Below are 414,709 nucleotides of genomic sequence, written 5' to 3' on the forward strand. Positions count from 1 at the left end.
GGTATCAGCAGAGATTGATAGTGTACACACTCACCAGCCACATAGTCTTTCACTTCTGTCCTGCTTGTGCTCAGACACATAAATTGTCAGCTGCTCAGATGTCACGTTTGGTTTGGACAAATCCCAAAAACAGTGCCTATGTGAACAAATTTTTACTATTTTTTTTACTATGAATCAATATGTATTTGAATAAACGTAACTTGGCAGTTCTGGGCATCATATTTAAAATCAGACATGTCTATACAGCACAAACTGCCCCTCTCAGACTGACCTGGCCTACTAACAGAGCAGCCTCCTGGCACCGAGCCCAGACTGGAGGCTTAATTCTGACTGACAGCTACCACATGGACAAAGTCCCCCAAGTATCGACATCAGCCGCTTGTTCCCATGAAAGGCCCCGGCCACAGACAACTGGGTTGGCCTGTGACCCTGAATAAACAGCCCTCCCCCCTTTCTCTTCCCACCGCCACCCAAACACACACACACACAATGCCCATCCTCATCAATGAGCTAATCAATAGCTAGTGACTGATATTGATGACTCTTCCTCATCTGCTGTCCATTCTCAGCTAGTGGTGGTGGTGGGGTCACACACACACACACACACACACGCACACACACACACTTGTTGACAGTTATGCTTCTGCTGACAAATTTACAATATTGAAGGTGGACAGTCACGCAAATCCTGAACTGTGTTCTTTCTCACACACACCCACACACGCAGAGAAAGAGAGAGAGCGAGAGAGAGAACACACTATGAGTAAGAAAAGCAGCCTTTTATTTTGTTTTATCTATCTAGTACATTTATCAGCACCCCTCTATGCCATTCCAATGAAGCACTACACTTATAATGGGTAAAACATAATTTTTAATAATTAATTCACAGGTATTGGCAGGCAGCAGGTAAAATTAACAGGAGAATGAGGAATGAAATAAAACAGAAATGAAAATAAAGGTTTTTTTTAAATATCTAAACCAGCTGATTCTTACCCTTTCACCACTCAGTTCACATTCGGTCAAGTAATAGGACGTCACTGATGAAACAGCAACGTCCGCTAGCAGCTAGCAGATCAAAATTGATAAACTAAACACATAAATAGCCAGCGGTGAATACAAAATTGTGGACAATACATCGTCAAAGGCCAAGTCAGAAGTACAGGAGAAATTTGATGTGCTGAGCGACTGTGAGAACGAAATTGTCGGTGGCATTGCTGCTTGTAAAAATTACCAAGAAGTATTAGCTTTTGATAGCCACAAACTAGGCATGTTGCTGTTAAGGAAACACACCAACAACTGCAGGAGCACAGGTGCTGCATCATTCAACAGATACTTTTCCAAGAACACAACTCTAAAACCACCAAAACAGGAGGACAAAGAGGCCATGACTCAGTTAGCGGTGACATTTGCTGTTGTGTTTTTGTATATTTAAGCAATGTGATCAGACATCTGTTTAGCCTCAGGCTGTTGACAAATTGAAAAATTGGACCCGTGCAGAACTCTGCCTTGCCACATCTATACAATTAATAACAAAATTAAGTATATACACTGAAAAAAAGAAAAAGTTGAAAAAATCAAAATTTCAAGACAACAAACTTCATTAAAATTTTAAGTCAGGTGATTTAACTTAATTGCTTAAGTTTAGGCTTTGAGTTTATCCGACGTAGAATTTTTACTCCTGTTAACTTACCCCATGTTAGAGTAACATTATTTTATATCATCACAATTCAGAATTTCTACTTATTTTACTTTAAGGTCCACAAGAAATTCTCAACTTTCATAGTAAGTAAACAATTCATTGGACATTCAGTCAACTGAATTCATGTTTATAAGTTCTGGAAGTGATAATTAACCAATTTAAACTTGAAAGTGACAAACTTGCCTGATTACACTGAGCTGATAATGAAATAAGAGAAAATTGTTTTTCCTGCAATTCAGGAGAAGACAGGAAAAAGCCATATATAAAATATCCAGTAAACAGATTTTAGTGTTCTCAGAAGAGGGTTGGTGGCAGGTCACTAAAAAAAGGAAAAGAAGAAGAAAAGATAACATTTTATTCACAAACCATTCTGGTGCCCTGGTCTACTCCATACAGTGGTCTAATAAGATATGGGACTGTGGATGAAAACATTGTCTGAGCTCTCAGGTGCACCAGGTGGCTATGTCAGAGCTCATCTACAGCAGCTGCCAGAGTCAGAGCTCATCCAAATATCTACAAGGAGGTCCCAAAATGAAAATGCAATTGGGAGTTCAGCTGAGGGAGGCACTCATCCTGTTGCCCAGGTGCATCCTTGTTCCACATTCTCCTCTCAAGCTACTCCTCATCCCATGCTGCATATGTCCAAGCATGGTCTCCCTAAATTAAAGTTCTAAACAGGCTGAAGAGGCCGACATTGCAGAGTTATTAAACCATAAATCTAAAAACAGCTGGAACAGTTACAACCAATTAGCGGGAAATTAAACAGGGAATGAAGAGGCAGTACAAGATTGATATGAAGGAGCTGCCTCATTTGTGTCTTAGACTTCAGAGCTCTATGAAAGAGACTGGCAGTTGGCATTTGACTTGCATTGAAATTGAAAAATGAATCAACTTTAGACAATTTGAATTTGCTTGTTTGGTTTACTTCTGAATTAAGTTGAAATAAAATAACTGTTAACTATAGAGGGACACTGATTGGTGTGACTCCTGTCAAAGCAAAGTTTTGAATTTTGCAAGCTTTCTAGATCCTTTAAAGCAGTGGCTCCCAACCTTTTTGGCTTGTGACAACTTGAAATGAAGTAAGTCAGTGCTGTGGACATGGGTTTTAAGAACTTAAAACAAGAATAATTTTTCCCTCTTGGACTGTTTCATCTGACAGATTTTCAGAGGCCTGAAAAGGTGAAAATATCCAGTATTTCACAACAAAAAAGGTAAAAAAAATAAATAAATAGAAAAAAATTAGAGACAAGTCAGATATAATTTTATGTAACAGAAACAATTATTTTTTTCTTTCCTATCCTGATCTGGTGACCTCTCAGATTTATCTTGGGACACCTTTGGGGACTCCCAGGTTTGGAACCACTACTTTAAAGGATCAGACTAAACAGTGAGGTGAATTATAGAGGAATTACAAATAAAGTCAACGCATGAACATCTGTTTACTCTGGGCCACATGAACTTAGGTGAAGAAATGTTCATGCAAGATTCAAGATGAGCAAAAAAAAAGTACCATTGCCCAGAGACATTATACCTCCGATTCATTAACGTGCAGCTATAATTAGTAAAGGAGAGGGAGGGGTCTGGAGGAGTTCAGGGCTCCACTCTCCTCCATTTACATAAAGCCCTTTGAGTCTCCAAAGGGAGCTGTGTGAAATCTGATAAAATACCTCAAGTGATGTCATTCGACTCAGTGTCGGTTGGGGTTGAAGACTACAAGTTTGAAATTAATCTGGTTGTGGAGATAGAAAGAAGTAATGCCGGGATTCCACCGGGCGCATGTGCACCGCGTTCTGGCTCCGATGCGGTTTTGCTCCGTCCTCTGCACGGCGCCCTATCCCACCGGGAGCATGTCAGAAGCGGAGCGTCTTGACTGTAGGGAAGCCATCCGCCATTTAAATTCAGTTGCACTCCTACTACAGCAATTATAGCAGCCTAGTCAAAGCTGATAAAGTGCCTTAAGGCTACTGTAATTACTGCAGTGGCAGGGCAACTAAACTGCCCAATTTTGTTAACTTGCTCAGCTTTCATTGATTTGGTAATTTTCCTTGATTTTTGTGCTTCTACTATGGTTAAGTAGGCTACGTAGTTAAATGGTTTCTTTATTCATCTGTTTTAATTGCGTTTATTATTGATATACGATCAGGAGTCTGCACTGAGTGTTTTCTTTTGAAAATTGACCGGATGCTCAATGCTGTTTCTGTGTCTGACTTCCTGCCCAGCTCGATCTGCTCTGTGCTGCTTGACGCGGCCTCCATCAAAAATAGACGAGGGGCCTATCTTTAGTGCAGCGGACGGGATAGCCGCTTCTGGGACGCTTCTGAAACGCGCCACAGCGTGCTCGGTGGAATTTTTGAGTAAGGTTACCAGACCTCTATAGTCTGCTCTTCATCTCTGCTGGAGGCTAGCAGCTGCAGGCTACATTGGCTGCTACAAGCATAACACACCTGAAGCTCCATCAAAACTGTTGGAGGTCATGTTGCATTGTGGGTAATGTGGGCATCAGGTTTCACTATAAGGAAGAATTTGTGGAAAAAGATGGTATCCTTGACAAATTGATTGTAATCTTTTTTTCAAACTGTCCAACGTGAGTCTGACAATGTTATGAGTGTAATGCTAAATTGGTGGAGTACAAACTACATAACTGTATGGGTGAGTTCCGACTTTTTCGTTCCATCTACAGAATTTAATTAAGAATAAATTTTTTAGATTCTTCCTCCAAAGAAAAGAGGAAATTTTGTCAACTTATATAGACCTCATTTCAACTGCAGCACTGTCAGCGGACAAAATTACTATGGCCACTAGATGGCATCTGTCACTCAAACGTAACTATATGTCGTTTTTGGGCAACTGATATTATGACATATATTGTTTTTCTTGGAAGGGCAGTCTTAGAAAAAAAGAATCGTGATTCTTACGTTAATCTTTTTTTCCCCCACCCCCTACCAAAAAACTCCCCTACCAAAAAGACCTGATCTGACAGGTCAGTTTTTATCTGTTAGCACTGGCCTTGAGCTAATGCCTTTGCTGTTTATGCTGTAACTAAATGTGTTGGCAGAGGACTTATGTTACCCTAACTGGCACGACAAATGCAGTCTGAGTTATTGTACTAGCATTAGAGGTGCCAAAGTGCAAAGTGGCAAAAACTGCTACACAATGTCAAATTTTATGAAATGTCCTAGGTGTGTAGACATCTCAGACAGAACTCCATTTGTGCAACCCTGTCTCCTAGAAATTCCATTTATATATGACTAAATTGCAACAGCAAATACGTTTTGCAGGAATCATAATGCTAATTTGCTTAGCATTTTGCATTATGTTTGACAAAATATTTAATTAATATATTTGGCAAGTTGCAAAAATGTTAATACTGAACTAGGTGTCGCGATATACCTGTATCGATGGGATGTTTAAAAAATGCAATACTGATATCATGTTCATGATACACATATGATAATACCGTGTAAATAATACCTTAATGTTCTGACAGCCTGTCCATGGGCCGTCACACTGTTAAGTACACAACTATGCTATGTACACAACTACTGTCTTTAAGTAGGTACTCATGCAACACATCTTTGGAAAACTAAGATTAATGTCTTTCCATTGATGCAAACCATTTCAAGATACAATCACAACAGCAGGTATAATCAACGCCTCTGTCAGACCACCAACAAACAAACAAACAATTACAAAATGTACGCTACTCACCTATGAAGACTTGTATTATTCCACTGACTGATACAACTAGATTGGCAAAGGTCTAGTCAATCCAATCCAGTAAAACATTTAGTCCAAAACACATTATTACATCAATAAATGTCCATGAACGGCTGTTGTGTTATTTTAAATTAGCCGGCAGATGTCCTAATCTTTCCACGTATTCTCCATCATAACTCACATTAGCATGAAAACATTAGCCACATCTCTGTATCAAAATGGCGGCTGCACTCTGACCTTTCGATTGACACCTCACTTGACCCAATAGGAGCTTCCACGTCCTGTCCACAGCCTACAATATGCAACGAGAGTCCGTGCTGAAAGGAGGTGCCTGCCCCTCTTCTTTCATGTAAAGACCAAGCCAGCAGGAACAGATTCTGCCAATGACTAGCACTCCAAATAGCCAATGAAATTCCAAAAATGACCATATGCTGCTTTATTGCTTTTTGTAAAGCCACAACATGGAAATTATGCAAATATAAATAGAATTTCCGCCATAGCACTTGATTTGATTCTTTTATATGCACAAAGTTTAGTTTCAAGAAAGGAACAAAGCACTATGATGTGTTTCTGCTTCAGTTACTCTGAAGTCTCTAAATGGCCTTATTTTGGAAGACGGTCAGACATATCCTTAGAGAAATGTGTAAAATATTAATTTTCTGTAGTATGTACAATTATGATTACGGACTCTCTCTCCACCTCCCTACACTTGTATTTTGAGTGGTATTCATTTGCCAGAAAAGAGGCAAAACACACAATAAACAAAGTTAAAGATTATCTGAGTGACAGCAACTCAATGTAATTGGGAAAAGAGTTTATGAATGTAATTTCTGGGGGAAAAGGTTCATTTGTGCTGATTGCCACAGAGAACACAGCAGTTAAAAACTGCCCAACTAGAGCTGAAATTGTTAAAAACCAACTCATCACAAACCAAAATTCAAACGTAGCCAAATTCCACAGATTGAGTGAGAAGTAAGAGACAGTGTGAACCAGTGGAGGCTGGTCCATAGAGGCAGAGGAGGTTGCTCCTCTATTTTTTGAGAGGCAAGAGGAAGATCAAAATATAAAAAAGAATATTTGGTTGAGATAAACCATTACCAAATCTCTGTACTATATATAAAATATTTTTTCTCTCTTCTGTGGAAAAAAATCCATTATTGACATTCTGTGAAGTGGTGGTGGGGAGCAGTGGGGGAGAGTGGGGGACAGAGGAGGACGGGTGTCTGTTGTCCTCCTCAGGGCGGGATCTCTTACATCAATGTAATGTACTTACAGTGTAAAATGACGCTCCAAGGGAGGCTGTCCTCCCTAACCAATTAACAACCAGAATGCAATATTGACATCGCGTTGGTCCAATGATAGTTTCCAGATTTCATCTTCAATTCTCTCCACTGTAAGGCAGAGTAGCAGCAGTAGATAGCTCGTGGCGTTAGCCAATGCAACAGTTAGCTTGTTGTAGCAGCCTGAAGGACTCTTTATACATCCATGGAAGGACTGTTAAGGACTGTTGTTAAGCTAACGGGAGAAATGATTTGGACTGTGCAGAGCAGCAGTGGCAGGACACCACCAGGGAGGCTGGAGAGAAGTAACCGGAGAAACAACCAGGAGAGTTAGCTTGTTTGTCATTGTTGCTAATGATATCCACAGACTGTATAAAAATATGGACATAGTTACCATGACGTCACCCGTTGGTTTCTGAAGAGCGGTTTTGAAGCTCAAAGTTAGCCGCTCCGGCCGTCGCCATCTTGGCAGTACGTGACTTTGCCTAACTCCCAGCCAATCAAAAATGGGCAAAGAGGCGGGCCGAATAGCTGAAACAAGCCACCTAGCGGCTGGCGGACCTGTCACTCAAAGCAGCCATGTCCTTCATTATGCATAACTTTACGGCTTAATAAAATTTAAACAGGTGAGTTGTAAAAAAATTCACCCCCCGTACAGTTGTCATGAAAGGGGAAATTAGCTATAGAGACCAAAACCATTTTTTGTACCAGGCTGTAAACACGTTTATTTCTGCTGTAAAGTTGGGCATTTTAGCATGGGGGTATATGGGGAACGACTCGTTTTTGGAGCCAGCCTCAAGTGGCCATTCAAGGATCTGCAGTTTTTGGCCTTTCCGCATTGGCTTCATTTTTCAGCCCTGGAGGTTGCCGCTTGATGATATCAGACAAGTTAACCAGCTGCCATAAAGTTCTGTTAACTAACAAACAAGATGACCAACAGCCATAAATGGATGTTATGACATGAATACTTCATCTCCATGATAGAAAGAAGACATCAGATAACGTGAGTCAGATACAGCTCTCTCTCTCTTTGGTCGCTAATTTCATCTCTGATGGTTAAATGTCTGTGTGGCTGTTGTGTGAATTTATCTCCTTAAAAAAAATGCAGCAGAGATCATATAATGTGCTGTAGGTAGTTTGCTTTTTGAAGTTACAGTGAGCTGTCTGGACTCGCTCAGTCATTTGGAATTGATCCAGTTTTTAATTGAGTGGTTGTTCAGTCACCTGTTGATGTTGTGTGATTAGTGAATGAGTGTGCAGGAGGTCTGGCTGCTTGTTGTGACAATTAATTCAGTTTTTTTTTTAAGCTGAATCTATATTGAGTAATAAGCTTAAAGTAACTAGAATAACAAGTGTTAACATGTCAGCTTTGTACACTATATTTTATATGTGGTGCATATAGATAAGAGTAAGTCATGTATTTGATATATGCATTAATACTTTTTGCGAACCTACACTTTTAGATCTGTGAATGGTTTTAGTGTTCAGTCTTTCTAGTATTCAACACTGATCTGTACCTGTATCAGATTATTAGCTTTGTGGTACTTTATATATTTCTGTATACTAAGAAAATATATAGGAAACACGTGTAAATCATGTGATATGCAGTCTGTTTTTGATGAGAACATAAATCTGTTGTCACAATAGAAGAATACTATGAATCTAAATTTCACTTTGTTGGTAAAATGACACATTCTGAACCACTCCACAACAAAACTTTTTTGTTTAGAAACAATATGTATATGCTAAATGTATTTAAAGAAGCAGCCTTTTCACCACTCAGGGATTTTTTGTTTTTGAAAGCAAATTGTTTTATTGGCATATAAAATTGCCCTCCACCCCTCCGAATTCATCAGGTGGGGGACAGTGATATAGTATGATGCGATTTGTTGTAAGATTCCATGTTGGTTTTCCTCTTGTCCTCCCCAATTTTTTGAGTCACCAGCCGCCACTGGTGTGAACACACAGTAAGACCAAATGGATGTTTTGGTGATGTTAGGTTTAGTCATCTTATGAGGTGTGGCTTTAGCTGTCTAACCTTCAGTTCTCTAAATGACACATCTTTATAGGAGACTGTCCTGAATTTTGGACACACAACATGCACTGCACACAAAGAAAGTGTGCATGTTTATTTGTGCACATGCTGTATGTCTGTCTGTGTTTCTGAGTGTGTGCGCAGTTTGGTTAACTATGCTTCTTAACCAAATCAAAACAACCCAAACAACTAAAAGTGGAGTTTCAAGGCAATGTCTTCATTATACATGTTCGTCTGATCTATAATGCTGACCCAGTTTCAGATGTCTTAACTGATAGAAAGGCGGAATGTGAGCTGTGTAAACAAGCCCACTTCACAAAGGGGAACAGCATTCCTGCACTACACTCTGAAGAAAATAGGCCAATAGCTACAAAAGGACACTTTTTCTTTCAGGCCACTGTATATCCAGCGTGTTAATTGCACAGATAGCTGACTTCGATCTGTGACTGCCAGCTTGGGATGTTTGGCTTTTCACACCAGGCATAATCAGGTGCGAATTCACAAAGAATGGACTGCAGCTGCTGATAGCACCATGATTTGCACATCATTTTCAACCGCTATCTGTCCTGTCTCAAGGTCCAATTCACAAAACATATTGTGCTATTGATATGCCGGTGCAAACACACCCATAAAGTTTTGCAGCTGAGTGCAATTTGCCCTTGTTTTGCGTCTGTTTGACTGATTGGAGGTCCCTCCACCCTACTACCTCCACCCTAATTTCTACCTCCACCTAATTCAAACTGCAGAGAGCACAAAAGCAAACCAACTTCTTTAATTAGCAAACCCACTTTCATGTATTTTCCTTATTTACCTCTCTAGTTAGTTTATAACATAATCTACTCAAATGTCAAATATCAAACTACAGCTGTTAATATGACTCAGGCAGATCTGAAGCGTGTTAGATTAATGTCTGAATCTTACAGTAATGTTGTTCAGGTGTCACTGAATGTATCCGGGATTTCGCAGAAATATCAGTACTGATGTTCTGTTTGTTGCCCACAGCTGACTGTGTGTCACAGCTAGCTGCAGCATCATACAGTGCATCTCCAAACTGAGAAAGAGGCTGTGCGCATTTACGCACGCGGCACAGCAGCGGATCTGATGGTAATTGATTATCTGTTTTCTACATCTACACAGCTCAGCTGCTACACACAGATTTCAGGTTTTTTATGGTGGAAGCGTTTGTAATAAAGCAGCTCTTTTGGATGAATCCTGAGCTCCATCAGAGCTGTCAGGATATTTTTAAGTAGCTGAAAGTCCGAGATAAGCCTACCACCCTGTACCCACTTGAACGCCCCCCAACCCCACCAGCCAATGTCTGACTGGAGATTTCGCCCCTGATATCATTCGATATCAATTCAATATCATTTAATGCCTCACAAGCTTAAAGACTTGAAGAGAAAGAGAGAGAGTAAGAGAGAGACATTTCTTAATAAATAACCAAATTTTTAAACATACTACAATGTCAGTTGTATCAGTTGTCCTGATGCTAATATTCACTATCTTACTATCTTCATTTTGAAATATACTGTTCCCTCAGAATGTCTGTTCTTGTCAGGCACTGCCAGGAAGTTCCAGTCACATCTTTGATTGACAATTTAGATCAGTGAAATTTTCATTTATTAGGCCACATTTTCCATCCACAAGACTCTTATCAAAGCTTACATGTGATACATATCTGTGGACCACAGAAACTAGTAGATTGTTATCAATTCAAACTGACAGATCTTTAGTCTTGTGTTGCACCTCATCACCATTTTGAACAGCAAAGGATCCAACAGTTCTCAGGAAGTGAAGCTGTTGTGACTGAACGGAAGGACGTTGCACAAACAACTTGACAAAGACATTTTTCTGTGCAGCTAATTGGCAATTTGTTACCATAGCAGCGGACATAACAATATCATTTCTACCTAATTAATAGCTATTACAGCAGTAACCTCTCTGGTATGTTGCTGTTTTACAGTCTCTGCTCAGCAAGCAGCATTTTCTCATTAGATTATTACAAATTGCAAAAAGCATGAGAGCAGGCTCATTTACCTAAGTGCTGAAAACTAAATGTATGTTTAAGAGCCTTTTATAAAACTGGAGGTTGTATTACTCTCCACGTCTGTTTCACGTTGTTTCCAGACACAGTGGGTAACAGGCAGGATAATTAAAATACCAACAAGACAAATGAAAAGAGTTAACATGATTAAAATTTCTATTAACACCTGAACAATGAGCCAGATACTTTTATACAGTCATTTGTCAGATTATCCCAAACTGTTCGTTGATTCCAGGTCAGATTTATATGGAGCCCCTAAGGGGACATGGGGGAGAAAAAAAAGATGGGTGAAAAAAAAGATTAACACTTGCGTTCTCCTGAGAAATATTTTGAGTGGAAAAAAGTACTTCCAGTTAAAACCCAAGGGAGAAAAAGAAGAGCGCAAACCGGTGTTAACACTCAAAGTATAATCATTCGTAATGTTACAGAAGTAATTAATGGTAAGTTCTTCAGTAAATTAACGTTAATTCACTAACATCATGTTACGGCTTTGATAACTTTACTCTTTCTGCTAACGTTACCCATTTTAAAGTCTGTGTTTATTCTACTAGCAACTTTTGTGAGCTTACTGGGCAATGCTAACTAGCACAGGTAATCACAGGTGATCACAGGTGATCAGCCTTTCGACTGGACAGATATTCAGGGCACAACCTCAAAACACTGCAACATACAGACAAGATCATGGTCAATAGTTGTCCTGTGATCAGTCTGTGTATAACTTCTCTGCTAGAGCTAATAGTATCAGTGTTTCGAGGCTGTGTTGTTTGCATGTACGGTGGCTCTGAGTGGTCAAACAACTCTGTAAGGGCTTTTGACGGATGCAAAAAACACAAAAAATAGAACCTGCTTCGAAAACTTTAATGACAGATGAAACTGTCGGAGTCGGTGTGTAAACGTGATTGACACAACGTGATGTCATATTTATCTTTTAACGTGCGACAATTTCGGACGAAAAAAACGGACTTGGTGTGCAAAGACCTTAACAGTCTGTAGAGCCTGCTGGAAAAAAATAGGCAAGTCTGTGTGTAATACATTCTGGCCAACCAATGGTGTAACTTCATAACTCAGTCAGTCAGTGAGTGACTCAGTGACGGACAGACGTGGTTATAGAGCTGGCCCTGCTATTGTGGTCCAGCCAAAAATGTATGATGACTTGGATAACCAGAACAAGAGCTGTGTCCATGTTCTCTGCAAGAAATCTCTGTGGGCACTGGTCTCTGCCAAGGTTGTTCAGTTTGTGAGGGTCATGGACAGAATCTCAAAGTGTAGGTGTGGGATAGACATTGTCCATATTGGTGATCTCACAATTGGATTTCTGCTTTTTGTAGATGATGTGATTTTGCTTGTTTCATTAGACCACATCCTACAACCAAATTGAGGTGGTTTACAGCAAAGTTTCAAGTGAATCAGCATCTCCAAATCTGAGGCCATGGTACTCTGCCAGATAACAGTGAACTGCCATGTTAAATTTTGAAATGAGTTTCTGCTCCAAGAGAAGGAATTTAAGTATCTTGTGGTCTTGTTCAGGACTGAGGGTGATATGGATTGGTGCAGTAGGTGTTTCACCTTACTGCTGCAGTGAAGACAGAGCTGATCAGGAGCCTAAAGATGAACCTCCTGATCTATGTTCCAACCCTCACCTATCACCTGTCATGAGCTTTGAGTAATAATCACAGATGGCTGGATTTACCCTTAGAGACATAGTAAAGAGATCAGACATCTGGAAGGAACTTGAACTTGAAGTTGAACTGCTGTTTCCTTACAGTGAAAGGTTGAGGTGGTTTAGGCATATGATCAGAATCCCCACTAGACACCTCTCTCTGGGGGTATTTTAGTCACATCCAACACAGAGGAGACTCAGGGCACCCAGAACATGCTGGGTGGATTACTTATTGCATCTGACCAGGGAACACCTCAGGATCCCTCAGGAGGAATTGAGATACATAAATGGGGAGAGAGACAGACAAACCCAGATAAACTGCTGAAAATGGATGGATGGTGCTACAAAACAGGAAAATCAGGAATCACCAAATTCGAGTCTGTCCTCTCAAGAAAAACGACACTATAGGTAGTAAATTTGGTAGCCAAAAATGGTGCAAAAACTAGCCCAAATTATCATAGCCTGCCCAAAAGAACATTAACCCACCAGAGTAAATAAAAAGTAGCCAGATTGTGTGGAAAACCACACAGTCTAGCAACACTGCACACAGTAGACCTACGGGTGACAAAAGGTTCATATACACTGACCAAGATAGAGTTCCTTTTGAGGACACTGAATGTGCTCAGTAAATCCCACTAAAATTTGCCCACATTTTAATATTTCTTACAAGTGGAAGTTTTGAACTGATGGATGGTGATGGTGAGAACTAATAGAGTGAATGAAGTTGTGTTGACTTCTGAACTACACCTTCTTTTTCACATTTTCTGACAACTGCCAAGGTAACCACAAGTGATAAAACCAAATCAAAGCTCCAAAACATCCCTTCAAAAACATATGGGTGACATTACAGAGAGGCTGACTCAAGGGAGACAGGAGATGCATGTGAAATGTGGCCTTACCTTAACATAGTGACATATTACATACATACTTTTATAATGATGTTCACTTGTACCTTTAATCAAAGATCTGGAGATCTGACACAATATGATGGATTAATCATAATTAACTTTCCAAAGCAGCAGAGATTCCCAATTCAATTCAATTCAATATTGTCAGAACACAATGTGCAGTGCAACATACATGGTATAAAATAAACAGTATACAGTATGGACACATAGTAAGACACAATATAGTAAATATATAGTGATATAATATGGTAAAAAAAAAAAAAACATTGTAAACATATGGCAGTTGTGCAAAAGACAGTCATTAATGTGCGGGGGGGTGGGGGGGTACAGAGGGGAGAGATCAGGGTGTGAATGTTGGTAAGTGAGAGAACATGATGTGTGTGTGGGGGGTGATAGGCAGGCACTCCTCAGCCTCCTCAAGAAATACAGGTATTGTTGGGTCTTCTTCACAAGGAAGCGGGTATGTCCCGGAGAGGTCTGGTGGACTCCAAGAAATGGAAAGCTAAAGACACACTCCACTTTGGCTGCAGCTTTTGGACTTCCTGAAGTCCATGATCAGCTCTTTCGTATTCTGCACATTGAGGACATGAGTGTTGGAGGCACACCATGATGTCAGGTGCAGGATCTCTTCCCTGTCGGCCATCTCGTTAGGGTGACCAGATGAGAATAGGTGAAATTCGGGACAGGGGAGTTGGAGGTACATTACATTCAGGGGCGATTCACAAAATGATTGCCCTGCTGTTAAACCTGCATAAATGAGACAAAAAGAAACCACATAATTCACAGAGCACCTGCAAAGGGTTAAATGCAGCCCAAACTGCGTTGCCAAGCAAATAGCATCTCAGTGCTCCTTTGCTATTTGCACATATGTAAATTAGATAATACATATACATTTAGTGCAATATTGACCCCTTTCTATGCAAATGAGCCTCATTGCAAAAACAGACCAATTCACAAAGACCAGGTTCAGCGCCACACTCCAGATTCAGACACCAGATTCATCCATAAGAGCTGCTTTATTACAAACAATTCCACCGTATAAACCACCTGGAATCTGTGTGTAACAGCTGAGCTGTGTGGATGTAGAAATCAGAACATATATTACCATCAGATCCTGAAAGATCCGGTGTTAAAGAAGTTACCGCTGCTGTGCTGTGTGCGTAAATGTGTACAGCCTCTTTCTCAGTGACACACAGTCAGCTGTGGGCGACAAACAGGACATCAGTACTGATATTTCTGCGTAATCCCGGATACATTCAGTGACACCTGAACAACATTATTGTAAGATTCAGACATTAATCTAACACGCTTCAGACCTGCCTGAGTCACATTATTCTGACGGCTATTTCAGTAGATTATGTTATATGCAAAACACTAGAAAAAGAAAGTAAAAGTAAAGTAAAATAAGCAAAATACATGAAAGTTGGTTTGTGACTGTGGCCCTGTTTACACCTGGTATTAACATCCGCCTCAGGTGATCCGATCACAAGTGGACAGCTCTAAATACAGGTGTGAACTCATTCAAGACGCATTGAGGACGGATTGAAATCCGATCTCTCAGACCACATTCGGAGGTGGTCTGGGCCACATGTGGCCACATTCATTTAGCAGTGTAAACGCAATGCGTCCTGGGCCACATTGAAGGACCACCTACTCAACTGACGTCCTCTATTTTCTGGCAGACTAGGAACAGGACCCTCAGTCCAGTAAGCTGTTCAACTGCTTTGATAACAAGATGAACAAATTATTTCGTTTTTCATGTGAATTAAAAACGTAGCCCACGTCCCGTTTTTTGCTGTTTTTCTCATTTCCCTAACCGGTTTCCCTCTTCAAATCAACAATTACAATAGATATTAAACCATTAATTTTTCACTTGTCTGTCTAAAAAAATATTTAAGAAGCTAAACATTGCTGGATAGTTTCCTCTGTTCTGTCAAGCTGATAACTATAGTTTTTAGTTTTGCTGCGCTGCTCGACATAATGAGCTCAAGATTTATCAGGAGGACAGCTGCTTTGGATGCGTAGAAGAACACAGAACATTAATTAACATTCGATCCTGACCCATGCTGTCGGTGTGTCGGAGATTTAAATAATAAATAAAGTAATGCTGCTGTGTCCTGTGCGTAAATGCGCGCAGTGTCTCTGAATGGAGAGCTGCGGGGAGATCACTGCATAACTCTCTCTCTCGCTCTCTCTCTCTCTCTTACTCTGTAGAACAGAGCTTTGGATGGAGCGGACCCCTGCTCCAGTTAATAACAAACGAATTTGGTCTTTGAAAACGGAAAATGATGTCTGTGTTTATTTGCGGGTAGTGAGATTGGATCACAAGTGGTCACTCAGGACGCATGTGGAGACGCATGGTAATACCAGGTGATGCACAATTCATGGTGCTATTAGCAGCCACAATCCGTTTGTACACGTGAACAAATAGTAAAACACGTGAAAGTCAAAACTCAACGCTAAAATGTATTATTTTTGTTCATGAAGTCAACTGTCTGTCATTAGGAAAAAGAAACACAATGACTATGTTGTATGTAACAGTGTGTAAATCTTTATCCGTAACATAAAATTCATTTTATTTTACTCATTTCATCAGTGCCATGTCTATCATATCTGTCTATGTGACATGCATGTCAGATCACTCCTTCTCCATGGCTGCCTGCAGCTACACTAATCAAAACTCAGGTTTAGTCTAATTTTAGGGTCAAACAGGACAGGATACAGGATTTGGGTCACACTATGTCTCATCATTGTTAGTGATTTGACCTACAACTGCAGTTGCATCCGCAAATTTTATTCTTGAGTTTGAGTTGTGAATTGGTAGTCAATCGTGGGTAAAGCGAGAGTATAGGAGCAGCCTCAGAACATAGCCTTGAGGGGCTCATGTGCTGAGGATCTGGGTGCAGAACGTATGGTTACCTAACCTAACAGACTGAGGTCTGTTGGTTAGGAAGTCCAGTTACAGTGGGAGGGGGGGGGGGGGGGGGGGGGGGGGTAGTGTCATTGATGTGGGCCAGGACCTGACCTGAGCCAGATGGTTGGAGCATTCCTGTCTAGGTATGCCATCCGGGCCAGCAGCCTCCCCTGGTCCCCTGGATGGGTGAGGGTTTTGGTGGCCAGATCAGTATTGTCTTTGTCAAGGCGGGCATAGAAAAGATTCAGCTCGTCTGGGAGGGAGGCACTGTGGACAGTGAAACAGGTGTTGGAGCTTTTGAAATCAGTGATAGACTGAATGCAATCAGTGAACACTGTATTATTGCACCAAGAGTTATTGACATAAATACTCAAACCTCCTCCATTGATCTTGCCGGAGTCCGCTGTCCTGTCGGCATGGAAGGCTGTGTGGCCCGCTAGCTCAGTAGCCGAGTTGGCGATGTGGCTGCTGTGCCAGGTCTCCGTAAACACAAGCAGACAGCAGTTCTCCAGCCTTTTCTGAGGAGATAGCCTGAGTTTTATTTCATCCATTTTGTTAGCCAGCGATCGGACATTGGCCAAAGAAATGCTGGGTAGGTAAACTCTGAAGGGAGCACTGCTTAGCTTAGCCTGGCCCTCTACCCCCTCTTCTGTTTACGCTCCCGATGGGGCTGTGCTGCCACTGTGAGAGCGATGAGCGGACGATATCGATGAGGAAATTGGCCTTGACAGTAGTGAGGAGTGTGTAATCCGTTCTACGGTTTAGAAGTTCCTGATGGCTGTAGGAGAGGTTAACATTACTTAAGCTTGTAGATAAACCTAAAACTAACATAAAAATAATAAAGAAAACATAGCACCGTATCGGGAGCCGCAAGAGCTGCTGCGTCCTGCCTCTTGAATCCTAAGCATCCCAGCAGAACTGTTTAGTTATACTCACTGTTTACAGCCTGGGCTTCAATTGGGAGGGGTTGGTAAATGGAGAGGAAGGTGTGTACTGTGACTCAAGCAGTCGAACACGCTGCAGCATATCGGTAAACACCGTTAATCACAAGTTAGCAGATGGGAGCGTTAATTGCGGTGGAGGAAATAACAAGACCCAGAGGATGCTTCTATTTATCGACACCCCCACTGTTACTGATAAGGCCGGACGGGTGGTGTGTGTGTGTGTGTGTGTGTGTGTGTGTGTTCACATTGAAAAGTGAGGAGTGTCTAGAGGAAAGAGGTGACAGGGAGGGATTTAATGTTGAATATGACCTTACCAACACTTTGCTTTGTTACTTATACTGTATGGCACAAACACACACACGCCCATACGCACACACAACCAAAATTACTGGCAGGACATTAAGTCAAACTGTATGAATCAAAAACACAACTTTTTTGTTATTTTTACAATTTGGGTTCTATTTGGGAATTTTATACCAGTCTTAGGCCCATATATTACCTGTTTTTATAGACATATTCAATTACGCACCAGTCAAATGACGGCAGTAATGGAAAAGACATTTTATTTCTTACAGGCATGCTCACAGTTTGTGCATGATGTATTCAACACACATCATATTTGGTGTTTGCCCAAAATGATCAAGAGTTTAAATTACAGTTGTTTACAATTGGTTACCTGCATGGCTCAATACTGAATATATATCTTCAAAACTCTTCACACAGTCAACACAACAGCAACAATTATGGACCAAACTGTGATGACATTTGCATTGCTTTCACACAAAAAACATTCATTGACTACAGCCCTACTTTTCTTACTCAAACACAAACAACCAACAAAACACTGTGGATCTGCAGCAAGGACTGGTCCTTCAGACTTTGGTCCAAACTCAAGAGAACTTAAAAGTGTATTCTGGTTGTCTCTGGACTTGTTTCTAAAAATCATTCATTTTTACTGCATGTTTATAGTTGTGAAACCTGTGCAATATTCTTGTAGTTAGTATTACACAGCCTTTCAGACAGTGTGCCTCCATGTTGTTTCTCCTCTCTTCAGCTATCAGCATTCTGTAGAAACATACAAAATCTTCTGAATCTGACTCTGAACAGTTCTATATCATTTTAGCAATGTTTTCTGTTTTTTTTCCTTCATGTTAATGCCCTATGGCAGATGTAGACTGTTAATGTGTTAGCCTGCTAGCAGGAAGTGACTTTGGAGACTTTGGTGACTTATGTGTACAGTGTAATGATGCACATACTCTATACACCACCAAACAAACACACACACACACACACTGACTGCTAAACTAATATTTTAGCATTTGTGTTAGAGAAAATGTTACTTTGAGTTTGTTTCACACATGTGCAAACACAGTACTGAATGTTGTGTCATGGTGCTCAATAAGCTAATTTAGTAACACTGTGAGGGGTCAGTTGAACCAGTCAACAACTCCATATTAACCCTTTTCAAACATGAAATACATTACATTGCTGGCCTCATTATCTGTTAAAATGATGGCTTTTTGTCATTCAGACACAGGTGACTTTTACATTAATGTTTCTTACAGCTTTATTCAGACATGACAGGACATTGACCAAAAGACAGCGAGGGACTATACAGAAATAGAGAGAAAGAGTGGTGAGTAAAAAATGTTGTAATCTGTTCTTTCACAGGCTGCATCGCTGAAGGATATAAAAACTTATTTTGCTGTTCAAGTCTGACCATTATGACATACATTATTGTATCAATGTCATCACTTCAAATTATTAGAGAGCATATTCTGCTGCCTGTTTTATAAAGTCTGACATGCACAAGTATTGACAGACAGGGCGTTTGAGGATAGGTTCACAATTTTTCAAGTCTGTCTTAAAACAACAGTCAGGTATCCCAATGAAAACTGAATCAGTTTTTTGTTGTTGTAATCATTCTTCCTGTTCATACTGACCATTAAAAGATCCCTTTCTAGTGTGCTATCAATGTCAGTGATGGGGGACAAAATCCATAGTCCTAGTTTTGTGCAAAAATATACTCCGAAGTTTAGTTCTGAAGCTAATATGCAATCTGCGTTTGTCAAAATAAGTGGATATTTTCCAACATAACTTCTCTCTTTGTGTTTCCCTGTTGAGCTGCAGTGGAAGGATTGTAACAAAAACAGCAGAACCTTTGCTATAAATGGTATATTTGTTGATGTGTCCCACCAAACCACTGCTTACTGTTCATTTTAGGAAACATGAGTCTGTAGGCGACACTGAACCATAATAAATGAGTCACACTCATGTAGTGTGTTTCACCTCAGTTACACAGAGCTCTTTAGAACTTAGATAAGTTCAATTCTACTTACCATGAATACTATTATTCCATGATGAAAGGGTAGTTAGAGTAAAGTGAGTCATGTAGGCTTACCTTACACTCTACATTTAAATACTGACATTGATATGGTTTATCTGAAATTTCACTGACAGCAAACAGCACAAATGCTAAAAGTGATTCCTCCAGTATAAACGGTGACGCACTGACACAGAATGAGCACATTATTAGTACTGTTGATATTGTCCCCATGCAAACAACCTGTGCACGGCTCCCGCAGCATCTAAATCAATCCGCATGGCTCTATGCATCCAATAGCTGCCTAATTGATGCACTAATCCAGTCACTAAGTACTGCAGTGCTGTGGAGTCTGCCCAAAGCAAACACAACACACAAGTCATCAATGACCTGCTTCTCAACTCCAGAGAGTGGAGCAGGACTGACAGAACATCTATGAACTATAGATCAAGGAAGGGAAGTGCATACTCCTGAGCTGCAGACTGGAGACCTTTGGCCTGAAGCATCACACTTTTCTTATCTAATGAGCCTCCAGCAGATGAAGTCCCAACACAATCTTAGCTCCTCTTATGTTTTACAAGTGTGACTGCTAGGTGTACATTAAGTTGGATGGCATCACCTCACCCCACACTGAGGTCATGTTCTCTCTATTTCTTCAGGGAATTTGGGGGTTTGGCAACATTTAGGCTTATTCCAATATTTTTAGGTTCAGTATGTTTAAATTTGAGTATTTTTTGGCCCAAAAATTAAATCAGTAAATTAAAAAAAAAATAGTTTGACATTTTAGGAAACATGTTTTTCTACTTTCATGCTAAGAGCTAGATGAGAAGATTGAAGCTAGCGAGCTTAGCTTAGCATAAAGACTAGAGACAGGAAAACAGCCAGTGTGGCTCTATCTACCAGCACCTGTAAAGCTCACTAATTAACATGTTACATCTCTTTTATTTAATTTGCACAAAAACAAAAGAAAAATAACATGTTGGGATATGATAGGGTGTTGTGAAGTGCATTTCCCAAAATGTCAAAACTATTGTTTTGTGGATTCAGCATTTCTCCAACACTTTATTTTTCAGGGTGCGTAATTTCTTTATAATTTCCTAGGGAGGTTTTCTGGAAAGAACTATGTAATCTTGTAGTAATTAAAGGGAAAATAAGGTGAGGGAGGGGGCAATTGTTGTGACTCATGACCTCAGTATTCCCAAAATCCAACTATGACCCTGGAGCTGTCATGCCTAATGTAGCTATAATACTAGAAGACTGCAGACACTGACGCTCTTCAAGAGGTGTAGAGATATGCATCATCATTATTATAAATGCATCCCATTATTTGTACGATTATATAATACCAGAACAACTGTTAAGCTGTTAACTTTTTACCACCCAGTTTTGTGCCTGCATGACTCCCAGACTGCTGGTATTATGAAAAGTAATAGGAATAGTTAAGTAATATGATTTTTTGAGCATTGCAATCATAAATCTCATTTTAACATATCTACCTATGACCATGATTTGTGACATCACAACTAGTTTGGAACCAGTCGTGGTCCAGTGTGTATTTTACAGTGTGCAAGTGTGATGTAGAAACTTGAAGCCTCCGGTGCACAAACATTGACTTGGACTTTACAGTGAAGTAGGAGACATATTGTGTCCAGTAGGAAAACTTCTGAAATCAAAAATATTTACATATTCAGATTATGGATTTTTCAGTGAGGGAAAAGGAGAAGATGTGATTTTAAGGACTTTTTAACAAGGTAGACACAAATTGCTGATTCAAGCAAAGTATTTCTACACATCTTAAAACCTGTAGGAGATCTTTAATGTAACGTAGCTCTCTGAAACTGAACTTCATCCAGGTTGCTGTGAGTATCTGCTCCTGCAGTTAACTGAACAGTTGCTATCAATGTAGGTGCATTTAAATTTAAACAGCTTTTTTATTTTGTCCCCCCCCCCCCCCTTCATTAAATGTGACAATTGTGACATAAAAAGGTAGGACTTGAAATAATATGATTTAAAAACATGAGAAAGAAGGAAGAAAAGACATCAAGTGAAACCAATTATACCTGAGATGTGTGGTTAGTGACAGGAGCAGCAATTATATTATTATCATCACCATCACAGACACAATATGTGGTGCTCACCAGAAACTTTCCCATGCACACTAAAATGTTCTTCATGGGCACAAGAAACACTTTCTGGTGGAAACAACTTCTGATGCTGGCAAGAGACCATTCAGCTTGGTGCTAGCAGACATTCCTGAGAATGCAAAATATACCTGAAAATATGATCTACCAAGTAGAAGATGATAATGTGAATGATCCTGTCACTGATTCTTTGCAACTATGTTAATACAACTAATTGAAACGCTGTCATCATGCCATGTGACTTGCAGTTAGATGCCTCTAAAACCAGGTGCTACGATGATTAGATGATAGTAACAGCAGCAAACAGCTTGTGCCATTCAAGTTCAAGGACTGACGTTTTAATTGAATTGAACGTATTTTATGACTCTCTCTTCTGCTTGTATTTGTCCAGGCTCTCTTCCTGCCTCCACCCCAATACAATGGAGATGATAGAATTGTGTGTGTTGTTCACAGCATTGAAAAATCAGCAGCAACATCTTTTTTTCCAAAAGATGTCTTGTTTTCGGGGTTATGTGCAGATCTTAGTGTTGAGAGTTTTCTTAAGATTTCTTCCACTGAAAACTGTAGAGTTAGGGTCAGTAAGGTCTTTGGGATTATCCTGAAACTCTCCTAAACTATGATTTTTCTTTGCTGTGAGCACCACAAACTAAATTCCACTCACCTCATCTGTATTGGGGTGGAGGCAGAGATCTCAGACATACTGTATACGGAAACCCTGTACAAATCATACCAAAACTATCTGCATGGAGAGATACCAGGTCAGTGAGTCAACTATGGGTTAATGTTGAACCTTATGACCTCCAGCTTGTAACAGTTTGCTCAGTGCTCCCTGGAACAGGTGAGGTGCAGCACTGAACTGTAACTCGATAAAGAAAAGGTTTTCATTAATGCTGCTACTCAAGGAGGATTCAAGTTTACCACCGGTCCTTTCAGCATGCAGCAGAGACAGAAGAGAGGGAGGGAGGAGGGTGAAGAAAGGGGACAGAGGGATAGTTGAAGGCAGGAGGAGATAGGAATCGATCGTGGAAGTGTGTTCCTCCCCACCAACAGCGAGGTTAAAGGAGAAGCCTGCGCAGAGGAATGTCCTACTGAGTAATTACAAGAGCACCTCTCTTAACACACACAGCTGACCCGGCTTTCATGCCTACCCGTGTTAATAATCAGTGCTCATAATGAACAGAATCCATAGGTCTGCTGGGTTAAGGTCCTCAACAACCTTGCTCCAAGCAACAACAGCCAAGAAACAGCATGAAGAGAAGCTGTGGTTTGTGCTGTTAGAGCTGTGCTGTGCAACGCTACTGCCCCCCTGTGGAGGGAGAGGCTATTGTAGAATCCAAGGAGGGTAAACTTACAGTACTTGAGCCCGACGTGTTCACATTTTCACATGTGGTATAAAATAGAGCTCCTTTTCAAGTCAGATAAAAAACACCCTTGAGATAATTCAGTAAACCTTAAGGAATTTTACACTTTTACCTTATTTCAGTTATTTTACTTTCTGAAAGCCTCGAGGACAATAACAATACAATAGACCACAATAAGTATGTGAAGAGTCAGGATACAAAATGGAATTTTATTTTGACTTCAGCCATATCAAACTGAATGAAGCTGATCCACATTTATCTCCACTGTGGTAAACTGATGGAACACACTCTTCATAAACTTCAGCACAAACAATTAACAGTGTATAAACACCCAATTTAATTGTCGTGATCATTTCCCCTGTAATTCAAACTCCTGCAGGTGTTCTGATTACATAGTACAGTTAAATAGTAGTTTTGAGAGGCATATTTACTAGAATAGCTGGGATTTGTGACTGATAACAGTTGAAGAGCGTACCAAAATGAGCTGCACTGATATGGTTAAACCACACCTGCCCCCCCCCCCCCCATGACATCCCACAACAAACACAACAGCAGAGTATGAAGAGCACTTCCTACTACAGAAAACCAGAGAAACATGTCATTGTTTTATGATAAAGTACTTCACCATTCAAATAGATTATGATAACATTCAAAAACTATATCAGATGTAATTTATAATGCCCACCATAGTTATTAAAATTCAATAGCTCTTGAACTTGGATGCTGAAAGAATGACATGCCCCCTCACTACCATGTAAACCAGCTTCATGATCACTTGTTAGTAATATTACTGCCAAGCTCATTCAAATAACATTATCAACATGAACTAAGTGTTTCACCTTTCACCTCTACATGAGTTACTAATCATAATGATGTGCAAATGAAAAGTGAAAGAAAGAAATTTTATTTTGTAAAAGGCAACCTTGGGTTTATTTTTATTTCAAGTTATCATCTCACTGAGTCATAATTTAGAGAGTCACCACATGTTATCCTGAGCTGCACTGATGCAATAAGAGTATAAAAACATTTAACACTGTAATTCATTCTGCAAGTGAAGAAACTCATCAATATATCAACCATATCTGTTAATGATCAGTGATTTCCTTTCTTAGATTGACACTTTTCCATATTACTGGTTTCTAACCTGCCATGGTATATTATCACATAAATCATACTTGTGTTTATTTTTGTGTTTAAAATGACATCGTGGCCGCCTGGAATGTGTAACTGATAACAATCAGAGCTGGAGAACATCCATAGATGTATTGCAATGAGAAATGTGGTTTAACCACAAGTGCAATAATGACATCTACTTGTGGAAAATTGGCAAACATTATACACACACACACACACACACACACACACAAACAACGCTTCTATGATAGTTTATCATTATTCAAAAGCTCCTCCACCTCATGTAATAAATCAGCCCTTAAACACAGAGACCAGTAAGAATAATTGTCAAGGTCTATGATGAGGCACAGAGCGGTCATACAGTCCTTGGAGCGTCTGGATTGAGTCTGTTATGATAAACTGGTTAACCTCTCACTCACTTCCCACAGCTTCTTTGCCAGGGCATCGTCTCGTCCCTTGGCTCCCACCTGCTGCAGTGCACAGTTAGAGAAGTAGCGTCCGCTGAGAGGCTCAATGCCCTCCTGGAGGGCACAGTGCAGGGTGGTCTGAGACCCCCCGTCAGGGTCCAAGAAGAAGAGCTTGGCAAAGGGCATCATGAGGAGCTGCTGCCACAGGCTCATACTGCGACATAGCTCTGTGTAGATGACCCCTGAGAAGAACAAAAATGATCCAGATAAGTTTGGCTGGACTCAGGGCCGGATTAACTCATTAGGGGTCCCAGGGCGAACATGAACTGTGGGCCCCTGGTGCCCAAAAACTAATTAATTTAAAAATATGCACTATGTACACAGGTAAGATGTAAGAAGTGTGGTAAAGGGAATAACTCAGGATGAATGCCCTTACAAATTCAGTTTATATTGTGCTTTTGTACCCAGCTAAACCCTACTAAAACCTAACTACAATAGAGATGTGAAGTGTAGGGGTTCAGTTTTCTCTTTAAACAATCTCAATGTTACTGAACATAGAAACTCAGGACTCTCCTTGATAATGTAACAATCCTATAGGTTTATATTCTGACCACCAGTTTCAATTATTTCAACTTTCATTTAGGAGAAATCACATTTTGTCTGTGATTTTGGCAGACAACTAAGAAAACCATAATACCCATGAGCCTTGGCCGCTGTTGCTATGGAGAAGCAGCCAGTCAGAGGTCAGCATAATCTTAAACTTCTACCACTGTTTGAGGCGCATGTGACCAAATTTTGAGCATGGTGATTGGCTATTTTCCAGTTGTGGATGGTGAGTTGTGAAGGCAAAATGCAAAGAAATGGAAAATACTGCTTTTGTAACATTTCCTGTGTTACATTTCCATGTTACACACTAATTTTAAACATGTTTTTTGTTTGTAGTTTATTGGAATCCTTGTGTAAGGGTTAGTATTGTCTGGTCTGGCCTGATGTTAGTGATCCACATTAAATACAGCTTTCTGTAGTCCTCTGTTCATTCGCTGTAATGAGGTAATGTTTGTAAAGCTATTGCTGGTACTTCCTGATGGTCTTCACAATAAATATAAATGCATTTTAATGTGAGGGCAGTGGAGGCTTTGCTGTGAAACTGCAAGTGTTGGCCATTCATGGTTAAACTTTTACTCTGCACTTTTTCTAAAATCAGAATTATACATTTCTGCACTTTTAGTCAAGAGGTTGTTTTGAAACACTACACGGGTGAAATAGTTCAGTGAAGGAGAGTGGCTCAGAAAACAAGGACTGACTGTTACATCTTATGAACTGATTTCAAACACACTATGCAGGGAGCTATGTTAGCTTAGACCAGTGGCTCCCATTGTGTATTATATTATATTATATTAGGCTTAATATTAGATTAGATCAATATGAAGTTAAATAACGTTGGCTCATTCTCAATCACTAAAAGCCAACGAGTGCTATGCAAATGTATAGATATATAATTTTACTTAAACCATGAATAAGTTCATATGTTAAATGTATTGCTTTAATTTTCTTCAGTTAAAATGAGTTTATATTTATGGAGAAATGAACAAACAAAATGTAAAAGAAGGTTTGGGGCGTTTTAATGGGACATGTGAGCTGCTGTTGACTCCACTGACAGGACGTCTCTTGTCTTGTTTTCATGTTAACCAGCAATGAGAGAGCCGCATAACACTATTATGAATTTGGGAACATGCAATACCACAGTGAATGGGCATGGACAATGATGGATATCCATCTCCCACAAGCAGCTCAAACCAGTCTGTTAAGCTGTTAGCTGAGTAGTTTTGTTCATCCCTGTGTTGAAAGCTGGGATGTTTCAGAGTTCTTTGAGCTGTTTTTTGTGTCAAATCTTTCCATCACTGCTCTGACGCTCACTTTTTTTTTTGACTGCTGAGCTCCTGCAAAACTCCCAGGCCAGAAATTGTGCTGTGTTACTATGACAACCAGCAACAGTGAGTTGCCATGTCCGCTGCGACAGCCTGCATATTAAACAGTTTTTAATATGATGATTTTGATATTTATTGCTTATTTATTCTTTTTTGTTATGTTAGAAAATGTAACATAGAAAGTGGTTAATGTAACAGTACAGCACCCCCTGCCCATCCACACAGCACCCACTTTGGGAACCATTGGCTTAAACAAAAAGACTTTTCAGTGTGGACAAACACATGACAGTGAGCATTTAGCTTGGTGTAGAACGGTAGACCTCCAATACAGCAGCCACAACATAAAGTGCACTGTAGAGAGTGCAGGTTTAACTGACCTGGGTGGAGGCTGTAGCAGGTGACACTGGTGCCCTCCAGCCTGTTGGCCAGCTCCCTGGTAAAGAGCACGTTACACAGCTTGCTGTTGGAGTAGGCCTTAAAGTTATGCCAGGTAGACTGGCCCGACACTAAATCCTTGTTGGAAGCCAGCAGAGGGAAGTCAATGTTGCCAAGGTGGTGCAGAAGTGCAGCCACGGTGACCACACGACTGGAACCGCTCTGCTGCAGTCGCTCCAGGAGCAGGTTGGTGAGCAGGAAGTGACCCAGGTGGTTCACCCCAAACGCCACGCCGAAACCATCCTCAGTGCGTCCAGCGCCCAACACACCTGAAACACAGCTGCTACAATCACTTACTGTGCTCACTAGTTTCCTGTACTTTTCTTTATATTTGTGTAAAAAAACAACTGAATACATACTGTTTATAAAAAGTACTGTGAAAAGGGATATTCCACCCTGTTTTAACATCCTTACCTGCATTGTTGATGAGGATGTCCAGTCTGGGTTCAGTCTTCAGGAAGGTTTCAGCAAAGCTGCGAACAGACTTGAAACTTGCCAGATCCAACTGCATGAACACCACCTGAGTGTTCCCGCTCTCCTGGAACACAACAATACTAACTATGAATCACAAATCTACCAGAACTGAACAATACTGAGTAAAAAATAGTCTTGCTGATTGTTCTGCACTTGGAAATATATTTGAAAATACTGAAAAGAAAACATGATTTATAGTTGTGAAATGCTTCCTGTTGTCTTAACTGTGTCAATAATGTGTAATCTCCTCAAAGCTCAGGTCATTTCACAGTTACTGCGGTCAGAGTGTTTACCACATCCTGATGACCACAGCGACCTTCATGCACACTTCAGACAGGTCTGACTGTGAGTATAAAGTCCTACAGGTGACTTGATCTGTATTTGGTATTAACAGCGGCTGAGGAGGGGATGGTTTTGGGATCCAATCTTATTTTATCTGTGAACATTTTATCATGACCACAATTTACAATTTCATGCTATCCAACACAATGTGAAATGCACAGCTGGCACCTCAACACAACACTGTGGCTCAGTTTCTCTCTTGCAGTTATATCACTAGAAGACAGCTTCTGTAGTGAGAAGGCAAAGCTTTTCCTTATTGCTTCAATGTGTCTAAATTCTACAAATGGTCAAGTAGTCAATGGTGGACAAGTTTAGATGAACAGAAGAGAAATTGATGTGGGGAAATCAGATATCTCTAATCCACTGCACTGATTATGGAAACGTGGCTTCTTATTATATTTAGGAAGTCTGGTTCCTGCAGAAAGCTGTTACTTAAGTGCATAGAAGTGTCAGACTTGTAGGACCTGATTATTTGGTTTCTTACTCTGCGGATGTCAAAAGCAGCAGCTTCAGCTTTCTCCTTGTTGCGGCAGGCTAGAATGACCCTGGCTCCTCTCTTGGCCAGATCCAGAGCCGTGGCCTTACCGATACCCGTGTTGCTTCCTGCGCAGATAAACAATCACACACTGAAAAATAAAACTGACAACAAGGTACTGTCCACAATTCAATGACACCTAACTGTCACTCATTCAAAAAGCCTGTCAGTTTAACGTTGCTTAGTGTAGAATTACAATATGAAGAAATCATTACACCTCTGGTAAACTGGGCATAGAGACACAACAAGCAGCATTTCATTTCAATACCAAGTCAGAATTGACAATAGGTCCACACATTGTTCTTCAGTGATGGCCCCATTGTATGTTGTTAGAAGAGGATTATTATCAATATGATAATACCATTCCACTGGGGAAAATAAATGATCATTACCATTGTGAACATATTTCAATTGAAGAATATTTTTAATTTTGTTTTAACTAATTTGAAAGTAATTAAGTTGAATTAACATTAAATAATAATGTGGTCTGCTTGGGATCAGCTGTAGTTTTCAATGGTAGCTGCTGTTACCTTAACACTGGCCTTTTTACTCATTTAAACATTTTATCTTTCATTTTATAAAACTGTGTGGTGAGACATTAACATTTGATCTCATGTGATATTGGGTTATACAAATAAATTAAACTGATTTGACTTGAATTGACTATTTCAAAAGTAAAGGTATAAAAATGAATGAAAACAGGTATAGATGGGTTGAATGAGTAAACTGTGGTGGAATGTATCAAAGTACATTTACTCAAGTACTGTACTTAAGTACAATTTTGAGATGCATACTTTCCATTTAATGCTACTTTGTACCTCTACTTCAAATGGATACTTTTTACTCAACATTTCACAGCAATAGGGAGTACCTACTTTTCAGATCAATATTTTATATATATATATATATATATATATATATATATATATATATATATAGCTTTTTAAGTACATTTTATTGCCAATACTTACATACTTTTAATTTTGAATTCTGAATTGTGGTATTGCTAGTATTTGTAGTATTGCTCAAGTAAAGCATCTCAGGACTTCTTCAACCACTGGCCATGACAACAAAACAGAAAAATCTTTTCCCCATTGGTTTTGGAGTGGAATAGGTTCACGGTTGCCCCTTGTGGCCGTTGGGGGGAAACACATCAACTGCGACTGCGGGTCTCACTAACCATCGAGTGCCAGCGGGTGTTTTCTGCCCTGCGGCCTCAGGGGGCAGTAATGACTCCATGACAGTTTGATGCAGCAGAGATAAAGGACTCGAAAACTTACTTGGACAAGCGACACAAATATTTATGCTTTATCGGGAGTGTTTCCAAACTGCAGGTTTCGGTTTTACAAGAGAAAAGACTGGAGGGATAAAGACTAATTTGTTGGTTTGGAAAATGGACGTCTGGTTAACTTGTCAACGCTAGATAAAGAGCAGCTCAGTTTCTCCGCAGTGGCTGAGGCTGCTCGGTTAGCAGGAGCCGGTGGGTGAAGCTCGTTACCTGTAACAATGGCGGTTTTCCCCGCCAGCTTCATTGTACTTGAGCATCTCGCTCCCCTGAACACTCCGTAGTACACTATCACATAAAAGGCAACAGCCCCTGCTGCGAAGCAAAGCAGCACCGACATCACTGCTGTCAACTAGTGGCAACGTTAAGCTAGCGTGCCAGAATCAATGCTTTATTCCGGTTTGGACTTTCAAATTAAAATATTTTCAAGGCGAATCAAACGTTTCATTTGTTAAGCATAAGACGTTTATGCTTTTAAGATGAAAGTGCCGACATGTGTTAAAAAATAAATGCGTGGACACATAGTTTTTGATAAAGGAGTCAATATAACATAATATATATCAAATCAAATTTTACTGACATTAATATATTAAATGATTTGTTTTGAAGGATAAATCAAATTCCGACAACTTAATTCACTTCCGGTTGGGCTTCCATGTTCAGCGTTGCTGAACCAGCAGATGTCGCCAAATACCTCAAGTTAAAATTAGATGTGATATTTGTGAAAGAGAATCTACTGACCAATTTACAATCTGAGCTCGTTTCAAAGAGTGATTTTATAGAATGCGTCACAGACAGGGATTTGAACCTTGCAATGTTTTGTGAACGTTCATGCTTCAAAATAAAGTAATGATTGTGTTTTCTCTGTGATTAAATTACTCATTACTGTTTTGTCTAATAATTACCATAATGGGACACATTTTTTTCAGTAATGTTTAATTGAACTTTATTGGCATAACAGAGGTGGGAAAGAAGAAAATGAATAATAAATAGTCAAATTTAAAGAATATCCTTCAGAACTGAAGAGAAAGCCTCAAGTGGAGTAACACTGTACCTGTTAGAGTTTGCAGCCATTGATTCAAACAAGGTGCTTACAGTATCTGTAATGAATGTATATTACGTGGGCTGGATGATTACAGGACTGGATGGTAATTTCATAGACTTTGAATCTAGTAACATTGACTGATACAGAGTGGTCCAATAAGAGCTGCTTCTCGCCTGCATGTTTGTCCTGTGTCCACAGTGCACTGATACTGGACACAATTCAAGTTGTAAGAGCAGAAGATAAGAAAGACAAGCATTAATACATAGTGTCCAGTGCTATAATTAAAACAGAACACATACATGCAAAAAGGATAACAACAATAATCACAAACAGCACTAAATAATAATGTGTAAGTGACTCATTTAATATTTTAAAACCAACAAAAGAAATCAGATGATCCAGTGTCATGTCCCTGACAGAGAAAGCCAGTCACACTGTGGTAGAGGTGTATTCTGATCGTGGATAGATTATGAGACAATGGCCCTCGTTGCACAGACACACTCACACCCCTACGCTTGTAGTCATTTCTGCAACATCTTGCAGGTTATTGCTCACTTACTGTAGCCAAAGTATGTACTGTATAGCTATAATTACATACAAAAAATACAACTAAAACAAATAAACATCAGATTGGACTCAGTGTTGATTAATACTCAAAATTAAAGGGCTCAGATTGGAACCAGGATTACCCAACTTTTGACTGAGTTTCCCAAAAAGAAATATCTCTCCATACAGACACTTTGGCTTAGGACCCTTTTGACTTCTTGGGCACTTGTGCTTGTGCCAGGTAGAATTGTTTGGTAATATATCCATGATTTTAATCCCACCTTTAACTGCAAATAGCCTATCAGAGCACTGTGATATAGCTAAAACATGTAGGTATACCTAGGTGTAGATGATGTTTCATGCATGTAAATAGTGTCACAGCACTGACAAGACTGTTGAATTAATTGCACAACAAAAGCTTATCTTTTAAGTTTTTGTTTTGAAACCTGTCATTTGAAGTATAATTCATTCCATACCCAAGGCCAATGTATTTGGAGGATGGCAGCGGCTCATCTGCCAACCGCCTAAGGCATTTACAGTGTTGCAGAATCAGCGGAATCAGCAGACACATATTCCTTTTACAGCCCTTCTTGTGCAGAGCATGTCAGCGCTGACAGATACACAGTGTATTGTAGAACAGTGATTATTAGTCTTTGCTGCTTTTTGTTCTCTTAGAGCTCACTCGGTTATGCAGAAATAACATTAACTATTACCAACATGTAGGAGATTGTGCAGCTTTACTGCGATCATTTTTCATATTATGAAGCTTATTTTACATTATCTGCTGATTGCAAAACACACCTTATACTGTAAATTTTAAATATTTACTGTAAAGTTCCACTGTTTTTTTCCTTCATCTTATTAGGTGAGTGGCCATGCATGCTGGGTGAGTGTATTTGGGTGTTCCATTCTTGCAGTCCAGGTTGAATTCTTAGTTCATTAGAAAATGTTTTTACTGACCAGAAGCAGAAGGTTAAAGAACAAAATCTTAACTGTAACCCAAATTCCACTGCAATGAGCTAACCTTTTCACATAAGCAGCATGTGACAATGATGTGTCTGGTTCTTGGTATTGTTAAATAACTTTAGCATAGACAGTTCTCTCACAGGGCAGTTGAAGAAAAGTTCAGTAAAGCCTTTTTCAGATATGAAGTCAGCAAAGGAGAGGAGCAGGAAAGAAGGAGTCTCACGGTGCTGATGCTTCCTCCTCCTCTCTACCCGCTGGTGTTTTGTGTTCTGTGTCCAGCTCGAGCTGAAGCTGCCGCTGCTTCTTCTGGCGGGTCTCTGTGCCGAGCGCCTGCTACCCTGTTCTCCCCAATGTGTTTTTACTTAAAATTGTCTCTCTGTCTATCTGAGAGAGAGACAGCAGCCTGCTTCCCCACCAGCGGGATGGAGAGGAGGAGGAGGCACCTGCACCATGAGACTCATCCTCCCTCCTCCATCATCTCTCCCTCTCTCTTCGCCAGAGGGACAAAATTAGTACTTTACTTTAATACTTAAACTATTTTGATGCTAATACTTATGTACTTTACTTAAGGATCAGAGTACTTATTCCACCACTGGACATGACTGTCTGTTCATGAGCCTGTTTTTACATGAACTGTACCAATGATCATTCATCAATTCTTGTAAGAGATTTTTGTTTCACAGTACAAATATATAGACTATAAGTTGGTTACATTCTGAAAGTTTTGCAGAATCTACATAAATCTAAACAGAAAAATAGAAAATGTTTGATAAGAATGCCCAAACTAATTCTTGAACGCACTGATACTGACTTTGTTGGCAACATACCCCCAATTTCCAAAGTAAATGTGGTCAGTGCTGCCATTCAGGTGCATTTCACAACACAGAGTGACATTTACAGGCAGCAAGAATTTCAACAAATTCAGTGTAAAACACAAAATGAGACAAACAGAAGAAGACTCGACATCCATGTCCTTGCCCTTCTCAGTCCAGCAGACCAGGAATTATTGTGATTGAGTTGGAGTCAAATAACTTTTTTTGGCTGGAATTGAAATGTAGTATTTGATCAGTGACCTCTCGTAGGTCACAGACTCCTCTTGAGTCCTCTTCAATTAAGGCTATATTAAAGATGTTCACACCGAGACACTGAGACCAGAGAGATGTGCAGACAACCAACGGGAATTTATTTCAATACACACAAACATACAGAACTCAGAAAATCACAAATGCAACAGCCCCTTCAACTCACACCCATCCCCTATTTATACCAAAGCGGATGTGACTTTTGGCACTTCCACTTCACTTGATTCTTAACCAATGGGAGTATGACATTTCTTAATTTCATCTTTACACGCTGTGTGCAAAGACTTTTCCCAGATATCTCCTGTTTGTCTGGTGGCCTGACATCTTTTGAGTGTGTCAATGATCGGTATAGGTCAAAGCAACCTGGCAACAAGAGTATTTGCTTTTCCAGGGATTGTAACCGGACCTTTCAAAAACAACTCCTTATCTATCTCTTCTGGTTACCTAGTTGTTTATTTGGCATGACGTGCTCTGTGTATCAGTTGGTACAAACAACTCCTTATGTAACTTCTCTGGTTATGCAGTTGTTTATTTAACCTGAAGTGCTCTGCATATTGTTTGGTATACTTCCACACACTAACATGTTTTTTCGCTTCTACACTATTTTATAATGGTGCGTTTGTCAGACAGATGAGTCAATGACAGCAATGAAACTGTAAGTTAGGGTGTTGTTAAGCAGTGAGGCAATGAGGAAACAAGAGTTGTAGATGGAAAAATGGGTTTTTATTTACCCAAAATGCAAAAACCGTTACCATCCAAGAATATGATAACAAGGCCTGTACAAGAGGTCAACAACTTATATATATGACCTAACACATGACACATGAAGGAACATATATAGTGGCTTGACCAAACCAAATAAAACACAAGGGGGTAGACAATATGGACACCAATTAACTAAACTTAAATCCCCCCATGACATGGCAGCACCACCAGGAAGGACGTCCCCCAACAACCGCCAAAACACCAAAGACCAAGAAACAAATGATTAATATAACAGAAAATTGCATGTGTAACCCTACAGTGTTCAAATGTGTACACTCCATTTGAAATAATGTCAGGTTAAAGGTGTGAATAAATAGATTCTAAATCAAACAAACTATTGTGTCCACTGTTTGGTTGTAGTTGACTGCAAATGAAGTGAACCTGTGTAGGAAAGCAAACTAATGAGATGAGAGAGTGTGGACTGATGACTTTTTATCTCAAAGCCTTCAAAGTGCTAGGTCTCAGTGCCACAACTGCCATTAACAATCAGCATTTTAACACTGCCATCAGGTTGCTATTCCAGAAAGAAGGTTTAGTGAAAACTCTGAGTTTGTTCACCCTGAGATGAGGGAAACTCTGGGTTTTCAGTTCCAGAAAGAGAGGGAACTTAAACTCTGGGTCAGTTACCACAGTAACTAAGTCCATATTGAAGCACATTCATTCCAGTAGAGCCCCAGATCAGAAATAAAGATCTGGAAATATGCATAAGAGGTCCCCTTTAAACCTGCTCTCTGAAATACCACCCAGGTCCTTCTCAGCATCAAAACCCAGCTGCAGCTGATAACACTAATTAAGGGTGAATTTGATTTAGGTTTGTCATTTAGTGAGTGAGAGTGTTGTGAGTGCTCGATATTAGCAGACTGAAATCAAAGTCAGTTTTTTTATTTTATTAGTTGCAGCTGTGTTTTTTGTTGCATGACTTCTTTAAAAAGACTCCTTTCAGTAGCTGTTACAGCTACATAAAGTTAGCATAGTTTCTTCTTTGTTTTTCATGACTGTTAATACTACATCTTACTTTACTCCAGGAAATATGGTGTTACATTATTATCATTATATTAGTTGCATTTGAATTATGGCTCATCAGTGTCATTGCAATATTGTTGAAGCACTGCCTGAAATCCTTTTCAAGGTACTCTGGAGTTTCTGACCTCTAGTAGGACAACGGGGCAGTTTTTTATATGAGTGGGTCACTGTTTTGTTTGTTATGCACACATGCACATAAAGATCCAGAGTAAAAATGCAGAATACTTAAAAAATCTGAAAATGTTTGCACTTGTCTGAGTTGGAAAAGTTGGTGTATTGATAAAGCTGAGTGTGACAAAGTGTGATGGTAACAGACTTAATAAAATAAATCATGACATACTTGAAGCACATAAATGTTCACTGATGTGTCCACTGAAGAGACAAAAAATAGCTGCAGACACTTTTGCCTTTTGGGCTTTTGGTCAAAACTTTGTTGCACATCGATGGAAACTAATCCTGCCAATGGTTTCACAATATACCACTGATCTACAGGTGGCTGTTATGCACCAAGAACACAGCAAGAATGATTCACTCAATGTGTTCTACTGAGTAACTCTCAATGTAAACTTACAGGTGCCCCTTACTTAACCTGCTGCTGGATTTCCATGTGTCATATAGTTTGTAGTCATTTAATTTAACACAACTGTATTTAGGAACATGTTCCATGTTATTTAATGGAAATGATACAGTATACAGTGATTAACTATTGACTGAATCAGCTGATGTGAGACACTCGTTTACAGAAAACAACAACAACTCCAGAACAGGTTTAGTTTGCTGGCACTAGTATAATTTGTATATACAGTATAGTGTTAATTATGATCACCTATTCAGTGCGATTTCTTTTTCAGGTTGTCAGTGTTTGTTTTTTGCCAGCAGATTATATTTATAGTAGAGTGTTATTAGGTTTATGGGACATGGTTCAGTCTCTCCTGTAGTGGTGTGTAGATGTATCAGAACAGCATTCCCTGCCGTGGGAGAGGTAAGTATGTAATCAGCATTATTTACACTGGGGGATGTATAAGGAGGATTATACTGCCAAACCACCTTGAAGGGCGCCATTAGTCTGGATTTCAAATGAGTTTCAATGTGCCGTGTCATATTATGTCCTTTAAAAGCATCTTCCAGGGAGAATTCAAAATGGCATGAAAAACAGATACATGTCCCTATTCATACTGAATATTTCTCATTCATAACACACACACACACACACACACACACACAGGCCAACAGTCATTCAGTAAACCCATGTGAGAACAGAAGTCTGGAGCAAATGTGAGCAGTCCCTAATCTTACTCAGCAGGTTGCAGACAGTGAAATGCACATCATCGCCTCTAACAGTGGCTGCTGCTGCTGTGTGGAGCAAACAAGCAACAGGTAGCAAAGTCAGAATGTAGTATACAACTCTGTTCTTCTGTGATATGATAAACCATGGCTCTGAAAATAGATTTCTTGTTAGTGTGGTGTTTATTGATTAAATGCTTTTGTACTATGTGCGACAGCTCCACTGTAGCCAACACTTTATACATCAATAAGAATCTACACTGTAGGCTCTACAGTGTAGAGTGTAGACTACAGCACTGTTTAAATTTTAAACAGCACTGCTTAAATTTTAAACAATCCATTCACACTGGATGTTATCTCTGTTATCTCAGGAGAGGAGTGGTGTTGCAATGAGGGAGCTGCCAAACTTAGATCTCTACATGAACTTACTTGCCTATGATCAGGCTATGAGGACATCGTCTTGTACTCTAATATAAAACTATGACAATCCAGTGTCCAGAATCCAATGTGAATCTTTATGCAAGACCACACAGTCTCTCACTGAGCTCCCACAGCTTCTTAGCTGCAGTATCATCCTTGGCTTTAGCACAGACTTCTCTCACAGTGCAGTTGGAGAAGTAACGTCCGCTGAGAGGTTCAATGCCCTCCTGGATAGCACAGTGCAGAGTGGTCTGGGATCCCTGGATGGTGTTTTTGAGGAAAAAGGCAGTCAGGAATTTCAGGAGGGGGTCCTTTACGAAGTTAGCCTTCCTGGTCAGCTCAGTCTTGATGACCCCTGCAGAAAATAAAATAAATGTGGTAATGTTTTCCTAACCTTAACCAAGTGCTTTTATTTTCCTATACTACCATTCAACGATTAGACACACCCCAAATCCACAAACCTTTTCAGCTTGATATAGAATTTAAAAAATCACATCACATAAAAATTCCAAAATATATTGTCAAGACTGTATTCCCTGTCTCTTAACTCAAGTTGCATGGCGACATGCTCTGACTACTGACCTGGATGGAGGCAGTAGCAGGTGACCTTGGTTCCCTGCAGTCTTTGGGCCAGCTCATGTGTGAAGAGGACGTTGCACAGCTTGCTATCAGAGTAGACTTGTAGAACCTCCATGCCTGACGTCCCCAGTCCTAGAGCTTTGTGAGTGTTCAGGCAGTCAAAGTCAATTTTTCCCATGTTATGTGCCGCGGATGACACATTGATCACCCGGCTTGGTCCGCACTCCTTCAGCCGGTCCAACAACAGGTTGGTTAATAGGAAGTGGCCAATGTGGTTGACGCCAAACATCATTCCCAGTCCGTCCTCTGTCCAACCCTGCAGGTAAATACCTGTGATGGACATGGAGCACCTTTAATCCTACTGTCAGAAACAATCACATGTTGCCTGTCCTCCAGCACACATAAACTGAGATTCTGCCTCTATGATTCCCTTCACAGAAAACTGACTCAACACATCACATTCCTCAAGGTCCAAAATCATCAAAATGCTAAATATTATACCTCCAAGCACAGTCAAGGCATAGTTTCATAGTTATTACAACTTAGGTCTAGGTGCTTTAATATGCTTGGAGCTAGACATGTTTGACAACTTTTTAATAGCAGATATCGCTTTGCCCATTTTAGATATAATTTAGTTAGACTTAGATATTTTGTCATCAAGTGTAATAATAAGTTTGGTTTCTGTAACCAGCTCTACAGGGTTACTCTGAATTGTGAGATGCAATTTATGTTTTTATATATGCTTATTACATAAAATATCAGGCTGCAATGAACATCCTTACCTGCATTGTTGATGAGGATGTCCAGTCTGGGTTCAGTCTTCAGGAAGGTTTCAGCAAAGCTGCGAACAGACTTGAGACTCCCAAGATCCAACTGCATGAACACCACCTGATTGCTGCCACTCTCCTGTGAGGGATATCAAGCAGCATTTTGACTGATTAAACATATAAAGTAAAATAAAGAAGCACTGAGACATTTTGGTAAATACTCGCTACTTGTTTTTGCGTTCTTTGCAATTATTTTACTAAGGTTGACTTCTATAGATATCAGTGGTCATTCATTCCCAGTATGATGGAGCCTGATGTGGGTACATTTTGCAACAACCAGTACGTATGGAAAAGAGTATCATTCTGTGGTGGTAAATACCAGCTCCTTGGACAGGACCTACTCTTGGTTGAGGAATGACAGTAAATAAGTGTGTTTTAACAGAAGAAACAAAGCATGATAGATTTCTTCTCACCCTCTTGACTTCCATAAGAGCAGCTTCTCCTCTCTGCTTGTTGCGACAAGCCAGAATCACTCTGGCTCCTCTTTTAGCCAAGCCTATGGCTGTGGTCTTCCCAATGCCTTTGTTGCTGCCTGGAGGTGAACAGAGGACATAGGTGATATATTTTGTAATTTGCATGGGTAAAATTTGTGGAAACTAGAAATCACTCCATGCCCATACCTCCACCAAGGCTTCACAACCTTCTATATTTGCTATTTGAACAATAGCAACATTAAGTTTTTATCTATTTTCAAATTATTTTAACAGGAAGATCAACTCGAATACGTTATTATCTTTAAATGAGGACCTCCTCAAAAGTATATGTCAAAAATATTTTTTTAAAAAATCTAATGTCATGTTAGGTTTTCTAGGCTGTACTTTTGTCAACTGGCAGATCTTTATGATATATAATACAACGACCTTGAGCCTTAAAGTTTTAGTGACAGAGAAGCAGCACTGGTTCAGTTTCTGTCTGAATGCAACCAAAGTTGAGTGAAAAGATATGAAATGTACTTTATGAGTTGCTTCCTAATGCAAAGTCTCTCAAAAACACTAATTACACTCAGGCCCAACCAATCAGAAGGCTTCCTTTTTTGCCGGAACATCCACTGAATAGCAGTATCTGATTACGTGACCAATAAAAATGAAACCATTCTTTTTTCTTGCTTTTTGTTTACCATGTGATGTGTTGATCAGTTTTTTTTTTAGTGCCAGAGCATTTCACAAATGCCAGATTGTGAGTAGCTCTTCCTCTTTGACTCAGTGCACAGCCTACGCCTTACACAGAGGAACAGAAGCCTTCTGTCCACTAGCTAGCTGCTTTTAATGTAGGTTAAGATAAGAAACATGGTGAAACAAAGCAGTCACAAAAAAACGTCATGAGGAGCAGGAGGAACAGAATTCAGCTCAAGTTCAGCGATCATTCTCAACCCAGACACCTCCTCCTGCACCAGTTTCTCCTCAACAAGTGCTGAGTAGTAATGACACATACGTGGCTGCTAATTCAGCCCTTTAACCGTCAGCAGCAGCATGTGACTGAGAATTTGATTCTCCAACGACAACATCCAAGAACTGACTGAATCATTTGACTATAATGAAATAATTTCAGTGTTCAGCACCAAGCCCGTCATCTCCTGCTGTAATTATCAAAAGTAAGCTCATTTACAATTTAGGACTGCAGTAGCCTATTTCAATATTATTGTTTATTGGGTATAGGTTTTGCTGGGTGTACAATTGGATTTTATGCAGATGTTGCTGCGTCTGCCATCTGTGTGTGTGTGTGTGTGCATGTATGTGGTTTATGTGGCTGCTGTGTCAGGCTATGGTCAATTTTAATGTTATTGAGCATGTTACCAGTGTACCTCTATCCATACCCTTGATTGATGATGCTCTTGTGTCTGCCAGCTGTGTGTGTGTGTGTGAATATGTTGCCCCCATGCCAGGCTATGCCATCTTGGCGATGTTCATCTTGGTGCCTCTAACATTACCTCTGATGATATACAGTATAAGGCTTGTATGATCAAACTGTGGTGCGTTCAGGTAAGTATAGTTGTAATGGTCTTGGACGGGCTAGACCCACCTGATTTTCTCTGTGCCCACCCACACTGTGGCCTGATCTGCCTACAGTACTGGATTGTACAGCACACACAGAAAACAGTTAGTGGATATAACATAGCAGTAAACAAACCTTGACTTACCAGTTACAATCACAGTTTTGCCATGCAGCTTTACTTTGCTTGTGTACCGCTTCCCCTTTACCACAACATCGCGGTAAATGTAAGCAGCTCCTACGACGACACCCACAACCAGCAGGAGGGTAGACATTGTTCCAATCTCCAGTCTGACTTCACACCAGACTGACTTCACTGAGGAAATCAGACAAACTTATGCTTTGAGCCTCAAACATTCAAACATACAAACCCTTCCCTTTCCTGGCTGGGCGTGACAACGTTCCCTCTGTTACAGCAGAGTGAAAGGACTGGGATTCATAAAGCGACAGACCATGTGTCTAATGATTACAGGTCAGACATGTTTATTTAAGCAAATGAAGATCATCTGTTTCAACTTTGAGGTACTTGTACTTTACTTGAGTATTTCCATTTTATGCTACTTTATAACTCCTCTACATTTCAGGGGGAAATACTGTACTTTTTACTCCACTACTTTTACATGTAACTTTAGTTACTAGTTACATTTCAGACTTAAATTAATAATACAAAATATGACCAGCAAATAAATTGTGATGTATTATTATAGGTTAAGATAAGCACTAAACAGCTGAGTAGTTTGTTAGTTATTAGTCACTAACAGTATTCAAGAAACAGTAACCTTGTTAATATGGACCAGTGTGTTATTTGATTATTGATACTGACTTGTATGTGTGTACAGTTCATGGCTTGTGGTTATAGAAACAATGCAAATGTAACTCATTACCAAGTAATTCAGTCACTGGGAACCAGTTTACTTAGTGCTAAAATGCAGTATATTGTATGAGTGTGTACTGTTGTCTGCCATAGTGTCTTTTTTGATACTTCCACTGGATGGTGCCAGAGTCAGAAATGTACACATATTGGCTTCCTTGTGTAAACTCAATCCCAGCAGAAACTATGAGCACGCTCTGCCTACCAGTGGTAGAAAAGGTGAACAACACTAAGCCTCCAGGCACAGTATGGGTGATGTGATTTTGATATTATGGCCACAGTTAAAACTGCAGCTCATATTATGACCTGAGACCAAGACAGACTTTGCACATATACATGACAAATGAAATGTTTGTAAAATTAAATAGATTTTCCTGAGCATCACACACAAAGAAATTACCCTGAATTATCAAAATTTCAACTATTAGTCACAATATGTTATCAGACAGGGTTATATGATTTTCCTGCACAGACTCGTGCACAGTTGTGATAAGAGGCGGCAGTGAGGTGGAATGTCATTGTTACATTCTGTGTATGAACATCTATTCAAGTCACATACTGTACATTCAAACACTTTAAATATATAGACATAATTAAACATGTAGACATAAAAAGATACAACAGAATGTAAGAAATAAAAAGCACAATTGATCTTCCTCAACATTTTATGATTAAACTAAATATTAACAATCAATTTAGAGCATTCAGTCACAAATGTTTTGTTCAGTCCAATAAATCTCCATGAAATCAGAAAACTTCAGTCATAATGTGAAAATCAAATGTCCTTTAACCTCAATTCAAATTAAATAAGACAGATAATCTTTACGTGACGCAGGCAGTGTGTGAGTTGTGTGTGTGTGGAAATGTGTGAAGTTAACTGTGTCTTTGTCCTTTTAAATCAGAATGAATTCAGTGCAGAATTAGACTGAATTTGGTTGAAGATGAGTGAATCGGTCTGAGGCAGGAGAATATGGGAAGCCTGGAGAGTTGTAAGAACTTAACTTTCTGTAGGTCCAACAGAGACAAGGAGGTCCAAGCAGGTCAAGATTTATTCAGACTCATCCCAGCTGCACATAGTTGACAAGGGAAGTCCAGGAAATTGATCCGGTTCTTGAAACAACTGCCATCTTGTATTTATTTTCTGAACTACTTCTCTTTTTGATGGTGTAGATGTCTCTTTCTGTTGGTATTACTTTAGTAAAGGGCACATAGTGAAGTTTCAGACTTGGACTTACTCAGGACTTCATCGCCAAGACTTGACACTTGCATGACCTACAAATATGACAAAAACTGTTTGACCTCCACATGTTTATCCCATAAAATGGTGAATATATCCTTTTTTTACTCATTGAAGATATTGTAAGAATATTTCAAATAGCATGTCAGATTATTCCTTCTGCTGTAAGAACTGATATTTTGCACATGAACTTGTTTGAAGGCTATTTATTGGACTTAGACTTTTGATATATGCAGCCGAGATACAGAACACCGAGTTTAAATGTATCAATTAGCTATTCATAGTTTCCCAAACTATAAAAAATCAGCTGCCTGGTCACTCTGTGACTCTCATTTCAACTGATTATTTTCTCTATTACTCCATTGCTTTATTTTTGAAAAACAGCACTTCCACTGTCTATGTTTTCCATGCAGTTCCTTTATCATGACCTTTCAGAGTATTAGCAAGAATCCTTACTGGTGCTGTTGACAATCCAAATCCAAAGTCAAACTTAGATCCACACAGGACACAGATCCATTGATTTTGTTCTTAGAAAATCTTTCTGTATTTACACGTTTTGAACAGACAAGCAGGTACAGACAAAGAGTGCTTATATACAGAGCAGCACAAGATGTTAAAATGAGTGCTAAAACAATGTGGTATTTACAGATGGACTACAGCGGAAAGTACAGACTAAGAACAAGTTTTATCACAAAACTTCTGGTACTCTACACAGTATCACAAATTCCATGAGCTGTACAGTTAAAAACCAAAAAATGGTAAATCTACATGAAATCCAATGTTTCTCCAATTGAGAGGCACTGAATTATATATATTTACATAATATATACATATCATAGTGTATAAGCATGTATGTTGTCATACATATATAGCTACCTGTGGTGCAAAAGCAGCAAAAGAAATTAGAATGTATGGAATTCAATACTACAAAATAAAAGGTTTGTGCTAAATGGGCTGACTGACAAAGTAATGTTACACCATACATAACTAATATACTGGCAAAAAGAAAAAGTGAGCGCAGGTAAATAATGCTCGCTCAAAGTCCTAGCGGTCTGAAGTGAACAGAAGGTTGCTGTCAGTCATTCAAAAACAGAAGAGATTGTCAATAATACTTCAAGTTCATGCAAAGATATAAACCATTAAAAATGAAAAAATAAACTTTTCCCTGTTGACCAACCAGCTGTGCAGCTTTCCCTTCATTGTGACTCGGAAGGTGCAAAACAAAAGGAGGGAGGGCGGGACTTCCTGTGCGGGTTATGGAACAGAGTTGGAGTGCAGTGCGGGCACTTGGTGAGAGGGGACAGTCTCAGTGTCGGCCTCGTCCTGGCTGGAGGGGCTGCTGGCTGTGGCAGTGTTGGGAGGAGGTGTGGAGGTGGAGTTGGTGGGGGCGGTGCTGGTAGTGCTGCTGCTGCTGGTGCAACCAGCGGCAGGCGTGGTGGTCTGCTCCTCTTTGGGCTGCTTAGTGGCGAACTCGGTGATGCTGAAGACGAACTGGAGGCAGCCCAACTTGATGTAGCTGCCGTGGTGGAGCAGCGCTGTGCCCTCCCAGCCCGCCCCGCTGCCTCCGATCATGCTGGAGCTGCTAGCCTTGCAGCTGCACGTCAGCTCGGAGCCGCCCTGAGGCTGGCTGCTCATCACTCCGCCAGCTGGCAACAAACCCACCACAGAGCTAGGACCCTCGTCCTCCTCCCGCTTCTTACTGCGACCTGCAGAGAGCGTTTACATGTTTAGAAATCAGAATCAGAAAGTTTGCATGATTTATGTTTGTGTGCATGTTTAATAATAACCCAACTGTCCTCTGCCTGACTCTGTGTCAGAGACTGATTATCTACTATAATGCACACTGGAGGATTTTAACAGTGTTTTCAATGAGACAGACTCACGGATGATGCCTTGGACTTTAGCCACCAGGCCGCTGGGTGGAGACGGCGAGGCCTTCTCAGAGAAATCACAGGAGTAGAGGACGTTGTCCACCGTGGTGCCGTGCTCGCTGTAGTTGAGCAGCTCATAATGCTTGGTATTCTACACAACACAATCAAACCACGTCCATTAACAACAGTACTGCATGAACTGAACAGGTAAGAGGGGAGTAAATGTAAGCAATACAGCACTTTGAAAGCTCTTACCTCATCATAGAATATACAGGCATGTTTCCCCGATATGTAGTTACAATGACCGTAGTTTGTAAGGCACACGTCCATGTCAGCACCTTTACACAAGAAGTTAGAAAGATTCTCACTTGTAGCAGTAGTACAGCAAAACTAGCAAACACATGAAAATAAGAAAGTGCAAAGATTTTATTTCAAAGAAATTCTACACCACCAGACAACATCACTGTATCATTAATAGACCTACTTTATTTTAGTCTCATGCTGGTCTAAATGCCTTTACTAAGATTGGTCCACTCAGAACTTTGTGGAACTGTTGAAACATGAACATCAGTCCAATCATCAACTGCAGCAACATCAGGGCTATGTTTAGATTTTTTTTTTTTACACTGCTGACAATACAGGACCTTATCTATTTCAGTACCAGTACAAATCATTTTTTTTCGATACACATCTTTGACAAATACAACCATGTTTTTCTACAAAACCCTTTTTGTCTTAACAAAAGTTAACTCAAGTTTTCAGGCAAAAATATTTGCCTGAAAAAAAAAACAGTCAAAAAATTGGGAAAAGTTTGGTTTTAATTTCAGCATTCAAAAAGAAGTGAAGAGCATTTGGTACTTGACAGTTTTTAGCCGTTTTCAACCAGACATTTCCAGGAAACCTAAAGACCCTTTTCTGTATTTGTTTGTGTTCCTACTGCAACTGAAGAACCATGGAGAACAGGCCACTTGGACTGATGACAGAGTGAAAAATGACGCAAAGCAGACGTGCAGAAGTAAAAAGATACTGAAAACTCCAGAGTCTGTCTGTCTGTAGTAGTGACAATGTGCTATTGATTTAGTACTTGACCAATCATCCATGTTTAGAACTGCAAATTCTGCCCTAATTGTTCCATTAGTACTATTAGCAGAGCACTGTCTTTTTTTAGCAGCACAGGAACTAAAGCTCAACTCTGCTTCTTGTGGCTGAAACACAAGTAAAGTGCCTGAGTTCCTGAAATGGTTGAATAGCAGCTGAGTCACAGTGATACAGTCAGCGTGTCTCACCAGATCCTATGTATAACGTCCTGTAGCACATGCTGACGGCTCCTCCTTTTCCTGTCAGAGGGTAGAAGACGGCTCGAGCCTGCACCTTCTTCTGACCTGTCAGGAGGAGGGTTGAAGAGTGTGAATATTTTGAAGATAATTATTAGATAAAATAAGACTGAAACAGCACTGTCAGGAGTCTTACTGTCAGGGCGGGGTGATGGGGTTTTGGGGGCAGCACTGTTGGCTGGAGGAGGAGGAGGAGGTGGTGGAGGAGGAGGAGGAGGAGGAGGAGGAGGAGTACTGGGTGCTTTGCAGGGGAAGAGCTGCTGGATCCTCTGCCAGGCCAGCAGCTTGATCATCTCTGCATCCAGTTTGTCCAGCTCAATCCCTACACACACACACACACACACACACACAATCCCATGAGAAGATTATTATACACTTAAATACAGACTTGACATTTCTGCAGTTCAGTGTTGTCACATCTCACTACTGAGCGGGGACACTTACTCCCATCTTCGTCCATCCCCTCTTTCATGCAGCTGGACAAGTTAGTGAAGGAGGAGAGGGTGCTGGGCAGCAGCGAGTCCATCAGTCCAGGACCAGCCTTGATGTCTGCGGAGGAGAAAAATTAAGGGACAACATGTGGTCAATTAAATGAACTTTACTAACCTTATTTTTATAGTCCCTTTTGATTTGTTTAACTATTTGGGCGTGTTTTAAAACTGCAGTAGTCAGCTCCATTCTGTTTCTGTTCTTCTTGTCCTATCACACTGTTGTTTTAATGTGACACTTAGATCTACTGGGAAATTGTTGCCAGTGACCAGAAGAGGGAGCTGTTAGACTTTGGACTGCTAGAAAGTGTCACCAGTAAGGGGTTTTCCATACACATGTGCTGGCTTTGGCACGTCACCCCGGTGTGGCAGAGATTTGCATCTACAGCAGGACTACCCACTTGGAGGTGTGTCTTTAACTGATGACGTGTTTGTCTTGAGTCGATGGCGTTTAAAAGCAGCGCTCTCTTTTAGCTCTGTTCACTCAAGCCTCCAGGAAGTGTGCTGGACTGTGACTAGTGGTCAAAAGAGTGTCTGTAAATACTGGTGGATACATTTTTTGAGCATCACTATCCTCATGAAATGACTTGTGTCACTATCAGAATTTGATCCATTCAGTCCGATAACATTCAGTCCAGAAGAGCCGCACCATTGAATCATTTTATCCCACTTTAAGTAGTGGAGGGCTAAAACCGAAGTTAGCTGGCTCGTCCCTGAATGATGACGAAGCCCATCTGACGTCACTGCAACGCACTCGGAGGCGGGTCAGGCACGCTTTGATCCCCACTTGGGAGCTGGGACATCTTGGGCATGACTCAACGCAACTCGGCGTGTTTAAACCGGTAATGGAAACGCAAGTCAATGTGGCATGGTTTGACTCAGCATGAGCGAAAAGTGCCAAGTGGAAAAAGCTACAGGTATTTCAAGTGGAGGGCAGATGAAGTGAGGGAACAAACACTAATGAGCTGCAATAATGACCACTGAGTTGACACCAGTCATAGACTATATTCAATTAGAAAGGTTAAGTCACAACTAAGTTCCAGCATATACATTATCTAACTAAACAATGACCACAGTTCTGCTACAAACTTTGAGATCCTGAAAAGATGCATCTTTTCCACACAGTGTAAATGTAATGCTATTCCAACATGTGGAAATACCACCTTACTAGCAGTTCACTTTCACAAATACTTGATGTGTGGCTTAAAATTGCAGTTTAATAGAATTGTGAAAGTTTAAAACAGGAAGTGCTGCATGAAACTCTCAACACTCAAACTTGGAACTGACCTCTTTGTGACATCTGAGCCACTGGAAGATTGAACGTTTTGGTGAATGTGGGGAAAATCTAGTTGAGTACTCAGCTGTGTGTGCAGGATTTACATCTGCTTGCTGATTTGCTAAAACTTGAATGTATAATACTAATAACACTTTCAACACCAGTTTGAGTGTCACAACAGATGTAGGTAGACGTGCTGTCTGCATGCTGCGCCGTGTGACCCTGCGATACAGTTCCGTTTCATCTGAAGCGCAAGCATACAGATAGTTTTAGGTGGTGATATGGTGGAAGACATACCCATCTGGTAATTTGTCAATTAAGATTACTCAACATGGTCAGGATATGAAGTACATATACAATAACGTCTATCATGATAGGAGACTGTATCCATATAAGGCTGCAACTAACAATTATTTGAATTATTGATTCATCTGCTGATTATGTCCTGTCAGAAAATCAGTGTAAAATGCTTGTTATAATATCCCACTCTCCTTGCCCAGAGTGATTTCCATATAATCTGCATACTAAAGGACCCGCTGTCCTCTCCACAGCCTCTGGAATGACTGCAGACCAGCAGCGAGCCTCCAGCAGGTCTGCCTCTCTCTCTGCCCTTGTTTTTCACATTAAACTGGGCTGAGTTCACGTTTATATTTAACAAGCATTACGCAGGTTTGGCAGAGATCTGCTAGAACCATAATGAAAATGTTATTTACAATGCCAAAAATGAAAAGTCACTGTCCTGGCTCCATATGTATCTATAGATTTCTTCCATAAAAGAACTGCACATAGCTTTAACTACTGGCTATAATGATGGGATCTGTCAAAAAATGCTGTTAAATTAATCCAATTTTGGCTCTAGTAACTAGTGGCTACTGCAGTAGCACTTTCCATTAAATGATTGGTCGTTTTGCCAGAATAAATATTTTATGCACCATATTAAGCAGCTATTTCTGCGGTGCTTGAGAATATCAGATGAAGCCAACTAGCAGTCCACAGGGTGTGTTGAGTGTGTACCTGGAGTTGGTGATGATGATCCCAGCTTTGCTGAGTCATGCTCCTGGTTGCCTTTAGATGGTGTATCTGAGCGGGCACTGCTGGTGATGGAGAAGGAGGGTTTTTCGTCGCTGCTCCTGTGGTTCTGCTGGCCACTGTGGGGCCATATCGTGGGGGCGGCGGGGCAGTGTTTCTGAGCGCAGGCCTCTGTAGTGCTCTCAGGCTCCTTTTTAACTGTTTCTGTTCCTATATGGTTCACCAGCCCAGAGGCAGCAGCTGAGTCTGGGGTTGTGCTGGGCTTCAGTCTGTGCTGCAGCTCCGTCTGCCTGCAGGACTCTGACGCGCTGTTACAGTCTACAGGTCCGTTGGCTTTGGGAGGCTGACCCTCCTCTGCTAGAGGTCCGTTGGGTTTCCTACAGTTCTGGCAGGGTGTCATGCTGCATTTACAAGCACCCAGCTCTGCTTGGGTGTCCTGTGATAGAGAACCCCCCTGGGGGTCATCAGGTGTACTGCAGGGTTTAGAGCAGGGTTCAGGGGAAGTAGTCCTTCCTAAAGAGGCCTGAGTTTTAATGTCCTCTGATGTTACACAAGATTTAGCACTGGCTTTCTGCTCAGAGTCCCACTCTGCTGACAGTGTTACTGATGACAGCGTGGATGAAGCCTTTTGCTTGGTGGATAGGTGTCGCATGATGCTGCACTGGAGGGCGATGACATCCTGAAGCCACTGTTCAACACAGAAGAACCAAGTTTAACCACAAGCAAACATCAGTTCTTTATCAAACCCTGTCTTATCTGATGGAAAAAATGATGTGATATCAAATAGAGCTGATTCATCAGAATTTGATTCTTACAATATTGTGATATGCTGTAACTTACACGGTTAGGTAAGCGTTACGGAGATTTTCACCATCTATCTCTGATATGATATCTTAATTTGAGAAATGTAAACATGTGTTTCAATAAAACCCCTTTTTTCTGGAACAAAAGAGGACAAATTTTCCAATGTTACCACAAACACACATACAGCTGTATTTTTCCGAAATAGTCTTCATTTGGAAAAAAATGGCATTTAAATCAGGAGCAGTCTGATCAGAGAATAAGTCAACATGATTACAAATCTGACCACATTTTTTTCCAGTAGTTTTTGATCCTCCATGTTCAGTCAATGCCAAAAAAGTACTGTCTGATACAGTCCTATCAGTAACTTGCCAAAATACAAACATTTTGCACAGATGTCAGCTGCTTCAAACAAAATGGACACCAGCTGATGCTGCAGGTGACTTTGATTCAATCTGCCTACCATTTACTACTGTCATCAACTGTAAAAGCTTTTCCTTCCTACCTCCTGCTGCTCAGCCTGTGTGGTGAGGTGCTTTGAGGGCTGGTGTTCAGGAACAGGGCTACAGACCAGCTCCAACTGACGCACCCCTGCAGGAAGCAGCGTGGTGGGAGGATTCCTGTACTGAGACTTGATGGCATCTGGCACCTGAGTCCAAAACAGTGATTGTTAGAAATAAAGCCTTCCTTTATGACTTCAACTGAAAATAATCAATTTTTGCTGCCATCATTATGCTACATCCTCCCACTGGGGCAGCCAGTCTACCTTGATGGTCCTCTTGTTGTGCTGGTGAGTGGTGCGCCGGTTGGGTGCGTTCTGCCGATGGACTCTACGTAGGAAGTCCAGCTTGACGGCGTGTTGGGACATTCTGTCCTGGAACTGGTCGAAGAGCTGACAGCGGCTGGAGAGGCTCAGGCTCCTCTGATTCAGCTGTGCAATAGACAGCATTTGAAATTAATCATTCTGTTGCCCCGTGCAAACTTAAAAAAAAACAAAAAAACAACTTAATTTAGCTCTGAGCCTCTTACCACTAAGTGCTCCACATGGTTTGGGCACATCCATTTGCCAGCAGGTAAGGCTGTAAGTGGAGGGTCCAGACAGTCCATATGGAACAGAAGGGGACAATAGTCACACTGGATCAATGGAGCCAACCTGCAACTCCTATGAGAGGACAAGAAGCACAAGGGGATCAGTACAAGATATGACACATTTCAGGCTTGTGTACATCTGTGCATATCATCCCTGAGTACCAACCTGTTGCATGAAAAGCAGACTTTAACTGGTAGAGGGACCAGACCATTGGGATCCAGTTCATGCTGAGGCCTCCTGAATGGCTTCCCTAGTAACTCCTCTTTTCTCCTCCGTTTACTGCTGCCTGGAAATCCAAACAAAACAGAAGACAGACATTTGAGAATCTATCCAACCCAGACATCTGTATGCTGTTCTGTATCACAAACCTGATGTTCAATATATTTCAGGAGATATTTTTTTTATCAAAGTGCAGTACTTTGTTCTAAATGTACTTTTGCTTAATGGATTCCTAGTTTGGTTTCTGGCAACCTTTCATCAAGAAGGGCTCAGTATCCCACAAGAGGTTACCAATCACCATTTCTATAAAAACCTATTTGGAGCTTTTACGCTCTTGAAAATAAAATACAAAAGTAAGCCAAGCTGAGATTCATTGGACTCTTAACTGATGAAGTCACTAACTGATGAAAAAATTGGTAATTTGGGAAAATTGGGTCCCTGGCCAGAAAATTTTGAGAAACTCTCTTTTATCCCTTGGTTTGGGCTTTCAACAAACCCGAATATTTACCATCGCTGTTTGGAAATCTTGAATATTTGTAATATCAAACTCAATTGTAGCTATGCTGGAAATATCAAAGTGACATCACATCAACTGTGTTTGACTAGTAATCTGTAGGAAAATATAACAACATGTATCTGTGCTTTAATGTTACATCATGTCTTTTTTTTCTACATTTCTTCAGTCATTTAGATTTTTTTTTCTTCACCATTACATTTTAATGCTAAGTTATATAAATACATTATCATTTGACAACGTTGAGGTAGTCATTCTGACAGACAGACCTGGCAGTGCAGTGGTGCAGGTGAGCTCGCTGGGCAGCTGGAATTGAGTGGGGTTTCTCTCCATAGCGGCTGCTATTAGCAGCTGAAAGGGCCTCTTGAGGAGGCGTGGTGTTGGAGCAGATACTGTGGCGCTCTCAACCTCTGCGCCCTGAACTTCATCTTCAGGCTCCGCTGCCTCCTCCTCCCCATCGTTCTGCTCCTCTGAGGGGGTTGGTGTGGATGAAGTGTTGGAGGTGGGTGTGCCGGGCCGGCTGCTCGGTCTGCTGCTGGCCCTGCGGTCCAAGAGGCGTACCTGGGCCACTCGTAGACCGGGCCCTGCTGCTCCTGCTCCCGGAGGCAGGCCGTCGAGCCGCAGTGGGCCAGCATTAAGCTCCAGCTCCACAGCTGGGGACGCAGATCGCTTGGAGGAGGACCTTTCCAGTAGGCCGTTGGTCTGTTCTGACTTCTGTTCTCGCTTCTGACGGCAGGGAACAAAGACCGAAACACAGATTTAACAGTCCATAAAGCATTCAGATACTTCTCTCTACATGTCAACAGTGTCATGGTGAAGGATTGTGTGCGAAAGGCAACAACTGCCACAGACCTTTTTGCGAACATTGCAGCGATGACACATCCATTCCCCTGGGGGAAGCATTTCTTCACTTAGAGGTGGGTTGCTGTGGTAAGAAGATAAAACACATCATCAGTGACCAGGTTGACAATTAATGCAGAATGCAGACTAATGCATGATTTTGCAAGTAAGACCTATCTAGTAGTTTCAAAGAAAACAAACAAATAAAAAAAACATTTATTATCTTATTGGTTACAACCATATTCCCAACAATCCTGTGTTGTTGACAGTGTGCAGTATTTCGAATTATCTTTAAATACATATTCAAAATTATTATTGATTTCAGTTTTTAAGACTATGAGCATTAACAAACCAGTTACAATTCAGCAAGTAAACCCCTGTCTCCATCTAGTGGACTGATTATTGTATTACAATTAGGAAAACGCCTGACAATGATGTGCAAAGTATTCCTTATCTCAATTTCTAAGTTGTTTACATTTGTATTACAATTGCTGCAGTGTGAATTAATTATAACCATGAGAAAAGATTTTAAATGTTCTAATCTACTGTACATGACAACAATAATTAGACATTCTCCAGTCATATCCACAGAAAATTTCACCATCATTTCCAAGTAAAACATGGTCAGACAAAATAAAAATTTGAAAAATGTTGTTTTGGTAAAAACAAACATGAGCCAAGTGCCTGACAGAACAACAATAAATCCAGGGGGGCAATGTCATGACTGCTGTATAATGGGCAGGACACACCTGAAGCCAGGACTATCATCTACAGCCTAAAACCTCACAAGCAAGGATTATCATAAGTTGCCCTGTGCAATACTACATTCAAGATAATACACACTAATATAACACTGCAGAAAGTCCCCCCCCCCCACTCCAATATGCAGTGATATGAGAGAACCACAAATTGTGAGGATGAAGCCATTGAAAGGCCTGACCATATATGGAGAAAACGTTTCTGTTTGGTTGTTTCCAAGTGACAGTCTCAACTCAACTCTTCCAAATGCCAAAGTTAAAATAATCACGCGAGCAGATGTGTAACGGGGAGCCATACAAAGCGGCACCGGAGAAACGCTACAATGGGTCGACCTCTAACGTGTCCACAACAAACGCTACCATTCCACTGCTCCATCTCGAAAAATGACAAAACATTTCATCCGTGTTATTCATGAACTCCTTTTTTCCCCAAAGCTGAATTTTAAAGGTTGGTAAGATGGCGGTGGGATAGAAAAAAAGAGCAGGGAGGTCGCCATATTGTAAACAGAGGCAGTCTCGACTCCATTTTTAGCAGCAGCAGCTCCGCTGGCTGCAGCCACGGCAGGAGGGGAGGACCGACTGCAAGCTAACTCTAACCGCCTTCACAGACACGGCTACACTTCCACATTTCTTTTAACCCCTGTACGTCTTACTTATATGCTTGTCATTGATAATAATGAATTAAAGTGAGTTCTCCATAAGCTTTGCAACTACACAACAGCCACAATAAACGAGACACCACATTCCCCACATAATGAGGACACATAACGGTTAGCTTCTTCAAGTTACTCGACACCTATATAAATTAAATTAACTTAAATGTCCTGTTCTCTTTGTTCACCAGACTATATTCAACGTGTCAATATGTGCTGTTAAATTCAACATATAAGTCATTAACACAGAATTGAAATTCAACTTCACAAAGTGCTACACAAGGCTCACTGCCGCCCTCCTCGGTGCAGTTGTACGTTAGGATACAGTGTGAATATGAGGAGAACACCGATGGTTGAAGTTGAAATTTACGGTTAAATAATGTGTAGCGGATATGTGCATACAATAATGACAGGTCAAATATCTTAAGATTACCAGGTGCGTTCGTTCAACACTATCAATGGCAGAATATGATTCACTGGAGTTAGCATTCAGCATCTTTTCATGCATCTAACGCAAACTCACAGTTGCAGTCCCTTGTCTGCTAAACACACTCAGCATGCAATAATGCGTGCAGGACTTGTCCCCAAACTTACCAGCACTGGAGGTGGAAGGCTGCAGGACAGTGATCACAACACAGCAGATCTCCCCCCTCCCGGCAACTGTCACAGGTGTCGTGGTTGGTGGCCCTGCCGCTCCTCCGGACGTCCCTCACCAACTTCCGACTCCTCTTCTCTACCTCCTCGGACTTCGGGGGCGCCAGCAGTGTTTGGATTTGCTGTAAAAGTTGTTTACACTGTTTACCATAGAGCCACAGCGGTGCTGTCTGACTGTTTGTCTACAGTGTAGAGAAAAATGCAGCTTTGTGCCCGTTGTCCAATTTCATGCTAAGCTTGTGGAGAGCGGTACCGATAACTTGTGGCCTCCATTACCAATCCTAACTAGCAAGTTAGCTAGTCGAGAAATGATTGACAGCAGGCTACGGTGAACTGAAGATAACGGCAATTAATATGATGGGAAAGGCATAAAAACATTTACATTGACGGAATATTTCACTTAATTAAGGCCTTCGGGCTGTGCAACCTCACCTCCATTAAGCCCCCAGAGGTATCCAAATCGTACACAATCGTCGGGGTCTCCATTTTGTCCCACATTCATCCAGGAGCAGACGCTGCAAAAGGAATTTGCGATACAAATGCCCAAAGGGCACACAACGACGGGAGTAAATCCCGCAATAAATGTCTTTTTCCAAATGTTTTGACCAACGGATGGCTGGCCAAGCGATGCTAGTTATCGTTAGCTGGCTAAAGGAGCTAACGACGAAGGCAAGACGTCAACCAGTCAAGGTTGTGAAGCTAGCGGGCTCACTAGCTTGTGTTGTTGCCCAAAAAAAGACCACAAAACTCTACGATAATCGTATATTTAAAACGCTGGTGTATTAGCACCCCTTTTCATGTGCTAATGCCAAGCATACATGCAGTATTTTATATCAAAAGACTGTTGCTGCTAGCTACAAAATCCATCTGCGGCCTAGCTGGCCAGCCATGATTCTTGTTTCTGCTCCTGCAAAAAGGAGGCTTGTAAATGTGCAAACCGCTCCGCTCCCATTGTCAACAGAACATGGAGCCAAAAAATACAGAAGGGATTTCGGCGTGGCGCGGTCCAATGCACGGTTCCCGATAGCGTATGGAATGTATAATCCTCAAATCAGGTATGCTGAGATGCAAATTTGGTTGATGTTATTGTTGTGAAAAAGGCTGTGCATCTACACTGGCTGCTAGCAACATCCTCTACCAGTTGGCGCAACCGCGAACCGCCGGACGCGCATGCGCATTGGAACGGATGTGGATAATGACGGAGACGCACATTCTGTAACAAGGAGCGGATAGATGCTGTACATTGCATCTGGATACTATGCATGCTGTGCATTATTATAGTGGACTTCACAATTACACGAATATATTACTATTCCTGCCACAGTCGACTTTTACTAGAATCCACTATACTGTCTGTATACTGCTGTATACTGAGTAATACTGCTGCTTGAATCAATAGCAGGCTGCTACTATTGCTAATGCACGTCGCTGATAGGCTACGTTTACCTAACCTGAACCAGTGATACTGACCACTGTAAACTACTGCTGCTTCTCCATCAGATTTAGTACAACTGCTGCAGCTTACACTTTGGTGTCACTGATCCTGAAATCGAAAATTTTAGCACACTGCTGCATCTCTTGGAGGTGCTAACTGTAATAGGCTACTGACTTTACTACTGCTAGCACAACTGCGACTGTGACTGCAAAATAAATGTTATAACTACAATGACTTGGACTGGTATTATTATTATTACTGCAACTGTTAATAGGCCTATTATTATTACCACCACTATACTTACTACAAATAGTATAATAGTACAATACTGCCACCAGCCTACTACTACCACCATTAAAAGAAAGTGTGATATAGTGAAATGATTTAATGATCCAATGTGTAAGACAGAAAGCTGGTGAAGGTCTTTGTTTTATTAACAAATAACAATATAACAGAACATACACAACTTTTGAAACAAATACTTGTTCCTTTTTGTTGCTTCTCCTGTACTACCGAAAGGACAAGAACAATTCAGCCAGACAGTAACACAAACAGCAGTGAATATAGTCATATAAATGTGTAAAACAAGAAAAGAGACAAAACACAAAATAGCAACAACAATAAATATAAAAATATATGTTAAAAAAAAATTCTTAAAGGTGCACTACATGTCCAGTTTGTCATTATTTGATATCGTGAGCTAGTTCTCGACAAAATGATGATTGGGTTCATTATTACATCTCAATATCAATACGATTCTGACAAAAAATGTTAACTCAAGTTGACCGTATGTATATATAGAGAGACATGATAAACTTATATTTGTTTCTCAGCCCTAATTTTGAGTATTTTGGACTTTACTGCAGGGGCACCAAAACATGTTCAGATAATTCTGGAGAGCAAGGTAAAAGTCAAAAATGAATGCCAGGTAATTAAAGATAATGCACTGGCCTGTTGAGTGATGGGTAATTTGTAGTCCTTGCCAGCAGAGGGAGGCAGCACTCTTTTGTAGTTTGCAAAATGGATGCTCATCACTGAATTTACAGATTAAATTTGATGATCACCTGAGGAAAGTTTGCACAAGTCTCTGTATACATAGAAACATTAAAGTGGATGTTCAGACTTCCAAATGGCTTTAACTGAGTTTCCTGTCACTTAAAGTGCTCACACTAGTTGCATGAAGCTGCTGCAGATCAGGCAATGTGTTATTAAGTCATGTGCAATGGTGGAAGAAATACTGAGATATTTTACTGAAGTAAAAGTAACAGTTTCACAATAAAATATACTCCATTACAAGTAAAGTATTTATTCAAAATCTTACTTAAGTAAATTTTAGCAGAATGTGCTTAAAGTATCAGAAGTAATGCAAAATGCCCCCATTTAGAGTGTTATCTTTGATGCCTGATGAAGGTTGGACAGAACGAAACGTTGTGATTTAATAAATATTCCAGCAGTAAGCCAGACAGTGTGCAGGAGTTCTCATTGTTTTCAAGTTGCACCTTCCTTTGAGGCACCTGTCACACATTCAGGTGTGCAGAGATTTTTTTCCAAATTATTTGACAACATTAAAATGCTGCTTGCAAGTGCATGTCAATGAATCAGTATTATTCCAAGAATAAACGATAGAGTTAGACGATAGAGACACTTTGTGTCTTTTTAAGCTGAACACTAGTTTCACATGACACAGATCAGCCTTTCTTAACATTCTACAAAAACATCTGTTTGGAATCAAATACTGAAAGGATTATGGTGCCCAAAGCATGGGCACAATGTCATGTTTTGAACTGAACATATATTTAAAAAATGGAGCATCCAGGGGTTCTCTTTGCTATTGAGAACCACCGTTATGGACAATGTGGGGCATCAAAAAAGACATAATAATGTAAATAGTTGATTAAAGAAATATTACCACATACCTCATTTCATTTGACATGAAAGCTGTGGTAGTGTTAGCTAGGAGCAGTTAAACTTTGTCATGTTGATCAAAGAAATATTCTGGTTTAATTTTTGTTATCTGTTACTTGATCCATCTCAATCACTGACCAAATCAAAGCTGTGGGCAGCGACTCACAAATCTGGAACCAGGCTAATTTGGTAAGGCCATCTCCTCCTCCAGAGCTGTGAACCAAGCTCAGTGTGACAAAATCTTCTCTGTGGCCAATAGGGTCCTTTACCTGCACAACAATACTCAGATTTCTAGGATAAGTCACATTGAAGGATAGAGCTTGTGTGTTGTGCTGCAGGTTTAGCCTGTACCCTAAGGCTTCCACTGTTTTCAAAAATCCATTAAAGCCTGCTCTGAGACATACTGCTGCCGTGACAAACACCATACATCATGTTGAACAGCAGATGTATTGCAGTTTTTTCATGTCATGACTTCATTACACAGCTAATTATCACATTTAATGGGACTATTTTCACTTCTTCATTACCGCACACTGTTACTGATTTCTTTTCTGGAGGCAGAGAGGAGGCCCAATGAAACCTAATACAATGGAAGGCTGAGATGACTTCATATTCAGTTTTAGCAAAATGGAATTACTCTTTGTATGACTGAAGTCATTGTAGCGCTTTAAAGAAATGTACAAGTGCAAATGATGGATTACTTTAATCAATGCCACAGCATGTAGCTGCCATGTGATTTTTTTTTGGGAATGTGATGGCCCTTCCCACTCTCCCTGTTTGTTTGCCTTGCTCTGCTGCCTGTTTTGCAGATATTGGGAGTTAGCTGTCAGATGGAGCTGGGAGGGTCACCTGCTTGTACCTGCCCATTTGGGCTTGGCTTCCAAAAAGACATAAAAAGACTGCCTTCTGGGAGTCTCCGGCCCAGTCCCAATGTCCCCCCTAAACCCTCGGGACTTAACTGATGTCACCTGGTAAGTGATTCAGTGTGAGAGGCTGCAAGGGCTCGAAATGGTTTAAATAGGTATGAGACAGCACTTTGTGACATATCTTGTTACCTTGATGACACCGAGACATGTTATATATTGTGGGTTTGGGACTTTTTATTCAATAATTTATTGCCATATCAACATGACTGATGGGAATTTGTCTCAGTGAGATCACTTAAACAAAAACAGAAAAAGACAAAAATAGTAAAACCACTCACTCATAAAGCACATAATACATTAAACAAAGTATAAAACAGATAGATAATATCCAACACACAAAATAACCATGCACTCAACCATCAAGTAAGGGACCGACTGCCTGATTTGAACGTCTTCCAGGCTCCTGCCTTGCAGAGTGGATGACAGGTGATTGTCAGATAATCAATTTACTCATTTTTGTCAAAACAGCATCATTAAGCAAAAATTTAAATAAATGGTTGATGAATAAACTAGGTGTATAATATAATCTATGCTTGCATTCCTCTGATTTCATGTGTTCTTTATGCACCATCTTAAATCCTTGTTAATATAGTGTTTCTATGTAAATTTAGTCATACCAGTGCACCCACTATGCCAGGCTTAACACTCACATGCCAGTTTGTTTACCGTTTTTTTTTTTTTTTTTTGTTAACACTTCTGGGCTTTCCCTGGTAATCCTGTATTTAAGGCTGATTTAACATCACAGTACTATGAAGTGTGGGTAATTCTCTCAGGCAAAGTCTGCAGAGACTTACAGAAAGTGTGCATAAAGGACTCAAAATGTCTGCAGGAGAGCCCTCATGCACTTGACGATTTGACAGTGGGACAGCCCTAAGCCCTCGCGGACTTACCGGGAACGTGCCTCAAGGACCGTGAGTCCGTGAGTGTGGACATTGGGATCGGGCCTCCCTCTCTCTCAGCAGGGTCGACTGCAGGGCCCTCAGCCTTCTTCCTTTGTTTGGTTTGTTGCACAAGCCAACACTCTTTACACCATATTTTCACTCACCCACACACTGCTAACACGACCGATGTCTCTCCTACTTACACACCCCATTAGTTAGTTATTATGTTTATCTGTTTGAGTTAAATAAATTACGTTTTGATTGATATGTCTGTGTGTGGCCTCCCTTCTCATTGCCAGCCTTGAGCCAGGTGGTAACAGGAACAATGGCAGTCTGTGACATCTAGGAATTTGGCCAAACCTGCAAGAAAACATACAGTAGTACCTTCTGACTGGCAAATATATTGGTGCATTTACACCTTTCCATTGGCATTAAAAGAAAAATCACACCCATGAAAATTAATTTTGTTTTTGTGCTCTAAGGCTCAAATACTTCAGAGTTCAGAGAACATCAAAGTGTTTGCATGAGATAAAACCACATAAAGAAACATGACAAAAAAAATGACAGTATAGTGTGACATGATTGGCCTCAATATTAAGAATATCAATAAAAAATATATCAAATATTGTTGTATATGGCCAGGTATGGAAGTTAATTAATGACAAAATTAGTAATTAGTAAGCAAAAAACTAGAGTAGCTATCAGTCTGCAAGTCAACATTTATGAGAGTGTATGTTCAGTTTCATAAGCACAAAAAAAGTTTTGAGAGGAATCAAGGACAGAATAATGAGTATTCAAAGGTTTGACTGTGTAAGACCCTGCTCAGACAGAACACTTTTTAGCAGCCTGAGGCAGCTTTTTGCAATTGTTTTCAATGAGAGTGAAGCTTTTTGTTTGCTGCTTTTGAGTTACTGAGCTCCTCCCATTTTTGCAGGAGTGTCATGAACATCTCGAGTTGAAAAAATCAACTCACAAGCCCTGGACATTATTTTTTCCCATTGTCTAGTCTGACGAATTGAGAGACGGGCCTTCTGTGGTGGCAATGACAACAAGTGGAGATGACAATCATGGAGGACAAACCAGTGGTGGCTGTTGCTGGATACCTGGAGCTATATGACTTTACCAACCGTAGTTACCATGATTTGAACAGAAAACAGCAGGCCTGGAGGCAAATTAGTGTGGTACATGAGATTTCGAGTAAATCGTCATTAATTTAAACTGTATTAATAGTTAACTCTTGGGTAGTGTTGTCAGGTGGTTGCCTAGCAACAATAAAAAAAGATGCAGCACGCTGCTCTTTTTTAAATTGTAGGCTGCAACAAAAAAGGCAGTGTGGTGCGCCTCATGATTAGCATTCTGTCTGATCAGGGCCTAAGAGGGATTGCATCACGATTTCCTTTGCATGTAGCTTGCTGTCTGTAAAGATCCCCTTGAGACATTTAAGAATAAAAATGCTGCTTTGAATAATAATGTGTGTCTAATATGGTTTTTCCACAAAAAAAAAATCAATTACATTGTTAAAATCCTTAAAATAACATCTACTCTTTCTCCTTCATTGAAAAATCCATGCAGGATCTAGAATATGCAAATATTGTTCATTTCAAAAGTTTAACTGCTGGATCTAACATGTGGATCAGTGTTACTATGTGCACTGGAGGCTTCAAGTTTCCACAGCACACCAGTGTAAGTTGCGACTGGACCACAATTGGCTTCAAACTAGTTGTGATGTCACAAATTCTCCTAAATTCATCCCTTAATCTCAGATTATAACAAACATTCCCCCTTGATGAATGGGAAAACAAACTCAGCACATACAGTACATAATTCTTCATAAGTGAAGACAACAACATCCAACAGAAGGAACAAAAAGAAAAACACATTTTTAAGTAGAGGGGGACTTTAAAGTTGTAATCTCTTACTTTGGGAGTTTGTATCCCTCACAATGCAAACTCAATTGAGCGCAAATCAAACTCTGTTTGATTTGACCTGGAGGTCAAGTGTCATTCTGTTAGACCCTGCCTTCTAAAAACAGGCTATTTCCCAGTGTGCAACCTTGTGTCCTAAAAATTATGTTTATATCCTACCAAAGTGTTTTTCCAAATATGTTTCGGAGGGAACATAGCGGGGGCCTTTCTGTGTGGAGTTTGCATGTTTGCTTGCGTGAGTTCTCTCTGGGTGCTCCGGCTTCCTCCCACTGACCAAAAACATGCAGGTTGGTGACTCTAAATTGTGCCTAAGTGTGAATGTGAGTGTGAATGGTTTTCTGTCTCTGTGATTGACTGGCGACCTGTCCAGGGTGTACCCTGCCACTCCCTACCACCACCAATGTCAGCTGAGATCGACTCCAGCTACAACCCTCTAGAGGATAAGCGGTACAGAAAATGTATGGATGGATGGATGGATGGGAACATAATTGCTGTATGGATTAGGATCACTGGTAATGTTTTTCCAGTCTAGGAAGAGTTATGTTCTTGTGTTGCACAGAAGTCATGGGTGGTGGTCCAGGTGGATGGTGAGTGTACAAAGTTTGATGCTGGAGACCACAGAACACTTTTAATAGGGAAATATGGGGGTTTTGGTTAAATATTGAAAAAGTAAATCTGTCCTGTCATGCTTCATGTCAGTGATGACTTTTTCGATATTTAACCAAGACCACAGACGTTTTACTCAAGTACTATGAGTGACTGAACAGAACCATAATAAATGTGTATGTGTGCCGGCTTCAATTTGGGTGAATGGAAGACAAATATGGCAAATATTCGCACAACCAGATATGGGTGTGTTCTTTTAAAACCAGTAATCCAAAACTTGTTGATAATCAGACTGTCACATATGGTCAGAATCTTCCAAAATAGCTGGTAAAAATTCTGAGCATGTGTCAAATCAGAGTGTTGCTCTTAAAACCTGTTCTGCACTTACAAATCTGTCACTGTACACTCAAATCAGGAGTTGCAGAATGATTAAAGCTTAAATCTGTTTTGACTTACTTTTGTCATTTATAAACTTCCATATTCAGTCAACAACATTTTCAGGAAGCTGAATCTGAGCTGATAAACCAATAATAGAGAACACACTATGATTTGAAATTATAATTGAAAGTTGAATTCAGTTGCAGTCACCTTTAATTTAATTGAATTGAATTTAAATTGAGTCAGACAAGTTACATTTATTCAACAGATCTTTTTTTCATGTTGTGTTCAATATGAGCACAATAAATTAAAATTTCTGCAATTCAAACAAGCTCACACAGTCAAAAGGGCACAAACATTCACTCACCTTCAATGCACACAAGTGATTCAACAAATAAGACATATTTTTTTCTGAACAATAACTTTTATTGAAGATGTTTGTGAAGTAGCTTAATCGGAACGTTATGTACAATGAATCAAAAATAGGTTAATTATTATCATTGTCATCACACCAGCTTGCAAGGATACATATTATCATATGACAATATATACTGTATGTTTTTATGACAGAAATGGTCTAAATTTAGACGCAATCTCCAAACAGGCAATGGAAATATGAACAACAGCTTGTCTTGGTGTGCATTTTCCTTTTGCTTCATAGAAGGTCAAACACATGAGGTCTTACTAAAAAGTGTTTGCATTGTAACATAATACAACTGATGCTGACGAACCAAGAAGAAATCAAAACGCCTTGGTCTTTAAATTTGCGTGTTACATACAGTATGAATATATGAAACCAATATTGCCATTTCTTAAATAGAAGTTGAAACTTTGACTAATGATCCTCTTGAGACAGATTATTGATAATATGATATATAGTATTACTTTATATGTTAACGCTGCTTTTTAAATAAATACTTTAAGATTGTGGGATTGTGTGTGCACCTGTTTGTTCTCTCTCTGACAGTGAGATCTAAAGATCAATATCAATGTCATGTTTACCTAATCTCATACATGTTAAGTGCAGAGCTGGCATCACAACAGGGTTGGCATAGATTAGTATAAACTAAGGATGTCCCAATCAAGTTTGTCTGGACCCAATTCAAGTCCTTTATTATTGGGTATCTGCCGATACTGTTTCAGAGTCCAATCCAATAATGTTTACTTAAATAATGATTAAATATGTATCTACCACATTGAAATAACAGCATTAGACAACTTAATCTGCCAGACCTCATTTTTGATGAGTTTTTTATTCCAAATCCTGTAGGTCATGGATCAAAAATATTATAGACTTCAGACATGTGTTGAGACACATAAAATACTGCTTGGAACAATAATGTGTGTCTGATATGTTTTTTTCCCACAAAAGAAGGATCATTACTACATTAAAATCCTGAAAATGGCATCTCCTCCTTCTCCCTCATTAAAAATTCCAGAATCTATAAACATGCTAATATACAAATATTTTTCATTTCAGAGGTTTTCCTGCTGGACACAAGATGTCTCCTACTTCACTGACAACTGTTGGATAACTACCGACACCTCTAAAGGTACGTTAAGACAGAAACAAAGCAAATTTTTGTCTTGCATTATTCATGTGACTTTGACTGCTGGACTGTTTGTGTTTATTTTCCCCAAACAACAAATGTATAAAGCAGGGTTCTGCATCAAGCGGAGGTGTGTGAGTGATGGTGAAGCTCGCCTCTAGTGACCTTCAGAGGTGTTGGTAGGCACATTTAGACAGTCAGGCTAGCTATTACCGCCTTAGTCCTATGCTAAGCTAGGTTAACTACGCTCTGTACTTAACACATAGACATGAGATTGATATTTTTCTCATCTCACTCTTGGAAATAAAGCTAATAAGCATACTAATGTGAAACAATGTCTTTAAGCGCCTTTTATTTAAGGCACATTCTGATTTCTTATCTTAGAATGTTACACTGATGCAAAGAACATTTTTGGGCTTACTCAACTCAAATACTACGTCCTGTTGTTTTTTGTGACATTTAAATCGTAAGATCTTACTCTTCATACACATCCCATAAATCCATGAGCACTGTTCTTTAAGTGGTGGGAGAAGACATACTGTATAGTGTATAATGTACATAACACAACATAATATCTGTGATTATATGCACTTAATGGCACTAGCTTCGCATTGATTCCCTGTGCTTTCTGTGATGTTACTTTGTGCTGAAAGTCCTCAGGATGCGAGCACAGGATTAAAAACTGTACAAACTGCTGCTGGACCGTTACTGTTGAAGAGTTAGAAAAATAATCCGGTGGCCCAGCCTTTCCAGGGATGATGTGGTGTCCTCTGTTGGGTAAATAATGGGAGGCTCATATTCAGTGTACAGAGAACAGGGTGGAGGCGTCAGAAACCCAAGGGAGTCACCAGAGGCGTGAGTGCGACGGACGTTGAAAAGGCCTGCAGGCTTATTATCTGTCCATACTGAAACACACACACACTAGTGTCCTCAGATCGAAACCTCATATTCTCTCGTTTCCTGTGAAGACAGTAAAAACATCAGATCACAGGGAGACTACAGCAAAATTTTTATCTCTAACACCAAATGAGACAAGCTTACCAAACACATTTTGAATACTTGTAAATGAGATTGTAGCAGTTTACTGTATTAGAGGCCTTGTTAAAACATGTTGGAAACATTGTCCACAACTGTGTATTTTGACAGCTATCACTACCTCATGGTACATTGACATGCAACAGCAGTATGGCCAGGTATGATACACTAATGTCATAAGTCAAACAGGAGGAACAATCCTGATGTAAAGAGAATGGAGACAGGGAGTATTTCACAATCTGTGTTCTTGTCTGTACTTGTGTTCTTGTGAAACGTGATCAGTAGTAATGTACTGATCCAATTCAAAGTCCAGAATGCTCCACATCACCATCAAGTGTTCTTGCTCTCCTCAGTTTATTAGGAATGCTTTATTAGCAGACTTGTATATGTGAGCTTGAGGTAGCCAAGTATCCCAGCATGCAATTTACATCAAACAGAGGTGATGGTAAAGTGCTACAGTGTCACAAAAATTTGTTTGTGAGTTGTTTTTTTTACGGCTGATTTCCAATTTGTGGTCAATTTATCAAAATAATGCTAACTTAAGAGTTTGTTCTGACGTTTTCAGAGATGTGAGGAGCTGCTAGTCAGTCACTTATGTACACTTATGCACAGATCCCCTGCATTTAGGACAGATGGAAGGAAGCTTGGTTTCATTCCCGAAGCCATTAGACTTGTGAACAGCTGCAGCACAAGAAATGATCGGTTTACCTCGTGTATAGACTGTGGATGCACTTTTGGCACTTTTTACATAATATGTGCTTTTGTGGGGTTGAATATTGTTGTCCAGCTACAGACTGGACCGGATTAATTTGTGTATTTCAACTCTGTCTAACATTGTCATATTTGTATTTTTAGTCTTTTGTGTGTGTAAATTAATTGTCTTATGTGTATTTCTGTTTGCAAAGTCTCTTGCCTCAAATTGCCCCTTGAGGGACGAATAAAGTCTTTAATTGAATTCACTGGTACACTAGCACTGATATCTCCATAGTCTTTGTCTGAAGGTAAAGTTATGATTTATGATTCTTTTTGGAGTTAATGTATATCACTGCCTGTGTGCACTTTTGCCTTTATAAATATATATAAATGAAAACAAACAGAGGCAGTGTGGTGTATATTAGACTTTGATTCATTGTAAATATACATTTCAGTGAGGACAACAGATGTAATGCTTTCTGTTGATCACATCTCACAGTCCATGTGGTTGAAAACTCCAAAAGCTAGTTTGTCACACAGCAGATGTGTTTAAATGTAATCAACACAGCCTGACTGAGTAGTAATGTAAGCAAGAGTGCTGTTGTTTCCAATATCTGTTTGAGAGTATAGGGGTGGGAATCTTTGGGAATCTCACCATTCTATTCTGATTCTTGGTGTCACGATTCAGTTTGTCCAAGATTCAAGTTAAACGTCATTGACTTTCATTTGAATTTTTAAAATAATGCGCATTTTTGTATCAGATTGAGCTGTGAATACTTAATTTAGTGTATGTTCTATAATACCAGGACATGACAGTTAATGCTTTACAGTAATTTCAACCACAAATATCTACACATATCTCATATCTCAGCATTAAAAGTGGGACTTACTCACCTCATTGTTCTTCATGTGCCAGCATGGAAGAAGATGAAAAAGAAGGAAGGAAATAATATTTCAACACAAAGAAAAACAGAAATCAGTTGAAATGATCTTGTAACATATGATGATATATATATATATACCACTTAGGAGAAGACTGTGTGACAGGACTTGCAAAGTGATGTTCACATAAACTCCCTATATAACTGCATCACATGCCTACATGAGCTTTAAGAGTTTTGTTAATGAAAATAGTGCAAAATTGGAATGTCCAGGTGTGCACAGCTGTAATTGCTGCTGATAATGTCTAGTTGAATGAGACGAATATGCAGTCACTGTGTAATTTGCAAATTAATTTAGGTAAATTTGCAGAGATTTGTTTTCACCCGAGCTGATTAAATAGCTAAAATGCCAAATCCAATTTGAGTCCACGGCTGGATTTGTTTGAATTTCTCAAACTATTGTGTGAGGTGGTTGCATGCTGGTTACATGTAGATGTGTCTTCAAAAGCCACATGTTGCTGTTCTCCTTCCTACAGTACACATCATATAAGTCATGGCAGTGGACCGAAAGCCCTGGATCTGTAGCTAGATCTATAGCAGGCTATGCAATTTTGGTGCATAAGCTGGTTTATTAACACTAATGACGTTGTCCTGCCAATAACTTCTGATAGAGGCGCCACATTAGAAAATACTCCTATGTGTTGTTCTGGAATCACACCGTCAAACAACCTATTCTGGTGTTTAATTTGGAGGACTTGTTGACTTTGTGCTAATGTAGGTGAAAATTTGTTAGGGAATATGCACCGTGATAAAGCCACCATCTTTCACTAACCTTAACCAAAATGCTTTTGTAGCCTAAAGCTACACACATTTAACCCAAATTGCTAACTAAACATTCTCTAGTGTAAATGTCCTGCATTTTGTTCACCCACCATCCACCCCCACCACCTTCAGTTGTTTCAGTTTGGTGCTTACATGTTGCATAACCTCAAATCCATGTGTTCAGGCTACCACACAGCAAGTCAGAACAGCAGCACCAGTCAAAAATTCTCATTACACAAAAACACACATGCGAATGCATGTCGACCCAATCACGTCTTACCGTTGTCTCATACACAGAGCTGTCAAAAGTAGATTCTCCAGTGATGTTTTCATATGGTAAATTGGAGGACAGGGGGAGCCGTAGTGGCTTCCTCTGAACCCTAAGCAGAGGAAGAGACAGAACACCCTCATGAGAAAGAAAAAATGATTTATGTTTTACACTGCTATGAAGAGAGGCGTGATAAAGCAAGTCTGGAATAATGGCGCCTACATTCATGTACTGAACAAGCCTCTTCAATACATTTTGAGTTCTTTTTGATGTCCCACACTGCCTAATTTCTAGGCTTCAGTGTATAGTGTTTGTGTGCTGAAGTCCTTGATCCTCATACTGTGACAGCTACTTTTTAAATTCAGTTAGGCCTCTCAGCTAAATATAGTTGCATTTGCCTCTCTTTGAGTTTATCCCTGTCAGACACAAGCTATTCAAACTCATTTTGTCCATGAGATCAGAGAAAAACATAGTAACTCAAACTTAAAAAGATCACATGCACCATGCTGCAGTCACAAGAGAGAATCAATAGAACCTAGTGTACATTTATTGACCACTTTAAAAGCTTTCCTTTTTCTCTGAGGGAGCTGTAATGTTACATTGCTACCACTGTACCTCTCTCACCTTTTGACATAATTCTGCACCTGCTTTAATGAGGCTCACTGAATCTGACATGCTCAATTTTAACCTAATGTAGTTCTAAATCTCATATACCTGAGGTCTATTTGTGGTGGTCTGGACAATTCAAGGAACCTTTACATTACTTCATGATTCTGCAACCGCAGTATAGCTTTTATAACACTGGTGGTGCTAATAAGGAGAGGAGTAAGCCAGCTGTGATGGAGATGTAATGGAGGTGGACAGTTAGTGAGACCTTAGACCTTATTAGTATTTGAAGTGATGCATTAGTGCTAGCTAAACCTGACAAAAAATCATAACCTGAGTGTGTTCAAAAGAAACATGCACATAGTAGAACACATCACTGCTATGTTAAGAGCCTTAGAGTCCATTAATTAATATATTTGGCCACATATTTTGGGGGCAGAAGACCTCCACAACAAGCTAATATGACCTCATGAAGTTTCTTTGGCTAATGTGTTAGCAAATAGTTGCCTATTTACTGTAGCAGACACAGAGCAACATTAGCATTCATTAGGAGGTGTTTTTGCATCCACCTGGTGAATGTAAGTCTAATATTCACTCTGTTTTAGCTCTGTCCAAGTCTCCATCAAGTCCTGAGGGAAAGAGCAGCTAAATGCTGTCTGTCAGCTGTTCGCTGAGCAGGTAGAGTACAGCTGGTTTATCAGAGCTTTTAAAGATACCGTTATATTTCATTGTAAGAACATATAATTATTTGTTGGGTTTTTTTGTCTTAATCAATTGAATCACATATCAGTTTTCTTTCTTTTATTTCTTTTTCTCCAGCTTTGCTTAATGAGCTGACAGCTGATACATTTGTTATATTGTCATATATTCTACGAGTGAGGATAGCAGAGTTGACATTTATTTGTGTGAAAATTTCAAAGATTCTTCAACCAATGTTCATATGAACCTACTTTGAGAAGTAGAGGTGGATCCCAATGATGAGGATGAGGAGGAGGATGACAGGGATGAAGACAGCAAATGCTACTTGGGCCCCCTCCATTCTGAGGTTTGCTGTAGATGCTATTGGAGAAAGAAAGGGAACAGTCAGATATATTATTTACAGAAAAATAAAAATCTCTTCCATCAGTTTTTGTTTCTTCTACTAATTTCTAACCCATTAGATAATTTTAATGAGTTAATATTAATTAGCTCATTTAGCAAAATAAAATAAGATTTTCATAACTGAAGACAGCTTTACTTATTGTAGACACAGAAAGTATTATGGATCTGCTGTAAGGTGAGAAATTTTGCATTTTAGCCAGTGTTAAGATAACTAGGAGAGGCTAGTTAGTTAGTAAATTAGTTGTGACTGGCTCTTACTGTGGCTGTGATTGTGACTGTGTGGCCAGCTATGGCTGTGACTGCATAGCTATGGCTGTGGTTGTAGCTGTGATGTAGCATTGGGCTTTGCTGTTGCAATTATGGCTGATTATAGTTGTGGCTGTTATAATTAAGAAGGCTGTGACACATTATCTTTTGATGGGTGTAACAATAACCACATACAGGGGTTGTGTGTGTGCAGTGAATTGATATGGTTGAGTTGGCTGAGTGTATTCCTGAACTCCCGTGGTGTATGGTAACATATTTATTGTGTCCTATTTGAGGGAAGTACCAAGAGTGTCTGCTACCTTACAAAACTTACTATTGTTGCTGTTGTTGTTGTTACTGTTGCCTAGTAGCCACGAATACAGCTGTAGTCATAGCAATAACAACATCCATAGTCACAATCACAGCTCAATCCATAACCACCAACTTCAACCATAGCTGTAGTCATAGCCACAGGTGACATTTCAGTGGCCAACCTACAAACAGGCACAACTGTAACATCTGTTGGAGCTCCGACTTCCTCCCAAAATATCAGAGGGAATGCAGAAAGTATTGTGAGGTAACACATAATTACTCACAAAACTTCATGCAAGGTTATGAAGAAGTATTGTGAGAGAGCACAAAACTTACTGTATGGAAACCCTGAAAACACCCACTTTGACCTTTCAGGGGCTCCGTAGAATATCATGATGTAAAGCAAAGTCCATAGATTTTTTTTATTGATTGTGTAAATCTACTTTTAAAATGCTTATGCAGACTCAAAGTGTCTAATTAAAACAAACCTCTTGGCAAAACTTACCATCTAATCTGTGCTCATCATTCTCTGCAGTGTGAGCTGAGGAGAATACAGCAGAAAGGACATGTTAAACAGGCAAGAGGGCTCAATAAAGTTAAAACCATCAAATTTTTAGATCCGATAAACCCATTTATGGCTCCATTAGTTTAAGTTATTCTGCCATCATAGCTGACCTGCTTGCAATGATGAAAATTCAACAAACTTCATTCCTTTCACTTGCTTGCCAATAACCAAAATGTGAAAGTAACTTCAATTCAAAGGAGTTAAAAGCGTCCTCACTAAACTGTGTGAAGAGTCAGTTCATTACTTTAGGGCTTCACAGCAGTTGGGCTGTGAAACCTCAGAGAAGTTTCTACTAAAAGGACATTACACACACACTCATCTTCACAGGGTCCCTGACAGGTATACAGTCTCTCAAGTCTGGCTGTTTATCTAATGTGTCCTTACAGCACCCTGTCTCCCTTAGGTGCTTTGATCAGGGCACATGCTCAAACTAAAGTCCACTCTTTTGTTATTTCAGCCTCTAGACTGGATCAACCCTCTTCAAAGTGTCCAGAGCCATTTTTTTTAAAACACTTTTCCTCTCCGGCTGTCCACTGTGACTGATGTGTTTTTCCTGCTTTTTTGAAATGTGCTCACTCTTCTGTGTTTAGTGTGTTTCTTGCTGTGTTAAATTGTCGTTCAAACTGTCAAAGTCTTCTGTTGGAGGCACTAAATATTAGAGTATGTGTAGTTTTAAAGGATGTAAGCACATGTAAGCGATGGCACTTTAGACACAGCATAAATGTTGGGATTTTTGGTGACTTGAATTGAAAAAAGAAATAAAAATGAAAACATAAAGCCAAAAAGTGAAAGAGCTTTCATTTGAAATCTTAAAGAAATATGTCCTGCTTTGTAAAGGTTTAAACTGAATAGTAACTGTTTCTCAGGTTTCTATGGTCCTAAAAACACAATATTTCACTAGATGGATCTTGATATAAGAATGTTTTTGTTTGTTTTTGTCACCTTTCCAAGGTCAGGAATAAACTGAACCTCAACTTTTAAGCCAACATTGATAAGAAGTCCTTAGGCTAGAGGTGCTCAGAAAAATGTAAAACTGAACATTTACACTTCCATGATAACTAGACAAACACCATCTGCTGATGAAGATTATCTGATATGATCGAGAGCTCTACAGCAGCTACTTAATGGACCTTGAGGTAAAATACTGTAGTTTTGGCAATTGCTGTTTCATATTTCAAATATCAAATATGACCTGAAACTCAATATTTCATTTAATACATGTATATATATATAAATACATGTATATATGTGTGTATATATATATATATATATATATATATATATATATATATATATATATATATATATATATATTTATATATATATATATATATATATATATATATATATATATATATATATATATATATATATATATATATATATATATTCAAAATAAAATATCAGTACCATATGTCATAAGCATTTGACCAATTTATATTATATTTTTGTACAGAAAAAAAAAATCATTTTTGGCAAATTCCATATACAATAAATGGCAACATTTACACACTTTCTGATATTTAGCAATATTAAAACTGCAAAATTAGAAAGCACTGAAGACAAAAAGTAGTTGTAAGACTTCTAAGATTATTGATTGAAATTACTTGATTGAAAAATGCTGTTTTATATATATATGTGTTATGTATGTATTACTGAATTTGTCTTTATGATTGTGTTCATTGAAAAAAGTAATTGGTGAAGGTAGGGTAGGGTGAGGTGAGGTGCATAAATGCATAATCCAGGACATTTGAATTATTCCAAAACATGAGCTGAGCAAGCAGCCAAAAGCTTTTATTTTGAAGCTTGTCCAGGTTTGACTAATGCTATGTAAATTTAATCTTTTCAGTACATGTTGAGGATAAAATATAAGGCTGGTAATATTCTATATTTCTTTTATTGTTGATAAATCCCATCAAAAGATCCGATCTATCTCTCAGTACTTTTCTATCTAGTCTTTGGCTCCCAGCTCTAACCCTACTGGTTCCTGATGGAGACATAAATCTTTAAAAACACCTCACAAATATACAATTTAATTGAACTTAATTTAAGTATAAAGAACTTCCTGACACAGTTGGTCACTGAAGTTTTTTGCAAACATTACTCCAACAGGAGGAAATAGTGTTTTGTTGGGGACTATTTTCAGCAGTGGATTAATCCATATTTGTTGTTCTAGTGAGCATTTCTGGCAGTAGGACAGTGTGTGACATTGAGTCAAAATACACGACAATGTGTGTGTGTGTTCATGGTAATGAAGGAATTTGCCACCCAGTGCAGTGGTGTGGCTCCTTCATGTGTTTTTTTTTAACAGGTTTTGGACAACAATAGAGAACTCTACAGGACAGAGGAATAAAGACATATCAGGCTTTAGTTACACACACAATAGTTGTTAGTACATGAATTCATGTTGGTTTGGTCTCTTCAAAAGTATAGAATATTCAAGTAAATATAACGCAATATTTAGCACGTGTTGCGTTATCAGTTAAGAAAGTATGGAAAGTGCCAGGAGGTAAACTTGTGTTTATTCTAGGTCAGTGGTCACTGCAGCAGTTTATGCTTGCAGCTCTGAGAGCAGGGCCCTTTATGAAAAACTGAAATAAAATAAATGGTCTGTTGTAAAAAGTTGACACCAAGAAGTGCACTGCTGTGCATCGCCAGTCTTGAGTGCCACTGGCAGGGCAAAGGAACAGCTGAGGACAAAGACACAGCAGACCATGACAAAGATATAAAATGTTCATTCTGAGTGCATCCAGCCAAGGCTCAACTACCAATCAGGCAATGTGGGTAGCTGCCCCAGGGCCCCAGAACACCAAGGGCCCTGAAAAATCCAAACTTACCATGTGTCAACTGGCATGTGCTAATTTAACTGAAAATGAGTTTGGGAATATGCACCACCAAAGCACATCTTCACAACATGATGGCTTTAAGGTGGGTCCTTCTTTACCACCTCACCTTGTGTTCTTGTCTTGAGGGAGTCCTTGTATCAAAATATGGTTGCAAGACCTTCCAAATTGTGTTAACATGTTGCATATTCGTTTAATTCATATTGATGAATACAGAAAAACATATAAATGAACAAATAAAATGTTAAATAATACAATAAACCATTAAAACTCAATATTACAAATGTTAGGTTTTGGTTCATTTTAATTATAGCAATTTCTATTTAAAAATGCTGAAAATGTATAGAATTATGCATAATTTATTGGTACATTTTTATTTATGGATTTGTTCATATTACCATGTAGCATTATTTAATGATTATTCATTTATATTTTTCCTTGCCTTAAATTAGATCATGTATCTTAAGCAACATATTTTTTGGGAAACCATTTATACATGTGTGTGTATGTGTGACTGAAGTTGACCTGATCATGTAGGGAAGACATCAGCCTGCAGTTACTCACCTTTGCAGACAGGTGGCAGGCCACTCCACTGGGATGGGTGTCCAGGGACACAGTGGAGAACAGGCTCACCCAGCAGCTGGTGGCCGGTCAGGCAGGAGTAGTGGAGGGTCTCCCCAGCCTGAAAGTGGAGCTTGTTGGAGCTGGGTATCCCATAGGTGGGGGTTCCTGGGTGACTGCAGGGCTCAAAGGTCTCAGCTGTGGGTAGACGAGAGAAACAATTAAGACTGAAAACTTGCTGGTGTTGCTGGAGTCACATATAAATATATTCTCTTAATATTTCTTAACAAAAGTCTTTTTTTTCTGTCAGTGGGCCTTAGGATGGTCTTTCCATCCAACTTTAGTCTAGAGCAAGAGAACTCGACCGCTACTTTCCAGTTTGCCATGAAATTTGGTGTGGATATTCATGGTCTTCAGAGCTTCATTGCCCCTTAAGTATTATTCCTAATGTTCTTGGACAAATAACTACTTCAATGCATACACCACACATTAAAAAATAGTCAGTCTAATGCTGTTGAAACAGTGGTTCTGTATACTGTAATCTAGATACAAGAACCTGTAATCTAAAATCTTCAAGAACCTAAAGTAAGTCAGATGAATTAAAATTGCACCAGGAATGAAAATATGACCGTGATTTTCCACATGGTGACACGTCTTTGTGAGCAGTTGCTCAGTACATGTCACCAGTCCTGAAGCTGAAGATAGTTACAGAAAGTACAGTTTTCTTTTTTTGACATAGTAATTGTCTTTCGCTCATGATCTCCACCTCATGCATAACAATGACCTGTCTTGTCTCCTCCAAGTAATTTCCGTTGTCCGATTAAATTAATTATTAGTCAGTACCATCATACAGTATGTCTCCACCTAGAAAGTAAGTGAGGCAGAATGTGAGACGTTCATGCAAATAAGGTTAATGCCTTCAAGGCTGTTTGAAAAGGAAATTATATTTTAACCAGACATTAGCTTGCTAGCTTTGTCAGAAACAAAGGAGTAGTGGGAGGTTGAGGCATTGAGGTCAGCTGGTGTTGGTGGTTATGAAGGTACATTAAAATCACAAAAAGACTGATAACTCTTCCATCTCAATTATTATTATTATTAAAAACTAATTACAGAAGCCCTCCTTGACAAGTCAGAAACATGTCTAATAAAATTATAAAAAACATATTTTATGCACAAATTCATGTCATGTATCTGTGTACAAATATGTTGAGTATGTGAAGTTCTGAGCTGATACTCATCATCTTTAAATTGACCATATATTGTCAAAACACTGTTCATTCTTGTTGATTTGAAGCCTCTCTGTACCAGATTTAGGCCATCACAGGAACCTGAAAACCCTAAACTCAAAACCAGGCTAATTACCTTCTTTTAGTGTCAGCAGCTCTTTCAGGAAGATAAACGGTATGATATATTACTACCAAAACCAGAATAAAAGTCTGAAGCCCCTCCAGTGGCCCCCGGAGGCTACAGTGTTGAGGCCAACCCAATTCAAAAGAGTTTAAAAGAATGAGGAAAATATTGATAGTATTTTTCTATTTTTAGAGCCTTAAAAGTTGTGTAGTTTTATATATGTATATATATATATATATATATATATATATATGTGTGTGTGTGTGTGTGTGTGTGTGTGTGTGTATGTATGTATGTATACACACATATACATACATACACACACACACACGCACATATATATATATGTATGTATGTATATATGTATGTGTGTGTGTGTGTATGTATGTATATATATATATATATATATATATATATATATATATATATATATATACACACAGACAGGTGACAAATTAAAGGAGAAACCAACATAAAGTGTCTTAGTAAGGTGTTGGGCCACCACATGCTGCCAGAACAGCTTCAGTACACCTTGGCATTGATCATTGATTCTACAGTCTCTGAAACTCAACTGGAGGGATGAACACCATTCTTCAAAAAGATATTCCCTCATTTGGTGTTTTGATGATGGTGGTGGAGAGCGCTGTCTAACACATCAGTCCAAAATCTCCCATAGCTGTTCGTTTGGGTTGAGATCTGGTGACTGTGAAGGCTATAGCGTATGATTCACATCATCTTCATACTGATCAAACCATTCAGTGACCCCTAATACCCTGTGAATTGGGGCATTGTCATCCTGGAAGAGACCACTCCCATCAGGATAGAAATGTTTCATCATAGGATAAAGGTGATCACTCAGAACAACTTTGTATTGATTTGCAGTGACTCTTCCCTCTAAGGGGACAAGTGGACCCAAACCATGCCAGCAAAATGCCCCCCACAGCATAACAGAGCCACCAGATCTCCTCACTGTAGGGGTCAAGCATTCAGACCTGTACTGGTTTTTCCTTTAATTTGTCACCTGTATATATGAGTATGTGAGTAATCTTTTTTGAGGTACTGTATTAGTAAAACACGTGCTGAGTACTTTATAACCCTGCTTTAACTTTAACCCCTGTACATACGCAGACATCTGGGCAGCTTCTGGTTCCACTTAGGGCCTGAGGATCCTCGGTTGTAGCAGGTCAGAAGGCTGTTCCCAGACAGAGTAAAGCCCTTGTTGCAAATGTACTGGATGGTTGAACCCGCATTGAAATGAGGACCTGAGAGCACCCGCCTGCTGTGCTCCACCTTCCCAGGGTCAGCACAAGACACCACTGGATGGACAGAGGAAGTAAGAAGGTTGATGAATCTTGTATTAAGTATGAAAAAAAACTAGTTAAAGCATTATGAGGGTGGACACGACAGAACCAATCATTGAGACACTGTAATATAACAAAAAATTAAACTTTTGCAAAATGGCTATTAAAGCTCACAAGTCAAAAAGGTTGGGTTACTGCATAATGTGCAAAATGTGCATATTACAGAAGCAATCTGTGCAGACATGCTGTAAATTTCCATTATCAAATACATTGAAGATAACATTTCCAGAGAACATGAAGATTTGGATCTTATAACAGGAGCTGTGCCTAATTTTCTCCCATTTGAAGTCGGTACAGAGCATTAAAAGATTCATAATTCACTATCATCAGTTTCAGAGGTCTCTATTTGTAAAGAAAACATCAGAGGGTTCAGCTTTGTCTATCTAAGCCAGGTTACATGAGCCCGCAGAGAGGGGATTAAGGAATGAGTTGCATCTGTCCCGGCATCCAGTCAGTCCAGCTCTGAGCCCAGCAGGAGAGAGGCCAGCTAGGCCAGAAACACAGGGTGGAAGTCAGCCATGTTGGAGCCAAGGTCTCCGTCTGCTGCCAGTGGGGCTGGTCACTGGCACTGAGGCATCGCTGCTGCTTGTGTGTGTGTGTGTGTGGGTGTGTGCTCTTGTTGAATAGACTAATGAAAACCAGACTCACAGCTTTAGTGAACCTGCTTTACAAAGTCAGGTAGTTTGTCTTCACTCACTCTCTGAAGTGTCTGCTGTATGATTGAAATGTGGAGTTGTTACATGTTACTTTTATGAAACCATCAAATTCTCCTTCTTGCCCTAAATTATTGTAATTATGGTTTGGGTTTTGCACATGGACATTTGGTGGAACTAAGAGATGAAACCAGAATTAAAACTGAATTCCAAATGTTTCTCCTGAATAGAAAGTTGCATTCATCAACACTGGCTGAACCTCTGAACAGGCTCCCTCAGCTACGCACTTCTAACTGTATTGAATATTTTTTTTGATATCTTCTATACACTGTATACATATACTATATATCTCCAGGATTCCTGAGTTATGAAGTCCTGGATTTCAGAACCAGGTGAGATTTTAAAATATCCAATGGAAATTAATGTTGTCATTAATTCAGATAGTTAATTTGAATTCTGGCAGAAGTCCAGACAGCAAGATGGTATGGGTGTTACAATTAGTGCAGGTTGCTAAGGAAACAAAACAATCATGGCTGTAAAAAATAAAAGAGGAATTTAGCAACCATAAACTGTATGTTTGACTGAGATGAGCTGCAAAAGACCAGAACTGAAAACACTACAGAGCAGCTCCACCAAATTCAACCCAACAAAAATACACATTTACAGAGTATCAATAACCCAGATATTAATACACAGGTGCACTCAACAACCCCACAAAGTGACAAAACAAGCTCTGCATTTCACTCTGTGTGTACCAGTGGGGCAGAGAGAGAGAAGGACAAGTTATGAATGCAACAAGCTTTTGAAGCTACTATGCACTCCAACAGCTCTAACAGTGTAGTAGCCTACATATCACTGCCATTACACTATTAGAAAAAACCCACCTATTTCTGAACTCAAAAAAATTCCAACAATTTTGCTGTGCCACCTCTTGAACTAAACAGTTAGCCAACTGTGTTTTATATCCAGTTCTGCTGAAATTCATGCACAGAAATACCCTTTTTCTTTGTGACTTGGAATAATCTCTTAGAAGATTTATGCTGAAAAATATCTAAATGTACACATTTCATCTGTTATAGTCCTGCACTGTTCAAAGCAGAAATTGGAAAGTCATCTGCTGTCGATACTAATTAGAATAATACCTGTCAATCACACATCAGTGGAGACGTCCCCATTGTGCTGCACAATCTAAGTTTAAAGGACAGGTTCACAATGTTTCAAGTCTGTCCTAAAACAATAGTCAGGTGCCCAAATGAACACTGACACATGTTTTAATTGCTGTAATCATTCTTCCTGTTCAAACTGGCCATTAAGAGATCCTATCATAATGCACTTTCGAGTGATAGGGGCCAAAATCCATAGCCCTCCTGTGCAAAAATAAAAGTTATTATGATGTGTCAGCCATCCAAATTAGTCAAAATAAGGTCAATATCTTTCAAAATGACCAAATCCCCTCTTTTTATTACAGTCAATGTTCATATGGGGACCTGACTATTGTTTTAAGACAGACTTGAAATATTGTGAACCTGTCCTTTAAAGCATGTACTTACGAGTAAGTTTTGTGACATCACAAAGCTGGAGACTACGGCTGTATTCAGACCAAATCAGGTGGTGCGGCCCAACGCTACAGGATTGAGCAGAGGTGTGTGGGGGTGTTTGTGCTCTAGAACGTAACTGCTGTGAACCAATCAGAAAATTACATTTTATTGATCTGATTCACCGACTTTCTCGTTACCACTGCTCCCTCTCTTCATTCACTCTCTAGCTCGTTCGACCACAGCTGCTCTCTCTCTCGCTTGCTGGTGCTCTTAGCTCTCTCTCTCTCTTTATTTTTCTCTTGTCTTTTTTCAAATGGGTTGGGAAGCCGACAGCAAGGTCTAACTTTACTTTTAACGTTATCAAACGAAAAGAAATGTCCTCCCCTCTTAGTAATATCTTTGATCTCCCTCATGGCAGGGTTTTACAGCTCTGATCAGCTCTGGCTGTGATTGGCCACCACAGCCCTCAGCCACAGTGACGTCGGGATGCGTTTCTACAAAAGTTGACTCTGGATCAACTTTCTTGCCACAGGTCGGTGCTGCGCCGCTGCGGCCAAAACCCCTGCAGCCTAATCACACTAACCCCATTCAAATGTTGGTGTTTTCGCCGCACTGCCTGATTTGGTCTGAATATGGCCTAATTGGCATGTCCCAAAAGGCTTTAGAATATGCTTAGAATAAAATCAAAACTGTCCTGAAAACTGCAACTGTTTTTGGTTTAATGTGGATAAGTGGATAATAGAGTGGTGGCAGTGTGTCTCTACTCACCTCTCTCACAGCTTGGAAGGTCTCCACTCCAGGTGAGGTCCCATTGGCACATGAGCAGCTCGGCCCCGACCACTTGGTAACCTGGGTAACACTGGTAGGTCACCACCGTGCCCTGAACCAGCTCAGGGTGAGATGTGCTCTTCCAGCCATTAGAGATCTCTGGAAGCTCAGGGCAGGTGTCATTACGAGCTACTTCTGCAGGAGGGGGTAGAGAGGGAGGGGGGCATGATCAGAGAGAAACAGCAAGGGAAAGAAAAGGACAGAGAATGAGGATATGATTAAAGTAAGTAAGTAATTTTAATTATATATATATATATATATATATATATATATATATATATATATATATATATATATATATATATATATATATATATATGTGTGTGTGTGTGTGTGTATATATATATGTATATATATAAATTACAAAAAGGCAAGTCTGAACAAATGGGTCTTTTTAAAGTGTCCACAGACCTCAAGTCCAAAGGAAGAGAGTTCCAAAGTTTAGGAGCCACAACCTCAGAAGTCTCCTTTAGTTTTAAGCCTCGATCAAGGAACAACCAGCAAACCTTGAACCCTAAAGACCTGCTGATGACATAAAGTTGCAGTAGATCTCTAATGTAGGCAGGTGTCCGACTATGGTGATCTATAGGTGATCACCAGAACTTTGAATTTGATTCTGAATTTGATGGGGAGCCAGTGAAGAGTAATCAGAATCTGTGTCACATGAGACCTTTTGGAGGACCTGATCAAGAGTTTAGCAGCAGCATTTTGGACCACTTGTAAATGATCCAGGGATGTTTTGCTGAGGCAGGTGAAAATGGAGTTACAGTAGCCAAGACGGGACAATACAAAAGCATGAATTAACATTTCCATCTCTGCTTGAGACACAATGGGCCTGAGCTTTGCAATGTTTCTCAGCTGGAAAAAAACAAGAATGAGTCAGACAATTGACATGTTTGTCCAGAGCCACAGCCTAGTCCATAGTGACACCTAAATTTCTTATAGATGATTTAACCGACTAGGTAAGAGACCCAAGACCATCCCTAATCTTAGGGACAAGACTAGGAGGGGCAGAAATAAGGATTTCTGTGTTGTCTGCATTTAGCTATAAAAAATTATCTGCCATCCCGTTTTTTTGGGTTTAAGCAGTTATTTAAAACTGACAATTTAGCTAGGTTTTTAAGGTACACCACAATACAGAGTTTCAGATGAGAAGGCGAAAATTGCCAACAGAAACTACGAAACTCCTATCAGAGAGCTAGAGGGAGAACCACTGTAGAGCTGACCCAGAGATACCGACCCACTGCTCAGGTCTATCAACCAAGATACGGTGGTCCACAGTATCAAAAACTACACTAAGACGCAACAACACCAGCACCAAACATTCCCCTGAATCACCATGCATCAAGATATCATACAAGACTCTGAGAAGAGCTGTTTCTGTTGAGTGCAACCGGTGGAAGCCAGACTGAAACTTATCAAAGACATTATGCTCATCTATTGCAGTTCTGAGCTGCTTGGCAACAACTTTTTCTATATTTTTGGCTACAAAAGGCAACTTGAAGATGGGTCTGTAATTTTGGGGTAGGGAAGGATCAAGAGTTAGATTTTTTTAAGAAGCAGTTGAATAATAGCTTGTTTGAATTGAGATAGCAGATAGTTGTTGATTATGGAGAGCACAGGGGGACCAATGGAGCCGATGACATTTTTAAAAAGAGATGTTGGTAAAATGTCAAGGGGACAAGAGAAAGTTTTCATACAGTTGACCAAATTAGTAAGATCTTGGTGTGTTATTGGAGAAAAACTCTGCAGGATTGTAGGCCGAGAGGAGTACGAGATAGGGGGGAAGGTGAGGGGAAAATGTTCAATCTTTTGTCATTAATCTTGCTAGTACCCAGTATTTGTATTTGTATCTATATTTGTTGAGGCAGCAAAATTATTTATATTTGTATTTGTATTTGTATTTGTATTTGTATTTGTATTTGAATAAAAGTGGAAATAGGTGTAAAAATCCAGTTTTTGTATTTATTACGCTTTTAATTTTAGGATATTAAAGTTTTAAATGTTAAGTGTTTATGAATAAACTATCTTACGAAAGAGATCCCCACACCAGGTCTCCAACTCGAGTCTCCCAGATCATAGATGACTGCACTGACTACCGAGGTAAAACCAAATGCATCAGACAGACCTCTACTTATTTATACACCCATAATACAGAGACAGCACAGTGTGTAACGTGTAGTGTCAACGTGGTTGAGTGTTTAAATCTCATCTCTAAACCTCTTTATTGTCAAAGGCATTTCATAAAGGCTTTCTTGACTTGATATATTCTTACTCTTCAACAATTTTGCCTGTGTTTGTTTTCTTTTTTGTAACGTGAAGCACTTTGTAACCCTGCTTTTGAGTTAGTTTTAATTACTTTCTTATCAAATCAAATCAAATAAGAAGAAAAATTAGGGCTGCCCCCTGATAGTCATTTGACTATCAGAGCTGCCCACTGATAGTCAAATGTTAGTTGATGACAAGAGTCTCACTCGACCAAGTGTTCATTGGTCAGTTGTAGGGAAAATAAACTCCATTTGGGAGCTGCGCCTTGTCAAAATTGGGTCAAAACCTACTGGCCGGACCATGTATGAAATCCTTGTGGGCTTTTAATTTGAAACAATGGACACAGGAAGTGGCAACATTAAGTCACTCAGTCAGTCAGGGACAAACTTTTGCATTTACACGGCTGGTCCTTACAGTAATTAGATAGTTTGGGATCATCTCAAGAGGGTAAAGACATCCCCAAGAAGGTGACATGCAAACTCTGCAGGTAAACATTTGCCGATCATTCACTGACCTCAAACATGACTAATCATCTGATGCACGTAACGTTAGCCTAACATAAGCCACTTAGTATGGCTGCTCTAATGTTAGATAGCCTAGATAAATAATATACTGTATATTGTCATTAAATGTGCGACGATTAGTCAACTACTGGCTTGAACTAATGACTATTAGTTGACTAAGAAAATCTTCAGTCGGGTGCATCCCTAAAGTATATTCACACCAGTGTGATATCTACTGTATGTGTATGTGACTATGGATGTTTGGGTGAGAATTTTGGACACTGTCCGGATTTTAAAGCAGGCAGGCCCTGGTTAACAAATATCTAAATTGGTTGGTGGTCATTGGTTGACGTGTCCACAGTGAGATATTCTGTAGGATTAAGGACCAAATATCTCACCATGTGTCTCTCACAAGTGTCAAATTTGCACAATGTAAAGGGGACTTAATGAGTGTAACTGTCAAATGCTATAATAATGACATTAAATGTTCTTTGGGTACTTTTCCCAATTGACATCTGCCTGGACAAAGATCATGAAATGTTCCATTAAGGTTTTTGCTTGCATAAAACCAATGATGCCTTCAGAGCATTATTTTTCCAGCACTTTAAATCAGCTATCCTGTGGGGAAACTGTAACCTGCCAGGTCTTTTGGCTTTGGTCTACTCATTCTATACAGGCATAGAGCAGCAGGTTCAGGCCGTCTGCTTAGGAGACTAATTTTGGACAAAGACACTAAAGTAATTGCACTTGGGCCGTAGACAAGCAAACTTCTTCGACACCTGCGTTTACATTTCACCAATGAGATTCATGAAGAGACTGTAATAAAAGCTTTCCCTCCCTTTGTTCCTCTTTGTTGATCATCTGTATTCTCTAGCCTTTCCTTCTCTCTGAATTCATTAGGTCTTATCAGATATAGTGTGCTGGCTGTGGCGTGGTGCTGCACTGATGGAAAGGCCCTGTCAACATCAGGAACAGCCTTTTATTGTTTCCATTTTAGGTCTCATACCTGCAAAAACAAATTCCCTCTTCCTCTTTTTCATTTCCCTACCTTCTCCCATATCCCATGCTGCTTTCCTACTTTTTTTCTTTCCATCAGTCCATGCATCTCTCCTCCTTCTTCATAGCTGGAATTTACCTGAATTTTGCTAGACTCTTATTAACTTATTTGCACATTTTGGGCTGCTGACACGTCACAACAATATTAGACAATATTAGTTCATAGTTTAATGTTTTAGGAAATAGCAATATTTGCTTTTTTTGGAGAGCAAGATGAGAGAATCAATCAATATCAATCTATGCGTATAGTATGGCGTCAGGATGTGGTTAGCCAGCTTAGCATCTTCCAAAATGAAAAAAAATAATTGGTGAAAATTAGTGAACTTTAGAGGTGTTGGTAGACATATTTTTTCTATTTTGGGCAGAGCCAAGCTATCTGTTCCCCCCTGCTTCTTTAAGTTAAACTAAGCTAATCATGCACATCCTGACTCCAGCCCTGCACTTCACACACAGATTGAGATTGATATACATCTTCTTATCTCACTCTGGGAAAGAAAGTGAATATGCATACTTTCCAAAATTTCTATAATGATCACACATCAGCATTCAGTGGTGTCCGCTCTTCATTATCCTTTATGATGATTTGCATTATCTGATGTGTCATTAAATGTTTGTGTTAAGAATAGCCTACACTACTACTCTACACCCATTGGTCTCATTCCTAAAATATGATCAAAATGGTTTTTATGTGTAAAACATTATTAAAGGCACATTTATGCACATCTGTGCATTCATCAAACTTTGAGTATCTCTGATTTCTCTTTGTGACTTAGGTGTAAAAATGTGTGTAAACTCCACAGTTAATCTTTTACTTTGAGTCCATAATGACACCTGGCAATGGCTGATCAATACTCTTTAACTTTCATTTACTCTGTATTAGAAACCATTTAAAGCTGCAAAGTATCAAATGATCTACACTCAGATGGAAGTTAAAAGCTCAGGTAGACTTTTGGTGCTGTCAGTTGCATTGTTCATTTCTTATTTTTCACTTAATCTAATACTAAACTGCTCTACTCAAAATAAATGTTGATGTTCATTATGACTAGATAATGTGTTACTGAGGAAATGACATCATATTATTTTGGATGAAATAATGCTCTGTGAACCTTTATAAGTATTTTGGATTCATCAACATATACACATAACCAAAATGGAAATGTAAAAATGTTCAATATAAGCACGACTATTGATCTCCAGCAGCGGCTATTAAATATTTTTTATTGGTCCAAACTGTATTGGTGTCAGCCTTCAAATATCAAATAATAAGAGCTCCCTGATAAGCGAGTGTTGATCTTAATGGGGTTGAATAAACATTTTACCAAAAAAGTGGATGATGAAGCCATTGCCATAGCCATAGACATTGGTAGCAGGGTCAGACTGGAACTGGATGGTGACGTCTGCAGAGGAGGTGTAGAGCTTGAAGCGGGACTTTGATCCTCCATACTGACCCAGCACTTTGGCTGTAAGGTCATCGCCATCATAGAAGGTCAACAGATCATTCTTCCCAATGTTTAACCTGAAACAGGAAAAATACACAGAATTAAGTCAACAAATCATACCTACAAAGAAAATAGGTTATTTGTCTTCTAAAACAACCTTCAGGCAGCTTCAAAAATAACTTTTTTTCTGACCTTACTGCTGTACAGTGAAGGTTTGGTTAAGTTTAGGAAACTAAATCTACTTGGTTGGTGAAAGATCTTGGTCATGGTTAAGGTTGGAAAAAATTACCTTCATGGTTAAAAGAAACCAACACTAACTGTTGGTCAAAGTCAAAGAATAAATAGAATAAATATCAGAACATCACTATTATCACTAATACAAATCCCATTACATAATGTCATTTCAGTGATGTAGCAGTCATTTTGAGGATCTGCTAATTGGAATCATCCACTATGGCCTGGGTTGTGGCTTTCAAAGAGACAATAACTAAAAAAAATACAAAACACATGGTGAACTTTCTGTGTGTGACAGAGCCAGAAATAACATGCTTGATACAAGAAGTATCTGCCAAACTGGACATCCTGGCTCAGTCAAATGTTCTCTTAAAGCAGCAACACTTAACTCATGATGTGTAAATTCAACACTAATAGTGAGTGACAAGAGGAGGAGAAAGTGGGTCTTGTCTTTCTTTGAGCCACCTCTTCATCCCAAATGCTAGCAACATTTGGTAATTAGCAAAAACACAATGAGTTTTGCAGGTACTGATGGTGCTGGATGACAAAGTTCCTACAATAAAGCATGAGGGGTGGATGAATGTCTGAATCTTTTTTAGCTACTCTATCTAAATTATGCTAACAGGGCAGGTGTCATAATCAAATAACATTAAACTTAGTGAAATATTGCAACAGTCCAACCCAGTGCGAGTCCCAGAGCTGGGGAGAGCAGCAAGTAAGCAAACTGTTGATCATAGCTGTCAATTAATGCCCATGGAGCAATAATTTCCAAAATGACCGCCAGCACTCTTACTAGAGGGCCTGAATTTAGAGATTGAGACTATAATGACATGTTGAAAAACAGATTTTGTATTTCTAGAGATAAGTTGAGGCCTTTTGAATGGGAGTTGATTGGAGCCAGGGATTTTAAAGTACTTTTAGGTACTTCCACATTGACCCAAGCCATGGTAGTTGTTGCTTGATCCATCCTAATAAAACATTCTGGCATTTCCTTTCAGGCTTTTTTTAATGTGCATAAATCTGGTGGATATCTCTCTCCTCTCATTGTCCTCACCTTTAAACTATATCCTTGCAGTGAGTGATGTGGTCAGAACCCACAGGTCAAACATCACCTCTGTACTAACCCTGTACATGAATACATGAATCTTCTCATGAGAGCTGTCTGACTGAACATAACACTAATGGCACACCTCACAATGTGCCTCTTGCATTTTTAAAGTGACAGTAATTGGTCGAAGAGAGCCATGGCAACTCTAGGTCAAACCAAGGTTACATATTACCGAGAGAAACTATTACATCATTCATGAGGAGCAGTGTGGCTCATGTTGCCTTGCTCCTGTGGAGAACATTGTCAGGATAATAATGTGACTATCGACGAGGCCAGATCAAGTGCTTTGAGCTGCCCTAGACCAGATTATGTATATGTACAATATTTTAAGTTGAAGGAAAATTATTGTATTTGTCAACCAGGCTCTTATTCACATAATTTTGTCCTTTTTCACTAGTGATTGTGATAGAATTTTATCGTGGTGATGAAAAAAACTTCCACTTAACAGAAATCTCATTGAATCAGACTGAAAGTAGCCTTGTGGAAATCCTTCAAACTATTGTGGTGAACAGGATGACATAGCAGACCCATTTACTGGTAAACTTTCTGGCTGACCTAAGGTCAACAAAGGAGGTAGAAATTCCTGTAGCTGTTGTGGCAAACTGTATAGATGTAACAGAGGTAAGCTTCAACTTGGGTCTCCATTTATGGTGTGGTGGCTGTCGAAAGCAATTTTATTTTTGTAATTCCAAAACTGCAGATAAATGGTCAATATTTAGGAGAGCTCCAGAGGTGTCCTAACCTGTCAGGAGTTGCCAGGAGATGGCATTCAGGCAGAGATATTCTGCAAGAGAAGGGATGCTTTAGGAAAGCTTATTGACTTTAAGTGTACTGAAAAGATAACTTGGCCAAAAAATGGTGAATATTTGAGACCAATCTTGGCAACATGCAGCTTTGCAACAGTGATGATTCTGTCAGAGCCAACAATCTCAGCAGTCATAAATCAAATTTTGATCAAGCTTATGCACACTATAAAGATAATAACTTGACTGAACACAAGCGAGTCCTCCCGGCTGCATAATGAAGGATAACGCAACTTAATAAAAACGGATAAAATATATGTCATAAGACACGTGAGTGGCTTTCTTTATAATCTGCTATGTGTGTGTGTATTTGTAAATATCACTTCATTATCTAATTTTCTCCTACTGCAGTAGTAGTTCTTCTTCTTACTGAAAGCCTATGTAGGAGGAAGTCCTACTCTGAGTGCTTTTCCTAGGTTGACCTTCAGTACGATTCCGAATAACTCTGAGAACTTTGATGAACAAGGCTCCTAAATACTTCCTCCACCACAGATAGTCTCCAACCTACAGCTGAGATAACACTAATGGTATTACCATGTTTGTTTCTATTCTTCTGCTCCTCCCAGAGCCTCAGAAGACATTATATAACTGTTTTTAAAGGCTGAGTATACCTTCTGTTATGAGTATCTTGATGCTTGAGATGGGTGAAGTGCACCTTTACAAAGAATTCTGTTCAGTGAGAGGCTCGCACTTGTTGATATTCTAGTCGTTATAATGGAGAAAACTTAAAGTGTAAAGATTAACATCCAGGCTGACAAATACCATAAATTCTGTTTAATATTTAGAGGACATTCTGAAACATCTGCGATAGTATTTTCCAGCTTATTTAGACTGACAAGGAACACAATAATCATAATGTTGACAGTGATTAGCATTGACATTTCCCTGTATGAGATGAGTGAAGCAACGTCATGCTGAATAAGCACACTCAGTGTCACAGTTAAACTGTCAAAGGGCCTTGTATTTGTGCTGATTTGACCATAGCCTGTAGAGCTGAAACTCTTACAAACCTCAAAGCTGTTTAAAAATGTCACCTGGGGCTGAGCTATCTCTTTGTAGAGGGAAGATTTAGAGCATGGAAGAAATGGCTTAACCAGAATAAAGCAGTGACATGCTCTTTGCTGTCGCTAATTAATCACCAGCGGCTCCTGATAAAACTCATTAGCCAGCCTGAGATTGAGCTATTAATCACTATGGGAATGCTGGAAAATCAAAGGTTCAAGAGGCGTGGATTGAATTGACACATGGCAAAGCCTGAGAAAAGATGAAAGCTTTATTTTAGATTTTTTTTTCCTCATTGGAAAAACTGGAAGAAATAACAGAAATATGAGTGAGTTTGTGAACACATGGAAACTGGAGTGGGGCTTGTTTGTCTTTCCACAGGTTGAACCATTTGTCTTCTGTCAGCTACAGACGTATGAAGGCTTGCTTAGACACACACACACACACACACACACACACACACACACACACACACACACACAAAACAATACATTACAGTATTTGCTCTCAGAGCTTGTCAGAGAAGAAAACGTGTCCTTATTTCAGTTCAAATCTCTAACTGACACACATCTGGTCCCACTTCAGGAGTAAAAGCTTTTAATCAAGTTCTTTAACTGGGTAAATCAGTCATGTCCTGCTGGATTTCAGGGAGCTGCAGAGCTGTCCTCAGGTGGTCCCAGCAGGTGGGAAATAATTAAACATGCAACTACATTCTGGTGGGTGTGGAAATATACCCAACTGCATATTAGATGCTAATTGTATCACTGCTGGGATTATATTGTACATTCACACTGAAAAAAGACACAATTAAATGTTTTAAACAGCAGCATGAAGATTAAAATTATTCATATTTTTCAAAATTAACCATTTTTAAAATTTCATTCATTACTTCAGCCTGAAATCATGGGCATGTTAGCTGTTTTCTGTTTGGGTGCTAATGTGTGATGTCTTATATCTGTTAAACTGATGTCAAGAAAATGGGTTACAAATATGTTTTATTAAAGGCTCAGTAATTTCCAAAAACAGCTGGTTGCTGTAGTTTTTAACAAATGTTACTCAAACAGGAGGAAATAGTGCATTTGTTGGCATTTTTTTTTAATGGCAGATTAATCCACATTTGGTGAGTATTTCTGGCAGCAGGATGGTATGTTTGGGATTGAGTCAAAATAAACTACAGTGTGTGTGTTCATGGTAATGAAGGAACATGTCATCCGGTGCAACAGTGTGACTCACTGATGTGTTTTTAATAGTTTTTGGATAACAATAGAGAGCTCTATTGCACAGAGGAATAAGATAAACCAGGCTTTGATACACTCACAATACTTGTTATTAGATCAATTCATTTTTCCTTAAAGGTTTGAAGGACAATTGAAGAAATGGGTTAATTTAAGAACCATTATTTCTACAAAAATCTATATTCAGTGTAGATGTCACCTACACTTATCACCCACTCCTATGAACAGATTTGTTCTTAAGTGACACGTATGAGTGATTTATGAGAATTTGTGGCATTCTTGTACTTAGAATTTTCTCCAAGTAGAAAGAAAATTAATGGTCCAAACATGTCAAACAAGTCATGAACATCAGTCTGACTTTCTTCACAAAAAACACTAATATGACTTAAAATCATAATGTCTTACTGTGAATGAATTTCATTTTTAAATAAATTTCTTGGGCACTTTATGCCTTTATTATATAAGAACAGTAGAGACAGAGGGCATATGACATGCAAAAAAAAGGTCCACTGCCAGAATCAAACCGTGAACGTTGTGGTAATGTGGCATGTGTATTAACCTGTAGGCTAAAGGGTTTTCCAATGAGAATGAAATTATATTATTATACTAAAATTAATTCTGTTCACTAAATCATCATCATGGCTGCCAGTTTACTGGGGTTTTTAAGATGTGATGATTTTTATTGTCATATTTCAGCAGCTTCTACATCTCAGTAATAGTAATAAACTACAGCTCTCTGACAGTGTGACATCACCTACTGTAGGCTGTAATATTCTCTCCTCTAATATCTCTGTGATGGTCACATGACGCCTCATATTAGTCATGGAGAACTTTGCTTTAGAAAGATGTTTTTTAGTGTCTAACTTCATGTCAAACATTCCCTCTTTATTTCTGTCACAGTGCAGAGCTGCTCTGATAGATTCATATTTCCTAATTGTTTCAGCTCCTCTTACACGACTGCTGACACTGATAAATGTGTCTGCTGATTTCTGACTGCACCAACCTCACTTTCTTCTTTTGACTCTTTTGGGAACAATTTTGTGAAACTCGCTCACAAATGGAGTGGAACAGTTCGCCTAACATTGACATTTTAGGGATGTTGATAACGCTAATAATGAAGTCTCACAAACACACACCTCCTCATGAACAGGTGGCATTCATCATGAAACGAGAGATTTACTAAGTTTGTGCAGTTAAGAGAGTTGGATGAATCTGACTTGGAACACTCATACAAACAAACTGCAGAAGAAAGTAAGAGGGGTTTAGGATAAACATAGGAAAATGTTCTTGCACGACGCCCAATGTTTTTTTATGGATGTGACTAAGCAGCTTGCTAGCTATGAAGAAGGATGATTTCTCCATTCTTATTTCATCCAACAAAATCCCTGAAATGTGGGTAGTGATTCAGAGGCTGTTTTTCCACACACAATGCAGAGCTATAATAATGAAGCTATTCATACAGATCAAAAAAGAGAACAAAAATGTACAGTGAGACAACAGCATGAAAAACAAATTCAAATAATACATTCTTGGAAAAAACACTTTTGCTTGCTAATTGTGTGTTTTTTTTTTAATTTGACAGTGGTTGTATAATTCTACAGTTAAGTCATGTTTAATTGACCTGTATAGTTACAAAATGCACACGTACTGCTAGACTGCTAGACCATAGGTAAGTACCTTGTCTAACAACCTCAAGTGATGTCATTTCCCCTATTTTATTTAGTATTTTCTGCATCAAATAATCTAAATCAGTTCTCCCTAAAAGGACAATTTCCCCTCTTCTTCCTCTATTAACAACTCTAACTGAGACGAAATATCTTCACCTTAAACCTTCACTGCAATTTTGATGCTTTATGAATATATTCTCTGCAAATCATTACATTAGAAAATAACCTAAACAGCTTAAACTTAATATTTACCTTAAATCTACTCTTAAACTCATGTCATGTAGAATTAAAACCTGGAAAAATGGCCTCACCTTGATCAAGATTTTGTCCTACTGAGGGTCTACTGTCGGTCCTCACAAGTAGAGTTAAACAAGTTCCCCATCTTCTAAACTCTAGTGCTCCATGTTTATTTGATTGCTAACGGATAAAGCCTCTCACCTGTTCAGAGAGCGAGGCAGATTGAGAAATATTGTCAGCTGGCGTCAAATTTGTTGTGATTAAGCTAAACAAGGCTTTGTGCGGCTCTGCAGTGCATCTGTAGAGAAAAATCAATCACAGCCTCCATTCCCTGACACTAATTTGATTTAGTTCAATTTGAAAAAACAGGGCTGAGTTTGGCCTGGCCCCCGGGACCAGCTGCCATCAAATTTTACTACAGCTATTCACTTTATGATCTACTGTTTCCATTTCTCCAAAAGTTTGAAACAAAGCAAGAAAATGTTTGGATCCTGAGTGCCTGACTGACTTTCTTACTGGTTTTACTGGTAACACTTCAGTTCCACTCAAGACAAGTTAAGATGAAACATATCCTACTAAATGTTTAACAAATCCAACATATCTGCTGTTCACCAACTAGTAAGCTGCTACATACTCTACATGTTGCGCAGCACAGATGTAAATAAGAGCTCTGTCATGTAAATATTAATCTTAATCTCAATTTCACACACCACCTGGGGCTTTGTGATCAACCTTAACTTCCAAATTGCATCATTAAAACTCTGTGCTCAACACACAGACATGAGATTGATCATCCGTCCTCTCATCTCACTCTCAGAAAGAACGCATATAAGGGCTCCACAGTATTTCTGAGAGGTATTCCATCAAGACGGATAAAGGAAAAGCCTGACTTATTTTGATAAGCCTCGTTAATTTAAGTGAGAGTTCTGTTCCATTACTGTGGCCTATATGATTCCCGACTCAGTAACCATGGTAACTTATACAGCAGAACTAGCCTGCTCCATGGCGGGTTAATTGTCAAGCTTAATTTAGTGTGTGTGTGTGTCAAAGAATGTCCGATGGACAGAAACAGATTCCCAAAAGACGGTTTCAAGTGTCCTTTTGCGCTCGCATCACTTTTGTTCATGTTGGGAAATGTAAGATGAAGAACTGTGAGGGAGTTTTACAAAAATACCTATTTTAGTTAATCCTCATTGTATTCATGGTCACCTTTGTTTTGGAGTGAACCGTTTTATTTAAAAGCTTAGCATATATAATGTAAGAAATAAAAGTGTGCCAATGTCATTTTGTTCAAGCTGTGAAAACAAAAAGGAAATTAAATAAAGTCCAAACCATGACCTTCTGCTGTGTTTAAATGTACATAGTGGAAACTCCTTATAGTTACAGTGATCAGCTGCTTATAAGGATCAAAAAGCTCCAATAAAAAAATTTATACTGTTAAATTAATTTGCCAATAGTAATCAAGTAGTCTACTTGCAGTGTTCGTTTTGAGACTCTTCATACATGACAACATATGGAAAAACATTTGAAAACTATGGTAATTCTATTTTTTGTACTTTACTTTCATGATAAGCAGCTGCAGCACCATTATTGCCAACTTGAGGCTGGTGCTGCGTGCACACTGAAATCATGACGGGAAAAAGAAAGTCATTGTCTCTCAATGACAAATGTAGTCTCTTTGAATGATCAATCTTACAAATAAATCTTAGAAATCTAAGGAAAGGATCACCACTATCTTTGTCTGTTCTGCTGCTGGGGAAAAGAAGGAACTGGCAAAAGTTGGTTCTCCTAAGTTGCCTGCACCATAATTTTAAACATATATCTGATATTATCTAGCATACTGATAATATAGCCACAGTCAATGATCTGAATGTTCATTTATTAACAAATAAAGATAAAACCATAGTTAGGGACAAACAATGCTCTTCACTTTCCCCACCTAGATTTATCCTGCTGGTCCGAGGTATTGACCCGTCAACCATCTGGTCACAAGCCTGATCTTCTAACCTTTTTGATTTGAGCCAGGGACGTTGCAGTTATGAGGCATGCGCTATAACAATTCGGCCATCATGGTGCTCCAAGTTGTAAGAAAATTGAACTGAAAATTGGAGAAACTGACTTCAACACCTGCTGCTATTATCAGCTGATAAAGGTTCGATGTCATAACTGCTGCCTCATATGTCGCCTTCTTTTCATTTAATCAGGGGCCTGTACTACAAAGCTAGTTCAGCAAACCCAGGATATCTTTTCATTAGCTGGCTTCACTGAGCCTGACACTGGCCATCCAGGTAACAAGTACTATGAAGCTAGCTATCAACCAGCTCACTCACTGCTGGGTTTTCCAGCTATGAGCATGTTCATGTGAAAGAGGCAGGGTTGTTATAAAATAAACTTTGTACAATTAAAATGCAGCTAAAATCATCATTATGTGTTTAGTGTTATAAACAATTTCTCTGTTAGAAGCTCTTTTTTAAAACCAGAGTGGAAATAGAAAACCTGCAATAATAAAATATTTCTACTGACCTATAAAAATATACATTGCTTTTTTTTACTTGTCACTTTATTGTAAATTCAGGACTTTTGTCCATGTCAGGATCCTGTAGGAATGATGACTCTTTTTTCCAGTGATCTGATTGGTGAGTGGTTGGGGAGTTGACAGGTTTTGATCTGATCCTCTGAAGTTAACCTGCTCTGGAGCAGGTTAGCTGCTCAGCATAAGTTTCCATGGTGATGCGCCCCAGTAAGAAGTGACCCACCTTCGTAACCCTGAAAACCCAGAGTTTAACCTGAAGTTACCTTGCTAACCCCAAATCTTGCTTCGTAGTACAGGCCCCAGGTTTCTCTGCCCTTTCCCCTACATAACAAGAGCAGCCAGTCTTATTGGTGCATGATGACCTCACATAATTCCCAGCATACGTCCACCCAACTTCAGCCTAATCAGCCACAATAACTGAATATAACTGTGCAGGTGTGTATGGCCATTAAAAGTCTAGAATATCAATCATGAATGCATTGTTTGGTTCCGCTTTTTCTCCACTGTCAAAATCTAATATGCAGTTCTCATTTTTGAATTTGAACATTCTCAACTAACTTCTCTCTCCAAAAGCACAATGTTTGTCATTTTGAGTGAAGGTTCTTGCTTTTTTGAAGTGCAAAAGCTTGCTGCTTGAGGTTTACTATCACGCTTGCTTTGCTGTCCCACTTCCATAAAACATAATATTGGAATCCTTGGAAATGTAGGACATCATAATCTGAAGCAGATATTACAAAAAGATAAATCACAAAATGGAAGATGCACTCAGTATTACAATCTCATGTTATTTGACAGGTATTTGATAATGCAAAGACTAAACAGATAGTGACATTTATAAAGGCAATGTTTTTCCATCCAGTTGCAGTGTACAGTACTTTACATTTTGTGGGAGAGAAGGTGGTTTTATTAATTTCCCTTCCCTCACTCACTGTAATCACACTCTTCACTCCCCCCTTTTTCATTTGAAGGCCATCCATAAAAGTCATTGGATACACCCTGCTGATAATGTCCCTCTTGCCATTATGCAGATGGACCAGAAGATATGTACATGTGCATGTGTGCACAGGTGTGTGTGTGTGTGTGGAATGTGAGGAGCCAATACCAAGGGAGCTTGTTAAAGGCCTCATGTATCTCCATACACTATGTAACCCTGAGTGTTCAGAGAGAACAGCTGCTATTGATAAGCTTCATATAAATGCTCAGACACCTGGTAGGCATATGTTCAGACAGTGAGGAGGCTTTGTGCTAGATTAAAATGCTTCTCTCCATGGAAATCTCTGTTTTGGTATATTCCCAAGAGTGGGCTCTGGGAAACTGGACCGCAGTGTGCTGACACCTCAAGTTTTACTTGAGCTGGAGACTTTTCACAGCTTATTACTGCACACACACACACTCACAATATACACAATATACACAATGAACACAAGTACACAACAAAATATAGGCAAAATATAGTCCCTAAAAACGTGGCTTCACACCTTTAAGTTTAATCAACAATCAAAGTTAAAGAAAAAAATGGCTTTGGGTATTATTAATGGGAAAATCATCAGGACTGTGTGGATATGGTTTGATCAGATTTGAAGCAAATGACCCCACAGCTTTAATCACAATTTGATTCATATATTGCTAAATTCTGATTGGCGCATAGAAGTACATGACATTACCATTTTCCAACTGAGCACCGCCCACTTAAAAACCAGCGAGAAGAGAACAGAAAAAAATACAAATACAGTGGAAACTGCTTATGGTGATCCCATCTGTCCAGGTCAAATTGATCACAATAAGCGGGTGATGATTATAATAACCTTTTTTTTTTCTTTTTCTTTATTTCTCATGCAGATTACCATCTAATTGACTGATTGATTTGTATGTTTATTACATGAATATAAAGTAATGACATGGGCAGCTTCGCTATTTACTGAATTTTATTGACTGTTTCAAAATATGTTAAATGTTATTTTCTGATTGTTTCACGGCAGTTACAAATAAATACACCCACACCCTGCACCTCCACACAACACTGCAGAGGTGTGCCGCAACGCCTGATAATGGTGCCTAAACCGCTAAATACATATCATACATGTATCATGAGAGTAAGAAATTACCATAATTTTAAATTTTTTCCATGTTTTCATGTATGAAAAGACCCAAAATGAACACTGTAAGCGGACTACTGGATTCTTCTAAGCGCACAGCATTTGTATAGGAATGATTCTGTTGCGAGCTTTTTGATCCATATAAGCGGTTGATCACTGTAACTGTGATCACTATTTTTTATTATTTCCACTGTACCAAATACCAAAAACCGCGCTGACTTTGGCAGAAAGTGTTTGTTCATGAATCACTCATAGTAAGAACCTGATTGAGAAAATATATCTTAGAGACTTTAATGACATATACTATGTAGAATGCTTGTACTGTGAATGATGTGTTGCATGCAAGAGAGAAAAAGGTTTGATCAGGCACATAGACCTTATATACTTTACCTAATAAGACCTTTATACAGAGCCCTGGCCATGGTGAAAAAAATAATAATTTGTGCTAACAATTTAACAATTTGTGTGCTTGATTTAACAGAATTCACCCATATGCCATTCTCTCATCCGGCCTACACTCTCACAAGGGAACACTTGGATTTAGTAAGGTTTTATTTTGATAGATTATAATATGTGGATATACTTTGGGTTTTGGCTTGTAAGCACAACACTGTGTTGTCCCTGAGATCCCTTAAACATATTCTACAGGATAACAGACTTCTTAGCCGTAAAAATTTTCATGATCCTGTTGATGTCATCCACTTCATCTAGACATTCAAAAACATTGCTAGCAAACTTGAAGTAAATCAAACAGGTTTTACCCGCCCTTCATTCATTACACATCAGCACATCAAGAAGTAACTGATGTTACAGGGGAAATGTCTTCTTCGTTGCTTTCTTCAAACTTCTGGCTGACTGAACGCGTTTGGTGCCTGGAGGGGAACAGGCAAAATATCCATCCTTCCCTGGCTGCTGCTGTTGTCATTGTTGTTATGATTGTTGTTATTCTGTCCCCCCCCCACCTTTCCCTCTTTCTTTCTCTCTCTCTCAAACCAACCAGTCAAAGCAGATGGCCGCCCACCAAGAGCCGGGTTCTGCTTGAGGTTTCTACCCGTTAAAGGGGAGTTTTTCCTTACCGCTGTCGCCAAGTGCTTGCTCATGGGGGAATTGTTGGGTCTCTGTAAATTAAAGAGAACGGTCTTGACCTGAGATGCCTTTTGTTGTGATTTGGCGCTATATGAATAAAAAGTGATTGATTGATTGATTGAACATAGATCATTTGAGAGTGCAAATTATTAAATTGAAAGCATAAATTTGTTTCGTGTTTTTCTCTATGGCCCTCCTGGGCTCTGTACCTTTTCATGGCAGGTTTACAGAAAATTATACTGTACAGTTAGAATAAAAAAAGTAAAAAACTACTATATGTTCACAAAAAGATGCAGGCATTACAACTCTGATTTTGGTTATATACTGCCACATGTTTTTAGGCTGTTGTATTGTTTAAATCTTCTCATGAGGTACCTTCACTTCCACTAAAATCACCTGCTCTGCTAAATGAACATCAGCAATTACTTATGTTGATAGACTTCCTTTCAAAAACCGGAGGAAGCCATTAATCAATGCTTCTCAAAGTACAACACAAGCACAGGTGCTGCTCAGAGAGAAAGACAAAGAGAGAGAAAAACACAGAGCTGAAGATGCAGCCTATGCAAATGAGCCCTCCTTAATTTGCTTGCAAATGGCAGATGATTTTCTCCGGCTGACTGACTTATCGGGCTCTGACACGGCAGGGTGTGTTGTTCTGTGTCTTCACCTAGGCACTGCAATCACAGGGAACACACACTCCCATGCTGTACACTTGCACCCTCTGTGCTCCACACAGCAGTCATTACAGGAGTGTGTGTGGGGAGGGGGGAGGACTCCCAAACAAACCCTCCCTTATATAATTAGTTTTCTCTGCTGCACCTAATTAACCTTTGTCTTTGTGGCACTTACGCATCTCATTCACAAGCTGAGCGCTCTTTCATTAGCAGCACGTTGTTTTTTTAATGTGTTTTACCAGTCATGGTGAGGTGGCTCTTTGTAATCTTCAAACTGCTTGCGTTTGAAGATGGGGACTGCGTGCACGTATAAGCACAGGAGATGAAGTGGGTTTTATGATGATTAGATTCAAAGGGCCAAGGACAGTGTTTGCAGTAATGGGGTTTCTTGCATATCAAAGGGCAAAGGGTGAGGAGGCGGATCAAACTGGCAAATGTGGAAGGTGGATACGTACACTTGAATGTCCAGCATGATCCTCTTGTCCTCCTCCACGTGGATTCCCCAGATACAGTCCTGGCCTTTATCATATGCTTCAGGCCAGTTAGGAGAGAGTACCACTCCAGCTGAGTCTGTGATTTCGCCACTGCACACAGCTGGAACATACACACACATATGCAACCATGAATATTAAAGGACAGGTTCACAATACTCACATGGAATACATTCCTTGGAATGTATTTTTGCACAGAATGAAGGTTGTGGATTTGGTTCTCCCTTATATTGGAAATGCTTTGGGAAAGGAATGACTACAGCAAGCAAAAACTGTTTCAGTGTACTTAAAAAAGGTACCCTAGTTATAGCTGGCTACACATGACCTTTGGCAGGTGAACTTCACTGATGTAACACATCAAAGTGTACTACTGCATATACAAAAAAAGTAATATAAAGCCTTTTGTGTCTCCAGAAGCAGCTGTGTGAAATCTGATATATCGCCTCAAGTGATGTCAATTGAGTCAGCATCAGATGGGGCTGAAGACTACAAGTTTGAAAATGAAAAAAATCCATGGAGTTAGAAAGAAGTGAGATTACCAGACCTCTGTAGCCTACTCCTCATCTCTGCTTGAGGCTAGCAGCTCTAGGCTATGTTAGCTGCGTTAGCATAATACAGCTAAATCTGAACAGTCGAGTGAATAGAGTCATTGTGGGTAATGTAGGTGCCAGATTTTGACAGGGAAGAAGAATGCACGGAATAAAAAAGACGATAACTGTGGTTCTGCTGCATTTTGGATCACTTAACGGTCCCCCAAGAGAGAATGATTAAATTGATGAACTCTTTTAAAGCTGCCCCAATCAGTGCATTTCCTCTCAGCTCCATAATGCGTGTTAGCCTCTCTCAGCTAATCATTTTATATAAATAAGCAACTGTTTGCTATAACACATTATCCATATCAACTTTATAAAGTGATTATATGTCAGAGTTATGTTTACAGCTTGTTCAGCTGCCCAAAAGGCCAAAAATATCAGTTAAGGTGACTTTCAGTATGCTAACTGTACCCAGCTAGTAATATACATGAGCATTGTTCAAAAGCATGTGAAATGTCTGGATAAGGGCAAATTTAATTTTCAAATTTAAATTTATTTTCTGTCAATTATGACAGACACAGGAGAACTGTGTAGATATTGACAAGCTTGACAAGTTGTCGCTCATTACAGAGGTTGTTACAAGTGGGTTGAAATCTTTATGGGTTCAAAGTTTTGGACCTGATCTGAACCCAACTTTCATAAACACATTTTCACTGAAAACACACCCAATCTGAAAGGGACTCATAGAGAGTCAAGACTGGATCCACACAGACCTGCAGATAATTCACCCTGATCCAAAATACGGTCGACCTGAACAGACCTTATATTGAGAGAGAGGAGCAGCGCTGGCAGCAGCATGCTTTTTCAATTACTGAGCAGACACAGTCAAAAAGAACAGAAACATACTGCACATACTACATTACTGCACGTAACCTTTCACACTCTCTGTCTGCCCTAAAAACACATTTCATTCATATCCTGTGATGATGATGATGATGATGATGATGATGTTGACACTACTACTGAGACTAAAGGCAATAGCACAGGACCCTATTACACCCAGTTAGAATTAATACCTTTTATACCTGGATCCCAGGTTGGGTCTCGGCTTCTAGGAACCAAGTGGAACTTACTACAGTGATGATGACTGAACATTTCAACCATGAACTACTAGATCTACATGAAAGTGATTGTGTGTTACCAGCCTTAAAGGACCAGTGACATACGCCTGAACAAATTACAAGCACATTTGAGCTACTTCCAAAATTGTAACATTGTTTAGCACGTAGTACATCCACACTGCAATTGTCCCCCCATTTGAATTTGCTGTATTTGTTTTGTTCAAGATGTCATTTATTTTAATGAAAAGCTTTTGTCTTTATCAACTCAGAAAGTCCAAAAAATGGAGGGAACTTGAAAAGTTTATTCATTATAACATTGAATGATATCCAACCTGGTTCTGAGGAACACTAGAAAGTCTGGACTGGAGGTCACATTTAAGTTCTCAGGGGTTTGTTGTAGACATGTACAGAGAGTGATGATTTAATTACACACACTGATTATTGACCGATACACTGAAACAAACATGGGTCAGCTTTTCATACATACCTCTGCAGGCAGGTTCAGTCTCATTCCACTGTGGATTGTTGGGGTCCATGCATTCAATGGTGACTGATCCTTGTTCCAGAGTATAGCCAGGGTCACAGGCAAACTCTACCACAGCTCCCACTGCCCACGTGTTGTCGCTACTGGTCAGGTTACCGTACTTCACAAAGGGCTCGTAGCAGTGGCCTCCTGCAAAGGCTGTGGGGAAGAAGGTGCAAGGTTATGATACAAGGACATTTTCAGTGATGGAACGGACAGAAATATTTAAAAACAGTTGAAAGCTATGGGTGCAAGATGAGTTAGCATCCCCATGTGTTGTTGTTATTAGGAAGAGATAATATGACTTTTATAATGTCTTTATTAAACTGCCACGTCTGACGTTTTTCGCATTACCATTTTGGCGGGTAACTCACCTTGTTTTTACCATTTCATGTTTCTCTTAAATTAAAATTGTACATGAAAGCAATTGTCAAGGTTCCTTGTTTTTGATGTGTTGAATCGAATTACAGGAAAATGTGTATTAAAACAATGCAACAAAAACATCTTCCATTTTTCAATATTGCAACCTTAAATAATGGAATATTCTAATTGAATACTTATGATGCTGACAATTTCACCGTAGAGAAAAATGAAGAAATGAATTTGATTCCCTCAAATTTCCTGGTCTTTTGGGAATCTACTCTCTAATCTTAGTACAAGGGAATATGGCAGATAACATCAGAAAAGATCAGAAGCAAGAAATTAGTATTATGACTGTACATTCTGACGTAGTCCTCAGCATGCTAGTTAGCTGCTTTGAAGAATGGCTTATGTGTTACTGTACTTGGCTGTACTTTGCACAAACCGCATACTTGCAGTGGTGGAAGAAATATTCAGATCCTTTACTTAAGGAAAAGTACTAAAACAGCAATGTAAAAATACTCCATTACAAGTAAAAGTCCTGCATAAAAAATACTACTTAAGTAAAAGTGCATAAGTATTATGAGCTTGATGTAGTTAAAGTATTGCAGTAAAAGTAGCGTTTTGGTCCCTCTGACTGATATATTATTATATATGACATTGTCATCATATTATTAATATAATATATTATATTATTAATACTGAAGCATCAGTGTGTAAGCAGTATGTTACTGTTGTAGCCGCTGGAGATGGAGCTAGTTTCAACTACTTTATATACAGTTAGATAGTAGTGGTTCCCAACCTAAGGGTCGGGCCCCTCCAAAGGGTCAGCAGATAAATCTGAGGGGTCATGAGATGATTAATGGGAGAGGAAAGAAGAAAAAGTTCTGATACACACATATGTTTTCAGTTTTTGGACTTTTTCTCTTATCTTTGATTTCTGGTGAAATATTGCATCATTTGAAATGAAAGCATGTGAGAAGTTTAGAGGGAAAAATCACTATTTGGTGAAGCTGTTAACAACTCATAGACATCTGAAATGTGACCCCGACTACACACTTCTTTTTGTAAGATGTCAAAAGCCAAAAAGGTTGGAAACCACTGGCTTCATCTTTAACAATGTGTTGTATTTTAAAAGCTTGTTATATTATCCATTGTGTCAAATCTTTATCTGAAAAGTAACTAAAGCTGTCAAATAAATGTAGTGGAGTAGAAAGTGCAATATTTCTTACTGAAATGTAGTGGAGTAGAAGTATAAAGAAGCATCAAATGGAATACTCAAGTAAAGTACAAGTATCTCAAAACTATACTTAAGTACAGCACTTGAGTAAATGTACTTAGTTACTTTCCACCACACATACTTGCACGTCTGAGGTAAAAGACAACACTGGCACAAGCAGATAGAAAATAAATATGTGAATAGATGATGTTAATGTTGAAGTTATTATGGGGTAATATTGGGGTTTAAGTGATTAAAGTATCTACAGAAAACCATCCTCCTTCTAGTGTAAGACCACAGAAACTGATTTAAAAACTTTTATGAGCTGGTATGAAGATGGATCACTACTGTTTTAATAACTGCAAGAGAAAACTTTTTTTTTTTAAAATTGCAATTATATTAATTATTATTTTAATAATAATTAATTTAAATGTTGCAGTTGATTACTTCTTCTTCTTCTGCTAAAGACATACCAGAGGTATAAACTTGCTGTAATTTATGTTAACAGCAATGTAAATGACTTAATTACTTACTACTTAATTATGATTATGGCAGTTTATTCCTGATGTCCCAGATGTTCTTAAGAAACTCCTCTGGAGAAACATGAGGGTTGCGTCAGAAAAGCAATTTAACCCCAAAGCCTGGCAAAGACTGGGATGAGTGCTGATGCCAAAAGAAAATAATTTGTCCACCATCAAACAGTTTCTCCAAATAAACCTTCTCAACATAGAAGGCAAGATCTTTTTCAGTGTGTTGGTGCAAAGACTTGCAAAGTATCTGAAACAAAACTATTTCATTGATATGACAATCCAAAAGGCTAACATAGTAGGCTTCTCGGGATGCCTTGAACATATCAGCTTCATATGGCATAAAATCCAGACTGCTTATACCTCGACCTGGCCATTGCCTATGAATCAGTTCCTACTGTGGACTGCTTTTCAATTCTTTCAGGTGCCTGCAACAATAACAAATATGATATAAAAAAAAAAAAAAAAACTTCCAGGATCTGCAATTATGTCTCACAACATCAGACTTCACCACAGCTTGGCAACCACTGGAAGTAGGCATCATGGCAGGGTGCACCATCTCCGCAATGGCCTTCACTATGGCAATGGAGCTCATTATCAGAGCCTCAAAAGTTGCAGGAGGACATCAACTACAGTTTGGTCAGTGGTTACCACTGAGATGAGCCTATATGGGCGATATAACAACAATGATGACAACTGTCCCCTGCATCACAAGACTTGTGGAAAAGCTTCATCAAAACATCACATGGGCAAGGACGAAGATTAAGCCCAGCAAATGCAGAAGCATCTCCAATGTCAAAGGTCAAGTCATGGAGCAACGATTTCATATTGACGGAACACCTGTCCGAACTGTTTCAGCAATGCCAGTGAAGTAATGCACAAGCACAAGGACACCTAGCAGTTTGAACAACTCAAAAAAGATACCATCATGTGCATACATAGCTCGAATCAACAACAGCTTGCTGACCAGTTTGGTATAATCCCAAGACTCATGTGGCCTTTAACTGTGTATGAAATCCCCATCAATAAAGTGGAAAAGCTGGAGAGAGTGAACAGCACACATGTGAAACTGTGGCTTGGACTTCCATGATGCTAAGTCCTGTCGGATTGTACGGTAACGGCAAAGTGGAATTACCAATTGCAAGTTTTTTGGAAGAATTCAAATGCACCAAAGCAAGGGTGGTCATGACCCTCACTGAATCTGGAGATACTGTTATTCAAACAGTGGCCCTGCATGTGGCAACAGGGAGGAAGTAGACCCCATCTGAAGCCGCTCAGAGTGCTAAGTCTGTTTCTCACTTTAGGGATGTGATTGGCTAAGTCCAATATGGGAGAGCTCCTCAATGAAGAAAAGCTCCTCAATGGCACAAAGCAACATCAGTGCAGAGGATATGGCCCGTGGTGGAGGAGGTGAGAAGACAGGAGGAGGCAGAGTGACATGCCAAGGCTGTCTCAATGGTCAAGCAGGAGAGGAAAGAGGAAACTCTGTGTTACTGGCGTGACATCTGGGAGATGGAGGGATGAAGTGTTGTCATCAGAGTCACTTATGACCTCCTACCCACATCCCAGAACCTGAAGCAGTAGTTGAGAGAAGACCCTGCTTGCTCCCTTTGTCAAGTACCTGTATTACTAAGGCACATTTTAACAGGATGCACTATGAGCCTCACCCAAGGGCGTTACACTTGATGGCATAACCAAGTTCTCAGACAGCTGGTATCAATCTTGGAATAGAGGTGAACCACCACAAATGCTTTCCCACAGACATTGGCAGGAAATGTCCACAGGAAATGGCCAATGTTCAAAGCACCATATAACATTAAAGGGTGTGAGCATTCTGCAGGCTGCTCAGGATTGGAAAATGGATGTGGACTTGGGGAAAAAAGCTTGTGTTTCCCCCAGACATTGTATTTACAACACTCCAGCCAGACATGGTCCAACAGCCAAACTGGCATATGTTGTGGAATTGACAGTACCATAGGAATACGGTGTTGAAGAAGCTTATGAGAGGAAAAAGACCAAGTACTCTGAACTGGCAATCGAAGCTGCCCAGAGTGGCTAGAAGACCAAGATTTTCCCTGTAGAAGTGGGATGCAGGGGATTCCTTGCCACATCTACAATCTGTCTGTTGAAGAAAATGAGGCTGAGGGGTTGCTCCCTCCAACAAGCAATCAAGTCCTTGTCAAAAGCAGCAGAAAAAAGCAGCAATTGGCTTTGGATTAAAAGGAAAGTCAACAACTGGGCTGCAAGATGAAGATACAGACAGGTGACAAATTAAGGGAAAAACTCCAGCAAACGGCAAATCCGGCACAAATCATTCATCAATATGTTCTTACTTGAATTTGTCCTTTTTCTATGAACAAGTTTAGAACTGCCTTAGACCATGCACACGCACAATTAATAAATGTCCCACGGTCTTAAAAAATGATATTGTTAATATTTATTCAATGTAAACAGTATATTAGAACCACAATTATTTTAAAAAATGATTGGGCCTAAATATACAACATTTAAAAGTATGAAATTGCTGATAATATGCAATTTATTTACTAATTATAAAATCAATAGGCAAGATGATGTAATCCATAAATCATCATCATAAATGTAATGAAATCATTAATATATTAAAGTTGTCCTGTTCCCACTTTTAGATGACAATAGCTTATATCTTATATATCAGAATTTCCATATTTGAATGTGATATCAATTAATTTCAACCATCCTTATATTCTTAATATTTTGCCCCCCTCATGTATGTTAATGGAGTAGGCAAAATATTGGGAACACTGTTCAATATAATGCACCCCAGTACACCAGCACCACCCACTACTACCTCATTAATAAACATAAAGTAGAATTATCATCTTTCTGACAATGTCAACAAAAACTTGAAAATGTATCAGCTTCGCAAAAGTAGAATTTATGGCAGAGCTGTTGTATTGGATTGCATTAGATTGCACTGGTGTACCTAATGAAGTGGCCAGTGAGTGTATGCAGCTGGTTGACCAGCAGCCTGTTCAGTGTCCTCACAGCTTGACAGCTCAGTAGTGGCACAGGGAGGGACGCTCTGCTTTCAGTACATCATGGCCTGTTGTGGATTCCACAGATCTACACATTTACCAACTTTTTATTTTGTTACGGACATACTGCATGGTAGTGGTTCAACAGGTATGCAGGCTGTATACAAGATTCACAATCAGGCTCCAAACGGTTGTACCAATGACATGTTTACCAGCCAAATCTGCCTTTCCTGGCTTCTGCTTCTGAAACTATTGTTTGCATTTCACTAGCAGTAAAGTTTTTCTATATTTTTACCATTACAGCCCTCTTTGCAATGAGTGACACTAAAATACCCACGGTAGAATAAGAACAAAATTGTCCTGATTCATTGAATGAATCAGGACAAAAAAAACCCCACCTGAACTGCAGTTAGATATGGCTGAATGAATGCTCTGTTCACCATGGTGATAATGGTTTATTAGGATAAAGGGATCTGTTAAAGACAGGCTGAACAGCATTACGTTTAATGGCCATAATGAGTTCCGTTAGAAATATGCATGGCTGTTCCCTTTGGACTTAATCCCATTTGCAGCAGTGAAGCCGGGGCCTAAACAGATACACTGATTGCATTTCTGAGTGGTCTCGTGGACCAGAGACGATCAGCCTATCTGATGGTGAGTGCTGAGACCAATGTTAGAAAAAAAAGAATATATATATATATATATATGTAATATTATATAACTCACCCTGGACATTATATGCATCCCTGCTTGAAATTTAATGTACAAATCATCATATGTAGACGGTTCTGCTGATGGAAACTGCAAGTTAATACTGTCTACCTGAAAGACTACCCTTGATTATTTTATTTCTAATCACCAGACAAGAAAAGAGTATAGCTTTAAGCTTTAAAGAGGGAATGCACTGATAGCCCCCATTAAATGGCTACAGAAGAATTGAACTAGCAGGAGATATAAAAGAAAAAATAATAAATAAAGATGCCTTTCACAAGGCTGTGGGTGTGTTTAAATGCACCCAATAATACTTCTATTGCCAAAATTACAATTGAGACAGTAATCAAAATTAAACAATTAATTTAAATTATCAGGAAAGAATTTTAGAAATGTTGCTTTTATTCTGAAAAAAGGGTATTTCTTTCCTTTCCTGCTCCTATTAAGTTCCATTAGGAAGATACAAAAGGATTAAAGAGAGTTATATTTTCATCTTGATTTTAATTTACACGGAATAAAACACAAATGAATTTGGTGATGGCAGGGAGCGGTTTGCAGATACTTTTAATATAAACCTTCTTTATATTGGTAAAAAAATGTCAGCTTTATATTTATTACAAAACACATGTATTTTGTATATGAATAACTTGAGAAGATAAGGTTGTGTCCTGCTACCTTTGGATGGATATATGGTTTTATTTGCTGTTGTTGATGACAGGTAACTTATATGTATGAATCATAAAACAAACAATGTTCTGCTCTCTATTTTCACGGTGGAATCAGCATGAAAACCACTAATTATAGAAAGAGTGAGAGCGGAAATAGGACAATCACTAGCATCACATCTCTGCTCTCACACCTCTCTGGAATGTAGAACTTAATATGCACATTTTTTGAGGCCTGATATCATCATTCTAAAGCAAATGTTATCAAGAGTTGAGCTGAAACAATGAATCGATTGATTGATTAGTCAAATTACATAAAAATGTTCAGGAACTATTAGGATAATTGATTGTTACTTTTTAAGATTTTTCTTGGTTTTATATCATTTTACTTAAATGTCTTTGGGTTGGTCAGACAAAACCAGCAATTTTGAAGATCCCATGAAGAAGAGGTCATCATAGGCTCTGAGAAATTGTGATGGACATTTCTTTCACAATTTGGACATTTTTAGACATCTAGACATTTTGTAAATTAAACTATTAATCCATGACAAGACAGATGCACAATTTTAAGTCTGTCATAAATCAACACTCAGGTGTTAAAACAGGTTTTGCTTGCTGTAATCATTCCTCCTGTTCATACAGCATTGGAAGATCCTCTCCAAATGCGCTTATATTGTGCATGATGGGGGACAAAATCCACAGTCCTTATACAAAAAAATAATTTAAAAGTTTATCTAAAGCTTATAGGCTTCAGCAGTCTGCGTTAGTCAAATAAAGTGCATATCTTCCACAGTTACAGTCTTTTCAGTGAAAAAATCCTGCTTTGTGTCTTGATGGACAAACAAAAAAGAGGGACCTTGGCACTAAAAAGGAGGGGTTTAGTACACTCAGTGAAAGCCCAAACAATTACTATCAAAATAGTTTCACAATCCACTTACTCCGATGTGCAGAATAATAATTGTAGAGCGTGAGTTCCTCCCAGAACATTTTGGCAGTGCACCACTTAGCTGTAGCATGCTCATGGATGTATGCTTAGCCAAGTTAGCCTGGCCATCAGGTTACCCTGGTTGCCCTGGTTACCCTGGTTACCAGATTAGCCATGCCAATGTAGTGTCGCTGCTGTTGGCATGACAAACAAGAGACCCAAGCTGGACGATCCTCCCATGACACTGACTGATCATCAGACTGATGTATAAAATCATCACCTTCCTAAAATAATGGCCCAAGTCATTTTTTGACCAAAATGATTTTTTTTGCCTAAATCATCTCCTCATGATGCTGGCCACCTCTGCTAAAATCGCCTACATCCTCACCTGCCATTCTACTAGGGTATAATGGCATATGTCAAGAGTGTGACTACATCGTCACATTACGTAGTTATTTAGTCTTTTTATTCAGTCTTTTTAATCAGCATTTTAGTCAGCAAAATAGCTAAGTTCATGAAGCTAGCATTTAGCAAAGAGTGGAAAAGCTCCAGAATCTGTGGCTGTTACAAGTGATAGGCTTTTCTGCCTTTTAAACAATATTTCATCTACAGTTTTTGTCTCATTTTTTCCACATTACATGATCTAATTAAGAAAGATTTGAATACCGTATTGTAATCTAACAGCTAGAAATTATGTGTATAACTAAAAAATTACAAAGGATCCTCTTTACTTTTGTGTTTTTATTTAATGAAAATCTCACTTGAACATAATATTAGCATCATTTGACCGATATTATGGTATGCCTGTTGTGCAGTGTCTAGCTAGGGGTGCATGCACACCATGATGATTTTTTTGTGTTTTCTGAGAAACCTGAAAAAATGACTTGGGCCATTATTTTAGGATAGTGATGATATCATTATTCAACTCAACTTGAAGAAAAAGACTTAAAATATGACAATAGACAAGAAAATAAGATAGTGACCTGTGGATATGCAGTTTGATACATTACAAGATTATAATCCCATTTCAAGTTTCCATTAACATTTTCAACCATGTAATCATCTAACAAGTTAATCCAGTTTAGCAAAGTTAGACTAGTTTAATGTTAAAATCCAGCCTGAATCTCCCAGTGAGACTTAGAGAGAAGAGTGTCCCCTCTCCACTAACACACCTATATTTTGTCTCCTGCCATTGCTACAGTAGTTCCGCTTTTTAGAAACCTTCCAAATCTTCTGATCCATCCCATCAATCTCCTTTCTCTTTTTCTTTTTAGACATTTGAAAGGAGCTTTTCACTGTGCTGCATTTGTTTTGGTGTAAGTATCAGGCTTGATTGCCTGAATTTCATCACTGGAACTCCTGACCTCCATTCATCATTCCTCTTCTCTTGTAAAGCTTACCTTGGTACCTGATGGCCATGCCAGTGGATGTGCCTGTAGCGTCTGTTGTCAGCTCAATGAAGAGATGTCTGGAGGTGCTGAGTAGACCTTCATTGGGCAGATACTCCACTTCATATGAATCATACAAGGCAGCAGCATCTATGCTGTTACCGTTCCTGATCAGCAGCCTGGAAGAAAGGAAACAAAAATTCATTGAGATACTTGAAGCAGGGTTCTTTCTGCTCATGAAATCAATTTATGGTCTACTCTGCAAATTAAAGTATCTTACCAGTGATTCTACATGTGTTGGCACATTTACTAGAAATAATGTTAAAAATAACTTTACATTAAAGCTAGACTGATCAACATTTTTATAATAAAATGTATCAAATGACAGTGTGTAATATGAAAGGAGTTGCTCATAATGATGAACCCAAAAAGAATTATCACCAACTCTGCAGCTCCTCTCAGCTCTACAGAACTTTTGGCCTCTGTTAGTTAATAGTTTTGGATTTCCAGCAGCAGCAACAGCAGACAGACACATTTAGCTGTAGGCTAGCTGGTGAACATAGCAGAGCATTTAGCAGTTAGAGAGCCAGATATTTCACTCAGAAGTTGGTAGAGACCAAAATACAAACATGACTTCAGATTGCTACGTTGCTACGTGTTGCTGGATGTGTTGATAGGCAACTATTTGCTAACATGTTTGCTACAAGACTTCATGTCAGATGATGTGTTTTCAGCTTGTTCCACTGCCCCAAAGTGGCCGGAAAAATCAGTTAATACATATTTTTGTTTATAACAACCTGGATTTTATTTTGTAGTTTTTGCCATAGTTTCTATCAGTTATGATAACTGTCCAAAGTAATTGCTGGTGCTGATGTGGGAACATGGCGTCACCGCAAGAAACATGAGGAGTAAAATGATCAGACATGCTGTAAACATTACATCCAGACTATGTAAAGCACTTTATGTGGACGTAAAAAAAAGTAGCTAATCTCTGATGCAGGAAAACTGTGAGGATGCACAACTACAGTAAGTACAGTAGGTCAAAGCTGATCAGGTTCAGTCTATATACTGTGATAAAGTAAATGGACCACTTGATTATTCATTTTACTATTCACCATAAGTTTCACCAACCCTGGATTGTTTTTAAAACTGATCCCTATTCCAGATCTCAGTAGTTAGCTTGGTGAGTACAATCTTATTATTACAGATGGAAATAATGGCCAAAACTATGACAATAAGGCCGAAGGTCCTTTGATCTGTGTTCTATTAGTAAGCACACGATTCAAAGGTGTCGGGCCCATAGAGGACCTCATGAGGGTTTCAACTCAAGTAAAATTACACAGAAGACAAGTGGTCCATCTGATGCTTCGTCTGATGGTGTGTTGTCAGCTGCAGTCAGACACAGTGCTCATCCTCTGCATGTCACAGCCCTCCTCGAACAGCAGCAGCCTCCATCTGTGACTCTGTTCCTTCATGGTTCCCCATGGAGGCTTGCATTGATCTCTCCCTGCTCTGCCTTTGATGACTTAAATTATGCTTCTCAGGTATAGTGAGGAGAGTGTGTAACAGAGCGCAACAGAGCCTTGATGTCAAAATAAAACATATATTTGCATTTATTCTGTATATTTCTTTTCAGACTGATTGAACTAAACCAAATGTGAAAATTTGTTTTTGGTTCATTTCTCTGAAGTGGCGAACACACTCGTTTCCTCACCATTTTGGTTAAAAAAACATTTTATACAAAGAAAGAAAGAACATTCCTGTTAAAGTGATTGAGGATGCTCTGTTTCCCTGTCACTCTGAAACTCTCGCAATTCCCAAAAATCAGTTTTTAGATTAGTTGTGAGGCTATTTCATTCATCCAAATTGTTTGTACTTTGCTGCAATTGTCAGACTTTGAAGATGCCTTGTGAGTATTGAGAATAGCAACCCTCAGGTTTAACATTGTTTAACCAGGGTTAACATTACAAAAATCATATTGTAATGTGTTGTAAGACTATTAAATTTCTATAAATTGTTTGTCCTTGTTTGACCTTGAAAATGGCCTATTAGCATGCAATCTACTAAAATATTAGGCTACATAATGTTTTTATAAATATAATTTCTGATAATTTCCTGTCCTGATGCACCCAGGTAAATACTGTTCTTGATGCATTCTTGGTTTTTATAGCACCCTCAATCTAACTAATCTAGACTAGTGCAGGGGGCTGTTTCTTGACATAATCCAAGAGGTTCAGTGGTCTAGCAATTCAAGAAATTTGTTTTAAATTAATTAAAACAAGTTTTAAATTGGGGGAGGACCCCAAGACTCCCCTGCCAATTATGTATCTTTCCAAGTCCTGAAGTAGTATGCAAACAAGCATGTTTAAGAAAACTAATTCTTTATCTGTGAGAATGTTTCAGCTTGTTTTGTCTTCAGACTCTTTATGTCATTCGTTCTTTTAAAAGCCAGCAGACCTCAGCTCAGTACACTATCACTTTTTAAAGTCCTGCCAGTTTTCTATCTTCTCTACATCTCCACTTCTTCCCGATTTCCTTCCTTCAGTTTCCTCAGAGCTGTCCAGATGTCTCTTCATATCTGTGGGCTCTATAGTAGGAATGAAAGAGCAGCTCCAAGCAGCGACTGGCTAGTATACAAAATGGATTATTCAGTTAATTTCCCCCCTGTGGCTCTTCCTTTCAGTCCTCTGTAATGAGAGCCCCATACTGAGAAAATGACACTCTACTGTCACTGCCCTGAGCTGCACTGACAGCCAGTTGTTACCCTGTGGAGTTCTCATAAATGATTTTCTTACAGGGACAAAGCAGAAGGTATGAAGCACGAGAGGCCTGACGAGTGAACGTAAGTGAAGGAACGTGCAGGAGGAAGAGGAAGAGGAGGGTAATACATCACTGTTAACAGGGCACAAGATAGTACTTACACTGGCCTGTTATTATATAGAAAGACTGCTGACACAGCTTACACACATGAAATGTTGGCTTTTGTGCCAACATATGACCATCATGCAACACTAAAAGTCCTTACTGAAACTCCAGTCAGGTTAACACCCCTTCAAAAGACTTTTTCAGTCTGACTTTTGATAAAATCTCACAGACTCTTACAGTTTCTCATATTTTATTTTAAATTATTCTATTCCTTTGCCTTGGTGTTTTTTTTCAATGTAAAATAATTATCTTTGTGGCTGGACAATGAAAGTACTTAATTGTGCAGCCTAATTTTGTTCTACAATAGGGTTGTGCCCGAATACAAATACGTTATTCGGCAAAGCACAAATAGTGGGTTTTTTTTTTTTTTTTACGAATATTTGTTCCACACAAATATTTTAAAAATTATTTGTTTTCAGGAAGAAAAATAAACCATGTCAAATACCAGAGTGCAGGTCAGTGACATCGCTATCTCAGTCTCTCTCCTCTGCTCTGCTGTTATATCTATCAGTAGGTCTCAGTGAGGGGAGTCACATCCACCTGCTACATAACACATATTTCCTAATTTGGACATCAGTCCCAGAGTTGGGGGTGTTCCCCAGAGATAAAGCTGAGCTACTGACACACACTTCATGAATACTTATTGTAACACTTTAATTTTGTAAAATTAAAAGCGTACTAAAAATAAAAACAGGATTTTTAAGCTTCTTTCCACTTTTATTTGAATACAAATACAAATAATTTTGCTGCCTCAACAAATACAGATACAAATACAAATATTGGCTTCTCTGCACATCCCTACTCTACAAATACGGGTGATTATTTTCTGTTTTGTTGGGATTTGTTTCTTTCAGAGTATTACAGTGTAATTTATATTGAAATGTAGTAAAATATTAATGAAAAAATAAAAAAAGAGAAAATACGGGTCTTAAAAATATTGGATTGAGTGGGCAGCTGCCCCAGGGCCCCACACTTTCAGGGGCCAAAATCTTCTCTGTATGCAAATTTGTTCAGGAATGGACACCACTAAAGCAACAACGCAGCTCTACAGCACAGAGAAATATGATATATCAGGCTTTGGATACACACACAATACTTGTAAGTTGGATGAGTTCATTGTTGGTTTGGCTCTGCACGTTAGATTTGCTGACAATAAGAAAAATATAGAAAATAGCCTTATCCTTAAGTTTAGTGTGGTTTCAGTTAAATGTTAATAAACACGTTGTGCTTCATGTCACTGCAGATACCATCTTTCCTTCTCAAACCTTAATGACGTGCTGCCAGTGTCTAAACATAACCGTTAAATAGTTTAATAATACTATTTTTGCTACCAGTGGATATTGTACTGCAAGACTGGATATTGTAGTAAAACAAATGAAACATGCTGAATGTTTTACAGATGTGTTCATCATCAGCATTTTGCAACTTGCTAGATATGTTAATTAACAACATTTACTCATTATGTTGAGAGAAAACAATTCTGCCATTTCCTCTACATTTCCTTTAAAAAGTATTTGAAATCGCAAATTAGTATATAAATGTAATTTCTAGTAGACGGGGTTTATATGTGAATACCCCCTTTCTCTTCCATGTTTTCTGTCTACACACTGCAGTTTTAACGCAACACTGCTAAATGTGACAGTTGGCTTCTCAGTCATGGTGAATCAATTTTATGGACTAAATAAAACCATCAGGGAAATGAATGGGAGTAAATAAGGCTTAACGGATGTAAAAAATAGTTAATAAGGTCAGTAAAAATGTTCGTATTAATGCTTCAGACATGGAAACTATAAAAACTCACATTACGCTGGAATGACCTCTTAAAACAGGTGAACCCCTGACTCAATAGATGAGTCAGGGGGATGAGATAGTGACTATGTGATTCCTCACTGCCTTCAAAATCACTGCATGTAGAATTTCAAGTTTTTGTTCCAAGTCTACAAAAAAACTGCAGCTTTAGATGAGAAGTTACATTTCAGAAATTCTTACATGCTGAAAAATGCAATTATCAGTGTTCAAGTTTAATAGACTGTTTTTATGTTTATATGTGGAGACACTGTCAACAAAATGCCAAAATTGGATTATTATGTTCAACCATCCTTATACAAAAGCTGAATTTCCTGCTTACCGATCATCATCCTCAGCCAACGCCACCTTCTCAAAGTGGATGTGCAGCCTCTGGCCCTCAGGGGCCTCCAGCAGCCAGTGGCAGGTCAGGTTGTTGCTGTAGTTACTGGGAAAACCAGGAGAGACGATCCGACCGACGGTGACATTCCTGATCAAACCCCCACAGGCAGCTGGGACAGGTGGAGGAGAAGGAGGGAAAGTGGATATAAAACATAAAACTGCACAAGATTCACAATATCTCAGTCAAATTCACAAAGTTGAGGAGCATCCCATCTCCACCTTAATTTACCCAAATTTTATTGGTGCCAGTGTCGACAAACAGGAAGTTTCCAGGCCAAAGAGGACATGTTTCACTATTGTGACCACTAAAAACTATCCTTGTGGTATGCAGCCATGCAGATGGTTTTGGTTTTATTCATCCAGAGGGGTGTTCCATCAATGCAGCTAAAGAAAGCTGTGCTTACTTGAAAAAGCCTGGCTAGAATTAATGTCAACTTTCAGTTGAGGCTCGTGCCATTCTACTAACACAGCTTAGCTGTGTCTAGTCAATGTTAACTATAACCATGCTGGAATAAGCTTGAAGTGTGCGTGTGCACAGAAGACATAAGCATCCCAGAACAGTCGATTGTCAAAAAGACGATAATATGTTGCAAAAAGAAAGGAAAACTAGAGGGATTTTCAAACCCTGCTGATGAAACTATATGAAAAATATAGAGGAGTTTTCACCAAAAATGGCAATACTGCTGCAATTAACAAGGGGAGGGAGATGACTAGCAGAAAACTGGTGAGAGATTAAGTCTCCATCTACAGGCAGTAGTGATGGCCTAAAGGTTAGAAGGTTATTACTAGAAGGTTGATGGTTCGATCCCTGCATCCAGCTTGATGAATCTGAGTGGGGAAAGTGAAGTGTAGTGCTTGTTCTGTTCAAAATCAAGATGTAGGCAACTTAAGAGAACCAACTCACTATTACCTACATTATCATCTACTCTTTGACACATTTTCTCTTTCTCAGCATGTCCGTTCAATTTACAAGTGGCATTGAATGCTAAAAATTAAGAAGTTGCAGTTGGAGATGAAGAAACTGTTGTGTCTGTCCAATATCACTATAAGCAGATGATTATTATAACCAATTTCTATTTCTTTATTTCTCATGCAGAATACCATCTAATTGACATTTGTATATTTATTAGCCCACATGAATATAAAGTAGTGAAACAGGCAGCTTCACTATTAAATGAATTTTATTGACTGTTTCAAAATACAGTACAGCTGTTTCAAACACAGTGTGTGCACATTTTTGAAGCAGCGGGTTCTGACTATTTGCCACTGACAAGTTGCTCCTTCTCCCCAGCAGCAGAACAGGTGAAGAGAGCGGTGATCCTTTGTGAGATTTATCCTCCCCCTTTTATTGTCATAAGCTTCATATAGACTATGTTTGTCACTGAGAGAAAATGACTTTCTGTTTCAGTTTGCACGCAGCACCAGCCTCAGGTGGGCAATAATGGTGCCGCAGCCAGAAAAAAACATAACACAGTTTCAAAAGACTAAGTATAACTGATAACTGCTGCTTTCATGTCATGCGATCACATCTCGCCATATAGACATGTGAGGTGACCAGACACTTGGCATTTCATTAACTGTTAGGACCAGACTGATAAAATTATGGTAATGAACATAAATCACCAGATATTGTATTTCTTTTCTGTTATTTTCCTTTTCTACTGTTTTTCACCCGCAAACATGTTCCATAATATAATTCATTATTAGATGGTGATAAACTTTTTTTTTTTTAAATTCCAATTCAAACACTGCAAAAAAACAAACAACAAAAACCAAACAGAATCGGCCTTAAAAAAAACCCTTATGTTGAAGAATGTAAATTGTGTAAAATGTGATTCCCCACATTTACAAAAGTGAATGGATTTTTTTTTTGTGGTGCTCAGAGCATCTAAAATTACATTTAAAAACTTAACGTCTCTCTCTAGAACCATTGTTGCTGTTCGTAATAATCTACAGACTTCATTAAAATAGTCCCTGTGGATAATGTCAACCGCCTGCTTTTTTATTTGGGTTCATCAGCCTTTTAAATTGACAGACTAATTACTGTATACTGTGATTCGGCACTAAAATAAAGACAACAAGCAGATTGTTAAGTTCACATTGATCAGTTCAGTCATACTTCCATCACCTTTGTTTTAAAATTGAAAAACAAGACTTCCAGCCCTCATATAGAAAGTGTCAAGATAATCATCTGTTCACTTTCATGGTGAGGTGAGAAAGAAAAACATCGCTGAGAGATATCATCAGATTTATTAACAGAAAATCCATCTACAGCTATAGGAGTCTGTGTGTGTGTGTGTGTGTGTGTGTGTGTGTGTGTGTGTGTGTGTGTGTGTGTTGTTCTCAGCTGATCAGGTCAAGGTTACTCATGCAGACAAAGCTTAATTAAAGCAGAGCAGGAAGAGCAAACCCAGTGGCATCCTGCCCAGCCCTCAGTAATCACACCTCGATACACCTGGTTTATGCTCTGACACACATACACACACACACACACACACACACGCACACACACACACACACACATACACACACAAACGTAATCAAGATGGCAGAGATACAGATGCACAGCCACACAAACACCTCTTTGAAATTGCTTTCAGAGAAACATTCCCTGTGCTGTGAATCAGAGTCGATCAGAGTGGTCAGGAGTAAAACGGTCACTTATTATTCATCAGCCAGTCTCATCGGAGCAAAAGAAGAGGAAGAAAAAAAACATTCATCATCCACACACTTTTGTAGAAGTCCAGCTCTGTCTGTCTGTATGCCAGTCGTACAAAAGCAGAGGCTCCAACAGATAACAGTTGGCTGCAAGTCCTCTCAAAAAATCACAACAACAACAACAACAAAACAAAACAACAACAACAACAAGAACCCCCAAATGCTGTGATTGTTGATAAAAATTGAGTGAAAGGCTGCAGGGAACGGCTGAAGTACAGTAAACACACATATTCATATTCACTCTTCAGTGTTGGTTGTTAACAATAGAATAATAAATAATAATGCTAATAAAAATAATAATGCTAATACTGTTGAGATTGATATCATTTTTGAATACATTTTGTTGTGTGCTTAATTTGCATTTATTGCATAGTTTAAGAAATATTCATATTATCATGTTGTGGATTCTTGTTGAATCCACAACAAGTCAAAAGGGTTTATTACAAAAAATAATAATGCTAATAATAATGATAATGCTTAATATAATTCTGCTTGTGTTTAATTTGTGCAGTTTAAGCAATTTGTGTATTATTAATTTAGATGTAATACATAATAAATTAAAAAAAAAACTTTATAATGCTAATGATGCCTAAAATGATTATGCTGAATATGAAATATATTTTTGTCATTCATTTTTATTTATTATGTGATTAAGTAATATTTATAATATTAGATCAGAGTTGCCAATGCTAATAATGGGAAAAATGAATAATAAGCATAATAATGTGTGTGGAAACAGTGGAAACTGTTAATAACCTAATTGTTTTTTATTAGTACACTTCTGTTTATGAATAATTCATTTAGACAGATTATTTTAGACATAATACATAATTAGGTGAAAGAGTTAATAATAATAATACTTAATCATGCATAATGATTATTCCAATACTGTACAGAAACATATTGGTTTTATAAATACATTTCTGATTATAAATCATTTGGGTTTAAAGACTAATGGGTTAAAAAAAGAAAGAGTTTATAACAACTCTAATATTAATGCTAATAAGGGTAATAATAATTATGCTAATAATAATGATAATACTAATACTATAAGTAATATATTGATTTTGTAAATACAATTTTGCTTTTGTATTAATATTTTAGATGTAATACATTTAATACAAGGATGCAAGCAATTAATAACTAATATTACTAATAATATGAATAATAACATTAATTTATATTTATATTATTTAATATGTGATTATATTATTACAGTAACATGTAAATAAATATTTATAAAAGAGTCATACTTACTACTCTGGTACAATCTTTTTACTTTTGATTTTTCCTTCTTGTGTTCTTCAATAACAACAAGTGACTTATGTGTTTATATTAAAAATTAAAAGACTGCAGAGAGTTAGACAGCTGGAATATGTGTGCATTTTCCTTGAGTCCATTATTATTCATCTTTAAAAACCACCGATAATCAGAAAACAACATTTAGTCATTCCTGGACAGTGACATCATCATAGTTATTGGAAATAGTCTGGTAGTGATTTGCTGTTACTCTTCCTGTCTGTGAGCTGTGGATAGTGAGGATGAGCTTTGATCATTGTCTTACCAAGGCAGTGTGGTTCCTTGCCACTCCAGTAGGGGGTGCTAGCATTGCGGCAGGTCAGCACACTAGGGCCCTGCAGCTGGTAGCCTGTCAGACAGGAGAAGAAAGCCTCCCCCCCAGAGTGGAGACTGCTCACTGATACATCGCCGTAGAGAGGGCGCTGGGGAAAGACACAGCTCAACACAAAGGCTGTGGAGAAAGAGAGAGAGACACAGAAGAGTTAGAGATAGAGAGACGTAAAGACAGACACAGAGACTCAAAGGGAGAGAGAATTAAAATGAAAGAAGGGAAATTTCAGCAAGAGCTGGGGTTTGGTTTCAGAAGTTGAAAGGACTCACTGAAGTTAGTTTGAGCTGGCGGCTCAAACTGTGTCATGTGTCGCCCCTATAAGAGCTTCCTGTCAGGCTGCACACAGCCCCAAATAAGCTCCAACAATCAGCAGGTTCTGTTCAGGTATGTATGGTGTTAGTTTGGGATTAAGGTGGGATTTGTTAGCAGCATCAGAGGAAGTTTTGCTGGAGAGATCGAACCCAGGGCCAAAAGTTCTCTGAAACCCACGCAATATATCTCATGAAGCTTCTTCTCAGAGCCCATGTAACAGTAGAAACAGGAAAAACTATTTCCTGATTTTTATCCCAGTTTTGGCAGTGAATGTGCACTACTGGCATGATTTTAGTGAGTCACTCAAACTCCAACCGTAAAAGCAGCGTTTCAGTTTTATTGAAATGAAGAGCCTATACCCAGTGGATATTATGCTTCAGAAATTTGGGCATTGCAAACCCAAGAGTTGAATCAGATAAACTGAGATGACTACTGTAAATAGTAGAATGTAGAAAGTAGATCAGCTGAAATTGAATAGTAAATGAGATAAGAAGCTTAACTGTGATTAAAAAAAAATGAGGAAAAGAGCCAAGAGGAAATTATCAGTGAATGAAAAAATTATCTTGAAGAAAGAGAAGAAAAAATGAAAGCAGCGGAGTGATGAGTATGACATGACTGTTTTCGTACTAATGGAATTAGTACTGTGGAAATGTACAGTACATTATACTGAATGTATAAAGACAACAAGTAAACATGGCAGAAATATTGAGTGTGCATTAACAGCAAACAGTATCAACAGCGACTTCAAATGGAAGCAGATGGTAAAACAGACTCTAGCCAAGATATGACGATATTTACTTATAAACAGGAAATTTGACATAAAGGCATGACTGTTTCAAATTAAAGACAGAAAATACATTTTCCCAGTTCTAATCATTGTGTTTATTGTTCAGTCATCTCTTGTTACATGCCAAATATACTGAATGTATATATGAGTATTCTTATATCAAAATCCCTGTTTGAAGTGCAGATCCAAAAGTGTGTCCAATCAAATGTGATTTTGGCTGACAAGCTATCCATACCTATCATATAAAACCACAAAAAAACCTTGACTGCTTGTGGGTCATAGTTGCTAGGAGAGGTAATATCATAAGGGGTGTATGTGTTTGGATATTAGTGGGAAACAACTTTGTTTTAATTTTCAAGACTATGTTTGAGGTCTAATTTATTCATTTGCCCCTTGTCCTCCTAATCTAACAACAGGTGAGGGAGGTGCATGGAAGCCAACACTCCTCTACAATAGTGATATGCGGGTCATAACGAATTGTTTGAAATGAACGACTCTTTTTACTGACTTGGGAGTGACAAGTCCTTGTCTCCTCATTCATTAACTCATTCACTCACCCCTCCTACATGCTAGCTAGCTAGTGCGAACTGCGAAGACGATGCAACTTTATTGTGCTTACTCTTACAGTAATTAACTCGAGTTAATTACTGTATTAACCTAGTCCTGCGAGAAAAGCAACCACTTTGGCACTTGTTTCAACTCAGCACTTGCTCTCCCAGCCCTGAAGATCTGACTCAGGCTACACGAATCACTCACTCACCACCCAGAAGTTCCAATTTTAATTTGTCCTTTTTTAGTAGTTTACGACGTGATGCTGATGGATCAATCATAAATTTCAACAGTCTCATTCACTGACTATCACCTCTATTCAAATAACCAACATTGTCCCAGAGAAATATTTCATTAGATTTATTTATTTGTACTAGTCAGGGCCAGAGTTGTAGGCTGTTATCAGTAGATGAGTGTTTGTTCACCAATGGGGGATTCCCCTGGGTGACTGATTCAGTGACTTGAGTGACTCTAAAACCTGACTCGCTTTAATGAGGGACTCATAAAAGCTTGAGTCAGTAAAAAGAGTCGAACCTCCCATCTCTGCTCTACAGCTCTGTTTCTCTCTGCAGCTTCATGTTGCACATATTTGCTAAGCCACACCCACATTTTAGCAGTCCAATCAAATCTGAAGGATTTGATTTAATTCCCCTTGTAATTGTACAAAGTCCACACATTGCATTTCACTGGGAAATATGTCACAGTACAGAGGCTAAAGACACTGTACAGTAACTTCCGTTTCTGTGTGTGGTTCTCTTTGCAGTTCAGGTAAGTAAAGGTATACAAGGATTTACAATATATGGAAATATCTGGAGAGAACAAAACAAACAAAACACCAAACAGACTGAATGAAGACTGCAGACTGGCTACTACAGTAGTGGTCTGGCTCTGGCTACTGCAGTCTGGTCACATTTCCTTATGTAGTAATCTGTATTTCAGAGTTTGCTCATTACTCTGAAAACATATACATATATTTAAATATACACCACAAACTTCTCTATGCAATGAATGAATATGCCGATGCTGTACACACACCATACACTCCTGTAAAGAAGGAAAACATCCAAGGAGAAGCAAGATACAGTTATAAACACAACCTCCACAGGTATGACAAACCCCCAGATAGGTCACTCACATCATCTGGAGCTAGACCTTAAATACTAAAGGTAGAAGAGTCAGGTACCACAGCCAGTGGGGTTCCCCAGCACCAAAGTGACTCCACAAAAGACATTTACAAGGTCATGAAACATCAGACTGACATCACAGAGATGCTGGTGAAACATCAACAGTTAGCTTGTCTCTCACAACAGGATATTCCTGTCCCCTGTGGTGACCCACTTGACTGCACGTTATTTCTCAAGGCATTTGAGCATATAGTGGACTCCAAAACAGATAATAGTGCAGATAAGCTGTACTTCCTGGAACAATACACAAGAGGTGAGCCACAAGACCGTGTAAAAATCTGTCAGCATATACTCCCTGACCACAGTTACCAGGAATCCATGCACCTGTTGGAAGACCACTATGGCAACACACTGAACATTGCCACTGCACTTATGGAAAGAGTGTGGCCACAAAGGCACTCAACAATTGTTCTCTCTTCCTTTTGAGTTGCTGCAATGCCTTGGAAGATGTGGACTATATGGATGAGTTAGATAACCCAACAAATATGAGAGTTATCCTCTCAAAGTTATCCTACAAAATCAGGGAAAGGTGGAGGGTGCTGGCATTTGAGATCCAGGAAAGTAGCCAGAGGAGAGTAAGATTGACAGATGTAGTCACCTTTGTGGATAGGCAAGCAAAGATCATCACAGACCCTCTTTTTGGAGATTTACAAGGCCCTACAGCTGAAAAGAAAATAACTCTGAAGCTCTGCTACTAATGTGACCACACCAAGAGAGAAAGAAAGTGACAAGTCCAAGACAAAGACTGATAGGACACCAAGAATGTTGCCTTCACCAAGCCATGTCCGTTCTGCAAAAGAAGTCACACACTTGTGGAGTGCCATCATGTTACAGAAAAACCTCATAAAGACAAGTTGGATTTCCAGACCAGAAAAGCTGGTCTCTGCTTCAGACGTCTAGTTAAAGGACACATAAGTAAGGACTGTAAATAGAAACTGGCATACCAAATATGTTCAGAAAAACATCCAAACATGCTACACATTCCCAGAAAGGAGGATGTTTCTGAACAGGCAAGTGCAGAGAGCCAAGAGGAGGCCAGTTCAGAGCAAACAGTAGTCTCAAGTGCACTTGTAAGCCTAAAACAGGAGAAAACCACCTGTGACAGGGCCTGGAGACAAGTGTGTTCTTGCTATGCTTCCTGTGTATGTCAAGTCAAAAAAAGACACTGGGAGCTCAGTCACATTTTGCACAGGCTCTTTAGCAAGGCATTTGTCGCAAGTCAGCCAACGTGGTTGTGTTGGTCACTCTGGCACCAACAGCACGCCCAAGCTGATCCCACAAGTGTTCAACGGGGTTGAGGTCAGGACTGCTGGCAGGACATTCCATCCTCTCCACTCCCAAATTCTGGAGGTATTCTCTGATATACCCCACAAACTGACAAATGCTGGTTGAAGAATGGGATGCCATCCCACAGCAGTGTGTGACCAGGCTGGTGACCAGCATGAGCAGGAGGTGCCAGGCTGTTGTGGCTGTGTATGGTTCTTCCACACGCTACTGAGGCTCCTGTTTGTTAAATGAATAAATTGTTAAATTGCCAATATGTCTTGTTTCTTCAAACTTCAATCATCCAATCCACCAAACACCAAACTAGAGTAAAAGCAGAATAAGCTGTTTGGCATTGGCAGAGAAGATTTGGCATATTTTTAATGGGCGCAACCCGCATACTCAGCTCTGCTGCTCATCCCACAAATGCATGTTCCTTACAAATGTGGCACCATTTAAAAAGGAAATAAACAGAATTTCCAACGGTACAAGATCTATTGCCAAGAAGCATTGTTACAACAAAGAAATAATCTACCAAACACAAATTTCCTTACTTTTTGTGCTAAGTTTATATTACTCTTGCTGAGTCATACAAATACTTAGGAATTAGGCTTGACAGCAGATTATCATTCATGTTCAACATTTGACTCAGTAAACCAAAAATCAAACTAGGCTTTTTGTATAGAATTAAAAGTTGCCTGTCTTCTCCCAATTGTAAGACTATTGGACAGTCAACTTGATGTCTGTCCTTGATTATGGAGATATTCTGTATTGTCATGCTGCCCCATAAACACTTCAACAGTTAAACCCTGTGTATCATAGTGCATTACCTTATATCACAAATGACAAATTCCATACTCCATACTCATTGTTCTCTGTATCACAAGGTTGGTTGGACTTCCTTACAGACAAGAAGAAATATCCATTTCATGTTATTCATCTATAAAGCTCTATTGTTGAAGATTCCAAACTACTTCTCATCTCTACTCTCATTTAAATCTAGTAACTACAGCACACAATCCCGTAACTACTTAACCTTAGATATCCCTCATGTTCGCACCAATGTTGGCAGAACTGGTTTCAGGTACTACGCACCTTTTAAATGGACTTAACTGCAAACTACATTACATTCCTTTAGGAGATTTTAAAGCTGTTTCTATTAATTTCTTGTTTATTGTGTAGTAGTGTTGTTTCTATCTGCTGATTAATTTCAAGACACTGCCTAACTAAGTAATGATGAAATAAAATAAAAACTGGTAATAATGTGCACAAAGCATTTGAGCATCTCTGTAGTGACAAACTGAGTATGTCACAAGAAGACAAGCAATTCATCAACGCTGTATCCAGTTCAGTTCATCTTGCCGATGGGCATTACTACATCAACATACCCACCAAAAAATCACTGGTCAGTTTGCCAAACAACAGAAGTGCTGCAGTGCAGTGACCACTGAATCTCAAAAATGAAACTCAGCAAAAACCATGCATTCCACCAGGAATACAAAGACGAGAGACAATCAAGGTGCCAGAAACATAGTTGAGCTGACAGAATGGGAGAGTATGGTACATTGTGCATCATGGAGTGTAAAACCCACAAAAGGAGAAACTCCATGTACTGTTCTACTGTGCTGCCAGCTTTCAGGGAACTTCACTCAACAAGGAGCTGCTTCATGGTCCAAACCTGACAATCTCCCTCATTGTTGTACTGGCACGGTATAGACAGGAGCATGTTGCAATGATGGTGGATATCGAAGCTATGTACCATCAAATGAGAGTTCCAGAAGAGGACACAGACCTGCTGTGCTTCCTGTGGTGGCCAGAAGGAGACCTGACACAGGAAGTGGTGACCTACAAAATGGTTTTTCACCTGTTCGGTGCCACCTCATCTCCTAGCTGTACCAGCTTTGCTCTATTGATAATAGTGGAAGAGAACAGAACTGGATCGTCACCTGAAGCTGTGGACACAGTTCTCAGGATTTTTTACATTAAAGACTGTTTAAAGGCAGTCAGTAATGAGTCTGAAGCCATCACGTTGAGTAGAAACCTCATGGCCTTGTGTGCCTCAGGCAACCTTCATCTTATGAAGTGGACAAGCAATAGCCAAACTTTCTTAAGGGCCAGATAATGAGAGAGATAAGAAAGTTAAGGACCTGGTTAAAGATGCTCTTCCTGTGAAAAGGGCGCTAGGTGTGCTCTGGTACACAGAGTTGAACTCAAATTCAGAGTCGATGTTAGCAGGAAAGCAGCCACAAGAAGAGGAGTTTTGTCGGTCCTAAGCTCCATATTTGATCCACTGGGATTCCTCGCTGCAGTTTTACTCCCAGCTAAGACTTGCACTATACTGGAACGCTTGGATAAATAAACTACCTCAGTTTTCCAAATTCCAAGTGAGGAGATGTATAAAGCCTGAGAAATTTGGGTCTATCCTACCAATGTGTGAGGAACATGTCCAGAGTGGCTCTCAGGTGACCAGTTAACTAACTGGCTGTTTTTACTGCCACTGATCTGTCTCGCTGCAGCCTCCTGGTGTTTGGCCAAACATATTAATAATATATTTCTGCTAAAGACTCTAAGATCCATCTCACTATAATTGTCCTAGTTTTATTGTTAGCCCTCGGAAGACTTGGCAGTAGCTGCTATTGATTCTGTCTGTTGGGGACAGTGCTGTGCCTCAGGCGAGGAAATATGTAGGGAGATTAAATAGGCCAATAAATGACAACCTACGACCTCGGCTGCTTCCAACACTGTGTTAGTGATGTTCGCCAGCTCAACTCTAGAGTCTTACAGAAATAGAGATAAGAAGAACCGCGTTGGTCTTTATAGTATTTCTCATTAGAGCAACATCCCAGACTCATGCTGCCATAGCAGCTGCTGGAGCTGTGTCCTATCACTCCCTGAGCTAGTCATTACCATGGTCAGCTGTAGCTATTTATATCCAAGCCAACCAAAAACTATAAAACTCACAGGCTCACTGGAGACTAGAGAAGAGATAAAAGAGCCATCATGGTAGCATTGTGGCATCGTAACACTGGTGTTAACAGGAAGCTTTCACAGAGACAAATTGCCTTGGAGCTGTAAAATGCCTGCTATATGCTACATCACTTTGTCTTGTCTTCTTAGACCTTCTGGTCATTTATCATGTTTTGGTTTTAATGAAAGGTTATTGATAAGCACTGCTTTTATTTTCTTTCTCTTTCATACTGGAGGCATGTTGCCCTGTAGTGTGGTGTGCAGCTCAAGTCCACTGGATCACATGAAGGATGATGCTGTAGTTCATGTCTTTAAAAAAAGGGAGTTGAGAAGCAAAACATAGAAGCAGAAAATCTGTACGACAAAGTGAATTTAAATGTAAAAATAAAATATTCTGCTTTGAATAATAATTTGTGTCTAATAAGTAAAAAAGTACTTATTACCTCATTAAAATCCTTCAAATTACATCTCCTCCTTCTCCCTGATGTAAAAATCCAGAATCTATGAATATGAATATGAAAACTGCTGGACACAAGATGTCTCCTTCTTAACTGCAAAATCCATTCTCCATCCATGTGTTTCCACATCACACTTGTGTAAGTTTCACATTGGAACACTACTGGCTTCAAACTAGTTGTGATGTCAGAAATCATGCTTGCAGGTACACACCTTAAACTCAGATTTAAGGTGAGCACAGAGAAACTTTCCCTCTTCAGTAGATGAATGTGAAAACAAGCCTTCTAGTGTCAGACTCTGCACAGCATCATTCTGCTCAGTAGTCGGATTTCCATCCAAATGCAACACTTTTTACCCAAAATTTCAGAAAATCGAAAATTTGAATTAATTTGCGAAGTAAACAATTGGTGGAGCTGATTCCCCTATTGAGTGAAGTAAACCACAAAAAACAGAAGATGGTGCAACGCAATGACATCATCAATAGAGCAACAGTCAAAGCTGAAGGAGGAATCTGCGTCTACATAAACAAAAGTTGGTGTACAGATGTCACAGTGTCAAGGAAAATATGCACACCTCACCTTGAGACTACTTTCATCAACTGTAAACTGTTTTATTCACCACTGGAGTTTTCCTTCTTGGTTCTCATTGGTGTTTACATCCCACCTCAGGCTTGTATTAGTGAGGCGCTACAACACCTGGCTGACCAGATAACCAGCATGGAGCGAAAACATCCAGTCTCCCTTCTCATTATCCTTGGGGATTTTAACAGAGTAAAATACAGACAACATATTAAGTGTCCCACCAGAGATAAAAACACACTGGACCACTGCTACACAATATTAAAGTACACATATCGCTCTATTCCCCATGCAGCTTTGGGAGTCAGATCACTGCTTGGTTCATCTTCTCTCCCAACCTAAAGGCAGAAACTAAAATCTGCAAAGCCTGTGGAAGTGTTTTTGAGGCTACATCTACAGACCTGGATGGACTTACTGAGTAGCAAAAAACGAGCTACACCAAAAAGCTGAAAAACAGGTTTTAAGCTAGCAATCCTGCATCAGTGTAGAGATGCTGCAGGACATCACCAGCCACAGGAAACCCTCCCCCACACTATAGAAAACCCTCAACCGATGACCTGAATGTGATTTACTGCAGGTTTGATCAGCCCACTTTCACACCCCCCACCCGCTCCAACTCCAACTGGCACTGGAGGATGTGTGTCAGCTCTTTCAGATAGAAGATAAGGAAGGCACCAGGCCCAGATGGCGTGTCACCTTTCTGTCTGAAAATCTGTGCTGACCAGCTGGCCCCCATCTTCTGAATGACTACAGGCCCATTGCCCTGACGTCTGGTAATGGTGATGAAGTCCTTCGAGAGACTGGTGTTGACCCACCTGAAGGGCATCACAGGGACCCCCTGCTGGACCCCCTGCAGTTTGCCTACCAGCCAAACAGGTCAGTGGATGATGCAGTCAACATGAGACTGCATTACATTCTGCAACACCTTGACTCCCCAGTGATGTACACAAGGATCCTGTCGTGGATTTCAGCTTGGCATTTAGCACCCCAGAAGTTCTCCTCACCAAACTCACCCAGCTCACTGTGTTTGGATCTGGAAACTTGTAAACTTCCTGACAGACAGGAAGCAGCAGGTGAGGCCAGTCAGCACTGGCACCCCTCAGGGATATGTGCTCTCCCCACTGCTCTTTTTGCTCTACACCAATGACTGCACTTCAGGAGATCCGTCTGTTCGACTCCTGAAATTTGAAGTCATTGGCCTTATCTGAGACAAAGATAGTCTGCGTACAGACAGGAGATTGAACAGCTGGCCCTATGGTGTGGTCACAACAACCTGGAGCTGAACATGCTCAAAACTGGGGAGATGACAGTGGACTTCAGGAGGAGCACCCCGTCACCACCACCCTCACCATACTCAACAGCACTGTGTCAGCTGTGGAATCCTTCAGGTTTCTGGAATCTACAATGTCCCACGACCTGAAGTGGGAGTCCAACATTGACACAGTCATCAAAAAGGCCCAGTAGAGGATGTACTTCCTGCCCCAGCTCAGATAGGCGCCACAGAACACAGAACAAACCACCAGACAGAGGAACAGTTTCTTCCCCCTCACCATCACCACCATCACATTTATGAATAGTTAACTCAGGCACTGTGCAGTAACCATGAAACACTATAATACCCACTGTTCTACATAGTCATACTAGTGTTAAACACAAATAAATACAAGCAATGGAGGTAAAGAAGAACAAAAAAATATTAAACAATGTAAGAGAAAGAGAGTCTATATGTTTAAAAGAGATTTAAAGAAGATAACGACCCTTGGCTGGTTGATGCAGAGTCGAGTCTGCTCTGGTTTTCAGTCTCAACTTAAGAACCATTACAGTGGCCTAGCCAGGCTGCACTCATTTTCAGGTTAGGAGGTCAAGAGTGAACTTGGGAGAAAACTCCATAAGAGCCTTTACAGCTGTATCACTCAATATCCTTGTGTTAATAATGGATCAGATGACTATGGCCCTGTTTACATCTAGCATCAACATCCAACTTGGGCGAGCCGATCACAAGTGGACAGCTCTAAGTATGTCTGTTTACACCTGTTATAAACATGCGTCTCCACATATGTCTTGAGTGACCACTTATGATTGGATCTCACTTCCCTGCTCTATATGCAAATGAACACATACATCATTTCTGTTTGCAAAGACCAAATTAGTTTGTTTTTAACTGGCGGGAGGAGCGGGGGTCCATGTACTGTCCATCCAAAGCTGTGTTCAACTTGTTTGATAACAGGATAAACAAATATACAATGCATTGTGTGCCCCCTCACGAAAATCAAATGCCCGTCCTATTGATTTGCTCTAGCACTGCGTCGGAAAATATACATATAACAAATATAGAGTTATATGCAGTGATCTCCCTGCAGCTGTGTCTCCACATTGAGAAACACTGTGCGCATTTATGAACGATACACAGCAGCGTAACTTCACTGATTATTTATTTATTTTCTCCCACACGCCGACAGGATCAGTCAGGATTTAATGTTAAATAAGTTCTGTGTTCTTCTACACATCCAATAGATCAACTGTTACACACAGTCCAGGTTCATACAGTGAAACTGTTTGGAGTAAAGCAGCCGAACTCCTGATAAATCCTGAGCTTATTGTGTCGAGTAGCGCAGCAAAACTAAAAACTGTAGTTATCAACTTGACAGGACAGAGGAAACTATCCAGCAACGTTTAGCCTCTGAAATATTTTTTTAGCCAGACAAGCGAAAAACTTTGAAGATGAAAACAGGTCAGGTGAACGGGGAAAACAGGAAAAACAGGAGGTGGATTACATTTTTTTAATTCACATGAAAAATGGAAAAACAAAATAATGCATTCTTTATCCTGTTATCAAACAAGTTGAACAGCTTTGGATGGAGGGTCCTGTGCCTGGTCTGCAGGACAATAGAGGACGTCAGTTTAGTAGGCAGTCCTTCACTGTGGCCCAGGACACATTGCATTTACACTGCTAAATGAATGTGGCCACATGCAGCCCAGACCACCTCCGAATGTGGTCTGAGTGATCGGATCTCAATGCGTCCTCAATGCATCTTGGGTGTGTTCACACCTGTACTTAGAACTGTCCACTTGTGATCGGATCACCTGAGATGCATGTTAATGCAAGGTGTAAACAGGGCCTATGTCAACACTCAGTGCCTATATTAGCCACAATGCAATTCAATTCAATTAACTCGACTATAGAGTCTGGAGCTGCAAGCCTCAAGCAGAGATGACACCCCCAGATTTTTGTCATTTTCAAACTTGTAGTCTTCAGCCTGAACCGATGCTGACTCAAGTGACACTTGAGGCAATTTATCAGATTTCACACAGCTGGAGTTCCTCTTTGATATGTGTTCATGTTAAATATTGTGTTTCTCAGGCTCTGCCAGGAGTATTTGTAAGGTCAGGAACAATCTGTCAAGACTGCAAAGATTTGTTTCAGAGCATCACATGAGCAGAGACTTACAGCCAAACTAAAATGCATTTTGTTGCAATAAATAGTTTGCCTGTGTCCAGACTTTTGAATCCGCCCACTCCACCAAGTCGAGTTGACTGATTCTGTTGGTCTGGCATCATAACGTGAAACAGCGGTTTCTCTGTCAAAAAAGCAATCGCATCCAATGAGCACCACGGGGGCACTAACAATTAACTTGCCTGTTTCTTGCCTCAAATGTTTTCAGAAACATATTTTAGTGTACTGTTTAGCTGTAACATGAAAAAGTTTGTGACCCGACCATGTTGAAAACAGCCGTGTTGAAAACGGACAAGCGAAAAACCCTTGACAAAAGTGTCCTGTCTGAACCTGCTGTTCCCTTCAGTTCTACAAAGTGTTTTAGTCTCTTTTGGCTCTTTGGTTCTTCTTTGGCTCTCTCTCATCAGAAGGTAGCTCTGATAAACCCACTGTATACTACATGCTCAGCACCAAACAGACACAGTCAGCAACTAGCCAGTCAACATACTGGAGCATTCAGCAGCTAAAGAGTCATATATTTCTCAGGAGTTGGTGGAGACCAACTGCGGAAAGTTTTCACTGATCACTGTTGATCAGTGAAAACATTTGTATTTTTTTTTCTCTTATTCAATTCTTATGAACAAAAGGAAAAAAGAGCAAACATTTGCGAATAATGTAAGAACCAGTGTCTTTGTTAGACTGGATATTCCACACAACTTGCTCTCTACAGTTTTCATTTGGATTCTTTTTTCAGTGTAAAATTGGAATTGATATTTAAATGAACATTTTAACTGCTGTTCTTAATATTTGATTTAACATATAGTGTACTCATGGATTTCAGAACTTAATTCTGAAGATCCACATGGTCACACCATCTGTATGTAAAATACTGAACTACATCTTCTGATCCTATTTAGCTTTCATGGGTAAATGTAACAAGGTATGTTATCAGAGATTTACTTTTGCTTTTGACTTATATTATGTAGATTTTTACATTAGAAATGCTACTGCTGCTGAAATGGTAAAAGCTCAGCAGAGTTATCAGTACATGTACTTCAGTAGGATGTATTACTGTTTCGTCTGCTGCCCCAGAGCTTCTAAACCAACACCAGCCCAGACTGGCCATAAGCCCACTCTCTACAGCTGCTGTGAGAAAATGTTGGCCTCCACTGTATCTAATCAGGCCTCGTGGCCACAGCGTAGATCACAGGGGAAGAGCAATAATTTGAGATGTTTAATGGTCCCCTGTAGCTAGCAGATGTAAATTGAATTTATTTATTTTGCGGTCGCATTGTGATATGGCTTTGATGTGAAATGGCTCTGCTCGGATCAAACTTGATCTGTAATCTTGTTTGCTCCCTCAGAGCATTTATTTCTACTGACCATTGGCCTCGCATTACCGTAAGGAGCTGACAAACTCTGGAGATTAATGCGTCTCGTAGCTCTGTTTATGGGCTTCACTTGGAGCAGCTGGGATTTCTGTGCCACAGAGTTTGTGAGGAAGACACCAGGCTTTCCCTTAATGTTTCATGCTTCGTTCATGGTACACAGTACATATGCTGATTGTTTGGAAAGGTCAACGTAGTCACAAAGGCAGATGTTGCATCATAAACATGTTCCACACATTCTTTTATCTAAAGGCAGATATTTATATTCACAGCAATCCAATTTAAGGTTGATACACTGATAGCATAATTATATTTATATCTTTTATGTAGAATATTTTTATATCTTTAACAGTTCTTTTCAATTAGAATATTTTTTATTCATCTTTATTGTAAGATTATCTTTAGTATCATCCCAGAGGGAAATTGGTTTGTAGTGTGTGCACAAAATTGAACATACACAATAGAAGAAACATACACACAAAGAAGAAATTAAGAAAAACATACACACTAAGAAAGAAAGAGAAGCAATTGGTAGCAATCCAAAACATAGTCCACATAAGGCATACATCCTTTAAAATACACAAAACTACCACACAGCACAAAGATTCCCCCAAATTGACTGTTATCAGCCATTTTAATAGGTGTTGTCATCATACATCTGTCTCAAATATACGGGCAAGCCAATGTTGGTGGAGCCCAGTAGGCGAAGAAGGTCTGTTATCAGGCATGTGCTATCATATGACTGTCAAGTTTCTTTCTGTGAAAAAATGGCTGACATTCCTTTTATTCTCAGTGGAAAGTGCAATATTTTAAGAAGGTTTCTGCATCAAAATGCGTTTTGATAACATTCCTAGTGAGAAATGTGCATTTTATTTTCATAATCATTCAGTGAATGTATACGATGTTTAGTTTGTCAGTTATTATCATATTATATATATAATATTAAGATTTTTTCAAGTCTTTCTGCATTGCTTTGGTGCTTGCTATGGTCGTTCCTACCGCTGAAACCACGTAGCTGAGCTGTTATGTTATTTGTGTTATTTTATGTAATAGTTTGACGATGTTCTTTCAATAAAAAACGTAGATTTTATAGTGCCCCAGGGATGAATTGAATCTTAAATCCAGAATTTGAAGCTTTGCGACTGGCTGATTTCTTGAGGCAATGCAGTTTGGGACTTGTTGACTTAGGCTTTCTCCAAGCATTTTCAAGTGTTTTCATGTACACAGTCCCCTAGACTTTTTCAAGGAACCTGAATTATTTCAATGCAATTTATTACATTCCTGAGGGGGCTAAACAAACATGTGGAGGATGTAATTACAAAAAAGATCCTCAATCACTCTTTGAAGGGTTACATAACTCCCACCAACAGTGAACACAACTGGAAACAACTAATTTCAGTATGATGTATGTGTCAGCTGTAGTAGATTGTTGATATATTTAGCAAAGATACATTTTTTATAACCATTATTACATCCCTACTCTGGAAACCGGAAGAACTACATGTATGCCAGCTGATTTGTACACTCCGTAACAAGTTCTATGGTGTGTCTCGAATGGGAATTGTAGTTTTTACATACATTGATATATTCCCCATAATTAGAAGTTGGCAGTATTCAACTGAACATAAGGGAGTTTTAGGGGGTGGAAAACACATTGGTGTAATCAGATTTTAAAAATCGAATCGTTAAATGGGTGAAAATTGTTTTTTTCCCATATTTGACAGCGCCCCCAGTTGGTGCCCAACGGTGACCATACCCACAAAAACAGCTGGTCCTATGTCTGTAGTCCTTCCTGTTGCTGAATGATAAGCCTTTAAACATGCACCACGTTCAAACTTCAGAGGTCAGTATTTCAAAGCAGGAGCTGTGTATCATCTTCAGACTGACGTGATGTTACTCTCCAGGTTAAGAGCTTCCCAATGATGTATTTGGTTGAGTCCTATGACAAAGTTTTAATTTTCACATTTCATGGACATGACTTTGCCCAGGCATAGCTTCACAGAACCCTTTGAAAGTTCATTAGGGTACATATTTTATTTTATTATTTGTTCATTTATTTTTCTGTTTTTGTGGAAATAGTGACAAAAATCCTTCAAGGTAAAATTGATTGACTTGGCCTACTTTTAACCTTAGTTTCATGATGAATATGCAAGATCTTATAGTTTTAGCCCTAACACCTTTCACCTTTTAGCTAACAATTTAATGAATTTTATACTGTGAGACCCTTCCAGTGCCTTCCAACGATGTATTTGGTTTAGCTCTACGACAAAGTTTTAATTTTCTCATTTCATGGACCCAAGCCATCCCAGGTCTAGTTTCAGAAAACACTGTAGGCTTTGTATATAAAATATAGCTTTTTGTTCATTTGTTCTTTTCTTTTTTAGTGACCAAAATGAGTCACCTTCAGAGATGAAAATACTGCTGACAATCCAAGCATTACTACAGGTTTGGAGGAAGGCCTGATCGTCAAATACCGACACATGCATAGGCTACTATTTACACAACCCTGGAGATTTTTTGTATGTTTATGATTCCTGGTTTTGGGATTTTATGTCAGCATGACATACAGTAACCCATTCAATTAGCATCTGTTTTATTAGCCAATGCAAGCATATAAAGAATGTGTCATAGTGTTTGCTCCCAAAAAAGGCAACACAGAAGAATAAAAATAGACAAAAGTAAGGTAATAATAACAATAATCATAGTAATAATAATAATAATAATAAACAAAGTAATATTAAAATTAAATTGAAATTTTAAAATCTATGCAATGCACAATCTCACATCCAGTTTGATGAAATATATGAAAGTGACAAGTGCAAGAATTAAATGCGGGATGTGAAATGTAAAGATTACCGTCTTCATCCTGTTTATATGGCCATGGTACAGGATTTGATGCACACACACACACACACACCTAGAGCTGGATTTTCTGTTGAGAAATCTGATGGTATCTCCCATAGATGTTTTTCTTTCTCACCTCACCATGAAAGTGTACAGATGATTATCTTGACACTTTCTGTATAAAGGCTGGAAGTCTTGCTTTTAAATTTTAAAACAAAGGTGATCGAAGTATGACTGAACTGATAAATGTGTACTTAACAATCTGCTCGTTGGAGTGCTTTATTGAATGACTTGACTGAATATTAATTGAGGAAGACTTTATGTTTTAGGAAAGATGATTTCATATTAAATATCCTAAGCCACATATTCTTGAAAATATAAAATTAAATGAGCAACTTCAAATTTTACAATCACTGGTCCCTGTTGCTCCTGAACCCTCCTGTGATCAGCCCCAGACCACCAGTTTAAGGTCCCGTTCATTAATTTGTTGCGAATGTATTTTTGTTTGGTTTTTTAAAAGGTTTATTTTTTAATTACTTTACTCTTTAAACTCGTTTTGTTCAGTCATGGAGTAACAGGTCAAATCAGCAGGGTTTTAATTGCTGAAAGCATGGAAACTTGATCACTGTACTCTCAAAAATGTTAAAGAATATTTGTTAAATATTATTCAGGAATTAAATCATTAATTTTAATCATGTAAAGAATCATCAACACAGTTATCAGGACTTGATCAGCTCTCCAAGGTGCTGATCCTGCTGCTGGCAGCAGCTAGAAGCTGTCCAGATTTATTTCCTTCTTTAATTGAATCATTGTTTTCACCTAATTTATTTCCTCATATGTTCCTCATTTCCTCATGTATTGATGCAGCAGGAAAGTTGATACTGTCGATAATTAGACAATTTTATCCGTCATTACTGCAATTAGTTAATTCTGATAAATATTATGACTACGCATTATGACATATCTTTTTTAAAATATGATGATGTACACAATAATAATCGTTCACGTTGTAATCCTTTTATTTGTAATATTTTGCATGTCTGTGCACTGCTGCACGTCCGTGTGTGTAACAAGCAGATTGTACGCGCATTGTGCACCCACATATGTCACATATGGCGCATATTACTGTCTTGATAATGTGCCCTTAAAATAACAGTGAAATACTGCACCATTGATTTAAGACCAGGATTTTGTTGGTCAATGGCGCAATCTGTCTCTGCTGCCTCAAGATAGCAATGCGCCTGACCACACCTCATTTTAAGACTGCGCTCTGATGGGCACAAGTGCATTTGCTATTTAAACAACATGGGCGCTGGACAGGAAAATGACAACTGCGTCAGTCTTAAACTAGTAAAGACACTTGTGTCGCGCTTGGTGCCTCTTTGCGCCAGGCATAAGATAGGGCCCAAAGCAGTGAATTTACCAAATGTCTCCGATATAATGCAGAGAGGACTAGTACAAGCAGAAACGGCCACAGTGAGATGTTTTATGAAGAGCTGCAGACAACCAGCACACTTCCAACAGGTAAACTACTTATTTTACTTTGCTGTGCTGTGTAATGGCGTCGTGGCTGGGCGTAACTACTCCTGGAGGGGAGCACCGAACTTGCGCACTGTGCACGTAGCAGATGTCCATATAAAAAAATCCGTCACAAACTGACGTCAGCTTGGGCTGAAAGTAGAAAAAACCATTGTAAACTTAGCGTTCAGAGCAGTCTGAAGCCAGGGCTCTCTGCTAACAGGGATTACTGCTACAGTAATATACGTTTACCTCGTTATTTGACACGTCGGCCACTTTTAACATGAACATAAAATGAAAATAAGGAAAGCATAATACTTCCCCTTTAAGTACTAAGAGGGGAACAGAGACCAGCCAGGGGAAATAATGCCTAAGAAGACAAACAAGCTCACAGTGAATCCTCGTCACCACTCTCTGAAGACGTCTGAGGTGTCGTTTTTAAAGCCAAGACATCATTTTTATAAAGGTAAGTTAGGTGTCCTTCATTTCTCTTTCTATCGCTCTGTGCTTGATTTTCATTCTTGGTTCTTTCTTACTCAGTGAGCTGTGAGCCTGGAAGCTTGGATGCCGACCTTCTGCCAATTATAACAGAGGACATTTGAAGGCATTACAAATTGTGTATCCTGCAATCTGTTTATTTGTGCTTTTATATTTTTTTTAAACAGTAGTTTGCAAAGCAGTTGCTGCTTAGACTCATGGCTAAATTTTGCTGGCAGCTCAGTATATTATAATTAACAGATAAATGCTCACCCCCTTTGGAAGGGCATGAACCTTAAGAATTAATTTTTCAAGCACAAACTTGACTCTACTTGACATATTTGAAAGCCTTTGATAGATGTTCAGTTCCATAAAGCTGTCACTTGTCTCATCATCCGTTGTGCTAGATGTGAAGGGTTATGTGTTTTTAAATGTAAAACTGAACTGATCTCATTACTGGACCATTAAGATTGAAGACACATTGTTAGAGTATATGTCTGCAATTTATAGTTGTTTTTATTAATATCAATGAGAAGAAAACTTTTTACGGTAAGAAACTGTTCATATAGATTACAATAGCAACACAATAGCAAAATACCATATATTACTGCAAGCCTAGCTACAGTATCAAATTGTGAACCTCACCATCTACAGCAGAATACTGTAATAATTTTTACAGCAATTAACTGTTAAAGTAAATTACGGTAATGATGCTGTAAAAAAACAGCAAAAGGCTGGCAACTATAGCTGCCAGTAGTTTACTGTAATTTTACAGGGAAATTTGTTACAGTTTGTAGGTTCACAAAAGTCAGCAAAGTTGAGTACAGTTCTCCAGGGACTATGATATACCTGCCATCCTTATAAGCTATAGTGGACTTATGTTTGAATGGCATACCTTTACGAATTAGAATTACAGTGCCCCTGGTTTTGGAGGGAAAATTGAAGTGTCCGATTCACCTACACCTCAGCCTGTTGTGTGAATCTTGAGGTGAGTCTGCCATAAGAATATTATGTCTGTGTTAAGGGATTTTAAGTGGGCTAGTAATTTGCCCCTTTTTATTGGTTCATTTGCACCCTTGATATTCCAACTACAAAAGGTAAGTCCTTTGCCCCTGAGAACTGGTTGTCGGGACAGATGTGTGATGATAACAACTATTTATTAGGCTGATAACAGTCAAATTGGGCAAAAGATTCAACATGAGAGAGGACACATTGCATCCCAGAAATAAATACAATACAATACTTTCCACTGTGCAGCACAACCTATAATACTGCTGTGAATATTAGAAAATTGTATTTTTATTATTTATGATCATCATCTTGTATTTTCTTATACTTTCCATTTTTTGATTGTACCACAACACCTAGGCAAATCCCTTGTATGTGCAATAAACTGGTTTCTGATTCTGATATTCACTCTTATTTCAAATTTTCCCATTTAATTTTTTAAATTCATGCTGCACAGAGAATGAACATTTTCCATTTTAGACCATCCCAAAGAATTATATTCATATTGGACAATTCTGCAGTGTATGATTTACATCCCATTCCAATATTCAGTGCCAATGTTTTGTGACCTTCATCATTGTTTAAAGAGAAAATCTTGTGTTTGCTGACCTCCAGTGGTTGGACTTCTCACCTTGCTGCAGTGATGTACAGGTGTACTCAAAGTCCAATGACATCATTGTTACATCTGGTTACAGGTGGAACAGAGCAAACTTGTGACCACACCCACCAGAGGTGAAACAGACTTTCAGCTTTCAACCAGTGACAACAGTGACACACTGCTTTCCAGTCCAGTCTGTAGCTAATGGTATGCAGATATTAAAAGTCTAAACTTTAAATTTGACCTTGTGATCAAAAAGGGAAAAAGGGAGTGGCCTTGAAAACATCATCCAGACCACCAAAACAGTGCAGTGTTTAACAGTGACTGGTTATTCACAGTGCAGTGCATAACCAGCTCTTTACAGTGGCGTATGGCAGGTTTAACTACCTTTACAGTCTGTTTTACATACTGTTTAGTATAATCTTCTTAAATCACAGTGGAGTGATTTCTCTGCTCTGACATCTAATATATTCATATTAATAATGATAAAGCAACTAGATGTATTCAAGGAGGATCTGCCATGATATCAGAGGTGATTTTAAACAAAAACATGTACTCCTCAAACACTAGTTTAACTGTGTCTCGGATTCTTTCTGCAATGTCCTAATTTCACAGAGATCCACAGGGAGAGCAGTCTGACGGCAGAGAAAAACAAAGAGAAAGATCAGGAAGACCTACAGTATCTGCTCTGAGGAGAATCCTTTGGGGCTGCACCCCCTCTTCTCTCCATCCTCAAGAGGCCATCAGCTATGATAAATAGCCAGCAGGAAAGAAGGGATGAAGGCGCAGAAACACCCACATAGAGATCATACATAAAGCAGAGGGCCACAGATGATGCAGGACGAGCTGAACAGAAAAGAACCAGGGAAGAAACAAATTGCTGGCAGAGCGTCTAATCTGTGTTGTAGTGAAAGCTCCCCCCTCTGCCTGAGAGTCAATGAGCCGACAAGGGGGCTTCCAACATACAGCACAACCCCCACACCCACCCTCCACCTCTTCAAACCATTTTATTTATGCTTTATTGCAACAGCCTCAGCTCAGTGGGGGCCTGTGGCTGCAGAACATGGACATGTTGTTATAGCAGGATCACCCCGCCATTTCTCTTTCAATTAGCCTAATATGGTAGGGTGCAGCTAAAGGTCTCGTCCACTGACGGCTCTACAGGCCAATGGAAGGACATAAGAGGTGACAGGGACCATGAAGAAACTCATGAGCTGAGCCACCATGTAGCTGATGCTAACATCATTACTATAGCACACCATTGTGAGTTCTGCACATCTGTACTGTTCACTCCTGCAGTGGCTATTTGCTGACATGAGTATTTTGTCCTAACATTCAACATGTTTCTGTTTTGGTCCTAATGGCTTGAAAAAGGCTATTAAACTGACTAAATCTGTCAGTCCAATACTTTGGTCCACAGAAAGATATTTGACATAATGGCCAGATATGACGTAAATAAAATAAAGGACAGGTTAAAAAAAGGGGGTTGCTGGAATAACCTTTACTCTATGTATTCACATGGTAAATTCAGTATATTGAGCATTTCCACAGAGAGCCATATACTCACCACTGTGCTGCTCTCCCTTTCATCTAACACAAACACTGTTTATATCACTGTCTATATCACTGTGAAGCTGCTGTTAATAAAACTCAACACTTCATGCACATTTTTAAAGCCAATCAGGAAAGAGAGGGGTTTTGCCTTTTGACCAGCTAGAAAGGTTTTAATGTGAAACATCTGTGCAGTAAGCAGAGATGCTGGAAGGCAATCAGAGTTGGGACTGCTGAGAGAAACTCACTCTATAATCACGTCATGCAAAAAGGTTTTTGCATTAATTTGAATGGCCAAGCTCATGTATTATCTCTATAGATTATATATAGAGGTTTTTAATTCTAATCCCATAAATTAAGGTCCCCAGCGCTCTGATAATACATCCATTTCAGATGAGTATATGACGCTACTACTATCTACTGAACACATATTCAACCCACACTGGACACATTCATAAGATGTCAGACCTATCGCAGGTACAGTACTAAGCACTGAGTGTTGAATTTCATTGACTGTAGAAAAACTATAGAAAAAAGAGCAAAATAGGAGCAGTTTGTGAATGAAAATATTTGTGTTAAAAAGAGAAACTCAGAGCAGCAGACTGGTCAGTATGGCATGACTCTGTTGTACTTTCTTAATCAAGCCAATTGGTAGACATGGAAAGAGTGTTGAGTTTGTATTAGCAGTAAATTAAAAAGTCAGAGAACAGAGAGAAGTCTCACTAAAATATGATGCAATATCCTGACAAAACAGATGAAATACTCAATGACCTTTTCTCTTGAGCCAACCTCAGGACGTTGTCAGCATATTAATCAATTCATTCAACAACTTAATTTCATGAGCAGCCATTTACAGATGATGCCCATATATAGTAAAAATAGATTTTTGGGTTACTGCAAGTTGAATATTAGTATGTTCCTGCATGGGACTGTACATTTGGGGAGGTTGGAATGGAGATGGAATGTAAATTTGTACAAATGGGTATTGAAACTCATTTATAGTTGCTGACTGAGAAGAAAATGTGTCTGTTAGGGAGAGGGGTAGAGACAGAGAGAGAGGGAGATTAGACAACTTTGGCCTTTACGCCCAACATTTCATTAACAACTATATTACAATAAAACCACTTCAATACAGCAGGATAAAATACTGCAGCAAATTAAAAGCTGCTACTAAAGTCACTTCATAGAACTTCTCTCTTCAGAACCACCACAGGACAAAAGCAGAACTGTATCATTTTACACATGAGCAGTTGCCTTCTGCTTGAATTTGTGATATTGTGGAATTTTTTTTTTCTCACAGCAGTTCTGGTATAGTGCATTATGTTATTTGCAAATATGCTTATTACTTAACTACTACTTAAGTACTGTAAGATAAGAAAGAAGTTAAAGCAGGAAAACCTTGAAACTGGCTTTGCCCATCTGTGCAGTATTTCGGTGACTAGCGCAAACATGTGGGAGGTTCATTCACATGAAGCAAAACAAAACGAGTTGTTGCATTTTGGTTGGAATTTGGCCCTAGAAGTTGTGCTGTTCTGTCCCAGAACTACATCTGTTTCTATTTTAGTGATTTTATTAACAAGAGCAAACTAAATACTTGCTACAAACATGCTGCAATAACAGATTAATACTTAAAATATAAATAAGTTATTTCAATTAAACACTCTCCAACCAAAATCGACACAGAAAATGTTTAATGTGGTTAAAGTCAGTGAATCAGTCTCCATTGATCTATAAATTAATGTGGGTGATTCTTACAGTATCTGCTGTCCATATCTGCTTTATACTGTATGAAAAGCTCCTCCTAACATATGAGGACAACAGCACATGTTAATGTAAATCTGCAGCATCCAGACATTTGTTTGTTGAGCTGTTGTTATCATGTTTAACTGTGATTGGCACAGCTGTTTCAGAGCTATGAGAGCAGTCATGTGACTGGCTGAGAGAGTATTTAATAATCACCACACCCGCTCTATGTTCCCCTTCATCCAGCCCTTTTGCACTTTGCGCTGCTGCACATACATACATGAACCAAAACAACAGGTGCACATGGAGACGCCCATACTGTTCATGTGCCCAAGGCCTACCACACTCAACTTGTTGTTGCGCTTATGTGGATAAAATAGGGCCCTGCCCTATATCTGTTAAACATCAACCTGTTAACATTATCATTTTGAGTGTGATAGTATAGTAAGCATTTTGCTCAAACACAGCTGCTATTTCACATCTAGCAGAGAACATTTTTGTGTTCTCCATTGCCTCCCTGCAGCAGTGCATTCAGACAGACTACAGCTCAGCTGTGACTGTGCTCCTTCACACCCTCAGTGTTGCTGTTACATTAAAAACATGCTGCGGCATAAGATTTTGCAGCCCCGTAATCTTGATTCGTTAAAGGAGGATTGTATAATATCTTCTGTGGCTTTGGAGGAACCTTGTTATCGGAGACAATATACATCAGAGCTTGAGGGATACAATCTTATATTAGAAAGTCTGTGTTACAAACTGGAGGTGTGGCTGGGCGTGAAAGTTCATCCTTGACCTTGGAAGAAGTAGTTAGACAAAGCAAATTCAAGGTCCAATTACTACTTCTTTCTGGAGCTTTCAACCATATCACAGGACCTTCATCAGCAAATACAGCTTACTCAATTACCATGAAGACAGATCCACTTATGTACAAAGGATTGCATGTAAATAGATCCATTACATTACATCTGGGCAAACTTGATAAAGTGAAAGACCTGGAAAAAGTAAGCGGACATTGAGTAGGGATTATTTTATCAAACTCCTTGAACCTTCCTGTTTAACTTGGAATCCAGAAAAGAAAATCTGCTGATGAAGACCATGTGATACAGTTGAAAGCTCCAGAAATAGCTAGTGAGTGGTTCTTGAGTTGGGATGGTTTAATTATACTGGAGGTGTGGCGATTGACAAAGACAAACATAGGTTTAATAAGAGTTGCATTATGGGAAACATAGGATCCAGTTTTTTGAGCTCAATCCATACTAGGGACTAAAATTCAGCATATCTCAGCCTCTGCTGCTTCAGTTTTGAGTAGCCTTTGGTCTTATGTATACAGTAATATAAGTTCATATTGTATTTTGCTTTTTATTTCTGTTTGGAGTAATTGTCACGGAATCTGTGTGTCATATCTGGTACACATTTGTGTTAATCTGTATGCTTACAGCATTCAAATGTTAATTTTCCTCATAATTCAGAATGAAAGTACAGTCAAAGTATAAGGTGCTATTGCAGTCATTGCCCCAGTTACCACTCCCAGTGTTTTAAATAAGGTTGTACACCTTCAGTTTACTGTCCTGCATCATGACAGCCTTGCAGATGTTCTATATTTATAGCACCGTGAAATTTCCTTTCGCCAACAGAGACAAATGGTCTATTAGCAGTCTTGCATTTTACATGGACTGATGAAAAATAGATACATCTTCCTCCGTGCCTGGACATCAATAAAGAAACTGACAGAGGGGATTCATTTACGCCTCACTCATCAGAGCTCATTGAGAATAATTGGGCGTGACAGGCTTGTACAGGACAGGACACTGTGGGTGGGAAATATCCTTCAGTGATGAGATTCAATTTCACACAATGTCATAACCTCTGCCGTGTCGGATGGGGCTGGGCTTTGAAATGTGGAGTCTGTATGGAGTGATGGCTTTCTGTGCAGTCAGTTCCAGACTGCAAAAAGCTGCACACGGTTAAAGTATTACAAGACCCATCTGGAACACATGGGCATGAGATATGAAATTAGATCCCAAGGCAGGAGACCTACATTCATACATACAATTTGCAATTGATGGCTTGAATGAAAAATTGTCATCATTTAAAGAGAACAAGGAAATATATCATTCTTCTGAGAAATTTTGGTGTCATGACAGCTTATCTGAGTCAGTGTTAGAATGGAGGACAATGACACACAATAACAGAAGGATTAACAGATATAAATGCCAAAATAATCTGATTACACTGTGTAAAAAATAAAGTATGAAGGTCCTGTGATGTGAACTGAACCATTTAGGCAAAGCAATTTAAAGTGTGACACCTCTAAATCACTGTTTAGACATGATTCACACTCCTAGTAACTCCACTGTTTGTTTAGGAAAAAGTCAAAATCACACCTTTGACTTCTACAGTGGAAAGCGAACTATGATTGTGCTAAATTTCAAGTTTAAATGCTAGTCAGTTTCTATGGAAATCACACAGCACATTTCATTGTTCCTTTAATGCAGCAGGTGCTAAAACAGAGAGCCCATAAATAACAGCTGCTTCATGACTGCTGTCACCTTTTGTCTTACTGTTCTCCACCAATTAATTAAAAAGATCAAAAAGAGTTCCATCTCAAAATGAGACACCATGACACCACTACGTTTGCATAATGGCTACTGTGATGAAACGTTAAAGTTGTGATATGCACCTTTTTCCACTTTGAAATAATATTTTCAGAGTTTGCCTGCCTGTATATTCAGGTGTAAATCCAAATGATTCCCTAAAATGGGCTTTTTGAAATTGATGTTTGGGTTAATATCTGTCTTTTTTAAATCATCTTTTTTAAAAAAAACAAAAAAACTATTGTGCAGTCAACTTTAATGTCTGTCTGTGTCTGGTATCACCAGTCTCTACTTACAAATAAGAATGATGAAGGTGTGAGCTCTCCCACCCTAACAAGAACAACCAAATGAACAGGAAAGTGAGACATGCAGTATGTCAATGAAACACAGTCTAAACACACCCAAACAGTCCTGAGAAGAGCTCTAATCAAGCAACATAAGTGGAAACACCCTAACCCTAACCCTAACCCTACCTGCTCAGCACCAAACTGCACAAAGACACAATCAGAGACTAACTGGTGAACATACTGGAGCATTTAACAACTGAAGAGCCAGATATTTCCCTCAGGAACTGGTGGAAACTAAAACAGAGCTAAAAGAGAGTGATCATTGGACTTACATTCATTACGTGGACAAAAACACAACTCCAAATGAATGCTCATGTTTCTCAGTGTCTGCTAATGTGTAAAGAAGTGTTTGCTAACATGTTCACCAGAACAACATTACAAGTCATCATAACTCAGATGTCATGAGGACACAATTTTTGCCCTTCTGTTCCTGCCATCTGCCTCTGGCCTTCCCTCTCCCCCACCCCATGGTCTAGTTATGGAACTTTCCTCTCCCTGTCTCCAATCATTTGCACACCTGCTCCTCATTACTCCATTAGACATTACCTGTTAATCTGTTGTTTCTCTGCAACCTCTGTTTGGACTTGATGCCTCTGTATCACCATCATTAGTAAAGTTCCTATAAATGAACCCTGTCTTGGCTGTGAGTCTGCATTTGGATCCTCTTCCTTGTATCCTTGCACCTCGTGACAGATGTTGTCTTTATGGGTTTTTTTTTGCGGCAGAAAAAGTTGCAAAAAAAGTTTGCTGATAATACAATACTTCATTTATCATTATGAATTTATCATTTTTGGGTGGGCATAAAGTAAACATTGAAAGATCCACAAGGTTGTGAACATCAAAGCACATCTGGACTAGATCATCTGTTATGGTTCTGTCCCAGTCAGGCTCTATGTCCCACCACCAGTCCACCTGATGCCCTCAGCCTTTTCCCTGTTTAAGACTGGACTGAGGGGGAGAAGAAGTGCATTTAAGGACCACTGGAGATACTGTTGCTTGCTACATTGACTCTCATAGAAACTAAGTGTAAAAGTGAACTGAAACTCTCAGCAACAGTTGTCTTTCTTTCTTGCCTTAATATGCAGACCACTCCACTTGACAGATTTATTGGTTCATGTTTATGTCAACAGCAATTTATGTTTCTAGTCTTCATGGTAAATGTTCCTATGTTGGCAATGCAATGCTGAAGTTTATTTGCTTTGTTTGCTCAGTATTAAGTTATATTTATGTAATTCTGAGACAGTTTGATTTATGACGGTTTATATATTAAGAGTAATATATCAATTTTTCAGCATCTTTTTGATTTACAAATGTTGTACTTTGTCTATGTTTCTAAGGTGGAAAAATTATATTTTCAAGTGGCAAAATACATGAAAGAACAGTCCATCGCACCATACATGTTGTAGATACAAGACAGGTTGGTCAAGAAGAAAGTTATGAGAAACATAATCTATGAGAGACATTAAATTGCAAAATGAAAGTTGAGGACAGAATTTTTAAAAGTGATACAAAAACTTAAGTTGTCTTCCCTCTGCAGCTGAACGCTATGTAATTTGTCACTGAAGAGATCACCCCATGTCTTTGTTATGCTTCACAGACTCAATTGAATGCCCAACCTATTTGTGTATGCTGTTATTCATGCTAATTTCTGATATGGCAGTCATTTAATGCAGTGAGAAAAAAATCTATTCGACTTCCCCCATAAATTAATTAATGGAAAAATCCTGTTGCAATTACATCTTCATAATAACCAAAAGAATATTAGTTACATGCCCATTTTATATTAATTTGTCAGCATGTCAGTGGTTTATAATTATCTAAGGAACAGAATGAGCCGGCCCATCCACCACTCAACATTTAGCTCGATATCCCAGCACCACTCCTGTGATGCAAGAGTCAAATGGAAGATTACTGAATGTTTTCCATCAAATGATTAGATGAAGCATGAAGCTTTGAAATTCACTTTACATCATCTACATCGATTGTATTGTATCCTAATTAGGATTGGACTAATCTGGGGTTTTGAAAAGAAGATACTGACACCAGTAACTTTTTATTGAACTCATCACTAGCTTTGTGCCAGCATTTTATATCAAAATATGTAACAAAAGGTGGGAAGCAAAGAGAGGTGTAGGATGTTTTATTCTTGTCAAAGTGGATCATCCTCTGAAACAGCATTTACACATTCAAAGGACACTGCAGTCTGTCAGATAAATCAGTAGGATCAATGCATGTTTTACATCACTGAATGAAGCCGTAGATATTGTGAAATAGTCCCCCTTGCTACATAGCTCAACATACTGCAATGTTGTTTCTCTTTGTTGACAAGTGGTACAAAGAAAGAAATGACACTTTTTTATTGCCAATCAACAACCATCAGAGTGAAGTGGTGAAGCCAGTGTCGAAATCCTGTAGTTAAGCTCCTCTAATGGCCACTAGATGGCGACACCAAGAAAGTCAAACTATGTGGAAGTCAACTAGGCAATCCTCCAAATTCTTTCTTTATTGAAATACAAGGTTGGAACATTTTTTGCCATAATATATTCATGTCTCAAAAGTTAATTTCACTATTTCCTATTTGTATCTTGGACATTCTCTCAAAAATATTGATATTAGGTAGATATTAAAATGAGGCTGTGTACATTTTTCTTAGTGAAAGGTACACAACCTCATGTATCAGACAGATATGGTTCCCTTTGGACCTCCATTTGTTGCATTTGTTCAGTGAGGTGTCTTCTTAGTATTAATGTTATTGTAGTGTCGCCACCCCATATAAAAGGCAGAAGATGTTATTTGGCACTGGAAACTTTTAAATGGATGTTAAATGTACGTGGAAAAAAGGTGATGTTTATGAACAAAAATACTAATGAAACAGAAGAAAAAAATGAACCTCAAAAAATTCAACTACTAACTTAAGCCAAAGTGAACAAAAGAAAAACAAAACAGAAATGCCCCCTGCAAGTCAAAAATTCCAGTCATATTTCAGATCATATTCCGGTTCGAACATGTACAGATGTATTTGAGAAGTTGACATTTCGAGTAAAGAACGAGAAAAAGAAGTGAAATCCTACTAATATAGTTTGTTTCATGGTTTGTTGACATAGCCTCCCAATCAGAGCAGAGTGGGCTCATCAGGAGGCGGGACTTAAACAGACAGGTGCTAAAAAGGCCTGTTTTTAGACAGAGGCTGAACTGAGGAGCTGCATAAAGGGTCAGTATAAGATAAATAGGGAATTTTCTTGAACTGTAAATCGTGCCAGTAGAGCCCCAGAATATAAATATGCACCTTGAAATGTGCAGAATGTCCCATTTAACAATGGAACTGTAAGGGAGGTCATGTTGAACACTGCACACTAGTGTTGAGAAAAGCTAACACTGGTTAGTGTTGGGGAGTGTTAAATTTTAACTACACAAAAAGTCAATAATGACTCTCATACAGTGTCAAAATACCAACACTAACTCTGTGGTGTGAACCATTACAGACACTTTGAAACTGCTGATATTGACTCTGATAGTGTTAATTTATATTTGCTGTGGTTTCGCTGTGTATTATTGTCAGTCCCCACTCCCTGCTGTGCTGATTTTGGTGTTTCCTTGTAAGGAGTGATGAGGTCAGAGCCTAGATGCCAAATATCAAGGCTGCACATATTCTATATTCACATAACAATCCATTCAGCATGACTTGTGTGACTGAATTAGGTTTCCTGATGCATATTGTAGTTTCCTTTCAAATAGTCTGAATATTAAAACTCTTTGAAACTCTGGGCATACTTTTAATATTTGCAGTTGCACTGACCCACTGGTCAGACTACATGCTGAGCTGTACAAATTAAAGCTCCCACACCTTGAGCTAGAATTTTCCATACATATACCCCACATAAATGCTTCATTTTGAGCCTCACATTTCAAATCCCTGCAGAACTAGCTGTCTCTCCCTGACTTTTTGTCTGGAATACTGAAAAAAAAGAATGGTGATCAATACATTGAATGTTTTTTGGATTGCAAAATTGCTTGAGCAGTGAAGGAGCGTGTGTGCTGGCTGAGATAGGATTCATCACATTGAGTTTCTGTTGCCACTTATTGTTCCCAGGCAGAGAAAGGAAAGTGCTGGCCAGGCAGCAGTGGGGGAGAATGACAGGCAGGTGCCATGGATATGTGATTGTATTCAAGGTTGATCGCACTCAGAACATGCTCACAGCAGTTTGCCATGTGCCATTTCTGACATGCATACACACAATCATTCTTTTGTAAATTCCAACCACATCCCCTGTCAATATTCTTATCAGCCTATATGGAGGCAGGCTGCGTTATATATCTCACTGTCTGATTCAGTGTGTGAGGCTATACAATATGTGACCCAGAGATGTCATTGTTACCATGTCATTCCTATTCCTATTCCCAGAGATCATTTTACCAGCCAAAATCAACACATCCTCATAATGAAACGACCACATCGGTTGATGGTACCTACACTCCAGAACGACCCACAGGAGCATTTCCAGAATGAGCCATAGGAGTGTTTTCTAATATGCCGCCTCTATCGGCAGTAATCATAAAAAATAATGATGTTTTATGGTGTGACAACGCCGTGTTTAAGGTCTGGTTAGGTTGAGGCACAAAAACCACTTGGTTAGGATTAGGGAAAGATCATGAAATGAAAGAGCACCTTTTAGTGAAAACTAACTTTGATTTGAAACTTAGCAAAGAAGTAAATTCTCCAGGCCTAGAGGGGAAACATCTGTCTGTTTATGGTAAAGTTACAATAATTAATTCCTTGATAGTTTCACAATTTACTTATTGTCTTTTGTCTTTGCCTTCTCCTGATGTTACCTTTTTTTTTTTTAAAGCGTATGAAAGAAAATCTTTAGATTCATTTGGAATGATAAACCTGAAAAAATTAATTTGTATAATACATGTGAAATGGTGGTTTAGGTTTAATATGTCTTTCAGCGCTTGATCATAGTTTGAAAGCTTCATGGTGACAAAGTGTAACGTATATGTATAATAACCCTAATTGGTTTTCATCCAAGTTATTTCTGAATCTAAGTGGTTAATTTGTGGGAAAATTTTATCCTTTTTTTTCAATAATCCCAGCCTTCCATGAAAAATGTGTTAACCTTTTTTTCTAATTTCTCCCCATTTTTTTTATAAAGTCAATGTCCTTATTGTTTCAATTCAACAAGTCTCTTCCACCAAAAAATTCAGTAGAGGCAAGACAACAGTTGCTGCAGCTAAATGAAAGTATTTGTATGGACCTGTATGCTGACTTCTATTTTTATTTCATCACAGATTTTCTAGCCTATGACTGTTCAGTTTCGATATATGGGGAAATATGTACAAGGCATTGATATATGCAGCTATTGTCCACAATCCCTTCATTATGGAGAACTATGATCAAGAAGTCTCAGGATAATTTAGGTGTTTGTTGCTCTTGCATTAGAAATTATAAATGGTTGGTGAAATATAAAACCAAGTCTGATATGTATAATTTCTGCATGTCCTTCATGAGAACATAAATTCTCATCCATATCACTTTCAAACATATTGGAAAAATGTGTTTGATACTCCTCTTCCTTGGTTAAAAATGTTTAGGTGTATTTACTGGTCATCTTGCGCTACTTATTTATGGGCTTTCCAGTTAAAATTTTTATATAAGGTATTACTGACAAGAAAAATGCCTAAGATATGGAAAACAATGAGGACAATATCTGTAGATGTTGTGGTGATGAGAAGGAGGATATTATGCATTTATTTTGGTATTGTCCAGTCGTAGCATCCTTTTGGCAGCAGGTGGCCAATTGGTTATCTGAACAAGCAACCCTTTTACCTTTATCCCTTCTCAATATTATTTGGGGGTGTCAAGATGATCAAAACACATTATTAAACACTGATGTGTTGCTTGGCAAAGCTTATATATTTGATACTCCAAAAAAGCTGGTTTTGAGCTCCTTTATATTTTTTCTCAAACATTACTATTTGCAGAAAGGGATGATTATGAAAGGTAGAGCAAAAAGCTCATGCATAAATAAATAAGATATCCTGACAATTTCAAAAACTTGGGATACAGAGCTATGATTATTCTAGGATATCATAACTTAATATTATCTGGCTTTTTCATTTAGTTTGCGCTAAAGAAATGATAATGAAATATTTAATTTGAATTGCTGTAGAAGTGGTTTGTTTTTGTACTACAATTACATATCGTACTTGACATGTATGTACATGTATGTATTTATGTATGTATGTTTGTATAGGTGTATATGTGGTATGTCTGTTGTAATTTGTATAGTTGTTTGTGTTCTTGATGTACATTATATATGTTATTTATTTTGTGTAAGTACTGTATTTGTACTTTATGTTTATGTAAACAAAAAAAACTAAAAAATTAATTTAAAAAAAAAGATTATGGTTTGGGTTAAAATGACCACTTGAAACATGGCCTGGGTTAAAGTTACTTCCTTAAAGTTACACAACCTTCATTGTCATGGCAACAGTAAACACCACAACAATCAAACTGTCCTGACTCTCGCTTAGAAATGGGAAGCGAACAGCAGTCTCCTGCAGCTAAGTCCACTTTTTGCCATCTATCTATCTAGCCATCCACCCAGCCCATCTCCCCCTAATATGAAAATTTCTCACCTTATAGTGACGTCATCTGAACTGTATCACTTCCCTGGGTCATAATTATTATGTGTAAACGTAACTGTGGGTTGCTTTTGCCGGCTGATTTTCAATCAATATTGTTGATTTTTCTTCTTTTTCTGGCCAAAAAAGTTGTAATGTGTATGTACTGCTACATGACATACATAACATGAAGGATCCAAAGACTTTATATATCTGATCTGATGTACTGAAATGTTGTCTTGAAAAAACGCAGCTGTGGTTGCCCCATTTACATTCATATCAGTGTTAGATGCAATTAAATTAATTTATTAATGGCTAATGTACTATCATATAGGGGACAGCCATGTGGCATCATGATTAATGATGTAAAATCATCATCAACAGGTAACTTTTCAATACATCTTATCACTGAATAAGTTGCTAAACATTTTAATTACAAGCATGTTAAAACACAAACACACATTTTTTGATGGGCCATGGATTCTACTGACACAAGTATCAATTCTCAAGACAATACCTGTATTTTTGATACTTTAGGTATTAGTTATTCATTAATTGCTAAACCCTTTGATCACACACGGATGACTGACAGGGATGGACGAGTGAACAGTTTTGCCATCATGGGTATCAACATTTTGCAGCTTGACGCATGTTCACAAACAATGTTTTTTCATTATGTTAATAGGAAACATAATCTGAGCAGCATTAAGTTCCTTTTAAAACATATTTTTGCTGTTGTAAATTAGAATATGAAAATGTAAATGTAATTTCTAGGAGACAGGGTTGTTGCAAGAGCACAATATCACTTTGTGTATGACCTTACATGTTGAAAGCTGATTTTTCAATGTTACTTTTATGTGATACAGTGAATGAGTGCTAATTCCAGTGTCATTTCAGCTCTGTTAGTACAAGTGACACACCCCGTAGCAGTTACTTTCACAAAAAAGCTTACTGACATACTTACACTTAGGAACGCAGGTTATATGTGTGTTATATATGTGAAACAGATGCCTTTACAGATTTTTAATATCTTGATAGAGTGTGTCAAGTCATTTGTTGAGATGATTTGAGCAGTTGGATTACACTCCCTCTGTACAGCCCAGTATAGGCAGTATAGGTCGAAAATTCAGTCAGCAAAAACAACCTATAGTTATGTTTGAGTGACAGACGCCATCTAGCAGCTGTAGTAATTATGACCAGTAGAATGTGAGACAGCTCACATGACATCAATATAAGGTAATGAATTGTAATTGGAGGTGGTGGTTTGGGTGGATGGCTAGATAGAGAGATAGCAAAAATTGGACTTAGCTGCAGAAGACTACAGTTTGCTTCCCGTTTCCAACCGCAAGTGTCATGTTTCCAACCGCAAATCGGGATAGTTTTTTTTAAAAACTGTAACTATGATTGTCGTACTATTGCCATGACAATAAAAGTTGCCTAACTTTAAGGAAGTGGTAACTTTAATCTACATGTTTCAAGTGACCATTTTAACCCAAACTATGATTTCCCTAACCCTAACCAAATGGATGTTGAGCCTAAACCTAGCCAGACCTTAACCACAGCATTGTCGCATCATAAAACATCATTATTTTTTAACTGTGATTGTAACGGTTTTAGAAAACCTTTATCTGTTTAGATAACAGATAAAGGCAGCATAATAGAAAACACTCCTATAGGTCGTTCTGGAGTGCATGGTACAATCGATCTACAGTATGTGGTGGTTTAATTATGAGGATGTGTTGGTCTGGAGCACTTCTGGGTTGCACTTACACTTGGTTTTTTGGATATCATAGAACTACATTATCCAACCAGGAAGTGGTTAATTAGCGTGTGAGGAAGGTCATTTCTGATCATTTATTCATCTATTTAAGAATTTACTAAAGCTGTCACGAGGATACACTATAAGAACCAGTTACAAGTACTCTTTACAATTGGATCATCAAAACATTTTTGAGACTTTCCAAAGACCTGCAGATACCAGACTGCACTCCCATATGTCTCTATCAATTCAACAGGGTTGGGAATTGTTTTATGGGCCATATGTGGTGGAGTTTTTCTTGCTGATCCAGCTTCTAGCAGAGCCAAGCAGAGAATAGATTGTCTCAGAGGAGAAGAGAGAATTTAATAAACCAATATGTGAAAGAGAGAGAGAGAGAGAGAGAGAGAGAGAGAGAGAGAGGACTACCTGTACTCGAGGGTGAGAGGGATTGAGTTGTTTTGTCTTGATTCTCAGTTTTAAAAATCAATCCCCCTGCAAACACACACATTCATACAAGAACAAGAAAAACAGTAAAAAAGAGCATAAACATACCTGTATCTACTAGTGTTCTACCAACCAACACATCAATACATTTGCTGACATTGACCTTTTATTAAAGATGTGGCCTGGTTTAGTCTCTAGTCAGCTGTCAGCAAAATGGCCGGGCCTTTATTTACCTCAACTGCAGAGAGATACAGGTTGTTACTGGAAACAGACTTTTACCAGAAACAGGCCTTTTTGTTTCAAAATAATGTCAATTGGAGCATATTTTGGTAAGACGGCAGATGTGGTCATGGTCTTCTCAAATGGAAATACTTACAATTTGTTTCCAAAGTCCTGAAAAATGTCCTTATCAAACGTTAGTTGGATAATTGGAAGTGTACAAACTGAACACTCTCTATTTTACCTATAATAATTACTTTCTAGGAAACTTTTAGGAAGATATTAGAAATGTATAAAACTGATAAAAAATGTAAAAGCATTACCTTACTCTTGCCACATTTACTAGCTTTCATTGGATACTATTACACTAGTGTCCCTTCATTGATCAATAAAGTTTAAACACATCTTTTCATTAGGCGTGACCTTCTATCATACATTACTTTACACCATAATGTTGTGACACAGATGATGCTGCTAGCATTCTTTTTAGTACCTGGACAGTAGTGTATACTGAGCCTTTGGTAGAAAGCAGATTCCATTTCAGACAGCTCTGGCTCACATCCTTGTTGGCACAGACACACAGACAACTATCAAAACTTTATCTAGTTCTTTTCCCATTTGGCCAGCAGTGGTAAGAAACAGAGCACAGATTGCTTTTAAGCAGCAGGTAATGATGTTGATGCCACTATTTAACAGGGGAGAGGTTTGCACATGCCATCTGCGCTTTGGAGGGCAATCAATGGAAACAAGGATAAATGAAGAGATATCAAGGAGTGGAATCTCAACACAGATTTTCAGGGGATGAAACCTGACCAGCAAGACCAGAGCTGACCCTGCCTGCTGGGGCTGTTAAAACACCATCACACATTTACGAAACCCTTCATGGATTTTCAGTCTGAAAAAACAAAGACAGCTGCAGAAAATGACTTTCCAATCCCTCCTCTGTCATTAGCAGTCTGCAGGATAAAGTCTGTCAGAAACTCATGTCTCACCTGGACATCTCCTGTGCAATAATGGATAAGTAAAGCAGTTACAAAGATCATTTGGATCATTTATTAGCTAGCTCATGTGGCTGATTGATAGCGCAAGTCATTTTGTTGCTGACAGCGACAACACATTATGTTAACAAGTGATAACGCACACTCAGCTACATCGCCTGCCAGAAATTAAAGATAGGTAGACTTTACATGCTTGATCTCACATGAGATGAATCGAGTCTATTCCCAGAACAGTAAAGAAATTCAGTCTAAAGAAAACACTTAAGTGGCTTGTATTAAATATCATTCAGTACATTCTGTAAAACCTGGATATCTCTGTATGAATTCAGTCGTTCAGAAAGTATTCAGTGTTGACATGTATATAGTAAACTGGGAAGGTTTGGGACAATGTTCTCAAGGCCTCATATATGTGGCTTCACATGGTGTTGGATATTGTGTGTAAATGACATCAAAAAGTGCAGTAGATTCACCTTTAGATGCAGTTTAATGGGACATCCACTAGTGATGTTTCCAGAAGAGCGTGGAAGAGCATGGACTTTCTTCTTTCTTTCTTATGTATATTGTGTGTAAATGCATTGTCTATGCAGTGGGCAGTTGTTAATGCGAAGCACTGGGGCGCTGGCCCCATTCCTATTACTCAGACAACATGTTAAACATAAATTAATAATATATTACGAAATAACTATGAAATAAAAAATGTTTATCTTTATTGTCTTGTAGTCATGCCAGCATTTATTGAAAAATTGTTTTCAAATTGTATTTGGTTAATTTAGTGTTAATACATACACTTCCTGTGTAAGGGTTGCCAGCCAAATGAGTGTGTCTGTAGGTCCTTCAACCTTTGGCAAGCAGGTGACCTGCAGCTGCTCTCTAATTGGTTGCTTCAGATTTTCCACAGGATACAGCTCTATGCACCCCGGACACTCCCATTTTTATTGGTAGCCTATAGACACACAGGTTTCTGCAACGTCACCAGTGAGGTATGCAGATTTTCAGTTTTTCAGAGTGCTAACGTTACAAATGTTACAATGGTCTATCCTATACAGAAGTCAAACAGCAGGAATTATATGCTAACATTAGTTTTTTTTTAATGATAATGTTACTTTATTGTATTCCTGCTAATGTTATTTTATTGTTTTCACTATTTATCAGAGCAGTTTTAATGTGAACTATTAGTATTGTTGCTGTGGTGGGTGAACTTATGACCAGACCTATGTTTAAGGTATCTCCATATATATATTAATGGCCTCCTGCCAACTAATCAAATGTATTTTTGCAAGGTCATCCTATACTGTAATATACTGCTTTTTGTAACTCTACCACAGAAACTACTACAAACCTACAACCACACCTTACAAGTTTCACATTACAGCACATCATTTTCAGTAATTCTAGAATTCTAGAAAATGTCAAAGCAGCAACAACGTAGAAGTAGAAGCTTTAATTTCCTGTCGGTTATTTCCCAAAAGTCTAGTTCAACAGTAATCTGTTTCAGCAGCATTCAGGTGTGTTTTTCTTTCATCCAGATTTACCTTGGTATCGCAGCAGGACTGATCCAGCCTGAGACCTCTGGCTGTGGAAGCGGATGGAGATCTGGTTGCTGTGGCTTCGCACTACCAACCCCCTCATCAGAATAGACTCGTTGGCCAGCATGGCGTTCTCCCCATGTCCCACATCTTCGAACACCACCTTGTCTCCCTCAGATAAATTCACATTCATCACCTGGCCAGGGACAGAACACGGAGTGGGGATTAGTGCTGTTTGATATATTATGAAATAATACAATTTTTTGCACCACATAAAGAACTAAAGGGTTATCCAGAAAATAAGACACCAAAGAAAGAAAGACATGTATGCTAAGTAGAAAGCTGGTCAAAAAACAAAGCCTCTCTGTGCCTGTCACATCCATATATATGTAAATTAAATGTAGATTTCACTATTTACATAATATATATTTGCAGTCACGGCCATTCACATGAAAATTGCACCCAACTCACCAACACTTTGCAACAGCAGTTCCCCACATTATTCGAGATAATTTCAGAAGAGGCATAAAGGCTTCATGCAGAGTTTATCCTTTCAGAATGGCAGCCATTATTGTTGCCACTCAGTGCACTGTCATCAGCCAGTGAATCTTCCCATTTTCAGATCAGATAATAAAATGCTCCTATTATGAAAGGGCTTCAGGGCACAGGAGTGCCAGCCTTCATGGATTAATTTTACATATGAAGCTATTTGCACTTGCAATTTGTGATGAAGGGGTTATGTGTGCAGTTGAAGGGTTTTTTTGATGTACAGTTTAGAAAAAACAGCATTCTGGTGAAGTGTTGACTTGAGAGACTCGGTAGGTGACCCTCACCTCTGTGGTTCAAGCACTATCTGTGACGAGTGTAGTGCAGCAAGTGACAAACACATTATCATTAACATATCAGCATGTATCATAAGAACCAGTGTTGAAAGTCTACTTTGCATAATGCTTGGGCACAAATCAAAAGTAACAAATATTGAAGAAGCCAAAAGGACAATGTAGAGCTCAGTGATTACACTACAGATAAGCCTGATAATTGTCAGCTTGTCTCCTTCGCTGACAGCACATCTGCTGAGAAACATCGCTTTTATCAGATTTTATCGCAGCAGGTATATCTTTATTCAGGCGTTAAAAGGAAGGAGGCTCTTTGTCTTCATGTGGTCCTCCATAGATCATATCAACTGCATACTATCTCACCTAGCTGGGAGATGAATCCATAGCTCCCCAGAGAAAAGCTGCTGAGGAAGGCTGCAGTGATGTGTATCCACTGACAGGACAAAAGTGTCAGTTGACAGTGTGTTCATATCATGTGACCATCCGAGCCAGACTTATTGTCATGTATGGTAAAAGACTGTGAATACAAAGTAGAATAAAAACAGTGGACTCAATGCATACAGAATGCATAAGTGAATGTAATAAAGAGTATTCCAGACAGATAGTAACTGACATAAATTATCACTATTATTTTTTCCCTCTTATTGATTTTATTTGTCTGAGTTTTTTATCTATTTTATTTGATTCTTACAGTTTTTAAACCTATTTTTATGTTACTACTTTTTCACATTTTTTATTTCTTGTGTGCATTCATCTCAAATTGTTTTACTGTTTATTGTCTACATTTGTTGTCTTATTATTGGCCTGTCAGTGATCTGTCAAGCACTTTGAACTACACTAACCTGTACGAAAGGTGCTATACAAATAAAGTTTGATTGATGAGCCCTGCTGCAGTCCATCTGATTTGCATAAGGTGCTGCTAAATAAGATCTAATGCCAGGATGTTTTGATGCATGTGGTACATGTCTAATGAAGAGGGAGATCTGCAGCTGAAATTTTTGATAAAACTCCTTCGACTGGAGTCTTGCTGTAAGCTCAATCATGACATACTGAAACTGCTATGAGACAATAGTGAAGAAAAGTACATGTTTAAGGCCATTGAAGGGAGACATAGGTAAAAACTGTCAAATAACTACATTACAACTGAAAAGCTACTGTAACTTTTTAATGCATCTTTTTAATTCAATGCTATATTTTCTTACTGCTGTCACTGATGTGTTTTCTTTGTCTCAACTATTAAGATTTTGACTCTCTCACTCACTCTGTGTGCGTCTGTGGTGATAAATCAGGTGCAGCTGCTATTTCTATTGAGTTTCCATATCTCTTCTCCCAAACTTTGCACTTCTAAAAAGGAAGGCATCCTGCATGACTCCCAATATGCAATTTTCTGCAACACATACTCCATTTTACTTGCTCAAACCCTGTGTGCACTCCTCTAGTAAAGAAGAACAAAATATCTTTTAAACCTGCTTAAGTGATGGTCAGTGTTGGCTAAAAATGACATGAATGCTGTCAGAAAGATTTGCACATTGCTAATCAAGAGTGAGGCAACACAAAAAAATTATTTTATATATATATATATATATATATATATATATATATATATATATTTTTTTTTTTTTTTTGTCATAGAGCTTAGAGAATCCAGATATTTTATCAATCTGGAACCAGATCCAGTATCTGTAGATGGTTTCCCAACCCTAGATATTTAGCCTCTGGTTTCACAGAACAATGGAGGCAGCAGCTAGAGAAGACTGTAAATGTTTCCTCAATTTTCAACTCAGAACTGTATTTATCTAGGTACTCAAGAAATTCAAGTATCATGTTTTGTTTCTGAGAGGGAAAAAGTTAATCAGTTAATATTCCTAATCCCTAATAATGAGGGACATTGTGTATACAAGTGGCTAATGATTTACAGGGTCTCTGGGTTCAACCTTAGCATCAGCATAAAAGAAAATCTGGAAAGCAACTCTGTCCTCTAGAAATTATGTTCATGTACGTCACTGTATGACTAAATTGCAACAGCAAATATGTTTTGAAAGAAACATAATGCTGGCTCACTTACATTCCCTGTCAACATAATGAGAAAATATTGTTAATTAACATATTTGGCAAGTTGCAGAAATGTTGATACTGAACATATGAGTGAAATGTACCTAAATGTTTTTTCCCACCAATATATCTGATCTCGCAGTACAGTATCCGCTAGTAGAATCTACAGCATCATTAAATTTTTTATGGTTGCATTTATAGGCACTGGCAGCACATGGTTAAGGTTAGGGGAAGATCATTGTCCTGTCCATGTAATTTTAAGCAAAACCAGAATGTATCCTGTGAACATAATCCAGGCAGCAAATACTTTTGTCAATGCAACATAATTGGGAAAACAATTTAGTTGTATATGAATGTGATTTCTAGGAGACAAGGTTGTAGAACGAGCTCTAAGAAGAATCACTATGCCTTGATGATCACTAGTTCAGCTTCTTCTGGCATGTGATCAGGAAGCCTCCTGGATGCCTCCAAGAACATCCAACTGGGAGGAGACCCCAGGGCATACCCAGAAAATGCTGGAGGGACTGAGGGATATTGACAAAAATGAATGATGAAAGTGAGTAAGTAAGTGGACTTACCTTTACAAAATATACGAAAATATCAGACTAATAAAGAAAGTCAGTGTGTTACGTTAATAGAAGAATTGTAAAAACTGCCACAGTTTGCAAGAAAGGACAGCTTACATAATATCCTGTACTGTATGTACAGTTCAATTATGAGGCACTTGTTTTAACTGAAACTTTATTTGCAGCCCACGTACAGTAGGACTCTACCCAGCCTGAATGCAACATGAATGATTCATACTGTACCAGCTCAGCGGCCTCTGCAGCGTGCTTGTGTATAACAAGTCATAATGTGCCGTTAATGAACTCATGGACGCAGCATCAGGATAATAGTGCGTTGAACAAAGGGCATCACCAAGTAATCACATTATGCCTTCAGCTCAGGGATAATAAAACACTTGAGGGAACATTGGGAGACGTAATCCAATTTGCCCTGGCACCAGTCCAGTGTCTGTATAACTGTACCTCACAAACATAATCATGAGGGGTGAACCCACGTCAGGAAAAAAGAGTTATTACTCTGGCAACATAATGGGGTCACAACACACTTTAAAATCTAAATCAGTGGCTGCAGTAGTTGCAACTTGACAGAGGAAACTGAAAAATGTCAACAACTACAGCAGTGGTTTTGGTTGCCAGTTTTTCTGTACTGTTGTTTGGCTGAGATCAAAGCATGATTAGTGGATTGATTATAGCTGACATGCCTGTATGTCATAGTTTAACTAGACTGAAATAAAATGTGATGATCAATCCTGAACTCTCCTTCTGAAATTGTCAATTCCACTTTATACAGTTCATTAGGCTTGCTAGGCTCATTCCTTATGGAAGCAGTAGCAATGGGACATGCCGTGTCCACACACAAACACACACACACACACACACACGAGATAACTGAAAGATAGTCCCATGTCCACATGTCAACACCTGACACTCACAAAGTCATGCACAACTTCAGGTCTTTATAACCTTTTAAACAACAGTTCAAGGGGGGTTAAAGGGTGTAGAGAGGACAACCCCTCTCTCTTTTGAATTTCACCAAAGAGATAACAGTGGGTTGAATAGACCTTTTCAGAGACTCCCAGGATCTGCAAACCTGGCCTTTCACCCCTCAATAGTAAACGTGTCGGAATTAAACACTGGCCAGAGACAGGGCTACGGTGCTCTCAACCCCCTGAGAGAGCATGCTTTGACAAGATAATGAAATTAACAGCAGGATGTGAAAACACTTTACTGTGGAATACATGAAAGAACACAAGTCAAGAGGACTCCACTTTCCCATGGAACAGAGACTTGAGTTTCTTTTTAGAGACTGAAATACATTTCACATCAGAACAAAGAAAAATCACCAGGATTAAACAACTAACAACTTTCAGCCCCATTCCCCCCCCCCCCCCCCCCCCCCCCCCCTCTCTGTCTTACACACAAACACACACACATAGCTCCTCTTTTTTCTATCTCTCACCCCCTGATGAGGCCTGAGATAAGATATCTGCCAGACCCGTGCCATAAATTGTAGAGACATTCCTGAAGTGACTTCATAATGTATTTTCCCTTTCTTTAGCCCAAGTCTGAATTAATGTGAATTAGCTGTCCAACTACTCGGTAACCCAGACAAAATTACTCAAATGCAAATGTTTTCATGTAAGATGGTTCCACTACCATAGCTGTATGATATAAATGTAATGAGTTATCCAAATTCAGATTTAATGCATTGTCTGCTGTGTGGCCACACTGCCGTCTAGTGACTATGGATAGTGAGATGTCTGTAATACTAAATATATATTAACTGATTGAATGATCTGAAATATGATTGCTGTTTAAACCATGTGTGTTTCTTTTTGAATGTTTTGGGGAACGCATTATAACATTTATGTTTAGAATCACGGTTGATCACTGTTGAATTATTGACCATAGTGATGAGCTGAAGTATGTGACATTTGGGTGTAAACCCCAGTGATATTAATCTTACTAGAGCAGGGAAAGTTCCAGATGCCTTGAAACAAAGGAATGATTATTCATTACAGGAGGGTCACAATTTGGGCACAAAGCATCTTCTCCGTGCCCTAAGTCCTTGCCTGCACTGCAAGTTGATGAAAAGAACTGACTACCTTTGTGTCAGCAGGCTGGTCCTCACCTAACCTCACCAAGACTTTGCTTCAGTTTATCTTAGTTTTTGCTTTTTCTAGACGTTTTATCTGTTCAGCTTTCCTCCTCATCTAAAGTATGCGCATATTTGAACCTTTTTTTAAAACAAGCCTTCGCTTCACATGAAAGCATCTTTCGTCAGATGGACGTAACACCTGGGACACACAGCCTGCATGAACCTCGGCAGTGTGTGTGCGTCACTGAAATGCTGTGTCTCTCACGCTTGCAGCGTCCACACAGGCAGCGTTGCTGCTGTGGCACTTCTGCTGCCAGCTCTATCTTTCTACATAGAGTTTGGCTTTGATAATGCCCATCAATAATTGCATGTTCAATATCATTTCATTATAAATTTTATTTATATTTAGTTTAGATAGTAAAAGGTTTAGAAGTGTGTGCTCAATTGTTAAAAATAAATAAATAATATGTAAGGTGAAAGCGGCTTTCTTTCTGATGGGCATGGTGGCATCTGGCTGGGGATATTTCTGTGTCAGCCACATACACTTCTCCCAAAGGACGGGTTTTTTTTATTAATTATATTAATCATTTCGCCAGTTAAACCCCTGCTGTCACCGCTCCAAGTGAAGAAAATCCCTCCAGACACAAATACAAACCTCCAAACTGTCAGGAAGGAAACTGACAACACCAAATCTCCGCCTGGAAGCAGGTGAAACAACAGGCAGGAGCCCAAGTTTGAACTAATATCACAAAAAGCGAGCAGGAGTCGAGAAAAGAAGCTCCGTGTGTCAACGACTCTCCGCACTGGAGTTCCCCACCAGAGAGGCTCCCTGCCCTGGTGTGCACCGCGCTGGCTGACCTGCAGTGGTGACACTTAATGTCTGTGACATATTCTACAGATATAGACACTGAAACCATAGTGAAAGGTGTAATGTTGCTGGTATGATGTTAATATGACTGTCAACAGGTCATTTTCTCTATTTTTGCTGAGAACCGCATGCATCACGTCAAAAAAATAGGTGACACCCCGAATCTCTAGATGATGAGCCACAGCAGCCATGCATGAGACACGCATCTCACACGGGCTGTGTGGCTGCTCTAATCTGTTAACATGGGTGCAGCAATGAAAGGCAAGAGGTTCCACGACGCACACACGCTGCTCACACAGGCTGTGTGTCCCGGGTGTAACCCTTTACTTGCTTATTCCTGCAATGTTACTGCTTTCATTCACAGTGGGACACAGCCATACCCACATTTTTCCTGAAATGTTACCAGGTCTTGAGGTGGGAAACTGGCAGTACAGATTTCCCTGAATATTGATCCCCGCTCCCACTCACACATGACCCCATGCAAGAAATGTTCCTGAACATTTCAGGACTCACTGCATTAGTGAAATGGGCTTAAGAGAAGCTGATGATTCCCTTAGCATTCTTAAAGACTTTGTTTATCTGTTTGATTCTTTCGTTACGTACTCCTTATTAATGCCTCATTTGTTCAGTTATTGATAGACGTTTAGCAATAAATAAATTCTCATATATTGGCAAGTCTTTGTCTGTGTGTGTTCTTTAAAGCAGAAGACAGAGGTCCCTGTATCAAGAACCACAACTTCTGATTATGAGGTTGATTAATTTGGTTTATTTATTTTCCTGCAATTGAAGGTGGTGCCCCAAGTATTAACAAGTGCAAACATTTAAAATCTATGTGTAGTAACGCTGCAAGGCGGTTTATATCTGCTAATGGTAGATCAGTCGTCAGTCAATTCCTGACAAGCAATCTCTTATGGTCATGTGAATAAAGACCTCATAGAAGCTAGGGATGTCAATGAATATTCTAAATTCAATTATATGATTGAATTGTGAAAAAAAAAATTTGATCATGAAAATTAATATTCAATTGTGAAAAAAGAGGCAGCACTACCGCATGTACAAGACTGTTGCAGCTGATGTCTTTTTCCTTGTTTATACTTCTCATACTAATCAAATAAATTGAGTCAAATTTATTTATAAAGCACATTTAAAAACAACAACAGTTGACCAAAGTGCTGTACAATCATGATAACAAAGGCCATGAAAACACAAGACGCAAAGACCAGTTTAACAGACAAAGAGACATTTCTTGGTTTTAACACACCAAGTTAAAAGCCAAGGAATAAAAATTAGTGTGGGAGCCAGTCTAATATGCAGAGGCAACTCGTTCAAGAGTTTGGGGGCTATAACAGCAAAGGCACAATCCCCCCTGTGCTTCAACCTTGATCGTGGCACAACCAAAAGTGATTGGTCAGCAGACCTGAGTGACTTTGATGGGATGTGTGGTTGTAAGAGGTCAGAGAGGTAGGTTGGAGTTAGTCCATTCAATGATTTATAGGCAAACAATTGAATCTTAAAATCAATCCTAGAACGTAAGAAATGTGCTCTCGCTTGCATGTTCCTGTTAAAAGATGAGCTGCAGCATTCTGGAGCAGCGGTAAGTGAGAGAGGGAAGCCTGGCTAACACCAACGTAGAGGGCATTACAGTAGTCAAGCCGGGACGAGACAAAAAAGTATGACCCTCTCAAAGTCATTAAACGATAAGAAGGACTTGGCCCTAGATAAGAGCCTTAGCTGGAAGAAGCTCATTTTGACCACTGAGTTTATCTGTTTGTCCAACTTAAATTCACTGTCCATTATCACACCCAGATTTCTTACAGCGGATTTCGTATATGGTTCCAGGCAGTGCAAGTTCATATGAGGGACATCACAGGCACCACTGGGTCCAAAAATCAGGACTTCAGTTTTGTTCTGATTAAAACTTAAAAAATGTAAGGCCATCTAGTCTTTGATGTCTTTGAGACATTCCAACAGTGGTTCTAAATAGTTTGTGTCTTTCAGTTTTAAAGGAAAATAAATCTGTGTGTCATCTGCATAGCAGTGAGATGAGATGCCATATTTTCTTAAAATGGACCCTCGGGGGAGCAAGTAGAGTGAAAATAGGATTGGGCCGAGAATAGAACCCTGAGGGACTCCATAAGGGAGAGGCGCTGAGGAGGATACTGAGTCACTTCGTTTGACAGAGAAACTTCTGTCAGATAAATATGACCTGAACCACTCCAGAGAAGTACCTTTAATATGAATACAGTGCGCCAGGCGAGAGATGAGGATACTGTGATCTACTGTATCAAATGCAGCTGTGAGATCTAACAGGAAAAGAATGGCAGAGTCCCCAGAGTCAGTAGCTATTAAAAGATTGTTAAAAACTTTTAAAAGAGCCGATTCAGTGCTGTGAAAGGCTTTAAAACCAGACTGTAACACCTCAAGGATGCAGTGTGAGACCAAGAATGATTGCAGTTGTAAGAGTACAATTTTCTCCAAGATTTTTGAAACAAACGAGAGTTTGGAAATTGGTCTAAAATTGGAGAGGATGGAGGTGTCCAGATTAGACTTTTTAATCAGTGGTTGCACTACTGCATGTTTAGAAGTTTTTTGTTTTTTTTCCTCTAATGTTTTGTTTGCACCGTGTTTCAGCAAAGCATCTCTCACTCCCAGCCAGTCAGTTGATCCTCCCGGGAGGGATCAACGAGCTTTGGCCGGGGAGCAACATGTTGTGGCTGGGGTGCAATGCACTGCGATTTGTTGTGAAATGTGTGCTTTTTACAACCAACAGGAAAAACAAAAGATGTAAGCTATGTTGTGCTATCGCTCTGTAGCTTGTTTTCTGCTCCTTTGTTGAGGAAATTTTTTAGCTGTGTGTGCTTGGGAGTGGGTGACTTGTCATTACGGGGGTGTTTTGTTGTGAAATGTTAGTTACTTTACAACCCCTTCACTCATTGGCAATAAAAACAATTAATATATGTAAATTGCTTCACAATTCTATCATTCTTTTATCAAACTCGACTTTACATTTCACATCCCGCATTTAATTCCTGCACTTGTCACTTTCATAACTGGATTGTGCATTGCATTTAACCTCCACTGTTACATAATTTAATTATTTATGCACGTCACATTGAATTGTTGCTCTTGTCACCTTCATACATTTCATACACTTAATTTCTCTGTCCACAGCACAGTCCATATTTCCTTTGTACAGTCAATAGTTCATTTCAAGTTTTATATTTCATTTCAAACCTATTACTATTCCATTCTGTAAATAGATTTTAAAATTTCAATTTAAGTTCAAAATTACTTTGTTTATTTCATTATTATTATTATTATTATTATCATTATTATTATTACCTTAATTTTGTCTATTTGTTTTCTTCTGTGTTGCATTTTTTGGGAGAAAACACCAAGACACATTCTTTGTATGCTTGCACTGGCTAATAAAACAGATTTTGATGGAATGGGTTATGTCATGCTGACATAAAATCCCTAAGAACAAGAATCATAAAGATGAAAAAAATCTCCAGGGTTGTGTAAACAGTAGCTTATGCATGAATGAGAACAGGTTGGTCTTTGAAGCCCTAACCCTAACCCTTACCCTAACACTTCAGGCCTTCCTCCAAGCCTGTAGTAATGCCCTAGATTGTCAGCAGTGTTGTAATCTCTGAAGGTGACTCATTTTGGTCACTATTTCCACTAAAAAAGAAAAAAACAAACAAACAACAAACAAGAAGTTTAATCTTATATAAATGATAAATGGACTGTACTTGTATAGCACCTTTCTAGTCTTCTGACCACTCAAAGTGCTTTTTACACTATGAGTCACATTCACCCACTCACACACATTCATACACTGAATGGGTACAGGGGCTACCATGCAAGGTCCCAACTTGACCATCAGATGAAATCTAATCATTCACACACATTCGCATCTGAGTTCAGTATCTTGCCCAAGGACACTTCGACATGCGGACTGTAGGAGCCAGGAATTGAACCGCTGATCTTCCAATTAGTGGATGACCCGCTCTACCTCCTGAGCCACAGCCTTCAAAGTGCTGGTATACTAAGCCTTCAAAGTGCTCTCTGAAACTAGACCTGAGGTCAGGGGTTAAAGTGGCAACACTTTTCTTTGTTCAAGCTGATATTCATCTGCTGGCCTTCAGTAAGTTTCTTCAGAAACTTACTTCAGATGTTTCTATGCTGTGGTACCAGATAAACAGTAAGAGATGGTGTTGTCATTTTCATCATGGAACATTATTGATAATCTTTCCATGCTATAAAATTGGTAATATTAACTAGTAATATCAACAATGAACAACAACAAATGACTGTACTGCTCTGTCTCCTGTATTTGTGATTGACAGTAAACCACTGTAGCATTATTGTCTCTGATGTAGTCAGACAGATCAACTGATTCAGATGAACAAAGCCATGCCAGACTTTGTCTGATAAACAGTAGGCACAGCTGTGCATGATATAACTCATGTAATATTTGAAGTGTGCATTATATAAATTACTTGTATGGGAGTTCTGCAAGTTGTTGTCTGAGCTGAGGTCCATTCATCTACTGAAGAACTATGAGGCAGCATGTGGAGCAGTAGGACTGATAGATATGTTTGTGAATCTGTGTTTATATTTTTACTTGGTAAAAGCAGAACAGACAGGAGGATGAAGTAGCAGCAGCTGGAGCTACAGAAACAGCAGATACCTGCTCAGCCTTGTCATCATCACCTCTGACCCTCAGCAGTGGCCTTCACTCAGGCCTCTAATCCTCCAGGTCTGATGGCTCCAGGATGACGACAGCACACTGGTTGAGAACATAGTTTCAGTTCAGCATCATGCTTTTTCCACAGCTGACCTGTACTGATGAGTGCCAGTAATCTCACTGGGTTGTGCATATTTTCTTGACAGTCACCAGAGAACCAGCCTGATCTGAACCGAAAGGTTCTCTGTGATCACAATGAATGGATACGTCTATAACTCTATGCCATCAGGAGACCTTACCGTTTTCTCTCAGGTAACATTACATCCAGCATTGGCACAGAGAAACAAACGAATCAGCCTAGAGTTCCACGGTTATATAACATGTAATTGATCAGTAGAAGGTTTAACTTTTCCGCTGCAGGTGGAGTTAGTGGTGCAGCTGCACGCTGCCCACATGGCTGTATTTAATTAACAACAGGAAGGCTATTTGTTTTATTTTATTGTTGTAGCCTATATGCTCAATTCACAAAGTTTGTGAAGAGTTCATTCTGCTGACTAAAATACATTTGTTGGATCATGCTAAAATGTAGGTTTAAATGTAGGCTATTATATGGCTATTTAAACAAAGAAGTCCAGTAGTTCTTCTATATGGCTGGAGTTCAGGAATATTAACGGCCATATTGGCCATCAGAAAAGTTAAGCGTAAAGTCTGCTCTCAATTCACTATTTGCAACTTCCAACTCTAGGAACAACATAATATTTAAACGCTGCGAGCCGAGCTGCTGTTAACGTTTGCTCAGCTTGTTTCTCTGACAACTTAAAATACAGACGTTCAGCAGGTTTTTACCGGGAGCTGAATTATCTGCAGAGGTCTCCTCCTCTTCAAAACAAATGTACACAGGGATTAAAACTGAATAAAGCAGTTTCACATTAGAAAACAGTGTTTCTCTGACACTGTTTGGCAGACACAGGACGTAAGGAGGGGCTGTAAGCCAAGCTGCTGCTATCATTTGCTCAGCTTGTTTCTTTGATAACTTAAGATCTAGATGTCCAATGACTAAAATCCTTCATCCAGTTAAAAGATACGAGAAAGATACATCCAGTTAAAAATGACCAAGATCTAAAAAGTTTGTCATAAAAATGTGGCTTAAAACTGAATTAAAGTCAATTTATGGCGGCGATGTAGTATCTTGTATGCGTATACTCTTTGGTAGGCGCCATTGTGGCAGACAACCACTACACCAACGCATGCATCTTGTGCATGTAAACTCTTTGGTAGAGGGGGTATGACGACATTGACAGGTGACCAAATGAAACGGACTGTTACCTTTATTAAAATCAAGGATTTCTTTGGGTTTGAAAATTGTTAGAAACATTTGGGATAATGTAAGTACACAACTCAACAAACTATATAACATAGGTCCAGTTGTTCTTAGACATTTTAATGCAGAATAATTACATGTTTTAGCTTTAAAAACTACAATTCCCTAGTGCCACACCATGCAGCTTGATACAAATCAGCACCACAGTTGTATTTCTTCTGGTAAGGTTGCAAATAGGGTTGCAAAAAGATATATCTACTGAATATATCAAATATCTAGTATAGCCATAGAAGATAGAAATTACACTGCATCTAGATGATCTATGTTAAGAAAAAGTACAGATGTTGGTTTATTTCAGCTATTTTAGCAAATATTCTAGATATGGCATTTTGGATAGTTGATCAGTGTCACCTGGAGTTATGTGGTGCTTCAAACTGTGTTTAAGCCACATCATCCAACAGATGGAACCTTAGGATATGGTGTTGACTAATGGATCAAAGTCTATAAATGTGTGTGTATGTGTGTGTGTGTAGGCCGTCATAGGCTACTTTTGGGGACGAATTTCAGACTTAATTGGGAACGGCTTGTCCAATTGAGGAAAAGCTTATTTTTGGGTCGGTGGTTAAGGGGTTCAGGTTAGGGTTAGGTTGAGGTTAGGGTAAGGGTTAGGGTAAGGCAAGAAGTGGTTATGGTTAGGGTTAGGGTAAGTCTCAAGGAAATTAATGTAATGTAAGTCTCTGTAAGAAATGTCTCCAAAAGTGACCAAGATCTGGTATGTGTGTGTGTGTGTTGCTTCCACAATCAAAACCTGACAAAAAAACTTTATTTCTCAGAATTGGAGGAGAAATAATTAAAACTGATGGCCTTAACATTAACCTATCATATTGTTGAGTTATCAAGGACACTTTCATGTTTTTGTGTTGAGAAGTGTTAAAGATAGCATTAAAAGAAAACCTTAACATGGTGACAGTGAGTCAGCCAATCACAAAGCCAAAGCTTCAAATTCTGGATTTCAAATTCAATTTACCCCTGAGGTGCTCTAAATCTATTTTTTTTATTGAAAGAACATCCTCAAACAGTTACGTAAAATAACACAAACCATCATCATTATATACATCCCATGAATGAAGACAGTCACATGATGTGGACACAGACCAACATGGCTATTACGTGTTTAGTTGTGAGACCAGGGAACGCATCTGCTCTCCACAGAACTTAATGGGAGGGATTGGTATATCATCTGCACGCAACATTGGACATTGGCACATGCACTGTATGCAATTTGAAAGTGTGAAATCTTCCGAGCTTGAAGAGAACAGGTTGTAATGTTGCACCAGAAAACCTTCTAGAAAGGAGGTCAGGGTGGATGGATGGTCTGGTAGAAAAAGTGGCTGACTTTCGATACTGGAGACCACGGTTTACATCTTGTCTCCTACCAAGAATCAGCATTCAGTGTGTTTCCATGCAAATCAGTTACCGGGTTACAGTTGTCTTGCTCCAGATAGCTGATTTCTTGACTGTCATATGAACCTGGTTTCTGTAATCAGAGTAGGGGTTTAGAGAAACCTGGTTTCCCCGGGTAAATTTCTCCTGGAGAACACCAATTTTTCTGCCATGAACATACGTAACTGTGTTTCTAATCGCTAATCGCTTATGCATACGCATATGCATAACAAAAGACTGCAGACAGGGAAAGCACAGTGTGGAGTGGCTGGATGAAAGCAGAGATTGTTAAACGGAGCAATGTGCCAGTGTCACTTTCCACTGTTGAACATTTGACTGATTATTAAATTCAGACATTTTCACGCTGTGAGGAAGAGGTCCGCTTTGTCTGTCTGCCTGTCTGTCTCTCTCTCACTGCGCTGTCCTCCATCTAACTGTCTTCTGTCACTAATAGTTAAAGTCAGTAAGCCATGCTTCCAAATTAAGGTTGGCAGTAGATGATCTGGTTACTGATCTGCTGCATGTATACATGGATTTACAGTAACCGGGTTACTGCAGTGCATGTAAGCGCGTTCCCTGATTACCCACATAATCTGGTTTCTCTGAATAACCTGGTGATTTAGGTGCATGTAAACACACTGAGTGGTGTCTTTCAACCATGACCACCATATCTCTCTAACTCTAACCAAGTGGTATTAGAAGCCTAAAACTGAGGTGGAGGATCAGAAAAGAGTCATGGGCATTTTGAAAGGTGCTACTACAACGACCTAATTTGTCAGTTAGGTGACATGAGGACTTGTAGAATTCCCTGTCAGGAACGTTACATGTGACAATACACACAAGATTTGCTGATCAAAAGTTAATATCATGTAAATTCTGAATCAACAGTGGGATGGCCAGATCCTGATGAAAACAGCACATATTTACAATTGAATCAATTCTTGTCAAGTTGTGTATAATCAGATTGTCATGTCTTTACCAAGAACTGAGAACCAATTAAAGTATTGTACATTTTAGATTTTAAACATTACCAATATACATTTTTTCATTATACACTATACTAAATGACAATAATGAAATGGATGTCTGGTTTTGGATGTTAAATCACACATGTTCTATGTGTCATATGTTATAAAGTTGGGGGCTTCCAACATGGCTGCCATAGGGTGTGTTTCACCACCTGAAAGTCCTCTATTGAAATATATTTCTCTTAGCTCCATCATGTAACTAACGTATTCACATACTGAATAAGCCAATCCTCCTAAAAACTCTTGTATGCAGTGATGCAGCAGAGAATAGAGAACACTGAACATTGTCTTGTAAAGAGAAAAGCCTCTGACGTCCATTTACTTAAAAAGAGCAACAAATGACAGTTGAATAATTCAACTGATACTCCCTCATTAAATATAAGCTGACAACTTTGGGGGACAGCATAGAGGATGAGAGCAAAACAGGGACAGATGGAACCCTGGGATATGGTGTTGACTAATGGATCAAAGTCTATAAATGCGCACTTGTGTGTGTGTGTGTGTGTGCGCGTGTGTGTGTGTGTGTGTGAGTGAAAACAAATGTAGTAATACAAAGAATGAGACGGAGAGAAATGAGGAGATCCAGTGTAATGCAAAATCATGTTGGATGTTGTCGACTGTATATCTGTGTTATAATATTCTCCTGTTCTCCACTGAGACTCTTTGTTGATCTTCTTTTGTGTGACGCAGATAGAAAGCAGAGCCCAGCGGAGAATAAGAGGACTATTTACCTCTTCCTCCCCCTAATTACAGCTCGATAAACTACTGAACTTGCCTCTTAAATGCATCAAGCTGTGTTTTATATATTAAAGTACTATCACCATCCCTATCCTCAGATGGTTTTAAGACTGTATATACCACATGTGCTCCTATAAGGAGATGTGTATGTGTGTGTGTGTGTGTGTGTGTGTGTTTCTGCGTCTGCTAATTAACGGCAGTAATTAAGAGGGAGGTGAGTAAATGATGGAGTCGAGGGAACATCTGTTCCAGCAGGAGAAGTGGGTCACAGTGGAGAGAGAACTGAGATAGACTGAGGCGTCCTAGAGCCTGTCAGTGAAGGCCACAGATGATGAAAATTTGTTTTTTTCTCTCCTCACTAACTGTCGTAATTGTCTCTGTGAAGTATGGACCACAGCCAAGCTCATAACAGGTAGACATTCACATTCTTCGCAGGAAAGCTCTAAATCAGACTACCTTCCAATCACCTCAGTAAATTAATAAAAATGATCATATCTATCTAAAGACTCAAACCAACAATGAATTGATCCACTAACAAGTATTTTGTGTATCAAAGCCTGATCTATGTTATTCCTCTTTGCCATACAGTTCCATAGTTGTCCAAACACTATTAAAAACACATCAGCGACTATTTTGACTCAATCCCCCCCACACACACACACAGTCCTGCTGTCAGAAAAAAAGTCCCCAACAAATGCACTATTTCCTCCTGTTTGAGGAAAGGTTGGTGAACTGAACTTTTTTAAAAAAAAAATGGAACAATAAATTTGTGATCTGTTTTTAATGATTTACATCTTTAGGAGGAACCAACAGCTTTGGAGGTGAATGCCACAGACAGGGTGGCAAGTCAGAAAATATGAAACAACTTTTCAAGGGATTTGTTGACAATAAGAAAAATAAGGGAAATCACCAGCCATATCCTTTAAGCAACACCTTGCTGGGATGTCACTGCCTCCATTTTGAGGTACCCTATGGAGTTTTCTTGTAAACAAACAATAGTTATGTTTACCTTCACTGCCTCTCACCAAAACAGACATTCTACACACAGTAGCTTTAAAGTACCTCCATGTCTGCTCTAGTTTTTGGTCTTAGTAGAACTTGGTCTCAGACACTGTACAGTGATGTCATTTGCCTACAATATGAACTATTTCTCATACATCCTATGACTGCTGTTAATCAATGTTAATAAATGTGAAACATTTGCACCCTGAAAGAACCAAGAATAAACATGCACCAAATCAGTGAGGGGGCAAGTATGTTAGTGGTACTATGGAGAAAAGTTTTTACAAGTGGCATGTTGTTTGTCATGCATGCGCATGAACACACATGCAATGCCATGCATATTCCTGCTGCCAGTTTCACACCCCTACACTGATCAACAGTAGACAAGAAATACAGCAACAAAAGCAGGGAAGAAGACAATCGCAAACTAACAAATATGGGTGTAAACAATACACAATTTACACATTCTTTTGAAGAGGGAAAAGCATTGAATGCATTTGTTAGACCTTGAGGACGATGTTAATTGGTGAGATCTGGGAACACAGTGAAATCACTAAAAAGTCCATCAGGGGGAGAAACACAAGCAGTCAGGTTGTAAACAAAACCCCAGGTCAGCCAAACTTATTTAGAAAAGTAAAATAAAAGTGAGCAATAAAGTTCTTAGCCAAACTGTTGTATACAGCCATCATAGTTAATTGTTTACTGTTTGCTGTGATAAACTGGAATTACCCTTCAAGGAAATCAGTAGTGTAGGCAGAACTCACAGTGTGGGTGGGCACAGAGAAAAATAGGTGGGTCTAGCCCGTCCAAGACCGATCATACCTATTAGGTTCTGAAACGCATATGTTAACCAAAATTACCTTACCTTAGAATGAGCCCTTTATATCTACATAGGGAACGTGTACCCTTCCACAGAGGCTGCCATGTTGCACTGCCATGTTTCTACAGTAGCCCAGAATGGACAAAGTAAACACTGGCTCTAGAGTGGGCCTTTCGTGTTTTTCGTGAGTTTCACGGCCCCCGTTTGTTCTCCCACACACTTGGAAGGGGAGGGGGAGGGGTATTCAGTTGGTTTCAATCTGCAACCTCACCACTAGATGCCACTAAATCTTATCTTAAAAACAGCTAGCTAGCGGAAAGTAGACTTTGGTTGCTCTGTGCAACGCGTGGGCTGTACACTCAGTGAAAGAGCAAGCAATGCTCGTAAACCTGGCCTTTGCAGGATGCACTGCAACTCAACAAATCAGGCCTGTCAACATCATCATATGGTAATCAAGAAGCAAGAAAAAATAATTGCTTTATTTTTATAGGTCACATAGTCAGATAATTGAAACAGTTTTCATTGACTGCTATTCACTGGATGATCCAGCAAAAAAGGAAGCCTTCTACGCACCTGAAGGAAATATTAAGGTGTAAACAGAGATCTGTTTTGGGGGGGGTCTATTGCTTGATTGACAGTAAGCTGTGATGGTTGTAAGTAAATCCAAATCCAGGTTTCAAAAGGTCTGTTCAAAACCCTGTGGATGACTTTGCAGACACACCAGGTATGCTTTTCCTATTTTGTGACACAGTGGCACACTGATTGTGACTGTCAGTCAATCAATCCAAGCCCACTGTATATACTATATCTTCACTCTACATCATGCCACTTCAAATATCAAACCAGAGAAATGAGTGAGCCTGTTTTTAAAGCCTGCTGGGGTCCTATCAAATGTTAGAAGATCCCTTCATAATGCCCTTACAATGTAAGTAATGGGGGACAAAATCCAGTCCTCCTTCTGTGCAAAAATGTGTTTAAAAGTTTAATATGAAGCTTCAGCGTCCAAATGAGTCAAATCAAGTATATATCTTTCAATGTTACAGTCTTTTTAGTGCCAAAGTCCCTCTTTTTGTTACTATACTTCCACCGCAGCTCAACAGGGAAACACTGTCTGAGGAAACACAAAGAGGGACTTTGATGCTAAAAAGACTGTAAATGTGGCAGATATCCACTTGATATGACTAACTCAGACTGATGAAGCCTCATAAGCTTCAGATCAATGTTTAAATGCATTTTTGCACAAAATGACTGTGTGGGGACACTGTGGATTTTGGCCTCCATCACTTACATTGAAAGCACATTTGAAGGGGATCTTTTAATAACCAGTATGAACAGGAGGAATGATTACAGCAAGGAAAACCTCTTTCACTGTTCATATGGACACCTGACTGTTGTTTTAAGACACACTTGAAAAACTGTGAACCTGGAACCAGACAACTTTTCAACTTTCCCCCCCTAGCGTTTCCAATTGGTATTATTGTTTGCACTGCTGTTGCAAAGACAACCGGATTGCTTTCTGTTTTCCTCAGAGCGTAGCTCCGTGAAGAAATGATCAACACCACTTTGGAAAAAAAAAGAGAAGAAAGAAGCATGTTCACTGAAGAGGTAAATTGAAATTGTCATAATTTTATATTGAATTTGGGAACAGGCAAAAGCTATTGCAATGATGTGCATTGCATAGTAATAACTTAGTTTGAGTAACGTTATTGTTTCACACAAACAAGTAACTACAGCAGCGGTTGGTGTCAGGGTGGAGGAGTAATGTTAGATTCTTCATTCATTTGGTGTATAATGGAGATATGAAAGTACATAGAATTCTTTAGTATGTGTTGAGAAAAGTGAACTGGGTTGGTAGCATGTTTATGTTTTTACAAAATGAAAGAAACTGCGGAGCAGAGACGGTGATGACATCTTTTCTGTCCATTGATTTTCATGTGAACAAGTAGATCAGCCTGACAGCCAGCCTGACTGGAGACTGATCCAGTATTCTATGGCTGTAGGGCTGGTAGCTTAGCTAACTGATTTCTAGAGGGCTTTCTTCCCGTTAGCTACCGTAGCTAACAGAAAGACAGCCCTCTAGTAATCAAAAGACAAGTTTATTCAGGTGGTATACTCAATGCAACTAAAAGGTAACATACGCAGATCTAAGTAGTGTGTCATAACAATAAGACAATATTAAGGGGTTATTGACAAATTATTGAGATATAGCTACCGGGGGAAACAAAAGCACTATCCTCTTCCTCTTCTGGTTGTGCAATGGTTGATGCACTTCTTTTGTGCTGTAAAGTGAGTCTTCGTTTTCCCGGGAGATCGTATAAGGTGGCAGACAGAACTGCATAGTGATAGCGAGGCTTATAGGGAACCAATCTAAACACCGATGGTGTCATTATTCTATAGCCATTACATTGTGCAATCAACGTTTACTTCATAATGATAGTTAAAGCAAAAAAGTTTATTTCCACTTTAATGTCAGTGTTTACAACACCATAAACTGAAGTAAAAATACAACTAAGAAAAAAAAACACCACAAAATGATGATGTATACATTTGGAGAGAGACAGCCTTAGGGATCTATTCTGATATTTTCAGCCATATTAGTTCCAAATATCAAGCTCACCTCTTCACTAACATACTTTCTGTAAAAATGGAACCAACACTCCCTAAGGATCATGTGACATAATGAAATAACCCATTGAAATAACACATTGAAATAACCTTTATTGCAAAATATTTCCATTTCCAAACCATTATGTACAAAAATGCTGCAGAAACATGATATTTATTATATCAAATATACAATTTTAAATGGACCATTTCCAGGTCACTTACCTCCTCTGGCTATAAAGAAGGCCTTCTATCAACTAGCATGTAGCTTACATTAGTACAGTACTTATCAATAATGGATTAACTCTATGGTTGCATATTAAGCACATTGAAATTCTTTCATCATTTACCCCAGAGTGATTGATGCAATAGATTGCACCCATGCTCCTGTTTCTAAAGCATGGACATCTTCTGGCAGCCTCAGTGTGAGACACTGATTCAGTAAAAGATCTCTGCAGCAGTCTGCCTTAATGACCAGACACAGATAAGACTATTAATGTAGTCAGGCATTCACTATCTGCAGTTAACATTCACTAATCCACTTTAACCACGGAAGAAACACAGTTAGCTTCCACTGCAGTGCTTGTATGTTCTCATTATAATCATTTGTTTTTCAGAAGAACACAAATGCTAATAAATGCTTTATTCTCAGCCTGCTTTTAATTGCTTTTAATGTTTATTTTAATATTCTCTATTTTTGGCTGGATCGCAACAGCAGGTCCAGCCCCATAAATGTGAATATCTGTCCCTGACTGACTGACTGAGCGACTGATTGATTGAAGTTTGGACAGCCAAGTATCCCAGAGTGCATTTTGCACCAACTGGCAGCGATGGCAGAGATTTTGAGCCAAGCTAAAAGCTGTTGTAAATTTTGCTATAGGACTGTTAATATGTTACTTTATTAAGTTTTAATATTTTTTCAGCCGAGGAAGTAACCATTTAGATTCCCAATATGGTCTGTTTATCCAAATAATGCCTTTTTGGAAATTTGCTCCAACATTTTCAGAGATGTGAGGAGCTGTTGGCTGGGTGCCAGCTGCTCATCTGAGCTGCAGCCCAACTCCTGAGATGATCAGCGGGTCAACATGTTGTCATCCCAGGGAGAACATGATCTGATTTTTACTGGACAGAACAACAGTGCTGCCTCCGGGGCTCTATATGTACAGATATCACCACTTTTCAATAAATATAAATGTATTAACCTTGTCTACTCCCCAAGGATGCCAGCGTCCATGGGTGACATTACTGTGACATTACTGTCTTTCAGAGACAGTAGCGGGCTCAGTTTTAAAGTGAAGATATTGGTATCATATGACATTAGGCAACCTAAGGAATCCATTGGTACCAATCATGCTAACTTGTCAGGGGCTAAAAAACACTCCAAAGTTAAGAAAAATTTTGGTGAGGAAAAAACTGTCATGGCCATTTTCAAAGGGGTCCCTTGACCTCTCACCTCAAGATATCTGAATGAAAATGGATTCTATGGTTACCCACAAGTCTCCCCTTTACAGACATGCCCACTTTATGCTAATCGCATGCAGTTTGGGGCAAAAACCATACAGTTTTTTGCATGCAGTATAAATTTGTTATTTTCTGTCTATTCTAAACATGGTGTATTTGAATATTTCTGCATACCGGGTCCATAAACAGTTTTGGAATTGCATAGATTTGGTCTGACTGGAAAGCTGAGACTCTTGTGGATTCAATGAGCCCAATTGTATTCATGTGTGATGGTGTTAGTCCCCATAGCAGCCATTTCATTGTAGTGAGACCATTTTTTGAAACTTGATCTCACTGTATAAAATGACCTGTTGTGACCTCTAGGATAATCACAGCCTCATGAAATTTTACAACCACAAACTAGAGACCAAGGGAATTCAGAGGATTTATGGCTTTCCTAGGTATGTTGACAGTAAGGGGGTTTCTGAGGAATTTCCAGAATAGAAGTGCTCACCATCCAATTGCTGAAAAATTCTTTCTTACAGAAATCTCCAAATGTCAAACATTTTTGATACCAAATCACAGCATGAATTTTTCTATGGTGTTCCTTGAGGTCTTGGTGTATTAATGTGGTATTTTGGGGGGACTTTTGACCATTTTTATCAATTCTTCAGTGGTCAAAACAGTTACATTTTGCACCAAATCTGTGTAACCAATGGTGTTAACCCAAAAATTGCTGCAACAACTTAGGAGACATAATTGAGCATGTGAATGGCCATCATATACGTCCATCATAATGTTCTAAGCCCTTATACACTCTAAACCTTCAAAATTTAAATAGGCGCCTAACCAAAACACAATGTTCAATAGAGATGTATTACTAGTAAAACTTGACACACAGTGCTGAACTGCATCTCAAATTAATCTTCAGGCTCCCAGCTTTCAGGTGATGTATACCACTTCTATGTGGCGTAATTGTTGACCTGCTATCTCGCCTACACATCCCCTGTCCTCCCAGAAATTTGTCTTTGGTAGTGGGGTGGGAGTGGAAGAGGTTAAAATCAGTCTATATTAAATTATGTTTTATTTTATTAAGCTACATAACAGGTGGGATTTTTATTATAGCTATATTACAGACTAAGTAACATAATTTACTGCATCTCTGTCATTTTTTGTGAGAAAAAATGTGTTAGTGGAGCTTTGAATAGAGATTATTTTGTCTCAGCACAGTCAGGTAGTTGTGTTGAAGCTGAGCTGCTGCAGTCAGCAAGTATGCTGCTGTTCCAATTACAGAATGTCTATACTGCGTCCTCCCATCCTCGGAAGTTAAACTTGCCAAGTCTGAAGTCTTAGTGTACTTGGTATTGAGAAAGGCCTTATGTCAAACTGGCTTCAGTCAAAGCCTGGCGCACTTCCTGGAGGCTTGGTCGCCATGTGTTGCCACTTCCTGCATCCATCGTTTCAGATTAAAACCCTCTAGCATTTCATATACAGTCCAGACATTACTCTAGGTTTTGACCTAGTCTTGTTTTATATTGGGATGTTTTGTTTTCTTCATCCTCCTCCTTCATATGAGCATGCTCATAACTTATAGACTCCAGCTACAGAACCACAAAGATACCTTGCTTGAGGAGAGAAGTTCTCAGTCTTCACTGGTCCAGGTTTGAATTTTATTTCTTTATCATAAGTCAGCAAGACTAGAGTCCAAAGCTCTGGTAGCAGCCTCTATAGGCCAATACACAACACTCTATAATACTGGTCCCCAACCTTTTTGAAAAGTGACCCTTTAAGCAGAGTGATGTTTCCGATTCCAAGCTTATATTGTTTAAAAAAAAACATAAAAAATAAACACAATTTCGTGGAGCAGTAATGTTTGTACTTCTTTTTGATCTGCTTAATCAGATTAATCTTGTGACTCCTTATGGGATCCTAACCATCTGGTTGGGAAGCACTTCTCTCATTCACTACACCCTGTGTAATAAACACTGGTATACTCCATAGTGATTGTTAGCAGAAAGCACATACCATGGGCACTACTTTTTTGTTTCAATAGAATAGAATAGAATTATTGAGGACACTATATAGTGGATACATTTATACTCATTATTCAGACACTTACATAAAATGGCAGACAGTAAATATAGCGCACTACATAGTAAATAGGGAGTGATTTTGGACACGGCTTGTCTTCCCACTCACTATGGGGTGCATGTCTATAGATTCTGAGCAGGTAAACCAAAGGGTGATTTTCTGAGCCTGAGCATAAAACTATACTGTATTTCACAAGACAAAAACAAAGATTAGAGGCAAGTCTGTGGAAATTTATGATTTTAATTAATTTATTTTTTTTCTTTATTCTTAACTTTCTAATCCTGGTAATCATATTGTGACTGCGTAAATTATTCTCACAAAACCATTGTGTCCCACTCTCCAGGCTGGGAACCATTACTCCAAAACAGTTAAGTGTTTGAGCAAAGTCCTGATGATTTTACTTTGCTTACATTACCAGTAGTTGGACTGCAAGTGTAAAATTTGCCCTGAAGAAAGGTCATGTGGTGATTCAAATCAAAAGGGGTCATCCTGTGGAGAGCAGGATGAATTTGATGGCAATCTGTCCATTAGATATTCATATTTCTTGTTTTCTTGCATGGACAGTTTCGCCTAATGAAGCTTAGCGTAAATTCAGACAGGAAGACTCATTCATTCATTCATAATTTCACCCTTCATTCTCCATCTCTCTTGGCTCCTCCTGCTTTCACATCAGCTGTTAGTTGCGTCACTTCTAGTTAACAAATCAGATTTCTGCATGATCCCTAAACAGCCAATCACAGCCTAGCTGTCAAACTTTAAAACCGTGTCTCTCTCTGTTGCTGTCAGCTTTCATTTCAGGCATGATCGCATCCACCTCCACCCCATCCACCTCCTCGGCCGCAACACTGGGTTCGCGTTCACCTCTCCATCCCGGATCATCATTCATCTGCCCAACCTCCCGTTCCGGCAAGGCCCCAAGTCTCCAGGAGCCAATACCACACCACCTCGATCCACGCCTCTCCATCACCGCCACCAGTGTCTAGATTCCATCGGGGGGTTATCCTATTCATGCTTTTATCACCCCCCTTCATATTCAGCCACATCACAATGGAGTCTAATCACCAAAGACTTTTAAATTTATTATCATACTGTTCAATAAACACCATTCACTACGTAAACTGAGTCTCTCCTGATTGAAATGGTGGCGCCAGAGGAAATGACAGGGGTTTTAACATAAACATTAGGAATCATCTTCTGGAGATCACAACTATCCACATTAGACTTCAAGGCAATCTGGTGGTTGTTGTGATATCTTAATCACAACTAAAGTGTTGTACTGAAAGACTGATGCCATACCATCTTTAGGTCCCACTGCGAGTTAGACAAATGCAGACCGGGACACTCTGCACACTTTCCATCCAAAATACTAATCTGCAAATTATTTCAGTGGGGAGAGCTGTCTGAGATCTGTCTGTAGTCACTTCCAGCAAAACCTAACTAGCACTGTACCATATGCTTAGATGATCCTGAATGTGATTATGTTGAACATAATCACTTTGTGGTATGGGCTGATAAGATAGCAGGATGTATAAATGTGTTGCCCAGTGTGTCTTTTATCTGATGTATAAGAATTGTTTTTTGCCCAAAATGTCAATTCACCTTCTGGCTCCAAACCAGATCAATCCAAGATAAAGGATAAGAAAAGTCACCACATCATAAAAACATTATGTTCTATACAAACAGTAATGTATTTTAATATTGCCCACAGACAGCACTTCCAGGTAGAAAGGCAGTGCAGTAAACTGAATGAATTCATTACATTAAATAATAAGAATATTCTCTCCTCACAGGTTCTCATACTGACAGAGTTGAACAGCTTTTATGTTCTGGGTTCTTGCATTTGAGCAAATAGTTTTTCATCAAGCCTATATGATAATAGTGTAGCTACGTATATAGACAGCATAAGGTGAACGTGGCTTTCTCTTTGTGCATAAAAGAAAAACTGCAGAAAAATATCCTTTCACAGCCCTGTCCTTGAGTCGCCCTGTACTCTCTGCCACACACGCTGCTATCACACAAGAGCCGCGGATATAAACACAAAAGAGAGAGGCTTGAGATTAGTCTGGCTGTTTGAAAGGAAATTGAACATTGTGTCACAGCGACCAGATGAGAAGAGTTCATTCTCTCTGTTTTATTCCTTTTCCCCTCAGGACAGCAAGGTAATCATTGTTTCATGGACAGTATGAATGCAGATGGGCAGAAGGTCGTCTGAATAGAGGAGTGCTCCCCTGAAGGTCAAGAAACATTCAATGCAGAAAGTCTGTTAATGAACATTCCACATAGAGATGGTATTGAAGCTACACAGTGCTTGCTAGAAGCACAACAAGAGGAAGGACATGTTGAACTGTTGTTAAAGGACAAGTTCACAACTTTTCAAGTCTTTAAACAAGTCAGGTGCCCATATGAACATTGAAACATGTTTTTCTTGCTGTAATCATTCCTCCTGTTCATACTGACCATTAGAAAATCCCTTCAAAATGCACGCAAAATGTAAGTGATGGTCCTCCTTCTGTGCAAAAATGTATTTAAATGTTTATCTGAAGCTAATATGAAGCTTCAGCGTCCAAATGAGTCAAATCAAGTAGATATCTTTCAATCTTACAGTCTTTTTAGTGGCAAAGTCCCTCTTTTTGTTACTATACTTCCACCACAGCTCGACAGGGAAACACTGTCCGAGGAAACACGGAGAGGGAATTTGATGCTAAAAACTTGATATGACTAACTCAGACTGCTGAAGCCTAATATAAGTTCATTTTGAGTACAAATATCTACTGTGTCAAGGAAGTTAGGAACCAGCATGGGGTCACAGTTATGGGAATATGGGATTAGAAACATTTTCAACAGCAACCCTTTTGGTCATGACATTATATACAGGTTCTGAAGATTACTGTATATTAACAGTACACATCCATCTTGAAATTCACCATCAAATACAACAGAGAGCAGATACATCATTTATAGATTTGCTATATATCAGTGAAAGAAAAGAGAATTATAAGACAATCTTTCACAAAGATACTGATAGAAACATCATCTTACACATTCAAAATTATCATCTAAAAAGAATGATTGCAAACATTCAATAATTTGAACAATTTGTCAGAAAAGAGAAAGAGTCAGACATTGAGTTGAAAGCCAAGGAGATGTCAATGTGCTTTACAGCACAAGGCTATAATAACAAAAGTTAGAAAGTTACAAAGAGAGCAGTTACTATACCCTCCCCAGAATATATTGATGTTTTTGGAGAGATTAAACACTTCATGAAAAGACACTGGAAGGTTTTGAAATGCAACCAAAGTTTGCAGCATGTGTTCCTCGCCTCACTTTTGCTATAAAAGGGCTAAAATATTGGAGATTTGTTGGTTTAGTCTATATATAGAGAACCTGTTGAAAATACCAATTGGCTCTCTCATGAGATTTGTGGTAATGTGATCAGTGGACACAAATACTTTCAGTACTGAAGTATTTTACCATCCACACACAGGCAAGAAATTTGAGATCAAAGAATTTATTAATTGGAAGTCCAGACACATCATCTATATGCTTAAATACCCATGTGGCCTCACATATGTAGGCCAAACCCAATGGCATCTTAAACTGAGAATAGCTGAGCATAACGGAGCTATTAGAAATGGTGATATGCACTCTGCCATTGCCAGACACTACATGAATAAGAGACATGGGTCGGCTTCAGCTCTCAAGTATTGTATGTAGGTTTGGAAAGAGTTTACCTATTCCAAGGCGATGTGACATCATCAAACAGCTACTGACAGGTGAGGCACACTGGAAACACACCTTAAACACTGTAGAATCTAATGGTTTAAATGAAGTTCTGAATCTATTTTTATGATGGAGTAACATGTCCTGTGTTTCTATACCTACAGGTGACCTGTCCTTGAAGAGCTGAGGCACGTTCCCTCCCCCTGCTGTCAGGATCAGATAGAAGGCAGAGCTTACAATTATACTGTACAATATTTGGCCTAGATTTATGCTTTCATACTTTCAAATTTATATAATTTTTTTCCTGTTTGGGGTTATATTGTTAAGTCCTTAACTACTATGTATGTAGTATACATGAATTCTACATTGTATATAATAAGTGGGTAAGGGTTAGGGTTACGGTTAGGGTTTCATTGAGGAAATGTACAATCGGGAGACTATGTATGTTGGTTGGTTTGTCGACACCTGTGGTTACAGGTAGTTACAGACAGTTAGTGTGCTTTAATACTACAGTTCCTAAACTGTATCCCAATTCTATACTACAAACTAATTCTAAGCAGGCTTTTAGTATGTAGTATTTCCGCAGAGGACAACTGACAAAAAACTATACTCCAAATTGTCAGTGTGCAGACTAAAAACACCTGTGATGTTTAGTGTGCTGTTGATGTACACTATTCTCCCACAATGCAATGCAAAAAGGAAATGAAGGAGCTGCTCACAGCTGGAAAAAAAAGAATGACATGCTGCTTCCACACTGATGCTTCAGTATTAATAATCTGTCATATATAATAATATATCAGTCAGAGGGATCAAACCACTACTTTTACTGCAATCCTTTAACTACATCAAGCTCATAATACTTATGTACTTTTACTGCAATACTTTAACTACATCAAGCTCATAATACTTATGTACTTTTACTTGACACAATCTCTGTCTCCACATACAAATGCACACAACACTCACACAACAAAACACTAAGTCTGAAGTAGAGGACCAAATGAGTGGCCCCTCCAAAGTGATACAGTCCCACTTGACCTGTTGTCTTAAGAGTGGATTATCTAGTCAGGTTTTTAAATCTCAGTGTTCTCTCCAGTGTGATTTCAGAGTTCACTTAGGATTTTAAATTGGTTTGGAGCTGTGTCAGTGATTTCTTGGTTGTTGTTGGTTTTGAAAAGCATACCAAAGTGGCACTGAATTGCTGACACCATCCTACTGTCTCTGTTCTTCACTTCAACAAGTTACCAAATTACAGATGCTGGTGAGGAGAAGTCAAAAAAGTCATTACAAAAGGCATATACTGTAGGTATACAAGATAACCATGCTCTATATTGACATAAACATGTGATTTAAACATTGTATCCCCCCTACAGACATGTAGTATGGAAAGGATCATACATATTGTGAACCTGAGAAAAGGGAAATACACTCATTGGTATTTGGCTTATAAGTGAAAGGTTACGTGTTGAAATGAGGGTTGGGTAAATGAGGTTAGGGAAATTAATGAAGAAAACTGCCCTTTCCAAACAACAATAAGCAAAGCACTAAAATCCCAACTGCTCCACTAGAGTAGCTCATCAAGCTCTGTGGATGAACTGACTATCAATTTGTGTGAATGGGAGGAACTGTATGACTGGAGGGCTGGGATATTGCTTAAATATATATTTACATATATGTATAGAACTGCATCCAGTTGAACATACGCTACTCTGCAGAAGGATAAAATCCTCATTTTCCTAAGCAACAGAACATCCACTCACTTTGTGAGTCTGCACTTATCTTGTTTTAACATTCACCTCGCCTATTGCTGTTTCATTATCACCACAATCCCTACACGCCTGTCAGAAAATTGGTTTTATGCAACAAGCCTGAATGAGGGGCAAAAAAAAAAAAAATCAGTGCACAGGCAGAAAAAAACCCATAAAAACAGCAACGATGAGCAGTAAGGTGAAGGTGTAAATGAAAAATATATTTACGCGCACTGCAGTGTACTGTATGTACGAGAAAAAACAGAATGGAACATACATTCTCAGGTCTGTTTGTCATTGAAAATGGTGCTGAAGAGAATAAATTGCATAGAGGGAAATAAAATATGTATGTTTTTTCCACAGAAAAGCATTCAACTCTTGGATATCAATATGAAATAGAATTGAGGAACATGGTGATGGTATGATAATTCTAGGATAATGCCGTGCTGGCGACTGTAAGTACAAGCAATATTCAAGTAAATCGAGCACTAATAATTGTATTTTCAAATGGCTATTTCTCTCATACTGCAGTACAAGTTAGGTATCACTTTACAATACGGTACACAAAATTTACTAAAAGGTACAAGTAAGAAACAATTTATAATTCCCAAATTGCTAATAAGTAGCTCCTAAATAATTCAGAATCAAGGACTATATAATAGATGATTATAAGTAACATGAGAACAGACTTTGAGATAACTACTACAAGGAAATTGTATAATGATTAGATCCTAAATATCTGTGAAATTTTTACATATTGAGCACTTTCTTAATTATTACCTGATTAACTAAAACAAAACTTATTGTTAGTTATTGATCATGTGGAGCATTTAGCAGCTAAACAGCAAGATATTTTTCTCAGAAGTTGGTGGAGACCAAAACAGAACTAAAAGGAGAGTAAATGTTGGATAGCACTTGTTGGGTGAGAAGAAACACCTCAAAATCAGTGCTAATGTTCCTTTGTGTCTGTTGCATGTGTAAAAAGACAATGGCTTGCTAACACATAATCCTATCACTACATAATCATGGTCTCAGTCTTATTACCTGTTTTTCATACTCCTCAATTTTCGGTTTTTGCAATTAATTGATAGTTTTGGATTTTGCTCCTTACTCATTGCTAACAACAAAAAAAAATGTGTAAAGCAGTATCTATTTATCTTAGTTGTATCAGTAATCAGTAAGAGTCAAGGAAGTGAGTCCAATTCAGCAGATTTGCTCCATACAGAGCAGTATAATACAGTATGTGCAGTGTGTATAGACTTCTCCAAATCCAGTCAGCTCTTCTCAATTAATTCCAAAAAGATCTTGAGCTTTTACAACGAAACTTTCATTTGTTATGCTCTTTTCCCTTTCTCCTCAGTGTGTCTGTGGGGTTAGCAGAGCCGCCATATCTTTCCTTCTGTGTCAATAAGATGTTCACAAAAGACCAGTTTTAATCGATTGAACAACTCAGAACAGAAAGGAGTCTGCAGGTAGCTTTATTAACACTCAGTTGAATCCTCACTCTTGACAGCTGCACACTTTGTAGCTGTCTCTCTGTTTCTCTTTTGTTTAAATATTACATTTACTTGTGCATTAATGCTCAGTCTTTCAGAAGACTGAAAAGGAAAAGAAAATTCAGTGTTTATATGTATGAAGAATCCTCCTTGTATCCTAGATCAAGCTTGAGAAAAAGGCTGGGGAGGAGGCTGATGCTTTTAAAAAGCCAAGTGAAAAGTCAAGGGCAACAAGAAGGAGACTGTGTGTAAAGGTGTGTGTACCTGCACTGCTCTCTGCATCATATACATGTTTATATGCATGTGTGTGCGAGTAAGCGCAAAAGTCTGTGTGTGTGTGTGTCTTCGAGTGGAGAATCAAAGGCCTTATGTGCAGGGCTGCACAGAGCTGATAGCTGACCCATCAAGCGTGGCCCACCTAAAGCAGAATAAAAAACACCCACATCAGAAAAAGCCCCAGCGGAGAGAATTTCTAAAGTGCAGCGCAGCACTGTGCACATCTAAAAGGCCTACCTCAGCCACAATCACATGCCTCAAATCCTCAGCCAACAATGGCTGCTTACAAAAGGTGGAGCTGAGGGCAGAGAGGCTGAGCAGAGAGAGAGACGGATGGAACAGACTTGTGTCCTTCACTCTGCAGCCTTTCATGCTTGAGCTGTATGCTTCCTGTCAGCAACACTCTTGTGCTCTATGTTGTCTGGAGTAGAGGCCAAAGTCCCCAGTACCATATCTGGTAGGATCAGACGGATTGAGCACAGCTGATTTATGAGTACATAGGTTCAATTCTACCAGAGCTCGAGACTTGAGGCTGGGACTTGAGTTCGACTTAAATCACAAAAATGAAGACTTGTGTCTTGACTCCCTTTGCAGCGCTAAGGAGCAACGTTTTAAAGCGGTTCCCTGTTTTGTTTGCATTCTTGTGCACATTCAAAAGGACACACATGCAGGTGGGTGATGAGTTAAATAGTTCTGCACAGACTCAGCCAGTAACATCCAAATCTGGGAGTGGTTCACGCAAACATTTGGTAATATGAATGAAACTGTACCCATATCCACCTGAATGAGGTATTCTCAGATTGGGTCCAGTCAAGCTGTGGTACAGTATTTATGCAGTCAGAATGCAATCTGTACTCACACAAGAAAATCAATGTGTGTGTCAGAACATCAGTAGTGGCAATATTTGTAAGAAGACAGGAGAGATAAAATGCCTCACTAGATGCTAAATAATGTCTCCTAGGAGGGTGGTGGAGGAGGCTGCCTGCCCACACACTGATCTCTATTTTACACGCATATGTCTACATGGGCACCCAAATTGTGTGCTGGAACATCTGCACTTCAATGATGAAACCATTACATAAATGTACCACGGATCAGAAGTACCAAGAACAAGTGTGAAGGTAGACCAGCTACAATTACAGCTAAAAAAAAACCCAGTGTGAAAACTGCCAAAAGATACTGTGCCTCATGAAATGGATCAACTGGTAGTCAGTCAAATGTTTCCCCAAAGTTTGATCCATAATGAAATATTAGAATCCCCTTGCATCCCATTGCATCTGCAATCTAGCTGAAGCCGCATGAGCATCAACTTCAGCCATCAGCTGGATTTAAGCTTACTACCAGAGTCATTCCAGAAATGTCCTTTCGGCACAGACTTGATGAAAATACACATCCAGCTCTTTCTCCACTTGCTTTTTGTGTAAAGTAGCAAATTCAGAGCCGAGAACAACCCCAATCAGTGTCGCTGCATGTTTTTCACACCATCACCCAGGTTGACAGTGGCAGGAACAATCAGTCAGATGATACAGTCACGACTCCCCCGCTGACAAATTAAGTGCAACTCCATGTTTCTCTGCTCCCCTGGAGTGATGTTAAGTGAGGCTCCACATGGAAATCCTATAATTGAACCTCTCTCAGGTCTTTACTGGTTTTTCTGAGGACTACATTGCACCCAAACAGGAGAAAAAAACACTGCCATGGATGAAAACACTTGTCACTGATCTTTCTTTTCCCTGCACAGATATAATTCATATTTAAAGGGGACCTATTATGCTCATTCCCAGCTCTACATTTTTTTCTGGGACTCCACTAGAGTAACTTTGCATGATTCACTGTTCAAAAAACTCCTTATTTATGTTATACTAGCTCTTGCAACCCCTCAGTTCAGCCTCTGTCTCTAATAGGCAGTCTTAAATCATGTCTTTTTAAGGCCCCCCTCCCAACTCGAGCCCACTCTGTGCTGAACGGCCTTTCAGGAAGCCTGCTGAGAGGCTGAGTTGTGTTAAGTTACTGCTGATGAAAACCCAACATTTCCTGCTTTACTGCTTCATATTAAAAGCCTTTAAATGACAAATGATGGGAGACTTTTATATATTTCATTCCATTGTGACATTGCGACATTTTGTTAATTCATAAAAACATCATGTTTTTCATTCATTTTGTTCATTGAGATGACACGATGTGTTACATTCTGTTTATTCACAGTGACATCCTATCACGTGCAATATTTTGCTTATTCATTGTATCATTACATTGTACTACATTTTGTTAGTTGTGCGATTTTGTGCTTCATCATCAACATCATTTATATATTTTATACTTCATTTATTGTGATGTCATGTTCCACCAAACATTAACCATTCATTGTGATTACATGTCTTGTATTTCACCTTTTTTATTGACTCGGACATCGAGTTGTAGTACATTTAGTTTTTTTCATTGTGACATCATGCTGTACTACATTTGTGTTTATTCATTGTATCATCATGTTGTACTACATTTCTCTTTATTCATTGTGACATCATACTGTACTACATTTGTCTTTATTCATAGTGACATGCTGTACTACATTTCTCTTTATTCATTGTGACATCATGCTGTACCACATTGTATTTATTCACTGTAACATTATTTGGTAATACATTTTCTTTATGACGTGTTATTCAAAACTTTATTTATTCAATATACATTTTACTTAGTATCCGTGGTCAGATAACTGCCACAGGTATGAGCTTTTCAGGGAATTATTTCATGCATGAGTGTGTGGCTCATAAACATCACCTGTATATGGTTTTAATAAATAACAAACCTCTGGAGAAGAACACAGGGTGCTTACTGTGTTGATAAATACTGTACATATCCTGGTAGCTGAGCAACATTATTCAACAACTGCTTTAATAAACAGTTCATCTAGCAACTAGACTGAAATCGTGTTCCAGCGGCATCTCTACCCTGACAAAATACACTTCAGAGGAAAACAAAGAATTCTTGTGATGTGTTAATGTGACAAGTTTATAATTAAAATACTGAACCAGTTGAAGTTCATTAATATTCTGTTATTATTCTGTCATTGTTTATAACACAATATTCATCGATGTTATTTAGTTTCAGGTGTTGTATAGTTGCTGTTTCATAGAATGTTAAGCTGGGAGTCTATCTCTTTGTCAGCACAGGTCATTTCCTGAGCTTATTTGATATGCAAGTGAAGCTTATCTAAATTGAACAGATGACAAAGAGAGAAATATGAGAGGTTAAATGAGTAAACGACAGTGTAAAAGAGAGTGGGAGAGAGATGAGCCTGCCACTACAATAGACTTGTTCCAGGGCAGCGGCAGAGGAGTGCAGAGGTTGTTTTATTGAATGCTGCTGTCTATAGAGCTGTTTGACTGCTGTTCATTGAGCCGCACGCTGTCTGAGTATAAACACTGGAGTCATGAGGGAGAGGCAGAGGCAGCTTTTCTACAGATGAAAGGGAGATTGGCCTGGTTTAGTGTGGGCTATGCATCATGGGAGTTTGAACAGATACAGTATTTCACCGCAGTGCTTCTCAAACCCGCGGCTAGGAAACCACCAAGGGTTTCTGTTAGCAACTGGTGATGTAATAAATTTCAGATAATATTACAGCTGGTCAAAATTAGGTTGCAGTATGCAGTGCATGGGGTGAGTTTTGTTTCATAAATTCAGCCATATTGCTATGAGGAATGCTAGAAAAATCCATAAATAACAGCCAGTGATTAAACATGTGCAAGGTGATGCGTAAGATGTCGATTGATCTACCCTGATTTTATTTTGCTAAGTTTACACACCTCAGTCAATACCAGTCAGGTATCCTGCAACAATTTAAATTGCATCTGGTTCAGCCTACCTTGGACTGAGAGCTGCTGCTGAATAGCACTTCAGAAAAGAGTGGAATGCTTTAGCAAAATGAAGCAAAATTATGAAAGCAACACTGAGTGTAGATCTGAAAAGGAACAAAAGAAAACATTACAAACTACCCAATGTATAGTCTACTATCAAAAAGCAGCTTGAAAGATGTATAAATGTACTATAATTTGAATAAAGGCCAGGTAAAAACACTAAGCAGAGGGGAGGAATTATCTGTACAACATGGCTAACATATTAACAATTTCCAAAGCACTAATTTAGTCAACACAACAGAAACATCTAATATTCACCACTCTGCTACCAGAGTTTTTCTTTTAACAAATAGAAATAGTTTTCATTCAATTTACTTAATCAAAGTCCAACTGAAATTTAAATTATATGAATTATTTAATTACATTTTTGTCTGCTACAGTATACATATCTGCTCTGCAAATCAATCACTTGTCCTGTGTGCTCCTTTGAAAAAAAAAAATCAGACACCAAAAGAGGGAAATTCATATTGTTTGGTGTCATGATGGCACCTCCTAGTTTTGCATTAATTTGACCGAATATTAGTTTTTCTTCATAGGAGACCTTGTTTCCATACAGCCAATGAAATCTTTGCATAAAGCAGTAACATCAGCGTTCTATCATAGGCAAAGCAGACGGTCACACTGAGCCTGATAGCATCCTGCTACACAACACAAGAGTATGGACAATACCACTGCTAGCAACACACTGTTTGCACATGACTTGTAGCTACAGCAGTTTGGTTACATTGTCTCTGTTGTGTACTGTGTAACACCAGCACTCAACCTGCCAGCTGCTGTCAATCAAACACAGGCAGGGACACACCCCTACAGCCAGCTGAGACAAAAAGGAGAATTTCTTATATTTCCCCAAAGACTTTCTCATCTCACTTTTAATAATAATAATAAAACTGTTAACAAAACAATTCCAGCCAGTTCTACTTAATTTTATTTTTTTTAGCTGTCCAGCTACCACCAGTGAAACTCAACACTTCCTGGACACAAGTCTAAAAGCCTAATCCTCCCTTCCTCACAAGCTTTTAATATGAAAGAAAGGAGGGGAAAGCATCCATCACCGATAACTGCAGTTATCAGCAAGTGATATCGTCATTGCTGAATCTTCAGAATTTGAAATAAACTGCATCATGCATGATTTTCCTCTCCTTTCTTTGACGTCTTTCTGACAGCCAGTATCTCACTAGAACAGATGCTTTTAATATGAAACATGTACAGGAAATGTTACATTGTGAGCATGACATAGTGTAGTTCCACTATTGTCACGAACAGCAAACAGCATTAACAAGTTTAAAACAGAAGCAGATCAGAAAACAGGGATAAAATATAATAAAATATACCTATAAAATGTGAAATTAGAAATAAAAGTCTGTTCTAATGAAGGTCTGGTTCTCTGTAGTTAAGGGAAATAGAGCCTTTGAATTTGAGAATGCATGGTATGTGAATTTGCATGTCCAAGTTGAAATTTAGAAAAATAAACTTAACCTGACCCATCATGAACACTTTCACTGATAATAAAGTAATAAAAACAATTAAACACCATTTCTTACTCTTCTCATACACCATACCAAACAGTCTTTTAATAATGTTACACTTAGTCAGAGGGAATATGTAGAAGTGAACAATGCTTTTTCAGAAATTTTGTACAGGATCAAGAGTATACTCTGGCCTATATACCTGATTGACCTGCAGGAAAAATCCACCAGCAGCTCAGTATTGTCCTCTCGTGCGGGACAACGTCACTGACAGTGCAGCCTCCAATTATAGAAGCCAGACACTCATCACAAGCACTGAGCTCCTGTGTCCCCTGACTACTCACGCTTTGTGTTCAACGATGTGCTTTTTCTCTTACACTTTAATATCCGACCCTTAATGTCCAGAACAGCTCCCAATCTGTGCACTATTCCACACCAAAGTGATGCTTCTGCTTTTGGATTTAAAGTCTGACATGACTGTTTCCCTTCCAATTATTTTTTTTAAATTAACATGTTTCACATATTTTAATTTAATTATTATTTAAGTTTTTTGTGCTTTTGTAATTGTTTGTTTCCCTGGTATTTTTTCTCTCTATTGCTTTTGTTTCTGGAAAAAAGTATATAGAGGTAAAGGTATTAATATATGTTTTATATTATTAAGAATTATATCAAACTTGCCCATGCTCACATCGCACAGTCAACTAAAAATCTTGTTCATGAGACTTGTATTAAGATTATATTTCTCACTTACATTTGTAGCATATAGCTAAATTAAACCCATGATTAAATATCTGAACTGTGAATAACACATGAGATTTTTGATTAAATATTAATTTTGTGTCAATCATGAGCACATGTAGGTATTTATAATCATTCACAAGTGACCTTTACACCTCTGTGATGCAAGCCAGACAAAAATAGACCATAAAGATACAGGAGAACTTCTCCACTCACACACTGACACAGTGGATAGAATGTGTGGGATCAGCTGGCTCCTTATTCATAATCAATAATAGTAATAAAGGACTGTACAGAAAGTGTAGGGGAAAGGGGTTAAATCTTATGTTTCACTTTTTTTTAAAAAGTAAGACCTTCAACTAACATTAAATTTTTCTTTGGACCTTCTCCTTGATTAAAAAAAAATCAACAAACCCTTTAAATAATATAATTGAGTTGTTATAGAAGTGGAATTACTAATCACAAAAATTATAGCAAACACAACAAAATGGTTCAACAGCTTATCAAATATTTCTTCCTCTCTATTTTGGAACATGGAGCTATTTCACTTCACTAATTAGTGGGAGAATTCGGCAACGTGATGCTGAACTTTGATTACGTTTTAGATTAACCTGATATAATACAATTAATTTTGCTGCGGTTATGGTTTCAGTTATGATGCACAATAAAGTGAAGGCAACTGCTGAGTGGCAAAAAAAAAACAAAAAAAAAAAAACGCCACGCTCTTGAGAACAATAACATTAGATGACTAATGTGGCAAAACACATTTTTATGATGCATAGAGCACAGCCAATCCATTTTTCACTAAACTATTTGATCTTTTACAATAAATCTTGCAGGGGAAGGATTAAATAATATATAAATCTGGTGTGACAAAAACTAAAAGACCCTTCTCTGTTCTCCCAAAAAAATGCAGACTATCCTCTATTTAGCAAAAAGAAAAAATCCACAATCATCCCCTTTTTTTGGCCCTTATTCAGACAAAATATCCATACAGAGATGACATGTTAATAGCAGGTGTGAATCAGGTCTTATATAAGCACACATAGAGACCAAAGCTACATTAGATAAGGAAATGTAAATATTCATACAGTCGTCCTGTGTGAGGTCTGCTAGGCTGCTGCCTAACAGTGTATGCTTTCCTCTGGTCAATGAGATCTTGACAGGCTGCAGCTATCTAATCAACCCATCCACCGTTTTAATCCTCCCGCCCAATCTATTGCTTTCTCCAATTTCCTCCCCTCTGAAAGGCAATCACGAGTGTAGGGCATTTTAATAGCTATGTGGCAGAATGCACTTGAAGGCACCATGAGCTCAGTACAAGGATCTTTCATTAGATTGTCATCTTTGAGTGATGTGAAGCACTGTGGATGGCACAAGCACACGGACAGGGGAGGGGCAGTGGAGTGGAAGGGAATGCTGTGACCTTGCTCACATGATATCTCTGCAGATGGATAACTGCATCTATCTGCCTAACCCATACTGTCTGCAATATGAAACATTCTCAAGAAGAATGTCTTTTATGATGAATCTGGCCGGTTTGACCCTGAATGGACTCATTCAGGATTAGTGCTCCCCATTTTTGAAGGGGTGGACATGCTTTACCATACAAGTTAGACTCAAACAGTTTCATAGAGCGTTGTGTCCTGTGATGGCACATACACTCACCAAGCAATTATACATGCATGAAGGGGTCAAAATATTAGGAACAGTTTTCAATAGGAGTGCACCACCCACTATGACCTCAATAATAAACATAAAGTAGACTTATCACCTTTCTGACAATGTTAATGGCAGAGCTGTTGTATTGTTCTGCATTAGATTGCACAGGTGTTTCCTATAAAGTGCTTGGGGAGTGTATAGTACAGTAGGTTTTTGATGTGATTGCTGTGACCAACAATTTATATGTCAAATTGTATACAATTCTTTGTACATGGCACTATGACTTTTCTTATCGATAACTTTTATACGTTTTGAATTAAGTTTTAAAGACAATCTTCATTGACTTCCATTGTATTTACATCTCAGCCACTGCACAAAATACATTACCAGTGTACACATCCATGCATTGATACTGCACGCTTGTCAAGTATAAATAAAGTCATTTTGATCACATGTACACTTTGAGTTATACATTGCATTAATGTCTATGGAGGCCCATTGTATTTATAATTACTGTATAAGGACCTACAAACTCTATTCAAATCTTTAAATGCTTTCTACTGCACACTGACCAGCTATACATGAGCTCATTATCATGACATATGTTTATAGATTACAGTATATACTGTAATGCAGAAATGTTTTAAAAACCCCCATTCACTCTAGTTGAATATATAACTCAGCCAATACATTAAGATCAATTAGTGTTGTTTATTTTGTGTGTTGTCCTGGTTAGCTTGTTGCTGTGTGTACCTACTCCTACTAGGATAAATAAAGTCATTGTCCTGTGAATAATGATGTCTTGTAAGGGCGTCTTAATCCCATGAGGGACAGGCCATGAGATGGCAGGATTCTTAAATTAATAACATGGTAGTGTCCATTCAAAATACACAGCTCTGTAATAAGATATTGAACACAATTCATCACTGGTGTTAATTAGAAGCGCCCCGTCAAGTGGCGACTGGGGAAAAATCCCATGTTTGTGTTTTCTGCAATTTGTAACTCAATTAGACTTTTCTTGTTGGCTCTAAGATAGGTAAAAAAGATGAGCCTAGTTGTGAAGGACACAATGCTGTTAAAGGCATCTCAAACAAACAAAAAGCGATAAAGAAGAAAAGAGACAAATAAAATCCTGAAACTACAATATGTGAATGCTATTTCCAACCTATATTTGTTCCAATCTAGAATTACACATCATGACTTTGGTCATGATAAATCATGTGATTCCTACAAAAAGACAAAATGCTAAGTTAATAGTTGTATTACGAACAGATTGACCCTCCTTAAATTTTCATTACATTCTACTGACCTTCTAGAGACTTGATACTTAAATACATAATGATATTTATGCATCTTTACTAAAATGAAAACTCCCTTTTACTACCTTAACTTTGATTATTGTTCAATTCTTGCATCTTTTCAGGAGAATATCACCAATACCACTTATCACCAATATCTATTACTGTCATGGAGTCCATGGTGATAACAACCATATGTGTGTCAACATTTTTATCAATTCAGACTTTTTCTCATTTTTATTTATTGTAGCTGGATGATATTCTGGATGAAGATATCTCGCCTTTTAATTTGATTGTGACAGTGTAAAGACACAACACAAGGAATGAGAGAGAGGGTAATTCAGGTAACAAAGGCAAACAGCATTGTGAGAGGTGATAGGGACACATCCCCCGTGTACCTAGTGGAAATTACACCCTTGTTTTATATGCAACTATTTTGCATCAGCAAAATGTGTTTCCATACACAGTCCTGCATAGATTCGGTTCTTAAATGTATCTGAGAGGTGGTTCAGACTTATTTACAAATCACCGGATTGTCATTTAAGATCAGTATGTGGCAACTAATGAATGATGACAGTGTGGTCCAGATTAGGTGACTAAACCTCTGGGTTACATTTATAGAGAGATGCTGTGATGGTTAAATAACAAAAATGTCACTGCTGACGTTCATGTGCGACACACACCAGGGATGCTGATGAAGGCAAATGCGTTACATACCCATCCTCCATGCTGACCTCCAAACCCTTACTTCCCACTGCACCATACCATATGAAGGTCACACTGATGACTGAACATTGCCATTTAATGCGAATATGTAATACAAAATAACCGCTTATACAGTAAATGTATTTTGTAGAAGGATGGGTTGAGATTACAGTGGTACTGGTGGGAAAAAAAACTGGCGAGCCACTAATAGCTTTCAATGACTTAACAGCTTTCCTTTTCACAACTGGATGCTCTGTTGTACACACACAGCAACAGAATGAATGAGGAAATAAAGTGTGCCCTTTACTGTACTACAAACAAAGTTTAGCCTGTGGCTATAGTCTTGTGAATTTGTTCTCAACTATTTTTTCAATGTGTAACCAATGCAATTAACTCTTTGAAGGAAACCAAGCCGACCTCTCTTTCTCTGACAGTGCACAAAGTAATAAATGAGCCAAAGGGTAAAGATACGCATGTTTATGGTAATGAAGCTCATGCATAATGTAGCATTGGCGTGCAGCTTAGGTTGAATTAATTATCCTCTGCTTCAGGTATCCTTCCTAAGTATGTAATTTCTCTCTTGTTTCTCAGCTCCTCTGTCATTTAGCATGCATGGGATTATCAGTCTAGGTGACAACACGATAAACCTACAGGCCTCAGCGTGCAAACATGGTTCAGTGGTTTTACAGCAACACAAGCACACAAGCTCAACCGCTCATAATAAACTTTGAAGGCTCATTATTACGAGATAACAAGTGAGCAGTGAGAAACTTAACCTGGTAGGAACGTACAGATATTGCAAATGAGCAGGAAAATACCTAAAAGTGATGGGGCAGCTGCTCCCACAGGACATGAATGTTACCTATTCCTCTTAGAAACTGTCTCAGAATTGACAAATGCTTCCTAATCAATCTCTGCCATCAGTCCAGACAGGGACTGAAGATAGATCTGCGCTTTATTGAACTGAGGTGGAGTCTGGCTCAGCTAAAGCAGTTGAGGGTATTGATCCATCAGTCGATACCCTGCACTATCCGTGGCCAAACCTTTGCTGACTGTTGTTTGTATCTGTTTTGAGCTCTCTTAAGGGAGATTGCTATTTGGCCTTGGCTCTCATCTTTATGTGGTCAACTGGGATTGGTGCTCGGGCTACATACACAGGGAAGGCTCTCATTAAACAAGAAGACTGTCAAAGTAATCACAATCCACGGTGTCACAGCTCGCAGCAGTATCAATAATTAAGCCAATTTACTTATAGAGCACATTTAAAAAAAACACATCTGTGTAGCACTTGACTTAAGTGCTACATTACATTCAATCAAATAAAATACATCATAACATAAACAAATTGAATAAAATACAATAGACCCAATACTGCATGCAAATATAAAAGGCACACTACACATCAAATATGATAACAGATGATACAGTATGTACAGAACAGTACAGCTGTGCTTTTAGCAGCATACCTACATGTCCGCAATCAAAATGTCAACAATCTCATGTTAAAAAGTTAATGGTTAACATGTTCACCAGCTCAATTTAGGGCATTTGCATGCTAACATTGGCCAGTTAGCACTAAACAACAAAGCACAGCCGCAGCTGATTATGGAAATTGTAAATGGTCTTGCAGATATTTCAAGATTCAAGAGAATTTGTTGCCATTTGTACAGACATAAGTTACATGCACATTAGAATTCTTGTGCGGTTCACTCAGTCAGGAGAAAAAGAAAAAGCAGAAAAAAATCACAATAAATTAAATTAATACTGAATTTAAAAAACAGTAGCAAGGTCTGAAAGAGACTATACATTATTTACAACAATTATTCAAAGCACTTCTGATGAGGTACTGGAGCAGCAGTTACAGTGTAATACTGGAAGGAGATACTGCAAATTAATAAATCAAAAACAAAAAAATTTGCACAGTCAAGGTAGATATAAGTAAGGGTTTTGAATAAATAAGCAGCAATTGTATTCATAAATAAATATTTGGCATGACAGTGGCTCTATAGATGAAACAGCAGAGGATTAATAAAGTTGTAATAATTCATCCTTTGAGGAACATGAATATCATGGCAAGATCATCTGTATTTATGGCAACTCATACAGTATTTAGAGATAATTCAATTGGAACCAAAAAACTGCTGGTCACACTAGATGGAAAGTTAGGGGATCACCAAAGTTATTATGTCTCATCCTCGGGGGATCTTCAATATCTGTACATCATTTCTTGGCAATCCATCCAAAATTTGTTGAGCTATTTTAGTCTTTGTTAGTGCTGAACTAACCGACATTGCCATGCCTAAAGCCACACTGCTAGTGTTACTTCACTTAAACTATTCCACAGTCATGGGTCATCTTAGAAAAGACAATCTCTCTTCCAATCACTCTTAGATTTTGCCCTGAGCTGTGGGCATGAGATGTAAGAGGCCTGGAGGGAATAGGGACAGTTTGGAGATATTTAGTTATGTTAAATCATGCATGCATCATGCAAAAACAAATACAATTTCTTTCAAATTAAATCTATATTTGTCCAAGAGCCAGCGAAGACAGCTGCCCGAAAACAACTGACACTAACTACATCACCACAACATTAGCAGCAGCCAAGTTCCCAAAGATTCAGCCAGAGACTGAGCTGTGCTACAGCCTGGACTTAAGCCACCAGGGAACACCCTCAGGTATTCCCGGTTGTGCTAACGATCACCTGCAACAACAAAACAGACACCCAGGTGAGGTGCACAGCAAACACAGCAAACAACAGATGACACCGCGGGGTTCATCACACAGGGCCAGTACAAAACCTGAAATATAAACTGTGTCCCATTTCAGTGGCCTTTTTTTTCAGAAGGCTGCACCATTCAGAAGACTGAAGACCAGGTACAGCGTGATTGTTTTTTTTTTCCAACATTTAAATTAGCTGTTTGTTTTGACATCAAGTGACCTCTTGTGACAAGGAGGGCACTACAAATCTTCTCATGGAGGAGGTTGGAAAGTGTTTTACTTTGACACACAAGATCACGATTTGCATCCTGTTCACTTCCAACAGTCAATATTTGTTTATTCTGACCATGACCATGATTTTTTCCAAATCTTAAGTAGTAAACTTAACCAAACCGTAACCACAGGGACACCAGATCAGTTTTGGGAAGCAGTGACATCTAAATTATTTTGTTTTCTGCATATGAGGATTTGTTGTTCTGAGTTCTCACCCCCAATCGCACATGCAGACGCAGTTGATTTTGGGATACTGAAAACTGCAAAGCTTACATCTTGAAGGAGCCTTTGGGATGGGTCATCTATGGCTGTCTATCTCTTGTTTTGGATAAAAGCAACACCAGACTAACTGATCAGTGTTGTCTTCTTTGTAGCTTGTCTGATCATCTGTTTCCTCATGTATCTTACCCTGTTGCACTTTGTTGAAGCAATTTCCCCATGTTCCTGAATCTCAGTAACTTTGGTTTGGGTACAACATCGCCACGACCAATTTTGTCAAACAACAAAACTACCATCCAACACCCTAAAAATTAACCCCAAAGGACAAAGGAAGGTCAAATAGTTAAGTGCTTTTAAGCAGTCTGAGAAACCGGAGCTGTGGTCAGAGCTACGAGTTTACTGCTGAATAGGCTCCACTAATGCCTCACAATCATTATCAGATTGCTAATTATTAATACGTTGCTGCTATGGCAACCATCATCACAGAGTTCTGAGTGAACATTTCATGACAGAACATCTTCATCCTTATACTAAGAGATTGTGTATGTGAATGCAGACAAGTATTCATTATCTAGAAATGGAAAAAAAAAAAAAAAAGAAATTGTGTTCTCTCACAGTGCCAGCACATGTCTGGACTATCAGATGTAATGCAGGCTCCATGTTGCCACAAGGTCTTATTATGTTCTAAGATAAGAATTGCGACCCCACAGCTCCTTCGCATTTCTGGGGAGCGTGGCCAGGTGAGAGAGAGGAGATTGAACAAAGCTCACCCCAGGGCTGCCTCGCCGGGGTGATGAACTCTCTTTTCTCCTTTGCCGAGAGCACTTTTCACATATTCTGTGTGCAGCCCCGGCCCAGATTCATACGCTGAGAGTTCAGCACATCAGACCCTCAGGACCCGCACGGTAAGATGTTACTAAGGTATATGAAATGAATTTACTAGAATAAGAAATTACCTTCTTACTGATAAATGCATTTCACCAGACAGCCTGAACAGGTCTGCAGTCCACCACTGACAAACAGAAACACATTCATTCCTACTGACAGTCAGCCATCCACTAGACTGTGGGTAGAATCCAGAAAAACAAGGACTGGTCCAGAAATTAAACCTCCATCCTCTTTGCCATGGTGCTAAAACAATGAGTCATCATGATTCACAACTGTCATTGCATATTATCTCTTAAAAAAAACATGTGGTGTGCTTTCTGTAGTTGTTACAGACAATCCAGGTATCCAAATAATGGGGGCCAGGTCTCAACATCCCAAAGTCTCAACTTCTCTCCTGGTATACAATTGAATTATTTCCATGTGAAACTGTAATGTCACTATTGGATTCAATTGCAGCCATATTGCCAGCATTCTGTTGACATTTCTATAGTTCAAGTGGAGATATCGTATCCGTCAGATATACTGCATCAGTCTCCTGGTTGTTGGAATTACAACCAGGAGGCTGATTTAAACATTTTAACCCACTTAACTGCTCATAATTACAGTCTGGATGGTATGACATGAACATAGCATTATAACCAAAGCTAAACCACAGAGGGGAAACAGTCATATGAATAGTTTTTGCCATGGTTTTGGATGGCACTGACAAATGATGTCATTCTGCCAACAAGAGCATGAGATCAGAGAATATTGATAAAGGTCATTTAGAAAACACATTTTGTTGTTTAGTCTGGTGTGGAGACTGATGTTCACATCCCATCTCCTACCAACTGTTAACATTGGTTTCCTTTAACTGTGATCATCATCTTTTCATAACATTAACCATGTTTTACTTGCCTAAAGGTAACCAAACCATAGAGGTGGCTGTTAGGAGTAATTTCATAACAGTCATGGTAACAATATTTGTCAGACTGTATGATATTAATTTGAGGCTGAATTTGTGGTGAATCATAGTGCTACGATGCAAATAGGAAAAGTACGTGGAAGCAGAGACACATCATCATCCATCTGCACAACTCATAAGTTCTGAAAATGCAGATAAGTCAAACTTCTTTTCTGTTTCACCTCAATCATTTTTATTTTGTGTGTGCTATGGACATATTAAGGAGAACAAGTGTGTTTTCCCCCTAAACGTTATTCAAAAAACTGCACTACTTGTGGGTCATAGCAGCAGTTCATTTGTGAGACTCCAGTCTTTATTTCTGACTGTCAGGATCTTGCCTCACACTGTCTTTGGTTACCAAAAGCTCCGAATCGAGCCTCACAGTGAGATCTAGGACACCGCTTTGGATTGATGACCAAAGCTTTTAACACTTCTCTCACATCTGTCAACTTCTGTCTCAGACACAGTGGTGGAAGACGTATTCAGATCCTTTACTTCAGTAAAAGTACCAATACAGCAATGTAAAAATACTCCATTACAAGTAAAAGTCCTGCATGAAAAATCCTACTACAGTAAAAGTACATAAGTATTATGAGCTTGATGTAGTCAAAGTATTGCAGTAAAAGTAGTGGTTTGGTCCCTCTGACTGATATATTAATATATATGACATCATTAGATTATTAATAGTGAAGCATCAGTGTTAGAGCAGCATGTTACTGTTGTAGCTGCTGGAGGTGGAGCTAGTTTACACTACTTTATATACAGTTAGCTAGTTTAGTCCAGTGGTTCCCAACCAAGGGGTTGGGCCCCTCCAAAGGATCACTAGATAAAGTGGGAGAGGAAAGAAGAAAAAACAACAACAACAAGCTTGTTATATTATCCATTGTGTCAAATCTTCATCTAAAAAGTAACTAAAGCTGTCAAATAAATGTAGTGGAGTAGAAAGTACAATATTTCCCTCTGAAATGTAGTGGAGTGGAAGTATAAAGTTGCATCAAATGTAAATACTCAAGTACAAGTACATTAAAATTGTACTTAAGTACAGTAATTGAGTAAATGTACTTAGTTACTTTCCACCACTGCTCAGACAGCCCAACATCACATCATACCTCACCTCAGACCTCAAACTGGTGGGGTCATTCTTATCTCTGCTGTCTAGAAGTCCACATTTTATCTAACCTGAGTGTGAGATATCAGATCTTCCTGCACTGCTCCTGCTGCAGGTTACCAGGTGAAAGTCTAAACTTGACTACCCAATAATACTTCTTATCAGAGTCAAGCATCAGGCTAAACTCTGCCTTATCTTGTACAAAAAGACAATTAAATTAGGTAGCTGCGCCAACAAAGACCTCTGAAGTAGATTAATGAGCTTGATTACTTGATAAGACAAATTAGAAGCCCTATCTTAGTGTATAAAAAGCTTTGATTGACCTTCCGGATTCACCTGACATTTTTGATGCATGTCCAACATTATTTGAATTCTACATTTGTTTAAGTCAGTCTATCTCGGGAGGGAACCCTTTCAATTTAGTTAAGAGAAGCTGATAAGACGTTTTAGCTGAGGCACATTTAAAGAGGTCCGTAAACAAACAAAAGGACAGATAATCCATGAGCAATTAATTAAGCACCGCGGTGTCACCACATCCAGACACTGGAGTTACCTTTAATAATGAAAGTAAATGGAAGATAAGAGAGAACTGCATTTATTAATCTCAGGTGTTATTCTGCTTATCACCTCCTGCTCTCTTTTCACTATCTTTTCTTTCCTGCTCTCTCATCTGCTCATCTTCTGTCTGCTCTGTCTTTCATCCTTCTTATGCTCTCCTATCTTTGCTTTTCTTCTCTCACCATCACTTCTTCTCTTCTTTTGCTTTCCTTTTCACTCTCCTATTCTTTTCCTCTCATTCTTTTTTCTTCATTTCCACCCTTCTTGTTATGTCCTTTTTTTATTTCCTATCCCATCTCTTCTCTTTCTCTTCTCTCCTGTCAACCATTCTTTTATCCATTGTAAAAAAAAAAAAAAGGGGACATGTCACCTAATAATCTGACTCAAAAAAGAAAGAAATACATTTTTATTGTATCAAGAGTTTCATGTCGTGGTAGCCTGATTGAGAAGATAGGTTTTGAATTTCAGTGTTATTATTGTGTTTTAAGGGCCAGTTTGCCTCGCAAAAAACTCAACTGTTTTCTCTCTGAGGTCTACACCAAGTCGTATCTCTCTTTAGTTTTATTTGTCCAGGAAAAGAGATTACTTTCTCTGTGATTGTTGTTGCCTCCGCTCAATACTGTGGCTACTTAGCTGTTAGCTTAAGTTAACTGTTAGGTTGTAGACGTTGGCTACAACAGAGGAAGATTGGTGACCCCGTTGCTGCTACCTTATTTTATTTCTCCTTTGTACAGGAGGTAAGTGGCAGGTGAGAGACAACTCTAGTTGTTGTATGATCTGATCCAAGTTGAGTTGGTTCTTTCTCACCAGCTGAGGTCTTGTGTTAGAAGATATCTAATGATCTCCACTGCCTTCTCGGTGGGGCAGCTGGTAAACAGCACACAGACATGAAAAGACCCCGTCTCTGTGAGGGGGAACTGTAAAGTCATTGATCTTCAGGACTAAATGTCCAGTGTTCACATGGATTGGAAAATGTCCCCAGCTTCTCATACCAAACATATGCTACATGTCCTTGCTCTTCCTCTCCATCTTGTATCTCCTCTCTACTCCTTTTCTTCTTTCATTCACTAACTTGGGGCAGCTGTGGCTCAGGAGGTAGAGCGGGTCACCCACTAATCGGAAAATCGGCGGTTTGATTCCCGGCTCCTCCAGTCTGCATGTTGATGTGTTCTTGGGCAAGATCTTAACCCCAAATTGCTCCTGTTTGCTGTGCCATCAGTGTGTGAATGGTTAGTTTCCTCTGATGAGCAGGTTGGGACCTTGCATGGTAGGTCCTGTACCCATTCAGCGTGTGAACGGGTGAATGTGATTCGTAGTGTGAAAAGCGCTTTGAGTGGTCGGAAGACTAGAAAGGCGCTATACAAGTACAGTCCATTTCCCACTTTCCTTTCATTTTCTATCCTGTTCTTTCTTTTCTCCTCCATCTCCTCTCCTTTTGATTTCTCATTCTAGGACTTTCCTTTCTTTCTTTCCTTTCTCTCCTCTCCCCATCAGAGACAGGAAGCAGCTGGGAGACATCATTGACGATGATTTGCAACCACATATTCATTTTTTATCCTAAATATATTAGGCCAGGCATCTGGAAGGTCAGCTGCATAATGGCCATTGTATATTTTATGAGCAGCAGGAAGCAAAGCTCTTGGAGTTAATCATGTGGATGAGGAGGGTTTTCAGGTAGAGACAAGGGCGCTACTTAAATCATCACATAAGCCTCCCCAAAAAGGTCAGACGCTTCAAAACGACACTGAATGCCCTAGAGTGGATAGAGTGGCTGTAATCATTTGGAGCGCCTGCCATTGTCTATAGGCCAAACACATTTGTGGAGGTGACATTGGACATCTACAGTGCATTTTCATAGCTGCTGTATGTGAGTGTGTGTCATTCATCAGTATGTACACTTGTCACATTCTGTGGAATGCTTTGGATTTTTTTCATCATGCATTTTGTAAATGAGAGACAGATATTAAAGTCATCCATGTATCTGCAGGAGAATGTTTCCTCAAAGCGCTTCATGCTAACACTTACTGAGTGATAGTGGGTCACATTATTTCACAGTGAGAAAACAAAGACTAGCAGCATCTCTAAAGCTACTAAAGAGTAAGTGATTTTAAGGCAACAGTGATCATATTGTCTTCCATTAATGAAGCAGTTCTCTCCCTGTGGGTAAATCATCTCACCCTTTTAAGTGCAGTGCCAAAAATCAGCAGAAAGGAGCAATGGCTTAAAGAATCCATTTAAATAAATATTTTATCTCCTGTGAAAATAATAATCAACTGTGTCTAATACAATTTGTTAGACTGACAAACTCAAAATGGACAGATGAGGACTAATCCAGAGATTCTTTCTTCTTTCAGCCATGAGGGACGCTGATATGCATCTATTGTACTTGTGTGTTCAGTGTAACTACTTAATGACATTCCTTGGTTGCTCATCTGAAGGAGCCAAATGTAAACCTGTCTACATTGATTATACTTAATGAATTATATTCCATTTTTTTTAGATGTATACATATAAAAACACCAACAACTCTAAACACTGAGTACAGTAAACATAGTGAACGGTTGAATTTAGCTGCTAAAAATGTCATAGATCTTAATATATTTTACTTTCTTATGACTTAATGAGTAAAAATACAATCATTTCTCAAAATCTATTGAACAAAGTAGAACTTTTTTGATATTCTAAGATTTTCTCCAGTTTTCCTCCGACTTCGCAATGCCAAATTCCCTAAGTGCAGTCTCTTTCTCTGCTAACTCCGTGGGAGTGCATTGACAGACATGTGCTACTTATGCAACTCACGGTGCGTCCAGTTGCCTCTATGAGCGTCACCTGTGCAGCTTTGGAGGCTCAAACTATGTCTCCCAGGTTCACCCTGCATTCTAAAGTTGCCTCAACCAACCTGTAAAATAAGCCTGAGGAATGGCTCCAGTTACTCCAAAACTGGAGCTGTGACAGGACGGAAGAGGAGCACAGGTGGACAGGATAGACGAGGCCACTCAGCCAAAATATCAACGTAGTCCTCTACTGTGACGACCTTAAGTCCAGGGGGAAATTATACAGCATGGTTATTAGCCACTTAACCACCATGAAGGACAATGGTCTTCCTCTTCAATTAGACTGAATTAAATAAACACATATTCTCTCTCTCACTCTCTCTCTCTCTCTCTCTCTCTCTCTCACTCACTCACTTACTGTGGTTTTACTGAGGTTGGAATGTTCTGGCTAGACTGTGTGCATGAACATCTGTGCAACTATTGATGTGGTTATATTACTTTAATTAATATAACTTTGCAATGTGTTCTGTTAAACTGGGTCAACTATTTGTGTTATATCATAGTCAGATTTATGGAATTACAGCGTCTGTAATGGCGTTCTGCAATGTGAATTCACAAGGGTATTAAGAATTGATTGACTCAGACTAATGAGATGTAATCTTCTGAGACAAAAAGTAATAATCCAAATATGGGTAAACCTTCCTTATTGACCTCATAATCCTTTTTTTTTATCTTGTCATAAATGTGAGGAAACATAAGCTTCTGTTTCAGAATTAACCGAACTATAAAAGCATACTTAATGTTCATATTAGGTTGATCTATGAAGTATTTCTGGTGAAATCTCTTATAAAATCTAGACATATGGTCGATGGGAGAGCAGACATGATGACACTGTATTTTAAAAATGAACAGTGAATCGCTCTTCTGTCAGAGCAGCTGCTTTGTATGATATATACTGTATATGCTCTGCTGGGGCCAGAAAAAGGCTTGAGAACTATTGTTGATGAAAAATGTAAATGCTAATTGAAGCCATCCATCTGACAGAAGGCCAACATCACACTTCACCACACAGGAACAATGATTTGGACATGAATGGACAATGTCAGAGTGTGTCCAGAATCATTAGGTGTGCAGGGACAACACTGTGTCTGTATAAATAAAAGCTAAGCCTGGCATAGGTCACAAACACACTATTGATTATGGTGTCAGCGTGTCACCCTGTGAGAAAGGCAATCCATTTAAATGGCTAGAACAACATGCCCATAGCCACTAATGTCAGTCATGAGATCACAGTCTCACAGTGAGGAAGCTCTTTGATAACTTTTTGATATGTCTGTGTTTTTATGGACTAACTGAGGGATTTATAAACTGTCTCTATAAGCTGGTCATGTAGAGAAGAAAAAACTACTTAAGAAGCATTAAAATGGTGTGATGTAAGCTTTTCTCTTTTCTTTTTATTATAACAGTGGTGGTCTATCCTATTAATGTCATATACATCCCAAGATATTAGCACAAAAGATATTAGTTCAATCTATGACAAAAAATAATTGTTTCACAACTTTCTTATTGGACAAAAATGAGGTGACAATTAAATAAAAATAAACCTTTTAAAACAAAAACTGATAAAAATGTATTACAGTTTTTGCCAGTGAAAAAAAACAACACGACAGATGGATGAATGAACTAATTACAAACAGCTGTAATAATGAATTTTCCATAATATCAGGCTTGCAGGGGAAGTGCCAAGAAGAAAAGGAATGCTGGTCTGATTCTTACCTGGACCTCCACTCCATAGCCCATGTAGACAGTGATGATGTAGCTGCAGTCCACAGTGGAGTGGAAAGGAGAGCTGGACTGTGGTGGAGCCTCTATATAACCTTCTGGCCCGGTTAGGTTCAGCTGACAGGGGACTGCAAAGACAAACACAGCATGGAAATGATTCACACATGCCCTATTCATCCATATCTATTCATATTCACAAACAGGTTCACTGACATTGAGATTAAAATACTGATCTGTCAATGCTAAAATTGCTCTTGTCACAGTTCTTTATGGCTGTTGCTCTCCCCTCATAATTTTATTCATGACAACAGTGGAATCCTTCTGAAAAAACACTTACAGACCATGGGACAAGTCTCAGCTGACACCCACTTTTCTGATGTTTCCCTGAGGAGCAACCTCATGTGGTCAGGTGAATAATGACTCTCTCAGGTAAGGAGGAAGTAGCGTGATGTTTATATCAGGGATGCACGATATTATCGGCACGTCATCGGTATCAGCCGATAAAAGCTCTAAAATGAAATATCGGCCATTTCTGCCGATTTGTTGCCATCTCCTCCACTGCCTGACTGTGCTTCCCTCCACGGACTGTTTCACCCTGACGGTCCCGGTGTTTCCTCCGCAGGCTCCACTTCACTCAAGCTGCCTGTCAGACCCGCTGCTTCTTCCCACTTTAAGCTGAATAACAAACCGGGGCTCGGTGCTCCGGTTGGACCCACATGGAGAGCCGGGGCTAACGTTAGCTGGGAAGCTAGCAGAGGCTAGCTGACTGTGCTTCCCTCCAGCCATGCTGCGGCTAACACTCCGCTAGCCTCTCAGCTAGGTAGCCCGGTTTGTTATTCAGCTTAAAGTGGGAAGAAGCAGCGGGTCTGACAGGCAGCTTGAGTGAAGTGGAGCCTGCGGAGGAAACACCGGGACCGTCATGAAGAAACAGTCCCTCGAGGAGCTGCTAGGTTTGGCTGCTAAGATAGGACACACCTCGGCTGACAGGATGTACCACTCTATTTGGAAAAAAAAAAATCTTTTTGGTTTATAACGGCAGTTGGCAACCAGTGTATTAGGTGCAATACTGCCACCTTCTGCTCCGGAGTGTGGACCAGAGATTAAATCCAACACATTAATCCTGTCTGTCTAATAAACTCAATGAAAACTCTCTGCTAGTCTAGTCTACTGCTCCACCCACTTAGCAGGTTCATTAAAGTTTTAAGGCTTCCTAAGTTCTTCCTTCATATATTGTCTTTCTTGATCATACTTAGAACAATCTATGCTTGTATGCATAATAGTCTCCTCAGCCAGCTGGAAAAAAATATGTGCATATATCGGTATCGGCATCGGCCACAGTGAGTTGGAAATATCGGCATATCGGATATCGGCAAAAAAAAAACAATATTGTATATCCCTAGATTTTATGTATCCTACCAACAATCAATGTTAGTGTCTCATTTTGTGTACAATACTCAAGGAAATATGTCAACTTTGCGCACTAGATAGCATGTTCATAGTCTCAAGAGAAAGAGTGTTTTTTTTTAATTTGGTGATTCGATGAGCTGTTGTGTATTGCCTTCCAGATGTCACATTTTAATTCCCCATTGTAGTTCATTTGCAACGTAAAGCTGTGTCCAGACAGAACTCACAACAAATTTTGTCTCCTTTTATTTATGTAGAAGGATGCTTTGGGAAGTTTTTTGCATCTGAACTGAAGGACTTTTGGGCTTTATAAATAAAAATTACTTGACTTAACTAATCTTTCAGTCACGTGACCCCTGTCTTGCTTGTCATAATGGTGCTTTGAGGGTCTCCTGAAATAATCCTGAAGGCAGATTGGTTACACTCTGAGTGCAATGTGCTCTACGTGCATTTACTGCAAGTTGAGTTGAGTATTTGCTGACTCAGATGAGATATCCAGGTAAAATCACATGCTAATAGTGGGTATAAATGTGGTCTCAGTCTTGTTTAGAAAAAGAATAACCCTACTGCACATGCATATACACATACAGACATTGCTATGAGAAGACACTCTTTCTGATTCTGAAGGTTTTGTGCTTCTCTTGACTTTCTAAGCAGCTCAGCCCTGCAATGGGACAGCTGAGGACAGAATATTTCCTGGTGGCCTTCAGGGGTTTCTGCTCCTCCACCTTCATCTCTCTCTCTCTCTCTTTCAGCTAAAAAGTAAACTTTAACTTAAGTGCTTCCTTATGAAGAAGAACATCCTCCTCTCCGTCCCCTCAGCCCTTCACCTCAGGGAGCGTCTACTCCAGTATTATTACTGCACTACAGTGTTGTCATTCTCTGTGCCTGGATGATTTTGTGTACAGTATTGCCTGTCTGTGCTTTGACCTGCTGTCACACTGCACTCAGATGAGCTGATTAATCAAACTGTCCCCATCTTGCTCTTCCTGACCTGCAAAGTCCACAAAGAAATCACCACCCTGATGTTTATTTTCCTCATCCACTCTCTTCATAACGGACAATCTCAGGATCTTATATGCTGTGGTCCCTGTGTGGACCTCTTGATTAAGGGTTAGTGATGCAGCGATGTTGTTGTAATTTATTTCAGCCCCATGGTTGCATGATCGTGACAGATGCAAATAGAGAAGATATTAGCAGAGGGTGTGAAGACAGCATGGGTGCACTCGAAAGAGAAAAACATCCTTTGATTACGTCTCATAAGAGGGAGGGCTGATGTGCTGTATGTCACAAAACTGTTTGCATGTATCTCAGTTTTAACTATTCTATGCAATAAATATTTAGCATTTTACATTATAGAGCATTATTTCTATAAACTTAAAATCAAGATTAAAATAATTTTAATAATATATTTACAAAATGTTTAGGTACCTTGCCATAAAGTAACAAATTCACAAATGTGTCTTTATTCTCACAAGCATAAAAAAAAGTTTAAAGAATTTTTTTTTTTCTGTTAAAGGTGAATTTAGGCTGCCAGACTAAATTTTCTCATAGTATATTAATTGTCAGTCCAAACTCAAGATCCTCCGCTGCTATGACACGTTCATCAGCAGCTGATTTAAAACTTTGGAGCTTTTGAACGGAATTCTCACTGTGTGACTTCTGCTATGACCCACATTTAAAAGCCAAACAATTAGTTTGTACATGAAATGTGAGTGAATACACAGGCTAATGTGACATCGAAGTGCCATTTTTGATTACATTTAATAATAATAATATGAAAAAAAAACATAAACCAAAAGAAAGACGGTAAAACAAACTCTGGCGAAAAGAAAACACAACAATCTGGCCAAAATTTGCATTTTTATTTTACTTTTCAGTCTGATCAACCCTATCACCAGATGAGAACTTCTATAGTAGACATTCTACCAAACCCCGGATTATAGCCAACATTTAATTAATTAATTTAAATAAATTCTCACTTTTTACAATATTTATGGCAGCTCACTATGGTTAAGGTTGGGGAAAGATTGTAATTAGTTAATAGAAACAAAGCCAGTTGAAGGGGCATTCCATTGACTGCACATGTGTAGATCAGTCATGGTTAGTGCTTCTCAGCAGTAGCACTAACAGGTGTATAATGTCTTCTTGGGCTCTGGAGGAGCTTTGTCAAGTTTTGAATAATAACCTTGGTGATGTCATCAGAGTTATCATAGATCAAGCTTGAGACAACAGTTTTGAATCTGGAGGTTTGAATGTTGAAAGATGTGAATCCAGGGAGGATTTAAGGCAATATACACCACTGAGCTGTTTCTATAAGAAACTAAAGTCAGGATACATTGGTTTCTGTTGCTTCAATCGACCATTCTCTTTTTAATCTCTTGCAAGTCCCACAGCTTTATGTAACAGCCTTACTAAAGCCTTTAAAATACAGACAGATCAGAGGCAGAGAGACCTCTTACTAAAATCTGATATAATGTACTCATAAATCGGGGGAATCAGGAACAAAGGCCAGTCTCTTTTGTAGGCCTGTTTTAAATTAAGGCCTGCTTCTCTCTGCAGGCCTGGTAAATAAAGGGCCACTATTTTAGAATGCATGGTAAGCACAAGAACATAGTGTATGTAAGTTCTGTCATTAATTGAGATACGCAGGCTGTGGAGGAATAATATCTTAAAATCTGGCTGGCTGGCAATAACTCAAAAAAATATATACCAATATTATGGCTTATTTTGTCAAAATGTGTCAAACGTCCACAAATAAAGGCAAGTGATTCCATAAGTGCAAGGTCATATGTAAATGTAAAAACATGGCTGTGAATCAGGTATTTCTTGACTAAGAGATAAAACATATTATCTTATGCTAAAATTATTTAATTGGTGATTTATTAAACAAAAATAGCCCTATGAATGTACATGGATTTAGATCATGAAATAGAACATCTTCATATAAACTACAATATTTTGATGGGACATTTTTAAGGATTTTATTTTCCTACATCCATACACTGATATGGATGAATTAATGAATACATTCATTTTATTAGAATTAATCACGCTTATAAAATAAAACTTTATCCTGCAGTTTTCAGGCTGTCATTGACTCCAGTCATAACACATAACCTGCTCAAACCACATTTCACACACACACACACACCAAAATTGTAATGCAATTTTGTTACTGAAGTTCCAGAAAATAAAATGCAAATGAATCTGCATATCATTCCATGTGAACGTTAGGAGTTCAAGAACAGCTGATGGCGCTAATCCTCCGGTCGTTGCCATTCAACCCTTGAAGAATAAGAGGATGTCATTGAAAGAGCATCAGTCAAAGCTGAAAGGATGGAATGCCATGTGAAAAACAGGATGGAAATGTGACATTTCTGTTTGTTTCATGTATTGATTGGAGGAATGTTACAGTCTCTTTGTCATTCCACACAGATCTGATGTTTCCAGTTCTTCAGTAGAAGCTTGAGTGATGTTTAAGTCATATGCTTGATGTACATCATCATTTATTTTCTAAGTCTGTTTGCATTTTTTATTTATCCATACAACTACTTTTACACCTCAGAGAAGTGTAAAAACCTTTTTTTTCTCAATATAGCAACTAAATTTCCATTGATTCCACTCAGGTGTTTTTAATGTGCAAATTGAACAGACACATCTGCATGCACACAATATCAGATTGTTAAACAGAGGATATTTATGTGCAAACATCATCAGGAATTTATTTCTCATGCTGTGTTATATAATCAAAAAATGTATAACAACGAGCTGTGTTGTTACCTGGACTCTGCACGGTGGTGATGACAGTGGTAGTTGTGATGGTGGTGGTAGTCATCTCCTCTTCATCATTATGCTTGAGTCTAGGCTGATCTGGCCTCACTACATCTTTCTTCCCCGCAGCAGTAGCAGCAGAGGGGATGATGGCAGTGTGTTCTGGATCTTTTAAATCTGTGCTGGTGGTTTGAACGGGGGTGTTGGAGTGAGAAGTGGCTGCTAATGTGTGCATGACAAAGGTTGTTTGCATGTTGGAACTTTCAGCGCTCTCATCTGAAGCCCTTTCACCACCGTCATCCAGTGGAGTCCTGGATGGGGGGGCGGAGAAGGTAGGCTGAGAGCTGGATCCTCCGCTGTCCTCGAAGTAGTAGGGGCGACCGTGAGGGCCGAGCGGGGCCTGGTGCTGGGGGGCATTCCTGTAGAGTGGGTGGTGGTTCGGGACGTTGAGAGGTGGGATGGTGGTAACCACGGGGGGCCTCCTACCCATGTCCTGGGTAGTGGGGTACAGGCTGGCCCTGCTCTCCGCAGGGCGCCCCAGGGTGACAGACAGACCATCCTCTGATCCTCCAGAGGCTGCAGAGAATGAAAGACAATAATAGAAGTGGTTGGATGGATGCTGATTCATACCACAGACTCTAATCACTTGGACAGGTGCAGAGATTTCTGGCTTCACTCTCCTGCTCGCTTTGGCTCCAAACCTCTCTATCCAGAGCCATTAACACACTGCCAATCCCATTTTCAATTGCTTAATGATGGAGGATGGTGCTGCAGCAAGCAACCAGTCTGGGTCATAACATATCTCTGCATGAAAGGCCAAAAAACAAAATCACGTCCCAAAGCAGCGTTATTCTACCAATATTTAACATTCAACATGGTGCCATGCCACATTTTTACTAAACAGACAAAACAGGCTTTGGCGCAGTAATTTCTATTTGTTTCATGCTCAGAATTTCCATTTTTACCTTTTGTTGCAAAGAACAGCCATAAAATGTCTCTCAATGTCGAAGTAAAATACTCAAAAATCATAAATGACTTATTTTTTTATTTTAAATTATATACATATACACACACACACACATATATTCAAATGGATGTAAGCCAGATGCTAGTACATACACAACATCCCAGACAGCCTGGACCCTCACCAGTTTGCATACAGAGCCAACAGATCCACAGAGGATGCCATCTCCACTGTCCTCTACTCAGTCATCACACACCTTGAAAATAACACCTACATCAGAAAGCTGTTTGTTGATTTCAGCTCAGCACATAATACAATCTCCCCCATAAAACTGATTGAAAACAGCACTCTGGGCTTGAGTATCACACTCTGGATATTGGACTTCCTCACAAACGGACCCCAGACAGTTCGGATTGATTGTCACACTTTCTCAACTCTAGTGCTCAACACCGGAGTCCCCCAGGGTTGTGTGCTCAGCCCCCTCCTATTCACGCTGTACACCCATGACTGCAACCCCCAACATGGAGAGAACTCTGTTGTGAAGTTTGCTGATGACACCACCATCATCAGCCAGATTTCAAACAATGATGAGAGTTCATATCAGGAGGAAATCAACAATCTTGCAGAACTGTGCACAGAGAACAACCTACTGCTCAACGTCAACAAAACCAAGGAGCTGATTGTTGATTTTAGAAAAAAGGAGGCAAAGACACACACCCCTGTCTACATCAGAGGAACTAAGGCGGAGCTGGTGAACAGTTTTAGGTTCCTGGGAATCAGCATCACAGAGAACCTGTCATGAACATCAAACATCTCTACCCTAGTAAAAAAAAAAAAAAGCTCTGAAACAACTGGAAACATCACAAGTTGGTATGGGATGTGCATGGCCCGAGACAGGAAGGCTCTGCAGCAAGTGATTACAACCGTCCAGAACGTCATCAGTACCCATCTACTGAGCATCAGTGATATCAGTGAGGTGATGAGCCTGCACAGAGCCCAAAGGATACTAAAAGACAAAACCCACCCCGACCACAGCCTGTTCACCCTGCTGCCATCTGGCAAGAGATACAGAAGTATCTGCTGTCATACCACCAGACTACAGAGCAGCTTCTTTCCTCAGGCTGAGACTCCTTGATTCATCCTCCATGCTCCAATATAAAAAATAGTTTTATTTTTATGACTTATTATTTATTAATCCATTTATATAATTTCTGTTTTTGTGAGTAGCATGAACGGACTACAAACTACATTTTGTTATACAACCTTGTGTTGTAAAATGATAAAAATAAATTAATCTTGAATCTTGAATTGACCGATAATGTCACAGTGTTAGATGTGGTAGTTATCTACAATCCATAGTGAGTAAAGACACTTAAGAGGAAAAAAAGATGCAACATAGAAAAAATGAGAATTGATTAAGACAGACAGACCACGCATGACGGTAGCAGAGAAGGCCAAAAGACTAGAAAACTAGTACCTTGATATTATGTTTGATTTTTTCTGAGCCACAGCTTCAGCTGGCCATTGAAAGAACATAAGTATTGAATTTCTCTAATCTACACTGTATTCATTTCATTCTTTTGATACTGTTAGAGAGACTGACTGACAGAAGATGCAATCTCCCCTTCTGGTGCCTCTGCTAACCTGACTGATTGTTCTTCATATAATAAATGCTTAATTAGTTGTGTCACAGAACATGTCTGAAGGTCTGGACACACCAGGATTTAAAACAGCAAAATTTTGCTTTGTGTTCTATTCATTCAAATGGAATCACTGCAATCAGTGGATTTGCTTGCAAGGGTGAAGTAAAACTGCACTAATTCAAATTTGAGTTCAGTTATGGTGAATTTTGACATGCAAATTTGTGCCATTGATCAACAGCAAACCATCTTGAAAATGCTGACCTTTGAGGGGATGATGAGCCAGAGAGGAAGCTGTTGTAGCTTATTAGCTGTGTTGCACAATTCACTTTAATTTAACCTCCACTGTTGGAGTAAAGTACATCTTTTGAATAAAATGTGTGAATCGACCAAGCTTAGCTAAGGAGCTAACAAGTTCTCAGAGAGAATTATTTTCCCCGTTCAATATCTTTTTATTGAATTAATGTAATTGAAGTAATGTTGAATAAACTGCCAGTTCAGAATAAACAGAATAGTAGAGTGAAAATAGAGAGAAACTCAGGGAGCTATTGTGACTGACTAGGGGGAGTTTAGCTGACTAGTCTATGAGCACAAAACTAGTTGTGGGCCCCTATTGACCTCTGTCTACATGACAGGGGCTTAAGATTAGGTTCGGGAGCCACCTTTGAGGCCTCTACCATTTCAATTTTACCAATAGATTTGTAAATTTCATTCACACAAACTAACTGCCACACAGGGAACAGGGGCTTGGAGAGTCTGGGGCCTTGGGTCCACTTTGCCTGGTTGGTAATCCAGCTTTGGTATTTGTAGTGGAGAGCAGAGATTTACAATATTGTGCAGTACTGACTTTATGTTGAGTTTAGCAGTTGCTGCCAGGTGGAAAACTGGGGGGACTGACTAGACATATCTATCATCTCTGCTATAATGACTAGTCTTAACATCTGTGTAGTGTTTACAGTATGTCTACTGCATGCCACTGTAAGCTGTGCATGTGTGTATAGTATAATATCATAATATAATATTTTCTGTACCACTTCGTTCCTCTACACCAGAGACCATTGGATTTTCAAATACTGTGTCACTGACTCATCTCTGTCTGGAAATTTAAGTTTTATTTCACAGAGCTGCAGTGATTTTGACAGCAGAAAGTATAACTTCATAGCCAGAGAATAAATCTGAAATTCAGTCACCCTCTTTATCTCTCCCTGTTCACGGCTCTGCTTCACTGTACTTCACTCTGACATCAAGGCAGAGAGGACGTGTCTCATGCTTCTGGATGGAGACGGGAGCATTCACTCACTCAGCTCTGCACACCCTAAAGCAAAGTCATACCATCTTTCAAAGCTGAATTTTACCCATATTTCCTTCCAACATTTCTTTATGTGGGAGCAGTGCATTAGTGCTGAAACACCACTGTGAATCAATTGGCAGACTGAAAACCTCTTGTAAAACGCCAAACGGTACAACCCAAACAATTCTTGTAAATTGCTCACATTAGTGTCTTCTTCCCTCCCTATCCTCCTCGTAATAAGACTTAATATTCATTCCTGAGGAGATTTGATGAGCCGCTATAATTCTCCCAGTGTAATGATCAGCGCTCCCCTCCCAAGTGCACCTGTGAGATCTAATCTGAGACCCCTTCAGGAGGCTATCATCCGCTCAGGGAAGTCTTATGTTTCTTTAACAATGCTTCATTTCCACCATAATAGCTCCTACTCTCTGCCGGCTAATAGCTATCTGCTTCAAACAATCAGGGTTTATTGTAGCAGTGCCACTTCCCACCCAGCACATCGCTTCTCAAACACACAGGGCTCTTTCCACAAAATCAGACACATTGGCAGGTAAATCTACAAGGAAAAAAAAAACTCTTTACCCCGCTGCTAGAAGATGGGAAAGGTAATGTACACTGAGTGAGCAGTGTGCTTTGTCAGTTCCTTTGGCTCAAAGTAAATCAGATGTGTAGATGAAACATGACAGATGCTGTTTAAGGAAACAGATTTGACAATGTATCAATCGCCAAGGGTGTGGCAATGGTTTCAAAAATCAAGGGACATAATAAAGCAATAATAAGAGTTCTGCTTACGACTACATTATAATGTGTTATAAACCAGTTATTAAATGTTTGTATACTGCTTACAAATGCTAAAAAGGGGACTTTAAAGTGTTACCCAAGACTTTATCAGACTACGTCTAAAGGCTAGAGTGTTTCAACCTGTACTAAACAGCTACACTAGACACTGAGGTGAAAACCCAGCAGTCATAGCCTCCTCCTGGCTGCATCCCTGACCTCTCTCCAACAATTCAGAGTCTTCGCAGTCCTGGCATGATATAGTGTGCAAGTGAGGATAACGGTGCACACTTTAAGAACGTCTGCCCTCAAAAGCATTCATGGTGTTGAACTTGGCTGTGGCAGAAGTAGTTGTGTGAATGATGTGTCTGTGTATAGTGGGCGAGGTTGTTAGACTGAGGCTGGGAGAAGAGGGAAACCCTAACACATGGGGTTCATCAATTTGAGGTAAATAACTAATTGCAGTTATTCTGACCAATATTGAGATTGTGATTTAAATCCTCTGGCAGCACGGTGGTGCAGTGGTTAGCACTGGTGCCTAACAGTAAGAGAGTTCTAGGTTCAAATCCAACGGCTGGCTGGGAGTTTGCATGTTCTCCCTATACCTGCGTGGGTTCTCTGTGGGTACTCCAGCTTCCCCCCAGACCAAAAACATGTGGGTTGGTGACTCTAAATTGCCCGTAGGTGTGAATGGTTGGCTGTCTCTATACTTTATGTTAGTCCTGTGATCGGCCTGTCCAGAGTGTCCCCTGCCTTTCAACCAATGTCAGCTGAGATTGGCTCCAGATCCCCCACGACCTTCTAGAAGATAAGCGGTAAAGAAAATGGATGGATTTAGACCCTAATTATTTTCAATCTATTAAACAACAGGCCAGTTTTTACGGTCTACATATATTAAACAACATATGATTGTAACATAATCAAACTCATAATTCTAATAGAATTAGATTTAATGATGTATTTGTTGTTCAGGTCCTGACACTTTCCTGACTCTTTTTTTTTAATCTGTCAGTTTGAGAAAAGTCAACATCTACATGAACTTGCTTAGTTTACTAAAGAAAAACTGATGAATTTAGCTTATTACTGTAAGATATATTAGTGGCATACTTGAAATGAAATAACATTAAAAATGGAGTTATATTTGATAACAGTTACATATTTTATCAGTTAGCTTATGGTAATGGTGAAAACTGCTGGTCTGCTGGAAGTCCAGATTGAGTTCAGATTTAATGTTATAATCTTAAAATGATGATATGATGTGCTTCAAGGTATAAGTGGGAGATCCCAACAACTCTGTTCACCAGATGTCTGTCATTTAGTGTTACACTTGATGATTCGCAAGCTGCTTGCTAACTACTTTCTTAAAACTGACATGAGATGATCACCTGCATCATTTATGCAGAAAAATACTCACTGTGCATTATGAAGAGCAAAAAGACACAGCCCACTCCTTATTTTTTGTTTCTTTATCCACAAGACCATCTGTAGCCAAGGTCAATAAAGACACAGGCATGGAGAGAGCATATTAACCAACCAACAGCAACAGCTACATGCTAAAAATCATTGGGTTCAAATTTTACCATGAAACCTACTCAAGCCAAGAGGTTGTTTTGGACCAGTCTTAGTGTTAATTTTTATTTTACTGTGGGGTTATTTACCCAAACTAATCTATTTTTCTCTTTTTAAACTTACATGTCACAGTTTGTTATTGATAGTTAATAACTTTGTATCTTTTTAATGTCATATGCACATCATTTTGTACAAGTAACAATACATTTATGACAGTTTTACTGACTATGTTGACCCAAACTGGGTAAAAATTTAACGCAGTGATTTTTACTGTATATAATTTCTTTTTTGTTATTTTGGGTAACTGACAGAATGAATGTTAATTAACTACACCCAAGTAAATTTACCAGTGTCAGTTGTCATTGTAGCTGGTGAACAACAGTTTCCCACCTTAAACTTTCACTTATAAGATGTTTTTCATTATTTAAGTTTTAATAAAAATCATGACTTTGGCACTTTGAAAATTGCACTCTTTCAAATCACAGTTTCAATATAAAAATATTTATACTTTTATAGAACTTTCATAATTCTTATTGGTGCATAAAGTTTGGTGATGTCATTCAATTCCCATCATCAACCTGAGCAGAGGGCTAATCAGCCACAGTGATTAAAAACAGCTGTGTTGCTTTGCAGAGTGGCTGTCCACATGACTGTGTCCTGTAGTCCAAGTTGGGCTGTATCACAGAGCAGTGCTTTCTGTGCACAGTGAGGTAATGAAGTGAAGCTGATACTTAGGCCACAGTTATTTAACATGATATCAAACACTGGGGTTATGAGCTCTCTGCATACAAATTATTAGAATAATCCTTAATGCCACTTGGTTGCCAAGATGCCAAAGGCCTGCTTGTTTTGCAAAAAAATGTTTGACAGTTGAATAGTTTATATCAAAGCAGCACATTAACACAGACCCCAGTCTATGTGAAATGTTCCTCTCCACAAAGGATATAGCATGTGCTGTTGCTTTCTCTTGCTTTCTCTCCACCTCACCAGCAGTTTTCTAGTCTTTGTGATGCAACAAGAGGGAAAATGTGAAAAAGGGCAAAGCACCTTAAGGGACACTTTGATGTCTTTCCGCTGGGCTGTCAAAGAGCCACAACAGAATTTAAGACTTCCTTTGAATAAACCATGAGTCCAATACAAATCCCAATCATTAAAGTTCAGAGGAGTTTACAGTAGGAGACAGAAGAAAGGAATCACTGTCCACTTCCACAGCCTGATCAGTGGATTAATTTTAAACACCCTTTATAGATCCACAGGCATTCATTGTACCATTCAGCCAGGAACTTAAAAACACCTCTCTGACTTAATAAGCATTCATATCTATTGTACATAAGATGTTTTTGTTCTGTTTAGAAAAAAAAGGGAGTCTGGACGTCCTCTGTACACATTTTCTCCTGCTGGAGTATTTACTTTTATTTGTCTTCCAAATGAACAAAATAGAGCACTCATTCAGTCACAGTCTCCATAGTGAAGAGCGTCTGGATCAAGCAGATGTCTTGCTGCCGAAGGACTAAAAACAGACATGAAAGGAGGAAGAAAAGCAAACTCCTTCTGTGGCTTTTAATAGAATTTCTTTGATTTCGGCTTCTCCAGCAGATTGGCTGACCACTTAATGTGTATGCAGCACAAGAGAGGATATGGAAGCACTGAAAGGATACCAGCAGGCCACAGCCATGTGCATCTGACAGGCTGTAACGATGGTGGTGGTAGGTCAAGTGTGTCTGTGTGTGTGTGTGTGTGTGTGTGTGTGAAGCTTTTGCACTTTTAAAAGATAATACAGACTAGCAAAGAATAACTTAATATATTTAGTTTGTCTCAATAAAAGCAAGCTGAATAGAATAGAATCGAACAGAATAGAGTGGAAATACCGGCAGAGTCTATAGCTGGAATGAAAAATAAAGTCTCTAATCAAGATGAAAAATTGAGAGGAGTTATCAATACTGTGATGGATCACATGGTAAATTAAGCACATTTCCACAGCACTAATTTCCTTCAGTACAACAGAGTCATGTCATACTCTTCTACTCTCACTTTCTCTTTTTTACATAAATACTAAGTAATGAATTAAATATTCACCAATAGTCATGTCTTCTTTGCTTTTTCAATCACTGTTAAGCTACTGTCAGCTAAACTCAAAACTTCCTGTATATTTCACATTAAAAGGCTACCAGATGAGGGAGGGATTCTGCACTTCACACCACTGAAAGGCTTGAAATGTAAAACATCTGTGCATTGAGTGAGCTTCATTGACAATTAGTTAAAAAAAAAAACTGCAAAGTAGAATTCATGAGGAAAAACAGGAACTCAAGTTCAAAGAGTTCCCCAACTCTAAAAAGAAAGTCTAAAATGTTCTCATTATTTGTATTTCTTATATTTTATTTTGTTTAATTGGAGCAATTCTTTTAGGGAAAATTGACTGGGAATAAATAACTGATGGTAACTCAAATAAGCACACTCTATAACTAAAGTCCAAGTGAGTTACTGTAGTTCTTTCCAGGAAAATTCCTCAGAAATTATTAGGAAATTATCATAATTATTAGCTTTCTGATTAAAAATCATAACAAGGTAATCAAAATATATAAAACTCTTGAGAACAACATGGACACCAATAATAGCTTTCAACAAAAATGGATTTCCGAAATGGGAGGTCAGCTGAATGAAGAAGAATGGAAGCAAGTATGCAGAGAAATTCATAAAACAACAAATTCTAAATATTGGAGGGAATTTCCATGGACATTATATTTATTATAAGATTTTTTAATTACTCCAAATGTACTTTGTAAAATTAACACATGAATGAAATCAGACTGCTAGAGAAAAGGTGGTGAGACAAAGGCAAACCACTCCTGTTTTCTTTTTCTTTCCTATTTTAAAATCATTTTGGCATTAAGTCATAGCAGGAATCATGGGTATTCTCAATATGGGAAAAAAAACAACCCAATACACATTATTCTTGGAAAATCACCACCAGAATTAATGCAGGAAACAGACCAGTGCCTATTTAGAACATTCAGAATCGCAGCCCTGAAGCAAATAACTAGGAATTGGCTAAAACCCTCAAGTCCATCAGTTCAAATATGGAAAGTAACAATACAAGAAATCTCAGAAATGGAGAGAATAACATATAGAATAAGAAATGAAGAGACAGCGTATACAAAACTTGGTTTAAGAGAATGAGATATGAGGCCATCAATTAACTTGTGAAATTATTTCAACTCAGACTAACAAAATAATTTCTAAAAGGACAGAGGAAGAGTAGACACACATACACACATAATGTATGTATGTATGTATACAATGTATGTATCCACAGATAAATACTTGTGTGTATGTATGTATATGGATACATGGATGACATTACAATTATTCAAAGATATTAAAAGATATTTAAAAAAAAAAGCCAACCATGTGTACGTTTTAAATCTATACACACGTACAGTAATCAATAATCTACAAAAATATGCAGAGGACATGATTTATGGGAGCAATCTAATGTCCAATGTTTGGACAATGGCCCTGGTTGTTGTAGTGCTGAATGAACTACTGTGGAAATGTACACCATGGCAACAGATACACATGGAGGCAGTGCTGAGTTTGCATTAACAGCACATTAGAACAGCAGCAGATCAGAAAAACTAAAATATTATAAAAGATTTGACCAAGAAAATCTTTACTGAAGATCCTCTTTACTTGCCTTTTCATTCTTTCAACCACATCTCACAGGCTTTATCAGGGGATGGGGTTTACTCACTTGTACTGTCCATGACTGACTTTTGTTACATTTAGGTCATCAATAAACTTGAACGCTCAATGAAAAATAGACTTAAAAAACAAGGAAATTACAAATATAAGCCTGTTGCAAATAAAGGCCTGGTTCTGTTGCAGTTGAAATTATATGATAGAACAAACTAGACCAAATCATGTAGAAACACAGAATATTTGAAGCATGTTTTTAGATTTTTATATGAGGCACAATTGATTGCAAGGCCGCCATCTCACTCTCTGAATACAAACCAGACTCTTAATCCAGCGTTGCCTGTAGCAAAATGTTACCCACTTTAAAATTTCCCTCACCGTATTGATCCTGCTTCTAACACCCGCAGCCAGGGACACTCATTCATGCAATCTTAATAATAGCGAGTGTAGGCCACCATTATATCCACACACAAGCCTCTCTGCCTTCCTGTGGTTCATGAAAAACTCAACACCAGAAATATTACAGGAGTCAAAAGCAGTGACAAAAAAGCTGAATATCTTTTATCTTACATCTGCAGCAAGTAAATGAAATGAAAAATGTTTGCTGTTAGTCATAGAGTCTTTGTCCTTGTTTGAGAAGTAAAAATTAAAACTTCAGATTAGACTTTGAGTGGTGTTTTGGATCACATGTTTTATATTTAGAATATTAAATGGCTACTTGTTCAATTTAAGTTAATATCTACTTAAAATGATATGAAAAACTTCTCATTAAAGTAATTAATACATCTAGAGTCCTACTGCCCCTACCACTGCTTTTACCACTGCCATAAATGCTATTAGTATAATTACAACTAGTAATACTGACAGTGCTATGACGTAAGCGCATTTACTTAAATACTTAAAGGAAAGGTTCACAGTTTATCAGGTCTGTATTAAAAATAACAGTAAGGAGCCCAAATGAACATTGAAACATGTTTTCTTGTTGTAATAATTCCTCCTGTTCATACTGACCATTGGAAGATCCCTTCACAATGCACTTACAATGAAAAAATCCACAGTCCTCCTTCTGTGAAAAAAATGTATTTAATTGTTCTTGTTCTTTTTGTTACTATACTTCCACCACAGCTCAACACTGTCTGAGGAAACAGAGGGAATTTGATGCTAAAAAGACTGTAAATGTGTCAGATATCCGCTTGATATGACTAACTCAGACTGATGAAGCCTCATATCAGCTTCACATCAACTTTTAGGTGCATTTTTGCATAAAAATGACACACTGTGGACACACTGTGGATTTTGGCCTCCATCACTTACACTGAAAGCACATTTGAAGGGGATCTTTTAATAGTCAGTATGAACAGGAGGAACAGTATTAGTAGTATTATTACAGTGAGGAAAACCTCTTTCACTGTTCATATGGACATCTGACTGTTGTTTTAAGACACACTTAAAAAAATGCAAACCGTCTTCCTTTACACCACTACATCTCAAAAGGAAATATTGTACTTTTTACTTCACTACATATATTGATAAATTCATTATAACATTTCATATTTCAGGTAATATTTATATATTGTAATATTAAGTAATATTTAGGTATATTTCAGTAATGATATATGATATAATATTATCCAAGAGGTTTCCTGGAAAGAACTATGTGATTTGGAACTAAATAGAGGGCAGCCAGACAATGTGTGATTGGTACACATCCATAAAAAGCCTAAAATGTCTACACAATTCAGTATATATAATGAATAAAGAATTATAAAGGTTTCCAATAATAAATGAATGATTAATTAATATTTATTTGGAAATATTTATTAAAATGAAGCTTTTCTTTTATGGGAAATCATATTTTCCCTACAATTATTACAAAATCACATGGTTCCTTTAAGGAAACAATAAAAAAAAAAAGGGAAATTATTTGAAAATTACAGACCAGTAATATGAAGCATTAACCACTTATCTGACAGCTGTAGATACTGGTTATTTTACACAGTAAGATTTTACATTAAAAACATAAACAGTTCATAAAATTTAATATATTTACTTCTAATGGTGTGTTTTTACATTATCATGTACCTCTTAATACAGTTAATTTTTCCCCCATTTGTACTCTTTATTTCTCTGCTTATTTGTAATTATTGTATTATTATTTACACTGATACGCCTTTTGGTACAGTTTTTGTTTCTTTTTATTTATAATATGGTAACTGCACTTTCATTTATGCATTGCACCATCATTTCCTCTGCTATTATATGGTGGCTCCTAAGGACAAAGCACACACAAGAGTTAAAGCACAAACATCACCAAATCAAGAAATGCTATGAATACCACAACACCACAATCATGATAGAGATTACCCTGCTGGTTGGTGTTGGCTGTCTTGGTGCTATGAGGCAGAATCTCAGTGCCTGCAGGCCTTATTCTCCTGAGAGCTGTTAAACAGTCTCCTTTCCACTCTGACACCTCTGGAAAAGGTCACTGTCTCATCTCCATAATGACCGAGGACAAAGACGAGGTGGAGTGGATCAATAGGCAGCTCCAGCCCATATCAGTGCAGATGCATTGATCTGCAGCTCAGAGAGAAGACAAGTGATGCTCTGTGCCAGGAGGCTGTCTGGCCTGTTTTCCTGGGAGCAGACAAGAGGAGCAGTGGCACGTGTGAATGTGTGCAGCGGGCATCCACTACACCTCAACGCTTATATGGAGACGGTATATGCATGCATATGACAGTGCGGGGAGGCATAGTGGGAGATATCTGATAGTAAATTTCACATGTAGAGTTTGACTGATCTGCGGTTTCAAGACTAGTATCAATGCACTCCGGCAACAGCACTGAGTACAATTAAAAACAGTTTGAATTGTATTGTAAATGGACTGTACTTGTATAGCGCCTTTCTAGTCTTCTGACCACTCAAAGCACTTTTACATTACAAATCACATTCACCCATTCATACACTGAATGGGTACAGAGGCTACCATGCAAGGTCCCAACCTGCCCATCAGGATGGCTGTGCCATCAGGAGCAATTTGGGGTTAAGTATCTTGCCCAAGGACACATTGACACACGGACTGGAGGAGCCGGGAATCGAACCGCCGATCTTTCAATCAGTGGATGACCTGCTCTACCTCCTGAGCCACAGCCACCCCATATTATTCTAACCCTTACTGAAAGATGACATTACTGACAGCAACAAACAGCAACTACAGTTAAACTCACAGAAAGAATGAAAATCATTTCAACAGACACTTTAGTTTGCTTTAGGCCTTGAGCCGGCTATGATCACACTTGCCTGTAGCCAATATTTTCTCATCATTTTGTGAATATTCCAATTCTTGAAATTTCATTTTTAAACTTAAAAGTATGTATTGATTATAAATGAGACAATTTAAGTTGGTTTTAGGATTACTCATCAATACTATGTGAAGAGAAAAAATGAATGTTTGAATGAAACGGAATGGTGGAAAGTGCAAGATATGAAATGTTATTTATGGTTTTATTTTACACACATTTGAGAAACAAATATCATCAGAAAAATCATGTTCATTTCATTATATAGTATAATAAATTGATTTTTGCTTCCTCAAGAGTTTGGACCATATACTTTAGTTATATAAATTAATGTTTTAGTTGATATAAGTACAAAAAGATGTTAAACATGTATACAGAGGTGACCTCACTATTATCAGAGGTAGACAACAGTGGCTGGTAACATTATTTTTCAAAAAGGATCAACCCAATTTATGGGGAAACCCAGAGGTGAAGTGGTAATTGGGAGGTTTGGGAAAAATGCTGGGGACTTGGTTCCATTCTGGGCTGATTACTGTGAGTTGACTCTGGTGCAGACAGTCTGGCCAAGTTCTGCAGTGTTTAACACACTGTGATAATGTGGACAAAAAAAATTGGTGCAGATAAAATACTGATTCAAAAAGAATAAAAGCACATAGCGGGCTGCAGCTAAGTGCTACAATAACAAATATATTCTGTGCAGGTGATCAGTGCAAACAATTCAGTGTCAAAATCCGACGAAACGAAACTGTCGAGATCGAGTTTGACAACTTAAAATGAGGGTTTTCTCCAATTTTCTTTTTTTTTTCACTAGCTGGCTGATTAGCCGTCTGCTGTGTCAAGTAAATGTTTGAAATAGCAGAGTTTCTGATGGACTGTCTAGCAGTTACAGACAGTTTGACTTCAGAGTCCAGTTACAAGTTTTTTTTTCAGGAACTAGAATATTTAGTTGTTTTTCAATCATCATTCAATCACTGAATGTGTTTTTGTGTTTAATAGAAATCAATTGTAATAAATATATAGTATTTAAAATAAAAAAAAAAATAAATAAATAAAATGTAAAAGCTTTGCACATGAGGGGCTTGCCACCTCCACCTCTCAACCACCCCACATGGGTGGACCACATTGGTAACTCCCAGGAAGGTGAGTCCCTCTTCACCCATGGGAGAATCCATCTATGCTGAAAGATATTTGCTTAACTCTGTTGTAGCGATGTCACCATGATGATTTATGTACAAAGTCCAACAGGGCAAGAAACACCAGCATTCAGCCAGATTCTAAACCATTTCATTTAGAGGTAAAACTGAAAGTGAGCCTGAAATGTCAGTAAGAATCCCTCACTGCACAGGAACACTGTATGAGCACAGCTATAGTGAGTACAGTAGGTCAAAGCTGAAACACAAAGTCAATTTGTCTAACCTGTGTTTCTTGCCATCCTTGACTCTGTTGTAGTAATGTGACCACCTTCCCAGATCTCTGCTCTTGCTGTGGTGAGTAAAATGTTATTAAAACCCGATAGAAACAACAGCCAAAATGATGAAAATAAGTCCAGAATTGAAATAAACCGGAACCATCCTTTTAAGAGCTGGAGTCCACATGGATGTGTAATCAAGGCAGTATGACTGAAACTCGCAGACTCATGTAATAATGAAAAAAATAAAATAATCTGCCAGCAGCTAATTGAAACTGTGTATCTTTGTCACCAACTCTGTTCAAAATCCTCCCTCCTGCTATGCCTTTCTTTTCCCTCCACCACACTTTGCATCTTTGCTTGTTTCGTCACAAACATTCACCCTTGAGCTACAGATTAGCAATGCCGGCTCTTTGTGAAGCTGTACAAAGCCCGAGCAATTAAAGGCTCTTCTCTCGCTTAACAAGCTCTAATCCAGACATGCTTTTATTGCATTTGATTTTGCTCGCTGCTTGTGCCAAAACCGCTGAGAGACAGGGACCCTGCTCTTGCTCTAAGTGTAGCAATAATCAGTGAGGATTCAGACTCAGCTCAGGTTCTGGCGGCTGTCACTTTCCCCGCCACGGATGGCAAACAAATTAATGTAAAAAAAAAAAACAAAACAGCCCTAGAGAGAAGCCTGGATCCACCTATCAAACAGCGGCAAATGGAAATTGTTTGGCAGCCTTACGCCTCAGCAATGCCAGGAACTGTGATTTAGAGGAAAAGTACTTGCTGAGACAACAGAATGCAATGCTCTCTTCTAGATACGTCTGACCTAGCGTAAATTCATTCTGACCTGTGGAAATGACTGAATGCTAACTGGGAACAGATTGATAACTGGATGTTGTGGCAAGCACACAGGTGTACATTGTTAACGCTGGTGAAGTAAAACAGAAGTGGCCATTGCCAGTCTGCGTGCTGAGATAACAAGGAGGAATTCTATTCTAACAGTCTTCAGCAAACCTGAAGAAGCACTATTAACCTGTTTAAACACAAGCTACAGGTTTGTTTAACACCTCTGCAAACCCCGACATTTAAGTCTCTACAAAACACAGGTAGCCCTATTGTATATGTATTGTTGAAATTATGCACTTAGATAATTATATGTAGACTCCAGGAGAACGGTGCTGCAAAGTGTAACATCTATGTACAAAAAGCATATATTTATGGATTCATGAGTAACTACCTGAGTGTCATGTTTGTTCCATGACTGTAATTTTATTCATTAGTGTCTATGTGGTTAAAAGCCTTTGTGTGCCATCTGAAGGTCAAGTTGAACTCCCTCAACATGTTTTAAGACATAAAAATACTCTGCTTTGAATAATCATCTGTGTCTGACAGTTTGGTTTTTGGTTTTGTTGTTTTTTAGCTTTAGTTGAACAGAAAAACAGAAATCATGTCAGTAGCTAGCTTCATTTGAAATTTGTTTAATACCAGTGTGGATACAGTAGCTACGTTTTCTAAAATGATACCTGATACCTAATGGGATGAATATCATGCCATCTTTTGAAACTGAAAAAAAGTTGAAACTCAGAGTTTGAAAGCTTGAAATCTAATAAAGAAAAGTTTTACAACTTTGAAACTAAATTTTCAAGGCTCGCATAATGTTTTTATAAGCTGAAAAGAAAATTCAGATCTTGTATTTGAATTCACAACTGCAGCACTGTTTTTTAGTGTTTCTTCCAACAAATTTCCAGAGCTTCAGATTTGTCACTGTTCTCCCGGTGTATTAGTTTGTTTTCCAGGCTTGAAATCTTGTAAACGGTGATCTGAAAACTGGTGCACATATATTGGGAAAAAAGTTTCAAATGTTGAAACTTGAGTTTTGAAAGGGCAAATCTTTATTTTGAAACTTTTGTGGATGTATTTTGCACTCGTATTGCGGACTGTTCTTTCAGAGCTAAGTTTATAACACTCACTTTTCAGAGATCTGACCACACAGTTGTGAGCTTGCGAATCATGTGATTTTTGGCAGCATTGTTTCTCAGCTGAAACAGAGGGTCTGGAAAAAAAAAGCCAGGATCCTGGAGGCAGGGGCTGAAGTACAGTCCAATCACATGTGGTATTTACTGGGTTAGATAGGATTGACAGACTGCTCCACCAATGACTGACTGCACACAGGACGCACAGTTCTCTGTGCTGTCTGGCTGTCCAGACTCTGCCAGCTGGTTGACAGCCTAATCTAATTACGAAAAATGTATCAATCTTCAAAGGTACTGCAGATTGTATGATCATTGAGAGTAATTTCATTATGTTTGATGTTAGGTTTTTAGGTTCATAAACTGTTTAAATTTGTAAATGTATCATTTAAATCAGGAATGATATGATCAAAAATAAGTAAATCAGATTGGTTTGTGAATGATAGTGAAGTGAATAATATGTTTTCTCTCCTTGACAGATATGCAATAGACACATTTCAGTTGGTACCAAAAAAGTACTGAGGTTCCAGACACAGAATCTTCCATTTCATGAAATGTTTCCCAACAGTGATGATGTATAAAAATATTATAACTACAGTAACTTACCAGTTCAAAATTCTGGCTTACATGGGGCTAAATGTTTTATACTTGTCAAACACAAAACTCAGTTTGATCATTTTATATCATTTTACGTATATTTACCATTTAGTGAATATATATCAATAGCTGAAAATAGTAATATTAATGATATCAATGAGCATGATGAATGCATCAGGCCTGCACTGTCCTCACTTTTGGCTTTGACCATCTCAGCAACCTCATTATTTTGCAGTGTGTTTGGCTGAGTCTAGAAAGTCTAGAAAAACATTGTGTTGAGCTCTAGCTATTATCTGACTGAAAAGCTATTTTCCCAATGGAGGCCTGGACCAAGGTAGCACACACTTACAACAAATACACTCTTATAATTATAAAAGAGTCTTCATCAGCTGAGGAAGTTTGCTCAGTTGTTGTTCATCCTCATGATCCATCCTCATGACAACTGACCAAACTCCACGTGCAAATGAAGACCCTGGGATATGGTTGAAAGCTCTGGAAAAGGTTAGTGGAATGAAGAAGTGTAACTTGAGGGACTGTTTTGTCAATTCATTGGTAAAGTTTGCTCATATGGGAGCTAAAATGTGATTAAAGTGTTGTTAAAGGGTCAGTTCACCCAAATTATAGTGATAGTAGTAATTATAGTAACAGCAAAAAATTATAGATTTTCTTTTTTATATAGTCATATTTGAACAGATTTACTAGAAATAGTTTGTATTAAAGAAACAGTTCCTAGGAAAAGAGTTGACAGTAAGGTCTAACCAGAGTATACTGATTCTGTAAAGGCACACTGTTGTTGACTGTCTCAAAAGTCATAGCCCTTTCAGACCAAATAGTTCCAGGATCTCTGGAACTCAGGAACTTAAGTAGGGACTAAAAGTCCCTTTTGTACACTCAAGTTTCTGCTTCTACCGCATTTGAAGAACTGTGAAGATTAAGCTAATTGAACCGATGATTTTGATTGATTAAAAAACAACGGCAGCATATGAAACGCAGTTTTCACACAAGAGGTTACAACACAAACAGCTTGTTTTTCATTGTCTATCTCACACTTATGACAGAACAGATAAGCTTCTATTTAACCAATACAAGCCACTTAACAGCTCACATTTTACTCTTGCTTTATGTGTATAATTGCAATTCAAAGAGTATTTTTAAACTTCAAGTCTAATTTTTCTGTTTTATGTGTATATTTACAGTGATTTTGTGTGTGTGTATGTGTGTGTGTGTGTGTGTGTGTGTATATATATATATATATATATATATTAAATCAAGACCATGATCTTTCCCTAACCTTAACCAAGTGCTGCCAGTGTCTAAACACAACCATAGAAACATTTAATAATACTGTTGTTACTAACAGGGGATATTGTACAGCAAGATGGGATATTTTGGTGGGAAAAAAATGAAATACGTTCTCACTGCACATTTTACTTATACGTCCAACATCAACATTTTTGCAACTTGCCAAATTTGTTAATTAACAACATTTCTCATTGTGAAAACAACACTCGGCCAGCGTTTCCTTCAATATGAATTTGTTGTGATTATAACTGTAAGGAGACAGGGTTGCACTGTCAGACATTGTTTTGTTCTTTGTCTTTACTGTTGCATGACTGATGTTTGAGTTTTATGTCATGAAAGTACAGGAGAGATGCAGAGGTGGAAGAAGATACTGAAACTAAGAATGTCTGTCTCCACAGTAAATGATCTGATGAGTGTTTGATGGCTTGTTTTTCTGCTTTAGAACGTAACTGCTATGGAAGAATCATCAAATCAACGTTTATTTTCATGCTCTCTCTCTCTCTCATTCACTCTCCATCTTTCTTGAAAGCTTGTCTGATTGGCCAGCTTCCAGAGGCTGCATCTCAGCCGACTTCCAGTGGCTCAGGGGGCTATGTCAAAAAAACTATAATAGTAGGATTTCACTTCTTTTTCTCGTTCTTTAGTTGAAATGTCAACTTCTCAAATCCATACATACATGTTTTATCCAGAATCTGATCTGAAATATGAGAGTAGACAACACACACAACTGTAGCAACCCTAGCAACTAAGGCTACAGAATGGACAGCCATTTATGGGCATGCGCAATGAGCTGACATCAGCTCGTTGGTAAGGTAGAAAAAACCTTGCAAACGAAGCGTTGGCTTTTGACTAGCAGGGGGCATTTGTACATATGTTAACCTCATATTTTACAATTTTGACTATGTTTAATATCCGACATCAAAACAGTATGTTCTGATGAGTATGAATGTAAGTCATTCATATGAGGCTGACTGCCATGTAGGTTAATAGGACAGGTATGTTTTCTTTGACAGCAACTGGTTACTAAGTTACTGTACACACAAACATCACCACTGACAGAAACATTTATCCTGACTGTGGTTTGACAGCTCTCAATGAGTTCATATTCGTCAAACTTCTGATCCGGCCTTCTGATGTAAACTCCCCCTCACTCAGACTGTCTGGTGGGCTGCACAGGATCTGCTGCCAGTCTGTCAGCTCCACTGCACTGTACTGCCAGTGTCCAGCAGCTACAGTCCATCTGTCACCTTGGATCTGTCCACCTACTGTCTCCATCAGTCCTGAGATCCAATACCATAACTGAACAAGATGTTCCCTGCTGACAGACTGCCACAAAAAAACAGTGTGCAGCCTCAGTGGCGGACGGACAGAGACAATTTGACTTCATCAGAGGCTGGAGGGGATGGAGAAAGGGTGAGAAAGAGAGACAGGCTGCAAGAGAAAACAACCAGCAGGAAGAGGAAAGGTAGATAGATACAGACAGAGACTGAGATGGAGGACAAGACAAGAAAGAGACAAATATGAATGGATGGGAAAAATTAGGAAGCAAAGTCATTACTTAGGCTGTGTCGGGAAGCCTCCAGCTAAGTAATCAGTGGCAGAAACCTGTAAATGTGGAGGAGGTGGTGGCCGTATACAAATGAGACGCTGACAAGCTGCAATCCAATTAGATGAAGAAATATGGGGGGTGGTGTGCTGAGATGGGACCTATCAGCAGCTGGCAGCTTTGGGGAAGATCAAGCACTTCACCACCTTGGCTGCTTTCTGCCAGGCAAACGTGATGGATTACTAGACTCACACATACCACAGACACACACACACACACACACACATACACAGTAAACTCATCACAGCCCGTACAAGACACACTTTCACTGTTGTAATCATGAATATTGGAGTGGCATTGCTCTAATGGCCATCATCCTCAGGAACTGAGATCGGATAAAAGGTCTCATTGGTCATATAAATCCAAATAGTAAAATAGTATAAAATAAATATGCAGGGATTTCACTTCTGTGCCTTAGCCTGTGGCTAAGTGCAAGGACAAGTCAATAAATATGTATTATAGTCATCAGATTTTGACTCTCACTCCTATGATCTTTCAGCCTGACATTCGCTGTGTTTATGTTATGTTGCCCTACCCAATCAGTGGTACATCATATACTGTATCTATACCACCAACATAATTTTCAGTAGATATGGAAGTTGTGGTAGCCATTGCTAGAAGCAATAGTCTTTCATGACAATCGCAGAACATGTGACCATTTATATCCCTTATATAACATACATATCCGTAAGGGTACAATAAAGTATATCTAATTGTATAGCAGCATAATTTGGACCCTTTAATCTCAAAAATCATAAATCTGTCAAACCAGAATGCAGAGACATCAAACACACACTGTCAAATTCAGAACAATCCACTTTTTTACAAAGATTGTTGTTTCTCCATCATCTATAATGGATCAGCATAAGTAAATCCATTTTGATATCATAGAAAACAACATTACTTATAACTTGAGATCTCGATTCATAATCATCACATTTCTGACCTTTTCTCCATTAAAAGTAATTTAGTCTTTTTACAGCTACATCTGTGCCTGTGCGTAAACCACATGTTGAGAAAATTCAGCATAATGTAAACAACAATCATTAATCATGCTGTCTGATACAGAACAATTACAATCAGCAAAACAATCAGAGTGATCAAATCAGTGAATATGGGGTTTCTGTATTTTGTTCTTTTGGCTCCATCAATACATTTTTGACATTACTGAAGCTCAGAATGTCTTATCAACATGGTTCTTATATCCCTGGAACCCTGACAATCTCCTCCAATCATTTATATATGGATATTTGTGATGGACTGAAAACGTCTAGATGTGAAGACAAAAAATTACAAAATTTAAATTTAGATTTTTGGGGTTTTTTTCCGTAAAAAAGTCTCCTAGAGCATGTATAGTACTACTCACATGAAAAATGATGGTTTTCTGAATAGCCTAACTTGTACTGAAAAATACGACATACAGCAGCCTGGCTGACACATATAGTGACACATCTCTCTATATAAAACAAAGAATCTCTGTCTGTCTGTCTGTCTGTATGTACGTATGTATGTATGTATGCATGTGGGTTTGTCCTTTGCGTATCTCGAGAACCATTTGTCTGATCTACTTCATACCCGGCAGGTGGATTGCTGGGGAAACGAGGAAGTGCAATGTCGATGTGTAAAGTTGTTTGGATGAGCAGTTCTCAAGATATATATAAAAATACCCCATAAACAACGTTGCCTCTACAACCTTGATTTGCTTCTTCTTCTGCCCGTGGAGTCAACGAGCAGAAATATGGACAGCGCCACTCTGCCATTGCAACCCACATTGTGGTCGGAGGTAGGATTACATCCGTAGTGATAAGAACTACCATAGAGAATGAATTGAAAAAGTTTAGAGAGTTATGATCTACTCCTGTTCCTCACACGCAGGAACTTTGTATGTATGTTCAAAACATAGGGCAGGTGCAGGATGTTTCAGGCATGTTTTGAACAGGCACTACAGTTCATTTGATCAGCTTCAGCATGTGAGGTTTTTAGGGAACATGGGTAAATTATAGCGTCTATTGATAGCCTGCATATGAGGTGTTTAGGGAGCATTGGTAAATTGCAGTGTCTACCAATAGTCTGCATGAGAGGCGTTAGGGGGAAGGGCACAAATCTCACTGGGTATTGAGAAATCAGCCCATTCCAAATAGGCACGTTTTGAACGGGCACTGCACTAGTAAGCTTATAAATGAAGGAAAAAACAAGCAAAAAAAAAGCTGGGTTTTTTTTTTTGTTTTTGTTTTTTTTGGCTAGTTGGGGACAGAACTTCACAAACAGAACATCATACAAAAGTTCAACATATAATATGTAAATGTAATAATGTATAATGTATAAATAGCTTATAATGTTAGTATGGCAAACAATTGCCTATTTACACATCTAGCTACCACAAAGTAACATAAGCATTCATTTGGAGTTGTGTTTCTGACAACCTGACTAAGATACATCCAGTATTCACTCTCCTTCTAGCTCTGTTTTAGTTTTCACCAAATGAAGGATACAAGTGGGTCTTTAGCAGCTAGATGTAACTTTGTCTGCTGTTTGTGTGTAAAGTGGTTTTATCAGAGCTTTTTCACTGAAAGCAGCACTGCATGCTGCTGCCGGAAAAAAGGCCAATTAAAGTTGTGATAGTGAGCCACACTGCACAGTTGTGGATCATGAAACGCAAACCAACTGGAAGATGCTACAACATTCATAGAGTTGAAGGAAACTGTAGCTGTTTTCTTGTTCCTGTTTTCTGCAAATTGTTATGCATTTGTTACTGTGAGTGATTTTTTTTGTCACACTGCGCATACTCAAGTTATTTAGCAATTGTTTTTATAGTGCAACTTTAAGGGGTTTTATTTCTGCAAGTTGACAACAACCTGTACAGCTGTATCAATTTGTTCCACACCTGTCAACATTTTTGTGGATACTTTTGTGTCACTGTTTTTAATGGATGTCTCTTGGTAGCTGATTGGTCGGTTGGGTTTTCAAGCGGGGGAAACAGCCATTCCCCCGTGGGCACCGGAACATGGCTAATAAAGACACAACTTGTATTTTTTTTAAAATGCTCCCTGCACCTAATAAATTCCATTAATAATCAAACTCCTGTGCTTCAATGTGTATATAGGACTACGTCCTGGAGTTGGATCTATACCAAATCTTTGTCCATTGTAATGTATGTGGACACACAAACAGATAGTTAACACCATAGGAGATCAAACTCAAAGAAGAAAAATGTAGACTGTATTTCCCAGCCAACCAGCCAACCAGTAAAGTGACATTTTCTCAAGTCAAACCTTTGCACTTAGTCTATTACTGGGTAGTTGCCAAATAACAAAAATGGAAACCTGAAAAGAAAAGTTGTGCTGGACAATCTGTCTTAACAGGCTAAAATTACAAATCTGATTTGCAAGAGAGAAGAGCAACATCATTCCCAGCATCAATTTACATTCATATTTGCATTTATTATATATATTTAAATGATATTATTTGACTAACAATGAGGACAGAATTTTGATGGACAGGTCAGTTAGTATTGAACATTCTGGTTCCCTGCCCTTCAACTTATTGATCTAATTTATAGCTGCGCTGATTCATATTTTTATATCAACAATAGAAAAAATGTGAGCGTAATGTAAGAGTTGCTCATAGTGCTGAACCCACAGAGCATTATCACCAACTCTGCAGCTACAGGACATTTTAGCTTCTTTTAGCAGTGTTCTGGTTTTGTGGCCTACAACTTTACTTTTTTGGTTCAGTCAGAGCGTTCTTATCAACCTAATTTGTAGCACTAACACTGCGCTACACCACCTGCCCAGCACCTAATTTCCTTTCACCCGCAAAAAATCAATAAGATTCTCATATACAGTAGTAAGGAGCCATAATACTGAACCCATATGGATTACATATGAGCTCAGTTCTAGCCCTGGCTTACTTAACCCACATTTAGCCCATGCCATTTTCCAATTTACTTTCCATGTGGTTAATCCACATGGAAAGGTGGTCAATAGTACCATTGGGAAATATCTCTCCAGAGAACATGATGATTCAAATTCTAACAGTGAAGTCTGGAGTTGCTTCCACAGCAGTGAACACAGCGAATACTAGACTCAACATTGTGGACTACTCCATTTCTGTGAGGGTCCTTTCATATAAATGACCTCCATCCTGTATGGGGAGGTCAGCTACAGAAAAGCACAGCTGGAGCTGGAAGGGATTTGACATCTTAATAAAGATTACTCAAGGACACTTGAGTGAAATTATGTTAAAGCATACCTCAGATATTTTTGATATATATTCATTTTTTTTATATAAAAAAATATTTAAATATATTATTTTATTATTCCCGCTATTTATTATTTTACAACAGGAATCACATCTGACCACATCCACACTAATAATAATTTTAAAAAACTGATAACTAATTTCAATAAATTCTAATGCAGCCAAATACAAAGTTCTGTAAGCTGTCCAGTGACTCAAATGCCAGTCAGCATTTAGATCCATTATTGCCGCAGCACTCCTTAAATATACCATATGCACAAAACACGGCAACAACAAACAACTTCAAAGCCTGTTTGAATGTCAGTGTGAATCTGGACTGAGACCTCTGCTGTTGTGTCCTCTTCATTCTCCTATCTCTCCTGCCACTTTCCACTGTCTGCTGTAAAATAATTAAAAAATGCAAAAGCAAGAACAATCTTTAGAACAAAAGGAAAAGGATTTGGGTGGACAGAGTTTGGAAACAGAGGGAAGTGAAGGACACAACAGTGTACAGAGAGAGAAAACCCTCCAAGTTATTCCAAAAAAAAAAAAAGGAACAAAATTCCATTTGGGGAATTCAATACAGTAATCCCCCTTCCTTCATTCACAACCCCCACTGTCTCTCCACCCTCCGGTCCATAGCATGATAGAGCTGCTGTCATTAATTCTGTAGAATGGGGTGAAGATGAGAAAGGCAGCGAGTCGCAATCTTCACAGCCACATACTGTATATGGAGCCTGGCCTCCTTTCATCTCTCACAGACAAAAACACAAAGATACTATCTGCTATGCCTGAAACCCATTTCTCTGTACCATTAGCAGCTGAAATGGGGTCCTTCAGAGGACCCGTGGGCTTGGAATCATCAAAGCCTATATGTTACTGAGTGATTCACCTGCATGAGTGTTTTCTGATCACAATCTGGCTGAAAACCAATGAGTAAAGAGTGGATACACAGATTAGCTAACTGGTTTTGAGCCAGTGAATGAGATTGGGATGTTGACAGTCCAGTGACACAGACAATAAAGGGTTTTATCCCCTGCATTTTTTGTAAGTCAGTAACTGAAAGCATGTGAACCCCTTTGTCCACACTGTAGTGTAGGTAATTAGATATGATCTGTTCACAAGCCTGTCAGATTTAGTCCTCACTGGAAGCTGAATACACACTCAGAGACCAAAGGACAGACCAAGCCAGAAATTTAGTGAGCCAGCACACATAAAGGCATTTCCACCATTATACTGTGTTGCACACAAAGGAGCAACTCACTACATATTTAATGTTATGAGTTGAACTGAAATTTGAATTCTCCTGTACAAAATATAAATATTAATTATAATGTGTAATAATGATTCATCCTTGAACTTTGGAAATAGTAGTTTGACAAATTAATCCAAACTCAAGGTGTCATAAAGGCCATGATTTGTGAGTGAAATCCCCAGAAAAAGATAGTAAGTGGACCTTGAGTTAACAGCTGTGCATATTTTCCCATTTCTCAACAGAAAATAAAAACTATTTTGGGACATTTTGCGCAAACATGTTGATGGCAAATGACCAGACTGTCAAAATTCATAGGAATGGGAAGTCTTGTGACCTCATTAGCTCTACATATGTTACTGTGAGATTCATATCACAGGGTAACATACACACACAATGACAGGATAACGTACTGAGTGTGTAATGACCAACGTTTGCCAACCACCTTCAAACCTAGCATGCTCAAAACTACATGTTAGGCTCCAGGAATTGATATGATGAACTATTCTTAGTGCCACCAAATTACTGTATTAACATCGCCAGTTGATACTAAAAATGCAGCTGCTGGAGAACATAAATGTAGGTGGTGGATCTGTTTGCAGAGCAGCCAAAAAACTGAGGATACAGCAAATCACGCTGTAGCTCATAAGTGAATATTGAAACTCAAGCCTGCACCTGCTTTTGTTTGTTGTATCATGTCCAGTATGTGCATGCATCATATGAATTTATATATATATATAATGAATGGGTTCACATTTTGAATCCTATGAATGAACAGTGGAATCTGCTAACAATTAAAAAATGATTATACAGCAAGACAGTCAGAGAAAGCAGATTTATTGAATGGCTGTTGCTGAATAAAATACATACAAATACATACTAACAAAAATTGGGTTTGATATAATATAACGCCAGTCTTTATGAGTATAACTTTGTCAGTTCACCTCTCAAAAACTGACAATAATTTCATGGTTTCAGGTTTAGAGATATTCCTCACTTAGAAGTTTGTCACCATTACAGTACAGTGGCAGTGAGAAATATATATTTGTAAAAGTTCAACAGCAAGGTCTATTTAAAAATGTATTTCACTGTTGTTCTATCTGCATATTTTCAAGGGGAAAACAAGCTACAGTAAAATGTATGCTGGTTTCAGCACTGAGCATTCCTACAGTCGATAGTGTTGCCTTTTGGTATCACTTCTGATAACTCTAAAGAGCAATGGGGCCAGGTGGTTCTGCTTATACAAGCCTAGAAAGGCTTGAGTCGGCTCTGGAAACAATAGAGAAGTTTGTCACAATGTCTGTGATATTGTGATATGTGTTATTAGTTGCCATATGTGCTTTGCTATGAAAAAACTGCAGTTTTTAGATGATCATATTTTCCATCAATAAAAAGTAAAAGATTTTTTATATTTAAAAAATCCAACAATAAAGTGCATAATTTCCCATTTAATTCATTTTTAAAAGGAGTAAAATAGATTTTCAGTTGGATTTGATGTTATGACATTAAAAGGTGTAGCGTTTGCTGCTGCGAGAGGTCTCTATAAAGTTGAGCTTACAGTAAACAGGATCCTCTGGTAGTGAGGGAAGATTCTACTAATAGAGAGTGAAGAGAAAAAATGGGAGAAAAAAGAGCTGCTGATTATTCAGCAGATCAGCCTCAGTCCTTCTAAGTAATGAAAACTACAAAATGAGTGCCATGCAAATAACATTTGTATAATCTGAAATTCACTCGGTTTCTGAATATTGATTTTTTGTATTCGAAATGAATACAACAAAAAAATTTCTAAAAGAAAAAAAAATGTTTTTTCTGAATTTAATTCATTTTTCTTTCTATTGGTTCAGTTGTGATGTCTTGAAGGTGATACTCTACCTACAGTATGTTTTTATATACTACATGTCTCTAGTCATTTTTGAACAACAACAGCAATAAGAAAACAGCACAATAATATGTGTCTGCTCATGAGTAGAACATATATAGACGTGCTCTCAAAAAGGAGAAAGAAATAGCGAATCACACAAAGCATAACCTCTAAATCAATATGTGGCAGGTTTAGAAGCAATAACATTGTTCCCTGGGAGGGGAGAGAAAAGAGGAAAAGAGAGGCTCTCGCAGCCTTGAAACCAGCTCTATTTCCACTGCTGGGAATGCTGCTGATGCTGCGCTGTGTTCCACATGGCTGCTCGTCTTCACCAAACTGACAGCCACAAAAATGAGTGTTTACTGCTCTCCGGCGGAGCAAGATAAGCCCACAGATGGGCCTCTCCACTCCAACTGGTCGAGAGGAGAGCCATCTCGAAGTGGCAGAGGGCTGGATGAAGGAAATGGGGGGAGGGGGCAAAGATAGAGGAAGATTTAGAGAGCAACTGGCAACATTTGAACCATTTCAAGATGGTGTGAGGCTTTTGACCGACATGTGGTTATCACCGTTATCTCTGTACAGTGAGCTCAACATTATCTGCCATGTAGTGCTCATGATACATCTTCACTGTTACACACTATAAAATTAGATCTAAGACAATATAACACACATAATGCTACATGAATTAAGCTTTCACCCTACTGATGGTGCTGGACTAAATATAGCATTATATTATACCCATATAGCATGTAGATGTTAAACATCAACATGTTATATGGGTATAACAATTTCTAATTAGCACTAAACACAAGGTATAGCTGAGGCTGATGGGAATGTCAGGAGTTTTGCAAGTATTTGGTCATAAACCAACATATTGGACAAATTGAAATTTTGACCTGATGATAGCTGTAAGGGACCAAACAGTAGAGGACAGGACACAGGTTTTTGTAATTTAAAAAAGTGGGGTTTTATTTACCCAAAAAATGCATGAAGAAACATGTTGATTAATAACTAAATTGGGTGCTAAAAGAGGTCAATAGAACAAAACTGAACTCAAAATACAGCAAACTGAACTGCATAACTTAACTGACCTCAACAGAGACAAAAACTGACCTAACTAATGAAACATGAGTTAGACCTGTGTCTACTGGTTGACCAAATCATTTTACCATTTTTAACATGAGGGGTGGACAAAAGACAACTACTAAATCAAAGACTACATATGCAGTTTGTTTCTAACTCAATAGCAAAATCTAAACACAATAACTCAGTACAAAAAATGAACCTCAGAATACACAAACAAAAGGCTCTCTTCCCAAATCCCCTTGTTGTTGCAGGAGGTTGGTATACTCCAGGACCCAGGTGCAGGTCTATAATAGTGCTTAATGTATCAGCCAATCTTTTACATTTTAGAGGCCAGACATCTCTTGGATCAACTCAAAAGATAGGGAATATTAGTACAACATAAGGTAACAGATATTGTGTTTTAACAATGCAAAATGTGCACACTTCATCTGGAAAATGTGTGTTATTAATAAAAATATTAATAAAAACAAAATGCAAAATCAAACTGTGGTGGCTATTTAATTATGAAACTTGTTACTAAATATAAACCTAAGAGCAAACGTAATTCAAAATGCAAATAAAAGAGTGTGGGAAAATAAATATAAATTATATATAAATAAATATTTTAATCTGCAGGTGTGGCCGAGGGTGCAGCCATCACAATGGCAACAACAAAATGTCAACGTCAATCCATAGTTGTCCAGACATGTAGCTCTGGACCAAAAATACTAGTGGTGCTTTGGGAGAGTCAGGGGATCACCAAAACCATTAGGATTAATCTTCTGGGGACTATGAATGTCTATACAAAATGTCATGGCAATCCATTGAATAGTTGTCAAAATACTTCAGTCTAGACCGACCAACTGACCAACACTGCCATCCCTAGAGCCATGCCGCTAGCATGGCTAAAAAAATAAAATAAGCCCCTCTTACACAGCCAACACATTTGGTTAATTTATCAGGTAGCTACATTTTGAGAAATAGATGTACAACCTTCATCAGGCTCTGTATCAGCCTTACAGCCTTCTAAACCAACTACTTGCCTACTTGACCATTTATCAGCAAAACTTTTTTAAAGACCTCTGGCCTTTTCAGGGACCTACAATGCTAGATATTGTTAATGTATCATTTACTACTGGTATTGTACCCAGAAGTTTTAAGATGCCTATGGTTAAACCTCTACTTAAGAAACCGCACCTTGATCCAAGGGCTCTTAATAACTACTGACCAGTCTCTAATTTTCCATTCTTTGGGCAGACTGGCGCACTGCAAGTTGTTGCAAGTTTCAACTCGTCTCGTCATGACTCTTTGGTTTCAACAGGCCTTAACGTAACAGGTCAAATTCTGTCCATGGCTGACACAGAGACTCTAATATATGCCTGTTTCATCCAGACTTGATTACTGTAATGTGGTCTCCCACGTACTAGTGCTAAAAATTCTTCAGATGGTTCAAAATGATGCAGCTAGAATCTTAACTAAAACAAGAAAATTTGACCATACTACACCAATTCTAGCCTCCTTTCACTGGCTTCCTATCCATGTTAGATCAGACTTTAATGCTTCCGCTGACTTATAAAATCCTAAATGGGCATGTCCCCTCATACCTGTCTGATCTCCTTAAACCTTATAGTCCATTTGAAGCTCTCTGCTCTAAAAATGCAGGGCTCCTATGTGTCCCCATAGTTAAAAAGAAGTCAGCAGGCAGCCTTTTCCTCTCGGGCCCCCTTTTTATGTAATAATCTCCCTGCTGACGTCAGACCGAGTCTGTTGAGTCCTTTAAATGTAAACTTAAACCCCTCTCCCTTTTTTTGTCTTAATCTACAATTAGTCACCTTTAATTGATTGCTTCATGACCTTGTACTGGACAGGGGGTCGGTTTCCGTCTCAAAATTGAAATTGACTTACAGTCAATTTAGATAATAAATAGATACAGTCAATATAAAATAATGACCAATAGGAATTGTGACCAGAGCTACAGGCTTGAAGCTATTACCTCAACAAATAAACCCCACAGCGACCATATGTGACTCTTTATCATTTCATACTGCAGCTTTCCTTAATTACTGTAAGAGAGATGTGGTTATTTAAAAATAGATGAGTAGGAATAGGACCAGTTGTGACCACTTTAGATTCAACCTGAAGCCATCAAAACACAGAGGGGACAGTAGAGGGTTTTACACTGAGATGTGCTTGTAGCTGTTTGAGGAATCAGGCAAGCTGACAAGTGTGAAATTTGAGTGAAGTCAGTGGAGTGGAACGGAAAAGACTGTCAACATCCAGTGACTCAGAGAGCAGAGGGAGCCCAGATGAAACACTGGCACTGTAAAGACCTTTGAACTTAAGATAGAAAGGGACACTGTCGGCAACATGGGCACTCAGCGGAAAAATAAGCCATACGCTGATGTCTTACAAGGTTCCCCTTCTTGTTCCACCAGCCAGAATCGAGGCGATCCTTGATTTCCCAAGTGCAATTTTTAATCACTGAAGTGTGAGAGAAGGATAGCCGCAGGGATTAATCTCAGAGAAAAACAAACAAGCAAGCCGTTTGTATGTTTAGGGGTGAATTTAACTATCACCTCCAACAGTAAAGCAATTAGAGGAGTTTGTTTAGAAGTGGAATAAAAAGAGGAAGTATCTCACTATGGCATGATTAAAATACTCCCCTACCAAGTAATCTGCATATCAGTGCAGTGACCAGAATAATTCAAATATTTGAATTAGGCGCAAAGAGTGAGCAGCATGTGGAAATTGCTTTTGAATTATCAGGAGCGGGGAAGAGGAGGGAGGCTTCATTTGCCTTTTGTCTAAGAGGAACTCGTCAGCAGCAGGATCAAGTGTGTTGCTTCCTGTCTGTCTTATCAGGGCGGCAGACGAAAACCCAAGCAGCACTACCTGACTATTTCTCCAACACACAGAGATAACTGACAGGAGACAACTGCTGATTCAATCAGAGATGGGCATGCAATCTTGCCCCCTCGAGTCCCTCATCTTGCTGCGACAGGCAGCCACACCGGGTGGAGATAACAAGAAGGGAAAGCAGAGTCGGGTAACCCTGCTGTGGTCTGTGTGGATACATTTCTCTCAACAGTTGCATGGTGGTTTAATCAGACAGTGAAGAAGTAGAGCTGAAACAAAAAAAGCTTTGAGAGGAAGGGGAGATGGTGAATGTGACAACTGTGCCAGTGCTGACAACTTGTACAAATTTTGGTTCACTCTCAGCGCTTTCAGAGAAAAAACTCTAAAAACCCATTGTACACTACCTGCTCAGCACCAAATGGCAAACAGACACAGTTTACTGTAGATCAGCTGGTCAACATAGTGGAGCATTTAGCAGCTAAAGAGCCAGATATTTCCCTCAGGGGTTGGTGGAAAGCCCAGAAACACGACTCCAAATGAATGATAATGTTAGAAATAAAATGTGATGATATGTCAGTGTTACTTTCTTAAAAAATATTGACAGACACAGAGTTTGATGTTTTATATATCTATTCTGAAGTGAAGTGCCTCTAAAATAATGAGAAGCCAGTCATTGTGAATAAGTAAGTTCTTGTATTTGAAATATTAGTATATATGCAGTTGTAACCTTTTATCATTTTGTACCCCAGGAGAACAAGACAGACGTTTCTAGTGTTATTGTAACTGGTCTGTATCCCACTTGGCTGAAACAAACTAGCAACAGGCATTTTACATTCACACAACATAACACTGCAGTGCTCCAACTGCAATGACAACGTCCTTAATTCATGCCAGCAAAGTTTTGGGTCTAGCTCAAGAAAGCAAACACAATTACCAAATCAATTATGTTCCGCTGATTACTCTTGATTTATAATTACCGAGCTCGGGGCCCGCTCTGCTTTTGAACATTAATTCAATAAGCTTGTTTGTGCACAGCGCTGGCTTGCAGCAGCTGATTGGCAGCTGGCAGGTTGTTCAGGTGCAGGTCCTCGGCCTCCGTTTCCTGTCTGACTGAAAAGAAGGCCCCTTAAACATACTCACAGGAATGGACGGGTGATCTGAGGTAGCAGGAATTATCCCAGTGAGACACGTGACTCGCAGGGCAACGCTGAGACAAGCAAGACATATATGACAAGACTTTTAAGAAAACAAAAAGTCCTGCTGTTTGTTAGTGCTTTAGACCAGCTCTTCAGAGGGAGGTGGCGGTGTCATCAATGGTAGGCTTCAACTTGTATGAGTCTATGAAATCCAGTATACACAGTATTGTGTAACGAAAATGCTGACACTATTATATTTATTTCAGGTACACATTTAAACTCCTAAGATGTGACATCTTTATAGCCAAAGCCTCTGAAACAACAGTCAGAACAACACAGCACAGTGCAAATAAGCAAACTAATCCAAATCTCCAAAGCGCAAAGGACCATGCCAGTTTGGAGTTGATGGTTATCAGTTTTAGTTATTTAAGCTTTATTTCTGGGATGTTGATTTTTCTCTCTTTGGTATGGTGGATGATTTTAGGAAATAGCCATGTCTACAAAGTAGACAACAATGATCTGAGCAATATGCAACATACAAGCACAAAACATCCATAATCAAAGTCTTACAAAAGCAGTGCCTTTAAAGCAGGATGCACCTCGATATTGTCAGTAGATACTTTACTTTAGTGCACAAACAAACCAGTTGACACTCTATTTCTCCATAGATTTCACACTTATGAGAGAAAAGTATGATGTAATGTTAAATTTAAACATAGTGCTGCCTCACAGTGTTGTTGACACAACAGAGTGCTGAATATGACTAGAAACATTAGACTGATGGATATAATAATGGGAACGTCAAGGTTTAATATAATACCTGAGTTGCTGAGATTTGACATTTAGAGGTCATCACAGTATCTATCCACCAGAATGATTCTGTCCTACTTTCTGTACCTCACTAATAAATTAGTAATAAAGTAAGTAACAAAAAATCAATTATACACCAGCCTCAAATGGACTGATAATATTGCACTGTAGACACTACTCTTAACACTCCACACCTTCTACTTGAGTGAAGAGGTATCTTTGAACTCTAATCATTTCAACTTTGTTTCCATCTCACTGTGAGGAACAGGAATTCACTGTGGCAAAAAGTGTTGTCAACCTGAATTTGGGTTCTCATATATGGCAGTGAAAGTGTTTAAGTAGTGATTTATCTTGCATAATGTATGAAGCTATATACTGTAAGTTTGTCCATCTACTTCTATTGCTCCCTCTATCAGCGTGGGAAAAAAAGAATAAGACTGAACATTTGGTGTCCAGGAGTAAAGACTGAACCACCAAATATTTTCAGAGGAATAACCCTGACAATTTTTCTCCACATTTGGCATGGGTTAATTCATGTTCTTTAGCTTCACCTTGGCTTCTTTTTCATGTCCTGCAAGAGGTCACATTTAATAATCTGTCAAATACGCAATCCATAAGCAGCAGGGCACAGTTCTGAATGTTTCAGGTTTGATTCCTGTTACCTTCAGACTGTATACAGGCTCAAACTAAGTTTTTGCTGTTTATTGGTTGCTGCCAACACTTAAGTGGACTGGATACTGCATGTTCATGGAATTTCAATGCATGCTGGGATCAGATCCAACAAATCAAAGAATAAAACAAGTTTAAAAGTCTAAAGTTCCACTTGCAGCTCCTTATTACACCCCCAATATAACACTGTTGGACTGAACAAGCAACATACTGCCAATTTTGCTAAAGACCTTGAGTTGTGGTAGAGAGCTCAGAAAAGCCGGAGAGTAGACTTTTCAGCTTTGATTACTTTGTTACACAAAGATACTTATAGTGCTATTCACCAAGGTCAACAGTGACTGCCCATACTCAAACATTGCTCTTTCTAGAGCCCTAAAGGTACATAGACTTAAGTCTAATCAAAAAGGGTTCATCCTCTTGGGAGCATGAATTTGCTCAACAGTTTCATCATCATATGTTATTAGATGATGAAATGTTGGACAATTTGGCCTGTTGGGGGAACCAAATGGCCATATCAAATCTATCTATCTAAGGAATCTCTGTCTATATGTCTGTATGTCTTCTGCGTATCTCTTGAACCATTCATCCGATCAACTCCACACTTGGCGGGTGTGTGGCTGTGGACCAAAGGGAGTGCAGTGTCAAATATGGTGCAATTTGGACACATGGCACAATTAACATTCATAAACTTAAACTCTGAATAAAGAAGCGATCAGCACTCCGCCCTGCAGCAGCGGGGTGGGGCCTCTGGGCTCAGAGCTGTACAACCCTGCCATGAGAGAGACAGGGGACAACATCTCTCTTCATTTGATACCATTAAAAGTTAGGCTTTGTTGTGGATTTCCTGACTCATTTTAAGAAAGACTAGTGAAAAAGAGAGACAGAGAGGGCGAGTGAGCTGAGAGCATGAGCGAGTGACAGAGAGACAGCAGTGGAAAGTTTTCTCTGAGAGAGCGAAAGCCTGTGAATGGCAGAAATACTACTGTTATACTGTTATTTTCTGATTGCCTCATGGCGGTTCCATTCTAAAGCACAAATAAATGACCATTAAACACTTAACAGCAGTCTGTTTTGAAAAGAAGCCTTAGCCTTAGCTTTAGCCGAGCCTAGCCCTAAACTCTGAGTTGATGAACCTCAAGAGATGTTTTCAGTTCCAGAACAGCTGATCAGAGTCAGTTCAATCAACTCTAAGTACATTCACTCTGAGTTAAATGCGTGCATGATGAATTAAAAAAGCCATCATCAATGGAGCTCCAATCATATGATTCACCATGGCAACAGGTAAATAAAAGGCAGAGCCTCCATTTTAATCCAGTGGACATAGAGATATTAATGCATGTGTATTAGGGATGTGCAGAGGGCCCAGTATTTGTATTTGTATCTGTATTTGTTGAGGCAGTAAAATTATTTGTATTTGTATTTGTATTTGAATAAAAGTGGAGAGAGGCTTAAAAATCCTGTTTTTGTTTTTATTATGCTTTTAATTTTAGAAAATTAAAGTGTTACAATAAGTGTTCATGAATAAACTACCTTGGAGAGGCTGTGGCTCAGGAGGTAGAGCGGGTCGTCCACTAATCAAAAGATTGGCGGTTCAATTCCTGGCTCCTCCAGTCTGCATGTCGATGTGTTCTTGGGCAAGATACTTAACTCCAAATTGCTCCTGATGGCTGTGCCATCAGTGTGTGAATGTGTGTGAATGATTAGATTTCTTCTGATGGGCAGGTTGGGACCTTGTATGGTAGCCCCTGTACCCATTCAGCGTATTAATGTGTGTGAATGTGATTCGTAGTGTATAAGCGCTTTGAGTGGTCAGAGGACTAGAAAGGCTCTATACAAGTACAGTCCATTTACCATTTAAGAAGGAGGTCCCCACATCGGGTCACGAACTGGAGTCTCCCAGATCTAGATGACTACTGAGTTAAAACTTTATTCATCACCTCATTGCAGACAGACCTCTACCTATTTGCACACCCATAACAGAGACAGCACACCATGTAACGTGTAGAGAAGAACTTCAAAGGCAATTATTGCTTTGCACTTTTCTTTATTGCCTATTTTTTAAAACCTAACTTTGTGGAAAAGAGAAGGGGAACGATAGGTTATGGAGAGTCCCTTGGGAGCACTTTGCGTGTGTCCATAGCTCAGCTTTATCTCTGGGGAATACCCCCAACTTTGGCAAATTTTTCATGGGCGCAACCCACATACTCAGCTCTGCTGCTCATCCCACAAATGCATGTTCCTTACAAATGTGGCAAGGGAAAGGGAAATAAACAGTTTATTTCCAAGAAGCATTGTTAAAACAAAGACATAATCTACCAAACACAAATTTCCTTATTTTTTGTGTTAAGTTTTGTTAAAGATTTAAAAACTATATAGATAAAACACACATGACTGTAAGCTCACAGTCCAGTAATAATGTGTTTGGTGATTTGCACTTGAAAAGGTGTCAAGGTTAAAATACAGTAGATTTTAAAATTTTAGACATATTGTATCTTGGCTCAACAGCATTCGGTGATGCTGCTTAATCCTGCTCACTCAGAAATATTAACATATAACCTCTGACATTGTAGGAATGATGTTCCATCAGTGAGACCAATAACATCATGAGTGAAAGAGATAACTTAATTATTCATTGATCCTACACGTCTAAAGTTTCATACCGATTTGGTGGTCATGGTGGCCCTGGTCACTTACTGTGGAGACAGGCGCTCTTTTGGTGCAATTTGGACACACGTTTAATATTAATTAACTTTAAATAAACAAGCACACAGCGAGTAGCTCAGCTCCATGTCTGAGTGCAGCAGGGACTGTTTGATATAAACACTGTCACATCACAGCAGGGTGGGGATTCTGGGCTCGGACTTGCTGAGCAGGACAAAGGCACGTGCCCCCCTTACTTTAACTGCCAGAGAGAGAAGAACGAGCACATACAGGAGAAAAAAACAGAGGCAGAGGCAGTCAATCTAGCCAATGAGAGCGCAGATACATTCAATTTAGTCTCTGTGGTGAAGTCTTTGTCTGGATGAAAACCATTTAATTTGTTAAATCTTTATTGTTTTAATTGATATGTTTGTCAATTGATGTATATATATGTGGTTCTCAAGAAATAATAAGCGATCAGCCTGTTCCAAACAGGTACGTTTTGAATTGGTACTGCACTAGTTCAAAAAAAAAATAAGGCAATTGGTTTTCCTTATCATGAACCAAACTATAGTCAAAGGCTCAGTTAACGGGAAATGCAAACAGCATCCGCTGGAAACTGTGAACCAAATGCACCAAATGCCAAGGCTTTCAGTAATAACAATGTAGGTGTTTGTTATTAGGCCATCACCCAGTTGGTATATTGAATGACTGAGACCGATATGTTGGCAGTCACTGTGGTAGAGGCCAAGGGACTGAAGAGTTAGTTTGGTACCTCAAGCCTGAGCATGTCATGTCATCAAGAGCTACTGTGACTAAATGCATTAAAAGCACATGTAGGTGAAGAAGGATGAGCTAAAAGTCAGGCTAACTAGGGCAGACAAGCTAGCTCTGTCCACCAACTGCTAAACAGCTTACACAAACGAACGGTAGATCACAACTTTTCTTAAAAATTACCTGATTAGCTACCAGTTAATGGGTGTCAGTTTATCAAAAGCAAAATTAACCAACTAACATCCCTACTCCTGTCCCAAACACATCTGACCAATGAGCAGAGTGAACATTCTCATGTGGCTATAAGTGATGGCCTTTGGTTTTCTTCCATTTTTTTTCTGAGTAAAAAGAAACCCATCCAAGGGGATTCAGACCAGAACAAACAAGCTATAGGTTTGAAAACACCGACATTACCATTCCTCAAGCCATGACACTTCTGTGGCTATCAACAACATGTCAGTTTAACATTGTGTTTGACAACATCCCATTTCCCAAGGACATTATTTAAGATTTAAAAAACACAGTATGAACACAGCAAAAGCATGAAACTAGGCTTAACACTGTTAACTTAAGCATTAAATCTACCAGCTAATGCTTTTCATGTCCACACTGGGGCTTTATTTTTTTTAGAGCTGCTCGGTGAGAATGTGAAATGAAAACTATGAAAACAAACAGTCCCTCTCTTCAATGACAAGTCACAGGAGAAGGACAGAGGTACATCACAATGTGAAAGGGGAAGAACAGTAGATTAGTTACAGGCTGAATAAATAATTCAGATTGCAGCATCAGCAAAGCAGATTTTTATGAAGCCTTAGAAGACAAGGTGACACCTGCAAGGAAAAACAGCTCTGTCTCCTTCATTTATGTAAAAAACTTAGCTCGAGTAGCTGAATATTTCATTTTTTTACTCAATATTCCTCAGTTGAAAAATAGGACCGGCTACAGAAAGAAAATACACATTAATACACAAAGTCACAGTGAGGTCACAAGAACCAAAAAACTTCATACCGAAATATTTTCTTACGCCTGTCTTAAAATGAAATGAAAGACAATCAGAATCCACAGTGTTGTGTGATCTAGATCAAACTCTGTCATGCACTGGAGAACTCTTCAGATCAAACAGAGAGAGGGGACATGTGAGTTGATAAGCTGATTGATTTGGAGAGATAACCTGACCAAGAGATGACCTACAGTGATGTGAAACTCATACGAAGAACCTGTTGGGATTTTTTAGACTCAAAACAAAGACAGCTCTAACTACAGCAAAATGATTAAACTCTGGTTTTTAATTTAGAAGGTCTCCCATCTTTGTGTTTAAGGTGACCTGGTTACACACAATACTCAAAAATGTTTTTTTTCTGACCTGACCTTATTCAAGGGAGAAAGTCATACAACAAGGCTAAAAGAACACTCTGAGGTCCTACTGGCTCCTGCTTAAATGCTTATTTCACCAAACAATCTGAAAACATACTGAAAAAGAGTTCTTCATCTGGGGAGCATGAAAATGTTCTATAAATATCATAGCAGACTATCTATTTTTTGTGCAATATGTTGTATACAAGTGAAAATTTTAGTATAAAGTTGGATTTAGATTTACACCTCTGCATTAAGGGCCTATGATAAGGATTGCAAAAACTGTGATTGGCCACTTGTGTTTTCTCCTGAAGTTTCTGATGCTGGTAGAGATTGATCAGCGTGAATATTACATGATGCAAGTTGAAAAAAGGCTCTGTAATCTCTTTTTCATTAGCACACTTCTAGCAAAGCCATTTCCACTGCAAACCTTCTATCTCTGCTCTCTATCACAGTGAATGAAACAATGTAAATACCTTATGACCTTTACACTTGAGGGCTTGGTCACAGCAGCATTTACAGCAGCAAAATCCATATCAATGAAATCACTGCTATCAGTGGATTTGCTCCCAAAAAAGTCAGGATCAACTTTGGTAAACTCTGATACACAACTTTGTGCTATTGACCAGTTGCAAACTGTCAAACTAGCAACAACCAGTGGTATCCAAGTAGTCAGTAAACTATAAAGTTTACAACTCTATCTCCACCTCTTCTGAGAGTGTTGACTCTTGAAAGTATATAGGTATACGTCTAAGTATACAGAGTATATAATGCTTTTGCAGCAAGCTTAACTTCTTTATAAATTTCCTCCAGGGAATGTCCACCTAACAAAACAACAGGAAACAAAAACAAACTGTTAACTAAAAACATAGATGTTTCTAGGAGAGTATGTTATTTTCTGTGAGACATAGATAAATGCATATTTCCTTCAATGGCTTCAAACTGATCAAGTATGCTAATAAAGTGTCATATGAAGATACTTTACAAGCTGACCTCAAGTGAGGATGAAACCATTTTCTTAGAGCTAAATCATGTTATCAGTAAATGTAGTTATGCATGTCATGCTAATTCACAAGCTCAAGTTTTTCACCATCTGCAACATCCTCATGATACTAAACATTTAAAACTGTAAATGAAACTCACTGACATTGCCACTCGAAGGCCAACGACATACATGATTGATTTGGACAAAAAAAAACATGTTAACCAATAACAATAGAAAACCTCCTGGTAAATCCAAGAAAAGAGGGGGATATACCATCAACTTATTGGAGACTGTAACATTTGAGGAAGTAAAATCTGTGTTATAGTGTCTAAAATGGAAAATATTCTCTGGAGGGCATACATTTCATGTAATTTCATGACAGTCTGTCCATTTAATTTCAAAATTGCTTGTGAACAAGGGAAAATTTGTAGCCTGATGGTGGTACTAGAAGATCAGGGTGTCACCAAAACCATTAATCCTCTAAAGGCCATGAATATTTAATGATAATTTCATGGCAATCTGGCCAACAGCTGTTTAGATATCTTGATCTGGAACTACCAGCCAAACAACGTCATCATCAAACTTTGACTGGTAGAGATGTACGAGATGTGGCAAAAAGTTCAATAGTCAGAAAAGCACAAGATCGCATACAATTTTGCTGTGAAGCAAATATTCAAATTGCTATATTTCTATGTGGCCCTCCATCAGCTGTATCAACAGCATCCTATTTTAACTAGCTGACACATGACTCCATAAACCCTTTGAAATAAAGTGTAATACATGGACATAGAGATGAACTGTTTAGGGTTAACAACCCAACATAAAATACAGTATGCTGAACTATATTTCTCTCTTGTCTTTTAGGATTTTAATTTCTCACTGATCATCATGACACATCACTTAGTTTGTACCTTTAACTGAAACAGGACCATGCCTATGAATGGAGCTGCACTTTTTTAAAAGGCAATGACCAGAAAGTTAACATGTAAGAACTGAATAAGGGTTAATGTCTGGCTGTGGTGCTGCCTTCCAGGCTACGTGGAGCATGTCTATTTTAGAATAAGGCACACTTACAGCTTTACACACACACAGCACTCACACCGAGGTAATGGAGGCATTACCGTGAGTGATGGGCCACGCCGGGCTCCTCCACTCCATCACCTGCCCATCTCGAAGACATCTCCATTTGCTCACCCCACCTCAGCAACACTCGTACAGTGAAGAGAAAACATTCACTTGCACAAGTAGTTTGATTCCACAACTGCTATGACCAGGAAAGTTAAATGCATGGTGTCTGCATTCTGTACACTGTCATATTTTTGAGACATCTATTTCTAAGACATGATAATCCAACATCATCTCATTCCTTCAGCCGGGCTCAGTGCCACAAGCTGTGCTTGGAGCTTCATTAGTCACCTGAATGACAGGTTCAGACATCCAGACCAGGCTTGGTATTCTGGTTGGGCAGGCACCACACACACTGCTGGCTCATCTAAAGCCTGCATGCATTTCTAGCTGCCCGACCACATCAGTATAGTGACTTTGAGCTCTTGCTCTGCTGTGAGCCCTGAAACGCTCATGGCTTTCTTTACAGACAAGAGTCCATCCATGGTCCACAAAAATGCTTCCAGAGCCAAATAGCTTTAAAAACACTGAAATAACCACATCTAGGTCAGCCGTCAGCAACAATCTAAACTTCACAACACTTCAGTTTGTCTGGATGTGGTTCCAGTCACCTCCAAACTGTTTTGATTTTGTTGTTGTAGTTCTTAAATTTAACATAAAAAGTTAGATGAATGTTAATGGTCTGTGAATAAATTCATTTCATGAAATAATGAGAGGGGGAAATCAAAGATCATATTGGTAGTAGAGGAAAGGTCAATTTCAAGGCTAACTGCTCATTTTCCACCTTTTGTTTCCCAGCAGCACATAAGTGCTAAGCTCCTGCATTTTTATTTTTTAACTCCCTGTCTTCACCACTGGTGGGAATGTGTCTCATTTTGTAATTTGACATCAGCTAACCATCCTTAACGGCAGTGTCACAAACACTGACCACTATTCGCCATATGTTATCGAATCTCCTGCACAGGGTCAGAATCAGCAAGTCACGTATTAAATAGTCATAGTGACTGGTAAGAATATGTTGGTATTTGGTTTTATTTATGTATACATTATATAACAACAATAAGATATCATAACAGAGGGGTCAAACATGTGTCAAACATGTACCAATGTACCAAAACACAGAGTGAAAAGTGGAGAATTATTTGATTTTTAATGTAGTCACTATTACACTAAGCAGGATTTTCAGATGGACCCATTTACTTTTATTGGGGACCAACCAAATCTTTGCTACACTTGTCTGAGGGAAGGTTTGTTTTCATACCATCAAATGTCTGTATGTGGTTTAATAAATCAGATACATCAGTCCAGTTTGTCCATGATATGGTATAGCATGTAACCAGCTGATTATTCCAAATTATGTTTTAAATAATAGCTATATAGTTGGGTAAAAAGCTATGTTGATAAATTAGCCTCCAGACCAACAAAGTAAAAGCCAGCTAGTTCAGTGAATCTAGATAGCTGAGATTTCTTGTTAACAAACTCCCTATAAACTAAACCCATCCACACCATCATAGATATTAGTAACATTTGGGACATTTCAGTGATCAAGAGTTTGTTCTGTTACCAACTTCCTCTACCATAACAGGATGGGCTCATTCATCTCCTCACACAGCTAGACATGGGTCCATATTGGCATGTATTTTTACGCTCTACCTATTTAAAAAAGTAAAATAAATAAAAATGTCCCCACAAAAAGTGGGAGGCTACACATGGTTAATAATGTCTTTTAATCTGGACTCCAGTCTAGTGCATCAAGGTAGCACATGCTGCACCTCACCCCAACATCTCAACCTGCTCCTTCATTCCACCGCATAAAAGACTGCTTCCTGTACTGGCAAGTAACATTGTCTTATTAAAACACTTGCAGTATTGTGAACACAAATGACTGAAATCATTTAACGATAGGTTCACCTTTTTTAAGTCTGTTTTAAAACAGACCCTCGCGTGCCAAATTGTCCATTTGTACACAAGAAATCTAATTGATAACAGATTGCCGTCAAATGTAATGAGGAAAATTTACATTTTAGCAAGTCTTAGTCATAAAGCTCTAAGATTAGCAAAATCATTAATGTGCCATTTGTTCTGTCCAATACTTTGGTATTTTGAGGTGTGAAGATTGTTGCATTTTGTTTTCAAAGGGAAGTTGGGCACTGGTTAAGCTTAGGCAAGTAGAAAATGTGGGCATTGTAGGATCAGCAATAAAAGCGTTTGGCTGAGACCGGGGTTAATGTGTTGGATATTGGTTAAAAACTCACTAAAAATGAGAAATTCTGTCACAACAGAACATGTACTTGCATAAATTTGGAATTTAACCTTGACCCATTGGAGCTGAAAATAAGTGTATCCACCCTTCCAAACAACCCAACCCCCACACCCTCACATCCCTGTTTCATGCACCTATCCAATATTCTCCCCCACCTAATTTCCTGCTGGGGAATTATATTGCTCTCACCTTTTCTACATGGACCAGAATCTTAAGACATTTGAGCTCACTTCAGTCATTTCAAATTTAGAGAGAGCAGGCTGAAGCAAACAGAATACTGCAGCATTAGCACTTCCAGTGTGGAAAATCTACCAAGCAGTATAGTGACTACATGGTAACAGGTTTTATGACTGCTTTATTTATAATGTATTATATGAGCACTTACATTAAAAGGGCAGCCACAATGCCTGATGACCATGCTTAAGAATGTGCTGATATGCTGATGTGTCAAAGCATGACGAGTGCATTACACCTTGACCAGCCTTGAGGCATTTCTTATTAATGCCCTTATAATGCAATATAAATATGGGGGAGAAATGTTTCCAAAAATACAATTTCATATCTATGGTATGAGGAGAAAAGTTGGAATTGAATTTGATTTCTCTATCACAGCAGAGAAAGGGCCTTGCAGCTAGCAGGTAATCAACAGTTCCGTATCTTTTCACAGCTATACAGGAAACACCAGTTCAGACAGGAGAGGCGTTAAGTAAGGCTGCTGTTTTGTCTCAGTAAACACAAGAGGCTTAATGGGATTTCACTATTATCCTCCAAGGCTAGGTACTGCAAATCTCCCACACATCCCTGTGTACAGGTGGAGAATATTAATGAAAACTAGGTAGGCTGGAGACGTTTGCTGTAGATCTGGTCAAAAGCCAAATATCTTCCTGCAGACTCTGCTGGAGGGTCAAATTTTCTGTGGCCACTGAACATTGGGAGAAGGCTATTTAGCTAAGCTGGAATGGATAGAGCTTTGCATGATGAGTGAGGACATCTACAGACACAACAAGAGCAATGTATTGATCTGTAACACATTGCTGAGAAAACTGTTACAGGCTTCTTAATTTTTTCAGTAACAAGTACTATAAGGGATTACAATTTGAAATTCTGTTATTACTTCACAGTTGCTATTCAGTAGAAGTAGAACCAGTAAGGCTTTATTACTTTGGCAGTGTCATTCAGCAAAGATTTGTATTCACTTACTACACAGTTTGTTCAGGTTTTTATAAGCCACCATTAAAATGCACTTCAGTATGTACAGTAAGTGGCTGTATCACTGTAGCCTCTTGTTGGCCCGCTACGACCTGGTCATGTGATCAGAAGACACTGCCTAAGGTGTCGGTAGGACAGTTTTTGAATAGCTTGTCTACTTGTGCTGTAGAGGGAGGTAAACATTGAAGAAGAATAACACAACTGTCTTTGAAAGGTTCTACAGCAAGGAGGTTTATTACTCAACCTGCTGTGTTCCTTTATTCATTCACCTCTATAAAGTTTTGACAAACTGTGATTTCAATGATTCAAAACAATGGTTGAAAAAACCATGGCCAAGAGAGACACAGACTTGCTAACATCTCTCCAAAATGTGACATTATATCCATTATGCATAATCATGCAAACATGATTAAGTTAACGTTGAAGGATTCCTTCAAATGTGTCTTAAAAAAGTGCCTTGCAGTTCTGCTATCACAGAATTTTACCTCAAATTCTTGGCAGTAACATGCTAGCAGATTAGCTCACTAGCAGTAGTGCTAGCTTGGCTATACCCTCGCCTTGCAAGTCATAGCTGTCTGTCAAGTGTCCCATCACCATACGTAATATGGTGGCATTCAGTGCCATTTCTGACTGTCTTCAGTTCAGTAGTTACAGGGCTGCCTACTTTTGACTTCAGCTCGGAGGGACATTTGTTCCCATGGGGGTGTTAGGGTTGGGGGGGGGGATTTCAGTAGCTCTCATTTTTGTTCATAATAAAATGAGCATTATTCATGGTAAAGTGACCCACTCAACCTCTCTCTGCCCTTGTTTAGTGCTGCAGTAACTTTACTAACCTTGCTCTACGTAGGCCTGCTCTACAACTCCGACAGATCGTGAGTAACACCCGACAAATTCATAAAATTAGACAATTGACCATTGTGTACCTGTCAAGTTTAACATGACTGAAATCGGTGAAGTCAGTGACTGAAAACCTCAAGCCAACTCCCCCACCCCCACACACACACACGAAAAAAGACAACATGTGCAAGGGTGGTTGCGTGGTTATGTTTAAAAAAAAAAAAAGTAATTTAAAACAAATTTCCTGCATTTCTACACTACCAAACCTCTTGGATTAAATCAAGAAACAGCCACCTGCACTAGTCTAGATTAGTTAGATTGAGGTTGCTATGAAAACCAAGAATGCATCAAGAACAGTATATAATTGGATGGATCAGGGCAGGAAATGATTATTAGAAGAATGGCTATTACATATCTAAAATTATATTTATAAAAACATTATTTAGCCTAAAATGGTAGTAGGTTACCTAAAAACCTATTATTTTGAATCGCAAGAAAGTTTTAGAACGACAGAGAAACAGAGTGTCCCTGTAACCATAGTAACTCACTCTCTCTCCAGCCTGCATGCGCACAGCTCAAGAGGAGACGCTGTGCTGCTGCCAGAAGAGCCTCTGACTGAGATTGCACTGAGCAGCATGCATGGGAAATTACAATATAATAGATTTGTGTAGGTTATATTTCTTGCTGAATAACTTGCTGCTGCACGGTACTGCTGTTGCGCAGTGCTGCTGTCTTGTCTGTCCGTGCGCTGTCAGTGTACTCTTTTCGCACCACAACATTATCTGTTATGAAATGAAAAAATGAAAAGTGTCAATTGCGTGAGTCTCGTGGTCAATGCGTGAGAGTTGGTAGCCCTGAGTTAGTTCTGTCTGTTGTTCAAACCAACTTTTTGCAACAGTTATCACATCATGATTGTTTTTGTGGATTTCATGATTTTTCAATAATAATTTAACCAAGAAGAAATTGCGTTGAGCTGACAGCACGGCTTTCAGTCACCAGTGTGGAGCCAGGGATTGGATGGAATGGTTGGAGAGAGTTTCATCTCTGTTCAGTAGACAGGTGGGACACGTTAGCTTGACACAGCAGCTAAAGGTGTGGGGAGGCAGGAAGCCTCCACCAAAAGCAAAAGCGTATGCCCTCTTATAACTCCAAAGGTGCCTTATGTCCTCTTAATGGCTAGCTAGCACTGGTAAGCCTATGTTGAGAAATCACCTAGGTTTTTTTAAGAGTTGGAGGGTGTGAATACCTCAGCTTCAATGTGAGGAAGAGAGAGTCTAAGCTAGCTGTTTATGATTAGTACGGGGTTCAGTATGCTTAAAACAAACTGGCTTGAACAACATGAAATCCAACCATGCCTTAAAGCAAACCGGTTTTGCCATACTTGAAGGCGAGATAAAAAGCCTGTCACATGGCCTCCTTCTGGCTAAATCCCACTGCCTCCCTGACGTCTCTCCGGGGATAACAGTGCACACTTTCAGACAATCTTTCACCAAGGGCATTAACAGTATTGCACTCAGCTGTACACATGAAAAGTAACAGAAGTTGGAGTTTGAAGAATAAAAAAAGAGAAGTTCAAACCCTGCCTACTATCACACCAGGCCAATCACTGTATAAAGTGGCCATGTTTGTCAGAAGTTACAAAAGTGGTTGCATGCAACCTGAGGGGCTTTCAGGCGCTCTTAAACAATCCAGTAATAAACATAATGTCTTGTTTTTTATTTCTACATGCTGATTACAGAGTTGACAAATAATGCATCTGTAAATTACTGAGTAACAACAGATAATTTATTGATGACCAAGAATTGGACACCATTCAGAAAATCAAACTTCATCAATGGAATATCCGAGAACAAACACCATACACACAAGACACACTGATAGACAACTGATATCTTGTAGTATATGTGCTCTATGTACTGAGGTACTCCAGAAACAGTAATAAAAATACAAATTATAACCTCATAACTTATGACCATTTTAAACACTGTTACAAAGTGTTTTGCAAAGAAAGAAAGAAAGTCAAAACAGAAAGATCTGAGACAGGTCAACTCAAGTTGGTCTTTCAGATTAATGTGTTTATTAATCTGATTAATCTGTGCTTGGATGCTCTAATTCCTTGAAGCCATAATTGACTTTGCAAGAATATTCACACCATGAACAGTAGTGTGAGTAGTTGACCTTCAGCAGTAGTTACCTTGATAATTTATTCTAGCTTCACCAGTGTTCAGGCATTCAATGACAGATCTGGCAAGTTTACATGGGATGGTAACTACAAAATATATATTTTGGATACTTCTCAACCATAGATCATTTATCCTAAATGTGAATCAGAATCTATTTAGACAGGATTGTGGCATCATTTCATATAAACACAATATTATTTGCGGGTATTTGCAGGACAGGACACAAAGCATCATCATCGTGACTAGTGGTCTAAAATGTATTCCATAAATATTGGAATACATGGTTCATCAGCTCTGTCAACAATCAAACCATTGCTGTCGTGGAGCAGGCCAGGTTATTGTTTATCTTTAGAAAGCAGTAAATGGGGATTTCTACTTAATTGAAAGACAATTGAAGTCAATGGTGTAGGTCTAGACCCTTAATAATATGCAGTAACTTCTAGCTGCAGGAAAAAGCATTAGCCTGAGACCAAAATAGAGGATTATCAACTGATAGGGAGAGCAATTTACCGCCCAGCTGATTTCCTTAAAAAGTTGCACATACAGATTCTGTAAGTTGTTTAAGTCCTAAATCTTTTCCCATTTGCTATTTAAACAGACTGATCAGCTGTGCAAGCTATTTCCAAACATGTCTCCTGGTGAATTTAAGTTAACAACATGTTAATCCAATCCATGGACACACTTATTTCTGACTGGGTTTGAATTTTAACATTGCAAAGAAAATGCTACAATTTCCATCCTCGCCTTCAATTCAATACGGTGCTCAGCAGAGCTGTTCTTCTACATGTGCAGCAGAGAGCTCTGGAGCACATTTAAAAACCAAAGTCCATTTAGAGAGGTTTAAAAGAATAAATGAACAGTTAGATGTAGGAATGTAAAAAGACATATTGAACAGAATGTAAAGAATATAAAAATAATGTTAAAAGTTGTCTAATCATGATGATATTAGTGTAGATTCAAAAGCATATACAGTATGTCTTAAGTCAGCAGAGTACGTAAGCAGAGTATCTGACACTGAAGGGTAAATTATTCCATGGTCAGGGTCAACACTTGAAAATGTTCCACTAAAAGCATGGAATAGAGAGCAGTGATTGGTCAGTAGATCTGAGGTGATAAAAGGTTAGCAGCTCTTGTGGTGGTGTGTTTAGATCGTTGGGGAATGGTGGGCTGCAGGTAGCACGCAACACCATAAATTATGGATTTCTCACAACATTCTTTGTCAACTTTATGGGCTGAAGCAACCCTATCACCAGAGAGGAACACTGATATAGTACAATTCTGTAAAACCCTAGAATATGTTCAATGACAGTGTTTTTAAAATAATATCACTCTGCAATGCACATGACACTGGAAAAAATCGTGAAGTGCAGAATCATTCCATATCAACACAATTCCTAAAGGAGTCTAGGGGTATGGCGCTGGTTTAAGTATTTATATACAGGTAAAGGGACATAGTGCTGAGTGAAAATTCATAGTTTTGGAGCTAGGGTGGCAAGCTACATGGGGTTGGGGGTGGGAGCACTTTCTTTCCACCCTGTAGATCCCACCTTGTAGGCATATTCCTTAAATCCCTGTTGTAAACTGACAAAATCTCACCTTAAGCTGTATCACGAACATACATGAATGTACATTCGTAGTCTGGTTTTGTTTGAGGTTACAATACGAATCAAAATGGAAGCAGATGTGTGATATTGAGCCGTACTGTTCATGAGCTCATATAGGATTATGCTTGCTAAAAGATAATGTTGCAGGGATTTGGAGAATGTCAGAATAGTAGTTTATCTAGCATGTCTTCGGTGCAGGCTGCTTAGATCAAAGAACTGTATGTATTCTGGCATTTCCTTGTTGCACTGGGATTAGCAGAGCTAGCTACTTCTGGAGGGGCTGCTGTGTTATGGCACTCTTACCCCACTGCAGCTACTTAATCCTGCTGAGTTTTCAACAGACTAACCCGCCTTCCTCAGCCTGTCACAAGTCACTGACCAAAGCCTTGAGTCAACCGCTGGATCTCCAGCACATGCCGGGGGAAATAAATTAATGGCTTTTGCAGCAGCAATCATATTGTCAATGATTGAAATATAACAGAAGTTTGGCTGCTCTGACACAAAATTGGCTTACACACCAGAGCACAATCAGACCAATAAGTGGTTTTGAAAGACATTTTGGAATAAAAACTAGATGTTCTCCAAGCTAACTGACAAAATGGGTTGTTTTTCATTGTCCCTTAAAACAATCCATGAGTGATTTCTCATCTGGTGTTCCTATCAGGAGGATAACATTGTCAGTCAGTTCCTTCCCAAATGATTCATATGACCATTACAGAAGCAATTTAAATGAACATTTTCTGATCAGTTTCCTCTGTAGTTAAAGGAAATTAGGGTTTGTTGCAACTTGGGTTTTATTTTCATGGCTGTCAGTTCAGTGATGATAACAATGTATTCACATAGATCTCGGAATGCAGAACATTGCCACAAACATGTCCAGTGGGGCAAGCAACATGGCAGTTCATAAGATCAGACAGGTTACAAAAAAGGTGACGGTTTATCCAGATTGGCTACCACTTTATTTGGAGATAAAACCAAAAATGAAAGCACTCATAATGTTGCTAATTATCACTCATGTCCAAGTTTCACAAGAAAGTCGGTCTGTTAACTGTGACAGATGGTTTACGGTTGTGAATTGTAGTTTTACTGCTGGCCTTCATTTTATCTTCTTAATAAGTTTGACTAAGCTCTGGGTTTGTTTTAGTGATGTTGCTGTGTTTTGAGATCTCAGCAATTACTAGAATGAGTACAGTGTTCTAACTGCTAGAACCAATGGTCAGAGCAACAAAAATAAATTGATTTGCAATAATCTGTAGTTTTCTGTACATGTAAGTTAGGTTTAGGCAAATAAAACTACCTGGTAACAGTTAGGAAAAGATTGTGGTCATAGTTCAAAAAAACTTTGGGTGTTAGGGTTACACTGATCCATTAAGCCTGATCACCTCACCTAGAGGTTTTGCAGCGCTATAACAACATCACACTACATCCGTGTTTGCTTCAGAGAAGACAATCATCATTTCTATAACCACAAGAGGTTGCTAGTTAAGAAAATGTAAACATAGGATTTAACACACATTTAAGTTTGAAAAAATGACCAATCATATCAATTTTACAATGATGACTATGAAAGACTATGGAAGCACTATGATTTTGTAAACATAGCACAAAAAGTAAGGAAATTAGTGTTTGGTAGATTATTTCTTTGTTGTAACAATGCTTCTTGACAATAAATCTTATACCGTTGGAAAGCCCTTTTAAATGGTGCCACATTTGTAAGGAACATGCATTTGTGGATTGAACAGCAGAGCTAAGTATGTGGGTTGCGCCCATGAAAAATGTGCCAAATCTTCTTTGCCAATGCCAAACAGCTTATTCTGCCATTGACTCTTGTTTGGTGTTTGGTCGATTGGATGATTGAAGTTTGAAGAAACAAGACATATTGGCATTTTAACAATTTATTCATTTAACAAACAGGAGCCTCACTAGCGTGTGGAAGAACCGTACACAGCCACAACAGCCCACAAACCGACATGCTGGTTGAAGAATGGGATGCTATCCCATAGCAGTGTGTGACCAGGCTGGTGACCAACATGAGAGGAGGTGCCAGGCTGTTGTGGCTGCCAGGCTGTTGTGGCATATTTTTCATGGGCGCAACCCACATACTCAGCTCTGCTGCTCATCCTACAAATGCATGTTCCTTACAAGTGTGGCACCATTTAAAAAGGAAATAAACAGGCTTTCCAACGGTATAAGATTTATTGCCAAGAAGCATTGTTACAACAAAGAAATAATCTACCAAACACAAATTTCCTTACTTTTTGTGCTATGTTTATTTCACGACCAACACTTTGTAAGTGTTCAAATTCAGGCAAGAAAATATATGGCACTATTGCAACAAGACATCCACACATCCCTGTTTGTCCCACATGGAGACTTTCCATGGAGCCATATCAGGAGCTCTGTTTGAAATCCAGCCAGTGTTATTGAGCTGTGTTTAAGGTATTAAGTAAAGCCCTCTGGATCCGTCCACTGTGCAATGATTCCCTTTAATTAAAGAGTGCAGTGAGCCGACTGGAGGTCTCAGGGGAGAGTCCGCTGGTCACACTCCGCTCAAAAAGTCAAACACTGCCACAAGTCGAAGATCCGCTTTAAAGCTCATTAATCTAGCCCAACCTATTCGCTGGGGGCGCCCCGAGGGACCTGCAGGGATTTGGGCTGACCAGTATTCCCTTAAGCAATATTGAACCTGAAATCTTCAGGGAGAGCCAGAGCCCCTCTTGACTCCAATTTTTGTTCCATTAAATCACAAGGTGCTCTCTGCATCTAGCCTCTTAGGCTACACTAAAGTGATGAGGACTTAATAGTGAGCACTAAGCAGTTTGAGGAACGACTTGCTGAGATGAGTCTAACCAACTAACACTGATCTTTGCATTCTGCATGCTGAGGGAGACAATGAATGAATCTGCAAGAGATGAATCTATGGATGATACACATCTTTTCAACATATAATGTTTACCAGCTTTCTGGAGGATCAACAGCAAGGAAAAATCGTGAGAAAATAGGCCTCTGAGCATAGATGCATAAAAGGCCCCCCTCCTACCTTGAAAACTGTACCTGGACATCAGTATTTTGATGTTGCTGGAGGTAAAGAGAGTTTGTCTTATTCCTTTCCAAAGCTTTCTGCCACAACAGATCCACACTGACACTCCCTTCCCACAGATATTAAGTACTGTACAATGGATCATATGAAACCTGTGTTGTAGTTTGTTACATTTTCTTAAATCAGAGCTAATAAAACATATTCAAAATAAACTTAAGTTATTGAAATGTCGACTTATTGTAGCCTAAAAAACATAAATTAAAGAAAATAATCATATAATAAAAACAATTACTGAGATAGTATCCGTACTCAGCTCAGATATTCAATGTAAAAGCCTTCCAGTGCAGATCAGGACATCACTAGGTTTGACTGAGTCCTGTAATTTTTGAGTGCAAAGTGTTCCAGGACAGGCTATAGCCGCATAAGTGCACATAAGTGATTTCCTATTACACTTACATATTTTGGGGGACTTGTGAAAGACAGATTGTAAAAAGACTGGTCAAAATGGAAGAGCAGAGGCTGAGATATCCTGACTTTTGTATGGGTCAAGCTCCATAGATGCTTCAACTCCGATAAAGAACCTTAATATCCTCTCTTCATTAAACCCTCCTAGCCTGGTAAACACCCATGTCTTTCAATCTCCACACCTTAAGTTTGTAATTCAGACTAAGTTTTTTAGTCTCTAAGTCTGCTCTGAAATCACTCATGTCCCTTGAGTAGAGCCACAAAAGACATTATCCAAGTGTTTTCACGGACTGAGTAGTACTCACCATCATGAGGAAACGGATCCTCAGGCCCTTGGGCCTGTGTCCAGCCACCCATTTGGTAACCTATCTATGACAGAAATGTAGGAGTTTGGTACAATGTATATCCTGCAACATCAACCATGTCAGTGTTTGAGACTGAAATGCAGAAAATGACAGTGACAAGGTTTTTAGTCAACTCTACAGGTAGTCGAGTCAACAGGTAGATCACCAAATGAAATCAATCATACATAACAGATAACAACTATATAACTATAGTTATAAAAATAACTTTTTACTGTTTTGATTTTGGTTGAATTCCTGAAATTAAAAGATAGTTAATAGATAATAAAAGATACTAAATGTTTCAGTCCTTCAACTCTTAAAAGGTCAGTTTACCCAATTTTACAAAAAAACATTTTCTCCTTTATCCCTCGTGGTATCTAGCCACTATCACACTATGGCTCATTTTTGCCCTGGGGGCTCCTGGTGGTTTAATCCAGCCCCATATCTAGCAACATAGAGTTTTATTTTTGTGGGTTTGGAGATTTTGATCCACCAGCCCCGAGGGAATACAGTGACGGACTTTAGTAAAGCCTGACAAATTTGTGTTGTTTATTTCCTCACTATCTGAAAGTATGACCCTAGCTGTCCACTCATAGGCCTTTCACGAAACCATCCCTGTATCTGTTTTGTGTGAATGTTAGTGGATGTGTTTGCAAATTATTGACATCATCCACCACTTAACCCCAAATTGAGTATCCTTCACTAAGAATTATTTGCCCTTAAAAAGCAGGCTGAGTGCACACTGCTCACCTCTGGCAATATAAAAGAAATAATATGCTGAAAGTGAATTCCACATTCACATATGTTATGTAAAGTTAAAGAATTTTGGCAATTATAAGTAAAGACTAACAAAGCATACCCATTTACTGGAAAACCAACACATGCATTTTGATGTATATGGTGGAAAAAATATGAAACCAGTGTTGGGAAACTGCAATGTTATGAGAATAAAGTTGTAATTTTATGGAAAAAAAGTCACAATATTTCAAGAAAAGTGAATCATAATTTTACAAGAAATTCTGAAAAGGATGTAATGAGAATAACTACTTACAACTTTTTTTCTTGTGAAATTACTACTTTATTATCAAAATATACCATCATTTCACTCATGAATTACAACTTTACTCTCACAATTTTAATGTTGCCCTAATACTCCATCTACAAAAAATGTATGAGATGATAGAAAATAAGCTAATGGATGAGTCAGAGGGTCAAAAGGTTTTCTGTTGCCCTATTGTGTTTAATAGGATAAAATATCAAATTTACATAAAGTGAGGTAGACTTCAGATTTTTGCCGTACTGTCACTGGAAGTAATTTTAACACACACACTGTCCAGCCACTAAAGCAGCAAAGCAGTAAATGAAACCTTGGCTATGTGGCTATATCTCTTGTTATGTTTACTATCTGTTCCATATATCTGTTGTATCTGCTCAGCTGTCAGTGCCAATACAAGCTGCCTGAATCTGAGGTCAGAGGTTAAGTTAGCTGTCTTTATGTCATACCAGGAGGTAAGATTACACCAGACCAATCTGGGAGGCTTTGTTTCAAGTGTCAAATAAAACTTGACCTGGTATAAAACATGTCTGACACCTTGGTACTGCAACATTTATACTCAAAAGTCCTTAAAAGCTCAATACAGAGCAGAACGACGATGATACAGTGTCTACAGGAATTCACAGTCCACAAGTGCAGTCAGATGGTTTGTTCTGCTGATCCATTGTTTTCATAGAGGTATATGTTTGGTTTGATGTCAGAACTGAACAGCATCTTTTCAAATTGTTTAATATCAAATTTTTTGTTTTTGTATATATACATTGAATGTACATTATCTTACATGTCCTCTACTTCTACCCCAGACTTTACTTTTTATTATTTAATAAATAATGAAATAATTTAGAAATATGCAGTATTTATCAGAGAGCCTCAAGTCTGTGGTAATCTGAGTGCTCATTTTAAACTTTGGTTTACAGCAACAAAGTGAATAACTGCCATTTGGGAAAATGGCCATGAGCCACTACTGAGAATGAAGAAAAGGATGCACAAAGTGAAATAATGATACAGTATATAGATATTAGAAGATGGCATTGATTTCATCACGACAATTGTGAGGTTAGAAGTAGAAATACTTACCAGTAATCTAAGTAATCTACCATGTATGTGTGCTTCTTCCTTTTTGATTGGCCAACATGGCACCTTGCCAGATGACATCATATTGCGGTCCAGCAAATGTTGATCAAGGTTCAACTTTTTTACTGACATCCTGTGTTTATTTGCAGGTGTCCACCTTGTGTCCTCATTCATTTAGATGATTTCACACCTCTTAATTTATGACCAATCAAACTGCGGTTAAATTATATGTGCCTTGACTACTAGGAAGAAAGAATTTTGAAAACATCGGCATTAAAGTAGTACAGGTTTTGCAGAATAGTCAGATATGAGTGTCCTTGTCTAGCAAAATAGTTGATAGTAACATAACATCAAGTCAAGACAGCTAGAATGGTCAGCATCCGACAGTGGTCCAAACCCAGACATCTGAAAAGTTATCTAGAGCTGAGGCCCTGCCATAACCACTTGTTGAGTCTATGGGACAGAAGAGGATGCGACATAGGCAGGGACACAGACCAAAATGGCAGATTTAGTCGGCATACAACTCATCAACCCCAGGGTGATGGATAAACACCAGATATTGCTGTCTCCTTTACCCCAGCCTCGGCGCTAGTCAGTCAGTCAGTCGATGTGGCCTCCGGAGACACTGCAGCTGTCACACAGTCTCTCTGGAGGCCAGTTGAAATGGTGTGACCTTGAGAGAGTAGATTGAACTAATATGTCAGCTGAGGGCCAAGAGGGGATTTCACCTTCCTAATGGAAAGCTTCCAGAGAGCCAGCTGAGTGATGGCTCAGCGTAAGGTGCCACCTATTTGGATTAATAAAACTCTGAGACATTAGGAATGAGGCTGATAGCCTCTCCTCCTGTGTGCACCCGTAAGCAGCTACAACGTGCAGCCACACACACAGACAAGCGCACACACACACACAAAATGCCTGCCACACACCAGAGCAGTTTTTAAAGCTTATGCCAATGTAGAAAATGTGGGACAACACATACAGATAGCAACACACTTCACACTAACAACAATTTTGTTGTTACATATCACACAATCACAAATTACACACATGATCAAGAGTCCCGACCTTGGAGCCAGGTGTTTGATCGGTTACCTGTGTCTTACGTGTTACATCGAGGTCACGAGGCATACAAAACTCACAACATACAACAGAATTTTGAGATGGGAAGTAACAACTGGCTTGAAAGTCAATTTGTGGGGTCAGGATTTTATTTTTTTTTAAAACTTCCAAATAAATACTCAATGTGTAACATACCTGTAGAGGATCAACAGCCTTAGGCACAAACAGTTGTCTTTATACAAGGCAACTCTCTCCTCATAAATTAAAAAAAAAAAAAGTTCCTTGTTTTCAACCTCCATGATGACAGGGACGACCTTGAGTAGTTCAGAAAGAACACTGAATATCCAGTCCACAAACTGTATATAAACCACAGACCTTACTGTCCGTTCAGGGTCAAGTTGACACACTGCAGTAGACCAATTGCAACATCTTTTTTCCATTTTGGGGAGGACTGAATCAAGCCCTAATCAGCCCATTTATTGTCTAGTGAGGAACAAGACAAATACAGCATTCAGTTGGCATAGCTTGCACCAGCAGTTCATCATGGAGGGAATCTAAGCATGATGACAGCTTGAGAGAAATGGCGCAAATGAATGTTTGTCAGTGGGAGGAAGGATGAGGGATGAAAATGTTAAATTACAGATGAAAATGTTCAAGTCAGGACTCCATCCAGATGTCTGTCAATTTATCCCCAAAAGTGTGTTTACAGTAGGAAAATATGACCCTATGGGTATGGGTGGCTAATTATGATGAACAGTGACAACCATATTTAAAGGTCACCACAGTGTCCTAGTTGCATATTTAATACAGTATTAATACAGTGAAGTAAAGGGTCTCCAGCCCACTAAGGTCCTTTTTTTTCTTATTGTAATCAGTATTATGGCAGCACCACCAATTTCCTTCAGTTTTTTTGTTCTCCATCTTTAGAGGGGACATATTCTGCATATTTACAGAACAATATTTCTCTACTACTCCTTATTTATCTTATACTGACTCTTTATGCAGCCCCTCAGTTCAGCCTCTGTCTGAAACAGGCCGTTTTAGCTCCTGTCTCTTTAAAGTCCCCCCTCCCTCAGAGCCCACTCTTTTCTAATTGGCCAGCTCTTGGAAACTGCCTTTACATTAACAAACCATGACACAAACAAAAATGTTAGTAGGATTTCACTACTTTTTCTCATTTTTTACTCAAAATGTCAACTTATCAAATATATCTGTACATCCGATCAGAAATATGAGAGTGGACAACATGAACAATGCATGGAAAAACCTTAGCAACAACCTTAGAAACCAAGGCTACATTTATGGGCATGCACGATGAGCCAACCTCAGCTCATCAGCAAGGTAGGAAAAACTATTGCAAGTGAAACATTTAGCACGGGTGAGGCCCTGACTCTCGACTTGCAGGGGGCATTTCTACATATGTTCACCTCAAGTTTTGGAACTTTGACCATGTTTAGCATAGATATCCATCATCTTAACAGTATTGTATATAAATAACAGAAAATCACAAAAAGCATAATATGTCCCCTTTAACACAGTGTTTAGAATACTTCTGAACTTAGCCAGACTGTCCTGACTTCAGGTCCACATGGGACTGCAGCTTTCTTGGAGAAGTTGCTCATTTATTCCACTGCTGTAGACTTGGTTTGGCCATTAATGGAGTGTGTGTGAGTGTAGTAGTCAAACTCAAGTCACTATGTGCTAACATTGACAGTGCACTATTTTGTCATTTGTCATAAAATTATTTAATGGACATTACCAATTTTTATACAAGATGCAACATCAATCGATACAGCAAATCTTAAATGTGTACATTTTACCAAAGATAGGTTATACTTTTCTTTTTTTATACTTTCTCTGAAAAGTACCTGAAAGCACTGCACCTCTGCGCACAGTTCTACATTTTTTTGTTTGTTTTCGTGCCTCTATTTCTCTCGTGTGTTCATCAACACAATGAGAAAAGTGAGAAGTTTTAATCAAGTGCTTTTATTTTGTCAAACATAATATTCTACAGATTCAAAACACACATAGAATTAATATATGCAACTGGCACAAAGCTTGTGTCTAAAAGCATAAGGGCACTGTTTTAGACTTCAAATCTGAAAAATTAGGAATTGAATTTCATTATTTCACCACATCGAAAGATCAGTAAAACACTGAGTACTACAACATATACAGTTAATTAACGATTCTGAGGGGCAAAATCCAACCCATCACTACTCCTGTTTTTATAACCTTTGCATTAATTGTATGAACCTCATGCAGACATTTCCACCTGCTTCCTCGAAAACTCAAATGTCCTTGGAGTCAAGGTTTTTTTCTGAGTCAACTAAAGGTGACCCGAGCAGCACAAGCAGCTGATGCTGCAGCCTCTCTCTTGCTCTCTAACTGACACCCAGCTCGTTTCCAGTGACAGGTGGAGCACTAAGACAGCAATCCATCAGGGCTAATATGTTTAACTCATCCAATCAATAGCACCATACAGTATATGTGAGCTAAGAAAAGAAGCTCTTAAATAAATGTGAAGCAGACAAGAGTATAACTGCCTGGAGCTAAGAGAGGTCTCCCCGCTATTAATATGAGCAAAGCAGACATCTCCAGGAATTTGTTTAATTTATATCTTCTGCTTCCAGCCATTATGGACTCCAATTCAAATCTAGAGGGAAATAAAAGTCTGGATGGTGTTGACTGTAAAATATATTCAAGACATAAATAAAATTACTGTTTTTGCAGCTATAATGTTGTAGATCTCAACACAGCTTTTTGCTGTGGGCCTAGGTAAATCTAGTCCTCATTCAGGGCTGATGATGTTTTTCCCAAAACAGTAGAGTAAAGCAATTTGAAGCCTCTCGGTAATGATAAAGCAAATGGCTAATGGTGATTGTGGCGGCATTACCCGCAGCCCCACCAATCATAATCAAGACGGTGCTGATTAACATGCTGCGCTCTTGCATAAACAAACCCCGATGTTGGCTAACGACAGAAAGCACTCTACATTAAATAACAATTACACTCACTAGGATTGATTCAACTGCTATGCTGTACAGGGCTCGACCAATATGTTTTTTCAGGGCCAATACGGATACAGATTATTAGTAATCAAAGAGACCGATAACAAATATTAAGAACTGATATACATTTGAAGTAAAAATGAAAATCTTAGTGTCAAAATTTAGAATGCATGATTGTGCTTCATTTATTACAGCAAAACAGCTTTATAAAGCTTTTAGTGGGTTTCAGTGGTGGAAAGTAACTAAGTACATTTACTCAAGTACTGTACTTAAGAACAAATTTAAAGGTACTTGTACTTTACTTAAGTATTTCCATTTGATGCTGCTTTATACCTCTACTCCACTACATTTCAGAGGGAAATATTGTGCTTTCTACTCCACTACATTTATTTGACAGCTTTAATTACTTTTCAAATTAAATTTTTATATAAAATAACATAATGATGAGTTTATTAATTACAACACACTGTTAAAGATTAAACCAGTGGTTCCCGTACTTTTTGGCTTGTGGTCTCATACATTAAAAAAAAAACAGTGTGTATTTGTGTATTTGTGACATGTTTCAGATGTCTTTGAGTTGTTTGCGGTTCCACCAAAGAGATATTTCGCCTCACATGGTCAAATAAATAACTGTTTACTGTTTACTGTACACCATCTGTGCAGTCCATGTATGGATTAACAAAGGCCTTAGATGCAGTTCCATTACATCTAAAGTCTCTATCAACAATCCTGCACCTCTCTAACAGTTACAAGAAACAGAGTCAGAGACAGCTTCAGGACACACTTCAGTAACGTTACTAGTAGTCGTGGGTTGAGACTGAGAGTATGACTGGCCCTGGTAAGTGACGCGCAAGAAATAACATTATATCCTATCAATTTTTTTTGCTGTAGCCAGGTGGCTAAATTCTGGCTCAACAAATGAACTTGTTGACATTCGCTATAGCATTCAAGTTAGCTCTAACGTTATGAGACTCAACATTAACTTACATTATATCACAGCAACAAAGTGCATTATTCGGGCATTTTCAGCAGTGTAACTGGGGAAACTGGGCTACTTGTCATCATAGAAATAGACCCTAAGATTGTGGTGTTTTTAAAACTTCAGCATAGAGGATTGCGATGTTTATTGCAACTTTGGCAATATCTGCTGCCTTAACTTCGAAACACAGCTCTGCTCACTCACCGGAGCTGCTCCAGTCTGCAGATGCTTCTCTGGAGTGTTGCCAACTATTTTCAGTTGGAAGTAGCTAGACCTGCTGGAAAAGTCGCTAGATGTCGCTAGATGACATCACCTGCTAATTTGCATATCTATGACATCAGGACATAATTACATACATACAAGTTGTTGTTTTTTTAATTTAATGAAAATTAAGTTAAATTAAACTAAACTGATTGTAACTAGCTATTTCATTAGCTATTTTTCTTTTCAAGCAGCTCCTCATTGTGCATCTAAATCTACCTCTAATAATAAAATGTTTGCAGGAATCATCTGGTATCAACTGAGGTATTAACTCTAACTGAAGTATCATGAATAGAGAGATGATCATGCACTGGAATAATATTACTATTGTTAACTCTGTCTATTTTGACAAAACAAATCAAACTTAGATAGTAAAAGTCTGTCCAAAAAGTCACTAGATATGTTGCTAGTTGCTTTTTTGAAAAAAACTCACTAAAGAGGTCTGAGAAGTCACTAAATCTAAGTCGCTAAATTGGCAACACTGCTTCTCTGTGCCATCTGTAGCACAGCGGAATGCACAGCCTTCAATGCTGATAGGCTATTACTTGTGATGTGTAACCAGTCACATAGTGATGTGGGCGGGACATTGCTCAAATCCACAGAGTGGTGACTACAGAGAGGATACTGCATCAGAGCCAAAGTAGCAATCGGATAAAAAAAAAAAAAACGATTCCGATAATCGTAAAAATGCTGAATATCAGATCCAATAATCTGCTAGGCCAATAATCGGTCAATAGTGCTGTATGACATTTTCCAAATCATAAATTAGCGGTTTTCAAGTATCAACCCAACTTTCCTCTTGCTTTAGGTCATGTCAAATCGATTAGTTGACCTAAAAACTACTCCTGCACTGTTCACCTCTGCTGTGAAGAGTGACCTTTGACCTCACTGGCTCTGTCCTCCATATCAAGTAAACACAATCTAACCCAGATTGAGGAGCATGTGTTAGAAGCAAACACAAAAGCAAAAGATAAAACCTCATACCAGAATTCATTTGGATATATGAATTTTAAATACGGCATATACTATCATTGAAGAGTTTGGCTTGTAAATAGAGAAACCTCTGTACTCCACTCTGTTTTACTTCACTGTTTGCCAACATTGACACTGAAAACTATTCTTAAAATACAGTACATACAGCAGTCACACATTGTCAACCCTGGTATCAAGCTCATAGCTCAGCCACGCAGTCTGAGAGATACTGTTCAAACACAATGGGAATCCCTTATGAGCATTAGAATGATCTGTGTTTAAAGAAGCTGTGATTTCTATACATGCTGCTTCTTGACAGAGACGAGTGCCACTGAGAACATACTTACCATAATACAACAGATTTGTAATACATATTTAAATGCATTGCTCATACCAATACAATGCATTGCTAATTAATGCTATACATTACATGAATAATTCATAGTAATGAATTCCAAGAGACATGGAAACTTGCACATGAAAAGTGGTAAAGAGGAAAGGAGTCTCTGCTAAAGGTTAGGAGAAGGAGTTATATGAACAAACCTTAAAAGTGCTGTTAATCAATTTTTAAGATGTTTAGTTTCAAGAAGATAGGGATGTTAGTTTCATTACTAAACTGAAAACTTTTTTCATTTTCATCATGGATTACACCAAGAATACAAGATGTAAGATACCAAGAGCATTAAGATAATTTGCTTGTAAGTGACCATTAGCTAAACCTCACCTCTAATCATAGCTTAGCAACAGTAAAGCAGTAAAGCTTTGGATTTCTAAGAATGCATTAAACTGTGTGTCTACTCTAAAGTACGCCATAAACATTAACATGTCTGCTAACTATCCTACTATCTAGAGCAGTAACCTAGCATTACTTTGACACAACAGTGTAAAAATATCATTAATTGCTGTGCATTATTTTGTTGGGTTACACATTATGTTAGACAAAGCCCCGGTCAGGACTCACACATCCACTGTAGGAACCGTTCCTGTATGCTAATGTGTCAAAGTTCGGACTAATGTACTCTTTATTCACAAGAGTGATTTGTTTGCCAAACTCTGTGTTATTTTCCTACAGTAAACCTCTAAACAGGGTTATGTTAGACAGAAATAACAGTCTGATCTTATATTTTTCTTTATGATACTGTACTTTAATACTGGGATGAAGACTGTTTGTCCTCGACCTGTTGGCTTTAGCCTTTGTCTTTTAGCATGATATCATGTATGTGGCCATTAAAACCCATTTGTGTGGTTTAGTTTTAAAATGAATCAGCTGCAGACAGAGTTTTCTACCAACTCACAGTTACTGTTAATTAACTAGTTAGTTAAAGCTGATCAAATCTGGCAGTGACAGTTGTCAATTCAATTTGCAAAATTGGTAGTTGACAAGCTACTTCTGTTGACCTCTTTCTGAAATTCAGGACCCATCCTTTCAAAAATTCATTTTGAGTGGTAAATGTGCTGTTGTTATCATCGTAAACTGTAACATGCCAGATTGGAACGTTTGACAGACGTAACAGTAACTACAGGGGTCAGCTTAGCTTGTTTCTAAGATTCCCCAAGGTTCAATTCTAGGTCCTTTCTAGGTTTGTTTTTTTTTCCTTATCCGTCTTGTTTGTTTTTTTTCAGACAAAATTTTTTCAGACATATTAGGCTTGCCGCGGTGGTCGATGTTACCCGTGTCACACCGTGTTGTGACATATACCGATTACATTACTTGCCCACTGTCCATACCATAGTTTTGCTTTTTCTATAGAAACAAACCCATTTATTTAATTTTCACGTATGAGTGCCCACATTCATCAAGTAAAGAAACTACAATTTGTAAAATATCAAATGTGTTATCAATACTTAGTCGAATGACGGACGCTACAATTTTAAAGTGACAGTGTCTGCTCTGGGAGCATCCATAGTAGCAGCAGCAGCGGAGTGGCAGCAAAAAGTAGCAGAGTGAGACGTCTGTTCTCCATCCTGCTGCTGTAAACAAACGTAATGCTAGCTGTTAGCGAGCAGCTGCTCTCATGTTTCCCCAGGTCGCGGTGCTTGTTTTTGGCAGAGACTCTCCCGCTCTCTGCCTGCTCAGACTGCTCTCGGTGTGTCTCTCTCCGGATGGCAGGAGAGTTGCTCCGGTTCTGGTTCTAAGCAGCAGTCGTCCTTTGGTTCATCCCCGTCTGTGTGCTCCACAGCCCAGCTGTACACAGAGAATGACCCGCTGGCAGTAGCTTGAAGCCCGCTGTCACTAACTCTTAAATAAGGGAAAGATATAAACTAAAAATTGAATGTTAAAAGTCAAAGTAAGCGCTCTACAGATGAGCGTTATTGACAAATATCTTATTTTGTAAAATGTCCAGTGTAACCGGTAACACCAGTGTTGTCACGAGTTTATTAGTCGGTGGGAAAATTTGCTCACCATGGCATCCCTAGCTTTTATACGATCCTAGATGACTGGCTTAAAATACTCCTGTCTGAGTCAGAATGCTCTCTCCTCTGCAGCAACAAGGGTTGACCATATCGGCCCTGCATGTTTCAGTTTCTCTGCACAGGTACAATTTAGAATTGAATTGAAAGACTCTACTGCTCACCTGAGGGTTTGAGCTGAACTGGCACCGCACTACATCTATCCTTTTATTCCCTTACGAACCAGACTAAACCCTGAGGTGCTTTCATTTGTGAATCCAGACTGAACTTGCTTATCAGTCTTTATCCCTGAGGACATCAGTATTGTGGAGAATCTTATGTTTCTATACTTTTATCTTCTTTTCTTTATTTAACTGCCCTTGGCGATTTATTCTGTGCATACTAATGACACTATTAATATTTCTACATTTTAGAATTTACGGGTTTGGTTGTGTAACTGCTTTTCTGTGTTGTTCTGTGAGGCACTTTGGAATCTTATTTTGAAAAGTTCTCTCCAAATACAGCTCATAAACTCACAACTCTATAATGACATGAACAGTACCATAGTATTTCAGTGCTTTCCACATTCTTCTTACTGCAAATGATAAGCGATAGTGACCCAGGTGAGACAGCTCAGTGGCTTGGCTCTAATGACATTTTAATGGGAAACTAATGGGGGTTTCTGCAGACAGACCTCAGTGGGTTCAGTGTGAGGTCAATGAGGCATGAGAAACAGGCTAATTGCAGCTTCATAAAGGCTGTGTATAAAAACAGTTATTGTTCTGCTTGACCCTACCTGGGAGGTATTTTGCTCCAGGTTGAGGTTTTATGCTTGTTTTGTGTCAGACTGTGCTCACTGATGATTAAAGTTTACTACATGTAATACGACATTGCAAAAATACAAAGAATCTTTTTTTAACAGCTCTGGAAGACAATGGAAGGCAATTTTAAAACCATCCTCTCTCACATCTTTTTATCATCAAGCCGGTTCTCCACCTTAAAGAGTTCAGATTATAGGAATTACATTTTTTATGTTTCAGCTTTAATTGAAATTATGATTTGAGAGGGAAATGCTCAAACGCTGCTAAAACCTGCAATGCCATCACATGGGGATAGTTGCTAGCATGTTTACTGCTGAGTGTCCACTCTGTCTGTGTGAGTTGTTAGCTACTATGTATGTTCTTACAGATCACACTGGCTGTGCATTTTTATTTTTCCAAAATGTTACAATGGATGTTTTTCAATAGGAATCGGTAAGCATAGTCAATTATTACAAAAATTTACAGAATCTTTTTCTAGTTTTAGTTTGCACATCATCATGATGAATTATTATGTTTCTGTCAGCATGTCCTCATACCAAAACGACAGAATAGGTTTATTTCCAGTGACTCCCAAAACAACATATATGAGTGTTTTAAGGGCCCTCTATGGGACGGATGGGGACCAGACCACATAGGTTGATCATACCTGCACTCCAGAATGACCTATAGGAGCATTTTCAGAACAGCCAATAATATGATGCTTCAAAACCATTACAAATCACAGTTAAAAAATAATGATGTTTTATGGTGTGACAACACTGTGGTTAAGGTCTGGTTAGGTTTAGGCACAAAAACCACCTGGTTAGGGTTAGGGAAAGATCATGGTTTGGTTTATACTTCCTTAAAGTTACGCAACCTTCGTTGTCATGGCAACATTTAACACCAACGTGGCTGCCAAAGCTGATCATGGCCACTCTAGTCAATGCTTGCGATTCCACCAGGAACACCATAGTGCATTTCAGCAGCGTCCCAGAAGCGGCACTCCGCTCTGCTAAACATACACACCCAATCTATTTTTCACGAAGGCCGTGTCAACTTGGGCAGTTTAGTTGCCCTGCTACTGCAGTAATTACTAAAGGCGCTCATTCAGCTTTGACTGGGCTGTCGTAATTACTGTAATAGCAGTGCAACTGACTTTAAAAGGCGGATGGCTTCCCGGCAGTCAAAATGCTCCACTTCTGAAAGGCTCCCGGTGGGGTAGGATGCAGTGTGGAGGATGGAACAAAGTCGCATCAGAGCTGGAACGCAGCACACATGCGTCCATTGGGATCCCGGCATTAAACTTACAGTTGGAAATGGGAAGCAGACAGTGGTCTCCTGTAGCAAGTCCACTTTTTGCCATTTAACTGTCCAGCCATCCACCCAACTCGCCGCCTTCTAATAAGACAAAATCATCTTATCAAGTCACCTTATATTGATGTCATCTGAACTGCATCACTTCCCCAGGTCAGAATTACTACAGCCACTAAATGATAAATGGACTGTACTTGTATAGCGCCTTTCTAGTCTTCTGACCACTCAAAGCACTTTTACACTACTAATCACATTCACCCATTTACACACATTCATACGCTGAATGGGTACAGGGGCTACCATGCAAGGTCCCAACCTGCCCATCAGAGGAAATCTAATCATTCACACACTGATGGCACAGCCATCAGCAGCAATTTGGGGTTAAGTATCTTGCTCAAGGACACATCGATATGCAGACTGGAGGAGCCAGGAATCGAACCACTGATCTTCCAATTAGTGGATGACCTGCTCTACCTCCTGAGCCACAGCCGCCCCACACTAGATGGCATAAATGTAACTACAGGTCATTTTTGCTGGCCTGAATTTTAGACCTATACTTTCGTTTTTGTTGTGAGGACGGACTGGTTTCTGTACAGCCTGCCAGGGCATCGAGATCACAGTTTTTTCTCACACAGGTAAAGGAATGCATAACTGCAAACACATTGTATCACAGCTTCACCTCATTCACCTAATGCAAATTTTTTTCCAGTGACTTGAATTGTTACTGTTTAACTGACCTACAGTACTGTTGCTTCATCCAAACTGAACTAACTAGTTTTGTCTGGCCCAGCAGCAGTAGCAGCAGCAGCAACCCACTGAAAGCAATGCGTTCCTGAGTAGAGTTCATCCCATTCATTTTGTATGGGATTCAAGTGATTCATTTGTCAAAGCAAATGAATTGTGTGTCTGATGCACTTCAAAACATACACACCTATTGTTTATTGTGTAAAATCCCACACCCTGGCAGCACGTCACTTTTCCAGAAAAGCACCAATTTCATTACCTTAGTTCCCAGGATCGACAGATGTTGGCTCTGCCTTGACTGCTGTAAGTAAATGATGCAACACTACGCATCTTCTCTGCAAGTCATCTTCAAGTGAGGCAGAGAGAAGTGGTCGAAGAGCAAAAAGTCAGTCTAAAGAAAAGATTTTTAATTTACTTTCTAACATATAAAGAATTCTCACATTTTTCAAGCAACAGCCAGACAATTAAAGTGACCTTTTTCATCTAACCTGAGTTTGCAGACCTGGGAATAGTGCTGGGTATCATATCTGGGTACATTTTGTAAAGGTGAAGAGATGGGACTTGCATCTATTTACAAACAAGACTAGGTCAAACCCAGTATATGGCTGGATTGTGTATGAAATGCTGGAGGGCTTTTAATTTGTACACTGCCTGGTTACCATCAGACATGGACATTGCAGCATTTTAAGATGTTTGTCTAAGTTTAAGTTTATTATTTGTATTGCACTTTTCATACAGTAGTTGTAACTCAAGGTGCTGCACCCATAACGAAACATTAAAAATACTTAAAATACTTTGCACTAGTTTTGGGGTGTAGACTAAATGGTGCTGTTGTAAGAAGGATTGAGTTAAGATATATTTTTTATATGTTTTACATACCTAAATGCTCACCTAAATGTCACATGACAGTCTCCTTCAGTAGGTAATGGTAGCACTATTCTCATCTGAAAAAATATTAATACTTAATAAAGTGACAGACGCTGTTGCAGTTCAGCTAAAAATGTGGTTGTGCAGGGAAAAGCAGAGTCTTCCTCTCTCTCTGTCTCTCTCTCCATCAATCTGCCTCTCTCTCCTCTATGATAGAACACTGTAAATAAAGTGTGGAGTAATGTCTGGCCAGTCCAGTATCCCTAGGAATTATGATCATACTAGACTATTCAGTACCTCACAATTTATGTCTGAAGCCAACGCTCACTGCCAATGCAGGAAGTGGTCAACCGTTTATCTGGTGAAGTGAAAGGTAGGGGGATGGATGTTATGTAGTGCATCTGACTTTCTTACAGGACACCAGAGTTTGGGTCCCTATGATTGACTGCATTACCCTTAGCCAAGTGTTTTTTAACTTACTAACTTACTAACCATATCCTCACTGCCACGCACAGATATTGTTGGTTGCATAATTATTTAAACTAATAGTTTTTCTGTTTTGAGACACCATTAAAACTGCTTTACAAAAGAGTTCAGATGTTCATTTTACCACCAATTAACCCTTTTTGCATTAAAATTCATACCCCTTAATCTCAAAATGATGACTCTGTTAAACCATTATAGACACGCTGAAAAAATCAGCAGAACCTACCCTTTACAAAGATGATCTGTTAAGGATCATCAGCATAAGTAAATCCAATTTGAAATCACAGACATACGCTCCTTGAGATCTTGGTTTATCAAATTTAAGATTTTTCTCCAGTAAAAGTGACCGTTTTCTTTCCCTCAAACCTGACATCTCAACTTAATTATCAATCAGACTGATGTCATTACACATCTCCATGTCTTTTCTGGCTAAGAGACATGAACATTACAATCAGCAAAACAGTCACAGTGATCAAATCAATGAAAATAGATTCCTGTATTTTGTTCTTCTGGCACCATTTTACATTCTCTGAACTACTAAAACTCAGAATGTCCCATCAACATGGTTCTTATATCCCTGGAACCCCAACAGTCTCCTCTATCCATTCACATTGGTGCTGTGTTGAAAATGTCTGTCCAGGCATAAAGACAGAAATGACAAGATTACCATTTCTAAATTATTTTTTTCTCCATAAAAAGTCTCCTAGAGTATGTAAAAGTACTACCATATATGGCATACTATATAGTGACTATGCCATAAACCTATAAAAGAAGAGCAAAAACAAGCAAAAAACCCTGTTAAAAGGGTTAATTCACTGAAGATGCGAACGTTAAAATTCAAAATCACTGCATTTTTCAAGATTCACTGATCTTTCTTTTGGCGTTTCGATTCCCAGCTCCTCCAGTCCGCATATCGATGTGTTCTTGGGCAAGATACTGAACCCCAAATTGCTCCTGATGGCTGTGCCATCAGTGTGTGAATGATTAGATTTTCTCTGATGGGCAGGTTGGGACCTTGCATGGTAGCCCCTGTACCCATTCAGCGTATGAATGTGTGTGAATGGGTGAATGTGATTCGTAGTGTAAAAGCGCTTTGAGTAGTCAGAAGACTAGAAAGGCACTATACAAGTACAGTCCATTTACCATTTTGTCCAGTCTGACCTCAGTTAATTTACTTAACTGAAACTCAGTTCTCAATGTTTTTTTAAAACATCATAAAGAACATAGTCTCATTTTATCTGAAATAGTTAGAGTACAGAACCTGTATTGTCTAACTGAATTCAGCTCCAGAATAGTTATTGGTCATTATCAATGTATCTCAAGCTCAATGCAGTATTGCTGCAAGGTCAACGTGGAATTCTAGCATTCACAGCACAGCCTGTGATAATCCCCTTTTCTGTAAGAGGTCAGCAGGTGAAGGAGTCCCCAGGGTGTTGTGTGTATGTGTGTGTGTGTGTGTGTGTTTGCCGGTGTTTCAGCATGCTTTTCTTTACTCCAGCCGACCAACAGTAGTGAGCATGGCTGTTCTGTCAGAAGCTTAAAGCTGTAGTGTGGGGTCAGAGGCCAGCTTGTGGTTAATGCTGTTCTAAATTGCCTTTCCTTGGAGATTCGCCCCCATTGAGACACCTGAGAAAGGTGGGAAGGTCATGCTGTGAGAAATAGGGTGAAGGAAGTGAATGGGAGTCTCAAAGAGGCACATGCAAGGCCAGTTAACATGTCCACTATGCTGACTGTCACCCCACTTATAACCCTTGTGACAATGGACTGAATTCCGCAGGCTGTGCTATTATCTGCTGGGCTTTTCCTTCAGTGTTTGTGACTAATTCTTTCCATAGCAACAAATAAAGTAGAAACCAAAGGCTAGATGGTGCACAGTATTTACAATAAAGCATACTCCTCTGAAACCAGCCACTGGACATGCTATTACTTTCTGTTAAGTATCTTATATTGCCATAATTTAAGAGAGAATTCATCTTAATGAATCTAATTTCCGCACTTAAAATTAAAGGAGAGAACATATTCACTAGATAATGAAAGTTTATGGGGATAATAGGTGCTGATGGCTTAGTCAGTTTAACCACAATACTCATCATGTTAAATCTTTGCTATATTCTAAAAGTGGATTCTAATAAAGAATCCCACATTCAGGCAGATGAGTACTGGGGTCTGCTACATCAGTTGCCAATATTGGTAGGATTTGAGTGAATGACAGTTCTGCTACCAAATCAAAACCTAAGTCTGTGTATGGACCCATTGGGTCAGGTTTGGGCTGTTTTTGTTGAGCAAGGTTGACCTCAAAGTGCAGCCTGTAGTTTTGGCCATCGTTCCTATCAGTAATAATGATATTGTTCTCACAAAGTAGGTGTGATCTCAGCAATTACTCTGATACAGAAGCGTCTCAAGTCTTGGCAGTAAAGTCCTGAGTTAACTTTGTGTTTGGATTCCTAAAATCATAGAACATCATTCACCAAATGTAATGTCATTTGAAATTTTTATCTTGGGCTTTGAGGGGAAATCAAGTCATTGCAAGTCAAAAGGCCAAGTGAAGTCACGAGAGTTGAAGTAAAAGTCTTTTTTGGTTATCTGAAGTCTGACTCAAGTTCAAGTCATGTGACTCTGCTTTGGTGAATGCAGTGTAATCATAACTGATAGGAATGATGGCCAAACAGACTCATATGAGACCCACGTTGCAATGTGCTGGAATTATCCTTTAAGGAAAATCAATCAAAGTCAAATCATTTTGGTTTGGTATCAGATTTGGCTAGATGTCTGCTCCTATACTGAGGTTTACAAACATTTATTTTATTTGAATAAATGTGCTTATTTGTTCAAGGACTGTTTCCCTTGAATTATTCAGGTATGTGAATCAATTTCAAATAAGCAGATCAAAAGGTATGTATGTTCTGTGTTTTTAATACAGTTCTCTTAACCCCAGTCTAAAAAAGAGTCATAAAATATGTGTATGAATATGTGGATAAAAAATCTGATAGTTTATTCTATATTTTTCCTTCTGACATCATCCCAAATGTCCCTAAAGTAGATCAGGTATTTAATATCTCCAGCAATGTACAGATGCTGTGTGGTCTTACTTAATGCACAGTACCAGTCAAAAGTTTGGACACACTTTCTCATTCAAGGGAATGGGAAGATGTGTCCAAACTTTTGACTGGTACTGTTATGTTGTATGTAATATGTAACCATGTAAATCTTGTACATTGTTCTATTAGAAATAAGGCAGAGCTGAGTGTAACCTTGCACAGAGTACGTTGCCTTTGTGGGCTTGTGCAGTTCTCCCTTCAGTGCTCTCTACATTCACTTTGAAACTAACAGAATCGGTCTACAGTGTTAAATATTTCATCGTACCTTTCCATGTAGAACTGTTTTCCTGCTACAGCAACCATGAAAACTAAAGAAGACGAAATCTTGTCGAGACTGTGGGAGTTTGTTTGCCTCTCTGCACTGAACATACACTGTACTGTACCACACCAGGAAAGGTAAACATGTCACAGAACACAACAAGGAATTTAGAGCTCTGAGAGCATCACTCTGCAGGCAAGTGACTTGTATTCATCTTTTCATTGAAATCGCAGAAATGAAGTGATGAATGGCCTTGTACTCCATTCATCGAAGACTTCAATAGCAATATCAACTGAAAAGCAGCCCACGGAAAAATACCTCAGCGGTTGACCTCGTAGACGTGGAAATGAAGAGCAGGCAGTGGCACTGATCCTTAGTGTAATTTGTGGGGGGCTACAAATGCGAGAGTAGAGAAGAATGACACTGAAAGCACCTTCCGTCTGCACTATGGAGCAGAAGCCATTACTGGCTATAGTGTTGTCAGCCGTTCAGCATCAGCTCCTTTGAGAATGAGGCTTTCAATCAATGCATGAAAAGCCAGTATCTCTGCAGAAAGAATGAGACAGAATAACTCATGACAGGGGCAGCGCCAGCAGTCGAGTGAGTAGGTGTTTCAAAAGCAATGCAACTATCTAGGAGGAATTGTCTGGTTTTTATCTGTGCCATCAGCGTTTGCTGCATTGTTTGTGGTAATTATGGTTTTCTTGGCTGCTGTCAGGCATATTTACAAGGATGACATTCCTGAGAGAAGTTAGCGTGACTGGACTGGATTGTTGCATTACGTTATTTTCATGTGAAAATAAGTGTATTATGTGTTATTTTCTGGTTTTGTGTCTGCTAGAAATGTAGATTCTGTGATTCATCATGTCAGAATAAAAGTAACAACAATTTTGTTCACATCCAAAGTAGATTTTTAAATTTAAACATTAAAAGGTCATACCAGTGATACTGCACATTGTGCCTTGTTTATAGCAATCACATATTTAGCATTACTGCTGATCATTTTACAAACTATAGGATCTGGAGTGTTCTTCCAAGCAGCCATTGGTTGCCATTCATTTACATACAGTATGAAAATCAAGTTGTAGAGACCTGGAAATTGGTTGATCTTAGTACCAGTGGTGGAAGAAGTACTGATAATCAGCCAGAATAACTCAAAACACCTGTGTGTGTGTGTGTGTGTGTGTGTGTGTGTGTGTGTGTGTGTGTGTGTGTGTGTGTGTGTGTGTGTGTGTGTGTGTGTGTGTGTAGGACAATAAACAAATATGTGTTTAATCAAGTAATCACAAACTAACTGACACACAGGGACTGGGTAGTAGAAAGAAAGAAAATAAGAACAGATGTGCAAATAATTTCAATTTAAAAGAGTAAGAGCAAGAGTTTTTTTTAATCTAATAATCTACAAAATTTAAATTTTCCACTAAATGTGTTCCAGTTTGAACAGATGACACATCTTTTCTGCTCTGTGATGTCATCAGCTGTTCCAACAACAGACGGGTATCAGGGATCATGGATAGGGATCACTAAAGACCAAGTGATCTGCCTACACGGGGGGAAATGGTGAGCCACTATCCTGCATATCTCTTGCTAGCTTGGTACTATATATCTACTGGCCAAATTTCCATTTTTTACTTTTAAAAAATGGTGTGTTTTGTACATTTTTCTGCACCATACTGGCATACCACTTTCACTTAGAATAATGTCAAAAACACTGTGTGGCAAGAATTTCTTTCCTTATATAGTTGTTGTTCTATTTTTCCCTGGATGACTCAGACCCTTGTGTGACCATACAAAGCTCAGCTGGGGGAGGGGGGTAGCTCAGTTCTGCTCAGGCTGCCATGTTGTGCTTGTCGTTGCAATTCCTGATCACCAATAATCATCACTAACAGTCAGAAGAATGTACACCCCGTTGCATAGATCATTAGGTTGTTTTTCAGTAATGAATACATTTGTTTTGGTGATAAGTCACTTTGTGGTCCATGTTTTATGCTCCTTCCTGTTCTTCATACAGTGTGCAATCAGCAGCACTCACACGGAGTAATGTGCCAGCCTGTTATTTGCAATGTGGGAGTTTTTGAATAGCAGCCTTTGAGGAAACAGGTGCCAGATACTGTAGGGGAGCAGAGCAATCTAACTCAGTCCTCCTCACTGCCACCAGCCATTCAGACAGCGTAGTGCCCCCTGCAGTCAGCAGCATTTCCTTAGTACATAATTAAGCTTTATTCAAGAATACTGCATGACTAACACTGCCAATTTTTACACTGGGTAGTTCACAAATGTCTCATGGCGCTGCAACACTACACGGAATAAGAAAGCCGTGGACGTTTTTTGGCTGAGAAGATGAAGACAAAGACAAAATTCTCTTAATATTACTGTTACCCAAGGAAACCATGAAAAAGTCTGCATTTCTCACACACGCAGGCATTACTCTTACTTTTGCAGATTTGCAATGCCCAGGCTTTGCTGGCCATTTGTTTTGCTCAAGGCGCTGCTCTGCAGCCTGTCTGACAATTCTAAAGGTAAATAATGATGTGGCTGATTTCTTCTGACAGGATTCTGTGTCTCTGCTCTGCATTTGCATGTTTTATGTTTATTACTGCAAGAATGAGAGCCTGCGGTGCACTGTCAGTGGCATTTTACTTGGTCAGTTCATTACATGCGCAGTGTTCTCTCTAAAGCCCACCCCTGCCCTTCATTTCCGTGAAAGTGATTAATACACATTTCTCCTGAAACTCTCTTCGTACAATATGGCATTGAATTTATGAATACTTTCAATTTAAAATGAAAAAACCCACCATTATAAAAACATGTAATACTTCAGTAACGTCACTAAGGGTCTGAATTAATGTTCACAATATAATTTATATACTCCTCCCTCTGACAGCACGAACACATCCAGCCCCTCTGTCTGTGCCGACACATTCAACTGCTGAATGAATAATCATTCTAATATCTGTGAAGAGGAAAAAATAGCTGAAGTGGCAAAATGAGAGCATAAAATCATGTTTCACGTCAGAGCACATTCTGAATTTTTTTTCCTTTTCTTGCTCCATTCATATGGCAGTATTTCGCAACAGCAGCTTGTGCGAGTCTCAGCTTTCATATCATCCTCGGTTTAAAGCGAATGGCTTGGCATAGTGTTAACAAGCAACAGTGTGGCTGTGATCATCTGCAGTGCATAGTGCACTAAAGAGACCATTACAGGGAAGAAGCAAGCCCCTGGGCCCCGCAGATGTCAACATTTCACATGTACCCTGCTGTAATCAACTGTACAGTGCAGCTCAGCCACCTCACTGTTAGAAATAAATATACTATCTGTGTTCTACTCTGTTAATCAAATCTATGGGAAATGTATCCTCTGTAGACATTAACTTCACAAACTGGGTTTCTGCTGTAATACAGTATAAGCTATTTGTTTGTGAACTGTGTTTCTTAATAGCCGTTTTCATTATATCAAACAATAGAAGAATAGAAAATGGTAATATGGTAAAAACCCTGTCCTGTAATGAACAGCAAGACAGAGAAACCATGCTCACTCAGTTTGTCTAATAACAGCTCTGCCTCCTACAAAATACTCTTACTGATACATGTACTTTACTTCGCCAAACATATTTTGGAGGAAACATAATTGTTTTCCAGTACAAGTGTGAAATCATTACACTTCAAAGAGGTGGTATGAAGGAGGTCAGGGTCCTGTGTGTTTAGGCTTCTAAAGGCCTTAGTTAAGGTTGCAGATAAGTTCACTGTGAACATGTTGCTTTGGCAGCAGCTGCCACTGTGGACATCAGTGATGGCTGGTGACTCAAAAAAATTGTGAAGGACATTGGAGGAAAACCAACCCATACGCTTGTTGGCTGCCTATCTCCACTTTCTTCTGTTCAAGTTATGTTATGTTCTTATGTTCAAATGCAGGGCTGTGCAGAGACCTTTAGAGGGGCAGGTGCTCAAAGTTGAAAAGGGGGCACATGGAACAGAATTTTAAAAAACCATAAATCAACATAATTTATAACATAACCTGTTGAATTAAAGCAAACCACATTCAACCAGAATGTAACATGGAATCTTACAACAAACCAGATCATACTATGTCATTGTCCCCCCACCTGATGAAATATTCAGGGCTGCTACAAAAAGCTAACTGTTGGTTGGCTAATGGATAGTGGCTATCTACTGCTTGATAAAAAAGAGGGGGAAATATAACTATTCTATATCTGCAAAAAGGAAATTTGGACTCTGTTGAAAAGGCCAAAATAAAATTTATTTTTTAGTGATGTGTTTAAAAGCTGTTCGCAATTTGCATGTAATAATTTCTTTTCTAATATGCTACTGTATGAATCTATCTATTGCTTCACAGCGTACAGTGGTAGAGATTTGAAGATGAAATTTGGAATCTGTCATGGGACCAGTATTGTATTCTGATTCTTCTCACTGATCTCTATATTTTAAAATCCTGACTACAGCCCTGTAGAGACTCAATCATTTTTTTCTCGTATTGTTTTTAAAAACACATGACCCACACATTATGTTTCCTAAAAGATATTGTATTTGCTCATTCAGATTACTTACACATGAACATTTGTTCAGGACACACAGTTATATCACCAAAATGTCACTATACATTTGAATAACTAACAGACAACAACTGTACACCTACCAGCACTACTACAGAGCGGTAACATTTAAGGTGTGACTTGTATCATTTGTAGCCATTAATGTGGTCACCATTTGTTTCATTTTAAGACCTGGGCATATTATAGTTACCAAAAGGAAATGAGAAAATAACAGCCAGGGTGTAGAGTTCCTCCCCACTGTAAATTCACCACTTCTACATTTTCTTTTCATGGAATCCTCAGTGCTGCAAGGCCATCCTGCAACACAGGAGACTCCTGGATTATAGGTTTATGTTATGGCCATCACTTCAAACTATATAAGCTTTGTTTCAGAGAAATCTTGTTTTTAGTCAGTTTGCCACATTTTTCCACATATTACAATACCAATGAACCTGAGTGATCCTTGGTAATGGAGACAAAGTTAATCAGAGCTGAAGCAGAGTTGCTGAATTCATCTACCATTCAGCCAAAATCCAAATTGAACAGATTTAAACTGCTGAATGTTTTATCAGGTTTTTAGACAGTAGAGAGTTTTAAGCTCAGGTAGTCAGGTATTATGTTACACAGGATAAACTTTTGACTTCCTATCAAAGAGCCTGAACACAGTCATTCATTTTTTGTACTCATGATTCAATGAGGAGAGTTTTATATCCATCCAAGACTTGGAAGAGCTCACCTAATGTTGTTTATGCAGCAAACGAACAAAACTTTCAAAACCCTAGAATGGCTTCCCACTATGCAGTGCTATTTCTGCCCTAAGACTGCATTTCCCATAAACCCTTTTTTTTCTTACCCCTGTCCTTATCCCTGAGGAAGATAAGCATGTTGATAGCAGTATAATCAAACATCTTCCCACTGAAACGTTTCATCTGACATCAGCCAGACCAGTGAGGTCTGTAGTGATTGCGGTGCTTTTTGCGATTGCATGATGGGCCCTGAAAGCTTAACTCCTATTTGCGCTGGAGGATCAGCAGCACCCACTTACTTGATAACATGAACAATCTCTCGTCATGCTGTAAAGATATCCAGCTCATTTTCTGCACTCTAGCATGACTCATAGGACCGTAATATGTTGCTTTCCTGTTATAAATCACAATTAAAAAATAATGATGTTTTATGGTGTGACAATGTTGTGGTTAAGGTCTAGTTAGGTTAAGCCATATAAACCACTTAGTTAGGGTTAGGGAAAGATCATGGTTTGGGTTAAAATGATCACTTGAAACATGGTTTATACTTCCTTAAAGTTACGCAAACTTTGTTGTTATAGCAAGAGATGTCCCAAAATGTCCCTACTCATGGTTGGAAACATGACACTTGTGGTTGGAAACAGGAAGCAAACAGGAAGTTTCCTGCAGCAAAGGCAAAGTCATATTATCAAGTAACCTTATATTGACATCATCTTCCCCTGGTCATAACTACTACGGCCGCTAAAGGGCGTTAACGTGACTAAAGGTCATTTTTGCTGGCCTGAATTTTAGACCTATACGTCATTTTTCTTGTGAGGACGGACTGTGCTACACATATGCATTAGATTCTACACAATATCACTGCGTGCTTTGTGTACTATGTGTGATCAGACTCTCACACCAAACTGGAAGTGACCCTTGAAGAACAAGTTCTACTTCCTACACTTTGTTATGAAACTTAGAAATAATATATTGGAATCTGAACATGCTGCTTCTCCTCATGTTGTCCATCATATAGGAAGTAGCTTCCCCAAATGCTTAGAAACAGTTATGATAACATGATACATGCATTGTCACGCTTTATAATACCTGGTCATCATGGTTACAATAAGAACCATATGGTTAAGGTTAGGGCATGCTGGCTGTCATGGTATAAAAAATGCTATAAAAAAAAAAAAAGTCCAATGTTTTGTTGACCCATTCATCCACCTCGGCCTCCACCTTACACAGACTATGTTGCTCCATAATAACGTCACCTGATTTCTTCTTTTCATCCACCCATATTTACTGTGGCTGCTAGAGCCACTTGAACGTAAACATATATGTTGTCTTGGGACACTTGCTGAAATGACAGATTTTTCTCAGGTGGACGGTCTTGTTCCAGATGCGAAATTTATGTACTCTCTTTTTTCAGTTTTCTTGGAACTTTGGTTTGCAGCTGGTGTGAAAGAGGTTTAACAGTGCACAAATGAAAATACTATCATACTACATACATACACAGTATGAGGGATTCGTGCACTACCACAGTTTCCTCCTCTTCACTTGTGCATCTTTCATAGTTGTTTTAATAAGACATTTGCCAGCAAACAACACCAAAACCAACAAGAATCAGACACAAGTAACCTGCAATTACAACTGGAGCCGGTCTCCCAGATAATGACTGATAGTTTGTTCTTTTCTCCTCTTCTAATTTGTTTTCATCTTCCTCCCTAACCAAAATATTGTCTTTCCTGGCAAGAGTTCACCTCAGCTCCCCCAGGCAACTCTGCTTATAGTTGGAATATATATCCAAGGAGTCAGCACATGAAACAGGGGTTAAAATCACAGCCTCCACTGACAAGTGTTGTTTCTCTCTTTCTCACATACAAATACAGAGCTGCACTAAAAATGAGCAACTTCCTTTGCTGCTGCCATTGAGCATCAAGCCATGACCCATCCTCCCTTCCCTCGCCCAAACAGCTCTGCGAATGTGAAGCGGCAGTCTAAAAGAGAGCCAAGCCTGTCAGAGTCCTAATCGTTGTGGAGAGGCCCTTGGCTCTGTATGCACAGTAGACGCCAGCCCCAATTAGACAGGTGTATACAGTCTGCCAGAGCATGAGAGGAGAGCGGACAGGCCCTATTCTCTGCACAAACAGCGGTTCTGCGCCGCTGCTGCTGGATCGATGCGTCTCTGGGACTCAAGAGAGCCGGACTTGGAGGATGCGCAGCAGAAGGCGGCAGCGGTGGCTAAAAAATAAGCCTGAGAAGGACAGATGAGATGTTGACAGAGGAGGAAATGAGAGCTCATCAGGGAAATGAGGAGCGGTTGAAGCCGATTACAAACGCAACTTGTCAAAGCCGAGCGTGCTGAGTTGTTGTTTCCCAAGTAACATTTTGACAGTGAATAGATGATCAGATGACAGTCTGCTCCATCACCAAGAGAGTGTGTAAATATAGAGCCACGAGGCGAGCTTCTGTAGCTGCTACACACACTGTTTTACTACATCAGGAGTGAAATATCTTTCTCATATCAGTTCAAAGATGGCACAGCGGGAATCTGCTATTTGAACGCGGGAACTATTTATAACCATTTACATCTCCTAAAAGCATTTTAAATAATTTATTAACAGTTAATAAAAACTTAATTAATAAAGACCAGCTATATTAATATACTAAGATACACTCTAATACAACACCACAGCAAACTGGAGCATCAGATTAGCTGAATGAAGAACTCTCTGATAGTGACTTTCTCACTGAGAAAATTATAAGCTTCTTAAGGTTTTATTTCAGGGTTATTGTCAGAATGGCCTTTTACATGTGTTAATTATATCAGTTATACTGTATGTTGTAGTAGTTCTTCACCTTGTTTGAAGCATCTGTACACGCCCGTCCACCACCCCAACTTGGCATTGGCACTGAATGTTATCATTGGATGTAAATTGTGAGGTGCCGAATTAGCCAATAATAACATTTTAGGGATACTGGATAAAGTTCTCCATAAACCATTGTCCAGATTCTTGCAAACCACCTTAGTTTTTGCTTTACTTTCATTAAACACAAATCTGTTTAAGGATATTTTCCATGTGCACATAACACCAACTAAAATATTAAAGGTATCAAAGTTGGATTTTACTCAGCGCTCCTCTATAAGACAGGGTCATTGTCTGGGTAATATTGCAGGAGCCACTTTAGTTTTTAGCCAGGCCAAGCTAAAAATGGCTTGGGATGACAGTATCCTTTCATTGATCCACTGCTTTGTTCCAGACTGAAATATTGCAACAACTATTGGATGGATTACCAAGACATTTTTTACAATCATTCATGATCTTCAAGGCAGGAAGCCCACTGACTGTGGTGATCCCCTGACTTTTCCTCTAGCGCCACCAGCAGGTTGAAATGTTTGGTTCAGAGTGAAAACTATTGGATGGATCGCTATGAAATTTGATATAGAAAAATTCCCATGAGCCTCAGCGGTGCTTTGTGTTTAGCTCAAAGCACTTTTGCACCTACGTACAGCATCACAGAGCTGCTAGCATGGCTGTAGACCCCTTCTCTAATTAATCATGTTTTAGTGGTGCATATCACCAAACACATTTGTAATTAATCAAATCACCACAAAGGAATTGTCACACAGACAACCTGAGGCCTCTGGTAGCCCTGGGAGTCTATGGGGCCAGGGGGGCAGTTTCCTGCTTTGCTGGATTGATAATCCAACCCTGCCAGCTACAATAATGTGTATTAACTGATCAACTGACAGCCTCTATAATCCTTTCTAAAGAGCAGGGGGCTAAGGTGAAGTGTTACTAAACTGAGTGTAGGATTTCATGTATTGTGAATATTTTATTGGTCACCTCCTGCAAACCACCGAATCCTCTGTGGGTTGTGTGTCAATCAGCAGCAGTTACAGGCCACGTGTGCAGCGTGATTCGTTGATATTTAGCCTGAGTGAAACAGGCAGCGAGAGAGCTAGCGGAGCACCGTTTAGGCCGAGACGAGGCATCAAATCCAACATAACTCAGATTGGCCATTGATTTGCAAGAATTATCCCCAGGTGCCCCAGTGCGTGATGTTGAGTGACAGCTACAACATGACAGCTATCAATTAGGCCACACTAAGTATTAACACAGCAGCCGGAAACCCTGGGAATTATTCCAAGAATTACGGTAGAATTAAGTGTATCTGTGAGCAGAATTGGATTTAGAGAATGTTCTATTGTCAGATTTAGAAGCAAATGAGAGACGTTCAGCTCGTTCTCAGACTAGTCGCGTCACAACGTGTTATTCAAAGACCAATACACCAGAGAGCTGGAGCGATGTTCAAAGATGACAGGATGTGGGATGTGACGGTGACACATAAAGCAGGTGCAGTTCAAAGCACATCGCATCCCATTTGCATCCTCTCTAATTTAACTCAGAGAGGAGCTCTGTCATGAGAAATCTCAAACAGGGGAGGAAACAGATATTGTAAAACAGATGAACGCAGCCTTCAAGAAACCAGCTTTGACTGACAGAGACGAGGGTAAACACTACACAAAGCTCACCGCTCACTTCAGAGAGACTGTTATGCAAAGAGGGGGGGGGATAGATGGAGAAAAGGGGAAAATGCTCCACCCCTCCGCCCCCTCAGCTCTTCTCAGGAGGTGTCAGGAGCTGTGTGTAAAGAACCCAGCGCCCCCATTTCCTGTGAGAGGGAGTAGCGCTGAATTTTGATAACACTCATTTCCAATTGAGCGCTTCAAAGAGGAAAGAGGCTCAGAGACAATTAGAATGAGAGCGTAGCCTCGACACACTGAATAGCCCTTGATGAGAGCAACGGGTGAGTTTGGATAGGTTAATCAGCTGTAATCGGAAAGCAGGTGTTGAACACGCAACCTTACAATCCTCCACCCCAAATTATATGATCATCACATTCACAAAAGTGCGTCTTTTAATTAAACACAGTGTCCTTTCCTGCTGTCTTTTCCTTATTCAAAAGCGTGAAGCAGCGCTGATTGCATCAGATCAGTGACACCAAGAACAAATTGCTTTTCTGCCGTGGCAGGGATGATGAAGGGGGTGGGAACAGGGTGTGCATGTGTGTGTGAGTGGGGGGAGGGTGTCGCTTATCACAGGAGAGGCACAATGCTGACTTTAATCTGAAGATGATGCAAAAAATTACTGTGCAAAAATCATCTTCTGTAGCAGTGGAAAAGAGGATTTCAAGTTTCATTTTGAAATGGAGCAAGAGTCTGAATCTTTAAAAACAGGCCCTCGCAGACCCACAGCTCACACCCCGGTCTAACCATATCAAAGTCTTTAACAAGGGGAAGATTGGACCAATGATCCTTTAGTTTTGAAAACAGCTCGCCGTTCTTTCAAAGATTTCTTTGCAGTCACATTATACAATAAACAAATGACATAATATAATTATTTCAGTACTTTTGGTTCAGTGTTGACAGTAAATGTGTTGTGAAATGATCATATGCGTTCTGTAATGGTTAGAGTCTAATTAAAGGCTGTTGCCAGCATGGGTTTCTGCCAGGCAACCACTGCAGTCTGTCTCCAGTGTAATTCTCACTAATGAAGTGTGATAAAACACATCTACAAATAACTCTTTGGATGTAAATAAAACATTTTACATTTATCAGGTGTTTTAGAGGTAAATCTAAAGGCCATATCTTCTAGGTGTGCCCAGGCGCAAGCATGTCACAAGCCCAATGCCAGGCCAGGTGTAATGAGTGAATGAGTGAAAAAAAATTCATCTGGACAGTCACATTATCTTCTGGTGTAAATAAAAAATTACAATCCAGCCATCATCTGAAGCAACATCAGGGCCTTGTACAGTTGATTGATCGGCACAAGGGGTGTAACAGCTATTTTACTCAGATCAAAGGGGGAGTGTTTTGCTTTCTCCATCATCCTTTTGATCCGCATTTAATGGGAAACAACACATGCACATAATTGATGCGATGCTACAGACAAAAGCTGTCACATGTGTTCATTTCACATCTTGAGTTCAGTGTTACTGTATCAGACCACACAGTCGACTGTCTGTTTGAGTTGTTTTTTCTTAAAACAATGACACAATATTTCAGTTTTATCATTTTATCATATGAGCCTGCAGCCTGCAGAGCTTAGAGGCTCTGGAACACCCTGTCAGAGGAAATCTGGTTGGTTGAGTCAGTAACATCTTTTAAATCTCTTCCTAACACATCATTTTATCAAAGAGGCTGAATTAAGTTGAGTTTTTATTTTATTTTATTTATTTTTTATTTCTGTTTTTTTTTATTTTAATTTTCTTTTCTTTTATCCTACGTTACTTGAAATTATCTGCTTTCTCATAAAATCTAGTGATTTTATAATGTTTCAGTTATTAATTCGCTGTCTTGTGTGAAGCACTTTGTAACATAGGATTTGAAAAGTACTCAATAAATAATTGTTGTATTATTATGATCTCAGCCTGCAGTTTGTTTAGCTGTGCTATAAAATGATGCACCAGTATCCCAAAAATGTTCATATTGGACAATTTCACACCTCAGGATTTAGGACCACTGCAAATGCTCCGTTCCAGTACTGAAAGTATTGTGTCCTATATGTGGAACGTTAGTGTGTGGAAGTTGGAGTGGTAGGGCATGTAGCACTTCAGGTTTGCATGCAGAGTTTGTGTCATGTCACTCATCAGCAATTAACATTTGTCTTGATTATTAACAATAACCATGATCTTTCCCACACTAAGAAAAGTTATGCAGACATTAAAAGAAATTTTTTTTTTTTAACTTTTCACTGAACAAAATCCAGAGTTTGGCAGAATCATCAAATATCAGTGTTCTCGTCTGGCAACAGGGTTGGGTGCATTTCTGACAGAGTAGCTCCTCGAGGAGTATTTGTTGCTGCCAGTGGTTGTCACATACAGTATGTGATCCAGTTCACACAGTCCAGAAGCTCTATCAGACAGTGGCCTGTTCAAGTGGCCACCATGGCCACCTGGACTGAATAAAAATCTAACAAGCCGGTGGAAATAATGACTGTATTGGTGTTCCTGACAGGCCCCAGCAGGAGCATCTAATTGATGAAGTCCACTCAGATTCCACACCTGATCAATACCAGCACAGAGTGACTGACAAGCTCAAACTACAGAGGGCTGGTTCTCTCTGCATCCATCATTTTAACAAGCACATACTGCGCCTCCACTCATATATTGATGTGCTAATATTGTCCTTTACTTCAGTATCAGCCTGACATCATATGTCATTAAAAAAAACAGAGGCTTACTTCTCCCTTTAATTGGTTTTTGTTTTGTCTACATACTGGTTTTGGATAAAATAAATCATAAAAATAAATATAGAATAAATCATAAAAATAATCAAATTTAAAGATTTAAGATTAAATGTACTGTATATGAATCAGCAATTTAAGGACCATAGCTGATTTCTGGGAATGTTGAAGCTTTCATGACCTTAGGATGAGTTTACATTCCACAGTTACACAAATTACACATCATGGTTAAAGCTGCTGTGATATTTTGAGTCACTACCTTTTGGTAAAAACATTGTATTAATTAAACGTAAAGGTATTTAGTATTTCTTCAGCAGAAGTATATTTCTGGCTTCAAAATATTCTGGTGGTAATAATTTGACTGAAAGTAAATTTATTCAAGACTATGCATACACATAAGTATTGTATCAACTGAAGTATTTCAGATGCTAAAACTTGATTCTTAAATGGGGCCTTTCAACAAGGCATGTCCTCAAGAAAGTATGATATAAGTCAAATTGAGGGAAGAATGCCCTCACCTGTCAGTTTATATTATAATTTAGTGTATCTTACCAGACAAATTTCCAAGAAACCAAATCCTCACAAAGTACTTGCTGCACAGGTAATGTTGGGCACTTTGCTCGATTGGTAATCCAGCCTTGGATTTAGGAGAATAACATTAATTCAAAACATAATAAAACAAATAAAATGTATAAATAATTTTAACAGCACTTTGTTGTTGGCTCATCAAATAATTCTTTGGTAGGGTCGTTGCACTTGGAGAATTTGGACTCAACCTCAGTTTGATATTTCTAAAATCTTTGTTATAGCCCTACATAAATGTGTTGGTATCAACTTTCAAAAATAACTGCCAGCAGACAAATAAATACATGAAAAGTCAAGGATGTGTTAAGTCTTGCTTAGTACAAAAACTGGAAGTAGAGAGACACTGCTAGCCTTGCTCCATGAAAATTAAAAAAAATCACCAACCGAGAAACTGCTCTGGGGCTCTAAACCCTCAGGGGTCCTGAGCACTTCAGGTTCACTGTGGTGCAATTATCTTGTGCTAATTTCATTAATTGCAATTTTGTTGATTAATAGAATACGCACCACTAAAGCAATTTATAAACTGGATTCATAGGGCCCTTAAAGCATCACCTGTGTTATTTTAATCTTGAGGCCCTGTCTTGTAGAGGGACAGCAGTGCATTCTTGCCCCAGGGCCCCCAAGCAGGTTAATTGAGTCCTGCTTTCAGTATCTCCAAAATTGTTGTTTGCACAGTTTATCTTGTTTTGGTTTTTTTTATTGACATCAGCCTCACACCCATGGTGATGTGTGTAACTACACCACACTGTAAAAAACATATGTGAAACCCTACCACATGCTGCTTCCACTCAAAGAAAAATGTACACAAAATTAGCAGTGTCCTAATACACGGAGACAAATCAGTGTGTGTGTGCTGTGGGTTGTTTAAGATTGCATTCCTTACTTTGGCCAACAGCACTGAGCAGCTCCTCCTTTAGAATCTGAAAGCTGTAATGTGTGTATGTGTGGTTGGTGCACCAAGTTGTTGCTGTAGTTGGCCCAAAATAAAGCCCCTTTAGCCCAGTCAGCCTTGCAGCAGCCATTAGTTTGAGGCAGTTCTCCCAGCAGAGCGCTGACAATGATGACAGGCAGTGGCAATACAAGCAGGCTCCGGGGGTGGGACTCCAGGGCATCACTTGCTGCGGGTCAGTCAGGGCCAACGTATTTATCTGGGCAGTAATCTGAAGGAAAAAGGACAGAATGCCTGACCCCAAAACCTCAGGGACATCATCAAAACAGTTCCTATTTCAGGTCCACCATAACTCTTCATGTCGCTCGATGCTTGCTCTCAGACAGCACAGACTGCTGTAACCAGAGAGAGAGAGTTGAACTGATGAATAACAGAGCAGCAATCAGCAGTGAGTGTAGCAGCGAGGGTAAACCATTAAGGAGAAGCAGGACTGATCACTCATGGATCTGAGCTCCGAGCTTAAACTGGCCCAAAGCTGAAACGGCAACATTGTCACCTCACTACCGACTGTCTGCACAGTGATTTACTGCAACTGGAGACACTCCTTCACTCTAATCGCTAGTGCATTTGAAATGCTTACTTGCATAACTTAATTTAGCCAGGAAAGGGCCACACTGAGATGAAGAATACGAGAGCGTCCTGGCCAAGACAGCAGCATCACATCCAAAACACAAACATAGAAGATACTTACAAGTGCTAGACTATAACGTGTACTGTATATACGTTGAAATGTTGTAAAAGACCATACCAGTTCAATTGGGGATCACTAGCTGGCCAAAAACTTCCAAGATGTGGCTGAAAGCTGAAAGCTGCTGTTTCCAACGTCAATACAGTAAGAGCACTGAGGCTCGATGCTGAATATCGTTCCTTTCAAAATAAATTGGGTTACACAGAAATGCTATCAATTTGCATGTGAGTGGTACAATGCATGACAGTTCTCAATACACATAGTAAAATATACAAACAGTTGGGTAAGGATAGCTATGGAAGCCTAGTGTTCATGTTAAATGATGTTTTGACCTATCATTAGGCTCTGCAGCGGGTATCAGGCTGTGTCATAATAAATCTACTGAGCCCTATGACAGGTGACACTATTCTCTAACCCTGAGCGAACATACCTTTAAACTGCCTTTAAATCCTGCTCTCATCCAAGCAAAGAGATACTTGGCAGCTTGATCCGGCCACACAATATCTGCTCAGGCTAACCTACATTGGCTGGCCCCACTACCTTTATAGGCAGTTTCATCTGGATGCCATGGCCCGCTCAGTAGTCCAGCCATCACTTCTGTTTGTTCCACAAGTCTTACCAATAGCCACTAATTAGCAACTCTTCTGGTATCAGAAACTCTTCCATTCATGAATCATGTCCCTTGATATGTGGTACCACAGAAAAAATAAAATGGTTTCAATATGAAGTTGTGTGTGAGTGTAAGAGTGCAGGCAAGTCTACAGGATCATTGGGGGCATTCTCTCATTAACCTGCATCCACACACTCAACACAACCCTCTGAAGCAAGCTACAGTGTGTACACTTCTGTCTATAACATCATCCCCTTACAGCATGCTCGCTCACGACAACCAGCTAACAACATGTTGAGCTACCTAGCATGTTGCCATTACTGGCAGCACCCAATAAACAACAAACCGAACGATCCTCATCAGCTACTTCCAACACACAACAATTATCTGTATATGAATGGACAGATGATAGCCCAGTCCATTACAACAATGCTGATGGGACATTCTAGGACTAAGCTCTGTCATAAAATGTACTGATAATGTACAACAAAGAAAATCGAACGCTGCGTCATTATTGTTTTTATTTGTCTTGTTTCAATTTTGGAATTCAATTTGGGCTATACCTGAGACCCCATTATTGTTTGATCTTGGCCAATGAGAAGTCATATTACATTTGTTGTTAGCAGTTCCTCTTTGCACTGTAACATTGGATGTACAGATAATCACCTGGATTACTTTTTCTATTTTAGAATACATCTAAATTTAATGATTATATGGTAAAATCTACAGTTGTAAGGAGCACTTTAATTCCCAATAAACACAAGAGCTTCCACTATCACTGGGAAGAATGAGGTGAATGATTTATGACCCTGAGAAGAAAAGGTGAATTTTTTTATACAAAGTGCTCCAATCAGGTTCAAAGGGTTAATCAAATTATCAAAAACTAATTGACACAGCAAACGTGGAGTTAGGCAGTACGGCTAGTTTGAGGGTCTCTAGGCAAAATATAATTAAGATGCCATGTTCAGTCTGCCGTGTGCAATTGTATTTGGAGAAACAGGGGGCGTCAATACAACACCTCATTTTTGCCCCAGGGCCTCATAGCTAGTTAATCTGACCATGTTTAGCCCATAAATTATTCTCAAGCTATGTTTTCCTATGTTACACAGATCCATTAGTTTCTATTGATGTCACTGTATAAAAATCAACATACAGAGAACATCAGCAGTGTTGAGACAGTGAACATCATGTCTTTTACTTCTGATGAGTTACTGTTGTGTTGCTGTAAATACAAATTAATTTGAAACGCATGTGCTGTATTATCACAGCAGACGTGAAGATCACTGTGAGGTTTCAAGTCTGTACAAACTGATTCTCATACCATACAGGCATGAAACAAATAGCTGCCTGGAGGGCTGGAAACAAAAACGTGCCAAATCTGTGAGACTATGACATGCTTTGGATAATGGTCATCTGTAAGGTCAAATATTTAAGATTTGTTGCAAATGGGCTGAAATGTGCAAACACTCTGGTGTAGTGCAGTGACAGTAAAGACATGGAAAGAGAAAGAGGGATAAGGTGCCAGGCCAGATTCAAACCTGAGGCATCATGGCAACAAGGCATGTGTCTTACATACTATACTTTCAGATCCCCTTGTGAATGGTGTGCTTTTAAAAGAGAATTTTATTTTATAGATCCCTGCAGGGAAACTGTCTGTCTTCCAGAGAGATCAGAGGTCAAGGTCAGTTGCAGACCATCACGCCTGAGGCCAGCAGTGATCCAAAAAAGGACAGGTCTCTCTAACCCCTGCCATTCAGCTACCCCAAAGACACTTGGTTTATTTCATGCAAGGTTTATTTTATGTGAGAGAAGCTCTCAAAGTGCACGCTGTTTTGTGCGTCAGTGACAGAGGAGCTTTGAATCAGTATCATAGCCAGAAGTGGCAGCCAGACGAAGAGGCTGCAGGGTCCTGGCACTGCTGATTACAGGCTAATCAGGGGGCAGGCTGAAGGATGGCCATTGTTAATGTGAAGTATCACTTGCCTTGGGTGATACTTGTCTATTAGAGCAAGAATAGCATCTCATAAAGCTGATTAATTTCAACATTCCTGATGACGGGTGGACACCGAACAGTAAGAAGACCTAGTGTACATACAGGAAACATTACAGATTAGATGCTTTAGATGCTGAACATGTTTATTCCTAAAACAGACATGTCAGACATTTAAGAGCTTCAGCTGGTAAAATCTTCTCCTCTACAACTCTGTCATACCCACTGGTAGGTCATTTATCTTCAAGATCTCAAAGTTTCCAATGATACCAATTGTGACACAGTCCCACAATGTGGAAAACAATGTTATTTGACTTTATAGCATTAGTGTTGATAGATCATGCGTGCCCACAAAGGTTGGTATTGGGCCTTGTAATAAGTAATGTTAAGTTGGCTGTTGTTGACTGAATATGTTTGGGTTTTGAGGTGTGCTCATAACATCTAGCAAAGTCTTGGAAGACTATGTTTATGTTATATATTCATTTAGAAAATATATGATTTTTGGGTGTGTCTTTTTAATAATACATCTTCTATAAGTGTTTATAGCTGTAACTAATGGATTTATCAGTGGTTAACAAATATTAATAATTAGCTCACTTAATAAAAACAATGTTAGGGTTACCTGATGGTGGCTTGTGTTTCCTCTCCTTCAGCATGACTCACTTTGTCTTTTCAGCTCTCTAGTTCATCAGGAATTCAGTCTGATACAAGAATGAATGATTTTCTGTGTTTTTACTGGTGTTTTATGACATATTACAAACTCAGGAACTGAATTAAGGAGTAGTGGTCCATTTATTTATACAGCAATATTGCTTGTAACTCTATTCTCCTACAGCTCAGCCTCAACAAAGGCTCGTACACATATTATTGTTTATAGTGTACTGTTTTTGCAGTTAGTGTACAAGAAATCAACATACTTCACTGTTTTACACAAGCAGTAAATGACACAATATATGCACCACTGGACAAAACTGCCACTTTAGAATGTCACTGTCTGTTTAACTTCACATAAAGAAAGCATTTTTTTTTGGAGGTTTAATTCCTTTTTTTTCCCCAAGATCTTAATTTTTTATCTGGAGTAGCTCCTCCATTTTCATTATGCATTGTGGAACAATAGTGCCAAGGAATTCAGTCTGCATACTGACTGTTTTGAGTGTATCTAATTTGGTCACTTTTCCACTGTGACACTCAGAACCTGCTTAGAATTAGTGTGTAATATGGAATTGGGACACAGCTTCTGTTTGTGGAAAGCCTACAAATAAGTTAGCATCTCTTTGTGTGTGTGTGTGTGTGTGTGTGTGTGTGTGTGTGTGTGTGTGTGTGTGTGTGTGTGTGTGTGTGATTGAGTGTGTATGACTGTGAGTGTGTGGAGACATGATCCTGGTAACTGCACACATTGGCCTCATCACTGAACAAACAAGTAAAAGAGGAAGTGTTCATTTTCTCACCATAACATCACATTCCCAAACAATTAATGCTAAGTATGAAACTCACCTGCCAACTTAACAAAAACATCATTCAAACTTTAAGTATTTGACTAAATCGAGTAGGCAGCTCCATCCATCCATCCAATTCCTGATTAATCGCCCACTTCTTTGCACACGCTCACTAACATGACAGCAGCTGGTCCCAGACTATAGCAGTGAATGCAAAATACAAAAAGCCAGTCAACACATTGTCTGTGCTGTCTTGGCATCACAGGGTGATTATGCCTCATCACAAACACAAACACGGGCATAAGCACCCATCACAACCTGAATTATCAAGGTTCTGGTGTCAGCTGTGTCTGCACAGCCACATCCAATTAAAAGATGACTGACATAGCACAGGTTTGTCTTCAGATATCTTTTATTTCTTTTTCAAGTTTATTTTGTGTCATCTAGTCAATACAGGGAAAAGTTTGTATTATTTATTTATTTATTTTAGAGGAGATGGGTGCAGTGGTGGGGTTGGGGGCGGAGGGGGTTATTGAGGAAACTAATAACAAATCTCTGAGTCTTAATTTAAAGCACAATGCAGTGGAAAATATTGAATGATTGTTCAAATTTGTTTCAACTCTACGGTCACCTATATTTTGTCAGAGGATATGAATAATGCAAAGAGGCTGCAAAAAACAAAAAAAAAAAAAAACACTATCAGCCATTCCACTATTGTGACTAGAGCACTAGGAGATAGGCTGCATTCATTTGGAGCACTTCTAGTTTTTTGAAAGGCTGGAAAATGACATTTTTATCAGCCTGTTTGACTACTTGAGTTTTTCTTCTTTTTGAAAATTGAAAACTTGAGGGAAGGATAATGAAACTAGGAAAAGAGGACTCGTATAAGAAGTTCTAACTGGCATTATAGTGTGTTTTCTGTCTTAAACAATTACATAGAAATGTGTTTTGACTCATAACTTTAATAGGCTTTCAATGGGGACGTACGTGTAGGCTACGCACACATTATCAGCATAGAATGAAATAAACCCAACCTAAAATTTAACAAAATACACAGCCCTGTTAGTGTTCATGTGTTCGTTCCATTAAGGAGTATGTTTTCTGACGGGAACCAGTAAGCCGTGTGAGCACATGGAGGGACTGACAAAAGAAAACGGTGAAAACGGGAAACCTTCCCAAGCGAAAATCCACAACAAAAACATCTAATTTAGGAGTAACGAGGTCGAGGGCTGAAAAGCTCTTTTGGACACTCTCATTAACCACGGGGTGAGAATGAGGAAACCGTGAGAGTAAATATTTTTGACAATTCTTACCTTTAGCGCCCATGTCCGTCACCACCGCCACCAGAACAAGCAGGAGAGGAAAATAATCTCTCATCGCAGTCATCACGTTCTCTCTCGTTTTGCTCTTCTCAAAGCTTTTAGTAGTGAACGTCCTTGGGATCAACACTTTTCCTGTGACGGACTGAAACGCTGAGAGCTCCGCCGAACACCGACCACACACACTGAGCGCTCCTCTCGGTCACTTCAGCCCGGGCTTGCTGTCTGAATTTACTCATTGACAGAGACGGGGGGCTTTTAGTTTCGGTCCGCCACCACGACTACAGGCTAGTGACTGTACCGACTCCACAGACTGAAGGCTGGAGACTGTAGAGCTGCTGCTGCCCCGCTCTGTGCTCTGTGCTGGGAGCCTCCTCTTCAGGGCAGCGCCGCCGCCGTGCATTCAGAACCACGGACAGCTCCTAGCGTTGGCCAATGGAACACCTTAAAAACAAATGAGGCTCAGAGTTTGGGACACGCTGAACAAAAAACTATGCAATTACATCATGATTGGACTCTTTTAATAACCATACCACGTGTGCACGTGTAAACCTCACAAAAACTGTATCTTACTGCCGCATGTTCTCCAGAAGCCTGCCTTTAATAAGCAGTATAAAAACATTTAATCAATGGTTTATACTATAAACCATTGATTAACACTATAATGCAGTTGTTAGCAGATATGAGTGTTTATTAATGTATCTGTTAACAACTATAACTCCACCTTTGGAGTGTTTGCTGCTGTATAAACAGATAATGAATGACAATATAGTAAAACACAGTTGTAATAATAATAATAATATGTCTTCATAAGAGTAGTTAAAATTGCTGACACATGTTGTAAACACATAAAAATCTGCTTATAACTACATCGTAGTCACATATAAACCGTTTGTTAAATGTCTGTGTACTGCTTATTAATGCCAAACTGGGGGAATTAAAGTATTATTTCTTCTTACTTTTCATGCAATTATTAAATTCCATTCATTTGACAGATGGTGGAAGAATTATTCTGATAATTTACTTAAGTGAAAGTAGTAATACTACAATGTAAAAATACAAATAAAAGTCCTGCATTCAACTTTTACAAGTACAGAATCAGTAAAATATACTAGTATCAAAGGTAAAAGTACTCATTATACAGTATGGTCCTTTTCAGATTTTATATTATTTTATGGTATATATTACATCATCGGATTATTCTTACAGATGCATTAACAGGTAAGGAGCAATTTAGTGTTGCTGTTGGTGGAGGAGGAGCTAACTTTAACCTCTGTACTGTTGGGCAGTTTCATCTATATTTCCAACAGGTTTACACTCAGAGTAAAATAGTCTGAAGTTCAAGTTTGCTGTATGTTTATTCTTTTGTAATACAGAAAAGTTATTTGCTTTGTATTTTTTCATTTCATTTTATTTAATTTTTATTTCTTATTTTTTTGACTGAAATATTTTATTTTTCCCATAATATCCCAGTCAATGTAATGCAATGTAATTTTCCTTGAAATCTGCCTCTTGTGTTCATTTTCAATGACAGAACTTGCATGGTATATTCTAATCTGTCTGTTTAAAAGAGGCTGGAAGGTCACTGAGGTCACTGAGCCTGCACACTGAGGAAGGTATTAGTTGAAACATTTGTGCTTGTTACTCTTCTGCATTACAACATACAGAACATGTGAATTTCAAAGGGTTATTTTTACTCTGAACCAGTTTACTGTTGAAAGTGCAGATTCTGCTGGTTTTCACACATCAGTTCAATAACAAGTGGTGATCCATCAAAACATGTAGTTTAATCTAAATAAGAATGCATCATATTTTATAATGTTATTGTATGTTTTGAATTTAAATCTTAATTTGCAAAATGATGTGTATCTATAACTGTCAAATAAACATGCAATATGTCTGCTGAAATGTAGTGTTGTGAAAGTTTAAGCAACATAAAGTGGAAATACTGAAGTACAAGTATCTCAAAAGTATAGTATAGTACATGAGTAGATTTACTTGGTTACAGTATTTCACTACCTTATAGAAGTCAAGACACTACATAAACCATAAACCTAAATATAAGCCAGCCTGAAATGTAGGAAAAACATCTAACACTTAGAAAATGTAAACCAAATTAATGATGTTATAGTGATGTCATTGGGGTTATCTCAACTTGGATGTGAGACTTCAAAATGTTAACAGAAAACTTTCATTTGAAACTGGGGGTCTGAAGTTGAGAGAAAGACGTGGGTGTTAACCAGTCATTGAGGGTCAAAGACATTTTTGAGTTGCACTATGGGAAGTATAAGAGATGTTGGAGCTTGACACAAACTGACTAAACATCAATAATCAGCTAAGCTAAAAGCAAAAATCAGCTGTTAAGGAGTTGCAATACTAAATCTCTAGAGCACTCCTTTAACGCTCTCAGTGGGCTGTTACAAACGTCTCACAAATATAAGTCAGTAAGTATCTCACAAATATAAAACATGGCAGCCTGGACTCTGAACTATTCTAATTTACCCAACAGACTTCTAGCTTGGTAGGCTTTGTGCAATCACTTTTGTGTGTACAATGTCTGTGTTGAAAAAGGCCTAGAGAAGATGTTTTTACAGCTATATGAAGTATTTTACTCTGCAATTCAATTTAAGTTACAAGAATGTTTTGGAAAAAATTAGTTTCAGGGCAAGAAAGCTAGTGATTTTTTTTGCACTCATTTGAATACAAACTTAGCACTGGTACATTTCATGATATTTGATAGCTGGTAGCACAAATAAATGCTATTACACTGTAAGTAATTAGCCTCATCATCCTATCATAGAGCTGCTGTTGCTGGCAGATGAGATGATTCAGGCTCTGAAGCTATCTTCAAGCTATGGCAACCTAACTCAAAACCAGATAATTAGAAACAAAATGAATGAAAAATCCACTTTCTTTCCAGTAATTTTCTAAACCATGTAGATGATCTATTTTGTGAACAAAAAGAAAATTAAACATAATTTTATAGATGTGTAAGACAGAAATCTTGAATGCAACTCTCTATAATTAACTCTAGTTTTTCCTGTGCCTGCTTTCTAAGGAGACCATTTCAAAAATATCAGCCTGTGTAATATATACGTACTCTCCTGCATTTGTAGATAAATGTACACTATGTACCTCAGATCCTTTTAGAATGGTTGACATGAGTATCTCACAAAACTCCAAAAAAAACACTGGGACTAACTAGCTCTATACTGCAGTACAAGAACAATATTGCACCTTTATTTTCATGACTTCTCTGGTGAGGATGTCTTTTTGCCTATTTTTTTATAACCATATCATGTATGTAACCACCAAGTTTATATTAAAAAGTCAGGAGACAGATCCTTTACTGCAGTAAAAGTAACAATACAGCAATGTAAAAATACTCCATTACAAGTAAAAGTCCTGCATGAAAAATCCTACTACAGTAAAAATACATAAGTATTATGAGCTTGATGTAGTTAAACTATTGCAGTAAAAGTACATAAGTATTATGAGCTTGATGTAGTTAAAGTATTGCAGTAAATGTAGTGGTTTGGTCCCTCTGACTGATATATTAATATATATGACATCATTAGATTATTAATACTGAAGCATCAGTGTTAGAGCAGCATGTTACTGTTGTAGCTGCTGGAGGTGGAGCTAGTTTCCTCTGAAGGATCACCAGATAAATCTGAGGGGTTGTGAGATGATTAATGGGAGAGGAAAGAAGAAAAAACAAAGTTCTGATACACAAATCTGTTTTCAGTTTTTGGACTTTTTCTCTAATCTTTGATTTTTGCTGAAATATTGGATCATTTAAACATAAATTGAAATTAAACCATGTGAGATGTTTAGAAGGAAAAAGCACTATTTGGTGGAGCTGTTAGCAACTCATAGACATCTGAAATGTGACCCCAACTACACACTGCTTTTTGTAAGACTTCAAAAGTCAAAAAGGTTGGAAACTACTGGTAGTAACTAAAGCTGGGTGCTAACTAAGGGCTGCGGGGCTTAACAGTAAAATTCTGCAATAAAAGAGTGAGTGATATATGACCTTCAGTCAAGAGAAGCCAATCAACTTCCAACATAATATACAAATAATGGCATTGTCAGAGCTGGATTATTTCTTTTTATGTGTACTTTCCTTAAAAAACACAATTATATGTATAATATTTTTCAAAGAAAATATGATAATGCATACTATTGCATAATATGTATGTCTTCATGTGTTGTGGACACTATGAACTTTTTGCTTCAGTGATTCCAATCAATTAGAAATTATTCTTGCACATGATGAGTAGAAAGTCCTTCATGTGATCTAAATGTGTTGACAAATGAGTAATGTGATGAGTCAAAGCCTGCAAAACTGCTGATAAAAATGTCTGTTCATAAGGACTGCCACTATTATGAGGTCATCGTGCCAATGATGCACATGCTGTATTTTATCAATAACATCCCGTATTTATAATGTGGTGGCTTCAATTTCTGTCAAAGGAAGTAAAAAAACAGAAGGCAGCACAATGGAAATGAAGTGCTTAAATCAGTCTTTTACAGAGATTAGCAATACAATGACCTGCTCATCAACATGTTTGCTCCCTGGAAATAGCTAAATCTGCATAAAAGAGAAGCAACACTTATGAATCATACATGAGTATAGACAGTGGTCTTTTGGGGATTAATGCAGAATTGTTGAATGTAATGCTGTGCTGTGTCAAAACTGTTTTCCGCTGAATGTTGATGTGTGCGCTTGCATCTCATCTGCCATTGATGCATCTCCCTCCCTGCTTTGACTCAGCGAGCATGGTTTTGATTTGACAGTGTTGCGTCAGCAGCCCTCTATTAGCGAGCTCTTTTACATCTATTGGTTTCAAATCATCCTACTGCTTCACCTCTGGTTACTTAAGACCCAAAGAGCACCTTTGGGTGGCTGATCCCATTTCTGAGTTCTGAAGCTTTCGCAGCCAGGGTGCTCCACATCCCTCTAGTGCGTGTCCAGCCTTGCAGCTGTTGCTCACCTTGCTGAGAGATGACTCACTATGTCAGTGCAGGAGAAAGTCTCCAACACAGGAACACAGTGTTGAATCTCTTCCACACATTTGCTGTGATTTACACACCTTTGCCTTACAGGAGAGAAACTATTCATGGATTCAACACTCTGTATGTAAAAGGCAAGTTATGCACAGGCATTGCATCATCAAGACACAGCCTGTTACCTTTGACCACATGTGAAGTCTATTCATATTGTAGAGCTTGAGTCAGAGATTTGTAAAAAAAAAAATAAAAATCCTGTATTTGATGCATGTCACCACCGATGATAAATCAAATATGAGCCTGTTTTAATTCTGTTTACAAGCATTGCTGATGTAAACAAGCCCTTAATAGCATCTGAAAACATTTAAGACTTGGTTGTTATCTACTGTAAGTCCAATTCTGTCAAAACAATCTTGTCAAATAATTCTGAAGTGATTGGAGGTCCTGGGCCCTGTTCTTCATGTGTGGATAACTGAGTTATCCAGCTTACAGTGTTGACAATTTGACATGAATCTGGATTTTTTGGTTCTTTGAAGCTGCTTAAAATTCATCTGGAACTGTTGTCAGAGCAACAAGTCCTTAAGCCCAAACCTGCAAAAGTGTAGTTTATCGATAGTTAGCCAGACAAAGATGACAAAGATGTTTTAGGGTGAACCCTGAACATTTTCAGATACAATATCTTGCTTTCTCAGATTTATTATGAAAGAATGTTGATATAATTATGATTTTAAATGAGAACATGCAGATTACTGATAAATCATTATGATATATTGGTGTAATTACCACAATTTGTTTCATAATGAAGAGTTACCTACTTACTCATGATAAAATACACAACTAAATGAAAGTTTGTACACTAAAAAAGAACCAATGCAATTTAGTTTAAGATACTCTGAACAAAAAGACATAAACTCAATTAAAATATTCTGGCTGTTAAAACACCAATGGAATCAGAACATATGGCATTAAATTTGACATTTCAAATATTAAAACTTTTTAAATGATTAACTGTAGAACTCACTTTGCGGAACATTGTTTATGCAATTAAAGTGGCTTTCTGAAAAGTTTCAATAAGGTTCCTTTTTCATAGTAGGCTTATAATTATCACTTTATAGTGTCTTGCACATCCACTGGAGAGAACCTCACCAATGATGCACGCAACATCGCTCATAGTCTAACCACATTCACTGGTAATATTTAATTGTTTAACAGTGATGAAAGTGTGGAAACAGTAGAAACATTGTGGTGCACAACAGCAGTAACAATGCAGGAACACATAAAATAGACTTGGATGAGAATTAACAATGTTATTTTAGCCTGATAACAACATTTTAGAATGAATTAGTTAAGCCACATTTTAAGAACTGAGCCCTGAATGAGATATTTGGTGGTTGGGAGACCCTTTTTGTTTACAATGGGATCACATGTTATGCCTATAATATAATGCATTACATGGTATTAAAATTGTGTTATTTTTACACTGAAATAATTAAAATAGGACTATTTTGGTTTAAAATTAAAAATACTTTTATTATGTCACGCCCAGTTTTTGATACCATTTAAAGCTGGTATTTGTTCAGCAGCATTAGCAGTTCAATGTATTTACATTCTGTGATTGAAAACTGCCAAAGAGAGCAAAAGCATTGTTACTGATGTAGTCTGCCTTTCCCACATAGGATTCCAATTGTATGCCCTTCATACAGGAGGCCAGAGTTAATGTACACTCCCTGAACACCAACTGATGTTAGTAACTGTGACCACAATGTTGTTTAAAAGACTTCATATTGCGCATGCGCCATTTTTATATTTTATAATGAGCATGATAGGGAAAACAATACTAAGATCTTTTAAGGGCCTATCAGAAGATTTAGAATTTCCTTCTTCATAAACATTGTATAGATAACATGATGAAAGACATTTTAAAAATTCCCACTTAAAACATTTCTAAGTTGTTTTTTTGGGGAGTTTTTTTCTCGACATAATCAGTTTCGGGGGTGCATTTTATGCCTTTATTTGACAGTGAGAGAGGTGACAGGAAATGAAGGGAGAGATAGATGGGGAATGATAAGCAACAATGCAAACCAGGGACGTTGTGGTTCATGCCTGATGCCTTAAATAGGTTTTAAAAGTTCTTTTTCATAGATCATGTTGAACTAACTAGTTTGCAAAATATCTTTACTGATTCACCTCACTGCTTTATGCTGAAAAATATGGAACTATCAGTTTGTGTCTTCTAGGATATCAGTCAGTGGAATAGGAACTGTAGCATCGGATGTTAATTTTTCAACGACTCTCTTTGTGTCTTCCTCTCAGCTTAAACTTACCTACAGCTTAATTTCCTCCCCACTGCAGAGTGCCAATCACAGTCTGTCACTGCCTGAGCTTTTCAAACAGCCTAGTCAAATACTGTAGCAGTTTATTTCCTATACTGAAATGTACCTTCACGTAGCAGGGTGAGAGAAGGAGGAAACTTAGATACAAAGCTGGACAGACAGACAGTCAGAAAACTTATTTTCATATTACAATATTCATATTGCTTTTTTAGTAAAATATGACAACTTTCAAATCCAGTGGTGCTGTGATGTGACATCAGTAAATTAAGTGCCTTCTTCTTGGCATGTGGTGGGCAAGACATGTGACATGCAAGCTAAGTTTCCATTCATCAGTTTTTTATATGTGGGTGAGATTTTCCACCAGTGACAATACTGACAGTAGAATATACCGTCTGTACATGTAAGATGTCTCATTTAGTGAAAATGCTTGTCTGTGGAAATTTGCAATCTAGTCGGATAGACTGGTTGGATTTTTACATAAAGGAAACCTTGCCTAATGCAGTTTTAATGTTCATTTACATACCGTCATAGTCTTTTGCAATCAGAGATGATCAGCTTTCCTTTTTCTGCAAACCAAAACCCTTCTCATGTCTGTTTATCTACATAGTTCTGAATGACAGACCAGTCGTCTTGCTATTGTAGCAGCATGGCCAAAAGGACAATCTGTCCATCCATTCATGAAATTTTCTGTGTATATTCATGGTTCCCAGAGGATGTTTTTGGTAGTTATCTTATCTGTAGCACTACAATCAGACCAAAATTCCCATGCCTACACATGAAATGTTAAAATCCATTGGGCAGATGAAGTCTGCTGAGCATATTCATGCTCCCCAGAGGATTACCCTGAGGATTTTTTAACTTCTAGTAGCATTAGGGAGCTGTCTTATGATTTTCTGAGTTTGAGAATTTGTTCTATAAAAACATCATTTTTAGAAGTCAGGTTTGCATATTGTTAAGATTTTGGGGGGAATATTTGCATTTATTGAACAGGTGACAGTACAGAGACAGATAGGAAACAACATGCAACAAAGGTCCACGGCCATGTACTTCTGTGAGCAGATTCACTAATGATGATGACTGTTACATTAAACCAATTTTTTTTCACTCTAAATTTTCACTGTTTTGATGGTGTAACTGGACGTTGCTGCTCTAAATGCAACAAAACTTTCACAAGGTAGTTAGGTCTGTCCAGCACTTTCTTATTGTGGAGTGTACTTAAAGCTGCAACATCTAGGACTCTATCAGAGCTTTAGACTTGCTTCACAAAAGTTACTGTTTTCTTCTCTTGCTCACTCTTTTTCAGCCACTCAGAAGTGTGTGAGACAGTAATTAGCAGGATTTAGAACAAGCAGTACACAGCATAGTGACAGATATATCCATTCCCTTCAGATCAGAGCAGAGCAACTTTATTGAATGTGGTGTGGAGTGCAGCAAGTAGCTCAGTTCTCTTGCCTCCTAATAACAGCATCACATTAAGGCTCCCCTGCACCTTTGCTCTGGCACTGGGGCTTATTTGTCTTAATAAGCAATCGTGTCGTGGCTGCTTCTATTAGACATGAGGCCAGGCTGGATGCATTTCCCTTCAGAACCAAGGATAGATTGCCCCAGTGGCCCCACATGAAGTTATTCTAGTGGTACAGACCTGTCTGCCAGGACAGGGGAATTAGGGAAAAACATCTAATCAAGGTTTTATTTTTAACTATATGCTCTGGGTATAAATAGTAGCTACATTGCTAGTTTAATCATGTTCTGCCTCAGTAGGCATGGTTGTCTTGTTATGTAGAACACAAGACTTGTGTGACACCAGACATCCATAAATTAATGGTAATCACACATGTAGAGATGATAATACTTCCTGTTAAACCAGTTCCTTTCCTGCACACGGTAAGGCAAGTTTATTTATATAGCACATTTCAGCAACAAGGCAATTCAAAGTGCTTTACATAAACATTAAAAGCATCAAGACAAAGTGCAAAAGAAACACTTTACAAAATGACATTTAAATACAATTAAAAACAGTCATTAAAAAGTTAAGAGAATAGAAAACAAAAACAAGCTAAAACAGAGTGAGACAGGTATAAAATACAAGAATAAAAGTTACAGTGCAGTATAAGAAATTAATAATTATTTGATTTAATCAAAGCCAGCAGCAAACAGAAGAGTCTTCAGCTTTGATTTAAAAGAACTGAGAGTTACCGCAGACCTGCAGTTTTCTGTGAGTTTGTTCAAGATATGTGGAGCATAAAAACTAAACGCTGCTTCTCCAGGTTTAGTTTTGACTCTGGGGACAGAAAGCAGACCTGTACCAGACGACCTGAGAGGTCTAGATGGTTCATAACATAGCAGCAGATCAGAAATGTATTTTGGCCTGAAACCATTCAGTGCTTTATAAACTAACAGCAGTATTTTAAAATCAATTCTTTAACAGACAGGAAGCCAGTGTAAAGATCTAAAAACTAGAGTGATGTGATCCACTTTCTTGGTCTTAGTGAAGACTCAAGCAGCAGCGTTCTGAATCAACTGCAGCTGTCTGATTGATTTTTTAGGGAGACCTGTGAAGACACTGTTACAATAGTAGTCAAGCCTAATGAAGATAAATGCATGGACAAGTTTATCCAAATCCTGCTGAGACATAAGTCCTTTAATTCTTGATATATTCTTCAGGTGATAGTAGGCTGACTTTGTAATTGTCTTAATGTGACTGTTAAAATTCAGGTCTGAGTCCATGACTACACCAAGATTTCTAGCTTGGTTTGTGGTTTTTAACATTACCAATTGAAGCTGAATGCTGACTTTTAATTGTTCTTCCTTGGCTCAAAAACAATTACTTCAGTTTTGTCTTTGTTTAATCAAAGAAAATTCTGGCACATCCAACTGTTGATTTGTTCAATGCATTTAGCGCTTGTATGAGATTAAAGTCCCCTGGTGATATGGTTATGTAAATTTATGTGTCCTCTGGATAATTATGGCGGCATATTTAGTTGTTTTCCATAATCTGAGCTAGTAGGAGCATGTAGATGTTGTACAGAAGAGGCCCCAGAATGAAGCCCTGGGGAACTCTTATGTGTAATTACCTATAGAAAAGTAGTCCCTGTCCTTTAATTAGGATTCAAACCAATTTAGTACTGTGCATTAAAGTCCCATCCAGTTTTCCAGTTGGTCTAGTAATATTTTGTGGTCAACCATGTCACATGCAGCACTGAGATCCAGTAATGCCAATACTGAAAGTCTGCCGCTGTCTGTGTTTAAGTGGATGTTGTTGAAGACATTAACAAGAGCAATCTCGGGGCTGTGGGGTGGTTGAAATCCTGACTGGAAAACATCAGAACAGTTATTTAGTGTCAAGAAGTTTGGCTTTTGAAAAACACCTTTTTCAATGATTTTACTTAAAAACGGGAAGTTTGATATGGGTCTATAATTGTTCAATAGTGAAGTGTCTAAATTGTTCTTTTTGAAGAGTGACTTGATGATGGCTGTTTTCAGGGCCTGTGGGAAGACAGGTGAGAGAAGAGATGTGTTGACAATTTGTAGAAGATCTGAGGCCATGTAATTTGAAATATTTTTGGAAAAGCTTCTAGGCAGAATATTAAGGCAAGAGGAGGATTTCAGATGTTGTATAATGTCCTACAGATTTTTATGGTTGATCGGATAAAATTATGTCATGCAATTTGAATTGATTTTAAATGGACACAGGGACAACACATATCCTGTACCTCATATGTAGACAATGACTATTTGTCTAATTTTCTGAATTTTGTCAGTGAAGAAGGAGGCAAATTCATTGCAGGCCCTGGTGGATAGAAGTTCCAGGGCTACTGACACAGGAGGATTTGTAAGCCTGTCAACAGTAGCCAACAAGGCACGTGCAGAAGAAGGACTGCCTTGTATTTTTCAGCTCCAAATTATAAAGGCAAAGTCTCTCTTTATAGATGAAATAATGAACCTGGAGATTTGTTTTTCACCACCTGCATTCAGCTTTTCAACACTTTTTCTGTTCTGACCAGTGTGGCGTTTCTCCATGGAGATCTTTTCTTACCAGAGAGAACCTTCACCTTAGTGGGTGCAATGGCATCAATAAAATTTGTAATTTTAGAATTGAAATTATCTTCCAGGTCACTGACTGAGACCCAAGAGAAAGAGAAAGCCTGAAAAAATATTTCACTGGTGTTTTCATTGATATACCGTTTTGTGTTCTATTTGAACATTTGTGTGCATGGAGATATCACTCAAAGAAAACACAGGAATGATCAGAGAGAACTCACTCACCACAACCTTAGAAATGTTCAGACCCTTGGAGATAATTAAGTCCAGAGTGCGTCCCTTACTGTGTGTGGGTTCCATCACATGCTGTGTCAGTCCATAGTTACCAAGAACACAAGGCAGTTCTTTAGTCCTGCTGTCCTGGGGGTTGTCAACATGGATGTTAAAATTACCAACAATAACTACACAGTCAATATCAATACAGATATATTATGAAAAATGAAGCCAATGTGGAAGTGCCTTAAACCTGCATTCTTTATAATGGCCAGCAGGGGGTGACCCCACTGATTGCAAAAAGAAGTCCGATTGTATGGAAGTCTATGAGAAAATGACCTTACTTCTCACTTCATTTATTACCTCAGTAAACTGTTTCCTAATGAGTTTATGGTCTCGGTTACTAGTTTCAAGTCTTCTTCAATGCAATGCATGATGTTCATTTTGTAAATTATGGTCCCATTTAAAGTAAAAAAGATGATAAAGCAGCGTATGCTTTAGGGCATGGCTTCCTTGTGATTGACAAGTCTCTGCCACAGTGACAACGTTGATTATGTAATGTAAGCATGGCATAACCCCAGATTCACAGAGTACAGGCGTAGCTACACTATTTGTGTAATTTCAGTTCATGCTAAAAGACCCTCTAAGGAGTCGCCTGTTCGGTTTTTCTGGTAAGAGCATTTTGTTTAATGGTTTTAGGCCTGTTTTTCACTAGCAAAAATTTGCATAAGTATTAGCATTATCACAGTTAACCATAGACTGTAAATGCACCATGCTAACCAAGCAAGCAGCTAGTGCTAGGGTCAGCTCTATCCATTCATCCAAATAAGGTCACTTCTGGCTCCAAAAATCAAAGATGGTGATGGTCAAATCCAAGATCGCGATAGTGAAATCAGGTTGGTTTCAAAACGACAGTCCACAAACCAGTGGGTGATGTCATGGTGGATATGTCCATATTTTTTACAGTCTGTGATTCTGATATGTAGAGCTGGTCCAATCAGGACAGAGTGGGGGGCCCTAAAGAGACAGGAGCTAAAACGGACTGTAAAGAGATAAAGGCTATACTGAGGGGCTGAGTTTTTTGAAGTGTGAATCATGTAAAGCTACTTGAGTGGAGTCCAAAAATAAAAATTTCGAGTTGGAAATTAGTATAATAGGTCCTCTAAAGCTAGATTTAGTGTGTTAAAAGCATTATAAACCCATGTTTTTTGACAGGCTGTGGCTGACAAGGAAAGGATGCTAAATTCGATAAGTTTGCAGAACTGGTTGAGTGCTTCCTGTTTCTTAGCAGACTCACCATCATTTTTCTATTACCTATCAAGACAGAAGGAAGCTATCAGCAAACTGGGCCCTGGCTGGTCCTAGGAAGAGTCATGAGTGCCATCAGCCTTGCAGCCCGGGCCCAGCAGATATCAGTTAGAGCTTGCTGAATTTTGCACAAAGATGGCTGGGCGTGCTGTGCTTTTATCAGGCTGGGGAAACTGAGAATGACATTGATGCCGTCGTGGAGGTGGAGGAGGTGGTGGACTTCATAGCTGTGATGACTGTGTCAAAAATGGTGGAAGTATACGCTGAGCGGGATTTAAGGGAGAGAAAATGGGAGTAGGGCGGGGGGAAGTGTTTGGTCCCAGCAATGACCAGCTCTTTCATCTGGTCAGTGAACCCCAAGGGGGGGAATGGGGGAGAAAGGGTGTGACTGGCGAGGAGGGCAACCAGGATGGGATCTGGGGGGTTGAAGGAGGTGGATCCTCACAGGCGGTTACTGGTGAGGGGGGTAGAGACTCTTTGTCTTGGGTCAATGTCTTCCATGATCAAAGCTTTCCTCAGGCAGGGGTTGAGGGGGCTGTCATGTCAAGGTATCTGCCACATTGTGTTATGTCTTCCTCCTGTTTTGATTCTTCTTGTCTCTTGTCCTTGGCAAAGGGAACAAATGGGTGACGCAGGAAGTAAAACAGGTTAGAGGTGAACAATTTACTCCTGATTTGTTAAGGCAAAGTCCATCTGCCTTAAAAATATGTGATGAAAAAGTTGAAATTGTCAATAAAGGGCACTGAATGGATGGTAGATGCAATTGAGAGCGTTCAGTGCCAACAATCTGCTGAATCTTCAACTCCTCTTCTGACTGGCGGTAGAGGGCCACTGATAAACACCTCAGCATTCAAAGCTGAGCTGAGTGAGTTCAACAGTTCAACAAAGTTTTGTTTCAGCATTTCAGACTGTTGTTTTACAACATCATTGGCCCCTACATGCACTATGATGTATGATGTTCACAGTTGGATGTGCAGCCACGATATGCAGAATTCTTTCTGTCATGTCAGAGTATCCAGGAGCCGCTGCTCATTGTTTTAGTTTTTAAATTGCCCTTAACTGACGGGGGCTTTTAAATGCCCTTGTAAAATAAACAGTTAAACGTTAATGCGTTTTGCAAAGTTTTTTTCCAAATTTTGCTCTGTATTCAAAGTGCGATACCTGTGCAACCCCCACCCACTCCTTCCGCTCGAGCGTTGCAAAGTTGTGAGGCAGCTGTAATGTGAACAGTTGCACATGCCGTTGCCTAAAAAAAGCTACCAAAACTGTCAAAGACTGCTAAGTTAATGTAATGTTAGCTAGCTGGGGAAACATTAGGCAGGCAGCCTACAGATACATTGTAGAAGCTTGGAAGAACAAAAGGGAGCACAGGGAGCCCATAGTTCAGTCAGTGCTCAAAATGAATGCTGAGGTCAATGCCAAAATGGTCAAGCTATTTGATATATCCCAGTCAAGCCAAGTCATGTCAAATGTATTTATAAAGCACATTTAAAAACAACCCAGGTAGACTAAAGTGCTGTACAGACCAGAGCAGATAGCTAAGATCACAAATACAAGAAACTCCAACATAAACAACTATGCACGCAGCTCATAGACACAAATAGACAACACATGAGCATAGGCACAAGCCAAAAATAAACCAACATCAGGAGGATTCAAACACTAGTGAATAAAAGTAAGTTTTGAGCCTGGACTTAAAAGAGTCAATGGAGAGGGCAGGATCTGATAGGGAAGGGAATACTGTTCCACAGTCTAGGGACTGCAAACACGAAGGCATGGTCACCCCTGAGCTAAAGTTTAGATCGTGGGACAGCCAGGAGCACCAAGTCAACCAATCTGAGGGACCTGGAGGTACAATAACAGGTTAGAGGGTCTGCAATATAGGAGGGGACAGCCCATTTAGGGTTTTATAAACGAACAGAAGAACCTTAAAATCAACTCTGAACTGTACAGGCAGCCAGTGGAGAGAGGCCAGGATGGGGGTAATATGGTCCCTCTTCCAGGTACCTGTCAGGAGCCTGGCTGCGGCGTTCTGGACCAGTTGGAGGTGGGATAGGGACAACTGACTAATCCCAGTATACAGGGAGCTGCAGTAGTCCAAGGAGGATATAAATGTGTGGATGACTTTCTCGAGATCTTTGAAAGAGAAATGGCTTGATTTTTGCAATAGTATATTGCTGGAAAAAACTGGCTTTCACTACTGCATTAACTTGCTTGTCAAAGGCAGAATCAAATATCAAGGTTTATGACATGAGGTTTGACAAGGGTGGACAGGTTGCCAAGACAGTTGGTAATTACTTTGACAGAATCTGGGGGGCAAATACGCATTCAGACTTGCCTTCATTCAGCTTTGGGAAGTTTTGTGCCATCCAACACTTTATGTCTTCAAGGTAGTTCAAGAGGCTGACTAGATTGGACTTGTCATTTGATTTCAGGGGGAGATAAAGCTGAGTGTCATCAGCATAACAGTGGAAGGAAATGTCATATTTATGAATGATTTGTCCAAGGGAAAGTATGTATGTAGAGAAAAGAATGGGTCCTAGGATGGAACCTTGTAGGATTCTGCCAGAGAGACTAGCTGGGGGAGAGGAAACATTGCCTATGTTGACGGAGAAGCGTCTATTTTTGAGGTAGAATATGAACCATTTCAGAGCAGTGCAAACAACACTAATCCCATACTGGAGACGGCTTATTAAAATGTCAGTATTGAATGCTGCACTGAGGTCAAGAAGAATTAGGATGGCACATCACTGGAGTCAATAGAGAGGAGCAAGTCATTGTACACTTTCAACAGGGAAGATCCCACCATATAGCAAAGCACTAGAAGCCTTTACAGTATTGATCTGCTTAGAGAAGAGGCATGGTGTTGACCTGGGGGACACCTACCACCTATAGCAAATAAGGTGCAGGAGGCCAGATACATTAGCTTTTGTCGATGGCAGTATAGACAGGAAGGCAAGTGAGAATGAGGTGCTGCATGTGAAATAAATGGAGAAGGGCATACCACGTATGCGATTCTTAGGTTTAAAAAAATACATGGGTGGATGTTAAGCAGTAGGTAGCCAATTGACAGTTCATTTCATTTGTCACTTACATCTTTTTTCATAGAATCACAGAGCCCCCGGATGCATCGGCAAGTGGAGTCCTAGCAGTAATCAGCCCCCTCGTGGACTCCAATGCTGTTCCACAGTGGAAAGAGGACCCTGTGAAGGAACCATCTTTTTTATACACCAGGCCCCAAAAGTATCTGGACGGATAGTTACATTTGGTCTCCCCCCATCCTCCTTCTCTCTCATTTAATACATCCTAAGTTCTCTATTAAGTTATGTATGTATGTATGTAATACCTCCTAAGTCCTCTTTTACATTAGACCTGTATGATATCAATGGTCCAATCAGACCAAGAATTTAAACAGATAAAACTCTTATTCACAACAACAGTTTTTTATTTTTCATAATTAAGTGATTTCATTGTTTTTTCAGATTGATGACCTCCTCTTGGCCTGTGCCTCCTGCTACCAGAGATTACCCAAGCGTGTCAGGGTACTTGAACAGATGGCAGCTCTGGCCACAGCCAAGGTGGAGAAGGCTTTCTCTTTAATGAATAGGGTAAAGAGTGACAGGAGAAACTAGTTGAACCCAAACACATTCAACCATCTAATGCTGTTCCCTCTCCAGGGCCCATCTGAAGACAAAGTGAACCTTCAGCCAGCAGTGGACCAGTGGTTTAGGTAAGGGCATAGAGCCAAAAGGCTGTCAATCATGCCATATGACAAAATGCAATCCACTGATGTTGACATGACAGGAGAGGAGGATGTTGAACTGTGACGTTATTAAGTTGTTGTTAAATGCCTATTAATAGGCCTAATGTGATATGTTATTTTAATTTACATGATATGTTAATCTCTATTGCCATAGCTCATGGTATTTTAAACCACAGAGTGCAATACATAACATACCAGACAATCAGCAATGTTGCGGAGAAGTTGAACTGTGACATTGCTGACATTACTGTTTATACTTTTGAAAATAAAATATGTATTAAATGAGTAAAAATACTCACAAAGTTATAATCTGTAACTGGGATTATAACCCAGTGTGAGTATTTTTACCCATTAAATGTTTTTGCATCATAAGTTCAACGGCTCTCTTAACGTATAATAAGTGTACTTGAATATTAGTCTGTCATGCAACATAAAACCAAGGTATTTCCCATCATTTGAAAAAATTGATGAGCGGGTTACTCAGAGAAATCAGGTTATGCTGCTCTGCCAAGCAAATACAGTCATGATGAGCCTGTTCCTTTTGCATGTATGTAAATTAGGTAATATTCATACATTTGGCGCAAAATTGACCCCTTTCTATGCAAAGAAGCCTCATTGCAAAAGCAGTGTAAGTCACAAAAACCAGCGCTAATTGCCACACGCATGCAGAGCTATTAGCGTCTTTAGATAGTGTTAACTGCGTGCACATTTAAACCTCATTTACACTCCTGAGCGGGCACATACACAGACAGCTGAGCACAGCTGAGGACACCACAGATGCGTAGTTGTTCTGTTTATACTCCCGTCTGGAGTCCGCTTGGAGGACATGTTCTACACATGCACAGTAGATCGGCGTGGTCACAACAAAAAAAGTATAATTTCAGCATTACTCCTAACTCACTCTCTCTCTGTCTCTCTCTCTCTTCAAATCTTCAGGTTTGTGAGGCTTGAATGATATTGAATTTATATTGAATGATATCTAGGGTGAAATCTACAGTCAGACATGGGGGGGGGGTAAAGTGGGGTTGTGAACTTGTCTCAGATTTAAAAATAAAAATAACAGCGCTGACAGAGCTCAGGATTAATCCATACAGTAAAGGGCTGCTTTATTACAAACAATTCCCCCATATAAACCTGGAATGTGTGTGTAACAGCTGACCTGCAGGTGTGTAGCAAAACACAGAACATTAATTACCATCAGATCCTGACCGATCCATTGTAAATGCAGTTACCGCTGCTGTGCCGTGTGCATGAGTGCGCACAGCCTCTTTCTCAGTTTGTACTCACAAGATAAGTGCATGTAAAAACACTGAATGTGGGTCTGAACATGACCTTATTGTGTAAGAAGCATTTTAATAATGCAGCTGGTAGAGGTGGAGTTGATTTTATCTCATTTATATACTACTACAACAAATAATCGTGCATTATAAGATGATCATTTGTTGTGTTTGTTAAATCTTAATGTAACTATAGCTGTCAGATAAAAGTAGTGGAGTAAATAGCATAATATTTCCCTCTGAACTATAGTAGAAGTATAGAGTAGCAGAAAATGGTAAAGTACAAGTGCCCCATTGTTGTACTTAAGTACAATACATGAGTAAATGAACTTTGATAAATTCTACCACTGCAAAATAAATAAAATCTAAGGAGCATGATGATCTGTGCAGTGAATGGAGCCATTGCTGTTATGGGACAACAGGCTGGTGTTGTTGTGAGAGAGCGTCTGTTTTAAAGTTGACAAGAGAAAGACACCAGAGCTTGAAATCCCTCCATTCAGCTGCCACATCCTCTCACCATCTCCACACATCTGTCACCACTGGAAACATATTTTGTCCGTGTGTGTGATGGGAGGACCATGTAATCACACCGGGCAGCAGAAACTATTTAGTTTGAAGGCAATGGAAAGAAAGCCTTGCAGCAGAAAAGAAATGTTTCATATGGCTCTTTCATGTCCACATGGGATGAAAACTACTGAACCTGCAGCTTCTCAGCCCAAACCTCATTTGTTTTACACAAATACAATCATGTTACAGTTATTTATTCATTTCACTAGGTCAGCAGTTTGCTGCTCAGGTGCTACTCCCATGGGCTTTAAGTTCTTTTGATGCATTTAAACATTTCAAGCAAGATTATTGTGCCACATCTGTTTATATAATGTATATAAAGTTATAAATATGAGAGGGAGAGGAGAGTTGGAAAATGCTGCTGGGCTGTAAGCAGTTTATTACATTGGAACCTCGTATTTATAGATAGTCTGGGTAGGATGTGACAATTTTTTTCAGATATGATAAAAGGAAACCTTATCTGTCTGTGTCATTCTAATGCATTATCTTAACCTATAGTGCTTTGATATGTAACAGGCATCAACATTGCAGATTCATCCTTACATTTGTCATATGAATTTATCACCGAGTCATGCTGCACAGTGCTGACAACAGATAATCTCATCTGACATGTTTAGATTCTATATTTAGGGTTAAAGGACAAAGATCATGTGTTTGCTCTCAGCAAAGACTACAGATGATGTTGGGAGTGTTTTGGATGAATATAGACCATACTTGTGATTTTTTAGGCATGCTAGCAGTGTGGCTCAAACGACAGTAGAGAGACAGCCCTGTATCTCTAGAAATTATGTTTATGTTGGACAATTCCACAACTCAGGTTTTACATCAAATGCCAATGTCCACTACCAGTGCAAGAGTGTGGAGGTCAGGATGGTGAATTGGCGTGTAGTGAGTATGACCTTCATTCAAGATACAGGAGTTCACCTCCAATTGCAGACCACCGATTAATATTTCAATTTCAATTCAATTCAATTTTATTTATGTAGCGACATATACATATATATATATATAGCCACAACAAAAGTCATCTCAGGGCACTTTTCACATAGAACAGGTCTAGACCATACTCTTTAATTTACAATCTTTGCATTTTTAATAACCGTAAATTAATAATCCTAACCTTAACCAAAGTGGTTGCCATGCACAGATACTGTATTGTAGATAGGGAGATTTTTTTTGACATTAGTCCTGGACTTGAAATGTTGTCAGTGAACAGAATCTGAGGTTTTGCATGATTATCCAGTATAGACATTTTTATCCGGTGATAGGGTTAGGTTACATGGTACTAGGGGCGGGAATCTTTGGGGATCTGATTCTGATTCTTGGTGTCACAATTCGATTCAGAATTGAGCCTCAACTCGAAACTGACTCTGCTGCACCGTTAGTACTGATGAAACCCATCGTTATCAACAACTCTGAACAAGTTCAGGGCCTTTGAAAAAGCATCTTCAGTCACAATGTTTTCGGAAACATGTCTTAAGCTAAAGAGGGTTCATAAGATGGATTTTACTATCATCTTAGCCTTAGGATGCTTTTGGGAAACATGGCCTAGACCTTTACTGAGCACAATGCTGTAGCATCCAGCTGAACAGCTTTTATGACCATTTGCCTGCCTGTCTTACCCCTTTTGCTTTGTCCATATGGACTGACCATCTGTTGATGAATCCTGTTTTGAATGTCAGTCAGCCTTTATATATCCAGCCAAGTATCCCCATATCTTCTATATTGATTGGCACAGAAGTTTTTTACAGACATTCATGGTTTCAGACGATGTATCCTGCCAACTTCAGTCATCGCTTGACTTTTCATCTAACGCCTCCAACAGACTGACATTTCAGTTCATACAAATACACTTGACCAAAGAACCAAATATATGTAAACCTAATGATATTCACATACCAACACTATGTGTGGCAATTATGATACCTCTTTGTTGTAAGTAGCCAGTTAGCAAAAAAGAGAACAGTGCAGAAAATCATCATATTACGTATGTTCACATGACATTACTCTTAATGTAGGCTACATTCCAGTGGTGACGCATTGAAGTCTGTTTCAAAGCACAGCAGTGATCAAGCCATGATGCTCATAAAGCTGTGTGAGGCCATGCAAATAAACAGAGCAGCTTGTGATGTTGCCACTATGCCAAAACTGAGAAGAAATTGGAATCTCTGGTTGTAATATCATCACATATATTACAACCAAGAGGCAAAGCCATTAGTCTGGACAGGATACCCTTCAGGTCCTTCCAGATTTTAATTAGTGATTATTATTCTACTGTGTAATATTAAGAATTTATGGTTGGAAAGGTCAAGTATATTATGTATTGATACTGTTTCAGGGTTCTCTATATACCATTTCAGTGTACTATTGCAAAAGGGTATTCACCCTACTGTAAGTTTCATGTGTGGAAGTGTTTGAAGTGCTCTAGGTAAATAAAGTTATGATTCTGGTTCCTATTCCAACACTGTAAAGAGATGCTGTTCATATGACTGTCAGGTTTCTGATATGACCATTTGCAGGCTGATGGGATAGCAGCCATGTCTTTTTCATTAGAGAGACTTCAGTAGTCTGCCAGCTCCAGGGGGAGGGATATCGACAGCTGTCTCACCATCCCCCAACAGACACTATAAAGCATAACATGTATGAGTGAAACTGTGATGTTTCCAACCTGTGACATAAATAAGACACATGATTATCCATCCAACAGTTTGTTGTTTTGTGCAGGTAGATGCCAGAAATTTTTTGACAAACAACAGTTTGTCCATATGCCCAGTACATCTGCACAGCATCTCCAACTCAACAACTTCCCTCTAAATCCATAAGTCATTTTCAAATTTTGTTTGTGATTGGATCAAACAAAAGAGATAAAACAGTGAGCTTTAGAGGTATTGGTAGGTGTATTTCTGAACTTAAAACAGGCTTTCACACTTTATGATAAGCTAAGCTAATTGCCTCCACTGCAACTACCACAGCTTGAGGCTAAAGCCAAAGCACAAGTCCCTTAAAGAGCCACTGATGGACGCTCAATGCTCCAACTGACTCCCATTCAGCTATGATTGATAGTTGGTTCACATGCTGCTCTCCCAGCTCCAGGAATCGCAATAAGTGGGACTGTTATCACAATATTTCACTAAGTTTATTGTTACTTGATTACAATACCCGCGTTTTAGCACAATTTAGCTAAAGTAGCTAATGGTAGCCCCAGTAAGCTAGTGTTAGCTTGGGTCTAGGGTAACAGGTCATGTTTCCAGAGCATGAAAGGCAACACGCTGCACTCCTTATTTGAAAGGTCCTGGCTCCAAATGGAAAAGATAGCACTGACCGTAAGCTGCAACTCTGGGCTTCAAACCCGCTCCAATGAAACCAACAGGAGACATCACACGTCGCTAGATCCATCTTTATATACAGTCTAGTATGTCCTAGCTCTGTACTTAATACCATATATGAGACTGATTTTCATCTTCTCATCTATCTCTCAGAAAGAAAGTAAATACCGGCACACATATTCCCCAAAATATTATAGCCCTTTTCACACATGCAGTCTTATCAATGAAATGTTCAGGAACATTTCCTGAATGGGAGCAGGGATCAATATTCAGGGAAATCTGTACCACCAATTTCCAACCTCAAGACCTAGCAACATTTCAGGGAAAATGCCGGTACAGCTGTGGTGTTAATGAAAGCCTGAACATTGCAGGGACAAGTACGTAAAGGGTTATATTCGTCTGACCAGAGACACTTTCATGTGGAGTGAGCAAACAACTCATAAGACTCTACTGATGATGTATTTTAATCCGCAACTTATTTATGGTTGCCTTGCCAGTGCTTCCACGGGATGATGAACATTAAATACATTACAAGAACATTGGCATCAGACAAAAATAGCTCCTCGCCTGCTATGTTCCTGAAAATAATAAGAGATGTCTTCCGCCACGTACTGGTACATCTGGCATTGCCCCATCTTCTTCTTTTGAGTTGGTGGAGTTGAGTTGGTTGAGTTGAGCATCATAAAATTACATTAAACACAAACAATTCCTTGAACAAATAAGAGCAGGTGTATAAAGCTGCATTAAAAAGTAGTGACAGTCTATTTGGTCTTGCTTAAAATGGATATTGCAGTGGGAAACCAAAGTAACAGTACAACCAAACTAATTTCACAGCTGAAAAGCAAACAGTGATGTTGTATAGAAAAGTTAGTGTGCCATTAAGTAACTAGCACGATGTGCACCGTTTAAAAAAGGCACCAACACAGTACACCAGAGCTGACATCACACTAGCTTGCGGCATGACAGAAGTTAGTGCTACCAGTTAGCAGGCGAGAACCACTAAACGGTGGCAAATACCTGCAGTCCGCTGTCTGTTTAACATGATGTGCAGCAAGTGAGCTTCCTAGCAGGACATTAAAACTGCTGTTGACCACTGCGGCTGTTTTCGTAGCATTTACTGTTAGAGACAAACAGTTTGGGCTCATTATGTGAACCATTCAAATAATTTGCTCTGCTGTGAGCTCGTTTTTACACAAAATCTTTATCGGTGGAGGTCCTTTTCTCCAGCAGATTGGAGATGTGGTACAAGGTGTTCGCCATGTCAATGCTGTTACCTATTAGCCTTCTGCAAGCAGACTGTGTTCCGTCACAGAGCTGAACTGATACAATATGCACTGTAGCACGATACTAACGATCTTTCTGTAAAGGCAGATTGCGGAGACATTTTAATCGTAAACTTTGCACAACAAACTGGCTTGCGAGGAATTTAAGATAGCAGGTCAACATGTAGGCTAACTTACTGTAGCACACGTACAAATATCTTTGTGGAATACACCATTTTTTATTTCACTTGTTTTCTCTTTTGTTTTTGTTTCTCCCACCAGATGCCATTGATAATCTCATGGATGTATTATAAGAGCTGGATACCTGACTAAAAATGGCGCCCATTCAGTCCTATAGGAATTGCCCGTCTGGCGCATACGGCAAAAAAAGTTTCTAGCTTCCGGGTTTGCTTCTGTGTTGTGCGGCCCATTGAATATGCACAGTAGTGTTTTCCCCCACTGGCCCCACCCGCAAGCTCCTGCTCGGCCCATAAACTTTACATTGTGATGATGTCACAGATTTTTAAAATCACTTTTCTCGGCTCGAGGAAAGTTTTACAAACATAAGACCTCCATGGATCAAAAGTTCATAATAGAAAGAGTCATAATTGACATTGTTTGCAGTTCGAGGGGTCCTGTCAACAGTTTTACAGGCATCTCTTTTACAATGGTGGTCTATGGGGAAAATCCTTTTTGGGCCGCAGGGGGATTTTTCACTGCAATACCGCGAGTGGCCACTGGGAAAAACTGGCTGCAAGGCTGAGCAGTGGCACCCTATCCAGCTCTTATTATACATCAATGGATAATCTACACATAAAAGTACAACCTGCAGTTACCATATTAAAGCCACAGACATGTATCTCCATGCCAGTATCTACTGTACACACAGATAGAATGAGGTGAGTAGTCTGAGCCTTTATCCATAAACACCTTCCTGAAGCTAAGGTAATCCTGTTCCCCCTCAGTGAGCCCACATCTATCTGATGAGCAAAGAGCAGCCATTAAAATTGGCAGCAATAGAGGCCACAAAGGGAGAATGAAGCAGCTAATCCTCCAGCAATTCATGTACAGGAGAGAGCAGTCAAACAGAGTCATTAACACAGCAGAGGCAAAGTGGAGAGACTATTTTCTTCAGGTCAGAGGCGTCTCTCTGTCGCGGCCACTGAAACTATGCATTATCATGGACACAAAGAAGACATGGCTGGCTGCAGAGCGTGTACCTGAAACTGAAGCAGTGGGGGTAAAAGCTGTTCATTATTCATGAGGCTTCAGTTATTCATTAGATGTTCCTGAGAATACTCTTGTCCTGTTGGTATGGGCAATCGTCATGAATATTTACAAGAGGTGCTTGATATTTAAACATGACTCAGAATACACTGCCAGCAGTAAATATAGTAGTGGAGTAGTACTTAAGTCTCTAGGACTGCTGTCTTTTTTGCATGACCTTTTCTCATATAAGCTCGTGTCACTGTTTTAGATTTTCTGCTAAATAATCTATTCAGGCAGCTAAATGGCAGAGAAATCTGGCTGTCAGTAAGTGTGACATTAACATATATCAAACATCTCAACGCTCAAAATCCCTTATAGAATTTAAACAATATATTTCATTGATATTTTCAAATCAATAATTGTGTGTTATCACTCTAGCACTAAAGACCCATAAGACAATGCATAATGTTTTCATAAATTTCCAAGAGATTAATTTGCATAAGTAGCAATCAAGTCAGTGTCAGAGATGTCCCACATTGTTTGACTGACAAGTCAAATCCACGCCAGAAGCCCCAAAGAATGCTTATTAGAAAATATTAAGACAAAATAAATAGCTGCTGTCCACAATGCAAAGGTTATTGTACAGGAGAATGATAATGAGTGGTAAGAGAATGTTTCATACAAATATTTTAAAAATTGTTTGTTTTTTGGGGGAAAAAAAATGTCAAATACCAGTGCAGGTCAATTACATCACTATCTCAGTCTCCCTCCTCTGCTCCGCTGTTACGTCTATCAGCAGGTCCCAACGAGGAGCATCACATCCACCTGCTACGTGATGCATATTTCCTAATTTGGACATCGCTCCCGGAGTTGGGGGTGTTCCCCAGAGATAAAGCTGAGCTACTGACACACACAAAGTGCTCCCAAAGGAATCTCCATATACTGTTGTTCCCCTTCTCCTTTCCACAAAGTTAGGTTGTAAAAAATATGCAATAAATGAAAAGTGCAAAGCAAGAATCACCTTTGAAGTTCTTCCCTACATGTTACATGGTGTGCTGTCTTTGTGTTCTGTGTGTATAAATAGGTAGAGATCAGTCTGCAATGAGGCGATGAGTAAAGTTTTAGATCAGTAGTCAGCGCAGTCGTCAATGATCTGGGAGACTCCAGTTTGAGACCCAGTGTGGGGACCTCCTTCATAAGGTAGTTTATTCATGAACACTTATTGTAACACTTTCATTTTCTAAAATCAAAAGCGCAATAAAAACAAAAACAGGATTTTTAATCCTCTTTCCACTTTCATTCAAATACAAAATACAAATACAAATAATTTTGCTTTCCTCAACAAGTAAAGATACAAATACAAATACCAGGCCCTCTGCACATCCCTAGTAATGAGGCACATTTAGGTATTAAGTACTGTACTTAAGAAAAGTAAAACTGGACCAAATTTACATTTGAGTGTTTCCATTTGCTACTTCATGCTTCTACTCCACTATAATTTCATGTCAATATATAGAACTTCTGTTCCTTAACATTCATCTGACGTTACAAATGCAGCCACCTAGAATCGCTGGCTGGTCCATGACAGGGTGCATACAGATCCAAGCTTCTCTGAATAGAATTAAAAGGTATAATATGTAATTATTCCACATTAAAATGTCTAAAAATAACTAGACCTATGTTATATATTTTGTTGAGTTGTGTACTTACATTATCCCAAATGTTTCCAACAATTTTCAAACCCAGAGAAATCTGTAATTTAATCAAAGTAGTGGACCGTTTCATTTCATTTCATCATACCTCCTCTCCCAAAGAGTAAACACGCACAAGATGCATACGGCGGCGCTGTGTTTGTCCGCTACAATGGCGTCTACCAAAGAGTAACTTACACACATACAAGATAATACATAGGTGTTGTGGTTGTTCCATAGAAACTGTTATAAATTGACTTTTATTCCGTTTTAAGCCACATTTTCATGATAAATTTAGGTTGCTTTTAACTATATCTTTTAGCCGGAAGAAGGATTTTAGTCATTGGACGTCTGGATCTTAAGTTATCAGAGAAATAAACTGGGCAAACATTAGCAGCAGCTCGGCTAACAGCTCCTCCAGGAAGTCCGGTGGTCACCAAACATCATCGGAGAAATATAGATTCTTTAGGTGAAACAGCTTTAATTGGTATTTTAAACGATTTTAATCTGCGTGTACGTTTGTTGTTGGAGAGGAGGAGAACTCTGCAGATAATTTGGCTCCTGGGAGAAACGTTATAAGAGAAATAAACCGAACGAGTGTTAGCAGCAGCTCGGCTAACAACCCGAACCGGACGTCCGGTGGTCGCCGTACGTCGTCGGAGAAACACTGATTTTTTAGGTGAAACAGCTTTATTCAGTGTTTTTACCTGTAATCTCCGGGTCCGTTTGTTGTTGGAGAGGAGGAGAACTCTGCGGATAATTTGGCTCCTGGGAGAAACCGGCCGAACGTCTGGATCTAAAGTTATAAGAGAAATAAACCGAACGAGTGTTAGCAACAGCTCGGCTAACAGCCCGTACCAGACGTCCGGTGGTCGCCGTACGTCGTCGGAGAAACACTGATTTTTTAGGTGAAACAGCTTTATTCAGTGTTTTTACCTGTAATCTCCGGGTCCGTTTGTTCTGGAGAGGAGGAGACCTCTGCGGGTAATTCGGCTCCCGGTAAAAACATCCCGAATGATTAACACTGGAGTTATCCTATCCCGGTGAAGCTGGTCATTTAACAACAAAGAAAACAACTCCCATGATCCCTTGCTTCTTCACACCGTCATGGCACTCCGTCTTATGTTATTGTTTTGAATGAGAGACCCCTAGCGGCTGAAATTACATATTGTGCGTTTAATGGATATATTCAGCTGGCAGCTGACTGGGGTTAGCAATTCTGAGTGGCTGGTACTGTACTAGTTACTTTACAGGTTCATATTTTACATAGCCCACAAACAATATACAGCTTTTATAATTAACTTCACATTGGCCAACAAACATGCTAATTCTGTCTACATTATAATGCATTGGTAATAATAAAGCAACTTTACAATAATACTTCATACTATCAACTATTTTTTATGAACTTTCTATTAACCAGATTTCTAGCCAAATTGGGGCAGTGGAAACAAAAACGCAATATTAGCATGTAATCACTTTTAGATCCCCTCCAGGCATCTTGTAAGAAATATAAAAAACCTCTGCTTGAAACAATATGTGTCCAAGTCCAACTACCTCATTAAAATCCTTAAAATGACATCTCCTTCTCCCTTATTATAAAATCCTGAATGTATGAATATGCTAATATTGTTCATTTTAAAAGATTAACCGCTGGACTCAAGATGTCTCCTACTTCACTGTAAAGTCCATTCTCAGTGTATGTACCACGATTGGCTTCCAAACTAGTTGTGATGTCAAAAATCATGCTCATAGGCCCACCTTTTAAAATCTGATTTTTGATGAGCACAGAGAAACTTTCCCCACTCAGCAGATAAATGTTAGAGCAACTTTCTAGTGTAAAACTCTGTGCATACAGTACATCAGTCTACACAGTGAAGCTCAAATATCCAACTGAAGGTACAATAAGCAAAACACATTTTTTTAGCGGAGATGGACTTTATTTCCATATCCAGCAGTTATGGAGCAACATTATCATTCATTTGGAGTCATGTATCTGTCCACCTGTGAATCTAAATCCAATATTCACTTTCTTTTAGCTCTGTTTTTGCTCTCTGCCAACTCCTGAGGGAAATATCTGGCTCTTTAGCTGCTAAATGTTCCACTATGTTCACCAGCTAGTCTACAGCTAACTGTGTCTGTCATTTGGTGCTGAGCAGGTAGTGTACAGTGGCTTTTTAGAGCTTTCTCTCTTAAAACAGCTGCCTGCTGCGGCCCAAAATAACGCTCTGAGAGCACTGAGAGTGAACCAAAACAGTAAAGTTGCAGCCGCACAGCTTAACAATGAGCTGGAAGTCACTATAAAGCTCCATAATGCTGAGGGGAGCTGCAGAGTTGCTGATAATACTCTGTAGATTCATCATTACAAGCCATGACTAATACATAACAGATTGTCATTTCATAGATTGTTATTACAAAAAGTATCTACTATAGCTGTTGTAAGTAAGATTTTGAGGACTTTGTTTGCAGGACTTTTACTTGTAATGAAGTATTTTCACATTGTGGTATGGCTACTTTTACTTAAGGAAAATATCGGAGTACTTCTTTAACCACTGCTTATGTCTAAGTCAAAGGAGGGACATGTTAGGGATGGGCAGATCACTTACATAGTAGTCATTACAAAATGCCCTTCTGTAGCTCTTCTTTCCTTTTCACATTTCCTATATGGTAATGTACAAAGACCAGAAGCAAATACTGTCACAATATACTTACTGTTGTTTGAAACAGCTGTAGTAGTATTGAAAAATGATGGTTCGTATTACAGAAAATGCACAATGCAGACATTTTCATGAAAGTATAAAAGAATATATTTATTTTGTTGTTTTTTCATTTCATATTGTGGCGAGCTGGTGTTCGCTCATGGCAAGGGCAAGTCGAGGCAAGTTGTTCTTCTGTAACAACAGGCAGCTCAACAATGGAACAGCTTTTCTTCTACACGTTAATTATGCACATAACTACACTCATGGTCCAACATCTCTGCTAATACTTACAGTGACTGAGTAACATTAAGTACAAGGTGAACAAAGGCTTATAGCTATGAGCCCTTCACCCTGTTATACTGGGATACTGGGATGTTATACTGTGGCTTCACCCACACGCCCACCCCTTAGGATCCTACAATACGTCACATATTTTTCACGTGCTATGATATGTTATTTACATGTTATGGTGTGCAGGTCTTGTCTTAACCATTATAAAGGTGCATTCCAGTTGAACACAAAGCAAATTGTTGCCTTGCATTATTTGCGCAAATTTGATTGCTGGAGTATTTTTACTGTCCATCTTTATTCGCCCCAAATAGCCGATGTGCCAGCTGGTTGTAGCTTGCTAGCAATGTAAACGCTAACCTTGTATGTGAAGAATGTCCTTATGTGACAACTCAGCTTCTGACTGATCTTAGGACTCAACAAGAACTCCAGTTCTCTCTTTTATTTTCATGCAGTTTCTCTGCTTTCTCCCTTTGTGCCCATACGGTCATGATTTAGAATCATGCAGCCACAACATAAGCTGAAGTTTAACATTTTTAACATCAATTTACGCAAAAGTGTCTTCACCTCAAATTGCGACAGAGACAATTTGCATATGTTTGTGTCTTTCCGTCAATTTAATGTGCAAAACAGGCCTCCTCTAAAATTCATTTTGTGTTGATCTTAATAATAATGATCATTTCAGAGGATCAGGGCTATATAGCCACTATTGAGGACTCTGAAGTCATGTCTTTGGTATTTTAGGGGAGGTTTTTGCCACCTGTCACTATGTGTTACTTTCAGTTTTTGTGTGAATCAGGTGGTGAAATAGTCTGTCAGGATAATGAGCAGTGATTACATTTACTTTTGTTTTGAGAGTCAGACCTGGTTACAGATGCTATATTTGATTAATTAAATTAAATGGAGCGTTAGTGAATGTTCAGTCAGGAAGACTCTCTTTTGCATGCTCAGTTCTGTAGTTTTACTTCTCAAAACATTTATTATTCCCATCCCTCACACATGCTGACTCATAATTTCCTTGCTGTCAACGCCTGGGCCTTCAACTGAGACATCACCTGTTAATATGAGTTGGTCACTTGTAACCTATAGCACATCGACACACCTCCATTGTCAGCCTTGTCGCTGTCTTTTTAAATATGTTTTCTATCTCTCTGCCTTTAGTGCTTTCATGCAGCGTTATGCGTACCCCACCACCTCACCATCACTGGCCAGTCTTCACAGATTCATCAGTTCATCACTTCATCGACCTCATCAGCTTTATCAGTCTCAGCAGAAGTCATCAACCACCACCATCAGTGTCTGGACTCCATGGGGGAATCTGTCTTGCTGCTGCTCAGGACTGATCAGTCTCTCGATTCAAAATCTCCCTGTAGAGTCTAAGCGCCAAAAACTTTTTACAAGACTTAATCATCAGTATCATCTGTATAATAAACAATTCTTTTTGCTTCGTTCTCTTGTCCTTCCTTATTGAAATTATCAATACATTTTTTACGTTAAACAAAATGAAATGCTAACCTATCTAATGATATTTGAAATAATAGTACAATTTCTTAAATGGGATGGACAGTGTAACTGCAAGCCTACCATCACTTCCATTTTTGTAAACTTTTATATATATTTTATTGCATTATTGCAATAATGCTACAGTCCATAAAGTACTTGTATCAGAGTCAAATTCAAAAACTTCTCCTGCCAGAGATGTCCTAATGTAGGCCTATGTTAACTTATGCATAACATAATCATTTAATTGTTAATTTAGTGGCACTGGTTTGAGAGACCTAATGGATGTCTTAAAGAAATCATTATAAATCACTGACCTCTTTTGTCTTGAATCTTTGGCAATATTTTATTAGCCTTTATAACCACATTTAAACATTGAATTGACAATTGAAATGAGACAGTCAGAGACAGTGGCAGTGCTTAGAGGAAATGCCCTGATGCTGCATTTTCTCCCCCACTGCAGAGCAGAGTGGTATTTTAGAAAGCAAGGAGGCACACCGTTCATCATATTACACACAGTTGAGAGATGTGGACTGCTGGGGCCTCAGCAGCAAGCCATGTGCTCAGAGGGAATAAACTTTCACTACCAGCAGATGGTGATTCCAGTGTCCCAGTAAGACTCTCAGATCATAAACATCACACTGATGTCTCATTTTATCTCTCTGTGGAGCTTTGGAGAATCACTGAGTAGGTCTCTAGAAAAACCTGATTAAATATGGACCATGAAAATATATTGTACCATAACTTATTAACATTATATACAATAGACACAGTGCGCATGTGTGCATTGTGGTTTCTCATTGATGTTTCTCTTGGTCTGTCAGATTCTAATGAATGCATGTGGTCAGGGATCATGGTGAGTGATCTGAACATTGGTAATCCTGAGGAGGGCACACAACCAAAACCACACAGTCACAAAATGTGCCCATATTGCAGTCTAGAGGTACAGTAATGAGCCCTTCAAGTAATTCAGGGAGGGAAGATCAAAGGTACAGTTCCCTCCAACACACACACACACACACACACACACACACACACACACACACACACACACACACACACACACAAGGCTAATTTGAATGGAGTAGTCTGCATGCTGTTTTTATGAGTGGTTTGATTGGACTGAAACAGACAGGAGCACTCACTGTTGACTGAAATGACACACACATTATTCCAGTGGCACACTAGGCAATAGACAATACAGGAAATTATTATAAATATACACTTTATAATAACAATCATTAGTAAGTCATAGGACATTTGTTAATGATGAACAAATAATGAAGAAAACATTAGTATACCATTGTAAATGATTAGTTAATACTATGTTAACATATCAGACATTATAAGTATAAATGATTAGTTAACTATGAAATATTCATGAACAAACCATTAGTAAATTATTACTTAACGATTTGTTAATATATTGTGAATGACTTGTGAGCCATTAAAAGTGATTATAAGAAATTATATAGTTAATTAATGCTGTTAACATATCATAAATATGTTGATATATTATGAATGAGGCCAGTTTGTCATCTGTTATAAATGATGTGTAAATGTACCACTGAAATATTTATAAGTCATTTATGAGTGCTTTTGAATCCCTCTAATCTGAAGTGTAAACAATTCATTATACATAAATGTCTAACCTATCACTTTCAGATTATTTTTGGCTCTATGCATGTACACAAAGCTTTTACAAATCTATTTGCATCCCCCTAATGTATGTGTAAACAATTCATCACCAGAGAATGTTACATATATTTGTAGTTCTTCCTTACCTGTTACAAGTGATCTATATATATAAGCCCTCTACTCATAAGTAGCATACCATGTTAACTGTTCCTCACCTGTTACAAAGGACATGTAAATATATTAATTACTATTCATGTGCACAGCTTGATTTAGACCATTCAATTGGAAGACAGTCTACAGTCAAAGGTTGCTTAGAAGTGATAAAAGATTTATTGCAACAATTGAATAACAAAAACATTCACATTGAAAATTCTAATTTTAAAAAAGTTTTTCAACAATTAATACCCAATATTCCTGCACTGCTAAATAAAAACTGACCTTACAGTACATCACAATAAAAACTGTAACACAGCAGCATTGAGTGATCACTAGCTGCCTGGTGTAAGGTTTTCTTGTACCAAAAACTCCTGTTTCATAACCCGAAGCCTCCTCCCAAAGTCCTTTGGGTGCACCAGACCCATTCTAAATGTTTTGGTCTTTTGATCTGTGCAACATTATGACACACAGTGTAGTTTCTTTCTGCTTAAGAAAAAGAAAAACCCATACCCATGCCAAACTAGCACCCTGCCCCACCTTTTACTCTCTCTAAATTATTAGTAGAAGCTTTCCACTTTTTTCAAATGCTCGACCCCCTGATAACAGGACAGGGTCAATGCTTAAAGCATCTGAACACTTCATAATAAAGATCTTGATCTTTTCCCCCTGGAATGGCCTTGAAGGAGTTCTTCATACTTTACCTGTGACACAAGAGCAATCGCAGCACTGACCACCACTGTGTTCCTGTTCACTCCAACAGCCACGAAGGAAGATTTTAAATCCTTCCCTCTTTTCAACTCACGTGAGACCGTCTTGTATCTTTTCACAAATTGCTGTGGAGTTAAAGCTACAACTGAAAAGAAAAGTAAAACAATACATTAAGTTTTTATTGTTGAAAAATTAACCAAAACTTGCAAATCTTTGTATGACTCTTCTCCTGTTAACGTAACCTTCATTCCTGACAAATGTAAACTATGTTTTCCATTAGGAACTCAAAATTGACTTTGTAAAACCTCTGTCATATAGTATGTGAGTGCATTATTAGCTTATTGTAAAGTTATAATAGCATATTGTTAAACATAGAAATTACTCTTTTTGGACAAAGGGGTAAACATAGATCAAGAATAGATGGTTTAATACATTCAAATAGTATGTTTTTGCAATTGCTGGTCCCAGGGATAAACAGGTTTTTATAGCCTACTTACCTTTCCTTACAAAACATTCTTTCTTTCCCTGTCTTCTCTTTTTTCCCCTTTGTTGCTTTTACTGTCTTCTTTTTTCCTCTTTTTTTGTCCTATAAACTGGAATTTCAAGGTAAGAAGTCATAATTTTTACTTGCCATGCTCATAATTATAGCCAGATAATAAGAGTGAATTGCTATTATCATTTGTTCAGCCTGACATTGTGCTCATGTTAGCTGATGTCTGTTTGGGAGGGACGGGTTATTTTGTTTGATGATTGATTGAAAGTAAGTAATAATCAAAAATAACGAAAACCATGGTAAAGCAAAATGATGAGATAATACGTCAAAATTTTGACTTTTAAAGTGAAGATTAAAAGTAATATATATAGCAAATATTTTAGGTCAAGATAATGAGATAATAAGTGAAAAAATATATTATTTGGACATCAAGTCCAAATCTAGACTCGTCTAGTTTCTAATAGGGATGTGCAGAGGGCCCAGTATTTGTATTTTTATCTGTATTTGTTGAGGCAGCAAAATTATTTGTATTTGTATTTGTATTCAAATGAAAGTGGAAAGAGGCTTAAAAATCCTGTTTTTGTTTTTATTACACAATAAGTGTTCATGAATAAACTATCTTACGAAGGAAGTCCCAACACCGGGACTACTGAGCTAAAACTTAACTCATCGCCTCATTGCAGACAACCTCTACCTATTTATACACCCATAACACAGAGATGGCACACCGTGTAACATGTAAGGAAGAACTTCAAAGGCAATTCTCACTTTGGATGTTCACTCCCCTCGTTGAGACCTGCTGATGTAACAGCGGAGTAGAGGAGAGAGACTGAGATAACGATGTAACCAACCTGCGTGCTGGTATTTGACATGGGTTTTTTTTTCTTCTTGAAAACAAATAATTTTTGAAATATTTGTATGAAACAAATATTCATTAAAAAAAACTGCTATTTGTGCTTTGCAGAATAATGTATTTGTATACGGGCACATCTCTAGTTTCTAATATACTTACCATGAGTATTTTTATTTCTTTTGCTACAGTAGCAGTTGCTAGGATTAGTCAACTTTTTTGTTTTTTCACAACAATCAAAGAAAGGTCCCAATTCAGGACTTGTTATCTCTCTAAGTCAACTTGCAACAACCTGTGCAGCTGCTTCAGTCTCATCCACTTGTCATTTTGTGGACATGTTTCTGTCAGTTTTTCATGGATGTAGCTTGCTAGCCGGACATGTAGGAAGATAACACCCCCATTTTTAATCCAGCCTACAGTTCTGACTGGTCAATTGTTATATTATTCTTACCATTACCAATCTCTGTTTACCACTAATAATAATAATAATAATAATAATAATAATAATAATAATAATAATAATAATAATAATAATAATAATAATAATAATAATAATAATAATAAAAGGGGTATATATCAGAATACATCAATTCAAACCATAACATTTAATAATGAGCTTGGAATAGATGAAAATGTCAGAACTAGCACACAGTTAAAAAGAGCACATTAAATATTTGTAGATATTTGTAGAATTTATGCCTCCTGCCTCTTTTTTTGTCAACTGCATACAGTACATACAAAAAATCAGTTCTATATCATCTTATATTCACTGCTTTTCTGAACGTTACTCGTCTGTACGACCTCATCTATTTTACACATCAGTGTGTGTTTCCAGGTGTTTGGGAGTTCCACTGCATATGTGAAAAAGTAGTATAAAGCCTTTTGTGGCTCCTGAGGGAGCTGTGTGAAATTTGATAAATTGCTTCATGTGATGTCACTCAAGTCAGCGTCGGATGGGGTTGAAGACTACAAGTTTGAAAAGTAAAAAATCTGGTTGTGGAGTCAGTGAGGTGAGTAAAGTAAGTTTACCAGACATGTCGCCCACCCCTCATCTCTGCTGGACTCTAGCAGCTCCAGGCTACATTAGCCACTACTAGTATAACATCTAAATCTCTTATCACACTGTCGGTGGTCAAGTTGCATTGTGGGTAATGTGGGCACCAGGTTAAAAAGGAAGAAGAATGTGTGGAATAAAAAAGGCAAGATCTCCAGTTCTGCTGCATCAATTCTGATACTAAAAAACTGTCCATCCTGATTCTGATAATGTTAGGAGTGCAAAGCTAAATTGGTGGAGTACTCTTTAACAAGCACAGTTTATCTTCTATTTTCACTAAGAGCCCATCTTGTAGCAAAAAGATGCTTTATACATAACTAAATGTAACACAGCTTCAACAAGCACTTGACTAGAAACTGATATGGCTTGTGTCAACATTGGTCCTGACATGAAAGGATCCTTTAATCCAATCTAAAACACTACAGCATGATTTGGTTTGAAACTGGTTAGCAGTATAGATGTATACTTGATGTGTACTACATGTGTTGAAACATGTCTGAACACTGGTATGATCCTTTAAGGTAGAGCTGGTGTCCACATTGGGGATCACTGTGTGTGAGGTTAATGTTCTGTGGTGTGATATAGCAGGATGGAGGCTGTGGGGGGGTTCACACTTCATGTGTGTGTGACAAGGCGGAACAGCAGGGTGTTTGACCAGCTGACCCTCTGCAGGTCTGTCCTGCCTCACCATCCATCTGCTCAGCCTGTTGTCCTCAGAACCCTGTGGAAGGCACACAGGCCTCCCATCCAGCCCACTGTTTACCTACAATTCATCCAATACAAGCTGCTCCAGGTGTGGTTATGGCCTCTTTCATCAATGGTAGCAATAATGTGCTGTTAGGCATCTCAGTAACAGTGTACTGTACAAGTTGTTAATATCTTGGTATTTGTCTTGGACCAGCTAAAACACATGTGGAAAACATTCAGCTGGATCATATAAACTTCCTCATACTTAAATTAAAGAAGTCCATCTGAAAATCCTCCACAGTGTTCAAGTGTAACTGTGTAAAAAAAAACATACGAATCTCCACTGTGCTCTCTGAATAAATACTGTATTATTTTAAAAACTGTCCCGACTTGTGCTGTGACATGTGAGGTAACAATATGACACCTGTGGTTGGAAACAGGAAATGAACAGCAGTCTCCTATTGCAAAGTCCACTGTTTGCACAGTTTGTATTAAGACATCCACCCAACCCACCCCTGAATGAGGACATTTATCAACTTATATATACACATCATCTGAAGTGTGCAACTTCTCCAGGTCATAATTACTACGGCTGTTAGATGGCATCTGTCACTCAAACGTAACTATTGTTGTTGGTTGTTTTTGGGTGACTGACATTATGACCTATTGTATCGTTTTTGGGGACAGGACAGTCTTGAACAGTGTTATTTGAGCTTGCTTATTTGTTGTTTAAAACCAATATATTGCCACCCTTAGTATGCATGTTTACAGAGGTTCATTAATGACCAAAACTAAAACTAGCCAGTGCCAAACTAATTCAAGTGGTATTTCAAATTTGAGAGTTTACAAGGATAGATTCATAAGCACAGAACATATTTTGAGACAACCCTAAAAAACAAAACAACCCTAAAAACATTCAGCAATTTTTTTTAAGTCTAATACCAATATTTTTGAAATTCTCACTTTCTACAGCATCTGCTCAAGGAAACTATGGTATAGTTGAAATTAGGACAAAGTTGTAGTTTCTGCAAATTAACTATGATTAAGGTATGTCAAGGGTCAGGCAACTAAAATACTTAGTTACAGTTAGGGAAAGATCGTGGTTATGGATAGATGTAATTGTTTGTGACGGTTCAGTAAGGGATGCAAACTCTGGTCCTGCAAGTTACAATCTTAGTTTCCACATCGCTACACACTGCTTCCTGTATTGAAACTTAGCATTGGCACTGGACGTAAAGTGTGAGTCCATCCAATACGGACATAGGGATACAGGGCCTGTATCAGCTGTCAGCAGTGCTGTATCTGCTGATGACTGATTTTTGTTGTTAATATGAGATACCTTCATAGATTACCAGCCTTTCCATTTTGTTGGAATCAGTTCAGGTTAAGGTTTTTACAGACAAGGAAATATATTCATCGAGTCAGCATTGGTTCATATTAAGTGAACCCGCTCTCATGTCCTGAGGCTGTTATTAATTTTTTTATATTTTTATATTAATATTTATGTTCAGTCATATATGATTTCTGTATCATACTGAAATAAATGAATTATGATTACTGTTTAACCAATGCAAAAAAGGGGCATTATGTCGGGACTTAGGTTATATACATGAAGAAAATGGTTTTATCTCAAGTTTGAGCCGCAAAACCTCATGTAACAAAAAAAACCTTTTATGTGCAATACAGCATAGAACAGTCAGGTTGTGGTTTAGAGGAGACTCTGCCTTACCTCAGTATTCCTGTGTTGCAGAAGTCAATGAGGATGAGCTATCTCAGCACTGATCGATTGCAAATGAGAACTGTTCAGACTGAGGCTCCAGCTGTCCACAGAATGAGAGGAGAAAAAAATCAATGAATGAATGCTTGAATCTCTAAATAGCCATCAGAGAAAAGTCTTGTGCCTGGGAAGAATCAGTTTTGTTTTTGTTTGTTTTTTTAAAGAAAGTTATTTAACTGTATGCAGAAATACAATAACTGCCTCAAACCCATGTATAGATTATCTGGCATTGTATACTGCAAAAGCATCTTAACAAGTTTCTTGAAACAATTAAAATTCTGAAAAAAACTTGAAACAATATGTAATATTGGATACAGTTGAAATGATACAGTCACATTGACAGGCTCACAAAATAATGTTTTGTGATTCAACGATAGACAAAACAACATCTCAATCTGACACATTTACAGTCTTTTTAGCATTAAATTCCCTCTTTGTGTTTCCTCGGACAGTGTTTCCCTGTTGAGCTGCAGGTGGAAGTAAAGTAACAAAAAGAGGGACTCTGGCACTAAAAAGACTGTAACATTGAAAGATATCTACTTGATTTGACTCATTTGGACGCTGAAGCTTCATACTAGCTTCAGATAAACTTTTAAATACATTTTTACACAGAAGGAGGACTGTGGATTTTGTCCCCCATCACCTACATTGTAAGTGCATCATGAAGAGATCTTCTAATGGTCAGTATGAACAGGAGGAATGATTACAGCAAGAAAAAAACTATTTCAGTGTTCATTTGGGCTGCTGACTGTTGTTTTAATACAGATGTGAAAAACTGTGAACTGTCCTTTAAGTTTATTAACACTCAGGCTAAATGTATTTAAAATGTTTGTGTGAAGCCAAATCTGTTGTTATAAAACAGTTCTCTAAATTTTTTACAGTGCCAAAATATTATATGGTGAAAATATCAGACTCTGTATTCTGTGCTTGACCCTGCAGCCATTTCACACATCTATTACTGAAGCTGTGGAGCAGTGACCTCTAGACTGGGATTCATGGTTATATAAGTGTAACAGGTGCACTTTGGTCTCTTTAGAGGGCTGAAGGATCAGCAGCACTGGAAATGACTGGATGTAACTGGAGGGACCCTTCCTACTGATGACCCACTTTGTCAGCACCAAACCAACAGGCATTCATACAATATGAGATGATATTACGCCTGTTTCATCTACTATAAGAATGCAACTTTTCAAAGCCACTCATAAATCAGTTTCTGCTGTTTTCTGACTATAAATATGCACTGTCATTTCTGAGACAGGTTTATTTGTATGTTTTGAAAGTGGACTGCAGTACTGGTGAATGAATGTTGCTTTTCAATGACACCTTTATATTTTTGTGCTGCTGTTTTTCAGGTTCGGACAGTTAAATATAACCCAGCTGTCACAGACTATATTCAAATCCTTTTCACCTCATATTATTCCTTTCCAGTCTTAACTGTTTTCTCCACTTGAAATAATTGCTGGGCTATATATTGTTTTAAGAGTTATTACTGTTCCTGCACTACATTTCAGGGGGGAAATGCCCTACATTCTGACTGTTGCTGTTTAATATGCAGATTCCAGCATTCAACAACATTGAATGCTGGAATCAGCAACATTCATCATGAGATAAAGCAAATTAATATTGGTGATGTCAGGTAAAAATCAGAAACTCTGACAAACAGCTTGTTTCAGTTTAATGACTTGTGAATGTGGTCAAGTATGCAACCCTTCACCAGACAGGATATCTGCTTAATATTAAGTTAATAAAATGAATGCTCAAGGTCCACAATGAGTTTTTTTTTTTTCAGTATTATTTTAATTTTAGTTTTATACTGTGAATAGTTATTTATTTTCATTTTTAACATATATTTTTATTTTTGCATTATTTTACATATTTTTTACATTTATTCGTCTATTTTTTATGCATTTAAACAGTATATATTTTACTATTTGTTATAGTTTAGTATTTATTGTCATATGCCCGTGTCCCTTGTTTTTCTTGATTTTGTGTATGGATATTGGTGCGTCGTGTGTATGTTAAATCACTTTTCCACCTCTGATAGTTTCAGCTATAAATCTGTTATCATTTCCAAAGAGCTGCAGGAGCCAAAGAGATCGAACGGAACTAGTTGGTTAATGATCTTGTAAGGTTGTATTTGTCGTTAGCTGGTGGCGACTTTGTAACGGTGTAAACACTTTAGTGTTGTTTGCCCTGAGAATAGACTGTCAGGTACTCGTGTCCTCTCGTGCTCCGCACCAATCTTATCCTAAGTTAAAAGTGGGGCAGACCCAGAACTCATCGATGTCTCCAATTATAACCATAACCATTTTTAAGCAAACCTGAAACATGTGTATTTAAACTGATGAAGCCTGCTCAGTGTGACGCACATCTTGCGCTCCTGGCAGTTAGAACTCAGGATATAAAGAATCCAAAACTTTGTCCATTCCTCCTCTAGTTTGAATGGGCGTATCTACGTCAGCACACTGATAAGCAGTGCAATAAGTAGGTATGTTATGTGAGTGCTAAATATAGTTAACATGTCGACTAAAGAGGAATATGACTGCATAGTGATCGGGGCCGGCGTCCAGGGCTCCTTCACGGCTTATCAGCTGGCGAAAAAGAACAAGAAGACTCTTCTGCTGGAGCAGGTGTGTCACACACAAAAGTTTGTGCAATAAAACATTTGCTATTAATAGAAGTAGCCTACCGCTGAGAATCTGCAGAAGATTATCAAATATTCAGAAACAGCATTAGATGTATTTCCTTTGACCATGACCCATCATAATACCCCACTGAGAAGTCTTTTACTTCACTGAACTCTCACTTTGAAGGTAGTGGTAAAAGACATAAGTAATGTGCCTTGTATCATTCATGACCTGTGAAAGTCACCTGGCTGCTGCTCTTCAGCGTGGTGCAGGCAGCAGCTGGCAGTATTGGCAGGCTTACCGCTGCCTGGCAGCTGTCTACTCCTGCTCGGCTTCCTGTGTGGCCGAACATGTCATTCTGTTACCCAACACATGCTTACTACTCTGCTTTGATTACACTTAAGAAATATGAAGGTGTAGAGTTTGTATTTACTTTTAGATTATTTTTAACTTGCGCGTAATAACTGTATGGGCGTAAAGCTGCAGAAAAAATATTCTGGGGTTGAAAATATAAAGTAAAATGAACAGTTCTACCACTTTTTGCAGTATGTAGGCTAAACGTTGTGTACACAACTGCAATATTGCTGACATAATAGAGATTTTAACTCAGGACTCCTTTACAAGGGTCTCAACATGTAGGCTACAGAAGGCTAAGCCTTCGCTAAATTCAGAGTCGGACTGGCCAATGGGAGCAGCCATCATGGGGTTGCTGGCTATCTTCCGACCCGACTTTTTGAGTTTATTAAATACCTGCTGCGATCCCGCTGCAGCAGAAACGATAAGGGCCCAGCAGCGTAACTTCATTGATTATTTAAATCTCTAAAAGGTCAGCTGTTACACGCACACAGTACAGGTTCATACGGTGAAATTATTTGGAGTAAAGCAGCCGTCTTCCTGATCCTGAGCTCCATTTGAGCGCTCTAAAAAATTTATTTCAGAAGCTAAAAGTTTAATTCAATTTCCCCAGGAGAGGTTCCTCTGTTCTGTCAAGTTTATAACTACAGTTTTTAGTTTTGCTGCTTAAGTGTCCCACGATGTTTGCTGCAATGGCATTACTGCACGCATGGAAACCGTCACAATTACTGAAAGCAGCCTCTCTAATCTTTAAAATAAATCGTTAAAGAAACAGACATCAATAGAACACAATAAAAAAATCGCGCTGCTCGACATAATTTAAAAAGCAATATAGCCTATCACAGGAACCGGTAGAGGTGGAGTGTAATGAGACAGTTCTAACTGGCATGTGTCAACCGGGTCCGTCTCACGCCCGGTTCTTTTACCCACTGGGGAGGGCGAAACCTTGGGGTGTGATATGCACCCCAGTACACAACCACCACCCATTACGACCTCAACAATGAACATAAAGTAGAATTATCATCTTTCTGACAATGTCAACAAAAACTGAAAATGTAGACTTCATAAATGTAGAATATATGACAGAACTGTTGTATTCGATTACGTTAGATTGCCCAGATGTTCCTAATAAAGTGATTGTTTGTGTCCTTTATGTAACCTCACCTAGCCTCTGGACTGATAACCAAGAGTTTTACACTTTGATATAACCTTGGAATTCTATACTGTTGATCATCTCATCAAAAGTATCACATAATGACATTTTCCACCTCCGGGCTGCCTGTGTGCTTTGTGTTTAGTACAGCAGTGTGTATGTGTGGCTGTCTCTGTCTCAGAGACTTGTTGCATGCTGGGATGTGAGCTGGCAGTGCATGAAGGGTGCTGGTGAGCTTTAGTGCTCTGGATGCCAGCACTCATTTATCTGGCTGAGGTCCCACCTCTCTGATTTTGCTTTTCTTTGTCTTATTTCATGTCCTATCTCATTGTCATTATTTAAAGCTTTTTTAATTTATACATCATATTGGCAAAAATAACATCCTTGGCCACACACTTTTGTATACTTTTTTATTTTTATCTGGGACTGTTTTTCCTGGTCTGTCTAGGCCCTATAGTTATAACACAATGGGCCTCATTCACTAATATGTGTGTTGAAATGTTCTTACTTTGCGCACGAAATAAGTGAGCACGCAAAATTAACATAGGATTTATGACACGTGCGCATCGATCAATTTTTTTTCCCACCATGCGTATGTTAGTGAATCAGAATCATTCTAAATTGACAGGCGTGTGCCTGCTATTAGTAATTAGCATACTGCCACACCCCCATTTCTCTATATAAAGAAATATCTCTGTTGGAGCAGTGCAGCAGTGTAGAGAGCTGTCACTCATTGCAAAGAGGGCCGGGATGGTAAAAATGTAGAAAAACTTTACTGCTAGTGAAATGCAAACAATAGTTTCAGAAGCAGAAGCCAGAAAAGGCAGATGTGGCTGGTAAACATGTCATTTGGAGCCTGATTGTGAATCCTGTATACAGCCTGCATACCTGTTGCACCACTACCACACAGTACATCCATAACAAAATGAAAAGTTGGTAAATGTGTAGATCTGTGGAATTGATATGAATAAATCTCTACTGCTGCACCAGGTGTGCATCATGTTACGTCTCTGTCCACAAGAGGCTGTGATGTAGTGAAAGCAGAGCGTCCCTCCCTGTACCACTACTGAACTGTCAGGCTGTGAGGACACTGAACAGGCTGCTGGTTAACCAGCTGCATATATCACAGACACATCTGATGGAGGAAATTAACTGGTGTCATTCCAATATGGAAATTCCGATATATAAGCTATTGTCATCTAAAAGTAGGAACAGGACAATTTTAATATATTCATAAAAACGTTTATGATGATGATTTATGGATTACATCATCTTAGATATTAATTTTATAATTAGTAAAAAGTATTATAAGCAATTTCACACTTTTAAATGTTGTATATTTAGACCCAATCATTTTTTAAATAACTGTGGTTCTAATATACTGTTTACATTGAAAAATATTGACTAAAACCATTTTTTAAGACTGTAGGACATTTATGATTTGTGTGTACACATGGTCTAAGGCAGTTCTAAATTTGTTTGCAGAATAAGAACAAATTCAGGTAAGAACATATTGGTGAATCCCAGATTTGTGCTTAAAACGTTTGTATGCACGGTTCTAGCACAGATTTGTGTGTACGTATGAATGAGGCCAAATAATATTTTGGACAGTATTGTCTAAAATACACCAAAACACAACAGTTTTGGAAAGAACCTTCAATGGTTTTCCTAGACTGTTGTGGAAGAACTTGACTGGCACAGAGTCCTGACCTCAACCCTGTCCAGCACCACTGGGATGAACTGGAATGCAGACTGTGAGCCAGGTCTTATCACCCAACATCAGTGTTGGACCTGCTGCCAGGTTCCAACATCTGGTAGAAAACCTTCCCAGGAGATTGCGGGCTGTTATAGTAGTAGACGTTTTGCAATGAGATGTTCAACTAATACCAGGAGTGCAAAGGCTTTAGTATCATTTAAATAAACCAAGTAAGAAAATACTGTTTGAGCACATTTAAAGATGAAAGTGTGCGCAGAATCATGAAGATGTGGTCAAAATCCTGCCATCACAGCCTCCTCCTGACTGCATCACACTGCCTCCCCAATTTCTCTCCAACAACTTAGTATGTTTTGCATGTCTTTGTAGTCTAGAGCTGATGAATAATATAAAATGCAGATAAAGGCGCACACTTTTGGACAGTCTCGAAGACAGGCATGGTTTGCACTCAGGTGTTCACATGAACAGTGACCTAAGTAGCTGTATGAAGAATGAAAAAGAGAAAAGTTAAAACCCAGCCTACTCTCTAGCCTCCACACAAATGACCAATCAATCTGTAAAATGGGTGTGATTGTCAGATATTTCTGTTAATCTGTTGTTGGATTAACTGGCATTAATTGATTTTTTTTTTTTTTTTGGCCATTTTGAGGCAGCACAATAAGTTGTAAACATAACATTGACATATTATCACCTTATAAAGTTTTTATGGCTAATGTGTTAGCAAACAGTGGCTGATTTAGTAAGTAAGTAAACTATTTATAAAGCGCCTTTAAAAAACAGAGTTACAAGGTGCTTTACAATGCAAACAATTTAGAGAAAAATAAAATAGAATAAAATAAAGTAAAATAAAAAGTTTAACGACATGTAATATCAATGTAAAAACAATAAAACCATAAAAACTACATAGAGGGAAGACACAGAAGTCAGATACAACAATAAAAACAGTGAAAGCAACACAGAAAGCAATCAAACACACTACGAGATAAAGTGCTTACAAAACAGGTGAGTTTTTAAGAGCTTCGTAAAACTATGGACAGACTCTGCATTTTTTATTACTAGGGGATAATGGTTCCAGAGGATGGGGGCCACAACCGCGAAAGGACAGTCACCCTTGGTCTTAAGCCTAGATTACGGGACAGCCAGAAGGCACTGATCAGTAGACCTCAATGATCTCACCATGGCTAAGGGACACAATATTTCAGAGACATAGTGTATGCTTTACAGGTAATTAAGAGAATTTTAAAATCAATACACAGCTCAAGCTCTGGTTTGGTCTCCACCAACTCCTAAGAAAAATATATGACTCTTTAGCTGCTAAATGCTCCACTATGTTCACCAGCCAGTCTGTCTATCTAGTAACTTTGTCTTTCTGCTGTTTGGTAACAGGTGTGACGTGTACAATGATTTATCAGAGAATGGCATGACGTTCACATTACACACAGTCATTTGATCGACTAGTTACATAAAAATATTGATTCAAGCACCTTTAACGTCCAGCTGTCCACATACTTTTGGCCATATATTGTTTGTATCAAAATGATTTCATTTGAAACAAGCGTGCTAAGGCAATCATGTTTACCTCCCTTAGTTCATTCTGCCTCACACACGAGGGAGCTCCCATGGCCAGACCCGCATCATCCGCAAGGCCTATGAGCAGGACTTCTACACCCACATGATGGGGGAGTGCTATGAGCTGTGGGCTCAGCTGGAGAGAGAGTCTGGCGTCAAGCTATACAGGTAAGCAGTCAGCAGAAACACAAAGAGAGAAAACCCATTAAATGGAACATAACAAAAGGTTTGCCAGAACACAGAGATTTGTCACATTCAAGGTGCTATGTACGCACAAGAGCAGCAACTCAATCTACGGGAGCCATAAATGCATGACTTTCTCATTACCTCCGGCATCACTGAATCACCCCTTGACAGCTCCCATGCTTTTGAATGTGGAACAGGGGCTTTTTTCATCTTGCTAAACCTCTGATTTTCATTCGCAGAGTGTGGACGAATTTGTGTGTTTATAAATATGGCAGTGGCATCAAACTGCGAGCAACCTTACGGCAGCACTTCAGGAGTTCTGGTCCTGTTACCTCTGAGCAGCCCTGCTTATTCTCAGTACAAGTGAGCTGAATAACACATTGATTCATTATGCATGTCTCAGGGTAATAGTTCATGATACCACACCACGCCTACATTATGTTCCCTAGAAACAACATGCGCCTCCCCGTCCCCAGTGCACCCGTCCACAGCTCATGACTGATGGGTCCACATCTGAAGGCCACCTGTGCCCTTGGGTTGGCAAAAAAAAATGTCTGCATTACAATGAGAAATGTCCAGGCGAGGCTGGTGTGTCTCCCTGTGAGCAATGCCTCCCACTTCTCCTGCTTGTAGGCCTTTGGGACAGATGGAGCCCTCAAAAAGGGCCAGAGCAAAACTAAAATCTAAGTACCAATCTTTTTATTATGTCCACATACATGCCAGCATGTGTGCACATCCACAAGCTGAACTAGTGCCACCAATCACCTGGCTTGACAGGCTGCACTAGATGAGGGATCATATTTACCATCCTACATACACTCACATGCCTTTTCCTTCTTCCGTCACACACTCATAAACACACAAGCACACACAGGGAGACGTAGCCATAAAATTTTCTGATGAATGGCTGAAGCCTTAACAGTAGCTGGGGCTGTCTGTGCCTTATGGCTGCTGACAGATGCCGGAGCAGCCTTTAGAAAACACTGCTGGCAAAGGGCGAGTCAGCCATCTATCAGGCAGATTACTGAATTAGACATTGTGTTTCACAATCTCATACTCTGGGACTCAATAACTTCACACTGGAGTTTCTTCTCTCCACCAGTCATATGATGGACAGTTTAGTCTAACTGTAATTCATATTAAATGATTCATGAATCATTCCAGTTTATTACAACTTGGCTCTTATTGTCATAATTTACATCATTTCTACCAGTGGCATAAATAGTGAAATCATAATCCCTATACATACATGAACACGCTCATCTCGTTGTCATATATGCGTTAGAAAACTGGAATTGTGTTGGGATATAGGGAATAGATGAATGTGTGCCAAGACCCCCAAAAAATAGGAAAATGAATTTGAAAGATACAATAAACTAATGAGAGATAAATAGAAAAGTAAAATGAATGAAGTTTGATTTTATTTTGTCAACTGAAGGGTGGTAAAGGAAAAAAATGAAAAGCTTTTGGTTGTTTTTTATTAACCAACTGATTGGAGGTTAAAGGAAAAGTATAAATCTTTACAGATATTGTGGAACCCAGGAAGACTAGCGACCACTTTGTGGAAGCTAATTGGGATCCAAATAAAGAACTATATTTCTTTTTACGCTCTATTTTAATTATTTAACTAACAATACTGTATTATCAGTTATATTTTTGAGCTGTCTAAGAACTACTACGTCTTTACAACATTTGGTTGGGTTTGGGTTTCCATACTAAAATAATAAAATCCATAATAGAAAACTATCCATGTATAAATTTTTCAGTGTACAATGCTCCCACCAACATTGATAGAAAAAATGCAAAGAACACGGCTTCAGTGTTCTCAAAGGTAGTTTCAACCCATGAGTAATAACATCATATTTGGTTGCTGTGATCTAGGAAAACCGAAAGACAGGTCAAGAAACACAAGCAGTTGGACGATTAGAGAGAATGATTGATGCACTGGGGATGCCAATTCTGTGGGTACTGGCAAAAAAAAGAAAGAGAAACACATCATCAGCAAAAACATTGAACCTGGCTCAACTTACTGTAATGATGCAAAGTCATCAGGCAATGCACCATGTCAGTCAATAAATATGTGCAAGCACACATTCCAGAGAGATTACTTTTCAATGTGAACAACATCATTCTACTGTTTAATTTATAATCATTGATACAGGGGATGAAATGATTGTTGTGTTATAACATTCCAGAGTTGTTAAATCCTGTAGGACTTCACCATGTTCCCAGATCTCACCAATCACTTTGGGGAGTACAATGTTATCATAGCCAATAGGAATCATGGCTATGGCAATGGCCAAAACTGCAAAAATAAGACCCCAGTTGTAATAAACCAGAAAATATAAGTTGAAACATTAAACTCCTGTTGTAGACTTACTGTTTGACTCACTGACAAATGTCGCCATCACTAGGCCCTGCAACTACCAATGCTATTAGAAACTCTTGCAGATGAACTTACATCATTACATCAGTATCTTCACAGGCATCTTCAAAAGACTGAACATGCCTTTACCTCCTTTTTCTTCTTGCTGAGGGGCAATGTCTGGCTGAATTAAAGGCTGTTTATAGCCATCACTATGGACTGAAGTGAGTCTAAAAGACAAGCAAAGGTCTTAGATCCTGGTAAAGGTAAGGTTCAGACCAGCTTGGATGGACTAAATCTGTATTACGAGCAGTTTACATAATTACACTTGCAGCAGACTCTTACTGCCAATATTAAAGTTACTGTTTGCTAAATGCAGACATTTGTGGCTGAATTGCAGTGCGAACCACAAGTCAAAGCATCATCCATCAGTGATACCTTGCACTTGTCTGATACACAGCTTTGTCATTTGACGCTCAATCACTTTGACTTGCATTGTTGGTTGTGACTGCAGCCAATCACAGCACACCTTGCCATGAAAAAGGACAGGGTTTTGAAATTTAAGTACATTTAGTGATGGTTGAATGTTCTTACTTGTGGTTTGTTTTAGATGCACATATCTGCACATAAAGTTATGTCCAATCCACAGCCATAATATCTTCGGAAGTGTTTTTAGTCACATCAGTCAGCCATTCATCTTTCAGAACAGATGCATTTTTATTTCTAAAAAAATATGCAGGTCAGTGTGGATCAATATGTGACCGCTTCACACATGAAGGCGGTCACATTTGTTTTTCTCGTTCACTTAGTAAACTGTAATCCCTATTCAAATTACACAAATCTGCTTGTTACTGTTGTTGCAGATGAACAGTAGTTTACAAGTACACAATAGTTCAACAGCACCAGTTTGACTTAAGTCCAAAGCTTTGATAGATATCATACTGAATACAATACAAACAACTATTTTCATGCTTCATATTTCTCACGTATCATACTGAAAACTTTTTTTCATTAAACCGACCAGTTGGTAACTAAAGACTTAAAAAAAAAAACAAGTTGGATTCCTGCGTCTATTATTAGTCAGCCTGGTGAGGACATTTGGTCAGCCGCTGTACTATCAGCACTTCAGGAGCTGTTTCAGTTGGTGTGGATCGGACAGATGGACTCTTCCAAGTGACGTGTCACTTCTCTCTTGGTCAGGTCACAGTGGAACTGATGAAGAAGTAAAAGTGAAATCCAAAAGTGTCTCTTAAACAGCAGTGAGTGGGTGTTCTGGCCTGAGATAGATGTACTTAGATCTCTTTCTCTCTTATCCCTTTGAGTGTCCTTTGGTGAAGACATCACAGACCAGCTGGGCTGGTACACATGAGTGCAGTTTATTGGCATTAGGTTACAAGATTCTGGGTTGTGAACTTACAGAATGGTCTTGCTGTGGTTTGGATCTAACAAGTGTGCAGACTTGCCTAAAGAAATCTGTCAGGAAAATAATTTGACTTGACTGGTGCCATAACACCTGATCAGCAGAAGAAAGTTAAGAGTTTACGGGAGGACTGCAAATAAGCTTAATAATAAAGTGCAGCATCTTGCAACTAATATTCATACGTAAACACAAAAATAGATCTTTGTCTTTGCCTTCCAAAACAAAGTAAATGAGTTTTCCTGATTCTACAGAGCTTAATGTCAATCAAATCATTATACCTTAATTACAAAATACAGTTAATAATGACTGTTGCAAAAACTATTTATATAAGCGTTTTCTGGTCTGTCACTTCTGTGGTTGAGGTTTGATTGACAGAAAACTACAATTTATTGCATCTTGGGCACAGAACCAACACCGGGGGGTAGGAAATGTAGACAGGCACCACATAAGCCCAACTGTGGACCACACACACCACAACCATCGACAGCAGAATACAGCATATAATATTAGTTATGTAGAGATGTTTCTGCCCTTCCTTCAGTTGGCTTCAAGTTGATTGCCCCAGTTTAAAACACCTGTTAGAGTTAGAGGTTAGTCAGTCACAGATTCTTTTTTTATGGTTAAAAGAAACCCAGCTTTCACTTTGTAGGAGACAGGCTGTTTTGTGGTGCTATAACAACATCACACTACTTATTTCCTTCTGCGAAACAAAAGTAATTATTCAAATTATTCACAAGAAAATAGTAACGCAGGTTGTTTTAAGCATTTGAACAATTACTGATGTTGTCATTTTTCTAATGAGGACAGTGTCATCTTACTATCATGAATCCAACTTGCCATTGTCACATTTCAGCTTATCTACACTTCTATAAAGACACATAGTGCAGTATGTAACTTAGCATGACAATAAGTTTGGGGGGGTTGTCTTGAAACAATACATGTCATCATTCTTGTTTTGAAGGAAATTAAACGCAAACAAAAGAAAAAAAATGAAGTGATGAATGTTCATATTAGATACAGCTCCTTTTTGCTTCCAGTTGACTAAGTAATTCTAGGTGAGGGTTGTGGCTCCTCATTGACTGCTAAATTAGACAGAATTAGATAGAAAAGTTGAGATGTAGATAAATGGAATAGATAGCTAAAAAGAGAGAACATTAATAACTCTGTGCAATATTACTAAAGTGACAGTCCAGCATGTGTCATCTGTACTCTTACCCTGAGCCTTAATAACTCTCACTGAACGTTTGAGCTGCTGTCTCGGAGCAGAAGGCTGTTTTTTCTTTTATGACACCAGCGTCTCGCTGTCCTTTGTCAAGTTTAATAGATTTTTCAAGGATGCATGGGAAGGGCTTGGCGGTGGGTTTGTGAGGAAAAAGCTTGGTGTTGATGACCCTGAGCTGACTTCACCCAGCTGCATGACAGCAATATTAACCAACAGCTCTATTCAATACAGCGCTCCATTTTCACTCCACTTTTAACAGCAGCAATCAGAATACAATTAATGTGGAAATTGGGCAATAGCGCTTTTAATTGTGAGGCATTAGTATAACTGTCCTGTACAACCGCCAAATCCATGAGGTCCGTACCGCTCCTCCTCAGGTACCAATTAAATTGAAGGTTCTCTGGCAATAGCAGATGGCTGAAAGACTAAAGGGGTAATGTAAAAACTTCCTCCAGCATGTCCTTTCAGGCAGCGGGGAAGGGAAACAACAAGGTCAATAGGAAATCGGCAAGGGTGGATTTTCAACTGGCCACTGCCCCAGGGCCCCAGACGCTTTATGGGCTCCAAATCACTGTGTGGCAAGAACATAGTGGCAATTTGATTAATTGCATTGATTTGTTTGCACAATATTAACTGGAATGATAAGGGCCTTAAGGCAGCTCTGGCATTTTTGCCTAATGTTGTAGAGGGGCCCTGTGTCCAAATCTAGCTTAGAATATTTAATCACAGGAATTTAAACTAAATGTTAACTTAATAGCTTTGTCAGAGCCTTAAATCCCATCTTATGGTCTTCATCAGCAAATGGAGCTGGTTCAAGATGTTATGAAAGATATAGTTATACATTATTATTCACAAAATTACACCAGAACAAGCTTATTCGCTGATTAAGATCATGAGAAGAAGATAGTAAGCAGGCCTTGATTTGAGATTATTTTGTCAAACATAATTTTGCAAAGGTCAAGAATAAACATCCATGCTCAAACTTTCACTATAGTTAATATTCAATCAAATTCTATCCAAACTTACTTGGAGGTCTGAAAAAGGTGTTGCAGGTTTTTTGTTTGTTTTTTTTACCTCTGGGCCACCTCGGAGGTTTATCTGCCTCTGGAAACAGGATGTTCAAGGACATTTCTGCAACCTGGGTCTTATGTCTTTCCATTGATTATCTGTTCGCTCTGTTATGCCGACATGAACAGAATGAAGTGAATTAGGAACATGAGTGGTCTCATGATCGGATAGATTGTGAACTATCTCCAAGTTTTACCAACCCTATTTAGAATGGAAAACAAAGGCAAACAGATTTTCACTTCCTTATTCAACTTTGATTTGCCATACATACAATAGTTGTCCAAGTAGAGTTTTTTTATGCAGTAAGAAATTTTACAAACATCAGAAACAATATGTGGATTAGATCAAACTGCTACATCCCCTGGACATAAATTCCCTTTTTAACACAAGTACTAACAGTGCTACACAGTAAAATGCTCTTTAATGCTCATCTTTATTGACCTTCCCCCTCAGACAAACAGGACTTCTGGTGATGGGACCAGAGAACAGTGAGAATTACCAGCTGTTTAAGAATACCCTGCAGAGGAACAAGGTTCCTATCGTGGTCCTGAGCCATGACAACTTCAGCCAGCACATCCCACATGTCAACCTGGCTGAGGGAGATGGAGCTTTGGTGGACATGACTGCTGGAGTTCTGTATGCAGACCGAGCACTCAAGACTGTACAGGTACAGCACAGATAGATTTGTAGAGCATGTGTATCATATTGGCTTCAGGAACTGATGTCATGAGTGAAGGCCAATCATGTGGTACAATAGTGACATAAAAGCAGTCTGGGAAACAAGCATCGGCATATACTATATGAACCTTGATAGTAACATTAGGGACTGTGAATCTTTGGGAATCACACAATTTGATTATGATTCTTGGTGTCATGATTTGATCGAACAAATAGAAAGTGGGCACTGTTTTTAGGCTCTTACTCCAAACCATTGATTGGTGTCTTTTGTCTACTGATATTTAGTGTGAAACATAACTTAATGAAGGTCATTGTCTGACGAACAGAACAAAGCAGAGAGAATTGTCTGAAAGTATACAGCTTTTTATTTATACACACTAACTGCATTAGTTTAGAAGCATCTTACAGTCTTCTGCAGAATAATAAAATTAAAGTGTAATTTACTGACCAGCATCACTGATTCAATGTGTTTTGTAAAAGCAGAAGTTGGTGCAAAAAATGTACAAAACTCAATTTCTGGCATTGGTGTATCAATTCAGAATCATAAACAATAAGATTTTTGATTCTTTTGTGAATCAAATTTTTTTCACCCACCACTAACTGTAAGTCTTTATTTATCTATGGTGACTGTAGCCTTGCATGGTCCTTATCAAGACATGTTCTAACTGAACACAAAGCAAATTTTAGAATTGGCATGATTGATTATAAAGTCGATGCAAAGAGTGAGTGGGCACGAATACATGTTTATTGGCCCAGGGTGGCACAAATTGACACAAAAGACGCATATTCACTAGTTTCAGATGTTTCAACTCAAGCAGACAATTTGCTGGTTCTTACATTGCTAGCTACTGTAGCTACAAGTTACTTCTATACAATCCATACACACACAATGTGTTTTACAACACATAAACAGACTGCATTTTGGTCTAAGAAATCTGTCTGTACCATACAAACTGCAACACTGAACTGAACCGTAGACAACAGCCCTGTAACAAAACTCCTTCTGGAAGTAATGAAAAATTGAAGAGGCAAAACATTTTCTGATTTGATCCAGTACAAGAACTAGTTAGAGGAAGGGGCTGAAAAATACCAAGATGTGGATAATTGAACATCTTTCATGCCCATTGTTTAAATCTAATAATAGCTCACACCAGGAATATCTTTCAGCAATAAATTCACATTAGGGGACTGAAAAAAGCAGTGGAGGAGAACAGACTCGTCCATGGCTGCCAGGTCAAGCACAAAACACTGCTTTGTTATTTCAGTGAGGCGAGGTTTTCAGTTGACTGGACATATTGTTCAGCCCTTTTTGTCAAGCAGCAGTCAATTAGAAATTAAATCTTGTAGTGATAGATGTGTAATAGATCGGTAGATTATTGCCTTGTGCATTTTCATGGCGTGGGTCCTTGATAACCTCCTACCTTTAATGTTATGTCTTAATATATGCCACAATTGATCTTTCTTGTTATATTTTCTCAGGGTAGCATTTTCTTAATGTCTTCTTCTCTCTCTCCAAAATCAAACTCAACTGATTTTCTTCTTTACCATACACAGGGCCAGCCAAGGCCTGTTTGAGGCCCCTAACCATTTGATTACCTTACCACACCATTTTTGATCAAGTCACTGCACTGATGTAGACTAAAACACACAGTATGTTTCATTAAACGTGCATTATATCTAACTAGTATATATTGATGCCTGTGTTGCTGTTTGTAACTCTCAATATATGAAAATGTCAAGTCTAGTATTCATCCCAGAATTCGCTCTCTCTGTAGCAGATGGGTTTACACTGTATTAATATAGAATAAATGATAAAGCTGGAGAATAACTGTCATTTTAGACAAGTTAATTCTGCCATTAGTGTTTAAGAGAAAATTAATGAATTTATTTTAGATTTTATTTATGTTATTATGTAATAAAATCAAAGAATTTTGGTATATTTTTGTTAAATGAGAACAGTTAAACATTATAAATATGTAATATTTTTGTCAGTTTTCCTACCACTGTAACTGATATATTTGTATTATAACCTGATACATTAAAGGGGACCTATTATGCTCATTTCCAGCTCTATATTTTTATTTTTGGACTCACTAGAGTAGCTTTGTATGATTCACAGTTCAAAAACCTCCTCATTTATCTTAGCCCTTTATGCAGGCCCTCAATTCCCTCTCTGGACAGATTCCTTGTCCTCTACCTGCAGAAGCCTGGTGGGCAGAGTTTGGTCATCAGGGAGATTCAGCTAACCTGGATTGGCAGGCTTCCATATAAGCAAGTGGCAGTCAGTCACTTGCTCTCTCTCCTCTGGCTTCCACCGTGTTTGGTTTCGGTAGTGTTTAGTTTCATTTATCTTTTAGTTATGTACAAACAATGTGTGGTCTCTCTTCCTTTGTCCAGCCTCGTGCTGGGTTGTGACAGCCTCTGTCTCTAATCGGCAGTCTTAGCTCCTGTCTCTTTAAGGCCCCCCTCCTGATTGGACAGCTTTCCAGAAGCCTGCCGAGAGGCAGCCGTATCAGTCGTGTTAAGTTATGCTTTCCTGCTTTCCTGCTTCATATTAAAAGCTTTTAAATGACTAAATAACAGGAGACTTTTACTATGAAGAAATTAAATATGTTCCTCACTGAATTAGTGGAACTTCATTAGCGGCTCTAGAAACCAGTCACAACAAGATATGGAGATATTTGGAGGTCTTTGTTCAGTGGATCAGTTAGAAAGAATGCAGGGAGGAATAGTACAAGCAGAAACAGCGACAGTGATAATGATGTTTGATGAAGAGCTGCAAATGACCAGCACACCTCTAACAGGTAAACTACTTATTTTACTTTGCACTGCTGTGTAATGGAGTTATGGCTCGGTGTGACTATCCCCAGAACAATTGAAAAATGCCATAATGTTAGCAGAGTAGAGCAGGGAACTCGCAAGCTGCGCATGGAGCTAATGACCATATAATCAGTCACAAGTCTACCTCGGCTCAGGCTGAAAGAAAAAAACGTTGGAAACCAAGCATTCAGAGTAGTCTGAAGCCACTGCCTTTTGCTCACAGGGATTACTTCTACATATGTATAATGTATTTCATTATTTGACACTTTGGTCACTTTTAATATGAACATCCAACATTGTAACATCATATACAGCATATGAAGGAAAAGCATAATTGGTCCCCTTTAAAATATTCTGACAAAAGTCTAACACTGGTCAAAACACAACAGCCATTACTGCTCAATCTGTAACTGTGCATTTGAGGTACTTAATAACTTGTGGATCAATGGTACCGCTGAATGATTTCCAGTAACACATTCTGTCTGTTTCTCGCCAGGCTCAGTTTGAGAAGTTGGGTGGTGTCATAAGAGACAAAGAGAAGGTAACAGACATCAAGCCTGGCCCTGTTGTGATGGTGTCAACCTCTGCTGGTGTTTATCGAGCCAAGAGTGTGGTAATCACTGCTGGACCCTGGGCTAATAGACTGCTGGCCCACACTGGCCTACAGCTACCACTAGAGGTATTCAAACTCTTGGTGTCCCACATGTAACTATCACCATAGAACTATATAAATGGCTGGACCAAACATATAGACAGTCTAATCTAAATGCAGTAGTGTATAACTTTAAATCCTAATATTCAACTTAAATTCACCCCGTGTGCATTTAAAGTCCAACTGAAATTGAATTGCTTTTTTTTTTTTCGTCTACTACATCAACATATCTGCTCTGTAAATCACTTGTCCTGTGTTCTCCTTTGAGGAAAAAAAGTTGTATATAAAATTATATTTCTTATTTTTTGGTTTTATGATGGCACCCCGTAGTTTTGCATAAATTAGACAGAATACTATGATTTATCCATTTATGTAGATGGAGACTTTATATCCTCACAGCCAATCAAATCTTGAATAAAGCGATAACGTGGCATTTTATCATAGGCTGAGCCTGATAGCATCCTGCTACACAAGAGCCACAGACTCTGAACAACTCACATTAGCTTTCCTGCTAAAGTCTCCTTCTTATCTAACTTACAAACATGAACACACATCTTGTCCTGCACCTTAGCTTGTTGAACAAGCCACCAAATAAGTGTTGTGTCTCAATTTGTGTTCTTCCATACTTACACTTGCTATTTTGAGTGCATAAGTGCGTTCAAACTCACAATTATGGCAAAATGCAGTGGACTATGAGTACCCCAATGGTGTACTCATAATCGTCAAAAGGTTGAGTGTGGAACGCTGGACACTTCTCACCCTCAATGGTTGCCATCTTGGCTACACAGCGGAATGGAAGGGACCACCAACCTATTTTGAAACTTATGAAAATGGTGGCAGAGGAAGCTACAGTGGTTGCAATTGCTACAGTGAGCACCACACCATACAAATGTAAGTTATACATGTGAGTTTTTTTTCACTAAGCACCACTATACTGTTATCAGATAGAGACCATCAGTATGTTTATTGGGTTAATTAGCAGTCTGTAATGATTTGGTACTGCAAAGGATAATGTGAAAGCTAGCTAGCTAGCTACAACAGCACATTTTAATGAGGCATTGACATTACATGTGTTGTGGCGTATGTTTGGTGTTTCTGTGTTGTCTTCACTGTAGAAGATTTTAGTATTAGATTGGTGGTCAGATGCTTGACAAGTTATAAATATTTGCAAAATGCAGCAGCTAGCGTTAGTTCGGTAGATCAGCTGGTGGTAGAGCCAGTATGAGCCATGGACACTACACCATATCAGCAGTATATTTCAACAGTTTTGTGTTTCTGTTTTGATCTGATGTCTATATATATTCTGGTCTTATTTGGGATGGACATGAGGTCCCTTATTTTGTGGTGGGTTGCCTACACCTCCTTGTTCTCGGGGAGGCAGAATGCTGCTGTGAATGGATGAGGGTAGGTGAATTCATATCATATCTAGCTATCATTATACACTATCATATGACACCTTTTCTACATTCCTCCATACTGGTCTCTATACATTGATGTTACTGTATGGAGTGTCATTCCATTGTTGTGATCCAATTGTATTTCAGTCAGAATGTACATTGCTGGTCAAGGCCTGGAAGGGAGGGTGATCCCAGCCTCTGTTAAATAACAAACCTCAAAACCTTAAACAGAAATATAAGCTTAGTTGACTTTCATACATCACTATCCCTGTGAGATAATCAGCCCTAAGGATGTGAAAAGTTGTTAATTATTGTTTGAATTGATGAAGAGGTAACTTTACCTTACCTTACTTTTTTCTGGTACAAGTAGTTAGTAGCCCCAGGAAATGTAATACCCGTGTTTCTCCTTTATGCATTCAACAGCAGTGGCGAACTGCCAATACTGAATTAGGAGCACCACTGTTGAAATTTCTCATAGTTTATTATTCATGATGTTTAGTGTACACTCAGTGTACAATGCTCATTTTACGTCACATATTTTAGCCTTTAGTGCAACAGCACTGCTTCTGAACAAAAATCATAGGGTGAACACTGAATACTGTAGGGAATGTGCAAGGAATGACATTTCAAATGTTTGATCTGAAACAGGGGTGTTTTTCTGATTTTTGCTGTCCTTGCTCCACAGGACCTGAAGTGACCCAAAACTGGGGTCAGCACAGAGGGGGTTTCAACCGATGCCCTATCGTGGAAGTGGTACGGTTTGATCGATGAGGCAATTGGGGGCAGGACATTGGTAACGTCACCTGTCCTCATTTCCTCATCTTCCCAGGATGTGGTGGTGGTTGAACCCCTCTCTGTGGTGACCCCAGAACAGGACAGCCACAACATTCATGACATCCACTCCAAAAAGGCAGCAGGTGGATGTCGTGGAGGTTTTAAGGGATCTGCAGGTGAGGGAGAGGAATGAGCTAGAGCTCAGACAGATGGAGGTGAACGTGATAAAGCAGAGGAGAAACAAGGAGATTTTTGCTAGAGAGGAGCGCTTCCTGGCATTCCACGAGAAATGACTAAACAAATCATTTAAAAAAATACTCATTTTCTGCTCTGTCTGTTATTCTTCTTACTCTAGATCTTTAGTAAATCACAAATAAATGTTCACTCACATGGTATAGCAAGGCAAGTTTATTTGTATAGTACATTTAAAATATTAAAAACATTAAGACAAAGTCTTAATGCCCTTAGATGGAAGACGGATGACAGAGAGGACTTACCCGCTGGTCTTGTGGACTGCCAGGTGCACAGTGGTTCGGAGTATATCAAAGGCTCTGGCCGCAACACAATATGAGATACTACTGGCCATCCAAATTAGGAAGACTAGGGCTTCAATGATGGGTCCCCAGCCATGGTCACATGTCGTGCTGAGGACAGCCATTACAGCATTGAAGGATACCCAGGAGAGATGGAAGTCCACTCTCAGGTCTCTTTGACCATCAAAGTATCATTCAGCTGGCAGTACTGCTTGGGTTTTGGGGGCTGAAGAAAGAAAATTACAAGACATAGTACATCAACCTCTTTAAATAAAATTCTATTAAATTTATTTTAATGTTAGTCTTGTGTTTTCTATTGCATTGCACTTTGCATGACTACAGCAAGTTACTATCAAACAGTAGTGCATAACTGTAGATGTATTCTGATGCCTATATATACATTGTTATGCTGTTATGTGCTTTTATGTAATGATCAGCCTAGCTAGAGCACAGACAATTACAACTTGAGATGATGGTTTGTTTATTAGGTAAGTTTGACTTAAGGGTAATGCTGCACAACAATAGTCTAGTCTATGGGCTCCATAGATTACAACAAAATCTATGTAAATCAACATACCAGTACGTTTTTAGCTAGCAGAAGGAGGACACATATTGGTGCAGATGGCGGCCGGATTTCCACCTTGCATGAAACAGGGGGCACACACAAGCAAGTAAAAGTAAAAGCATGTTCATTTTTAATAAAATTAAATTGAAGTCAAGAGAGCAAACAAGCCAACAGATTTTGTTGGGCGACAATCACAGTCAAATATTCGCATTATGCTCCGCCAGCTGCAATTCGCCATTAAAAAGAAGAAGAAGAAGAAGTTGTCAAATGTTGCGACATTTCCGGTGAGTGCAAAACAGCCATGTTTGATTTGAGACAAGTGTACTACATGGAAGTGTACTAATGGAAGTATCCAAAATGAGACACAGTGAAACATTCACTGGTGAAAGGTACACCACTAATGTCAGTTAGCAGGCTAGATCACTGTTTAGATGCTCAGCTGCAGCACATAATGGCATGTAAACGTACCTGCAAATGTCACTTCAGACCCCTTAGATGCTGCTGTGGTTCTTACTCTTCAATACCACTGCTAACAACACACTGTCTGCTCATGACTTGTAGGTACAGCAATTTGTTTACTGTCTTTCGTTCCCTACAGTGTAACACCAGCATTCACACTGCCAGTTGCTGTCAATCAAACACAGACACCAACACACCCATTCCTGATTTTTTTCCCAGAGACCATTTTCCTTCCTTTGATTAATAAAAATGATAAACAATAGCTTAAAAACACATTGACATTATTTTTGACTGCAAAAAATGATGACTAAATGTGATCTAAATTTGGATTTTTTAGAACTTTAACATACATGTCAAATGATACTAAAAGCAAAATTTAATTGCTAACACTTTAGCATGCACTTCACTGTGTGATATTTTACTGCACATCAACACTAAGGAATATACTGTGTTAAATGGACCTCTAAAGTATTTTTTTTTTGTGATTTGTGAGCAGATTGTGAGCACCCCATGATGGCTGTTTAAGCAGGCAACATTTTTTCTCCCTAAAATGTTACAACCAAAAGGTAAATACCACACTTGTTCTTACTAGCATGGTACTAACCATAGACTGTATATAAATATGGACGACGCGTCTCCACTTCCTACAGCTATGCAAAAGTGAAGCCAAAATATCTCCTTTCCGGGAGCTGCCATCTTCCTTGTGTGACGTCATGTGCAATAGAATCGGGTGGCAGGATGACGCCATGCAGAATGGCTGAGGGGGCGTGTTCCACGGGAGGTTTGAGAGCGGCTGTCACAACTGTCAATCATGACATCAGACCCCCTTTCTATATCGTCAAATAACTAATTAAAAGCAAACTTAAAAGAAAAATGAGCACTTGGACAAACATCAGCATGATAAGAATTACCTGAAATGACAGAAACCATCTTTGGGTAAAATTTATTTGACGTATACTTTGAATTTTTAGTTTGGCTCATGTCCCATCCGCTAACATGGAGGGGGCGGGACTTATGACCTATACTGCAGCCAGCCAACAGGGGACAATTGAGATGTTTTGGCTTCACTTTTGGGGAGCTGTCATGATGTCCATCTTTATATACAGTCTATGATACTAACACAGAAAATGTAAAGTTTAGGAAGACTAGCAAAATAATTGCAAAAATGGGAACCATTATAATGTGAAAGGGCTCAACCAATTTTGCTTTCATGGAAAAACTGAAAAATCTACTTGATGGTGGCACAAGATGAAAAGCTGGGGGTTCACTAAAGTTATTACAATTTATCCTGTGAGGGGACATTAATGTCTGTACCAAATATCACAGCTATTCAATCAATAGTTGTTGAGACATTTCACTCAAAACCAGTGTCAACCATGTGGTGGCACTAGAGAAAAAGTCATGTGATTCATCACATTAGGATATGTTGTCTGGGAGCCATGAATGTCTGTGAGGAATTTTGTGTCAATCCACCATGTACATGTTTAATATTTGGCTGGATAAATGAAAATTTTGACCTGTTGATGGCACTAGATCCTCCAGGCTTCATCCTTTAGAGACATGAATGTCTAAATCAAATGTTGAGCAAATAGATCCAGCAGTTGCTGAGATGTTTCAGTCTGGACCTGAGAGCTGGACCATCTGGCAGACTGATATTGCCATCCCTTTTAGCCAATTCTCCTTAGACTGGCACATCAGTGTATAACTGAAAATAATTATACACAATCTGTGAAATTTGTCAACAACCTAATGGAATAATGTTTTATTATTAGATTAGATCTCTGACATATGTGTCGTTTCCACTTCATTAAATCCTATAACATTTGATCTGTAATACAATGTGTAGGCATGGTCTCAAGTAAGCTTACACTGCACAATGTCTCTTATTATGAATACCAGTTTATGTGTGGAGTTTTTATATGTACGTATTGTTTATACATCTGGCCCCAGATGTACAGTCAGCCCCACATTTCACAGCAGTACCTCAACTGTATGTTATCAAACCCTGTACTGCAGCTTCAACTCTCTCTTCACCAGTGGGATCTTGCCCTTCCTACCCTCTAAATGCCCACCTGGAGATGTTGCTATTGCTCTCATGCTTAACCAGAAACAAAAGCATTACTACTCCATATTTAAACAGCTCAGAGGCCTTAGTCAGCAAGGCAGTCTTTTCCATCTTGCAATACGCCACAAAGCTTGAAAAGAGAAGGTGATGGGAAAACAAGCAGACAGCTGTTAGAGTGGAGAATTGGAGTTGATATTGGAATTGCATTATTCAGGCTAGCAGCAGGCTGGGGGGCCTGGGGAATGCCATGCCTGAGTGAACTGGTAGAAAAGCACAGGCTCTGAGCTCATTGGCTCGCCAGAGCGCTGCTGTCTGAATTTTTATGGTTCCTGGGAATGAGTGCATGGCCGGTTAGTTCATTACATTGAAAGCTCCTGAACAATATGTCCTTATTATTGCCACCGTTAAGATGGATGTCATTTGTACAATCATGTGTACATTTCATTAAATCCTAATTCTCACTTCAGCACAGAGGAGCTACTTTTGTAATTGCACTTTTATTAGACAGAAAAAAAATGATGAGGATGGAGTAGATGGTGGTATGTACGTGCTTTGGTTTTCAGTGCTAACACCAATCTGCCAATTTTGTGCCAGTGTGTATTCATTCAAGTTTAGTGCTTCTTACATCCAATGTATTACCGATCAATTCTACAATTAATTTATAATTATTGATATTACATCCATCATATCAGAGGTTCTGCAGACTCAAGAACTACTCTCTAGATTTCAATGACATTTGGTACAGATTTTCATAAGCCTCAGAGGATAATCCCTAATGATTTGGCAAACCCTTAACCTTTCAGGTGTTGCCACCAGCACTGAAGTTTTTGACAAGGTATCTCAAAAATGAATTTATATTCATAGTAACATTACAATTACATCACAATTTGATTTCAGTTCAAGGTGCTAGGATTACATCACAAACACATGCTCAAAGCCTTTTCTATATAAAGCATATAACAATTGAAGTTTATTCAAATATGTAGCCAAACTGAGTTAAGATATGTTGGGGCTGCTGAGCCCCAAAAGACAGAGTGGTTATATTGGTTATCTTAGCTCAACCAAAGTGTGTTTCTAAGCTGTAGCTAGATTGCTGCAAAGATACTGTAGTTTGTTGCCAAGCTGTACTAAAACCTGGGACATAATAGCTGATTTGTTATGTGTTGTTTTCAGGTACTTCATTGTGATTAACCCTGAGAGGGGAACAGAGGCCAGCCAGGGAAAATAATGCGTAAGAAGACAAACAAGCTCACAGTGAATCCTCGTCACCACTCTCTGAAGAACTTGACGTCACTTCATAAAGGTAAGTTAGGTGTCCTTGTTTAAAATGTTTCTTTCTGCCATTCAATTGTTTCATTTCTCTTTCTATCTCTCTGTGCTTGATTTTCATTCTTGGTTCTTTCTTACTCAGTGAGCTGTGAGCCTGGAAGCTTGGATGCCGACCTTCTGCCAATTATAACAGAGGACATTTGAAGGCATTACAAATTGTGTATCCTGCAATCTGTTTATTTGTGCTTTTATATTTTTGAATCAGTACTTTTCAAAGCAGTTGCTGTTTAGATTTACATTGACCCCTTGTGAAAGGGCATGAACCTTGAGAATTATTTTTTCAAACACACATACTTGAATATACTTGGCATATTTGAAAGCTTCTGAATAAAGATCCATTAAGCTGTCACTTGTCTCATCCTCTGTTGTGCTAGATGTTAAAGGTGTAATAAATGACATTGAGCCTCACTGGATATAAGCAAACAACTATTTGCTATGTAAAGATATAGTGGAGTAATGGTGACCTGAGCAGTGAATGAAGTCACACTCCCTCTGTGTGTCTGGTTATCTGAGCTTCTATGTTCTTTGTTTTGGTAGCAGCACCGGCCACGCATGCATGTGAGTGCATGTGAACCCCTCTGTGTTCTCCGCATCTGTTTCAAAGATGGCGGCCATGTCACAACCTTTCTGAAATTACAGCTAAATAGTCCACTAAAATATGATTCTGAAAACATTTGAGGCGAGAAATAGGCAATGCAGTAACAGAATCTGCCTAGTTTGACAGTTTGATCTGAGTTTTGTGAGTTGTTGGCGTCCTTTTTTTCCCAACTTTAGTCAGTAAATGACACAAATGTTTGTTTTGGTCTGAGATGTTGTTGCTATAGTGCGACATCTAGTGGCTGAATGTTGTGTATTGCAACTTTAAGGGTTATGCATTTTTAAACGAAAACTGAGCTGATCTCATTACTGGACTATTGACATTAAAGACACATTGTTATTTACACTATATGTCTGCAATTTATAATTAATATGAATAAGAAGAAAAACTTCAGTTGTTGTATTGTAATACTTACAGTAAGAAATTGTGCATATAGATTACAATAGCAACATTGTAAAAATACATTATACTACTGCAGGCCTAGCTACAGTATCAAACTGTAAACCTCACCATCTACAGCAGAATACTGTAATGACTTTTGCAGCAATCAACTGTTAAAATAAGTTACGGCAGTGACACTGTAAAAAAATGGTAAAAAGCAAAAAAAAAAAAAGCTAAGGTCATTTTACAGGGAAATTTGTTACAGTGTGTATATATATATATATATATATATATATATATATATATATATATATATATATATATATATATATACACACATGTGTAATATAAAAGGTAAAAGGTAAATGTAAAAACCCATTGTAAAAACCCCTTTACATAGCCAAAATGGTGTACTAGTTTAACCATCAAATTGGTTTAACCTTGCTCGTTACTGATGGTGTTCCTGGTTTCATTACTGTAGGTGGTAAAGATCAACGTGTGCTACTGGAAAGAGAAAGTTCCTGAATCATACAACGTGAAGCGGCGCTTTCCCTGCTTCTTACTGACAGAGGGAGAGGAGTCCAACGAGCACATCTACGGCCTCCCGTCCAATGAGTACCCAGGCCTGGTGAAGGTACGTCACTGTACGGGACCCTACAGTATGATTTTAGAAAAGAGAAACTAGATTATGTGCAGATCCCTTAAATATTCATAGCATTATCACATAAAGAAGGCTTTATTAATTAATTAATTATTAATTAATTAATTAATTATTTTTTTAAAATGTGATTTTAATTAGATTTCATCTAATTTTATCCGATCATTTGGCTTCATTATTTGACATTAGCAACTAAACCAGTGCTGTGTGTGTGCACAGAAGTAAATGCTGCTTTTCTCAAATTAAAGTACATACACATACTGGAGCATTGCTTATTCAATGATGTGATATTGTAAAATACCAAAGCATGTGTTGTCTTATAACCATAAAATAATTTTGTGATGCAGCATATTCCAAACCATAGGCATACATTTTCAGATGTGTTGACAGTTTTTCTTTATTCGTTTTTTGTTAATATAGTATATTAAATGGAAAAATGAAATTGAAAACATAAAAGCAATGAAATGTTTTGCTGCTACAGACTTGCTTGTTTGGACTTGCAAAAGTTAAACACAAGAGTCAGCAGCAGGCCTGAGTGAAATAGACCTTCTTCACCACAGATATTTTGACCTGTCATAGCACCACCGTAATTAATGATGGCAGTACATTAAATTATGTGCATTTGTGACTGTGGTGCTTTTCAGTTGATTACAATTCATTAACCCACACCGTATCATTATTCCACATCTGTTATGTTATGTATTCAATCCAAAGGGCAACACAAACATAATTAGATTAAATTAGTTCCCTTACAGTATATGTAACACACAGTAACAACAAGAATTTAGTCCATACTCCTTTATGCAGTAATTCTTCTTCTAGAATTTTTCTCTCCTCTTTTAATAATATTATATCAGGCTGAAGCATTTGAATAATTTCTTTCAAATCTGATAATCATGAATTGCCATCTCGTAATTATAGAACTCTGTCATCATTATGAAACCAATATCTTGTAATGATGAGATTTTTTCATAATTACAAGATGCTAATTCAGAATGAAGAGACATCCCTGCTTTTTGATTTTCTTCCTTTCTTGAAGAGCATGCATTTCTAGGCCAAAATAATAGTGTCTTGGTCACACTCTGATTTATGTTTCTTCTTATTTCTTATTTTTTAATTATTTCTGGACCAATAGTGTTTGCAACTTGCCTCCTCTCCACAACCCTGCAAGAAAAGGGTTGGTTTAAAGTCAGGTCTGCAAATTGTGCTAACTGAAGGTCAAGAAGTCAAGAAAGGTAGCAATGTCTACATACAATAGATAAAACAAATTTTCTGTCACCTTTACTGTACAAAATTATGTTTTCTATCCAATTGTGATTGAGATCCATAAATGATTAAATGCTCATTAAAGAACAGTGAAACAACATGATCACAGTGGGAACAGGAAACAATTGCCTCCAAAACAGAGCTGTTCGCTTTGGAATGACAACACTGCTGCAAAGTCAACTGTAAAATGTGATTTATCTCACCTCAACATCATTATTTGTGGGAGTTGTGCTGGGTTTGGTGTCATTTGATGGCACTTCTCTATTTTGGGCATTATGGTGGGCCAGCGGGAGCGCACAGCCTAATAGCAGACCACATGCACAGAAGAGAGGGGGGGACAGATGGTGATGCCACATCGCATTATTCATTCTGAGACACAGTCACCAAGGCTACTGTCCAACATTTGGACCACAGCATAGTTTGACAGAAATCTCAAAACAAAGCAGAAAAGATATTTGTAATTACTCTATATTTGTATTTGTTACTGTGTGGACTTGTCAGAAAGTTTTCTAAAGCAGAAAATCCTGCAGAAAAAATGAAAACTGCACTTCTTTTAATCCCACAGCCCGCTCACTGTGCCTCTAGTCTCTGGGTGAGACTGTATGTGTCAGACCTGGCTGACAGGAGCAGCACATAAAAGCAGCTTTGGAAGTTTGGAGTGTGTGCATGACAGTCACTCCTCTTCCTCTTTTGTCATTTACCTTTTAAGCTGGCAAGAGGAGCCTAAACAAATGGCAGAGATACATGAAACATGTCATTTCTTTCCTTGTTACTTCTTCTTTAAATGAAACATTACCCAATTAACTTCTAAACCGAAATACTGTCCCATTCAATGCTGCTTAAACAGAGCTGTGGGATTCTCAGTCTATAGCCTGTACAGTATTCTGCCTATAGAAACTAATTCAAAATATTGAACTCCATAAATACTTAACATAGTCACAAAACTGCTTTGCACAAATTAAATATATACAAGATTTCTTTCTATAATGGATAGATTCATTGTCAACAACATGGTTCCCAGACATGTAAAATAGTTCTGCCATTCGACATTATTCTAAGTGCTGTGACTGCTGAGCCTCTATTTATTATTAATTGCCAGTATGAAAGGTTTGACACATCTGCAGAATCAATAAAGCTGTCCTTATCATACTAAAAAGGCAGGGTTGATTGAAATTAATCAGCTGCATGGGTTCTCTGTGTGAGCAATAAACAGGTGTAAAACAGCATGTGTACTGAACCTGTTTAAATAAAAGATTGCTGATATCATGAACCTGTATCACAGTTTAAAGGCACAATCCATTTACCACATTTTTGCTGACCAAAATTCTAATTACCAATATATTCATGTATCTAACCAAACATGAGCACTTTGTGTAAGAATATGAGTTATAGTATACGTTTTTCTTTTGTAATTCTTTCTCATAATCAAATTTTCAACAAAAACAATCTTAACTCAACGTCCACCTTTTTTTTTTCATTTAAGCACATCTTATGATTTCCATCACTGAAATGAAATGAATTGAAAATATGGATTATTCTATTATGTTACAAATATGAGATGTAAACAAATGAGAAAACAGTAATTTAAATGTTATTTCTTTCAAGTTACTTCTTGTAATAAAAGACCTGTTTATATTTCAATCACAGATTGCCCCTTAAAATAGAACTTCATCATTGAGACCCAGCAGCCTTCAGCCTTTACTTAAAAAGATTTTTCTTTTAAAATCACATTTACATTCCCTTACAGCTTTCAAATTGAACCAAAAAAATCAATCAGTATATACCAAATGTGACTCATGTGTACACACATATATCACCTATGTTCATCTCACAAAGAACTGGCATTTTGTACAGATGTTATTTAAAGTTGCACAATAATAAACAATATACGCAATATACTGTATATTGTATAAAGTCCAATTTTTGTTATTGTTTTGGAAATATGTCTGCCAATGTGGCTACTGTTTGCTAACACATTGACCAAGAACCTTATAGGTGATAATATGTCAGTGTTGTATTTTCAGATTGTTCCGCTGCACACTAGTGACCAATAAATAAATAAATAAATTATTGCAATGTTAAAGAATCAGTTGCTTAAAGGGTTGATTGCTTTTTTAAAAGATGAAGTGGGTTTCTTTTCATGATATGATAATCATCAGCAGGCGCTGTTGAATGGCAGACAGCAACCTAAGTAAACAGCTCAGGGTGCACCTGCTCCTTTGAACGAGAGTGTTTGCAGTGGACATGTGCTTGAGGAGGCCCAAGCTGTGTCTGTTGGAGTTACCACTGATGGCAGTGGTACCAGTAAACATCAAGGCAGAAATTTAACATAGATTCTGGATTACTAAATGCTAAATTGTGAAATACAGAATTGATGCTACACATAAATATAATCATGCAATAACAAAGCTACAGAAACTCAAAAATATTAATATTCACATATACCATGAATGAAGATGGCCCTCCCTGCTTGTTATTCATTAAAAGTACACAGGGTTGTTCCATTGCTTCATGTAGCGTTAACAGTTCTGATGTGAATGTGTGTGTGTGTAGATATGCTACCATATGGGCAGTGAGACAGACCCAGACCAGAGAGACAAACAGACAGACAGGTCTGATATCGACATCCTCCAACGCTACGTCGCTCGCTGTTTACCTGCTCTGGATCCTGAACCTGCCGTGGTGGAGAGCTGCATGTATACGGTTAGTATCAACATTCCAAAACAGTGGTCGTAATGGTTATCTCAATACAATACTATAGTTGAGTTGAAGAACGAAGGAATTTGATTAATTCTGTGAGTTAGTCAGGAAAATTCAGTAAATGTTTCATGGGATAAACTTAATTCAAGTTATTTAAATCCAATGAGTCAATAATGAACCTAAGTGTTGCGTATGAAAGAGGCATGAGTGCCATTTTACTTCTTTTACAGGAGAGCAAAAGAAAAACTTCAAATACTTGCATTTTGTTGATTAAAGACAACACATAGGGACCATTAACATGTTTTAATTAGGGCTGAGCGATATGGCCAAAAAATCTAATTGATGTTTCTTTAAAGCTTTGGGTCAATTCATGATTCTAATCCATTTTTGTTGGCCTACAAAATGCAGAATTGAAACCAATAAATAACTTGAATGAAGTAGTCCAACCTGATCATATGAATGATGTATTGTGCTCTAATTTACTTCACAGTCACACAATGATATTCAATAGTGCACACACCTCTAATTGGATCTGTGCTGGTTCCTGCTTCCTCCTCCTCCATGCTTTCCCTTTCTTGTTCAGAGTCATGTTCACCTGTTTGTTTAGATTGTAGAGTAAGCATTTAACAAATCATTTTTATGGCTGGGCTGGTTATGAAATATTATATGCTTCATAGGCTATAATGCGACTGACTCGCTTTGCGCGTCTGTGTTGTATTCTGGTGACCAGCGCAGAGGGCATGGTGCACAGGTGGGAGGAGAGGCACAGACAAGTGGGAGGTTCATTCAAATGAAGCAGTACAAAGACAGTTGTTGCATTTTGGTGGAAACTTGGTCCTGAACGCTGCCCTGAAAACAGATGTCCCAGAACCATGTTTATTATTTGTGGCGCAATGTCAATGTGCTGCTGCTGTGTTCATTTTATCAACAGGATCAAACTAAAAATTTGCTGCAGATGTGTTGCAACAATGGATTAATGCTTAAAATGTGACTAAAATGTTTCAGTTAAAAACTCCAACTAAAATCGGCACAGAAAGTAACATTTAATGTGGTTAAAGCAGGAATGTCAGTAAATTAGTCTGCATTGATCTATAAATGAATGTGAGTGATTCTTACAGTATCTGTTGTCCACAGCTGCTTTATACTGTATGAAAAGCTTCTCCTTCAGTTCATTTAATCTCTTCAGCATCTGAGAAGTGTTATGCCAGAGCGCAGTGCTGTTATGCACAGCCATTCACTGTGTTAACCTTCATTAAATCACCAGATATCACCAGGCTGCTACAGTATAACCACACACACCTCAGCACACATCAGACTAGTCAGTTATAACTCAATATTCTGATTTCTTATGAAGGAGACGTCGGGTTAGCAGGGCTCATCATAGCCTCTTTTCCAACTTTCTTTTTAGCAAAAGTAGCATCTCATGTTTTATTTTTGAGACACACAGTTTTGCAGTGCAAACACTGTTGTGTAACATTAATTACTAAACTATGTGACCATGTACGAGGTGAGATACAGTAGGATTATTGGTGAATAGCATTGGTCCAATATAATCATATAAATGGGTTTACGAAATCACTTTCCTTATCATTTATTATTATAGTAACTGTAACTTATAGTAAGATGAAAAAAACTACTCCGTCTTTGGCCGCACAGCATCCAGTTTTCCATGAGCAGTCAACTCAGACCTTTGACCAGCCAACAGGCTGTCAATAAGCATCTCCTCATCCCAAAGTCAAGCATTTCAGGCAGCATCTGTTCTCAGCTGACTTAGCCTGATCATAGTTTTGATGGCGTTTTGAGACAAAAGATAGCCATGTGGAAGAGTAGGTAGGATTTGACATTTCACATTTGATGTGCTGCTCTATTGTGTGTCCACAATGTGTCAAGTCTTGCTCTTTAAGCAGCCAGTGAGTAGAGTTAATAATGTGTTCAAAGTTTGATGTTGGACTGTTAAATTGTTTCTACAAAATGTGAAAGTTGCTGGCTGTCTGTATTTAATTTACTGTCGATGTCACTCTCCAGTGCCATTCACAGAGGTTAGATTCTGTTTCAGCTATACAGAACTGTGTGTGCATGTGCCCGTGTGTGTTGTAGGGGTGGGGGGGTTGTGCAGCCACTCTGCCCTCCAGCAACACAGCAAGCTGCTTTTACCACGATCACATACTGAAGCTGTAGGAAAACATAATTTCTGTGACCTTGTCCAATGCCCCTGAAAATCCTGACAGTCACGCTCTTTTCTCACTTAACAGCATGTGTTTTGTTCCATTACCAGTGATTCCTAAAAAAGGAGAGAGTGTTCAATTACATGTGTCCCTACAGTTGTGGTAATATGGTGCCCTATGTCAGATGTTATTATGTATTCTATGATAGATTATTTCATCTAGTTCATAACATTTTAAACACATTTTCCACAAAGACTATGACAAGAACAATTCCAAATGCCACATGGCTGTATAGAAGAAGGAGTGCATGTGTCCTCCTCTGTTCACTATTCATGTCTCCGTACAGTGGAATGAAGAGGCAGCAGAAAGAAGGCTGCAGCACATTTTGACTAAATGTGCCAAAGCTGCATTGCTTTTATCAGACAAAAGCATTGACCCAGAGTCAATGCTTTTGAAGCCAGTCGCTCCAAACCTGAGGTTTATATTTTTCAAACCAGCAGGTCTGCAATCAAAGCTTAAAACTGACAACTTGCTCAGAGTGAATCCGTTTCTCCTAGAATCTCTACCCTATAATATGAATTTTGTAGATCGCTGGCTCTTCATGTTTTGTTGTTGTTTTTGCAGCTCACACCAGACCGTCATTTTGTGCTTGACTGCCACCCCACCCACAGCAACATTGTGATTGGAGCAGGATTCTCAGGTACAACACAGTACAACACAAAACAACTTCAAATAAATGCAAAAAATCTATGTAAGGGATCATCTATGACAAGCCGTGTGTGCTAGGATGGATTATCTCACTTCAAAACAATCAGGATTAGAATAATCTTTATTGGCCATGTTTACACATACAAGGTATTTGACTCCAGTTTAGTGGCTCTCAATGTACTTACACAGAATAAAAAAACAACAATCTTCTGAAACTGTTTCTGTGAACTGTAAACAGGATACAAATAGTACAAAGAAGGGAAGAGTGCAAGGAGTGATAAGATAAATATTAAATGGTAAAAAAAAATGATGTTACTTTATATAGATATAGTTGGTGGTTATGTACAGCATAAAAAGCCTGTTCAGATATACAGTAGTGAGTGAAATGTAATTCAATTGTATAACCACTGTTTATACATATTTTGGGGCAGTACAAGTGTAAGAGGCAAGTGTTGAACTTGTCAGCAACAGAATTACTTTACTTCTGGCAGCAGTCTAATAACCAGCAGCCTTCCAGCTGTGAAAATTCATGCAGAACAATTATGAGGACGCTGAGTCAGAGCTGTACAGTTATATAAACAAGACTTAGAGTCTACAGCTATGCTAGCTGTTCTGTGAACTAGTAGTTAGAATTTAGCTCAAAGTACAACTGTATGTAACAGGATGCTCACAATAACGATAATGCTAGCCTACTGATGTTAAAGCAAGTATAATGTTTATGATGATGTTAGCACATTAGCATGGTAACATAACACAAAGTAGCCTGGAGCTGAGGCTGATGGGAATGTCCATTTTGCAAGTAGGCTATTGGACAAATTTAAACAATGGGGCTAAATAAAAAGTCAGGATCACCAAAGCGATTACAACTAATCCTGAGGGGAGCATGAATGTCTGTAGCAATTTTCATAGCAATCTATCCAATATTTGTCGAGACATTTCACTTACAAAAAACAAAAATGCCAATCTCATGTTGGCACAAGAGAAAAGTCAAGGGAGCAGTCATCCGCTGTCGACTGTCAAATAAAAGGCAAGAATGCCTAGAAAAAATGAAAATGTTTCTGATGTTGTTGGACATTGTTGATAGTGAAGACAATGTTCAGGAAGTTGTACAAGAGAGGAAATCTGCTGCTTTTCAGTAACATACATCTTACAAAGTCATCTTTGTCACAGTGAATGAAAGAATATAAACACACTGTGGGGAGCTGTTTTTATTGCAATTGCTCCTCTATATCAAAGTCAATGAACAAATGTTAACATAGTTATATGTGGAGCTAATTAAATCACTGTGCAGCCTGATTGCAGAGCTGTGTAGCATTGCAGCGGTTCTATCAAGGGGAGAAATCTGATTCTTAACTATAAATCAAAACCTATGTCCTAAGTACAGGTCTCCTGTTAATGCTCTGCATCAAGTATAAATCCAACTTAATGCCAGATTTGATTAAACAGGCCCAAATTTAATTTTTATAAAAGGCTGTGTAAAACAGACTTTTAAGCCTGGATCATTCATTAGTCATTTGGATTAATTCTCTGGGGACCACAAATGTCAACTATTTTATTGCATCTGTTGGTTTCACATGTCACAATTCAGTTCTTGCCACCCAAAGAAATTGTCAGTAGTCTATTGTCGCCATATTCTGTAATGCTGGCCAAAAGCATGCACAGCAATCCCACAGCTCATGTACTGGATGTATCATGGAAGTGAAAGCTGGCCTGCTGATGTACCACAGTATTCTGTAATCTGATCTGAAAAAAGACCATTGAAACATTAACTGTATGTTGCTCTCATCTTCACAATCATGTGTTAAAAGGCAAAATGCAATGAAGATGGTCCTAAAAAAGAAAGCTACTACACAAACAGTGCGTATTTTGAGCTGATGGAGTCAAGCAGAAAATGTCGATGTCAAAATGAAAATGTCAACAGCTCGACAAGACAAAGAGCAGGAAGTAATGTATCTGGCACCTTGTACACCAGATGTGTGCTGATGAGTGCCAGCACAAAAACAGCAGGAGCAGCAGCCAAATGAATCAGCATCACTTGTTCCCTCCTCACCCAGGAGGAGCACGGAGCCAAGCAGGCAAGTGCTCAGTGAACAGGACAGAGGAGTGTGTGAGACAAGCTGTGGATGTGTGTGTGTGGAGTACAGACAAAAGCTCCAGAGGTACCAGTTTGTGTCCAGTGTGGGTCAGAGGAGTAAGAGCACAGTCCAAAAAGGATTCACTGAAAAGGAAGAGGAAAAAAGAAACGGAACCAAAAAAAATATGGGGAAAATTAGAAATAAAGGCCTGTCTTAATTTGCTAGTTGATGCAAACTCAACTGGTCCTCCATGTCTACCTGTTGTCTTGATAAATTCAGGACAATGTACATTTCCACAGTCATGTCATACACACTTCGCTCACTTTTTAAAATAAATACCATTTATTCACCAATTCCAGTTGAGTCTTCATCCATTTATGGCTAACTGTGGGAGTGGAAATAAGGCTTGTGCACATGTGCCTAGATCCACAATGACTAAGATTTACAAAACAGAACCATGCATACAGCTTTATAAATCTATAAATGCGTATGCATATATCTGGCTTTGTACATGCACACAGTTTTACTTATGAATCTACACAGAGTCTTATGCATCTGGCCCCAGGTCTGGGACTGACCTCCAAGAGCATTCTGCAGATGAAGGAGAGCCCATAGGTGCAGTTCAGCAGTGCGATTTTTATGAGTTAGCCAAGTTTAGAAAATAAATGATAACCTAGTGATCTTGACTCCATAAAGTTGTCTGTGTCACTCTCAATGGGAGACAAACAACAAAACATACACAAGCCAGAGAGAAGGTGCTGCACTCTGAGCAGCAGGTGGAGGTGAAGGTGTTGTTGTAATGTTGTCAAATGTATAAATATAAATGTCTTATCAACAGACAGCACCACAGTTGCATCCTGTGGTGATTTTATCAGGTTCAAATTCAAGTTTAGTGAACCCAACCACAACTCCCCACACTGTTTTTGTTTGCTTAAAAAATCTGTGTGTCCATTAATATTTGTTGTTTTATTTTTCTTTGAGAATCTGGTTTAGTTACAGGTCTATATTTAATAATTTTTTTTTAAGTTTTTAAATCACTGACACAGTGAAGCTATCTGGATATTGTAGTGGTGCGACTATCTGCTATCATTAAGATGTCTTTAGAATATAGGTAAAATTGTTTTTTTTTCTTACCTTCTTTGTGTGATCCTCCTGGAATGAGGAGAGAGATGCACATTGCAAACACACACTGACATAACACCTGTTTGATAAACACAGCACGTGTTTGGGGTGGAATGCATCACATCTGTGCCTGAAAAACAGACACAAAAAGCTTGATAGCTCGTATATCTGGCCGAAGTGAATTTTATCCATGGCCCTAGACAGGTTCTCTGAGAAGACAGCAAACAGACTATACACCAGCGGTAGGCAAATAGTGACCCATGGACCAAATCTGGAAACGTTTATATAAATCTTCTGCTACTTTTACATAAATCACAAATCTACTGTAGATGATAAAATAAATATAAGGCTCCTGTCCTGTAAATCTCAGGGAATACAACCTTGTTCTGTCTAATACTGACCCCACACCAGGAATCTGTTTATGGTTGCACTGTGCTGTTTGAACAGTGCATGATGCTGGAATAAAGTCTAATAAATCTATTAGAATTGACATCTTCATGTGTCAGTTCTAACAATTTTAATTCCACAGCTTTAGCCTATGCAAAAAAGCATAATCTTTGGGTTGGGTTGTGGTTGGGTTATGAAAAATCCCTCCTTTGTATACCAAGGTAACATTTGCTTTATTTAATTCTTCAGGAAAACACCCCCAATGTACTGTTCAACTAATTACCTTCTGGAAAGTGCTGCAGGGCATCCAGACAGAAATCCATTTATTAAAGATTTATTAACATTTGTAACTACAAACTTTATTTTCATTAATGACTTATTAAATATAACAGCAGACCTGATGACTTAGAAAATGTGAAACACTAACCCTTTATTAATAACTTTAAGACCTGATGACTTATCAGAAAATGTCAGACAGTTAACCCTTTACTAATGATTCATAATCATTTAAACTGCAGGACTGATGACTTATCAGAAAGTGTGAAACATTTAGTTATAAATGGTTATAAGTCATTAATAAAGGGTTAGCATTGGACCTTAGACAACAAGGGAAGTCAAAGTGCTTGACACAAAAGACACAAAGAGAAGATATAAAAGAAATAAGGCAATATAAAAGGACACATTTAAATGAGTAAAATGAAGTATAGGATAAAGTAGAAGATAAAAACAGACTGTTCGAGAGAGCGAGGAAGAGCTGAGCTGGATAGTGAAGTTGTGCTGAATATATAAGGACAGACTGTGATCACAAGGAGTTCAGTCTTGGAGACAGATTAAGAAGAATATCATCAGCAAAGCGGTGGTGACAAAAACCATGTGAGCGGACAATCAAGATCAATCATTTGGAGGAGAAAGGGATGCTTGAACTCTTCTCTTTGGCATGCTACTTTGAATAATTGACCTTTGAGGTACAAATCAAACCAGAGTCTAGAGGTTAATATGACATATACTTTTGGTATGGGGGCGAGGTTTGCTTTGAATGACGTAAGTGTTCTGGAAACACATAATGCCAAAAAGGGGAAAAAGTAGGATGATGAAAACTAGGTAGGCTAGGAAAAGAGGTCTGGTAAGATCGCCTGTCAGTGGACTTGCACATGTAGACTCGCGGGTCTTTACACAAAAGAGGTTTTACAACAATGTGGGCTGATCATCGCAGCTGTACAGCTGATGGTTTAATCAGTCAATTGCTCACAGCTGAGACTGAATAGAAACACAATGACAGTTGGTGTGAGTCCCCTGAAAATCACACTTGTGTAGAAAATACTAAGCAAATACTGGAGATGACAGTTATCAAAAGACCCAGAAGTAGCTAGTAGCAAACAGTATATCAGCAGTATATGTGTATCACTCTCCAGGCCCTGGTTCTTGTTCTAAGCAGGGGTTAAGATGGGATTTGTCCGGTGGGGGAACCCTAAGATCCGGTGTAGCGGTGCAGCAGGGAAAAATGACTCACCTCAAAATAACTCCTAGATTGACTTGTACAGTGAGCTCTGGTGGACTTGTTTTCTTTGTGAACAGTCTATGTGATCAGCAAACCTTCTTTTAAACACCCATTTGTTCCTTTGGCTCTGGGCTGTGCTGCATTTGAATTAACCAGATAACTTCAACAACACATCATGTACATGTCCACTGTCTGATTAAAGGAGGGCCCTTGTAGAAGGGTCATCGCCAGCACCATCGGTCAGAGCGATAACTGTGCCCTGGCTATCTCCCTGGCCAGCTCTGCTTGAGATGTCAGTCAGGAACCCCCTTAGCCGGGGGTGTCAGCTACCGCACCAAAAGCTAGCAAGACAGATAGCCAAGTTGCACATAAAACAGCTTATTGTTGAGCTCTGTTTGAAATGTTGCATTTGAAATTACCTACCACTTCAGAAAAAAGAACCTCCACCTAGGCTCACTCCCCTTCTGTAGCTAGCTAGATGCTGAAGTACCACGACCACAAGTTTATTGACATCTGCACACATAAACCTACTGAGGGGAAGTAATGAGAACGGAAAAAGGATGTGTGTCGAGTGTTAGGGTGAGGCTGTGGGGTGACATTACTTTCTGATTTGTTGAATGAGTATCTTAATGGTATCAGCTGGAAGCAGGGCCGGCTCTAGCCATTTTGGTGCCCTAGGCGAGATAAGGATGTGGTATCAACAGGCTACTAATGATTTTCACTCGCACACTGTGCGAGCACAATAACACCCTATGTTATTGTGGATTTTATTAGCTATCCTCCCTCTTTTCGTTCTTCAAAGGACATCTACATGAAAGGTTCAAGAGTAGTGTAGCACCATTAAGGAATAAGGCAGGGCATGTGTGTGTGTGTAAATGTGAGTGCGAGTGCAGAGAGCAAGCGGCAGAAAGGCTGGAGGCTTCAGCAGATATTTCCTTAGAGCATCTGGACAGTTACTGAGTAGATATTAGCCGATTACAATCAAACACATGTAGCTTCAGAGAAGGATAAACAACTGCCGCAGCTTGTTGCACCAGCTGTGTGTAAGTTCAAACTTAGTTATAATGTAAATTATTACTAAGTTGTGATTTATGCATTACTAAAATAAAAGCTTGCATCACGGAGATAAGTTACAACATAACTGAGTAACTAAATATTTACACACATCTCTAGGTAAGGTGTCAATCATAAAATGTCACAGAACTCACTGATTGTAAAACAGCAGTTTTTCTGCCACACAGCATCATTTTCTCATTGATTGCTGCCATTTTACGACACAGTAATCCAGTAGAGACCTAATTTATTGATATGATATTTCAGTATCAATCTAGTTTACTACAATGTGCTACAATGCCAAGTGGCTCATGCCAGCTTACACATGTGCAGAAATCAATGTTTTTATGGATATAGCGTTAGCCATTATCACTGATATTGGTCAGCTAAATTAGGAATAAGGAACGCCAGGCTTCAGCATTCGAAAAATGAACTCGCTTGACATTATTATATTGAAACTGCCAATCAGATTTATTTACGTATTAATCAAAGGTGCGGGAACACTGTTATGGATCGTTCCGACAACTTAAAAAACTCTCAGCAATAGATAGTAGCAAGTAGTGTATTTAAATAGAGTGAAACAAAAATAAGACGACCCTTCTTGGATCAACTGCAATATCAGACCCTCAGGTGCTTGTCCTAGGTTTGGAGTGCAGAAAAAGGAGTTCTATACAAATTTCAATACAAGAAAGCTGGATTGGGAACACAAAAGCTCCTTTTTTGACTGCAATCTCCAGCCCTCCAGTACTTGTTCTATGTTTTGGAGTGCAGCTATAATTAAACCAGAAAAGCAAATTTTCCGAATCAATTGCAATCTCCTCGTGCCTGGGTGCAGATCCAGAAATGAGGGGGCTCAGAGTGGCCAAGTCCCCCCCAATTTCTGAAAAGCATGAAGTTGTCCCCCCCATTAAATTATTTCTAAATAAATTATGTAATTGAAAATATATATTTAGCAGAAGCTGAGTCCACTTTTGAAATAATTCACACATAAACATAACACCTTTTGTCCCCCCTATGCATCCTGCTGAGTGGTCTGAACCGTTGAATATACTAAACTAAATGGGAGTTTGGGAAATGAATTTAACAGTGTACTTCATCCTCATACCGTGTGTGTCAGTGTGTCAGCCAGGTCAGGGTTTACCGAAACATGGCAGAGAAAAGAAAAAAGCTAGACATCAGGACATTTTTGTAGGCTCACACCACCACTCTGTAAATAGGAAGACCCCTGTATTAGTTGATAATGTCGTTGAAAATGAATGAAGCGCTAATACAAATGTATTAATAATTGTGCCATTAGATAACAATAGTAGAACAATCTGTGGAGGGCAGCAGCAGCAGTTTACAGAGGGAAAGAGTCTCAGGTAAGGTTCCACAGTTGTACTAAGACAGGCCCTGTCATTTTGAGTAAACAAGTTACAGAAAAAGGGAAAATGGAGATGAATGCCCACTATGAAAAATGCTTGCTGGTTTTTGTTTTAGATGGACAACGTTACCTTTTAAGTGAAGCTTACAGTATCACTGTGCTGTTTGAGTGTTGTTTTGGGTACCTGCATATGTGGCTCTGTAAAAAAGGTAAATATGTACAGTGATGGATGAAAAGTGATTTATTAATATATATTTTAAGCTACTATTAATGTATGTGTCTGTTACAGCAATTAATTTGATATACATTGTTGATATTATTGATGTTTCCTCCAGAAAATGTTCTTGAGAAAATTCCATGTTTGTGATTGCCCCCTAAGTTGTAATGAGATCTGCATCCTTTCCCTCCGGTACTAAGTTTGGAGTGCAGCTGGAGTGGATCCAGAGAAGCACATTTTTCGAATCAACTGCAATCTCCAGGCCCTCCAGTGCTTGTCCTTAATTTGGAGTGAAGAGAAATGAGCTTTAGGGACTTTCATTTCCTTGGAGCTTGCCACATATTCTTAACTTAGTGAGAGGGGGTATTGCAGTTGATGCGAGGGGGGACTGAGTACACAAACTCCAGTTCCTACAGTGTTTGTCCTAAAAGTCCTAGACAGACCAGTTGTCATCCTCAGAGACCCTATCTGAAAGGGACCTGAGGACAGTCAGGTATGGTCATATTGTACTGTCTGACTCATATTGTCTGAATGTAATTTGGGTTCAGTCCAATTCTTGATTACCAAGAGGGCCGTTGAAGACCTCTAATGTGGTAAATGTCACCTACTAACAACAAAACAAAATCAATGTCACTTACCAACCATAAACAAAATGAAACATAACAAATGCTATAAAGCCTATGTTCAGAACAAACCAGCATGCTGCAAGTAAAGCTAGGTATCCACTTATATTATTTCTTCCAAAATAAATTTAAAATTAAATGTACAATGTGTTGAGATCAGTCAGCTACAGTTAAAATAAAGTAACCTAGAAAACTCAGACCTTCTGGATATAGGCTAGTAGTGTTTCCGCAGCTTTTGTTTTTGCTACACCATACACCATGTCCTTACTCTCTGTACTACAGGTGTTTTCCCCACCGCATTTAAGCAGGCTCAAGTCACCCCACTGCTCAAAAAGCCTACACTCAACCCAGCCCAGGTTGAAAACTACAGACCGGTTTCACTCCTGCCCTTTCTGTCAAAAATACTTGAGCGCACAATCTTAAACCAAGTCTCTGAATTCCTTTCCAAGAATAACCTGTACAACCAAAATCAATCCGGCTTTAAACAGGGTCACTCTACCGAGGCTGCACTCCTGTCGGTTATGGAATTACTACGCTCAGCTGGAGCTGCTGGTCAGTCCTCAGCCCTTTTGCTACTGGACCTGTCAGCTGCCTTTGACACAGTTAAACACCAAATCCTCCTCTCCACACTCACTGAGGTTGGTATTTCAGGATCCACCCTCCGCTGGTTCATGTCCTACCTTTCATTTTAGAGTACCTTGGAGGGGAGAAGTGTCCAAACTGCACAACTTATCCACAGGGGTTCCTCAAGGGTCAGTGCTTGGTCACCTTCTTTTCTTATTATACACCACCTCACTTTGTGCAATCATCCACTCCCATGGTTTCTCATACCATTGCTATGCTGACGACACCCAGCCCCTCCTGTCATTCCTGCTGGAAGACCACACAGTCTCGGCTAGGATCTCGTCATGTCTTGCCAATATACCAGTATGGATGAAAGAACGCCACCTTCAGCTTAACTTTAGGAGCTTAACCGAGCTCCTTATCATGCCAGCCAGTCCTTCCATACAACAAAACATCAGCATCCAGCTTGAATCAACCCAACTCATGCCCACAAAGTCTGCCCGGAACTTGGGTGTCATGATCAATGACCAACTAACCCTTAAGGTTCACGTGGCCTCAGTTGCTCAATCGTGACGGTTCACCCTGTACAACATCAGGAAGATCAGACCCTACCTGTCTGAGCTTGCAGCACAACTCTATGAGAGCTGGTACAAGCTCTCATAATATCACACATTGACTACTGCAACTCTTTACTTGCAGGCCTCCCTGCATGTACATTCAAACCTCTGCAGATGATCCAGAACGCAGTGGCACCTCTGGTCTTCAATCAGCCCAAAACAGCATGTCACCCCACTGTTGATATCCCTCCACTGGCTCCCAGTTGCTGCCTGCATCAAATTCAAAACCCTGACACTTGCTTACAAAACAGCAACTAAAATGTCTCCTGCCTGCCTACCTCATTCAGGCCTATACCCCTTCCCACTCACTAGGCTCTGCCAATGAAAGGCGCCTGGTACCACCACCAAAGCAGGGCCCTAAGTCACTAGCTAGACTCTTCTCCTCTGTAGTTCCCTGGTGGTGGAATGAGTTACCAAACTCTGTTCGATCTGCAGAGTCCCTCTCGATCTGTAAGAAAAGACTAAAGACCCAGCTCTTTCGCGAACACCTCTGCACTTGATGGACTGCAGGTAGAGAAAAAACAAAACAAAAAAACAAAAAGAAAAACTTGCTTCTATGCAAGCTATGCACTCTATGCATTGCGTTGATGCACTACCTGTTGGCATCTACGTCCTATCCTTAGCGTCTGCTAAATGAAAAATGTAAATGTAAATGTACTGGGCACACAAAGATGAAACTGATAGTACCATCCAGAGTCAGATTGTACAATAAACACATGCTGTTTAAGTAACAAAGTACGTTTTATAGAACAAACAAAATTTTAAAAAACTAGACTTCACATTTGTAATTTGTTTGTTTGGGAGGCCCCTGAAGGCCACTGGGCTCTCAGCAGCCACTTCGTTTGGATAATGAATAGCTACCAGCTCCACTGTATATGCCTCAGCCAGTCAGAGGTCAGAACAAGCAGTGGTATCTAACATTGTCTTTTCAGGCTAATTTATCCTAGTTTTAAAATAATGTCTTTTAGATTTTTCCCTCTGTTTTTGAAATATTCCCCATCATCAGCAGTTTCTTGCAAGTCTACATTGTTGATGAAGTCTAGTCAAGACAAAGCCACAAATGTGATTCATTTTATTAACAGTCTAAGGAACTGTTTAAAGCAGAATTTTTCAAAAAACTTAAGAAATTACACTCTGTATAAGATATGTTCATGTGCTCACACAGTGTTGAGAGCTGCAGAATGTCCACAAGTCTATCTAGCCAAACCAAACCTTCCATGTATTTTAGGGACACAGATCTTTAACTTTTAATGAGATGTACTTGTCCATTGTTGAAAGGTGAAAGTGTCTGTGCTTTGGGTCTATACTCATGTTCTTCTCTAATTAACATGGCGGAGGCACCCAGAAGGCCGACTCTGCCCCACCTCTCCTCTCCTTCAGTTACCTTCAGTGTCTCCTGGCACTTTTCCATCTTTTGCTGCAGTCATGTCCTTTACCTAATTATATCTGTAATTAATATCGTGCTCAGAATTTTCTGCTTTCAGAGCAGTGGGCACTGGCAAGGGTATCTGAAGACCCACAATACAGATATGTTGCATAAATGAAAACACTAATGATTTAATGTTTAATGTTAATGCTGCTCTTAGAGCCTTAACAATGTTATTTTAGTGGTGCTAAAAGTATTTGTCTGACCCTGCTTTCACACCAAATGCATAAGTGCAACATTGGAAAGAAGAAGGCCACAATAGAGAGATTAGTATTAGTACAGTACTGCTTTGATGTATGAGCTGCAATTTGCCACGTTTTGCAACCAAAGTTAAACTTAATGAACTTTGAAGCCAAATATACTGACCTCCATATCACATGTCTGATGGCATTCTGGCTTTGACAAGGGGTTGAAGTTATGAGAGAGAGTTTCACTTTAGAGAAAAATTAAGGCATAGTCAATATTGTGCATCTCTGGATTTATCTGACTGCTTTCTATTATAGAAACTATAAGAGAAAATGGAGAAAACAACTTAAAAAATTGGTATTGTGATTTTAGAAAAAAATTCTTTACTCAAGGTCCATTTAGTAGCTTCTACTGGACCTTTTAAGTGCATCCAATGGTCTTCCTCAGCAAATGGAGTTTTCTTAGATGTCATGGAGTCAGCAAAGTTGACAGTAACTCAACACATTTAACTGAGTAAACTCCATCTAATGAGCAAGACTGAAATGTGATGGGAAGCTATGGAAAAAGCTGGTAAGTTATTTTTCTTCTTCATGCTTGACCTTGGAAACTAATGTTTAACTCTATGAAAAATCTTCATAAAGGTTTTTGTCGGCTCACAGATTCCAAATAAAAAGATTAATTCAATCAGATGGTGTTGTAACCTGATATGTATATTATAACTGAATCAGAACGTACGCCTATGAGTCATGGCATACACAAAAAACATCTTTTCCTCACAATTTTTACTTTACATCTTTCAAGAGAAAGCTGAAACAAAATAAAAGTGCAGAGTGCAAAACAGTTTCAAAAAATTCAAGCCTGGAGACAATTCAATAGCAGCTCAAATCAGATCATTATTTTATAATCCCAACATTTTCTGACAAAATCAACATAAATGCAGATTAATGACGACAACTGTGTGATAGACTATATCAACATTAAAAATGAGTGATTACAAAGTTATAGGTAACAGGAGGTTGCCTGACTGCAAGCACACACAGTCAATTGCTCTGCCCATTAAACCTCTGTTAAGTCCTCCCCTGCTTTCAGAGATCACCTATGCTGTGTTCTAATGCAGCCAAATTCATGATCTAGTTTATTCATTTACATGTCTTTCTTTTTCTGTTGTTAGACAACAGAGCAAGTAAGAAGTTGATAGAAATTTGGTCAAAGCTCATACCAGCAGTCACTGCAAGCTGCTGGCTCCTGAACAAATCTATAGCCTATTTTCTGTGATTACAACACACTTTAATGACAGCAGCTGTGTAATATATCAACCTTTACATCATCATGTTTTATTTCCTCAGCTTGTAGCACTTTAACTTGTTCTAATAGATCTTTGACTAAACATCTGCAACTCTGTGTGTAACAGATATTATGATTTATCCAGCGCAGCCCCAGTATGACATGATATCATAGACTATAAAAAATAATGGGTGTAGCCACCATGACATCACCCATTGGTTTGTGGACTCCCATTTTGAAGCCTCGAGTTTGCATTTTGACCGTTGCCATCTTGGATTTTTGGAGCCAGAAGTGACCATATTTGGAAGAGAGGTTGGAGCTTATCCTAATGCTGGCTGCTAGCTTGGTTAGCACTGTGCAGTCACAGTCTATGATTAACTGTGATAATGCTAATGCTAATTTCAACTAGCAAAAAAACAAGCCTTAAAGCCATTAAAATAAAATGTGCTCAACGAAAAAAAACCTGAACATCTAACTCCTTAGAGGGTCTTTTAGTACAACCAAATGCTGAACAAAACTTCTTTAGGCAACCAAAGTGTTACAGTTACCTTCCATGAACTGAAAATACACTGAAATAGCGGTGGCTATGCCTATTCTCTATGAATCTGGGGTTACACCATGGTTATGTTAGATCACCAACATTGTCGCTGTGGAAGCAACTTGCCTCTGATGGCACCCACTTGTCACTCAAAGGGGCCACACTCTTAATTATGCATAACTTTAAACCTTAATACAATTAAAACAGGTGAGTTATATAAAAATTCACCTCCCGTACAATTGTCATGAAAGGACAAATTAGCTCTAGAGACCAAAATTGTTTTTTGTACCAGGCTGTAAACATGTTTATTTCTGCTGTAAAGTTGGGCATTTTAACATGTGTTTATGGGGATTGACTCGCTTTTGGAGCCAAACTCAAGTGGCCATTCAAGGTACTGCAGTTTTTGGCACAATGCATTGGCTTCATTTTTCAGCCCTGGAGGTTGCTGTCTGTATGATATACAGTAAGAGAATTCAACAGCTGCTTTGGGATTCCTCACTGCATCAAAATAGAGTAGTGATGAGGCAGGGCATTTGTGACTCCTGGTGGCAAAAAAGACAACAGCATGTTGGATTTTACAGAGGCTGGAGGATACTGCATGCAACCAAACCAAAGTGGAAAGGTGGACACTTTGAAGTTCTACCACTGTAGTAATTTTTAAGATATTTCACTTAAAGCCAAAACATTCAAACATCAGATGAAAACTCAGATCATTAAAGTGAATGGGATTCATCCCCTGGGTACCTTGGATGTCCAAATAGTACGTGAGTTTCAATCTGGGCCAAAGTGGTCAACAACCAACTGACAATGCCATCTCTTGAGCCATGCAGCTAGCATGGCTAATAAAAAAATACTCCCATGGTCAATATAGCACTATATCAATTAGTGTTTATTTGCCTCGGCAGACTTAAGCTGATTTAAGGTTAGGTATCTGTGATTGTTTGCTTTTTAAGGTACTTTCTGTATTATTAAGTGCCAAATTGGTTATATCAGAGTTTTCCAGTCACAATTACAACTTGGATGCTGACATGAACTGTACTTACAATTTAGAAAAACAATGAATCAGCTTCAACTTGTTCTGTTGATTTATCTGTGCTAATACTTTCTGTACTGTATGTGCTCGTTCTCCAGCTCCTCTGCAGCAACAGTAAAGAGGCTCAGAGCCATATTGGAGAAGTTCACAGGGCTTATCCATAATACAGAAAAAAAGTGTTGCCTTCCTCCCTCTCCTTCACTACGTGCATTTGTCATCAAAGCCTGACACAAGTGCTTTAAAGCAAGTACTGGGGGGTTGCCATGGCTACAAAGTCACCCTGTGGGCTTGGCCATCTATTGAGGTTTTCCATTCTCCTTTTCTGGCGAGATGAAAATGCACGTGGCCAAACTGTCAGAGCCAAGCTTTTATGACTTCAAAGCCAGGCAGAATCCACAGGAGCTCTGAGACCTTTGTCAGATGGCAATGTGCTGCATTCCTCAAGCCCTGTTGACATTCACAATTTGCCTCTCAGACCTTAGCAACAAGGAGACTCAGGCTGCTGCATTTTGAAAATAGACGCTCTCTCATCTCACTCCTGGGCTTGTGCACATGGAGCCATTACGCAGAGAAAGGACAAATCTCCCTTAATTTAGCATTTGGTCCTGGTTCACTGAAGTGAATAGATGCTCACTGACAGGCATCACAACAGCTCTCTTCTTCCTTTATGTATTCATTTGTGGGGCTCGAACCCATTGCCTGACTCAGACAATGTGCCAGACATGCAGGCTATTTATAGGTCAGCTACAAAGTGCAGGGCATGGATTTGCTCACTTCAGGACTTTGATTCATCTAACACGAATTGATGACCTACATATACTTTGCTCACTGTAATGAATTCTCTTCTGTAGGTCACGGCTTCAAGTTTGGACCTATCATTGGCAAGCTGCTGTGTGAGCTCACCCTGGGAGAAGTGCCATCCTATGACCTTTCACCTTTCCGAATTAAACGCTTCCAGGCTAACACCAAATCAGCTTTGTAGAACCAGGACGTCAACATATCATCAAGACCTGTGGTATGACTGACTGATTGTAATTTGACAGAGTATGAAACACATAGAGATCATGCTGTTTTGATCTGCTGCTTAATTTGATGTTGTCAGTTTGTGTTTCCACATGGTGTAATCGATTAGCACTCAAGCGATTGTAATGAAACCATTCAGTACATTTACATCTACATTTCTTCAACATTTTGGGAACTACTTATTTGCTTTTTTGCTGAGAGTGAGATGAGAAGATTGAAGATTGATCTTCTCATCTCGTTTCCCTCAAAACGTCATGTTTAAAAGAAACCCAGTGTAGGTATTAGAGAGGAGATTTCTCCTGGTTAAAGCAGATTTCCTAGCCACGTATACTCCGGCAGATGAAAGGAAAGATCATTACATGTAGCAATGCATCCTTGTATTCAAAACAATTTATTTTAAAGTAAGATTAAAACAAACAGTCAAAATAAGTTGATTTTCAATGCTGAACTTTTAGAAAATTCTGATATTTTTGCACTTTTAAGAGTAACTTAACACCAGGCTGAAAATCAGTGTTTCACATCCCTCTCTAGTTGAACATTTCCTTCTGTTTCACTTTTGACTATCAGAATTGTGCTCTGTAGCCACACCCAAAAGTGATGTCAGTATACTGACATCATAGAGTACACTTCTACATCACTACAGTGAAGTGAAAAGATGAACCACTAGCAGTGCCCAAATACAAGATTTTCAGCTGATGTTAAGTTGCTCTTTAAACGAAAATCTACCACCTCTTCAGAGCCTAACTTCTTACTGCCCTGTCAGCCCTCAGACACACAAGCGGAAAAAAAAACAGGGAACAGTGCATAGTATCACTACCTCAGTTAAAATAAAGTAATGCTTCCAAAATAAGGTCAGTGGTAGGGGAGAAATCTGATTACTGACCTGCTGCAAGTGACCAGCTTACTATAGTGCATGTAAATTTGTTATCCCATAACCTGGTTTCTCTGAGTAACTAGGTTTCTTGTGTTCATGTACACGTTCTGAGTGACTGAGATGGAACTGGTTAGTGATGAAACATGAATACCAGCATGTCACCATGAGCAGTCTACCTCAGAGCTGCAATTGGAGCTACAGAGCTTGCATATCATGTAGTATTTGTCCTCTTCACTATTGTCTTAATACTGCACAATTAATCTGCTGTATGACATCCAAATTACATTATACAGATTGACATTAATGAATGAAGGAAGGAAGGAAGGAAGGAAGGAAGGAAGGAAGGAAAAATGACCTGTAAAATTTAGAAGTCTAGATGTTCTCCAAAGCAGCATAAAGTAATGAACTGAATAAACTAATACTGCCTTGATTTTGACCAGAATTCCAACATTGACAACTACAACTACATTCTAACATTGTTATGTAATTGTAAATTCACTGATCTGTGACAAGTAATAAAAAAACTATAATCTTATTGGCTTGTATGATTTCATGCATCAGTAAACCTCCCTCTTGCTGCCTTCCCAGCATTCAGCGTTTTGCCACCTAAGTACATGGTTAAAAAGACATCAGCAGTGAGCCATTTGTCTATGCGAAGCCAGCTGCGTGCTCAGGCTTCAGAGGTGGCCTATTGCCTGGATCTATTTCCCCATGTACCGGTAAGCATTTTAATCACTAATCAGACGGCCTATTACAATGGATGCCAACCAAGGCCATCAGCGGGAATGGGAAAATTATGCAGCGAAACACTACAGTTCAGCAAACCATTTGCTCCCTTGCCTCTAAGTGACTTCAGATGGATTGCAAAGGGCCATTATGCAAATTGGAAGAATTAGAAGAACATTAAACATGCAAATGCAAATATTCAACCACCAATAATCATCAAGCAGGACCAACTGAAACACCTCTCTGGGACAATGTCTAGCTTGTGGAATTCCACAAAGCTTTGATAAAAAGCCAACTTTTGTTCTCCTACACATTGATTGATTGATTGACTTTATTTGATACTTTAAAAAGAAAACATTATCAGCCATCTTCTCGTACACATTCTTACAAAGTTATCAAGGATTATTTCCACTGTGGTCCTTATGAACATTATTTGGGGTGCAAGCATCAGATTGCTGCTCAGTTAGTTCTCTAAGGTGTGTGTGTGTGTGTGTGCGTGTGCGTGTGCGTGTGCGTGTGTGTGTGTGTGTGTGTGTGTGTGTGTGTGTGTGTGTGTCTCTGGTCAGTGCAGCTGACTTTATCTTCTGTCAATGTGTGTAACATGAGTGATCTGGATGTGTGCAGCATGCTTTTAAATAAGTCTTTAATATTATTTACAAATGTGTTGTATATTGTCTCTTTCCCGCTGTAGACAATAACATTAGTTTTTTTTTGTTTGCTGGCTGTTGGGTGACGCTCTACATCTATAAACTACAAGTGAGACTGGTGCAACAGTGGATTGTGCTACAGGAAGCCGTTTAATCCTTTTTTGTGGAGTTTCAGTCAGCACCATCAAACCTGCAGCACACACTGTCAATACTGCTAGTTAGCTAGGAAGCTCATCCACTCATAATGGGCAAGTGTTAGTTTTAGCAAAAACTTAAATCATTTTCTAACTGGTTAATCTCTGCCATTGATCTGTGTCCAGATCACATTAATTGATTAATTATATTACTAGAAATTGTTATATGCTGCTGGGGAGTACTGATAGAAATACAATATGTCAATAAATTCATGTATTTAATAAATAATTGTAGGCCTTATAGTCTACTGGTTTTCAGTCATTCTTTGACCGGTATGACTGTGAAAACTTATTAAATTGCATTCTAAGTGGTATTAAAAAGGTCTTTGAAGTTTAGCAAACACTGTAGAAACCCTGAAAAAGTTTGAGAACCGCTGCTGTGTAATGTTTGTAGGTATATGCTTGTAACCTCTGCACATTTTCATGTTGTCAAAGGAGCTGACTGAATGTCAGCAGCTTTAATGCTACACTTGAGCTCAGCATTTAACTCTGTCCCATGAAACAAAGTAGCAGCATGTTTAATCTTTTACACAAACCAACCATGACCTTCTTCAAATAACACATTAGGGAGCACTTTAGGGAGCCAGGCTCTGTCTTGTGCAGTGCATCAGTGTACACATGCAGTGTGTATGTATGCATTGCCCAGTACAGCCACACAGACCAGTGGGAGCTGCCCAGTTCCAACCTGTTCCACAGTGAGCCTCACCATGCTGACTAGTCCAATTCCTCTGGGTTATGTGCCTCACTCCAGAGACACCTTCAGGTTACTGCTGCCCCTGTAAATATTCATCACTGCTTCAACTCTGTTTGCATTCTGGGAAAATGTCACTTATGATCTCAAGCTTGCGTTTGCCTGAAACCTCCATGACAGCAGTGGCAGATTTTCTGCACAACAGTGAGAGAGAGAACAGATGTGACACTGTGCTGTAAGCTTGGCCAAGTGGAAAATAATTCTGCTGTCATTCTCAGTCTCACAGTTTTGTTTTTTTCTTTTCCATCTTTCCAATGTCACAGCACTGATTTGAGAGATGGTTCTAACTGTTTGCTTCACCCCCTCAGGGACAATCTTCAGCTCACCACTGGTTCTCCTGTTTGTGCCTCTTTATTCTGCTTTGATATTCACAGGGTTTGAAGGAAGATGCATTTGTCTAGGCCACTCAAGCACCTTGTGTGTACTACATGTGTGGACTGCAACAATTATCTACAAACTATCACTTTTAGCAGTGGTTCTTTTAGCAATGTTTAATGCCCCCAATTTCATATCAGACTGTTAATATTAGTCAAAGTAGTGACAAAACTATGAGAACCCATTTCTACCAGCAAAGAATACAGGATGAAAAGTTAGGAGTGATAAAAATAAAAAATACTCCCAGTAAGTTGAAATTAGAGATACTAAGTCATACCTTTTTTTAATTTAAAAAAAGAGATACAAAAATTTGGATTTACTACTCTAAGTCAAAATTTGGATTTCTTATGATTTTTACAGTAAAGAGGAAAAAAATTGATATAGAAGAATGTGACAAACCATCAACAAAAGGTTCAATTGTCAACTACTTTAAACTTTTTTTCCTTAGGTTACATACAGTGTGATAACCTTGCTGACACTAAACAAAAGGATTAAATTTATTATATTGAGAATTATTTTTTTTATTTAAAGTATAATAAATTAAAGGCATTGGCACATATACATTTCCAATTAACATTGTTCCCCATCTTAATTTGATTGTGAGGTTTTGAAATGACTCAAGTTTACCTGAATTAAAAAAAATTAAAAATAAAATTCAGTGTTGATTTTGTTGGAGTACATTTCAAATTCAATTCTCTTCATGTAGGGACTGAGAAAAAGCTAACTAACAAGATTTCACTGATTTAACCAGGTAGTGTCCCTGAAAGTTGAATCTGAGGTTGAAGAACTGAATGTGAAATGAGCTGTGCCACCACTATTTAATGTTTTGTAAACTTTCAAAAACATCAGGATTCATGATATAGAATACAAAACCATTTGAAAAAATTCCCAATTCCTTACAATTCAATTCAAATAGTTGTTCTAAGTGGCCAAAACTTTCAAAAAGTTTAGCACCAGCTGGCACAAATATCTATATCTTCAGCCTCCTCTTCATACAATGAAGACCATTGATGGGTGGAAGTCAGTAAAACACACCATCATTTACCTCCTGCTTTTTCAGACCATCTTGGATCATCCTCTACATCAGCCATTATTCAACCAGTGGGCCTCACAGTGCCATCTAGTGGGCGGTGGAGGCAGTAGTACTGCCAAATGGTTAGATTACTTTTTCTTTTTTTTTTTTGATAATTTACAAAGCTAGTTATTTTTATATCTAAATGTGCTCAAGAATTCACATAATTTCAAAGACCAGTTACGTTTGAATATCACCACTTCAATCACAACACAACATCAGGTAGAGACAAACTAGTTGCCACTGTTAGCTAGCCAACATTCTCTCAGATGCAGTGACACAAAATGACTTGGTTTTTTGAAACAAAAAACAGAAAAAGTGTAAAAGCTCCAAACGTGTAAAAGCTCCAAAGTATGTGGTGATGAAATATGACCCCAAATACATTGAATTTGGATTCATAATGGCAGACAGTGATGCTGAGACAAAATGAGGCGCTAAAACCATTGAAGCTCCAGAGACACTTAAACACAAAGCACCCAAGATGTGTTGGGAAGCCAAAAGAGAATATTTCCTGAGGAAAAGGGCCAAGCTACAGGCACAACAGAAAGTCATCACAACATTAACAACTCAGTCAAAAGCCACTTTGAAAGCTAACTATGTGGTTGCTGCTTATTTTGCCTATTGCTGTGGATATGTGCTGAGAGTTACTGGGGGAGGCAGCTGCAACCAAAATTCAGTCAATACCACTCTCCAATGATACTGTGAGCGGAAGTATTGTTGACATAAGTGATGACATCAAATGCCAACTTGTGGAAAGAATAAAGCCAAGCCCATACTTTGCCATACAGCTGGACGAGTCAACTGACGTTAGCAATGTTGCTTTAATGTTAGTTTTTATAAGATCCCAGTGAGCATTTCCCTTTGAAAAGATGTTTAAAAAATGGCTATGGTCACCAGTGAAAAGAAATTCAAAACAGGTTCAAAAGTGAAAGTTTTTTCACCGACTGTTTTAAGACGTTGATTAAAGATTCACATTTAGACCATATTTCACTGGCTTTCAACTCAGAAATTTGGATGTGGTTTCTCAGTTAGGCTCTGAAATGATGATAGGTTATTATTTGCACATTGTACAGGATGAAAAATTTCACTGTTGCAAATCCCAGTGAAACATGGTTTAGCAAAGAAGGGTTCCCACACCAGGCCTCAAACCCCAGTCTCCCAGACCAAAAATGAAGGCACTGACCACTTAGCCAAAGCTCAGCTCCACTAGACACACACACCTGCAGCTATTCATACATCTGTAACACAGAGACAGACAGCAGAGCAAAGGAGAGGGGTGGAGACAATGATAAAACCTCACTACAATACAAATCTCAACCTGTGTGCTGTTACTTGACATGTTTTTTTTTCCTCCTGAAAACAAATCATTTTTAAAATATTTGTATGAAATAAATATTTGTAAAAAAAAACACTGTGTTTTTCCGAATATCGTATTTGGATTTGGCTCCACCCCTTTTATGTAGTTCCATATTTGACATTTTATATGAAACATTAAATGCATTGAAAATTACTACAACTGAACACATTATTGAAATGATTTAACAAATTTGTGTTATGTGACACAATGTTGTAACCATATTGTAGCTGGTTGAAAAGATGGCGAAAAGAGTTCTTAGTCAGACCAAATATCACCCAGTTTTCAACTAGGAATCCCCATTGGTGCTCACTGGGACACTGCAGGGACAGTGTGTGAGAGACTTGATGCAGATCATTTGCAGCTCTTGTACCCAATGGCGACTTTAGGGGGAGGCCTAGAGTGGCCATGGCCACCCCTGAAATCTCATTGGCCAACCTAGATCTGACAGGTCATTGGTTGAGTTCATCAACAGAATAACACTGGTTAATCAATAATGACAGCTGATGAGCTGATATAGGGCCAGTTTGCCATTTCAATTTACCACAGTGATGGTAGGACTGAGGCTGTGAGTTGATGATGTTGATCAAGTAGATTCAGAAATGGCTGCCATATATCTGAAAATGTATTAAGACTGTCCCTTATGCCATATCGAACTTTCTCCATATGTAATGTACCAGTGAGCTCAGTAAGCCAGGTCTTAAACTGAGGCCAGAGGCTTAAAATGACTTTCTTTGTGATTACCATTCCCTACATAATAGTGCTTTGCACGGAGACACTATGGTTTCGGGGGGAGGGAGAAAACCCAGATAGTGGGTCTCTGAATCTCTGGATCAGGTTCAAACACACAGCCATGCATGTCAGAGAACCACTTGAATATGTCACACCAAAAATGATACCATTTTGGACATGTTCAGAAAAGGTGGGTCAGAGAGCATTCTGCTGATTTACATCAATCACATAAAGAGGACATGGTAGGAAAGGTTCTGTGCAATTTAATTTTTGAATAATGAAGCCTGTGCATCCCCTTAAATTGGATTAATTGATGTCTGGCATTAATAGAAGATCATCGGGTCCTGCTAAGGCCCTCCTCCCAAACATCATCCCCAATCTGTGTTCCCAGTTCCTCCTCTCGGGCATTTTGTGTGTGGCATAGTGTGTGTGGCATAATTCATTTGTTCAGAAAATATGTTTACAAAGTCTGAGACCAGTTTTTTGGATTCAGGTGAGCCCAGAAGAAGCCTATATATCATCCTTTCTTCAGGGAGAGACTCAAAGTTAGGCACACACTGACAGACATAATTCCTAATCTGCAAGTATCTAAAGAAATGTGTTGTGGGAAGAGAGAACTTATTTTTAACTGAGTAAATGAGGCAAATTGCTTGTTAATATACAGATCTTTCAAGGTGACTATGCCTTTTAGCCTCCAGCTGTCAAAAAAAAATATCTGAGAGGGATGGGGGGAATGCATGATTGCAATATGCTGGGCTATTAATAGAAGTGTCTGGTAATCTGCAGCCCTTCTTAATTTGTTGCCATATTTTCAAGCAGTTCAAAATGATTAAGTTATCCACCTTAATATTTGCAGGGGAGCTAGGTGCTGAAAAAAGAAGTGCTGGAAGAGAGCTGTTTTTAACATCATTCTTTTCAAAGGCAACCCAGGGGGGAGTCTCTGTGGATACTTCCATACTGTAACCTTCCTGCCAATAGACAAGGGCTCTTGCATTCGCTGCCCAGTAATAATGCAGGAGGTACAGCAGTCCTAGGCCACCCATCTCTCTTGGTTTACGTAAATTAGTTTTTGATATTCTGTGAGCTTTAAAGCCCCAGATAAAAGGCATAACTATTGAATCTAATGATTTGAAAAAAAGACCTTGTACAAAAAATGGGTACATTTTGAAAGAGATACAAGAATCTGCGAATCATAGAAAGAGGAAGGGTCAAGAGTCAAGGAGGAACAATTTGACATGTTTTCACTCCTAAGTGAAACTTTGGACGCCTCACCTCATGTCAGCATATCCAATGCTATAACCCAGCATTTGACTCAGTTGTCACGAAAGTTTGCAGACTACTTCCCAGAGGACCCACGACATGGAAACCTTTGGATTTTGGACCCGTTCTCTGGATCCTGCTTCAGAGGACATGGCTCTGTCCACTGTGTTGGAAATGAACTGATGGAACTATCAGCAGACAGCAGCCTGAAGCTTCAGCTCACACAAGTTGACCTTGGTTCATTCACTGACTGCCAGTCAATATCCCTCTCTGTCAAAAATCAAATTTCTGTTGCCTTTCTTCCACCACCTGTTTATGTGAGTCAGGGTTTTCCATTGTGACTGTCATAAAATCAAAGGCAAGGAACAAACTGAAAACAACTTTGAATGCTACTCTGCATGTCAGCCTCTCACCCATCCTGCCACGACTTGATCTCATTATTTCCCGGAAGCAATCCCAAGTGTCTCACTGAGGGAGGACAGAATATTTATTTTGGTAATTATAGCTGACAGTGGCACAACACATATTTACAGCCCAGTTTATTTTTTCTCCTTTTTGTAATGGTATGTTTTTTTCTCATTTATTTGATAAGGTGGTCCTTGGAAATGTTTTAACAATAAGGAGTGGGCGTTAAGTTACAAAAGGTTGAGAACCTCTGCTCTACATCACATTGATTTTATTTATTATTCAATGTGTTCTAGGATAAGTACATGGCATGGATCAGTGATTCAGGAATCCATGAGAAACAGTGGGAAAAGGTTTTCCAAGTTGATCAGTGATAATAGGAAAAAAAGAAGGGAGCTGTCAATGCAAAGAAATGAGAAAATTGAACATGTGCACAAATACAGACACTCAATGGAGTACTTCTCCCCCCGAGGGGACTTCCACAGTTGTCATGGACTACATGGAAAGATTGTGGAGTAGCTCAGCTATTTGAAAATGTGTGAAAAATATATGATTTGATAAGTGCATGAAAACTAGTTAGAAATTGAGCAGTGAAGTTGAAAAAGATCAGCAAAAGTACTGGATGGTTGAAACATTCATTCATGCAATGATTAAACCTACTAAAAAGGCTTGTGTGAAAATGTATTAAATGACCACTTTTATATCATCAATAGTGTTAAATAACATCAGTTTTAAAATGAACTCAAATGAACACTTTTGGAACATGATGAGTGGTGTTGATGAAGCTGACACTGCTGTAGGAGCATGTCAGACAAAAAGAAGTTGGGAAACACTGTCTTAGACCAAAACCACATACCACAGAGTTCATTCTCTGTCACTAGATGAGTCTTTCTATAAATACTCACAATTCAAAAACAAACACAAAGTCATATAGTACCATAAAAAAACAATCATCCATGATTATGTGTCTAATTTTAATCAGTTTCACCTGTTTCAAATGATTATTCATTTTGAATTCTAAGGAGTTCTACATTGACCCCCGAACAACAGAAGACAAAAGGCCACCTTACAGTACTCCATACATGCTCCCTGCATTACTGAACCAGAAACTATGAGATCTCCACCATGTTACTAAGGATATATATATCCTGTCTGTCCTGGGGAGGTTTGATAAGTATGATAGGAATGTCTGAGGTCTACTCAGTGACAGCTCAGTGAAAGGCTACACAATTACGCATCAGCATGGCACCTGTCTGAGCAACGTCACTCTTCTGTACTAACCTTTTCACTAAATACCAGCCACTGCAGCTGAAAACATGAGCAGGAACAGCAATCACCCCAGTGACTGTGAGAGCCAGATAAACAGGCTTTATGAATCACATCGATGAAAACAACAACAGGTTGTCCCATTCCTATCGGTTGCCAAGTCAGGACATTCCATTCATTCAAGATCAAACATTCCTGTAGTGTCACCTGAATTACTGTAGAAGCAATAATGTCAGGAGACGGATCAGTCCTCAATTACGGTATTTGAAGGTGGAATACAGTAATGTCCTTTCATTCAATACAACAGGTAGTTAGGAAAGTCCTCAGTTAATGGGTTAATGTTCCATGTATTGTAAATTCACAGATTACTGATTATTGGTGTGAGACTTGTAGAATCAATGCCAAGGTGCGCTGAAGCTGTTCTGGCAGCACATGATGGCTTAACACCTTACTAACTTACTAAAACACTTTATGTTGTTTTTTTTCTTTAATTTGTCACCCATCTGTATTTTCAAATGAATCATTTATATTCAGTTAATAGATCTGATATCAAAAATATTTTTTTTATTCTGGCTATGGTGGATAATAGTGATAAACTATTCAATTTTTGTGTTTCAGCTATTAAAATAAGGCCTGAAGAGGTCAAAACTGCACTAATCAATATTTTAATATTAACAAGTGATGGGTTCATCACAGAGAACAACCCTTTTCACAGTACTCAAAGAGATTTATGACCACCTCTGCAGCTTTACTGAACTTTTAGCCTGTTTTAGCTTAATGTTTCATTGGGTCCAATGCAAAACATTTTTGTATTTTTATCCTTTAATCTGACTTTTTTATGTGAGTTTTGCTTGTACGAGTGTTTCAAGTCAGATTTAAACTCTTAACTGCACACAAAAAAAAAAAAATCACAAGAATTTCACACCGCTGAGCTCCAAGTCCTGCTGTCAGAAATCAGACATAAACAGAACAATGTATCAGTGTCAGTAGTCATATTAGAGAGGCTGAAACAATTTCAAAAATGTGAATCCAGCTGCCAACGAGCAGCGATATACTGTGACAGGAATAAAGAGGAAATGTTCGACATCAAGTTAGATGCTAAAAAACATCTTTCTAAAGCAAAGCGCTCCATGAATTTGATGGGAGGCAATGGAGGGGACGTGACAGTCATGCAGATAACTTACTAGATATAAAATATTAGCCCATGAAATACAGTAGGTGATGTCACACTGTCAGGTGCAACAGAGGATGTTCACCTCGACAGTGACCTGCAGTGAGACTCTGAGGCAGCTGGTGGAGTAACAAGATTTACCTAACAGCTACTCAACTGCCATACCAAATATGTCAGTAGAGTCATACAAGAAAAAAAGAGAAAGAAAAAATAATGTCAAACGTCTAGTGATGATATGAACAGAATATTCATTTTGCATTTATTTTCATTTTAGTTGATTTCTGTAATGAAACTCTAAATTCATTCAGATTCAAGTATTATACTAATTCTTAAGGTAAACAAGTGGCTTTCCCTTGGTGAAGAACAACTGGCTGTACATGACTCGTACGAAGGATTTAGACTGCTAAATTTTGTTCATACCTAAGAGACTGTGGTATTTACCTGGTAAATACCACAGCTTTTTTAAAATCAACTAATTGCTAACTAACCATAGCAAGTTCTGCAAGTTTTACACGAAGTCTTACCCTATCTAAGATATTACCAAGAAAAAAAAAGACAAGATTAGGGAAAAGTCAGAGAAAATTACAAAAATAAAGTTTGTGCAGCAGTAGTAGTGTTTTTTCCTTCCTCTTCTTTACTATCATCATCCTAATCCTGCGACTTCTTGGGAAAGGCCTAACACACTGATTGGGGATTATACTGTGCCAGAGTTGTTGCATGTTTGAGTCAATTTACAGTACAAAACACATTTACTTACTGCTGGCCATTTCCTACATAAAATACACATAAAAGAAACCAACCAGTAGTCCTACGCTGGAATATCATTATGTGGCCCCACGTTGTCAGTGTGTCACTTTGTTTGAGGTCATTTTGATTAAACACAATTTTATTGAAGAATTTGCACCATGTGAGCTGATATAATAAAGGTCTTCAAAGTAGATTCTGACACACGGTTCCTCTATGTGCAGAAACTGGCAATTAATCAAAATACCAAACATCAACGGACACAGTTTTTTGGACCCCTGGTATTCTTGGCATCCTGGGGCATCCTGGGGCAGGTGCCTGCTTTACCTGGTGGAGAGCAAGCCTTGTTACCCTGCAATGTTTACTGACCCCTGATAACAGCTTGCTAGTTGAGTTTCATATTATGGTGAGTTGAATGAAAGCCAGTGGCCTTAAAGAGGAACCTAACAGTAGTGTTTCACTGTACTCTCTGGCTGAACGTTTCAAGCCTGTTTCACCTCTGAGCACAGCCAGCACCACTCATGGATGTGGTTGGTTGTGGTCATAAATGTGCCCTGTTGCACCTGTAACCACACGCTACCTGCAGTACACCTGTGGTAAGGTGAGATTTCCAACCACTGGAGGTCAGCAGAAAAGGTTTTCAGGCGGTGTTCAGTTACTCTGTAAAAATGACTGTTCTGTAAAACTGTCTACACTAATGTAGATGTGATTTGCATTAAACGTTCTACAACATGCAACACAGTACGGTGCATTGAGATAGCAAACTGACAAAGGCCCTGTGCTCACTGAAACATGGATTTCAGTTGAAGGTAATCAGGTAATCCATGTTATCTTTTGTTTTGTGTACCTTAAATACAGGCGAAGCAGTAAATTTGCACATTGCTGAGTGGTCAGATATGCGAATAACTTTGTTGTGTGATGTGGAGAGCTGCTGCTGACCTTCTCGGGGCAGAGCTGTGGTTCACAGGCCTTTTCCAAACACTCCTACACAACCCCAGAGATGAGCCTTGACATGAGGTCAGCCTCCACCAGCCCCCCAGGCTCCACTTCACCTGTCCTCTTGATCAACACCATACACTGCAAGGCTCAGTATACACACTGCTGAATCTGAGTCTCAGCTGACCTTGACCTCTGTATAACAGACCTCCAGTTGGGCCCCAAAGGCAACAGTGAATCCAAGAGCCCACAGGTCACCAAGCATTGAAAACCACTTGAAAGTAAGGAGACATCTAAACCAACAGGAGCACTGGAGATTCACAGGACAGAAAATGAATAGCGTTCACACATTATGAAAGAAATAAATGGCTGCACTGTGAAAAGGGGAAGTCAACATGAACCCAAACAAGACCTAAAACCTGTTAATAACTTGACATTATGGCCCCATGTTTGAAACTTAAATACAACAAAATGAGAAAAGAAATCTTGTGCAGACATTTGAACTGCCAACAGACCGCTGCCCCAAATCATGTGGGAATCAAATGAAAGTTGTTTGAGTACCTGTGTAGCCTTTGTGAATTAGGCCTGAAGCCTGGCTGGAGTCAGATTGTGTCCACAGCTCCTTTCAAATACTGATGATAGACTGCAGTTCACACTGAAATCTTTGCACATGCAGCTGCCAGTAGTAACTTTGTTCAAAGTGTCCAACAGGGATGGAGGAGCAAGTTTGGATTGCCTGGATTCTGACCTGGATACTCAACAGGATTTACTTGAACAGCAGCCATGGTGGCTGTCAGCCATTTTGATCCTTAAAGGTTCAGTTCACCCAAACTACAATGGCATCCCTCTAGTGGTAGTTTAGGTTTCCATCTCTCTTCCATATACATCTTAAATAAAAAATGAAGTGAAATCAATTTTGTTTGCACTGCTAAAATAAGTACAACCTTTTCTGGCTTCATTGAAAATACTTTTTATCCAAGGAAGAGTCCCTTTGATAACAGTTGACAATGAAGTTTGTGGATTATCCAAAGTAACCAACTAAGACTAAATTTCTCAAGAAGTCTCGTTCTGAATTCTCGCGAGAGCTGAGTCGTCAAAATCAGCTAAATATTCAGCCATGACTTTGAAAATCTTTTAGATATCACTAAGCTATGCTTTCTGTACTCCAACACAACAAACTACTCCCAGCTCTCCTCTTTCCAACTCTGTTATGGCTGATTATTCAGCTGTTTTCCTGCAACAACTCAACTCTTGTGAGATTTCAGAATGAGACTTCTCCTTGAGCGAGACTTGGTTAGACACAATAACAAACTGACCGGATCAAGCGAAAGGTAAAGAAAAATGATTTATCTCTCTTTATGGTCCTTTCTATAATGTTGTCAGACACTTATAATAACAATCTGAGCCTGTCAGTGGCAAAAACAAGCACTTTTAGTGGATGTACATTGACAGGGCGCTATTGCCCCGTAGGATTACATTACATACCTTCTTCAGGTATACCTGAAATGGAGACAGTGTGCGGGTGTCACTTCTTCTTTTTGGTCCAATAACAACAAGACATCTGTGTTGGGATATGGTTAGGAGCAGGTTTGGTTAGTAGCAATAATAAATGATTATCAAAGATAATATTAATTTTTAAAATCAATGAAAATTATTAATAAGAATTAATAATAACAGGGCACCAGCCTGGGGTCAAGGACCAATAACCAAACTGTGGATACAGTCTCAAGAAGGGGTGTTCACTTGAAAGTGTCCAACATCCATTAAGTGAACAGTGACTGTTTGAATCTGAGCACTGACTCTGTCAACCAGCCTTCACCACAATATATATACAAACAATACCCAAACAAACTTCTGTTTAAGTTATAACAGAGTTTATTAACATCAGCAATATCAATTAACAATCAATAGCACTTCAATCAATAAACATTTATCATCCAACTACAACTATCGCCACAAGCAGCTATGAACAACAAGCAAGCACAAGCGTCTGAGCAGGTTGTCCACTAATTGGAAGATCGGTGGTTCGATGTCGAAGTGTCCTTGGGCAAAATACGGGACCCCTCCTGATGGCTGCACCATTGGTGTGTGCATGTGTGTGTGAATTATTACCTGATGTGCAGGTTGGCACCTTGTATGGTAGCCTCTGCCATCAGCGTATGGATGTGTGTATGAATGGGTGAATGTGGCTTAGTAGTGTAAAAGTGCTTTGAGTGGTTGGAAGACTAGAAAGGCACTATATAAATGCAGTCCATTTTACCATTTACGTGTAGGTGTGTGTGTGTGTGTGGGTGGGTATGTGTTTGGGTGTGTGTGGGGGGGTGGGGGTGTGTGTGTGTGAGAGTGGAAGAGGAGGAGGAAGATGGCAGACGTGACCCACATGAGGGAATACATCAGGAGAGTTCGGGTCAGGGTAGGTGACCACGAGATTTGAACAGAGACGATGGTTTATGGCATCTCTGACAATAAGATAGCTTGGGACCAAGCTAATGTGTGTGTGAAAGTGTGTAGGAGCGTGTATGTGTGTAGTTAGTAAGAATGGGAAAGGAGGTGAAAGCACCAAGAGCATAGAGTGATCCTAGCAGTCGTGGGGAGACACAGTGTTGTGACGTAACACTTCATTAATATAAAACATAACCTTGTCTGGGCACCACCTGCTTTATAGTCAACCTTTAATGTCTGGAAGAAACATTAAAGCTTGAATTTAATAAAGAAAAGAAAATTATTCAGCAAAAAGTGTATGACACAAGGCTAACATATTGCATCACGGAATGCTAAGGGAAAACTAATCCAACTTTGCTAAAGAAATTATCCTTTTAGTTTAACGTGGATAAAAACGGGCCGAGTTTAGGGTGTGTTTTAAATGTTTTTGTGCCAAATTACTGATGAATATTCAATTTCTTTGTTTCAGGGACTTTTAAGGTGTGGTTTACTTTGACTTAAGATGGCAAATAACTTCTTATATTGGGGAATGAAATTTTAGCTTTAAATGCAAATTTACACTTCAGCTACTATCTCTGACTATTTCATGTACCATATATTGTAAACCATTCAGAAAAAACAGTTCAACAATATGCATTCATTTTGTAATAAGTCCATTCTTCTATCAACATATCTAACATTAATCTTCATATTACTGCTTGTCAGGGTCTAGACATCCAACCTTCACTGATTCAATTTTCTTAAACTATCTACAATGAAATAAAGTTTAATATTATAATGAAATGAAATAAAGTTAAGTGACACTTATGTTCATTAGATTACTTTAAGAAACATATTCAAATATACATTTCAACACAACTCTTACTTCATAATATAAAAAACATTCAATATGACTATTGTTTAATAATACAAGAAAATTTCAACCTGAAACTCTTCAAACATTATATCTTCACATTCCTATTGCTTCAGAAAATTCATTTTTTATTACAACTATTTATCTAATTTAACTATTAAAAATGATTGTCTATGAGGTTAATAGGTCAAAAGTTAAACACATGTATAATTTTAAAATAAAAATATATACTTACTGAACATTCATTAAATTAAGAAATTCAGTTTTTTAATTACCATTCAAAGGCAGTATTGTCACATGTTGTAAAAAGGTAATAAAATCAAAGTTTAACATCTCCTTAGTAGATAATCACACAACTATCAACTAAGTTATACCATTCTTCATGTATTTACATGACAAATAACATTACATAACTTACATAATGAATAGACATTTAATTTACATGACATTTAGGTTGGTGCAGATTTGCAGGGGGACTTCACAAAAGTCCTCAGGAATGTTAGAGTTTATGGCTGTGGTCTGGGAAAGAAATGAGGCCCAAAAGAAGGGCAGTTTTTGTCCATGTTGGCTGAGTTGGTGATCTTTACTCCCTGTTGAAATTAGGTCATTTATGCTTTTAGTTTTGGGTAATGTCCTGCTAGTTCCAGTTCCAGGAGTGAGGCATTCTCTATGTCTCTCAGTTTGAAATTAAAGAAAGGCTATTTTACCCATGAATTATCCATGAATCATCTAAGACAGTGATTGCTTTTATCTATGATCCATCCACCACAGTCACTGGCCTTTTAACAGATAAAATGCAATTTACTGGCTTCACACACGGTGGCAAACTAACACAAAGCAGCCCAAAGTTGGACAAAACATAAATCAGCTTAGCACGATAAACACATCCAAAAACAAACAGCAAGCAACAATGATACTTCCACAGTATTATCAGCATCAGTAACCAAACAACACAAAACATTATTTAAATAAGTTGACTTGGGTATCTGGGAAATGGTATCTGGCATCAATAAATCAAAAAATGAATGTGCAAATTAATCAATATTGAAAATAACTGCTATTTGCAGCTTTAGATAAAAGTAAAAAAAACAATTAATACAAACACCACAATTGTCACATTATCATTGTGAGATATTTTAGTAATGATTTTGACAATGGATAAAGAAAAATATATGTTCCATAGATCTGGTTCTAAATGGTGCACTGATAGTTGGAAATGCTCAATAACCTGCCACATCACATAAACAATGGTGGGAAATGTTCAATCTCTGGCCCCTGGTAGGAAGCCAGAGTAGTTTTGGGCCCCTTAAATCATGCAAGAGTTCAGCTCTAGCAGTGGCCCTGCAGCAGGCACTGACCTCAGGCCTGCATGGTTGTTTTCCCATGGTCTCTTTCCTCTTGCTGAAAAAGAACCACTATCAAGCAGCTCACCCTCCGAAGCAGATGACAGTTCAGAGGGGCTGTCATCCGTTTGCTTGACACAAGGTCAGAGGCAACGACTGCGAGTCAGCCAAAAAACAAGATGGACTGTCAGCCAAGGAGCCTGAGGGGAGAGAAGGAAACAGCAGCCACATTTGGAAGGGTAATGAGCTCTGTGGCAAGGCAGCCAGGAGAAAACATTGAAGGCATTGCATGTTTTTACAGCGTCTTCTTGTCACCGTCTCTCTCTGGGGAGAAGGGAGGCTCGCCCTCCCACTATTGCTCCCTCCTTCCATCATCTCAGTGTGTCTGTTTCCACTGCTCCCTCCCTGCCAGCACAGATGTGCTACAGTAGCTGAAAGGCCAATTTCCATCATTCAGCTCATGAATACTGAATGGCTTCAAGTAGTTTTGATTAAGAAGGTACAAAGGTTGCAAACAGTAATCCCCCGGCAGTCAGAGAGGGAAAACAGGCCACAGGAAGAAGAGAAATGAGATGGATTGGAGTCATTTATGTTTCATTTTTAAACTAATTCAAACAGAGAGATGCTGTGGCTGTTTAAGGAGTGAAGTTTTTTTTCCTTTCATTCCAAACTGAAGTGAAATATAAGGTATTAACACCCAAGAGAATTCCTTGAAATTGCCACTTCCCCATCCTGGAAATGCTGAGGCAGCACAGCAACTTTTGATATCCTGAGCCAGCACACTGATGCCGTACAAGAGGTGAAGCTGAGCAGCCGTCTGCCTGCTGTTTGGGGATGTTTTCCTATAGAAGAGCCACAGCAAGGGAGAATTCACTATCGCTTACCAGCTCCACAGATGATCTGACCTCCCCTCTGGTTGCTTCCTGCTGGCATTTGCTTGTCAGAGGAAGTCCACTGCAGGTAGGGAGCCGCACATGAAGAGCAAAACATCTGACCCGTGAAAAGAAAGCTGTGTGAGAAATAATAATATCATACTCTACAAACAAGAGAAAAAAAGGAACAGGAACTAGAAAAAAAATCTGGAACAAAAGATTCAGAAATTTACAGACAATCCCAATGAGCAAATACAAAATGAGCTACAAAATGCTAAATTCCAGTTAGACAAAATTACAAACAAACAAAAAAAACACAATTTCTGATTCAACAACCTTAATATGATAATTTCAAAAACAGCAATAAGTCAGACAAATATTTAGCAGTTACAATACAATACAAAAAAGAAAGAGCAACAATTCCAGGCATTAAGAATTCTACAGATGAAACCACCCAAAACCCACAAGAAATAAATAATTCTTTTCAGATACCTCACATTAATTTATATTCTTGGAACACAGACCCTGACCCATCAGAGATGCAGTCTTTCCTTAACAACCTGGACCTTCCCAAATTATCTAAGCAAGAGGCAGACACCCTAGACGCACCTTTGACATGAGATGGACTCTACAAAGCCCTACTCCAGATAATTAATGCCAAATAATAAATCACCTGACTTGATGGCTTCCTTCCTGAATTCTATACAAGCACTTTTGGCACATACTATCCGCACCATTTTACAGACTAATCAGAAATACAAAAGACATCACAAATTACTTTGCACATGAATACATCTGATATATCAGTTCTACTTAAAACCAATAAAGATCCAACTCATCCTACCAGCTACCCCGCTCTGTCACTAATAAACACTGACTTAAAAATGATCACAGTCATGTCCACCTTGATACACCCTGATCAGACAGCTATCAGACTGCAATCTTCATAGAGCCACTTGCTGCAGCTATATGTCATAACAATGCCATTAAAGGTGTCACCACAAACCTACAACATAGAATTAGCCTCTATGCAGATGATATCTTGTTGTACTTACAGGACCCCTTACTTTCACTAGAAGAAACTTTCAGGTAGTCTTGCTTTTAATTTGACAAGTTTACATTATTAATTTCTAACTGACATTGTGGATGTATGTGATGTGCTGTTGTGTGTAGCTTTGTATTTTGTATGGTGTGTTCTGTGTGTTTTTTGCTTTGTACTGTTTGTTGTTGTGCTGTCTTGCTGTTTTGATTGTGGGGGACTGCGGATGCAAATTAGCTTTGAGCTAACTCTGGTGCAGTGCATCTTTAATGTTTAAAAACTGCACACTGTCCCAATCAATAAATCAAATCAAAATCTTTTTTAACACCCTCTCTAAAATATCTTACATTGCACAATAAACTGGAACAAGTCCACTATACTCCCACTCACAGAAGATGCCTGGGATTCTGCAGAACAGAACTCATCATTCTCACTTCGCACTGGTAACATTGGATACTTGAGTACTGACATTTCCCCCCGGCTGTCAGAGTTGTTTCATTTTAACTACACTCCATTTTTAAAAACAGTATGATGACCTCTGACACCGGTTGAATTTGCCTCTCTCCCACATAGGACAAATTGCAACTGTCAAAATGAAATTAACTTCTTTTCAATGATGCCTGTCACACCAACAGATAAATGGTTCAAATCTATTGACTCTCTCATTACACATTTCTACTGGAAAAATAAAAAAGCAAAAATTAAATCCACTCTACAAAAAAGCAAATCTCAAGGTGGGCTAGGGGCTCCAAACTTTTTCTTATACTACCTGGCAAATCAAATACAATACCTTGTGTTATGTTCACTAAGTTTAAGTACTGACTTTACTGTACTTCAATAATGTAACCTAAATATAATAACAGGAGCGAGGCGATAATTCAACGTGCTGCAGTGAAGAGAGAGAGAGAGAGTACAACCAAACACAGCATGAAAATAACTGTTGCCCTCCAATGGGGGAAGTATCCCAGAACAAACACCCAGCCCAGTACATTGCTAAATGGATCCATCAAACTAACCATACTAACTTGGAACAATTATATTGCAAAAACATATCACCCTCAAATTCACCTTTCCTCAACACAACCATCAAACAACATGCCTGCTTTAAAAATACTATAATCTCAACAACTCTGACAGCCCGGTGGAAAGTCATTAAGATTTTTAATTTTACTCCAACACAATGTAAATACACTCCTATTTGGCACAACCCTGACTTCCAACTCCACAGCACCCCTCTTCACTATTACACATGGGCACAAAAAGGTATTACACACCTTCACCATCTTTTCCACAACAATCACTTCATATGCTTCAAAGACTTTATACAGAAGCTGGAAGGAGTTGGGAGACACCAGTTTCTAGAATTCCTACAACTTAAATCTATAAACAAAACAAAAATTAACACAACTTATAACCCACTTGAACCATCCAAAATAATTAGTGATACAATTAAATTTACAAATTTGAATAAACCTCAAAACTCTACAGACTTTTATTAACCTCAAATAATTCTGTAACAGTCCCAGCAGCTAGCTGGAACACTGATCTAACCATCTCTCCCTCAACCGACTTCTGGATAGAAGAAAATAAAAATATTTTTGCTATGATGCCAAATTCAAACCTACAGCTAATCCAATACAAAATCATCCACAGAATACATGTTACTCAGTATAAAATGTACAAAATGGGACTGGAAAACACAGACACCTGCTCATAATGCACAATAGGCACAATAGATAATTATTTTCATGTACTCTGAGCCTGCCAACTGGATCACTCATTTTGGGATTCTGTAACACAAAAACTCTCCACCATCTTGGACTGTAGAATCCCTCCATCCCCACAGCTCTGTCTGCTAGGAGACATTTCAGAAATCAACATACCAAACAAGTACATGAACAGCCTGCTCATTTCTCAAACTTTCACCAAAAAAACAATTCTCTTAAAGTGGAAATCAAAAAAATCAATAAAAATAAACCATTGGATCAACCTCCTTTCAGAATACATATCTATGGAAAAAGGGTATGATTATATTATTATTATCATTATTATTACATTGGTGTTACGCTATATATTTATTATTGATATAACATTAACACCATGTCTTTTTCTTTCTCTCCAGCACATACTCCTTCCTGCACACAAAAGCGTGTCCAGGATCACTAAACATGGATACATATCACTGCCTCTTATACAAACATCCAAACATGCACACACACATTACCCACACAGACCCTACTTAATCTAATCTCTACTCCTGAACTATTCATATCATGACATACATCATTGTAACTGCTTTATGTTATTGTATGTATGTTTATTATGTCTTATTTATCTTCTTTGTCACTCTTTTTTTGTCACGCTATTTCACCAATTTAAAAAAAAAAAAAAAGAAAGCTGACCTCCCAACCTCACCACATTCACCCAAATATGAAATGTTTGAAGAAAGTTCCTCAACTATATATTGATAATTGATGCTTAATTAATTCCAGAATCTATGTGTGAGTATAAAGTAGGAAGCTAATATTTATTTTAATGAATTGGCCAGATGCCAATGCATTTTGATGGGCCTGGTGTTTTTTTCTTGTTATTTATTCATTTTGTGCATTCATTCTTATCACCTCTTTGCACAGGTTACTCTGTACAAAGCCAACAACTGCTAATTACCAGATGGTGTAGTAAACTGCTCTTAAGTAGGCCAATGTAAGTGTGTAACAGGTCAGTATCTATCACCGAAGACACAGAGCTCAACTATTGTTTCTGGTAATGGAGATTTTAAGATTTGAGGAGGAGTTCACATTCTATGATCACACAAATTATACATGTACGGGGGGAATTTGATCCTCTAAATCCTGTCTGTCCACAACACTGACACACTGTATAAGAAAATAATTAAGTTGATAAGAGTGTTTCCACCCACCTGTCTTTATGCACATTTTCAGTTTGTGTGTAAAAACCTGAGTGGAAAACTGGGTTTAAAAAAAAAAAAAAGTCAAAATATTTAAAAAAAAGTTTTTCCACTTGTCTGAGGTGTAAAAGTAGTTGTGTGGATATAAAGCAAATGTAAACAGACTGAGTGAATAAATGATGACATGAAGCATGTGACTTAAACATCAGATCTGTGTGGAGTGATGAGGAGGCTGTAACCTTCCTCAAATCAATACATGAAACTAACAGAAATGTCATATTTCCATCATGTTTTCCACATGGTTTTCCATCGTTTGAGCTTCAGCTGCAGCACTTTCATTATTTCCTCTTCTTCTGCAATGGTTTATTTCCTAAAATTCACAGGATAGTAGTGGACGAAATTCACATTGCCTTTCACAGATTTTCTGGAAACTCTTAAAATTTGCACTAAATTTGGATAAAAACGTGACTTGAGAGATGATAAAAGAAATAACAAAATGACTGAGGCGTCTTTGTGTGAAGATGTCCTCCTTGTCTGCGTAAGTTTCCTCTGGGTGCTCTGGTTTCTCTCTGTGATCCATTGACATATAGATTATGTGAATTGGAAATTGCCTGTAGTGTGATTGGTTGTCTGTCTTCATATGTCAGCCCTTTGATAAACTGCTGACCTGTCCAAGGTGTACCCCACCTCTTGCCCAGTGCATGCTGGGATAGGCTCCAGCCCCCATGACTAGACCAGGATAGATGGACTGATGGATGAATGGACCTTCTGAACACTTAACACTGATGGAAAGACTTCAAAAACTAATTTGATGTGCATACTTTGCAGCGGTGTCACAGGTCTTAACTAGACAGCTGACTATGAACAAATAATGTCAAAACACATATAAACCAGTTGAATCTAAAAGATATTCCACATATTCTATTTCAGCCATGATTGAAGACAAACAGAAGTGGCTCCTTTATGCTGTATCTGTTGTTGAAGCAGATTAAATCCAGACTCTGTGCAGCTACAATGTAATTCCAAAGTCTTAATGAGGTGCTACTGTGAAGAATAAATACACTGTAAAGGTCAACAACTGTAAACATTTTACTTAATCAGTGTTGTCATGCACAAGATGTAATTTATTTATTTGTCTTTTTATTGGGAATATGACTGAAGTGTCATTAAACAACATCAATGAGTGTGTTTGCTCTCTGAAGTCACAAGTTGAATGAAGGACAAAATGTGGAGCACATTGCTCACAAATATCAAAATATTAGATTGAATATTGATCACCGAAGAAAGATTACATCTTGGTTCTCCCTCTGATGTCCTTCAAGGACACTTTGACCACTTAATGAAAGTCTGTACACACACACACACACACACACAGGCACGCACACACACATGCACACACATAGTTGTTTCCATCATTTCAGAGGACTTACATTAATTTCCTGGAGACTTATCCTTACCTTAACCATAACCACCACATGCCTAACCCTTACCCTAACCTTATCATAACCCTAAACTAACCTTAACTTTAAACCAAGTCTTCACCCTCAAATTAATGATTTGCGTTGAGGGGACTTGCTTTTTGTTCCCCTAAGGGAGGTGAGTCCCCTCAACACAAGGAATACCTGGTACACACACACACACACACACTCAGCAGATGTTTGTGTTTGCAAAAGCACTGCTTGACATTGAGTATTTGAGGATTCACAATAAACATATGACATGACCTTCAGCAGCTAGGAGGATTTCTTTCACACACTTGCACATTATACAGACCTGAAGATGGAACTGAATCATCTTAAAATCTGAAAATAGTTTTTAAATGATATTTGCTCCTCAATGTGCTCTTTGATTCCTTTGTGATATATTTTTTAGAATACTTTTTTAATTGGGAGAAAATTTCACCACTTCAGTCCAAAAACGAAAATGACTTGATTTGAAGCTGTTGCTTACAATATTTACCGAGTACATGGAAAGACATATGTACCATCACTGTTAACTGTTTTGAAATTGATCTGAAAACAGACACTCAGGCCTCACTCTGTATACAGCAAGGCAGCAGATTTTGTAATGTATTAAAAATAAAAGAGATATGCTAAAAAACATTTTTAATTTTATGGGACCATAAGGAATTCCGATGACACATTCAGGCTAATAGGCTGTAAAAAGCTCCTTACTGATCCTGACAATTAAGGAATTAAGAATAAAGAATGTCTCTATCAATCATTGTTTGAAACCAACACTCCTACTGCATCCTGTTGTTCATGAGTCTGTGTATAAGTGTACTGCCTCAGGCTACTTTTGTCAAACAACACAAACAGCTGTTTTCCCAGCGACCTCCTGTTGTTGGGGATGGGGATACAGGGAGGACTGGTGGGAACGGACAGTCCTCAGGGGTTTCAGTGACATGAAGATGATTTTTTTTTTGTATTCTACCTTCAGGATAATGCTGCAAGTAATAACAGTGATTATGATTTCACTTTCAGGAGACGCCACTGAGCATGTGCAGAAACCCAGTTCTGTTTACAGAGCTTCGCTAGCTTGTTGTGCTACATATCACAACCTCTTGACTTTGTACTACATTATAAATTTCTCAAAGAACTTCAGCACAAACTCCAGAGGCTGTGATATGTAGCACAACAAGCTAGTGACACTCTGTAAACAGAACTGCGTTTCCATGTGTGCAGTGGTGTCTGCCTTCTAACAAGTGATGGTAACTACTGTCTTCATGGATAAAAGAACATGTCACCCAGTGTAGTGGTGTGGCTCACTGATGTGTTTTGTGTTTGGATACACACACAATACTTTTTAGTAGACCAGTTCACTGTTGGTTTGGATCCAAACATGAGACTTGTTGACAATAAGAAAATTATAGAAAATCACAAGACTTGTCCTTTAAAGCATAGTGAACAAATGTCATACTGGCTGTGAAATGTTGACTTGGTAACTCTAATTGGTGAGACGGGACAGATTCTACAGTCCTCAATTTTGTGCAAAATGAGGACGTTTACAAAACCAGGAGAATTTCAACTAACTTAAAACTAAAAAAATACCC

General features: G+C 38.8%; 5 protein-coding genes across 7 annotated transcripts; 1 reads left to right on the plus strand and 4 right to left on the minus strand.

Annotated features, from left to right (window-relative positions):
- Window positions 1–23,215: 23,215 nt before the first annotated feature.
- Window positions 23,216–32,527, minus strand: LOC122984091 (dehydrogenase/reductase SDR family member 13-like). Its single transcript, XM_044354397.1, has 5 exons — window positions 29,780–32,527; window positions 28,231–28,349; window positions 27,345–27,468; window positions 26,873–27,199; window positions 23,216–24,809 (listed from the first exon to the last, which is right to left on the minus strand). Exons 1-5 carry the CDS (start codon window positions 29,904–29,906, stop codon window positions 24,550–24,552), a joined length of 957 nt encoding a protein of 318 aa, XP_044210332.1. The 5' UTR covers window positions 29,907–32,527; the 3' UTR covers window positions 23,216–24,549.
- Window positions 32,528–34,635: 2,108 nt separating this feature from the next.
- LOC122984092 (dehydrogenase/reductase SDR family member 13-like) lies at window positions 34,636–40,510 on the minus strand. The gene is made up of 5 exons (XM_044354398.1): window positions 40,241–40,510; window positions 38,517–38,635; window positions 38,059–38,182; window positions 37,280–37,606; window positions 34,636–37,052 (listed from the first exon to the last, which is right to left on the minus strand). The coding sequence occupies exons 1-5, from the start codon at window positions 40,365–40,367 to the stop codon at window positions 36,793–36,795; spliced, it is 957 nt and encodes a 318-aa protein (XP_044210333.1). The 5' UTR covers window positions 40,368–40,510; the 3' UTR covers window positions 34,636–36,792.
- A 2,210-nt stretch (window positions 40,511–42,720) lies between these two features.
- Window positions 42,721–54,910, minus strand: phf12b (PHD finger protein 12b). The gene is made up of 15 exons (XM_044354298.1): window positions 54,160–54,910; window positions 53,668–53,849; window positions 51,675–51,747; window positions 51,092–51,548; window positions 50,255–50,375; window positions 50,029–50,161; window positions 49,766–49,930; window positions 49,505–49,648; window positions 48,184–48,886; window positions 45,850–45,954; window positions 45,542–45,727; window positions 45,358–45,453; window positions 44,327–44,409; window positions 44,084–44,222; window positions 42,721–43,906 (listed from the first exon to the last, which is right to left on the minus strand). Exons 1-15 carry the CDS (start codon window positions 54,223–54,225, stop codon window positions 43,455–43,457), a joined length of 3,105 nt encoding a protein of 1,034 aa, XP_044210233.1. The 5' UTR covers window positions 54,226–54,910; the 3' UTR covers window positions 42,721–43,454.
- Window positions 54,911–63,670: 8,760 nt separating this feature from the next.
- Window positions 63,671–330,160, minus strand: sez6b (seizure related 6 homolog b). Of its 3 annotated transcripts, none has more exons than XM_044353824.1 (19): window positions 330,116–330,160; window positions 303,400–303,849; window positions 212,121–212,687; window positions 206,928–207,061; window positions 155,051–155,240; window positions 117,812–117,997; window positions 113,471–113,639; window positions 108,430–108,596; window positions 99,570–99,764; window positions 97,393–97,531; window positions 84,143–84,339; window positions 78,937–79,131; window positions 75,741–75,932; window positions 73,270–73,464; window positions 69,803–69,838; window positions 68,589–68,697; window positions 67,045–67,144; window positions 65,956–65,964; window positions 63,671–64,293 (listed from the first exon to the last, which is right to left on the minus strand). In XM_044353824.1, exons 2-19 carry the CDS (start codon window positions 303,470–303,472, stop codon window positions 64,264–64,266), a joined length of 2,883 nt encoding a protein of 960 aa, XP_044209759.1. In that variant the 5' UTR covers window positions 303,473–303,849; window positions 330,116–330,160; the 3' UTR covers window positions 63,671–64,263. The 3 variants fall into 3 exon arrangements, with proteins under 3 accessions (XP_044209759.1, XP_044209760.1, XP_044209761.1); XM_044353825.1 differs by lacking the exon at window positions 330,116–330,160 and adding an exon at window positions 224,413–224,682 and having other exon boundaries at window positions 303,400–303,482; XM_044353826.1 differs by lacking the exons at window positions 212,121–212,687; window positions 303,400–303,849; window positions 330,116–330,160 and adding an exon at window positions 207,271–207,562.
- Window positions 330,161–343,727: 13,567 nt separating this feature from the next.
- Window positions 343,728–394,499, plus strand: pipox (pipecolic acid oxidase). The gene is made up of 8 exons (XM_044354903.1): window positions 343,728–343,888; window positions 348,695–348,843; window positions 355,390–355,603; window positions 358,931–359,113; window positions 367,669–367,821; window positions 371,665–371,814; window positions 374,601–374,676; window positions 389,522–394,499. The coding sequence occupies exons 1-8, from the start codon at window positions 343,778–343,780 to the stop codon at window positions 389,650–389,652; spliced, it is 1,167 nt and encodes a 388-aa protein (XP_044210838.1). The 5' UTR covers window positions 343,728–343,777; the 3' UTR covers window positions 389,653–394,499.
- The last annotated feature ends 20,210 nt before the right edge of the window (window positions 394,500–414,709 follow it).

This window comes from Thunnus albacares, chromosome 6 (genome assembly GCF_914725855.1).
Source record: "Thunnus albacares chromosome 6, fThuAlb1.1, whole genome shotgun sequence".
NCBI lineage: Eukaryota > Metazoa > Chordata > Actinopteri > Scombriformes > Scombridae > Thunnus > Thunnus albacares.

Coding starts and splice junctions, on each gene's coding strand:
- pipox (XM_044354903.1), top strand. CDS start 343,778: ATGTCGACTAAAGAGGAATATGACTGCATAGTGATCGGGGCCGGCGTC. Junction 348,844..355,389: donor TCTGGCGTCAAGCTATACAG/GTAAGCAGTCAG, acceptor CTTCCCCCTCAG/ACAAACAGGACTTCTGGTGA. Junction 371,815..374,600: donor TGGAGAGCTGCATGTATACG/GTTAGTATCAAC, acceptor TTGTTTTTGCAG/CTCACACCAGACCGTCATTT.
- LOC122984092 (XM_044354398.1), bottom strand. CDS start 40,367: ATGTCTACCCTCCTGCTGGTTGTGGGTGTCGTCGTAGGAGCTGCTTAC. Junction 38,636..40,240: donor CAAAACTGTGATTGTAACTG/GTAAGTCAAGGT, acceptor GTTCACCTCCAG/GCAGCAACAAAGGCATTGGG. Junction 37,053..37,279: donor CTGCTACTGCCTCCATCCAG/GTCAGTAGTCAG, acceptor TATTTTCTGCAG/GGGTCATCAAGACTGAGCTG.
- phf12b (XM_044354298.1), bottom strand. CDS start 54,225: ATGTGGGACAAAATGGAGACCCCGACGATTGTGTACGATTTGGATACC. Junction 45,728..45,849: donor GGGGATGGACGAAGATGGGA/GTAAGTGTCCCC, acceptor GTGTGTGTGTAG/GGATTGAGCTGGACAAACTG. Junction 45,454..45,541: donor CCCATCACCCCGCCCTGACA/GTAAGACTCCTG, acceptor TCCTCCTGACAG/GTCAGAAGAAGGTGCAGGCT.
- LOC122984091 (XM_044354397.1), bottom strand. CDS start 29,906: ATGTCGGTGCTGCTTTGCTTCGCAGCAGGGGCTGTTGCCTTTTATGTG. Junction 27,469..28,230: donor CTGCTTTTGACATCCGCAGA/GTAAGAAACCAA, acceptor GTTGTGTTCCAG/GAGAGCGGGAACACTCAGGT. Junction 27,200..27,344: donor CATCCTCATCAACAATGCAG/GTAAGGATGTTA, acceptor GCTGTGTTTCAG/GTGTGTTGGGCGCTGGACGC.
- sez6b (XM_044353824.1), bottom strand. CDS start 303,472: ATGACTGCGATGAGAGATTATTTTCCTCTCCTGCTTGTTCTGGTGGCG. Junction 212,688..303,399: donor GACGGACATGGGCGCTAAAG/GTAAGAATTGTC, acceptor CATTCTCTGCAG/CCTCTGGAGGATCAGAGGAT. Junction 84,340..97,392: donor ATCATGCTGGACATTCAAGT/GTACGTATCCAC, acceptor TTCCTGTTTCAG/GTTAAACATTGGGAAGAATG.